Source organism: Diabrotica virgifera, chromosome 7, assembly GCF_917563875.1.
Source record: "Diabrotica virgifera virgifera chromosome 7, PGI_DIABVI_V3a".
In the NCBI taxonomy this organism is placed as follows: Eukaryota; Metazoa; Arthropoda; class Insecta; order Coleoptera; family Chrysomelidae; genus Diabrotica; species Diabrotica virgifera.
The window spans coordinates 100,985,110-101,491,970 of NC_065449.1; the positions used below are offsets into that span (position 1 = coordinate 100,985,110).

Below are 506,861 nucleotides of genomic sequence, written 5' to 3' on the forward strand. Positions count from 1 at the left end.
TGTCAAAGAAAAAAATGATATTGTGCCGAGGTGTGCTTTTCCACTGGGGGTGACTTTCACCCCCTATTGGGGGTGAAAAAATATATATCCAAAATAAGTTCGGAAATGGATAAACTGACTAATTTTAAGTAACTTTTGTTCTATAGAGCTTTTTCGCCAAGTCAACACTTTTCGAGTTATTTGCGAGTGAATATGTTCATTTTTCAACAAAATAACTACATTTTTAGACGGTTTTTCGCAAATAACTCAAAAAGTAAGTATGTTATCGAAAAAAACGTTCTTAGCAAAAATATAGCATGTAAAAAAGTAAAAAACTTGGTGTACGCGTTAGGTCTCTGGACCTCGTAGAACCAGAGTTATAGCCAATGAAAAATAGATTCATATTCACCAAATTTCAAATAGAATATTTCGAAGTGAAATATCCAAAAAATTAAGCAATTTTTGGAGAAAACCCATAACTTTTTTAAAGTGTTTAAAAAAAGCTTTATTTTTGTTTATATGAAAAGTTTCTAGCATTAAATTTAAGCAAGTTACGCTCAAAATAAAGTTGGTCCCTTTTGTTTTGGCAAAAAAAATCGGGAAGACCACCCCCTAATTAGCAACTTAAATGAAATTAATCGTTACCGCTCCACAAATTATTTAACTTGTGTTGTGTTTATATGATCTGTAAGTTTCATCGATTCAAAGTGCTTATTTTTAAAAAAATTTGATTTAAAATTAAAATTTTCAAAAATTTTAATTTTGAAAAATATGCTTTTTTTCAAAATAACTTAAAAGTTGTTAGAGATACCAAAAATCTCGAAAAACAAAAAAAGTCAGCATTGCTTTTCTGAATATCATGTATTTTTTTGTTTTTCTGTTAGACAAAAATTGATTAAGATTTGGTGTTTCTAAATTTGCATACATTCGTGATCAGTGACTCGTTCAACCCCTTTTAACTACAGCCCTTTCAAAAATAAGGACTTTGAACCGATGAAACTTACAGATCCTATAAACAATACATACACGAGTCAAGAAACTTGTGAAGTCATAACGATTAAGTTCATTTGAGCTACTAATTAGGGGGTGATTTTCCCAATTTTTTTACCAAAAAAAAGGGACTAACTTTATTTTGAGCGTAACTTCTTTACTTTTGATGAGAGAATTTTTTTTTATAACACAAAAATTAAGCTTTTTTTAAACACTTTAATTACGTTGTAATGAGTTTTCCCCGAAATGTGTTTCATTTTTGGTTACTTTACGTTAAAGTATTCCATTTGGAATTTGACGAATATGAACCAATTTTTAATTAGCTATAACTCTGCTTCTACTAGGTACAGAGACGTGATATTTACATCATTTTTTTTTAAATTTTTTACAGGCTATATTTTTACTACAAATGTTTTATCGACAAAATACTTATTATTTAAGTTATTTGCGAAAAACCGTCTAAAAGCGTGGTTATTTTGTTGAAAAAATGAACATATTCACTGGCAAATAACTCGAAAATTATTGACTTAGTGAAAAAAATCTATAGAACAAAAGTTGCTTAAAATTAGTCAGTTTATCCATTTCCGGACTTACTTTGGACGAATACTTTTCGCCCCCCAAGAGGGGGTGAAAACCACCCCCGGGGCAAAAGCACATATCGGCACAATATCACTTTTTTTCTTTGACTTGCTAGCTATGTGTATGCCAAATTTTATGTCAATTCAAGCGGTTCTTTAAAATTTAGAGGTTTTGCAATATTTTACCGTTAAAGAACGTACTGTTTATAAGTTTTCTATTTTTAAAATTTCCTTTAAAATTTTGAAGTTCTCTAAACATTTTTAATTTGTAATCAATATTTATACGTTTTTATACTAATTGCATTGAAAAATTAAAACAAAAACAATTTCTTCTTTTTATTTTTAAATTTTCCGATTCCCGGGAATTCTCGGGGAATCCAAATTACCGACTCTCGATTCCCGGGAAATCAAAAGTGGCCGGGAAAATGGAGCTCTGGTCCGGGCTAATTAGCAAAATACAAGGAAAAGCTATTTAACAGGAATTTGATTGCTGGAATCGAATCTTATGATTGTATATATTAATAATATTGGTATGTAAAGTCCGCAAATAGTGTGCTACTTTTTTTATAAACAAAATGGTGCTCAAAAATCGTGTTTTTTTTTCAATGTTTGCTTTATAACTCCAACGATTTTAACTTTACTCCAAAAACACCCAAATAAAAATTCACCGTAATTAAATTATGCATAGAGACGTGTTTTTTCCAAATTACTTCGACGAAAATTTTCCCAGAAAAATGCGGGTTTTTCCAAAAAAATCTTCAATTTTCAACTAAAATTTTAGATAAGTAATTGCTTATCAATAATTAAATAACTTGGTAGTATAAAAGCTCTTTTCGAATAGATTATAATTCCATTAATTCCAGAAGCTGATGGAACTTAAATGAACAGTTTAGCAACAATTGAATTGTTAATTAAAAATTTACCGTCGCTATTATAACCACAATAATTATGATACATAAGAATAACTATGATTTTTAACATTTTGTTATAATAAATTAATTAATTTATTATAACAAAACAAAAGCAACTTTGACATTTAATAATGCGTTAGTTAGATGGCTCTACTCGAGTTACTTTTGGGAACAAAAAAAAATGAAGAAAATTGCTCCATGGGAAGCCGAGAAAATGCATTTTTTTAATGTATACCGATTTTGAACTTTCAGATTACATTTTCTCCAACCTGATTTTTGATTGGAATTTGGATATTTTGGCAATTTTCACTCGTAATATCGGTAGTTTTTATTACGATAATATATGTTATTATTATTTTAAAGATATGAAAATTGGTGTGAAGAAAGAGGATAAAAATAGAAAGGTGAGAAAAAGGTTCGAAAATTATGATCCTATTGTTGATATCTTTGCCGTAAATGCCGCTCAACCTTGATGCCATTAAACGTTTTTTCTTTTAAAAGAAGCGTTCTGCCGCTTTTTTTCTATGGACCATTCCACGAACATACGCCTGTTTTGGATTACTTCGACAACGAATATTTTACTGTGCAACTTAAGAAGTACGAAAGTAAATGGCGCTAATAATTATTCCAATAAACAACAATATAATTTGCAGTTTACTTTCGTTCTTCTTATTTTGCACAGTAAAATATTCGTTGTCTAAGTAGTCCAAAACAGGTGTATGTTCGTGGAATATGGTATAATGCCGTTTTCATGATTTAATTTAATTTAATCTTTCCCGAGATATTCTATTTGTTTATAAGCCAAAAAATTGTTTATAATTTTAAAATATTCCTGAGGCCGCTTAAATAGTCCAATTTCAATTATTCTGTAAGATACATAAAATAGGTGCAGTTCTTATGTATCATAATTATTGTGGTTATCATAGCGACGGTAAATTTTTAATTAACAATTCAGTTGTTGCTAAACAGTTCATTTAATTTCCATCGGCTTTTGGAATTATAATCTATTCGAACAGAGCTTTTATACTACCAAGTTATTTAATTATTGATAAACAATTACTTGTCTAAAATTTTAGTTGAAAATTAAAGATTTTGTTGGAAAAACCGGCATTTTCCGGGGAAAATTTTCGTCGAAGTAAATCGGGAAAAACACGTTTCTATTCAGAATTTAATTACGGTGAATTTTTATTTGGGTGTTTTTGGTGTAAATTTAAAATCTTTGAAGTTATAGAGCAAAAATTCAAAAAACACGATTTTCGGGCGCCATTTTGTTTATAAAAAAAGTAGCACACCATCTGCGGACTTTGCATACCTATATTATTAATATATTATACAATCATAAGATTCGATTCCAGCAATAAAATTGCTGGGAAATAACTTTTCCCAAAAATGGCCTGTTTTCCGATAATCTGCCCAGACTAAAAGTAGGATCTGAAACATCACCAGAAATTACGAACGAGGAAGTTATAAATGCCTTAAAACAGATGAAAAATGGAAAACGTCCTGGAGATGACGGAATAACAATAGAGATGATTACAGCTGGAGGTCAAACTACTTTGGAGGTAAGTAGTTAGAAGATAAAATCTTAATGAACACGTGCCTCTTTGAGGCTTCTATTCCAACCTCTTGACCAAATGTGCAGGTACTTTTTGTACACAAGAAACTAGACAAACACAAACCCGAAAATTACAGACCAATAAGCCTGAAATAGCTGTACAAACTGCTTACAAAAATAATTAGCAACAGTCTATCAAATAAATTCGATAGTTACCAACCTGTTAAAAAAGCGGAATTCCGCAAAGGTTATAGTACCATAGAACACCTTGCTACACTAAACTCGGCTTTAGAAAGGAAAGATACTCGAAGTTAGTATGCAATTTGAAAGGAAGTGAAGAAAGTATAGAATAGAGAAGAAGGAAGGAAGGACAATAGAATAGAGCACCGGCTAAGTAAGCTCGAAAAACAAGAGACTAAAAAGAAGGTGGGATTCTAGAGAAAGAAAAAGGAATAAAATAAAACAGACTTCTTTCTGTAATAATTTGGGCGTGAAAGAAGGAGAGCTGGAAGAACACAGATCCTGAACAAACTAAAATGGAGGGCGCCAGTGTTACTCTTCAGCAAATTAACAAATATATAGATTAACTAAACTTTCCTAATATAAAATTTATGTTGTTTCATCCTAAACCAACTACCCTTTGAAGTGAAACTGGAAAGAGATATTACGTGATAAGCAAAAACGAATTTTACTAAATTATTTATTATAATTTTCACAAATATAGTACAATTTACAAAAGCAAATATACAAGGTTACAATGTGATACTAGTCCAGAGAAATAAGATTTTTCTCGTGACACATCCCCCTCCAGGCCGAAACCAAATTTTTTGAGTAGTATGGACATCTATATTATTAACCTATATGTTTCCTGCAGCGGATTTTGATGATATACATAGTTATAAACAAATGAAGATCAAAAAACGCTAAATTTTCGCTTTTTTCGTCTATTACCAAAAAGTTAAGCACTTTAAACAAATTTGAGTGTAAGAAACTCATAAATCGTATAAAAAAATTCAATATGGCGTTCGCTGAATATGTCCATCCCATGGACGTATGTCCATCCTTATTGGTTGTTTAGAAAATTGCAAAATAAATCATAAATTTTGAGTTTTTAAAAATATTCATAACTTATGTAAAAATTAACTTAGAACCTTCTTATTACACGGAATGCTGATACTTCTTGTACTTAAATTATATTTTTAATTTCAAAGCAATTGGTCAAATAGTTTAAAAGTTATTTAATTTGTTTATCCCAAATTCATTTTTTTTTGCAACACTACAAGTCAAAAAATTATGAGGCTACAATCATACTTCGGACAGTTTATGAAAGAAGAACATTTATACTATTACCATTATTAAAAATAAATGACAAAAAACAATTTTAAACAGTGTAAAATTATTTTGAAAAAACATGTCGATTTTTTGCTTATTTATAAACAGTTAGAATAACTTTTTAACCGTTACCTGTAGAAAATTTTTTTTTTCATATTTTGAAAGGCTGAATTTTTATACACATTTGGAAAGAAAAACCCTCCCAGAAAAAAAGTTAGCCCCCCCCCCATTTATTTAATTCACATGTTTTTGCAAAATAATTTTGCAATATTTATAATTATTTTTTGTAATTTTTTTTAATTAAATTAATACTGTAAATTTCCTTCTTCCATATACTATCCAAAGTATTACTGTAGCTTCATCATTTTCTGACTTACAGTGTTGCAAAAAAAATAAATTTGGGATAAACAAATTAAATAACTCTTAAACTATTTGACCAATTTCTTCGAAATTTAGGGTATGAATTAAGCACCATAAGTCTCAGCACTCCGTGTAATAAGAAGGTTCTAAGTTAATTTTTACATAAGTTATAAATATTTATAAAAACTCAAAATTTATGATTTATTTTGCAATTTTCTAAGCAACCAATAAGGAAAGACATATTAAGCAAACGCCATATTGAAGTTTTTTTATACCGTTTATGAGTTTCTTACTCTCAAATTTGTTTAAAATGACTATTTTCTTAGTAATAGACGAAAAAAGCGAAAATTTACCGTTTTTTGATCTTTATTTGTTTATAACTATGTATATCATCAAAATCGGCTGCAGGAAATATATAGGTTATTATTATAGATGTCCATATTACTCAAAAAATTTGGTTTCGGCCTGGAGGGGGTTGTGTCACCAACAGGCTATTTTTTTTCCTTATCTCTCTGAACTATACATGTAGTTAGTAAATAATTGTAAATAAAATATCCTAGTGAGATTTGATGGTTTAAAAATAGAATAACATATCAGTTTTTATGATTGTACTGTTCATTGAAATTTAAATAAACCCAAAAATAACATACAGGAATATTTGAAATATATATTTTATCGCTTTTTGACCAGCAGCGATAGAAAATCCTGGATAAAATCTCCCTGAAGACTTAAGTTGGCTGATATTCACATCAGCGATCAGCGATCACCACACCGTGGTAGAGACGAAATTCAATGGTACGTGACCCATAAATCATAAATTCACGTACGATAGAAGGAAACCATTCGATTTTCGGAAACGTCTAACCATAGACCATTCCAGACAGCCTCCAACCAGAAAGTAAACCTATTTACTTTGAAGCAACGGAAAGTTTCCAGGTACGGAAAATATGCAGAAAAGCCAACAAGAGTAGAACCAAAACCATAAGACCAAAATCCAAAATATAAACTCCAAAACCAAAATCCAAAACCAAAACTCCAAAACCAAAACTCCAAAACCCTGAAACAATAGAATATTGTTTAAGATTTAGAAAACTAAAGTGACAATTTTTTACCGAGATAGAAAAAGAAATCAAAGAATTATTTCCTTATACAATGGATCTTCTCACTAACGACTGCTTACCACAACAGCAAAATGAAGGCAAATTGAAATTAGTGGTCTTTCAAAATAACTAACTTGCCACCTTTTACAAAAACTAAACGATGTATAGAGGTGGGAACGGATATATTTTTGTAGAGGCTTTGTAACTGTAGAAACCTACAGACAATAAGGACAAGGGCCCTTATCGAAAAGTGTACCGAATACAGTGAACCTTTTCATTTGGCATTTGTAGATTACAATAAGGCATTTAATTCCATAGACCTCTGGGCCGTATGAGAAGAAATGAATAACGCAAGGATTGATCCAGATATAGAATACTCCTAAAATGTATATAAGACAATGCAATTATTATGCAAATAAATGTAACACAAGCAACAAGCAAAATAACAAAGGGAGGAGTTAGGCAGGGAGACACTATCTCTCCAAAATTATTTATTCTTGCATTATGAGATGTGCCCAAGAAGTTAAATTTAAAACAACACGGAATTAAAATTTATGGCAGATTTTTAAGTCATCCAGGATTTGCCGATGATATACACACACCCAAACTTATATGGAATCACCTGCTATTTCTTATTATTTCGGGCGAATTAAAAAAAAAGAACACACGAAGTCAAACAATCAGTGCCGCTTTAACCTAACTTCTGGCCCTGGGCGCTGGAGGTGTAGGGCCCCCCTTCATTGCTATTCGTTGTCAGTTTTTTAACAAGAAAACACATGCATTAACTATAAAGGTTTATTGTAAAATCCATAAAATATTTTTTTAACAAGCCAGAAGAATAGCAAACGTAAAAAATAATCCAAAAATTACATTTAAAAACATAAAAAAAAACAGAAAGTTCCACAAAACAACACATGACAAACAAAAACCATATTCTAAAAAATACATAAAGACAAAAATTAGATCACTTTTTTCTTGACTTGCATTCGCAAACTGCCATATAATATTATCACAATTCAGTTTCTCCAGTTCTTCAATCTCTATATAAGTACAATAGTGATAATGCGGCTAGGTTTTCTTGGCCCAAAGGCTATAGCGGGATAAGATGGTAAAATCTGCACTCGGCTGGATTCTTAGTTGGGATTAGGCAATCGAAAGTACATAATTCAAGAACCCCCTAACCAAATTTTTAGCTCCATATGTGACCCCAGGTGTCCCCTATCGAAAAAAATGTGTTTTTTCGAAAAACATTTTTTTGGAGCGATCTTTTGCTTTAAAAAATGTGAAAAAAATTGTGAGTGTACATTATTGTACCCAAAATCACACTGATTTTTTTCAGATTTTTTTGATCAAAATTGACGCCAGAAAAAATTTTTGAATTTTTCAAAAAATTTTTAGGTTATGTAGGTAATTTTTGGCTAGCTCCGTCAAATTTTTTTTTAGTGTATTTTTTTCCGTTCTTTTTAATGGTAGGGATAATTTTGCCATTTTCTCGCCGGAAATTGCTCAAAATTCGAAAAAACCCATTTTTTTGGTTCCCCCCCTCATATTTTTAGTGTTTACTGAGCCATCTTTTCTTTAAAAATCTGAATTCTTTTGAATGGCTGGGATAGTTTTGCCATTTTCTCGCCGAAAATTGCTCAAAATTCGAAAAAGGTGGGCCAATTTTTTTTAACATTTTTTTTTAATCATATTGCAAGAACCAATATTTTTGGCCCGAGCAATTTTTTTTTTAATTTTTTGGACTATTCTGGACAAAAAAGATCTGTTATAATTTTTCTCTAAAGTTGATCGTTTTCGACTTATAAGCAATTTAAAATTGAAAAAAACGAAAAATGCCGATTTTTAAGGCTTAATAACTCGGTTAAAAGTTATTATTATGAAAGTCAATATATGACTAAATCAAAGTTTAAAGCCCCTCCTACAAGATCCTGAAAAAATGTTTGTTATTATTTTATTACTAACCTGTTATTTTTAAGTAATAATAATAAGCGCCATGCACGTGTGCGACGTCTGTAAATGCTGAGTGCAAGAGAGAAGCCATTCCAGCAGTCCAATAATTATGCATCTTACTCGCACTCACATTTACAACCGCGTCAATACGATCTAACCGCTCATTTTATTAATTAAAAATAGCAGCTTAGTAGTAAATTAATGACACAGATTTCTTCAGGATCATGTAGCGGAGACTTTAAACTTTGATTTCTCACTTTCTGTAATAATAATAATTTTTAACCGAGTTATTAAGTCTTAAAAATGGCCATTTTCGCGTTTTTCAAATTTTAAATTGCTTATAACTCGAAAAAGATCAACTTCAGAGAAAAATTATGAGACCTTTTTTGTCCAGAATGGTCCAAAAAACCTTAAAAGAATTAGTTCTGTCCAAAAATATTGATTTTTGCAATTTGATTAAAAAAAATTGTTAAAAAAAATTGGCCCACTTTTCACGTGGGCGACTTCTTGATCCTTATTCTGGGATGTCTCACGAATGTGATTATGCAAAAATATCTCATGGGAATTTTTTTCCCAACGAACCCGCCGTTTCCGCCTTGTCTATACTTATTTAGTAAGCTACATTTATGGAAATAACTTGATTACGGTGCAAACGTGTTTGCTTATTTAAAATGTAACTTTTAACGAATAATTTTATTTACTTTACACCTTTGAAAAGTAAAATTAATAAAACAAATAAAGTTGAAAATAAACGTTTGCCTATAACTGTATGGCATATTTCATGCTGTGAAAACGTTTTTAATAATTACTTATTACTTATTAATTACTTATTAATTACTTATAATTACTTATAATTACTTATTAATAACATTAATAATGTCTATATATATTTAAATATTTTTAATATTGATATATTTTTTAAAATAGGTACTCTAGCGTATCAAAAAATTAACTTTCAATTACCTAACTTAATTAATAAATACGCAAAAGGTAATATTAATATGGTAGTTTCAATTGAGAAATCGGAAAACACAACTAAGACGAAGAAATATCTATGAATTGATCTATACATAATGTAATTAAGGTACCATACCATGTCATGTACCTATAGTTAAGGGTTAAGGTTGTCTACTAAAAACATAGGAAAAATATCAACAAAGGGAGTTTGTCGTATTTTATGCATATTCTCTTCTCAAAATGGCTACCTTCTCTTCTCAAAAAACCTGATCACGCTATTCAAAATAACGGAAAATCGTTATTTATTGACATCAAAAATCGTTATTTATTGACATGCAATTGAGTTTATGTGCACACATAGGGGGACACAAAGAAATGGCTCTTTTCGAATTGTGAGGAAGTCCCGGAGAGAAAATGGCAAATCTAACCCAGTTATTCAAAAGAACGAAAAAAATACACAAATTATTTCGAAGTCTGTCAAAAATGGCTTACATAACCGATTTTTTTTGAAAAATTCAAAAAATTTCCCTGGGTAAAATTTTAATCCAAAAAACCTAAAAAAAATCAGTATGTTTTTGGGCATACAATGTATGTTCATAATTTTTTTCAGATTATTTTAAGAAAATATCGCTCAGTAAACAATAAAAATATGAGGGGAGAAAACCAAATGGGTTTTTTCGAATTTTGAGCAATTTCCGGCGAGAAAATGGCAAAACTATCCAAGCCATTCAAAAGAACGGAAAAAAATACATTAAAAAAATTATATCGGAGCTAGCCAAAAATTACCCTAAAAATTTTTTGAAAAATTCAATAATTTTTTCTGGCCTCAATTTTGATCCAAAAAACCTGAAAAAAAAAGTATGATTTTGGGCATCAATGTATGTTCATAATTTTTTTCAGATTTTTTAAAGAACAGATCGCTCAGTAAACACTAAAAATATGAGGGGGGGGGGGAACCAGAAAATGGGTTTTTTCAAATTTTGAGCAATTTGCGGCGAGAAAATGGCAAAACTATCCCAGCCATTCAAAAGAACGGAAAAAAATACACTAAAAAAAATTATGTCGGAGCTCGCCAAATATTACCTACATAACCTAAATTTTTTTTGAAAAATTCAAAATTTTTCAATTATGATCCAAAAAATCTGAAAAAAAAACAGTATATTTTTGGGCATCAATGTATGTTCATAATTTTTTTTCAGATTTTTTAAAGAAAAGATCGCTCAGTAAACACTAAAAATATGAGGGGGGGAACCAAAAAAATGGATTTTTTCGAATTTTGAGCAATTTCCGGCGAGAAAATGGCAAAACTATCCCAGCCATTCAAAAGAACGGAAAAAAATACACTAAAAAAAATTATGTCGGAGCTCGCCAAATATTACCTACATAACCTAAAAATTTTTTGAAAAATTCAAAATTTTTCAATTTTGATCCAAAAAATCTGAAAAAAAAACCAGTATATTTTTGGGCATCAATGTATGTTCATAAGTTTTTTCAGATTTTTTAAAGAAAAAATCGCTCAGTAAACACTAAAAATATGAAGGGGGGAACCAAAAAATGGGTTTTTTCGAATTTTGAGCAATTTCCGGCGAGAAAATGGCAAAACTATCCCAGCCATTCAAAAGAACGGAAAAAATACACTAAAAAAAATTATGTCGGAGCCCGCCAAATATTACCTACATAACCTAAAAATTTTTTGAAAAATTCAAAATTTTTCAATTTTGATCCAAAAAATCTGAAAAAAAAACAGTATATTTTTGGGCGTCAATGTATGTTCATAAGTTTTTTCAGATTTTTTAAAGAAAAAATCGCTCAGTAAACACTAAAAATATGAGGGGGGGAACCAAAAAATTGGTTTTTTCGAATTTTGAGCAATTTCCGGCGAGAAAATGGCAAAACTATCCCAGCCATTCAAAAGAACGGAAAAAAATACACTAAAAAAAATTATGTCGGAGCTCGCCAAATATTACCTACATAACCTAAAAATTTTTTGAAAAATTCAAAATTTTTCAATTTTGATCCAAAAAATCTGAAAAAAAAAGCAGTATATTTTTGGGCATCAATGTATGTTCATAATTTTTTTCAGATTTTTTAAAGAAAAGATGGCTCAGTAAACACTAAAAATATGAGGGGGGGGGGAACCAAAAGAATTGGTTTTTTCGAATTTTGAGCAATTTCCGGCGAGAAAATGGCAAAACTATCCCTACCATTAAAAAGAACGGAAAAAAATACACTAAAAAAAATTTTGTCGGAGCTAGCCAAAAATTACCTACATAACCTAAAAATTTTTTGAAAAATTCAAAAATTTTTTCTGGCGTCAATTTTGATCCAAAAAATCAAAACCAGTGTGATTTTGGGTATAATAATGTACACTCACAATTTTTTTCACATGTTTTAAAGCAAAAGATCGCTCCAAAAAAATGTTTTTCCAAAAAACACATTTTTTTCGATAGGGGACACCTGGGGTCACATAGGGAGCTAAGAATTTGGTTAGGGGGTTTTTGAATTATGTACTTTCGATTGCCCAATCCCAACTAAGAATCCAGCCGAGTGCAGATTTTACCATCTTATCCCGCTATAGCCTTTGACCTTAAATATGTTTTTATTCTTTTTAAAGCCGAAAAAGACTGCTCGCCTGACGCATTAGAAATTGGTATCGTCAAATAAATTTGCAGTAAAGTTAAAATATTGGGAAAAGTTGTTTTTACATCCTGGAAGAATCAAATTTTTCATAAATTGTATGATGTTTATACAAATTTTGGCATAACGTTACAAAATGGGTAATTTCATTATGCAAGTACTCTTTGGTTTCATCAAGATCGTCTTTATGTTTCTTGCATAAAGTATTAATTGACGTCTTGACTTCTTCTTTACCTCTAGATTAAAAAAACATCTAAAAGCTGATGTTACATCCTTGTAGCATTCAATTCGCGATTCTGAAAACAGCGACTAATTTTCTAGACTCTAGATTTTCTGCGACAGCGATTTTTTTGTCGCTGTGACTACAAATCGCAAGTGGAGTGCTAGCCTTAGAGGCCACTGTATAATGCCAAATTGCAATTTTTGTAATCGCTTTTGAATGTTTGAAAGAGTGTGTACCTATTGTTTGGGTATTGGCATTTTCGAGAATAATTTATTCTTTATCTAAAAATTAGATTTATGTATATCTATTTTTGTCTTTCGTTTAACTATTTTAAAGGACTTATTTTGTTCCCATTTTAAAAGAACTTATTTTAAAGCCGAAAAGTGAGATAAATTATTATTTAAACCCCACAATTCAAAATGAAATTATTAGAAACTAAAAAACTCCGTTTGTGCGATTATTTTAGATACAATAATTCGAGACATGGCCATTGATTAATAGCCTACACAGTTTTTACCCATTACCTGGGTAGTTTTTAATCAATGACATGGCAAAATCTGACAGCTTTCTGTAGTTTTTGGAAAATGGCCCCGCACAAACACTGACACGGGGCCCCTGTGGGGCTAGGCTACGGCACTGTGTATAGGCGTGGAGAGATGTAACAATAGAACAAAGGCGTTTGCAGTGTATTGGCGTATCTGCGTATGAGATTTTTTTCGGAGAATATGTAAATTATTTAGCGATTTTATTTTTTTATAATTAAAAGGAACGGGCCCCTCCGGGCCCCTGGGCGCCCGCCCCAAGCGCCCAGTGGATAAACCGGCACTGCAAACAAGATTTATTTTAAAGCAAGTTAATAACAAATACATAACAATTAAATAAAACAATAACGCATTTAACAAACAAATTAAAAGTAGTTGTTTTAAAGTCAATAGCATACAAAATTTCAATGTCAAACGAATAACGTTTAACTTGTTTTAATTTATTTTTTTTTGTATTTTGTGGTATCACCTCTAATGCTTATGCAAGCTTCAGTTTTCGTGGGCACGCTCCTAATCAAATATCAACATTTTGTTGTGGTAGGTTGCTCCATCCTTTAAAAGCAGCTTGTACTAGCCATGCGGTGTTTTGTGGATTATCCCGGCGAGCTCTAATTTTTCTTTTAAGCGTATCCCACAAATACTCTATAGGATTAAGCTCGGGTGAGCAAGGAGGCCACTCCAAACAAGGGATACCTTCTGCTTCAATGATGTCTGTAGTCACTCTAATGGTATGTAGAGGTCCATTATCATGCAATAAAATTAAATTTTCTCCTGTTGCACCTCTCCAGAGCCTGATCACAGGTTATCAACATACCTGTGAGCAGTTAAAATTGATTGTATGAAAATTAAAGGAGTTTTTTTACGGATCACAATTCCTCTCCAGAACATTACACTTCCCCTTGTATATTTGTGAACAGATCTGACAGTTTTCGTTCTTGCTTGTCTTCCTCGACCTCTAAGTACACGATTTCGTGGGTCACCTGATTTTCCATCTGATTACATTAAATTCTGACTGTTTTTGAAAATAGCACATTTTGTCAATTCCCAATGTTCCAGTTTTGGTGGTGAAGACACCAATTTAGGCGATCAATCTTGTGCTGCCTGGATAACTCGAGAACCTATAACTGTCACCTGTTGTATACTTCTTGGTACAAACTCTTCTTCTTATCCTTTCAACTGAAACAGATACACATGTAGCTTCCAAAAGCTGCCTTTGGAGCTGCAGGTGAGAAATGGTTGGGTGTCTTCCAGCTTATTGGACAATTAAACGATCATGGAGAGCCGTTATTACTTTTGGCGACATTTCCTTGCTTTATTTTTGAGCTTTCCTAGTTCCTGTTACCTAGCATATGTTTTGGACAGAACGCCCTGTATTACGCCTAGCTCTGCAGCTATGTCCATCTGAGAACATTACTTTCTCCACAAGACCAATAATCTTTCCTCGTTGTAAGTTCTATAACCCCACATGAGGTATATTTTCGTTTTTTGACGCAAAAATTAGTTTATTTATTTTCGTTCAACTTACAACTCAAGCAAATAATCTATCTTGTATATTTGTTTATTTTCAATAAAAACCTTTTTCTTCGCAACAATATCAAGTTTTTTCAAAAGAAATAAATATTACTTTGAAATACATGGTGATTCCATATAAGTTTGGGTGTGTGTAGTATCATAAGCTACAATACAGAAGAACTAACCAACATGCTACCGGAGCTTAAACAAGAATCCGAGAATATCGGTTTAAAAATGAATTTAAATAAAACAAAACTAACGACAAAAATAAAAATTTCACAATCGACTTGTGAGATTTTAATGGAAGATGGAAGATGGAGATGGAAGTGAGATCGAAAATGTCGAAGAGTATCTTCTTCTTCTTCTTCTTCTTAACTCAGGCGAGACTCGTTAGTCTCTGGCACTTGGTCATAAGACCTTTGTACCAAACCCTGTTCTTCTCCTTAAACTTTAATAAGTCCTGTGGCCTCAACGAAGGCCAACAGTTTTCTTATTGGTAGTTTTAGGATCTCTTCTGGTTCTAACCTTATTTGACCAGTGAAGTCCTGCCTTACATGACCTAGCACACTGCAATGGCATAGTATGTGTATGGCAGTTTCTTCTTCCATTTCGCACTTTCTGCACCATGGTTCATTCACCTTACCTAGTTTGTATAGGTGATTTCTTAAACGGCAATGTCCAGTCACCATTTCAGTGACCGTTTTGATCTCTCGTTTATTGAGGTTCATCAAACTGTTCGAGAGTTTTTTATCAATATTCTTGATTATTTTTTTTAGTCTGGATTTGCCCTTGAGTGGTTCTCCATTTATTTTGATGATTCTTTATCAGCCATTTCTGAACCTCGTTTTTCATAGCATCTTTAGTGATGCCACAGAAAGGTTCTGGGTCTTCAAAAGTTTCTCTCGAGCCTTGTTTCGCTAACATATCTGCTCGTTCGTTCCCATGCACCCCTTCGTATCACTGATGTGTACAACCAACATATCACCTTTGGTTTCAATCCCCAGGTTTTACCTACAACTCGTCTGCAGTTCCAGAAGAGTCGCTTAGCCCTATTGGTTATATTGGTAATATGAGTATTCCAATTGAGTTTCGAATCCAGTGTTACCCCTAGATACTTAACCTCATTGGTTCTTTCCAGTACCTCTCCAAATAATTTCAGCTCACTCAGTCCAGTAAGCTTCCTCTTATTTGTAAAGGCTACCAGTTTAGTTTTAAAAGGTTCACGGAGAGGTTCTCTTTTAGACAACAGTTCTCTATGTAGTGAAGGGCATATCGCATCTGATACGCAACAGTGCTGGGAAATTTTCCCCTAGTTACTATTACGATATCATCTGCGAAACCGTGGACCCAGATTCCTTGGGCGCTTAGCCCATGAATCAGATCATCGACAACTATGTTCCATAATGACGGTGACAATACACCGCCTTGAGGGCATCCCTTAGTTGCATTCAGATTTATGGTGTCTTCATGCGTATCTGTGGATATTATTCTGCTCTGGAGCATCTGAATAATCCACTTGCATGTTGTGTTGTTGATTTTCTTCCTCACCAGTGCGCTTTGTATAGACTCGATTGAGATATTATCAAATGCACCTTCTATATCTAAAAATGCAGCAAGGGCGACTTCGTTCTGATGCAGACTCCTTTCGAGTTCCGACACTAGATTGTACAGGGCGGCTTCACCTGATTTCCCTGCCTGATACGCCCATTTCCGTTGGTGCAGTGGATTTTCATTTAAATTGTTTTTCTTGATGTGTTCATTCAAGATTTTTTCCATGGTTCTTAACATGAATGAGGTCAGACTTATAGGCCTGTAGGATTTTGCTAAGGTGTAATCTGTTTTTCCTGGTTTGGGAATAAACGCCACCCTTGCCCTTCTCCAAGCTTTGGGAATGTATCCCAGAGCATCGCTAGCTCTAAATATTGTGATCAGGGGACCCATGATTATTTCCAAACTCTCCTGGAGAAGCTTAGGAAATATACCATCTGGTCCAGCAGTTTTATAAGGTTCAAAAGTTTCAATAGCCCATCTGACCTTGTGAGAACCAAAGATCTCGTCAGAGGTCAGCCAGTCCCTTTTGGTTGGGCTATTGTTTGCTTGATGATTGTTATTGCCAGTCAATTGCGTCGACCCTGGAAAGTGAACACTTAAAAGATGCTCTACAGCCTCCTTCGCTGTGTCCGTATACTTCCCATTGGGCAATTTCATTGACTTGAGTTTGTTAATGTTATCTCTTTTGAGGATTCTGTTGACCCTGGCGCTTTCAGGTACACTTTCAATGTTTTCACAGAATTCTCTCCAGGATCTCTCCTTAGCGGATTATATTTTCTTATTATAGGTTTTCAGTTTAGCCTTATATGCTTCCCAATCACCTAATTTCTTCGCCCTATTGAAGAGCCGTCTTATTTCTCTTTTGAGATCGGACAGCTCCTTATTCCACCAAGTTACTTGCCTGGGAGGGCGACTTTCTTTTAACGGGAAGTTTTCCTCATATGAGACGACTATTGCATGCTGCAACCAGTCTACTGCCATCTCAACCTCAACGTTGTTTTTTGGCCTTTTAGGATAATTCCTTACCCTTGTTCCAAGATCCCTCTTAAAGGATTCCCAATCGGTCACCTTAGAGTCTCTATAGAACCTTGGTTCCGGTTTGACTGAGTTTATCTCAAAGCATATGTATGCATGATCCGATAAGGATAACGCATCCGACACATGCCAATCAGATATTATGTTCCCAATCCCCATAGAGCATTGGCTTAGGTCGATTAGTGATTCTGCCCTTGATGTCCTGAAGGTGGGCTTATTACCCCTGTTCAGAAGATCAAGTTCAGTAGTGCAAAGGTACTCAAAAAGTAACTTACCTCGAAGAGTATATTATATTTCTAGGTCACATGATCAAACTATTGAAACATAATCAAACGGCAGAGATAACTGGAAGAATCCGAATGACTTTGGCAGCAGTAGGAAGACTCGGTGATGTGTTGAAAAACAAAAAATAGATACACCAATGAATCTAAAGAAATGGAGAGCATGACACTTACAGAGTTATCAGTTGAAAGTGTCGAAGAGTAATAAATTTCTAGAATTAACTATCCGAGAAACTTAAAAGAATAGAAAATAAGTTCAACATTTCAACAACATTCAAAACAACAAACACATTGAGATCTATTTTATCTAAAACTAAACCTAACAATGAACAAGAAAGAACAAAGAATTGTATTTATAAAATACCTTGTGAATGCGAACAATTTTATTTAGGTGAAACATCAAGACCATTAAACGTTAGAATAAGTAAACAATAGTCTTATATTAAAAATAGAGAATTTGATAGATCTCAAATATGTCAATATGGGATCATGAACATAGAGTTCAGTGGAGAGATTCAAGTATAGTCCTGAAAGAAACAGATAGTAAAAAGAGAAGAATCAAAGAAGCGACTCTAATTATGCTGAATGAAACCAATAATTGTGTCGCAAATTCCTCGGTAGAATGCAGTAGGATGTGGTTAATCATACTAAAAGAGGAAGTCAATAGAAAGAAAATACCACGATTAGTAAGTCAGTAACATATCGAGTTCATATTTTATATTTTAGTATTATTTATATATCTATGTATTATTAATATTATTTATAATTTAAATAGCGTAATATACATAATATATATTGAAGTCAGAATTTGTTATTAGTTTTGAGAGTAAACTAAATGTAAGACCAAATACTTACGATCTCGGGATAGTAGTTACGATCACGAAGTTACGATCACGAAGTTTTTTCCTGGTTTTCCCTCGTGATTTACTATGGGACCACTAACACGAGAATTTTACTGTCACCGTTGTATTTGGTTGTCTTTTTAAAGACAGATCACATGCTATGATTTTTTGTGGCGGATAGTCTTGGGTTGATTTCATGTAATCGAATAAACTATCTTTCATTAAAGTCGTCTAAAGAACGCAACTCATAAATATTGGCAATATCATTTTAAAGTCTTCTACTTTAAAATGTATAATATATGTCTGAATTGCCGATATAAATGAGTCAGATCAAATAAATTATTATAAGATTTTTTTTACTAAGCAACAACTTTTTTGTTTAATTTAGTAATATTTTGTATTTTGACAACGACACCCGATTTGGGCATCTAAAAGTTAATAAAATTATTTTTTCAATTTAATTGTGGCTTATTTCCCATTCAAAATAGTTAATTTAAGCTTTAGAACTACATATATCCCTAGGTCACACGATCAAACTAGGTAAACAGAATCAAACGGCAGAGAAAACTAGAAGAATCCGAATGACTTTGGCAGCAGTAGGCAGACTCGGTGATGTTGAAAAACAAAAAAATACCAATAAATCTAAAGAAAAGGGTATTTAAAAGTTCTATTCTACCAGTTATTACCTATGAAATGGAGACCATGATACTTACAGAGTTATCAGTCAATAGATTAAGAACAACACAAAGGGCTATCGAACGAACTATGTTAGGAATATCTCCGAGAGAACATATTATTTATACGAAATGAGGATGTGCGAAGCAGGACGAAGGTGGAAGATTAGAAGAAAAATAATACTACTATTAAAAGAAAGAAGTTGTTTTGTAAAAAAAATAGGTAAAGAGCTGAAATAAAATATAGGTAATTATCTGCCTAAGATATAACTTTTATAGAATTCGTACAATATAAAATGTAACTAAGTAAATTAATGGATAACTCCCAATTGTTCAAAAAAACCTTATTGGTTTCAACTACATCCCTACGGCAACTTATGGCCTTGACGGTAACCGTACATCTCTATTTGAAAATGTGAATTTGTAATGAGCTGACAGTTGCAAACAAATAGACTTTAAATATATTGTCGTAGTAGAAGTAGATATAGTCCACAGAAATAAAGTTTTTGTCGGGACACTTGAGCAGCCAGGTATACGCTGTGAGCTTGTACGTAGAGGGGATATTTATAAATTCGCGAGCGCCAGTAGTGGCAAGTTTGTAAACGTTTACCGGAAATTTGACATAAATGTCAAAGTAATTAATTTAAAATAAAATTAAAAACATTAATTTTAAAAAATATTAGTTGGTCAAAGCTGTGGTATATATTTTTACCTTAAATATACTTACGTTTTAAATACTGAATTTACGTTTTTTTAATGTTCCGTAATATGTAATTATAAATTATTCTTAGCGCCATCTACACGATAATTGTGAAAGTATCCGAAGTAAGAAATTAATATTTCATCAATAGAACGTCAAAATGATTAGCAAAATCTTAAAAAAATCTATTATAATTTAATTACTTTTTACCGTTGTAAATATTAAGCGATAACAATTAAATAATAAATTTAAAAATTACCGGTGAAAGTTGAATTAGTAATCCGCCAGGAGCGACACATACAAAAATGCCCGTCACAGTTCGGACGAGCATTTTAGTTATTAACAAATAAATAAGTGTCAAAAATGGCAGTCTTTCGTTTAAATCGCTACAGGTAAAAATAGGGTAACTAAATATGTTATTTAGAGCATTCACCTTTTAGTACATGAGCAAAGGTTCAAAATGGCAGTTTTTGAATTTTGGTCCGATCATTTGTTACTTCGCTAATTGCAAAATAAGACTAAAATTTCGAAAATAAAAAAATTGCTATAACTTTTGTGATAATGAACTTAAGACTTTAATATTGCACGGAAAGTTGAGACAACCAGTACATAACATGCACAAAAGATTTAAAGACGATTCGTCAATTAGTTTAAATTTTATTCAATTTGTTTATCCCAGAGAGCTTTTTTGCAATGCTATTGTTCAAAAAATAATAATGATACAGCAATTTTGTGGAAACTACATCAAAGAAGAACACTTATATTTTCAAAGATTTTAAAAAAAGTCAATCAAAAGTGATTTTTATCATTTCGAAAACATTTTACTAAAGTACAGTCATTTTTGGCTTAAAAACAATTTGAATAGATTTGTTAATATTGATTGTAGAGTAAAGCTACTTTGGGATTTCAAAAGCTGGTATTTTTACACGAATTTAAAAAAACTTTTCGCCTATGTTGAATGCGGTCAAAGTTAGCCACTTTTATTATTTAATTCACAGTTACTTCTATATACATAAAATTCAACTGTAACAGTGTTAGTTACCATACTCCTCCGAAACGGCTAGACCGTTTTTATGAAATTTTACACTTATATCCTGTATGACTGAGAATAGGTTTTAATCTATTTTTCATACCCATAAATTATAAGGGGAGTTGCCCCCTGACATTTTTTTTTATTTTTTTGGACAAAATTGTCTACCTTAATTTTATATGGTGTAGAATTAAAAAATACATACAACCCTTAATTTTCACTCTTCTATCACCAACCCCCATTTTTTAATAGCCATCTATATCTTTACATCTATAAAATTCTCCTGTCACAGTGTTAGTTGCCATACTCCTCTGAGACCGCTTGACCGATTTTTATGAAATTATATATGAATATTCGGTAGATCTTAGAATCGGTTGTAATCTATTTTTCATATCCCTGAGTGATAAGGGGGGTTCCCCCTAACATTTTGTAATGTTAGGAGGGGATATGTGTATATAACGTACTCTACAAGACTACGAGTACATACAAATTGAAAAAATTATTATGAAAATCCATCAACAAGCTCCGGAGATATTAATCGCAGCATATGTTTGAAGAATCAATTTCATTTTTTGAGTGCACGGGTTTTAATAATTCCCCTCCACCGACCACGGATCGATTTCGTTAGGACGTGATTTTTAAAGCTTTATTAACCACTTTGTTGAAGTTAAAAGTTTACTCATACTTTTACACACAAACTATTTACCTTGAGCTTCAAAATGGCGCTAGTTACGTTGCTTAATTGTTATAAACAAAGTAGCTGTGAATTAAATAAAAAAAAGTGGCTAAATTTGACCGTAATTAACATAGGCGAAAAGTTTTTTTTAAATTCGTGTAAAAATACCAGATTTTCAAATTCCAAAGTAGCTTTAATCCAGATCAATATTAAGTTATTCAAATTGTTTATAAGCCAAAAATGACTCTACGTTAGTAAAATATTTTCGGAATGATAATAATGACTTTTTATTGTTTTTTTTTTTAAATTCGTTGAAAATATAACTATTTTTCTTTCACGTGGTTTCCACAGAACTGCTATATCATTCTTATTTTCTGAACAATAATATTGCAAAAAAATCTCTTTGGGATAAGTAAATTGAATAAAATTTAAGCTTAAACTTAAACTTTTAGTCTTAAAAGTCTTAAACTTTGTCGTTCATTAATATGGACTGTTTGACTCAACTTTTCATGCAACATGAAAGTATAAAGGTCATTTTTGCAAAAGTTATAGCAAATTATTTATTTTCGAAATTTTAGTTTTATTTTGAAATTTCCGAAGCAACAAAATGATCGGGCTGAAATTCAAAAATTGCCATTTTTAACCTTTGCTCATCTACTAAAAGAAGGATGCTATAAATATGATATTTAATTACCGTATTTTTACCTGTAGCGATTTAAACGAAAAAACTGCAATTTGTGACACTTATTTGTTAATAATTCTCGTCCGAACTGTGACGGGCATATGTATTTATAATGCAATATGTATTTATAATGCATTAGGTATATAGTACCTACCCAAAAAACCTATTTGCAACCTGGCTGCTCAAGTGTCCCGAACATGGTATATTTTTGCCTTATTTCCCTGGCGTAATAGACTAGAAAAGAATAGAGTAGAAATACCTATGCGTCACTGAAAATTTTATAAATTTTATCGACAAAGCTTACAAAAAGTCATAAAAACAAAACAATAATAAACACAATTTACTAAAATTGCATAAATCGAATAAAAAAAAATAATGAACTAAAACAAAAACAATCAGTTGCCAAATTTAAATAAATTGCTAAATAACTAATATGTTTAAAAGTTAAGCTGCTGCATATGACACCCAAATATAGATAAAAATTACTACTTGTACAAAGAGTACGTAATTTCTTAGTTATTGATTAAGAAATTCTTCTACTGAATTTGTCTTTCAGATAGGTAGGCTTTTGTCATTTTACGGAATTTGGGGAAGGATGTTGCAGGTTTAAGCTGTAGAGGGACATGGATGTACATTTTTTTTGCGGAATATAATATAGAGTTTTTACTAACTCAGAGGACGGGATCGGTAAATAGAGGCCAAAGGTAGAATTTCTGGTGGAATAGTCATGATTAGGTCTTGCTGGTAAGACATGTAGATGTTTACGAATTAAGCAAACAGTTTATAAAATATATAAAGAAGAAAGTGTTAAAATCCCGTGATATTTGAAGTAGCTTCTGCAATGTGCTGTTCTTCTTAAGCCAAATAAATATCTTATTTCTCTCTTTTGTAATTTGAAAATAACATCGGATTGGGCAGCTGTACCAGAACCCCAAAAAGGAAGACCATATCGAAGAATATGAAAGAAAATATGTTATTTTGGAAGATGCTAAATTGAGTTCCTTCGAAACAGATCTTATAGCATAGCAAGCTGAAGATAGTTTCTTCCTTAACAAATTAATATGAAGGGACCATTTAAGGTTGCTGTCTAAAAAATAACAAGAAATTTTACAGAATCAACGGTAGGTACTAATCTGGCTTTTATTAAGAGGTAAGGGTTGAAGAGCTCCTTTATAAGATAATGCTACTATTTTATCAAAGTTAAACGGGAGTAAATTAGAGTCGGACCAGGATTTTATTGTAAGTAGATCAGAAATTATAGTAGCATGAAGAGTTTTAATTTTTGAGTTGCTCCAAGTGCTACTGGTATCATCAGCAAAAAGAAAGATTTTTCCATCGATTTTTAAACTAGTGATGTCATTAATCAATATAAGGAAAACTAGAGTACCCAATAATGAACCTTGAGGTACCCTACATACAATGTTTTTGAGGCTAGAGTCTGTATAATTTGCTCTAACCAATTTTTTCCTATTATCAAAGTAAAATTTGAACAAATTCAAAGAAATACCTCGAATTCCGTAAAAATTTAGTTTTTTTATCAAAATGTGATTTACACAATCAAAAGCTTTGGCGTAGTCACAAAAAACGTTGGCAAGTGTGAAGATTATTGTTCAGTGCTTGATAAAACTCATGTACTACAGAAAATATGGCATCAGTGGTACATTTATTATTTAAAAAGCCGAACTGATTTTGTGATAAAATGTTGTTATCGACGAGAAAAGACATAAGTCGGGCTTTTCTGAGTCTCTCGATAATTTTGGAGACTACCGGTAGTAATGCAATAGGTCTGTAATTGCAGGTATTTGATTTTTCACCCCCTTTTTTTACTTATGAAGAGGAATAATGATGACTGACTGTTTTTAGGCACTCTGGAAATTTACCTTTCTCAAGAGAATCATTAATTAGTGAGATGAGAACTTCCAACATATTTTCTTGAGACTTGAGAAAATTTTTGTCGATAGAGCATCAGTACCTACTACAGTAGATTTGCTTTTGATATTGATTGTTTGGATGAGTTCAGATTTATCAACTGGTCTCATAAAGAATGAATTCGAGACCTATCTTGAATTACGGAGATAGGGATCTTGTTGTGGCAAATTAGTTGATGTATTAACAAAGTATTTATTTAGATTTTCAGAGTCTGGAAGGGAAAATGTTTGAGCTGTGTGGGTTTTATTTCGAAAATCGTTTAATATGGATTAAGTTTCTTTTTGCAACAGTTTTAGAGCTTCCCAGACGATTTTGATAGTACAGTTTTTTTTATATTTTTATAGATATTATGTTTATTTGCCAAATTTGCTTTTGCAATTTGCCAAATTTGCAATTGGATGCTCATCCAAAATGAAGAAGAGAATATGTATTTGTTTTAAATCACCATTATTTGATCTGCCAGTCATTGTATTTGATATGTATAATGTATATAGTCCCAGGAGCGCAACTCGTATAAAGAACGAATAGAATGAAAACTTGCATTGTTTCGGAAAAATTCAAACAAGCTTATATTTTTCTAAAAATGATTTTGTTAATTTATATATTATATATTAAGGTGAAAAGTTCTACTTACAGATTTAGCAGTCAATTGTTTAGTAATTGTTTAAACATGTCTGCGTAACTAGAAACCATTATGGGAAACTTAAACTTAAAAATTGTATTCTGAATAAAATGCTCTGCATTGCCTAAAATCTAAAACTCAACCAGCAGATATCAAATTTTATCAATTTTATCAATTTTATACTAGATATGTCAATAATATGAATGTCGTTCAAGAGTAAAGTACCTTTACACTTAGATTAACGAAACCGGAATCGTCTTCGTTAATCTAAGCCTTTACATTTCAGAATATCAAACATTGTTATTATGAAAAGTTGTTTGGAATTAAAAACTATGTTTTAATATGCAATTATTATGTTCTTCTAATAAAAAAAAATGAAAATTTTTCTCAAATTACGGATATACATCATTTTTATTACAATTATGATAACGATTTTATTATTATCTAATTTTACGAACAAAAGTTCTTCATAAAATGCTCTACCTGGTCCAAGTTCTTAGATGCGACCATCAGGTATTAATTTTTTCAATTTTATATGAGGTATGTCAAAAAATATGAATTTCGCTTAGGAGTTAAATACCTTTATAGTTCACAATATGTATATCAATTAGAAGGATGTAATTGAATATTGAAACATAGTTTTTAACTACAAACAACTTTTCTAATTAACAACTGTCGATATTGTGAAATATAAAGGTAAGTGCTTTACTCTTGAGCGAAATTCATATTTTTTGACATACCTCCTATAAAATGATTAGGTAACATTTGATATCTGATGGTAGCATCTTAGATAACATACGATGCAGAGTATTTTATGAAGAATAACTATTTTTCGTAAAATTGATAATAAAGAAGTTTTCAATAGGTTCCAAGTAACACAGATATTATTATACTGTATAAGAACTCAAAAATTTTTTTTAATATTTATTATTGTTACTTGTTTTTAAATGTATTTTAGGTAAGTAGTGCAGAAAAAAGTTTTGATGACTTTGTATAAACATTTTTTTAACTGATAATTTTCTCAAAAGCAGCTGTTTATTTCATTTTTAAAGTAAAATAATTTAATGCATTTTTAAGGCTTCATCTTGAGCTTTAAAAAACACCTACAATATTGTTATAAGTATATGCGTTTAAACTTAAGAGGAAAGGAATATTTTGACGCCTGTCAAAATTTTCGATGTATTTTAAATGTAATCATTTTTTTCGAATCCTGAGAAAACTAATAAATATTTTTGAAAAATTTAAACGCAGAATGAAAGATTACTTTATTACCGATAAGGTCCTTAGAATAAATAAAAAGTTTCTTTTGAATGAGATATTTGAAATTAAAAATCACATTAAATTTTCTCTTAGGTTTTCACCCCTGTAACTTATTAAAATAAACATTATAGAAGTTTTCAGGGACTTTCGGTCCTCGGTAATAACGTAATCTTTCATTCTGCGTTTAAATTTTTCAGAAATACTTATTAGTTTTCTCAGGATTCGAAAGTATGGATACCATTTAAATAGCATTGAAGCCGAAAGTTCGTACCCATCCCCTTAAGTAATATCCTCTTAAATTGGCAGTAACTCTGTAAAATTACACTTTTTGAGATGTCGCGTCGCGTCGTATCATTCGAATTAAACTTTTGAGATTTTTTAAATAAAACATCGTTTAGTAAGATGTTTGAAAAGTAAGTTGAGCAAATGTTAGAGTTTTATAGGTAAAATTGTGTTAGTTACACATTTTTAAATCATTTTTAAACAAAATTCATTTTCCGCCCAGGCGGTACATATTTTTTTTTCTTTTTATTACAACTATAAGATAGATTTAATGTTCTTATTTAATTTCCAATTTGTAAAATTTAATTTGATCAGTTAGTTAAAAAACTATAATAAATTAATTCAAACGCGCGCTGCGTCGAACGCTACTATACAGTGCGCCAAAATTGATATTTTCGTGCAACATTTCTTAATGAAATTACAAAAAGTTCTGTCTTGTTTGACTTTTTCCGTAAGCAAAAAACTCCATTGACTCCCCTAAAAGAAACAGCTTCAGATTCAGAACAATATTGATATGTTGCATGTTTGCATGCCTATTGTATTGTAAACACAATTTATTTCTGTTTCACCTAAATATATAAAAGATGGTTGACCTTGTTTAAACATTCAATCTTCCGTATCCGTATTTACAGACAAGGTTCGGCGAATGATGTAATACAACGCGAAATACCAACTGCATAACATGCTCTACGTCGGTAAACAGTAAACACATTAAAAATATTCGAAATCGCCAGATTTATGTAATAATAACTATTAATTAATACAATAGAACTGTGGTTTTAATACCCGCCCGCGTTGTGTTTTCTTGGATATCATAACCTTTGCTTTAGCTCTCTCAGACAAAGGTAAGAGTATATACCTATGTTTTTGGTCTAATTATTTGTCTATTTTTTATTATTATTATTAAAATATATACCTATTAGAATATCATAGGACAATGGTGTCATGTTTAGTTCACGTTAAAAAACAAAATAGAGTTGGGTCAAGGCGTTAAAATTTTTAATACACTGCGCGCCAAAATTAACGCATATTTTAAAATTATAAGTTCAGTCGTAATGGAAAAAATTCTGTTTGTTCTTTGGTTCCTTTTAGAACATCTGAAATAAAAAAGTTTATCTTTTTGACGAAAAATATATCCCAAAAAAATAAAACTACCTATTAACATCATAAATAAATGACGAAATTGAAAATTTTTAGAGGTCAAAGCGAGCATTGCCTCCGCTGGCATTTATTACTGCTTGACAACGATCTCTCATGTAGAGACGTACCGTTCTTATTTTTCGTCTTGATCAATTTGATCCCATATTTCAACTAATCGCCAAAACAAATGATTTAATATAATATAATAAAATAAAAATGTATACCATTTTTGTTCAGTTGCAATGCGAGGGCAAAACAATCTTACTTTTCATCTAGAATACGGAGCGCAGTCCAGTCCTCTGAATCGCGATTTTCGGCTCATATTGGAGCCTCATCGGAGAGAACGTAGGCACTGTTTTTCATACAAACACTCAAACACTCCGATGAGGCTCCAATATGAGCCGAAAATCGCGATTCAGAGGACTGGACTGCGCTCCGTATTCTAGATGAAAAGTAAGATTGTTTGGCCCTCGCATTGCAACTGAACAAAAATGGTATACATTTTTATTTTGTAGTCGTATTACTCCGTAGAGTAACCAGGTGCATTTTCCGTTGGAACTTTACCAAGCTGAAGACGCGGGATGTGAATTGCATAGTGTAGAATTCCTTCCCTTTGTCTTGACTGCAGCATCCATGTGCTTGCAAATTGTAGAAGCCTTGGAGGTGTCACCAGGAAAGTGTACCAATAAGTTTTCAATTTAAAAATATTTTAGTAATATTTATAATATTTTCAATATTGTTAATTTTGCTATTAGGATTGAAAACTACTTCATCTATCAACTGTCTGTTGCGATAGGTAGCTGTCGTAAACATGTCTTGTTCTATCGGGTTGAAGGTTGAAGAAAATAATATAGACCTTATAGAAGGGTACTGCCCTGTAACGTTTCAGCATAGGATTTTGTGGTGCATGTGGCCTGACAATGACTACGGTACTTTCAAGGGACAAATAAACGTGACCATAAGTAAAAACACTTAATAAACTTGAAAAACGCCTTCGAACATTCAACACAACGTATTCCAACCCAACTAAATTCGAATTAAAATGAAGCACAACTATACTTCAATCACAATAAAGATGCACTAGAAATAAACAAACCAAGACACGTTGAATGTTCCAAAGAGCACTCCCAAATCATAATTTACAATATATTATATACATTTTAAATTACAAATCATGTTTTATAAAGTTTATACATTGTAAATCATTCGGGAGTGCTCCTGGTAACATTCAACGTGTCTTAGTTTGTTTATTTCTAGTGCATCTTAATTGTGATTTTAGTGTAGCATGTTTTTAATTTGTTTGTATAAAATGATGAAAACATCAGCGTTTTTACCATTCTTTCGAGAAATTTTACAATATACCGGAGATAACAATTATAAAATATTATCAGTAAGTAGTAATTACACGACAGCTCTAAAATTATCGATTTGTCTCCCGAGTGATACCTTGGTAGTTTTAATTTCACGACCCAAAGGAAAGTGAAATTATGTCAAAGTGTCACGAGGGCAAAACAAATCGATAATTTTTAAGAGCTCGAGAGTAATTCGGTAAGATTATTTCATGAATTAAACTGTCTATTTGCTAAACCTGTTTCCTGGTGTTCTCTGTGACAAGTTGTAAAAAATTAATTGCCATTCATGTCACTGAATGTATTTTTGCGTAGCAACGAAGGGCATATGTATTTTTGGGGAAAGTGACCGCTACCCTCCAGCCAGACCGGCATTTTATATTAGGCCATCATGGAAGAGTTACCTAAAAAAATTTCAGATTGCCTAAAATACCTACCAAAAATGTCTAACAGCTCTCGTGCTTATTATGTTATAGATCAATCAAGTTAGATTTTTACTCAACATAACTGTAAGGATGGGTTTGACAGTTGAAATGTGTAGTATTACCCCAGGCTGTGGGTGAAAAAACGTGATATAATTCAGGAATTTTTGAAACCTATCAGGTGTTTTAAAGGACGATGCCAGGAATAACTTCTACTAAAATGTGACCAAAAATATTGTGAGCTTTTTTTTAATTGCGATTTTCATTTGTTAAATTTGCAATTTTTATAGATTTTTAATTTTGCAGCTTAGGATATTGATTTTAGAGAAAAACTTTTTAATAGAAAGTTGTAGTAAATTAAAAAAACTACAGTTTGAGCTATGGTAAGTTTAATTTCGTTTATTTGTTATTGCAAAACTGCATGCGAAATGTCCAAAATGGCCGTTTTTTACAATTGCGTTATTTATTATACAAATAATTTTTGTTTATTTTTTTTGAGCTTTGAAATAAAGATCTTTCAATTCCAAACATAAAAAAAATTGCAAGGCCGGATTAACGAATTTTTTGCTTAGATATTATAAATTGTTTATCCCAAGAGGTCAAATGTCCAAGGCTATAACTTTTTGAAGAAAAATCGTAGAGAGTTGTTGTAACATCCAATCTCCTTCTAAAGAGTTATATTTTCATATTCTAATGTAAATAAATGCGTAAAACATTTTTAAACCTCTAATTTTTGGGTTTGAAAATAAGGGGGCAAATTTCGTTATAAACATTTAGGGCTGAAGCGGCCCAGTACAACCTATGAGTTTTTAACTTACAGATTATTGTTGCTGAAGAGAAAAAGAAGATTTATAAAAAAATAAAAAATTTCTACGACCAGCTGAAGCCGAGCTAAATGTTGGGTTTGAAAATAAGGGGGCAAATTTCGTTATAAACATTTAGAGCTGAAGCGGCCCTGTACATCCTATGAGTTTCTAACTTACAGATTATTATTGCTAAAGACGAAACGAAGATTTATAAAAAAAATAAAAAAATTTACAACCAACTGAAGCCGAGATAATTGTTTGTTTTTTCTTAAATCGTAGTGCCTTTATTTATAACAATTAAGAAATTATTTTACAGTCATTGACTAAAGAAAGACGTATATTATCTTAAAATAAAAATTATTATAAACTATAATTACATTTAATTATTAAAAATTATTTTTAAAATCGGTGCTTTTGCGAGCGGCCGAATTTTGCAAATCGCCCGGCTCGCTTCAAATCCGCGCGCTCGGAAAATTTTTACGTAACTTGTATTAAATTTTGACCGAAAACAATTTAATAATATTACCATAATAATATACAGTGTATTTACCACTGTATTTGTTTTTCTTGATAAACTTTTATATGTGAAATCTCATTTCTGAAGAAATAATATTACAAAAATGATACATATAACTATATTTTTAATTTTTGCATTGTTATATAAATATAATAATAATAATGTTACTTCTTATTATACAATATAAAACTTTTTCTTCTTGTAGTGACTATCCGTTTTGGATGTTGGCGACCATCATTGCAATTTGGCAAACCCCATTTGGAAACTGAGAACCAGGAAGGCGAAGGATTACCTTGCTAAAAAATTTACGTACGTCGTTCAACACAACAACTACAAATCTTTTTAGAGCAGCAGTACCGATTTAGTGTGCAAGTACAGATTGCCATGATGGTCGCCAACATCCAAAACGGATAGTCACTACAAGAAGAAAAAGTTTTATATTGCATAATAAGAAGTAACATTATTATTATTATATTTATATAACAATGAAAAAATTAAAAATATAGTTATATATTTCATATATATGTATCATTTTTGTAATATTATTTCTTCAAAAATGAGATTTCACATATAAAAGTTTATCAAGAAAAACAAATACAGTGGTAGACTGTATATTATAATGGTAATATTATTAAATTGTTTTCGGTCAAAATTTAATACAAGTTACGTAAAAATTTTCCGAGCGCGCGGATTTGAAGCGAGCCGGGCGATTTGCAAAATTCGGACGCTCGCAAAAGCACCGATTTTAAAAATAATTTTTGATAATTAAATGTAACTATATTTTATAATTATTTTTAATTTAAGATAATATAAGTCTTTCTTTAGTCAATTACTGTAAAATAATTTCTTAATTGTTGTAAATAAAGGCACTACGATTTAAGAAAAAAGAAACAATTATCTCGGCTTCAGTTGGTTGTAGAAAATTTTTATTTTTTTATAAATCTTCGTTTCGTCTTCAGCAACAATAATCTGTAAGTTAGAAACTCATAGGATGTACAGGGCCGTTTCCGCTCTAAATGTTTATAACGAAAATTGCCGCCTTATTTTCATGCCCAACATTTAGCTCGGCTTCAGTTGGTCGTAGAAATTTTTTATTTTTTTATAAATCTTCGTTTCGTTTTTAGCAACAATAATCTGTAAGTTAAAAACTCATAGGATGTACAGGGCCGCTTCAGCTCTAAATGTTTAAAACGAAATTTGCCCCCTTATTTTCAAACCCAAAAATTAGAAGTTTAAAAATGTTTTATTTATTTACATCAGAATATGAAAATATAAGTCTTTAGAAGGATATTGGATGTTTCACCAACTCTCTACGATTTTTTTTCAAAAAGTTATATCCTTCGACATTTGACCTCTTGGGATAAACAATTTATAATATCTAAGCAACAAATTCGTTAATCCGGCCTTACAATTTTTTTTATGTTTGGAATTGAAAGATCTTCATTTTAAAGCTTTAAAAAATAAAAAAAAATATTTGTACAATAAATAACGCAATTGTAAAAAACGGCCGTTTTGGACCTTTCGCAGGCTGTGTTGCAATAACGAATAAACGAAATTAAACTTACCATTGCTCAAATTGTAGGTTTTCTTAATTTACTACAACTTTCTATTAAAAAGTTTTTCCCTAGAATTAATATCCTAAGCTGCAAAATTAAAAATCTTTAAAAATTGCAAATTTAACAAATGAAAATCGCAATAACAAAAAAAGCTCACAATATTTTTGGTCACATTTTAGTAGAAGTTATTCCTGGCATCGTCCTTTACAACACCTGATAGGTTTCAAAAATTCCTGAACTATATCCTGAAATCGACCTATTTTTCACCCACAGCCTGGAGTATATGAGATATAACAAAAAGACTACCATCTAGGGATTCATCAATGTTTTAGTGGAACAGTTGTTAAATAAACAATCAAAACGTCATACTTAGTTTTTTGAACATAACTTTTATTCTCGCTTGTTGCAAATTTCAGATTTTTAGCTTAAAGAAATTTAATTCGTGAACGAAAGGGTTAAATTCTTTGCAAATGAACCCTACTAATCGTATTTTATTGTTGTGAATATTCAAAAATTTATCTTGAGCATGGGTAATTACAGTATTATAGTCCGTCCGCTATAACTTTTCCCATGCGGTACGATTCATTTTCAATCAAATTAAGTCAAAACATAAATTGAAACGAACGTCGATGTGTATATACATTTTGTATACTGTATACTATATACTCACACATCGGCGTACGTTTCACTTTCTGTTTTGACTTAATTTGATTGAAAATGAATCGTACCGCATGGGAAAAGTTATAGCGGACGGACTATACAGCCGAATCTTACGTAACCTAAATTTATAGGTATTTTTGGTCTGCACAATATTGTAGTTGCATATATTTGAATAGGTAACCATTAAACTCAATCGTCCCATTAGTATATTTTTTTACAAAATTTATATAATATTGAATAACATTTATTGAATATTGTATATTCCATCTTACTTTGTGTAATAAAAATCCACCATGGATGACGAAAAAATCATTTTGACACGCTATAAAACCTGTCATTTTATGAAAATTTGAATAAAACAATGATTTTTGAGTTTGTCATTAATTGTGATCATATTATTAATTTCCAATAATTATTTTTAAAAATTATTAAATAAAAAACACTAAATATTCCAATAGAGTGCAACAAAAATATTCATAAAATATCTCATTTCACCGTCATAGCGTATTTCATTTTATGTATATTTTTTTTCTTAAAAAGTTGTCTGTTGACGTCAAATCTCTAAATAAACAAGTTTTTAAGTGATGGGCAAAAAAACTAAGTTTGACGTATTGATTGTTTATTTAAGAATTTTTCCACTAACAGATTGATGAATCCCTAGATGGTATTATTTTTGTAATATCTCATACTACATATTATTTAAACTATCAAACCAGTCTTTACAGTAATGTCGAAAAAGGCTTATTTTTACTAACGTGATTAATTTAAAAATGATTAGCAAATTTTTCGTACCACGTCTCTTAGTCTTCTTCTTCTTCAGATGCAAATCCACTAACTAATGGATGTTAGCGATCACATTTTTATTAACTCTCTGTTTTTTACAATGTGCATCAGAGATTTTATGTCGTTAATCAATGTCCATTGCCTTATGTTTCGGAGCCAGGACATTCCTGTCTTACCTTCAATTTTACCCTCGATTATAAGCTGAAGGAACTGATATTTTTCGTTTCGCATGATGTGACCCAGATACGTCGTTTTCCTTTTCTTGATGTATGCGAAAAGTTTTGCGTTCTTGGTTAATTATTTTAAGGACATCTACATCTGTGACTTTCGCCGTCCATGGTATCTTTAGGATACGGCGATAAAGCCACATTTCGAAGGCTTCTAATTTGTTTATATCCCTCGTTTTGAGTGTCCAGCCCTCTACGCTATATAGCAGAACCGACCATACGTAGCACTTAGTAAACCTTAAGGAATAATCATATTATCATGCCCGCACCGTTTCGGCACGTAGCGTAGTCTCCTTTCCCGTAGTATCCCTATCAGACGGTTTACTCTAAAGAGACCGAAATCATTAGACCGAAAGCAGTAAACCGAACTCATTAGACCGAAAAACACTTTACCGAAACCTCACTAGACCGAACAGTAGGAGACCGAAAAGCAGGAGACCGAATAGCAGGAGACCGAATAGCAGGAGACCGAATAGCAGGAGACCGAATAGCAGGAGACCGAAAAGCATTAGATACATAATACAGGGTGCTCAAACAGGATTGTAATCTGAGCAAGGGTAACACCAACCTCCTTTAACCCTTTATCCATAATGATTGTTGTCATCATAATCATTAAATTCAAATTAGAAGCAAATAAAATTTACCCTTAATTATAATACCCCACTTGTCGCAGTAAAAGACAAATATAATTACAACTAAATGTTATTTGAATGGTTATTAGAAATAGTTAAAATGGTGTTAATGTCACTTTACCCTTAATTTATTTTTACCTTCACTAATTTGTTTCACGGATGAAAATTATTTTATATCAGACTGTACAGTCAGTACTATAGTACCGCACACAGTCTATATTGTTAGGCTCTGTATTTTCTCTCTGATATGAGATTGATCAGCATATTCTTATTTTGATTAATTAATTAATTAATTATTTTAATTACTACTTACGGAAAATAAAACCAAAATTAAATAAAACTTTCCAATAAAATTTATTCTCGGGGCTAATTTATTTTAATGTGTTACCTTTGGTTTGTGGCTTCTAGTATCTCTATATAGTTGTTTACTTCATCCAGGAGAAAACAGGGAAATAAATATACTCAATGTCATATACATTCTATAAATATTATTTTCCACCTACCTCTACCGAAAGTATACTTTTCCGGACCTGATTGTAGGGAGCAAAGTTGTACTTTTCCTTCCTAGGGAGGAAAAATATTTTCCTCCCTAGGGAGGAAAAGTAAAAGTGACGTCATGGTATTTCAATCATGAAATATAACTTATTGACGCCCTGTACAAGATCTACTTTCTATTACGTAAGTATCTATACATTTTAACGTTTATTTAAAAACACTCTGCATTTTGCAGAATGGTAAAGAACAGTAAATTGTTATTCTGATTTAACAATGTTTACATTAATAATTTGACTTATATTTGACAGTTGACAGTTGACATATTGTACCTACTTGTTAGTTTTAGTTCTAATAAATTTTGTTGATTAGTTACATAAATAAATTAAGTAAAAATGAAAAAATTACTTGTTATTTGAGGAAGGTGGAAAAACCATATGTATAACATGGGAGTAAAGTGCCTTTTCCTCCCATGAATGATTATAATAATATACCCAATATACCATAAATATAAAATTTAAATGTATGCTGAAACTTAATTTTGTTGCAACTATTTCTTATCTAATAAATTAATCTTTAATTCTGCTATCTCCTTTTTTTAACAAAATTTTCATTTTAATAATTTGTTAAACTGTTCTTACTACATATTATATAAAAAAAAAAACAAAATTTACTTTTCACCTTTTGAATAGATTAGGTACTTATTTCTTCTTTGAATTTATGAATGACTAAATTATGTTATAGAACTGTTCAATAAAAATAAACAAATATGGTATGTGATATAAAACAACTCTCTCCGTTTCACAAATAATCTGACTAACCTTTTTTTCTCTTCTGTACTTCTTCTCATGGGTTGTGCAGTCCTCTATTCTCCCACACGTGCCCCTAGGATAATGCGAACGATCCTTCTCGTCCAAACTGCTTCACAAACAAACAACAGCACTCGCTCAAAATTTTTCCTCAGTTTTCTCTCTGCTCGATATCTTGTGCAAATTAATACCAACCGGCTACTTGTTCCAGACAGAAACAGGAATCTCTTCGGACACAAGGAGATTTAATTCTCAACTCGATCAACGATTTCGTTTCAACACGATTCTGCTTACACGGCCGCCAACTTCACCACTTTACACAGACTTCTTACTTTTCAGAAAGGACTGCTCTCTCCAGATCTTCATTACACAGTGAAACTTTTTTTCCTCAACTCAGACTCAAACATTCTATTCTCCCTATATGCGTCTCTCTCGCCAATCACAAAACATCCTCTCTACACATTACATTCCTAATTTCATTTCTTAAGAACAAATTATTTTTGTATACAACTTTTCCGTTTCGTCAAATTCCAGGAGATACCAAAATTAATTTTGTGTTTCTACATGCTATAAAAAACCGATATTCTAAAATTCAACAATTTTGTTTACCGTCTTTCCTTCCAAAAAGCGTTTATAAATGTCCTATTGTTTACTTCAAAGCGAATACATGTACTTTCCAATCTGACCGTATCAATTGTATAAGTCCGTTCATAGAAACACTAATACTGAACGATTCTTACTTTCCACGAAACACTGCTTATGACTAACTAATACTATTTACAATTTTTGGGTCATGTACAGGGCGATGAAAATCTATGATTTCGTGGTCTTTGTCATAAATTAATTTTCTAAATTTTTCCCATAAAATTATATAACAATATATAAAATAATACAAAAAAACACAATAAACAAAAAGAAAGATATACAAAATCTTAACATAATTTACTGCAATCTTTTTTAATTTATGTACCATTTCGGTCTAATGCTGTTCGGTCTAGTGAGATTTCGGTAAAGTGCTTTTTGGTAAAATGAGTTCGGTCTACTGCTTTCGGTCTAATGATTTGGGTCTAATTGTCGTGTACCCTATCAGACAACTCTTTTACAAAGAGTTGTCTGATACTATACGCTCCGGACAGTATGAATAATTGTTCATATTTAAAACCATTAAAATCAATATTTTTCGGAAACGAAACGCTACGTGCTGGAACGGATAATATGATGCTTGCTTTTAGTCTCAGTAGTTGAAGATCGAACTCTGAACAGGTCAGTACCTTCCTGAATTTTACGAAAGCTTGTCGAGCTTGCTCAACGCGATATTTTACTTCCCTGTCCGATGCCCTATCTTCAAAAAGCCACGTTCCCAGGTATTAGACCGGTCAGGTTAGACTCAAAAATAGGAGTGAGGCTACAATAATTACCATCAAGCTGAAAATTGGCAGGATTGTTCAAAATACCATCATAAATGAAATCTAAAAAGTCCTCATAAATCCGACCCCTGCTAAAAAATTTACGCGGGGTCAAAGGTCACCAAATATGGTTTTTAGCGATTTTCAGCGAAACGGTAAGCTTTATCATAAAATTAGTTCTAACAAAAAATGTAGATTAGATAATTATCTATAAAAAATATCTTAATAGTTTTTTTCCTAAGAGGCACTGTTTTTGAGATACAACGATTCAAAGAGTTGAAAGACTTCTAATCGTCATAAAATATGTATTACAGGGAATATTTCAGGGACTTTCGGCCCTCGGTAGTAACGTAATCTTTCATTCTGCGTTTAAATTTTTCAAAAATACTTATTAGTTTTCTCAGGCTTTGAAAAAACGAATGCATTTAAATAGCATTGAAGCCGAAAGTTTGCACCTATCCCCTTAAACAATGTTTAATTGTTTAAATATAAATTTTCTTCTTCTTCTTCAAGTGCCGTCTCCTAATCGGAAGTTGGATATCATCATCACTATCTTTACTCTATCCACCGCTGCTCTAAGAGTTCTATAGAACTGCATCTAAACCAGTCCCTTAAATTCTTTAACCATGACACTCTCCTTCTTCCTATACTCCTTCCGCCTCTTATCTTTCCCTGTATTATCAGTCTTAGCATTTCATATCGCGGTCCCCTCATTACGTGTCCCAGATATTGTAACTTTCTTATTTTTATTGTGTTTATTATTTCGCATTCTTTACCCATTTCTCGCAGTACTTCCGTGTTCGTTTTCTTCTGTGTCCATGCTATTCTAAGCATTCTTCTGTAACACCACATTTCAAATGACTGTAGCTTATTTATGTGTTCTTGCTTTAATGTCCAGCTTTCAAGTCCATATTGTAGTATCGAGAACACGTAGCATATAAATTTTATTTATTGTTAATAACAATTTTATTTTCTTGTGCAACTATATGGTAGGGGAGCCCAAGCGGGGATTTTTGCAGTTACTCGAGCGCGTCAGATTATCATATGGGGAGAAATCTGGTACCCTGCAGATGTACCTCTACCATATATTGCCTCTTAACACAGGGAAGTTCGTTAAGGGGGGCCCGAAGAAAAAAATCTATCTTTAAAAAAACTAGAAATTGTCAGATTAAGATAAGGTAAGTAAAGTATGTGCAAAAGAGTGTATATTTCAAAAATCTGACGATTTGAGCCGGGCGTAAGGAAATGGGGGAGTGCCAAAGTTTCACAAGAGAAAAGCGAATATTTCGCGAAATGAATGACAGATCGAAAAACTAAAAAATATGTGCTCAATATTTTTTTAAAATCTATCGAATGATACCAAACATGACTTCCCACGGAGAGGGGTGGGGGGTAAATTTAATATTTTAAATACGAATCCCGCGATATTTCGCGAAATAAACATCAGATCGAAAAATTGTAAAATACACTTATTCAATATTTTTTAAAAATCTATCAAATGGCACTAAACACGACCCCTAACGGAGATGGGTTGGGGGGTTACTTTAAAATATTAAATAGGAGACCCCGTTTTTTATTGCAGATTTGGATTCCTTACGTAAAAATAAGCAACTTTTATTCGAAACATTTTTTCGAATTGTGGATAGATGGCGTTATAATAGGAAAAAACGATTGTTGGAAATGGAAAATTAAATTAAAAAATGGCAAGCTCCTACTAAAATGGAAAACTTCACTTAACTTTTTTTGGTTTTAGGACCTACTCTTGACAACCCAATAGGTCCCCATAACGCTCGAGTGACTGCACATTTAGCATACTTTGCTCCCCTACCAATATTTCTATTAAATAATTAATACATTTAAAAAAGTTATTATTATTGTATACACCAGTTATTAGATGTATACACCAGGTATATACATCACTGAAGCTGTAATACAAGTAAACATAATATTCTACGGTCAACTTAACTTATATTACACATAATAATATAAGATTATAAATATGATAATGTTTCTACTATACAGCTTGCGGTCCATAAGCTGTATTATATTACAGTGCCAACAAAAAAATCTTTACAAAGTGAATGTAACGCGAAAATAATAAGAATTATTTGAATTTTACGGCTTAATCTCAACAAAAATACACAACAAAATACAACAAATGACAAAGTATTAACTTATAATAATTCTTTTTATTTATGCGCCTTAGTTCAATTTGCAAAGATAGGTTTTGTCGGAATAAACACGTTCGTCAGCTAATCTAATCACCCTACCTATTCTCTTCTCAGAAGGGTTTGAACATAATAATGAAAGACAACTTTCTAGGCAAAATGTTTATTGCTAAGTACTAATAAATACTTATGCAAATTACACCGTAATTTTCCTGGGTGGCGAAATCCTTCAGGTAGATGACACCCTCGAGGTATTAATTAGTCTTGAGTACTACTCCGGAGTGAAAATACGTGTTAAACCTATATTTTTTTTATAGTGTATTTCGTGTTATATTCATTGTTATAACAAAAATGTCAGAATATTGTTTTATTTGCGCTAAAATTTTAACTGAAAGTGAAATTGTTACCGTTGAACGTGGTATAAAAACATTAATCAATGCAAGTACTGAAAGAGCTGATGGATTTTTAGAATTTCTTAAACAGCAGAAATATGTGACCATACATGTGGAGTGTCGTAAAAGTTATCTTCGAAAGTGTTCTATTGCTGCAGCTATTAAAAGACAATAAGAAAAACAAGAAGCCAGTACATCGACCAAAAGTCCTCCTCTTACTAGAGCACGTGTAAGTGAACCAGCTTTTTGTTTTAAAAAACAATGCTTATTTTGCGGCCAGGAATGTAATGAAGAGCGTGAAAAAAAATGGCCATCTCTTCTCACTCTATGTATGGAGCGCCTATGAAAACTACGTGCTTAGATAAGTTTCGATATGCATGTTTTTTTAAAAGTACTCGAAACAAAAAACAAGTGCAGTTATCTTGTCTTCCTCCAACCTCAGCGGCTGCTCATCAACATCTTTTTCGGGTATATTACCAAGTTCAAGTGTGGCTTGGTTATCAGCTAGATCTAAAAGACTGGGGATGTAAATTAGTCGACAGTTCATTAGAACCAATTCAAACTTTACTCCCCCCTGCGCCGGAAAAACTCCTGAACACAATTTTTTGCAACTGTAAAAAGGGATGTAGCGCTAAATGTGGTTGCAAAAAAGTTGGACTGTTTTGTTCGGTAGCATGCACTAATTGTCAAAACCGGTCGTGCTCCAATGTTGAATCACCAACAATTGAGGATTCATTTGATTCTATCGAGGAGCCATGCGATGTGTCATTATTGGGACAATTTACTTGCACCCAGGATGAACAAGAAGAAGAAGAAGAAGAAGAACAATAAGAAGAAGAAGAACTAGAAGATGAAGAAGAGGAAGAAGAACAAGGGAAGCAGAAGTATTAGAAAATTATGAACCAGTTTGATAAATTTCCCTTTTTTTTAATTTATACCGCTTTATATAAAGTTTAATCATTTTTAACCCTTGCCAATATCAATTATTAAATAGCTTTAAATTAAACAGAATCATAACAGATCCGTGGAATAGGCCTACTGGGGAAACCACGTTAAAAAAACGCGCTAAGTACAATACCTCAAAGGTGGTGTGGAAACGTGTGCGCATATTATGACGATTACCACTTTTTGAATCGTTATATCTCAAAAACGGTGGCTCCTAGGAAAAAAGTAATGGTGCATTTTTTATAGATAATTATCTAGTCTACATTTTTTGCTAGTACTAATTTTACCATAAAACTTACCGTTTCGCTGAAAATCGCTAAAATCCATATTTGGTGACCTTTGACCCCGCGTAAAATTTTTAGCAGGGGTCGGATTTATGAGGACTTTTTAGATTTCATTTATGATGGTATTTTTAACAATCCTGCCAATTTTCAGCTTGATGGTAATTTTTGTAGCCTCGGATGCGTAAGTTGACCGGAGTATATTTAAATTTGCTCACTCTTTCAATGGCCTTGGTATTCAGTGTTATGGTGGAGTTTTTAAGAGCATCCAAGTTTCTGGAGATGATCATGAATTTGGTCTTTTTGGTATTAATCTCTTTTGTTGACTCTTAAAGAACTAATATAAAAACTTCGTATAATGTACCTAATATTTTTAACAGTTCTTAGACTTTAAGTAAACGAGTAGGTAGCTCTTTTTTTTCGTTGATATTATGATACTGTGAAATCTAGGAGGATTTTATTAATACGAAGTTGTTACCTTCAAGAAATGTCCTTGAACTAAATGGTAATTACATGACACATTTTTTATTTAAACGTTTGGTTAAAAAAATTGCCGTGTCATTTTTACTTAATCATTTTTTCAAATAGTCCAATTGGGCTAGCCTAGAAATGATTGACAGCGGTCTAAATTTATGACCTGACCTGTTTATTTAACAATTTAAGTTTTAATTCGGTATTTATCGTTTATAATTTTGTATGTAATTGTAATGATGAAAATAAATGAATGACTATTAAACATTATTTATTTAATTTTAGTCATCTACAGAATATTCAAAAACGTTTTGGGTCTGGATCCCGCGTATGAAAGAAAAGTTGATTAATAGCAAGCTGAAAATTTGTTAATAGCTTAAGGGTGGCTAGTCGGACCAACTTTGATATATAGGAACAGGGGAAGTTTTAATTGTGGAACAGATTAAAAATTTTAAACGGCTAGACCGTGAAAACGTCACATGTATTTTGTCCGACAGAACTTCCAATTGATTTGTTACCCTTTCATTAAACTCTCATGCAAAAATCAGACTGCTATTTATCACCTGTCATAATTCTTGTCATTTGACATATTCTACCTGTTCCACTCATTATATTTCCCTTTTGGTGAAAAATAGCAGCGTGATTTTTCCATGAGAGTTTAATGAAAGGGTAACAAATCAATTGGAAGTTCTGTCGGACAAAATACATGTGACGTTTTCGTTGTCTGACCGTTCCAAATTTTTAACCTGTTCCACAATTAAAACTTCCCCTGTTCCATATATATCAAAGGTGTTCTTATATATCAAAGTTTGTCCGACTAGCCACCCTTAAGCTATTAACAAATTTTCAGCTTGCTATTAATCAACTTTTTTTTCATACGCGGGATCCAGACCTATTTGCAAACCAAAAAAGATGTACATTCCTAAACGAATGTTTAGGAAGCCTTCGTAAAAGAACATTATTAGACCAGAGAAATTAGCAAATAAATGGCCTCTTTCGTGACATCCGTTGATACAGGTACATACATATCTAAGAACTGCTTTGGGTAAATTTGGTGACAACAATATCCAATATAAAAATTATGCAAAAGATCAAACTTACTTTTTAACTTATAAATAATATACATATAAACAATTAAAAATCGCTATTTGATTTTAAATATTAAAGGTGGAGACCGGTATGCAATATGGAAAGGTGATACAATTTAAATGAAGAAGCATAGGAAATTCTTTAAAATGAGTGTTTGAAAAGTTATATTTGTTAATTTGTTGTTTAGTTATTCGGAAAATAGCTTCAAAAGGTCAATTTTTTGAAAATGATTAATAACTTTTCTAAAAATACACAAAAAACTTTAACTTCGCGTGAGTATAGGAACAATAGCACAAGTATTCAGCTGTTGAAATTTCAAGAAGTTTCACTTAATAGTTATTGCAAAATTGAAATTGTTTATCCCAAAAGCTTTTATCTACGGCGTTATTGTGCGTAAACTATTAGGTCTACATAAATTCTGAAGACATCAAATCAAAGAAAAAGGCTCATTTTATCAAATTAGATTTTCTTGATTAAAAAGTTTATAAAAAATGTAAAATAATTTTGAAAAGGTAGTGTTATTTTAAGCTTATAAACAATTAAAATAACTCAGACGCATTAACATGTACAAAGTTAATTTTTTTTCAAAAATGAATAACCACTTTCACTTTCGTTGCAAAACGAAAATACAGCCGCATCATATTCTAGTCCAATCAGAACGTGCACGAAGCACCTCTACTGGTTTCGAAACTTATTAATCTCTCATCAGGAGGCACAGATTTATGCTGCTCTCTCTGATCCAACCAAAACAAACCCCGGCGTGCAGTCACTGATTGCAACGAACGAAATGGCATAGATGCCCTAGCGGCAACTGCTACAACAAGACTAAGATTTCACTCTAATGGCATATAAAACAACGTAATGTTACTCTAAATCCCACCAGACTGAAAGAAATGGGAACCTTCTCTGGTTACACCTCCGAGGCTTCTACAATTTGCAAGCCACACGGATGCTGAGACTAAGGAAGTTGTTTTGGTTAGATCAGAGAGAGCAGCATATGTGCCTCCTGATGAGAGACTAATAATTTTCGAAACCGGTAGAGGTGCTTGCTGTACTCTCTGATTGGACTAGAATATGATGCGGCTGTATTTGCGTTTTGCAACGAAATTGAAAATGGTTATTCATTTTTGATTTACATGTTTACTCTGATTGGAGTACTAAGCCTCTAAATTGTAGAAGCCTCGGAGGTGTAACCAGAGAAGGTTTCCATTTCTTTCAGTCTGGTGGGATGTAGAGTAACATTACGTTCTTTTATATGCCATTAGAGTGAAATCTTAGTCTTTTAATTTTTTTTATTCGTCATGTTGGTATTCTTTACAAACTGAAAAAAATATATAATACCCTACGACCCTTAAAACCCGAGTTGGCCACTTGTTTTCAAAAATTCACCGGGGCTTTGTTTATATACATTAGAAAATTCGAAAAGCAATATTTAAACGACTGAAAGATAATGTTTATATAAAAAAATCAACGATTCTAGTAAAAATGAGCCATCCATGATGCGCCAAAAGTGAAGGGTTTAAAAGTAAAGCGATTCTTATCCTCTTGATGTATTATCAAAAACTTAATTCACAACTAAACATTTACAAAAGGCACAACACCTCCGGTTATAATCAACGAAAATTGATTTCTTTTTGAAGTGAATACTTCTTATCGCTTGGTATGGAAATTTGACGCCAAATACTAAATTCGTATCTGGCCTTATTCAAAAATCGTGACGCGCGTGGTAAGCTTGATGTATACCGCAATATACATATCTAACACTTATTTTAACTTTCATAGTAAACCTGATCCTGAATTTTCTACTGTTTGACTGGTTTCAGGGTGATTTCAACTATAGATCCCGAATTGTAAATAACTAACTGGGTTAGGTCGTTTCAGCCCTAAAGGGGTGATTTATTAAGTTTTTCTTAAATAAAGTGCGACACAAGTTTTTATGGTACAACTAAATATAGATTCCAAATTTTCTATCTTTGGCTGGCTTCTTTCTCGGGGTTGATTTGTTCTGTTTTTTTTAATCTAGTGCGAAACATGTTTTTATACTAAAACTAAATTATGTAGATTCCGAATTTTAAATTCGTGGGGTGGTTTGGCGGTATTTACTGGGTTTGGAGTCATTTCAACCCTAAAGGGGTAGATTTATCCAGTTTTTCCAAAAAATAAAGTGCGATACGTATTTTTATGGTAAAACTAAGTATAGATTCCGAATTTTATATTATTGGTTCGGTTCAGGGTGGTTTCGTCCCTTTGGGAATGATCTGTTCTGTTTTTTTAATCTAGTGCCAAACATGCTTTTATACTATTCCGAATTTTAAATTAGTGGGGTGGTTTGGCGGTATTTGCTGGGTTTTAGTTCAATAAACTATACACCTCCGAGGCTTCTAAGAGAAGATTCCCATTGTTTTCAATCTGGTGGGATGTAGAGTAATATTTTTAATATTGTTTTTTATGTGCTATTAGATTAAAAACTTAGTCTTTTGCTAGCAGTTGCCGCTAGGGCATCCCTGCCATTTCGTTCGTTGCAATCCGTAACTGCACGCCGGGTTTTGTCCTGGTTGGGTCAGAGAGAGCAGCATATGTGCCTCCTGATGAGAGACTAATAAGTTTCGAAACCGGTAGAGGTGCTTGCTGCACTCTCTGATTGAACATATAATGCGGCTGTAGTTTCGTGTTGCAACGAAATTGAAAATGGTTATTTATTTTTTTTTTAATATGAATTTGTATGTGCAGTAAAATAAAAAGTAAAAACGTCTCAAACTTAGTTTTTATAATATTGTGAAGTAAAAAATAACATCTTGTATGTATCACTGGTGTTACCGGATGCTTATGCCCATCGAGCAACATAAATCCCTCGATCCAGAAGTCCTCTGGCAGGATTATGTTGCTCTCCAGGCGTAATCATCTTAATAACACCCTTGGTGCATAAATAACTATTATGTGAAATTGATCAATCGCGTGATTGATTATTACGTCCACTCGAGTGTTAGATTTACATCTAACATTATAAGTTTTGGAATATTTAATATAGAAATAAAATACAGTGTCGTTTTTTTTTGTTTTTCAATATTTTATTGAAGAAACATAAACTACGTCCGCAAAATAAACATAAGTTTCGTATTTTGACCTTTAAAAGTAACCATTACATAATAGACCATGGGCCCATATTTAAAAAAAATTATGATTAAGCATCTCTTTCATGGGACTTCGTTTATTCAGTTATTCATGTTGAGTTGGACAACTTTTCTAATACGGACAATTTTTGGGAGGGGTGCGTTTGGGAGGGAGGCAAAAAAAATTGAAGTAAAAAAGTAACCCAAGATAAAGAAATAAATCAAAATATATCAGGATATTCGTCTTCTTACATAAAGCAGTCCTGACATAAAACTAGTTTTTCTCGTATGTTTCTTAGGCGGTGGTCTTAATACACGCTGTGTCCAGCCTACGGCATCTATTAGATACCACCAGCTAAGTCAGTGGTCACTACAATTCACCCCGTAATTTGAATTTGTTTTAGAATTACTCTTATTTAACTGTATTCGGTTGTAAGATAATTTTTGTCCTTCAAAGTTTACTAAAAGTAACGAAAATTAACAATTTTCCTACGGCGTGGCGCTGCACTCAGCCTACAGCGTCTACTGGAGATCACAGCCTAACAAATAGGCTTGGGGCGTACATCTCACTGGTAATTTGTAAATCTATTTTTTTGCATTGGTCAAAAAGAGCATCTAGGTTTTCGCTGAGTACCAATTCGTTCCTCTTTGGCGCTGTTGGCGCTCGTTCTGTTGGAGATTCTTCACGACCAAGAATATTTCGAAAATGAATAACCATTTTCAATTTCGTTGCAACACGACACTACAGCCGCATCATCATTCCAGTTCAATCAGAGAGTGCAGCAAGCACCTCTACCGGTTTCGAAACTTATTAGTCTCTCATCAGGAGGCACATATTGCTGCTCTCTCTGACCCAACTAGGACAAACCCCGGCATTCAGTCACGGATTGCAACGAACGAAATGGCAAGGATGCCCTAGCGGCAACTGCTATCAAAAAACTAAGTTTCCAATCTAATAGCACATAAAACAACATCCAAAAATGTCATTCTACATCCTACCAGACTGAAAACAATGGGAACCTTCTCTGGTAACACCTCCGAGGCTTCTACAATTTGCAAGCCATAACGGATGCTGAGACTAAGGAAGATGAGGGAATTTTACAATTTATAATTCACGTCCCATCTGCTCAGCGCGGTAAAGTTCCAACGAGAATGGTTCCCTTCGTACTCCAATGGGAGTAAACACAAATCAAAAATGAATAACCATTTTCAATTTCGTTGCAACACGAAACTACAGCCGCATCATTATTCCAGTTCAATCAGAGAGTGCAGCAAGCACCTCTACCGGTTTCGAAACTTATTAGTCTCTCATCAGGAGGCACATATGCTGCTCTCTCTGACCCAACTAGGACAAATCCCGGCGTGCGGTCACGGATTGCAACGAACGAAATGGTATGGATGCCCTAGCGACAACTGCTATCAAAAAACCAAGTTTTCAATCTAATAGCACATAAAACAACATCCAAAAATGTCATTCTACATCCTACCAGACTGAAAACAATGGGAACCTTCTCTGGTAACACCTCCGAGGCTTCTACAATTTGCAAGCCATAACGCTAGGGCATCGATGCCATTTCGTTCGTTGCAATCCGTGACTGCACGCCGGGGTTTGTCCTAGTTGGGTCAGAGAGAGCATCATATGTGCCTCCTGATGAGAGACTAATCAGTTTCGAAACCGGTAGAGGTGCTTGCTGCACTCTCTGAGTGAACTGGAATGATGATGCGGCTGTAGTTTCGTGTTGCAACGAAATTGAAAATGGTTATTCATTTTTGATTTGTGTTTACTCCCATTGGAGTACGAAGGGAACCATTCTCGTTGGAATTTTACCGTGCTGAGCAGATGGGACGTGAATTATAAATTGTAAAATTTCCTCATCTTCCTTAGTCTCAGCATCCGTTATGGCTTGCAAATTGTAGAAGCCTCGGAGGTGTTACCAGAGAAGGTTTCCATTGTTTTCAGTCTGGTAGGATGTAGAATGACATTTTTGGATGTTGTTGTATGTGCTATTAGATTGAAAACTTAGTTTTTTTAAGAATATTTCGATTTTTTGCGTCAAGGAGATTGAAAAAAGTGGAAGAGACACATAAATAGTAAGATCTACAAATGTTATGTTAAATAACAACTTAATTTAATTGGGTACAGAAGTATTTTTCGCCATGCTTGTGACTGTGCCCAGGCCCGCCGAGTACATTTTACCGGGACCCGGCGAGATAAGGGGCCCGACGTCGACCAGACCAAAGACGTAATTTTTCCCGATTTTTTTGCTCTTCACTTTATGTGCATAATGCGTTTAATTATTACTCTGCTATATTTAATCTGACCTTTACCTCTATTTTGAAATATATTTTATTGTTTTATTCTAAAAACGGCGGAAGAAGCCCGCAATATTATTTGATGATTTGCCTGGATCTAATAGTGACACGACTGATAATTTTGAGCCTGATGAAATATTTCGCTGTGAAATATGTAATATTGACATATCCCACATAACAATGATGTTCGCATCATGCTCTAAGCATATCCTACCAACATTCGTCGAAGTATATCCTTTTTAGTATACGCGTAGTACAAGCATAGCATGTACCATAAAAACATTCTAAATTTCATGTTCTTTGCATGTGCTTCAAAGAATATTCTTGCACCGAATATACTGAGCACATTCGTGTACGTAGTGTCTCGGAATGTTCGTGAAAGTTTATTCTTAGAATACACCTTAATCGAATATTCTTAGTATATGCGTAAGTATATGCAAAAGTAACTGCTTAACACATATTTGTATATACGTTTAAAATATCTTAAAAATGATATACTGTATGTACCTATAGGAAGAAGAATGTTAGCTTATAGATTATCAACTTCGTTAAATAATTAATAAAGTTTAGGTATTTTGGTTGGTACTACTGAACTATCTAATTCATTTTTTTAAACCGTTTTAATCGTATGGTAAAAAAGTTTAAAACTTAATTCTATTGAAGAAAAATGAGAAATTCTCGTTTCGTTTTCAATTGAAATGAATATACCATTTTGATTTGAGTTTATACCATGAGTATTTTTACGTATAATTTTATTTTTAAGTACATTGTACATTACATCCAGGTAAGCTTTAGGTCCACAACCAAACAACGTGAAACGGGAATCCGGAAACGGCCATTCATTGTCATTCTGACCCTTGCATTGCATATTATACCTGCACAGGGGAAGGGGGTAGGTAACAAGGGCAAAATATGAAAATAGTTTCCAGTACAGTTAGGCATTTGTGTCTACGCTGTTAGGACGAAGCGAAGACGAAGTATTTCTAGCTACAAGGACTAAAACATTTTTAAGAACATACATAAATAACTTTTTTATTTTGTTTGCGGGCAGCTTGAAAATAATAAATTCATATTGGTACTTCAATATTTCCTAAATACCTAGTAAGTAAAAGTATGTATATAGATACCTATAAATGTTAGTAATTTACATACATATTATTATACTTATATTTGGCTATTATATAATATATGAGCAGCATTTTTATTTTGATGTGCACATAATAACTAAATATATTACTTATATTTTATATACCTACTTACCCATATAATATTTATTATACATAGGTACCTAGCTATATAACTAACTAAAGTTTATATATTTTATACTTACTTTTACGTAATATTGTAGAATGTAATAACTACATTCTTATATGCAATTAGAATATGTAAATATAATATATTAGTAGAACCTAGGATGAGATTGGGTGATGTTGAAAACATACTTCTGAGAAATATAGTATATCCTTGGAATATTCTTCCCATATACTAAAAATATGTGCGATAGTACATTCTAATTATATAAAGAGAAGGTTTGATCACCTCCTTAGAACTTTCTAAAAAATATGTTCTTGGTATATACTGAAAAGAAGTGCGGTAGTACATTCTAAGTATATACATAGAACGTTTAAGTACTGTAATGTAGTATATACTCAGTATCTGCTCTGCACATTCGCAATGGTAATTACGCATATTCTCAGTATATACTTTTTCTGAAAAGTATGTTCCATGAATCTACTAAGAACATGAAATTGTTATGTGGGATATTGTATAATAAGCAATTTAACCAGAAGATTTAATTTAACCTATTTAACATTTTATGGACATTCTGAGACGAAGATGACGATGTTTTCTAAAGAAGACATCAGTGAAGAATTGATACATCAATTTTTTCATTTAAGACAGATAGAGGTACAAGGATAATATTGGTGAATCTCAACTTTCTCCACTAAAACTTAATAACATTAAACATCTCAAATTGGAATCATTATTTCCTAACATCGTTATTGTATTAAGAATAATATTTTGCACATTACCGGTGACAGTCGATGAAAAGGAAATATCCTATAGTTTTCTTTCTCGAATAAAAAATGCTATGATATCTACAATGAAACAGCATCCGTTGACTTGCCTAGCAACTTTGTGTATTAAGGATGATGTGGTAAAATCATTCGATTTTTCAAAAATTATAGACATCTTTGCCAATCAAAAAACTCGGAAAGCACCTATATTATAAAAATTTTCACTATTATAAAAATTAAAATTTAATACAATATAGATTTGAAATGTTTTTTATTATTTATTATTAATAAAAATTAAAAACAATTTTTTTCGCCCTTCACTTTTTCCCGAAGGCCCACTCTTCACTCCTTACCGGGTTCCGCTCATCCCTCTCGGCGGCCCTGACTGAGCCAACGGATTAAAAACTGTAAGGCTGTAGGGTCCTGTTCTCACATTGCCGCAATTATTTTTATTATCTTACCAATGCAACGTATAAGTCAAAAATTATTAGACCAGCAAAAATACTTTCAGACTTATTTATCATATCCTGATACTGATCGCGTAATAAACGAAGATAAATAATGATGAACACTAAGACTATTATTGTAATGTAAGTTTGAACATTTTTTTACTATTTTGTAGTTTTGCAATTTTATGAAATTCTATTATTATTAATAAATATTGAAAAAAAGGGCTAATATATGAAATTAAATATAATATATTTATAAATAATATATTAAATATATAAATATTAATTTATTCAATCAATTATAATATTTAAATTATAATAGCCACACGAATAAAAGGGAGGGGGAACAAAAATCGTAATAAATTGTCATATATAGCCCGGGAACAGTCACGCTCTATTCTGTCACGTAAGCAATCGCGTGTTAGATTAACAATACGAATTTAAATATGAATTAAAAAAATATTTTATAATATTTTTATTTATTTGTTATTTTAAAAATATTTATTTCTAACAATTTTAAAGCTGATTGGTTCTCACCAAAGCCATAAATTCCACAAAAAAAGAATGTGTGTGTACTTTGTACGCACGTAAGAAGTTATACTTCTATTATATGATTTAAACGAAATTAATATACTTTTTATTTATATTTTGTTTAAATATTAAACTAATTTATACTTACTACTTCTCAAACATTTTTATTAGAACAGTGCCAAAAATTAAAATAATAAAAGAATAAAACACACACAAACACATTAAACAAGCCACAAAATTTGTGGCTTAATTTGTGACAATTTAATTTGTGACAAAATCATTTAATGATGTCTGAACATTAATTGTCGAAATTTTTTTTAACTAAATACGTATTTTCTGAAAATACAATTATATAATAAATATACTTAAAATCATAAAATGTATTAAAAAAAACAAAAAAGAAAGTTTCTATTGGGACTCGAACCAGCGCTGATAAGAGCGGTTGGTATTGGAATTCATTCGCCTTCTCCGCTTAGCCACAGACACTATGTGTCATTATTTACGAAGATCGACTAACTAAACGGATTAAACTTGTGATATTTTGATATTTTGAAAATTGATCAAATTATTTTAATTTTGAATTGAAATGATTTAGAATTGAAAAAATACAACAAAACATAGAGTAAAAAACAATATATTAGGTGAATATTGATAGAAATTTTGATGGTAATCAAATTATATAAATAAAAGTATTACATACTATGTATTTTGGCAGATCAAATAGGTAGGTTTATACCCATGATACATTAACAATTATTACGTACCTGTTGCTTTTAAAAACTATTTAAAAGTCACTACAATATTATAAACTTTTTTGTTTCTGTCCTCACAACAATAAAACTAATATATTATACATTTGTTTACCTTTACCTTTACCTCCAAACCACAGCTGCCATATCATTTGAACATTCAATCAGAACAAAGTTATAATGCGCATGCGCCGGGCTGATAGGTTTTAACATATAAAAAAATCACCCTCTATCGCCGGTAAAGAAGTATAACTTCAAAAATACCTACGCATTACTACAATCTTCCTTTCGAGGCACCTACGAGTGGAAAGTTATGTTGCAAAATTTTTCATTAAGTTATCACGGAAAAGGATAAAATGTTAGATTTTTTTTAACAGCGCGACTACCCCGGGGTAGATGAGGGTATGTGCTTAAAATATGGGAAAAATATTTAAAAATAATCTTTGTTGTATTTTAAGCATGTTTTGATCTGAAAATGGCAAACCTGATCTTGTCATTAGTAATAACAAAAGTTTATGTGCTAACAACATGAATGGAACACCAAAAAATGGGTATTTTCGAATTTTGAGAATTTTTTGGGGAGAAAATGGCAAATCTAACCCCGCTATTCAAAACACACAAAAAATAATATTTCGAAGTTTGCCAAAAATTGCCTACTTAACCTAAATAATTTTTTGAAAAATTCAAACATTTTCGTGAGCTCAATTTTAATCCAAAATATCTGAAAAAAATCAGTGTTATTTTGGGAATAACAATGTATGTTTATAAATTGTATCAGATTTTTTAACGTAAAGAATCCTTAAGAAAGGAAATTTCGCATAAAAGACAGCTGGGGCCACCTATGAAGCCAAAAATTTGGCTAAAGATGTTTTTAAATGTGTACTTCAGAGTGTCCAATTCGAAATAAGTTGAGTGCAGATTTTACCATCTTATCCCGCTGCTGGGTGTTCCGAAAAAACCAAAGTTTAAAAATATCGATCTCCGCGGCTGTTTTCTGATGATGGGTAGCCTATAAACCTCCTTAATTTCAAATTTCAGCCCAAAATGTTAACCCTAACCCTTGTCCCCGGCCCTCCAAAAAAAATTTTTAATTAAGTTAAAGATTTTTAATTATTTTTATTCTATAATTTTCAACTTTTAACTTTTATTTTACGTAATATATAGGGTGTCCCAAAAGTAGTGGAACGGTCGAATATTTCGCGAACTAAACATCGGATCGAAAAACTGAAAAATACGTGCAACCCTCTGAATCGAAAACAAGCAAAACCATCATTTATTATTTTATTTCCTTTACTCGGATTTGAGTACTGAAAGTTCCTCTGCTGTCCGTTTTTCCTAGACGAATGAAAGCGAAATGTGATCGTTTCCCTTTCGTTTTCTATATTCGTCGTCTGCTGTCTTATTAATTGAAAAAGTCGCAGATTAAGGGTGTACCAGTAAGAACTTTCAACACGAAAAATCTCAGTTTTAAAATACTATTTACCATTTTTAATTCTTATTAAATTGGTGGATTCTGCATCTGAGATTCTTCAATTTGTTAGTAGATGTCGCTGTATCGCGTCTGATGGGAAATTTGAATTATTTTTCAGATTCCCTTTAAAATGATGTAGAGCTGTTTTTCGGTCCAGAGGTAGGCACACTAACGAAAGCTACTGAGGACGCCTGAAATGGTAGAAACAGCCTGTCTAGCTGGTGTGCAACCCTCTGAATCGAAAACAAGCAAAACCATCATTTATTATTAATTTATTATTATATTATGAAAAATACGTATTCAATCATTTTCAAAAATCTATCCAATGACACCAAACACCAACCCCCACTACACCCCTTGGAGGTGGGGTGGGGGGTAACTTTAAAATCTCAAATGGAAACCCCTAGTTTTTCTTGCAGATTTGGATTCGTTACGTAAAAGTAAGCAACTTTTATTCAAGACATTTTTTCGAACTGTGGATAGATGGCGCTATAATTGGGAAAAACCATTTATCCTGATACCATAGGTAAATTATAGAAACGGTCTAATATCTCGAGAAGTACACTTCCAAATGAGAAAACAAAAAACAGGTTTTTAACATTTTTCGAAAACCTATCGATAAACACCAAAAATGACCCTCCAACCCACCCCCTGGAGACGGGGTGGGGGTAAATTTAAAATCTTAAATAGCAACTCCCACTTTTTATTGCAGATTCGAATTCGTCATGAAAAATTAAGCAACATTTATTCGAAACATTTTTTAAAATTGCTGATAGATGGCGCTAATAAATCGTATTTTTCCAATTAAAGCGCCATCTATCAACAATTCTAAGAAATGTTTTAAATAAATGTTGCTTAATTTTTTATGACGAATCCGAATCTGTAATAAAAAGTGGGGGTTGCTATTTAAGATTTTAAAGTTACCCCCCACCCCACATCCAGGGGGTGGGTTGGAGGATCATGTTTAGTGTTATTCGATAGGTTTTCTAAAAATATTAAAAATCTTTTTTTTTTGGTTTCTCATTTAGAAGTGTATTTCTCGAGATATCAGACCGTTTCTATAATTTACCTATGGTATCAGGATAAATCGTTTTTCTCAATTATAGCGCCATCTATCCACAGTTCGAAAAAATGTCTTGAATAAAAGTTGCTTACTTTTACGTAAAGAATCTAAATCTGCAAGAAAAACTAGGGGTTTCTATTTGAGATTTTAAAGTTACCCTCCACCCCACCTCCAGGGGGTGTAGTGGGGGTTGGTGTTTGGTGCCATTGGATAGATTTTTGAAAATGATTGAACACATATTTTTCAGTTTTTCGATCCGATGTTTAGTTCGCGAAATATTCGACCGTTCCACTATTTTTGGGACACCCTGTATGTTCAGAAAAAAATCATAGGCCATGATACTTATTTTTCAGGTTTATTAGTCTTTCTCAAGTTATCTTAAGTACACATTTAAAAACACATTTTTTAACTGATTAGGTATACATTTGAATATAAGGAATGCACAAAGCTGTTACAAATTTATTTAAATGGAAAATAGTAGGCGGAAAACTCCAGTCTGAGCATGAGAGGAGAACGAAGACTAGCTTTAAACCAACGAACTTTGCTGATGAATGATGTTGCTGAGAGAGGTGTAAAATTGATGCAAGATATTACTCCCTCACAAAAGATTAAAAAAGCAAGAAAAGTGTGTTACAAGTAGTAGAAAACCACAGAAAGTAATTTAGCGACTTCAAAAAGGCAACTTTTTTTTATTTGGCATGGTACCTTTGATTTTGCAATCAGAGAATATAATGTGCGGTGTGTGTGTGTGTGTTGAGTAAATGTCTTGTTACTTAGTAAAATGGACTTCATTGTCTTTACAAAGAGGTGCTAATTGTATACGAACGCCTGCGGTCCCTCCGGTGAGTACCGATCACACAAGGATGGAAAGGCAACTTTCATTAATCTTTGTAACTGCTTTGTGTTCATTTATATTCAAATGTATAATAAGTTACAATAATTTTTTAACGAGAATTATTTTCATAGTTAGGTACTCAAGATATCTTGAAAAAGGCCAATAAACGTGAAAAATGAGTAATATTTTTGATATTTTAATCCCCATTTTAAACTTATCATCATGGTCTATGATTTTTTTTCTAAACATATGTATATGTAAAATCAGTGCCGTTTTATCCATTGGGCGCTTGGAGCGGGCACCTAGGGGCCCGGGCCTCGGAGGGGCCTGTAGGGACCCTTTTTTTATTAGTAACAAATTAAAGTCCGCTAATAATCGAGGATCATATTTTTTAAATAGAGAAAAAGACTACGAAATGCGTGTGATTTCGATATGGTCTGATTTTAATACTGATAAATAAGAACTGTGACAACTTTTAAACCAAAGAGCGATTCCTTGGAAAATTGTAAAAATGTATGAAGCTGGAGACAAAGCTTATTATAGAAGATTAAATGAAAGCAAATCTTATAGAGTAAAACCCAATGGCGGCAAAGAGAAGTGTTAAAGCTGTTTTTTGGGTTTACTGTAAAGTGACCGAAATCATTAAACCGAAAGCAGTAGACCGAACTCATTAGACCAAAAAGCCCTTTACCGAAACCTCACTAGACCGAAACAGTAGGAGACCGAAAAGCATTAGGTACATAATACAGGGTGCTCAAACAGGATTCTAATCTGAGCAAGGGTAAAATCAACCTACCTTCACCCTGCATCCCGGCTTAGGACTGGCAGCACAAAGTACTGGCGAGTTTAGAGGTTGTTTTTTGCTTTTATTTACCTTCACTAATTTGTTTAACTAACGGATGAAAATTATTTCATATCAGACTGTACAGAGTAACAATTTACACAGTATATATATAAAATAATACAAAAAAATACAATAAACAAAAAGAGAGGTATTCAAAATCTTAGCATAATTTACTGCAATATTTTTTAATTTATGTGCCATTTTAGTCTAATGCTGTTCGGCCTAGTGAGGTTTCGGTAAAGTGCTTTTCGGTCCAATGAGTTCGGTCTACTGCTTTCGGTCTAATGATTTCGGTCTAATTGTCGTGTACCATTTATTGTTACCCGTGCAAATTATTTTCAATTGAAAAAAATTGTTTAACTGATTTTGGATATATTTTACCCACTGGAAATATTTGAACAGCTTACTCAAATCTCACAAAGAAAGTAAATTTCATCTGAACTCTATCGTTACATTAATAACAAGATCATCAGTTGGAGTTAAATGGATCATCAGTTAAATTGGAGTTGATAAAAAAATAGACGCTGGCTTGAAAGAGCAAGTAGAACGCGAAGCTGACTATTGAGACCTAAAGGTCCTAAGAATAGTTGTTGTCACCATTAAATTACTTGCTCCTCAAGGACTAGCTTTTCGTTGATCCCATGACAATTTAACGAGTCGTCATAAGGGAAATTAATTAAGTTGTCTTGTATACTTTGCTTTTGACAACTTCTTAGCTCAGCATTTACAGCGGAATGCGAATAAAGAAAAAGGTTCAGTTAGCTATCTGTCTGACGAAACTTGCAATGACTTCCTGGAAGCGATGAAAACAAAACATGTAGAAACTTTTTACGCTGTAAATGCTTTACTTAAAAACTACATATCCATCAAACATATATTTCCAGTTAAGCAATAATAGAGACAAAAACACAGCAGTTAGAAGTGATGCCAAGGCACTGCATAATAAAACGGATCTTTGAGACAGGTTAACTTGGATACTCTATTGACACTGATTTGGGCAAGGATTTTAAAACGAGTGAATGCAACAAGCAAAACGTTAGAAACTGTGGACTTGAACCTGTCAATTGGAGTAGAATTAATGGCATTTGAGCTTTTCTGGTAATGTAAGAAATAAATTAAACGAAATTGACCTAGAAGCCAAAAATAATTTTTTTGTGAAGGCAATAATCTCAAACGTATTCTATGTAATTGGCCTTCAAAAAACAAATAAAAAAAACATTTTTCGATGAAGCAGTTGAAAGTGAAACAATTTTAAAGGGGCAAGATATATTCAGAATTGAAGTACCTATTTAATATTATATGCCAGAATATTTCTCAAGATCTTTTAAAGAGAATATAATGCTACAAGGATGTTACATCAGCTGTTAGATGTTATTTTATATATATATATATATATATATATATATATATATATATATATATATGTATAAATTTATATATATATACATATATATATATATATATATATATTATATATATATATATATATATAATAAATAAGCAAAAAATAAATAAGCAAAATCATTGGCTAATACTCGTAAAGTGAATGTGAATTTAGTTGGAAATATATAAAATGATGAAGGGTCATCATTCCATACATTTCTGTGCAACTATATACACCGGTGTTTCGGCCTATTTGGGCTTCGTCAGTATAGTGTAGCAAGTTAAAAAAGTTGTTTGTTAACTTGTAAAAGGATTACTACAGGAGCAAGGTTACCAATTTTGGTCAGGTTGTTAAAAGACCCGCAGTCGCAAGGCTACAACTAACATTGCCAAGGAGGTAAAGCTACCTGAGGAAATGAAAAGCCATAACATTATTAAATAAAATGATGTTGGATAATCGAGTACAAATATAAAAATAAATAAGCAAAATCATTGGCTAATACTCGTAAAGTGAATGTGAATTTAGTTGGAAATATATAAAATGATGAAGGGTCATCATTCCATACATTTCTGTGCAACTATATACACCGGTGTTTCATCATTTTATATATTTCCAACTAAATTCACATTCACTTTACGAGTATTAGCCAATGATTTTGCTTATTTATTTTTATATTTGTACTCGATTATCCAACATCATTTTATTTAATAATGTTATGGCTTTTCATTTCCTCAGGTAGCTTTACCTCCTTGGCAATGTTAGTTGTAGCCTTGCGACTGCGGGTCTTCTAACAACCTGACCAAAATTGGTAACCTTGCTCCTGTAGTAATCCTTTTACAAGTTAACAAACAACTTTTTTAACTTGCTACACTATACTGACGAAGCCCAAATAGGCCGAAACACCGGTGTATATAGTTGCACAGAAATGTATGGAATGATGACCCTTCATCATTTTATATATTTCCAACTAAATTCACATTCACTTTACGAGTATTAGCCAATGATTTTGCTTATTTATTTTTATATTTGTACTCGATTATCCAACATCATTATATATATATATATATATATATATATATATATATATATATATATACAAATATTATCTTAATTGACTTATTAGGAAATACGAATTTCACTATTTTTGGGTATAGAAGTCAAACTGGGGCCTTAAAGTACACTATTATCCAATATTCAAGCTTTCGGAAATGTTTATTTCCTTTCTCAAGAATTTCTACAATGCAATAAGATAAAATTTAGAAAATATGTATGAAAGAATAAAAAATATTCATGAGTAACTTACCTGTTAAACATTTAAAAAAAACATAGAAACAATAAAAATTCTTCAGAAAACATTTTAGAAAAGATTAAAAAAATTAAAAAAGATTAAAAAATATTAAAAAATTGATTAATTTTGAAATTCAAAATTAATCAATTTTTTAATCTTTTCTAAAATGTTTTCTGAAGAATTTTTATTGTTTCTATGTTTTTTTTTAAATGTTTAACAGCCGTTTTAGTAATAGTATTTTTAATTATGTATTGTAATCAACATTCTTTTATAATCTAAATTCTGGTAAGTTACTCATTAATATTTTTTATTCTTTCATGCATATTTTCTAAATTTTATCTTATTGCATTGTAGAAATTCTTGAGAAAGGAAATAAACATTTCCGAAAGCTTGAATATTGGATAATAGTGTACTTTAAGGCCCCAGTTTGACTTCTATACCCAAAAATAGTGAAATTCGTATATATATATATATATATATATATATATATATATATATATATATATATAAACAAATGAAATAGAGAATGCGGAAAAATCCCCTTACGAACAATTCACACATCCACTACTTCGGGCTGGGAAAAATTTTTTGAATGGAATCGAAGATCCAAACACCAGCTCTTAGAAATGTGTTTCGCATCTTTATTCTTTTTAAAGTCAAAAAACCGCTTGCCTGACGCATTAGAAATTGGTATCGTCAAATAAACGTGCAGTAAAGTTAAAAATTGGCGAAAGTTGCCTTTTCATTCTGGATGACACCAAATGTTCAAATGTTTATCCAAATTTTGGCATAACGTTATAAAATGAATAATTTCAGTATGCAAGTTCTCTTTGGTTTAATTAACATCAGCAATATAAAAAATATTCCTAGCATAAAATATTAATTCACTTTTTGACTTCTTCTTTATTTAGCATAAAATAACATCTGATACCTACACCCGAGAGGGTAGAAGGTCTAAAGATTATATATATATATATATATATATATATATATATATATATATATATATATATATATATATATATATATATATATATATATATAAGAAGACAATGAGTCTTTGCTGACAGTAATTATATAAATTTGGTTATTGGGTTATGTAGCAAATGAAAAAGTGTACTCTTTTAAATTTCTTTAATCCGAGCTTTCGGTTAAGATTTTAACCATCATCAGGGTGCTACAAAGATATTTTTGGTGTAAGATAATATGAAAACATGTATAAAATTTTGTACTTACAAACTTATTGAGGATATTTCAAATATGGTGTAACTAAAATGAGAATCAAACTTAACATGGTCATGTAAATGCTTCAATGGAAAAACGTAAAATAAAGTAGTAATTTAGTAAAATAAAAGTTAATTAATTTAGCACAACTTCAAAATCAATAAAAGATAAAATGACATTTAGACATGACATGACATTATTTGAAATATCTTACAAAAATTTTTAATATAGATGAACAATTTATTGAAGGACCAATAGGGTCAATGATAAGAATTGAAATATTTTTAATTTTTATAAAATATTGAGGGATATCACTATAGAGGGATCGCAGTGTTATATATTAAATCACATATAATCCCATTTTAATTCTTGCAAACTTTTGTTCGTAGTAATTTTGAGTGGCGTTAATAAGAATTGGATTTATTTTCAATTTACCCATTCTATCCATAGTTGGGAGGTCGGTACACTGTCATATGCTTTTTCCAAATCTATTGAAGCTATATGGTTTCTTTATTTCTCTGCACTAGTTTTTCCATTGCAAATTTTAATGAAAAATATCCATATTGGAGCGTCCGGCCCTATATCCCGCTTGTTCTTCGGGTTTTTTGTCTTTAATATCATTTTCTATTAGGTTTCGTGATTTCAATTCTTATCATTGACCCTATTGGTCCTTCAATAAATTGTTCATCTATATTAAAAATTTTTGTAAGATATTTCAAATAATGTCATGTCATGTCTAAATGTCATTTTATCTTTTATTGATTTTGAAGTTGTGATAAATTAATTAACTTTTATTTTACTAAATTACTACTTTATTTTACGTTTTTCCATTGAAGCATTTACATGACCATGTTAAGTTTGATTCTCATTTTAGTTACACCATATTTGAAATATCCTCAATAAGTTTGTAAGTACAAAATTTTATACATGTTTTCATATTATCTTACACCAAAAATATCTTTGTAGCACCCTGATGATGGTTAAAATCTTAACCGAAAGCTCGGATTAAAGAAATTTAAAAGAGTACACTTTTTCATTTGCTACATAACCCAATAACCAAATTTATATAATTACTGTCAGCAAAGACTCATTGTCTTCTTATATATATATATATATATATATATATATATATATATATATATATATATATATATATATATATAAATATATATAATCTATATATAATCTTTAGACCTTCTACCCTCTCGGGTGTAGGTATCAGATGTTATTTTATGCTAAATAAAGAAGAAGTCAAAAAGTGAATTAATATTTTATGCTAGGAATATTGTTTATATTGTTGATGTTAATTAAACCAAAGAGAACTTGCATACTGAAATTATTCATTTTATAACGTTATGCCAAAATTTGGATAAACATTTGAACATTTGGTGTCATCCAGAATGAAAAGGCAACTTTCGCCAATTTTTAACTTTACTGCACGTTTATTTGACGATACCAATTTCTAATGCGTCAGGCAAGCGGTTTTTTGACTTTAAAAAGAATAAAGATAATTATATTGAAGGTCAAAGGGTCAAGAAAACCTAGACGCATTATTACTATCGTATTATAAAAAATGAAGAAGTGGAGCAACTGAATTTTAATAGTATTAATAAGGCAGTTTGCTAATGCATAGTCATGAAAAAAAGTGAGCTAATTTTTGTGTTATATATTTTTTAAAATGTTTTTTTTTGTTTGTCATGTGTTGTTCTGTATAATTTTCTGTTTTTTTTTAAATATTTTTAAATGTATTTTTTGGAATATTTTTTACGTTTGCTATTTTTCTCGTTTGTTTTAAAAATCTTTTTTTAAATTATTAAAAATGTATGGCTTTTACAATAAACGTTTATAGTTAATGCATGTTTTTTTGTTAAAAAAATTGACAACGAATAGCAATGAAGGGGGTCCCTAAATCTCTAGTGCCCAGGGCCCGAAGTTATGTTAAACCGGCACTGTGTAAAATAAAAGGTACAACTAAGTTTACTTGTTTGTTTACTTACAATAATTATAGATTAAAAATCTTTGAAAACCAAAAAAATATTTTTTGGGGGGCTTGGGACAAGGGTTAGGGTTAACATTTTGGGCTGAAATTTGACATTAAGGGGTTTATAGACTACCTATCACAAAAAAACAGCTGGAGAGATCGACATTTTTAAACAGTGGTTTTTTCGGAACACCCTGCCTATAGCCAATTTACTGAAACCTTGTAAACCATGATTATTAATTATATAAAAAGGTTACATTCCTATCGTATCTATTTTAATGGCCATTAATTTAATATTATCACAATATTGATAAACACACAACCCCACCTATATAATATATCACGCAATTTATAAAACATGTATCTAACAACTCCTTTTTATTTCAGCAAACTCCCGAGCAGCAAGTGCAAAATTTCTCATAATGCGCAATTTCTAAAGACGCAAAGCTGCGTTTGAACTAAATTTAGACGAATTGAGAAAAGAAGATAGATAGTTAAATCATCAAGTCACTGCGATCGATAGTGAATTATGTGAAGGAAGAGTGCGTTAAAAAAGTTGTAGATATGACGTGGAAAAGGTTCAATAAATATTTTAATGATTACTGCGAACATTCTAGTATTATTGGATGCAATTATGTGGCAGAGAAACGGTCTAGGACTGAACGGTAAGTAGGTTTAGTCCTTGTTGTGAGGCTTCTTCCGTATGAGAAATTTTCTGATTCATGTCCAAAAAGACCCTCTTTAAATATACCACAGCTATTTCTCAGTCGGAATTATTATTTTTATTATTAGTTGGTTTGATTTAGAGTGAGCATGAGACATGACAGTTCAAATAAAACACTTTATGTAATGTCAACAGAAATTTAAGTCTCTTTTTACATACAAATAATATATTAATTTTGATTTCAATAGTTTATAAGAACAAAAGTAAGTAAATAAACCAGAACCAGCTGTTTCCTTCACATAAATATCAAAAAAACTTGTTATTTTAGTCCCCTTTTTAGACCCATTTAACCCAACCTAAATTGTACCTTGTTTCTTCTTTTTTCTCCCATAAAATAAAATAAAATCTGTCTTTTTTTTTCTTCAATAACAAATCATTTGCTTGGATAAACACACTGCAATCTTCCTTAAATTTTGTCAAAATGTCAAATGGTTAAACGTCAAATATAAAACTTCACAATGTACTAAATCTGTTAAATGTAAATGTAAATGTACTTCTATTACAGCTTCTTCAAAGCCCCAGGATCCATAAACACATACAATTTTTGTACTACCGGAAAATTCTAGCAAAAGAAAAAAATAATAAAAATAACTGAACTAACCTCTTAAAACTCGAAACCAATAAACTGACCAAAAATGACTTAGCTTACCTTTAACATGCAAAAGGGTCCATTACAACTCTCAGCCTGTCCATTAACAAACATGAAATTATTCTTTTGAGGTTTTTCCAAACAAAAATCTTCACGTGCCTCAAATTTCCAGCACAACAACGGAAACTTCAACAAAAGAATTCCCAGTACATCCCACCAAAGGATTAAAAAACTATCATTTCAATTAAAAAAACTGGGAATCCAAATCGCCTACCAGGCTTCAAGTCCTTTCTCAAAATTTCTTTATTGAAAAAGAATGAACGTGGTTGATTTGCTACCAAGGCGTTCAAAAACAAAAACTTTACAACAAAAATATTCTCTCACTGACTCACACAAAAAGCATATACTTACATCCAGAGTACATCCAAAGTACATCCAGAGCTTTTTTAGTACATCCAAACATACAAACTATACATCCTCCAAGGACAAAACAATCGGTTACTAAATATCCAAAACTTAACAAACGTTCTAACAAATCAACCGTAATAAATAAATCATAAGGGTATCGGGCGAAATTTTTGGACAGAAATTGTTAAAACATTTTTTTTAAACAAATTCAAAAGATCACCTTTTTTGCTCTACAAAATATTTTTTAGGTATTTTGGGTTATTCTAAACAAAAAGGCCTATTTCCATTTTTTACAAACGTTGATAGTTTTCGAGTTACAAGCGACTTAAAATCTGAAAAATGCGAACATACTAAAAATAAGAATATTTTACGTACTTATGCGAAAAATTCCCAACAAATATTTCACATTTATTAAAATTTTATAGTTTATTATTAACATAGTTTTTTTATAAAAAGACTAAGTTTTCACTCTAATGGCATATAACATATCCCACCAGAATGAAAACAATGGGAACCTTCTCTGGTTACACCTCCGAGGCTTCTACAATTTGCAAGCCATACGGATGCTGAGACTAAGGAAGATGAGGGAATTCTACAATTTACAATTCACGTCACATCTGCTCAGCGCGGTAAAGTTCCAACGAGACTGGTTCCCTTCATACTCCACACAGAGTAAATGTAAATAAAAAATGAATAACCAATTTATGGTTATTCATTTTTTATTTACATTTACTCTGTGTGGAGTATGAAGGGAACCAGTCTCGTTGGAACTTTACCGCGCTGAGCAGATGTGACGTGAATTGTAAATTGTAGAATTCCCTCATCTTCCTTAGTCTCAGCATCCGTATGGCTTGCAAATTGTAGAAGCCTCGGAGGTGTAACCAGAGAAGGTTCCCATTGTTTTCATTCTGGTGGGATATGTTATATGCCATTAGAGTGAAAACTTAGTCTTTTGCTAGCAGTTGCCGCTAGGGCATCTATGCCATTTCGTTCGTTGCAATTCGGGACTGCACACTGGGGTTTGTTTTGGTTGGATCAGGGAGAGCAGCATATGTGCCTCCTGATGAGAGACTAATAAGTTTCGAAACCGGTAGAGGTGCTTGCAGCACTCTCTGATTGGGCTGGAATATGGTTCGGCTGTATTTTCGTTTTGCAACGAAATTGAAAATGGTTATTCATTTTTTAGTTTTTTTATAATTTATTTATTTAATTATGAATAATGTGCTAATTAAACAAGCAATTGGACTTCGTAAGTTGTATGTTTTCACCCAATGTGACCAAAAATGGAACAGCAAGTTGATATTTGAACTCTTCGTGTAACTTTTCGTCGATTGATATACGATTTCACCAATTTCGAGTAATTTTTGCAATACTTCTGATCATCAACTTTTTAACCGGATACGATATAAAAATCAGAACTAAATATTCGAGCTTGACTATCAATACGCGAAGATTGTATATCCAATGTACCTACATACTATTATTGCACTTTCGGTTACACAGTTTTAACCGGAAGTGATATAAAAACCAGCCTATATATTTTTGTTTTCGTCTTGTTAAGGCGCGTAGACTAATATATTGCTTGTACTATTTCAGCGACTTTAAAATATCCTTGGGTTATAAGCTTTCATTCGATCCCTCATTTGTCATTCTATCCGTTTTAATACAGGAGGAGTTATATTCTTGGACAGACATACAGAAGGATAGACAGGCATGAAACCGGAATTCTATATTTGTTCTCGTCTTGCTAAGGCGCGTCAAATAATATATCGCTCGTACAATTTCAGCGACTTTAAAACAGTACTTCCGGTTGCAACTCTAAAACAGGAAGTCCCAAATCAAATTTCTCATCTTTAATTATCATCCTTGTGTTACCTATATGCTTTCATTCGACTCCTCATTTGTGATTCTATCTGTTTTAATAACCGAGGAGTTATATTCCCAGGCAGAAAAACAGACGGATAGACAGGCATGAAACCGGAATTATATATTTAGTTCTCGTCTTGCTAAAGCGCGTCAAATAATATATCGCTTGTATTGTTTCAGCGACTTTAAAACAGTACTTCCGGGTGCTAATCTAAAACCGGAAGCCCCAGATCAAGTTTCTCACCTTTAGTACCATCCTTGAGCTATAAGCATTCATTCGACACCTCATTTGTCATTTTACCTGGTATAATGACGGAGGAGTTGTGTTTACGGACGGACGGACAGACGGACGTGGATAATTCAATGTTTTTACATTTTTTCAAAGTGGATGAACACAATACGCCAATTATATACTGATATAGACCAGGGCGCATCTGTAAAAATATTAGTACATTTGGACGTTGAGAGGTGACTCAAATTTGTGTGCAGAAATTGCTTGAAAATAACTCAAATAATTATATTTAAGTTATCCTCCCTCTCAAAAAGGTCACGAACATTATTTAAATAATTAAAATGTCAAAAAATGAAGGAAAAATTCGATTTTTTTCTTCGTTTCTTTGATTATAACTTTAAAAGTATTCATTTCCGAGAAAAGTTGTACTGACACAAAAGTTGCGTAATTAAATTTCCTACAATACAGAATTGGTAAAAAATTTAAAAAATAGTCATCCTTGTTGCAAAATAGCAATAATTTCGAAAAAAAAAACATACAAAAACAAGTATTCGCATTTTACGTCTTTCAACAATTTATGCTAGACTTAGGACCTTCATATTTCACCCAGAAAAACTTAATGATACAGTAAAACATTACCGTAAATTTCATTAAGATCGGTTCAATAGATTTTGCAAAATAAATTTTTCAATCCATCTTTCGCAAAAAAAATCATTTTTTCAAAATGTTACAGGACTGACAATAAAGCAGATAGTAAGTTGAATTTATACGTATAGAAGTGTACTGTATCTTTCATTTGCAATTTGCAAAATTAAAATCGATTAACTACCACGGCGTCAGGATTTTTTTTAAATAAACATTAATTACTGGTGCTACGCGCAGGACAGCGGATAGTTTGCTCTGATTGGGCATTACAATAACCTTTGATAATGATTGATACAATTAAATTTGTATTACATTTCGATATAAATAAATAAATTTGTTTATTGCAAAATAAAAACACGTACTCTATCTTTTGAAATAACACTTTTTTTAGCAAAAACTTTCTTTGTTCTTTAACTTAGGGAATAAAAGTTTACTATTTTTAAACATATGCAATTATTTAAACAATATTTCACAAACAATAATAAAATTAGTTTGATTTTTGTGGAATTAAAATATTAAAATACAACAAAATATAGAGTAAGAATATAATATATTAGATAAAGATTGAAAGAAATTTTGGTGGAAATCAACTTGTGAGAATCGAGCACCGCTGTCCTGCGCGTAGCACCAAAAATTAATGTTTATTTAAAAAATTTCCTGACGCCGTGGTAATTAATCGATTTTAATTTTGCAAATTTCAAATGAAAGGTACAGTACACTTCTATAAGCAAAAAAAAACTCAACTTGCTATCTGCTTTATTTTCAGTCCTGTAACATTTAAAAAAAAATAATTTTTTTTTTGCGAAAGCTGGATTGCAAAATTTATTTTGTAAAATCTATTAAACCGATCTTAATGAAATTTACAGTGTTGTTTTACTATATCATAAAGTTTTTCTGTGTAAAATATGAAGGTCCTAAGTATAGCGTAAATGGTTAAAAATCGTAAAATACGAATACTTGTTTTTGTATGGTTTTTTTCGCAATTATTGCTATTTTGCAACAAGGGTGACTGTTTTTTAAATTCTTAACCAATTTTGTATTGTAGTAAATTTAATTACGCAACTTATATGTCAGTACAACTTTTCTCAGAAATGAATAATTTAAAAGTTATAAACAAAAAACCATTAAAAAAATCGAATTTTTCATTCATATTGTGACATTTTGATTATTTAAACAATGTTCCGGACCATTTTGAGTGGGAGGATAACTCAAATATTATTATTTGAGTTATTTTCAAGCAATTTCTGCAAAAAAATTTGAGTCACCTCTCAACGTCCATCTCAAAACAGATGCGTCCTGGACTAATATACGCCAATCATAGAGACGCACCATGCAACGCGGAACGGCTTAAAACCCGAGTAGACGCGCATAATTAATAATTAAAAAACAACGGTCTAAAATTGAAATAAGCCCCGATTACTCGCCGGAATCTTGAAATTGAATGTTTAACCTTTAATTTAGGCACTTGGCAACCTCAAGCATGAGTTTTCAAGCCTCGAAAATGCCTATTTTCGCATTTTTAGATTTTAAATCGCTTATAACTCGAAAACTATCAACTTTTGAGAAAAATTAAAAGAGGCATTTTTGTAATGACCCATAAAACCTAAAACATTTTCCGGGGCAAAAAAGGTGATCTTATGAATATGTTTAAAAAATTGTTTAAACAATTTCTATCCAAAAATTACGCCTGCCACCCTTCTTATTTGCTTAATAGTAGAACATCCGATTAATATATTAATAATTACATTTTTACAATTAATAATTAAAAAATTACATTTTTTTATGAATTAAAAAAATTTACATTTTTTTATGAATTAAAAAAATTCGACCAAACAGATATTATTTCAGATTTTTTGGATCATTCCAAACCAAAAAAGTCTTTTGTAATGTTTCTCTAAAGTTGATCGTTTTCGAGTTATAAACAATTTAAAACTGAAAAAAGAACGAAAGATGACAATTTTCAAGGCTCAAAAACACAAGTAAAAAATATCATTTTTGTAATCATCAAGTACATAAATTCAAGTTCAAACCTTTTTCTATCAGGTCTCGATAAGAATTTTAGCCATGTTTTATTCTAAAATATATTTTTTTAATTGTTAATGAGGAAGGTTTCTTATGGGGAGACGGGCATTAACAAATAAAAAACAATGTTTCAGAATGAAATAAGTCCAAAGGCCTTATCAAGAACTGATAGAATAAGGTTTGAACTTGGAAATTTAGGTACTTCGTAATTTCAAAAATGATATTTTATACTTATTATGTTTTTGAGCCTTGAAAATCGTCATCTTTAGTTCTTTTTTCAGTATTAAATTGAAACTGTTTATAACTAGAAAACGATTAACTTTAGAGAAAAATTACAAAAGACCTTTTTTGTTTAGAATGACCTAAAAAAATCTGAAATAGTATCTGCCCGGGTCGCAATTTTTTTTATAAAAAAAATGTATTTTTTAATTATTAATTAATGGTAGGGGAGCCCAAGCGGGGATTTTTGCAGTAACTCGTGCGCGTCAGATTATCATATGGGGAGAACCCTGGTACCCTGTAGATGAACCTCTACCATATATTGGCTCTAAACAAAGGGGAGTTCGTTAAGGGGGGCCGAAAAAAAATCTATCCTTAGAAAAACTCGAAATCGTCAGATTAAGATAAGGTAAGTTAAGTACATGTGTACATGCAAAACAGTGTATATGTTACGGTTGATGTGATAAATCCGGTCTGTATTAATAATTACCGGTAAATATTAATAATAACCGTAGCAGCTGGTCAATGTGATTAATAATGCCTTTATAATTAGATTTACCGGTTATTATTAATACTTCCCTAACAATTTTGGTTACTGTAATAAAAACGGATTTTGGGCTTCACTATTGTTTATTTATGAAATTTGATCATGAATTTAAACACTTAAACAGAATTTATATTTGGCGAATGGATTTAGTGTCCGCAGTCATATAAACCCAAACAAACAACAAACAGAATTTATCAATAAAAAAATCTCAATTAGACACCTTTTAAGTAAAAACAAACTCATACACACGAATTAGGCTTTAAGTTACTAGACTATAATTACTTGTTTTTATAGGAAAGGCTGTTGTGGCACTTAGAATTACAAAAACACGCTTAATTTTTTGCGTTTGCAGCATTTTTAATTGCATTGCCACTACAAGTGCAGTGATGGAATCCTTGACTGCCTAGATTCGAATCTTTACGAACGCATTCACTGAGACTTATTTCAGTATCAGGCGCTTCATTGACTGAAATAAGTGTTTCCTTGCAGGTGGTAAATTCTCTTCTTGTTAGAAATTGGTTTAAAATGCTATGCTTATTGCCTAGCTTGTATAGCTTTTCATCTATAACAGAAATAATAATGGCAATAATGTTTCGGCTATCGGCTTTGGCTCTACCAACTTCTGGAATTCGCACTCTAACACTTTGACCTACCTTTTTCAACAGGGAATCTATTATTAGAATGCTTTACCATTCTGTCACATTATTTTACAAGTGACTGTTTAGCAAGATGCCAAGTCTTCTGAATTTTCTTTTGAAATTTTGTCAATTGCAGTGCCGTCTTCTTCGTCTCCCTCATTTTCTTTAACGCCAATACTGGCATTGTCTTCCTCATTGACAGCAATTATCGCACACGCATTATGTTCGATTGGACTGTTAGTGTTACATGTATCTTCAATATTCGTTAACTGGAATCCTCGGTTGAACTGTTGAGTTCCATATCACCAGGCAGGGCTGCTTCATCCATTAGGCAATATAGGCAGTTGCCTAGGGCGGCAAATTATGAGAGGGCGGCAAAAATACTGTACAAAAATATTTATATATAAAAATTGAAATCGAATAACATTTAAGTACATCGTACTTTTTTTTCATTGAAACATTTTCATTGAAAAATGTCGCCTTTTCGGACGGTTTTTTGCGAATACCTTAAAAATTATGCATCTAACGAAAAAAACTATATAAAACATTTTTGTAGCTTATGAAAAATCAAAGAGATTCGTTCCTTCATGAGTCTTCTAGTGATAACATAAAAAGAGATATAGTAGGTGAAAAGACATCTTTTTGTGCATGCTCAAATCGGTGTGTTCAACTTAATAACGGAGAAATGTTCGATTTTAAGGGTATAATGCTATCAATATCTTTTGTAACTACTGCCTGAAAAGACCTTTAAAACGACAGCAATGTTAAATCTCGATTACATTCAAACTAAGCGAGATATGGTGTAACAAAAAAGGATGACTAATTTATTTTAAGATGAAATGCGAAGTATGTATGTTTTAACCCCTCATCCACCAGCTTTAAATGCATCGTTTTGCTTCTACAATACCTTTTACTATAGTGTTATTTCTACATTCAACAAGTTGGACGGGTTTAAAATGTATGGTTTTTGAAAAAAATAAGATCCAATTTTTAGAGAGCATTTTTATTTTTTTTTAATCTTTCTTTTTCTCCATGTAACTCGAAAATGATAATGAGATACAGTAATGAAAGAAAAATAAAATTAATATCTAAAAGAAAACCTACATTTTTGTAAGGTATTTTTTTACGTATCTCTTATCACTTTCGAATTACATGGAGAAAAAGAAGATTTTTAAGGAAATTTAAAAATGTGCTCTATAATTTGATCTTATTCTTTTCAAAATCCATTCATTTTAAACCCGCCAACTTTTTGAATATAAGAATAATACTATAGTAGAAGGTATTGTAGAAGGAAAACGATGCATTTAAATTCTGGTGGATGAGGGGGGTTAAATATACTTTTTTTCTATATTTATATATACTATTTCTTATTTTTATTTCTTATTTAAAAGTGGGCTGATCCCCCATGTCTTAACGGATCATTAAAGTGAAAAACAGCTATAACTTCCACGGGAGTGTACAGCTTATATACATATACATTTCTTATTTTATACTAATTTTCCTTAAAATACATTAGTCATAAGTTTTTTTGCACCATATCTCGCTTAGTTTGAATGTAACCGATATTTAACAGTTCTCGTTTTAAAGGTCTTTTTTTCTCGTTTTTTTAAAGGTCTCGTTTTAAAGGTCTAAAATCGACCATTTCTCTGTTATTTTAAGTTGAATACACCGATTTGAGCAGGCACCAAAAAAATCTTTTTCACCTACCATCCCTTTTTTCATTAAAGCTAGAAGATTTATGAAAAAATTAATCTCTCTGATTTTTCATATACTACAAAAATGTTTTATATAGTTTTTTTTTTCGTTGGATGCACAATTTTTATGGTATTCCCAAAAAACAGTCTCCGAAAAGTGTCATTTTTCAATGAAAATGGCAAATTTTTAACCACGAATAACTCAAAGTCTTGAGTTTTCAAAAAAAATTATAAAACAGTTTTTGCTTAGAATTAGGTTCTCTGGTCGCTTCCGGTGTTAGTTTGATAAAAAAAATTCCACCCCCGAGATCGGGTGGGAACGACCCCTAAGTTAAAAGCGCCATAGGATATAGAGTAGACTTTGTTTCTTAAGCTATTCCCTACTTACAGTGAAAATATCAAGTAAATTGATGCAGTAGGATGGAATTCGGAGCCAAATACCCTCACTGACTGCACTAATAGATACCTACATCATTCATACATGAATGCATTCACTTAAAGGGTCATTTGGATACCACAATAAAATCACCAATCACCAATAATTGACATATCTAAATATTTAAAGAAGAGTGGATTGAAAGATATTTTCCCTAATTTTGAAATTGCTTTGCGCATTTACTTGTGCCTCCCAGTTGCCAACCAACGTGTCCGCTGAAAGGTCATTTTCGAAAATGTCAAGAATTGAAAATAGTCATGAAAATAATTTTCGATCAAGTATGACGCAAGAACTTCTTAACAATTTGTGGATTTTGTCCATAGAAAGTGACGTATCAAGGGCGATAAATTATTATGACGACATTATAGATGATTTTTCCAAAGAAAAATCAAGAAAGAAATCTGATGTGATCGAACTGGAATGACAATTTTTATGTATTCTTATTTAAATAAGAAAATCTGCTTGCAATTTTTTTTCACAAAAATGGTACATGCTTGAAGGGCGGCTACAAGAGAACTGCCTAGGGCGTCACTTGACCTAAACGCGGCCCTGTCACCAGGGTGCTTTGCTCCATTATCAGCGTCATCAGAATGATCTGCTATTGTCGCTTCTAAATCTGCTTCTGGTTTCGGATAAAGTACCAAGAGCTAAGGGGGTTTTAATCCCACTTTAACCTTATGTATTGTATTTAATACATTAAATAGTTTATTACACAGTGGCCGCTTCCGACTACAAATTGACTAACACTGTGGTATGCGCTATACGCCGTATTTAACTTGGGTATGTCACAGTGACTAATAAACCTCCCTACACTCCTCAAGCTTCTACGCATTTAACGATATTGCAATTTATCACATTTACCAATCTAATCCGGAATTTATTAATAATTACCGGTCGATGTGATTAATTCTGGCATATTTATGACTTTTACCTAGCGATTCGGTTTGTATTAATAGTAACCGGTAATTATTAATAATTTCCAATTAATCATTTGTACTTACCGTAACATATACATATATGTATTTCAAAAATCTGACGATTTGGGCGGAAATGGTACGGAAATGGGTGAGTCACAAAGTTTCACAAGAAAAAAGCGAATATTTCGCGAAATGTACGATAGATCTAAAAACTAAAAAATACGTGCTCAATATTTGTCAAAAATCTATCAAATGATACCAAACACGACTGCCCACGGAGAGGGGTGGGGGTAAATTTAAAATTTGAAATACGAATCCCGCGATATTTCGCGAAATAAACATCAGATCGAAAAACTGAAAAATACACTTATTCAATATGTTTGAAAGATCCCCCATTTTTTATTGCAGATTCGGATTCCTTACGTAAAAATAAGTAACTTTTATTTGAAACATTTTTTCGAATTATAGATAGATGGCGCTATAATCGGAAAAAACGATTGTTGGAAATGGAAAATTAAATTAAAAATGGAAAGTCCCCACTAAAATGGAAAGCTTTACTTAACTTTTTTTGGTTTTAGAACCTACTCTTCACAACCCAATAGGTCCCCAAAGCGCTCGAGTAACTGCACATTTAGTATACTTTCCTCCCCTACTATAATTATAGTTAGAACAAGATTAGATCGGGCAACCCTTGTTTTTGTCATTGTTAACATGCTAAATTATATATCCAATAATTTTTATCTATTAAACAGATCGGTGCAAATCGACCTTACATCGTATCTTAGACTATAAAGGGAATATTTTTGAACAGGAAAGCGCAAAAAACCCGAACATAATCGTTTCGTACGTGAGCCGCCTCATAACATGAAGTAGTTTTGCTGACTGGTAATTAAAATAGATTTCGATCGCATAAAATAAAGGTTAACAATGCCAAAGAAATTTCGTGTGGGAGTAGATCTGCAATTATTGCTATTTGTTTAATTAACAACGCTGTGCTAAATACCGATTGTCGGTTGCATGTTATATGATCAAAATAATTTAAATAATAACGTTTGCATCAACCAATATTCTTCTTCTTCCTTCTTCTAGTTCCATGACCGTTGGATATCATATTGGCTACCATATTCGCTATCGTGACTTTATTAACAGCAGCTCTGAATAACGATGTACAGGGCTGCTTTATCCATTAGGCAATATAGGCAGTTGCCTAGTGCGGCAAATTGTGAGAGGGCGGCAAAAATACTGTACAAAAAAATATTTGTATATAAAAATTAAAATCGAATAACAAGTATGTATGTTCATCCATCAATGAAATAGAAGTGGGCATTCATTTCTATTAGCCAGGGAGGTAGTGTCAAATTTGACCGGAGCATTTTAGCATGGCTGGTTTCTTATTATTTAGGTAGGTGCTCCAAAGCTTATTAACAAATGATGTGTCAGCTGGCCCAAAACCGGGGATTTTAGTCAAGAAAAGGTAAAACATGAAAGTTGATGGACCAATGCTACAGCTTAAATGTCAAATATTTATGTATGTTACTCAGAATATTTAATGGACTTGCTTACTTGGCGCCTACCTGTCACTCAGGAGATCGGGGTTCAAATCCTGGCGCGGAAAATTATTTTTGTTTTTTAAATTGACATTTTATTTTGAAAAATATTTATTTTTATAATACCACGTTTTTATTATTTATACGAGACAATATAAAAAGATCTGTACGTCTTTTATAGAATTATGCATAGAACTTATGAAATAGCATAATATAGGTATACATTTGATCATAAATATTTGATTCACCTTAATAAGCAAAATTACTGTACATGAACCCCTGAAGCTTCCTGAGTTAGTACGACCAATCTAAGTGAAAAAGGGGGTTGGCCTCCCCACCCCACCCCCTCCTGACATTTTTTTATCTTTTTAGACAAACTGTTTTTTGCATAATTTTATGTGATGTAAAACCAAAAAATACATACAACCCTAATTTTTCACTTTTCTATCAACAACCCCCATTTTTAATAGCAATCTAATTATTTCCCTGTTCTCTATAATATATAAAAATGAATTTTTGTCTGTATGTCCCTTATAGAATCGTAAATTATGCATTTAATCATATAATGACCTCAAGCAAAGTTTTTGTACTGACATGAACCCAGGAAGGAGTTAATACGACCAACCTAAGTAATCATTATTTTGTGATGTCTGCGTAAATAAATTATTTACGCAGACACCACAAAACAATAAGCATGTATTGTTTATTAGAAAAAAGTAGACGCAATATTTTTGAGTATTTTTTGGCTTTCTGGTAATTTTTAGGTATTTAACTTTTAAACATTATTTGGTTCTAAGGCGGTACGACGTTTGCCTGGTCAGCTATTTAATACTAAAAAAATATTCTTGGACTAGTTTGGCAAAGACTAAAAAGTATAAATCATTAATTTATGAATTTTAGATTGTAAGAAAAAAGCGTCCGTATGGAACAAGTGGAAGAAGGTCTGAAAACACTTGAGATTACCAATTGGAGGAACAAAGCAAGGAACAGAACAGAATGGCGGAAAATTTTAGAACAAGCCAGGAGCCAAAAAAGGGTTGTCGAGCTACTGATGATGATGATGAAGAAAAAATGATACGGGATTTCCGTATTTTTCTGTCACGTTCACTTGGCCAGCTAACATTTTTTGCCATGTACCTACATAATGCAGCTGACGATTTTTTCTTCATCATTATCATCAGTAGTTCGACAACCCTTTTTGGCTCCTGGCTTGTTCTAAGATTTTCCGCCATTCTGTTCTGTTCCTTGCTTTGTTCCTCCAATTGGTAATCTCCAACTGGTAATTGTTTTCAGACCTTCTTCCACTTGTTCCATGTGGACGCTTTTTTCTTACAATCTAAAATTCATAAATTAATGATTTATACTTTTTAGTCTTTGCCAAACTAGTCCAAGAATATTTTTTTAGTATTACCTAGCTGACCAGGCAAACTTCGTACCGCCTTAGAACCCAATAATGTTTAAAAGTTAAATACCTAAAAATTACCAGAAAGCCAAAAAGTACTCAAAAATATTGCGTCTACTTTTTTCTAATAAACAATACATACTTATTGTTTTGTGGTGTCTGCGTAAATAATTTATTTACGCAGACATCACAAAATAATGATTACTTAGGTTGGTCGTATTAACTCCTTCCTGGGTTCATGTAAGTACAAATACTTTGCTTGAGGTCATTATATGATTAAATGCATAGTTTACGATTCTATAAGGGACATACAGACAAAAATTCATTTTTATATATTATAGAGAACAGGGAAATAATTAGATTGCTATTAAAAATGGGGGTTGGTGATAGGAAAGTGAAAAATTAGGGTTGTATGTATTTTTTGGTTTTACATCACATAAAATTATGCAAAAAAACAGTTTGTCTAAAAAGATAAAAAAATGTCAGGAGGGTGGTGGGGTGCGGAGGCCAACCACCTTTTTCACTTAGATTGGTCGTACTAACTCAGGAAGCTTCAGGGGTTCATGTACAGCAATTTTGCTTATTAAGGTGAATCATAATATTTATGATCAAATGTATATATTATGCTATTTCATAAGTTCTATGCATAATTCTATAAAAGACATACAGATTTTTTTATATTGTCTCGTATAAATAATAAAAACGTGATATTAGAAAAATAAATATTTTTCAAAATAAAATGTCAATTTAAAAAACAAAAAGAATTTTCCTCGCCAGGATTTGAACCCCGATCTCCTGAGTGAAAGGTAGGCGCCAAGTAACCAAGTCCATTAAATGTTCTGAGTAACGTATATAAATATTTGACATTTAAGCTGTAGCGTTGGTCCATCAACTTTCATGTTTTACCTTTTCTTGACTAATATCCCCGGTTTTGGGCCAGCTGACACATCATTTGTTAATAAGCTTTGGAGCACCTACCTAAATAATAAAAAACCAGCCATGCTAAAATGCTCCGGTCAAATTTGACACTACCTCCCTGGCTATATTATATATATAATCCTAAACCCATTTACCGTAAGGTGTCGGGTGTACTGTCTTTAGTTAGTTGCATGCACAATTTTTCTCCATTGCTTCTTATTCTTTGCTTGGTTTCTTGCTTGTTCTTTGCTGATTCCTCGTGTTTCTAGGATTGAGGTTACATTATCATCCCATGTCTTCATTGGCCTGCCCCTTGGTCTCTTGGTTTGTCTTCTGGCTTCCCATACTTTTTTAACTGGTCTTTCTTGGTTCATTCTAACCATGTGTCCATACCATCTCAATTGGGCCTCTTCAATTTTTTTAATAATTGGTTGGACCTTAAGATGTTCTCTGACTGCCTCATTTCTAATCCTGTCTAACCTGGTTATACCCATTATTCTTCTAAGAAATTTCATTTCTATGCTCTGTATTTTCGATTTTAACTTATCAGTAAGCATTCATTTCTAAATAGAATAAAACGAAATTGCTTCATAACAAAAATAAAACAAACATAGCATTCTGTTATCTTAACACTATTCATTCAAAAAGCACGGAAGTCATAAATTTAGTGATTATTAGGCCGCCGGCAGCTCGGCACAGGCCATTGAACACTTCAATATTGCACATTTTTCAGAAACTAAAGATTTGACTTGTCTACAATAGGACATCAAGTTAGAGTTGAGATTTTCAAACTATATTATTACAAGTAGATAAGTTTCGTGTTGTCGCACAGATATACTCCAGGGAAATAAGCAAGAAATAGACCATGTTCGGGACACTGAAATATCGAGGTAGCTGACTACTTTTTTAGTTATTGTTGACTGTTGACCTATAGGATGAAAATGAAAACCTACATGTTTCCTGCCTAGAGATCGCGTCCGTTTTTTTAATTATTAACAATTTAGTGCAATCAACGCGATTTTTCCATTTTTTGCACTCAATTAAAAAGCTAAATAGTTGACATAAAATTACAAAATTTATTTTTTTAATAATCCTAAATATATCCATATATATTGTTATATTTCTATTTGATATAAAAATTAAAATTTGATAATTATAAACATAATTCAATTTAATATAAAATATTTTCAATTTTCTCAACCAGGGGCATATAAATTTAGAACACCCTGTATACAACAAATTGTTATATTTAATTTTAAGAAGTGATTAGAATAAGCGTACGAAACTCGGAACAATGTGCTTAGATAAACAAAGTGAATGACGCGTACCATTATCGTTCTTCTCGGAAGGTCGATCATTAGCCTATGCTAAATAAAACTCAGTGAAATAGATGATAGTTCATTATCGTTTTTCGCGGAAGGTTTCGATCATTAGCCTATGCTAAATAAGACTCATTTGAAAGAGAGAATAGGTCATTAAAATTTGTAAATAGTTAGAAAGTATTTTGGAATGGGAATTAAATATTTTCTTTTGAAATCCATTAAGCATATTTAGAAAGATTAAAAATTGGTTTTGAGGAATATTACGAATGAGAGTTGGTGGTGGAAAATTGATTTGTGAATCTGGAAGGGATATTTAGAAAGTAGGGGAATGGATGACAAAGTGAGAGCAGAATGTTTTGAGCTGTCGAGAAGTGAAGTCGAGTAGTAGACGGTAGTGTTCGAGGAGTGAGAAAGCCGGTGTAGTTCCGTGAGTGTGGAGTATCTATCGTGGAACGAGAAGTAGGCCAGGTCGAGAGTAAAAGAACCTCCTTGAGCCCAGAGTGTCCCGGTAGCTGATAGCAGTTTCGAAAAAGGTAGAACACAGCATCACGACAAAAGCAGGAACGAGAGCTATTCGAGCTAGTTTTTCAAAGGAGAACATCACTGGAAGCCAGGACGAGGTTTGATCGCAGCCAAGGATAGCAGGAAAGGGTCTTGTGTGAGGACATTTTCAGTTCACCAGGAAAAGGTCAGTCTCATTTGTTTGGACATGAATGTATGGGTTTTCGTATTAAATTCCACATAAAAAATTGAATAACATAATCAATAATATCAGAAAAGCTTCATCAAACTTAAATAGAGTTGTTCCTAATAACTCCTAATAGTTAAATGTTAATAAAAACTTTCAATTGAAAACCAAAAGGAAATAAGATTCCCATTTGTAAATGTTATGTTTAAGAATAATAAGAAATAGCAAATATTAAGCAATGATTGCCTTTTTAAATAAAATAAAAAATATTTTGATTATAATTGTAACCCATATGTGTATTTTTTTTACTCCTTTCTTTTCTATCCCGATTAGGAACCATTAAGAAATATTTAGAAGCCACGGAAGTAAGTAATTAATTTATAATTCGCCCTGAGATTGAAAACATATTGATATGTGATCTGGTTAATTAATTAGATTAGTATTAATACATTGATTAAATTAAGTAACATATAAGAATATTATCTCATATCAATAATCAAGATCACATCAATATATATATATATATATATATATATATATATATATATATATATATATATATATATATATATATATATATATATATATATATATATATATATATATATAGGTACTACCGGAAATTTTAAGGGTAGGTATACGAGATTCAAATTAAATAATACTGGTCGAAAATCTTGATTATGATATTTCTTTAGTGTAGTAGAATATTTCTTTAGTATAATATACTCGTCTTAAAAAAGTAAGAATATAATTTATATTATAAGATTTTATTATAATTTTATTTGTTGGGGGAGTCCTGTTGTGGGGAGTCCTGTTTTCTGATGTAAAATTTATTAATATTTTTTAAACATCAAACTAGACTTCATATAAATATATACATTTTCTAGAACTGTATAACATTAAATTTAACATTTAATTTCCATAAATTATTTCGGTCAAAGTGAGGAAAATTATTATCTCTCATTGCCCTTAATACAATGTAAGAATCTTCTTGTTTAAATCGAATAGAAGGAATGAACTTTTCTCTAAATGACCTTTCTATGAGAGTCGTTCATCAATCTCCATTGGTTCATTTCCTTCATGTCTTTTTGCGCCGTTTTTAAATTTAGTAGCAACAAATTGAAACGATGATGCCATTTTAACGCATAGATTGAACTGCTAACTGATAACAAGGACAATTAGCCCGATCAAAAAACAATCTAACCCCCAAAAAAAAAATAAAGGAAAGATGAAAATTTGGGAATAGGCAGTTGAAATTGTCTATTATTATATAGGAAAAAGTTTACAATTCTACATCCCCTCCATTTTACAAAAATGGAAGGGAATACCCCCCTTAACAGTGAAAAATATACATTCAAAATAAGTCCGGAATTGGATAAAATGACTAATTCTAAGCAACTTTTGTTCTATAGAGTTTTTTCCCTAAGTCAATACTTTTCGAGTTTTTGCAAGTGAATGTGTTCATTTTTAACAGAAAAAAACAGGTTTTTGGACGGGTATTCGGAGATATCTCAAAAAGTAAGTATTTGAGCGAAAAATATTCGTATCAAAAATATAGCTTATAAAAAACTGAAAAAAATGTTGTACGCTTGAGGTCTGTAGATCCAGTGGAAGCAGAGTTGTAGCTAATGAAAATGCAATATGATTAAAATGCGTAACTCAATGTAAGTGAGTTACGCTCAAAATATTGTTGGTCCCTTTTATTTTTTGGTAAAAAAATCGCGAAAATCACCCCCCAATTAGCATCACAAATAAATTTTATCGTTACCACTTCACAAGTTACTTTGCTAATGTATTATTTATATGATCTGTAAGTTTCATCGGTTCAAAGTGCTTAATTTTGAAAAAGTTGTAGTTAAAATGGCTTGAACGAGTAACTAATCACGAGTTTAGGCAAATTTTGAACAGCCATAGCATAACCACCTTTTGTCTAAAAAGAAAACAAAAACGCTGGACGGAAGGGCCGCCCGAGAACTTTATCGTACCGATCTATTATCGTTATGGTACTAGATACTGGAATTCTATAAAAATAACAAAGTTACTCGTTATTTTGATATTTTAGAAACACCTACTGTACTTAAAAGTATTTTATGGTTCTACGCATCATTAATTCCTGCATTTGAGAAAATGTTCGATGCCATATTTCGGGGACACACTATTATAGATGTGTAGGTTATTGCATAAATCAATAGAATATTATAGTCATACTTTCATTTCAAATTAGTTCATTTTTCTGAGAAATTAATAGTTTACAATATTTGCATTTCATTCTATTTCGATTACGCCAGTCAATGCGCGAGATTAAGAACAAGATATTATCTCCAAATTCTATCCTACTGCATGGATTTTAATGAAATTTTGGGAGTAGCCCAATCTCCTAATTCAAAGTCTATCCTATATACTATGGCGCTTTTATCATGGGGGAAGTTCCCACCACTTCTCAGGGGTTGAAATATTTTTATTTTCGAATTACATGGAGAAAAAGGAAGATTTTTAAGAAAATTTAAAAATTCATTCTATAATTTGATCACATTTTTTACAAAAACCATTCATTTTAAACCCGTTCAACTTTTTGAAAGTAGAAATAACACTATATATATTAAAAGGTATTGTAGAAGGAAAACAATGCATTTAAATTATGGTGGATGGGGAGTTAAATGTATATACTTTTCATTTTTCCTTAAAGTACATTAGTCATATATTTTTTTGCACCATATCTCGCTTAGTTTGTAAGTAACCGACATTTAACGGAGCTCGTTTTAAAGGCCTTTTCAAACACTACAAAAGGTGTTGGTAGCATTATACACCCAAAACCTACCGTTCCTCTGTTATTTCAAGTTGAATACGCCAATTTGAGCATGCACCAAAAAACAAACTATTTTCACCTACCATATCTCTTTTTGTATTATAAATAGAACATTTACTCATAACTCAAAAAGTATTGAGTTCTCAAAAAAAGTATAGAACAGTTTTTGCTTAGAAATAGGTTCTTTAGCCACTTCCGTGCTTATTTTAACCAACAAATTTGCCACCCCCTTGAAGAAGTGGGAACCGCCCCAAGATAAAAGCGCCATAGTATATAGGGTAGATTTTGTTTCTTGAGCGATTCCCTACTTACTGTGAAAATATCAAGTACATCAATGTAGTAGAATGGAATTCGGAGCCAAATACCCTCATTGACTGTCCTACAATAATGCTCTGCTATGAACGCGTGAGAGAGGACACACATAAGATTATAGCAAAATTTCTATTTACCGTAACTTTTCGAGTTTTTGAGCTACAGCAATGAATTTTATGTCATTGGAAAGATAATTTTGCATTCTTTCAAAATATGTTAAAATATACAGGGCGTATCTAACAAAATTAAGATTTTTTATTCATTTCCGGTTCAACCGGAAGCCATATTTTTGGTAAAATTTATTGTGATAATAGATAATGAAGTACCATATATGTCTGCAAAATTTCAAATTTTAGTTTCTATTAAGAAGGAAGTTACGGGCACTCGAATATTTTTTATAAAAAATTCATAACTCCCCTCCTATGGGGAGTTAAGATATATGACTAATGACATTCAATTTACTGATAGGATATCAAAAATATATCAAAAAATAAAAAAATTCCTTGGAGCCATTTTTGAGAAAATCTATTTCAAATTTATGTCAAAATTTGACCCCTTAAATATAGGCAACCCGTAACTTTTTCTGAAAAACGATAACATCCTTTTTATAGCCCTATCTTTAGGCTATATAACGACTTTTTCAAATTAAACTTATGTTAAACAAGTTTTTAGATAGATAGGGAAATGTGTCGGGTGGGCGGTCGGCCATGTTGGCCGCCATTTTGAATTTGGAAATGTCAAATTCCGTATTTTTATTTACCTATCGATGAGCTTACTTTGAGTTGAATTTCATTCATTTCGGTCAAAATTTGCAAAAATGGGCCCTAAATAACCCCCCTATTTCGGCCCCCCTTTGAGAGGTTTTTTTTAAAGCTTAGTTTCTCGACAAAATTCTCTTAAACTTACTCATACCAAATTTCATCAAAATCGGTCCAGTAGTTTTTGCTGGGCGGTGGCGACATACGTACGTACGTACGTACATGTTTTTTTTTATTTGCTTTTTAGACTCAGTGGGACTCAAAACGTCGAAAATTGAAAAAATTTTTTTTGCACGATCCTATAACTTTATCTATTATACTCATAATACGTATGTAGTACGATAAAGTAAAAAGCAAAAATATTCAGAAAAGCAAAACGTACATTTTATCACTCTTTAAGATTTTTGGTATTACTAATAATTTTTAAGTTAATTCCATAAACAATTCCATTTTTTTTTTTCAAAATAAAAAAAATGTTTTAATTTAAACCCATTTTTTTCAAAAATGAGCACTTTGAACCAATGAAACTTATATATAATATAAACAATATAAAAGTAAAGTAACTTGTGAAGCGGTAACGATTAATTTTATTTGGGAAGCTAATTAGGAGGTGGATTTCGCGAATATTTGTACCAAAAAATAAAAGGGACTAACAATATTTTGAGCGTAGCTCACTTATTTTTAATGTTAGAAGTTTTTTAAAAAAGAAAAATAAACCTTTTTTTAGTAAAGTAAAAAAAAGTTGTAATGAATTTTCCCCGAAAAGTGCTCTGTTTGTTGGTTATTTTACATTGAAATATTCGATTTGGATTTGACGAAAAAGAACCTACTTTTCATTAGCTACAACTCTGACCTCAAGCGTACACCATTTTTTTTAAATTTTTATAGGCTATATTTTTACTAAGAAAATTTTTTTCGCTAGAATACTTACTTTTTGGGTTATATGCGAAAAACCGCCCAGAAACATGTTTTTTTTTTGTTAAAAATTAACATATTCACTCGCAAATAACTCGAAAAGTATTGACTTAGTGAAAAAACACTATAGAACAAAAGTTGCTTAGAATTAGTCATTTTATTCAGTTCCGGGCCTAGTTTGAACGTATATTTTTTCACTCCCGAGAAAATATTTTTCACTCCGTACTGCCCAATTTTTGTAAAATGGAGGGGATATAGAATTGTAAACTTTTTCTTATATAATAATAGACAATGTTGTTCTGAAGCTATTTCCTTGTGGCATTTTTATGATTAATTATTTATATGGGAAATAAGCCACAATTAAAATGAAAAAAATAATTTTATTAATGTAGTATATATATAGAATGCAGTAGGATGTGGTTACCCATACTGAAAGAGGAAGTCAATAGAAAGAAAATACCAAGATTAGTAAGTCAATAATATCGAGCTAGTACATATTTTATATTTTTCGTACTTCCGGGCCTAAAGTGACAACTTCACTCCCTTGTGACAGGTACTAAAGTGTCACATTTAATCCCTCCGGGATTAAATATTGACGAAACTCCCGGAACGATTAAATCACAAACAAACGAATTTAAGGGATATTTTATTGAAAAATATAATTAATTAGAATGGTAATTAACGTTAATATTCAAATTAATATTGTGACAGTTCGTCATATTGACCAGTCTTTCCTGGGTTAATGCAGCAGGTAACTGACGAGTAACAGATAGGTCCTTTTCATATTGAACTGGTGTTTGTTTCGAAGATCCTGCGGAAACAGGAAGCGAGAATGAGGACTGTGGCATAACTATAGTGGACGAATCGGCGACTTGACCAAATATTTTATCTGAAATTTTTTGTTTATTTTTAATAGACGATTCAATATATCCCTCGGCCACGTTGGAGGATTTCCATCCTCCATGTCTCTTCAGCACGTCTATTGTTGCTCCCGAATCAGCTAACAAAGACGCAGATGTGCGTCTAAAACAATGTCCCGTATAAGACGTCGCATTTTCTAATTTCAAGAAAGCTGCTATTTGCCGTGGAATTGTACCAAACATGTTTTTTCCTACTACTCGCGTAGTACATTCTTTGTTGATGTATTGAACAAAAAATTTTGAATGAGTTGTCCCTGTCTTTCGCAATGCCACATATTTCCGAAATATCGCCACAAAACTGATGGCACTGTTTTCTGAATTTTTGATCACAAAATTTCGGTCAATTTTATTTTTGGTGTTTCTAATCGCAATTAGGAAGGAATCGCCCAAATCTCTCACATCGTCGATTTCTAAATCAACCAACTCTTTTCCACGACAAGCTCCCGCAACGCCCAAAATAAGTGCAACCTACAAAAAAATTGATTTCTTAAAATTTCTGAATATAAACAAATTTCCAAATTTACCTTAAGCATTAAATATTTATCATCCGGAGCCTCCCGTAAGAACTGATCTACCTGCTCAGACGTGAGAATTCTTGACTTCTTTGGCTTAAATCCCTCATTTCTTCTCTTCAAAAAAGCTAATAATTTTGGAAATTTACTTATATCAATATCTTCTCTAATGTTAATAACCGATTTCAGCATTGAGTAATGTGCCCAGAGAGTTGAGGCACAAACCGCTTTTGATTTATCATCGAAGTAGACTAACAGCGCATTTTCAGTAGGTTGTCTCACATTTTTTAAGCGGCACCACTTTTTAAAAGCATCGTACTGCTGCTCGTATAGTTTTCTAGATTTCGGTGGTAACAATTCTTCACCTACTTCGGCTGCTCTTTTATCAATATCAGATACACCTTCTTCACTCATGATACCAATAATTATCAATAACAATGTTTCTTTACAATGACACTAGTAATGACAATGTTTCTAAATTATAACTGTCACAACGCAATGTTACTATGGTAACTTATTTTAAAGACAGTTTATTAAATGAGTTGAAGAGAGAAAAAACTGATTGAAATTATTGAAATAATTAATAAAATCATACCGGAAGTACGAAAAGTATCGTATATACCTTGCGACTGAAGTACATTTAATCCTTCAGGTAAATTATGGCCCTCCCTGCGGTCGGGCCATAAACTTTACCTTCAGGATTAAATGTACTACTTCAGTCCCGCGGTATATAATGTACTATTAGTATTACTTATATATCTAGTATTATTAATAATATTTATAATTTAAACATGTTACAAGTCAGAATTTGGTATTATTTTTTGAGAGTAAATTAATGTAAGACCAAATACTTACGATGTCGGGATAGTATCACAGGGTTTTTCCTGGTTTTCCCTTGTGATTTACTATGAAGTCTCTAACGCGAGAATTTTACTGTCGTTGCATTTGGTTGTCTTTTTAAAGACATATCACATGCTATAATTTTTTATGACGGATATTCTTGAGTTGGGGTTAATTTCAAGTAATCAAATGAACTATCTTTCAGTAAGTCGTCCCAGGAACGCAACTCATAAATATTGGCAATATCATTTTAAAGTCTTCTACTATATGTATAATGTATATTATACTAATGTATAATATATGTCTGAATTGCCAATATAAATGAGTGAGATTAAATAAATTATTAGAAGATTTTTTTTGCTTAGCAACAACACTTTAGTTTATTTTAGTAATATTTTGTATTTTGACAACGGCACCCGATTTGGGCGTCGAAACGTTAATAAAATTATTTTTTTCATTTTAATTGTGGCTTATTTCCCATATAAATAATTAATAATAATAGACAATTTCAACTACCTATTCCCAAATTTTCATCCTTCCTTTATTTTTTTGGAGATTTTTGTAAAATTGTGTGTTCCCTGATCGGGCTAAATATAAAATTCGTCACAACTTAGGCAGATACCCCAAAGATGAATTTTGTCAAATTCGTATATAGTATATAGTCCAAGTAATGAAGCTTAAAATAGAATAAAACCTCGCAATTTTTACAGAATGAATCGATTTGCTTGAAAATTTGAGAATAAGTAGTGGATAGTCCAATGATAAAAATATATATGATGCCGAAAGGCGCTTTTACCATGGGGGTGGTTGCCACCCTATCTCGGAGCTGGAAATTTTTTATCATATTTTGACCGCAAAAATTTAATAAAAACATTAATTCTAAGCAAGAAACGTTCTATATCAGTGGTTTTCAATGTTTTTGAGCCATGTACCACCAAAATGCTTATAATTATTTTTGGTACCACCTAACTGAAGTATCTATGGAGGTAGGTAATTTAATTAACTACAAATATGATGGATTTTGGCTGTGGTTTCGCGTTTTGTGTACCACCGCACCTAATGAAATGTACCACCAGTGGTACATGTACCACAGATTGAGAACCCCTGTTCTATATACTTTTTTGATAAAATTAACAGTTTTCGATTTATTCGCTATCGAAAGTGTTAGTTTTATATCGAAAAAATCAATGTTTTTAATTAGTTTTCTGCTAATAACTCCAAAAGTTTTCGTTTTATCAAAACAACTTAACAAAAATGTACCTTTTGAAAAAATAAACCAAACGGTTTATTTTTTATTTTCTTTAAGACCAACAGTAATTGAGCGATACTTTAAATGTTAACTTTTTCGAGTTAATCCTCGAAAAATGCATAGTTTTCCCGTCTTTTGACTTTGAAACTACAATATTTAGCATTTGACGAAGAAGAGCTAACACATAATAAAGTATAGCTTGATTACTATTGGTCTTAAAGAAAACTAAGAAAAACGGTTTTGTTTATTTTTTCAAAAGGTACATTTTTGTTAAGTAAAGTTGTTTTGATAAAACGAAAACTTTTGGAGTTATTAGCAGAAAACTTATTAAAAACATTGATTTTTTCGATATAAAACAACACTTTCGATAGCGAATAAATAAAAAAATATTAATTTTATCAAAAAAATGTATACAACGTTTTTTGCTTAGAATGAATGTTTTTACCAACATTTGTGGTCAGAATATAATAAAAAAATACACCCCCGAGATGGGGTGGCAACCATCCCCATGGTAAAAGCGGCTTTCGGCATTATATAGATTTTGATCTTTGGACTATCCACTATTTATTCTTAAATTTTCAAGCAAATCGATCCATTCTGTAAAAATTGCGAGGTGAAAAGCTTCGGTTCCTGGACTATATGCTAAATTTGCAGTCACTCGAGCGTTATGGGGAATGACGACCAATTGGGTTGTGATTATTAGGTCCTAAAATCAAAAAAAGTTGAGTAAAATTTTCCATTTTAGCGGGCGCTTGTCATTTTTTAATTTAATTTTCCATTTCCAACAATCGTTTTTCCGATTATAGCGCCATCTATCAATAATTCGAAAAAATGTCTCGAATAAAAGTTGCTTATTTTTACGTAAAGAATCCAAATCTGCAATAAAAATTTGGGGGTCCCATTTAAGATTTTAAAGTAACCCCCACCCCGGCCCCGTGGGGGTCGTGTTTGGTAATACCATTCGATAGATTTTTCAAAAACATTTTGAGAAAGTGTTTTTTTGCAGTTTTTCGATCTGATGTTCATTTTGCGAAATATCGCGCGGTTTTTATTTAAAATTTTAAATTTACCCCCCACCCCTCTCCGTGGGTGGTCATGTTTAGTACCATTCGATAGATTTTTGAAAAATATTGAAGACGCATTTTTTTGTTTTTCGATCTGACGTTCATTTCGCGAAATATTAGCTTTTCTTTTGTGAAACTTTTTGACTCACCCATTTCCTTACGCCCCAGTCATATCGTCAGATTTTTTAAATATACACTCTCTTGCATGTACTTAACTTACCTTATCTCAATCTGACAATTTCGAGTATTTTTAACCATAGATGTTTTTTTTTTCGGGCCCTCCTTAACGAACCTCCCTGTGTTAAGAGCCAATATATGGTAGTAGTCTGGGCTGATTATCGGAGAATAGGCCATTTTTGGGAAAAGTTATTTACCAGCAATTTTATTGCTGGAATCGTGCTTATGATTATATATATATTAATAATATAGGTATGCAAAGTCCGCAGACAGTGTGCTACTTTTTTTATAAACAAAATGGCGACTAACAATATTTTGAGCGTAGCTCACTTATTTTTAATGTTAGAAGTTTTTTAAAAAAGAAAAATAAACCTTTTTTTAGTAAAGTAAAAAAAAGTTGTAATGAATTTTCCCCGAAAAGTGCTCCGTTTGTTGGTTATTTTACATTGAAATATTCGATTTGGATTTGACGAAAAATAACCTACTTTTCATTAGCTACAACTCTGACCTCAAGCGTACACCATTTTTTTAAAATTTTTATAGGCTATATTTTTACTAAGAAAATTTTTTTCGCTAGAATACTTACTTTTTGAGTTATATGCGAAAAACCGCCCAGAAACATGTTTTTTTTTTGTTAAAAATTAACATATTCACTCGCAAATAACTCGAAAAGTATTGACTTGGTGAAAAAACTCTATAGAACAAAAGTTGCTTAGAATTAGTCATTTTATTCAGTTCCGGGGCTAGTTTGAACGTATATTTTTTCACTCCCGAGAAAATATTTTTCACTCCGCACTGCCTAATTTTTGTAAAATGGAGGGGATGTAGAATTGTAAACTTTTTCTTATATAATAATAGACAATTTCAACTACCTATTCCCAAATTTTCATCCTTACTTTATTTTTTTGGAGGTTTTTGTAAAATTGTGTGTTCCCTGATCGGGCTAAATATAAAATTCGTCACAACTTAGGCAGGTACCCCAAAGATGAATTTTGTCAAATTCGTATATAGTCCAAGTAATAGAATAAAACCTCGCAATTTTTACAGAATGAATCGATTTGCTTGAAAATTTGAGAATAAGTAGTGGATAGTCCAATGATAAAAATATATATGATGCCGAAAGGCGCTTTTACCATGGGGGTGGTTGCCACCCCATCTCGGAGCTGGAAATTTTTTATCATATTTTGACCGCAAAAATTTAATAAAAACATTAATTCTAAGCAAGAAACGTTCTATATACTTTTTTGATAAAATTAACAGTTTTCGATTTATTCGCTATCGAAAGTGTTAGTTTTATATCGAAAAAATCAATGTTTTTAATTAGTTTTCTGCTAATAACTCCAAAAGTTTTCGTTTTATCAAAACAACTTAACAAAAATGTACCTTTTGAAAAAATAAACCAAACGGTTTATTTTTTATTTTCTTTAAGACCAACAGTAATTGAGCGATACTTTAAATGTTAACTTTTTCGAGTTAATCCTCGAAAAATGCATAGTTTTCCCGTCTTTTGACTTTGAAACTACAATATTTAGCATTTGACGAAGAAGAGCTAACACATAATAAAGTATAGCTTGATTACTATTGGTCTTAAAGAAAACTAAGAAAAACGGTTTTGTTTATTTTTTCAAAAGGTACATTTTTGTTAAGTAAAGTTGTTTTGATAAAACGAAAACTTTTGGAGTTATTAGCAGAAAACTTATTAAAAACATTGATTTTTTCGATATAAAACAACACTTTCGATAGCGAATAAATCAAAAAATATTAATTTTATCAAAAAAATGTATACAACGTTTTTTGCTTAGAATGAATGTTTTTACCAACATTTGTGGTCAGAATATAATAAAAAAATACACCCCCGAGATGGGGTGGCAACCATCCCCATGGTAAAAGCGGCTTTCGGCATTATATAGATTTTGATCTTTGGACTATCCACTATTTATTCTCAAATTTTCAAGCAAATCGATCCATTCTGTAAAAATTGCGAGGTGAAAAGCTTCGGTTCCTGGACTATATGCTAAATTTGCAGTCACTCGAGCGTTATGGGGAATGACGACCAATTGGGTTGTGATTATTAGGTCCTAAAATCAAAAAAAGTTGAGTAAAATTTTCCATTTTAGCGGGCGCTTGTCATTTTTTAATTTAATTTTCCATTTCCAACAATCGTTTTTCCGATTATAGCGCCATCTATCAATAATTCGAAAAAATGTCTCGAATAAAAGTTGCTTATTTTTACGTAAAGAATCCAAATCTGCAATAAAAATTTGGGGGTCCCATTTAAGATTTTAAAGTAACCCCCACCCCGGCCCCGTGGGGGTCGTGTTTGGTAATACCATTCGATAGATTTTTCAAAAACATTTTGAGAAAGTGTTTTTTTGCAGTTTTTCGATCTGATGTTCAGTTTGCGAAATATCGCGCGGTTTTTATTTAAAATTTTAAATTTACCCCCCACCCCTCTCCGTGGGTGGTCATGTTTAGTACCATTCGATAGATTTTTGAAAAATATTGAAGACGCATTTTTTTGTTTTTCGATCTGACGTTCATTTCGCGAAATATTAGCTTTTCTTTTGTGAAACTTTTTGACTCACCAATTTCCTTACGCCCCAGTCATATCGTCAGATTTTTTAAATATACACTCTCTTGCATGTACTTAACTTACCTTATCTCAATCTGACAATTTCGAGTATTTTTAACCATAGATGTTTTTTTTTCGGGCCCTCCTTAACGAACCTCCCTGTGTTAAGAGCCAATATATGGTAGTAGTCTGGGCTGATTATCGGAGAATAGACCATTTTTGGGAAAAGTTATTTACCAGCAATTTTATTGCTGGAATCGAAGCTTATGATTATATATATATTAATAATATAGGTATGCAAAGTCCGCAGACAGTGTGCTACTTTTTTTATAAACAAAATGGCGACTAACAATATTTTGAGCGTAGCTCACTTATTTTTAATGTTAGAAGTTTTTTAAGAAAGAAAAATAAACCTTTTTTTAGTAAAGTAAAAAAAAGTTGTAATGAATTTTCCCCGAAAAGTGCTCCGTTTGTTGGTTATTTTACATTGAAATATTCGATTTGGATTTGACGAAAAAGAACCTACTTTTCATTAGCTACAACTCTGACCTCAAGCGTACACCATTTTTTTAAAATTTTTATAGGCTATATTTTTACTAAGAAAATTTTTTTCGCTAGAATACTTACTTTTTGAGTTATATGCGAAAAACCGCCCAGAAACATGTTTTTTTTTTGTTAAAAATTAACATATTCACTCGCAAATAACTCGAAAAGTATTGACTTGGTGAAAAAACTCTATAGAACAAAAGTTGCTTAGAATTAGTCATTTTATTCAGTTCCGGGGCTAGTTTGAACGTATATTTTTTCACTCCCGAGAAAATATTTTTCACTCCGTACTGCCTAATTTTTGTAAAATGGAGGGGATGTAGAATTGTAAACTTTTTCTTATATAATAATAGACAATTTCAACTACCTATTCCCAAATTTTCATCCTTACTTTATTTTTTTGGAGGTTTTTGTAAAATTGTGTGTTCCCTGATCGGGCTAAATATAAAATTCGTCACAACTTAGGCAGGTACCCCAAAGATGAATTTTGTCAAATTCGTATATAGTCCAAGTAATAGAATAAAACCTCGCAATTTTTACAGAATGAATCGATTTGCTTGAAAATTTGAGAATAAGTAGTGGATAGTCCAATGATCAAAATATATATGATGCCGAAAGGCGCTTTTACCATGGGGGTGGTTGCCACCCCATCTCGGAGCTGGAAATTTTTTATCATATTTTGACCGCAAAAATTTAATAAAAACATTAATTCTAAGCAAGAAACGTTCTATATACTTTTTTGATAAAATTAACAGTTTTCGATTTATTCGCTATCGAAAGTGTTAATTGTATATCGAAAAAATCAATGTTTTTAATTAGTTTTCTGCTAATAACTCCAAAAGTTTTCGTTTTATCAAAACAACTTAACAAAAATGTACCTTTTGAAAAAATAAACCAAACGGTTTATTTTTTATTTTCTTTAAGACCAACAGTAATTGAGCGATACTTTAAATGTTAACTTTTCTTCTTCAAATGCTAAATATTGTAGTTTCAAAGTCAAAAGACGGGAAAGGAAAAAGTATGCATTTTTCGAGGATAACTTGTTTAAACTAATTTAAAACATTTAAAAATGTATATCTCCAGAAATAAAAAAGAAGTATCTAGCTCAAAAATTAAGTGACTTATAATGAAAAGAATGTCAGTCCCTATTTTTTTTTCAGCAAAAAAGTAATTGGAAGCAACCCCCTAATTACTACTTTAATTAAAATTTGTCATTGACCTTTGTTAGTCTTCTTTATTTATGTATTATTAATAGGCTTTTAATGGAGTTAAAAGTGAATAACGAATTTTTGTTGTTTGGAAAAAATGGCTTTTTCTTCAGAATAGAAAGATTAGCATCAGAGATACGAAAAAATTATTAAATAGGAAATTGTAGCTCATTTAATTCCCAAGAACCTGTTTTGCAAAAAATTTTTCTACAGCTAAAATTGAGTAAGCTCTTGACAATTAAAACTTGTAATAACGTGCAAAAATAACCTTTACCAACCCTTTCAAAGTCACCTCTTTTTGCGACTGAGGATTCTAAAAAGATTTAATATTAATAGGCATATAGATCTTGTAAAATCCTACAAAATTCTGTTTTAAAAAACTTTCTAAGATAAAAAATAAAAAAGGTGAGGTTAAAAAATCAATATATTTTTTTTGAAAAAAAAAAAAGGAGAAATTCAATTAAAAGCATAATAATGTAAGTTAGCGGTGTTTTTAGTAATTGGCCTTATTCATTCTTCCTTATTTATTTATGCATTATTAATAGATTCTAGAAGTTTGACTGGCTTAGAATAATTAGTTTTTAAAAAACCGGAGTTAAAAGCGAATAACAAATTTTTGTAGTTCGTTAAAAAATGCCATTTTCTTCAGAATAGAAAGATTAGCATCGGAGATACGAAAAAATGTTTAAATATGAAATTGTAGGTTATTTAATTCCCAAGAATTAGGTTTGAAAAACATTTTTCTACAGCAAAAATTGAGTGAATCGTACACGAGTATATCGAAAAACATTGATTTTTTCGATATAAAATTAACACTTTCGATAGTGAATAAATCGAAAACTATTAATTTTATCAAAAAAATGTATAGAACATTTCTTGCTTAGAATGAATGTTTTTATCAACTTTTGTGGTCAAAATATAAAAATTTCCACCCCCGAGATGGGGTGGCAACCACCCCCTTGGTAAAAGCGCCTTTCGACATCATATAGATTTTGAGCCTTGGACTATCCACTGCTTTTTCTCAAATTTCCAAGCAAATCGATCCATTTTGTAAAAATTGCGAGGTGAAATGCTTCGGTTCCTGGACTAATAATGTATATTTTGGTGGCATAAGCATGGAAAACCTGTTAACAGCACTGATGATGAACTCTTTAGTTCGAAAACGTTCTGTGATGTAGCCCTTTAAGGGATTTTTTAATTAAATATACCTTTTATAAAGGATTATACAGGTATAGAGCCGGCTACAGGAATGTTTTTTTCCTTGTGGATTATTTTTAACTACCAAATCTCGTTCCTAATTATTTACAAAATATGTTAAATATCTAGAACTATTTTGAAAGCACATAACTAAGAAAATTTACGCCAGTAATATATTGTTAATCGAAGCAAGCACTCATAGTATATTTAGAATGGATAGTTTTAGTGAATGATTTAGGTACGTACGCCGCGGCGCTAAATACTAGTAAAATTGTTTGTGTCCTTATTTTAGAACATAATCAAAAACGCTGCTCACGTTAACTTGTAAATTTAAATTTGCGTTCTTTAAAATTAAATTTAAATGTTCAGTGTGATTCACACATGTCTAGCATAGTCCATAATCTTTGTTTTTAATGAATATATTTTTATTTTTTTGAAAGGTCCACAACCTGATCTTAACAAACTATACCTAATTAAAATTTTGAAATTATTTATAAATTCCGTCAAGATATTAAATACAAAACCTAATATACCAAGTGATACAGTGGAACCTCGATTATCCGTCTCTCCATTAACCGTCACCTCTGTTCGTCAGGGTACATACAGAAGTTGTAAAAAAAAATAAAAAAAGGTAGGTAATTTGATTTGTGATGAGAACACAAACAGCTATCCATTGCTGGCAGATAAAGAAATAGTTGAAATGGCAACAAAGGCGGACCAAACAGATTAGCCCAGTCGGGATAGCATTTGACCTTGCATTAGGAGCTGCCCCAAATTTTATTTTTCTAATTTTTAGAGGGGTCAATAGTAGTGTAAATTTAAAATCTCGACTGAATTCCACCGTTGCGTTAGCCGCCATCTTGATTTTAAACGAGAACCGACTTTTCGATAAAAAGTGTAGACACTGAAATTGTTGAAAATACGATTTTCTATAATTTCGTTTATTATAATTTTTTTCGTGCGGTCGATATTTTCCAAGTTATGGAGGGGCGGGAAATAGTGACAGTTAGAGCATAATTATTCAATTATTGAATTATCTCGTTTATTATTAATTTTACAACAAACATGTATCTATACAAAAATGAAGAGAATTCAATTTTGTATAATTTTTATCTCTTTAATTTTTTTGAGAAAATTAATATTTAAGGTAGTAAGTATGCGGTAAAGTGCGAGGGTAAGACCCGATTGATTTTATAGCAATGGTTTTTGTTCAATATCTCCGCCATTTTCAACTTTTCGACAAAAAGTGTAAGGACTGAAATAGTTGCAATCACGATTTACTACAATTTTTCGAGAAAACCAGTGGCTGGTCTACGAGGGGGGATGGAAAAATTCCCCCAACAGGGTCCAAAATTAAAAAAAAATGTTGGAATATAAAAATATATTAGTTGACATAAAACTTAAAATGTCGACAGACAAATTCAGCCAATAAAACCCGCTAGTTAATAAAATGAAGTTAACTTAATGCATATGCATAATATTATAAGTTATTTATCTGTCTTTTATGTACCTACTTAGTTTGGTTGGTGTTTCATCGGAAGTTTCAAAAATTGTATAAAATATTATTTTCTTTATTTTTGTTTATGTACAATTATGTCGTGAAGTTAATAATAAATGAGACAATTCAATAATTATGCTTTCCCTCCACTTACAATATTTCCCCCTTAATTCGGAAAATATTGATCGGATAAAAAATTGTGCAATACAAATTGTAGGAAATTGCATTTCCAACAATTTTATTTTCTACCGTCTCTCTCGAAAAGTTGAAAATGGCGGAGATATTAAGCAATAACGGTTCCCCTTTAAAATCAATATGGCGGCTACAGTAACAGCGGAATTCAGTCGCGATTTTAAATTTACACTACTATTGATCTTCCCTAAAGGATATTATTATAAAATTTGGGGCAGCTCGGAAACAAGATTCAATTCAATAATTAGGCTCCCCCCACCACTTTTTACAATTTTTTCCACTTATCTCGGAAAATATCAACCGCATGAAAAAACTTGTTAAAAATAAATTGTAGGAAATCATATCTGGAACAATTTTAGTTTAAAATGGCGTAGATATTTAACAAAAACAATTGCTATAATATCAATCAGGTCTTACGCACGCGCAATTACCGCATAAGTACTACCTTAAATATTAATTTTAACAAAAAAATAAAAGAGATCAAAATTGTATAGAATTTAATTCTCTCTATTTTTGTATAGGTACATTTTTGTCGTAAAGCTAATAATAGACGAAATAATTTAATAATTATGCTCCTACTGTCACTATTTTCCGCCATAACTAGGAAAATATCGACAGCACGAAAAAATTGTAATAATAGAAATTATAGAAAATAACATTTTCAACAAATTTGGTTTGTATACTTTTTGTTAAAAAGTTGAAAATGGCGGAGATATTGAGCAAAAGCTGTTCTCGTTTAAAATCAAGATGGCGGCTAACGCAACGGCGGAATTCAGTCGAGATTTTAAATTTACACTACTATTAACCCCCTTTAAAGATCAGAAAAATAAAATTTGGGGCAGCTCCTAATGCAAGGTTAGGCCTGTTATTCGTCTAACCCGACTGGACTAATTCAGAAGCTGACACAGACTTAGAATTTGACTCTAGCTATGTTGATGAACCTATTGTAACTGACAAAGATTTGCGTAAATAATCTAGAGAAGCTGCATCGCATATGCAATAATTCGAAGCTGCATCTGACGGGTAATCGAGGTTCTACTGTACTTACTTTAAAAAATTGAAGTCGTTATTTAGCTAATTACCCTTGGCCAGTTTCACCAATGACAAAATAGTAGTTTATTCTATGAATAAAGTTATTCGAACAATAAACTGACATTTCTCCATTTTATAGTAGGGGAGTAAAGTATGCTAAATTTGCAGTCACTCGAGCGTTATGGGGAATGGGGACCAATTGGGTTGTGATTATTAGGTCCTAAAATCAAAAAAAGTTAAGTAAAATTTTCCATTTTAGCGGGCGCTTGTCATTTTTTAATTTAATTTTCCATTTCCAACAATCGTTTTTCCGATTATAGCGCCATCTATCAATAATTCGAAAAAATGTCTCGAATAAAAGTTGCTTATTTTTACGTAAAGAATCCAAATCTGCAATAAAAATTTGGGGGTCCCATTTAAGATTTTAAAGTAACCTCCACCCCGGCCCCGTGGGGGGTCGTGTTTGGTATAGTCCGTTCGCTAAACTCAGACTCAACTGGCTAGTGATTTAAGCTAGTAATTTTGCCAATTTGATAAAATTGCCAAAAAAATTATTACTAAATAATTAATAATTACTAAATATTTAGTAATTTTACAAATTTTGTCAAAATTGGCCAAAAACAAAAAAGTTACGTACTAAAATCTTTAGCCATTTGCGTCTGAGTTTAGCGAACCGACATACCATTCGATAGATTTTTCAAAAACATTTTGAGAACGTGTTTTTTGGAAGTTTTTCGATCTGATGTTCATTTTGCGAAATATCGCGCGGTTTGTATTTAAAATTTTAAATTTACCCCCCACCCCTCTCCGTGGGTGGTCATGTTTAGTACCATTCGATAGATTTTTGAAAAATATTGAAGACGCATTTTTTTGTTTTTCGATCTGACGTTCATTTCGCGAAATATTCGCTTTTCTTTTGTGAAACTTTTTGACTCACCCATTTCCTTACGCCCCGCTAATATCGTCAGATTTTTTAAATATACACTCTCTTGCATGTACTTAACTTACCTTATCTCAATCTGACAATTTTGAGTATTTTTAACCATAGATGTTTTTTTTTCGGGCCCTCCTTAACGAACCTCCCTGTGTTAAGAGCCAATATATGGTAGTAGTCTGGGCTGATTATCGGAGAATAGGCCATTTTTGGGAAAAGTTATTTACCAGCAATTTTATTGCTGGAATCGAAGCTTATGATTATATATATTAATAATATAGGTATGCAAAGTCCGCAGACAGTGTGCTACTTTTTTATAAACAAAATGGCGCCCGAAAATCGTGTTTTTTTAAATTGTTGCTCTAAACCTCCAAAGATTTTAAATTTACACCAAAAACACCCAAATAAAAATTCAGCGAAATTAAATTCTGCATAAAGACATGTTTTTCCCGATCTGATCCGACGAAAAATTTCCTCGGAAAATGTGAGTTTTCCCAACAAAATCATTAAATTTCAAATACAGTTTTAGATAAGTAATTATATACCAATAATTAATTAAATAACTCGGTGACATAAAAGCTTTCTTGGTTTAGATTATAGTTTCAGAAGCCGGTAAAAATTAAACGAATATTTTAGCAACAATTCAATTGTTAAGTAATAATTTACGGTCGCAATAATAACCAAAATAATTACGATACATTGATCAAACTTTGAAATCTTATAAAGATGAGATACCTATTTAATATTTTGTCGACAAAATATAAATTTTTAATTTTTTTGAATAATCTTTAAATGTTTAAAAAAAAAATAGTTATAAACAAATTAACGTTTCTCAGAAAGTTTTTATTATATTCTAATTTTAAAAAATAGGTAAAATGCGTATTTCAAAGATCTTTAAAATGAATGTTTTAGAACTTTTTTGCAGCCATTTTCAAAAAAGTTATAAAACAACAAAATAAACATACGATTACTACGTTGTTTATAATTTTTTTTAATTCTTTCAAAGCGTAAAAGTGAGTTTAAAGTACAAGCTAATTACTTATGAAAATATTGATTATTAGTTTAATGGTTATATTTTAATTAAAGATTATAAATATATTTTTTGTAATTTACACGCGCGAAAGTAGACTAATACAGTACCGTAGCCACCCGTCCACATACACAACTCGCGCGAGTTTAAATCCTGTCAGTCGCTTCGAGTGAACATTTTATGTCCGGCTCTGTATCAAGCCTCCTTTCGCGCTAAAAATTACAAAAAAAAAACATTTTTAATCTTTGATTATATTATAACCATTGAACTAATATTTGATATTTTTCCAAAGTAATTAGTTTGTACCATAAACTCACTTTTAAGCTTTGAAACAATTAAAACAAATTATAAACAACGGAATAATCGTATGTTTACTTTGCTGTTTCATAACTTTTTTGCAAATGGTTGGAAAAAATTTTTAAAGCATTCATTTTCAAGACCTTTGAAATACGCATTTTAAGTATTTTTTTTTTAATTATAATATAATAAACAATGTCTGAGAAATGTTAATTTGTTTATAACTATTTTTTTTAAACATTTAAAGATTATGCAAAAAAATGAAAAATTTATATTTTGTCAAAAAAATATTAAATAGGCATCACATCTTTATAATCTTTCTAAGTTTGATCAATGCCTCATGATTACTTTGGTTGTTATTGCGACTGTAAATTTTTAATTAACAAGTGAATTGTTGCTAAAATATTCGTTTAATTTTCACCGGCTTCTGCAGTTATAATCTATACCAAGAAATATTTTATTTCACCAAGTGTAGAATTAAATTGGGGCGAATTTTTATTTGAGTATTTTTGGTGTAAAGTTAACATCTTCGGAGTTATAGACCAATAATTAAAAAAAAGACACGATTTGGGGGCGCCATTTTGTTAATAAAAAAAGTAGTACACTATCTGCGGACTTTGCATACCTATGTTATTAATATATAGGAACATAATATTCGATTCCAGCAATAAAATTGCTGGTAAATAACCTTTCTTTGTACTTTACTAATTAGACCAGCGTATTACAACTATTTTTTTTTCAAAATTTAAAGATTATGCAAAAAAAAACGAAAAATTTATATTTTGTCGATAAAATATTAAATAAGCATCTCATCTTTATAATATTTATAAGCTTGATCAATGTATAATGATTATTTTGGTTATTATTGCGATCGTAAATTGTTAATTAACAATTGAATTGTTGCTAAAATATTCGTTTAATTTTCACCGGCTTCTGGAATTACAATCTATACCAAGAAAGCTTTGACGTCACTAAGTTATTTAATTATTGATTAATAATTACTTAAATTACTTAATAATTACTAAAATGTGATAAATTACTAATTTCAAAATTGTATGTATTTAATAGGGCTTTTCATCGACTCTCATTTGTTTCGAGCTTCTGTCATATGTTGTATGTATAATCTGTATAATCTGTATAGGTGAGAGTTGGACAAAACAGGATAGTCGGATAAAACGGGATACCTAGCCTAGAGACCCAACTAGTGGTGCTATCAGTCGGACAACGACGGAAACTTGTTATCAGTCGTCATTTTAACATTCTCAGTTCGTTTTATCTCGATGCCACTATTTGGTGAAAAGTTGTTGTGTTTAGAATTGTGTGACTATATTTTTTTGATACTTTGTACTTTTAAGTGCGTTGTTTTCTACATTATACTGCCTACATATATAAAAATATAATTCCGGTTACTATTACATTTAATTAAGCAGTCATTAACGAATATTCTCATGTGTAGTCTGCCTAATTTTACTTTCACATTTAGGCAGCAGCCATTTTTGTTTTGAAAAATGTCTGAGTTTGACAAAACGGGACACTTATAAGTTGGATAAAATGGGATACAGTTTCTTATGTCCCGTTTTATCTACCTATTTATTTGTTGTCCTATTCATTTTTTAAATAGAGATATGAAGCGTTTTCTCATACCGCAGAGAAGAACAACATATTTTTATGTGACTTTTGTTCTGATATACGTACCCAGTCCTAAATAAAAGGTCTTATTTCCCATTTTGCCATAAAACATATTTTTAAGTTTCTGACTACTGAAGATATTATTCTTTCAAGAGTAAATTTTACTATACAGTTTAATGTCTACTTAATTTAGACATAAATTAAGTTTTAGATAATTTTATACAAAAAATTAAATATTATAAACATATCCCGTTTTATCTAACCGCGGTTGGATAAAACGGGATGTGTAGGACTTTAATAAACTTTTTTTTTTACTATTTTCCAGTTACTAAAACTAGCTAAAGGTATGTGTTTTGTGTGCTGCAATAAATGTTATATAGTCCGTTCGCTAAACTCAGACTCAACTGGCTGGTGATTTAAGCTAGTAATTTTGCCAATTTGATAAAATTGCCAAAAAATTATTACTAAATAGTTAATAATTACTAAATATTTAGTAATTTTGCAAATTTTTTCAAAATTGGCAAAAAACAAAAAAGTTACGTATTAAAATCTTTAGCCATTTGCGTCTGAGTTTAGCGAACCGACTATACCTATAAAAAATAATATTATGATAATTTCTTTAACATATTTTCCGTAGTAAAAGTAAACAAGAATGGTATCCCGTTTTGTCCAATTCTCCCCTATATGAATATTATACACAGATTATACAACAGACAGAAGCTCGAAACAAACGAGAGTCGATGAAAAGCACTATATTTTGACAAAAATTATACTCAATTTAAAAATTTCACCTTTTATTATTCATAATAGACCCTACATGGTATACTTTTTTGAGACGAGATTGTTAATCGATGAGCTCCTATTTAATCAGCGCAGAACTACAGGAAGATAGTAAAATTCTTCTGTATCCCAAGATTTTCTAAGGCTTCGATCTTACATACTTATACGGATTTTTTTGAGTCAATGTTATTGTTCGATCTTTTCATATTTTAATTAATTTAGCTGTTGCGATTCGAGTCAATGCTGGTCTATATTTTTTTATTTCTTAGGAGCAAATTGCCATTTTTGGTTATCAGGGAGCGCAATTATGTATTCATATCTATCCAGTACTTTAAAATGCGCCACTTGATGTATGTTGTATGTGATTATTATTTCTGTTTTCCGGTGCTGATCAGCAGTCCAAATTCTTTGAAGCCTTCTTTAAAACTGTATTTTTAGCTTATCTGTCGAACAAATCAAATGTTATGACCGGAGTATTATTTTTATCACTTAAATTAACTACACACATCGGCAAAATTAACGGAACACCTTAAACATGGGACATGTTAGATGTCTCGAATTTTCTAAACCTGTTGTTCGATTTGAGTGATTTTTTTAGTATATTATAGCCTTATTATTTAAGAAAATCGATGTAGTAATATTGTTGCTAGACAGGTAAATGCTATTTTATACCGGGTGTAACAAGCATACTGTTTTTTCCTTAAAGTTCGGAACACCATGTGGAATATTCAGGCACACATAAAATATTAAAATTAAAATTTAGTTGTAGCCCTAGGCTTTATTAACATTTTCCTTTTTTGATGCAATTGGTTATGTTGGATAATAGAAAAGTTAGGTACGTTAACGACTAGCCATGTTTTTCATCAATAAATCCTCATTTTCTGCTTAGTTTAATAGACAAGCCTAAAGTAGGCTATGAGAAATTACCAATTTAATATATGTCAAATTGTTAAAAGTCAAAAAGTGTCTGGTTTGTTGTGATAATTAGTAGATTTATTATTTAAAGTTTCAATTAAGTTCGTATTTTTTTTTTTTGTTGTTTGGTGGAAATGGAACGCGCTACAAGGAATTTGACCCGTGATAAGTTATGGTAATCCCATATATCGGGACCCATGATATCGGTTCTTTATATTGGTAACAATTTTTTTCTAATGAACGATAATGCAAGACATCACGTTCACAAACTGCAATCGAATATTTACAACAGGTAAATCTTCGGACTTTGAATTGGCCATCGCATAGTGCAGATCTTAACCAGATCGAACGTTTGTGTGACATAATTGGCAGAAGACTATCAGAGCGTTTGCCACCTGATCGAACCCTACAAGAGGTAGAAACAGTAGCTGTCCAGATTTGGAATGATCAATAAAAAATAGCATGCCTCATTTATAATATAAAAGTACATTTCTCTACCATTATCGAACGTAAGTGAGTGGATTAAAAAAACAAAATGTTAAGAAAGCATAAGGCTACAATGGCAGCTATGTACGCATTTGATCCCGCTTGGCGGCGCTAGTGTAGTTGGAGGTCAACGTTTTGACAATTCGTGAAGTTTGCATATGGTGTTTTTGATTACGATTTAACAAATAATAAACTATGGCCGAAAAATACGGATCTTAGGCTGTTTGTGTGTTGAAAAACGATAAGGAATGCGAGAATTATGGAAAAAAGGAAGATGTTATCGAATGATAAACTATATTATTCATCGTCTCAATGTTTTATTTCTATAGCTCAGAGGGTATAGATCTGAGGTTATTTATTTGGTACTGACTCACTCCTCCCACGAGTCTAGTGTGTATAATATATCTGCCTTACTTTTTTATCAATTTAAAATTCCCAAATAAGTACTCTCATTTAAAAATGTGATATTTTCAAAATATGGCCGCCATGACAGTTGCGCATTTGGGGTAAATTTGGTTTAAGCATGGATTGAGCGCAGTTGATTCTGCAATTTTGCCTTATTTAAAAAAATATAATTCCTTATAGAAATATATAATGTGTTAATTTAATTAAGTATAATTATTTGGGTGTTTGTCTAGGTGAAAGGCGACCTTAAATTTAAGGCGAAATTAGAAAAAATTAGGATAGTTGACAGTTTTTACTTTTTGATAAAAAAACCTCATCAAACCTCTCATCAAACCTAATTTAATTTGAAAACAGTTATTTTTGTTAATTTTTTATTTATCGCTGATAAGAAGTCGAGTTCCGCTGGGATGAACAGCCTCTGCTTCTTTTCGCAGTGAATATCTCTTTTGATTTTTGTTGTGTTTGACGTTTGATTTTTTGGAAGAAAACTTGAAATAGACTATCTGTGAATATAGAAATCTGTGACTATCGTTCGAGGTAAACGGACGACTTTTGAAACTCATCCAAAGGGTAAGGGCCAAAACTATCTATATTTTCCTGTTAATTTCTAACTTGCATCGCCTAGTATAGATTTTAAATTCGTCAATCTGCCGCATAAGATGGAGGAAGAAGTTCCTCCCGATCCTCCTCCACCACCTGACCCTCCTAATAAAATCAACCAATATGAATGTCAATCTCAACGTCCAAGTATTCAGAAAAGTCTTACAGTAAAAAAACAAATACTATATTCGAAGACCGACATAGGTCCTTATGAAGTATTTGTCCAAGGTCAGAATAGCAATATTAGAGATTACCACGTGTTAAGCATAGCTAAATCTATTTCCGTTTTAAAAATTAAAGACATCACGAAAATCAGTAGAAAAGGTAAAAACAGGATAGGTGTATTATTTGCTACTAGAAAAGCAGCCAACGATTTCGTTGTGAGGAAAGATTGGGAAGCCCTAGGGTATGAGGTGTTCATTCCATTTCATCAGGTTTCTTGTAGGGGTATAGTAAGGGGAGTTAATAAAAAATTCACAGAGGAAGAAATAAAGGAGGCATCAGAAACAAACTTGGCTTTATGTAACATATTAAGTGTTAAGCGAATGAATCAAAGAGTACAAGTAGATTCAAAGATTGAATTTGTCTCCACGGGAACTATTAGCATAACTTTTTCAGGAAAAACTATTCCTAAAGAAATTTCCATATATGTATCAACTACCAATGAGGGTCACACCATTCATCAGCCCTGTTCTTCAATGTGGGAATTGCTTACTTTATGGCCATTCTACGAACCAATGTAGAGGAAAAAAGAAATGTGCTAGATGCGGAATTTCTCATGAAGATTCTTCATCTAATATGTGTAAAAAATATTGCATTTTCTGTAAATCTTCTGACCATGAATCAAGTAGTCGTAATTGTAGAGAGAGAGTCAGACAAAAAGATATTAAGGATCTAATGTCCTTTTCTAATCTATCTTTCTATGAGGCAAGTCAGCAGGTTCCTAGGATCTCTAATATTTCATCTTTCAACATAAACGATTTCCCCCCTTACATAACGATCAGAATAATTCTAATGGCATCTTACCACAGGAGAGGAGGTCTGCAGCCTCAGCTCAATATTTAAAACCTTTTAGTCAAGTCACTCAATCTCCACAAAAAAAGAAGAAGACCTTCAATACAAGAAAATACAGGTTATGATAAAATCTCCCACCAAAGACTACTTATTAATCCATCAGGTAGAAGGATAAATGAGCCCTCAACTTCAAAATTCAATCCTGCTCACTCTGATTCTCAAATCACTAACTCGCAATCTTTATCCCAACTTCATTTGGATTTCAATCAGGCCATGTCTATGCTGAACCAATCTCACAGGGAGCTCATCATGACCTTCATTGGGGACTTAATAAACTCAAAATCATACTCTATTCCTTACAATATGGTAGATCTAAAGACCAGCATAAATAAAAATGTATCACCTTTCAATACAAATGTAAACCAGAGTCGGAGGGGAATAGAGGATCTCGAGCCTGAGGATTCGAGATCTTCTGACTCCTTGGTCTAGAAAACATACTCTATCTATATAATGAAGCCTAACACTCCGATAACTATTATTCAGTGGAATATACGTTCATATAACACTAATTCTGACAATCTAAAAATCCTTATAAAAAACCTTAACCCAGATATAATCCTTATTAGCGAATCTTGGCTCTTAAACCAACATGTTATAAGATGTACAGGGTATCAAATAATCGGAAAAGATCGAGAGGATGGCTATGGCGGATTAATTACTCTTATCAAAAACAATATTGATTATAGGGAAATTCAAATTGCCAATCCAGGCTTCAATCATGATGTCCAATTCCAACTCACATTTCTCCCTAACTTTAATTTGAATATTCTTAATACATACTGACCACAAGACAACTCTATCTCCAAATCCAACTGGTCTTCCCTTGTGAAATCACTTAATAAGCCATTTTTAATCATGGGTGATCTAAATTGTAATCATAAGGCATGGGTAGTTCTAGAGACAGTCACAATGGTAGGATTATTTTTGATTCTTTGGAGGAACTTGAGCTAGTATTTCTCAATGATGGGTCTCCAACTAGATTGGTGGCCCCAGGAGGCAGTAAGTCGGTAGTAGATCTAACAATGGCATCAGTCGATGTGGCAGCCAGGGTGGGCAAGTGGTCCACTCTTTCAGATACTGGAACTAGTGACCACTTCCCCATAATATGTCAGATAGGTGTATGTCCTCAATCTCCCCCGCATTCATGTAAAAGAAGAAATCTAAAGAAAGCTGATTGGTCTACTTATCACAACAATTTAAACAGCATTTTCTCAGCTTCTCCCAGGGAAGATTACGAATTTTTTACTAACTCCATATCATCGGTAGCTGATGAAACAATACCTTGGATTCACCCTGCTAATAATTCCAAATACCACATTCCATGGTGGGATGACTCATGTGCTGAAGTCGTCTCTGCGAGAGTGTCTGCCTTAAAAAAATTTAAAAATATCCCCTCAATGGAAAACTATATCGAGGCTAAAAAGAATATAGCCAAATCAAGAAAATTTCTAAAATCAAAACGTAAAAATAGTTTCAGGCTATTTTGCAGTAAATTAAATAGAAACACTCCTCTAAAAGTTGTGTGGGAGAAAATTAATAAGGTATCGGCTTCGAAACCTTCAATATATACTCAATTTCCTTCTACTCATATATCCCACGAAATTCTATGTTGCTTAACCCCTCTTTCCGCTGTCAATAAAGTATTGGTTAGATATCCTCAAGCCCTAGAACCGCCATTTGCTCTCGACGAGTATCAGAACTCCCTCTCAATTAAATCTGACTCGGCTCCTGGTTTGGATCAGATTTCCTACTCCATGTTAAAAAATCTTCCCGTTGTTGGATCTTTGTTATTAATTCAACTTTTCAATGAAAGTCTTAGAACGGGTATAGTTCCTGTTCAGTGGAAACAATCAGTAATTTTACCTATAATCAAAAAAGATAAAGATTGTAATAATCCGTTAAACTTTAGACCAATAGCTCTTTTTTCATGTGTAGGCAAAATGCTCAAAACTCTTATAAAGAATAGAATAGAGTGGACTGTAGAATATAATAAGATTTTTAATCCACTACAACTAGGATTTAGAAGGGGTAGAGGTTGTACGGAATGCCTTACATACCTCACCTCAACAATTCAAATAGGCTTCGCTCTAAACCAATACACTATTGGCATCTTTCTAGATATCTCCTCTGCTTATGAAAATGTCAATATATCACTCCTGTATTCCAAATTATTAAAGTATAACATTCCAACCCAACTGGCTAATTTGATTTTCTGCCTTCTAAATGACAGAGAGCTATTTGTCAAAGACAAACTGGGACAAACCCATGGCCCAAGAAAATCAAGTCTGGGACTACCCCAAGGTTCCCCATTAAGCCCTATCCTCTTCAACCTATATTGTCTTTCCCTGTATAATATAATCCCCTCTTCATGCAAACTAATTCAGTATGCAGACGATTTAGTTCTTCTGATTAGAGGGAGTGATATTAATGAATTGGTAATTAATGTAAATAAATTCTTGATTCAGATGGAATTATGGTTGCTAGACCACAACTTAAATCTATCTCAGAACAAATCTTCTGCAATATTATTTACAAAAGGAAACACGAACATCTCTCCCCCCAACGTAGTATTTTGTAACCAGAATATTGGTTGGGTGGATTCAGTCAAATACCTGGGGGTAAATATTCAAAAAAACTTAAAGTGGAATTCATATGTAAACTCAATAGAACTAAAAGTAAATCGTGGTCTGAATGTGATGAGAGCTCTTTGTGGGACTTATTGGGGAAGTGATCCAAAAACCTTATAAATTGTACACAATGGTCTGATTCAGAGCCATCTGGACTATGGCTGCCAGGTAATTTTCGATTGCCCAACTTCCTTAATTAAAAGATTGGAGAAACTAAAATACAAAAGTATCCGAATTATAACTGGATGCATGAAATCTACCCCAATCCATGCTCACTTAAGTGAAAGTGGTCAGATCTCGCTTAAATCTAGATGGGAATGGCTTAGCTCTTAATTTATATTAAAAAATTTAATGCTAATTGGCAACCCAATTATTTGCGCTTTCGACCTGTTAGACTTGGTAATTCAAAGGAACCAAAATCATTGGAAAAACAGAAATATTCCATTTCTAGTGCTTTTAAAAAACAAATTTAAAAGTACTTATCCCAACTTATATTTAAGTGACTTATACCCATGCCATAACTTTGAACTAGACCATCAATTATTTATCAACAATTCCAATCATAAATATCCAACCTAATCGTTCAGATGAACTTGCCTCAGTTCAACTCCAAAAAATAATTCTAAATAAACCTGGTCACATCAAATTCTTCACGGATGGCTCGGTTGATGGTGAAGGATCAGCAGGCTTTGGTGTCTTTAGCCCAGAGATCAACTATTCTTATACCAGTAAACTACCTAAGTATGCCCAAATATGTACGGCTGAGATTGTCGCAATTAATCATGCCTCCAAATTATTTTGAAAAATGGGATTAAACAAGCAATCATCTGATCGGACTCTAAAAGTGCCATACAGAAAATAGGCAGATCAACCTATTCTATGGAAACAGAACACTCATCGTTCATGACCAAGAGAGGCATCATTGAAACGAAAGAAAATAACGTTAATATTAGTCTGGCATGGATTCCAGGACACTCGAATATTAAAGGGAACATGGTGGCTGATAAACTAGCTAATATAGGTAGAACCTTAAATGTAGCTGCTGGTATCACTCTTCACTATTCCAACTTTCTACCAGACATCAAGCATTCCATCTGGAATCGGTGGAAGCAAGAATGGCAGGGGAAAAATCGAAATAATTCATTTTACTCTAAAATTGTAGGTCAGATAGATAAACTCCCCTGGTACCACAATTTTGCATACCAAGACAGAAGACATATAACCACCATTATTAGAATGAGGACAGGTCATTGTGCTACTCCAGTTCACCTATTCAGGATAGGAGTAAAAGACAACCCATATTGTGACTGTGGCCAAGTTGGGTCCTTAAATCATCTGATTTTTGAGTGCTCTATAAATATGTCACCCAATTTTGACCTATATAAAGAATTAGCTAAAACAAATACCCCCACCCCCATTGAAATTTGCCTACTTATGTCCAACCTTAATCCACGTAGGATTAACTTGATCCTTAAATTCCTTAACTTGGCTAAACTTAACTTATAAATTAATCAATTCCCAACTTTGAATTAAAAAAATTAAGAAGATAGATATAAAAAGATATTAGACCTCCAAACGATAAAAGTTTTAACCCTTATGTTTTTTTCTTTGCAATCGAGTGTTCTCGACATGGAACAGCCTTCCGGCTGAGATTATAGATGCTCCATCTGTCAATGTTTTTAAAAAGAAACTGGATGACCACTTGTTCCAAAATTGAACATTTAATTTGTACCAAACACTTGCTCCCTATGTGCTATGTTTTTGTATATTTAGTTATATTTATTTACTTAGTTAGTTTGCATAATATGTATCTATTTTAATGTAACTATTTAATTTAACATTTCATGCATACTATATAATAATATTGTAGTCTAATGGGCATATGGGTTTCGCGACCCCTGCTCAAATTTATTGTATAATAATAATAATAATAATAATATTGCCTTTCCTGTAGGGACTGTCTGGCCCTATAAGAAGATGTTCCTACTAATATATATTTAAAAAAATTGAGGCTTTAGCATATATATTTGGAAATATTCGATTGCCCAGAGCAAGACAAGAGTATTTCCCTGGTGTAAGCTGGGCGAATTATCCCGAGGGATATAACCCAATAAAGGAAGAAGAAGAAGAAGAAGAAGAAGAAGAAGAAGAAAAAATTAGGGTTAGGTTTGATCAGGTTAGGTTTTAGTCATTGACCATTCCAGGTCACGTGACTTTCGACACCGTTGCTGAGGGGCAAAAATTGTGTTTTTGGTGTTATTTTTGCTATTTTCTCGTTTTATTATAAAAAATCTGTGGTTTTAACTACAAAAATTTCAAATATTGGATATAGGACACCCTCGTAGGGGATTCAAAAACCCGGTATAATCAGAAAATCAGTTTTCTTGGCCCATATCGTCGTTCTGTTTACAGTGTATTGTGATTATAGTGATTTAAAACATTTCGGTCTTTAAATGCGGCTGGTATTATAAAAAAACTTACTTTATCTCTTTTACCTTTACTGGAACACTTTCAAGCTGAACAAAACGCTGGTATTTTAATCATATTCTTAAATTAAACAATGGTTTTCTACACTTAACCTAGTTTGTTTACAATATTTTGCCCATCAGTCGCTGTCAAATGACGTCACCCTGGAATGGTCTATTAAAGAATATTTGAATGGTAATATGTCACTTTAATTTTCAGTTATTAACTTGTTTATATTATTTTCGATGACGGTAAGTTAGGTTTGGTCAGGTTATGTTTTAGTCACTAAAAAATATTGAGAACTTGAGAATTATTTCAAATTTTTCTATATTCTTTTCCAAATATATATTTTTTTATATTTTGTCTTCATAAAAAGCGATTGTAGATGTGGTAACAGTGTGAATGTATATACAATTGCATATCTTAATCCGTGCGTTTATAATAAATTTTGATCTGAATTTTATAGTGAAGTATTCTATTTTTTACAGTCGAATTTATATAGGGGCAATACGTAATCTGTTTCAACAAATTTTTTATTGCAGATACGTGCATTTATTGTCAGCACATATTTATCCCTTCTTATTGCTACAATCCTTTTTTTTCTCATCAGAATGTCTTTGGGAAACCTGCGTCCTGTTTAATTCACACAGCCAACCAAATATGCAATATTTACTTAGAAATAGATTGATTTGAAGTGTTGACGTAAGTTGAGGTGACCTTCAACTACACGAGCGCCACCTACGTTGAGCTTTCCATATTAGTTGCCATTGAGTTTTCAATATTTTATATATGCTAGAATATTTCACAGGGTATTCCGAACTTTAAGGAAAAAACACAGTATGATTGTTACACCCGGTATAAAATGACACTTACCTGTCTAGCAATATCATTACATCGATTTTCTTAAATAATAAGGCTATAACATACTAAAAAAATCACTCAAATCGGACAACAGGCTTAGGAAATTCGAGACATCTACATAACATGTCCCATTTTTAAGGTGTTCCGTTAATTTTGTCGCTGTGTGTATTTTGTTACACAGGTAAAAGATTTTTAAATATTTGCTATCTTATGTTTCAGAGTACTATGGATCGTCCTTATTGCCATAGCAATAGCTCTATCAGTTTACTTTATTTTGGAACAATACGAAAAATATGATGAAAATCCATTTATAGTTAGTTTGGCAACGAGGGAGAGGCCCATATATACCATACCATTTCCAGCTATAACCATTTGTCCGTTCACAAAAGCAGACAAGAATAAATTTAACTACACAAGTGTTCTTAATAGACTTTGGGACAATGAAACAGTTTCTCCATTTGAGTAAGTTTATTTATTGTCATTGTGTTTCACATTTAATTTCTCGTTTTGAAAATAGACCTACCATATTACATAATATACTAGACTAGGCAAGACTAAGCTTGTAATATATGTTACGGTAAGAGTAGATAATTTTTTATAGAATAAAGCGACATACCTATTCGACGCGCCTTTTTTAACTTTTTTTCTTTCAAGATATCTACAGATCTATTTTTATTATTTTATATATTTTATCAAACACTCTATTTCCAAATTTTTCAGATTATTCCGTAAGGGTCGTCAGCTTCAAAATTCCGAGAAATTGTTTTTTAGGGGATTTTGCGAATTTTTCCTATTTTATAGACTTCAAAATAGATCAAATCAAGGTTTCCTCATAAATTATATTTAAAATTATTATATATAAATTGAAGAGTCCTTTAGGAAAATGGAAGAAACACGTTTAAACCCCTAAAAACCCCAAAAACAGTTTTGAAGGTGGCGAACCTTACGGAAAAATCTGAAAAAATAGAAATATAGTGTTTGATAAAACCACACAAAATAAAAAAAATTTAGACCTGCAGCCATCTTCAAAAAAAGTTATAAACATTTTTCCAAATTTTTTTTGAAGTTATATATGTTACGGTCAATGGTGTAAATTGGACATTGACGTTAATGGCCGGGCATTGTCGTGAATGTCCATTTTCCTTGGTTATTAACGACAATGTCCGGCCATTAACGACAATAACCTTAAATATTGGCCAATGTTGTAAAAACTTAACGTAAAATTAGATTTTTCATCAATAACCGGTCAATAAGGACAGTGGCCAGAAGCAAATGGCCAATGTTGATAAATCGATGCCTCAGAAGCCAATCACTGGTAAGTTAATAAGTGTTTAAAATGAGATACTAAGATATTTCTGAAAGTAGTTGCAGAAATATAAGTAGTTATTAAAAACAAATAAAACATCTTTATTTATCATATTACGGGTAACATATTCATAAATACAAACAAAGAAATAATAATATTTTTATATACAGTATGGTGCAAATGAAAGGAATAAATTCGTTATTTCGTAAACCGGCGACTTTAGGAAAAATCCCGAAACAGGTCGATTTTTGTTTTTAAATTATGATATTTTGGCATATATAGCATACTAGTGACGTCATCCATCTGGGTGTGATGACGTAATTGATGATTTTTTTAAATGACAATAGGAGTCGTGTGCTAAATTTAATTTATTTCATTTATTTAAATCAGAAAAAAAATGTTTATTTCACAAATAAACAATGGTTTTTCGCTTAAATTAATGTTTAAACTGCCAAGAGGCAGGTGGCTGGTGGGAGCTGGCTTGATCACTGAATTTCATTCTATAGTGATAGTGCTTTGTTGTTTTTTTAGCACCCGGTGTTCTCAAAATATTTTTCGCGTCTTTAATTTCACTTATTCGGTAATTGTATTCGTCACAGTTTAAAAATTATTTATTGTCATCACGTTTTCACTGGACTATTAAGTTTATATAATTATTAAAACGAGTCGCACATCGTTGATATTGATATCCATGATAACACTTATTAAATTTTACGAGTAATTTCAGCACGAAAACAATACACACACACACATGAGGTAAAAAATAGTAAACCTACACATAACCTATCTTTTAGTCAAAATTTCAACATTGACCGATTAACAACGGGCATTGTCGACATTGGCCGGGCAATGATAGAAATGTTATCAAGAATTTAAAATTATCATCAATGTCCAGTTTCTATGGACAATAACGTTAATATCCGGCCATTGTCGACAATGACCAATTCAACCGGCCATTGTCGATATTGGCCGGATTTACGTCATTGTCCGTAACATATACACTGAATCTACGGGTCTATAAAAATAGACAAACATATTTTGTAAAAGTGTCAACTACGCGTGTGAATTTTCGAAATTTTAACATTGGTTACATCCCACATAAAAATAATTAAAACAAAAAATTATGTTTTTGATTGTGGAGAGTGGGAAGGAGGGCGATGAGTTAAAATTGCACTGAGCCCTATTTTTTAATCACATAAAATGTAAACAAATTGAATTCTGGGAGTGAGGGCATTTTGCCTATCTTAACGAGGAGGTAAGCTTTGCTTTATTTATCCCGTCCATAAGTGGAAAGTTTGATGCGCCATTGTCGAGGCATATGCCACTGAAAATTGATGGCAAGCTCTTCTTCTCCACTAAGCACACTGGCCTCGTGCCCAGAGCCCCACGATCCATTGGGGCCCCTAGTCTCTACTCGATTACTAAATGATAACCTAATCCATTATCTAAGCACGGAAAAAAATATACGCGAAATATAAGACCTATCTCAATGAACCAGACGTAATAGCTCATGCCAGATTTTTTTGATGACTCTGTATCGTCAGTCCAACAGAATAGAAAAGATAGATTTAGAGTCGAACCTAAATTCCGAAGAGTTAAAACAAAGTTGCAAAGAATTTGCTGAAATCTATTATGACGACGTAAACGCGAAAGAGTTAGAAATGGAGGGTCTGCATTTAACAGAATACTTGAAAATTAATCAAAATAAAAAAATGCAATAGTATATAGTATTCTGGAATCATCTTTTAAAGGAGAACAAAATTGAAGACATCTTCCCTAATGTAGAAAAGAGCACTGATAATCTTTTTAACCATGATGGAGGATGGTAACAAACTGCAGTGGAGAACGATCCTTCTCAAAATTAAAATGAATAAAAAATTAATTAAGAAGTGCAATGCTTTAAGAGAGATTAAACAGTTTGTCGCTAATATCGATATAATGTGATATGCTCGAAAGCATAGATTTTGAAGATATGTTGCCTCTACAATCAGCATAGATAGATATTTATAAGGACTAATCTTGGATGCTAATTAATTTGTATGTATTGCATTATTTTATATATTTATTCATAATATAGGTACAGTGATGAGCGTGCTAATAACCGGAAAAATACCTCAAAAGATGGAAAACATATTAAGTTATGCGATAAAACAAAATTAAACTAGTAGAGGTAGGATAATTAGCGATAAAACCTATAAACTCACATTATATTTATTGTTTCTCACATTTAGACGTATCAGAGGAGTATGTCAACTAAAATTGTCACGTCACAGTGACAGTTGCCAAACTCGTCCGATACGTCTAAAGGTGGTAAACAATGAACATAATGTAAATTTATAGGTTTTTATCGCTTAACTTCCATAGTTTCATTTCTATTTATCTCACAACTGAATATGTTTTCCATCTTTTGCGTTATTAGCGCGGTCATCACTGTATGATACCTAATGTTACTGTAAAGGAATAAAAATAAAGCTAAAATTTGGCATATCTATCTGTTTTTTTTTTTCTATTCTAACAAAATATTGCTTTATTAGAGTCCATAGTCCCCATTTTCTTAATATGTCTAAAGCAATTAATAGGTGAAAGACGGCCCTGAATTTGACGGCATACTGGTACTACATTTTCTTTTGAGGGGATGGGTACGAACTTTCGGCTTCAATGCTATTTAAATGGGATTCATTTTTTTTCGAATCCTGAGAAAACTAATAAATATTGAAAAATTTAAACGCAGAATGAAAGATTACGTTATTACCGAGGGCCGAAAGTCCCTGAAAACTTCTATAATGTTTATTTTAATAAGCCACAGGGATGAAAAACAATTAGAGAAAATTTAGTGTGATTTTTAATTTCAAATATCTCATTCAAAAGAAACTTTTTATTCATTCTAAGGGACTTTCGGCCCTCGGTAATAAAGTAATCTTTCATTCTGCGTTTAAATTTTTCAAAAATAGTTATACTCTGGGCTAATTAGCAAAATACAAGGAAAAGTTATTTACCAGCAATTTTATTGCTAGAATCTAATCTTATGATTGTATATATTAACAATATAGGTATGCAAAGTCTGTAGATAGTGTGCTACTTGTGTTATAAACAAAATATCGCCCGAAAATCGTATTTTTTCAATTTTTGCTCTATAACTCCAAAGATTTTAACTTTACACCAAAAACACCCAAATAAAAATTCACTGCAATTAAATTCTGCATATAGACACGTGTTTTCCCGATTTACTTTGACGAAAATTTTGCCCGAAAAATGCGGGTTTTCCAACAAAATCTTTAATTTTCCACTAAAATTTTAGATAAGTAATTGTTTATAAATAATTAAATAACTTGGTAGTATAAAAGCTCTTTTTGTATAGATTATAATTCCAGAAGCCGATGGAAATTGAATGAACAGTTTAGCAACAATTGAATTGTTAATTAAAAATTTACGGTCGCTATAACAACCACAATAATTATGATACATAAGAATGACTATGATTTTTGTATAAAAAGACACTGTACTTATCTAATGTACTTTACAGAATTGAAATTTGACTATTTAAGCGGCCTCGGGAATATTTTAAAATTATAAACAATTTTTTGGCTTATAAACAAATATAATATCTCAAAAGGTGATGGTTCGAAAATTATGATCCTATTGTTTATATATTTGCCTTAAATGCCGGTCAACTTTGACCGGTTGTATCTCAGGAACCACTCATCACAATTAAACGTTTTTTCTTTTAGATAAAGTGTCCTGCCGCTTTTTTTTCCAATACCGTTTTCACGATTTAATTTAATTTAATATTTAACGAGATATTCTATTTGTTTATAAGCCAAAAAATTGTTTATAATTTTTAAAATATTTCTGAGGCCGCTTAAATAGTCCAATTTTAATTATGTAAAGTACATTAGATAGGTACAGTGTCTTTTTATACAAAAATCATAGTTATTCTTATGTATCATAATTATTATGGTTATTACAGCCACCGTAAATTTTTAATTAACAATTCAATTGTTGCTAAACTGTTCATTCAATTTCCATTGGCTTCTGGAATTATAATCTATACGAGAAGAGCTTTTATGCTACATAGTTATTTAATCATTGATAAACAATTACTTATCTAAAATTTAAGTTGAAAATTATAGATTTTGTTGGAAAAACGGCATTTTCCGGGGAAAATTTTCGTCGAAGTAAATCGGAAAAACCCCTCTCTATGCAGAATTTAATTACGGTAAATTTTGATTTGAGTGTTTTTGGTGTAAAGTTAAAATATTTGGAGTTATAGAGCAAGAATTTAAAAAATACGATTTTCGGGCGCCATTTTGTTTATAAAAAAAGTAGCACACTATCTGCAGACTTTGCATACCTATATTATTAATATATACAATCATAAGATTCGATAGCAATAAAACAATAAGCAATAAAATTGCTGGTAAATAACTTTTCCCAAAAATGGCCTATTCTCCAATAATCTGCCCAGACTATTATCAGTTTTCTCAGGATTCGAAAAAAATGATTACATTTAAAATACATTGAAAATTTTGACAGGCGTCAAAATATTCCTTTCCTCTTAAATTCTACTACAGTCGAAAACCTTAGACGGCAACTGCAAACGGCAGTTGCAATTTCAACTGCCGTCTCACATCTAACTGCAAATGCAGTTAGATGTGAGAATCAGTCTCATACAAATTAATAGTGCCAAGTAGTGACGTCTGTTACGGCGACAACTGCAACTACCGTCTGTAGCTGCCGTCTGCCGCCTGCAGTCGATGTCGGAATCGTACCTTTCATCATCATCATCAATGGCGCTACAACTCTTCGTGGGACTTTGCCGCGTTTACTATTGCCTTCCATGTTTGTCGGTCCTGTGCCACTAATTCCCATTGTCGCACTCCCTTTTCTCTAGATCTTCTTTGACTGCATCTTTACACCTTTTTCTAGGCCGCCCTACAGACCTTCTTCCATCTGGCCTTTCCCAGAACCCATTGTTTATAAGTCGATTGTTGTTAATGCGTAACACATGCCCTGCTCTTTACGGTACCTAAAATGATTAGCAAATTTTACCTATCCCAGCTCTTAGTCTATTAAACATATACAAAGTCTAAAATATTTTTATTTTTTTAGAATGCAAACCGCCCAATATATGTCATTGGTTTGTGAAGACAATAGCATTGATGATGAGGATACCATTAACACTCATTTGTTAAAAAACGAAACTTTTACAAATCATTTCTATGAAAGACTTGATGAGGTAAGATTAAAGACGTAATTACAGTAGAAGCCCAATATTAGTGCGTAGATTATCCGGGCTGCGGTTTGCGCTTCGTTTTTAGGTTTGCGCACTTTTCCGTGCTATGATTTTTCATTTCTCAAATTGCATCTTTGGTTTTATTGAAATAAGGTCACCGTAAATCACTCGACGGGAATTGTATATTCCATGAGGAAGACGGATAATACAATATCGATGGCAACAGTTCTTGCAATATAATCTTATAAAAGTCGATGCAACACGTCAAGTCTGCCCGGGACATTTGTCAATATATAGGGTGTATCATTAAGAATGTCCAATCTCTGAATTGTAGGTTCTAGACCTCAAGATATTAAGATTTAACCCAAATCACTTAAATAAAATATGGCTCCTCATCATACTTAGCAGAAAGTGTGGCTACTATATACCCTATTAAATTGTGATAAGCTACTAGCGTTTCTAGCTACTACCACTACTACCAAGTAGTAGCGGATAGATACACTTATACAATCCCGGTGTAAGTCAGATCTATTTCAGGGACGCGACCCTGCTCATGCAAGCCATGGCTATCCCCCAAACCCAAATAGGGGAGGTCATGTCCCGATCCAAGTTTCCTACCAGATATCCAAAAATCCTTTCCGATTTTCCAACCCACAGGAGTAAACCTAATGCGCCAAAAAAATCATTGGGGAAGGCAACGGGAAACCACTCCAATTATTTCTCCCGAGTAAAGTTAACATGGCGCAATCCAAACATAATCAGAGTATTACTGATCATTGACCTCGGAAACCAAGATCCGGCAGGGAAGAGTGCGCACCAGACTGTAGGGCCTTCCCGGTCGTCACCACACGAAACCCCTACAATTTAAAAAGTGCGACAACTTTAAAAATGTCTAGCAGTACAATCAGATTAGGCACATGGAATGTTAAAAGCCTCTATGCAGCAGGCAAGCTCAGTAACTTAGTTCAAGAGGTTAAACGCTTAAAAATTGATATAATGGGCATCAGTGAGCTCCGCTGGCCTGGAGCGGGAACATGTGAACAAGATGAAGGCACACTATACTATTCTGGAAGTGTAGAAGATGACGTACATCATAGGAATGGAGTTGGCATATTTATAACATCTAAATTCAAGAAATATGTTAAAAATGTTGTACCTGTGAACGACAGACTAGCGATACTCCAATTAAATAGTAAACCATTTAATGTCAATGATATCGAGGTATATGCCCCTACTTCAGAAAAGAAATATGACAATGATGTTGAATCATTCTATAGTCAATTAAAACAGACACTTAACAATCTAAAAAGGAACGAAATCACATATCGTATTGGAGATTTTAACGCGAAAATTGGTCAAGGACGAAGATCTGACCTGATAGGTGAATATGGACTAGGGGAGAGCAATGAAAGAGGCGATAGATTATACCAGTTCTGTCAAGAACATGACATAATAATCGCAAATACATGGTTCAAATTACACAAAAGATTATATACATGTAAGGGACCAGGAGATAACTCACTTCTAGTGTTGCCCAAAATCGGTCTTGGTCTTGCAGTCTTGGTCTTGTTCTTGCATTTTCGCAAGACCAAGACCAAGACCGCTTTATTTTAGCAAGACCAAGACCAAGACTGACCGTGCAAGACTTGAGCAAGAACAAGACTAAGCCTGCAAGACTCTTGCGTCTTGCAGTTAGGATTGAGTGTCGTTTTAGGGAATATAGTAGTTCGGGTATATGCTTAGAGACTATGAGACGCAAAAAAAGGTAAAAAAAATTTGGAAAATTGGACTTTGGATGCGCATTATGAACAATACAATAAACATACATAACGAATCAAAATATACATTAACCCTCGTAAGGCGATGCGGGGTGCAGCTGCACCCAGACCTCGTTTTTCTCACCTATCTTTTTTAATAAATTTTTTTGATTTTTGTCCATTTTTTTATTCGCATTAAATTCAATTCTAAACACATTACACCCATTGCAGCATCTAAAACGTTTTACGTTTACGTGATTTTTTAGAAAAATTACTGTATTGTGCAAATGATGAAAATTTCATATTCTGAATTGGACATTTCTGGTGTTCCACTTGGAGCTAACAGAGCTACGGGACAAGGTCGGTGTTACTTATGTCAGAGAAAAAAGACCGAAAGTCCCGACATAACTGTATTTTGTGTAAAAACTTTGTGTTGGTCACTCTGTGAAAAATTTCATGTGTTTATCTTGCAATGATAATAATTTTTTTTAAGAAGAAATGGGTACTTTGTTTGTAAAATTATGTCTCATACTATAATAAACAAGTCCTAATTATCTTTCAAATCAATTTTCCCGACGTTCACATATAAAAAAATGGATATACAGATGGGGTGCAAATGCACCCCGCACCGTTGTTTACGTAAGAATCTAAGCACCGCTTTACGAGTGTTAAAAGAACACTTGACACGTACTGTCTTTGATTTATTTGACACGTACTCAGAGGTCATAATAAATTTGTACGATGTAAAAATAAAATATTTTATAATACATTCTTTCTTATATAGCAGACGACGCATTCGCTCTGAAATTCATTGTAATTGTCTAGATTTTGAGAATAGGTCCTTTCATAAAATAATCTTGTGTTTTGACGCCGACAGTAATAAATATCATTTTGAAACTTGTTATGATGTCACCAAAGCTAATATAATACGACACCCACTTAATTGTTTTTCCTTATCAGTTTAAAGACTAAAGACTATCGTAGGTATATAAATTTTTGCAGAGTGTGCAATTATATCAATGGTCAAACAAAATACCATTCTAGACAAATATGTAATGTTCTTTAATACAGTCAAGTTTATGCCATTTATTGGATTTTTTGTGTTTTAACCATGTTTTAGCACATGTAAGGTTATTAAATGCAAATGTTTATTAAGAAACAGACTGACTCCCGTGGGACATCGTAGATAGCTCAGTTAGTGAGAGTATATAGGCAGGGATAGTTTAGATCGTGGGTTCAAACTCCACCCGATGTGAGTTGTTTATACATTTATTAATTTGGTTGGTTTTGTAACTAAAGGAACAGAATCATGAAAATTGGAACGAAGGGGTTTTAAAGAGTGATCTATTTTTAATGAAAATATTTTCATCTATTTCCCACTTCCGGTTATACCGGAAGTTGCTTATAACTTCATTTTTTTGAATGGGACACCCTGTATATTTTTACATACATTTTTAAATTCTCGTCGATGTCTTCGTTGTTAAAATGTTTTGTAATGTTATATAAGGTAGTTTAAAAGAGAATTAAATTTTTTTCTTAATTTCGCAGCAATATTCACACCCTGTATAATTGTAGTAGTTTGACATCCAAAACTATATTTATGTTTAGATGATTTTTAATATAATCTACTATTGTTAAGAATTGTTAGTATACCCCATTCCACGAATATAGGTACGACTCTCTTGGATTATCGCGACAACGAATATTTTACTGTGCAAAATATGAAGGACGAAAGAAAATCGCAAATTATATTGGAGGGGAGCCCAAGCGGGGATTTTTGCAGTTACTCGAGCGCGTCAGATTAGAATATGGGAAGAAACCTGGTACCCTGAAGATGTACCTCTACCATATATTGGCTCTTAACACAGGGGAGTTCGTTAAGGGGGGCCCGAAAAAAAATCTATCCTTAAAAAAACTCGAAATTGTCAGATTAAGATAAGGTAAGTTAAGTACATGCAAAAGAGTGTATACTTCAAAAATCTGACGATTTGAGCCGGGCGTAAGGAAATGGGTGAGTCCCAAACTTTCACAAGGAAAAAGCGAATATTTCGCGAAATTAGTGACAGATCAAAAAGCTAAAAAATATGTGCTCAATATTTTTTAAAAATCTATCGAATGATACCAAACACTACTTCTCACGGAGAGGAGTGGGGGGTAAATTTAATATTTTAAGTACGAATCCCGCGATATTTCGCGAAATGAACATTAGATCGAAAAACTATCAAACACACTTATTCATTATTTTTGAAAAATCTATCGAATGGCACCAAACGCGACCCTCCTCGGAGGTGGGGTGGGGGGTAACTTTAAAATCTTAAATAGGAGTCCCCATTTTTTATTGCAAATTTGGATTCCTTACGTTAAAATAAGTAATTTTTATTCGAAACATTTTTTCAAATTATGGATAGATGGCGTTATAATCGGAAAAAACGATTGTTGGAAATGGAAAATTAAATTAAAAAATGGCAAGCGCCCACTAAAATGGAAAACTTTACTTAACTTTTTTTGGTTTTAGGACCTACTCTTCACAACCCAATAGGTCCATATAACGCTCGAGTGACTGCACATTTAGCATACTTTGCTCCCCTACCATATTGTTGTTTATTGGAGTAATTATTAGAGCAAGGTATTACCGGTCCTGGTAAAGAGACAGTGAGGTCGATTTAAATCCGCTCCGCAAAAAAACTTCAAATACTGAAGCTTTGCGAGCAGAAAAATCACCAAATTATTTGCAAAGTGTAAATAAGTGAGTTAAGAAATTTACAGTGTAAATTTAAAAAGAATATTGAAAGTAAGATCCATACATTATTAATCTAACCTAGTTTTAATAAAATTATATTTTAACTACTAACAGTAAAATAATTACAGTCATAGTCAAGTTTTTTGGCACTGATAAGAAGTCAAAGTCCTATGGGTGGACTAGCCGAAGCTGCTTTCAGCAGTGGTAATTACTAATAAATTGATTTAATTATAATTAAGGTACTTCGGTATCTATCTATCGAAAAATACAGAGTCGGCTTTCTGAACGAAAACAAGAAGATATTGAAGAATAAGAAGATATTGAAGAATAAGAAGATATCGAAGAATAAGAAGATATTGAAGATAAGAAGAAGACATTGTTGATAAATCTAATTTATTCAAGTGAACATTAATTGTTGATATAAATAAATAAATAAGATATTAAATGGTATTTAAATAGTTTTATAATTAAAGTAAAAAAAATTGAATAATATATAAATATTTTGTAATTAAAGTAAAAAATTTAATTAATTTGATTTAATCAAGTAGGTTTTAATTTGATTTAATATTTGTATTTATAAATACATACCTACTTTAATAATTTGAATAGGAAGAAAGATGGCGGATGGTAATGATAGCATTAATGAGGATGGTAAAAGAAAAAGCAAAGAGGAGCAAGATATATTTAGCAGGAGTAGAAAAGTGAACCGAACACCAGACAGGTCGAAACCATCAACGAATGAAACCAGCAGCCAGAACGAAATGATGGAACTAATGAGACAATTAGCAAGCGATAACAAAAAGAAAAACAAGGACCTGGAAGATATAAAAAATACAATGGGTAATATGATTGAGGAACTAAAAGAAATTAGGAAGGAAAATAATGAATACAAATTGCAAATGAAAGAAATAATAAGAGAAAATGAAAATCTAAAGAAAGAAATGGCTACGATGAAACAAAAAATAGATAAAATAGAAATAACCTTGGAAGCATGTCAGAAAGAAAAGAAGAAAAATAACCTAATAATGAGAGGCTTACCACTAGACACAATAGGAACAGAGCAAATAGAGAACTTCATAGAAGCAAAAATGGGAGTAAAATCAGAAATAAATAGGGTACAAAAGATAAATGAAACAATGTGTGTTATAGAATGTAAAAAATTCGAAGATAAAATGAAAATACTGAAAGCCAAGGGTAAACTAATGAGCTATAAACAACATAGAGTATATATAGAATGTGACCTAACATTAAAAGAGATAGAAATACAAAGAAACCTTAGGAAGATAGCAGCAGAGGAAAAGACTAATGGGAAAAGGACAAAAATTGGATATGGATTCATAATTATTGAAGACATTAAGTGGAAATGGAACCAAAAAACAAGCCGGATAGAAAAAGTAACATACAATACAGAACCAACTTGTTCAAAAAACTAGCTGTAGAAAACACAATGATGGACCGAGAAACAAAACAGGCAAAGAACAGGGACATGACCAGATTTAAAGATAATAACACAAACGTAAGGAAAAACAAATTGAAGTACAACTTAAACATAGAAAAGAACAGAACAATTTTGAAAATGGCATCATGGAATGTAAGAGGTATAAATGGGAAAGAAATAGAACTGGGGGAAGAAATTAGAGATAAGAACATTGAAATAGTAGCTATAACAGAGACAAAGAAAAAAGGAAGAGGATCAATAATATTAGAAAACGGAATGTTACTAATATACAGTGGAGTGGAAGAAACGAAGAGAGCTCAGGCAGGAGTAGCGTGCCTGATTAAGAAGGATAGTATCAACAAAGTAAAAAATTGGATATATTACAACGAACGTATACTAAGAGTAGACATATATATGGATACAGAGGAAACCAATACAAACCTAATCATATGCTATGGACCAGATGAAGACGCAACAAAAAACGAAAAGAATGAGTTCTGGGACAAATTACAAGAAGTGATAAATGATTGTACAGAGAAAATGGTGATCACAGGAGACATGAACAATAGAGTGGGGAAAGAAGCAGAAAAATGGAACAATGTCATCGGACCGTATGGGGAGGAAAAAATAAACAAAAATGGAAAATTACTACTTGAATTCTGTCTAGACAATAACCTGGTGATTATGAACACACACTTCCAACATAAAAGGATACACAAGATCACAAGAGAAGTCAAATCAAGAGACGAACAATCAATTATAGACTATACTATAGTGCAAAAAACAGAGAAGAACTGGATAAGAGACGTAAGGGTGAAAAGGAGTTATGAAATTGGTAGTGACCACTATCTACTAGAAACCACATTCAAAAGCAAAAGAAAAGAAATAAAAAGAAATGAGAACATAAACAGAGAACACAAAGAAATAATAAAAATTTATAAACTAAGGGAAGAAACAACGAAAATAAGATACACAGAAGGGCTAGAGAAAGAAATAGACAATGAACATATAATAACAGAAACAATAGAAGAAGAATGGGGAAAATTTAAAAATGCGATGATAAAAACAGCTAAATCAATATGTGGAACCACAAGAAATAACAACACAGGGAAACGAACGTCTTGGTGGAACGATGAAGTGAAAAGAGAAATAAAAGAAAAGAAGAAATTATGGAAAGAATACATACAAGACAAAACACAACAAAAATATGAAAATTATACGAGAAAAAGAACAAAAGTTAAAGAGATAGTTAGGAAAGAGAAAAAGAAAAGTTGGGAAAAATTCGGAGAAAAAATGGAAGAAAACAGCACAGAAAACGTAAAATTATTTTATAGAACACTGAAAAACCTAAGAAGCAACAAAGAAACGAAACTGAAACAAATAATGAACAAGGAAGGAATAATAATAAATGACGATAAAACAATAATGGAAAGATGGAGGGAACATTTCCAGCTGTTACTGAATGGAAATCAAGTGAACACAATGGAGAAGGAAAGCCACATAAAGAGAGTATCCATAAGAAACACGGAAAATCCAGAAACTATAGAAAAAGAAGAACTAGAAGAAGCAATAAGAAAGATAAAGATTGGAAAAGCACCAGGAAGCGATGAAGTAGCACCAGAAATGATGAAATATATAGGAATAAAAGCAAAAGAAAAATTGTTATACATATATAACCTAATATGGAAGAGAAAAGTAATACCCAGAGTATGGACAAATGCAGTAATTATACCTATATACAAAAAAGGAAACACAAGAGACTGTAAGAACTATAGAGGTATATCACTACTATGTGTAGCAGCAAAAGTATACGAAACCATAATAGAAAGGAAAATCAGAAAAGAAATAGAACATAAATTAGAGGACGTACAAAGTGGATTCAGGAAAGGACACAACACACAAGACCATATATTTACCATGCAACAAGTAATAGAAAAAGCATTAAAGAAAAATAGAGAAATATACCTGAGCTTTATAGACATGGAAAAAGCCTTCGACTCAGTCAAAAGAAAAGATATATGGGAAAGCCTAAAGAAGAAGGAAGTACGCGAAGAACTGATAGAAGCAACAAAGAGTATATACATGAAAACAACAAATACAGTAAGAATGTTAAATATACAGTCAGAACCATTTGAAACAACTCAAGGAGTTAGACAAGGGGGAAGTCTCAGCCCAGTGCTATTCATAAATGTAATAGATGAGATAGTGAAAGAATGTAAGAAAACTTTCAAGAAATACTGCATCGGTTGGAACAGAATGCAAATGATAAACGCTGAGATGTGTATATTTGCAGACGACATAGTATTAATTGCGGAAACAGCAGAAAAACTGAAATACAACTTAGAGAAATGGAACCTAGAAGCAAGCAAATACAACTTAAACGTAAACAAAGAGAAGACTCAGATAATGAAAATATCAAGGAAACAAGGGACGGAAGATCAAATAGAAATAATGATAGACCAACATCAATTAATACAGACAAATTCATACAAATACTTAGGAACAGTAATCAACAACAAAGGAGACATAGAGGACGATCTTAACAACAGAATAGAAAACACAGGAAAACTATTCCAAGCACTAAATAGAGGATTCCTTAATAAGAAAGAAATATCAACAAAGACCAAGATGACAATATACAAAACAATATATAGACCTACGGTGACATATGGAGCAGAAAATTGGATATTAAACAAAAGACACCAGAGCAGAATACAGGCAGCAGAGATGAAATACCTCAGAAGAACGATAGGAGTAAAAAGAACAGATAGAATCAGAAATGAAGAAATAAGAGAAAGACTCAAAATCATGCCGATACTCGACTCAATCAAGAAGAAAAAATTGGCATGGTTCGGACATCTAACCCGGATGGACAATGATAGACAAGTGAAAAGAGTGTGGGAAGCCAAACCAATAGGTAAGAATAGAAGAGGAAGGCCCATCAAAGAATGGAACAGTGACATTTCGCAGATACTGCAGAGTAAGGGTAAGACTTGGCAGGAAGCAACACAGATGGCATCCAATAGGAAGGAATGGAGAAAGTTCGTTAAGAGCTAGGACAATTCAGAAGATTGTAAAATATTGTAATTTATTGAATTGTAATTTAATGAATTGTATTATAAATGGCCCTACACCGAAAGGTACTAATGGGTCTACTGATTAAGTAAAGTAAAGTATTAGAGCAAAATACTTTCGTACTTCTTATGTTGCATACTAAAATATTCGTCGTCGCGATAATCCAAAACAGTCGTATATTCGTGGAATGCACCATATAGCTAAATTTTTTACTTTTAGAATACAGGGTTGGTCGAAACTCGGAATGAGTATTTTCTGAGTTTGCTTAAATGGAGCACCCTGTATTTTAGTATTGTAATGATATAATATGGTACTTTTTTATTTCTTAAGCATTTCCTATACCTAACTGATTTAGTTTGTGAGTTATTGGTGATTCAAGCCAAATATTATTTGCAACAAAAAATATGTAAAATTTTATTAGGTTGGCCGTGAACATAAAATGTTCGCAAATAATTCAACAACAAATAATTTTTCGGAAATAGATACATATTAATCTAGAGTCTAGAGTCTAGAAGTCTAGACTGATCCTAAAAATTACCAATAATATTGTTGAGCTATCAAAATACCTACGTAGTTACGATTGTTAGTGCGATTAACAATTAAGCACAAATTAAGGCAGTTAGATATAGAGAATGCTTAATAAATAAAAAAGTACCATAAAATATAATTTCATTACAATACTAAAATACAGGGCGTTCCATTTAAGAAAACTCAGAAAATATTCATTCCGAGTTTCGACCAACCCTGAATACCAAATTCAACATTTAGCTACAGCTACACTAATAATTTTTAACAATAGTAGACTATATTAAAAATCATTTGAACATAAATAAAGTTTTTTATGTCAAATAACCAATTCTACAGGGTGTGAAAACTGCTACGATATTAATAAGAAAACGTAATTATCTTTTAAATTACCCTATATAATATTACAAAACCTCTTATTTCAGAAAGAAGACATGGAAGATAATTCAGAAATGTAAAAATATACAGGGTGCCCCATTAAAAAAAACGAAGTTATAAGCAACTTCCGGTATAACTGGAAGTAGGAAATAGATAAAATATTTTCATTAAATAGATCACTCTTCAAAACACTCCATTTCAATTTTCATGATTCTGTTGTCTTTAGTTCTGGAGATATTTTTAATAGGAAAGTTTATCTGCCTCACCCTGTATGTTAAGTCAAGCTAAAAATGTACCTATACTGTTACGTTGTTCTTAGATCTAAAGTAACGTTTAATAAATAGTAATATGCTAGTGGGCAACTGCGAGACTTGCAAGACTCTTGCTGCAAGACCAAGACCAAGACCAAGACCGGGAGTGCAATACCAAGACCAAGACCAGGTGTATTGGTGCAAGACCAAGACCAAGACTCTCTAAGTCTCGTCTTGGTCTTGCATTTGGGCAACACTACTCACTTCATATAATTAGAAATCAGATAGATTATATTCTAGTAAACAAGAGATTTAAGAATGGTGTCAAGAGATCAACTACATATCCTGGTGCAGATATCGGTTCAGACCATAACCCTCTAATAGCTGACATCCAAGTGAAGCTCAAAAAAGTCGAAGAAAGCCCCAAAACACCAAAATTACATATATCAGCATCCAACAAAATACTAATAGAAAATGACCTGAATAATGAGCTAAAGAATTCAACAAATGAAAACAATACAGAAATATGGAACACGTTTAAAGATCTTACCTGGAAAGTAATGGAAAAATATACAACAACGATGCAGAGGCACAAAAAACAACAATGGATGACTGATGAAATCCTGGAGTTGATGGAGCAGAGAAGAAAACTGAAAGATAACAAAACAGAATACAAAGAAAAACAGAAACTAATTAAACAAAAATAAAGGCAGCTAAAGAAAAATGGATGGAGGATAAATGCAAGGAATTAGAAAAGTTAAATGAAAAACATGATACGTTTAATATATTTAAAAAAGTTAGAGAAGTAGCTGGTCTTTATCATAAGAAAACTCCACATACTATAACCGATTCGTCAGGAAAAATGATAATAGACGAACACGAAATTCGAACTACCTGGTATAATTATATAAATGAACTGTATAATGATGATAGACCCGAAGAACTGGAGACTTTAGATGAAGGTGAAGGACCAGAAATACTAAAATCAGAAATACTACATGCTATAAAATTGGCAAAAAACAAGAAAGCCGTTGGTCCCGACAACATACCTACAGAAATGTTAAAGCTCATAAATGAGGAAAACATTGGAATACTAGTCAAACTTTTCAATGATGTTTATTCGACTGGTGATATCCCTGAAAATTGGTTAAAGTCCGAATTCATAACCCTACCAAAAAAACAACGTCCGAAAAACTATAGCGATTATAGAATGATAAGCCTTATGAGCCACACTTTGAAAATCTTTCTACGTATCATCCACAGTAGAATCAGAGGTAAATGTGAAGAAGACCAGGATGAAACACAATTTGGCTTCAGAAATAGACTGGGAACCCGGGACGAACTCTTTGCACTAAATGTGTTATTGCAGAAATGCCGAGATCAAAGGAAAGACGTCTTTGCTGTATTTATTGACTATGGGAAGGCCTTTGATCTAGTACAACATCACAAATTAATTAAAATATTAAAGGATAAAGGAGTTGATAGTCAAGATGTACGAATCATAGAAAAATTATACTGGCGTCAAACAGCGACAGCTTGCATAAATGGAAAATCAACAAAAATATGCAAAATACAAAGAGGTGTCAGACAGGGTTGTATACTGTCCCCACTGTTATTCAATTTATATTCAGATATAATATTTAAGGAAGCGCTGCATAATTTGGAATGGGGTGTGAAAGTTAATGAAATTATGATAAATACAATCAGATATGCAGACGATACAGTTATTTTAAGTGATGATATGAATAAATTACAACACCTTTTAAATGCCATTGATACAGTGGGAAGAGAGTTTGGCCTAAATATAAACTGTTCAAAAACAAAATACATGGTATTTAGCCGTTTGGCCCATCAAGATTCACGGTTATATGTTGATGGTCATATAATTCAAAGAGTACCCAGTTTTAAATATCTTGGTTGCCATATTACTGAACAACTAGATCCAGATAAAGAGATAAAATGTAGAATCGAGATAACCCGCACGATATTTTTAAAAATGAGGTCATTCTTCTGTAATGATACCTTGCAACTTCAACTTCGAAAGCGTATGATTAAATGCTACATTTGGTTAGTCCTCTTGTATGGTGTCGAAGCATGGACATTAAAAATATCCACCATTAACCGTTTGGAGGCCTTTGAAATTTGGCTGCACAGACGTATACTGAAAATACCATGGACGGCTATGCTGACAAATGTGGCAGTCCTTAAGAGAGCAAATGCTACCCGCGAGCTGCTTGATAACATCAAATATAGAAAGATGGCCTATTTTGGACACGTAATAAGGGGAGACCGGTATAATATTCTTCAACTTATTATGATGGGTAAAATCGAAGGACGCAGAGGAATTGGTAGAAAGCAGGCCTCTTGGTTGAAGAATATCCGGGAGTGGACAGGAATAAAGAAAGCAGAACACCTATTTAGAATAGCTCGAGACAGAGACAGTTTCGCCATGTTAATCGCCAACGTCAAGGGGACTTGATAGGGCACGTTAAGAAGAAGAAGCTACCTCCAGAGGCGTACGACAGGGAATAGTTGACCCTTCCCAAATTCTAAACCACTGGAGGAATTACTATTTTAGCGAAATTATTCGATTCCCCAATACTTTCTATGTAAATATATGTCTCTTGATTGGTAACGATAAAGTAAGTCATTAGTTTTCGAGATATTTGAAGTTAAATGTGAAACGACACAGATATTTTGATTAATGTATTGTGTCGCTTCATTTTTAACTTCAAATATCTCGAAAACTAATGATTGAACCGTTACGAATGAAGAGTATATTATTTACATAAAAAGTATTGGAAAATCTAAAAGTTACACTAAAATAGCTATTCCGTCAGTGGCGTAGAGTTTGGGAAGGGTCAACCAGTCAATTTACCCTGTCGTACGCCTTTCATACACTTTCTACCAAGTATGATAAGGATACGTCAAATAGTTTTAAAGTACTGGGTACAAATAGTTTTTAAATATTAATCATATGAATCATATCATAAATTAATCAAAATAACTGCGCCGTTTCATGTCTAACTTCAAATAACTCGAAAACTAATAACTTTAGTGTTGCGAATGAAGAGGATACTTATACTATTTACATATGTATAAAGTATTGGAGAATCAAAAAATTGCCCTAAAATAATAGTTCACCCAGTGGCGTAGAATTTGGGAAGGGTTAACCATTCACTATCCCCTGTCGTAGGTACGCCTATGGTAGTAGCTAGAATTAGAAATGTCTATTTAATAGGGTGTATAGTAGCCACACTTTTTGCCATGTATGATAAGGATACGTCAAATAGTTTTAAAAGTACTGGGTAAACATAGTTTTTAAATTTTTAAATAAGACCCTGTAACTCAGTAAGGAGCCATATTTTCTTTGGTGTGATTTGGGTTCAATCTTAATATTTTGAGGTCTAGAACCTACAACTCAGAGATTGGACATTCTTAATGATACACCCTGTAGAAACATTAAATGACGTTTAGTAAACAGTTATTTTTAATGGGACTGCATAGCTACACTGATGAAGCATAAGATGCAGAAATAGCTATCTGTAGATGGTGGTCCAACTCTGAATCAAATTAAAACAAAACTGCCTTTCCCCCTTGTTCTTCTTTACTCAGATTTTTGAGTACTCGAAACTGTCTTTCGGCACTTTTTCCTATACGAAAAGGGAGTAGATACGTGACCGTTGTCCTTTCTACTTTCTTCTATATTCGTCGTCTCCGTGCTTAAGGCGCGTTTTCACGGGTTGATCTGGGTTGAACGATTTGGATCGTTCGACCATAATTCGATCTGTGCCGAAAGCAAAAAGATTTACACGACAGTCGATGAGTGTTGAATTAATTGAAGTACAAAATGGCGTCACGTGAAATTCTTAATGTAGGTGTGCAATTAATTTGTTATGCAATTCGAGAAGAAATCGCCAAATCAAACAAAAAGAAAAATAAACGAAGGTGGTGGACCCGACCGTGGATTTTAAGACGAAATACTCATGGTGCATCACAAAGCCTGCTCCAAGAAATGGTTGTGGAAGATCCAGAGGCTTATAGAAATCATGTAAGAATGGATAATGCATATTTTAAAGAACTTTTAGAAAAAACTGCTGGGAAAATTAAAAAAACGATACAAATATGCGATAAGCATTACCGGCAAGGCTGAAATTGCAAATAGCTCTTCGATTTCTAGCCACTGGAGACAGCTATGCGTCACTCGAAGCCTTGTATCGGGTACCAAAATGCATGTTTAAACCAAATTAGAACCGGTACATGTAAGTCGTCAGGTCCATAACCACTCTTTAGTGATTTCAATACTTTGCTCAATTCACGATTTTATGTTCTAATATTTTTGATTTTATTTTTCAAGTCATTTTCAGACATTTTGTGTTTATTCATATGTTGTAGAATTGCTTGCAATGCTGCTCGCCTCGTTTGAAGATTGCGATAAATCTCGGTTTGTTGATTCCATAATACATCATAGTTTTGATATGCATCCAAAAATCTTGCCATGCCTGCATCTGACCATTTTTCAGTAATTTTTTCCCAAAATTACAGCTTGTCGCACTAAAAACAACAACTTCATACACGCTAGAAGTACTCTACTTAGCTTTCGGTACGTTGTGTTTCTGTTCGACGAGGTGTTTACACATTCGATTTCAGTCGTTCGACATAGATTCGGCGACAATCGCTTATCAAAAGTAGACAGTCTTTCTACTTCCGTCGAATCGACTCACCGAACGGCTAAGTCGATTTATGGTTTACATATTCAATTTGCTTTCGATTTAATAATCGATCTAAATCGTTCAATCCAGATCGACCCGTGAAAATGCGCCTTTATAAAGCCGGAGATTCAGGATGTAACCAGAAAGCAGTTTCTTTCGACGAAAAGTCTTGGATTTAAAATACTGTTTATTGTTTTATTTCAATTATTTTAATTGTTTTATTACAGTAAACTTTGCGTCTGGGTCTTTTCGTCGTCTTCCTAGTTTTACTAGAGATGTCGCTGGTTTGCGTCTCAAAGGTGGAATTACTGCATCGCGGTGATTTCCCTTAAGAAGGCAGGATTATTGATTTTTGTTTCAGAGTTGGGACTGCATAGCTACACTGATGAAGCATAAGATGCAGAAATAGCTATCTGTAGATAGTGGTCCAACTCTGAATCAAATTAAAGCAAAACTGCCTTTCCCCCTAATTATTTTTAACGTAGAATGAAGTAAACACTTCTGTTGTATTTAGGTATATAAATAGAATTTCATATACCTAAACATTTCATTCATATACATAAATACAACAGAAGTGTTTACTTCATTCTACTTTGTCTTATCGAAGGTATACAGCCAACTACAGGGTTTACCCTTTTTAAAGTTATTTTTATTATTTTATCAAGTAAAGCCAATAGTTTTAACCATATCAACATTTTTAGATTGAAACCTTAGAAGAACTGGTAGATGACTTTAACTGTGACTTCATGGGCGACAATGTAGCTTCTTTTAATTGCACTAATATTTTTACTCCAATAATCTTGGATGGAGGTATATGCTATACCTTTAATATGTTAAACAGAGAAGAAATCTTCAGACCTAAAGTGTAAGTTTACTTTACTAATTTATATCAATTTTAGCCACAATCTCCGGATTTCTCAGATCAGTTCACTGCCAATTTGTTGATAAGGTGTGCACAACCGCTAATTGTTGTTATAATTGAGGCTATGTCACATTCCAGTCAACAAAAATTGTACTTTGCCTACAGTTGAGTCCGCGAGTCTTTACCCGTGCGTCATCATTTAAAGCATACGAAATAAGTCGGAAATTTACTAAACGCAACGGCAAGTGGATATTATTCCGATCACGGGTTATAGTTTAAATTTGACGTTATCAAATAAATAGAATGTCAAATTTAAGTTTTGCTTTAAAATTTTGGTGCATAATTACAGCTACATTTGAAGTAGCTTAATAAATTATTTTATTATCATTGATTAATAAATAAATAAACAATTTATGAAAAAATTCGATAACATATTTTCTTTTTGTTATTTTATTCACTTTGGCGGAACCTTAAACACAAGCATTCAACTGTGTCAACAATGAGGTTAGCTTTGTAATACGTTGTCAAAATTTATCGTAAAATGACATAAACTTATTACAAAGTTTCTAACTCCAATATAAAATTAGTTGTGAAAACAACTGTTTGTATACTATACGCTCTGAGCTTCGCTGGTGTCGCTCCTGGCGGATTACTAATTCAACTTTCACCGGTAATTTTTAAATTTATTATTTAATTGTTATCGCTTAATATTTACAACTCAAAAAAGTAATTAAATTGTAATCGATTTTTTTAAGATTTTGCTAATCGTTTTGACGTTCTATTGATAAAATATGAATTTCTTACCTCGGATACTTTCACAATTATCGTGTAGATGGCGCTAAGATTAATATAATTACATATTACGGAACATTAAAAAAACTTAAATTCAGTATTTAAAACGTAAGTATATTTAAGGTAAAAATATATACCACAGCTTTGACCTGACGTGGTACTAGGTCTGGTGGCTGAGCTATTGTGCCCTAAGTGCGGGATGTATAATAATATACCATTTTCACTTTATAAATATATTTGAACTTCACAGTGTTCGTTAAACAATTAAACAACAGTATATATGTAAACAATAACTAAGGTATTATTGCTTCATCGTGACTACTCGATTGATATGAATGTCTCGTCACTTCTTTGGTCCGTTTATATACAACAATAAATCATAAGGTCAATACCGGTCAATGCCGAAACATATTTACATTACTATAAACTATACCTATTATATTTTATTCAATGCTAAGGGTTAACGTACCATGTTCAGCCGAAAATATTTAAATTACTATAAACTATACTTATAATATTTTATTCAATTCTAAGGGTTAACGTACCATGTTACAGACCAACTAATATTTTTTATAATTAATGTTTTTAATTTTAATTTTAAATTAATCACTTTGACATTTATGTCAAATTTCCGGTAAACGTTTACAGACTTCCCACTACTGGCGCTCGTGAATTTGTAAATATCCCCTCTACGTACGAGCCCACAGCGTATAAAAAACTTCAAAATGTAAAAATTCGACAAAATAACAGCAAAAAATTCAACAAACTGACAGCCACAAAAGTAAACAAACCAAAACGTCAGAAATTGTACTTAAAATATGTGAACACATCCCCAATCGTCTTTCTTTGTACCTATCTCTTTTCAATGCACTGAGTCTAAATCGTTCATAAAAATAACATGTGTCATTACTTAATAACAGGCGTCGGCTGATTTGTCATTAATTTCATGCGTGGAAGAGAATGATGCTAAATAAAAAGTATGTGTTTTATCTCGCCAGGTATTAATGACGCACGGGTAAAGACTCGCGGACTCAACTGTATGATGGTTGTAGGCAACAGCCAGCTAAGGCTGAAAAGATATGAGGGTGGATGTTTTTATGCTCTGTGATACATCAAATTGATTATTCTGTGTGTTATGTGATCCTATGTTTGGGAGTGTTCGTAATAGTAAGTTTTTGGGTAAAAAGTTGTGAGTTAAGTTTTATGTATTGTGTCTTGCATATGTGTAGTGTATGATAGAGATATGTGCTTCACGTTTGCCTGTCCTCTATTATTGGTATGTAACTCTGGTTGTTCTCTTCTTCTTTAAGTATTGGCAACCAAAGTTTGCTGCATTCTGCTGATAGATTCGCTACATAGTCCAAGCTGTGGGTGAAAAATAGGTCGATTTTAGGATATAATACAGGAATTTTTGAAACCTATCAGGTGTTGTAAAGGACGATGCCAGGAATAACTTATACTAAAATGTAACCAAAAATTTTGTGCGGTTTTTTATTTATGACGATTTTCATTTGTTAAATTTGCAATGTTTAAAATTTTTAATTTTACAGCCTAGGACATTCATTTTAGAGAAAAACTTTTAAATAGAAAATTGTAGAAAATTAAAAAAACCTACAATTTGAGCTATGGCAAGTTTACTTTCGTCAAAACAGCCTGCGAAAGGTCCAAAATGGCCGTTTTTTGCAATTGCCTTATTTATTGTAAAAATAACTTTTATGTAATTTTTAAGGCTTTAAAATGAAAATCTTTCAATACTAAACATAAAAAAAATTGTAGAGCCTAATTGGTGAACGTGTTGCTTAGATATTATAATTTGTTTATCCCAAAAGGTCAAATGTCCAAGGCTATAACTCTTTGAAAAAAAATCGTACAGTTAATCCAAGATCCACTCTCCTTCTAAAGACTTGATGAATACTTTCATATTCTGATGTAAATAAATGCGTATAACATTTTTCAACCTCTTATTTCGGGTTTTAAAGTAAGGGGGCAAATTTCGTTATAAACATTTAGAACGGAAGCCGCCCCTGTACATCCTATGCGTTTCTAACTTGCAGGTTATTGTTGCTGAGGACAAAATAAAGATTCAAAACCAAATAAAAATTTTCTACGACCAACTGAAGCCGAGATAATTGTTTTTGTTTTCTTAAATCGTAGTGACTTTATTTATAACAATTAAGAAATTATTTCACAGTCATTGACTAAAGAAAGACTTATATTATCTTAAAATAAAAATTATTTTACCCGAAAATTACATTTAATTATTAAAAATGATTTTTAGCGCTTGTTCATAATGGACGTAACCATAAGATGAACGTAAACCGTTATAATTTCGTAAACCGTAATTTGTACATAATTTTATGCAGCGTTCACAATAGACTTAAATTTTACGTAAAGACAGGCTGTCTTTACGTAAAATTTAAGTCTATTGTGAACGCTGCATAAAATTATGTACAAATTACGGTTTACGATATTATAACGGTTTACGTTCATCTTATGGTTACGTCCATTGTGAACAAGCGCTTAAAGTGTAGTGGAGATTTATTTTTCGTTACGACTGTGACTTATTGTGTCGGTTGCCCTTGGCAACGGCAAGCAACTTATAATACATTGAATCATGCAATTTGGCAAATACATAGATAACATGTTAAAGAATAAAAATGATATTGGGCCTCTGTGTGCTTTTGTCCTGGGGGTGAGTTTCACCCCTCATAAGGGGTGAAAAAATATATGTTCAAAATAAGGTCGGAAATGGATAAACGTCTAATTCTAAGCACCTTTTGTTCTATAGCATTTTTTCACACAATACCTTTCGAGTTATTTTCGAGTAAATACCTTCATTTTTCAACAAAAAAAAAGTTTTTAGGCGTTTTTGACAAACAACTCAAAAAGTAAGTATTTTATTTGAAAAAAAATAAAGTGTTTAAAAAAATATGTATATCTGTTTTTAAAAAAAGTTTGTAGCATCAAAAGTAAGCAAGTTATTACGCTGAAAATAAAGTTTTTAAAGTTACGCTGAAAATAAAGATCAAATCTTTTTTTTTTTGGTCAAAAAACTCGGGATAGTCGCCCCCTAATTACCATCATAAATCAAATTAATTATTACCGCTTCACAAGTTACTTTGCTCATGTATTATTTATATGATCTGTAAGTATCATCGGTTCAAAGGGCTTATTTAAAAAAATTGGTTTTAAAGTAAACCTTTTTTAATTTTCAATTTAAAAAAAAATGTTTTTTTTAATAACATGTTAAAGAACAATCGGTGCTTTAAAATTTAAAGCAAAAACCGTGATTTATTATAAGTTGCTAGCCGTTGCTAAGGGCAACGGACACAATAAATCACAGTCTTAACGAAAAATAAATCTCCACTACACTTTAAAAATCAGTTTTAATAATTAAATGTAATTTTAAGGTAATATAAGTCTTTCTTTAGTCAATTACTGTGAAATAATTTCTTAATTGTTATAAATAAAGTCACTACGATTTAAGAAAACAAAAACAATTATCTTGGCTTCAGTTGGTCGTAGAAAATTTTTATTTGGTTTTGAATCTTTATTTTGTCTTCAGCAACAATAACCTGCAAGTTAGAAACTCATAGAATGTACAGGGGCGGCTTCAGTTCTAAATGTTTATAATGAAATTTGCCCCCTTATTTTCAAACCCGAAATAAGAGTTGGAAAAATGTTATACGCATTTATTTACATCAGAATATGAAAATACAAGTCTTTAGAAGGAGAGTGGATCTTGGATTAACTCTTGCGATTTTTTTTTTCAAAAAGTTATAGCCTTGGACATTTGACCTCTTGGGATAAACAAATTATAATATCTAAGCAACAAGTTCACCAATCGGGCACTACAATTTTTTTATGTTTAGTATTGAAAGATCTTCATTTTAAAGCCTTAAAAAATACATAAACGTTATTTTTACAATAAATAAGCAATGGCTGTTTGGCAATTTTCTATTTAAAAGTTTTTCTCTAAAATAAATATCCTAAGCTGCAAAATTAAAAATCTTGAAAAATTGCAAATTTAACAAATGAAAATCGTCATAAATAAAAAACCGCACAAAATTTTTGGTTACATTTTAGTATAAGTTATTCCTGGCATCGTCCTTTACAACACCTGATAGGTTTCAAAATTCCTTAATTATATCACGTTTTTTCACCCACAGCCTGGGGTAACACATTTTTCTTCATTTAGTAGGATGGGGGCTGCTACTTTGATTTTTCTCATTTTTCTATTGATGCATCTTTCCAGTGTGGTCTTTGTTCGTTTTCCAGGCATATTTGCATATCTTTAATTTGTCGAAATCACTGTTTTTGATGTATATTTCATGTTTGTTAATCCTGATGCTTAGTGGTCTTGCAGTTTCTACTTCGTAGAAATTGTTGCATTCAAGGAGTTTTTTTTATAGATGCAGTTCCTTGGCCTCTCCTGTATGTTGTTCGGTTTGGTTTTGGCAGGATAGATCTGCGTGTGTTGGTTATTTTAAATGTTGTTGTTATGTTGTACTTATTCTAACTGTAATTTTTCTGATAAGTCCTTTACATACTTATGGAATTGTTGTTAACCTTGAGTCCCTTTTTGAGTGTAACTGGATTGCTTGTGTTGTTTTGTTGTTTCCTTTTTTCTATCTTATGAAATTCCTTGTTTATAAATGACACTGGATAGTCCTTTTTTGTTAAAACCTTTGTTAGCAGGTTTTTCCCTCTTGAAATGCCTCTTTCAGATAACGATTTGCTGATTCCATTTTGATAAGTATTTAGATTGTGGTTTGTGCGAAAATTTAAATACCTGCTAGTGTGTGTTGGTTTTCTGTACACTTTGGTTACATATTATGTAACTTCTTTGGTGATCAGCATATCCAGGAAAATAAGTGAATTGTTTTCCTCTTTTTTCATGGTGAATTTGATTAATTCTTCTTGATTGTTGATTTCAGTCAGGACTTTAACCAATGCTTCTGGTCCGTGAGGCCAAATGGAAAACACACATCGTCTACATATCTCCATACAAGAAATCAATAATTATTAATTTTTGTTACTATGCTTTGTTTGGAGAGGAAGCTATTATATTCACAAAAATGGTTGTCTCAGGTGGAAGCCTCATTATTATTTACACCTACTCCATACGTACATATTTATCAGAGGCGTAACAGAGGACCCCACAGCACAAAGCTTGCCGGGGGGGGGGGGGCAATATATCAGAGGCCCCATCTTCTCGTCTAATATGTAAAAATATGTCATATTTATATTATTTTACGAATACATACGCAACGTTTTTTAAGCAATGTAGTATTGAAAATGAAGCTGTAGATGAAAATGTAGATATAGTCTCTGATAGTAGTGCACGAAGAAATTGTTCCTTTCATCAATAATACTATGCAATAATGTAATCGTTTATTAATTTTTGTTCTAGTTTATTCTATCTATACCCATAAAGATGAAAAATGTATGTTGTCATAAACAGTGCATGAATACACTAATAGCCCAGTAAATGACCGTTTTGGAGTGTAATTATCAGCGTCACGACAAATTTGCTTGATTATTTCATTCATAGGAGATTCTGACCAATAGAAAGCTACAGAAATAAAAATTAAAATGATAATTTTTGATAATTTCCCGTCGTCAAGTATATTACGTCAGATGCCCTTCGTTGCTACGAGAAAATACATTCAGTGACATTAATGACAATTAATGTTTTAAAAATTTTAAAAGTGATGACTTTCTACCGTCAAATATTTATTAAAACTGTGTGTTTAATTGTACTAACTTGTACTTACATAAATAAATTTCAATAAAATTTTGGTTTTGAACAGTTTTATTCATGAAATAATCGCAACAAATTGCACTCGATCTTTAAAATTAATATATAATTTTTCCCTCGTGACACTTTGACATAATTTCACTCCCCTTCGGGTCGTGAAATTAAAACTGTCAAAATGTCACTCGGGAAAAATTCAATAATTTTAGAGCACTTGTGCAATTACTACTAATAATTTGGATTTGGGTTCTAATTACCCTAACAAAAACATACGTTTAAAATAAGTCCGGAAATGGATAAAATGACTAATTATAAGCAACATTTGTTTAAAAATTTTTCGAGTTATTTGCGAGTGAAATTGTTTATTTTTCAACAAAAAAAAACACGTTCTCAGGTGGTTTTTCGCAAATAACTCAAAAATTTAATGTTTTATCGAATTAAATATTATTGAACAAATATTTTTAGCAAAATATAGCTTATAAAAAAAAATTTAAAAATGGTGTATTAATGAGGTATATCGACACCGTAAAAGCAAAGTTGTAGCTCATGAAAAATTGTTCTTATTCGTCTAATTCCAAATCGATTTTTTTCAACGTGAAATAACCAAAGAATGAAGCACTTTTCGAGGAAAACTCATTAAAACTTTTTTAAATGTTTAAAAAGAGTCTATTTTTATTTTTTATAAAAGTTTCTAGCAACAAAACTAAGCGAATTACGCTCAAAATAAAGTTAGCCCCTTTTTTGGTAAAAATATTGTAAAAATTTCCCCCTATTTAGCACCCCAAATAAAATTAATCGTTAGCGCTTTATCATTTATTTTATACCTATATGTATTGTTTATAATGATCTGTAAGTTTGACCGGTTCAAAGTTCTTATTCCTGAAAAAATTTGGTTTTATAGTAGAAAAAGTTTTTTTATTTGGGAAAAATGCTCTTTATCAAAATAACTTAAAAGGTAGAGGTACAAAAAAATCTTAAATGGTAAAGAAATGTAGGTTTTACTTTTATGAACATTATGGTTTTATTTTGTTTTTTGAAGGACAAAAATTGATTAAGATATGATATGATTGTTCAAAATTTGCATACACTAAAGATTAGTGACTGGTTCAAGCGCTTTCAACTAAAACCCTTTCAAAAATAAGCTCTTTGAACCGGTGAAACTTACAGGTCAAATAAAAAAAGTTAAGTAATTTGTAAAGCGGCAGTGATTAATTTCATTTGGGGTGCCCTATTTAGGGTATCCCTAAATAGGGATAGATTTTTACCATTCCAAAAAGGGGTTAACCGCTTAGTTTTGATGCTAGAAACTTTTATATAAAATAAGAATAATGCTTTTCTTAAACACTTATGAGTTTTTCCCGAAAAGTGCTTCATTTTTTGGTTATTTCACGTTGAAATATTGAATTTGGAATTTGACGAATAAGAACAATTTTTAGAGAGTTAAAACTTTGCTTTTACTGGGTCGATAGACATAATTTTTTCCATTTTTTATGAGCTACATTTTTGCTAAGCATATTTTTTTCGGCCAAATACAGTAGGCTCCCTCTATACGAGAACTGAAATGGCAGAGTAATTACCTCGTTATAAGCCGATCTCGTTATATCAGACAACAATAATATTGTGCATACATATGAATATGTAGTTTTTTAAAACATTAACTTTCTATAGTGAAGCCATTCCGAGCAATGTATGACGCTAAATATTGTTTGAATGGCACTTTTGAAAAGTGCCATTCATGGATGAATGGGTGGATAAACAGGAAGAGTTGACAGGTAGTGGAGTTTATTACATCACTGGTCTCGATAAGACCACAGATTTTAGTTTTTTTTTAGTATACAGGCAGCAGGAATATTTATTTATAGCCATCACCGCGCAAAACAGGTAAAGAAACATGTTCTTCGATCTAATTTTCCCTCGATATAACCAAATATGCCTCGTTATAGAGGTGTTATAGTTCAATAGGAATCTCATGGGCCACTTAATGTACCTCGTTATAAGTGAAACCTCGTAATACCGGTGTTCGTTATAGAGAGAGTATACTGTACTTACTTTTTGAGTTATTTGTGAAAAACTGCCTGAAAACGTTTCTTGTTGGTTTTCTTGTTGAACAATAAACATTTTCACTCGCAAATAACTTAAAAAGTATTGACTTAACCACTTCGGTGGTGACACTGAAAATTACACGTTATCTCCGTATTTCACGTTCATTTACTGGGCCATAACACATATAAGTTTTTGTAACACAAGTCGCATTTAGTAATTTTTTAAAGGGGCCCATTTCCAATTCTGCGGGGTGGCCTCGAAGGAGTTTGTTACGCCACTGATACTTATACATACTTCAGCTGAATTGTCTCTGAAATGTGCTTATTTAAATGTGACAATATTAAAACTAAAGCTTGTTGAAGGTACCAGTATATGCATACCCACGAAGTAAGCTTGGAACCTAAAAGTAGTTGGAGTGTCGACGATGGATATTCTGAAGGTAGTGGAAAAAATGCTTATCCAAGACGAGCGCTACAATCAGGTGCAGATAATGCATTGCTAGTGATGTTGTTAGCAAAATCTCAAGATAATGATTATATATGCAATACCGATGTTGGATATAGTGTAAGTAAACTTTCTATTACTCGGTTAATTGATTTATTAAAATAGCAATCGAAAATTTCACTTAATTATTTTTCAATGTATATAATCATTATTCTTTTACGTGGAACATTTCTTCGAAACAGTTCACATCACTGCGCGTCAAAGAAAACGGGCCACCCACAAAATGGGTCATTTTTGATATCTCGAATTTCCTAAACCTGTTGTCTGATTTAAGTGATTTTTTTAATATGTTATAACCTTATAATTTAACAATATCGCTGTAATAATATTGTTGTTGGACAGGTAAATTGTCATTATATACCGGGTGTACCAATCAAACTGTGTTTTTTTCTCAAAATTCACCACACCCTGTGGAATATTCTAGAATTTATAAAATACAGAAACTAAAATCCAACTATAGCCTCAGGTTTTCTCAACATTCTGTTTTTTGATTCATTCGCTTATGTTGGAAATTTAAATAAACTCATGAATAATGCACATGAATGTTAAAAATAGTTATTTTATTTAATTAAACGAGATTACTTACGCCATAATGCTGAAATCTGCATTTTAAACGTAAAAAATGGGTGGATGTCACCCCTAAAATGTAAAAAGTGTAAGTTGGCATTATATGACTTTTGTTTCTTGTGGTATTCTCTAACTCCTCACCAATTTTCATACAAATCGATGAAGGTTCAACGAAATCGGAGGTGAAGACCTTCAGTGACTGCGCTTTCAGAAATATAAAAAATAATTTAAAAAAAGTGGTGAATTTCACCCCTAAAATGCACAAAGCGCAAGTTGGCACTATGTCACCTTTATTCTTTGAGCTATCCTCTAACCCAGCGGTTCTCAATCTGTGGTACATGTACCACTAGTGGTACATTTCATTATTTGAGGTGGTACAAAAAACTCAAAACAGCCCAAAATATCAGCACCACTATTGGCACAATTATAGTTTATTAGATCACATAGCTAGATAGGTATTTTAGTTAGGTGGTACTAAAAATGAGAAAAAGTATTTGGTGGTACCTGACTCAAAAAAATTGAGAACCGCTGATCTAACCACTAACCAATTTTCATAAAAATCGATAGATTCAACGAAATCGGAGGTAATAGCTCATATCCACCTTCAGTGACTTAACTAACTCCAAAATGGTCATTTAAGTACTGCGTTATAACTAAACTTGAATCGGTTGCAAATATGCAACAAGGTTGTAAAAAGTGTTTTGTTTCAGATATCGGTCCATTTACCGAGTACCATTCCACAGACAAAAAAGGATTTCTATATTCTTCCACTAGACACAAATTCACAAATCATTCTTCAGCCAAATTTAGTCACAACATCCAACGCTGTCAAAAAATACAAGATAGAGGATAGACAATGCTTTTTTAGTGACGAGAGGAATTTGGAATATTTCGTAACCTACACTCAGGAAAATTGTTTTCTCGAATGTCTCACAAATTATACTTTGAACAAATGTGGATGTGTAAACTTCTTCATGCCTCGTAAGTTATTTAATTATGTATTTTCTGTATCTACTTAATAATACGGTATCTGAATCTAGGTCGACCTTCACCCATCTGCTTTTCGGATAAAAACATTTCTTGCATGGGTTACCTATCAAAATATTGTCATAGCCACAGTATATAGAGGTTCCATGCCTCTCTACGTTATACGTGGAACCTCTATATACTGTGTCATAGCTATCTTTAAGGGGGGCGTAGTGTTTGAAATAAACATTTTAAGCACATTTTTGTGAATTTTTTTGAACAATTATTTTATTTGAGGCGTTGAGAACCAGAGCGGACCATCCAAAAAATAACTTCATTGAAGATAAATGGGTTTAAAAAATGTTTGATTTTTCACAATTTTTTTAATGCTAGTAAAATCATTTTAAGAACGCTTCATTTTTGGTAAAATAATAAGAAAATGTAAAATTTTGCTACAACACTAAAAATATATCACAATTTGCACTAAAGAAGAAGTTTTTGTGGCTTGATCCACTCTGGCTTTAATAAGAGTTTTTGTTTTTCCGTAGTGGACCAAAACCAAATAAGACAAATATTTTAATTTCAATATTATTTTATTACAAAATAAACATTTTACGGCATAGATTAACTTAAAAAATCATAATTTGTTAAATATTGAAAACTTTAATCAAAATTTTTATCAACTATGGGAATTCCATCGTGCGCTGCTAATGAACATTTTAAAGACTGAAAGAAGTTATGATAGATAGGTGGAATAAATTCAATTAACTGTAAAATATGTTTCTTTTTGGCGTCGGTTATACAATTTCCATTTGGGTACAATGGAAGTATTGGTCTTTGGAAATCTTCCATTAACATATTTCTTTTCTGAATACTAAATTTTTGTACAGGATGAACCTCATTGATGCCATATTTCAAATATACAGCAAATGTGTCTTCTTTTTTTATTATAATACAATACTTTTTTAGCCGTTCTACTTTTGAGGATTCTAAAGTTAGGTATTTTTTTTTTGTTTGTAATAAGTTTTTCTAAACCGACCGTAGAGTAAAAGGTTTATTTTTCTCTTAAGACTATTATAAATGGATTTTTTTTCTTCGCTCCTAAATGACATTAAGCCAGTTATTGGGAACGTAAAATATAATAAGACCGAAGTCCCTATCGCACGAGAGAAAAGAATGAGTGCTAGCCAAAAAATTATGTTGAATTTCTTCTACCGCAAATTCTTGAGAATGGACAATATAGTTGCAAATTAAAGTCATTTTAATACTCCTGTTCTGGCCTCTGCAGCCATCAGAATACATTATAACGTTTTTGGTTTTTACATTATTTTTAATATAGTATATCAGGCATGATCCCATCTCTTGGGCTCTTGGGCTCAAAAGATGCAATCGGTGCATCCCATATAAACATGGTGTCTTCACTGTTCTGCAAATTATGAACTCCTAGACAGAATGTCCATAATTGCCTCTTACAATAAGTTATACCAGTAGAGATGACGGGTGTAGGTATGGTTTTCATAAGATCAAAGGCGATAACTGTAACATCTTCTTTCGATGGAATTTTTGCAACCTGATCCATAGCATCTCGTAGTTGTTGGGCTTTGCGCTGGTGAAGTTCTAGTTTTAAAGTTGATTCCTTCAGTTTGGTTTGATCTACTTCATATTTTATTTTATTTCCTCAAGAATCGCAAGTTTTGCAGGAGTCTACAATGGGCGTCTACAGATACATACGAACAACTAGGTAATGCCATACTTTTCAAATTAAACTATGTAATTCTACCAAATAGTCAAAATATTAATACCTACACAAAAATACGTGTAATTTATATCGAACCAACCCACAGTAAACAATAATTGAACTATCTGCCACAGTGGACTAAGCCACATGATCCAGTATGACATGGACAAATTATTAAAATCGACCGACTGGACCAAACCACCAAACTTTTCAGTAGCGGCATCTATTATAGAATAGTAGTAGCTCACTTATTCCATACTGGCTTTGATAAATATGTTTTCTGCTACTGAAAACATGTAATGATGAATTTTTTAAGATTTTGTGGGTTGGTCCGCTCTGGTTCTCAACGCCTCATTTTAAAATTAAATAAGCATATTCAGTATAGGGCCCGGATAGCTCAGGCGGTAGCATGTCTGACTTCCACGCAAGTAGGCCGGGATTCGAAACCCAGCGCCAGCGAGACATCTAGAAATCTAGACATTTTTAAAATGTCTGTAGGCCACAGGTCGAATCAGGCTGAATAAAAATGAGTACCTTGTGTAAAACCAGAGGTGGTTGAAACGTAGCACTGGCCCTGTTACCTTCCTTGTATACCGTAGGCCCTAGATATAGCAGACTACGCTGCTATAATCCCAAAGCCGCCTTAGCGGTATACAATGGGGGACTATTTTTATATTCAGTACAATTCATAAAATATTGAAAAAAAAATTTAAGGAAAAATTTTGAAAAATAAGCCAACGGTGGCTTATAAAACACCTCAAAAAATAATGGATTTTGTGGTGGACATCAGAACTAATCATTGGATCATGTTAAACAAAAAATTCAAAAAGATTTTATTAGGTTATAAGTTTCTCGAGGTAACGCTCTCGCGTTTTTTAGTTTTAACGATTTTTGATTTTTTGGTATCACTCAAAAGTCAAAACAACAATTTTTTTGCAAAAGATGGGTGAAAACCAACATATTTATTGTTAAATAAAAAATAAACATAAAACAAAAAAATATCTCGACAACCTACCTCACGAAATGTCTAAAGAAAATATCTACAAAATTCCAGGTGGATCGGTTAAGTAGTTTTTGAGTTACAATGTCTACCGCCTTTGAAATAAAAAAAGTTTTGAGAAAAACGCGTTTATAGTTTTGTCAGCTTTTATTTTCAATTTATTTTTAGTCTGTCAAACAGTAAAGTGATGCACACTGGAATATGTCTTTAAATCGCAGAGTAATTTACAAAAAATAATTGGAACAGCTGTTGAACGTTTCTCACTACGCTCAAGCGCGCTGGCGCGAACCTGCTACAAAGCGAGTCGAAGGTAGGGAGGTAGGGAGACAGTGTTGAATATCAGCGCGCTCGAACGTATTGAACAACGGTCAATAGCTGTTAACATTCTCTTTTGTAAATTACTCAGCGATTCAAAAACATTCCGGTGTGCATAACTTTACTACTTCACAGACAAAAAAGAAATTGAAAATAAAAGTTGACAATAATTTAAACGCCTTTTCCAAAGTTTTTTTAAACACCTGTTTTTTTCAAAGGCGGTTGACATTGTAACTAAAAAACGACTTGACGGATCCACCTGGAATTTTGTATATATTTTCTATAGAAATTTCTTGAGGTAACGCCGTCGAGGTATTTTTTCTTTTATGCTTATTTTTTGTTAATCAATAATAAATACGTTGATTTTCATCCTTTTTGCAAAAAAATCGTTGTTTTGACTTCTGAGTGATACCAAAAAGTCAAAAATCGATAAAACTAAAAAACTCGACAACCTTATCTCGAGAAATTAATAATAGTCCAGGGCGCATCTATTTTGAGATGGACGTTGAGAGGTGACTCAAATTTTTTTGCAGAAATTGCTTGAAAATAACTCAAATAATAATATTTGAGTTATCCTCCCACTCAAAATGGTCCGGATCATTGTTTAAATAATCAAAATGTCAAAATATGAAGGAAAAATTCAATTTTTTATTGGTTTTTTGATTATAACTTTAAAATTATTCATTTCTGAGAAAAGTTGTACTGACATAAAAGTTGCGTAATTAAATTTCCTATAATATAAAATTGGTTAAAAATTTGAAAAATAGTCACTCTTGTTGCAAAACAGCAATAATTGCGAAAAAAAAATCATACAAAAACAAGTATTGGTCTTTTAGGTTTTTCAACCATTTATGCTACCCTTAGGACCTTCATATTTTAACCAGAAAAACTATATGATATAGTAAAACAAACACTGTAAATTTCATTAAGATCGGTTTAACAGATTTTGCAAAATAAATGTTGCAATCCAGCTTTCGCAAAAACAATTCATTTTTTTTAAATTTTGCAGGACTGAAAATAATGCAGATAAAAAATTGAATTTTTTTTTGCTTATAGAAGAGTACTGTATCTTTCATTGGCAATTTGCAAAATTAAAATCGATTAATTACCAAGGCGTCAGTAAATTTTTTAAATAAACATTAATATTTGGTGCTACGCGCAGGACAGCAGTGTTCGATTCACACAAGTTGATTTCCACCAAAATTTCTTCCAATCTTTATTTAATATATTATTTTCTTACTCTATATTTTGTTGTATTTTAATATTTTAATTCCACAAAAATCAAACTAATTTTATTATTGTTTGTGAAATATTGTTTAAACAATTGCATATGTTTAAAAATAATAAACTTTTATTCTCTAAGTTAAAATATAATATGAACAAAGAAAGTTTTTGCTAAAAAAAGTGTTATTTCAAACGATAGAGTATGTGTTTTTATTTTGCAATAAACATATTTATTTATTTATATCGAAATGTAATAAAAATTAAAATGTATCAATCATTACCAAAGGTCATTGGAATGCCCAATCAGAGCAAACTATCCACTGTCCTGAGCGTAGCACCAATAATTAATGTTTATTTAAAAAAATTCCTGACGTCGTAGTAGTTAATCGATTTTAGTTTTGCAAATTTCAAATGAAAGGTACAGTAGGTACAGCACACTTCTATAAGCAAAAAAAAACTCAACTTGCTATCTGCTTTATTTTCAGTCCTGGATTGGAAAATTTATTTTGCAAAATTTATTGAACCGATCTTAATGAAATATTCAGTGTTGTTTTAATGTATCATAAAGTTTTTCTGGGTGAAATATGAAGGTTCTAGGTGTAGGATAAATTGTTGAAAAACGTAAAATGCGAATACTTGTTTTTGTATGTTTTTTCCGCGCAATTATTGCTATTTTGCAACAAGGGTGACTATTTTTTAATTTTTTAACCAATTCTATATTGTAGAAAATTTAATTATGCAACTTTTAGGTCAGTACAAATTTTCTCGAAAATGAATTCTTTTAAAGTTATAATCAAAAAACGAACAAAAAAATCGAATTTTTCCTTAACTTTTTGACATTTTGTTATTTAAACAATGTTCCGGACCTTTTTGACAGGGAGGATAACCCAAATATTATTATTTGAGCTATTTTCAAGCAACTTCTGCAAAAAAATTTAAGTCACCTCTCAACGTCCAAATGTACTAATATTTTTACAGATGCGCCCTGGTCTATAAGCTAATAAAATATTTTGAATTTTTTGTTTAACATGATCCAATGATGAGTTCTGATGTTCACCGCAAAATCCATTGTTTTTTGAGGTGTCTTTAAAAATTTGCCACCGTTGGATTTTTTAAGATTTTTTCATGAATTATGAATTGTACTGAATATGCTTGGGTACTTAATTCAAAAATAAAATAATTCTAGCATATTCTCAAAAAAAATCTCAAAATGCGCTAGAAATGTTGATTTCAAACCATACACCCCTTTAAGAATAGCTATGAAAAGATTTTGATAGGCAACCCATGCAAGTAATATTTGTCTATGTATGAAATTTAATAAAAAAATTGTTTCATCCGGAAAGCATATGGGTGAAGGTCGATCTAGATTCGGATCTTATATAGATATAGATCTCGGGGAGTGCATATAGATTTTCACTTCGGAAAAAATCAAACAAGGTAGAACTTTTTGTAATTTCATTTAAACAAGTTTAATAAACAACATATCAAAAAGTTATACTCGAGCAGTGGGTGCTTCATTTTTTATTAAACAAATGAACTACGAAATTAGATGTTTTTTTAAATACCTCGGTATATATAAATTTTAAGAAAAAACTGATTTGACCATTGAAAAATTCAGAAAATTTTACAAAAAAAAACCTTAAATAAAGAATTTTCTAAAATTAAATCCGTGTCTTCTATAATTTTTTATTTATAACGCTAAAGTCACCGTTCTCACAAACATTGGCGCACTGTAAACTAACGTACGGCGAAGTGCACGGTGGAGTTATTTTAACGTAATACTTTAACTAATAGATCAAATGAAATTTTACAAATTGAACATGAAAGAAGAATAATTAAGCTATCTTATGGTTATAATAGAAAGAAATAAAATGTATGGGCATAAGTACGGTGTGGGCGGAAAATGAGCCTTACATGAATTTTGTTTAAAAATGATTTAAAAATGTGTAACTAACACAATTTTTCTTATAAACTCTAAATTTTGCACAACTTACCTTTCAAGCTTCTTACTAAATGATGTTTTGTTCAAAAAAAATCTCAAAAATTTAATTCAAATGATATGACGTCTCAAAAAATGTAATTTTTGAAAACTTCGTAGTTTTATAGAATTACCACCACTTTAAGACGGTATTAATCAAGTTTGAACAAATCTATTACAGTTTTATAAATGCTTTTTTAAAGCTTAGGGTGTAATCTTTAAAATGCACTGAATTATTTTACTTTAGAAATTAAATAACTTATTTCCTTTTAAGAAAATTAAGAAAGATAACAAAAATATAATACAAAAATCGAAAATTACCAGCTAAAAAAATGTCTATACAAAGTGATCAAAACTTTTTTCTGTAAAACTTACCTAAAATACATTTAATAATAAGCTTTAACAATAATAAATGTTCAGTAAAAAAATTGTTTATAGCTCTTATACAGTATGTCTGCATAACTTAGAACCTATTGATAACTTTTTTATTATCAGTTTTACGAAAAAAAGTTATTCTTTATGAAATACTCTGCATCGTATATAATCTAAGATGCAATCATCAAATATCAAATTTAATTAATGTTATACGAGGTATGTCAAAAAATATGAATTTCACTCAAGAGTAAAGTACCTTTACATTTCACAATATCGAAAATTGTTATAAATAAAGGAAAGTTATTTGGAATTAAAAAAATTGTTTTAGTATTCAATTACATCCTTCTAAATAAAATATTGTGAATAATAAAAGCACTTAACTCTTAAGAAAAATTCATATTTTTTACATACCTCGTATAAAATTAAAAAAGTTTGATATCTGATGGTTGTATTTTAGATTTTAGACCAGGGAGAGCATTTTATGAAGAATAACTTTTTTCGTAAAAGTGATAATAAAATAGTTATCATAATTGTAATAAAATGATGATGAGTATCCGTAATTTGAGTAAAAATTGAAAAAAAATTTTCGATTAGAATGATGTAATTGTATATTTAGACATAGTTTCTAATTTCAAACCACTTTTCATAATAGAATTTTTAGGTATTCTGGAATATAAAGGTACTTTACCCTTTAACGAAATTCATATTTTTGACTATACAGAGCATTTTAATAAGAATAACTTTTTTTCGTAAAAGTGATAATAAAAAAGTTTTCCATGTGGTTCCTAGCTACGCAGACATACTGTATAAGAGCTTCTGTATAAGAATTTTCAAATTTCAATGCCATATTCGAATTTAGTATAATCAAAAACAAAATATAAACATATTTGATCAAAGTAAAATAACGAATTTAACGATATTTTTAAAATTATTTATATAAAACAATTGTTATTGTTTAAACAATGAATAAACAATTAGCGGCCAAATCTGCGAGTAGAACGTTTTACTTTAACATGTATATCAACTAACAAAAAAAGTTTTAGAAAAATATAAGCTTGTTTGAATTTTTCCGAAACAATGCATGTTTTCGTTCTAATTGCACTCCCCTAATAAGTATTTATTTATTTAATTTAGGTGAGAATACAACTAGCATTTGTGGAAACTCAAACAAAAAATGCCTTGATGACGCAGAAAGTAAGTATCTATTTTTATGTCTACCTATGCTATTTTAGACTCTAGGCGAATTTAGCATTGTATAAACCCTAGCATAGTATAAACTCTAGCATTGTATAAACCTCTGATTTAGTCGAATTTATTAATAGGCTCATCTACATGTACTCTGGGCTAATTAGCAAAATACAAGGAAATGTTATTTACCAGCAATTTTATTGCTGGAATCGAATATGATTCTATATATTAAAAAAATAGGTATTCAAAGTTCACAGATAGTGTGTAGTGTGTTAGATTTTTCAAAAAATCGTGTTTTTTCAATTATTGCTCTATAACTCCAAAGATTTTAACTTTACACCAAAATCACCCAAATAAAAATTCACCGTAATTAAATTATGTATACAGACATGTTTTTCCCGATTTACTTCAACGAAAATTTTCCTCGGAAAATGCGGATTATTCCAACAAAATCTTTAATTTTCAACTTAAATTTTAGGTAAGTAAGTATTTACTCATAATTAAATAACTTGGTGAAATAAAAGCCCTTTTGGTATAGATTATATTTGCCGAATTATGCCGATTATAATTAAATAACTTGGTGACATAAAAGCCCTTTTGGTATAGATTATATTTGCCGATTATATAGAAGCCGATAAAAATTGAATGAAGAGTTTAACAACAATTAAATTGTTAATTGTTTACGGTCGCTATAATAACTATGATAATTATTACGATACATAAGAATAACTATGATTTGTGTATAAAAAGGAACTATACCAACCTAATGTACTTTACAGAATTGAAATTGGACTTAAGCGGCCTCAGGAATATTTTGAAATTATAAACAATTTTTTGGCTTATAAACAAATAAAATATCTCGGCAAATATTGCATTACATTAAATTATAAAAACAGTATTGGAAAGACTGCGGTAGGACGGTTCTTTTAAAAGAAAAAACGTTTAATTGCGATAAGTGCTTTCTGAGATACAACCGGTCAAAGTTGACCGGCATGTACAGCGAAGATATAGACAATAGGAGGATAATTTTCGAAACATCAAATTTTTATTTCGGTACCCTTTCTCAAATTTTCATATCTTTAAAAGGCTCATACCATATATTATAATAATAAAAACTATCGGTATTACCAGTGAAAAATACCAAAAATACCAAAATTTCAATCAAAAATCAGGATGGAGAAAATGGAATCTCAAAGTTTAAAATCGGTATACGTTAGACAAATGCATTTTCTCAGCTTTTCATGGAGCAATTTTCTTTATTTTTTTTTGTTCCCAAATAACTCGAGTAGAGCCACCTAACTAACGTATTTTTAATTTGTAACGTAACAAAAATTTTTAATTTGTTTAAAAAAATTGTTTAAATAATTATACAGGTTTCAACTGGGAATATTTGTATTTTAAACATTAAAAGGTACACTTGTGGTAAGTTTATCTAAAAAAAGTTTGGAACAAATATGTAGTTTTATTTTCTTATAAATAAATTTATTTATTATAACAAAGCAAAAGCAACTTTGACATTTAATAGTGCGTTAGTTACATGGCTCTACTCGAGTTACTTGAAAACAAAAAAAAAAATGAAGAAAACTGCTCCATGGGAAGCCGAGAAAATCCATTTTTTATAGAACCTATACCGATTTTGAACTTTGAGATTCCATTTTCTCAACCTAATTATTGATTGAAATTTTGGTATTTTTGGCATTTTTCACTCGTAATATCGATAGATGAGAAAGTTTACAAAATGACATATTTGAGAACTGTGATAACGGGCCAACTAGATCCAGACATAGAAATAAAACGTAGAATAGCAATGACTAAAACTACTTTTACGAAAATGAAGTCAATTCTTTGCAATAATCATCTCAGTTTAGAACTAAGGCAAAGAAAGGTTAAGTGCTATGTTTGGTCCGTACTTTTGTATAGTGCAGAAGTATGGACGCTAAAAGTATCGATCATGAACAAAATTGAAGCATTGGAAATGTGGATTCATAGACGAATGCTGCAGATACCTTGGACAGCAAGGAAAACTAATGGAGAAGTACTAAGGAGGGTCAACAAAGATAGAGAACTGCTAAAGACTGTTAAACATCGAAAAATGTCTTATCTGGGACATATAGTGAGAGGAAGTCGATATAAAATATTACAACTGATCCTTAAAGGCAAAATAGAGGTCAGTAGAGGTGTAGGAAAGGAAGAAAACAAGTTTCTTGGTTAAAGAACATTCGTGAATGGACTCAGATATCAAATGCAGGACAATTATTCCATATTGCAGAAGATCGAGAAGCCTTCGCAATGGTGATCGCCAACGTCGAATAATTCTGATATGGCACGTGAAGAAGAAGAAGAATATCGATATTATAGTATATGGCTTAACACCCCATGTGGGGTTTCGCTGCTTTCGCTTTCTAGCTCCATTTTAGGGGGTGGATCAGTCCCCATGATCATTGTACTTGTTCACTAATATGTCTCCATTTCTTCCGGTCTATTGCCTTCTCTTTCCATTTTGTAATTCCTGCCCCTCTTAGGTCCTCCTCTACTTCAGTTAACCATTTCGATGTGGGTCGACCACGTCTCCTTTTTAATCCTGGTTGCCACAATATCATAGCTTTTGATACTGATTCTGGTCCTTGTCTCCATATATGACCCAGCCATTTGGTTCTTTGTACTTTTATTTTCTTTACTATATCTTCACCATTTAATTCTTCTAAAATTTCTTTATTCGTTCTCCTTCTATACTCTTGTTCTTCGATTCTCACTGGACCCAGTATTGTCCTTATTATCTTTCGTTCATTTATCCTTAATTTCTCTTCGTCTTTTTTTGTCATAGTCATCGTTTCTGCTTCATACATTGTTATTGGTCTTATTATTGTTTAATATGTATTTATTTTTGTTTGTTTGGTCAATATTTTACTCTTTAGTAGATAGTTTTCTATTTGCTTCTGCAACTGCTAGTTGCAGTTATTCCTTCTTCGATGTCTGTTTTTCTTTCCCCTTTGTTGTTTATCATAACGCCCAGGTATTTAAATTTCTGTACTTCCTCGAATTTTTTATTTCCTATTCTTATCTCTCTGTTTTGTTCTGCTTTTCCGAGTCTCATTAATTTTGTTTTCTTCTCATTAATTCTTAGTCCCATCTTCTTTCCCTCGTCTTCAATCTCCATTAATAATTTTTTCATGATTTTCCTTATTTTTGTCACTATCGCTATATCATCTGCATAGGCGATTAGTTGGTAACCTGATGCTCTTAGGTTTCCCTTGTGAATCTTTCTTAACCAAAATCTACTGTCAGAATAAATAGTGTTGCCGGCAGTGAGTCACCTTGTCTCACTCCTTTATTTATTTCGAATTCTTCTGTTTCCCCTTTTAGTGTTAGAATACTGATTTGTTCATTGACATTTTTATTAGGTTTCTTAGTTTTTTTACTTACTCCGTGATATTTTAGGGCTTTCATTATTTCCTTTCTCTTTATTGACTCGAAAGGCTTGTTCAAAGTCTATAAATAATATTTCTATTTCATGTTGATGTTCATGTGCTTTTTCCATGATTTGTTTAATGGTATGTATTGCATCTGTTGTTGATCTGCCTTTTACGAAACCGCATTGGTATTATTGTCCTATGATATTTTTTGTTTCATCCGTTAACCTTTTTTGTATTATTGACGATAATATTTTATAGGCAACGTTTAATAGTGTAATACCTCTGTAGTTCTTACACTCATGCTGGTCGCTTTTTTATGGATCGTTATAATCTGTCCAATTTCCCACTCGTTCGGCATTGTCTCCTCTTTCCATATTTTCTTAATCAATTCATGTATTTTTTATGCAAAATGTCCCATTCGTATTTTATTAGTTCTAGATTTATTCCGTCCTTCCCAGGTGCCTTTCCATTATTCCCCTTCATTATAATATTTTTTACTTCTTCTAATGTTGGTTCTTGTAGGATCGTTTTCTTCGTCCTCGTCTTCTATTTCATCATTTATAACTGGTTCAATTAGTAATTCTTTAAAGTGACTTGTCCATATTTCTTTATATTCTTTCTCTTCCTCTACAATTTTACCTTGTTTGTTTTTTATTCCTTTTGGTTTACCTTTAAATGTTCTATTGTCTTCTTTAATTTTATTAGAGAATTTTTTTGAATTTCTGTTATATTTTTCGTTCTCTATTTCCTGGATCTTTAAATCTATCCATTGTCGTGTTTGTTTTTTGTTTATTTTTTTGCCCTCATTTCTCAGTATGTAATTCGTAATTTTCTCTCTCTTCTGTCGTGTTCGTTCTTATCCATTTTAATCTCGCTTCCACTTTTTTTTCATAATTTTTTGAGAATCGATATTGTACCATTCTTTTTTATTCTCCTTCTTCTTTTTGACAATTGTTTTTTCTGCTGCTTCCTGTATGGGGTTTTTTCTGCAGCTCCACTCCCGTTTCACATCAACACATTCTTCATTATAACAAAATAACAAAATGCTATACTTACTGTCAGGGCCCCCGCTACCATATGTGCAAGGTGTGCAATGTACACGGGCGCCATCCTTTAGGGGCGCCAAAATCGGAGTCAAAAATTAAAAAAAAAGGACAAACAAACAAAAAAACAAAAATTAATTTTAAAATAAAAGTTGAGAAATTAAATGGGATTAAGTATAAACACACACGAAATTTTATTAGTAGGTATATCAACCAGTCAACCAGTTACTGCCGATTCCCATTTGCAAGAACATATCAGAACTCAGGCATTTTAATTTATTTTGTTACGATTTTATTCTGATTGTTTCATTTTGATGTTTTAGTCCACAAAATAATAGTCCGCTTACTCACGGTTTTTGCTGTGAATTTTAAAGAACTGCTCATACAGTATGTCCCTGTAAGTTGTATCCATATGGAAAACTTTTTTATTATTAATTTTACGAAAAAAAGTTATTCTTCATAAAAAGCTCTGCATGGTCCAAAACCTAAGATTCAACCATCAGATATCAAATTTTATGAATATTACACGAGGTATGTCAAAAAGTTTGAATTTCACTCAAGAGTAAAGTAGCTTTATTTTTCACAATATTGAAAATTGCTATTATGAAAAGTTGTTTCGAATTAAAAACTATATTCTAATATGCAATTACATCCTTCTACTTGAAAAAAATTTTCTTTGAAAAATTATGGATAACTAACATTATTTTCAGTAATTTTAATTCTAATAACTCTTTTATTATTAATTTTAAGAAAAAAGTGATTCTTAATAAAAAGTTCTGCATGGTCTAAAATACTCTAAAACCTAAAATACAACCATCTTATGTCAATTTACGAGTCAAATACGAGGTATGTCAAAAAAGATAAATTTAGATCAAAAGTAAAGTACCTTTATAGTTCAAAATATTTCAATTAGAAGGATGTAATTACATACTGAAACAGGGTTTTTAATTCTTAATAACTTTTCATAAAAACAATTTTCGATATTGTGAAAAATAAAGGTATTTTACTCTTGAGCCAACATATTTTTTGACATACCTTGTATAAAATTGATAAAATTTGACATAAGATGGTTTTATTTTAGATTTCAGACCATGCAGAACTATTTATTAAGAATCACTTTTTTTCGTAAAATTAATAATAAAAGAGTTATCAGAATTGAAATAACTGGAAATAATGTTAGTTATCCATAATTTTTCAAAAAAAAAATTTTCAATTAGAAGGATGTAATTGCATATTAGAATATAGTTTTTAATTCCAAACAACTTTTCATAATAGCAATTTTCAATATTGTGAAAAATAAAGCTACTTTACTCTTGAGTGAAAATCAAACTTTTTGACATTCCTCGTATAATATTCATAAAATTTTATATCTGATGGTTAAATCTTAGATTTTGGACCATGCAGAGCTTTTTATGAAGAATAACTTTTTTTCGTAAAATTAATAATAAAAAAGTTTTCCATATGGATACAACTTACAGGGACATACTGTATATTGACATGAAATTTGCCATACACATAGCTAACAAGAAAATAAGTGATATTGTGCCGACGTGTGCTTTTGTACCTGGGGTATTCTCAGGGATGAAAAAACATACGTTCAAAATAAGTCCGGAATTGGATAAACTGACTAATTTTCACTAAGTCAATACTTTTCGAGTTATTAGTCTTCATCTTAATCTTAATAAATTAGTTTTTTCCAAATAACATAAAATTATTAGTGATACCAAAAGTCTCAGTAAAAAATTTCAATCAGTAAAAAGTAAGGTGTTGCTTTTCTGAATATTTTGGATTTTTTCCAAAAAATTGGTTGTGGCTGTTCAAAATTTGTATACACTCATGACTAGTGACTCGTTCAAACCCTTTTAACTACAGCCTTTTCAAAAATAAGCACTTTGAATCAATAAAACTGCAGATCATATAAACAATACATAAGTAAAGTATCTTGTGGTGAAGCGGTAACGATTAATTTCATTTGGCATGCTAATTAGTGAAAATTGATTTTCACGATTTGTTTACCAAAAAAAGGGAATAACATTATTTTGAGCGTACCTTACTGTTACTTTTGATATTAAAAAAACACCTAAAAAAATAAAAATATAGCTTTTTTTAAACACTTATTTCACGTTGAAATATTCCATTTGCAATTTGACGAATAAGAACCTTCTTTTCATTAGCTACAACTCTGCTTCTACTGGGTCTGCAGACTTCATAAATTACACCATTTTTTTCACTTCTGTATAAGCTATATTTTTTTCGATAAAATACACTTTTTGAGATATTTGCGAAAATCCGTCTAAACACGTGTTCTTTTTTGTTGGAAAATGAACACATTTACTCGCAAATAACTAGAAAAGTATTGACTTGGTAAAAAAAAACTTTATAAGTAGAAAAAAAATTGTTCAAAATTAGTCATTTTATCCAATTCCGGACTTTTTTGAACGTATGTTTTTTCGCCCCCAAAAAGGGGTGAATAAAATTTTAAAAAATATCACTTTATTCCCTTACACCTTAGCTAATCTATGTGTATGTCAAATGTCATGTCAATCCAAACGGTTCTTAAAAATTCGTAGGTTTTACAATATTTTACCTTGAATGAATGAGTGAATAGATATGATTTTTAAAGTTCAGTATTTTGGTTTATTTCAAGCACCTACCTACCTTCAAAAAGTAAATAAAAACATGATCCAAAATGCCTTAAGGGGCGCCAAAATCCTTTTTTGCACACAGGTGCCAGTAACCCTTACGGGGGCCCTGTTCACTGTACTTGCTGATCTGCTCCTCGGTACACAAACTGCACGTAAGAATGAATCGGCTTGTTTGTACCAAAAAAGTTTGGGGACATAAACGTCATCTGGCCCTTTACCACTTTTTACGGATTGATTTACTTTAGCCAGTTCAGATGAATATCGGGTACGAACTGTTTTTATTTTTAACTTAATATCTTCCACCGTCATTCCCTGAAGATTCAGCTCCTCAACGATTTCTTTTAACGCTTTTCTCTATGGGTTTTATTTTTATATGTCTCTGCTCTAGTGTTCCAAAGACACTGTCGGTCTTTCTTTAAACTCAAAATTAGAGGAGTATGGTCGTCTTTCCACTTAAAAACCATGATAACAAATGTACAAACACTTTAAACGCGACAATAAACAACGACGTGGACCTGTTGCCGCCGTTCACTAGTCACTGCCGATGAATCACAGCAACAAATGCATGTTTACATGGTTCACTTTGGATGATTGATCCGCGATGCATCCCCTAAAGTGAACAAAAGTAGAACTCTACTAATAGTTCCTGCTAATAGGCCAGGGTAATAAGACAAAAATATACCCTCTTCGTGACACTTCAGCAGCCAGGGTACTGAAGCATTTTTTCGACAGGTAATACCTATAGGGATAAATTATAACTATTTACTGCGTAGGATCTGGCGGCCATTTTTATTTATAAACAATTAACTGTCAAAAAATGGCATTTTTGCCATTATGTTTTTGAAAACAGTGAAACATGATTTTTTTAGTACAAATATCTTCGAGATTATGGAAAAAGCTTTAAAATTACGTATTACAAAATTTGATAATATACTCATTTTCTCAATAACTGTTGTAAAAATTAGTGTACAGCTTTAAAATTTTTGTGAAATGAAGGTTCTTTGGTGCTTAATATGTGATAAAAATGTCAAAGCGATTCATTCAATTGTTTAAATTTTATTCAAATTGTTTATCCCAGAGAGCATTTTTTTTTCAATTACATTAGTCAGAAAAAAATGAACTTAGAACCATTCCACAGGTGTCAAATAAAAAAGCATAAGCTACATTTTCAACATGGTTTAAACAAGTGAATAAAAAATGCATTTATTAGTAATAAATAATTATGCAAAAGTATCGTCAATTTTTCTTTATAAACTTTTTAAATACCTTTTTCCAAAAAAATTAACTTTTTTACCCTGTTTTAAGTGCACAACTACCAAGTAATGTTATCTATATCATAATTGATAAAAAATTGTAATAAATATGTATAATTTCTTATATAACAAAATAAAAAGTTTATAAGGAAAGATTTACGATACTTTTGCATAATTATTTTTTACTAATAAATGCACTTTTTATTCACTTTTTTAAACCAAGTTGGAATGGAAACCCTTATTTGACACCCTTATTTGACAAAAATTTGAAAGCTGTACATTAATTTTTACAACAGTTATTGCGAAAATAATTTTTTTTGCAATTCCGACCTTTTTTCGCAATTATATTATATTAATAAATGAGTATATCAAACGTTGTAGTACGTCATTTTAAAGCTTTTTCCATAATCTCGAAGGTATTTCTACTAAAAAAACATAAGTTTCCCTGTTTTATATTGATTTGAAAAAAAAGTGAAAAATGCCATTTTTTGACACTTAATTGTTTATAAATAAAAATGGCTGCCAGATCCTACGCACGAAATAGTTACAATTTGCTTTTATGTCGAAAAAACGCTTCAGTACCCTGGCTGTTTAAGTGTCATGGAAAAAACCTTATTACCCTGGACTATAATGTTCACCTTGATAAGTTACTTATTAAAGAATCAAAGATTCTGATGTAAACTTGAGTTTTGAACCTTGTTCTTCCATCAAGATGAGCTTCATTTTCATTACCAATGGTTTCATCCGATATTTTTTAGTGGGTAATTTATTTCTCCAATTTATTTTTATTATTATCTCTTTTATTTTGCTCCCCCAAAAATTTGGCGCCCTGGGCAAATGCCCAGTCTGCCCATTTATAGCCCGGGGCCTGCACTTTGGATGATTCATCCGGGATGATCATCTAAAGTGTACCGTGGAAACGCGCCTTTACGTCCTTAATTGATGATTGTCTTAGCCTGTTTATCAAAATATGGTCTATCTGAGATTTAGTTTGCTGATCTGGTGATATCCATGTTATTTTGTGTTTGTCAGAATGTGGGAACTTTGTACTGCTTATGACCATATATGTTCTTATTGCTAGGTTGCATAATCGTTGTCCATTGTCATTTGTCCTGTTATATATTGTGTATCTTCCTGCTACAATTTTTGAGTATTTTTCTTTCCCTATTTGGGCATTGAAGTCTCCCAGTACCATGATCGTGTCCTCTTTGGATATATATTATATTTCTTCCTCTATATCATCATACCATTTTTCTTTTTCTTCTCTGTTCGCATATACGTTTAGTAGTGACATATTGCTTGGTTTTGCTTCTATGCGCAAGTAGGCAAGTCTATTACTTATCGGTCGAAACTGTAGTATTTTTTGCCCTACATCTCCGAGTATCATAAATTCTACTCCATATTGCCCTTGTCTTTCGCTCCTTGAATATCTGAGACTGAAATTTTTGTTTTCTAATTCGCCGCTTCCTTTCTCCTGCTATCTCTTCCATTTTTCCTGTAGTTAACATTGTTCTTATATTTCAGGTGCATATTTTCATTATTTTATGTTTTCTTTTTTGTTTCTTTTTCTTTTGATTTTTAATACTATTTTTAACATTATTATTCCCACCACCAATCATATGACTATTACAATAATTAATAGTTATGTTCCTATTTCTAATCTTATCACTACTTAAATCTATACATTTTTTTTAGTGTCCTGTTCACTTACAATATCTTCTCTCTCTATTCCTCGCATGATCCCTACATCGTTTCTTCTGTGTGACTGTGTTTTTGGAGTCGCTATTTCCATTATACCGTTTCTTCTTTCTGACTCCATCTCCACTCCCTTCCGTCTACTGTAATTATATTATATCCCATTTTTACTTTTTTCCCGTTTTCTCTCACCTCTCTGCTTATATCTCTTTTTATATATCCGTCCATTACGATCTATACGACATATATACGATCTATACGTCCATTATCTTATTAATTAACACACCAAAAATGATGGAATAAACTGCGCGTTAAAGTGATAGAACATTCTTTCACGGTTTTTGCTTTAAATTTTAAAGAACCACTTGGATTGACATGAAATTTGGCATACGCATAGCTAACATATCCAACTTTATTTTGAGCGTAACTTGTTTACTTTTGATGCTAGAATTTTTTTATAAAACAAAAATATAGCTTTTTTTAAACAATTTAAAAAAGTTGTAATAAGTTATCCTCAAAAAGTGCTTCATTTTTGATTATTTCACGTTAAAATATTCCATTTGGAATTTGACGAATATGAACCTATTTTTCATTAGCTATAACTCTGCTCCTACTAGGTCTAGAGACCTAATATATACACCATTTTTTTTTCACTTTTTAACAGGCTATATTTTTGTTAAGAATGTTTTTTTCGACAAAATCCTTACTTTTTGAGTTATTTGCGTAAAACCGTCTACAAACGTGGATATTTTGTTGAAAAATGAACATATTCACTCGCAAATAACTCGAAAATCATTGACTTAATAAAAAACTTTATAGAACAAAGGTTGCTTAGAATTAGTCAGTTTATCCATTTCCGGACTTATTTTGGACTTATATTTTTTACCCTCGAGAAGGGGTGAAACTCACCCCAGGTCAAAAGCACACATCGGCACAATATCACGTTTTTTCTTTGACTTGTTAGCTATGTGAATGCCAAATTTCATGTCAATCCAAGCAGTTCTTTCGAATTTAGAGGTTTTGCAATATTTTACCGTTAAAGAACGTACTATGACTGGCCACACTTATTTTAGCGCGTAGTCAGCAGAAAACGCGTTTTTTAATCCAATAATTTCAAGATGGAAATCGAAGCTGCTACTCTGTCAAGATTTTAACGATTTTTTATATTTATTTAAATGAGTCCTATATAGCTTTCGCTTTCTGTTGCTATCTTTTTGTGAGGTCTTCTGTAATCCATATTTTCTCATGCTTTACGTCTTTTAGTTTGCTTTTATTTCGTAGTATGGCTACTTTTTCTTCCTCATTTCCTAATTCAATTAAGCAGGTTTCTGTGCCAATTTTTTGTGCTCTCTTAACATCGGTCTTAACTCCTAGATGGTTTTCTAGCATGTTTGTAAATTCTTGTTTTAGAACTATTGGGTCTTCATTGTCTATAATTGATCCGCTTATGATTAGGTTATTTTTTTTCTTTGTCTAGTCTTTCCATTGATCGTTTAAGATCAGATAGATCCTCTGTTATCTTTTTGTTTTCTGCTTTGAGCATTTTATTCTCTCGTTTCTGCTCTTTCCTCTCCTTTGCTCTCCTTTGCCCATTCATTCTTCATATTTTCTATTTCTTGTTTTATGTTTTTTATTTCTTCGATGTTTTGTTTTAATTCTTCTTTTACCTCCCTTATATCGTTTCTAATCTCCTTTATTTCCGTTATTTCTTTTATTTGTGTTTTGATCTCCTCGTTCATTTCTTTTAACATTTTCTTTATTTCTTCCATTTCTTGTTTTTCTTGCTCTTCTTTGTTGTCCTTTGGTGGTGTTCTTGTCGTTGATTTGCTTTTTTTAAAGACTTCCTCCTCGTCGAATGAGCTTTCGTGTTCCGGTTTATCTATTCTGTTGTTCATTTGTTTAAGCTATGTTTGTCTTTGTTCCTTGAATTTTAACTTTTAGCAGGATAAGTTCTTCCACTGTGTTTGCTAGATACAGATCAGGCGTCCCACACACCGTAAACCCGAGCCTACTCAGTTCAACCCACGACCGATGCACGAGCTAACCTTATCTATACACAGTAGAACCACTCTCCGAAAATTTGGAAGTAAAATCTGTAGTCGCGCATGGCGACCGCGCAATGTTCTTAGTCGCTTTTGCCCCACTCTCGCATTGCTAGTCGCATAGAAATGTACAGGTTTTAACAGGGAAAACCCGCATCTACCACTGATGAATTACCAATTGCGTACTGCCGGTATTACTTCTTGAGATCAAAGCGCCGACAGAGGAGTGGTTTTACTGTGGAACCTCTATACACTGGTGTCTATACCAACAATCTACCTCCTTTATCCTTTATTCAATTAATGATAACGTAATATCAATAGTTTTTAACATTATAATATATCTTATGAGTCCTTTAAAGATATGAAAATTTGTGTGGAGAATGAGTACCAAAATAAAAAAGTGATGTTTCCAAAATTACCATCGTATTGTTCCTATCTTCGCCGTACATGTCGGTCAACTTTGACCGCTTGAGGTTGTACCTCAGGAACGACACATCGCAATTAAACGTTTTTTCTTTTAAAAGAAACATCCTGCCTCGCTCTTTCCCATACCATTTTTATAATTTAAGGTCATTTAGTAGTTGACGAGATATTCTATTTGTTTATAAGCCAAAAAACTGTTTAAAATTTCAAAATATTCCTGAGGCCGCTTAAACAGTCCTATTTTTCAAAAACGGCAAACGGGATCTTTCAAAAAGGGCAGCAAGTAATGTCTCCTTATTCATTGTACAAACATTAAAACCGCGCGGAAAAACTAAATTCTCATTCGAGTAAAAGCGGTCAGGCGGGTTAAAGCGGTTGGCCCACGCGAACCTGCTTTGACTATGATCGTGTACATTTAAAGACGTGCATTCATTTTCAAAACGTTTAAAAGCGGGTCTGCGCGGTTTAACCGTGAGCGGAAACCGCTTCCACTATGTTCGCCGACTTATAATCTATACGAAAAGAGCTTTTATATTACCAAGCTATTTAATTATTGATAAACTCTAACTTACCTAAAATTTTAGTTGAAAATTAAAGGTTTTGTTGGAAAAACCCGCATTTTCCGAGGGCAAAAAATCTCTTAAAATATACAAGAAATGGGATAAAGTACATTGTAACTTCAGAAATATTAATTAATTTAAAAAGATCTTCATCCATATGTTCACACAAATGAGTTCTTTGATACCTTTATCTTTTAAAGAGCATCTTTTATTCGTTAGTACTAGCGCTGCTTCAGAAAAAAGCCGCTCGACTGGTACGGACGTTCCTTGGACACATAAAATATCCCTAGCCAACCGAGATAAAACGGGGAAAACACTAGTATATGATTTCCACCATAATAATATATTTGTGTCTGGTCCAGGTGTTGGAGTTGGAGATTGGAAGTAGTATTCAATTTCAGTTATTAAGTTTGACGTATTGGGTTCATCGCTCTTCTCTCGCGCACTAATGAAGATGATACGCGCTTTTGCGTCTTATAATATTTTAACTGTATAATAGGCCTTATGCAGCATTCACGTGGCGTTTAATTATTTTTTTCTCGATATCGATATTCTTAATAATATCGAGGTAAGCGTATCGACAATACAAGAGTATTGTATTGATTTCAGATAATGAGTATCGTATCGACATTAATATTGCTAAGGTATGTATTGTATCGGTATCTTATTGATTTTCGATACGATATTAATATAATTGATACTATTATCGAATATCGTGAAGCTATATCCATTTCAAATCTCTTGCGCAGAGCACTCTTCTCATTTTGTTAAAATTTGCTCCAGCCTATCACACTACACTGTACGAAATATACGCCGACACAGTTTATATACCGTTTGATTATCATGGTATCAATATATTCTTTCTAAAGTATCGAAATTGCAAATTGCAATTTAAAAGTGCAATGTAAATTCAACATTGTAACATTGGCTATTAGGTATTGATTAAAAAACCCGAACATCGGTGTAAACGGTATGCAAAATAACGGTATAACCGAAAACCGGTGATTTGTCACCAATCGCCATCCTTAGTCCAATTGTGCTTCATAATCTTTTTATACAAATTAAAGGAAACAAGTTAAGGTGTATTTCTTTAAGTTTACATTACATGAATAGAAATCTTTAAATATTGTTTCTAGTTTTCAAGATCAGCTAGTTTTATGTTTTAACTATTTCAGATGAAATAAAAGTCGTCGAAATAGACGCCCTTCTTGGAAAGGGCGAAAAATCCCGTTGCAACTGCCTTCCACTTTGCAATCAACTCAAATATCAAGCCACTACATCCAGATATCCTTGGAAATGGAAAGAGTTTTTCCGTGCTCATAAAAAATTGCAACAAGCGTTAAGGTACGACGAAAACGATCTACATAAATGGTAAGTACCTACAATTTGTGTATGGTATTTATACGCGTGTTAGATTTTACGAGATTTTTTTTGCTTTGATATTTTTACAATTATTAGGGGACATTGGCATTCATCGTGAAAAAAGAATATAAACGTTAATAGAAGGGTACTGCCCTATAATGTATCAGCATAGAATTTTGTGCACCTACTGAGTAGGTGCATGTGGCCTGACAATGGCTACGGTATTTTCAAGGGCCCAATAAACGTGACCATCTGTTCCATTAAAACTCTTCTTCTAGGAGAGTATATAACTTTTATTCTGTATAAAATGATGTGTGTTCGTTGAAAAATTAAGTAACGAAACTCTAAAGGAAATGCATAAGTTTATTGTGATGTTAACAGCTTAGGGTACAAAACGCTACTAAATTAATAAATACAAACTATACAACTACTGGAACATATCAGTGACACCTCGAAATAAAAAAATGCAAATATGTACTAGATATGATATCTTAAAAGTTTGAAAATAGCGAAACAGAGTGAATTTAAAAAATTAAAACAAATACAAAATGAATATAATTCGACTAACCTCAAGTACTTCCGTGAGAAGTGGCTTTACACCGGAACGGGTCGAAAACGTTGCAGCTTCCCAGATCTAGTGGTTTTACACTGGAACGGGTGGAGAACGTTACAACTTCCCAGATCAAGTAGCTCTACACTGGAACGGGTAGAGAAGGGGTGGAGAACGTTGCACTTTCCTAGATCAAGTGGCTTTACACTGGAACGGGCAGAGAACGGGTGTGAGCACGTTTTGCACCTTCCAGATCAAGTGGCTTTACACTGGAACTGGTCGAAATTCTAAACTGTGTGTAGTCGATATGGTAGCCGGGATGTTGTTGCTTCTTCTGTGGAAATTCTTCACCGTTTCCAGAGTTGAGTGGCTTTTCACTAAAGCTGGTTGAGAAGATTTCACGAAGTTGCTAGTTGCGCCTCCCCAGAACTTCCGAATTACTTTGTGGCTTTACACAACAAGTGGCCTTACACTTGGAATTGTTCAAAGTTGCTTACGGGGTTTCCCCTCCTCTCAGTTTTCGTGGCCTTACACTCGGAACTCAAATACTAAGTCACTAATTCTCCAATTTTCCAATTAACGATCAAAATCGATTAAAAAAAGGCTTTACTTTTTCTAATTGGAAATTCTACTGACTGCGCTGCTTTTATTCTGTATAAAATGATGTGTGTTCGTTGGAGAATTAAGTAACGAAACTCTGAAGAAAATGCATAAGTTTATTGAGATGTTAACAGTACAGCTTGGGGTACAAAACGATACTAAATTAATAAATAATAAACTATTTCTTAAAACCTTTCATAGTCCTGGAACATATCACTGGCACCTCGAAATTATCAGCGTGGGTGTTTATCATCTCCGATGTAGTCTAGATATTGAAATAAAAACACACACAGTGGCGTGCTTGCCATAACATATATTCTTTAGTGAAAGGTTTGACTGTGCGAGATAGGATATAGTGAGCACATAGCTCACAATGCTCACTAAAGTATTGGCAGAACATTTTGATAGTGTTGTTGCTGCAATTATTGAGGAATTATGTCATCAACAAAAAAATTTGGACACCAGAGGTGCTGCACATAAACTTATGCACGATGTGTGTAATTTCACATTTCTTAGTTATCTTTTCTTTTATAATGATGTACTAAGAGAAATCAATTTTTGTTAAATTGAATTGCAATGTAAAGGCATAACCGCTGATCAACCAGCGACAAAAATAGGAGCATTTTGTCTTTATATTGAAGAGCAAGAATTGCTAGACATTATAGATGAAGCAATAGATTTTGCCACGAAAAAATATAAAGACGATGACATTCCTACCGCAAAACGAATTCGATCAGTGGCGCACCCGGGGGGGGGGGTTGGGGGTTAAAACCCCTCCCAGGGCATATAAAGGATAGTAGGAAAATGTAACTTGTCTTTAACAAACTGTACAAAAAAATTTCTGTACCCAAGCCAAACCCCCCTCCAGAGGAAACCAAACCCCCCCCAGAGGAAAATTCTAGGTGCGCCACTGAATTCGACGTCAAAAATGAATGGATGGTGAGTAAGCTACCGATACAGGACTCACACTTCGAGCCAAACTTCAAAAGGATATGTTGGAATGCTCTGACCTATTCAAGTTGGAATGCTCTGATCCAAGTCATGATGCGGCTTCATTGTTCGAGATTGTGCAGACACACACTTTGCTTTTCAATAACAGTGAACAGTTGAAATTAGCTGTTTCAACATTTTGTGACTTTTACTATGAAGAGGTATCAGAAGCAGACCTGCTAGAAATACCAAGGTTCATAAGACATTTACAAGCGGCCAATACTACAGCCTCTAAATGGTTAGCCATAGACTTTTTAAAAGTCATTGTGGAATGGGTTTTTATGGATTCCCTCCAAAACTTAATGGTCGCATTAAAATTGTTTATGACCATTTGGGTAATCAGTTGCTTTATGTGAGAGAAGTTTTAGTAAGTTAAAATTAATCAAGAAATACTTGCGAGCAACAGTGACGCAAACAAGGCTAAATAACCTCGGTTTATTAACTATCGAACCTGAAGCACAGCATAATAAACGAAACGTTTATTGTGCGCTTTCTATGCTGTGCCTGAAACAACACAAAACATAAAATATAAAAAATCTGTTTTCAGAGTGTCCCGCTAGTAAATCGAGAGAGAAAAATACTTTTAATTCATTCACATAATGTAAAACAATACTATGTACTGCAAATTCATATTCATTAATTCAAACTATAATTCTTAATATTTTCAATATTCAAAACATACGCATATCGGATTTTTGTTGATTTTAATTAACAATATCTATTGTTAGGATTTGGGGTGACACCATCAATTACCGCCCCGGGTGTCACCCATGCTAGCTACTCCACTGCGTCCACGAACTTCTCGTTTCTGACTTTATTTCTTAAGCTTATTCCAAGCATTGATCACACCATCTTTCGTTGTGCTTCTCAATTTTTCAGCTGATACTTTTGTAAGAGTAAAGCAAGAATCATATTATCATGCCCGCACCGTTCCGGCACGTAGCGTAGTCTCCAAAAAACCTGATTATACAAAGAATTGTCTGATACTTTACGCTCCGGACAGTATGAATTGTTCATATTTAAAACCATTAAAATCAATATTTTCGGAAACGAAACGCTTCGTGCCGGAACGGTGCGGGCATGATAATATGATTCTTGCTTTAAGGTTTCTGCTCCGTATGCGAGGACTGGTAGAACGCACTGGTTAAAAGCTTTCCTTTTTAAATATATTAGTAGGTATATTTGTTTTAAATACGTCTTTCATTTTTCCGAATGGAGCCCAACCTAAACTTATTCTTCTTAGTAGCTTGTATGTTTGGTTGTCTCGCGTTAACCTTATTTCGTGACCCAAATACACATATTTTTCCACAAGTTTTATGGACGACTTATCTTACTTTTTACTTTTTCGTGTCTGGATCCGACTACAGTTTTTCTGCCCAATATCGGGCCACGTCTACACCCTTTGTATTTGCGAGCCATAAATAATCATCGAGGGTGCACTATGATGGGCAAAGTCTGCATACTCTCAGGTGCTCCACGTTCTGTATTTCCCCACATTCTGTATTTCCCCACAATGGGGCATTGATGTCCCATTTAATGAGGTTCTGTTTTACAGAGGCAACACCTGTGCGTATGCGGTTGAGTGTCCGCCAGGTTCTCCAGTCCAGGTTCATTCCATTAGGTCGTTCTGGATGTAGGGGGAACAGTTCGGGTGGTTCGACGCTGACATTTCTCATAAACCTTTTCCTTGATTTAAGTCGGCTGGTTCCTGGCGGTTCGTCAAACCCGTATAATTGGTGCCTTTCATCGAAAGTTTGCCTGAACTTCTCCAAATATTGTGAGGCGCATCTACGGTCGTCTGGTGATGCGAATCCAGCTGCCCGGTACAATAGGGGTAGATAAGTAGGCTTCATGCAACCGGTCATTATTCTACATGTTTCATTTAACGCCGTGGTGACTTGTTGGGCGTGTCTAGATCTACCCCAAACGGGACAAGCATATTCCCCTGTTGAGAAACATAAGGCCTCAGCTGTTGACTTTAAGACCTGGTCATATAACTCCCTACAAGTTTCCGGAGAAGGTTGTTTCTTGTAGAAACCTTTTGTCTTGTGCTCTGACAGTGGAATTTATACGTTAGTGACCGGTCTAGTATCACTCCAAGATATTTGGGCCTATCAGTATGTTCCAAGCGTTGTCCCTCCCAAGAAACATTCAGTTGTACATGCGCCAGACGGTTGTTGAGATGGAATGCACATACTTGGGTTTTTGTAGGGTTTGATTTTAATGAGTTTTGTTTGTAGTAAGTTAACATCATGTTTAAAGCTTCTTCCATTGTCGACTCCACTTGTGTGAGTGTTTTCCCCTTTACGGAGATACCAAGTTCGTCAGCATAAACAAAACTCTCAGTCTGAGGGTGCATTGGTTGGTCGTTGGTGTATATGTTAAATAGGGACAGCGCCAGAACGCTTCCTTGAGGTAGGCCATTTCTTTGGGTTCTCCATCTGCTCTTCTTTCCATTTAGCACAACGTAGAAGCGTCTATTACACAATAGTGATCTAATGATATTTACCAGATCATAGTCAAGCACAGTGTTATAGATCTTAGTTAGCAAGGTTCTGTGGTTTATCGTATCGTTCTGCCGCTGTGAGGTCTATCAAGGCTACTCCTACTATCTCTTTCTGTTCAAATCCCTCATCTATGTACTCTGTTAGGTTCAGCACTTGGCCTGTGCATGATTTACCTGGTCTGAAGCCTGCTTGTTGTGGGATTAGTTTTGCATCTAATTTTTCCTGGATACGGTTCAAAATGAGGCGTTCATACAATTTATACAAATGGCATAGCAGAGATATCGGACGGTAGCTACCCGGTAGTTCAGGGTCTTTCCCAGGTTTCAGAAGGGCTACTACTTTTGATTTACGCCACAGTTTTGGAATCTGGTAGGTAGAGCGACAGATGTCAAATAGATCGAGCACCCATTGTCTCGCTTTTTCCCCGAAGTGTTTTATCTGCTCTGTTAGGATTTCGTCTACCCCAGGTGATTTTCCATTTTTCATACGGTCAATACCATTTTTGATCTCTTCGATGGTAAATGGGTTTCGCAAGAGAGTTGTTTCCTGGTCTTGAGTTCTTATGATCTTTGGCGTTTTGCAACGATGGTTTGCTTTGCCATTCAGAAGCAGTTGGTGGGCTATCTGATTTGGCGTTATTGCACATGCCTCTTTCATCTATGTGGGATCACCATTAAGTTTTTTGATCATATTTCAAGCCTGCTTACTACTGTGCGTCATATCCATTTTACTTAATGTCTCGCTCCACCATTCTTGTCTGGAGGCACTTAGTATTTGCTGCAGTCTCTCCCCTATCTCTGCCCTAACTTCGCTGAATGGGTCTTTACTATATTCTTCGGTGTACTTTGTCATAATGTCTTTTGCTTTGTCATTCAGACCAGATATGTAATGTTGTTGACATCCTCTGGGTATATGTTTACATTAGGTTCGTTTTAGAAGTTTGATGAACGCATCATAGTTTTTGGGGATCGGGACTATGTTTTTCACTTGTGTTTCCAATTCATCAGTATATTTTTCCCAGTTCGCTTTTTTGAAATTAAACCTTCGTTTGAAAGTGATTTTGGGAGCTTTTATAGCGCTATATACGGTTATTCCCACGGGCCTATGTTGTGTCTTTGGTATAGGCTTATACGCTTATATACCTTTCTAACGCAACGGTCCTCTAAAGACAAGCTGATGAAGATGAGATCAGGGTTATAACCTTTCTTCCACACTTCGCTCTGGAACGAATAGGGTAATTTTGGGTCATGCAGCAGTGCCAGGTTGTTTTGTTCAGCCCACGATTCCAGCACAAGATCTCCATTTTTATCAGTTGAAGCGTATCCCCAATGAACATTATGACTATTAAAATCCCCGAGGATGAATCTGATTTTTTGAGAAGCGAAATTTTTTGGAGGGGAGAAAACAAAGTCTCTCCAGGGTGGTTTATACACAGATGTCACTGTGCAGGGCTCCTATTTCGACGGTCAGAATTTCAATGTCGTTGTAGCATGTTTTTTCAGATGATGTTACATAAATATCTCTCCTCACGAAGATGGCGCTTCCGTGTTTTGCACTTGGATGTTCAATGATAAGCTGCATTCCCTCAACGCTAGGTCTATGTGCTGATATGTCACGGTGAGTCTCTTGTATACATAATATATCACACTTGTGGGTTTTACACAGTTCAAACAAAATTTCTTGTTTATTACAAGTAATACCCTCAATGTTTATGGTCATCATTGCCAATGTATGCTGAGAAGAGCCGTTGATTCTCGTTTGTTTCTTCGGATCCAGTGGTGAAAGGATTGGCCGCTCGAGGGGCGTTTTCAGGGAGCGCCAGTGACATTTTGTTCTTATAATAGCTTATATCACTTGCGTGGAGGCTCCTTCCGTGCTCCCCGACGACTTATCGATTTCTATTAGCTCATTTGGGACGAGCGATTGGTCATCATTTTTGTTTTTCCGTAGTTTGTCTTTAAACCGATTCTTTGTGTTACTTGTAGTTTTTGTAGCATAACTCTAGCTTCTCTTAAGTCGTCTGTTATGAGAACAATGTCATCGGCACATCGGAGATGATTTAATATCTTTCCATCGATGCTAATACCCTCTGATTTCCACTCTACTCGTTTAACCCGGCACCTGGTACTACGAGGTGCCGGGTGGTTTCTGGAGCTACCAGAACCCCATAAGATATTTTCATCAAATATTTCGTATTTAAAGTTTGACAACAGTATCTTTTTGCGTTTGAAGTGGTTATTTAGTGGCATTCTGAACTTGTAGCTATAGGGCTTTTCATCGATTGTCATTTGTTTCGAGCTTCTGTCATATGTTGTATAATCTGTGTATAATATTAATATACATGGACTATACGACATATGACAGAAGCTCGAAACAAATGACTGTGAATGAAATACCCTATAAAGTCGACTTGGGGTGTCATCATCTGGCAGATTAAAATGTCCACTTACGCCAACACATAGACGATTGATTTGTTGATTTGGATTGCCCGTTTATTTTAAAATATAATAATTGTCAAAGAACTGTCAATTAAAACAAAAATTTTAACGATTCTCCCGAGAATATTAATTTTTTTACCATCAAATAAAATAACAGAACACTTTTCTTTTCTTTGGAAAAAGGTTAAAATTTAATATTTATTGGGAGAATCGTTAAAATTTCTGTTTCTAATTTGACAGTTTTTTGACAATTTTATATTTTAAAATAAACGGGCGATCCAAATCAGAGGTGGGATTACGGACACTCGATACGAATCGTATCCGCCATGTTTTACCGTAAGGCGCTACAGTAAAACATGGCGAATACGATTCGTATCGAGTGTTCGTAATCCCTATGCAGTAGTTTATTTGTTGGTGCAACTCACGGTTATTAGACTTTATTACGGTTGCCTTTACCGACGGTGGTGGGGAGACTTATATTTTTGACTTTACGTCACAAGAGTACACATTCCCATATTTTTAAATGATTTTCGATCATTGAATGTGTGTTATTGTGTATATATGTGTATTATTTGTGTTATTATGAAATAATAAGACAAACAGTACACATTTTATCTTATACCGGGTGGTGAATCGTAAAAAGGGCCATAGGAAACTCAATGTAAAATTCTAAATTGTTGAATTCCTGCTTCCCTAATTATTTTACATCAAAAGTCATGAGAGAATACTTGTAAAAAATATCTGTATTAAAATCAAAAGTTAAAATTGTTCTACGATTTAAATGCATTCCAAAATTTTGAAAAATATAATACATTTGCCACAATAGGTATGCGTGTAAAAGTTAGACCACACGTTACTATTTAACTGACAGTGCTCACACCATTGACTGAATAAAAAATCTTTATTATTAATACTTTCTCAGCAACTGAGGGCACCTGAGGGTATCTTATCAACTGTATTGTTTTTAAACAATAGATGATAAAATAAAAATATTGACAGTTCAAAAATGTGAACATTATTGCATTGTGTGTGGCCTAAGTTTGGGCTGAAAACTAAAATGTATTAAATTTTTACAAAATTTTGGAATATGTTTAATTACATAGACCAATTTTAACAGTTTTTTTCAATACAGATTTCAATCCTCTACAAATCGTTTCTAATATCTTTTGATGTAAATTAATTAGGGAAGCTGGAAGTTTTGAATTTTACATTGAGTTAATGCAAAATTTTGACGCATGTCAAAATTCTCAATGTATTTTAATTGTATTCATTTTTTCGAATCCTGAGAAAACTAATAAATATTTTTGAAAAATGTGAACTCAGAATGAAAGACTACATTATTACCGAGGGCCGAAAGTCCCTGAAAACTTCTATAATGTTTATTTTAATAAGTTACAGGGCTGAAAATGAAAGAGAAGTGTGATATTTAATTTCAAATATTTCATTCAATAGAAACTGCTTGTTTATTCTCAGGGGCTTTCCGCCCTCGGTAATAATGTAATCTTTCATCCTGCGTTTAAATTTTTCTAAAATACTTGGTTTTCTCAGGATTCGAAAAAAATCATATTACGATTCAAATGACAGTACACTCTCGTGACGTAATCGCACCCTAAGGGCCGGTTGTTCGAACGCTAATCAACAATGATCACTATCAAATATTTAATTACTGTCACCAAAACTGTCAAAGTCAACTTTTATTGGGTTGCTGAAAACAAAATTGCTTATAATTATGAGATTAGTTAATCAATTAACATAACAATTATTAACATAATTGATTTAGTAATTTCATAATTGTAATCAATTATGTTTTCAGCAACCCAAACAACAGTAATTAAATATTTGATAATCATCATTGTTGATTAGCGTTCGAACAACCGGCCCTTAATGTTCATTGGTTAGTCGATTTAGGCAACCGTAGTAATCTCTAAGAACAGTGGGGTGCACCTGGACATTATGTCCAGTTGTACCAACGCTAATTTGACAATTATATTTTAAAATAAACGGGCGATTGAAATCAATCGTTTCTTTGTTGGTGCAACTGGACATTATGTCCAGATTTTAATTTTTTTACTTTTTATCATACTTCTTATCATCTTTATTGCATAAAAATGTAATAATGTCACAGCCACCTAAAGCTATCTGTTAAGGCGGGTTCTCACTTGTCAGTTTCACTGACGCAGTCTAACTGATTCAGTGATACTGAACAAATAATGACCATGAGAACACATTTTCATTTTAAATGATCAGTACATTCATACTTTCAGTTAAAGTGAAAACCAGTTCTACTTTTTATCATTTTGGACTGATCATGATCGCATAATGAATAAAAATTGAAGCGCGAGAACATAAATTTTCGTGATTTGTTCAGTGTGGCAAGTTTTGAGAGCAATTTTTTGCAGAATCTTCCAAAGATAAATCTTTCAATATAGTTTCACTAGTACCTCATATAATCCTTTAGTTTTAGGTAGCTGTGAGTAATACAGAAAGTGATGTTTGCTAACCGTTAACAAAGTTTTCGTTATGATAATGTTCGCATTCTCAGCTTGTTTTTTTTTTTAGAAAATGTATTATTGTTAATTTTTAGGCACTACTCTTCGCTGAAGATCTTCTTCAGCTCCGATCAGTTCCTACCATCCGAGAAAAACGAGTTATACGGAATATTCGACTTTATCTCAAACTTCGGAGGACTCTTAGGACTTTTTACCGGCTTCTCTCTTTTAACTGCGGCTGAAATTGTCTATTATATAACTATTAGACTGTGGTATAACAAGAAATTGTATAATGACATATCGGGACCACCAGACGAAGATTGATTTTAGTTTTAGTTATCTAAGATTAAGTTGTTAAACTCGGTTCGCTCAACTGAAATTCATTTTGACAGATTCAGAGTAGGAAACATACACAACACAAAAATTTCTTCCTCGCACTATTAACAGCTGAAATAAACTTACTCTTTCATTAAAAAAGAAGAATTATTGGAAATAGTGGGAGTGTATACTAAATTCGTACAATTTTGTGGAATTTATTTCCTCAAAATTATTTTTATTTTGTACAATAAATAATTTTCGCATTTGTTATCAATACCTTATATTCAGGTTTAAATAAATAATTGATTGCCTTAGATTTATGTCGGTTATATTATATTAATAGATAATACTGGCTATGGTTTTTATTTAGCACCTGTATTTGGTTTTATAGTAATTAGTCATTTCCAGCCACGTCTAGTCTGTCAAAATGTAACTAAATTCGCAAAAATAATTATGTACTAAAATTACTAGACAGTTGTGTCTCAGATTAGCGAACCGACTATATTGGTGATACATAATTGATATTTTTTTAATTTGTTGTTTGGTCAGACACAAAATTTGAGGATGGATTGTTGATTAATTTTGACAAATTAAAATTACTGAATTATTAGAAAGATGTTTTTAATTAGCTTCTTAATAACCAAGATACAGAAAATATATAATAACGCCCGATATCCAATATATTATACGACCAAGCAAAAAAAAATCGACTCACTCGTTGAATTGTACACGTTAGATGTCTAGAATTTCCTAAACCTGTTGCCCGATTTGGGTGATTTTTTTAATATGTTGTAGCCTTATTTAAAAAAATCGATGTAATATTATTGTTGCTCCACAGGTAAATGTCATTTTATACCGGATGTAACAATCATATTATGTTTTTTTTTCTTAAAGTTCGGAACACACTATGGAATATTCTAGCATATACGGAGTGGACCAAAGAAAACAGTCCACCTCGATATTTGGCAGTATTTATTAGATTTTAAGGAAATGACGAAACAGGTCGATTTTTGATCTAAGGGGGACACATTTCTACGGTACATACATCTGTCATTTGTCAACCCCCTCCCTTCCACTCCCCTACTCCTTATTTTTAAATAGGGAATAGGGGTCGTGTGCTAGCTCGTTTGAAAAGTTATTCAATTCTCTATTCAGTAATATTAACATTGACATAATTATTTATACAGGGTGTCCAAGGAAAATTATTTTGCATTACCTAAATTAATTGACACAAAAAGAAGAATGTATGTAATTTATTTAACTCAAAATACATTCTACTACTGACAGAAAACAGAAAAAAAATGTTTATTTGATAAGTAAACATTGTTTGTTGCTTAAATTCAATATTCAATTTACCAAGAGGCAGATGGGTAGCAGCTTGAACATTGAAATTAAGCGAAAAGCAATGTTTATTTATAAAAAAAAACATTTTTTCTGTTGTGCGACAGCAGTGGAATGTATTTTGAATTAAATAAATTACATGCATTCTTCTTTTTATGTCAATTAATTTAATTAAATTTTTTTAGACACCCTGTATAAATAATTATGTTAATATTTATATTACTGAATAGAGAATTGAATAACCTTTCAAATGAGCTAGCACACGACCCCTGTTCACTATTTAAAAATAAGGGGTGGGAGAAGTGGAAGTGAAGGGTTGACAAATAACAGATATTTACCATAAAAATGTGTACCCCTTAGATCAAAAATCGACCTGTTTCCTCATTTCCTTAAAATCTAATAAATATTGCTCAATACCGAGGTGGACTGTTTTATTTGGCCCACACTGTATAAAATATTTAAATTATTAGGTACTCTTTTGTAGCCTTAGGCTTTCTTAAATTTTGTTTTTTTTTATTCATTCGCTTATGCTTGATAATAAAAGAGATATTGATTATATATATTATACTTTTGTATTACAAAAATGATGTATGCTATTTGGTCTTCATCAATATCATTCCAAATCTCGAGAGCTACTATTTCTACCGCTTGTGAGGTTCTAGGAGGTGGCAAACGCTGTCGTAGTCTTCTGCTAATTATGTCCCGCAAATGTTCAATCCGGTTAAGATCTGGATTATGCGATGGCCAATTCAAAGTCCGAAGATTTAACTGTTGTAAATATTCGGTTACAGTTCGTGAACGTGAGGCATTATCGTATATTAGCAAAAAATTGTTAACAGTATAAGGAGCCGATAGCATGGTAGCTAAGTCCTTCGCTATGTAAGATCACTGCTTGAAACCACTCATCGCGGGTAAAATTTGTATTTTCACAACAAATCAGACACTTTTTGACTGTTAAAAATTTGACATCCATTAAATTGTCAATTTATCATAGCCTACTTTAGGTTTGTTTATTAAACTAAGCAGAAAATGAGAATTTATTGGTGAAAAACATCGCTAGCTGTTAATGTATCTAACTTTTTTATTATTTAACATAAGTAAATGAATCAAAAAAGAAAATATTAATAAAACCTAAGGCTTCAATTGTGTTTTAATTTCAATATTTTATATATGGTAGAATATTCCACAGGGTATTCCGAACTTTACGAAAAAACACAGTATGATTGTTACACCCGGTATAAAGTGACATTTACCTGCCTAGCAACATTATTATTACAGCTATATTGTTAAAGAATAAGGCTATAACATACTAAAAAAAAGCACTTAGAGCAGATAACAGGTTTAGGAAATTCGAGACATCTAACGTGTACAAGTCGCAAGTGAGTCGATTTTTTGCTCTCAAGTGTAGTTGTAGTTGTTCAAATGATGAACACGCTGCTGATATGAGCACATTGTAGAAAAATGCTCACAATCTTATTGAAGATTTTTTATTAAAACAGTTTTCAGGCGACCGGTTTCGGCGTTTACAGTTTATACGCCATCATCAGGCCCTTTAAGAAACTGAAGAAGATATCAGTACAAGAAAATTACAGTGTACAATCTGATGTTGGATTGTAACATTGAATTATCGTTATAAACGTCTAACATAACATTACATTACATAGTTTCTCACCTTTAGACGTATCAGAGGAGTATGACAACTGTCACTGTGACAGTAGAATTTTATAAAATACTCCTGTCACAGACGTCTAAAGGTGGGAAACAGTGGCGTACCGATAGATCAGCGGGCCCTGGTTCCAGTTGGGATGTGAGCCGCCCGCCCAATTAAAGCAAACATTGTATACCAAAAGTTTTTAATAAACATTAAATATAAATTATCATAATATATTATGTCACATGATATATTAATGCAATATTAAGCAAATGGATTAATAGTAAACGTTGATAAAACTCAATTTTTATATTTTCATTCCCAAAATGTTCTTAGCAATGTATACTCATTATCATTTAAATTTGACAATATACTTATTTCGTCAGTTACAACAACAACATTTTTAGGTTTAAATATAGATTGCCGTTTGAGATGGACTGAACAAGTCAATACAATAAATACAAAATTAAATAAATCGTTTTATGCTATTTCTAGAATAAAAGATACTATGCCGATATCAGCACTGATCAATATCTATTACGGCCTTGTTTACAGTCATATGAGTTACAACATACTACTATGGGGAAATTCTATTGACAGCCCTAAAATTTTTGTAACTCAGAAAAAAATTATTCGTAAAATATTCGGGCTAAAATTTCGGGAAACTTGTAAACCAACGTTTATAAAATACAAAATCATGTCATTCTATAGTCTGTACATTTACCACACTCTTCTGTTTGTCAAAGAAAATTTCAATCAATTTGAAACTAATGCTCATCGACATGATTACCATACAAGAAATTGTAATAAGCTCCGAATACCCCAGTTTAAAACATCAAGATTAGAAAATAGTTTTAAATTTATGGGAATGAAATTGTACAATAAACTTTCCGATGAAATGCAGGAGATTGCTAGTTTTAATAGTTACAAAAATAAAATCAAAAATTTATTATTAGCCAAATGCTACTATTCAGTCAAAGAATTCCTTGACGATAGCCTATAAACTATTTTACACTATTTTGTTTTTTATGTATAAATTGTTTTGTGTATACAAAGTCTAAAATGTCTAAAAATGTTAGTCTAAATATGTTATTTTATAATATGTGTTAGGTGTTAGGTACCTATAAAAAATTGTGTAGCTAAACAATGTTAGCTTGTAACAGTTATATTACTGTATATGACCTGTCCTATACATTTGTAAAAATGTCTTAAAAGGATGAATAAATATTTCTATTTCTATTTCTATTTATAAAAACTCCAGCTAATTTTAAACAGTAAATTAATATTAATCCTATCGTTTTTCATACTGACATGACCGATCACTTTACTCCAGCAGTTTTTACAGATAATCAAAATCAAAAATTTTCTACATCTAAATCTCCAGCCATAATGTATTAACAACCTTAATATCGGAAAACTAAAACAGCTTTTAAAAATGAACATTGGAATAATATTTATATTATGAACAAAATAGATTATTCATTGTATATATGATACATTTAAAAATAAGTTAAATAATTACATACCAACCTCTAGTATAGGGAGATACAACGCTTAAATAAAAAAAATATCAAAAATAAAACCTTGGATAACGGTGGGGTTGATATCTTTAATCAAACGACGAGATTTTCTTTAAAAAAATTATTAAAGCAATTTTTGCTAACTGTTATTATAAAAACTATAGAAATAAGCTTAATAGTTTGTTAAAAAAACCAAAAACGACTTATATCAAAATAAAATTCATGAAGCTGGTGCAAACACAAAAAATGTGGAATAAACATCTAAAAATAATGAACACATATTAATGATCAGATTAAATTTTAAATAAATATTTTTGACTGAATCGTTTAAAACTAAGTTAAGACTATATGAAGCGCTGTGAACATGAGGAGCGTTTGGATATCTTTTCGAAATTTTGGCTTGAACGCCGTTATAAATGCCAGTCATATTTGCTACACCACCGCATCCCTGACCCCGCAGTTTGTTCATGCATATATCTAATTTAGTTTATAATTTAGCCAAAATTTTATCGCTAAGTGTACTACACGCAGTTTGGTCAGTTATCGGAACAAATCGTAAAAATGATTCGTTAATAATTACATCCAAAACATTTTCTTCGGCATACACAATTTCTACATATCGAAAAACTAACTATACTGAATTTAAAATCAAGATGCAGTAGAAGTCAACAAAACAGGACACATTAACTGTTACAAGGAGCACTCCTGAATCATTACATATTTACAATGTATCTACAGTGTAACTCCCAAATGATGATTTACAAAGTTTATACATTGTAAATCATGATTGAGGACTGCTCCTTGTAGCAGTTAACGTGTTTTGGTTTGTTTACTTCTACTGCATCTTGATTGTGAATTCAGTGGCGGCTAGTCCTATGAGGCAGGTGAGGCAGTGCCTCACCGGTATATCAATCGACTCTACGTTATTTCGTTATTTCATCATCAATTCTTTAAATACAATTTAACTGTTTGAAATTTGCTAAATAACTTTATTTTCGTTATTTCATCATCAATTCTTTAAATACAATTGAACTTTTTGAAACTTGCTAAATAACTTATTTTTTATTATAAAACTTAATAACTTTATTTTTATGATAAAAAATAAAAATAGGTAGGTACGGCCCTGACCCCGTATCTTTGTAGTTAAGCGTTCTTCATAAATACATCGGTAGGTATTACCTACCCTACGTGGGAGTATATATGCGTCTCATTCTCACTTTCTCAAATTATAGCAGAAGCACTGCCTCAGATGGGTCCTTGTCTAGCATATTACGAAGCCGGCGGTGATCAGCCGGCCGCAATAAAATTTAAACTGAGAATAATTTTTGGAGCCGGGATTAAATATCCTTTCAGAGGCTGGCAAAAATATGCCTCTAGCGTGGTTTTGCAGTTTTTGTTAAAGCAGTTTGTTCTGGTTACGTGTACTTGGCCTTCTTACACTCTGGTTACTTACTATTAGTATAATTAGATGTTTAGAATATGTTATCATGCTGTGACTAGCTGTATGCCATTTTCCAAATGTCAATTAAATAAGTAAATTAATAAAAAAAATTAGAAATTATGATTTCTTTCATAATAATTTTACTTTTAAGCACGCTGTTTAATAAAAAATATAAAAAACCAAAAAAATAAAATTTAACCCTTAGTTTATTTAACATAAAAAATCAATCTTATAATATAACAGTAATTTGCTTACTTGCTTGTTTTTATTTCCTATATATTCAATACATTTACAATATAAGATTGGTTCCAAATGAAATTATCACGTGTTTGAAGGTATATTGATTGCGCACAATAATTTCATTTTGGCAAGTGATTAATAATAAAAGAATCAGTCAACAGCGTAACCAGGATGATCCTAAGGGGGTATGGGTCTTCGGGGGTATGGAATTAAGGAGGATGTTAAGGGTATGGGGCGCTTATAACCCCTAAAAACCCGCTGGTTACGCCACTGAAATCAGTTGTACGTTCTTGTCATGTAGTATATAATGTAAATTTTGCTTAATATGACTGTACAACGCTGATGAGACCAAGAAAGGACGAAACATCTGACTCACACTGTTTTGATATGTGGTATCATATTAATTATTTTTAGCTAAAAAAACAGCTAATAAGAGTATGAACGATGTTAAAGACTTAGAACTTTCGACTTTCTTTTGCGAATAAAATAATTGTTATTTAATATCGTTTGCAAGCCTTAAAATAAATACGGTGCCGTTTTGTGACGTTATGACGCCACAAAATCGACCTTCCGGCTATTAAAGAAAAGCTAACCATAATAATACAGGAAACTCTCTCTATAACGAGAGCTGAAATGGCGTACTAATTACCTCGTTATAAGCAGATCTCGTTATATCAGACAACAATATTATGTAATATATTATGTTTAGGATGTAAAAGAAGAAGACCAACGACAGACAGATGTCAGCGACGTAACGCCATTCTGGCTAGGTCATGTAACTTGTAAGTTGTAGCTTCTTGATTGCTAATAAAGATTTGTATGAACAATACTGTTTAATATTTGATTTACATGACGAAAGGAACTTAAAACAGTACATATCACCACTACTGAAATGTTTTGAAGCCTCCTCCATAGTTTATTAGGTGTCGATCATCGACTTCAACAATGAAACTTGGCCATCGCAAATTGTAAATTTCCTACGATATTCAATATCGGTCGACAGATAAATAGGAAGGAAGTTACAGGCGGTGGAATTTATTACAGCACTGGCCTCGGTAAGCACACAGATGTTGGACATACCTCGTTATAAGCGAAACTTCGTAATACCCGTGTTCGTTATAGAGAGTCTACTGTAATATTCCTCAAGTGTAGTGTGCCTCACTATCTTGTACTATCACGAGCCGCCCCTGTGTGAATTTAGTATAAGTTGGTCTGTTTGTGAAATTTCTTGAGTTGCATCTATAATATTATCGAAAAAAATGGAGATGCACTGATATTATGAAGTTCACTTTTAATTGAGTTTCCAAGCAAATCGTTTATCTTATTTTGAATTTTCAAATTTGCAAAAAGCGCGTTAAAGCGTTCCGCGGTTCTGGTTCCGCGGAACCCGCGGAACGATGCTCAATACGCCACTGGTGGGAAACTATGTAATGTAATGTTAATTAATACGTTTATAACGATAATTTCCACCTCCTCTAGTTTCATCTCTTTTTGTTCCGCAATGTATTATGTTTTCCATCTTTTGAGCTATTTTGCCGGTTATTAGCGCACTCATCACTGTATAAATAAAGAGTATACGTCGAACACCGTGAAGTACATCTGCCGAAATCTTGGTTTGTATATGTATAAGCTAACTGTCCACTTGAGATAAAAAATGTCGAGAGGTCTCAAGGTATTGTCCATTTTATATCAATTGCGGTCTCGAGGTCGGCATGGGAGACACGCTTGTAACTTTAGTCTCGAGTCGAGACCAAGACAACTTCGTGTCGACTAGAGTCGACACACAACCCACTATGTGACTTCATCGCGCTTATACATATACAGTCGAACTCGCTTATTAGAATCCAGTGGCGGCTCGTATAACTTTAGAAAGGTAGTGCCAGAATCCGGGCAGCTGCCTAAATTTTTTGTGGCGGTTTTACGATATGGTCAAAAAGGATATAAAATATAAATAGAGTATCACGATAAGCTGAATTTAATTGGGTTTTTATATTTAACTTACCAAGCATTGAAAAGCTAAAAACGTTATTCATGTGCACTTGAGATTTTTCATGGGATTTCAATTTCTCCCATATATGTACAAGATCATCGGTTTTTTTTTTCTAACGAAAAACCACCAAAAGAGTTTTTTAATATACTAATTTGATTTATTGTCAATAAATAAATTAAACGTAGAAAATAATCAAAATATTATTTTTATACCTACGACACCCACGATCACAACGCACTAACTAATAATTACAAATTAAAAAATATAGTAGAGTATAAACACAAATATACAATACAGTAGTAGACAATAAACACAATAGCGTCAAGCGAACGCGTAAAGAAACTAGAAATATGTAGATCTAAAACATTGTATCTTAAGATCCACTAACTTCCTTTTCGAGATTTCGAGCCTGGCACGGAGACTCCAATTTAAACGTATGTTAAAAGTGCAATACCGCTCTCTCTCTGTCACTTACACAGGATGCTCATACAATCTTTCTCTTTTCTCACGAGCCACTATGCCGTTCGGCACTGGGATTTTTATGATTTTCATCCTTTATCCGGTCAGCTGTGGGTGGCCAGAGTCGGTAGATTTGCATTGCGCTACACAGTTGCCAGATTTGATATAATTTATAAAAATAAAGAGAAATATTCACAAAAAAAAATAAACAGGCATTAAAATGTTTTTAAGATAAAAAATATGTTTCTGCATAGTTAGCAAGGTAGTGCCATGGCTCTATGGCACTACCTCACGGGCCGCCACTGTTAGAATCCCTGTTATAGGAATATCCCGGTTTATGTAATATAAATTCGAGGTCCCGAAACGTTTTCATTTACTCCTTAATAAATTTATCCGTTTATTGGAATATATTCTAATTAAACAATACCTCTTAATAGAATATTTTTTAGGTCATCCAATAATTTTTTTGTACAATTTACTAAAAATTTAAATTATGTTCGGTATTATGGTCTGTCGTCAAAGGCCTGTATAACACCTGTAGTGCTGGTTTATATTATTAGGGTTTCTTAATAAGTAGGTAATAAATATTTATTCGATCTTTAGCCGACAAAGTCATGGGTCATAAAGTAATTTTTATTTGTCTACAAAGTTCTATTATACATACATATTACCAAACACTTTTTACTGTTATAACACTGTTATAAATTATTGCTAGAAGCAGTTTATTTAGAATTCACCCAAAGAGTACCTACTTGTTTGCAAGAAGTTAATCATGGCTTTGTTAAATTCGAAAAGAAAAGATCTTACTAACCCGACGTGAGGTTGAATAATGTAACAATTCATTTCTTGCCGCCAATACAACGTCGATTCAACCAATGGATTAAGGATGACCACAAGGATTAACAACAATAAAGCTATAATTACCGATGATTTCTCAAAAAAATAAGTAATTTTATTATTTGCAATTTAATACAAAAATATTTACATATCTACATATTGCAAATATTTCAATTACTTTTTATATTAATTACTGTATTCATTCACATACATAATATATAATGTAATTTGGTATTTAATACATAGATACGTAGTAGTTCTACTACTGTATAATTGACATCAAAAGACCTAAATCCATATAGGTACATATATAAATTGGCATAATGTGTAAAACTACATATTGGCATAGTATGTAAATTAGTCCAGGAACTGAAGCTTTTCATCTCGCAATTTTTACAGAATGGACCGATTTGCTTGAAAATTTGAGAACAAGTAGTAGATAGTCCAAGGATTAAAATCTATATGATGCCGAAAGGCGCCTTTACCATGGGGGTGGTTGCCACCCCATCCCGGGGGTGGAAACTTTTTATTATATTTTGACCGCAAAAGTTGATAAAAACATTCATTCTAAGCAAAAAAGATTCTATACATTTTTTTGATAAAATGAATAGTTTTCGATTTATTCGCTATCAAAAGTGTTAGTTTTATATCGAAAAAATAAGTGTTTTTCAATAATATATTAATTTACGATTCACCCAATTTTTGCCGTACAAAAAATTTTCTCAAACCAATTTCTTGGGAATTAGATAACCTACAATTTCATATTTAAACATTTTTTCGTATATCTGATGCTAATGTTTCTATTCTGAAGAAATCGACATTTTTACCAAACTACAAAAATTCGTTATTCGCTTTTAACTCCAGTTTTTTAAAAACTAATCTTTCTAATCCAGTCAAACTTCTAGAATCTATTAATAATACATAAATAAAGAAGAATGAATAAGGCCAATGACTAAAAACACCGCTAACTTACATTATTATGCTTCTAATTGGATTTCTCCTTTTTTTTTCTAAAAAATATATTGATTTTTTAACCGTAACGTTTCTATTTTTGATTTTAGAAAGTTTGGCAAAAAATAATTTTGTAGGTTTTTATAAGGTCTATAAGCCTATTAATATTAATTCTTTTTAAAATCCTCAGTCGCAAAAAGAGGTGACTTTGAAAGGGTTGGTAAAGGTGGTTTTTGCATGTTATTACAAGTCTTAATTATCCATAGCTCACTAAATTTTTGCTTTAGTAAAAATTTTTGCAAACCAGTTTCTTGAGAATTAAATAAGCTACAATTTCATATTTATACATTTTTTCGTATCTCTGATGCTAATCTTTCTATTCTGAAGAAAAGGCCATTTTTTTCCAAACTACAAAAATTCGTTATTCGCTTTTAACTCCATTTTTTTAAAAACTAATCATTCTAAGCCTGTCAAACTTCTAGAGCCTATTAATAATATAAAAATAAAGAAGACCAAATAAGGTTAATGAATAATTTTAATTAGGGTGGTGATTAGGAGGTTGCTTCGGATCACTTTTTCGCTGAAAAAAGTAGGGACTAACATTCTTTTCAATATACGTCACTTAATTTTTGAGCTAAAGACTTTCTTTTTATTTCTGGAGATAGCTATTTTCAAATGCTTTAAATTAGTTTGAACAAGTTATCCTCGAAAAATGCATAGTTTTGCCGTCTTTTGATTTTGAAACTACAGTATTTAGCATTTGACCAAGAGCTATCATTTAATAATGTATAGCTCGATTACTATTGGTCTTAAAAAAATTAAAAGAAACGGTTTTGTTTATTGTTTCAAAAGGTACATTTTTGTTAAGTAAAGTTGTTTTGATAAAATGAAAACTTTTGGAGTTATTAGCCGAAAACTTGTTAACAACATTGATTTTTTCGATATAAAACTAACACTTTCGATAGCGAATAAATCGAAAACTATTAATTTTATGAAAAAAATGTATAGAACGTTTTTTGCTTAGAATGAATGTTTTTACTAACTTTTGCGGTCAAAATATAATAAAAAATTTCCACCCCCGAGATGGGGTGACAACCACCCCCATGGTAAAAGCGCCTTTCGGCATCATATAGATTTTGATCCTTGGACTATCCACTACTTATTCTCAAATTTTTAAGCAAACCGATCCATTCTGTAAAAATTGCGAGGTTTTGTCCTATTTTAAGCTTCATTACTTGGACTAAATACCATTATTACGTATATTCGGTACACTTATTTCGACTAGCCACCAATGATCGGTTATTAGAATATCCCGGTTATAAGAATATTTTTGCCTGGCACGAGGGCTATTCCAATAAGCGGGTTCGACTGTAGTCGAAATTCAATAAGATTGTCAGGGTATCGCTTAAAAATGATAGCCTCTGGAAGAGCCTGAGACGAGAGAGAAGTGCAGTGGTAATGTGAACATTTTTCAAATAAGGGAAAATAAGGGCTCGTAAAAAAATAAATATATAGCCGCTTGCCATCAAGTATTTACGAAATACAAAATGTTCGCCCTGACAACCTATTGAATTTGAAGTTATAGGTATTTTCATTATTCAAAACGGATTCGCGTCAGGCACTACCTTTTATAATATTGCGTATATGATTGTGCAAAAACGAAAAAAAGTAAAAAAAGAAATGTTGGATGAGAAAATAAGCGGATTATCGAATTGATTTGGGAGCCGGTTAAGCTCTCTTAAATGAGTAGCGGTTAGATGATGCAAAGCAATTCAAAAACTTTAAATTCGAATTGCTGCGCAATTTGGAACTGCTTTTATACTTTGGAACTGAAGTATTTGTCGCGGTTCCTGTATAACTTGTGGTTAACACTTCATAAGATTTTTTTTATTCGTAAAGAGAAATTATTTTTAAAATTTCATCATCGTCCAATGTCGGGCATTCAATTCATATCAAGTCAACATTTACTTTTTCTCTAAACACTAACTTAAGACTAGTCTCAGCTTTTCTGGCATAGACAAGAGACTAGATACACCAGGGAAATAAGGCAAAAATATATCATGTTTGGGACACTTAAGCAGCCAGGTTGCAAATGGGTTTTTTGGGTACTATATACCTAATACATTATAAATACAAAAATGCCCGTCACAGTTTGGACGAGAAATTTAATTATTAACAAATAAGTGTCAAAAATTGAAGTTTTTTCGTTTAAATCGCTGCAGGTAAAAATATGGTTATTAAGTATCTAATTTATAATATTTTTCTTTTAGTAGATGAGCCAAGGTTTAAAATAGCGCTTTTTGAATTTTGGTCCGATCATTTGTTGCTTCGAATATTGCAAAATAAAACTAAAATTTCGAAAATAAAAAATTTGCTATAACTTTTGCGAAAATGAATTTAAGACTTTCGTATTGCACGAAAAGTTAAGTCAAACAGTTCACACAACGCACAAAAAATTTTAGGACGATTGGTCAATTATTTTAAATTTTATTCAATTTGTTTATCGCAAACAGCTTTTTTTTCGCAATGTTATTGTTCAGAAAATAATAATAATACAGAAATTCTGTGAAAACAGCATGGAAGTAAAATAGTGATATTTTCAAAGTATTTAAAAAAATCATTAAAAATTTATTTTTGTCAATCGGAAAACATTTTACTAAAATAGAGTCATTTTTGGCTTATAAACAATTTGAATAACTTTGTTAATATTGACTGCAGGCTAAAACTACACTGGGATTTGAAAAACTGGTATTTTTATACGAATTTTCAAATAAAAATTTTTCACCTAGGTTAATTACGGTCAAAGTTAGCTAGTTTTTTTTATTTAAATGACGGCTACTTTGTTTATAACAATTAAGCAACCTAACTAGAGCTATTTTGAAGGTGAAGATATATAGTTTATGTGTAAAAGTTTGAGTAAACTTTGAACCACAACAGAGTGGTTAATAAAGTTTTAAAAATGGCGTCCGAACGGAATTAATTCGTGGTCGGTGGAGAGGAATTATTAAAATCCGTGCACTGAAAAAATGAAACTGATTCTGCAAACATATGCTGCGATTTAAATCGCCGGAACTTGTTGATGGATTTTGATCATAATTTTTTTAATTTGTATGTACTCCTAGTATTATAGAGTACGTTATGTACACACATCCCCACCTAACAATACAAAATGTTAGGGGGAACTCCCCTTATCACTCAGGGATATGAAAAGTAGATTACAACCGATTCTAAGACCTACCGAATATACATATATAATTACATAAAAATCGGTCAAGCGGTCTCGAAGGAGTATGGAAAGTAACACTATGACAGGAGAATTTTATAGATGTAAATATATAGATGGCTGTTAACAAATAGGGGTTGGTGATAAAAGAGTGAAAATTAAGGGTTGTATGTATTTTTTATTTCTACATCATATAAAATTAAGGTAGATAATTTTGTCAAAAAAAAATTTTAAAAAATGTCAGGGGTGCAACCCTCCTTATAACTTATGGGTATAAAAATAGATTAAAACCTCCTCTCCTCCTATAGGATATACGTGTAAAATTTCATAAAAATCGGCCAAGCCGTTTCGGAGTAGTATGGCAACTAACACTGTTACAGAAGAATTTGATGTATATAAAAGTAACTGCGAATTAAATAATAAAAGTTGCTAACTTTGACCCGAATTAACCTAGGCAAAAAGTTTTTTCTGAAAATTCGTGTAAAAATACCAGCTTTTTAAATCCTAAAGTATATTTACTATATAGTCAATATTAACAAAGCTATTCATATTATTTATAAGCCAAAAATGACTCTATTTTACTAAACTTTTTTCGGAGTGATAAAAACGACTTTTTAATGATTTTTTTCAACACTTTGAAAACATAACTATTCTTCTTGCATGTGATTTCCACAGAGTTGCTATATCGATATTATTTTCTGAACAATAACATTGCGAAAAAAAAGCTCTTTGCGATAAACAAATTAAATAAAATTTAAACTAATTGACGAATCGTCTTAAAAATTTTTGTGCGTTATATGGAATGTTTGACACAACTTTTATTGCAATATGAAAGTCTTAAGGCAATTTTCGCAAAAGTTATAGCACATTTTTTATTTTTAAAATTTTAGTTTTATATTGTCATTTTCCGACGCAAAAAATGAGTAGACTAAAATTCAAAAAGGGGTATTTTAAACCTTGGCTGATCTACTAAAATAAGATTATTCTAAATAATATATATAATTACCCTATTTTTACCTGTAGCGATTTAAATGAAAAAACTGAAATTTTTTACCCTTATTTGTTAATAACTAAATTTCTCGTCCGAACTGTGATGGGCATTTTTGTATTTATAATGTATTAGGTATATAGTAGCCAAAAAATCCATTTGCAACCTGGCTGCTCAAGTGTCCCGACAAAAACCTTATTTCCCTGGAGTAAGAGATTGGATCTCGAGATCATAAATAAGCATGTCCACTTCTGACAAGAGCAGTCTCGGCGACTAGTCACAGCTTGTCTCGGAGTGTTCTTCCAGACTCATATACATTTGTGAGTGCAGTCTCGGGACTGCTCTCGAGACTATTTTGTCTCAAATGGACACTTGCTTGACTGACAAAGCTTGACAGTTAATGGAATATTTACAATAAGTTACTTGACTGCAGTATGACCGGTGTATAAGGTAAGGCTTCGCGAAAGGAAAAAAATAGTTCAATAAGACACTCGTACAATATTTTATTGCAAAAATTGTATATACCGTCCACACAGTAACGCATAAATTCATTATTTCGTAAACCGGTGACTTTAAGGAAAAATCCCTGAACGGGTCGATTTTTATTTTTAAATTTCGATTTTTTGTCATTTATATCATACTAGTGACGTCATCCATCTGGGTGTGATGACGTAATCGATGATTTTTTTAAATGAAAGTAGGGGTCATGTGATAGCTCATTTGAAAGGGTATTCAATGCTCTATTCACTAATATAAACATTAACATAATTATTTATTCAGGGTGTTCAAACAAATTAATAATTTGTAATACGTTTTAATTTATTTATTTAATTCAAAACACGTTTTACTGTTGTCATAAAACAGGAAAAAAATGTTTATTTGACAAATAGGTATTATTTTTCGCTTAAATTCAATGTTAAAGCTGCCACCCACCTGCCTCTTAGCAGTTTGAACATTTCGTTTAAGCAAAAATCAATGTTTTTTTGTCAAATAATTTTTTTTCTGTTTTCTGACCTCAGTAAAATGTATTTATAATAAAATAAATTACATACATTAATTCTTTTGTGTCAATTAATTTAATTCAAAAAAATGTTTTGGACACCCTGTGTAAATAATTATGTTAATGTTTATATGTATTAGTGAATACAGAATTAAATACCCTTTCAAATGAGCTATTGCATGACCTCTATTCCCATTTAAAAAATTCATCGATTACGTCATCACGCCCAGGTGGATGACGTCACTAGTATGATATATACGCCAAAAAATCGTAATTTAAAAATAAAAATCGACTTGTTTCACGATTTTTCCTTAAAGTCACCGGTTTACGAAATAATGAATTTATGCGTTACTTTATGGACGCACTGTATGTATTGTACAATACTTACACATAGGTATAATTAAAATATTATCAAAAATATTCTAATTACTACAAACATAGAAACAACAAATATCAAAGTCTAAAAATCTAATCTAACAATATCTTGATACTTATCTCATGATAACATCTCAGTTTTGTTGCCTTCCCCAAGAAGTATCATTGGAATTATTAAACATTGTACGCACATTTCCATTTGGTTTTTCTGAAAAAATAATAAGTAAAAAAATATTGTGAGTATTATATTATGTCTTTATTTTATTTAGGGTGCCCAATATAAGAGGTGTTCCAGTCCAACAATGTTTGATGAGTTTGAAACGAACCTATCAGAGGCCCTAGAACAGTTTCAATATACGAGATGTGAAATTGCTTGACAAGGTTACATTTCAGATCTGATCTAGTTGTGGTTGCAAAAGGTTTGAGATAGGGAGATTCTTTATACCCTACATTATTAAACTTAGTGTTGGAAACTGTAATCAGAAGATGCAGCTTGAAGGTGGAAGAAACAATCATGAAAAATGAGCACAAGTGCATGAAATTTGCTGATAATATAACGATCTTAGCAAGAACAGTAAAAGAATTAAGATGCGTGGTAAAGACAATTATTGAAAAAGCACAGTTTGGATTGGAGCTAAATGAAGACAAAACCAAATATATGATCATGGAAGGAACAGAAGAAGATTTTAGTGTAAGGTCTGTAAGTGATAAAAGTTTTAGAGTGCCGGGTCGGGCTGTGCCGTGCCGGCCGTTCATAATGGGTTTCTTGCTTTAAACAAGAAACCCATTATGAACGGCCGGCACGGCACAGCCCGGCCCGTCACAGGACAGTCCAAATTCATTTGTATAGTTTTAAATGCAACGTAACCCATTATGAGCGGCCGGCTCGGCCCGGCACAGGCCAGCACGCAAACGGAACGGCCAAAATTCTCCGAAGAGAATAAAATCCGTTGAAGTCGAACGGCCAGTTGGCGCCAGTGCTTCATAATTGTTGGTAATAAGCAGATATATTGTTGATTTTTTAATTGAAAGCGCGTTGTTTCTTTTGAAATAAAATAATATGGAAGAACTTTTCATTGAGAGTGTCAGAGAAAACCCATTTTTGTATGATGCATCGGACTCAAGTTATCATGATAGTAAGAAAAAGGACAATACATGGGTACAAATATCCGAAAATTTTGATCAATGAACAGGTACGTACATTATCTTTTAACCATGAATTCGTTTTTTTTTAACATGATGCATCTTCATTAAAATTGTGTAGTTTATGTCTTTTAAAAACTTTTATTTTACGATAGTTTTTAAAATATATGATCATTTTTCCGGTGCCGTGCCGTGCCGGCCGTTACAAATGGGTTTTTGGACGTGCCGGCCTGTGCTGTGCCGTGCCGGGCGTTCATAATGGGTTTCTTGCTTATCGTAAAAATACAAAGAGGCAAAAAAGTTTTAAAAACACTGTGTTTAACTAATGGTATCGTAGTAATAGTTTAATTGGGACGTATACAAACATTTGAGGGGTTTAAAGGAACAAAACCCCCATAAAATTTTTATGTAAACATATTAAAAAATAAGCCGCAACTCGATAAAAACTGCCTTATCGAAAAAATACTAGGAGCCAAAAAAGTTTTAAAAATATTGAATGTAACTAATGGTACCACAACAATAATTTAATTGGAACGTACACAAAAGTTTGGGGGGGGGGGGGGTTAAGGGAACAAAACCCCCATAAAACTTTTATGGGGTGCACAAATTTCACTATATTTTTTCTTTAAGATGTTCCTGTCATAAGAATGTCACATGTCCATTTTCAATAAAAAATCTCTAATAGTTTTCGATATACAGTGGAACCTCGATTATCCGTCTCTTTATTAACCGTCACCTCTGTTAACCGTCAGGGTACATACAGAAGTTGTATTGACTACATAAGCAAAAATTTTAATGTAAAAAATAAAAAAAAGTTAATTTGATTTGTGATGAGGACACAAATGGCTATCCATTGCTGACAGATAAAGAAATCGTTGAAATGGCAACAAAGGAGGACCAAACAGATTCAGAAACTGACACAGACTTGGAATTTGACTGTAGCTATATTGATAAACCTATCGTAACTGACAAAGATTTGCGTAAATGATCTAGAGAGAAGCTGCATCGCATATGCAATAATTCATCGAGTGGTATTCTCAACAAGAAGAAGCCAATAAAGTAGATTGCATGATCTTATGTCGATTAAGAAATTCAGCTGTCGCAAAATGTGAAGCAACTGTAAAACAAACACAGATTTCAGAATATTTTAAATTGATTTGATTGTACGAACACAAATCCCTCTTATATTGTCAAACAAAGCATATAAATGAAATTTGAGAGTTGTACTATGAATTTTAATTATTTTTAATGTTCTGTTAACTGTCTTTTCGATTATCCGTCATACCCTTGGTCCGGTGCCCTGACGGATAATCGAGGTTCTACTGTATTCGAAAAAATCTATTTTCATTTTGTAACTTCAGAGAGCTGTAACTTTTTTTATGTGCATATTAGTACTAAGGTAAGTTAGGTTCATTCGAACTATTTTTGGTCCCAGAATATGTGATTTAATTTATGACCTGTATTTTTGTTACACCCTGTATAAAACAGTAAGTTGACCCACAGTAACATATATGCATGCGAGGCATAGACATTAAATAAGAAGGAAGAGGATATTCTGAAAAGATGGGAAAGGAAAATATTGAGACGCTTATTCGAAGGAAAAACCAACTATTAAGTAATGGCTTTATAAAAAAACCTACCACCATCAGGTTCGTCAAGGTCACAAAGGATCAGATGGTTGTGACATGTAAAAAGAATAGCAGCGAACGGAATGCCTAAATTAATTATGACCAAAAAACTAATTGGTCATGATTCGTTTATATCCGATTCCCTCTAAGAAGAAAAAAATGAGATACCTACATTGTGTATAATCATTTTACTATGTACTGCGCCTAGCAGAGCGTACACTACATTTACCTACACCCTAATGAAACACTCACTGCTGGACATTTCTTTTTCTTTTCTTTTTATGGCATTGGCATAACCAATTGACCAGGACATGAGTTATATTATACATCAAGTGAAAAACGCTCAATAGATTGAGGATCAAGTAAAGCTAATCTCGTGATGGCAGTGGCGCACCCAGAATTTTCCTCTAGGGGGGTTGGCTTGGGCTGGGTTCGGACAACTAATCGCTGACAAAAAGTCCTCACAAATTAACCCTGGACAAAAAATCCCCAGACAAAAAATCCCCGGACAAATAATCCTCGGGCAAAACATTACCACAAAAAAATCCCGGACAAATAATCCCCACAAATTTTTTTCGACAAAATATTCCCACAAAAAATCCCCATGAAATATTTGCTACCGAATAGTTCTCTAAAAGTTTTCCCGTGAACGCAATCGACTCAAATGTTTTTCAGCCTCAGTGCATAAGAGTTATAGCAATGGCCATGAAACCGCTTTTCGGCACGACAATAATGATTAAAAGTAATTAAGATTAAGCATGAATTATTGTAATTTCGATTACCAAATTTCGAATTCCAATTACATGCCGAAAACTTCAAATTTTACATGACAAACGAGTGTGAGTTTTTTCAAAAATCGTGGAAGATATGGGGAATGAGCTAAAGCTGTGTGAATCATGTTTTAATTATTCGCTTAATCTTTTGCTCACTTGAATAACTAAGTTCAAAACATTACCTATTATCTGTGTGCATCCATGAAAAAATTTTGCGCTATTAAGAATATTTAGCTTTAGTAAACTTTAGTTTACTAGATATTAGACAAATGCCTGAAAGGAATGGGAGTATACTCAAGACGTGCATCAGATCTTTATAGATTTCAAACAGGCGTATGATTCAATAATTATCCTACACTATGTACACTATGGTCACTATAGAATACAATGGTCGAGCTGGGCGTAGCCAAGAAACTAACTGCGGTAACGCAAATAAGTAACTTCTTTGCACAAGTTAGAAGAGGTGGGGAAATATCAAATGCTTTCTGCGTAAATTCTGGACTGAAACAGGGAGATCCGTTGTCCCCATTGTTGTTTAACCTGGCCTTAGAATATGCCATGCGAAAAATTTATCCAAATATCAAACCAGACATAGCTGCTCGGGGAGAGGCCAGGTGGGAGAAAGTCTGTAGGACGGCCTATAAAAAGGTGGAAAGATGCAGTCGAGAAGATCTGGAAAAAATGCGAGTGAGACAATGGGAAATAGTGGCACAGGACCGACACATGGAAGGCAATATAGTAAACAACTCGCAAGGATACTCGAAGAGTTATAACGCCATTGATGATGATAATAACTAAACATATTTGGCGTTAAATTTGCAAAAAGTAACAGGTTTTTGTGCATTACAATCAAGATTATCGTTTTCAGGACCAGCAGTTTTCATCACGAATAGGCAATGTTTTGAATATAGTTATTAAAAGCAGAGTAAGTAAAATATTTAAGCGAATAATTACAACATGGTTCCCACAGTCTTAGCGCATTCCCCATATCTTCCACGATTTTTGAAAAAAACTCACACTCATTTGTTATGTAAAATTTGAAGTTTTCGGCATGGAATTGAAATTCGAAATTTAGTAATCGAAATTACAATTCATGCTTAATCTTAATTGCTAATCATTATTTTCGTGCCGAAAAGCGGTTTCATGGCGATTGCTAGAGCTCTCACGCACTGAGGCTGAAAATCATTTGCGTCGATTGCATTCACGGGAAAACTTTTAGAGAACTCGGCAGCAAATATTTCTTGGGGATTTTTTGTGGGGATCTTTTGTCCAAAAAAATTTGTGGGGATTATTTGTCCGGGATTTTTTTTCCTGGGATTATTTGTCCGGGGATTTTTGTCATTTTTTGTCCAGGGATAATTTGTGGAGATTTTTTGTCCGGAATTATTTGTCCGGGGATTATTTGTCCGAGCTTCGCTTGGGCTATTATTCTTTATATTTTTTTTATGCCCTGGGAGGGGTTTTAACCCCTAAAACCCCTCCCTGGGTGCGCCACTGCGTGATGGTCATTGTGACTGGAGAGATGTAGTCCCCAGCTGTCTATTAGTCTATACAGGTATCAATTAAATTGATTATGCATATTTCCTAAACAAAATCAGTGTTTTTATTGATCAGAGCATGGTTGGTTGGTGAGTACCGGTCTTATTAAGGTTTTTTATATTTGGCATTTTGTTTTTCTTGCGACGTTATCTGATCTTAGTTGCCGAATTAAGCCATGGTAACTTTTATTGGCAATAAATATGGGGCTCTTCACTTCCCGGCTCAGAAACCTGGACACTCACTAAAAGAGAGGAAACATTGCTAGCCACCTTTGAAAGAAAAATCTTGCGACACATATACAGTGTGTCTGCGTAACTTGGAACCATATGGGAAACTTTTTTACGAAAAAAAAGTTATTCTTCATAAAGTGCTCTGCATAGTCCAAAACCTAAGATGCATTCATCAGATATCAAATTTTATCAATAATATACGGGGTATGTCCAAAAATATGAATTTCGCTCAAGAGTAAAGTGCCTTTATATTTCACAATATCAAAAATTGTTATAAAGAAAAGTTGTTTGTAATTAAAAATTATGTTTTAGTATGCATTTACACTCCTCTAATTGAAAAAAAAATGAAAATTTTCCAATTGCAGATACCTAACATCATTTTTATTTAAGATAACTTCGTTATTATTAATTTTGCGAAAAAAATTTATTCTTTATAAAAATGTCTGAATAGTCAAAAAACTAAGATGCAATCATAAGATATAATTTTTTTTTATTTTATACGAGGTATGTCAAAAAATATGAATTTCGCTCAAGAGTAAAATTCCTTTATAGTTCACAATATTTTAACTACAAGGATGCAATTGCATATTGAAATACAGTTTTTAGTTCTGAACAACTTTTTTTAATAAAAAATTTCAATATTGTGAAAATTAAAGGTACTTTACTTTTCAGCGAAATTCATATTTTTGGGCATACCTCGTATAAAATTGACAAAATTTAATATCTTATAATTCTATCTTAGTTGTTAGACTATGCAGAACGTTTTATAAAGAATAACTTTTTTTCGTAAAAGTAATAATAACGGAGCTATCATAAATAAAAATGATGTTGGGTGTCCGTGATTAGAGGAAAATTTTCACTAGTAATACCACTAGAGGTCAAATTATTTCCGGAAATTTTTTTGAGATCATGAATATTTTGAAAATTTCCCGAGTCGCAGACGAGGGAAATTTTCTAAAAATATTCATGATCAAAAAAAAATTTCCGGATATTAATTTGACTTCGCGTGGTATTCGGTAAGAAAATTCCACACCAGATTTGCATTTGAAAATCCAAAGCTGCATGAACAGATTAATAGCGCGCCATAGCTTTGTCAGCAATTATTTAGGCTTTCAAATTCGTAATTTCTACTCATTGTAGTTGCATGGGAATACCATTTCAAGATAGAAAATAGTATATTCTTCAATTTTACATAAGTTTTGAGTAACTACAAGTGATAGAAAATGAATCAAAACTAAATTATGTAAACAAATAAAAACCAGTCTGTCAAAAATGTTCTGTTATTGTAAACGTCAAAAAATTTTCACTATAATTCGCTGTTGGGTACCCCACGAGCACAAAATTTCCGATAAAATACCTCCGTTGCCATGGTGATCTGTCAAAATAACGTATTTTGATTGGTTCAAAATTACAGGTGTGGAATTTTCAAAAAAAAAAATTTTTATTAGAAAACTGTAAATGCAGATTATAACATAATTTTTAATTACAAACAACTTTTCTTAATGAAAATTTTCGATATTTTGAAATACAAAGGCACTTTACTCTTGAGCAAAATTCATATTTTTTGACAAACCTCTTATACTGTTAATAAAATTTGATATCTGATGATTGCGTCTTAGATTTTAGACCATGCAGAACACTTTATAAAGAATAACTTTTTTTCGTAAAATTGATATTAAAAAAGTTTCCCATATGGTTCCAAGTTACGCAGACACGCTGTATAAGGGCACAAAAGAAAACGGAATTTGGCGATGAAGTTGAAGCACGGAGTTGAAGAACGGAAGCTTTGAACTATACAAAATATACCAGGATCCGGATATCATAACATTCATTAAAATAGGACCGCTGCGTTGTATGGGACATGTAGAAAGAATGGAAGAAGGCGAAATACCAAACAAAATATTCAAACAGATGCCAGTAGGAAAAAGAACAAGAGGAAGACCGAAGCTGAGATATTTAGAACAAATAGAAAATGATATAATAATAATAACCATAAAAATAAAAAACTGGAAAAAAAAAGCACGAAACAGATCAGAATGGAGAAGAATTCCTGGAACAGGCCAAGACTCAGAAAGGGTTGTCGAGCCAGTGATGATGATGATGGTTGGTTGGTAACTGATGTTATAGTATAGACTGTCGGGTTTAAATATAAGTTCAATGACGATTTTATCCCATATGCCTTTGAGAGTACTGAAAAATTAAAGTAAAGAGGGTAAAATATGTGAAAACTGTGGGATTTCCTAGAAAAATCTGCGTGAAAATTGAATTTTCTTTTGTAAAGAAAATCGCATGTGCTGCGAAGATTTTATCCCTTATGCTATTTTAGGAATCGATAGAGGAGTATAAATTCTATTTTTAAAAATTTTGGCGTAAGACTACTGGTGCCCTAAGGGCGTTAATTATGACCTAAAGATGTAATGTCAATAGATCAGTGATTTTCTCCTTTATGAAACTTGAAAGTTTATTAGTTTTCACCATAAGATACCTGCAAAGAAAGCATGCCGGCAAATGGTGAAAACCAAATACCTTGGATAAGTTGCAGAACATAGGAAAAATTCGATTTTGAGAAAAACGAACCCATTCAACTCTAAATTTTCTTTTCCTTTTGCTTATCTTATATGACATTCACAGTAAACAAAAAGTCATAAGGGGTAATAAGGATTTTCTCGGGACACTCAAAGATCCAGGTGCTAACTACTTTTTTAGCTATGGTAGACCTATAGGAAAAAAACCTACCTGTTTCCTGCCTAGAGTTCTCGTCCGTTTTTTAAATATCAACAATTTAGTGCAAATATCGCGATTTTTTCGATTTTTTGCATCCCATTTAAAGGCTAAATAGTTGACATATATATATATATATATATATATATATATATATATATATATATATATATATATATATACAGTGAGCACGTAAAGGTTGGAATAAATTCATTTTCTCGAGAATGGACGACTTTGCAAAAAAATCCCGAAACAGGTCAATTTTTATTTTTAAATTACGACTTTTTGGCATATATCATACTAGTGACGTCACCCATCTGGGCGTGATGACGTCATCGATGACTTTTTTAAATAAAAATAGGGGTCCTGTGATAGCTCATTTGAAAGGTAATTCAATTATCTATTCAGTAATATAAGCATTGACATAATTATTTATACAGGGTGTCCAGAAAAAAAATTTTTGAATTAAATTTATTGACATAAAAAGAAGAAAGTATGTAATTTATTTAATTCAAAATACATTTTACTGCTCTCAGAAAACAGAAAAAATGTTTATTTGAAAAATAATCATTGCTTTTCGCTTAAATTAAATGTTCAAACTGTCAAGAGGCAGGTGGATGGATGCTTTAATATTAAATTTAAGCAAAAAACAATATTTATTTATCAAATAAACATTTTTTCCTGTTTTCTGATAGCAGTAAAATGTATTTTGAATTAAATAAATTACACACATTCTTCTTTTTATATAAATAAATTTAATTAAAAAAAAAATTTTTTGGACACCCTGTATAAATAATTATATTAATGTTTATACTGCTAAATAGAGAATTGAATTATCTTTCAAATGAGCTATCACTCAACCCCTATTCTCATTTAAAAAAATCATCGATGACGTCATTACGCCCAGACGGGTGACGTCACTAGTATGATATATATGCCAAAAAGTCGTAATTTAAAAATAAAAATTGACCTGTTTCGGATTTTTTTTCCAAAGTTGTTCATTCTCGAGAAAATGAATTTATTCCAACCTTTACGTGCTCACTGTATATATATATATTATACAAGCTGTACGCTCCCGAGGAAGCTGAAGCTGTTTTCACTTGAAGATCCTTTTTGTGGGGGATCATCCCATTCTGACTTTGGTTTTACAATTGCTGGTGTGACTTCGCTGTTTCCACTACCTTTCTCCATTCTTCTCTCTCTCTGATTTTGCTTCCTATATTTCTAATTTCCATACTTCTTAAATCTTCTTCCACTTGTGTCCATCTGAGTTTAGGCCTGCCTCTGGTTCTTGTACCTGGTGGTATCCATTCGGTTATAACTCTTAACGGATTATTCTTCTCTCTTCTCATTATGTGTCCATACCATCTAATTCTCTGTGCTTTTGTTGCTCTTACTATGTTCTCTTGACCCATCCATTCTTGTATTTCGTGGTTCATCCATTGCCTTGCATCCTCTTCGTTTTCCCTCTTTGGTCCCAGAATTTTGCTCATAATTTTTCTCTGAAAAACTTTCAGCTGCTCTTCTTCTCTTGCTGTTAATGTGAATGTCACCAAAGCATATAGCACTATTGGTCTTACCCTAACAACACACAACATTCCAGGAATGTACTACCAAAGTTCTATCAATATTTGAATGTCCTGGACATTTAGGGAACATTCGGTGAACATCTGTTTAAATTATTCCTGGAATGTTACCATAAGACATTCTGTGAACATACTACCAATGTTCCTATATTTTAAGTTGCGAAATAATACATACGTGTAAGAGATACAACATTACTTATAACATACCAGACAAACTAAGTGACATTTTAGGCCTACAGTGCAATAATATGTCAAATTTAAAGAGTTTCCCAAGATTATAAACATACAAATGTAATAAAAATTATTGTTCGCGAATATTCAATTTGGAATGCGATTTTGTTAATAAAAAAAATACTTATAACTTATGCAAAACCCAAGAGAGGCATTTATATTTATTTCTTTTGCGTTCATTTTCAAATTCGCCGTGCATATATTTTTGTGCATGGCGCTTGAGAGGGCATCACGTGACTAAAAACGACCAACCATCGACCTCGCTTCGGCCATCTTGGCATCTTCATCTTGGCGACCTTGCCTTGCCGTGGATTGTTTTTAGTTGTTTGTATTATTTGTGCTTTTTAAGAATATTTTTTTAATTCGGATACTTTTATAATAGCTTTAATAGTATTATTAACATAGTGCATAAAATGGTGTCCTGTTTTTAACGCAGTTGGAGTAGCAGAAACAAATGTAGATAAAAAAATCTGCAGGAATAACGTTTCAATTATGACAGAAGCTCCAAACAAATGACTGAATGAAAAGCCCTATTAAAAGGTTAGTATGCAAATATGTAAACGAAAGCATGCCCTGTATTTCAGAAAATAAATTAATACTATTAATACCCTAATAATACTATTCATAAAAAATCTTTTAAGTAACGTAGATATAACAAAGTGAATAAAAGGCATAAATCAGAAGAATTATTATTTTATTTTATAAGTTAATAATTGGTCATATCCATTTATTATTTTAATAATAATTGTGAATAAGCCACAAACTTCGCTTATTCCTAACTAAAATAGTAAATAGAGATAGGTAATAACAAAAGGATTTATAAAACTAAAATAATTCCTTTTGCGTTTTTGCTAGTGTATGCGTTTATAAATAGGATGGTAGACCACACACTATAATATGCAGTACCAACTAATGAATACACAGAATATTATAGTCGATTTGCTAAACTCAGTCTCAGTACTAATTACTGTAATTTTGGCAAAATTGGCCAAAAACAAAAAAAATTACCTACTAAAATCACTAGCCAGTTGTGTCTGAGTTTGGGGAACCGACTATACTAATAAACAATTTCTAAGCTGTTTTATAATAATTTTGTGAGTTCATTAATCATATTTTTTATTTAAAACTAAAATTTGTTAATAATGCTTAGTAATGCATATATTTTGTATTTTTAGCTTTCCAGAAGATCCTGCGAAGAAGACATGAAGTATAGATCAGATTTGTTAATAGAGGAGTATGTTCAAAACACTTTTTAGAAAAAGATATTGACAGAACTTCACTTTCATCTGTTCGTTTGAGAGACTGTGCTGTTCCAATAGCTTATGTCACACAGGTATATGCATAACCTAATTAATAATACAGTCCGTACAATATAGATACTGTTGTAATTCATTATCTACATCGGAGATCTAAGTTGACATTGTTGCCCAACTACAAAAAATTTTTGAATTCATTTTAAGTCAAATATATCACATAATTATTGCGAAGTAGATTATACAACAAAACAGATTAATATTCAATGTAAATAAATAAAAACATCAGAAATCGAAAACAAGAATTAAGGTATAATCTTATGTTACAGTTATTAAGGTACCAAGGGTATTATAGGGATATACGTTGACCGAAAGCGTTATTATTATAATACCTGTGGTGCCTTCAACGTTTAATGCCCGACTAAATTATTCTTTATATGCGAAAAATTTGAATGAATTTTGAATTGATTAGTTTTTAAATAAGTACATTTACCAGTAACAGTAGTAACGTAATTGTGGTAACCATAGTTTTACTTAGGTTGATATTTGTCAACTTGACAGTATCTAAGTCGTTATTTAAATTTAATGCCCAAGGGCGTTATATCGTACTTAACAGACTTCGAAATGTCATTATTTGTCAAATAATGTACCAGTAGGACATTAAAGTAAATAATAAAAACAATAAATATAATGAATACTAAATACTTATTTGTTTGTGAAAAATCTATTTCTTTGTGGCTTTTTTGTAATTAATTATTCTAATGGGGAAATAAGCCACAATTTACTTGAAAAAATAATTTTATTAAGGTTTCTACTTCCACATCGGATGTCGTTGTCAAAATACAAAATGTTCATTATTATTATTTTATTTATTAAATATTATTTATTATTTATTTAAATATTATTTAATATTTATTTTTTTATTATTATTATTTATGCATATTATTACCTGTAAATAATATTTCTTCTGATTGTTAATTGTAAAGGATAGAAAAATTACCTTTTATTTTATTTTCTTTTAGAATCAGCTGAGAGAAGTGGTCTACAAAAAACCAGAAAGGAAACGGAATATGTGGCTACGAAAAGCAAAAGAAAGGTTTACAAAGCAAATGTGACACATTTTTTTATAATATTTAGGAATGTCGGCAAATTACATTAAAAAATGTATGTAAAGATTTTTTGCAATAAAAATGTTTATATTTATCAAGGATGTATTATTTGGTATGGCCATATATCGTCAATGATGTGACAGTACCTCCTATCTGTTTTTTTCAAGAGATTTGTAAGATAGACTAAAAACTTGTTTCGGCCACCTCCTGTTTTCATATATTTTTTGACTTGTTTTGCAGTAAATTCAACTATCTATTTACTACAAAAAAGTCAGAATACGTACGAAACCAGAAAGTGACCTTAAAAAATGTTTTTCGTCTCCTGCAAACCTCATGAAAAAACATATAGGAGGTATTGTCACATTACTGACGATATATTTCAGTGAATGTCTAAAAAATATACTGTGAATGTTCAAAGAACGTTCGTAGACATTCATGGAATGTTCTAACAAGACATTCAGTCTAAAAATATACTGTGAATGTCCAAAGAACATTCATGGAATGTTCCAACAAGACATTCAGTCTAAAAAATAGACTGTGAATGTCCAAAGAACATTCGTAGACATTCATGGAATGTTCCAACAGAACATTCTAAGAATATTTAAAATGCTGACACAGCACTTTCCTGGTACTTTCCAGGGACATTCGTGTGCATTTGGGGACATTCCAGGAATGTTTTCAATGTCCTGTGTGTACATTCTAGGAACATTCATGGAATGTTTTGTGTTATTAGGGTATGGTCGTTTTGTAGATTTTCATTTTTGTATTTCGGCTTATCTTCTTATCTTTGAGATTTTTTTTATTTCTGTAGAATGCTTTGTTTTCTGCTTGAATTCTTCTTTTCATATCTACACAAACAGTTGACATAAAATTACAAAATTCAATTTTTTAGAACATTGAAAAACCTTTAAAATGCCGATTTTTGAAAGTTAAAAAGTTAATTTGTCGCTACGCAAACTGCAAAATAAGTGAAAATCGTTATGTGTTAATAACTTTTACTAAAACTATCTTAGAACTTTAGTGTTTCACCCAAAGGGTTTACTGTAAAGAGACCGAAATCATTAGACCGAAAGCAGTAGACCGAACTCATTAGACCGAAAAGCACTTTACCGAAACCTCACTAGACCGAACAGCAGAAGACCGAAAAGCAGTTCTTTTTACTTGTCGCAGTAAAAGAGATAAGACTAATGTAATTACAACTAAATGTTATTTGGATGGTTATTATAAACATATAAAATGGTGTTAACGTCACTCTACCCTTAATTTATTTTTACCTTCACTAATTTGTTTAACGGATGAAAATTATTTCATATCAGACTGTACAGAGTAACAATTTACACAGTCTATATATAAAATAATACAAAAAAAAAATACAATAAACAAAAAGACAGATATAAAAAATCTGTGCATAATTTACTGCAAACTTTTAAAATTTATTTACCATTTCGGTCTAATGCTGTTCGGTCTAGTGAGGTTTCGGTAAAGTGCTTTTCGGTCTACTGCTTTCGGTCTAATGATTTCGGTCTAATTGTCGTGTACCCACCCAAAGTTGTGTATTGGGGTACTTAACAAACCCTCAAAATTTGAGACCGATCCATTAATTAGTTTAAGAGTTATTCTATTTGATTATCCCAGAGACCTTTATTTTGCAATAACATAAGACAGAAAATAATGAAGATAGGACAATTCTGAGTATGCCAAATGAATGTAGAAGAGTGATAGTATCAAAATGTATTAAAAAAAGATAAAAACATTACTCAATGTAATCAAAAATCCTAATGCCAAATTTTTTAAATTTTGTAGTTTATAAACATTTAGAATAACTTTACAAATATTGTCCATAGGAACAATCTTTTTATATATTCGAAAAGCTAGTAGGTATGTTAACATGAATTTTCAAATAAAAAATTTAGCCTGGGTTCATTAGGGGCAAAGTTAGCAATATGTTTTTTTTTAATTCACAGCTAATTTGTTTATAAAAATTAAGGAATTTCATTGATGTCATTTTAAACAATGGGATTTGTATTTTTTGTTAAAAAATTTGCATGAACAGTGTATCTTCACAGCACCCTCTACGATTTTTCAAAATTGTAGTTCAAACGGTTACTAGGGGGAACCTACGGATCCACCGAGTTAAAATACCGAAAAAGCAATTTCAAACTAATAAAATTTTCTGTATCTCCGGATCAACTCAATGGATTTTCATCTTTCTTTTTTAATTTGTATGTAATTTCTACGTACATTACAAATATGCAATTTGTTTATAAACTTATTAATTAATAATCAGTGCAATTTGTTTAAAAAATACTTGAAAAAATATTTTTTACAAAAATCTATTTTTTTAATCATAGTATCATTAATGATCATACAAAAAGTTAAAGTGCACTTTAATAAATAAAATATTTTTATTAAACAATTATTTATTGAAGATAATTTATTTTTTAAAGTATACCTTAAGTTTTTGTATGATTAATAATGATAGTATGATCAAAAACATGGATTTTTGGGAAAAAATTATTTTTTCAAAAATTGTTTAACCAAATTAAACTTTTTATTAATTAATAAATGTCAAATTGCAAATAGACGAATTACATATTTGTAATGTACAGAAAAATACACATATATATATATATATATATATATATATATATATATATATATTTGTACAATATATACACATTTCTAAGAACTGGTGTTTGGATCTTTGATTCTATTCGAAAAATTTTTCCCAGCCCGAAATGGTGGATGTGTGAATTGTTCGTAAGGGGATTTTTCCACATTCTCTATTTCATCTATTTGATTTATATATATATATATATATATATATATATATATATATATATAATAGCGCTGCAGGCCTCAGGGGCCCATGGCTTGAAATTTTTCAACTGTCTTTCTCCACTTTACTCTGTCCAGGGCAGCTGTCTTCCAGTTTACAATGCCTGCTCTTTGTAGATCCTCTTTGGCTGCTTCCAGCCACTTTTTCCGCGGTCAACCCCTCCTTCTTCTTCCCTCACCCCTTAACAATACACTCTTCGCCCATCGGTCCCCTGACATCCTTTCCACATGTCCTAGCCAGCGAAGTCTTCTAGTTTTTACCATATGGCTGATTACTGGCTTCCCAAACAGTTCTTGAACTTCCGCATTCGTCCGTCTTCTCCATTCGTTCTCTCCCACTTTCACACCACCGAAAATCTTTCTCAGCACACTCCGTTCCCATCTTTCCAATACATTTTCTTCTCTCTTATTCAGAACCCAATATTCACTACTATACAGTACTGTAGGTTGTATCACCGTACTATATAACCGCAATTTTGCTGCTCTTGAGATAAGACTACTTTTTAAAAGTATGCTTAATGCTCCAACTGCTTGTTTTCCCTTCGCAATTCTTTTTTCAATTTCTGGAACTTCATCTCCTTTCTCTGTTACAGTGACCCCTAGGTATTCAAATTCTTTTACTTTCTCGAAACAATATTCTTTTCCATCGTTATCTATTCTAATTTTCAAAACCTGTTCTTCATTTAGTGTATCTCCCATTTCCATAAATTTTGTTTTGTGTTCGTTAATTTTCAGACCGTACTGCTTAGCTTTTCTTTCAAAAAGGTTAAATACTCTTAGCAGTTCTCTTTTTGTTCTTGTTATCAATACTATGTCGTCTGCATATGCAAGTACCTGAGTTCTTCTATCATGGATCGTACCTTGCGTTCTGATCCCACTCTCCCTGAATATTGCCTCTAATACACAATTGAAAAGGACAGTTGATAGAGGGTCTCCCTGCTTCAAACCCCTTCTTACTTTAAACTTTTCTGAGAGGCTACCCGCCAGTGCTACTCGATTTTCTGTTCTCTCGAGTGTCATTTTCACCAGTTTGACCAACTTCTCCGGTATCCCAATTAACCGAAGTGCATGATAAAGGCGTTTCCTTACGACTGTATCATATGCCTGCTTAAAGTCTATAAACAGGAGCTTCATATTTAGCTGTTGTTCGTAGGTACCGCACTGTAACATCTTTAGTACGAAAATCTGATCGATGGTAGATCTTCCCTTCTTAAAACCACCTTGATATTCTCCTACCTGCACACTAATATATCTGTCTAATTTTTCTCTTATAACCTTGGCAAGGACTTTATAAATTACATCAAGCAAAGCGATACCTCTGTAACTTTCACATTGAGATTTATCTCCCTTTTTGAATATCGGGCATATTACAGCCTGACTCCATTGTCTCGGCATTTCTTCCTGATCCCATATCATCTTTAGTAGGCTGCATATTCTCTTTTCTAATATTTTACCTCCATGTTTAATCATTTCTCCTGGAATGTCGTTGATACCCGCACTCTTGTTGTTCTTTATGCTTCTTAAAACTTCCATTATTTCCTCGTCTGTTGGCGGCCCCACTACATCCTCTTGGTTGTAGTTTTCTTGTATCACTTCCATCTGAACCTCGTCATTACCTTCCTGCCTCTCATTTAGCAGTTCCTCGAAATGATCTCTCCATCTATCCAGTTTTCCTTCCTTGTCGCCTATTAGGTGCCCCTCTTTGCTCCTGTAAAAGTTTTGTCCTCTTGAATACTGTTCTTTACTTATTTTTGCTTCTTCGTAGAAATTTCTAATGTTCTTATTGATATAGTGTTGTTCAATATCTTCAAGCTTTTTACTCATGTGTTCCCGCTTTTTATATCTACACAGTCTTTTTGTGTTTCTCCTCTCTTCTTCATATTTCTGTCTATTTTTTTCACTAGGCTCATCTATCATTCTTTGTCGTGCCTGATTCCTTTTCTCTAACCTTTTTCTACAGTCATCATCGAACCATTCTTTTTCCTGTTTTCTACTTACTTGTCCCAGGTGCTTACTTGCTGATTCCGTCAAAGATTCCTCAATTTCTGTCCACTCCGTTTCTATATTGTCATGGTACTGCCTACCTCTAAGCTTGTCCGTAATTTCCGCTTCCACAGAAAAATACATACAAACTAAAAAAAGAAAGATCAAAATATATTCAGCAGATCCCGAGATATAGAAAATAATAGTAGTTTTAAGTTGCCTTTTTTAATTTTTGAACTCGTGCATTTGTAGGCTCCCAGCTCCCCCTTCACTTACCACGACTAGTTACCAACTGAACGACATTTTTAAAAATTCGTGTAAAATACCAACTTTTCGAATATGTAAAATGATTTTTTTACGGACAATATTTTTAAAGTTGTTTGAAATGTTTATAAACTACAAAATTTCAAAAATTTGGCATTAGTATTTTTGACTATATGAGATAATTTTTTATCTTTTTTTAGTACATTTTGATAGCACCACTGTTCTACTTTAATTTGACATACGCAGAATTGCCTTATCTTCATTATTTTCTGTCTTATGTTATTGAAAAATAAAGGTCTCTGGGATAAACAAATAGAATAACTTTTAACCTAATTAATGGATCGGTCTCAAATTTTGAGGGTTTATTAAGTACCCCAACTTTGGGTGAAAAACTAAAATTCTAAGACAGTTTTAGTAAAAATTATTAACAAATAACGATTTTCATTTATTTTGCAGTTTGCGTAGCAACAAATTAACTTTTTAACTTTCAAAAATCGGCATTTTAAAGGTTTTTCAATGTTCTAAAAAATTGAATTTTGTAATTTTATGTCAACTGTTTAGCTTTTAAATGGGATACAAAAAATCGAAAAAATCGCGATTTTTGCTCTAAATTGTTAATAATTAAAAAACGGACGCGAACTCTAGGCAGGAAACAGGTAGGTTTTCTTCCTATAGGTCTATAATAACTAAAAAAGTAGTCAGATATCTGGATCTTTGAGTGTCCCGAACATGGTCTATTTCTAGCTTATTACCCTGGACTAATAAAATAGTGGTTGAATCGTATTGAAATCTGATCGTCGAAATTTTGGGACCGTGCAAGTTCGGAAAAGCGACACCTGGTTTCTACGCTCTGCACTTTTATTCGCACTTTTAATTATATTGGCCAATCATATGCTCCTGGTTACTGGATAATTGTCAAGGCCATAGTCCAAAAAAATAATAAGAAAAAATAAGATTTAGGTTATGTTATTAAAACGTAAACAATTGTATGTAGTAAATAAAATTAGTTATTAAAATGCAGTACTGCAAGCAAAATACAATTAATTAAATTTACCTTTATATAATAATTGCATATCATATCAATATTGTGGAGCAATATATAATTTTTCTTCTTAAATGACAATAGGTATGAAATGTACGTCAATTTGACAATTTCAATTGACAATATGAATTATTTAGAAAGTTGCAATATTTCTCCGCTATTCGCGCACGATCGCTTCGCGTATCCCTTCCGAGTACTTGCACACCGCGAGGTATAAATAGATCCAAACCCAGACATCCAAAGTGAAAGTTATCTTCCAACACAAAATTGTTCTATATGGTCCACATAATGTTCAGAAAAAAGTCACCATTTTGAGCTTCGGGTTTGGGGGGGGGAGAGGGGGGAGAAATCGGTAAATTCGTAGTTTTTTAAGTTTTTCGTCAATATTTCTGAAACTATGAGGTTTAGCATGAACAACCTTCTAAACAAAAATATTCTACATTAAATTTGAAACAAAAAAGGCTATATGCATAATCCTTCTAAAATGAACGGTTTCAAAGTTACGGAGGTAGTATAGTATAATTAGTCCAAAAAAGGCCTAACACAGACATCCAAAGTAAAAGTTTTCCTCCAACACCAAATTGTTCTATATGGTCCACATATTGTTCAGTAAAAAGGTACACCATTTTGAGCGTCCGGTTTGGGAGAGAGATGGGGAAGAAATCGGTAAATTAGTAGTTTTTTTTTTAAATAAAAAAGGTCCTATACATAATTGTTATAAAATCAGCGATTCCAGAGTTACGGAGGGTAAAAAGTGGAGGTTTTCGATACTTTTTATATTTTTGGGGCAATTTATAATATTTTTACCGATTGAAAGAAATTTTCTTTAACAGGATTCGCTATTTCAGTGACCGATGGTATGTTAGTGATAAGCGCTTAAAGAAACGTCAACCTCACCACCCAAAATCCTCATCAATTGCCCAAAAAGTATAAAAAGTATCGACAACCTCCACATTTCACCCTCCGTAACTCTCAAACCGTTGATTTTATAACAATTATGCATACTACCATTTTTGTTTTAAATTTTATGTAGAACGTTTTTGTATACAACATTGTTTACGCTTAAACATAGTTTTAGAAATATTGACGAAAAACGTTAAAAAACTACTAATTTACCGAATTCTCCCCCATCTCCCCCCCTCCAAACCGGACGCTCAAAATGGTGTAACTTTTTACTGAACAATATGTGGACCATATGGAACGATTTGGTGTTGGAGGAAAACTTTTACTTTGGATGTCTAGGTTATGCCTTTTTTTGGGCCAATGATATTATACTACCTCCGTAACTTTGGAACCGTTCATTTTAGAAGGATTATGCATAGAGCCTTTTTTATTTCAAATTTAATGTAGAACATTTTTGTATAGAAGGTTGTTCATACTAAACCTCATATTTTCAGAAATATTGACGAAAAACCTAAAAAGCTACGAATTTACCGACTTCTCCCCCCTCCCCCCCCCAAACCCGACGCTCAAAAAGGTGTGACTTTTTTCTAAACATTATATGGACCATATAGAACAATTTGGTGTTGGAGGATAACTTTCACTTTAAATGTCTGGGTTATGTCATTTTTGAATTAATTGTATCATACTATAACAAACTGCACAAAAAAAATAAACGAAACATCGATGAAAAAACTAAAGAAGCAAATCCTGGTATATAGTTCCAGTTCCAAGAATACTAAAGATTTAACTAAAGAAGCAAAGATGAAATTTTATATGAAATCTACAATATGATCGAATTTATTAATAATCTTACGAATATTAATTCCGTTGCTTTGTACTTTGAAATCTTGGTTACCTCTATCCATATTTCGACCTCCACCGCCCATATTTTCGCCATTGCTCATTGTATCGTTTCTTCTATCACTCAGCCAATAAGCGTAAAAAGCAGGATTATCTACAAAAGAAATATAAACTATAACAAGTCATCGAATAAAATCCTAATTGAGATAGGCCATGAAATGACCATTTCTTCTTTTTTGGATGGTTAGTTACTTTCACGCATGAAATTCAAAACATAATCTAACTTTGATATAATATTATATGCTTATTGAATTTTTAAGTTTAAAGAAAAATAAAGTAAATAAAACAAAAAGGAAACTAAAAACGAAAATAAAGTAATCTAAAACACGTTTAAGCTCTTTTGGCCACTCAAAATAAAACGTATGTGAATATTTTGACCTCATATGAGCTACATCATCATCATCATCAATCAGTCCTGATTTGTCCATTGTTGAACATAGCCTCCTCTGGATACTTCCATCTATTTCTGTTCTGCGCCTCTGTTATCCAATTGGTAACACTTCTTTTGAGTCCGTCGGTCTTCCTCGGCTTCACTTGTCTGCCCGTGGTCTCCATTTAAATAATTTCTTCGTACATCTGTCGTTTCTCATTCTTGCAACATGCCCCGCCCATCTCCATTTTTACCTTGTAATACGTTCGATCATAACTTCCACTCCGGTTCGTCTACGAACTTCCTCGTTTCTTACTCTATTTCTTAAGTTTATTAGTTATTCCAACACTTTGACCAATGGTTTATCCAACCATTGATCTCTCCATCTTTCGTTGTGTCCTAAATTTTTCAGCTGATGTGTTTGTGAGAATTAAGGTTTCTGCTCCGTATGTGAGGACTGGTAGAACGCAATGATAAAAAGATTTCCTTTTCAAATGGATTGGTATATTTGTTTTACACGTCTCTCATTTCTCCGAATGCAGCCCAATCTAAAGTTATTCTTCTGAGCAGCTATTGGTAGCATGTTTGGTTGTCTCGCGTTAACTTTGTTTTGTGACCCAAATACACATATTTTTCCACAAGTTCTATGGGCTATTTCTCGACTCTATCAGCTCATTGGGAACAAGATTGGTCATCATTTTTGTTTTACCATAGTTTATCTTTAAACCGACTCTCTGTATTATTGCTGTAGTTGTTGTAGCATAACTCTAGCTTATCAAAGTCGTCTACTATGAGAACAATGTCATCGGCATATTGGAGATGATTGAATATCTTTCCATCGATGCTAATACCATTTGATTCCCACTCTAGTCGTTTAAATGCGTCGTAGTACATAACTGTAATAAAAAGTTTATCCTCTGCCAATTTTATCTTCTTAGTCACGCAATAGATGTTAAAACAGTTGCATTTTCGTATATATTTCGAATAATATTCGCATACCTGTGGTCTATTCTGCGTTCTGATAGCAACTTTAAGATAGCGACTGTTTTCACTGTGTCAAATGCTTTGTTGAAGTCGATAAGGATAAGAGCAATATTATATTCAATAGACTTTTCGACTTAGTCCAGAAAGCCACTGCGCATCCACTAGGAAAAATATTCCGATTCGGATTTTTTTAACAATCTTACTCAAAAAGGACCTCTTTTAACAAATTTGCACGTTGCCAGGACCAAAAATAGGACAAAAATTTTTTAAACGTTTTTTTTTTGTCTTTTTCTTAAATTTTTTTTTGCATGGAACAAAGTTGATAGTTTTTGACATATAAGCGATTAAAAATTGAAAAATTGCGAAATCGGCCATTTTTAACCCTCAAAAACTATGTGAAAAACTGAAAATTTGAATGTTGCCAAGGTAGGTAGATATTCTTTAAACATCGATTAAAAAAGGATTAATTAAAGGAATAAATTCGTTATTTCGTAAACCGGCAACTTTAAGGAAAAATCCCTAAACACGTCGATTTTTATTTTTAAGTTATAATATTGTGGCATCTGTGATATACTAGTGACATCATCCATCTGGGCATGATGACGTAATCGATGATTTTTTTAAATGAGAATAGGGGCCGTGTGCTAGCTCATTTGAAAGGTTCTTCAATTCTTTATTCAGTAATATAAACATTTACATAATTATTTATACAGGGTGTCCAAAAAAAATTATTAATTAAATTATTTGAAAAAAAAAGTATGTAATTTATTTTAATTCAAAATACGTTTCACTGTTACCCGAAAACTAAGAAATGTTTATTTCACAAATAAACATTGCTTTTCGATTAAATTCAATGTTCATATACAGGTTATGTACACAACGCGTAGCGTCTTCCGTATACCACACCACTCGATGTGACTTCCGTTTTTTGGCAACCCTGTGTAACGGTTTCCAGACATTCATTTGTTCTAGATTCGCGGTCCTAATCGTACTTAGTATTTTGTGTGCCTTTTGTTTTTTAAACATGAATAATAGCAGATCTGCTTTACTTTTAAAGTTAGCCTTAAACGAAGGTACAATAAGTGATTATAATATATCTCTATAATTATATACTATCTGTACTTATTTTAATCTATAATATTTTACCTATACATTTTTTTTACTTCCTTTTTTACAATGAACTTCTAATTCAATCTACACTCACCGGCACGAAAAACGGGCACCTCAAAAAATGGGTAATTTTTGATGTCTCGTATCTCCCAAACCTGTTGGCCGATTTAAAAATTTTTTAATATGTTATAGCCTTATTCTTTAACAATATCGCTATAATAATATTGTTGATAGACAGGTAAATTTTCATTGTATACCGGGTGTACCAATCAAACTGGGTTTTTTTCTCAATTTTCACAACACCCTGTGGAATATTCTAGCCTTAATAAAATATTGAAATTAAAACCCGACTATAGCTCCAGGTTTTCTTAACATTCTGTTTTTTTATTCATTCGCTTACGTTGGATAATGAAAAAGTTAGGGACTCTAACAACTAGCCATGTTCTTTATCGATACAGGGTGTTTCTAAATAAGTGCGACAAACTTTAAGGAGTAATTCTGCATAAAAAAATAATGATCGTTTGGCAAAAGAATTTTATATTTGCAAACATTTGCGGACATAGCTTTATCAAGTAAACGATCATTATACCCCTTAAAGTTTGTCGCACTTATTTAGAAACACCATGTATTGATAAAGAACATGGCTACTTGTTAAGTCGCTAACTGTTTTATTATCCAACATAAGCGAATGAATAAAAAAACAGAATGTTAAGAAAACCTGGGGCTATAGTTAGGTTTTAATTTCAATATTGTATAAAGGCTAGAATATTCCACAGGGTGTTGTGAAAATTGAGAAAAAAACCCAGTTTGATTGGTACGCCCGGTATACAATGATAGTTTACCTGTCTAGAAGCAATATTATTACAGCGATATTGTTAAAGAATAAGGCTATAACATATTAAAAAAATACTTAAATCGGACAATAGGTTTAGGAGATACGAGCCATCAAAAATGACCCATTTTTTGGGGTGCCCGTTTTCGTGCCGGTGAATGTATCTATTAAATATTCTAAATTATTTTAAAAAATCTTATTAAAAGCTTAAATACAATAAATGTAGGTAAATGTTCTCATTTAACGAAATTTTCGAAAATTGCGTATTTTTTTGACCCAAGTAGGCTGAAAAATCGATTTTATAGTTATTGTTATTTCGAAAGTAATAAAACGTGTAAAAAATTGAATGTACAATTACAATTGAATGGAATTAAATACACGAAAAAATGAAACAAGAGCGATAAAAAGTTTAAAGTAATAAATTCTAGTATTAATATGAAATACAGTAAACTCTCTCTTAATGGGGTAGGCGCAAAGTCTCGGTCCAATGCTATGTAAATGCATTAATTTTTTTCGAATCCTGAGAAAACTAAGAAATACTTTTTAAAACTTACACCCACGATGAAAGATTACATTATTACGGAGGACCGAAAGTCCCTTAGAATAAACAAAAAGTTTCTTTTGAATGAAATATTCGAAATTAAAAATTACACTAACTTTTCTCTTGTTTTTTCATCCCGTTATCTTATTAAAATAAACATTATATAAGTTTTCAGGGACCTTCGGCCCTCGGTAATAATGTAATCTTCCATTCTGCGTTTAAATTTTTCAAAAATATTTATTAGTTTTCTAAGAATTCGAAAAAAATTAGTGCATTTAATTAGCATTGGACCAATATTTTGCGCTTATCTCTTAACGAACACCTCTATACGAACGGTATTTAAAACAAAACTCATTTGCCGATATTGAACCTGTACTCTTCATAGGTAAAAATGCATAGGTAGGTATTTTTCCAAATATTTTAAAATACAAAACTACATATATACATATATAAACTACATATAAAACTACAGAGATGTCGACGAGTGATATTTGATATCACTTTATCAGCAGTAGGTAATAAAAATCTGTGTAGGTCATTAAAAGAAATGTGACACCCTAAGGTTGCTCTAATAATATTTAACATTGATATGTTGTGACTAAAACTTTGAACGGAAATGTCTGCTTGAACATATCCAATACCCAATAAAAATTTTATTTTTTTTTTTAAAATGTTTCGGATTCAAGGGCGACTTGACTGTATGCTAAAACAATAATTATACAAACAAAACAAATATTCTGATTCGTTTTTTACGATCTTACCGAAATAGTATAGTTATAGTTCATTAGCGGATTTGCTTCAAATTTTAAAGAACGGATTGACGTGAAATTTATCATACACATAGGTAACATGTCAAATAAAAAAAGTGAAAAGAAAACTTTGTCCTGGGGGTGAGTTTCTCCTCTTCTCGGAGGTGAAAAATATACGTTCAAAATAAGTTCGGAAAAAGATAAACTGACGTTATTCTAAGCAACTTTTGTTATATAGAATTTTTTCACTGTTAATACTTTTTGAGTTATTTGCGCGTTAATATGTCAATTTTTCAACAAAAAAACACTTTTATACGGTTTTTTGCAAATAACTCAAAAAGTAAGTATGTTATCGGGAAAACCATTAAAAATATAGCTTATAAAGTAACAAAATTGATGTACGTATGAACTTTTAGAATCAGTAGAAGTAAAGTTGTAGCTAATGTAAAACAGGAAACAGGTTCATATTCGTCAAATTTAAAAACGAACGATTTCACGTGAAATAACCGAAAAATGATAGCAACCAAAAAATGATGCACTGTTCTGAGAAAACTTATTACAACCTTTTTAAAGTTTTAAAAAAATCTTTTTTATGTTTTCCAAAAAAGTTCTAAACATACGCTCAAAATAAAGTAGGTCCTATTTTTGTTAAAAAAATCCGAAAAATCACCACCTAATTGGAATCTCAAATGAAATTAATACTTACCGCTTCACAAGTTATATACTTAACTTATGTAATATTTATATGATCTGTAATTTCATCGGCTTAAAGGGCTTATTTTAAAAAAAAATTGGTTTTAAAGTAAATTTTTTTTTTATTTTGAAAAAAATGTTTTTTTTAATGACATAAAATTTAGTAGTGATACCAAAAATTACGAATACATAGTAAGAAATGTAGGTTTTGCTTTTCTGAATATTTAGGATTATGTGTTTTTCTTTGAGACAAATATTGGTTAAGATATGGCTGTTCAAAATTGGCATACACAGTTGGTTAGTGACTAGTTTAATCCCTTTCAATTACATCCCCTTCAAAAATAAGAACTTTGAACTGATGAAGCTTACAGATCATATTTATAAACAATACATACACAGTAAATCAACTTGTGAAGTGGTGACAATTAATTTCATTTTGGATGCTAATTAGGGGGTGAATTTTATGATTTTTTACAAAAAAAAGGATCTTCATTTTGAGCGTAACTTCCTTAATTTAATGTTGAAAACTTTCTTAACCTTTTTTTAAACACTAGAAAAAAGTTGTAATGAGTGTTCCCTAAAAAGTGCTTTAGTTTTTGACAGTTCACGTTGAAATATTCAATTTGGAATTTGGCGTGTATGAACCTATTTTTTATTAGTTACAACTCTTCTTTTACTGGGTCTAGGGATCTCATACATAAGTACACTTTTTTTCACTTTTTTATGGGCTATATTTTTCCTAAGAATGGTTTTTTTGATAAAATACTTACTTTTTGAGTTAATTGCAAAAAAAAAACGTTTAAATGAGTTTTTTTTGTTGAAAAATGAACATATTTAGTCGCAAATAACTCGAAAAAAGTGAAAAAATGCTATAGAACAAAAGTTGCGTAGAATTAGTTAATTTCCGGACTTATTTTGAACGTATATTTTTTCATCCCGAGACGAGGTAAAATTCACCTCCATGGCAAAAGCACACATCGGCACAATATCAATTTTCTTCCTTGACATGTTACCTATGTGTATGCCAAATTTCATGTCAGCGGTTTCACAAATTTCAAAATTTATGGGTTTTGCAATATTTTACCATCAGCGAACGGACTACTAGTAGAGGATCCGATATAAGGCTGATCTGCATCGATCTATTTAATGACAATAACAATAATTATTGGATATGCAATTTAGTATGTTAACAATTATAAAAAACAAGGGGTGTATGATCTAATTTTCTTCTGACTATAATTAATTAATAATTAATAAATGACTTTTATCTACTCTATATCATACTATGTATAAGTTTTTAGTTTGTGAAAACTGTCATTATAGATAGCAGTGCGTGAAGGGTTTAGTTTAAAGTGTGCGTAAAGTAACAAAGTAACACTTTTATATAATCAAATATCCTTAACTTTCGCGTTGTCATGGTGATGACATAATGAGCATAAATTACAAAAAGAAAAATTTGACAGTTTTGTGGTTTGAAAAAAATAAGAATTTTTAAATGTCAAAGTTATAAAAATTGTAGAATAGAAATGAATTCCAGTGACGAAGAGTTACAGTTTTTTTATTTGTTTATCGTAGATAAAATATTGTATGCAACTGTGCGTGAAGTACTTTTTGCGAACTTACGCGATGTATAGCACTCGCTCCGTTGTCGCTCATGCTCTAAACATCGCGTGCGTTCGCAAAAAGCATACTTCACGAACTGTTTCATAAATAACTATTTTCATAAATTAAAAAAAAATGTTTCGACCCGCGTAGATATTATTCCAGATTTTCAGATTTCAGCACAGTGTTAGATGGTTGGGGCATATATGGAGAGCAGGTAGAGCAACAACTATAAACTCAATTTTTACAATGGAAACCCGGAGTTAGAAGGAGGCGCGGAGGAACTAGAATAAATAGTTACACGAAGTAAAGGAAGATTTACATAGGGCAGGAATTAGAGACTAGCAGAAAAATACAGGATAGAAAGAAATGGAGAAACACAGTCAATAGTATCGAGTAGCAGACTGGGACTAATCTGCTTGAAAAAGATCTAGATAGCGTTTTAGCGGCTCATCCCCACCTGGGGTATTTAGCCATTTAATTTTCTTATTACATATTATTACTGGTATATCAAAAATTAAAAGGACGGTGTCTGTCATAAAATGTAAAATTCAAAATTTAATCAAGAAAAATAATAAATATTAAAATTTTCTATAAGTTCAAATTTATTTATTAACATTTTTGATATAATTTTCATAAATAAATGACTTAATATTAACACTTTTTTAATTAATTCCAATAAATCCATTTTACAGCAATAATAAAATATTAGTATTTGTAAAATAAATATCAATCATATCATAAATAACACAGGTTTACAAAAAAAACTAAATTTCGGACTATTTTACGAAACCGTATGACAAGGGTGTTTTTGGGGTGGCTGATTACGAATCCGGGGTCCGCTCACCTCTACCACGTCCAGTAAAGGTCATTTCAAAGTAGAATCAAGATAAATCGACAGTCGCTCTGAAAATGTATATTAGGAGGTTTTTGGGGTCGCTGAAGACGAATCCAGAGTCCGCTGACCTCTATCACGTCTAGTTCAAGGTCATTTTATGGTCAAATCAACATAAATCGACACAATCGCTCTGAAAATATATACTAGGGGCTTTTGGGGTCGCTGATCATAAAAACTGCGGTCCGTTGAGCTCTACCACGTCATGTAAAGGTCATTTCAAGGTCAAATCAGGACGTGTCCACAAAATTGATTTGACTTTGAAGTTACCTTTACTTGACGTGGTTGTGCTCAAGGGACCCCAGTTTTGTGATCAGCGACCCCAAAAACACCCTTATATACTTTTTCAGAGCGATTCTGTCGATTTATCTTGATTTGACCTCGAAATGACCTTCAGCATAGACGTGATAGAGGTCAGCGGATCCCGGATTCGTCGTAAGCGACCCCAAAAACCCCCTAATATACTTTTTCAGAGCGACTGTCGATTTATCTTGATTTGACCTTTAAATGACCTTTACCTGACGTGATAAAGTTCACCGGACCCCGAATTCGTGACCAGCAACCCGAAAGCCCCCTAATCACATGGGTTTGTCAAATAGTCCGAAATGTATTCTTTTGTAAACCTGTATAATCAAAGAGTATCAATCTTTTAATTTAAATAGACAACTGTAAAACACAGACAACTGTATTCACAGTAAAAGTTTCAAAAGATCACACATTACGCTCAAAGTAGGAGGTAAATCTAGCAGACAAGTCGTTGTGACTTCCAAAATATGACAACACCGCTGGAAGTGACAACGCGCCTTGAACTACCCTATATATGGAAGCCATAACGTATGCTGTACGCTTCGGTATATACGTATATATATACAAAATTTATTTTGGTAAATCCTTTCCCCTCAATAGGTAGTCCCATTTTATAAGCCCCCTTTTTAAACCGGGAGATATTAACAGAAGTTCAACCACGATTTTCTAAGTCCTGCCCTTTGCAATACTGGAAGGTTAGAGAAGGTACTTACAATTTGTGAAAAAATCCACGGGTTTCCTGTGACATTTTTCTGTGAAAATTAGATTTTCCATGAATAAAAAAATTGGGAGTTGCGATGAATTTTTAAGTCCTGCCATATCCATAGAATAACAGGATACTATCTATTTTATGAAGAAAATTTTTTGGGCAGGACGGTCGCAAAAGTACTTAGGGAGTATACATATATACAAATATGTAATGAAAATAATGAAATTTTCATGATTTTCTAAGTCCTGCCAACTTAATAAATTAATTATATTTATTTCAAAATGACCAAAAAAAATATTGGCATGACGTCACCTAATGTTTAACTGCACTTGTTTCTTGGAAAATTTTGTATAAAATTTTCACTCTGGTTCCGTGATTTTCTAAGTCATAAAATAAATTTTGTTACAAAATAAATAATTTCAGTATACATTATGCAAAATGGCAGGATGTTTAGTTACACCTTTTTTACTATATATAGTTAAAAAATTTGTAAGATAATTCGTGGAAAATTACACGATTTTCTAAGTCATGCCATTTCGCACATATCTCAAGAAGGTTAATATAAATCTATTTTCAAAGAGGCAGGATGGTTGTATAGTTATTTCGTATAAAAAAATTAAATTATCTGTCTGTAAAATTATTTCAGGGTGTTATACAAACATATTCATATCACCACATTTTTCTTGAGTCATACCATGTCGAGTATGCTTAAAAAACACTAATCTAAAACCGTTTACAACTTTACAAATGTCATCAGACCATCTGGTTGGCGGACGACCTCTACTTCGATATGCTTCGTCTAGAAGAAGCATATCGATGTCTTGTAATTAGTTTCTTTAAAATAGCTGCAGAACGCTTTTATTTGGAAAAACGAAAACTGGTACACTTATTTATCTTCCAGAGGTCAATTGTCAAATGTCAATTATCAATTGTCAATTTTTAGTACCGGTCATAGGGGTCCGTTTGGGTACGGAAACGGATATATTATCGAATAACTTTTCTGTCTAACTTTTAAGCATCTCTGACACTGGATTATTGAATTCTGGGATAGTTTTGTACTAAAAGGTACTTTTGCTTTAACTCAGAATAATACGCAATGCAGTGTTCTAGAAAAATCGATGTGAAAAATTTTTCGCTTTTTGGTTTTTTGAGTTTAAAAGAATTTAGAAAAATTCTATTTAGAAAAACGAAAACTGCTACGTTTATTTCTCTTCCAGAGATGAATCGATTTTATCAATTGTGAATTTCTAGTACTGGTCATAGGCCTCCGTCTATTTAAAAGTACGCCCACCAATAAAACGAGTGTGATTCATGTGCCTGAAACTTTTTTATCTTCGAGAGGCCCCACACCAAAGAAACATAAAACATGACACGTTTCATGAAAATAAAACACAGTTAAACAAATTGAAGTCCGCACACACAAGAAGCGAGTGTGATTCATGCACATAAAACATTTTTATCTTGGTGAAATCTGTTTCAGGAAAGAGATCGTGTTGTATTTTTCGGTTTCAGTTTCATTGTTTTGGACAGTTAATTATGTGCATAATATGAATTCCAACCAAAAATTTAATATTGCATTGGTTTCTGTTGTAAAGTAGAATGAAGAGTTGTACAATTATTATAACCTGGAGAGGTACTCGAATAGGTAATGATAAGAAAATATCAGTTTTCTTTAAACCAGGACCCACAATAAAACAATGTAGATGTTTGAATACTCAGTCTATAAAATTATTTAAATTTGGGAAGATGATTACTTAGTTCGTTTGCAACCAAATACGTACTATGATTATGATGTTGGGCAGTAATAAAAAGTTGCCGCAAGAGTAACAACCTCGTCATCATTACTTTCCATTGTTGGCTATACAAATTTTCATTTTGTTTCTTTGATTAGTATATAATATGAAACGGTTTCGTCCTTCACAATTCATTTTGTTTCATGTTTTACGTTTTATGTTTTACTTCACGTTTCTTTGATCTGCGGCCTCCCTTAGAAAGTAATAAAGGTTTGCCATGACAGCAACGACCTCGTCATAACTTTCCATTGTCGACTATACAAATTTTATTTTTGTTTCTTCGATTAGTATATCACATGAAATCAAATGTTTTTTCACAATTTATTTGTTTCTTATTTCAAGTTTCATGTTTCACGTCTCATCTTACACGTTTTATGTTATTTTAATCTGCCTTAGGAAGCATTTTCAGATTAGTTGAATTGTGTTAAATTGCCGTAAAATTATTAAATTTATTAATTGCCTTTATTGCAATTATTAATTGCCTTAAAATCAATTTGTTGTTATTAATTTATTTTGTTGCATAGCAATTTTATCCCGCCTTCTTACTTGTTCGAACACAAAATACACACGCATGTAACAGGCGCTGAGTTGCCGCACTCAACTCGTTTTCCTAATATTGTAGGATTGTAGATATTATCCTGATATTGTTTCCTATATTTGATAGCAAAATTTACTAACACTAACAACACCAGAATAACGATTTTTAAATACAGCATCTATCTACTTTCAACTTTTTGCATTGTGTTCAGGATAACATCAGGAAAAGGTGTATAATATAAAAATGGGTGGAAATTGCATTTTAGTGCATAACATGCATCCAAAAGTGCATAAACCTGTAAAAATCGGTGTATGAAGGGCAAAATTTTGTTATTTTTGAGGTTTATGGAGTTACGAATACGCAAGCAGAACCGACCTCTGAATCACCTAGTGCCCAGAGTTGCTGCTAAGGCACGCCATCTGGAGTTTCGTGGGATATCGGCAATAAATTTAAAAAAAAACAGAATATTCGATGGTTTTTGGGATGGCCGAACACGAATATGACATTACAACCGACCCTCGGAGCACCTGGTGCAAAGGGTGACTGATCTCGAATTTAAGAGAGTTTTTGGAGGTCGATTCTGATGGCGTATTCATGTTCAGCAACCACAAAACTCTTCGAGAAATCTACTTGCATCACTTTAGTGTCTGAAAGCCTCGAAATTTAAGAATACGGCGTGTATATCAGTCACCCCGGGCACTAGGTAAAGATCTGTTCTAATGTGACATTCTTGTTCAGAAACCCCAAAAACCACCTGAGTAATCTGTCTGTATCAATTTACTGCCGAAATTAATATATAAATATGGTATAGAAAATGCTTAGCAAATAAAAAGGTACCATAAAATATCATTTTATTATAATACTAAAATACAGGGTGTCCCATTTAAGAAAACTCAAAAAATACTCATTCCGAGTTTCAAGTTTCAACCAACCCCGTATACTAAAATTAAACATTTTGGTATACTATTAATAACTGACAATAGTAGACTATATTAAAAATCGTTTAAACATAAATTAATAGAAGTTTGGATATCAAATCACTAACAATATGTATAAGGTGTGAATGTTTCTACAAAATAAAAAAAAAACGTAATTATATTTTAAACTACCTCGTATAATATTTCAAAACACTATATTTTATTAAAGAGAACATCGAGTAGAATCCAAAAATGTAAAAATATACAGGGTATTCCATTTAAAAAAACATAAATTTTTGTCACCCTGTGAAAACGGGTAGCTCTGTATATTAGAAAATACTGTTAAATTATAGTCCTATCTGTGACACATGTTTTACCTAAATAACTTTTTTCGTATATCTTACGACAAACGAGTAATTGGACTAGCCCACACTAATGCCCCACCCTGTATACAAAATAACCATAAAACCATCCTGCCTCTTTGTATATAGACTTATATTAAGATTCTTGAAACATGTGCAAAATGGCATGACTTAGAAAATCGTTGACTTTTTCACGAATTTTCTTACAAATCTAGGACTCCTGCCGTCTTACAAGAACTGTTTAACCTTCCTGCCGAGTACCGAAAAGGTATTGATTGTATTTGAGTATTATAACTTTTTAAAGGCAGGACTTAGAAAATCACGGAATCAGGGTGAGAATTTTCCACAGAATTTTCCAAGGGACAAGTATACTTAAACATTAGGAGACGTCATGCCAATATTTTTTTGATAATTTTGAAATAAATATGTTTAGTTTATTAAGTTGGCAGGACTTAGAAAATCATGAAAATTTCATTATTTTCATTACATATTTGTATATATGTATACTCCCTAAGTACTTTTGCGACCGCCCTGCCCAAAAAATTTTCTTCATAAAATCGATAGTATCCTGTCTATCTACGGATATGGCAGGACTTAGAAATTCATCGCAAAACCCTATTTTTATTTTTTGGGAAAATCTAATTTTTACAGGAAAATGTCACAGGAAATTTGTGGATGTTTCCACAGATTGTAATTACATCGTCTACCCTTCCAGTATTGCAAAAGGCAGGACTTAGAAAATCGTGGCTGAACTTCTGTATAATATCTCCCAGTCTATTTACCAAATACACAATTTTTAAAAAATAATTCCTAGTAGAAAAGGTGGAGGTCGGACAGCCTCTTCTGTATACCGGAAGTCACAACTTAACGTGCATCTATATATCTATATATCTATATATATATATATATATATATATATATATATATATATATATATATATATTGATACATGTATCCATGTAACTTCCAAAGTAGATACTCGTAATACGTTGTCACTTCATATATACCGTTATGACTTCCGATTTCGGAAGTCACAACGTTTTGCCTAAATTTTTACGAATTTGGCTACTAGATGGTATTAGAAGGCTTATATCAAAAATTTCACTAGAAGTCACATCGTATCTAATATACTCATAAGATCAGATTTTAGTACGACGGTATATCATCAGCGCTAGTGTCGCTCCCGTACGAGAATACACGTGATATACACAACGCGTAGGGACTTCCGTATACCACACCGCTCGTTGTGACTTCCGTTATTTGGCAACGCTGTATAAACGTTCCCAGACGCCAGACATTTCATTGTTATAGATTTGCGGTCGTAGTATTTTGTGCAGCTGTTATTTAAATATGAGTAATAGCAGATCTGCTTTACTTTCATAGTTAGCGTTAAATTAAATATATTATCTTTATAATTAGTATATTATACATGTACAAAATTCAAAGTGTCCATTAAATAATATAAATTATTTTTTAATAACCTTATTAAAAAATTAATTTAGGTAAATATTTTCATTTCACGAAATTGCCGAAAATCGCGTATAGGTATTTTGGACCTAGGCTGAAAAGTCAATTTTAGTGATTGTTACTTCGGAAGTAAGTAAAAGTATAAAAACACCCAAAAAAATTGAAACAATGAATTAAAAGTGATAAATAGCTCTAATAAAGTAATAAATTCTAGTAATAATATGAAATACAGTAAACTCTCTCTTAACAGACACCTCCCTTTGCCGGGCACCTCCTCTATATGGACGGTTTTTCAAACAAAAATAATTCGGCGATATATGAACCTGTACCCTTCAACTGACAACTGACACTCAACACCGGACGTTGACAGTAAAAATGATGTGTAAATGCGGATCTTCTTCTTCTTCTTATGCCGTCTTCTAACCAAGGTTGGCGATCACCTTTTTAAACGCTTCTCTGTCTTTTGCAAAGTGAAATATCTGTTCAACACTGAGGTTAGTCCAATCTCTGATATTCCTCAGCCAAGATTTCTTCTTTCTTCCCAAACCTTTTTCCCCGCTACTCTTCCTTGCATGATGACGTGTAGCAGAGAGTATTTATAGTTACGAAGTATGTGGCCCAGATACGATGTTTTTCTTATTTTAATTGTGTTCATAAACTTCCTGACATGTCCAATTCTTCTTAACACTTCTTCGTTTGAGACTTTTGCAGTCCAAGGAATTTTCAGAATACGCCTATACAGCCACATCTCGAATGCCTCCAATTTTTTTACGGATTGTGCTTTTAGAGTCCAAGCTTCTACCCCATATAGTAGTTGCGACCAAACATAACATTCGACGAACCTCAATCTAATGTCCATACTCAATTTCTTATTTGTAAACATTAACTTGAATTTTATAAATCCTTTTTGAGCTATTTCTATTCTCACCTTTATTTCCTCATCTTGATCTAATTGTGAGTTTATAATTGCTCCTAGGTATTTATACCTCTCGATTCTTTCTATCGGTTTACCTCCAATGTCAGATGTATGTTGTCAACAGGGTTTTTTGAGATCACCATTAATGTGGTTTTATTTATATTCATTGTTATTCCCATCTTTTTGCTTTCTCTGTTAATGATATATAGGAGAATTTGTAAATTGTCTATATTCTCTGCCATGATTGCGGTATCGTCTGAAAATCTTATGTTATTAATGATGCTACCTCCAATCCTTACACCTTCAATTCTTTCCCATAGTGCCTCCTGAAATATTAGTTGGGAGTACACATTGAATAATTGTGGCGACAGCACCCATCCGTGCACGACAGCACGTATCCGCAAATGTGGATAGTAAATATAAAATGAAGAACTTTTTCCAAATATTTTACGATATAAAACTACATTTTTTATTATTTATTAAGCTCAATATTCCTTGTTGGCCTAAGAATAAAACGTTTACATTTCTGATTACATTTTATTTTAGTCTTATAAATTTTATTTAATTACAATTCAGTCCATTTATACAATCTTTCACCACCTACTTCCCTCTCCTTCAGTTCAATGCTAGTTGTTTCCATCTCGCAATGTTACTTTTCTTCAGGTCTTTGTACACACTGTCCTCCCATCTTTCTCTTGGCCTGCCTTTCCTTCTCTTTTGTTATGGTCTACGTAAGAGTACCATTTTGGCATTCTTTTACTTCTCATTCTTTCGATTTGCCCCAAATGTTATTCTCTGTGCTTTGATCGTCATCGTTATCGTTGGCTCTTTATACAGTTCTTCCAGTTCTTTATTGGTTCTCCTTCTCCACTGATCTATTTTCGCACCTCCATATTATATTGCTCTTAGCAATTTTCTCTGCAATCTTTCTAAAAGGTCTGTTTCTGACTTTTCAGCACCCATGTTTCGCATGCTCTGCGTATGATACTGTAGGTCATTTTTTATCGTTTCAAATTGATACATAGCCCGATCAAAGAACAATCTGACCCAAAAAAAATAAAGGAAGGATGAAAATTTGGGAATAGGTAGTTGAAATTGTCTATTATTATATAAGAAAAAGTTAACTACTCTACACACCCTCCATTTTACAAAATATGAGGGGAATACCCCTTCTCGGAGGTGAAAAATATAGAGTTATTTGCGAGTGAATATATTCATTTTTAACAACAAAAAACATGTTTTAGACGGTTTTTCGCAAATAACTCAAAAAGTAAGTATTTTATCGAAGAAGATATTCTTAGTAAAAATCTAGCTTATAAATAGTGAAAAGAATGGAGTACGCATGAAATCTGTATACCCAGTAGAAGCGGAGTTGTAACTAATGAAAAGTAAGTCCTTATTCGTCCAATTCCAAATCGAATATTTTAAAGTGAAATAACCAAAAAACGGAGAACTTTCCGGGGAAAACTTATTAAAAATTTTTTTAAAGTGTTTAAAAACAGGTTTATTTTTGTTTTTTTTTAACTTCTAACATTAAAAGTAAGTGAGTTACGCTCAAAATATTTTTGCTCCCTTTTATATTTTGGTAAAAACAATCGCGAAAATCACCCCCTAATTAGCATCCCAAATAAAATGAATCGTTACTGCTTCACAAGGTATTTTGTTTATGTATTCTTTATAATGATCTATAAGTTTTATTGGTTCAAACTGTTCAATTTTGAAAAAAATTGGTTTTAAAATAAAAAAAATTTTCTGATTTTGAAAAAAATTCCTTTTTTTTTCAAAATAACTGAAAAATTATTAGTAATACCAAAAACCTCAAACAGTAATAAAATGTACGTTTTGAGTTCTGATTATTTTGGATTTTTTGTTTTCCTGGTAGACAAAAATTGGTTATGCTAAGACTGTTCAAAGTTTGCATACACTCGTGATTAGTGACTTGTTCAAGCCATTTTAACTAAAGCCATTTCAAAAAGAAGCACTTTGAACCGATGAAACTTACAGATCATATAAAGAATACATAAGAAAAGTAAAGTGTGAAGCGGTAACGATTAAATTTATTTGAGATGCTAATTAGGGGGTGATTTTCGCGATTTTTATACCAAAAAATAAAAAGGGTTGAGCCCTTTTATTTGCGTAACAATATTTTGAGCGTAACTCACTTACTTTTAACGTTAAAAGTTCTTTTAAAAAACAAAAATAAACCTTTTTTTAAACACTTTAAAAAAGTTGTAATTAATTTTAACTGAAAAGTGCTCCGTTTTTTGGTTATTTCACGTCGAAACATTGGATTTGACGAAGATGAAATTTAATGAAAAAAGAAGATTTGATGAAATTTGACGAAGAAGGACCTACTCCTCATTAGCTACAACTCTGCTTCTACTGGTTCAACAGACTTCATATGTACACCATTTGTTTCACTTTTTTATAAGCTATATTTTTGCTAAGAATACATTTTTCGATAAAATACTTACTTTTTGAGTTACTTGCGAAAAACCGTTCATAAGCATAAAAATGAACATATTCACTTGCAAATAACTCGAAAAGTATTGACTTAGTGAAAAAACTCTATAGAACAAAAGTTGCTTAAAATTAGTTATTTTATCCAATTCCGGACTTATTTTGAATGTATATTTTCAACCCCAAGAAGGGTGTATTCCCCTCCATTTTTGTAAAATGGAGGAGATGTAGAATTGTAAACATTTTCTTATATAATAATAATAGACAATTTCAACTACCTATTCCCAAATTTTCATCCTTAATTTATTTTTTGGAGGTTTTCGATAAGTTTTGTATTCCTTGATCGGGCTAACAGATCTTTACACAAGTGATATTTGATATTAGGTATGAATACTGTTTACGCTATATTAATTATGTAATACAAATCTGTTCACATCTTTTAACTGTTAGCAACGCAAGCAAAATTTTAATGTGTATGTCGATCCATGAAAGAATTGCTGACCCCATTATTACTCTGATAATAAATACCTCGATAAATTTTTGTGTTTTGACTGAAATATGAATCTTAACTTAATTGAAGGGCTCGGGGCAACAAGGGACCTAAGCCACATTTTTTTAAATTTGAAGATTTCAGTAAAACTGGCTCTGTAACAGTGGTCTCCAGCTTCCAGCGAAGTTTTACAGCTATCGGGCCATAGATGTCGCCGCCAGGCTATAACGACCTTGTTGCCGAATTGCAAAATTACGGAAAATTTTGAAGCAAGAACTTCATAAGCCACAGTAAAATCAACATGGCCACACGTGATCGAAGAGTGCTAGAAGGAAAACAATTATTTTATAAGGAAAAAAACAGTAGTTCAGATTCGGATTTTGACTCTGACGATTCTGTGAAGGATCGAGAATATTCTCCCCTCACGAGTTCCAGTGAAAGTGATGAATCTTCTCCGAAAAGGGCAAGCAAACATTTTAGTGGCTTCAGACCTTCTTGCTGTAGGTTATGTGGCTTGTGTTTTAAAAAGTTATAATAACATTAAATTTACTTTTTTAGTAAAACGTAGCCATAAATAACCTGTTTTTAATTTTTTTATTGATAAAGAGGCCTTAACACTTATATTCTATTTAAATTCGTTTGTCAATGACACATTTTAAGGCCAAAAAAGTATTTTATTTAGTAGGTGGCTTGGTCCCTTTTTGACTAAAGAATATCAACTATATCAACTCAACACACCTAATTTTCACCCCTCTTCAGATTTGGTTATAATTTAGAATACTCATACTGGCGAATAAGGGAAACAAAAATACAAAATATCAAATTTTTATCTTAGGCCGTTTCCGAAATGTGGTTGTGTAAAGTTTTCCAAAAAAATCTAAAACACCGTGACCATACTTTTTTGAAATGGTTGTAGAAGCTGTCCTAATTGAGCTAGAATGCTGGGAGAGGTGTTATTTTGCAGCACTTTAAAGCTCTTTTGATAATATAATATACAACATGATGTTATGATAAAAAGGTTTTTCTCAACCAAAAAAATATATTTTGAATATTTTGATTAAGTATTTTTCCAAAAAGTACATAATTTAAAATTTTCATAATATTCCTACAAATACATAGTACTAATAACATAAAAATTTTATCATGAGATGGTGATGGATAATTTTTTTTATGTTGAACCCATCACCATCCCATGATAAAATCTTTATGTTATTAACAACAGTACTATGTTTTTGTAGAAATATTATAAAAAAAAATTAAATTATGTAAGTACTTTTTGGAAAAAAAAACTTAATCACAATATATATTTTTTTGTTTGAGAAAAACTTGATTATCATAACATCATGTTGTATAATAAATATATCACTGTAAAGAGCTTTAAAAATTCTGCAAAATGACACCTGTCCCAGCATTTTAGCTCAATAAGGACAGCTTCAACAACCATTCGAAAAAATTATGGTCGCGGTGTTTTGGATTTTTTTGGAAAACTTTACACAACCATAGTTTGGAAACGGCTTGAGATAAAAATTTAAAATTTTGCATTTTTCTTCACCTAATCGTCCAATATGAGTACTCTATATTTTAACACAATCTAAATAGGCCAGGAAAAAATTTATTCAAAGTGTGTTGATTTAGCCTGTAGCAGCTCTAAAGTACAAGTATTGTTTTAGAGGAGTCGACAATACCACATTGCAACTGCAGATATTAATCAAAGACAAGTAGAAGGCAACAGAGGTTCAATTATTTTGACCCCAGAAAAACTTTCACTAAGCCGATGGAGAAAAGTTAACATTGAAGAAAGAAAGAAAACAAAATCAAAGAAACGTCGAAACTTGGGGCACGACTATATAACTTTGAGAGGTGTAGCAAAAGAAGCGAAGAAGATTGGAGATCCGCGGAAGTGCAAAAAAAGTGCAGAGAGCTGCTTCGGGGTACCGATTTATCTATATTTAACGGATTTTGGGATTTAGAGACATATGCAAAACAGAACACATATTTATTTTCCACAATAAAGGTTATAAATAAGAAAATTTACCAATTTGTATTTTGTAAAAGTAAACGGAGTAGATGTGCAAATTTGCAAACAAGAGTTCTTATCAGTTTATGGACTACAAAACTCAACTAAACGAATTAAACTAATTTCTAGACAAATTTCTGAAAAGAGGTAAACATCACAATAGACCGAACAAAGTTTTCCCAGAAATGGTACAATCAGTTCATGGCCACATTAGAATAAATATATTAGCCATTATAGTAGAATCGATAATCCTAACAGAGTCTACATCAACCATGATCTTAGTGTTTCAAGTCTGTATAAGGATTACTACATTGCATGGTGTAAAGAACGTAATATTATTCCAGTTAAAGAGGATCGGTACCGAAGAATTTTTAACTTAGAATACAACATAGGATTTAAGATGCCAAAAACGCATACGTGTTCAACCTGTGATTCACTAAATATTATAATAAGTTCAAATAACGCTAATGAATCTGAAGTTGAACATCTCCAAGTAAAATTACGCCTACATCAAACTCGCGCGCAGGCAAAGCAGCAAAACCTTAAAGACGAAATAAAGAAAAATGAAGAAATTCACAACACCGACATAATTTCATTTGACTTGCAACAAACCTTACCCACACCTTCATTGACTGTTGGCGTAGCATTTTACCTTAGAAAAGCATGGACCTACAATCTTGGCATACATGATTGTGTATCTGGGCAAGGTCATATGTTTATGTGGACAGAGTCAGTTGCAAAAAGAGGAAGTTCCGAAATTGCTAGTGTACTTCTAAAGTATATAATCAGTAAGCCAACAAGATCTGAAAATCTTGTTGTCTTTACTGATGACTGCGGGGGCCAAAACAAGAATTGGTTAATAATGGCTTTGTGGCTGCAATTAGTTAGGGAAAAATTTTACAAAACCATAGAACATCGTTTTCTCGTATCTGGTCACACTCATTTGCCTTCAGATAGAGATTTTGCTTTAATAGAAAAACATAAAAAATATGTTACACAAGTATTTTCTCCAGAAGAATGGTTTGAAATTGTGAGAAAATCGAACAGGAAAAATCGAACAAGACGATTTTTATAGTTTTGATGAGATAGTTATAACGAAAAAAACATGTACCACCGAGAAACAACCACTCAATTTTACAGACGTGCGCTGCTTTCGGTTCGATAGCGAACACCCAAATTCAATATTCATTAAACACACCCTAAATGGAGCATTTGATGAAGTAAATGTTGGTAAGAGGGGTGTAAGGTTTGGTGACAACATATTAACAACAAAAAACTTAAAAAAAATATGGAGGACCAATAGTACTTAACATCAAAAAAATTCAAGATATAAAGAAACTTTTACAATATATTCCTCCCATAAACCAGCAGTTTTATATCAGTACTAGCTATAATACCCGGCTTCGCCCGGGAGTTGATATGAGATTACGCGGTAGTTGCAATAAAAAAATAAACTATGACGTAATAGTAAAAAAATTTATTGAAAACATTCGCTCATTTTTTACACTATTTGCTTATAAACAACGTTTTTCATTTTATTGTCTGGAGTATATATATATATATATATATATATATAGATTTTTCGGATTTCCTACCCTTGAGCAAGCTACATATAGCTGACCGTGAGAGAAGCAGGGTTCTTTGAGGTTAATCTTATATTTTGAAGAAAGTGTTTTGATTCTTGTGTTTCACCGGTCATGTAATGTAGAAATTCCTGTGGAGGTGCTTCCAGTGGTGGTAGTCGAATTTTTCCATTGATGCAACAGAGTCCTGCTGTTTCTTTACTGAATTTTTTCGCGTGGCAAAATTGGCAAATGTTATCCATTTTTCCGATCACAACATGTTTATGATTGTAATATTTTTTCGTCGGTTCGTAGTGGAATGCTTCCTTTGTTAAATTATCTTTTAAAATTCTCGATTCTTCTATACTTTCTTCTCTTTTCTTTCTTCATTTTTTGTGCTTCTCAGAGTTCTCATCCTAGTTCGTTGATTTTGTAAACGTGCTTCGCGCTCTTCTTCCGTTTCATTTCTTCTATGTTCTTTTTGTTTCCGCCGTTTCGCTGCAAAACTGGCAAGATCTCCTCCTTTTTTACGTCTAGGCATTGTATTCTGTAAAATATAAATTAAATAAACATTTTATAGACAAAAAATTAAAAGAAAAAGAAAAACAACCATTAGAATTAATTAAAGACACTATTAATTATCTTTTCAAAAATAATTATTTTTTCAAAAATAATTAATATAAATAATTAATAATCAAACTGAGAACTTCCTTTTTCTGAAGTCGGTTAAAAATACTTACATTTGATATTTCACAATAAAGGCTCATAGACGACTTTTTTCTTCTCGGCTTCAAAATCGAGAATTAATTAAACACACTATTAAAAATACTGGCACGTGATACTTCAAAATAAATGCTCACAGATAACTTCTTTCAGTTCCTTTCGCAATCGCTTTTCAAATCGAACTAACTCTGGCGAGTGAAACCGGGCCCTTATATATTCAGAGAGCTAGGCTCTAGCATATTCGGAAAAGTTCGAGAGTATTTTCTTTTACACATTCTAGAATGTACTCGACATTATCGTCCGCCGTAACAATAAGTTCTGCAGCTATAGCATAAGTAGTAAAGGCGCGAAATTTGAAAACTTAAATTTTTAAATATTTTCAGAATTAATAATTAATAATTTGAATAACTAAACTTATCTCGCTTCAACTCCAAAATATATATATTTATTATACATAATGATGATAATGATGTCAATACCGGAATATTTAAAAGTTTGGCGAAGGGGCAAAATTGGGAATATTTAAAAATTTGGTGGAGGAGCCAGGTCTAGTGCTAGCCAAGCTTGCTAGGAAAAGCCCTTATATCTTTAAAAATACGCCCTTTAAGTTAAAACGGGAACTTACTTGTTCGAGCGGGGATAAAGGGCTATTGCACTATATAAGTCCCTTTATCGTATCGGGAATCCTTTTTAAGTTTTATCGGCACACACATTTTATCAACTTAGTTTTATTATATATAATGATTATTGAAAACAGTACAAGTAACATTGAACAAGACTATAATGTTGATGAAGCAGAGGAACTAGACAGGGATGATGAAACCGATTATTTTTAATATAAATTAATATTGTAGGTATATTCTTTCTTTAAGAATGTATATTCATTTTGTTATTTTCAAAAAGGTCATAAGCCACATTTATTTGTTTAATAAATTTTTTCTTAAAACATGCAGTTTTATTTTGTATCCTTTTTTGAAAAAATATATTTAATAATTTATTATGCATGAAAGGAATTAAGGTAAACAATATAAAATATAAAAATGTGATTTCAGGATTTTGTCAAAAACTTTAAACGTGATTTACTCAAAACTTTTCAAAAGAGGCTTAGGTCCCTTGTTGCCCCGAGCCCTTCAATTGTCGAATGAAGATATTTGGGTTCAATAGACGTCATTGTATTAATTTGTAGGCCTTAGCGTTTTGGTTAAAATTTCATAAATTATTTTCGGATTAAATTTCACAATAAATTTTGTGCATGATCTGAGCCATCAACCTATATGTACATATAATTAAAGTAACTGAAATAATTTTAGTTATTAAAGTTATTAAAAATTTTAAATTAACAAAATACAAAATATTACTCTAGTAATACATTGTTACTCTAGTAATATTTATTTTGATGACACCCGACTTGGTCGTCGAAACGTTAATGAAATAATTTTTTTTAGTAAAATTGTGGCTTATTTCTCATTAAAAATAATTAATTATATCATATTTATTTTTCCCTTAAACGGACACCTGCCTTAAACGGACAGTTTATGTGGATCAACTACTGTCCATCCAAGGGAGAGTTCACTCTATAATAGAATAATTGTATCTAATTATTAAAAGTTTTTTTCCACCTACCTCTACCGAAAGTATACTTTTCCGGACCTGATTGTAGGGAGCAAAGTTGTACTTTTCCTCCCTAGGGAGGAAAATATTTTTCCTCCCTAGGGAGGAAAAGTAAAAGTGACGTCATAATATTTCATTCATGAAATATAACTTACTGACGCCCTGTATAATATCTATTTTCTATTACGGAGTATCTATACATTTTAACGTTTATTTATAAAACATCCTATATTTTGCAGAATGGTAAAAAACAGTAAATTGTTATTTTGATTTAACAATGTTTACATTAATAATTTGACTTATATTTGACAGCTGACAGTTATATTGTACCTACTTGTTGTTTTAGTTCTAATAAATTTTGTTGGTTAGTTACATAAATAAATTAAGTAAAAATGACAAAATTACTTGTTATTTGAGGAAGGTGGAAAAACCATATGTATAACATGGGAGTAAAGTGCCTTTTCCTCCCTTGAATGATTACTGCCCTCCGCTACGCGTCGGGCAGTAAACTTCATTCTCGGGAGGAAAAGTTACACTTTCCTCCCTTGTTATACAAATAGCTATTGCTTTAAACGTGTGCAGAAATACATCATATTAACAGAGCTCGGAAAATAAGCACTTAAAAATTCTAAAAATGTTTTAAACAAATTGTTACAGTTGCTATTTTTGTGCCGTAAAAAATTTTTTGGATCACTGTTATTGTTAAAAAAACTGACACTGACACTGACTTTGGATAACTGACAAACTCCCTGAGCGTTTTTTGCAATTATAGGATTTGCAACATTTTGTTTTTTATTTGTTACTAAGCTCGATTTTCTTGGCCGGAGTGTATCTACCTTTATATTGTTCATAATATTTTATTATTCAATATTATATTATTAAATTTAAAATGTCGTTAGTAAACTCCAACTCCAACAATAACCTGGAGCTAAAATAAAATCACTAAAAATATTTGTTAAAATTACTATTACCTAGCATCATTTTATTCATTATATTCATTTATTCTTCTTCTTCATCTTTTTGTGTAGACATAACTCTGTCTGTTTTTCAATGTGACTCCAGTAAGTTGTCATTCCATCGTTTTCGTGGTCTTCCCACTGATCGCCTTCCTATTGGGGAACCGTCTCTCGCCGTCCTTACTACTCTGTTTATTGTCATTCGGCTTTTGTTGTCATTCCACCATTTTACTCTTCTGTTTTTCACCCAGTTATTAATGTTGTCCACCTTGCATCTCTGTCGTATACGTATATCTGCACTTCTGGCTCTATCACATAGTGTCTTACCATCGATTTTTCGAAGTGTTTTCATCTCTGCTGTTTCTAGCATTCTTTTTGTCCTTTCTGTATCAGATTGTGTTTCTGTCGCGTATGTCATTATTAGTCTGAGGACTCTTTTGTAAATTCTGCCTTCCATTTCTTTTCCGGTATTTTTATTTCTCCATATTGTGTCATTCAGGCAGCCTGCGGCTCTGTTTACTTTATTCACCTGAGCTTGTACTTCGGTTTCGAGCTTTCCGTAGATAGAGCTAGATAGTGTGATGCCTAGATATTTAAACTCTATGACTTGTGCTATTATCTGACCGTCCAGCTCTAATTTACAATTAGATTTGTTGTTATAACCATGCATTTAGTCTTTTTTGGGGAAATCAACATGTTAAATTTTCTAGCGGTTATATTAAATTGGTGCAGCATACGTTGTAAATCATCTTCACTTTGAGAGATTAGTATTGCGTCGTCTGCATAGCAGATTATTTTAAGTTGTTTTCTCCCATTTGGTATCTTTCTTTTGTTCTTACTTTTTTTTTATTATTTCATCCATGATCAGGTTGAACAATAGAGAACAAGACAGGGAGTCTCCCTGTCTTATCCCATTGCCAGCTTCAATTGGGTCAGTTAGTTCTTTATCTACTTTTACTCTGATCGTGTTGTTCTGATAGATATTTTCGATCGTTTTAATTATTCCTAGAGGTACCTCTCTTGCGTAAAATAAATGGATAACGTCTTTTAATTTGACTCTGTCAAATTCCTTTTTAAAATCGACGAAACATAAGTATGCTGGTTTGTTGTATTCTACTGATTTCTCTTGAATCTGCCTCATTATAAATATAGCGTCGGTACATGATCTTCCCGACCTTAAACCTTGTTGTTCTTCTGCTAATCTTATAATTGTATTCAGTGTGTTTGTTATCACTTAGTGTTGTGTTTAATAAATTAATTCCTCTGTAATTCTCCGGGGGTCCGAATTACAGACTCATATTCATTTACAGAATTATGTTCATTAATAGCTGTAATTGACTAATGCATAGTTTTAATTATTGTAACAATTATTATTACAGTTAAACTATATAATATTAATGATATTTTATATATAGAATTAAGCCGTTTAACCAATTAAGCCAATTAACCAATTTCGATTTCCAATGCGAAAATGACATGTAATGAGAAATCAAGAACGTTACCGCCTTCTCCAACGGATTTTTCAAGGGAAGGTAAGTGGTAAAAGAGGACGTGGTAAAAGTGGTAAACTTTACGAACGTGGTATAACATGACTACCACTGAACTGTCCCGCGCTGCGGTAAACAAAGTCAAGATAGCCATGATGATCGCCAACATCCGGAACAGGTAGGCACTTTAAAAAGAAGACATTCTTATTGGAACGCTAGATACCAATGAATTCCACTGCCAAGTGTGAGACTCTAAGATAACAGATCACGCTCAAACTACGAGGTAAATTTGGCAGAAGAGACGTTGTGACTTCCAAAAACATGACAACATCGCTGGAAGTGACAACGCGACTTGAACTACCCTATTTACAGAAGCCACAACGTATTATGTCCGCTTCCGTATATACCTATATATATATACAACATTTATTATGGTAAATCCTTTCCCCTCAATATGTAGATCTATCGTAGCACCCCCCCTCTTATCAAATATACAATTTTTAAAAAATAATCCCAAGTAGAAAAGGTGGAAGCCAGACAGCCTCTTCTGTATACCGGAAGTCACAACTTAACGTGCATCAATATATATATATATATATATATATATATATATATATATATACAGTATGTCCCTGTAAGTTGTATCCATATGGAAAACTTTTTTATTATTAATTTTACGAAAAAAAGTTATTCTTCATAAAAAGCTCTGCATGGTCCCAAACCTAAGATTCAACCATCAGTTATCAAATTTTATGAATATTATACGAGGTATGTCAAAAAGTTTGAATTTCACTCAAGACTAAAGTAGCTTTATTTTTCACAATATTGAAAATTGCTATTATGAAAAGTTGTTTGGAATTAAAAACTATATTCTAATATGCAATTACATCCTTCTAATTGAAAAATTTTTTTTTGAAAAATTATGGATAACTTACATTATTTTCAGTAATTTTAATTCTAATATCTCTTTTATTATTAATTTTACGAAAAAAGTGATTCTTAATAAAAAGTTCTGCATGGTCTAAAATACTCTAAAACCTAAAATACAACCATCTTATGTCAATTTTATACGAGGTATGTAAAAAAAGATAAATTTAGATCAAAAGTAAAGTACCTTTATAGTTCAAAATATTTCAATTAGAAGGACGTAATTACATCCTGAAACATGGTTTTTAATTCTTAATAACTTTTCATAATAACAATTTTCGATATTGTGAAAAATAAATACTCTTGAGCCAAATTCATATTTTTTGACATACCTTGTATAAAATTGATAAAATTTGACATAAGATGGTTGTATTTTAGGTCTCAGACCATGCAGAAATTTTTATTAAGAATCACTTTTTATCGTAAAGCTAATACTAAAAGAGTTATCAGAATTGAAATAACTGAAAATAATGTTAGTTATCCATAATTTTTCAAAAAAAAAAAAATTTCAATTAGAAGGATGTAATTGCATATTAGAATATAGTTTTTAATTCCAAACAACTTTTCATAATAACAATTTCAATATTGTGAACAATAAAGCTACTTTACTCTTGAGTGAAATTCAAACTTTTTGACATACCTCGTATAATATTCATAAAATTTTATATCTGATGGTTAAATCTTGGTTTTTGAACCATGCAGAGCTTTTTATGAAGAATAACTTTTTTTCGTAAAATTAATAATAAAAAACTTTTCCATATGGATACAACTTACAGGGACATACTGTATATATATATGAAACTTAAAACTAAAATCAATATCAATAAAAGAATTAATATTAAAAATAAACTCACCAGGCTTCCGGGTTGAACCGCGTCGTTGATTTCTAGGCCGAGCTTTCGACGTCCTCTCTGACGTCATCTTCAGGGCTTCCGGGGTCTCAGTCTCCTGAGGCTCCAGACACTACACTCACTACTCACTGCACTACTGTTGTTGTTGGTTATTTATACGGTGGACTGGCGTGACTGACGTGGCTGTCGATGACGTGGCGGAGTGGGAATTAGCGCGAAGACTATTTTAGCGAAGATTTTTGACGGCGGGAATTGGAGCAGACGGTGTTTTCTTTAGGAGGGGTCTCCAAGTCGAAGGTAAACGGATGCCGTCATCTCTTTTATTGAGACAATTTGGCCGTTTTTCGATTTCTATAGCTTCTCGGATAATCCTTTGTTTATAGAAGCAAATGGAGGCTATGGTTCTGGAGTGTTCAAAGTCAATTTTGTGACCTGTATGAAGATGGTGTTGGCCTAGGGCTGAAACCGCAATTCAGATTCAGTTTCAGCCCTAGGCCAACACCATCTTCATACAGGTCACAAAATTGACTTTGAACACTCCAGAACCATAGCCCCCATTCGCTTCTATAAACAAAGGATTATCCGAGAAGCTATAGAAATCGAAAAACGGCCAAATTGTCTCAATAAAAGAGATGACGGCATCCGTTTACCTTCGACTTGGAGACCCCTCCTAAAGAAAACATCGTCTGCTCCAATTCCCGCCGTCAAAAATCTTCGCGCCAATCCAAATCCCGCTCCGATTAGTCTTCGCGCTAATTCCCACTCCGTTACGTCATCGACAGCCACGTCAGTCACGCCAGTCCACGGTATAAATAACCGCCCCAGCGTCAACAACAACAGTAGTGCAGTGAGTAGTGAGTGTAGTGTCTGGAGCCTCAGGAGACTGAGACCCCGGAAGCCCTGAAGATGACGTCAGAGAGGACGTCGAAAGCTTGGCCTAGAAATCAACGACGCGGTTCAACCCGGAGGCCTGGTGAGTTTATTTTTAATATTAATTCTTTTATTGATATTGATTTTAGTTTTAAGTTTCATTGTATTAACCGCGGAAACCTTTCCGAATATATATTTTTTAATAAATAAAAAAAAATTTTTAATAAATATATATTAATGTGATATTCAAAGATCGGTGTGCTCAAAGCACTTGATTAGATAATTAACTAATTAATTAAATTTAATTTTAATGATGCACTTATGATTTAATCACACTATTTAATGCTCTAATCTCAGGGTTTTATATTCTCGTGCTTCAATATCTCCTTTGCTTTACATATGATAAATAAGGTCAAAGATTAACGGAATAAAACACATATATGGTACAAAAGCATCTATTGAAATAAATTAACCCTCAAAATATCCTCTAAAAATAATATCTCCTATTCTGATTATTGAAATAACCCTACCACTATCTAAAGTACTTATTGAAATTTGCGTTATGAATAATTCTACAAAAAAAATAAAACTGTCTCTCGGATGATGAGTTGTCCAAATTCTTGTGTCTGGTCGCCTACAATTTACTCTTAGCAGCCCCCTATGTAGTCAGCAATCTCGCAACAAATTATTGCAAGCCTATTGTCATTAATGACCCCCTACAGATGCACGTATCTTTCAAAAAACAATGCTAGCCTTTTCTCCTCTCGATAAACTGAATCTATTTCTCGTTCCGGCATGCAACGGTGACTCTTGGAATATAAGTAGAACAATATAACTTACAATGCTTTACGTGATGAGCTTCCGTCAGGACACTTATTTCAACAAACTCACAACTATTCACTTATCTGCCTTACTACTTCAGGAGACTCTTAGAGATCACCACTAGTCGACTTAACGATCATTTAACAACTGACTCTTCTTCCACCCTCTAACATTTCGCTAAACTCCCATTCTTCATACCTAGCCCCTCCTTTTTCCTTCTTCACCAATCCGAGTTCCTCAATTTTATCCCCATCTACCTTTCAGATAACAAACACCAATTTTCCCTACCATTAGAAATTTCCTAAAACTAATTACATACCAATCGGTTTTTTTTTCCTTTCTTAATATCTAAACAAAGATTACATTCATTTAAATTTCTAAATACAATTATTCCCTCGCCGCAAAAGTCCATTTGGGAAACCCGGTCTCATTGTCCAAACACATAACCACTTTCTTATCATACTAACTGTACAAAGAAAATACTTAATCCCTATTTAAATTTTGTTTACCTACGGCCATCCAAAGATAATTGACTTTCATTTCTTCGAAATGAATTTTGGTATATTTTTATTATATGTTTTAACTTTTCTAAAATATTAAGATCGAAACCATATTAATTCAAATTTTACATATCTTAACAACTCCCCGCCATTTGATTTGCCGAAAAAATTCTGTTATTTATTTAAATGACACAAGTTTTTTTTTTAGGATCAAATTATTCCATTATGTTACCAAACTCTACTCATGATACTTATAAATGTCGTGAATGTTAAAAATACCCCGTATCTTGCCTGTCTCTATATGCGCTAATTCATAACTATTTACCCCATTTTCCGTATTGACCCTATATGGACCTTCAAATACCGGCATCAATTTAGCACAAATACCATTTTGTAAATTGGACACCCTCAGTGCCCTCACTAAAACTTTATCCCCTTTCTGGAATGTAACCGGCCTTCTTCTTCGGGTCCTCTCTTGCCTTTGGAGATATTTCTCTCCACTTCGTCTCAATCTTCGTTGAACCACCTCGATCACTTCTTCGTATTGTCTGGGGGCGGTGTCTTCCCACGGTCTCGTAGGCATTGTTCCTTTCATTACATATAAAGGCGTCTCCTTGGTAACCGTATTTGGTGCACAGTTCAAATACGTCTCTATTTCAAACACTTTTCTGTCCCAATGTCGATGATGTTCTTCCGCAGCAATTCTTAGAAATTTTGTGACTTCTTGTATAAAACGCTCTGATGGGTTGCTCTGTGGATGTCGGATGCTTACAAATTTTGTATTTATGCCTCTCTCTCTTAATTCCCCTTTAAAACGGTCATTCCTAAAGTATGTCGCATTGTCCAACAAAATATTGTCTGGTCTTCCCACTGTTTCGATAAAATCGTCTATCTTCCGAAGTATTTCAGCTCCTTTCGTGGTTCTACATGGGTACAGTTTTAAATACTTTGAGAAAACATCCACCATAACTAATATGTGTTTATTCCTCTGTGTTGTTGTTATTAAATCGCTCAACATATCAATGGCGACAATATCCAGTTTCTTCCGAGCTATGACGTTTTTTGTGATGTTTTCGTTTTTGAAATTCTTACTTTTACACTTTTGGCATGTCTCGCAATTTCGAGTCATCTCTTTGGCTATTGTATAGTCCTGTCGACAAATGTAGTTCTCCCTGAACATAAGCCACACCTTCCTGCTTCCAATGTGTCCGTTGTCACAGTGTAATTTTGCTAAAACTTCTTTTGCCATCTGTTCCGTGATTACATATAGTTCTTTACCATCGACCCTCTTAAAATATAAGTTATCTTCTTGTTCGGCCCTTTGCTTTTCTCTTTCATCCAGTTGTTCCTGATTTTCCCTGATCTGAGCCAAAGAAAATAAGCCTGCTTCTTCTCTCATTATGTTCATGCCAACGTGGAGAGTTTTGTGGTCCCCTTTGCGGAATTGTTCATCTCTCGTCAACGCATCAGCCAAGATATTGTCAGTTCCTTTGATATATTTAAATTCAAAATCATACTCTTGAAGTAAAAGAATGCCCCTATGAATTCTATTATTTACCAGCCTATTTTTCATTATATGTACCAAAGCTGCATGGTCTGTTTCAACGGTGAATTTTGCCCCTAGTAGGTAAAACCGTAATTTATTTACACAAAATAACACACTGGCGAACTCTAATTCAGTAACGCTGTACTTTCTCTCATATGTTTTGGTTACACGGGAGACAAAACAGATTGGCACCTCTACATCGTCTTGGATCTGTGATAACACCCCTGCGAATTTTGTTATGGAAGCATCGGTCCGGAGAATGAAAGGTTGCTCATATCTTGGGTGGTGTACTCTTACAGCTGTGGAGAAAGCTCCTTTTAAATTTTTGAAAGCCATTTCTTGTTCCGTTCCCCATTTCCACCTAACATTTTTCTTAAGTAATGCTATCAACGGTATTTCTTTTGTGCTGATGTCTGGTATTAGTTTTTTGAAATAGTTTACCATTCCCAAAAATCCCCGCAATGTTTTTAAATTGGTTGGCCTAGCGTAGTTATTTATAATTTCGATTCTATCTTCTGCAAGACTAATCCCTTTTGTGTCTAATTTGAATCCTAAATACAGTATTTCCTTTTGGAAAAACTGACACTTTTGAATATTTAATTTCAATCCCGCTTGATCCAGTTCTTCTAGCACAGTGTGAATATGTCGTAGATGGCTTGTTATATCCGGTGAGAAAATTAATAAATCATCTATGTAATGTACAACAAATTCTTCATGCCTATTTAAGATTGTGTTCAATGCGCGAACCAAAGCAGCGCATGCACTCTGTAGGCCAAATGGTACCACCCTAAATCGGTATACCACTCCGTCGATCGAAAAAGCGGTATAATTTCGACATTTCTCTGCCAAAGGTATTAACCAAAAACTATGTTTCAAATCGATTTTGGAAAAAATGTGTGACCCTGTGATTCGTCCAAATATGGCTTCGATGTTCAAAGGCGCTTCGTATTGCGCGATTGTGTGTGAATTAATGTTTCTTGCATCTAAACATAATCGCAAATCACCACTCGATTTTTTAACGCATACTATCGGGTTGATATATGGAGAGTCACATCTTTCTATCACCTTGTCTTCGATCATTTTTTCAATTTCCTGTCCGACGCTTTGCCTGTATTTATACGGGATTGGATATGTCTTTGATTTAAAATTTTCTAAGTTTTTAACTTTAAAAGAATGTTCATAATTTTTAGCCACTCGGCTTTCTTCATTAATCAAATCTCCATAATTTTCTAGAATCTTCTCTACTTCCTTTTCCATGTTTTCTCCACATTTTAATTTTCTTTCATCCTCATTTTGTTCGCATGTGTTCACTGTCCATAATATTTCTTCATAAAATTCTGGATTCTCGTCCATTATTGCCATTTCTTCTCTGTCCTCATCCTTTATTTCTTCTTCTGTTTTTTTTTATCTTCAATTTCCATTTGGTATCCCGAGCACCATGTTTCTACTGCTTTCATTTCTCTTATGAGAACTTCCTTTTCTTCCTGCTTCCTTTCTGTTTTATCGTCGATTGCCGACAATTCTTCCGTATCTTCGATTTCCTGTCTTTCTCTTGTATCCACCGTGTTTTCCTTCTTTCTTTTTGAACTCTTCTTCTTTTTCTTCCTTCTTTTTTTTTTTGGTTGATTTTTTTCTTGTACTTTCGGTTTTTCCTCTACAGTCATATTGATTTCTTTATGTTTTTCCTGTTCATTTATCTTTTCAACAATTATTTTCCTCTCTATTTCCGTTTCTTCTTCTATGTTGTCTGGTTCTGCTCTGATTTCCAGTTTATTCTCCGAAAAATTTATGGTGATGTGTTTTTCACTCAATTCATCAATTCCCGCTATCATATCATGGTTTAAATCTTCGATCACCACACATTGCATAATATAGTATTTGTCTCCCACTCTGATCCGCACTCCCAAACCTTCATTTACTGTCGTCAATTTTTTGTTGTTTGCACCCACTAAAACAACCCTAGGAATTTTGTACACAAATCTGTCCAAATTTAATTCTTTTACTAGTTTCTTATTGATTAACGATATCTCCGATCCAGAATCAATCAAAATTTTAATCGCTTTATGTTTTATAAATGCATCTAAGAATATTAAATTGGAATTAGAACTTTGTCTTTCATTTCCCGCCAACTGTATAAACTCTCTCGGATGACAAAATATACCGGAGAGTTGTTTATGTTTGTTCAGTGGATGCTTTATTGAAAATCCTGTCTGGATTCATTGCATATATCTTCTTCCTCGTTTTCTATTGTTACATGATTCATCTCCCTTCTATTTTGTCGTTGGAAATTCTGATTGTTTCTACCGTCCCTTTGTTCGTTCGTATTCCTAGTCGGAGGATTTTGTGCATCTCTGTTTCTGTTGTGATTTTCATATGTTCTATTTTTTGCGTGATTCCTGTTATCATAATTTTGTTGTCTATTGTAATTTTGGTATTCTCTCGGCCTATCTTCGTTTGTTGATTGGGCATGTCGGTTTCTCTGGTCATAATTTGATTGATACCTTCTTGCCGGTCCATTATATTGTTCATGTTGTCTTCTGTTTCGCATTTCTCTTCGTTTTGCTTCCCTTACTTGAAGGAATTGGCACAAACTATCAATATCTTGATAGTTTCTCAAAATCACGTGGTCCTCCAGCGTTTCTTCGAAATGTCTGCTTATCATTTCTACCAGTTGTTCGGTAGAGTATTTGTAGTCTAGATATTTGGAATTGTTATATATCTGCAAAGCATATCTTTCCTCCGATATTCCCATTTTCTCGTGATATCTTCCATTCTGTAGCTCTTGGTTGATTTCCCTCTGTTTAACTTTCCCCCAGAAATAGTTGAGAAATTTATTTTCGAAATCTGTCCAATTTTCAAACTCATCTTCTTTACTTTCATACCATAACGCTGCTCCTTCTTTCAGATGGTTTCTAATTGTTTCTTTGCAGTCGTCAAAATATCTAATATGTTGCAATTTGGTTCTCAAATTTTTAACAAATGGTACTGGGTGTGTTTTTCTAATATCCCCGCCAAATTGTATTTTCGCGTCGCTTGTACCATGGATAATCATTTCCCTTCTTTCTCCACAATTCTGTTGATTCTTGAGTTCCGCAATTTGTTTTTCGTTTTGCTTAAATTTTTCTTCTATTTCTCGCCTGTCTTCTTGTATTGCATTTTCAAATTTGCTTTCTAACTGTTCTAATTCCATCTTCTGCACATTCTTAATATCCTTCATTTTAGTTTCTATTTCTTCTCGTTGCATCTCCAGTTTCCTTTCTGTTTCTTCTCTAACTTTTTCTAAACAGGCTTTCATTTCATTTTCATATTTTTCCAAACGCTTTTTCAATTTGCCATCATTCTCTTCCAATTTCTGTTCTATTCTCTGTGATATTTCTCTTTGTGTTTCTTCCATGGCTCGTTTTGATTCCTGTTGATTTTCTTGCATTGTCCTTTTTGTTTCCTGTTGATTTCTATCCATTTGTTGTGACTGGAGTTGCATCAGTTGCAATAGTTTCTCTATTCCTGTTAATTCCTGTTCTTTTCTCTCCATAATCGTTGTATCTCCTTCATTATCCAATCCTTCTTCAAAAATTTTTTCCTCTTCTCTGTTTTCTTGCATTTTGCTTTGCCTCCTTGTGGTCGACATGTTGTTTCTTTTCGTTACTGTTTTCTTTGTCCCCGCCAAATGTGAAATTTTACAACACTCTATAAGTTGCAGAACACGACAAATATTTCTCCCCAAATTTAATAAATTTTCGCCACAAATATCAAATATGCAATCAGTAAATTTCAAAATAAATATCAAATGTACGATTGGTAAAAAAAAATCAAATAATTCAATGGCAGTAAATATCCAATACCTACGATCAATCCATAAATCAAAATTATTTTTACACCTGGAAAAATTGTCAAATTATCTCTGGATCACCTGTAGTTATTCCTTATCTCTTTCCCTACCATCAAATGCAAAGCTGCGATATTTTTAAGCCACCACGTTCTGGGCTCCAGTTAATGTGATATTCAAAGATCGGTGTGCTCAAAGCACTTGATTAGATAATTAACTAATTAATTAAATTTAATTTTAATGATGCACTTATGATTTAATCACACTATTTAATGCTCTAATCTCAGGGTTTTATATTCTCGTGCTTCAATATCTCCTTTGCTTTACATATGATAAATAAGGTCAAAGATTAACGGAATAAAACACATATATGGTACAAAAGCATCTATTGAAATAAATTCACCCTCAAAATATCCTCTAAAAATAATATCTCCTATTCTGATTATTGAAATAACCCTACCACTATCTAAAGTACTTATTGAAATTTGCGTTATGAATAATTCTACAAAAAAAATAAAACTGTCTCTCGGATGATGAGTTGTCCAAATTCTTGTCTCTGGTCGCCTACAATTTACTCTTAGCAGCCCCCTATGTAGTCAGCAATCTCGCAACAAATTATTGCAAGCCTATTGTCATTAATGACCCCGTACAGATGCACGTATCTTTCAAAAAACAATGCTAGCCTTTTCTCCTCTCGATAAACTGAATCTATTTCTCGTTCCGGCATGCAACGGTGACTCTTGGAATATAAGTAGAACAATATAACTTACAATGCTTTACGTGATGAGCTTCCGTCAGGACACTTATTTCAACAAACTCACAACTATTCACTTATCTGCCTTACTACTTCAGGAGACTCTTAGAGATCACCACTAGTCGACTTAACGATCATTTAACAACTGACTCTTCTTTCACCCTCTAACATTTCGCTAAACTCCCATTCTTCATACCTAGCCCCTCCTTTTTCCTTCTTCACCAATCCGAGTTCCTCAATTTTATCCCCATCTACCTTTCAGATAACAAACACCAATTTTCCCTACCATTAGAAATTTCCTAAAACTAATTACATACCAATCGGTTTTTTTTTTCCTTTCTTAATATCTAAACAAAGATTACATTCATTTAAATTTCTAAATACAATTATTCCCTCGCCGCAAAAGTCCATTTGGGAAACCCGGTCTCATTGTCCAAACACATAACCACTTTCTTATCATACTAACTGTACAAAGAAAATACTTAATCCCTATTTAAATTTTGTTTACCTACGGCCATCCAAAGATAATTGACTTTCATTTCTTCGAAATGAATTTTGGTATATTTTTATTATATGTTTTAACTTTTCTAAAATATTAAGATCGAAACCATATTAATTCAAATTTTACATATCTTAACAATATATATATATATATATATATATATATATATATATATATATATATATATATATATATATATATATATATATATATATTGTCATAAATAAAGAAAAGCAGAGAGGAAAAAGAAGAAAATCTAATTATCTAATTGTATGATAATTTCTATTACGTTAAAATAGTTTTTTTTAATATTTAATTTTTTCATTCACCCTGTAAAATAGATACCGATTTCAATTACCCAGTATTGTGTTGTAAGATATAAGTTTTTTTTTTTTCATAATGTTAAAATAATTCTATGAATTTTGGACAAATGCGTTTATCATGTTAACAGTGCGGTTACATTCACTAGACAGTGTTTCTAAGAACAATTAGCGGCAAAAGCGTTTGGAGGCATTGATATATGACGTAGTAAGGATATTTGTTTGAGACGAATGGAACTGAAGGGAGGATATAGTTTGAAGGATGTGAGAATTTTGAATTTTTGGGTTGACAAGAAAAGAACGAGAGTGAGGGTGTGTTTTAGAGAGCTGAAATAGAAGGTACTGTTGAAGAATGAGTAACAAGTGTCGGTCTTCGTAAATTAAAAAGCCTTATAGGTGCCCGTATATAAAAAGCACAAAGTAAAAATGTTATTTTTGGAAGTAAAAAGAAAATTCAATGTCAAGTGAAAGCAGCTGTACTAAGGTATCCAAAATACATTGTTCTCTCCGTCAATAGTCTCTGTTTGCCACACTTGTGGTTTTTCTTTGGTTGCATCGACCTCTATGTGGAGACTCAAGTGAAATGGGACATAAACTTTTTCGTGATTTTTAAATTGACATAAACTTTCACAGAAACCTTTTCGTGATTTTTAAATTGACTTTTGTTTACTAGTTATAATTTAATTTGTATTCATACTGGGTAATTTTGATTTCAAAATAATTTGCGGTATTTTTCAGAATTGTTTTCATTATTTTGCACAAGCATTTCTAGATTCATAGATTGTCTGTTTTCACAGTTTATTCTATTATTAAACATTTGTGTTTGAATTATTTGGTATAATTAATTTTTCTTTAATATACGCTTATATTTTATTTTTATTTTTCCATGAGTTTTTTCTGAGTATTGGTTTTGCATTTCTGTGATTGGATGACGTAAAACCTTGAGATAAATTTATTAATTTGAGCTAGCCCAATCAAAGTAGATATCAACAAGTAGAATCAAAACAATATATATATATATATATATATATATATATATATATATATATATATATTTCAACCTTGTTATACAGTATGTCCCTGTAAGTTGTATCCATATGGAAAACTTTTTTATTATTAATTTTACGAAAAAAAGTTATTCTTTATAAAAAGCTCTGCATGGTCCAAAACCTAAGATTTAACTATCAAATATCAAATTTTTTGAATAATATACGAGGTATGTCAATAAGTTTGAATTTCACTCAAGAGTAAAGTAGCTTTATTTTTCGTAATATTGGAAATTGCTATTATGAAAAGTTGTTTGGAATTAAAAACTATATTCTAATATGCAATTACATCCTTCTAATTGAAAAAAAATTTTTTTTGAGAAATTATGGATAACTCATTATTTTTTCAGTTATTTCAATTCTGATAACTCTTTTATTATTAATTTTACGAAAAAAAGTGATTCTTAATAACAAGTTCTGGATGGTCTAAAACTTAAAATACAACCATCTTATTTTATCAATTTTATACGAGGTATGTCAAAAAAGATAAATTTAGATCAAAAGTAAAGTACCTTTAGAGTTCAGAATATTTCAATTAGAAGGATGTAATTACATACTGAAACATAGTTTTTAATTCTAAATAACTTTTCATAATAACAATTTTCGATATTGTGAAAAATAAACGTATTTTATTCTTGAGCGAAATTCACATTTTTGACATACCTCGTATAAAATTGATAAAATTTCACAAAAGATGGTTGTATTTCAGATTTTAGGCCATGCAGAACTTTTTATTAAGAATCACTTTTTTTCGTAAAATTAATAATAAAAGAGTTATCTGAATTAAAATAACTGAAAATAAGGTTAGTTATCCATTTTTTCAAAAAAAAAAATTTTTTCAATTAGAAGCATGTAATTGCATACTAAAATACAGATTTTAATTCCAAACAACTTTCTATAATAGCAATTTTCAATATTGTAAAAAATAAAGCTACTTTACTCTTGAGTGAAATTCAAACTTTTTGACATACCTCGTATAATATTCAAAAAAATTGATATTTGATGGTTAAATCTTAGGTTTTGGACCATGCAGAGCTTTTTATAAAGAATAACTTTTTTTCGTAATATTAATAATAAAAAAGTTTTCCATATGGATACAACTTACAGGGACATACTGTATATATATATATATATATATATATATATATATATATATATATATATATATATATATATATATATATATTATATATATATATATATATATATATATATATATATATATATATATATATTTTTGATTAGAATGTGTCTAAAGATATTCAACCTCTTGTCTTTACCGACGAGCCCAGAGAGGTTGAAGAGGGCGAAACACATTTCTAAGAACTGGTGTTTGGATCTTTGATTCTATTCAAAAAAATTTTCCCAGCCCGAAATGGTGGATGTGTGAATTGTTCGTAAGGGGATTTTTCCACATTCTCTATTTCATCTATTTGATATATATATATATATATATATATATATATATATATATATATATATATATATATATATATATATATATATATATATATATATATAAATATATATATATATATATATATATATATATATATATATATATATATATATTATATATATATATATATATATATAACAAGATTATATATATATAAATTTGCCAGACAATTAATATTTAAAATATTTTAAGGACAAAATAAGTAAATTATATAGAATACAATTTCACTATACAATGTCCGAATATACCAATGACATAAAATATTTATATTTACGTCGTTGACAAATTTCATTTCATTCGTTAACATTATGAAAGTACTGTTACGATAGATAACTTTTGTTTCAAATTATCTTTATTCGCATCATGGATTGGCTATCTATTTACAGTAATGTTATATCTATAAAAATATAAGTCACTTTAATATGGGAAATACCCTTCAACGAATACATAATTTTCGAAGTTCTATGTATAATAATCACGGACGTACGATTTTTTTCTGTCACTTCGAGCTTAATGCGTTAGAGCACATTCGACAAACTATAACGCACTGAAAAAACAGTTTGGAATAAACTGTATATATTATGTACGATAAAAATAAATTTGAGGGAGTCAGTAAAAATTAGAGGGTGACAGAAAAAATTGGAGGGTGACAGAAAAAATTGGAGGGTGTCAGAAGAAATTGGAGGGTAATAGAAAAATAGGAAGGTGTCAGAAAAAAATTGGAGGGAGATACGATAAAATAGGAGGAAGTAAAAAAACTAGTGCAGTGACTGTAGCTGGTAATTGATTGTATCTCTCGTCGCATGTCGAAAAGTAAAATCACTAGTATACATATAAACACTTACCAGCAGGTCCAAAAAGTCTATAGCCTGTGGGACCGTCTCTATTTCCACCTTGGATATTGAAGTTGCCTTGATCCCGATCATTTCCATTGATCCCGTCATTTTTATTTGAAAAATTATTTCCTTTAAATGAATGACCAACATTGTTATTGTCTCCGCCTCTACCATTCGTAACTGGTTTCCTAGAATTGTTTTTAGGGGCGGCATCAGAGACATAAACCGATGATCCTAAAATAAATGATTTATTTTAATTAAATATAGTCTGGGAAGATTATCGAAAAAAATTTTTGGGAGAAGTTATTTACCAGCTATTTTAATTTTAATAACTAATTTTAATGTATGTGCCCATTCCTTTGGGTTGTTGCTCCGATTTACGGAATATCCGTTAGCTGATTTTATGTAGTTTTGCAATCCGTACTTTATATATTCAGGTGAGATATTTCTAGGCTCAGACGCTTATGGTAGGGGAGCCCAAGCGTCGATTTTTGCAGTTACTCGAGCGCGTCAGATTATCATATGGGAGAAACCTTGTACCTTCTAAATGTACCCCTACCATATAGGGACTACGTTGAGGGCAGTCCGTCAGATTAATAAAAAAAATTTATCCTCCGAAATATTCGAGCGCGTCAGATTAATACAAGGTAAGTTAAGTACAGGTAGAACAGTGTATATTTCAATAATCTGACGATTTGAGCGGGACCTAACGAAATGGGAGAGTCGCAAAATTGTAAAAAAAAACGTCAACTTGAAATATTCGAGCGCGATGTATTTTTTTTATTTTGAAGGAAACCCTTTAAGGATTAGGAAAAAAATATAATCTGACGATTTTCGTGGGGCGATGTAGCTAAAACAATAAATAACGGGGAGCGTACAGCTGCCGAAAACTGTATTTTCCATTCTGCGTCTCCTAGAAAGTACTGTTGCATTAAATTATCTTTATTTGTATCATTTATTGGTTGTTTATTCAGCGTATTATAAACGTCAACCCATTATACATCCATAAGTTGAAGTAGTTTTAATATAAAACTATCCGTCATCGAATACCTACATAAAATTTCTATGTACTTATTAATAATCGCGGACAGCTTTTTTATCTGTAAACGTAATGCGTCGTCAGGGAGAATTCAATTAATTTGATTGTTGTCTATCAACACAACTTTGTGAATTTAATGCCGTAAGTTTTATATGCATTACAATAATGAGTGATGCAGGTGTAAAATGTTTATTTTGTGGAGAAGAAAAGTGTGAAAAATGAAGTTTACACCGAAAACTTTAAAAAAATGTATAACTATTTTGGAGTATCGTAAAGTGAAACCGGTTCAAAGAAGTTGTAGCAACGCTTATCTTATCCTATTCATAGTTTTCCACGTTAAAGTCTAGAGACTGGCCGGTCCGTTGCATCTGGGGAAGAGCAAATACTCATAGTCTGGGCTGATTATCGGAGAATAGGCCATTTTTGGGAAAAGTTATTTACCAGCAATTTTATTGCTGGAATCGAATCTTATTATTGTATGTATTAATAATATAGGTATGCAAAGTCCTCAGATAGTGTGCTACTTTTTTTATAAACAAAATGGCGCCCGAAAATCGTGTTTTTTTCAATTATTGCTCTATAACTCCGAAGATTTTAATTTTACAACAACAACACCCTAATAAAAATTTACCGTGATTAAATTCTGCATAGAGATCTGTTTTTCCCGATCTGATCCGATGAAAATTTTCCTCGGAAATGCGGGTTTTCCCAACAAAATCCTTAAATTTCAAATAAAGTTTTAGATAAGTAATTATCTACCAATAATTAAATAACTCGGTGACATAAAAGCTGTCTTGGTTTAGATTATAGTTCCACAAGCCGGTGAAAATTAAACGAATATTTTAGCAACAATTCAATTGTTAATTAATAATTTACGGTCGCAATAATAACCAAAATAATTATGATACACTGATCAAACTTTGAAATCTTATAAAGATGAGATGCCTATTTAATATTTTGTCGACAAAATATAAATTTTTTATTTTTTTGCATAATCTTTAAATGTTTAAAGAAATAGTTATAAACAAATTAACGTTTCTCAGAAAGTTTTTATTATATTGTAATTTTAAAAAATAGCTAAAATGCGCATTTCAAATATATTGAAAACGAATGCTTTAAAACTTTTTTGCAACCATTTGCAAAAAAGTTATGAAACAGCAAAGTAAACATACGATTACTACGGTTTTTCTAAATTTTTTTAATTTTTTCAAAGCGTAGAAGTGAGTTTAAAGTACAAGCTAATTATTTACAAAAAAATATCGATTATCAGTTTAATGGTTATATTTTAATTAAAGATTATATATATATATATATATATATATATATATATATATATATATATATATATATATATATATATATAATTTTTTGTAATTTACACGCGCGAAAGTAGAATAATACAGCCCTGTAGCCATGCACTGTTATCCTTAATGGCAATTACGGTTCATTCTCTTTAATTCTTGACTAAACTGGAAAGGTGGCGCCACTAAAGACTTTCCAAATGCGCATGTCATCGCATCTGCAGAAACTGCAACAGCGTTGTCACATTTAGTAGATTTCTACTTTTTTGGTAGATTTTTGATATTGTTTAAAAAATTCTAGTATATAGGCAATATTTTTTAGTAAATTTTTGGTATATTTCAACATTTTGTTATGACTGAAATAAAATTTGCTTTTTATAGTATTTACTCCATTTCTAAATTAGTTTTCAGACATTTTGTTACAATTTCCCAATGTCATTACCGAAAATAAGATTCAGGACGTAGATGATGAATTTTACAGAGAAATGAAACTGTAAACTGGATTCTGGTGTAAAAAACTTGCAGATTTCAAGTAGCAGTGCAAGCAGTATATCAGGTGTTATTGAAGAGTTATGGCATTCGGTGAGCCTATTAGAAGCTAACGATGGAAAACTAAAATACCTAAGCATATGTAACTTTGCAAAACAAAAAATGTTGTGTTTACGTGTTTCCAATGTAAAATGCGAAAGAATTGTGTGAAGAATTTGATCCTGACATGCAGAAATCAGTGGATGACAAAATATTATATACAAATATTAAATATGAAACTGATAAAAATTAATTATAGTAGGTTATTTTTTGCCCAGTTAAAATCTAAAAAAGTTTGGTTTTTTTACAGATATTCATAATTATATTAATTTCTAGTTAGTCAGCTGTTGTTTTTATTATAAAAAGTCCTAAATTATATACAAATACGTTAATAAAGTTTTATAGTATATTTTAGTTTTTGATTTAGTAGATTTTAGCTAAACTTACAGACTTACAGTAGATTTTCTAAATAAAATGTGGCAACGCTGTGCAGAAATGTCATTTTATTTTGTCTTGTCAATGGCATCTGATGACATCGTTGTTTGTTTACATACGTGTTTGGATTTATTTTATTTAATTGTTTTTTTACTTTTTACTTATAGATTAGCTATATATAACAAAGACTTTTACTCTCTTACTTTAAAGTAAAATATTCAGTTTGTGTGTAAATTTTTGAATCAAACTTTAAAATGGTGTTTAAATGCTGTGTACCAAACAGGACTGAGAAGTAAGGAATATTCTTTTGCGTTACTTTGCATCCATGTAATTTAAAAATTTTGTGTTAATTTCGGCGCTGCCACATTTTCCGAGGAAAATTTTCGTCGGAGCAAATCGGAAAAAACATGCTTCTATGTAGAATTAAATTGGGGTGAATTTTAATATGAGTGTTTTTGGTGTAAAGTTAAAATCTTCGGAGTTATAGAGCAATAATTGAAAAAAATACGATTTGTCGGCGCCATTTTGTTTATAAAAAAAGTAGCACACTATCTGCGGACTTTGCATACCTATATTAATAATATAGAGGATCTTATAATTCGATTCCAGCAATAGAATTGCTGGTAAATAACCTTTCTTTGTACTATACTAATTAGACCAGCGTATTATAACTATTTTTTTTTCAAAATTTAAAGATTATGCAAAAAAAAGAAAAATTTATATTTTGTCGATAAAATATTAAATAAGCATCTCATCTTTATAAGTTTGATCAATGTATCATGATTATTTTGGTTATTATTGCGATCGTAAATTGTTAATTAACAATTGAATTGTTGCCAAAATATTCGTTTAATTTTCACCGGCTTCTGGAATTACAATCTATACCAAGAAAGCTTTGATGCCACTAAGTTATTTAATTATTGATTAATAATTACTTACCTAAAACTTTATTTGAAAATTAGAGTTCTTGTTAGGAAAACCCGCATTTTCCGAGGAAAATTTTCGTCGGAGCAAATCGTGAAAAACATATCTCTATGCAGAATTTAATTGCGGTGAATTTTTATTTGGGTGTTTTTGTTGTAAAGTTAAAATCTTCAGAGTTATAGAGAAATAATTGAAAAAAATACGATTTGTCGGCGCCATTTTGTTTATAAAAAAAGTAGCACACTATCTGCGGACTTTACATACCTATATTATTAATATATAGGATCTTATAATTCGATTCCAGCAATAAAATTGCAGGTAAATAACTTTTCCATGAATTTTGCTAATTAGCCCAGAGTATCAGTCGGTTCATCCTGCTCCGTTTCAAAGAAGCTTTTCCTGGATTTTAGTTGCTTTCGTGGTATTCGAGCTTTGTATAGGGCATATTTGTATTCGAGCATTGTATATGTGCACTGCAGCGAGTCTGCGTGTTGAAGGTTCTGCAAAACCCGCTACTTTATGTAGATTTGAGAGTGGCGTTGGTTTCATGCACCCCGTTACTATCCTGCATGTCTCATTTAGCGCAGTATCAACATCAATTTGTTTGGTGTGGTCAGGTCTACCCTAAATTGGGAACGCATATTCAGTAGTTCATGCGAAACATGGTGTCTGTGTCGTTGTTCTTAAGACGCCAGGACATGCATTTTATTTACTTTCCGTTAGCTTTCTGAGTATGCTCTTTCTAGTTGTTACTTTCCCCTCTTGTTTTTATGCAATGTTCTCTCCGGGATCGTCTTGGTCTACCTCTTTGTCTTCTAGTGGGCGAAGTCCAGTTTTGTGTATAATATTTTCAGGTTTTATCCTATTCAGGGGTCCATACCAATTAAGTCTTTTGGCTTCGATCGTGTCTATTATATTATCTAGATCAATTTCCATTGTTTTCGTGATATCTACGTTCCTCACCCTATCAATAGTCCAGAAAGCCACTGCGCATCCGCTAGGAAAAATATTCTAATTCGGATTTTTTGCACAATCTTACTCAAAAAGGACCCCTTTTAACAAATTTGCATGTTGCCAGGACCAAAAGTTGGTCAACAATTTTTTAAACGTTTTTTTTTGTTTTTTTCCTAAAATAATTTTTTTTGCATGGAACAAAATTTTTTTAGGTTTCTTGGATCATTCCAAACAGAAAAGGTCTTTAGTGACTTTTCTCTAAAGTTGATAGTTTTTGACATATAAGCGATTAAAAATTGAAAATTTGTGAAATCGGCCATTTTTAACCCTCAAAAACTATGTGAAAAGCTGAAAATTTGAATGTTGCCAAGGTAGGTGGATATTCTTTAACATCGATTGATGAAATCCCGAAGAGTTTTTTGCAATACAATATCAAAAACCCCTTTGTTTTTTAATTGCCAATCAAGCGTGCGCGACACTATTTTCCACCGTTGCATGTGTATGCAGTATGGTGCAAATGAAAGGAATAAATTCGTTATTTCGTAAACCGGCGACTTTAAGGAAAAATCCCGAAACAGGTCGATTTTTATTTTTAAGTTATGATATTATGACATATATGGTATACTAGTGACGTCATCCATCTGGGCGTGATGACGTAATCGATGATTTTTTTAAATGAGAATAGGGGTCGCGTGCTAGCTCATTAGAAAGATTCTTCAATTATCTATTCAGTAATATAAACATTTGCATAATTATTTTTACAGGGTATCCAATAATTTAATTTTTTTGTCAATTTGCCAAATGATTTAATTTTGTATAAATAATTATGTACATGTTTATATTACTCAATAGAGAATTGAAGAACCTTTCAAATGAGCTAGCACACGACCCCTATTCTCGTTTAAAAAAATCATCGCTTACGTCATCACGCCCAGATGGATGACGTAACTAGTATACCATATATGTCACAATATCATAACTTGAAAATAAAAATCGACCTGTTTCGGGATTTTTTCTTAAAATCGCCGGTTTACGAAATAACGAAATTATTCCTTTCATTTGCACCATACTGCATACACATGCAACGGTGAAAATAGTGTCGCGCACGCTTGATTGGCAATTAAAAAACAAAGGGGTTTTTGATACTGTATTGCAAAAAACTCTTCGGGATTTCATCAATCGATGTTTAAAGAATATTTACCTACCTTGGCAACATTTAAATTTTCAGTTTTTCACATAGTTTTTGAGGGTTAAAAATGGCCGTATTTGCAATTTTTCAATTTTTAATCGCTTATATGTCAAAAACTATCAACTTTAAAGAAAAGTCACTAAAGACCTTTTCTGTTTGGAATGATCCAAAAAACCTAAAAAAATTGTGTTTGATGCAAAAAAAATAATTTTAGGAAAAAAACAAAAAAAAAGTTTAAAAAATTTTTGACCAACTTTTGGTCCTGGCAACATGCAAATTTGTTAAAAGGGGTCCTTTTTGAGTAAGATTGTGCAAAAAATCATTTTTCCTAGCGGATGCGCAGTGGCTTTCTGGACTACAAGTCTAGTGAGCCGGAACATCGTCTACAATAATTTATTTCCATGGCCTTAATTTTTAATTTGTTTCTTTGGTATATTTCCCAGAGTTCGGCGACGTACAACAATAAAATAAATAAAAAACTATTCATAAGATCATAAACATTCTTGATTACAGAAACACGAGATGACGAAGAAAGTGACCGAATGGAAACCAACTTCGAAGACGAATCCAGTGAGGATGAAGAATAAAATACTTAATTTTAACATTTTTTTTTACCTAGTTTTATATCAATAAATTATATAATTGTACAAATATATGTATATTATTTTCAACATCCAGTAATTAAAAAAAAAACAAAAATAAAATTTTTCAAATTGTCAGATTAAGAATTGTCCTCCATATAATAGGAAACTTGCAATTTTTTTTTATTACATAATAATGTTCAGTTTTGTATAAAAATGAGATTTCCAAAATTTCACGCTTCAAAAACTCATAATAACTTAGAAGTACAAATTTAAAGTCTTCGGTATCTTAAAATAGGTCAAACGGCCCGTGACGTCACTCAGTTTAACTATATGGTTCCGTTTATGGTTATAATTAGGTATATTCTTCTTCTTCTTTAGTTTATTGGCCTCCACCTATTTTGGTATACCTCGTCGCGAAATAAAGGAAAAATATTTATATTCTATTAACATTTATCGTATGTCATTGTAATAATATATACCAGTTTGTTGACATTGGAGTTTGATATAGTTATTGAAGGAAAGGAAAGAAGGTTTACTACAAAAAATAAAACCATTTTGTTAAAGTACAGTTTTCTATGAATAGTTCAAACGATCAAAACACTTGTAACGTCAAATAAATGTATTTTCTACTGACGTTTATAACGTCTAATTTAAAATTCTGTTTACTTTGTTGGAAAAATGTAAATGTACAAACGAGTGACGTCACCACGCGTTTTAGGCCACCTGTTTTAATTTGAATTTTTAATCGCCTTTGGGGGCCAAACGAAAGACCTACAAAAATTTTTTATCTTTGATACATGTTTTAAATTATGTTCTGTTGTGATTTATTTTATTTTTTTCGAGTTTAAAAATTTATGCAAGTTCCCTAATTATTAAGGACGATTAGGACATCAAGTTGAACTGTATGAAAATCTGACACGCTCAAGTATTTCAAGGTCTGCATTTTTTTGCATTTTTAAAAATCGGCCATGACTTTTGGCCCCCTCCGAATCGTCAGATATTTGAATAAGATACTTTTTTGAGGTCACTTAACACCCAGTCTGAATATCTGACACGCTCGAATAACATTTTTTTTTTATTTTTTCTTCCTCTTTTTACGTCAACGTTCCCCTCACTACTCGTCAGATTAATATCTTTCGGTTATCCGAAATACATAGTGGGTATACACTATGAATATCTGACGCGCTCGAGTATTTCCATGTGACTGTTTTTTTTTACATTTTTGATAATTGTTTACACACTCAAGTCCCCGCACTTAAATGGAAAACTTAACTTAACTTTTTTTGGTTGTAGGAAATAATCTTCACAACCCAATAGGTCCCCATAACGCTCGAGTAACTGCAAATTTAGCATACTTCCCTCCCCTACTATTATTTATTGTTATTGACCTCTTTTATAGAGTTTCTGTTCCTATTCTGTTATTTGGTTCCTTCTCTTCGACGATGTATAATATCCGTCATGAATGTACCAAGATAAAAAATCATAGCTAGGTGTCAGAGTTCTTTGACTAACTGTGGATCAAGTCCGGAAATTGGTAAACTGACTAATTTTAAGTAACTTTTGTTATATAGAACTTTTTCGCCAAGTCAACACTTTTCGGGTTATTTGCGAGTGAATATGTTCATTTTTCAACAAAATAACCACATTTTTAGACGGTTTTTCGCAAATAACTCAAAAAGTAAGTATTTTGTCGAAAAAAAGGTTCTTAGCAAAAATATAGCCTGTAAAAAAGTAAAAAAAAATGGTGTATGCGTTAGGTCTCTGGACTTCGTAGAACCAGAGTTATAGCCAATGAAAAATAGATTCATATTCACCAAATTTCAAATAGAATATTTCGACGTGAAATATCCAAAAAATTAAGCACTTTTTGGGGAAAATCCGTTATAACTTTTTTAAAGTGTTTAAAAAAAGCTTTATTTCTGTTTTCATAAAAAGCTTCTAGCATTAAATTTAAGCAAGTTATGCTCAAAATAAAGTTGGTCCCTTTTGTTTTGGTAAAAAAAAATCGGGAAGACCACCCCCTAATCAGCAACTTAAATAAAATTAATCGTTGCGGCTCCACAAATTATTTTACTTATGCTGTGTTTATATAATCTGTAAGTTTCATCGATTCAAAGTGCTTATTTTTGAAAAAATTTGGTTTTAAAGTAAAATTTTTAAAAATTTTAATTTTGAAAAATATGCTTTTTTCAAAATAAATTAAAAATTGTTAGATACCAAAAATCTCGAAAAATAACAAAAAGTCAGCATTGCTTGTCTGAATATCATGTATTTTTTGTTTTCCTGTTAGACAAAAATTTATTAAGATTTGGTGTTTCTAAATTTGCATAATTTCGTGATCAGTGACTCGTTCAACCCCTTTTAACTACAGCCCTTTTAAAAATAAGGACTTTGAACCGATGAAACTTACAGATCATATAAAAAGTACATACACTAGTCAAGAAACTTGTTAAGTCGTAACGATTAAGTTCATTTGAGATACTAATTAGGGGTGATTTTACCGATTTTTTTACCAAAAAAAAGGACTAACTTTATTTTGAGCGTAACTTGTTTACTTTTGATGCTAGATTTTTTTTTTATAAAACAAAAATGATGAAGCTTTTTTTAAACACTTTAAATAAGTTGTAATGAGTTTTCCCCGAAATGTGCTTAATTTTTGGTCATTTCACGTTAAAGTATTCCATTTGGAATTTGACGAATATGAACCTATTTTTCATTAGCTATAACTCTGCTTCTGCTAGGTATAGAGGGGTGATATATACACCATTTTTTAAAAATTTTTACGGGCTATATTTTTGTTAAGAATGTTTTTTCGACAAAATACTTACTATTTGAGTTATTTGCGAAAAACCGTCTAAAAGCGTGGTTATTTTGTTGAAAAAATGAACATATTCACTGGCAAATAACTCGAAAAATATTGAATTAGTGAAAAAACTCTATAGAACAAAAATTACTTAAAATTAATCAGTTTATCCATTTCCGGACTTACTTTGGACAAATATTTGTTCACCCCCAAGAGGGGGTAAAAACCACCCCCAGGGCAAAAGCACATATCGGCACAATATCACTTTTTTTCTTTGACTTGTTAGCTATGTGTATACCAAATTTCATGTCAATCCAAGCGGTTCTTTAAAATTTAGAGGTTTGGCAATATTTTACCCTTAAAGAACGACTACACTTTTTTGGACATTACTATTACTTGGTTGTTATATGATTACAGAAAAAAGAATTGTTGCTGAAAATGCTCATGAATGAAAAATTTTAACTACACTTGCGAGCAAGAAAATCGACTCACTTGATAAATATTCATCACTCGATGAATACTTATTGTAGTGTATGTTTAGTAATTTTATGTTATGTTACTTTGAATTAAAACAACCAATGCAAAAAAATATTTTCTCTTATAGAGCTTCCACAAAATAATTGTTTTATGCAAATTGGCAACGTGTTATAAAGTTTGCCTACTTCTGTATGCCCGTATGCCTGTATGTTCAACAAACAGCAAACATTGTAACGGACATGTTCTACGCAATGTAGAACTCTATGAATGTGCCGCTGGTCGTGTCAGTCGCTTTTTAAATGTTGATGTATATGTACACTTCGAAGTGCAGTAAGTGAATATTTTACAAATGGATACTTTACCAGTGAAGACGACCCAGATAATTACGCTATTATGAGAAGGCTACATTCAGAGGACACAGGACGCAGACTGTAGTCTCTAAGGTTTACCGTCAACTGTCGACGACCAAATTCTGGTAGGCGACGTGTAACGACAGAGAGGGAGGATCGATTCATTGTCCTGCGTACCTTGTGGAATCGGCAAGCGACAGGGGTTGAGCTTCAACAATTCTTGAGGAATCTACGAGGTGTCATCGTCACTCAGTGGACAGTTAAGAGAAAACTTAAGGCTGCCACTTTGACTCCCAGAAAATCTAACACAGGACCCAAATTGAACGCACGTCAGAAACAAGTTCGACTTCAGTTTGCCCAAGAACACGTCAATTGGGACCTTGGCCAAAGGAGCAGATTTATTATCTAATGAGAGTGGAATGTGCTTGTATAGCAATGACAGAAGACGACGCGTCTATTGGAGACCTTTAGAATGATTTTCCTAGTGCTTCAGTGTCGAAACAATAAGCTATGGAGGTGGTTCATGTATATATTGGGGTCGTATATCTTTAGAAAGAAAAACAGAGCTTGTGTTCGTGCCCGGTGGTGTTCGCGGAGGGGGTTTGACAGCGGATCGTTACGTTATGAATATTCTCCAAGATCATTTTGTTCCTTACGCCGACTACACAGGCGATGGCTTCATGTTAATGCATGACAACGCTCGATGTCACACAGAGCCCATTACGAAAGATTATCTGGCCAACACCAATATAACAACAATGGACTGGCCTCTATTGAGTCTGGATATGAATCCCATCGAGCACCTATGGGATGTGCTCAAACGCAAAGAGTGGGAAGCGATTCCTAAGACTACGGCCAGACAAGCGACAATTTACAGCATTGTAAAAGCAGTAAAATGAAGCGCGAAAAATGGGTCCCACGGTGAGTGTAGTGGATGGCCAGACTGAGCTGTAAAATATTGCGCAGCAACATGGCAAAATAGGATAGGACCCATTTTTCCCCCTTCATTTTACTGCTCTTACAGCGCTGTAAATTGTCGCTTGTCTGGCCGTAGCTTAAGGAATCAGTAAGGTTGGCCGTACATGGACAACTTGAAGCAGTTAAGATCGACTTCTTGAAGCAGCCACCGCCCGGTAACTTAATCTTATATTCGCTGCCATACACACAACAGCTCGAGCAGACACGATCACTTCGAGCTGTCAACAACACTGCGATAGTCCGTGTATGTCGCTCAGTGCGTAGGTAAACTGCACTAGCAGTCCGTGTGTGGCCGCCCGAAGAAACCTAAGAGATCGCATGGAAAGTATAAGGGCGAAACCAGACGGGCCACTCTGCAGCGCTACTCTCTGGATCCAGAGTGGCTGAAACAGGCGATTTTCTAGCGCCGGCGACTACGCTGCGAAGTGGATTGTTTGGAAGGGTGCGGCGTTTAATGTAATGGGTGAGAAAAAACAGTAAGTTTGTTCAAATGATTAAAAACTTGCCGGCTAATATATTTTTTTAAAGTTTGTTCGTCAAAATCAGTGTTTGTAATGTCCATAGTTTTAAATATTTTATAAAATTTCAACGCTTTTGAAAAAAATACCAATAAACTCCATAAATGGAATTAAGAAGAACCAGGCAAAAACAGCTATATCACACAAAGAAGCACATAAAAAATTAACCAGTACATTTGGTATCCTACAGGCGTAAAATAGTTTGACGGCCCTTAAGGAGATGATGACATTGAATATATCTGAACATGTTAGCTTGCTGCAACCCCCTTTTAACTGATATCTTATCGTTTTGTTTTCAACAACAATCAATAAAACCTTTCTTGGCCTAGGATGGGATCCCACTATTTAACATAAATAAACAAACAAGATTGTGAGTATTTGTTTTGTTCAGTTGAAATTCATCCAATGTATAATAAAATGTATATATATTACAGTTAGAGTTGATTCTCAGTTAGAGTTGACTCCAACTAGTTGGAGTCAACTCCAACTGAAACGAGCAGTAAAAGTCGATTTTAAAAATTTAAATCAACTTTTACTAGTTGGAGTTGACTCTTCCTGGATCGATTCAGTAAATGTTGATTATACGAGAATCTCAAGTGCATTTTTGATGAGTGTGCATTTCTTTGTTTTGGCCGTTTCAACTACTTATTAGTATAGTCTGTAACGTCGCCCCCGTTCGGTAAATTATTCTGATTCGATTTTTTGCACAAACTTACTCAAAGAAATACATCCGTATAACAATCCTTATAACAAATACATAGGGTGTCACGCGGTACCGCGGTCGAAAAATTGTTTAACCAATTTCAGTAAAGTCAGTCAGTAAAGTGACTCTTTATCGAACGAGTCTGATATTACGAGCAGAGGAACAGACGCGTTCGATAAAGAGTATTGAGGTGGTGCGTACAAAATTGTATCGTCAATCATAAAACACATTAACACTTACTTACAACTTTGAGGAACTTTTTTTAATTTTAGACGAAATAAAAAATTCGAATGACAGTAATGACAGATGACTTTTGCATGATGGCCGGTTTTGATGTTTAATCGATAGTTATCAATATTGTATACCTACCTAATTACTAAATCTGTAAAGTTTTGATTTATTTTGTATGAATATAATTGCGAAACATTACAGAATTTTACTTTTTGACATAAATTTTATTAATAATAAGATAGATTTTGTACAATATTTTTAATAATTAAAGTAAATAAATTTAAATTTCACTCAAATAAATAATCGATTGCTGCCATTGACCACTTACATTCAATCTCGGTTAATTTGATTAATTATCGCGGCAGGTAAAGTAACATTCTTCTTTCAATACAACAAAGTGAGGGCAAATGAGTACAATACTGCCGAAAATGAGGGCAAATGAGTACAATAATGAATGATTTTAGTGACGTTTAGCGATAAACAATGATTTTAAACAAATTCGCAAAAATAATTTTTTCACTTCGTACAAATTTTTTTTAGATCCTTTGGGCCTTTTTTTCTCTAAAACTGACTGTTGTCGAGTTATTAGCGACTTAAAATTTGAAAAACGCCAAAATAACCATTTTGAAGGTTTAATAACTCGGTTAAAGATAATTGTGAAAGTCGAGCGAGCGGCCGTGGAGTAACGGCATAATCGCTGGCCTCATACGCCAGTGCACGTGGCTTCGAGCCCTGCTAAAGACAAACCATTTTCATTTCCAATAATGTCACGAGCCGTCTCACCGTGCCTGGGAGAGCACGTTAAGCCGTCGGTCCCCCTGGGCTAGTGTACATCGACACTAGTTACTTGAAACAGGGTTAAAGATGTAATTGGCGCCGGAACTGTCCGAAAGGCAAAAATGCCATACGATATTATATATTATGAAAGTCAGAAACTAAAAAAAATCAAAGATTAAAGCTACCTCTATAAGATCCTGAAGAAATTTTTGTCATTATTTCATTAATAAGATATTATTTTTAATTATCAACAATGAGTGCTAACCGTGTATTGAGGCGGCCGTCAATGTGAGTGCGAGTGAGATTCATCATTGGACGGCTGGAATGGTGCATCTCTTTAGCACCCACCATTGACGGCCGCCTAATACGCACTTAGCGCTCATTGTTAATAATTAAAGATAAAGCTTAGTAATAAAATAGTGACAAAAATTTCTGCTGGATCTTGTAGAGGGGGCTATAAACTTTGATTTGGTCACTTTCCGACTTTCATAATAATGGATTTTAACCGAGTTATTAAGCCTTGAAAATGGCTATTTTTGCATTTTTCAAATTTTAAATCGCGTATAACTCGACAACAATCAATTTTAGAGAAAAATCACAAAATACCTTCTTTCTACTAGCGTGCCAAAATGTCTACTTTCGCGAACGCGTTTTAGTTTAGAAAGTTTTACTTTTCCGCACGCGTGTTAATTTTTTAAAGACTCGTAGAAAAAATATTGTTCCTAACGCTTGCAGAAAGTCTCTTTTCCGCACTCGATTGCTTGCCAAACTCCTGCTTCGTGTCGTTCGGCAAACTGCAGTCGCGTGCGGAAAAGTATGACTTTCTGCACTTGTTAGGAAAATAACTATTTTTGCTCAGAATAACCCAAATGATCTAAAAAAAATTGTTCGAAGTAAAAAAATTATTTTTGTGAATTTGTCTAAAAAAATTGTTTAAACAATTTATCGATCAAGGTACTGCCTGGCACCCAGTAGATTTGTTATAAGGACCTCTTTTTGAGTAAGTTTGTGCAAAAAATTCGAATCAGAGTAATTTACCTAACGGGGGCGACGATACAGTCTATAGTATTTTTACTACAAAAGCGATATTACGTAGGTCAAAATTTTTGACGTAAGAGAACTGTCAAAACATTAGAATGTGACTCTTCATTATATCCATGTTTATAATAAACATGGCAATAATGAAAATTCACATTCTAATGTTTTGACAGTTCTCTTACGTCAAAAATTTTGACCTACGTAATATCGCTTTTGTAGTAAAAATACTATAGACTAATTTGAACATATTCAGTAACATTTAATTTCTAGAATCGGCTGTTTGTGTGAATCAGAATCAACTTTTACTAAATGGCATTGGGAGGAGTATACTTTTCCTAGTTGGAGTCTACTTTTACTAGTAAATGTTGAATATAAATCTTCATTTTATATTTATAATCAACTTTTACTGAAACCAGCCGTTAGAGTTGACTTCAACTAGTTGGAGTCAACTCCAACTGGATAATCAACTTGAACTGTAACATATATAAATAGAGAAAACATTGCTTACGGGATTTATTCTTTTCGATAAAGCTACCTTATTTAAAATCAGAAACAACTAATTCAACGATGACGTCCCTCGCTTTTCCTTTTAAAGCCCTATAAATATGCCGTCGGGTTCTTGTATCCCATATAGCCGGTCTGTTTTGCACTTCAATCAAAACCGTTCCGAGTCGAAATTCATTTTAGGTGCTCACCCTATAAACTCTCGTAAACATCTGCCGCAGCTACAAAAGTGGTCCGTCTGAATGGCGTTTGCCACTAGTGGACGCCACTAGCAGTGAGACTCGGCGACTGTGGCTGGACACAGTCGCTCGTCTGGGGTGCAACGTCCACTTCACATATGAACCCACGGCCAATCATCGGAAGCTGATTTGTGGGTCCACAGAGTAGCACTGCAGAGTGGTCCGTCTGGTTTCGCCCTAATACAACGCAGAGGAAATACTCAGTATTAATTTTTATTTTTTATGTCAATTTACTTTTATATTCATTACATAATGACTTTCATTCACAACATGTTTTCTCACATTAAGATATATTTGGTATTATATTCCTTAGTTACTAAACGGTTACTAACTTTATAAATATTGGTGTCGTTGCAATAAAAATTACACTTGACAAACAGCGTATTCAAAAAATATAACTTAATTTTCTTTTGAGTCGATTTTTTGCTCGCAAGTGTAGTAGAGAAAAAATAATTACATATTCAATTAAGAACACACTAAAATATAAGCTAAAATATTAATTGTGTTTAACCTTTAATGATATGATCCTCTCCACAAAGAGCTTGAGCAATTTCTGGATCTAAAAAGGTGACAAAACAGAATGCTTTGAAATCTTTTGGCATATATACATCAGTAACTTCGCCGAATTTTTTGAAGTATTGTCTTACGTCTTCTGCCGTTATTTCTTCAGTTAATCTGCCAACATACACTCTACGTGGAAGAGGTACCGAACCTGCCTGTAATAAAAATAATAAATACTAAAGCTGTAAGTACAATGTTTAAATTAAGTTAAAAATACCTTATACATATTTCAATAGGCTCTAGCTACCGTAATAAGTTGGATACAAATATTTTTTGAAGTGAATACTTCTTATCGCTCGGTATGGAATTTTGGCGGGACTAAAATCGTATTTGGCGTCATTGAAAAATCGTGTCGCGAGTGGTAACCTTGCGGTATACCGTGATATACATATTTATATACTTATTTTAACATTCTCAGTAAACTACAGGTCCCGAATGATCTATTGTTCGACTGGTTTCAGGGTGATTTCAAGTATAAATCGCGGATTTTAAATTATTGGCTGGCTTTGGGGTGGTTTCAACCCTAGAGAGGTGATTTGTTCAATTAATAAAAAATAGTGTGACTCATATTTATATGATAAAACTAAGTATGGGTCCCGTATTTGGTATTATTGACTGGGTTCGGGGTGATTTCAATCCTATAGGGGTCGACTTGTTCACTATAAAAAAATAGAGAGACGCATGGTTTTATACTAAAACTAAATATAGATTCCGAATTTTCAATTTTTGACTGACTTCTGGGTAGTTTTAACCCTGTATGGGTTGATTTGTTCAGTTTTTCCGAAAAATATAGTGCGACACATTTTTCTATGGTAAAATTAGATATAGATTCAGAATTTTCCATTGCATGATTGGCTGGGTTCTGGGTGGTTTCAACCCTACAGATGTTGATTAAATAAAATTAAATAAAATTACAAAAAATTTTAAAAAAATTGAATAAAATTATATAAAATAAAATAAAATTATATAAAATAAATAAAATTATATAAAATAAATCGAATTAGATCTAATCGAATAGAAACGAATGGGATAGAATATAATCGAATATATAAGAAGTATTCACTTCTGTCGCGCTCCGCAAGTACCACGGTTCCTTTTTTTTATTAGGTTGCCTAGTGGTAAAGAGTGATTTGAAGAAAAATGGCTCTATTACATAATTATTAACAAAGGAATAGTTTTTGGGATAGTGCTCATTGAAAATATAAGTGATATTTTAATCAGATTACACTCTCGGAAATACGAAGCAAATGAGAATATCGTAATAAGGGCTTAGGAGTAAAATTTCGCGTAAATGTGTTTTAAATGCATTCATTTTTGATATGAAAACTTCTTTAGGGGCGTTGTGCAATTTTTGGATAGAGGAAAAGGCATTGAATTGGTGACCGTCATTGGGACCGTCATCGCTTATACTGTATATTATGTGCATGTATATAGGGTGAGGCAGATAACTGGCCTATTAGAAATATCTCGAGAACTAAAGCCAACAGAATCATAAAAATTGAACTGAAGGGGTTTTGAAGGATGATCTATTAAATGAAAATATTTTCATCTTTTTGCTTCCGGTTATACCGGAAGTTGCTTATAACTTCGTTTTTTTAAATGGGGCACCCTGTATATTTTTACACTTTTGGATTCTCCTCAATCTCTTCTTTCTTAAAATATGAGTTTTTGTAATATTATACAGGGTATTTTAAAAGATATTTACGTTTATTTATTAATTTCGTAGCAATATTCACACCCTGTAGAATTGTAATAGTTTGACATTAAAAGCTTTACTTACGTTCAAGTGATTTTTAATATAGTCTACTATTGTTAAGAATCATTAGTATTGCTTATTTTAAAATTTTAGTATACAGGGTTAGTCGAAACACGGAATGAATATTTTCTGAGTTTTCTTAAATGGAACACCCTATATTTTAGTATTGTAATGAAATGATATTTCATGGTACTTTTTTATTTTATAAGTATTCCCTATACCTAATTGCTTTAATTTGTGAGTTATTGGTGATTCACGCTAAACATTAATTGCAACAAAAAATACGTAAAATTTTATTAGCTTGGCCGTGAAAAAATTCAATTACAAATAATTTTTCAGAAATAAATAAATATTAATCCAGACTGATCCTTAAAATTACCAATAATGGTTTAGATATCAAAATACCTACGTAGTTAAGATTGTTGATGCGATTAACAATTAAGCACAAATTAAAGCAGTTAGGTATACGTATAAGGAATGCTTAAGAAATAAAAAAGTACCATAAAATATCATTTTATTACAATACTAAAATACAGGGTGTTCCATTTAAGAAAACTCATAAAATACTCATTCCGAGTTTCGACCAACCCTGTATACTAAGATTAAAAATTTAGCTATACTAATGATTCTTAACAATAGTAGACTATATTAAAAGTCATTTGAACGTAAGTAGAGTTTTAGATGTCCAACTACTACAATTCTACAGGGTGTGAATGTTGCTACGAAATTAATAAAAAAACGTAATTATCTTTTAAAATACCCTGTATAACATTACAAAACCTCATATTTTAAGAAAGAAGACATCGAACAGAATCCAAAAATGTAAAAATATACAGGGTGTCCCATTTAAAAAAAAAACGAAGTTATAAGCAACTTCCGGTATAACCGGAAGTAGCAAATAGATGAAAATATTTTCATTAAATAGATGACTCTTCAAAACCCCTTAATTCAAATTTTCATGATTCTGTTGCCTTTAGTTCTCGAGATATTTCTAATAAGCTCTTTATTTGACTCACCCTGTATATATAAATTGTGCAGAGGTATTTAAATTTAAAATAAATGTAAAACCTATTTTAGGATGGGGCAAAAGGATTGATTTCGCGACCGTCATCGCTTCGGCGAAATACATTTTGTACATATATAGTATATAGGTATATCATGTAGATGTATATGTACTTCTTTAGGGGCGTTGTGCGATTTTTGGATAAGGAAAAAAATCATATCAGTTTGGGATTCGAGAAAGGCTATCGACCAAGTCCATAGAATAACGGATATAATAGAGAGGTCGCTGGAAGGAAAGAAAGTTTGCTCCGCTGTCTTCCTCGACGTGGCGCAATCGTTTGATAAAGTATGTCACGAAGGACTTAATCTACAAATTACGCAGGATTTTGCCAAGACAATACGCAGAATTATTGGAATCTTATATATCAGAGAGAGTTTTTAGGGTTAGGCAAGAAGAAACCTACTCGGAACTAAAAGAAATCAATGCAAGTATACCACAAGGTAGTGTGATAAGACCGGTCCTATACCTATTATATACTAGTAATATCCCTGGAGTAGATAATAACACAATAGCTACCCTTGCTTATAACACTGACGTCTTGGCCGCGGGTGAAGACCATGAAGAAGCAGCAAGAAAACTACAAATCTCTGTTAACGGACTTAACAACTGGACTAAATGCTGGCAAATTAAATTAAATGAAATGAAGTCAGTGTAGATTAATTTTACAAACAAGAAAAACAATACATTCCTGTTAACGTAAATAATACTCAGATACCATTAGACACTAGGCTACGCTGGAGTATCACGAACAACGACTTCTTCAACACGTCAATGTTGAGGCCATCCAGATCCTTGACAACACGGATCTAGCTAGAAGACTCGAGGAAGAAACCCTTCGAGTTAGTTAGGTGAAAAGTAGTGCACGGTGTAAGTGATGGTACAGGTTAATATTTGTGCAATAAATTACCAGAACCTATGTAAGTGGTACTAGTGAGTTTGTCCTTAGCCTTAAATTTTTAGTAGTAATGCAGGTTAGAAATAAGTTGCTTATTGATCATATTATTTGATAAGATTGCAATGTTCTTAACCTTTAACTACCCGCGCATCAAGTTATAACATAACTACATGCGTGGCGTACTTTATACGCCACAAGAAAATACACTTAAAACAGCGGATTTGTTTTTTTTTTTTGAAAATACACTTAGTTATTTGTTATAAACCTTATTCGGCATCAGTGAATACTTGGAGTACCTTCTCAGTAAGCCAATTGGGATTTATAACTGGAATCATGGAATAAGTGGATTCCATGATAAATAAAATTACTAATAAAAAATTTTTTGAAATGTAATTTTTTACAGGAGAAAAAGTATTGTTAATAAAGAAAATATATTTTAAAAAATTGAAGAATCTCAGAGGCAGAATCCACCAATTTAATAAATTAAAATGGTAGATAGTATTTTAAAACTGAGATTTTTCGTGTTTGAAAGTTCTTACTGGTACATCCTTAATCTGCGACTTTTTCAATTAATAAGACAGCAGACGACGAATATAGAAAACGAAAGGGAAACGATCACATTTCGCTTTCATTCGTCTAGGAAAAACGGGCAGCAGAGGAACTTTCAGTACTCAAATCCGAGTAATCCGATTAATGTGATTAATCCGATTAATCACATCCTCTTTGGATGTTTTAAGAATAAAAGGCTTTCAGATATATTTTCTGAAAACCTTGTAAAAAGTAAGGTGCAACTTCCAGCAAACATAACCCATCTGCTGTCACTCAATCAGAAATCAATATTTGAACTCGTATGCAATCATTTATACGCTTCCGGATATATAATTTAGATTTGTAACAGTCAAGTTTCAGTTCGTAATATACCATAATTAATAACTTATAATAAGATTATATTAATATGCAAAAATCTGTGGCAAATGGACTAGTTTCCATGCCAAACATCACCATCATCATCATCATCATCTGAACCGAAAAACAGCTCCACCATCATTTTAAAGGGAATCTGAAAAATAATTCAAATTTCCCATCAGACGCGATACAGCGACATCTACTAAAAAATTGAAGAATCTCAGATGCAGAATCCACCAATTTAATAAATTAAAATGGTAGATAGTATTTTAAAACTGAGATTTTTCGTGTTTGAAAGTTCTTACTGGTACATCCTTAATCTGCGACTTTTTCAATTAATAAGACAGCAGACGACGAATTGGACGAATATAGAAAACGAAAGGGAAACGATCACATTTCGCTTTCATTCGTCTAGGAAAAACGGACAGCAGAGGAACTTTCAGTACTCAAATCCGAGTAAAGGAAATAAAAATAATAAATGATGGTTTTGCTTGTTTTCGATTCAGAGGGTTGCACACCAGCTAGACAGGCACTGTTTCTACGCTTTCAGGCGTCATCAGTAGCTTTCGAAAGTGTGCCCACCTCTGAACCGAAAAACAGCTCCACCATCATTTTAAAGGGAATCTGAAAAATAATTCAAATTTCCCATCAGACGCGATACAGCGACATCTACTAAAAAATTGAAGAATCTCAGATGCAGAATCCACCAATTTAATAAATTAAAATGGTAGATAGTATTTTAAAACTGAGATTTTTCGTGTTTGAAAGTTCTTACTGGTACATCCTTAATCTGCGACTTTTTCAATTAATAAGACAGCAAAATCTCAGTTTTAATATACTATCTACCATTTTAATTTATTAAATTGGTGGATTCTGCATCTGAGATTCTTCAATTTTTTAGTAGATGTCGCTGTATCGCGTCTGATGGGAAATTTGAATTATTTTTCAGATTCCCTTTAAAATGATGGTGGAGCTGTTTTTCGGTTCAGAGGTGGGCACACTTTCGAAAGCTACTGATGACGCCTGAAAGCGTAGAAACAGTGCCTGTCTAGCTGGTGTGCAACCCTCTGAACCGAAAACAAGCAAAACCATCATTTATTATTTTTATTTCCTTTACTCGGATTTGAGTACTGAAAGTTCCTCTGCTGTCCGTTTTTCCTAGATGAATGAAAGCGAAATGTGATCGTTTCCTTTTCGTTTTCTATATTCGTCCAATTCGTCGTCTGCTGTCTTATTAATTGAAAAAGTCGCAGATTAAGGATGTACCAGTAAGAACTTTCAAACACGAAAAATCTCAGTTTTAAAATACTATCTACCATTTTAATTTATTAAATTGGTGGATTCTGCATCTGAGATTCTTCAATTTTTTAGTAGATGTCGCTGTATCGCGTCTGAATGTAAATTTGAATTATTTTTCAGATTCCCTTTAAAATGATGGTGGAGCTGTTTTTCGGTTCAGAGGTGGGCACACTTTCGAAAGCTACTGATGACGCCTGAAAGGGTAGAAACAGTGCCTGTCTAGCTGGTGTGCAACCCTCTGAATCGAAAACAAGCAAAACCATCATTTATTATTTTTAAAAATATATTTTGTGCAATAATGACTAAAGAACAATTGAAATATGAACTTATATTACTACTTACATTAATATAATAGTGGCGTATATTGTCCACCACCGGAAACAACAAATAATAAACTGTAAATTACGATCTTCCCAGAACGCCGATTATAACGAAACTAAAACCAAATTGTAAAGCACATTCCAGTGATAGGTTAGAGTAGAGAGATAAACAAGGTCCAAAATTAAATTTTTAAATATATTTGCAGTAGAATTCTTATATCTGGCGTACAAAATACGCCAGCGCGTGTAGTTAAAGGTTAAGCATCTTTTTGGTGTTTAATAAATAAAAAAACGCTAAATTTTCTCTTTTTCACCCCTGTAACTTATTAAAATAAACATTATATAAATTTTCAGGGACTTTGGGCCCTCGGAATAATGCAATGTTTCATTCTGCGTTTAAACTTTTAAAAAAATACTTATTAGTTTTCTTAGGATTCGAAAAAATGAATGCATTTAAAACACATTGGTGCGAAATTTTGCGCCTACGCCCTTAAGTTGAACATAGGAGACACTATTTTACAAAGGTCACGAGGTGGAAAGCGAAAAAGCTGAACGAGTATTAATACATAAACGACAGCCTGATAACATAAAAGTATATCCTCATATCCTGACGAGGATTTTAAACTTTTCTTCTTCTTCTTCAGGCCACGTCCCTACGTTACTGCTGGTGATAGGCATCTTTCGTTAGTTCCCATTGATATCTACACTGAGCCATTCTCAGCTATTGCTTGCCCACGATATGTTTGATATCATCCGTCCAACTATTCTGTAGTCTGCCCACCCCTCCCCTGTTCTCTCTTGGCTTCCTGTTTGTTATTCTATGCATCCATTTTTTAACAATAATAATAATAATAATAATAATAATAATAATAATAATAACCTGTGGGAGTTTTTTGTCAGTTCTTCTATCAGGCGCGGCCCCCTGCGAATGGGGGATGCTTTCTGGGTATTCGTAGCGCCAATACCCAGAGAGTAGCAGGAATACTTGCCGTGGAACAAAAACTGACACCTGGCAGTAGGTATAAAATACACACCCATGAGAATGGAGAATAATAATTTGTGTTTAGGATCGCTGCCTGGGGATCGCCAGGGCACGTCTGGAGCCGGCGCTGGACGTGACAGCATGCGGGACGTCGGTGGCAGGGTGTTGAGGAGGCGGGCCCCTGTCATACAATCCGCTACAGCCCAACCACAACCACAAGCGAGCCAAATAACAACAAGAGCTCCACCTGCCGAAGGTGCTGCGCTGGATCATCAGTCGGCGCTCACTCAAGCGGGACGACCGAGGCAGCGCATGAAATGGACTGTGTCCATCAACGAAAGCATTTTGCGCTTCTATTATACGGTGACAAACCTCGGTCAAGAAACGATCGGCTACAGACAACAGCTGTATGCCGAATTTTGCAGGGAGTACCCAGATATTCAAGTATCGGAGCAAAGAGTATCAGATCAATACCGGGTAATCATAAGAAATAATCTTATCCCAGAGACTAGACGCGATGCCATCAAAAGCGAAGTCGAACGGGAGATTAATAACCAAGAGCTAGTTTTAGATCAAGTCCCTAATGAGGAGCAGATTCCTGAGATTCCCATACCAGAAACTCAACCTGACAATACACAGCAGGAAAACAACGAGTTGCGCCATAGTCTAGAAAACGAAATGGCTCGTGCCGTACAAGAGTTTAATGGAACAAATCCACTTAGCAGACCACCGCTACCACGAATAAACTCTTGTAAGAAACTAGGTGCGCTGTTACAAATTGTGAACACTGAAGTCCTACCCAATTATGTTGTAGAAGCCCACACATTGGAATATCTGCATATGCTAATCTACTGTGCAGCAACAGCAATTGCCAATGTAATGGGCGTTAAGATCAGAACACGACGGGGGTACTAATAACGGAAAGACTGGTAACAGAATTGCACCATGGGAAAAAAGACTTCTCGGAAAAATTGAATTACTGCGTAGGGATATTGGTCAAGTCACAGAATATATAAGAGGTGTAACAAGTAGAAAAGTCATTAAGAGAGCTGAAGAAATAATGCGGAGAACTTCAAGACACTCGAGATACGATCCAGAAAACAACACAGCCCAACAGTGTCTGGATACATTAAAACAAAAACTCTCCGTCTATTCAGGACGATTAAGAAGGTATAAAGTTAGTAACAACCGAAAATGTGACAATGCACTTTTTGAGAACTCTGAGAAGGCGTTTTACCGAAAACTCAATTCCACCGTATTATTTTACTTATTATTATTATCTTACCCAAGCCAAGAAGAAATTCATGAGTTTTGGGGAAATCAACTTTCCACACCAGCTGCTTTTAACAACAATGCTGGCTGGATAGAAGATACCCAAGGATAAAAATAACACCCAAGATCCATCCAAGTACCGCCCAATTACTTGTCTTCCAACTTTGTATAAATTGGTCACATCCTGTGTAACCCGGCGTATCTACCAACACTGTGCTCTAAACGATATCATAGAGCCTCAACAGAAAGGATGCGCTAAGGGTTCCATGGGTTGCAAAGAACAGCTTATCATCGATTCAGTCATTTCTAACCAGGCATTCACTAAAAAAAGGAACCTTTTTACTGCTTTTATTGACTATAAAAAGGCCTTTGATTCAGTACCGCATGAATGGCTAATAGATATTTTGAAAATATACAAAGTCGATGATAACATAGTGACCTTTTTAAGGCATATAATGAGAGATTGGAAGACTAAAATTCACCTCCAAATACCTGGTGAAAAAAATATTGAAACCGAAAATATTGCAATCAACCGGGGCCTGTTTCAAGGAGACTCGTTGAGTCCACTGTGGTTCTGTTTAGCTTTGAACCCCCTTTCCCAGCTATTAAACTCCACTGACTCAGGTTTTAGCATTAAAAGCAATAATACTGTGGTAGCGAAGCTCAATCATCTGTTGTATATGGATGATTTGAAATTAATGGCTTCCACTCGAGAACACCTAGAAGAGATGCTAAAAACTGTAGAAACATTCTCTAATGATATTAGTATGCAGTTCGGTCTAGACAAGTGCCGTGTTTTGAATATAGTCAGAGAAAAAGTACAGCCCGGTGGATTCGATATGCAAAATGGCCAGAACATCGAGGCCATGGGCGACAACTATATGTATAAATATCTTGGAGTAAAACAGGCGCGGAAAATTGACCATAAGCAAATGAAAACTGAGATAACTACTGAGTTTATAAGAAGGGTAAAACAGCTGCTTCGTTCACAGCTTAACAGTAAAAATTTGTTTAAGGCACTAAACACCTACGCTTGTTCCGCGCTTAGCTATTCATTTGGTATTGTTAAGTGGACAAAAACGGATATAGAAAATCTTCAGCGAAAAGTACGAACACACCTCACAAAGGCACAAAAACACCACCCTAAAAGTGCAGTAGAACGAACAACATTACCCCGGTATTTAGGAGGAAGAGGACTTATGGATATAGGTGAGCAATTAGATAAACAAATTGCTAATTTAAGAACTTATTTTCAGATGCAGGCTGAGACATCTACTCTACACCGCGCAATTTGCGCAGTAGATGACACAACACCGATCAAACTGAGGGAACCAGAAATGCGCATAAACCACCTTACTAAGGACGAAAAACTGCGCACCTGGATGGGTAAACCTCTGCACGGGCGACATCCCAATGAGGTCAGCCAAGACTATGTCGACAATACAGCGTCGAACTATTGGTTGACATCAGGAAAGATGTTCCCTGAAACGGAGGGTTCATTACTGGCCATTCAGGATCAGGTTATACCAACCAGAAACTACCTGAAATATATCATCAAAGACCCTCAGGTTCAAAACGACAGATGCCGATATGGATGTCAAGCCCAAGAAACCATCCAACATCTTACAGGGGGCTGCCAGGCATTTGCTGCAACTGAATACAAGGAACGGCATGACGCAGTGGGAAAAATCCTTCATCAAGAGATAGCTATCAAGCTGGGACTTCTCCAAACGGACCATCTCCCGTATTATCAATACGTACCTGAGAGTATGCTTGAGGATGGCAACTACAAGCTATGCTGGGACCGCACTGTGCTCACAGACCAAACAGTGGCACATAATAGACCAGATCTCGTACTAGTTAATAAATTAACAAGACAAACAACACTAATTGATGTGTCGATACCTAACAACAATAATCTACGTAGTAAATTCACTGAAAAGATCGCCAAGTACAGAGATCTAGAAATTCAAATACGAAGGCAATGGAGAATGAAAAGTACCCAGACGATACCTATTGTTATGTCTACTACTGGAGTCATTCCGAAGAACCTCCTCGAAAGCATAAAAAGGCTGGGTCTAAATGAACATCTTTACAAGACCATGCAGAAAGCTGTACTACTCGCAACGGCCAGATGTGTACGAAAATTTTTGGGAGATACACCTGCATACCAAGTCACCTAGGGCTCGATAACACGGAAAAAGTCCCACCAGAGCTCAATCCTTTTGATACCGTAGGTATCTGGGATGAGTCAATTTCCCCCTTAGAGGGAGTGTGAGCCGTATGGCTAAATCTGGATAATAATAATAATAACCTGTGGGAGTTTTTTGTCAGTTCTTCTATCAGGCGCGGCCCCCTGCGAATGGGGATACTTTCTGGGTATTCGTAGCGCCAGTACCCAGAGAGTAGCAGGGATACTTGCCGTGGAACAAAAACTGACACCTGGCAGTAGGTATAAAATGCACACCCATGAGAATGGAGAATAATAATTTGTGTTTAGGATCGCTGCCTGGGGATCGCCAGGGCACGTCTGGAGCCGGCGCTGGACGTGACAGCATGCGGGACGTCGGTGGCAGGGTGTTGAGGAGGCGGGCCCCTGTCATACAATCCGCTACAGCCCAACAACAAGAACAACAACCACAAGCGAGCCAAACAACAGCAAGAGCTCCACTCGCTGAAGGTGCTGCGCTGGAACATCAGCCGGCGCTCACTCAAGCGGGACGACCGAGGCAGCGCATGAAATGGACTGTGTCCATCAACGAAAGCATTTTGCGCTTCTATTATAAGGTGACCAACCTCGGTCAAGAAACGATCGGCTACAGACAACAGCTGTATGCCGAATTTTGCAGGGAGTACCCAGATATTCAAGTATCGGAGCAAAGAGTATCAGATCAATACCGGGTAATCATAAGAAACAACCTTATCCCAGAGACTAGACGCAATACGATCAAAAGCGAAGTCGAACGGGAGATTAATAACCAAGAGCTAGTTTTAGATCAAGTCCCTAATGAAATCCTTGATCAGCAGATTCCTGAGGTTCCCATACCAGTAACTCAACCTGACAATACACAGCAGGAAAACAACGAGTTGCGCGATAGTGTAGAAAACGAAATGGCTCGTGCCGTACAAGAGTTTAATGGAACAAATCCACTTAGCAGACCACCGCTACCACGAATAAACTCTTGTAAGAAACTAGGTGCGCTGTTACAAATTGTGAGTACTGAAGTCCTACCCAATTATGTCGTAGAAGCCCACACATTGGAATATCTGCATATGCTAATCTACTGTGCAGCAACAGCAATTGCCAATGTAATGGGCGTTAAGATCAGAACACGACGGGGTACTAATAATGGAAGGACTGGTAACAGAATTGCACCCTGGGAAAAAAGACTTCTCGGAAAAATTGAATTACTGCGTAGGGATATTGGTCAAGTCACAGAATATATAAGAGGTGTACCAAGTAGAAAAGTCATTAAGAGAGCTGAAGAAATAATGCGGAGCACTGCAAGATACTCGAGATACGATCCAGAAAATAACACAGCTCAACAGTGTCTGGATACATTAAAACAAAAACTCTCCGTCTATTCAGGACGATTAAGAAGGTATAAAGTTAGTAACAACCGAAAATGTGACAATGCACTTTTTGAGAACTCTGAGAAGGCGTTCTACCGAAAACTCAATTCCACCGTAGAAAGTGTCGACAAGTCTTACCCAAGCCAAGAAGAAATTCATGAGTTTTGGGGAAATCAACTTTCCACACCAGCTGCTCTTAACAACAATGCTGGCTGGATAGAAGATACGACGCACAACTGTCACCACTACGTCACTGCTAACTACGAACCATTCACGACTGAAGAAGTCTCAAATGTCATCAAAGAGCTTCATAACTGGAAATCTCCTGGACCAGACGGAGTTCAGAACTTTTGGCTTAAAAAGTTTTGGAGTATTCATGAGTGCTTATCAACATTAATTAATCATGTTATTTCTAATCCGCAGGAATTACCATCATTTCTAACTCAGGGAACTACTTATTTAATACCCAAGGATCAAAATAACACCCAAGATCCATCCAAGTACCGCCCAATTACTTGTCTTCCAACTTTGTATAAATTGGTCACACCCTGTGTAACCCGGCGTATCTACCAACACTGTGCTCTAAACAATAGCATAGAGCCTCAACAGAAAGGATGCGCTAAGGGTTCCATGGGTTGCAAAGAACAGCTTATCATCGACTCAGTCATTTCTAACCAGGCATTCACTAAAAAAAGGAATCTTTTTACTGCTTTTATTGACTATAAAAAGGCCTTTGATTCAGTACCGCATGAATGGCTAATAGATATATTGAAAATATACAAAGTCGATGATAACATAGTGACCTTTTTAAGGCATATAATGAGAGATTGGAAGACTAAAATTCACCTCCAAATACCTGGTGAAAACAATATCGAAACCGAAAATATCGCAATCAACCGGGGCCTGTTTCAAGGAGACTCGTTAAATCCACTGTGGTTCTGTTTAGCTTTGAACCCCCTTTCCCAACTATTAAACTCCACTGACTCAGGTTTTAGCATTAAAAGCAATAATACTGTAGTAGCGAAGCTCAATCATCTGTTGTATATGGATGATTTGAAATTAATGGCTTCCACTCGAGAACACCTAGAAGAGATGCTAAAAACTGTAGAAACATTCTCTAATGATATTAGTATGCAGTTCGGTCTAGACAAGTGCCGTGTTTTGAATATAGTCAGAGGAAAGGTACAGCCCGATGGATTCGATATGCAAAATGGCCAGAACATCGAGGCCATGGGCGATAACGATATGTACAAATATCTTGGAGTAAAGCAGGCGCGGAAAATTGACCATAAGCAAATGAAAACTGAGATAACAACTGACTTTATAAGAAGGGTAAAACAACTGCTTCGTTCACAGCGTAACAGTAAAAATTTGTTTAAGGCACTGAACACCTACGCTTGTTCCGCGCTTAGCTATTCATTTGGTATTGTTAAGTGGACAAAAACGGATATTGAAAATCTTCAGCGAAAAGTACGAACACACCTCACAAAGGCACAAAAACACCACCCTAAAAGTGCAGTAGAACGAACGACATTACCCCGGTATTTAGGAGGAAGAGGACTTATGGATATAGGTGAGCAATTAGATAAACAGATTGCTAATTTAAGAACTTATTTTCAGATGCAGGCTGAGACATCTACTCTACACCGCGCAATTTGCGCAGTAGATGACACAACACCGATCAAACTGAGGGAACCAGAAATGCGCATAAACCACCTTACTAAGGACGAAAAACTGCGCACCTGGATGGGTAAACCTCTGCACGGGCGACATCCCAATGAGGTTAGCCAAGACTATGTCGACAATACAGCGTCGAACTATTGGTTGACATCAGAAAAGATGTTCCCTGAAACGGAGGGTTCATTACTGGCCATTCAGGATCAGGTTATACCAACCAGAAATTACCTGAAATATATCGTCAAAGACCCTCAGGTTCAAAACGACAGATGCCGATATGGATGTCAAGCCCAAGAAACCATCCAACATATTACAGGGGGCTGCCAGGCATTTGCTGCAACTGAATACAAGGAACGGCATGACGCAGTGGGAAAAATCCTTCATCAAGAGATAGCTAACAAGCTGGGACTTCTCCAAACGGACCATCTCCCATATTATCAATACGTTCCTGAGAGTATGCTTGAGGATGGCAACTACAAGCTATACTGGGACCGCACTGTGCTCACAGACCAAACAGTGGCACATAATAGACCAGATCTCGTACTAGTTAATAAATTAACAAGACAAACAACACTAATTGATGTGGCGATACCTAACAACAATAATCTACGTAGTAAATTTACTAAAAAGATCGCCAAGTATAGAGATCTGGAAATTCAAATACGGAGACAATGGAGAATGCAAAGTACCCAGACGATACCTATTGTTATGTCTACTACTGGAGTCATTCCGAAGACCCTCCTCGAAAGCATAACAAAGCTGGGTCTCAATGAACATATTTATAAGACCATGCAGAAAGCTGTACTACTTGCGACGGCAAGAAGTGTAAGGAAATTTTTGGGAGATACACCTGCATTCCAAGTCACCTAGGGCTCGATAACACGGAAAGAGTCCCACCAGAGCTCAATCCTTTTGATACCGTAGGTATCTGGGATGAGTCAATTTTCCCCTCAGAGGGAGTGTGAGCCGTATGGCTAAATCTGGATAATAATAATAAACTCGTCTTCCTTTCCTTTCTCTTAATGTTCCGCGCTTAGCTATTCATTTGGCATTGTTAAGTGGACAAAAACGGACATAGAAAACCTTCAGCGAAAAGTAAGAACGCACCTCACAAAGGCACAAAAACACCATCCAAAAAGTGCAGTAGAAAGAACGACATTACCACGGAATTTAGGAGGAAGAGGACTTATGGACATAGGTGAGCAATTAGACAAACAAATTGCTAATTTAAGATCTTATTTTCAGATGCAGGCTGAAACATCTACTCTACATCGCGCTATCTGCGCAGTAGATGACACAACACCGATAAAACTGAGGGAAGCAGAACTGCGCATAAACCACCTTACTAAGAACGAAAAAGTGCGCGCCTGGATGGGTAAACCTCTACACGGGCGACATCCCAATGAGGTCAGCCAAGATTATGTCGACAATATAGCGTCGAACTACTGGTTGACATCAGGAAAGATGTTCCCTGAAACGGAGGGTTCATTACTGGCCATTCAGGATCAGGTTATACCAACCAGAAATTACCTAAAATATATCATCAAACACCCTCATGTTCAAAACGACAGATGCCGATATGGATGTCAAGCCCAAGAAACCATCCAACATCTTACAGGGGGCTGCCAGGCATTTGCTGCAACTGAGTACAAGGAACGGCATGACGCAGTAGGAAAAATCCTTCATCAGGAGATAGCTATCAAGCTGGGACTTCTCCAAACCGACCATCTCCCATATTATCAATACGTCCCTGAGAGTATGCTTGAGGATGGCAACTACAAGCTATACTGGGACCGCACTGTGCTCACAGACCAAACAGTGGCGCATAATAGACCAGATCTCGTATTAGTCAATAAATTAACGAGACAAACAACCCTCATTGATGTGGCGATTCCTAACAACAATAATCTACGTACTAAATTTACTGAAAAGATCGCCAAGTACAGAGATCTGGAAATCCAAATACGGAGACAATGGAGAATGCAAAGTACCCAGACGATACCGATTATTATGTTTACTACTGGAGTCATTTCGAAGACCCTCCTCGAAAGCGTAAAAAAGCTGGGTCTTAATGAACATTTTTATAAGACCATGCAGAAAGCAGTACTACTCGCAACGGCTAGATGTGTACGAAAATTTTTGGGAGATACATCTGCATACCAAGTCACCTAGGGCTCGATAACACGGAAAGAGTCCCACCAGAGCTCAATCCTTTTGATACCGTAGGTATCTGGGATGAGTCAATTTTCCCCTTAGAGTGAGTGTGAGCGGTATGGCTAAGTCTGGATAAACTCTTTATTACAGAGACAAAATAAAGAAGTACAAGTACCAAATATAACAATATAGGAAAAAAAAGAAAATCTCTGTAAAAGGGACAAGAGAACAACATAGCACAACACGAATGCTGTGCCTGCCGATCAAAGCTCTGGCCCTTTTTTAACAATTAAAGAACATTTTTTGCTGGCATATATAAATCAAGTATATAACAGTTATATTACAGTTAATTAAATTTAAATAATAGAAGTAAAATAAAAAAGAAACAATACAGGTGATAGGACATGAAAATAATGTTTATAGGGTATTATGTGTTGACTCAAGAAGATGTAATTTCATTTTTCTTTTGAATGAGTTAATAGGTAGTTTTTTCATTGATTCAGGGATACCATTATATAAGTTGTAAATATTATAAGAGTATGACTTACGGAATGTTGTTGTTTTGTACGTGGGTGGAGATATCAAACCTTGTGAACGTCTGTCCTGAACTTAATTCTGTCCTATAGATATGGCGGACATTTTGTTACTATTATACGATGATAGAGACAAAGAGCATGGAGTTTTCGTCGGTTCGCCATATCAAGCCATTTAGCATCCTTAAGCTTATAGGAGACACTCTTATACTTCCTAATACCGTAAATAAATCTAAGGCATGACTTCTGCACTTTTTTGTATTCTATTTATATCAAACTGGTCAAGACAAGGACCATACACGACATCTCCATAATTGAAATGCGATAAGACTAAAGACTCCGTTAGTAATATTTTATGCCTAGAGGTTAAAATATGTCGATGCTGAAATAATATTTTTAATGAACTGTATGCTTTTTGAATACAAGCCGACACATGTTTTTTAAATCAGAATCTAGGAATAAACCCAAGCTTTTGGACACATCAGTGCAATTAATTTTATTATTTTGCAACAAAATTAGAATATTTCTCCTAATACTGTCTTTTTAGAATATAAAGAGATAATAAAGCGTCTCTATTAGCGTTTCAATTATCCGTGCCACGTCCGGTGACGTGGAGTACGTGACGTTGGAGACGTTGGAAGTTCTGTCCAACAAAATACACGGGACGTTTTCGTAGTCTTACGTTCGAAACCTATAACCTATTTCAGAATTAAAACTTCCCCTGTTCCAGTGTTCCCGTATATCAAAGTTTGTCCGACTAGACACCGTTAGGCTATTAAAAATTTTCAGCTTGATATTTAATAAACTTTTTTTGTTATCCAGGCCTTTAACACCCTTGATAAATAATATTTCGATTTAGGTATAATAATAAAATCTTAACATTTTTCATTTAAAACTTACGTACGTTAAACTTCTAGTCCATTGAAAAGTTACATTTGCATTTGTTATTATTAATTTACAAAACTTAAAAAATATAAATTATAAATTGTCATCACGCCATTGAGATAGGAGAAGCATTAATAATGGTAGGGGAGATAATTGGTAGAAATCCCAAGTGGAGATTTTTGCAGTTACTCGAGCGCGTCAGATTATCACATGGGGAGAAACCTTATACCCTGTAAATGTACCCCTACCATATATTAGATCTTAATACAGGGGAGTTCGTTAAGGGTGGTCCGAAAAAATATATATCCTTAGAAAAACTCGAAATCGTCAAATTAAGATAAGGTAAGTTAAGTATGTACATGCAAAACAGTGTATATATCAAAAATCTGACGGTTTGGGCGGGGCCTAAGGAAATGCCTGAATTACAAAGTTTCACAAATAAAAAGCCGATATTTCGAGAAATATCTACACGTCAGATCGAAAAACTAAAAAATACGTGTTCAATATTTTTCAAAAATCTATCGAATGATGCCAAACACGACCCCCCACGGAAAGGGGTGGGGGGTAAATTTAAAATTTTAAGTAGGAACCCAGCGATAGTTCGCGAAATGAACATCATATCGAAAAACTGCAAAATACACGTATTGAATATTTTTTTAAAATCTATCGAATGACACAACACGACCTCCCACGGAGTTTACTTTAAAATCTTAAATAGGAGTCCCCATTTGTTATTCCAGATTTGGATTCCTTACTTAAAAATAAGATCTTTTATTCGAGACATGTTTTCGAATTATCAATAGATGGCGCTATAATCGGAAAAAACGATTGCTAGAAATGGAAAAGTAAATTAAAAAATGGAAAGTCCTCACTTAAATGAAAAATTTTACTCAACTTTTTTTGGTTCTAGGACCTAATCTTCACAACCCAATAGGTCCCCATAACCCTCGACAAACTGCAAATTTAGCATTTTTTCCTCCCCTACTATTATAAGTAACATCATAGGATCTGATTTTCAATGACTATTATTACATCGCAAATCTAAGGTGCTATATCTAGTATATCAGTATACTTAGGTGCTATATCAAATAGTACATATCTGGCATGCAAATTAGCACCTTTTACACTGGCATTATTCGAAATACAATTCCAAGAGAAATTGTACCAAGTCATCTATGTCAAAAGAATGATCCTCTAATAACATTCACATAAGTAATTTTATTATCGATGGTGGTTTTTCTGTTTCTGTGGTGGGATTTCTGTTATATAAACATGGTTTAGGATCGGAATTCATCTTTGAACAACATTCTTGAGAAGTACGTTAGGTAGGTAGGTACCAGAATACTATGGACTATCTGCAAGTATAATACAGTAATCTCTCGTTTTATGCAATGGATACATTCTACAGAAAAGCGTATATAAAAATCGCAATAAAAAGACTTACTTGCCTTAAAAAAAGTAGGGATACGTTCCGTAAATTTCTAAAATCACATAAAACCGAAACGTTTGTCCACCAAAATTGATTATCTTTGATGTTTTTTCTCCATTGGGCCAAATAAAGTTAAAAAAAATGTTTAAAATAGACTTCGATATTGAGATGGCAAAAACTTCTTTTTATGAAAAATATAACTTTCTGACACTCACTGTATAGCACAAAATGACCGTTTTTGAATGTAATTTTCAGGGTCAACTCCGAATTGCATGAAAATTTGAATTTAGGTTCTACTTACCCTCCACTTCAAAGTTGAATTTGTGCCGTTGGTTGCTTTTACTTGGGCGGGTGACACTCACTCCTTCTCGGGGGTGAAAAAATAAGCGTTTAAATAAGTCCGGAAATAGATAAATTGACTGAATGTAAGCAACTTTCGTTCTATAGAGTTTTTTAAGTATGTATGTCAAAACTTTTCGAGTTATTTGCGATTATAAATGTTTATTTTTCGACAAAAAAACAAAGTTTTCAGGAGGTTTTCGCAAATAACTCAAAAAGTAAATATTTTATTGAAAAAATATTCTTAGCAAAAATGTAGCTTATAAAAAAAGGAAAATAAATCATGTATTACCTAATGAAATCTATAAACCCCGTTAAAGCAAAGTTGTAGCTCATGAAAAATACGTTCTTATTCATCAAATTCCAAATCGAATATTTCAACATAAAATAACCAAAAAATTAAGAAATTTTCGAGAAGAACTTATTAAATTTTTTTAAAATTTCTAGCAACAATACTAAACGAGATACGCTCAAAATAAAGTTGGCCGCTTTTTTTTGGTTAAAAAAATTGTGAAAATCTCCCAATATTTAGCACCCTAAATAAAACTAATCGTTACCGCTTTACCTTCTACTTTATATGTATGTGTAATACTGTTTATACGATCTGTAAGTATGACAGGTTCAACGTGCTTATCTGTAAAAAAATTTGGTTTTATAGTTAAATTTTTTTTTCTAAAAATTTTGTAGTAAAAGTGCTCTTTTTTAAAACAACTTAGTATTAGTGATACGAACAATATTAAAGAGTAAAAAAATGTAGGCTTTACTTTTATAAATCTGATAATTTCATTTTGTTCTTCTGTAGGACAAAAATTGGTTAAGTAAGATATGGCTATTCAAAGTTTGCATACACTCGTGATTGGTGACTTTGTTAAATAAACTCTGATTTAAATAAGCATCCAAAAAATAATATTTAAGTCATTAGCAAATAACTCAGTTTAAATTTTAAATCCTTTAATGACAATATTATTACGCAATGTTTTAATTATGCATTTTGTAGTAAGTATGCGACATTGAATATCTGTGCAATAGGGACACGCACCGAAAAATGCAAACTAAACAGAAAAAAAAGCTGTTAATATAATTCACGGTCGTATTAAGTAAATTAAAAATCATAACAAACAAATAGACATTAGATATACTTACGAAAATAATGAGAGAAGATGCTCTACGAAAGACTTTAGTAATTATCAGACGACGCCGCTAACATCAGATACCAACTGTAAGTGTAAAATAAATAAATATATATCGATGAGTACTTAGTGTGTTGAGTTGAAGTCAATCTACCTCCTTGTCGGGGTCGCTACCCCTACAACCACCATTTCAAGCCATTTAAACTATAACCCTTTCAAAAATAGGCACTTAAACCGGTGAAACTTACAGATTATTATAAAAAACACATAGGTAAGTAAAGTAAATTGTTTGTAAAGCAGGGTTGCAAAAAAAGATGTATTTTAATTTAAAAAAAAGGCATGTTTTTTTTTGTTTTAAACGTTTTTTTTTTGTTTTAAACATGTTTTTTGTGTTTTTAAATTGTATGTTTTAAACAAATAAAACTTGTTTAAAACACATGTTTTTTTGTTTTAAACGTTTTTTTGCTTTAAACATGTTTTTTGTGTTTTTAAATTTAATATTTTAAACAAATACAACTTAGAAGAACACATTGTTTAAATCATATTTTCTTAAACATAACATTAATTGAAGGTGTTTGATCTATTATTCTACCAAAGATATTTTTTCGTCGCAGCTGAGCTCATCGTTAAGTTTTTTTATACGTTTTATCTGTTTATTTTCAAATTCCGATATAATACCCCATTACTTCTGCTAAAGTTTAGGAAAACGAATTTCTCATTTCTCGAAGATTACCACGAGTTTTTTCAAAAAGTTGAGGGGCGACCGTTAACTATGCCGTTTCAGATTGCAAAAGTTTTGATGTTAGATTAATAATTAAGTTAAGTATTTTAGATGGAGCAGTAATAACGGCAAATTCAAAATTATTCATAATAATATGCTCTTGAAATGAAATTTTCGTTTAAGATTTCATTACTTGTCGGAAAGCTCGACGCAAAGCCATAACAGCATCATATCTGGAAGGTCCATGTCACCAGCCCCCCCTTTTTCGATTCGAGGGTCAAAAAAAAGCTCATTCGTTTGTATTGCGTTAGTACTGGATTGTATCACCCTTCATTCGTTTGTACTGCCCCCACCCTTTTAAATCTGCCTGGAGGGGCTGGTGACATGTCATCCCCCCCTTTTTCGATTTGAGGGTCAAAAAAAGCTCATTCGTTTGTATTGCGTTAGTACTGGATTGTATCACCCTTCATTCGTTTGTACTGCCCCCACCCTTTTAAATCTGCCTGGAGGGGCTGGTGACATGCCATCCCCCCCTTTTTCGATCTGGGGGTCCGGGATGGGTATGTTCGTTTGTACTACGTTAGTATCGGATTGTATTGACCTTATTTTTTTTGTACTGCCCCCACCCGTCTAGATTGGCCTGGGGGGGCCAGTGACATGCTACCCTCTACTCTGCACTTTTTGCCTTCTGAATGTCGAAAATAGGCTATTTCGTTTGTACTGCGTTAGTACTGGATTGTATCACCCTTCATTCGTTTGTACTGCCTCCACCCTTTTAAATCTGCCTGGAGGGGCTGGTGACATGTCATCCCCCCTTTTTCGATATGGGGGTCCGGGATGGGTATGTTCGTTTGTACTACGTTAGTATCGGATTGTATTGACCTTATTTTGTTTGTACCGCCCCCCACCCGTCTAGATTGGCCTGGGGGGCCAGTGACATGCTACCCCTCTACTATGCATTCTTTGCCATCTGAATGTCAAAAATAGGCTATTTCGTTTGTACTGCGTTAGTACTGGATTGTACCGCCCTTATTTTGTTTGTACTACCCCTACCCTTCTACATTTAAAACAGAGAAGGATTAGTGCTAGGAGTAAGGACAAAAAATCAGCCAAACCTTGCACATAACACCGCGGGTGTAAAACTTGGTAAATTCGTCAAAAATGAAACGAATTAAATTTTGAAACTGAAAAACAGGCTTGCAAGACACTCTCCACTCTCCATGGGGAATGGAAATGTACCCCCTCAGATGGATCTCGGAGTAGTTGCGATTTGAAAAATGGTACATGTATTTGTTGGAGATATTTTGAACAGCGACCTTGTCTTTTCCTACTAGGAAGAAATTTATCCATCCCTGGATAACTCTGGATAACTGATTAACTGAAACATACATACGGCAGAATTCATTGGAATCGAAAATTATTAAAAGTATTTGGAATATTAAATGAAAAATTCCCACAAGCAATATCTTTCTTACCATCTAATGTCAAAGACCAGATAACAATAATTGCCGCTGCTATGTTATGGTAATTTTTTTCTAGAAAGGTTTGTATTGTTCGTTTATGACTGCAATAAGATTCAGAATTTCCGTATTTCATTTGTAAAATAAATATAGTGTCAAAAACTTGCTTATACATTTGACGCACTGTCCGTCAACGTGTTAATTGACTCTACAGATTCAGTGCCAAAACGAGACATTTTTATAGAAAAATATTTGCAAGTATATTAAATGCCAAACTGACCTATTAAATAAACAATGACATTGCAATTTTCGATTTCTACTATGGAATTATCGCTGTATAGACCAGGGCGGATCTGTTTTGAGGTGGATGTGAGAGGTGGCATTCCGATTTTTGCAGATAAAATTAGGTGACAACTTCAGTAATTATAATTGACTTATGCTCCTTCTCAAATATGTTTGGAACATTATTAAAAAAAATTTAAATATTTAAAAATTTACAAAAACATCGATTTTTTTCAATTTTCATTGCTTGTATCTTAAAAACGATTCATTTTGGAACAAAGTCATAGGGAAATAAAATAAAGATAATTGAATTTTGTATGATATACGACACGACTGGTATAAAATATCTTAAATGATTATCCTTTCTGCAAAATAGCAATAAATACAAAATAAGAGGGCAAAATAAGCCTCTTTTTATTCAATGTTTTTCAACCACTTTGGTTGCACTTAGAACCTTCGTATTTTACTTAGAAAATTCTTACAACATACTTAATCTGTCCACCAAATTTCATTAAAATCGACATAATAGATTTTGCATAATAATTTTGCAATCTAAATTTTTTTAGAAAAAGTTCAAATTTTTTAAAAACTTTCTGAACAAAAAGTAGACCTGTTAGAAGTTTGCTAGTTTTTTTACATATCGAGAGGTACTTTACCAATCTAATACACTTTACAAAATTAAAATCGGATTATTTAAGCGGCCTCAGCACTGTTTTAAGGATATAAACAATTTTTTTGCTTATAAACAAATATAGTGAGGACGTTTGAGTTGGAATAAATTCATTTTCTCGAGAATGGGCAACTCTGGAGGTAAATCCCTAAACAGGTCGATTTTTATATTTAAATTATAATTTTTGGGATATCTATCATACTACTAACGTCATCCATCTGGGTGTGATGACGTAATTGATGATTTTTTTAAATGAAAATGTGGGTCGTGTGCTAGCTTATTTGAAAGATTATTCAATTCTCTATTTATTACATAATTATTTATACAGGGTGCCCAATTTTTTTTTTAATTTATTGAGACAAACAGAAGAAAGTATTTATTTTAGTTAATTCGAGATATATTTTACTGTTGTCCTAAAACAGAAAAAAATGTTTATTTGATAAATAACAGAAAAATGAATTTATTCGTATTTATTAACTCAAACGTCCTCACTGTATTTGTTTATAAGCCAAAAAATTGTGTATAAATTTAAAACATTGCTGAGGCCGATTAAATAAACCAACTTAAGTTCTGTAAAGTGTATTAGATAGGTAGGGCGTATCTTTATATGTAAAAAAATTAGAAAACTTCTAAATAATGGTCTACTTTTTGTTCAGAAAGTTTATAAAAAATTTTAACTTTTTTAAAAAATTTAGAATGCAAAATTATTATGCAAAATCTATTAAGTGTATTTTATAGTCGTATATCATAAAAAATTCAATTATCTTTATTTTATTTCCCTACGACTTTGTTCCCAAATGAATCGTTTTAAAAACGATTGAAAAGTTGAAAAAAATCGAAGTTTTTCGAAATTTTTAAATATTTGAATGTTTTTATTAATGTTCCAGACATATTTGAGAAGGAGCATAAGCCAATTATAATTATTGAAGTTGTCACCTAATTTTATCTGCAAAAATCGGAATGCCACCTCTCACATCCACTTCAAAACAGATCCGCCCTGGTATATACAGCGATAATTCCATAGTAAAAAAATCGAAAATTGCACTGTCATTGTTTATTTAATAGTCAGTTTGGCATTTCATATATTTGCAAATATTCTTCTATAAAAATGTCTCGTTTTGGCACTGAATCTGTAGAGTCAATTAACACGTTGACGGACAGTGCGTAAAATGTATAAGCAAGTTTTTGACACTATATTTATTTTGCAAATGGAATACGGAAATTCTGAATCTCATTGCAGTCATAAATGAACAATACAAACCTTTCTAGAAAACAAATTACCATAACATAGCAACGGCAATTATTGTTATCTGGTCTCCCGCATTAGATGGTAGGAAAGACATTGATTGTGGGAATTTTTCATTTAATGTTCCAAATACTTTTAATAATTTTTGATTCCAATGAATTCTGCCGTATGTATGTTTCAGTTAATTAGTTATCCAGAGAGGTTGAAATTGTACAACGAAGAGTGCATTTCGGAATGCGCCGCATGAGATCTTTGATTTTCATATCGATAGCGTGTAAAACTGTAAAATTTATTGAAGGGATGGATAAATTTCTTCCTAGTAGGAAAAGGCAAGGTCGCTCCTCTGATTTCTGATCGAAAATGGTGTTCAAAATATCTCCAACAAATACATGTACCATTTTTCAAATCGGTAGCGTAGAACTACTCCGAGATCCATCTGAGGGTGTAACTTTCCATTCCCCATGGAGAGTGGCTTGCAAACCTGTTTTTCAGTTTCAAAATGTAATTCGTTACATTTTTGACGAATTTACCAAATTTTACACCCGCGGTGTTACTATAATAGTTTTGGCTAATTTTGTGTCCTTACTCTTAGCATTAATCCTCTCCTGTTTTAAATGTAAAAGCGTAGCATGTCACTGGCCCCCCAGGCCAATCTAGACGGGTGGGGCGGTACAAACAAAATAAGGGCGATACAATCCGATACTAACGCAGTACAAACGAACATACCCATCCCGGACCACCATATCGAAAAAGGGGGGATGGCATGTCACCACACTCTCCAGACAGATTTAAAAGGGTGGAGGCAGTACAAACGAATGAAGAGTGATACAATCCAGTACTAACCCAGTACAAACGAAGTAGCCTATTTTCGACGTTCAGAAGGCAAAGAGGGCAGAGTAGAGGGTAGCATGTCGCTGGTCCCCCCAGGCCAATCTAGACGGGTGGGGGCGGTACAAACAAAATAAGGGCGATACAATCCGATACTAACGCAGTACAAACGAACATACCCATCCCGGACCACCATATCGAAAAAGGGGGGATGGCATGTCACCAGCCTCTCCAGACAGATTTAAAAGGGTGGAGGCAGTACAAACGAATGAAGAGTGATACAATCCAGTACTAACCCAGTACAAACGAAGTAGCCTATTTTCGACGTTCAGAAGGCAAAGAGGGCAGAGTAGAGGGTAGCATGTCGCTGGTCCCCCCAGGCCAATCTAGACGGGTGGGGGCGGTACAAACAAAATAAGGGCGATACAATTCGATACTAACGCAGTACAAACGAGCATACCCATCCCGTACCTTCAGATCAAAAAAGGGGGGACGGCATGTCACCAGCCCCTCCAGGCAGATTTAAAAGGGTGGAAGCAGTACAAACGAATTAGGGGTGATACAATCCAGTACTAACGCAATACAAACGAAATAGCCTACTTTCGACGTCAGATGGCAAAAAGTGCAGATTAGAGGGGTAGCATGTCACTGGCCCCCCCAGGCCAATCTAGACGGATGGGGGCGGTACAAACAAATTAAGGGCGATACAATCCGATACTAACGTAGTACAAACGAACATACATATCCCGGACCCCCATATCGTAAAAGGGGGATGGCATGTCACCAGCCCCTCCAGGCAGATTTAAAAGGGTGGAGGCAGTACAAAAGATTGAAGGGTGATACAATCCAGTACTAACGCAGTACAAACGAAATAGCCTATTTTCGACATTCAGAAGGCAAAAAGTGCAGAGTAGAGGGTAGCATGTCACTGGCCCCCCAGGCCAATGTAGACGGGTGGGGGCAGTACAAACAAAATAAGGGCGATACAATCCGATACTAACGCAGTACAAACGAGCATACCCATCCCGTACCTTCAGATCAAAAAAGGGGGGATGGCATGTCACCAGCCCCTCCAGGCAGATTTAAAAGGGTGGAAGCAGTACAAACGAATTAAGGGTGATACAATCCAGTACTAACGCAATACAAACGAAATAGCCTACTTTCGACGTCAGATGGCAAAAAGTGCAGATTAGAGGGGTAGCATGTCACTGGCCCCCCCAGGCCAATCTAGACGGGTGGGGGCGGTACAAACAAATTAAGGGCGATACAATCCGATACTAACGTAGTACAAACGAACATACCCATCCCGGACCCCCATATCGTAAAAGGGGGATGGCATGTCACCAGCCCCTCCAGGCAGATTTAAAAGGGTGGAGGCAGTACAAAAGATTGAAGGGTGATACAATCCAGTACTAACGCAGTACAAACGAAATAGCCTATTTTCGACATTCAGAAGGCAAAAAGTGCAGAGTAGAGGGTAGCATGTCACTGGCCCCCAGGCCAATCTAGACGGGTGGGGGCAGTACAAACAAAATAAGGGCGATACAATCCGATACTAACGCAGTACAAACGAACATACCCATTCCGGACCTTCAGATCGAAAAAGGGGGGGTTGGCATGTCACCAGCCCCTCCAGGCAGATTTAAAAGGGTGGGAGCAGTACAAACGAATTAAGGGTGATACAATCCAGTACTAACGCAATACAAACGAATGAGCTTTTTTTTGACCCTCAAATCGAAAAAGGGGGGATGGCATGTCACCAGCCCCTCCAGGCAGATTTAAAAGGGTGGGGACAGTACAAACGAATGAAGGGTGATACAATCCAGTACCAACGCAATACAAACGAATGAGCTTTTTTTTGACCCCCAAATTGAAAAAGGGGGGGCTGGTGACATGGACCTATATCTGGATGCTGCCTCTTCACCGTCCTATAGGATATACGTGTAAAATTTTATAAAAATCGGCCAAGCCGTTTCGAAGTAGTATGGTAACTAACACTGTTACAGGAGAATTTGATGTATATAGAAGTAACTGCGAATTAAATAATAAAAGTGGCTAACTTTCAGCCTAATTAAAATCTTTTGAAAGTATATTTACTCTATAGTCAATATTAACAAAGTTATTCAAATTTTTATAAGCCAAAAATGACTCTATTTTACTAAATTTCTTTCGAAGTGATAAAAACGAATTTTTAATTATTTGTTTCAATACTTTGAAAATATAACTATTATTTTTGCATGTGGTTTCCACAGAATTGCTATGTCATTATTATTTTCTGAACAATAACATTGTGAAAAAAAGCTCTTTGCGATAAACAAATTGAATAAAATTTAAACCAATTGACGAATCGTCTTAAAATTTTTTGTGCATTATATGGAATGTTTGACTCAACTTCTCGTGCAATATGAAAGTCTTAAGTTATAGCACTTTTTATTTTTGAAATTTTAGTTTTATTTTGCAATTTCCGAAGCAAAAAATGATAGGACAGAAATTCAAAAAGTTCCATTTTAAACCTTGGCTCATCTACAAAAAGAAGAATATTTTAAATAAGATATTTCATTACCCTATTTTTACCTGTACCGATTTAAACGAAAAAACTCCCATTTTTGACCCTTATTTGTTAAAAGTTTCTCGTCCGAACTGTGACGGGCATTTTTGTATTTATAATGTATTAAATATATAGTACCCAAAAAATCCATTTGCAACCTGGCTGCTCAAGTGTCCCGACAAAAACCTTATTTCTCTGGACTATTAAAAGACCTTCTGCACTTTGGTCTAATATGCGAATAAATCCCAACAACTTCTGCTTTGGAAGGTAAATTATTTTCATCGCTAGTTATTTTTACATAACGGAAAATAAAACTAAACTGCTCCTGTTTTGAAATATCTTGAGTGGTATCAAGAATTATTGAATAAAAAGAACTTTTTTTAATTAAATTAATCAAATTTCAGTTTCTTGAGCCAGCAAATTTATAACTTCTTTTTGTATGTAGGGGCTCAAGTAATTTGTTTTTTTTTAAGTTATTATTTTTATCGATCAATTTAGCTAAAACAGGGTCATATTTAGTTAGTAAAAGAACCACCGACAAAAAATTACCTTTTTGGGATTCACTTTCATTTAAACTACTGACATGTCCACGAAATGCTAAATTACACCCGGAAAGAGAAAGAGTTACGCCAATTACTCGCTTTATTACTTCCTTCCAAAATTACAAATTACCTATTTTGATGCTTATTCGGAAAATATGTTTTTGTCCCTAATTTAAAGAAAGTAAAAGTATTAAGCTTGAAGGCTTTAAGGGGCCCCTCCTAACGTCGGGCCCCCCCCCCCCCGCCTTGCGGGCCTATCAGCTACGCCACTGCGTAATCGGCTAGGCCCACTAGGCAATGTCAAAGCTTTTAAGTTGGTTTCAATTTTTAAAGAACTTAATTCCATTAGTGATGACGTGACTTATCAGATTTATGAGTTAGATTACAAGATTACTAGGAGACTGAAACAGTTTTGACAAATTGATTAACTCTTGTATGCAAAATGTTTTAAGTTTTCCAATTTTTTTCTGTGTTCCGATTATCAATAAATAATATGTATGTTAAAAAGTTTATATAATGTAAAAAAAACTCATACAGAAGTAAAAACTTCGAGGTGTATTCTGGTATAAAATCGTTTATTTAAAAACTATCTAAAATGTCATGGATTGCAAAACGTTTTCGTTCTTTACAAAACATCTTCAATGCCTAGAATGAAGTATTTCCACTTTAGTTTAAAGCAAAAGGTTAAAATTGTGACTGTTAGAATGAAAAATTTTGGGAATACTTACATCCTAATAATAATAATAATAATAATAATAGCGTTTCCTGTGGGAGTTTTTTGTCAGTTCTTCTATCAGGCGCGGCCCCCTGCGAATGGGGATGCTTTCTGGGTATTCGTAGCGCCAGTACCCAGAGAGTAGCAGGGATACTTGCCGTGGAACAAAAACTGACACCTGGCAGTAGGTATAAAATGCACACCCATGAGAATGGAGAATAATAATTTATGTTTAGGATCGCTGCCTGGGGATCGCCAGGGCACGTCTGGAGCCGGCGCTGGACGTGACAGCATGCGGGACGTCGGTGGCAGGGTGTTGAGGAGGCGGGCCCCTGTCATACAATCAGCTACAGCCCAACAACAACAACAACCACAAGCGAGCCAAACAACAGCAAGAGCTCCACCCGCTGAAGGTGCTGCGCTGGAACATCAGCCGGCGCTCACTCAAGCGGGACGACCGAGGCAGCGCATGAAATGGACTGTGTCCATTAACGAAAGCATTTTGCGCTCCTATTATAAGGTGACAAACTTCGGTCAAGAAACGATCGGCTACAGACAACAGCTGTATGCCGAATTTTGCAGGGAGTACCCAGATATTCAAGTATCGGAGCAAAGAGTATCAGATCAATACCGGGTAATCATAAGAAACAACCTTATCCCAGAGGCTAGACGCAATACGATCAAAAGCGAAGTCGAACGGGAGATTAACAACCAAGGGCTAGTTTTAGATCAAGTCCCTAATGAAATCCTTGATGAGCAGATCCCTGAGATTCCCATACCAGAAACTCAACCTGACAATACACAGCAGGAAAACAACGAGTTGCGCGATAGTCTAGCAAACGAAATGGCGCGTGCCGTACAAGAGTTTAATGGAACAAATCCACTTAGCAGACCACCGCTACCACGAATAAACTCTTGTAAGAAACTAGGTGCGCTGTTACAAATTGTGAACACTGAAGTCCTACCCAATTATGTCGTAGAAGCCCACACATTGGAATATCTGCATATGCTAATCTACTGTGCAGCAACAGCAATTGCTAATGTAATGGGCGTTAAGATCAGAACACGACGGGGTACTAATAACGGAAGGACTGGTAACAGAACTACACCCTGGGAAAAAAGACTTCTCGGAAAAATTGAATTACTGCGTAGGGATATTGGTCAAGTTACAGAATATGTAAGAGGTGTAACAAGTAGAAAGGTCATTAAGAGAGCTGAAGAAATAATGCGGAGCACTGCAGGACACTCGAGATACGATCCAGAAAATAACACAGCCCAACAGTGTCTGGATACATTAAAACAAAAACTCTCCGTCTATTCAGGACGATTAAGAAGGTATAAAGTTAGTAACAACCGAAAATGTGACAATGCACTTTTTGAGAACTCTGAGAAGGCGTTCTACCGAAAACTCAATTCCACCGTAGAAAGTGTCGACAAGTCTTACCCAAGCCAAGAAGAAATTCATGAGTTTTGGGGAAATCAACTTTCCACACCAGCTGTTTTTAACAACAATGCTGGCTGGATAGAAGATACGACGCACAACTGTCACCACTACGTCACTGCTAACTACGAACCATTCACGACTGAAGAAGTCTCAAATGTCATCAAAGAGCTTCATAACTGGAAATCTCCTGGACCAGACGGAGTCCAGAACTTCTGGCTTAAAAAGTTTTGGAGTGTTCATGAGTGCTTATCAACATTAATTAATCATGTTATTTCTAATCCGCAGGAATTACCATCATTTCTAACTCAGGGAACTACTTATTTAATACCCAAGGATCAAAATAACACCCAAGATCCATCCAAGTACCGCCCAATTGCTTGTCTTCCAACTCTGTATAAATTGGTCACATCCTGTGTAACCCGGCGTATCTACCAACATTGTGCTCTAAACAATATCATAGAGCCTCAACAGAAAGGATGCGCTAAGGGTTCCATGGGTTGCAAAGAACAGCTTATCATCGACTCAGTCATTTCTAACCAGGCATTCACTAAAAAAAGGAACCTTTTTACTGCTTTTATTGACTATAAAAAGGCCTTTGATTCAGTACCGCATGAATGGCTAATAGATATATTGAAAATATACAAAGTCGATGATAACATAGTGACCTTTTTAAGGCATATAATGAGAGATTGGAAGACTAAAATTCACCTCCAAATACCTGGTGAAAACAATATCGAAACCGAAAATATCGCAATCAACCGGGGCCTATTTCAAGGAGACTCGTTGAGTCCATTGTGGTTCTGTTTAGCTTTGAACCCCCTTTCCCAGCTATTAAACTCCACTGACGCAGGCTTTAGCATTAAAAGCAATAATACTGTGGTAGCGAAGCTCAATCATCTGTTGTATATGGATGATTTGAAATTAATGGCTTCCACTCGAGAACACCTAGAAGAGATGCTAAAAACTGTAGAAACATTCTCTAATGATATTAGTATGCAGTTCGGTCTAGACAAGTGCCGTGTTTTGAATATAGTCAGAGGAAAGGTACAGCCCGGTGGATTCGATATGCAAAATGGCCAGAACATCGAGGCCATGGGCGACAACGATATGTACAAATATCTTGGAGTAAAGCAGGCGCGTAAAATTGACCATAAGCAAATGAAAACTGAGATAACTACTGAGTTTATAAGAAGGGTAAAACAGCTGCTTCGTTCACAGCTTAACAGTAAAAATTTGTTTAAGGCACTAAACACCTACGCTTGTTCCGCGCTTAGCTATTCATTTGGTATTGTTAAGTGGACAAAAACGGATATAGAAAATCTTCAGCGAAAAGTACGAACACACCTCACAAAGGCACAAAAACACCACCCTAAAAGTGCAGTAGAACGAACGACATTACCCCGGTATTTAGGAGGAAGAGGGCTTATGGATATAGGTGAGCAATTAGATAAACAAATTGCTAATTTAAGAACTTATTTTCAGATGCAGGCTGAGACATCTACTCTACACCGCGCCATTTGCGCAGTAGATGACACAACACCGATCAAACTGAGGGAACCAGAAATGCGCTTAAACCACCTTACTAAGGACGAAAAACTGCGCGCCTGGATGGGTAAACCTCTGCACGGGCGACATCCCAATGAGGTCAGCCAAGACTATGTCGACAATACAGCGTCGAACTATTGGTTGACATCAGGAAAGATGTTCCCTGAAACGGAGGGTTCATTACTGGCCATTCAGGATCAGGTTATACCAACCAGAAATTACCTGAAATATATCGTCAAAGACCCTCAGGTTCAAAACGACAGATGCCGATATGGATGTCAAGCCCAAGAAACCATCCAACATATTACAGGGGGCTGCCAGGCATTTGCTGCAACTGAATACAAGGAACGGCATGACGCAGTGGGAAAAATTCTTCATCAGGAGATAGCTGTCAAGCTGGGACTTCTCCAAACGGACCATCTCCCATATTATCAATACGTTCCTGAGAGTGTGCTTGAGGATGGCAACTACAAGCTATACTGGGACCGCAGTGTGCTCACAGACCAAACAGTGGCACATAATAGACCAGATCTCGTACTAGTTAATAAATTAACAAGACAAACAACACTAATTGATGTGGCGATACCTAACAACAATAATCTACGTAGTAAATTTACTGAAAAAATCGCCAAGTATAGAGATCTGGAAATTCAAATACGGAGACAATGGAGAATGCAAAGTACCCAGACGATACCTATTGTTATATCTACTACTGGAGTCATTCCGAAGACCCTCCTCGAAAGCATAAAAAAGCTGGGTCTCAATGAACATCTTTATAAGACCATGCAGAAAGCTGTACTACTTGCGACGGCCAGAAGTGTACGAAAATTTTTGGGAGATACACCTGCATTCCAAGTCACCTAGGGCTCGATAACACGGAAAGAGTCCCACCAGAGCTCAATCCTTTTGATACCGTATGTATCTGGGATGAGTCAATTTTCCCCTTAGAGGGAGTGTGAGCCGTATGGCTAAATCTGGATAATAGCGTTTATTGTCCAACAGAATCCATTTACAGGACAAAATATTACATAAATAAAAAATTAAATAAAATATTAGTAATTCATAGGTATCGATAATAACAAACATTTTACAAAACTAAATTTGAATCTAAAGAAATAAATTATTAATCACCTAGGTAGATCTTGGCCATAGAAATCAGTTGCTTTAAACTGCAGTTAAATATATCGCAGTAAATACTTAAGGCATTATAATAGCTGCACATGACGAATAGAGGAGAATTTAACATAAGGTTAGTTCTAGCTTGTGTATTTCTGAACGTAATCGAATTTCTTACTGGATAAGACGGAACGTTAAAATTTATTTGTCGAAGGATATCAGGGCTGTCAATGAGATTATGTAGTAGCTTGTAGAGGCATACCAGGGAGGCATTAATTCGTCTAGATTCTAATGACACTACGTCCAAACCGCTACATAACTCATTATTGCTGATACCCCTCGTAGGATATATACCATTAATTTTATAAAACAAAAATTTTAAAAATTTACGCTGAACCCGTTCTATAATTTGGATGTGTACATCATAAAACGGTGACCAAATGATAGAGGCATATTCCAGTTTACAGCGTACAAAAGTGTAAAACAGTAATTTAATGGCCTTAGTATTAGTGAGATTTCGACTATTTCTAATTATAAATCCATAAGATTTAAGTGCTTCTCTAACCTTTACATTAACATGTTCAACAAAAGTGAGTTTGTGATCAAATATAACTCCAAGGTCTTTAATTTTAGTCAAACGTTCCAGTTCATTGCCATCAATAATATAAGGATGGTATATAGTAGACTGTTTCCTGGAATAACTAACCACCTTGCACTTATTGGCATTAAGATTCAGATGATTTTCCTTACACCATTCATGTACGAGATTCAGTTCACTCTGCAGAAAATGACAATCGTTAAGGTCGCTTATCAATGAATAAATCTTTAAGTCATCAGCATAACATAAACATGGTGCAGAAATAGATTCACACAGATCGTTAATAAATAACAAGAACAATAATGGACCTAGATTAGAACCTTGTGGAACCCCTGAAGAAGCAAGGTACTTTGCCGATTTGTAACCATTGTAAGAAACAAACTGCGTTCTATTTGATAAGTAAGACCTCATAAAAGTAACAGCATCCTCAGAAAGACCAAAGTGGTATAATTTAGAAAGCAATACTCCGTGGTGAATTCTATCGAACGCCTTCGAAAAATCGGTATAGACGACGTCAACTTGACTTCTATTATCTAGGGCCTCTGAAATATATTGTGTGACCACTAATAAGTTTGTTACAGTGGACCGACTGGAGACAAAACCATGTTGGTATTGAGACAGCTGATTACGAGTTCTTGAATAAATACGATTATACAAAATTATTTCAAAAACCTTCGACAGATTGCAAATTATGGAAATTGGTCTATAGTTTTCTACCTGATCCCTTTCACCAGTTTTGAATACTGGGCACACTTTTGACTCCTTCCAGAGACTTGGATATTCTTTATTGAGAAGACATAAATTAAAAATTTTTAATAGTGGCACAGTTAAGGCACCTATGCAATCCTTAACCAGAAAAGATGGTATATTGTCAGGTCCACACGTCATTTTGTCTTTCAATTTCTTACTAGCAGAAATTATCTCAGATTCTACAATAGGATAAAAATTTAAGTAATCTGCGTTAACTGATGAAGAGTTAGCTTTATAATTAATATCAGATGACAGAAAAACACTATTGAAAAATTCTGCAAAAACATTCACAATATTTTGTGGTTCGGAGGTAGTAATGCCAATATATTTCATTACACCAGGAATTCTTGAACTATTATTTTTCGCATTAACATACGACCAAAACTTCTTGGGATTGATGGATAGAGATATTTGAATGTTATCGACATACACATTGTATGCCAAACTGATTTTTGATTTGACAAGGTGTCTTAACCGTTGAAACTCAAGCAAATCACAATGATTTTTGAATCTTTTAAATTTTTTTCGAAACTTTGCTTTTAATTTGATGTTCTGAATGATGTCAGGACATCCTGCCGAGTAGTTTGAAACTAGCACACTGTATGTAGTGTTAACCCCATCATATATGGTTTACATAATATAATATATTAAAATTTTATGACTACAAATCGATGTTAATAGATATAGTGGAACACATGCTAAAAGGGTGCCATGGTTCCCTGCTCGAAGATGTACAAGTACCTAGCATCTTCGAGCAGGGAACCATGGCACCCTTTTAGCATATGTTCCACTATATCTATTAACATCGACTTGTAGTCATAAAATTTTAATATATTATATTATGTAAACCATATATGATGGGGTTAACACTACATACAGTGTGCTGGTTTCAAACTACTCGGCAGGATGTAAGTATTCCCACAATTTTTCATTCTAACAGTCACAATTTTAACCCTTTTCTTTAAACTAAAGTGGAAATACTTCATTCTAGGCACTGAAGATGTTCTGTCAAGAACAAAAACGTTTTGCAATCCATGACATTTTAGATAGTTTTTAAATAAACGATTTTATACCAGAATACACCTCGAAGTTTTTACTTCTGTATGAGTTTTTTAAACTATGGTATACAGCCAACTATTATAGTCGGTTCGCTAAACTCAGACACAATTGGCTAGTGATTTTAGTAAGTAATTTTGCCAATTTGGTAAAATTGACAAAAAAATAATTACTAAATTGTGAATAATTACTAAATAGTTAGTAATTTTGACAATTTTCGCAAAATTGGCCAAAAACAAAAAAATATACGTACTAAAATCATTAGCCAGTTGTGTCTGAGTTTAGCGAACCGACCATATTAGGATTTTTCCATTGATTTTTTATATAATTTATTTAATAATTTTTTTATGTTCATTATACATATTAATAAAGAAAATGGAAAAAAACACTTGTTTAATTTACGTGTTTTAAACATGTTTTAAACTGTTTTAAACATATACTCTGGGCTAATTAGCAAAATACATGGAAAAGTTATTTACCAGCAATTTTATTGCTGGAATCGAATTATAAGATCCTATACATTAATAATATAGGTATGCAAAGTCCACAGATAGTGTACTACTTTTTTTATAAACAAAATGGCGCCGAGAAATCGTGTTTTTTTCAATTATTGCTCTATAACTCCGAAGATTTTAAATTTACAACAAAAACACTCAAATAAAAATTCACCGCAATTAAATTTTGCATAGAGATATGTTTTTCCCGATTTGCTCCGACGAAAATTTTCCTCGGAAAATGCGGGTTTTCCCAACAATATCTCTAATTTTCAAATAAAGTTTTAGGTAAGTAATTATTTATCAATAATTAAATAACTTAGTGACATAAAAGTTTTCTTGGTGTAGATTGTAATTCTAGAAGCCGGTGAAAATCAAACGAATATTTTAGCAACAATTCAATTGTTAATTAACAATTTACTATCGCAATAATAACCAAAATAATCATGGTACATTGATCAAACTTATAACGATTATAAAGATGAGATGAAATTTTTCGTTTTTTTTGCATAATCAATAAATTTTGAAAAAAAATAGTTATAATACTCTAGTCTAATTATCAAAGTACAAAGAAAGGTTATTTACCAGCAATTTTATTGCTGGAATGGAATACTATGATCCTATATATTAATAAAATAGGTATGCCAAGTCCGCAGATAGTGTGCTACTTTTTTTATTAACAAAATGGCGCCCCTAAATCGTGTTTTTTTTTAATTATTGCTCTATAACTCCATTTTGACTTTACAGCAAAAACACTCAAATAAAAATTCACCGCAATTTAATTCTACATAGAGGCATGTTTTTCCCGATTTGCTCCGACCAAAATTTTGCTGGGAAAATGTGGCTTTTCCCAAAAAAATCTCGAATTTTCAAATTAATTTTTTGGGCGAGTTATTATTTATCAATAAATAAATAACTTGGTGAAATAAAAGCTTTCTTGGTATAGATTATAATTGCTGAAGCCGGTGAAAATTAAACGAATATCTTAGCAATAATTAAATTGTTAATTAACAATTTACAGTCGCAATAACAAGCAAAATAATCATGAGACTTTGATCAAACTTAGAAAGATTGTAAAGATGAGATGCCTATTTAATATTTTGTCGACAAAATATAAATTTTTCTTTTTTTTTGCATAATCTTTAAATGTTTAAAAAAAATAGTTATAAACAAATTAACATTTCTCAGAAATTCTTTATTATATTCTAATTTTAAAAAATACTTAAAATGCGTATTTCAAAGGTCTTGTAAATGAACGTAATTACTTACAAAAAATATCAAATATTAGTTAAATGGTTATATTTTAACCCAAGATTAAAAATATTCTTTATTGTAATTTTTAGCGCGAAAGTAGGCTTGATACAGAGCCGGAGCTAAAATGTTCACTCGAAGCGACTGACACGCAGCATACATAATAATATAATTTTTATTTACGGCGCGCGGTGGTCGTCGCTGCGAGTGAAAATTTTAGCTACCGTACTGTATTAGTCTACTTTCACGCGTGTAAATTACAAAAAAATATATTTATAATCTTTAATTAAAATATAACCATTAAGTACACTAATAATCGATATTTTTTGTAAATAATTAGCTTGTACTTTAAACTTACTATTACGCTTTGGAAGAATTTAAAAAAAATTATAAACAACGTAGCAATCGTATGTTTACTTTGCTGTTTTAACTTTTTTGCAAATGGTTGCAAAAAAGTTTTAAAGCATTCATTTTCAAGATATTTGAAATACGCATTTTAACTATTTCTTAAAATTAGAATATAGTAAAAACTTTCTGAGAAACGTTAATTTGTTTATAAATATTTTTTAACATTTAAAGACTATGCAAAAAAATAAAAAATTTATATTTTGTCGACAAAATATTAAATAGGCATCTCATCTTTATAAGATTTCAAAGTTTGATCAGTGTATCATAAATATTTTGGTTATTATTGCGACCGTAAATTATTAATTAACAATTGAATTGTTGCTAAAATATTCGTTCAATTTTCACCAGCTTCTGGAGGTATAATCTAAACCAAGAAGGCTTTCAAGTCACCAAATTATTTAATTATTGGTAGATAATTATTTATCTAAAACTTGAAAATTAAAGATTTTGTTGAGAAACCCCGCATTTTCTGAGGAAAATTTTCGTCGGAGCAGATCGGGAAAAACAGGGGCGTCATTTGGGCGTCCAGGGGGGCATTTGCCCCCCCCCTGGCCCTAAAAAATGACTGAAATTTACAAAAAATACATCAATATTCATCATAACATCATATATAATGTATTGTATATATAGTGCTTGCCCCCCCCCCAAACAAAATTTCAAATGACGCTCCTGGGGAGAAACATATCTCTAAAATCTTCGGAGTTATAGAGCAATTATTGAAAAAACACGATTTTCGGGCGCTATTTTGTTTGTAAAAAAAGTAGCACACTTTTTGCGGACTTTACATACCTATATTATTAATTAAGCTTCGATTCCAGCAATAAAATTGCTGGTAAATAACTTTTCCCAAAAATGGCCTATTCTCCGATAATCAGCCCAGACTAATAAACAAATATTAAAAACATGTTTAAAACAGTTGATTAAAACAAAATGTTTAAAACGAAACAACCCTGTTGTAAAGCGGTAACGATTAATTTCATTTAGGGTGCTAAGCAGAGCGAGATTTTTACGATTTTTTTTTCAAAAAAATGGGGTCAACTTTATTTTGAGCGTAATTCACTTAAGTTTTAATGCTATAAACTTCAAGAAAAACAAAAATAAAGCTTTTTTAAAACTTTAAAAATGTTTTAATAGGTTCCCCCTAAAGGTGCTTTATTTTTTGGTTATTCACGTTCAAATGTTCGATTTTGAATTTGACGAATAAAAACGTATTTTTCATGAGCTACAACGTTGCTTGTGCTGGGTTTATGAACTTCACGAATATAAAACTGTTTTCGTTTGTTTCTATGCTACAATTTTTGCTAAGAATATTTTTTTCGATAAAACACTTAATTTTTGAGGAAGCTATTTGCGAAAAACCGCCTGAAAACGTGTTTTTTTTTGTCGAAAAATAAACATTTTCAATCGCGAATAATTCGATTGAATTATTAAGTTTTGGCTTACTTAAAAAACTTTATAGAACGAAAGTTGTTTATAATTAGTCAATGTAGGTATCCATTTCCGGACGTATTTTAAACGTATGCTTTTCACCCCCGAGAAGGGGTGACTGTCACCCCCCTAAGTAAAAGCAACCAACGGCACAAATTCAACTTTGAAGTAAAGTTTAAGTAGAATCTAAAGCCAAATTGTCATACAATTCGGAGTTGGCCCATAAAATTACAGGATATCGCCGTATTTCCCGTTCATTTACTGAGCTATTAAACGTTTCAGTCCAGAACAGAAATCAAAATGTGCTGCTTGTATTATACTGCAACTTAAAATCAGCAAAATTTAAACTCGCCACTTATATAAATGAACGAAGCAACGCTAAGAGAAAATTTAATTTCAAAGCAATTACAGTTTCTACCATACCTTCCAATGCGAAACTAAGGCCTCGTACATAAAAGGGCGGTTTGCCAAAGTTGACATCGCAGTTTACCTGAAAAACCCAACCGTCGCGGTTCAAGTTGACATAGAAACAAATGCAACCGCTCAACATCGTACATTACATGTCATATAACATGCCACCGCCAGTTTACCAGCGTTTAAATTGGTAAATCGCGGCGTCGACGTTGGCAAACCGTTCTTATATGAACAAGCCCTAAGAATGATGACAATGTGATGTATTGTTGTAACATCATGCCATCATGCATGTAACACGGGGAATCCCCGAATTGCAAACGCTTACTTTACTGATACATATGTGGATGTGAATAGTTAATATTAATTATAATTTATAATAGTTGTTATAATAGAAATTTTTGGATGAAATACAAACCGGACAACCTCAAAATCGCATTAAAATGATCCAAATAAAAAGAAACCTTACTGTATTTGATGGCCACTCCAAAAACCCTGATATCGCAATAATCGCAAAGAAGAAAATCGTGGAAGCGCTTGCGTCGCACGAAAAAGCACCAATCGACACAGATACATAAAGTTTAAATAAAAGCACCTTACCATTATCCCCAGATAAATTTCTTGATAATGAAAAGAACAAAACAAACTTAATAGACCTTCTCAAAAGTTCAATCAAACAAAACTACTCTATCAGACAGCGTTGCCAGGCCCAAAAAATGTATTTCCCCAAATTGTGTTTTAAAAGTTGCCAGATTTTTAACAGAATTCCCCAGATTTAAAGGTTTGTTACGCACATGCGCAATAACGAAAATTTCTGCGCAGTTACACATTTTCCGTTACTGCGCATACTCGTAACCGTTCATGAACGGTTTTGTATCGAGTTGGATAAACCTAGTTACAGTTGAGTCCGCGAGTCTTTAACCGTGCGTCATCATTTAAAGCATACGAAATAAGTCGGAAATCTATTTCACGTAACAACAACTGACAGAAAGTGGCTACTGTTCCGATTACGGGTTTTATTTTAAAATTTGACTTTATCAAATATATAGAATGTCAAATGTAAGTTTTGCTTAAAAATTTTTGTGCAGAATTACAGCTACATTTGAAGTAGCTTAATAAATTCTTTTATTATTATTGATTAATAAATAAATAAACAATTTATAAAAAAACTCAATAACATATTTTATTTTTGTTATTTTATTCACTTTGACGGAAATCTACACACAATCATTTCTTTACTGTGTGAATGACGTTAGCTTTGTATGTTTTAAATATTAATTGCCAAAATATAATTATTTACCTTAAAATTTCAGAGCCCAATATAAAATTAGTTGTGAAAACAACTGTTTGTGTAATATAAAGAAACTTCAAAACGCAAAAATTAGACAAAAACCGCAAAAAAATCAACTGACTGACAGCCACAAAAATAAACAAAGCAGAAACGTCAAACAAATTGTGCTTAAAATATGAAAACATACCGAATCGTCTTTTTTTGTAGCTATCTCTTTTCAATGCACTGAGTCTAGATGGTTCATAAAAATAACATGTGTTTTTACTTAATAACAAACGGCAGCTGGTTTGTCATGACTTTCATGCGTGGAAGAGAATGATGCTAGATAAAAAGTTTGTGTTTTATCTCGCCAGGTATTAATGACGCACGGGTAAAGACTCGCGGACTCAACTGTAGTTAAATTTTTAACAATTCTTCTCCTACATGTATGCAACCCGTGTTGCAGTGTGTGTTGCCTGCCATGTAGGCACTAATTCACAGATGTAAGTCGGGAACCCCGGACCTACACAGGTGTTCATAATATGTAGATGAGAGAGTCAGGGAACCCCAGGCAATATCATTGTTCGCGGTAGTCACAATTCACCAAACTGTATTGAGTGTGGCCTATATGTGGAATCAGTCACCACGATCTTGTCGTTGTAAAACATTTAATATTCAAAAACAATAAATGCTGTATAAAAGGTATATTTAAAAAACCCTCAAAAGGGCCACATCAATTCACATAACTAGTTTTCGACTGGTTTACCAGTCATCATCAGTGCTTACGTGCAATGTACATGTTAGCCACCAAAATGCTATTTTACAAAAATATGTGGGTCAAAGCCCATTTCAAGTAGTCCGTTAAGGAAACATAAGTATAAAAAGCTACCTTAAGCCTTGATGTTTAAAATATAATTTAATTTGCCCTAGGTAACATCTGAAACTTGGGTGTGACTTGTTCACATGTTGGAAGTTTGACGGCAACTGGTAAACCAGTCGAAAACTAGTTATGTGAATTGATGTGGCCCTTTTGAGGGTTTTTTAAATATACCTTTTATACAGCATTTATTGTTTTTGTATCACATGGTATACAGCCAACTACAGGAAAACTTTTTTCCTTGTGGATTTAATATTCACATAATTACTGGACTTTCTAAAATAACTCTTTTTTACTAAATTTAATAACATATTTTAGCCAATTTGATTTCCCCAGATATTAGTCATTTTAAAAAAGTTTTTCCCCAGTCCCCAAAGTTTATCAATTTTCCCCAGTTCTGGAGAAAAATCCCCAGACCTGGCATCCCTGCTATCAGAGGACTAGAGGAGTGAGGTGCATTTTTGGTGGTGTCTTCTTCTTCTTTTTGTTTTTGGTTTCGCTGCAAGGCGATTTATTCGCAAAATTAAATTCCGACAGAGGGCGCTCAAAATTTCAAAGATGGACGATAACTCTAGGAAAACAATTCATTTTGTCATTTGACCTCACAGTTCTAAAACGTTAAATTAAAATAATTTACAGGAGTGTTTTACCAAAGTAACCACTAAGTTTTGCCACTAAGACATCTTATAAGTTAAATACGACTCAAAATTATGTTTCATCTCTATGCATTCATTCATTAAAATTTGATGCTAACTACTGATTTGTTTTTACCTTTTTTTCATAAAAAAATCTGGCCCCCGATAATCACACAGCGTTTTAAAAATTATTAATCTATCTTAGAATTTCTAATTTTGTTTTTAATTTAATTAATAGGTACACTACAATTTATTTTACACCAACAGATAACAATTTTTAATTAAATAAAAACTGGAAACGTGGGAACTAGTAGTAGTCTGGGCTGATTATCGGAGAATAGGCCATTTTTGGGAAAAGTTATTTACCAGCAATTTTATTGCTGGAATCGGATCTTATGATTGTATATATTAATAATATAGGTATGCAAAGTCTGCAGATAGTGTGCTACTTTTTTATAAACAAAATGGCGCCCGAAAATCGTTTTTTTTTCAATTTTTGCTCTATAACTCCAAAGATTTTAACTTTACACCAAAAACACTCAAATAAAAATTCACCGCAACTAAATTCTGCATAGAGACGTGTTTTTTCCGATTTACTTCGATGAAAACTTTCTCCGGAAAAAGCGGGTTTTTCCAACAAAATCTTTAATTTTCAACAAAACTTTTAGATAAGTAATTGTTAATCAATAATTAAATAACTTGGTAATGTAAAAGCCCTTTTCGTATAGATTATAATTCCAGAAGCCGATGGAAATTGAACGAACAGTTTAGCAACAATTGAATTGTTAATTAAAAATTTACGGTCGCTATAATAACGACAGTAATTATGATGCATAATAATAACTATGATTTTTTCATAAAAAGACACTATACCTATCTAATGTACTTTACAGAATTGAAATTGGACTATTTAAGCGGCCTCGGGAATATTTTAAAATTATAAAGAATTTTTTGGCTTATAAACAAATAGAATCTCTCCGGAAATATTAAACTAAGTTAAATTATAAAAACGGTATTCGAAAAACAGCGGCAGGACGCTTCTTTTAAAAGAAAAAACGTTTAATTATGATGAGTAGTTCCTGAGATACAACCGGTCAAAGTTGACCGGAATTTACGGCAAAGATATAAACAACAGGATCATAACTTTCAAACCATCACCTTTTTATTTTTGTCCTCTTTCTCCACACCAATTTTCATATCCTTAAAATACTCATAACATATATTATTATAATAAAAACTATCATAATACATGTGAAAATTGCCAAAAATAGCAAAATTCCAATCAAAAATTAGGTTGGAGAAAATGTAACCCTCAAAGTTCAAAATCGGTATACGTTAAAAAAATGCATTTTCTCGGCTTCTCATGGAGCAATTTCCTTCATTATTTTTTTGTTCCCAAGTAATTCGAGTAGAGCCATCGAACTAACGCATTATTAAATGTCAAACTTGCTTTTGTTTGGTTATAATAAATTAATTTATTTATTATAACACAAAATTTTAATTTGTTTAAATAAAAATTGTTTAAATAATTGTACAGCTTTCAAATGAGAATATTTATGTTTTTAACTTCAAAAGGTACACTTGTAGTAAGTTTATCTAAAAAAAGCCTAAAACTGGAAAAATATGTAGTTTTCTGTTCTTATAAATAAATTAATCTATTATAACAAAACCAAAGCAAGTTTGATATTTAATAATGCGTTAGTTCGATGGCTCTACTCAGGCCCGGACTGGCCCGCCGGCCCACCGGCCATCGGGATGATGCGCCTTTTTCCTTGGTTACTATCTATCCATTAAAAAAATTAAACGCTGAAAAACAATTTTTTTTGAACTGTTACACAAATATGATGCAGCTACCATTCCCCTAAAAAATGTTTCTACTTGCTTGTGATTTCGCCGTTTGGCACCAGAAACCTACATAATGAAGCCAGTGGGTACAACAAACTACCAGATATCAGATAATCAAATAACGTAGGCTATTCGGGCGCCTTTCGTGGATATCAATATCCGCTCCGAGAACGCGCAGCGCCCTCGAAGACCATTTTTACGATTCGGGCGCCTTTTGTAGGTATTAATGTCCGCTGTTTCTGTTATAATAAATTGCTTAGATGCGACAAACGGCGCCCTCGAAGACCTTTTGTTGGTATCAATATCTGCTCCGAGGACGCGCGCGCCCTCGAAGACAATTTTTACGATTCGGGCGCCTTTCGTAGGTATCAACATCCACTGTTTCTATTATAATAAATTGCTTGTATGCAACGCACGGCGCCCTCGAAGACTATTTCTACGATTTGAGCGCCTTTCGTGGGTATCAATTTCCGCTGTTTCTATTATAATAAAAAGCTTAGATGCAACGCGCGGCGCCCTCGAAGACCTTTTGTTGGTATCAATATCTGCTCCGAGGACGCGCGGCGCCCTCGAAGACCATTTTTAAGATTCGGGCGCCTTTCGTATCCACGGTTTCTGTTATAATAAATAGCTTAGATGAGTCGCGCGGCTATTTTACGATTCAGGAGCCTTTCGTAGGTATCAATGTCATCTGTTTATATTATATTACAATAGTGTTACATCCCACAATTGGCCTAATGAGTGCAGTTTTCTGCGCGCCATAACTAAATCATACATACAGGATTTTTGAACCCTAGAATCATACATCATAATGAAGCCAGTGGGTACAACAAAATTCAACTCGTATCAGGTAATCAAAGGCCAACACACATAGCTCGAAAATGGCACCCAGGTTTTCTGACCTCTTTTGGTTCAGTTGTGCGGCGAGCCTTAGCTTCTCCGGTATGATTCCGTCTATGCCAGGTATCTTTCGGATCTTTTTCCATCCAACGGCCTCGCCGAGTTCCAACTCAGTAAAGGGTACCGCCTCTATGAAACAAGTAACACTTAAACGTCTGTTCTCCACTTGAGGAAAGCGCTCCCGTATTAAACAGTCTCTTCTCCTCGGGCAGGGGATAGTGTGTCTTTTTCCCTTCTGTTAGATACACACCATCTTGAAACACTGTCCCCAGATACCTCTTTTGAGATCCTGAAGCAGGTTACTCCACTTTTCTCTCTTCAATCATGTAATCTCCGTCACCCCTTTCTCTACAGGGACCATGAAAATATTCTGACGGTTTTCCCGGTTCTCTTCCTTCTGACCCGTCCTTGTCATCGTGCTCATAGTACTAAGTTGGAAGTACTCCACCTTTCCTGGTCTGTATGTACCTCCTGCACATACTCCCAGTTCCTGTTTTTCCTTGTCAGGTCGTGGAACCTTTCCCCCTCACTGAATCCATGACCACTACTAAGTCGCATGTAGGTTTATCCTATCTTCCCGGTTTAACGACCCTATAGTGAGCTTCTTCCCATCTTCATGATGTCCTTTATTTTTTAAAGCCTCTTTCTCCTGAGTTCAGAACCGTTGCGATCATTTCTATCTCTTCTTCACTAAGTTTTTCGGGAAAAAACTCTTCGAAGCCGACCTGTGTGGACACTCCTGCCGTTTCCTTAGTCATTCCTTCCTCACCGGTTTGCTCTACTATTCTATTTCGTTTCTCAATGCTGCCGAGGGCGACTTGTCTGAGATTGCTCTGCATGTCTTTGGTGACTATCTTTACCAAGTTTTTTACCTCATTCTTGATCTCGACCTTCGTGTTTGTATGGTCGGACATTAGTTTCACTAAATTATTTGAAACTCTGGTAAGTTTATCCATTGTTCTTACCATGACTGTTATGTCGGAGCTCTCCTCCTTCTCTCTAGGTCTTTTCTCCCCAAGTGAGGAGCTCCTTTGCAAGGTTGTCTCCCCTGGGAGATCCGTCTTGGTCAGGTCCCTACCACTGACCGGAGATCTTCGAACAGATCCCATTCTTCCGAAGATCATAGTCTCTTTCTTCCTCTTTCCCTCTTCGCTTAGAATTTTTCCTTTGTTCCCTTTACTAGAATGAACACCTTATCATCTCATTCATACCTTGTTAAAGCTGCACCACCACCGGTGACACACTCCATTCTGACTTCGTTTTGTTTTATTTTTTCCTAAGTGATTAAATACTTATCCATATAGTTCCCGCGATTAGGAGAGAATTATACTGTACGGCGAGGCAGTGAGCCCTTGCCCACGCTAAGGCTTGAATTACAAAGGACTTTTGCCAGTTCTCCGAGGGCTCCGTTTGCGAGCGACTGACATTAGGCCATTCACTGCTCATTTACGGATCACCTGAAACAGTGTGATTGCGGCTTTTTTATCGAGGTTTACTCTGCTATTTTAGAGCGCTCTAAGAATTCGAAATAATTTTAAAAGTACCTTCTGTTGAACACCAATGATCATGATTGTTGATCAATGTTTTTGAACCAGTAGATTCTTCTGCTTCATAGACATTAAAGTATGAACCAGTCTTCATAGACATTAAATCAAATTATATAACAAATATAAGACATTAGTACATATTGTCATTTGTATTATGTAAAATTGTTATTGTTAAGTTGTACAGCCCTAGGCCTCCAAGGCCTGTAGAGCAGGTTAAATAAATAAATAAATAGATTCTTCTGTAGAAGCAGTTGAAAAATGGTAAATTACTTTATTGTTTTAAATTAATATTAAACTTAAAAAAATTCACAAGTAATATTAATTTACTTTACTTTAATTTAAAAAAAGTTGTATAATAGCAAGCTGAAAATTTGTTAATAAGTTAACAGTGTCTAATCGGACAAACTTTGATGCACTTGTGTTTGGAAACGCTGGAACAGGGGAAGTTTTAATTGTAAAACAGGTTAAAAATTTGGAACGTCAGACTACGAAAACGTCCCATGTATTTTGTCGGACAGAACTTCCAATTAATTTGTTTCCCTTTCATTCAACTCTTATGCAAAAATCAGACTGCTATTTATCACCAACATAATTTCTGTCATTCAACATGTTCTACGTGTCTGACTTATTAAAATGCTCAGTTGGTACCAGTCTGATTTTTCCATGAGAGTTTAATGAGTGAGTAAAAAATAAATTGGAAGTTCTGTCCGACAAAATACATGTGACAGTTTTCGTAGTCTGGCGTTTCAAATTTTTAACCTGTTACCACAATTAAAACTTCACATATTCCAGTATTCCCATACATCCAAGTTTATCCGACTAGACATCGTTAACCTATTAACAAATTTTCAGCTTGCTATTATACAACTTTTTTGGTACGCGGGATCCAGGCCTAATGCACTAGGATTTCAAAAAAGTTTGATGCAAAAGCTTAGAAGGGGATCTGGCGCCTTTGTCTAGAGATTGGGTTGGCGCCTTTTTTAGGAGCCAGTCCGGCCCTGGCTCTACTCGAGTTATTAGGGAACAAAAAAAGAATGAAGGAAATTGCTCCATGGGAAGCCGAGAAAATGCATTTTTTTAACGTATACCGATTTTGAACTTTAAGGGTTACATTTTCTCCAACCTAATTTTTGATTGGAATTTTGCTATTTTTGACAATTTTCACACGTATTATCGATAGTTTTTATTATAATAATATATGTTATGAGTATTTTAAAGATATCAAAATTGGTGTGGAGAAAGAGGACAAAAATAAAAAGGTGATGGTTTGAAAATTATGATCCTATTGTTTATATCTTTGCCGTAAATTCCGGTCAACTTTGACTGGTTGTATCTCAGGAACCACTCGTCATAATTAAACGTTTTTTCTTTTAAAAGAAGCGTCCTGCCGATTTTTTCGAATACCGTTTTTATAATTTAATTTAGTTTAATATTTCCCGAGATATTCTATTTGTTTATAAGCCAAAAAATTCTTTATAATTTTAAAATATTCCCGAGGCCGCTTAAATAGTCCAATTTCAATTCTGTAAAGTACATTAGATAGGTATAGTATCTTTTTATGAAAAAATCATAGTTATTCTTATGCATAATAATTATTGTCGTTATTATAGCGACCGTAAATTTTTAATTAACAATTCAATTGTTGCTAAACTGTTTATTCAATTTCCATGGGCTACTGGAATTATAATCTATACGAAAAGGGCTTTTACATTACCAAGTTATTTAAATATTGATTAACAATTACTTATCTAAAATTTTAGTTGAAAATTAAAGATTTTGTTGGAAAAACCCGCTTTTTCCGGGGAAAGTTTTCTTCGAACTGAATCGGGAAAAACACGTCTCTGTGCAGAATTTAATTGCGGTCAATTTTTATTTGAGTATTTTTGGTGTAAAGTTAAAATCTTTGGAGTTATAGAGCAAAAATTGAAAAAAACACGATTTTCGGGCGCCATTTTGTTTATAAAAAACGTAGCACACTATCTGCGGACTTTGCATAACTATATTATTAATACATACAATAATAAGATTCGATTCCAGCAATAAAATTGCTGGTAAATAACTTTTCCTTGTATTTTGATAATTAGCCCAGAGTATAGGTGAATTTATTTTATGATAATTGTGTTCTGGAAATTACCGAGGTGGTCGGAATATTTTGCATAACAATGTACATTCTATGTACAGAATATATACTACATTTTATTTATTTATTTAATTTTGCAGTAGCTTCAACATTAAAAAATACTACGTTTAATACAAACGTAAATTAACAAAATGTGTGATTTGGCATTGGTTAATTTAGGTCATTACGTAGAGTATAATAGGAATGAATACTGAGGAACACTGCAATAGTTTTTTTAAGTCGAAATTATTGTTAATTACAACATAAACTGACCGCAAATATGTACACAAATTAATGACAAAGTCAATGGTCTCCTAGAGTTGATGCTTTTCAAATTCGCCACCAGGTGTCGCCCACTCTGCGGTTTCTCGCCAATAGGGCTTTTCATTCACAGTCATTTGTTTCGAGCTTCTGTCATGTGTCACATAATATTAATATATGTACGTCATACGTTATTGGTAATAACAATGATAGAAACCAAAGACGTATGGCGTAGATATATTAATATTATGTGACACATGACAGAAGCTCGAAACAAATGACAATCGATGAAAAGCCCTATAGGCGACCATTACGTGTCTGGTGGTGTCGACTTTTTCTTAAAAATATGTCATTTGTCAGTTTATTCTTCTTCTTCTTTTAGTTTCTTGGCCTTCACCTCTTAGGTACTTGGCCAGTTCTCGTATTTGGACTGTAGTTGGAAGTGAATACTCTTTTCAAAGGGTCTGGATTTTTCCATATTCCCTTTGTTAAATTCATTGTATTATGCTTGTCAAATAACTACTATTTTACATTTTAATTTGAAAAGTTGTTATAAACTGATTGATATTTTTTAATGTTTGGTCATTAATATTATGTACAAGGAGATTTTGTATTGAAATAGGGGTTGGACCCAGAGACATGTAAAGAGAATAGACTTGGCTAGGGTTATGCCACTCAATGCATCGGGGTGTAACATCGATATCAAGTACGGTGGTCTAGCTATCTTTGTCTGTCGTACGAGTGTAAGTGTATCTACCAAGAGGTGGGAGTAACGGAACGACAGTGACACAGAGGCGGCAGCCATCATATGCTAGAGAGAGAAAGCTTAGCGCCCGTAGAGAGAGATAGATAGACCACCGACCCGAACTGCTCCGCGTTACGCTATTTTTCGGAGTTGGCCAAATTTATGTGTATAAGATCTTTGGTTGGACCACAGTTTGTGGACTTCCTATATAGGGCTTTTCATCGATTGTCATTTGTTTAGAGCTTCTGTTATGTGTTGCATAATCTGTGTATAATATTAACATACACGAATTATACGACATATGACAGAAGCTCGAAACAAATGACTGTGAATGAAAAGCCCTATTAACAAGTTCCTGATACAGGTCAAATCGATTTGTTTTGTTAACCATTCGTTTGGCAGCGTATCCAAGTGGATACAGTAATTTAATTATTTTTTAAACATCGTAAAATCGCACAAGTCCAGTGAAAACCAGGCAGTGAGATCATTTATGACGACTTTAAAAGTAAAAGAATGACACATCTTGGCAGTTTCTTTAAATATAATGTCAAAAATCAAAATGGCAACTAATAGTGAATGCGGATGCCAGCGTAAGGTAAGTTTATCTATTTTTATTAAGTATGTTTTTAAATTATGGTTTTTAAAATTTGTTTATTGAAATCCTTAACTTTTTGTTAGTAATTGAAATTTTAGTAATAAATATTGAGAAACAAGAGAACATGTTCATAAAAAACTAATGTATCCAAGTGGACACATTTGATCGATATTGTGATTTCGTCCAACAACTCGTTACTGTCGTCCAATTTTGCAGGTCCCTAAAGGGCTTTTTCGATCTCTAACTTCAAAAATTATGGAAATGACTTCTTTTTTGTCAAGTAAGAATGAATCGGAGAAAGAGGACACAGATGAGGAAATCAATGAAGACTGTCTGATTATGAATCTATATCTAACTGCTCATCAATTCCACGATCACTCTTCTCACAAACGTAGGTAGATAAAGCTTTAGCTGATATCGATTAGTTTGTAAAAACTTAAATAATGCATTTGATTTATTTGAATTAAATGAAATTTGTTTTCTTGCGCTGCAGATCATTTATTTGTACGTTGTATTGTATTACCTTAACTGGCGCAGTATTTATATGGATACAAAATCATAACCATCTTAAAGTATGGGATTCGTGACAGTGTATCGTGTATCCACTTGTATACATTATCCCCTTCGTTAAGGGTAAATTCTAATTTTTTTAAAGTTGACTGAAAATAAAAAAAAAGAATGTGTGTGTACTTTTGTACGCACGTAAGAAGTTATACTTCTATTATATGATTATATGATTATAAACGAAATTAATATACTTTTTATTTATATTTTATTTTTAAATATTAAACTAATTTATACTTACTACTTCTCAAACATTTTTATTAAAACAGTGCCAAAAATTAAAATAATAAAAGAATAAACACACACAAACACATTAAAAATGCCACAAATGATTTCTGAACATTAATTGTCGGAAATTTTTTTAACTAAATACGTATTTTCTGAAAATAAAATTATATAATAAATATACTTACAATCATAAAAAGTATAAAAAAAAATAAAAAAATAAAAGTTTCTATTGGGATTCGAACCAACTTACCAGCGCTCCTGTTATTGGCGTTGTATTGGGGTTCACTCGCATTAAACGCTTCGCCACGGAGACAGTATGTCATTATGTGCGAAGATCGACTAACTAAACGGATTAAACTTTTTGACATTTTTGAATTATGTAAATCAAATTATTTTGATTTTTAATTGAAATGATTTAGAATTGAAAAAATACAACAAAACATAGAGGAAGAAAACAATATATTAGGTGAATATTGATAGAAATTTTGATGGTAATCAAATTATGTAAATAAAAGTATTACATACTATGTATCAATATAACCACTAATAAATTTCGCAATCACTTGCATCGTGCTATGTTCAAATATCATAACAAAATTTGATCAACTATTTTTAAAACACTTACCAGTGTAAGATTCTTTAGTTTTGAATAAGCGAGATCGTAGATCGTCCCGGTTGATTGTTGTTATCCACAGTTCTCTACGCTTTCGAGCTAATAGGTTATTTATCAGTAATTTTGCGGCACTCATACTAGTCACAGTTTGATGGGCTTTCACATTGGCATGCAACAATCATCTCTTCTATGTTAATAAGTCCAAAAATATAATATGAAAACTATTTAAAAAGACAGTATAACCATTAACTAACTTTTTGTTTGTTGTTTCTCTTCCTACAAATTTTAAAACGCAACAACCAAACCATAGTCCCACAGCTGCCATATTGGATAATTTTTGTCATGTCATTTGAACATCCAATCAGAACAAAGTTGTAATGCGACTGCGCCGGGATCAAAGGTTTTAATCCTATTAAAATTCACCCTCATATCGCGCGTAAAGAAGTATAACTTCAAAAAATTAAAATACCCAGATCCTGAAAATAACTAATGTATCATAGCTGGTTATATTCTTGCCAAACGAAGGGTAATTGGTCATTCAAGGAACTTCAAGAGTTATTCTTACTATTTGTCCACATTCACAAAAAGGAGTATCACTACAATTGATTTTAAACAAATGGCCTGGTGTGAGGCAGTGACCCATTCGCCTTTTAATGATTGATGTAAAGTGTCTTCGATCCACAAATGTGAATTTGTGGAACCAAAACGAAAAGTTTGTAGAAAAATCATTTTGGAATTGTTGATACCATTTCCCTTTCGTTTTGAACTGTTTTGTCTTTAAATTTATAACTTTAAACTCATTTATAATTTTTTGTTTAATAAAAGGTAAAAAATCAAGTTTATCTATTTTGATGTATGCAGGAACATTTAAAGTTTTGCCTATATTTGCCAATTTATCAGCATCTGTATTCCCCTTTACTCCAGTATGGCCTGGAATACACGCTAAAGTTACACTACATCCTCCTCCCATTAATTCAATAATGAGTCTTTTAGTTAGGTTTACAATATAGTTGTTTGGCCCCCTGGTGGTGTTATGTATTTTTTGAATAGCACTTTTAGCATCTGAAAAAATTATTGCTTCTTTAATATTTCTTTCAATACAAATAGATACTGCCTTGTTAATTGCAGTAATGTCTGCAGGGCATTTTTGAGTGCGCTCATATATTCTGGATGCATAGTTGTAATTGATTGAAGGTATGTATACTCAAAAAACGTACTGTCCTCTACTCGGGATCAAAAGAACCATCTGTAAATGCCCATGTATAATTTTCATATGTAGCTAAAAATTCGTTAACAAATTCTTGATGACTATACGTTTCCTTTTTTTTTTGTGGGTTGAGAATACTGTTTGAATAATTGTTCCCGTAAGACAATTCAGTTCTGAAAGCAGCATTTAATGTTCTCTTTGTATAGATTAGTGAGATATTTGTCAAAATTATTTTTGATTTCAATTAGATATGGTGGCTCTTGTGATTTCCAAAATCCTATTTTATAAAAATGAATAACCATTTTCAATTTCGTTGCAACACGAAACCACAGCCACATCATCATTCCAGTTCAATCAGAGAGTGCAGCAAGCACCTCTACCAGTTTCGAAACATGTCTCTCATCAGGAGGCACATATGCTGCTCTCTCTGACCCAACTAGGACAAACCTCGGCGTGCAGTCACGGATTGCAACGAACGAAATCGCAGGGATGCCCTAGCGGCATCTGCTATCAAAAAACTAAGTTTTTAATCTAATAGCACATAAAACAACATCCAAAAATGGTATTCTACATCTTACCAGACTGAAAACAATGGGAACCTTCTCTGGTAACACCTCCGAGGCTTCTACAATTTGCAAGCCATAACGGATACTGAGACTAACGAATATGAGGGAATTTTACAATTTATAATTCACGTCTCATCTTCTCAGCGCGGTAAAGTTCCAACGAGAATGGTTCCCTTCGTACTCCAATCGGAATAAATGTAAATCAAAAATTAATAACCAGTTTCAGTTTCGTTGCAACACGAAACCACAGCCGCATCATCGTTCCCGTTCAATCAGAGAGTGCAGCAAGCACATCTACCGGTTTCGAAACTTATTAGTCTAATGATATATCTGAAATATTAGATGAGAGACTAAGCAGCATATGTGCCTCCTGATGAGAGACTAATAAGATTCAAAACTGGTAGAGGTACTTGCTGCACTCCTTGATTGAACTGGAATGATGATGCGCCTGTGGTTTCGTGTTGCAACGAAATTGAAAATGGTTATTCATTTTTGATTTACATTTACTCCGATTGGAGTACGAAGGGAACCATTCTCGTTGGAACTTTAGCGCGCTGAGCAGATGGGACGTGAATTATAAATTGTAAAACTCTCTCATCTTCCTTAGTCTCAGCATCCGTTATGGCTTGCAAATTGTGGAAGCCTCGGAGGTGTTACCAGAGAAGGTTCCCATTGTTTTCAGTCTGGTAGGATGTAGAATAGCATTTTTGGATGTTGTTTTATGTGCTATTAGATTGAAAACTTAGTTTTTTGATAGCAGTTGCCGCTAGGGCGTCCCTGCCATTTCGTTCGTTGCAATCCGTGACTGCACGCCGAGGTTTGTCCTAGTTGGGTCAGAGAGAGCAGCATATGTGCCTCCTGATGAGAGACTAATAAGATTCGAAACCGGTAGAGGTGCTTGCTGCACTCTCTGATTGAACTGGAATGATGATGCGGCTGTGGTTTCGTGTTGCAACGAAATTGAAAATGGTTATTCATTTTTGATTTACATTTACTCCGATTGGAGTATGAAGGGAACCATTCTCGTTGGAACTTTACCACGCTGAGCAGATGGGACGTGAATTATAAATTGTAAAACTCTTTTCAGTCTGGTAGGATGTTGAATAGCATTTTTGTATTTTTTGTTCCTATTTTATTATTTACTTTGGTTCCCAACTCTGACAGGATGTCGTTCAGTGGATTTTTTAGATCAGCTAGGATTTTAAGATAGAATTTAGCACAAAGAATTTTCTTCTGGTATCTAATGAGATTTCTCCACTTTCTGCTAACAAGGCATTAATGGGGGTAATGTCATACAGCCCGTGAAGATTTGTAAAGCTTTAAACTGAATTTTATCAAACCTCTAAACTTAAAAATTATTGGATTCACCGAAAGTTTTCTGAATGTTAATGGTCTTCAAGGTATGTAATACAGATTTCAGTTGGTTTTAATGCGAATTTTTTTATTTTGCAAATAAAAATATTAAATTTTAAATAAAGCAGTACAAATAAGTAATATATTGACATTGGCCCTTTAAGCACCAAGCCACAGATAGGCATATTTTAAGCGGGAGATCGTATTTTTACTTTCCTATTCTCTCCTTCTTTTCATACGCAGTGGTACCATCGATTTTATAAAGATTCATCAATGCTACCAACAGAATTGAAAGCTCCAAATTAAAAAAAAATTCTGTTACCTATTTCTTAAAGATATCACATGAAACTCTGTAACGTAGAGGTTGCTCAGAAGATCGTTTTCGTTATTAAATACGTTCTCAGTGAGCACAAAAACCCCCAAGTATCAAGTTTTGATACCTCTCCCTCTCTCTCTCTCTCTATCTGTCGAAGCAATTTATGAAAGATACTGGCGAGGTGTCGCTGAAAAGATATACGGTACAGCAGTGTATTACTAGAAATAGAATATGATTAATCGAAGAGGGTATCCCATTCTTACAGTATGACCAAACCTAAAAACATCCATTAAAATATTAAAAGTCTAATATACAATATTCTTTTTTGTGATTTAGTTAACGAGCACAGTCTCACAGTATGGCCAAACCATTTCGCGCTTAATGAAAGTTATTGTTTTTAAAATACTGGATGGTGTAATTTACAATGACAATACATAAAGAGAAACTTCTGTTATATTTCATTAGTCAATCATAATGTGTCTTGACGATTGTACTCCTGAGATGAGCAATTTTTATGTAAGATTATCAACTTTTGGTAGCTGGAAGGGAAATAAACCTGCAATAGAATTATCTGCGTGTGGATTTTACTATCTACAAACAGAAGATATTGTTAGGTGCTTCAACTGTGGTGTAGAAATTTACAAGTGGAAACCAGATGACAATATTCTTGAAGATCATAGAAAGTTTAGTCCTAGTTGCAAATTTATAGACAAAATACAACATATTTTCTTTCAAAACAATAGCAGGGCAGTGATTAAGAAGAATCAAAATATTCAGCTACATGATAGCAATATTAAATTTCTATTCCTGAATATATTAATTATTTTAGTTCACATCATTATCTTTTTTATACTTGAATCTTCACGTTTTTAACATTGGTTCATACACATACGTTATATACTTAATTAATTTTATCCAAATGGACGGAATCAAGCTCGATCCCCAACAAAGATGAAGAAGACAGCAAAGAAGGTTACGTTTAACGAAGATTGAAATAAAATATATGTTATCTATAAACCGTAAAGTGACTACAATTTTGAATTTCTGAACCGAATGCGATTCCAAGATCGTATACATGTAACCGCCATAGTTATTAATCCTGTATTAGATGTCGCCCATAGAAATATTGTATATAATAAAATGAATGTAGAAATAAAGAAATTTTTAAAAATAAACTTGTTTCATTTATCCACCCACTTATGCATTAATAAAAACCTAAATTAGGATAACATAAATTTATTAATATTTCATGTATATGTAAGCAATTTATTAGTTTTAAACAGTCATCACAACGTAATTGATCATTCAAAAACCTTTAATTTGATGGTCCATACATCGATTTTCGCTTATCCGTACAAAAGATGCATCTTACAGTGCCATAACAACTATTGCGTGACGATGGCTCGACATAATGAAGAAGAATAGACAAATCCAAAAGAAGAGGAAGAAAAAGAATTGACAGCAACATGACAAACGAAGAGACGAAGAAGAATTGACAAACGAAAAGAAGAAAAAGTGACAAATCGAAAAGAGGAAGAAGAAGAATTGATAGAAACATGACACACGAAAAGAAGAATTAACAAACGAAAAGAAGAAGAAGTGACAATGGCTCAACACAATGAAGAAGAATTGACAAATCGAAAAGAAGAAGAATTGACGGCAACATGACAAACGTAAAGAAGAATTGACAAACGAAAAGAAGAAGAAAAAGTAACATTAGCTCAACACAATGAAGAAAACTTGATAAATTGAAAAGAAGAAGAGGAATTGACAACATAACAAACGAAAAGAAGAAGAATTGACATCAGCATGACAAACGAAAAGAATAAGACGTGACAATAGCTCAACACAATGAAGAATAATTGACAAATCGAAAAGAAGAAGAAGAGGACGTAACAAACGAAAAGAAGAAGAACAATTTACAGCAGCATGACAAACGAAAAGAAAAAGAAGAATTGACAACATGACAAACGAAAAGAGGAAGAAGAATTGATAAATCGAAAAGAAGAAGTTGACGTGACAAACGAAAAGAAGAAGAAGAATTGACATCAACATGACAAACGAAAAGAGGAAGAAGAATTGATAAATTGAAAAGAAGAAGAACAATTAACAACAACATGACAAACGTAAAAAAGAAGAAGAATTGACACACCGAAAAGAAGAAGAATTGACAGATGGCTTGACACAAAGAAGAAGAAGAAATTAAATACGATTTCATTATTCTAGCTACATTCCACATCTAATACTAGTATTAAATAGAATTTCATTAGTCACACAAAACAAATGTGTCAGCGGAAGCAATATCATATTACACCTGTAACATAATGGGGGCTATGCTGTATCATTTACGTAAACCGATTACGTACGGTAAACTCGAATTACAGGCTGTAATCTTGTGTGTAAAATCGGTATGCTGTATCAATGATATCCAAGGGGTTGCCTACCTTCGTATGTAATTTCTTTTAGGTAAACGCACGCGTAAACGTAATTTTAAACTTTTCTAAACAAAAATTACTTGCCGTTTAGTTTGGTTATGTGAAAATGTTTATGTTATATTAATAAATATTGTTATTTTTATTTGTGAAACCAAGTTGTTTGTGTGATAGACTTGTATTTGATTTTTAGTTTAATTGGTTTAGTGTTTAATTTTTAAGTGATTTTTTAGTTGTTTAGTACTTCAATATAATATATCATAAAATGAATTTTTGGTTTTGTTCTAAATAGCTTTCACTATTTCCTACTAATTACTAACACTACATCATCAGGATACAGTAAGTACCAGGGAATGTAAAGTTGTACTCACAACAAAGCGCCAACCCTCACTCCCTGGTATCCCTCGTACCATATCATGGATCGCCCGATGCATTATGTTAAATGCGATGAGATCGTTCACGAAAATGAAGAGTAGTAGGATACTCTGTTCTAGGCGAGGATACCATCCTTTGGTCTCCTTAGTGAGTGCACCCTTACCCTGCTAGGCCTGGATCCCACGTATCAAAAAAAGTTGATTAACAGCAAGCTGAAAATTTGCTAATAGGGCTTTTCATCAATTGTCATTTGTTTCGAGTTCCTGTCATATGTTATATATAATATTAATATAGGGCTTTTCATTCAGTCATTTGTTTCGAGCTTCTGTCCTGTGTCTCATAATATTAATATATCTACATCAGACGTTATTGGCATATACCAATGATACAAACCAAAGACATATGACGTAGATATATTAATATAATATGACACATGACAGCAGCTCGAAACAAATGACAATCGATGAAAAGCCCTATACACGGATTATACGGCATATGACAGAAGCTCAAAACAAATGACTGAATGAAAAGCCCTATAGCTTAATGGTGTCTAGTCAGACAAACTTTGATGTACGCAAACACTGGAAGTTTTAATTGTGGAACAGTTTAAAAATTTGGAACGTAGATTACTAAAACTCCCTTGTATTTTGTCAGACAGAACATCCAATTGATTTGTTACCCTTTCATTAAACTCTCATGCAAAAATCAGACTGATATTACTAACCACCATGATTCCTGTCATTTGACATGTTCTTCTTGTTCCACTCATTAAAATGCCCAGTTGGTGATAAACACCAGTCTGATTTTTGCATGAGAGTAATGAAATGGAAACAAATCAATTGGAAGTTCTGTCCGACAAAATACATAAAACGTTTTCAAAGTCTGATGTTCCAAATTTTTAACTTATTCCACAATTAATACTTCCCCTGTTCCCATACATCAAAGTTTGTCTGACTAGACACTGTTAATCTATTAACAAATAATTTTCAGCTAGCTATTAATCAACTTTTTTTTGGTACGCATTATCCAGGTCTATGCAGTTCCCTTGTTTACTGATCCAAAACTAATGAGTATAAATAAGAACTGAGTACTTACTGTGCCTCTCCCATATTTTCATGAAGTGTCTAAGTAGTTTTATGACTGTAGTTTGTTCATTATTGTATTTTTTTTTTGTTTTTATAAACGGGTACAAATATACTGCTTCTTCATTCGTTTAGCATTTGTCCAACTTCCATAATTCTATTAAATAAACGTATTAGCCAACTTATTCCTGCCTCTTCTAATGGCTTCCACATTTCCCCAGGAATATCCCGATTCCTTTATTTTTTGAAGTGCTTGAACCACTTCCTCATGGTCAGTGCGAGTTGACAGTAAAATCAAGTAGGAAGTATATATCAGCACGTCTCGCAACAAGGATGGAAAAAATACAGTATGTTTAAGATATACTATGTGAAGACAGACACATGTCTCTGACTCATTAGCTATCATCAGTACAGTATAGCCAAATTAGAATAGGTCTGCGTTAACCTTTCCTTGTTTGAAAAACTCTAAACATTGATTGTTTGAAACATTCCGCATTCCTTTCCTCAGGTAGCTGTAGCTTCCTCCTTGGATGTGTTAGTTGTTGCTCTGGAATCGTTAGGATCTTCTAACATTATTGTCACAAATTGGTTGCATTGCTCCTGTAGTGATCTTTTCCCAAGCTAGCATACACCTCTAGTAGGTATAGCGGTATAGCATACAGAAATTTTAACTATTTAGAATGGGAAATAAGCCACAATATTATTAAAAACTGATTTTTATTAACGTTTCGACGCCCAAATCGGGTGCCGTTGTCAAAATACAAAATACTATTAATATAAACAAAAATGTTGTTGCTTAGTAAAAAAATTCTTCTAATAATTTATTTAATTTGACTCATTTATATCGGCAATTCAGATACATATGATACATTTTAAAGTAGAAGACTTTAAAATGATATTGCCAATATTTATGAGTTGCGTTCCTGGGACGACTTTACTGAAAGATAGTTCATTCGATTACATGAAATCAACCCCAACTCAAGAATATCCGTCACAAAAAATCATAGCATGTGATCTGTCTTTAAAAAGACAACCACATGCAATGGTGACATTAAAATTCTCGCGTTAGAGATCTCATAGTAAATCACGAGGGAAAACCAGGAAAAACCTCGTGATACTATCCCGACATCGTAAGTATTTGGTCTTACATTTAATTTACTCTCAAAATTAATACCAAATTCTGACTTTACTATAATTTTGTTTAAATTATAAATAATATCAATAATACATGGGTATATAAGTAATACTAAAATATAAAATATGTACTAACTCGACTATTGACTTACTAATTGTGGTATTTTCTTTCTATTGACTTCCTCTTTCAGTATGGGTATCCACATCCTACTGCATTCCACCGAGGAATTTGCGACACAATTGGTTTCGTTTAGCATAATTAGAGCCGCTTCTTTGATTTTTCTCTTTTTACTGTCTGTTTCTTTCAGGACTATACTTGAATCTCTCCACTGAACTCTATGTTCATTATCCCATGCGTGTTGACATATTTGAGATCTATCAAATTCTCTATTTTTAATATAAGATTGATGTTCACTTATTCTAACGTTTAATGGTCTTGATGTTTCACCTATATAAAACTGTTCGCATTCACAAGGTATTTTATAAATACAATTCTTTGTCCTTTCTTGTTCATTGTTAGGTTTAGTTTTAGATAGAATAGATCTCAATGTGTTGGTTGTTTTGAATGTTGTTGAAATGTTGAATTTATTTCCTATTGTTTTAAGTTTCTCGGATAGTCCTTTTATGTATGGTATTGATATTTTCCTCGTATTATTTCTTGTGAATGTTGTAGGATCCCGTTCTATGTTGTTCTGTTCCATTCGATCCAATCTTGACAATTCCTTATTTATAAACGATAAAGGATAATCATTTTTTAATAAAACAGATGTTAAGAATTGTTTTTCTTCTAATTTTATTAATTTTTTTCTAATTTTAATATGGATATTCTTGAGTTGGGGTTGATTTCATGTAATCGAATGAACTATCTTTCAGTAAAGTCGTCCCAGGAACGCAACTCATAAATATTGGCAATATCATTTTAAAGTCTTCTACTTTAAAATGTATCATATGTATCTGAATTGCCGATATAAATGAGTCAAATTAAATAAATTATTAGAAGAATTTTTTTACTAAGCAACAACATTTTTGTTTATATTAATAGTATTTTGTATTTTGACAACGGCACCCGATTTGGGCGTCGAAACGTTAATAAAAATCATTTTTTAATAATATTGTGGCTTATTTCCCATTCTAAATAGTTAAAATTGTAAAAATGCCACAAGAAAATAGCTTCAGAACAGCATACAGAAATGTAGATAAACTGATAATGTTGATTTGTAAACAAAACATCTTCACTAAATGGGTGAAAAAGCTGAATTCTTAGTGTCTGTTATCTGTGTATTTTGAGGTTGCAGTCATTAAGTTAAGGGGCAGAATAAAAAAAAAACTCTGTAGACACATTAACGGACACACTTCACATGTAGTCACATCTTCTTAAGGAGTGACTTCATATGTAGTTGTGTCAGTGAATGTATTAATATCAAGCTTTCGCAAAATTTATTTGTTTCATCAAGTCTAAAATAAATTTATAATTCTTTTCTCAGTAAATACAATGAAATTAAGACAAAAAAGCATTGTATTAAAGAAGCATAAAAACTTACAACATGAGCTTAGTCCATTAAATTTTAAACATTATCACTAAACATAAAAAATATAAGATTGTTAATCTAGTAGTAATTACAATGTTTTATTTAATTTTATATCACAGTAATAGTTTTTGGCACTGAAATATCTCATAAAAACGGATTACTGGTTGTCTCGTAACTGAAGTCACTCTAGATTTAAATTATGTCTTTCTGCCACAGCATTTAAGTACATAAATAACCGATTTACAAAATTCATCTTTTCAAAATATAAACATTAAACTTAAAAACAAGCAAAAAGTTGGGTTAACATGAATGAAATGACAGTCAGGACATGACAGAACCCTAAATAACATGATACGTAATTTTTTTGATACAGCATACCACTTTATACACTTATGTTTTGACGACTGTAATCTGATGTACGTAATTCTGAACTTAACACATGTACGTAATCACTTTACGTAAAGGATACAGCATAGCCCCCAATAATGCAGAATTAGTAAGAATGTAGGGCAATGACCGCAAAAAAGCAACGATTATATTTTTGCAACATCGCCAGAAACACCTTGCAAATTTCAATAACGGAAATTAAAACTGCAACTTCTAGAAATAATATTCTCATGTCGTCTAATATTGCATTTTAACCTTACGGTGCAAAATTACTAACAATGTAGGGTAACGACCGCAAAAAAAGCATCGATTTTATTTTTTAGTATACGATTTCATTATTATGACACAGCACATTCCACAATACTTGTTAAAAACGGAAATTAAAACCACAAATTCTAGAAATAATATGCAAATGCCGTTTCAAGGAATCCTGCAAGTACATGTAAATTATAATGCATCATCAAAATAACCTACTGTATAAATAGAAATCGGAGGATAGTCAGTTCATTGAGTTTCTGAGAAGTATAAAGTGTAATAATTGTGTATAACCAATTGTGTCGGAGCTATAGTTAGCATTTCAACCTTTCGCTAGTAAGTTCGCAGTGCAGTGATAAATATTGAATCAAGGTAAGCGATTTTTGTCGTTCATTCGTTAAACATTTTTATGTGTATTTATTATGTACTTGTGTTTCATATTTTAAATATTTTTTTAAATAAGTTCTTGTGTTAGTGTTATATACTTGTGGTTGTTTTATGTATTTTTAACATAATTACGTGCAAAAAAAGTTCACTTCTACTCTGCTTTAATAATTTTGACTTCTCTTTCTCTCTCCTCATTTTTGTGTGAAGGCCTTCTATGTACTTGTGTTTCTTTTATCTATGTAGTTTTAAAATAATTACGTCCAAAGAATTTCCCGTCTGCTCTGCTTTAATAATTGTGGATTACTGTTTTCTATTTCTCTCTGTTTATGTATGAATAGTTTTCTACCAATTGGCAATCTTAGTGCTGCATTGGGTTAGTATATAAAAACACTATGCGTTTTTTTTTATTTTTCATACTGGTACATTGTAATAATTAAAGCTATTAATACAAGTTAATAATTAAAAACTAGACGTCCTAGCCGATTTATTTTAACATTTTCATCCATAGATGTAACGGCATATCGGTTAAACGATAGTGCCTTATATTCTACGTCTGTGCGCTGTTTAAATTGTTGGTTGATTGTTCATTACTATTACGACGTTTTTACCATTTTTTCTGCGCATTTTCAAATCGGCTTCGATGATGTGGTTGTTCATTTTTAAAGAAAGGTTTGATAATTTTATTAAATTTATCCTGGAATGCTTGATGTCTCAAATATCCTCGAGAATCTCTATGAATACCTGGGACTTTTAATATTTTTCATAATTGAGGCTGTTAAAGCCAGTTTGGATAGGTGATGTCATAGCTCCTTTTAAAGGTAGTGACGTGTGCAACCGATAAACTGATATGTATATAATAAAAAGTACGCTAAATAAATTCTATAATATTTTATTTGTTAAAAATTAATACGTATAAAACACAGAACTTTAGTATATTCATTCTTGAAGGTCGGATATGTTATCTGTTATTAAGATGAACTTAAATTCTAAAGTTTTTCTTGGTTGTTCTAAAATTTCTTGTTTTCTTGAAGTATGTGTCTGTTATTAGTCAATAATATCTAGGTACCTCAGTTCTTCTATAATTTCAGCTGCTTTTTTTCCGGTTAAAGCGTCGGCTTTTGAAAGAATTTCAAGGCCTTTCACAAGCATGTTCGGGTCGCCATGTTCGCTATACAGACACCATATCTCTTCCAGTTCGTCAAGTATCTGCTTCTTTGCTATATCACAAACCCTTCTTTCAGCAGTTCTTGTGGGAACATCAACACGGTTTTTCTTTGAACCTTGCATCTGCATGTCTTTTGTATTTTGACCCTTCTGTGATATATGTCTTCTTTTACACTGTTGTTGTATGTCTGACATATCTTCTACTTGTGGTTCGACATTTATTGCGGTACCATGTAAAGCCTGTGTTCTTCTTCTTTTTCCTTGATACATTGGCTTAATAATTTTTTCGTATTTTGCTGTGTGAGATTGGTGACGTAGACGTCCACGGTCATCTTTATGCACTCCGGATTCGTCTAGAAGAGTTTTGTAAATTTTTTGGTCGGCTAGAGTATATTGTGTAGGTTCCTTCGAGAAAATCAGGTCGTACAGGCCGGGTGTAGCTTTAAAAATGTGTGAATCCATTTTAATGCTATCTTTACTGAACTGAATGGTGTGATTTCCAAACTCCCATTCACCCGTCTCCCAGTTATACTTGGGGCCAAAGATCTGGTCAGTATTCCCTAAATCTTGTGTATATGTTTCTAAATAAGGGTTGTATGATATTTGCATATGTAGAGGTTCGTCGTCACAGGTCTGTGGATGTTGATTAATTTGTGAGTCATCTTCGTTGAGATCTGGTTTAGGAACATTTTCATTCACATAATTGCTTATTTCTTTAAGAGGCGAAGTTATTGGCTTAAACATTGTCTGTAGAACCTCTTTCACATCAGCTTGCATTCTTCTAAGAGCTTTGTACTTTTCTCTCACTATTGCCGCAAGTTTGTTTACTTGAACCGCTCTATTTGAAGACATGTTAACAAATGACTTTTCGACTTGTAACTGCTTGTATTTATACCTCTGTGACCTTCTGTTAGCGTGTCTGTGTAGACGTCTGTACGTCTCAGGTAACCCTCTGTTATCGCCTGTATCTTCTGTTAGCGTGTCTCTGATGACGTCTGTACCCCTCTGTGTCTTCTGTTAGTGTGTCTCTGATGGCGTCTGTACCCCTCTGTCGTCGTTTGTGTCTTCTGTTAGCGTGTCTCTGATGACGTCTGTACCACTATGTGGTCGTCTGTGTCTTCTGTTAGCGTGTCTCTGATGACGTATGTACCCCTCTGTGGTCGTCTGCGCCTTCTGTAAGCGTGTCTGTGATGACGTCTGTATGTCTCCGATACCCCTCTGTGGTTGTTTATGCCTTCTGTTAGCATGTCTCTGATGACGTCTGTACGTCAGAGGTACCCCCTCTGTACTTCTGAGGTACTGCAGTTAGTAATGAAAGTGGTGGGGAATAATCAAGATTTTTAGGTGTTTAAATCTAAAATTTGCTACTTATACACTTGTGCAGTGTTTATAGTGTTTGCTATATCGGATTATGTTGGTAGTACTGATACCTTCATGTATCTCTCGTAGCCTGAGTAGGGAAAAATGTAACCAAGTTTAGTAAATGTCTTAAATGCAGCACTTTTACATTGATTCTTATGGAACAACAGGCACAAATCTACACAATTCAGGGGCCTTTTAAGCATAACCTAATACCATTCAGTTTTCCGTCCGACTAGAAGAATATCTTAATACTCGGCATTAAGATATTTTCTTCATTCTGTTTCAGATATTCCTAGCGTTCAGACGTGTGCTCTGGTGAGTTTTAAATCATTTAGACGTGCTCTGGTGAGTGATATATTTGCAATTTTTCAAAGATTTTTAATTTTTTTGAAAATTTTTGTATTTCTGATTCAGATTTTTAAAAATTTATAATTTTTGAACATTTTTTTCTTAACATATATTTGAATATTGGCTTTTTTTGTTTAAACATGTTGAATAAACTTATTCAGTTAATTTCATCCATCTTAGGTTTAATTAAAACTGATTATCAGGAAGATAATGTTAAAAACGGGCTAGTAGAGTGTAGGAAAGCTATAAAAACGATACATAATGGGATGAGGTTTGCAAAGACGATTGGTGAAAAGCAGCACCTCGAAGCCCAGATGCGGCAGGTGAAAACATTAAGAAACCAACTAAAAGCCGAACAGAAGAAGGGCGCGGGACTTAACTCTCGACCGGAGACTGCGTACAAGAGGGTACAATGGGATGACTCGATATCTGCATTCAATTCAAGAATTCGGACTGGTGTCATCTCAAACCTTAAACACAAGGACCCGAGTAGTTTCCTGGTAGATTGCAAAGCTTTGTTTAAGCGACGAATTCAGAACGCTCTTAAGACTGATGAGGCAGTAAAGGTGAATATGGCATTTGGTGGGGAATTTGAAGTAGCCAGCGGAGATATGATCCTAAATGAAACCAAGTATTTCACTACTTCAAACTCTCCCATATACAAAGACACAAACTTGGATGAGTGGTTTGAAAAGAGAGTAGTGGAGCCCATCTCCAGAGACTTGAAAGAATTCCAAGAACGCGATTCTGGATGGGCTCTAAAGGCAGTTGTTAACTTGGGGGTCAACATTAACAAATTTACGCCGCAACTTGGATCCTCCTACATTGAACTTCCCCCTCACATAAAGCGAAAGAAGGCATGTATCAATGTTAAGAACGATGACGAGGCATGCTTTGCATGGGCTGTCATATCAGCATTATACCCTACAACTAAACATATCGATTTAATCTCATCTTATCCGCACTACTCGAGCATATTAAAACTTAAAGGTATTCAGTGGCCTATGACCATCAAACAGATTCCGAATTTTGAAAAGCAGAATAATATTTCAATCAACGTATACATTTTGAAAAAGGAGAAGAACCGTACGATCCTCCCAACCTTCCTAACAAAGAACAAGAAGGATAAACATGTGAATCTTCTTCATGTTCAAGATAAATATGATGAGCAAGGTCCGATTAGATATCATTACGTTTGGATAAAAAATATATCCCGCCTCCTTTCCAAACAATTGAGCAATGAAAATGGAACAAAATATTTCTGTGATGCCTGCCTACATTACTTTCGATCACAGGAAAAGTTAAATTTTCATAAGACATGCTGTAAAGGGCGATCAGATTTTATATGTGATAGGTGTTTACAACCATTTTCATCATCAGCACAACTAGAAGCCCATACCGACGATTGTGATAGAATGAATGAAACAGCCATCAAAATGCCAAAAGAAACTCGTAAAATGCTAAGATTTAAGAATTTCAGGAATAAGATTAAAGCCCCCCGCCGTATATGCAGATCTCGAAAGTGCTTTGAAGCGTACAGGAGATCCTAAGAAACACCAAGAACATATTCCTGTAGCAGTTGGGTATTTCTTCAAATGTTCATATGATGATACCCTATCGTTTTATAGATCATATCGAGGAAAGGATTGCATGAAATGGTTCGCAGATGAACTTAATCAACTTGCCGAGAATGTTTTTCCAGTTTTTATGTGCCCATATGATATAAATATGACATCTCAGCAAGAGAGTGAATTTCTGGCAGCCACTCATTGCCATATCTGCGAGCAGCGCTTCTCCCTCGATGATAAGAAAGTTCGGGACCACGACCACCTCACTCCAGATAATAACTACAGAGGGGCAGCTCATGAAGGGTGCAACATTAATTACAAAGATGCTCATACTATCCCAGTAATATTTCATAACCTTAGCGGATATGACGCCCATTTCATTGTTAATGATATTGCTTCACATATCAAAGGCCCCGTAGATCTTCTTCCTATTACTAAGGAAAAATATATCTCTTTTACGAAACACATTGATGATGCACGAATTAAATTCCGTTTTGTCGATAGTTTTCGATTCATGGCTTCTTCTCTCGATAAGCTCTCTTCTTATTTGATAAAATATCCTAATCTCCGCTCCCAATATACTTCGCTTCCTGAGGAGAATTTCTATCTTCTAACTAAGAAAGGAATCATGCCATATGATTATATTGATTCATTTACAAAATTTAGTGACACGTCTCTACCTCCTATCGAGTCTTTTTACAATAAACTTGAGGATAACCCATGTCCTCGTCGGCATTATCGTAGAGCTCAAGATGTCTGGTCGTCATTCTCCTGTTCCACTCTCGGTGATTATATAGATTTATACATGAAAACAGACATTCTTCTTCTTGCAGACGTCTTTGAGCAATTTCGATCCAGTTGTCTCAAAACATATAATCTTGACCCAGCTCATTACTTTACTCTTCCCGGCTTCACGTGGGATTCAATGCTTAAGCATACAAAACAGGAACTGGAGCTCTTAACAGATCCAGATATGTTTTTGTTTGTGGAGCGTGGTATTCGCGGTGGTTTGAGTCAAGTATGCTCGAAACGCCGCGTTCACGCCAACAACAAGTATATGGCATCTTACGATCCTTCAAAGCCCGACTCCTATCTGATGTATTTCGATGTAAATAATCAATATGGTTGGGCAATGTCTCAATTCCTTCCGTATGGAGGGTTCGAGTGGGTCGATGCCAACATTGATATTCTAAGTATTCCAGACGATGCTTCTGAAGGGTATTTTCTCGAGGTTGATCTGGAGTACCCCCAACATATCCACGATCGTCATAAAGATCTTCCGTTTTGCCCCCAATCATTAAACCCTAAAACTATGCTTCCTCCTAAACGACCGCGAGAGCAAACCAAATTAATGGCTACCGTTCATGATAAAGAAAGATACGTAATTCATTACAGGGCCTTGAAGCAAGCGCTAGCACACGGATTGGTGCTCAAAAAGATTCACCGAGCCCTGAAATTTAAGCAGTCTTCTTGGCTAAAGAGGTATATTGATCTGAATACAAATCTTCGGAAGGCAGCGAAAAATGAATTTGAGAAAAATCTCTTCATATAGGTAAAAAATGGGGGTTACTATACTTTCGACTACCGTGTTTCAACTACCATTCCAAGGTCACAAGCTAATGCTTAGCGCATGCGTAGCTGTGTGTAGTAGAGCGTAGCAGAGCGCTGCAGCGGTTAGCAGAGGCTAGCACGAATGTGACATTCGACGTAGGACGATACATTTACTTGACGTCCGACGTGCTATCCTCTGCTAACCGCTGCAGCGCTCTGCTACGCTCTACTACACACAGCTACGCATGCGCTAAGCATTAGCTTGTGACCTTGGAATGGTAGTTGAAACACGGTAGTCGAAAGTATAGTAACCCCCATTTTTTACCTATATGATGCATTATAATTTACATGTACTTGCAGGATTCCTTGAAACGGCATTTGCTATTATTTCTAGAATTTGTGGTTTTAATTTCCGTTTTTAACAAGTATTGTGGAATGTGCTGTGTCATAATAATGAAATCGTATACTAAAAAATAAAATCGATGCTTTTTTTGCGGTCGTTACCCTACATTGTTAGTAATTTTGCACCGTCAGGTTAAAATGCAATATTAGACGACATGAGAATATTATTTCTAGAAGTTGCAGTTTTAATTTCCGTTATTGAAATTTGCAAGGTGTTTCTGGCGATGTTGCAAAAATATAATCGTTGCTTTTTTGCGGTCATTGCCCTACATTCTTACTAATTCTGCATTATTATGTTACAGGTGTAATATGATATTGCTTCCGCTGACACATTTGTTTTGTGTGACTAATGAAATTCTATTTAATACTAGTATTAGATGTGGAATGTAGCTAGAATAATGAAATCGTATTTAATTTCTTCTTCTTCTTTGTGTCAAGCCATCTGTCAATTCTTCTTCTTTTCGGTGTGTCAATTCTTCTTCTTTTTTACGTTTGTCATGTTGTTGTTAATTGTTCTTCTTCTTTTCAATTTATCAATTCTTCTTCCTCTTTTCGTTTGTCATGTTGATGTCAATTCTTCTTCTTCTTTTCGTTTGTCACGTCAACTTCTTCTTTTCGATTTATCAATTCTTCTTCCTCTTTTCGTTTGTCATGTTGTCAATTCTTCTTTTTCTTTTCGTTTGTCATGCTGCTGTAAATTGTTCTTCTTCTTTTCGTTTGTTACGTCCTCTTCTTCTTCTTTTCGATTTGTCAATTATTCTTCATTGTGTTGAGCTATTGTCACGTCTTATTCTTTTCGTTTGTCATGCTGATGTCAATTCTTCTTCTTTTCGTTTGTTATGTTGTCAATTCCTCTTCTTCTTTTCAATTTATCAAGTTTTCTTCATTGTGTTGAGCTAATGTTACTTTTTCTTCTTCTTTTCGTTTGTCAATTCTTCTTTACGTTTGTCATGTTGCCGTCAATTCTTCTTCTTTTCGATTTGTCAATTCTTCTTCATTGTGTTGAGCCATTGTCACTTCTTCTTCTTTTCGTTTGTTAATTCTTCTTTTCGTGTGTCATGTTTCTATCAATTCTTCTTCTTCCTCTTTTCGATTTGTCACTTTTTCTTCTTTTCGTTTGTCAATTCTTCTTCGTCTCTTCGTTTGTCATGTTGCTGTCAATTCTTTTTCTTCCTCTTCTTTTGGATTTGTCTATTCTTCTTCATTATGTCGAGCCATCGTCACGCAATAGTTGTTATGGCACTGTAAGATGCATCTTTTGTACGGATAAGCGAAAATCGATGTATGGACCATCAAATTAAAGGTTTTTGAATGATCAATTACGTTGTGATGACTGTTTAAAACTAATAAATTGCTTACATATACATGAAATATTAATAAATTTATGTTATCCTAATTTAGGTTTTTATTAATGCATAAGTGGGTGGATCAATGAAACAAGTTTATTTTTAAAAATTTCTTTATTTCTACATTCATTTTATTATATACAATATTTCTATGGGCGACATCTAATACAGGATTAATAACTATGGCGGTTACATGTATACGATCTTGGAATCGCATTCGGTTCAGAAATTCAAAATTGTAGTCACTTTACGGTTTATAGATAACATATATTTTATTTCAATCTTCGTTAAACGTAACCTTCTTTGCTGTCTTCTTCATCTTTGTTGGGGATCGAGCTTGATTCCGTCCATTTGGATAAAATTAATTAAGTATATAACGTATGTGTATGAACCAATGTTAAAAACGTGAAGATTCAAGTATAAAAAAGATAATGATGTGAACTAAAATAATTAATATATTCAGGAATAGAAATTTAATATTGCTATCATGTAGCTGAATATTTTGATTCTTCTTAATCACTGCCCTGCTATTGTTTTGAAAGAAAATATGTTGTATTTTGTCTATAAATTTGCAACTAGGACTAAACTTTCTATGATCTTCAAGAATATTGTCATCTGGTTTCCACTTGTAAATTTCTACACCACAGTTGAAGCACCTAACAATATCTTCTGTTTGTAGATAGTAAAATCCACACGCAGATAATTCTATTGCAGGTTTATTTCCCTTCCAGCTACCAAAAGTTGATAATCTTACATAAAAATTGCTCATCTCAGGAGTACAATCGTCAAGACACATTATGATTGACTAATGAAATATAACAGAAGTTTCTCTTTATGTATTGTCATTGTAAATTACACCATCCAGTATTTTAAAAACAATAACTTTCATTAAGCGCGAAATGGTTTGGCCATACTGTGAGACTGTGCTCGTTAACTAAATCACAAAAAAGAATATTGTATATTAGACTTTTAATATTTTAATGGATGTTTTTAGGTTTGGTCATACTGTAAGAATGGGATACCCTCTTCGATTAATCATATTCTATTTCTAGTAATACACTGCTGTACCGTATATCGTTTTCAGCGACACCTCGCCAGTATCTTTCATAAATTGCTTCGACAGATAGAGAGAGAGAGAGGGAGAGAGAGAGAGAGAGAGAAGAAGCGATATGCTGAAGACTCTTTTACGATGACAGATAGGTGCTGTTTAATGTCTTACACGTAGTACTCGGACCACTAACAACGGAGATATGCTGTAATGCCGTTTTGGTAATATCTTTGCGATTGTTTTTTGTGTTAACATATTCATTACCCCCTCCCCTTTACAACGACGCCTCACACGTCACGATCTGACGAGCCATCGCGCCTCCACCACAAAACGAGACAAAAACGAGCAGAATGAACCTTAGCGATTTCTTATGGGATTTTACATGGAGAAATGGCCAGAACTCTTGTTGCCCCTTTACTTAATTGTTTAATGAAATTGCCACAAACTCCAGAAGGCGAGGTAAACAGTAGGTACCCTGGGCACCAGGTACTCCGAGAATCACTTCCGATGTCATATTCGTCGTCAGCACCCCAAAAACCCGCGAGTAATGATTTTTGACTAATTTTTTAATGACTTTGCCGAAAACTCCAGAAGTTCAGAAGGCGAGGTAAACAGTAGGTACCCTAGGCACCAGGTACTCCGAAGTTCACCTCCAATGTCATATTCGTCGTCAGCGACCCCAAAAATCCCCGAGTAATTATTTTTGACTAATTTTTTATGAATTTACCGAAAACTCCAGAAGACGAGATAAGTAGGTACTCTGGGCACCAGGTAATCCGGAGATCACTGGGAGAGATTTAAATATCCAGCAAACGACGGCAATGTTGCCAGATTCCTTTTAGCGGGAATTTTAAAATTTTATAGTCTAATACCAGTTTGGTTTTTAATTTGACAGTTCTGTTTTCTCAAGTCAAAAATCTTAACCTTACTTTTACAAGTGATTAGGGTTCTTAGACAAGGAAAGGGAGTCTCTTTCCTTGTTTAATAGCCACTTTACACGATGCAACTAATTGCGCAATTAATTGCACAATTTCTTGCAGCAATAGAAATTGCATCGTGTCATATGCGAATTGCACAGAAAAGCTGCAACTTCTTGCAGCAATTTCTTGCTGCAAGAAGTTGCAGCTAAATAGAACATGTCCTATTTTTCATGCAATTTTTTCTGCAATTTGGTTATATTTTTAGTAACTTTTAAGGCTACAGTGTTTGTTTTGACATTCTGTCATCCTAAATTTCAAACTAAACAATTTTTAACAAAACTAGAGGAACTTTTTACCAATTTCACGCTTCACAGTAACATTCTGGTGGATAACTTTAATTATGCAACATAGGGATTAAAGAAGCTATTTTCTATTTCTTTTGTATTTAACAACTTTTTTCCTTTTGTAAATGAATAATGTGGTATTATAGGTATACTTGCATTAGGTATTAATTGATTTTGTTATACATAATACATATTATAATTTTCTCAAATTATAATCTAACATTTTTAATCTATCTGATAACTCTACTCAAAAAATTACATTTTTAATTTATAAAAACAACATAACCTAAAATTTATGGTATGTCAAAGTTTCTGTCCATTTCATGTCAGTTTATGCAATTACTTGCACTGTGTAATCACTTTATTGCAGAAAGCTAGTTGCAACTTATTGCAGAAGTTCTTGCTGCAAGAACTTGTGCAATTAATTTCGCAATTACTTGCATGGTGTAAAGTGGCTGTAAGTTAGGATTATTATTATTATTTATTTTTATTTACATATAAATTGAAACAATAAAATTGTACTGTGTCATAATTTAAAACTCATTATGTTGCAGTCTTTTCCAGTTGATAAAATTGCAATTCAAAAACTTTGAGGTAGGTAGGTGTAACTTCCACATTATTATTTATTTTTTAAGTATTAAGGTTGATGTTGATATCAAAATTTAGATTTCAAAGATAGTTTTATGTAGGTAGATACTAATAGAGTAGATACAAAGTAAGCTGTAAGTAGTATAACTGCCCATGTATTACCTGTTATGTTATGTTGTTTTTTTTAGCTTTGCACTGTATGGATGGCACAGGAAGAGAACAAGATTACAAGAACATGAAACATCTTATTATGAATGTATATGTATGTGATCCTCAAAAAATGATTTTACAAAACAAGATAGAGAAAGAGCTTGAAAATCCCAAGGATCCTGCAAAATGTTTATTTGGTGTACTAGTCGAATAATAGTATCTAAAATTATTGAAACTGATTGTTGTGCAGTAACATATTTTAAAATTTAAAACACATTACGGGCATGAGGATGAAATAGAGCACTTACATAAATACCAAAATCAGATAAATATCTCTTCAAAGTTTATTTTGAGATTTTTTCAAAAATGTAGGTAAGTAAAATATTTGCATATCGACGGCGGAAAGGCAGGACTTCATAACTGAAAAATTTTTATAACATGAGTTATTTACTTCGATTTTCGCTTTAGAATGGCCGTCCGCACATGGGTCGATCGAAGACACGTCTCTAAGTTCGCGCGTCTTGCTCGTCTTGTACGAACCCTGCGGCACAAGCGATTGCTCTCCGCACACTTGTCGATTCAGTTTGCTCACATCTTCCAACTAGGAAGAACGCATTTTTTATATTATTAACCAGAACGACTATTTCGATCTGTAAAAAGTACGGTATTGTTACATTTTTAGTATAATTTGTATACAATAAGCATTATACAATTGAGGGTATTTTTCTACTTCCCCAACGAGTTTTATATTAAACACCTAGAAACAGAAGTTCAATGTTTTTAGAATTTTAGATTACAAACAATATATATATTTCCACAAAGCTAATAATAGTATTACAATAAAATAGTATTAAAGATTTGCTTTTCGGAATGATATCAAATTCTGATTTTGATCGAATTATTTTTAGTTTACACATAATTTATCAAAATTCATATCAGAAACAAAGAAATATACATTTAAATAAATTTAACATTCTTTTAGAACAAAATAGTATACATACTTTTGATAACCTAAATAGAAATAATGACATATTAGCGACAGTTGTCAATCTATCAAATAGACAGTTAAATGCAACGGAGAATTTGGTATTGTCAAAGGGTTTAAACTATGCTGTTACTTATCCATCTATTCCAAAATTAGACATAATTAGTTCAGTGGAAAAAATATCCCAGTGTTTACAAACTCATGAAAAAGAACAGTATAGGGTAGGGTAAGGTGGGGTAATACCCCAAGTAGCAATTTTTCGACGCATTGGTTGTCAGTACAAACAAATGCACTGTATATAACGTTGCCCGAGAGCATTTTCAGTTGTTTCGGCCAACGACCCCTAACCCGACTGACATTACGATGTTACAACATTAAGTAATATCTTTAGTTATATGGGCAACTAAGTTATTACTATTGTGATAACTACATATCACAGTCAAGTTTTTTCAACAATCGCAACTACTTAAAAACGTTATAATGCTAAACTAATTTACGCCCATGGGTTTTCTGGCCGACTAGGTAGTTGTCTCTCACGACCACAGGGCCTTTACGTATAGTTCTATAGATATGTGACACGTTTACGGCAACTTCAGGAGCAAAAAAAGAATTTACTTTATAACCTTACTTTTTTCTTATTATTTTATATTTTATTTTGCTGGAAATTTTCGATTTATTTAACAACCTGTTTATTTGTTTTTTATTAGCTGGTTTCTCCATTGTCCATTGTTTTATCAGTAGATTTGATAAGCTCTAATCTTTGTATCAGCTTTGCTAGACATGGTTGCCAGGCCAGTTCTTACTCTTTCAGTACTATATCCGTTGCAAGATAATTTGGCTGAAACTCCGACAAAATATGTACTTTTTGTACATATTTTGTCTGAATTCCATCCGAATTATCTTGCAGCGGATAGTAGTTTTGCTTTCAAAAAATCAATAGAAATCAGTAGATTCTTTTTAGGCCCTGTAAATACAGTAAAATCTGTGTTAACGGTTACTTGTCAAAATCGCCCGATTTCATAATCAACTTAAAGTAAAGTTCACTTTAAAGTTGACATTTACCCATATATGAATTGTGATAAAGGTAGAGGTACCAACTTACTTAAAATTTAAAAAACTGATTATGAAACCGAGCGTTACAATCATTTTGAAAATTCTCCAAACCAATTATATGAAGATTTCCTTATTTAGATCTGGTATTTACCAGTTTCATTTCTAGACAAGGCGAAAACGGCGGGCTCGAAGGGAAAAATATTCCCATGAAATTTTTTTGCATAATCACATTCATGAGACATCCCAGAATAAGGTTCAAGAAGTCGACCAAGTGAAAAGTGGGCCAATTTTTTTTAACAATTTTTTTTTAATCAAATTGCAAGAATCAATATTTTTGGTCCGAGCAATTTTTTCTTTAATCTTTTGGACCATTCTGGACAAAAAAGGTCTCTAATAATTTTTCTCTAAAGTTGATCGTTTTCGACTTATAAGCAATTTAAAATTGAAAAAAACGAAAAATGGCGATTTTCAAGGCTTAATAACTCGGTTAAAAGTTATTATTATGAAAGTCAATATATGACTAAATCAAAGTTTGAAGCCGCCCCTACAAGATCCTGAAGAAATTTTTGTCATTATTTTATTACTAAGCTGTTATTTTTATGTAATAATAATAAGCGCCATTCACGTGTGCGGGGCTGTAAATGCTGAGTGCGAGAGAGAAGCTATTTCAGCAGTCCCCGCACTCACATTTACAGCAGCGTCAATACGATACAACCACTCATTGTTATTAATTAAAAATAACAGCTTAGTAGTAAATTAATGAAACAGATTTCTTCGGGATCATGTAACGGCGACTTTAAACTTTGATTTAGTCACTTTCTGACTTTCAAAATAATAATTTTTGACCGACTTATTAAGCCTTAAAAATGGCCATTTTCGCGTTTTTCAAATTTTAACTTGCTTCTAACTCGAAAAAGATCAACTTTAGAGAAAAATTATAAGAGACCTTTTTTGTCCAGAATGGTCCAAAATATTTATTTTTGCAATTTGATTAAAAAAAAATTGTTAAAAAAAATTGGCCCACTTTTCTCGTGGGCGACTTCTTGAACCTTATTCTGGGATGTCTCACGAATGTGATTCTGCAAAAATATCTCATGGGAATATTTTCCCAACGAACCCGCCGTTTCCGCCTTGTCTATTCTCTGTCCATCTATTATCATCATCTACGTCCTGAATCTTATTTTCGGTAATGACATTGGGAAATTGTAACAAAATGTCTAAAAATTAATTTAGAAATGGGGTGAATACTATTAAAAAGAAAATTTTATTTTAGTGATAACAAATATTGAAATATACCAAACATCTAATAAAAATCATTGCCTACTAGAATTTTTTAAATAATATCAAAAATATACCAAAACAGTAGATATCTACTAAATGTGGCAACGCTGTTAACGAGAATGATGCACTTCATTGCACTGATCACATGACCTCTGTCACCCAATAAGAGAGTGCGTTCTAAAGTGGTTGGGATAGTCGGTCCAGGCCGTGTTTGGTCGGCGATTGGACTTCTCGGTTGTCTCATCCGTCTATGGTTCGTAATAAGGTATATTTTAAGTAATATTGGTAATGTTGTTTAATGCACCATTTTGGTTTTTTTGGGATGTAAAGAAAATAAAAACACAAAATATAAAAAATGCAGGCATTTTCTAATACCTTTAAAAGCACCATCAATACATTAAATTTATACAAAACATCTTTAACATAAATTCTGGCTTTTATATTAAAATTAGATTTTTTAAATTTACATATTTTTTGTTAAAAAGGTGATAAAAAATGAGCGCGTGTGTTTTTTAAAGGTGGAATATCCATATTTGACGGTAATCTGAGATGCGTTTATAAATTTCACATCAGGTAATTTTGTTTAAGTCCTTATCTATGTAATTATATAAATTTAAATTATATAATTATATATGATTCAAAATAGTTTACTTTTTATATAGGTAAAAAAACATAACCAGTCCGACTCTTTGAGCAACCATTGCACGCAGGCACTTTTTATAGTCGCTTCAGTTGTCTTATGCAACGCTTAAGGTTGCCTAGGCAACGTCAAGACAACTCAAAAATCGTCCACCAAATTAGTGCAGAATTGGGTCGTCTTCTAGGCAATAACAACGTTGTAACAAAACGTTGCCACGCGGTAGACAACGTTGTCGCGTCGACAAATTGCTACTTGGGACCGGACAGCGGGGTAATACCGGACTGCGTTGTTTGTGCACGTATCGGCATATTATTGAATTTCGCGCTCATCACAGGCTGACCGTTAGACATCTGAATCTCAGTTCTCAGTTTAGTCGCTGCCACGTGCTTGCAAAGAGAGTTGTCACAAAAATTACAAAATTTAGTGTGTGATTATATGAATTAACTGATTTTAAAGGTGAGTATTGACCATTTCTATTATAAGAAATTGATGAGATTACGTGCAAAGTCATAGCTTACGCAGTGTATTTTACGTATCTTTAAGTAGTTTTATTCATTACTTCCTCTAATAATTACTACCGAACATATGCATAAATATGTCGTTTAGGGGTAATGCCGGACACTGTGTCCGGCATTACCCCAGCTCCGGTTTGAACTATTTATTGTATTGGGAGATAGGTACATGCAAATACCTGCTGTTGTTTTATTATGATGGAATATTGGAAAGTGGATATAAATATAGTTAATAGGTAATAATTCATAATTACCTACATTTATAATTATTTTTTCAACATTTTTTATAAATTTTTGTAGTTTTTGTTTCCCATTACAATTAAAACAAAATCTAATATAGTTTATGACATGTATGTGACATTTACATATTAATTCTTTGTAGACCTGAAGAAGATCCCATTCGTGATTAAAACATTGGCAATAAAAATAACTCAACAAACATACCTACAGTATTTATATCCAGTTTCTGCGATTCCATCATAATATTTATTATTGGATACAAAACAGTAAACACTGTTATTTTAATTTACAGATGCCGCGGAATTATAAAAGAGTCACCGAAAAAGCTTCGTGGAGAGAGGAGGAGTTGCAAGGAGCACTCCGTGCTATACAGAATGGTATGTCGTTAAGAAAAGCTGCAATAAAATTTTCAATTCCAAAATCTACGTTACACGAACGACTTAAAAATGGCACTGCCCCTTCTGGACCTTCCTTGGGCCGAAAGCCAGTTTTTTCAGTTGAAGCCGAAAATGCACTTGCTGTTCAAATTAAGAAGCTGGCAAAAGTTTTTTATGGAATAACTCCCCAGGAAGTACGAAGATGTGCTTTTGGATTTGCACAATCAAACAACATCCGAGTCCCCTTTAATCAAGAAAGAAAAATGGCTGGTAAAGACTGGGAAAGGGGCTTCATATCTCGTCACAATATTACGTTAAGGAAACCAGAAGCAACCAGCATTAACAGAATTACAGCTTTTAGTCGCAATGAAGTTACCATTTTTTTTAACAATTTATCCAGACTTATGGAAAAATATGCATTTTCACCCAATAAAATTTATAATTGCGATGAAACTGGGGTCACTACTGTACAACGCCCACCAAAAATATATGCAGAAAAAGGTCAGAAGCGTGTTGGATTTGTTACAAGCTGGGAAAGGGGGAAAACAACCACAGCGATGTGTGCCGTCAACGCTACAGGAAGCTATATACCTCCCATGTTTATATTTGCACGCCAAAGAATGGCGTCCCATCTTCAACGAAACGGTCCCCCTGGTGCCCTTTACACATGCTCAAAAAATGGGTGGATTACAGAGGACATATTTCTTACTTGGTTACAACATTTTCAAGCATTTGTAAAAGCATCCAAAGAAGATCCAGTTCTTTTAATCATGGACAATCATAGCACTCACTGCACGTTACAAGCATATAATTTTTGTAGAGATAACGGTATTGCTGTTCTGACAATCCCTCCACATTCATCACATCGCCTTCAGCCACTCGATGTGAGCTTTTACTTTCCTCTAAAGACCGCATTCAACTCTGAATGTTCCAAATATTTGACCAGCCATCCAGGGGAGAAAATCACGCCTAGTGAGATTGCTGAATTATTTAATTTAGCATTTAGTAGAGTGGCAACCCCGGAAAAGGCTATCAAGGGATTTAAAGAGACAGGTATTTTCCCCTACAACCCTGACGTATTCACAGATGAAGATTTTGCTCCTGCAGAAACCCTTCAATCCACTGTTTCTGATGCACTTCAAGAACCTACCCAAGCAGAAAAAGTACTCAAAACAAATGAGACTACCCCTGAAAAAAATAGTAGTGTGAATGAGACAGAATTAAAAAATGTTTCCTTTGCCGAAATAATTCCTCTACCATCTTGTTCTCACGAAAATGTTGTAAAGAGACAAAATAAGGCAAACAAGCAACACTCTATTGTATTTACGTCAACACCGCTAAAAGAAGAGCTAGAAAAAAAAGAAGAGAAGAAAAATAAAAAGACAACAATCAAATCAGATAAGGCTAAAAGAAATGTATTTGTGACACAGGAGGGGTCTACATTAAGACAAAAATCAAAGCGAACAAAAATTGCCTTAAACTATAAAATATGTGAAGAAGGAGAAAGTGAGATAGAGGATGATGACGATGTTAGGGACAAGAACATTACCGAAGACATTTGCATTTTGTGTGGAGAATTTGGCAAGAACAGTGAACTTTGGCTAAGATGTGTGTATTGTGGTCATTGGGCACACAAGGCATGTTCTAACTCTCCAAAAGACAAAAAATTTATTTGCGACTTTTGTTTGTAAAAGGTGTCCGTCATTACCCCAACATAGAGGGTAATACCGGACAGTGACGACTTTTTTTATATGTATATTTTTAATTTTGTATTGTAATTTTAAAAAGTTTTTTTAATCAAAATTTGTAGACTAACATGTGTTCTTCATTTTTGCTTAGGTTTAAAATTTTAATGTCGTCTAATAATAAAATAAATTCTAATTATCTTTAAGTGTACGCCATTACCCCACCTTACCCTACTATGTAAACTTGAATTGGAAAAGATAAATCAAATTGAACAGAACATCAGTAAAGAGGAAATGAAAGCTTTAAAAACTTTAAAAAATGATGACTCCATAACGATTCTACCAGCGGATAAAGGAAATGCAATTGTAATAATGGATAAAATACAATATGAGGACAAAATTACAGATCTAATTACAAATGAACCTTATACCAAATTAACGAAGGATCCAACGAAAACACTGGAAAACAAAATCTATAGAACTTTATTCAAATTTAAAAATGATCTAACATACTATCAAAGAAAATTAATGACACCTCATTACAGTAAGTCACTACATTTTTATGGAGTGCCGAAAATTCATAAAGCGAACATACCACTTAGACCCATTTGTAGTACCATCAGTTCTCCTTGTAGTGAACTATCAAAATTTTTATTAAACATTATAAAACCATTTGCTAATAATGATGACACATTTATAAAAAATACAAAACATTTTTTAAACAAATTATCAACTATTGAGTTTAATCCAAATAATATTTTAGTAAGTTTTGACATAAACAGTTTATTTACAAATGTGCCATTAGATAAGACTTTAAACATAATCAAAACGAAATTAGAGAATGATGATACATTGACAAATACGACAAAACTAAATGTATCAGCTATAATGGAGTTATTGACATTATGTACTAATAATACCTATTTTCAACTAAATAATGAATTTTATAAACAAAATTTTGGTCTAGCAATGGGCTCCTCTTTATCTCCATTATTGGCTAATATATTTATGGAGGATTTCGAAACTAATATCATTTCTAAACAAAATTTAAAACCCACTGTATGGTGGAGATATGTAGATGATGTGTTTTCAATATGGCCTCATAGATCAGAATTGTTGGATACATTCCTGAATATTATAAACGATCAAGAAGAGACAATAAAATTTACAATGGAAAAGGAATATAATAACACCCTGCCTTTCCTCGATGTTTTAGTCTCAAAGAAGGATACTGGATATGAGACTCAAGTGTATAGAAAACCAACACATACCAACAGATATCTCAATTACAAATCAAATCACAACATCAACGTTAAAAAGGGAATCATAAAATCCTTATATGATAGAGCCAAAATTACTTGTTCTAACGAAAATTCATTTTTAGAAGAAAAACAATTCTTAACATCTGTTTTATTAAAAAATGATTATCCTTTATCGTTTATAAATAAGGAATTGTCAAGATTGGATCGAATGGAACAGAACAACATAGAACGGAATCCTACAACATTCACAAGAAATAATACGAGGAAAATATCAATACCATACATAAAAGGACTATCCGAGAAACTTAAAACAATAGGAAATAAATTCAACATTTCAACAACATTCAAAACAAACAACACATTGAGATCTATTCTATCTAAGACTAAACCTAACAATGAACAAGAAAGGACAAAGAATTGTATTTATAAAATACCTTGTGAATGCGAACAGTTTTATATAGGTGAAACATCAAGACCATTAAACGTTAGAATAAGTGAACATCAATCTTATATTAAAAATAGAGAGTTTGATAGATCTCAAATATGTCAACACGCATGGGATAATGAACATAGAGTTCAGTGGAGAGATTCAAGTATAGTCCTGAAAGAAACAGATAGTAAAAAGAGAAAAATCAAAGAAACGGCTCTAATTATGCTAAACGAAACCAATTGTGTCGCAAATTCCTCGGTGGAATGCAGTAGGATGTGGATACACAAAATACCCATACTGAAAGAGGAAGTCAATAGAAAGAAAATACCACAATTAGTAAGTCAATAGTCGAGTTAGTACATATTTTATATTTTAGTATTACTTATATATCTATGTATTATTGATATTATTTATAATTTAAACAAAATTATAGTAAAGTCAGCATTTGGTATTAATTTTGAGAGTAATTTAAATGTAAGACCAAATACTTACGATGTCGGGATAGTATCACGAGGTTTTTCCTGGTTTTCCCTCGTGATTTACTATGAGATCTCTAACACGAGAATTTTAATGTCACCGTTGCATGTGGTTGTCTTTTTAAAGACAGATTACATGCTATGATTTTTTTGTGACGGATATTCTTGAGTTGGGGTTGATTTCATGTAATCGAATGAACTATCTTTCAGTAAAGTCGTCCCAGGAACGCAACTCATAAATATTGGCAATATCATTTTAAAGTCTTCTACTTTAAAATATATCATATGTATCTGAATTGCCGATATAAATGAGTCAAATTAAATAAATTATTAGAAGAATTTTTTTACTAAGCAACAACATTTTTGTTTCCATTAGTAGTATTTTGTATTTTGACAACGGCACCCGATTTGGGCGTCGAAACGTTAATAAAAATCATTTTTTAATAATATTGTGGCTTATTTCCCATTATAAATAGTTAAAATAGTATTACAATCAACGAACATAACATGCACCGATCTTTAAATAAATGTAAAATTTCATTCAGCCCAAAAAACAACAGAAACGAAGGAAACAAATAAAATAAACTACCTATTATGACTAAAACCGTGCGTCTCACTCGAACTTTCTCGTGCACTACGGATCGCAAGCGACGAGAGCCGTACAAGACGAGGAGATTTGCAATTCTAAACACTCCGTGTACGGAGCTCAATGGCACAACGAAGGAACTTTACTGGCGGGGAGAGACCTACGTGACTGGAATCGAGTCGAGTAATTCGAGCGTCGCCTCATGTGCGGACGGTCTAAGACCGTCCGCACATGGGTCGATCGAAGACACGTCTCGAATTTCGCGCGTCTTGCTCGTCTTGTATGAACCCTGCGTCACAAGCGATTGCCCTCCGCACACTAGTCGATTCTGTTTTTATAAATTAACGCATTTTTTATACAGTAACCAAAACGACTATTTCGATCTGTGAAGAGTACGGTATTATTACATTTTTATACAGTTGCATTATACAGTTGAGGGTATTTTTCCAGTTCCTCAACGAATTTTATAATAAACACCTAGAAACAGAAGTTCAATGTTTTCAGAATTTCACATTACAAACAACCCAGATAACAACATAAACTTGTTTCAAACTTGCAACAAGTTTGATACATCAAACATGAAAGCTTGCTGCAGGTTTGCCATGTCAACTTTGCAAACTTGCAGCAAGGTTAAATCAAACTTGCTAGTTGGTGTGTGACAAACTTGCATGAAGTTTGTTTTTTCAAACTTGATACAAACTTGATATAACAAACTTTCTGAAGGTTTGTTTCTGTTTTGTTGCATGAAGTTTGTTTTTTCAAACTTGATACAAACTTGCTTAAGGTTTGTTTTGAGATACTAGCCACAATTTGAATAAAACAATGTGAATAAAAAATACAATACCATTTTATATAACTATTTATTAATCACTCGACTAAAATACAATCTATTATATAAAATTATTCACTGGAACTTACATTAAACACCCTAGCTTCAGATTCCGGTGCTTGGTTTTGTCTATCAGCTCTGAAACAAATAGAAATTGTTAAAAACTCTTGCTGTGTGAACAGAATTAATCTATGTTATTAAAAGAGGTAAAAAGAACAGAAGTAGTAAAAAGAAGAGAAGTAACAATTTTACAATAAAACCTAAAATTTATTTATTATATCTATTTTATAATATATAATTTATTTTAAATAGTATGTGAGTAGCTACAAAAAAACATAAAAGACTTACCTCTACCTCAATGCCACCAGAGTTGACCAGAGCAAAATGAGTAGGTACTAATCTGTAATGCAGTAAGCATGCAGTTTTGTCTATTAACAATGAAGAAAATAGGCTTCAGCTTAGTAATAATAATTAAGGTAATAGTCTCGGAGAATTGTACGGAAAATTTAAGTTGTAAAAAACTTGAAGAAAAATATCAATCAACATAACCACAACAACAAACTATCACGTTCTATCACCGCGTAGCCGCGTACGCTAGCAGATTATTTTTCCCCTGTTGCCAGCCATCAAGTAAATTTTCCCTCAACTTACCTTAAAAATTCTCACTTTTATGAAAAAATTCGCTCCTATTTACAAAATCTGCGAAAATATGTTGAATTATTTTCAAATATTTTGATTTTTTTAAATATTGTGCAATTTGGACTGGAGCAAAAATTCCCTTTTGAGATAACTTTTTCAATTGTATGTTGAAAATTCTCGCAAACACAGAAATTTCCCTCCGGGTGGCAACACTTTCGTTGTCGTGGGCGGGACATCAGTCGGGGCGCCGAACGAAAAACGAATCGAAGCGGGCTGTGCAAAGCTAAGCATGAAGCAAAGTTGCTACAAACTTGAATAATCATCTTTGTCATAACAATATTGCAGAAAACTTGTCACAAACTTGCCTCGTCATATTTGACGCAACAATGAAAAATCAAAGAAGAATCAAACTTGCCACAAATTTACATGCTATCTGGGAATATATTTCCACAAGGCTAATAGTACTACAATCAACGAACATAACATTCACCGATCTTTAAAAAGACTAAAATTTAATTTAGGGCACAAATCAGCAAAAGTGAAGCAAACAAATAAAATAATGACTGTAAACTTGCGTCTCACTCGAACTTTCTCGTTCTCTTCAGATCGCACGGAACGAGAGTCCTACAAGACGAGGAGATTTGCAATCCTAAACGCTCCGTGTACGGAACTCAATGCCACAACGAAGGAACTTAAGTGACGGGGAGAGATCTACGCGATTGGGATCGAGTCGATTACTTCGAGCGTCGCTAAATGTGCGGACGGCCTAAGTGTATCGGCAGCTATTAAACAGCGGTTACAGCTGGGAAAGTTTCCGGAAGGCTTCCAAAAGGCTTTCCCAGCTCTAAAAGCTGTTTAATAGGTGCCAATACACTTATTCTAAAGCGAAAACCGAAGTAACTCATTTTATACAAATTTTTTAGTTACGAGGTCCTGTTGGTATTATATGTATAGTCAAATGTTTTTATATCAGGCATAAGTGAAACCTTTTACAATGCCTGGTCAAATGTAATGGGTACTGCTCCTAATAGATTGTTAAGTGCCTGGCACATAGATAGGGCATGACAAGTAAATCTTAATAAAATATCTGATTCTGAAAAAAATCCTATTATGTATACAAGATGTATTAATGATGGTTTAGAGAGTATTAAGAGCTTTTTGGGTAGACTTCTAAGTGATGCAGATACATACAATTTTAGAAGTATTTCCAGTAGAACTACTGCAATAACATCCAACAATGGGCCTATTGTTATAGGAAGGGGTTGTGGAATTAATACCAATATGACCATTCAAAATTTTCATAAAATTTTGGATAAAAGAGTATCCATTAGTTGTTATCAGTTAAGCTTAAAACTTGGCACTCATGGAAAGCTATACCATAATATATAATAGGTATATCTCATAATATTACATCTCATATTGTTCACTACAGTAGTAATGAGTGAGTCTGCATACACAGAACCATAATACTATATTATAGTTCGTGTATGCAGGCTCACTCATTACAATAGTGAGCAATATCAGATATAACATATTATAGTATAACTCTCTGTGCATGACCAGATTAACATGTTTGGTGCCCATCTCGAACAAGCTCCACTTGGCTGGTACCACATACTTAAATCATTTATTTAGTTACACAGTACTACTCACATAACTTATGCGTCGTCAGTACCCTCGGTAAAACCTTCGTGATGCTACCCATACGTCATGGCCACTGAATGTGTTAAAGCTTGTTAATGTAGGAGAGTTATACTAAAATATATATCTTATATTATATTACCTTAAATAGAAAAAATATTTTATTTAAATTGTATCCATGTAAGTTTTGATTTAATGAAATAAACCTTTTAATCAAAAAATTGTTGTTTACTTGTGTACACCCAGCAATATCCTGATCATAGATAAATAATATAGTATTACCGGATCCTGATATGCAGACGCCAATAGGGCTTTTCATCTATTGTCATTTGTTTCGAGCTTCTGTCATGAGTCACATAATATTAATGTATCTATGTCATACGTCTTTGGTTTGTATCATTGGTATATACCAATAGCGTACGACGTAGATATATTAATATTATGTGACACATGGCAGAAGCTCGAAACATATTACTGTGAATGAAAAGCCCTATTGAATAGCGCTTTTCATCGATTGTCATTTGTTTCGAGCTTTGGTCACGTGTCACATAGTATTAATATATCTACGTCATACGTCTTTGGTTTGTATCGTTGGCAATACCAATAACTATGATGTAGATATATTTTTTATTTTATTTTATTTTATTTTATTTATCAACGGGCAAGCAAGCCCAATTACAATAATGTTAAACTCTAAAATCCTAATACTGACTATATCTACGGTTACAATACAAAAAGTTAATCTGTATTATTATACAAAGCAATACAACAAGTTATCTATATCGAATGCAATACAAAAAGTTATCTATATCCATTACTCAAGTCAAGAGTACACGAAACCTGACGCAAGAATGAGCCAAAGGCTGCAAAGAAATCTATGTTATCATATTGATTGGCTAGTCTGGCAGTTCTTGAAATGAAGTTATTAAATCCATAGTTAGTGCGATGTAATGGGTAATGGAAACTAGCTGCAGATCTGGTAAGTCTAGATGGAACATGTATATTAATTTTATTGAGCAAAGAAGAAGCAGCAGCTGTACCGTGCAGAATATTGTAAAAAGTAACAAGATCTCTCTTCTTATGACGCATAGAGATGGGTGGCATATTTAATGTAGCAAGTAAATCTGCATCATTGTAGTTGTCCAAGATGTTTAATGTGAAAGCAATCTGTTTTTAAGGAATTTATGCTCAACACGACACAGGGTCTCAATATGCACACCATAAAAAGGTGACCACACACAGGATGCATACTCAAGATGGGGACGGACAAGAGAGCAATAAAGCGTCTTTAAGGCAGTAATCCCAGTAAAATCCATATTAATATTAGACAACACATGACAGAAGCTCGAAACAAATGACTGAATGAAAAGCCCTATATCATGTAAATACAAGTCATAAAGATGTCTTTCTACGGTTAAAATTTCACAGCCTAAAGACGTCATTTATGTAACTTCTTAAGACGTCACAAAATGACGGCAATAAGAAAATATAATTTATTAACGCCTCGCCCCCAGGTAAAGTAAAGGTGCTAGGCCACTAAGAATGTTTTTTAAATTTTTTTTATTTTGCGGCTTTAGCGCTTAGCTATTTAGCCAGATACATGATGAGAATTAATACTATTATAATACATATTAAAACTAATTCAAATTACTAGTAATTTTATTAATATTCTGAATAATTATGTAACCACTTAATACTAAAATAAAAAAGTGTCCATCTATACTATCCAACACATTTTCACCTTTGAAATCGTAAATCTCCATTCCCATTAAAAAATACTTTGTATAAAGTATATCTCTTTTGAGCTTCATTTTTTTTTAAATACATACTGCAAAATGAGTTTTAAATTATGACACAAGTACAATACTTGTTTCAATATTTACATGTCAATAAAATAATCCTAATTAATTACTTGTAAAAGTAAGGTTATATTAAAATTTAAGAATACAGAACTCTCTTTTAAAATCAAAGTGGCATTAGACTAATTTTAAAATTCCCGCTAAAAGGAAAAAGGTAAATCTGGCAACAGTGCCGTCGTTTGCTGGATATTTAATCTCTCCCGAGATCACTTACTACGTCAAATTCAAATTCTTTTTCAGCGACCCCAAAACACCCGAGTAACAAAATTAAACTCATTTTCGTCGATATAATTGACGAGTTCTAATTTTTTTATTGTTTGTTTGAGATGCACTTTAAGAATTCATTTTTTGTATGCACAAATGCAGTTCTTCAATATTATCTCATGGCTATGGGTCAAAAGTTTCCTGACGCATTCACAAATCGAATGCAAAAAGAATTATTAAGATCCGTCTTGTCGTTTTTTTTTTGGGCAGTACCTATCTCGGCCCAATCAACAGGTAGGTCTTTTAAAAATGTCCCAAGTCGGCGCAAAGATTAAAACTGCCCGATATAAAATATACCCAGCTCGGCTCATGGGATATTAATTGTTACTATCAAATAATTTTACATCTCATTTTTTTTTGTAACCCTAATAGCACACGACGTCCAATGGACGTCCAAAATAGGTCCATTTTTGGTCCTAACGTCCATGGACTATAAATGGACGTCCTTTGGACGTCCCATGTTGGACGTCCTTCGGAAGGAATAAATATGGACGTCCTTTGGACGTCCGACGTTGGACGTCCTTCGGACGGAATAAAAATGGACGTCCTTTGGACGTCCGACGTTGGACGTCCTTCGGAAGGAATAAATATGGACGTCCTTTGGACGTCCGACGTTGGACGTCCTTCGGACGGAATAAAAATGGACGTCCTTTGGACGTCCGACGTTGGACGTCCTTCGGAAGGAATAAATATGGACGTCCGACGTTGGACGTCCTTCGGAAGGAATAAATATGGACGTCCTTTGGACGTCCGACGTTGGACATTCTTCGGACGGAATAAAAATGGACGTCCGACGTTGGACGTCCTTCGGATGGAACAAATATGGACGTATATATACTGGACGAAATACGGACAATTCCCTAATAGCACACGACGTCATTTGGACGTCCAAAATAGGTCCATTTTTGGTCCTAACGTCCATGGACTATAAACGGACGTCCCATGTTGGACGTCCTTCGGAAGGAATAAATATGGACGTCCTTCGGACGGAATAAATATGGACGTCCTTTGGACGTCCGACTTTGGACGTCCATACTGGACGAAATACGGACGTTTTATGAACGCTTATATTGGACACATTATACCAATTACGAGATCAAATAGCAAAATAATTCAATAAAATATTAACTTGCGTTAACTTTACGTTAATGAAATACAGTCAAACCTGTCACTAACGGCCACTAAAATGAAAGAACTATTGGCCGATATAGAAAAGTGGTCGTTATTGCCAGTTTTTGTAGCCTAGATATACAGTACAACCTGTGTTACTGGCCACCTGTACTAACGGCCAGTTTAAAAATTCCCCAAACCAATTATATCTAGACTACAAAAACTAATTCATTTACCGGTCACCTTTCTATATCGGCCAATAGCTTTTTCATTTTTAGCGGCCGTTACTGACAGGTTTTACTGTAATTAGTGTGGGGAATTTTTAAACTGGCCGTTAGTACAGGTGGCCGGTGTTGGCAGGGGGCCGGTAACACAAGTTTTACTGTAGTTTAAATCGATTAGATCGAAAGATTAAATCTTAATTCAAAATTGTATATTAAATTATTACAATTATAAAACTATATAGTTTAATATCCAAAACATGTTTTGATTTCATGTAATGTAATGAAAATCTTATTTGTAAATTATTGGTTACAATGTTTAACAACAGGAAATATTCAAGAATAAATAAAATAAAAGTTTCCCCTAACAACAAAACATTCCAGGAATTCTACTATCAAAGTTCTATTCCGTGAACATCTGATTAAATTATGGCTGGAAAGTTACCACAAGATATTCTATGAAAAGAGTACAATGTCCTCCTGGAGGGGTAAAATTTTCCATACTCTAAAGAGAGGCCATTTACTATTCAATTTGCGTTCATTTTCAAATTTGCCGCGCGAGTATCTATGTAGCGTCGCGTGGTCATTGGTCATCAAGTCATCAATTATTTCATTTTCATCATAAGATAACCTAAAAATTTAGTAACAATTTTGATTGGAAAAAAATGCATCGATAAGGGGGTGAAAAATGGAAATTAGTGGCTTTTTTTGCTGTACTCAACTGTACTGTTTAGTATGCTAGTTTTGGCTATGGCTGGATCTCTTAAACAATTATGTAAGTATTATAAAATCCGTTTTCAATTTTCTTTATGAAACGAATCATTTATGCATGTATTACCTGTAAATATTTTGATTTTTAATTGTAAAGAATAGAAAAATTACCGTTCATTTTAATTTTTTTTAGAATCAGCTGAAAGTGGTCTACAAAAAACCAGATATAACCAAAATAAAGATATAAAAAGTGTATTGGCTAATTGGAAGAAACAACATTGTCCATGCATAATAAGTTATTACTTTATAAACAAATATTAATACCTAGGAATGGAACCTGGATATAATCATCAAGAAGATAGCAGGAATCCCGACAAACAACTTAAATAAGTACAAGAATATTGAGGAAATCCTCCTCGATACTACTGGGCAAACTAGAAGATTGAAGAGGACAAAGCCTTTTGAACTAGTTTGAGTGATAGGTGATAGTGAAAAGCAGAGCATAGTGCGTGATGTGGCTGTGTATGTTAGAATAGTGCACGATCTTGTTAGATTAGATAAGAGACGCTATCGGGTAAGCTCTTCATTTTAAGAAACATTAGTAATTTAGGTTAAATTAAAATTGCTCATTGGTCAGTTATGACCAGATTGCTTTTTTTATGTTTGGCAAAAAGGGCGTAAGTCAGAATTGCACATTGCTAATGTTTTGATGATTTCTGGACCAGCAAAAAACTGTTGTAGACGTAAACTGTATGTACCAATAAAAAGAGCCGATTTTTCTGGTCCAGAAATCATCAAAACATTATCGATGTGCATTTCTGACTTAAGCCCTTTTTCCCAAACATCAGAGAATTGTAATGTACAAATTCTCCTATCTGATTTTTCATGAATTTTGTAGGAGACGAAAAACCATTTTTAGGATCATCTCCTGCTTTCACATGTAAATTTTGACATGTCTTGTAGTAAATAGATAGTTGAATTTACTACAAAACATGTCAAAAAATATATGAAAACAGGAGGTAACCATAAAAAAGTTTTTAGTCTCTCTTACAAAACTCATGAAAAAACAAATCGGAGGTATGTCACATCAGTGACTATATCCAGGGAATGTCTAAAAAATATACTTTGATGTCCCAAGAACCAAATATAACCTTTATATATATACAGGGTGTAACAAAAATACAGGTCATAAATTTAATCACATATCCTGGGACCAAAAATAGTTTGATTGGACCTAACTTACCTTAGTACAAATGTGCACAAAAGAAAAGTTACAGCCCTTTGAAGTTATATATTAATAGCACCAAGGGCCTTAGAGGCCCATGGCTTGAAAAGTTTGTTTTTTCTTCATTTTCACGTTTCTTTATGTACTGAGATCTTCTCTGGCTTGATATGTGATTTTTCTCCATTCCTTCCTCTTATTCATTTTTCTTTTCTGACCCTGTAACACCATTCTTTCCAAATCTTTTTCGACCTCTTGCTTCCATCTATTTTCCGGTCTTCCTCTTCTCTTTCTTGAAGCTATAGTGTAGTTTAGTACCCTTTTCGGAGTCCTCGTTTTTGGCATCCTTTCAATGTGACCTCGTGATCTAAGTCTCTGTGCCTTTATCACTCATTTGAAGTTACAAAATGAAAAGTGATTTTTTCCAATGTATCGAAAACAATGTGCTTTTGTGCACGTTTCAATTTAATTATTATTGTAGTACCTACCATTTAAACAACGTTTTAAAAACTTTTTTGCCTCTTATTGCTTTTTCGAAAAGTCAATTTTTATCGAAATATTGTGAATATTTGTCAAATCCACCACATATTTGTATATGGTTAAGTACGATTATGGAGACTTGGTAATAATATGCAAACTTATTTATGCTTTACATTTTTAGGTATATTTTGAACCATATTAAAAAAGAAGCCAGACTCGATAAAACGTGCCTTATCGAAAAAATACAGAGGCAAAAAAGTTTTGAAAACACTCTGTTTAACTAATGGTACCTCAGTAATAGTTTAATTGGAACATACAACATTTGGGGGGTTTAAAGGAACAAAACCCCCATAAAATTTTTACGTGGACATATTAAAAAAGAAGTCGCAACTCGATAAAAACTGCCTTATCTGAAAAATACTAAGAAACAAAAATATTGAATTTAACTAATGGTACCACAATAATAAAATTGAATTGGAACATACACAAAAGTTTGGGAGGATTTAAGGGATCAAAACCCCCATAAAATTTTTATGGGGTGCACAAATTTCACCATAATTTTTCTTTAAGATATTCCTGCCATAATAATGCCACATGTCACATGTCCATTTTCAATAAAAAATCGCTAATAGTTTTCGATATAATCGAAAAAATCCATTTTCATTTTGTAATTTCAAAGGGCTGTAACTTTTTATGTGCATATTTGTACAAGGTAAGTTAGGTTCATTTGAACTATTTTTGGTCCCAGAATAATGTGATTTAATTTATGACCTGTATTTTTGTTACACCCTGTATATACAGCCCATTACGCACCACCTTAAAAATTGGGCATTTTTGATGTCTCGAATTTCCTAAACCTGTTGTTGCATCTAAGTGATTTTTTTTATAATATTCTAGCCTAGGCCCTAGAATATGTTACCTCCTTATGCTTGTCATGCACAGGGAGCTATACTGTAATATATATTATATCACATTACTATAGAGAGCGATATGATATAATATACATATATTACAGCATGACAAGCTTAAGGAGGTAACCTATAGCCTAGGCTATAAAAACATCACTTAGATGGGACAACAGGTTTAGGAAATACGAGACATCAAATATACCCCATATTTAAGGTGGTGCGTTAATTTCTTGGAGAAGTGTATTGTAATTTAATGTAAATACTGTAATATCCAATAATTGTAATTTGATATAAGATGAAATATAAGTTCCTTAAAAAATATATTTTTTATTTCCCACAATACATTCTCCACAGGTCTAAATATCGTCGCTAGACGTCCACCGAATGACCTTCCAGGACGTTAGATGGATGTTCAGCAGCAAGACATTGGACCAAACTGGGACATCCTATGAATGCCCAAATGACGTCCACCGAACGTCCCCTCCGACGTTAGGTGGACCTCCATTGGATGTTTAACAACTTGGCCTTTGGACCAAAATTGGACGTCCTGTTAAGGTCCAATTCACGTCCCCTAGGACGTCCGATTAAGGTCCAATTCACGTCCCCTAGGACGTCCGATTAAGGTCCAATTTACGTCCGATTAAGGTACAATTTACGTCCGCTTAAGGTCCCATTTACGTCCGATTAAAGTCCAATTTACGTCCGATTAAGGTCCAATTTACGTCCGATTAAGGTCCAATTTACGTCCGATTAAGGTCCAATTTACGTCCGATTAAGGTCAAATTTACGTCCTATTAAGGTCCAATTTATGTCCGATTAAGGTCCAATTTACGTCCGATTAAGGTCCAATTTACGTCCGATTAAGGTCCAATTTACGTCCCCTAGGACGTCCGATTAAGGTCCAATTTATGTCCGATTAAGGTCCAATTTACGTCCGATTAAGGTCCAATTTACGTCCCCTAGGACGTCCGATTAAGGTCCAATTTGCGTCCGATTAAGTTCCAATATACGTCCCCTCGGACCTTAGATGGACGTCCAATGGACGTTCGGTAGCGCGACATTTGGACCAAAATAGGACGTATAAAGGACGTTCCTCGGACGAAAACGGACGTCCAAAGGACGTCCGTAAAGTCCGTGAAGGACGTCCAATGGACGTCCATTGGACGTCCTTGTGCTATTAGGGAAGCATTTATTAACAATCAGAATTATATATTCTATGAGTTAATTTGATAACAAGTACAATAACTTATATCAATGTAGTACAATATTGTACACTAAAATGGCTTTATGAGGTACATCATCCAGCGGTTTCACCTCAGTTTCAGCGAAGATCTATGGGCCATAATCTTCGCAATCTTCTGTTGTTTAGTGGCTGCAGTAATGGTAATATTAATTGGTTGGGGTGGCCTTCCAATTTCTCGTGGTGTCTGTTGGCTCTTTCTTGAATTATTACTGTGCTGACTAACGGGATGTTTAGGTCTGTATGAAGGGTTTGGTTGGAAATGTACCACGGGGCATTTGCGATGGTGCGTAGAATTTTTGATTGAGTTCTTTGGATAATTTTTGTGTTTGATTTGCTGGCACAACTCCATAGTTCTATACCGTACGTCCATATAGGTTTGATGACTGTTTTATAAATCAGCAGTTTGTTCTCAATTGAGAGTCGAGATTGTCTACCTATAAGCCAATTAATTTCTTTCACTCTCAACTCAATTTGTTTCTTCTTCTTTAAAATGTGTTGTTTCCAGTTTAATTTAGAATCAAGATGAAGCCCCAGGTATTTTGACGATATTCTGTTGTGGTATGTTGACTTGATTAAGGCTAATATTTGGGCATTGGTCTTTCCTTAGTGTGAAAGTTATATGTGTTGACTTAGTTTCATTAGCTTTTATCTTCCATTTCTTTAACCACTGTCCAATTTCTAGGTGTTCTTGAAGTTTTAATACTGCAGCTCTTGGATCCTCTTCAGTTGCAAATATTGCTGTGTCATCAGCGAAAATTCCATTGGTGGTTTGTGGAGAGGTTGGTAAATCGGATGTATACAGTACATAAAGAAGTGGACCCAATATACTACCTTGTGGGACTCCTGATTGAATTTTGTTACGGTTTGATAGTTTCATCCTCCACTTTAGTTTCAAATTCTCTGTGATTTAGATATGATTTTAATAAGTCAAAGTATTTGTTGGGTAGGGATTTTTTGATTTTATAAAGTAATCCTGGGTGCCATACCTTATCAAATGCTTGGCTGATGTCCAGAAAGGCTGCTGTGCAATACTGTCTATTGTCCAAAGCTCTATTAATTACATTTGATATGCGATGGCATTGTTGCACTGTAGAATGACCTTGCCGGAATCCAAATTGGTGTTCTGGGATCCAGTTTTAGAATTCTAGGTCGCTCATAATTCTTTTAAGTAACAGCTGTTCAAAAAGTTTTGACATTATTGGCAGTAGACTTATTGGGCGGTATGATGAAACATCCGTTAAAGCTTTACCAGGTTTCGCTATCATAATTACTTGGGCAATTTTTAGTGATATAGGCCAATAATTAAGTCTTAAGATTGCATTTAATATGTACAATAACTTCATTATACCTTTTTTAGGAAGTTGTTTTAGGATTGTTGCTGTTATGAGATCAGTGCCTGGTGCCTTCTTTTCATTCAAATGATTAATTTCATCTTTGATCTCCTTCGGTGTAATTAAAGTTAGTCGCTCTTGTTGATTAATTGGTAAGGCTAGTTCCTGCTCTACTTCTTGTACTTGGTCATTGTCGTGTGGCTTGAAGACTTCAGTTAGATGTTCAGCAAATAAATCAGCTTTTTCTTTGTTGCTTTTTGCCCATAGTCCTGGTGGTATTGAGTTTTTCCGAATTGGAGGTGAAGTATTTATTGGTTTATTTTTGTTTTTGATTGGTTTCCAGATAGAGTTATCTTGACGCGAAAGGTTTGATACATAGTTTTCAAATGAGTTGTTTCTCATCTGTTCTAGAGCTGTTTTTAAGTTTCTAGTTTTGTTATTATAAATTGCCCTGTCGTCTGGTCTGTGAGTTCTTTGCCAAATTGATCTGGCTTTTCGTTTTTCTGCTACTAGTCTTTTTATTTCAAGAGGAATGTTGGTTGAAAATTTTTTTTGTCCAGGTTGAGGGGTAGACTGTTTGGCAGCATTTTGAAGTAAGTTGATTAGATTACTAGTTTCTGTTTCTATTTGTTCAGGAGTTTGCAATCTCACTAGTAGATTTACTTCCTGTTCTATGATTAGCCGGTATGTGTCCCAGTTTGTTTTGAAGCTATGCAGTCGAGGTATTGGTTTTTTGATTATCACCGTTGTGCTAATTGTGGTAATTATGGGACTATGATCTGATGATAAATCAAAACTTGGTACTACATCTGTTTATGATTGAGATATTCCGTTTGTAATAAAGAAATCCAATAGGTCTGGTGTTTTATTTGGATCGGTTGGCCAATATGTCGGTGATCCCGTCGATAGGAATGAGTAGCTTTTATCCTGGATAGCTTTTGCTAGCTCTCTGCCTTTAGTGGTTGTTAGGCGTGAACCCCATAGCGTATGTTTACAGTTGTAATCTCCACCTGCTATAAATTTTGGCCCTAGAGTTTCGAAAAAGGGTAGAAGATTTTCTTTTGTAAGTCTATGCCTAGGCGGACAATAAATTGCTGTGACAGTTATATCAAATGGAAGAGTTTGTATTTTTATCGATGTTGCTTGAATGTGATTTGTTTCATATTTTAGCATTTCATAATGTTTTATAGTTTGTCTTATCAATATGGCTGAACCTCCGTGGGCTGTACCATCTGGGTGATTTGTGTAATATAATTTATACTTAGGTATCTTGAAGTAGGTTCTGTCTGTAAAATGGGTTTCACTTACTAGTAGTATGTCTATGAAATTTTGTTCCAGAAATAGTTTTATATCTTCTTTAGGATTAGGAAGACCATTGGCATTCCATTGGGCAATTCTTATGAACTTAGACATTGTTAGTTTACTTTATTTACTAGCATGGAAATCATGTTGAGCACCATACTGTTTTGTTGCATTAGCTGGTTAAATAAATTTTTAAACTCTTCTAGAAATTTGGTAAGTATACTCGCTGTATCTTCGTTATTGTTCTGATTATTTGCCGCAGCTTGAGCGTAACTTTCATACTGATTCTGAATCCTGGGTTGTGTATATATTCTGGGTTGTGTATGTATTTGATTTATTGCTGGATTTAATACATTTCCTCTGTTATGATTCCTATTATTAATATTAGAAATTTTTTTGGTAATGTTCACATCCTTTATAATTTGCGGGGTGATCCCCACCACATAATGCACATTTTGCTGGAGTTTCTCTAGTCTTCTTACAAGTTGTGGTATTGTGGGCTCCTCCGCATTTGACGCATACAAATGGTTTATTGCAATATGACTTGGAGTCTCAATTGGAAAAATATATTTATAGAATAACTTTATTAAAGAGATATATAATTAGATATACATAGTCCAATAAAAATAAAAGCTAATATCAAAAATTATAATAATTTGATAATATTTTAAATATTCAAGTTACGATAACATATGGCTGTTGTATTCATTAATTTTTGTATTAATAAAATTATGGCGCTTTTTTGAATATACAGGGTGAGTCACCACTAACGGGACGGAAGATTACAGCGAAATGGTAAAAGATTTGAAAAAAATTTTTAATTAGTAGTTTGTAAGTTGATAAAATCTATATTTTAAAATTATTTTGAAATATACAGGGTGTCTCCATAAATGGCGGCGTATCAAAGTTTTATTTTTTCTTATGGAACACCCTATATTTTATTGCATTTTTAATTGTCCGCAAAAAATAAGGTATAGTTTCATAAGGCTTCCCTATACATATGTACAGAGTGTTCTGAGTTATGTTGACTTTTCTTAAAATGTAGAGTTTTAAAAGAAGGCTTATTCTCAAGTTATTTCGGAAATTATAAAAAAATTACTTTTACATTTAAATATTTGGATATTGGTTGAATGTATTCCATGATTAATTATTACACATTTATTTACAGGGTGTTCAAAATTTACAGTTTCATTATTGGATTATTCAATGTGTCATATGATTCTTATTTTAAATAGAACACCATGTATAATAATAAATAATTATACTAAACAATTTTACCTCTTTTGAATGGTATATGTATGTCCTATACCTAGATCTCATAGTTTTTGCGTAATTTAGAATTATTTAAATTCCTAATCTGTAAATCGATTTTAAAAACAAAAGATGTAGTTAATTAATGGCATTGTATGACATTGTCACCTTATGACAGTACGGTCTGGTAATTATTGTATAATTAATGTATCCCATGATTGATTGTTCAAAATTTACAGTTTCATTATTGGATTATTTAATGTGTCATATGATGCTTATTTTAAATAAAACACCATGTATATTAATAAAATATTGTACTTAGCACAGGTTCCTCTTTCGACTGGTATAGGGATGTTCTATAACTAGGAGTCATAGTTTTTGCGTAATTTACAATTTTCTTAAACGGTAAATTGATTTTAAAAATAATATTTATAGTCACTCTCGATTTTTAAACTGTACGAAATAAATGTTTGTTTACTGTATCATAATGAAATGAAAATTATGTCTATTTACTAGACCATTATTATGAAAAGTAGGTATGGGCCATTCCACGAACATAAACCTGTTTTGAATTACTTCGACAACGAATATTTTACTGTGCAACACAAGAAGTACGAAAGTAAAGTACGCTAATAATTATTCCAATAAACAACAATGTAATTTGCAATTAACTTTCGTTCTTCTTATTTTGCACAATAAAATATTCGTTGTCGAAGTAATCCAAAACAGCCGTATGTTCGTGGAATAGGGTATATATTGGTCTGTATACAATACATTAAAAAAATCAGGATCTTCTATGAAGTCTAAAGTCCATAAACGATAAGTTAAATATTTATCATAATCCTGTTTGGCCTAATACTGGTGTAGTTGAGTTTTATATGGATAATAGTGGTTTCTCTTAAGTATTCTAACAGTCGTTTGACTGATTTACAATTCACCCGAAATTTTTTCTTTACTAGTGTAACGTCCCTGGTTTTACGGCCGTCAGCCTGGTGCCTGTATTGTTGGTCGCGGTAACAGATTCTTTCCGTGTAAAAGGAGGTGTTTTTCGTCGGCGGCTGAGAATGGAAATGTTTATGACACGCGATAGGAGCAGGTACATTTTGGAGGATAGTAAAAGGGATTTATGATTTCGTTTGTTGGGTGTTGAAACTTCTAAGAGACGAGAGAAAAACAGATTCGAGGATTTTATGGCAGTGTTATTTTGTTCTTTGGGGAGTGCGCTGCGAAGAACGGTCAAAATAAAAGACGATTGGAATGTTTTGTTTTGCTCGGCGTGTGTGTAAGCGAACGAAGGGTAATTTTTTTTCTTGTTACGGATTAATTCCTTGAGGAAAGGGGTGCGATCGGAACTACTAGTGATCTGCGGAAAAAATACGAATTCGCGTAATACCGTACTAACTATGTCCGAAGTTGTCGTCTAGAGTGTAGACTTGGAACACTAAATGGCGGATTAGCTGGGACCCGGGAGCAGTAAGACAGTGGCGGATACTAGAGGTGGTGTCTCATCGCCATCGCAGAGGACGTCAACCAGTTCGTGTGTTTGCTGAGACTTCGGAAGTCGTAGATTTAAGGTAATTGACTTTTCTTATTTCTTAGTAGGACCTTAGAACATTATAGACGGTTCGATACAATGGTGGCAGCGGTGGGATAGATTAGTTATTAGTTGTCGTGGACATTGGGCTGTCTACTCGGGGTATAGGTGTGACGAGAACCAAGCGAAAGGCACGGTGCCGACGGGTGTAAGACTGGGGTTTTGTTTTGTCTCTAAAAACCATGGCGGAAGTTGGTGACGAGGTAGATAGGTTGAAACAAGAGTTAGAAAAGGCGAGAGAGGAAGTATGCAAGTTACAAGATGAGAGACAGAGGGTCGCACAAAACGAACTGAACTATTTGAGGAAGGAAATGGAAGAACTGAGAATGGCCGGAAATAGGAGGGTGGAAATGATAGGTGCCAGAGAGGTGAAAGAATGGTGTGGTAGCGAAGGAGAGATGAGTGTAGAGGAGTTTGTTGAGAGAGTAGAGATGTTGCAGCAAATTAATGGGTGGACTGAGCAGAACACAGCTGATTTGGTGAGACGAAGGATGATTGGCGAGGCGGCGGAATTTTTGCGAAATGCGACGAGTGAGAAGCAAGAGGGATGGACATGGAAGGAGATAAAAGGACTGCTATTGCAGCGGTTTGGGGTGAAGAAAGACAGAGTGGATGAAATGGTGAAACTAATGAACATCCGACGGAAGGAGGGGGAAAAATTATCGGAGATTCGCTGATAGGTGTAGGACAGCGGCGCGCTATGTTGTGAAAGAATATGAGAAAGAAGAGAAAAAGAAAGTAGCGAATGAGATTCGAGAGGAAATGATCTTGGGAGTATTCATGGAGGGTTTAAATAGCGAGGTACGACGTGTGGTGAAGGCTAGGAAGGGAGTAAATACCCTGACGGCAGTATTAGATATGTTGAAGGACATAGGAGAGGAAGGTGACCGGAAAAGAGTAAGGAAGGTGAGGAAGGAACTAGAGGAAGAAGAAGCAAACAGCAGCGATTCTGAGAAGAGCTTTGCGACGGTAGCAAGCAATAGCAGCGAGCGAAGAGGAATTCGGCGGATAGAAGGTGAGAAGAAGGAAGGATTTGTAAAGATGGACCGTGCAGAGGTTATAGTAGCGGCCGGAAGTAAATGGCATGATAGGGCGAATCCGGCTGGAGAAGTGCAAGGAGAGCGGCAGAGATCACTGCGCAGGGTACCGTATACCCCATGTAGGAGGTGTGGACAGGTTGGTCACTGGACACGGGAGTGCACGATACATCTGGGCAACCAGAAGAGTGGGGATTCACGTTGGAAACCGGAAGAACGAACACGGTTGGGGAAAAGGGCGAGCAACGAAGAATGCTTTCAGTGTGGGCGACCGGGCCATTTTATAAACACATGTCCACAGACCATATGCGATAATTGTGGATATGGCGGTCACGTGTAGAGGCAGTGCCAAAATACTGGAACATCCGCGAGGAGGGGTTCATTTTCGCGGCTACAACGGTCATGGGAATCAGATAAGTCAGACAGGGAGGTGGAAGATTATGCGAGCCTAGCCGGAAGACGGGCTGAAAGCCGTAGCGTTTCCCCAAACTAGGTGGCCCTCCAGGTTCCCCTAGCTTGGAGATGGCCCAGAAAACTGGAGGGGGATATATTGGGAAAGCGACCGTAACCGCAGGGGGAGTAACATCCTTGATAATTACGGCCGATTTTCAAGGGGCTAATAGAAAAGTTTTAGTGGATACGGGAGCCGATGTAACCTTACTGCGAGAAGCTGTGGAGGGTGTACCAGTCATCACCGGCCGAAGCGAGACCATTACGGGGGTGACGGGGGTATGTCAACGCATCCAGGGTAAGCAGAAGCTAAACGTAACCATCGGTGATACCGCAGCCATACATGAGGTATGGATAGTCGATGTGGACTGTGGAGCTGAAGGTATATTGGGACTCGATCTGATGAAACGACTTGGACTGGTAATCGACGTTAATAGAAATGAATTGCGGACGAAGCAGGCCATGATACCTGTTATACGGAAAGTCACTCACGAGATACTGGGAGATAAAAGGAGAAAAGTAACATTTGATTTACAGCGAAACGAAATCAAGGAGTATCATGTGGAGACAACAATGAAAAAGCTAGGAAATAGCGGTAGTGGGGTTAACCGTAAGGAAACTTCTGCTCGGCGAACATTAGTGATCGCAGCGGATAGTCATGGACGCTTTCTGAAACCACTTCTTCAGCGATGGATTGGAGATGAATGGGAAATCGAGGAAATGGTTTGGCCAGGTCATGGCACTGTAGATATTATTAATGGGGTACAGCAACGGACGAGTACACTTGGAACTAATGATTGTCTCGTTTTGCTAACGGGCACCAACGATATTCGGCGGAAACAACAAGAGCAAGCAAATGATGCAAGAGCGAGGTTATTTGTGAAGACAGAAAAACCTAAGATTATTCTCTGCAATCTACCAAAACGATTCGACGTAGTATCAAGTTCTACTGTTGTTGAAGACGTCCGTCAACATAATTTGGACTTGTTAATGGTGATGCAGATACATATGAATGTAGATCTGGTCGATATATACAGCGGCACAAGGAGAAGCGATTATACCAAGCAGGGATTCCATTTTAACCTTAAGGGAAAGATTAAGTTAGCAGAAAGGATTCGAGAGGTCTTGCAACCCGACAAGAGATGCTGTGAGATGCAAGCATTGACAGAATATGTAATGCGGGATAAATATTGGGAAGTAATCAAAGAAGTGATGGAAGAAAATGCACAGCAGCGTACAGCGAGCAAAAGCAAAACGAATAGGGAGCGAAAGAAAACGATAAAGCGTACATCTGATGAAAGTGGGATACGTGGTGGAATAGAATTGAAGAATCGCTTTAAGTTATTTGAGGCAGAGGAGGAAAATATCCCCATTATTTTGCACCAAAGCGAAGAGCATAGAGAGAACCAGAAGAAACATGTCGAGTTTATACGGGATTATTTCAAAAAAATACGTTCTCACCTAAACAACGAGCATAGAAAGAACCAAAAGAAACATGTCGCGTTTGTACGGGAATATTTCAAAGAAACAAGGAAAAATGGAAGGAGCAAGGGAGACGAATTTGTGTGTTTGCAGAGGATTCAGATTCAGGGAGATCATATGGATGAAGGAGAGTATTTTAAAGTAATAGATGGCGAGATTCAGCGGGCACCAAAGGATCGGCGAATAAGAGCAATTTGCGGCGGAGTCTGTCAGAAAAATTGGGAGCCAGCTGAAGTGGTACTAAAAAGTAGGGCCCACCTGCCAGCCTGGAGCGAAACTATACTAAAAGCCAAAATTAGAGGAACGAACCAACCGGAGGAAATAATTGTCGAGCAGTTTGGACACCTACCATCAGGTGTTAGAGTGAACCGAGTGATGGCAACGCGAATGGGAGATAATGTATGGGTGAAGTTCATAAATTGTAACCAGGAACCCGTGGAGCTAAGTTCGGGAAGAGTCGTAGGAAAGACGGCAATAATCGCTCGAGATAATACGAAGATGGTGAGACAGGTGAGAGCTGAATCTCAAGGGTCCGACTTCACAGAGGAAATTCACAAGAAGTTGGCCCACTTGTCAGTGGGGCAGGAAAAAAATATAGGGGAGATATTGCTTGAATACCGCGATGTGATGGATGCAGAGACGGAGGGGGAATTCTCATGTACTAATCAGGTGCAACATAAGATCGTCACGGGGGATGCTGCCCCGATAGCTAAATCGGCTTATAGAGTACCTTTCCGTTTGCAGGACGAGATGAGACGGCAAATACAGGATCTTCTGGACAAGGGTATAATTGCACCGTCGACTTCACCGTGGGCAGCGCCAGTGGTGTTGGTAAAGAAAAAGGCTATGGAGGGGGAGGAGGCAAAGTACAGGTTTTGTACTGATTTTAGGGGGTTGAACGCGGTGACAAGGGCGGACACCTATCCCCTTCCCAACATAAATGAAACATTGGATCGGTTGGGAAAATGCAAGTGGTACACGACCATTGATTTAGCCAGCGGGTACCATCAGATTGAGATCAGACCAGAGGACCGAGAGAAGACTGGGTTCAATACGATTGATGGACACTATGAATATAACCGGATGGCGTTTGGACTGTCAGGAGCACCAGCAACGTTCCAGAGATTCATTGACGCGGTACTAATGGGAATAAAGGGGACGGAGTGCTATGTTTACTTGGACGACGTAGTGATCTTTGCAGCGGATGAGACGGAACACAATAGGCGGTTGCGAAATGTTTTACAGCGGCTACGTGAAGTAGGTGTTAAAGCGAACCTTAAGAAATGTCAGTTCATGATGAGTGAACTAATATATTTGGGTCATTTAGTCACCAGCGCAGGTGTAAAACCTGACCCACAGAAGGTTGTAGCAATACGCACATATCCGCGGCCGAAGACTGTGCGAGAAGTACGCGCCTTTCTGGGGTTGACGGGATATTATCGGCGATTCATAAAAGGGTATGCGGAAATAGCTAAGCCGCTAACAGAACTAATAAAAGTGGAAACTACGTTTGAGTGGACCCCAACTAGAGTGGAAGCGTTCGACCGACTAAGAGAGAGTTTGTCGAAACACCCCGTATTGCGCTATCCAGATTTTGAACTGCCATTCATTCTAGCGACTGATGCGTCGGGACTAGCTTTGGGTGCGGTTTTGTCACAGCGACTTGAAGGAGAAGAGCATCCGATAGCCTACGCTTCAAGGCAACTCAACACGGCGGAAAGAAACTACTCGGTAACGGAGAAGGAACTTTTAGCGATGGTTTGGGGAATCGGTCAGTTTAGGTGCTACTTATACGGGCGGAGGTTTAGCGTAATCACCGATCATGCGCCGTTACGTTGGACGTTGCAGGTGAAAGATCCGTCGTCTAGACTAGCGAGATGGCAAATGAAACTGGCCGAGTACGAGTATGAGGTAGTGTATAAGCCGGGAAAGAGACACGTAAACGCGGACGCTTTAAGTAGAGCCGTAGCAAATGTTAGGCGCGATGAAGATTACTCAATAGATCGGGAGTGGATCAAAAGAACTCAAGAGTCTGATAACGAGTGCCAGCGTTATGTCAACAGTGGGAGCGAGGAATATCGAAAGGATTTGGACGGCATACTATACAAAGTGACGGACGGTAGGTGGCGAGTCGTAGTACCCGTGAAAATGAGAAATCGGGTGTTGAAGCGGACACATGATGAACCGAGTGCGGGACATTGTGGGGTACAGCGGTCACTTCAGCGGGCGGAGTCACAGTTTTACTGGAAAACCATGCAAAAGGACGTAAGAAAGCATGTTGAGGACTGTAGAGAATGTGGACGGACGAAAAGTGTAAATAAGGTGCCCATTTGTGAACCATACCATACGTCTAGACCTCTCGAAATGGTAGGAATGGATATAGTGGGTCCTTTGCCACAAACGCAGAGAGGTAATAAATATCTCTTGACGTACGTAGACCACTTTACGCGATATGCTGAGGCGATACCCATAAAAGACTTATCGGCCGAAACTGTGGCGCGTGTTTTTGTGAACGAGGTCGTTCTTCGGCATGGAGCGCCGGAGCGGTTACTGACGGATCAAGGGACAAATTTTGTTTCGGAGCTAATGAAAGAAGTTTGTAGACTATTGGGAATCAAGAAGATTCAAACCACGGCGTATCGGCCCCAAGTAAATGGACGGGTGGAGCGATTGCACCGAACACTTATTGGAATGGTGAAGCATTATGTGAACAGTAAGGCACGGGACTGGGACGAACATATAGGACTGGCGCTAATGGCTTACCGGAGTGCGAAACATAATGCTACGGGGTTCACCCCAAATTGGTTAACCTTTGGGAGGGAAGTACATATTCCTTTTGACTGTGACGTGGGACCGAGAATAGATGACCGAGGAGAGTTAAGCTACCCAGCGGAACTGCGAAGGCGACTGGACGAGGCTTATATATTAGCAGCAGAACAAGCGCGGAAACTAGAACAAACTAATGCCGAGAGAATGAATCGGGGAAGGCACGAGAGAAATTTAAAGGAGGGTGATTATGTATATATTCAAAATCCGATCGTGCCCAGCGGAGTCAGTAAGAAGTTTTTCAAACCATGGAGTGGGCCATACAAAATCATAGAAAAACGCGGGGCTGTGAACTACGTGGTAGATAAGGGCGACGGTAAGACCCAAACTTACCACATAGATCGGCTAAAATATTATAAAGCCTGGGAAGATCCAGACGTATCGGAAGAACAAATCGGCAACCAAGCAAAACCTACGTTATCCCTTCCGCGAATAATAGAAGATGGAGTAGAGGAGAGACCCAGGATGACCGACGACGAGGGAAGCGACGAGGAAGGAGAGATTGTATGGGGTTATGCAAGAGAGCCAGAGGTTGACGACGATGACTTAGGGGGTACGGCAGATATTGGAGACGTTCCGGACGAATCGAGGGTGATAGCCCCAAGAACGAGAAGGCCTCCACAGCGATACACTCCAACCTCCGATGGAATTGGCGAGAGTGAGTTCTGGACAGATGACTCCGGTCTCAGTGAAGAACTGCGGGACTTGCAGCAGCTTGCGGACACCAGCAGTGAAGAAGAGCAGATGGTAGCGGCAGAAGTAGGGGAAAGTTCGGGTGACGAGGAAATCCTAGACATAATTAACGAAGCAACCGTGGAGGAACCTGGGTTATCAAGAGGAGGCCGGCCTCAGCGAGAGAGGCGAAAACCCCTTAGATATCGTATAGAGGATTGAAAAGGATTGCCCTTGGGGCAATCTTTTTATGTGGAGGGGAGTGATGTAACGTCCCTGGTTTTACGGCCGTCAGCCTGGTGCCTGTATTGTTGGTCGCGGTAACAGATTCTTTCCGTGTAAAAGGAGGTGTTTTTCGTCGGCGGCTGAGAATGGAAATGTTTATGACACGCGATAGGAGCAGGTACATTTTGGAGGATAGTAAAAGGGATTTATGATTTCGTTTGTTGGGTGTTGAAACTTCTAAGAGACGAGAGAAAAACAGATTCGAGGATTTTATGGCAGTGTTATTTTGTTCTTTGGGGAGTGCGCTGCGAAGAACGGTCAAAATAAAAGACGATTGGAATGTTTTGTTTTGCTCGGCGTGTGTGTAAGCGAACGAAGGGTAATTTTTTTTCTTGTTACGGATTAATTCCTTGAGGAAAGGGGTGCGATCGGAACTACTAGTGATCTGCGGAAAAAATACGAATTCGCGTAATACCGTACTAACTATGTCCGAAGTTGTCGTCTAGAGTGTAGACTTGGAACACTAAATGGCGGATTAGCTGGGACCCGGGAGCAGTAAGACAGTGGCGGATACTAGAGGTGGTGTCTCATCGCCATCGCAGAGGACGTCAACCAGTTCGTGTGTTTGCTGAGACTTCGGAAGTCGTAGATTTAAGGTAATTGACTTTTCTTATTTCTTAGTAGGACCTTAGAACATTATAGACGGTTCGATACAACTAGTATTTGGGTTTTCCGTAACAGAAAGTAGGACATCAAGCTCCTTGTCGTCATCACAAATAACTGGTTTATTTTTATTTAACTTTCCGTATGCAACATTACCAGTACCACGGAATCTATTGAAATCTCTCAAAAAGTTCCTTTTTTGGGTGTCTTCTATCAGGATACTTTTGAGCGTAAACTTAAGAAGGTAAGATTCAATTTTGCAAACACTTCCCAATGCAAAGTACCATGTCTACTCTTTAGTAGATAACGTGATTATTCATTTTTAGGAACAATTAAATTTCAATATTATACACGGATGTTTATATTTTTGATAATTACCAGACCGTACTGTCATAAAATGACGATGCCATACAATGAGATACATCTTTTGTTTTAAACTCGATTTACAGATTACGAATTTTAATAATTTTAAATTACGCAAAAACTATTAGACCTAGGTATGGGACATCCATATACCATTCGAAAGAGGTGACTCCGTGTAGTATAATGTTGTATTAATATACATGGTGTTCCATTTAAAATAAACATCATATGACACATTGAATAATCCAATAATGAAACTGTAAATGTTGAACACCCTTTAAATAATTGTGTAATCAATAATCATGGAATACATTCAACCAATATCCAGCTATTTAGATGTAAAAGTATTTTTTTCATAATTTCTTAAATAACTTGAGAATAAGCCTTCTTTTAAAACTTTACATTTTAATAAAAGTCACCATAACTCAGAACACTCTGTACATAGGTATAGGGAAGCCTTATGAAACTATACCTTATTTTTGCTGACATTTAAAAAATTCAATAAAATACAGGGTGGTCCATAAGAAAAAATTAAACTTTGATACGCCGCCATTTATTGGGACACCCTATATATTTCAAAATCATTTTAAAATGTAGCTTTTATCAACTTACAAACTACTAATTTAAAAAAATTTTCAAATCTTACCATTTCGCTGTAATCTTCCGTCCCGTTAGAGATGACTCACCCTGTATATTTGTAAATTTACGGGGTGTATTTATACTTTTACACTTAATATGAACTTCAGCTTGTATATTTAAAATTGAATTTAAAAATATAAATAATGAAGTATGAGTTTGATACATTGAATTATTGAAATGGGAATGGAAAGATTCACACGCATTTGTAGTTTTATTTAAAGCCGCGGAAGCATCTGTCCATATTTTTGGCGGAAATTTTAAATCAGATGTTAAGTAAATATTTCTTTAAATATAAGTTTTGTCTTTCAGTAAACAAAATACTAACGTAATATAATGACCATTAAAATAGCCGTGAACTGTAAACATTTGTTTAAAAAACTTTGTAGAGTACGAAAATGTACCATCCATATAAATAATTTTCGATTCACGTAAAAATTTTAAATTACTATCAGATGAAAATATCACTAAATTTTCGATCGAGTCATTCACTAATAAAAAGTTCTCCCCTCTATTTGTTTTTGGTTCTAATTTTCTTAAAACTTCATGAACTTCAAAAATTGATTTTGGTAAAGCTGGTTGTGACTTCCGACGAGATTATTATTATACCTACTAATGGGGTACTAATACCTACCTGTTAATCTTCGTGCCGACCTGGGGGGTTTTTAAAATGTACCTGGGGTATCATAAAGGATTAAAGGATTATAGTGAGTCGAGATGGGAATACCCTTTTTTTCGAAGATTCAGTGCTTTATTGCTTCGATTATAATACTGTTGCTGTTTTTTGTTTCTTTTGAAAACTTTTTTCAACATTGTAACCGATTGGGTATTGGTAAATTGATTAAAAAAAACGAATACCGGTTTTTGGAATAACCGGTTTTTTGACCGGTTATAGCCGTCAGGTTAAAGTGTACGTAAAAAACGGCATAACCGACAACCTGTGGTTTGTCAACAACCACTATCCCGTCCAAATGTGCTTCATAAAAACGCTTTATAATACGTTTTACAAACTAAATGAAACAAGTTATGGTGTAGTTGTTTAAGTTTACATTACATTATAGGGCAGTCAATGAGGGTATGTGGCTCCGAATTCTATCCTACTATATCGATTTACGATTTACGTGATATTTTTACAGTAAGTAGGGAATAGCTCAAGAAACAAAGTCTACCCTATGCCGATGTGTGTTTTGTCTTGGGGCGGTTCCCACCCCTTCTCGGGGGTGGAAGATTTTTTGGTCAAACAAATACGGAAGTTGCTAGAGAACCCAATTCTAAGCAAAAACTGTTCTATATTTTTTTTTCGAAAACTCTATACTTTTTGAGTTATTCGTGGTTGAAAATTTGCCATTTTCATTGAAACATAACACCTTTTCAAACGGTTTTTTGCGAATACCTTAAAAGCTATGCATCTAACTAAAAAAACTATATATAACATTTTAGTAGCTTATAAAATAACAAAGAGATTCTTTCGTTTATGAATCTTCTATAGTTATAACACAGAAAGAGATATGGTAAGTGAAAACAACTCGTTTTCTTGGTGCATGCTCAAATCAGTGTATTTAACTTGAAATAACAGAGAAACGGTCGATTTTAGGTGTATAATGTTACCAATAACTTTTGTTGTGCTTGAAAAGTATATTTAACCCCTCATCCATAAGAATTTAATTGCATCGTTTTCCTTCTACAATACATTTTACTATAGTGTTCTTTTTATGTTCAAAAAGTTGGGCGGGTTTAAAATGAATGGTTTTTGAAAAAAATAAGTTCAAATTATTGAGCGCATTTTTAAATTTTCTTAAAAATCTTTTTCTCCATGTAACTCGAAAATGATAAGAGATGCCAAAAAAAAGATGCCATACAAAAATGTCCCAGATAGCACAAGTACGTTTTATGGACATCCAATGGACGTACATGTGTGTACATTGGAACGTCCAATGGACGTCCCGCTAAGGTACAACGGACATCCGATGGACGCCCAACGAACGTCCAGAGTTCACAAAATTGGACGTCCATAGAACGTCCGCTACAAACGTATAGTGTACGTTGTTGAAGCTTTCAGTGTACATCTTATGTACATCTGATGTACATTCAATGTACGTCTTATGGACTTTTTGTAGGGCACTTTTCAGAAAACAATCTAGTGTCCACAATTTTTTGAATACATACATAGCAAAAAGTCTTTAGGTATAGGAAATAGGTCCTATAATACTCAACTTATACTTTAAAATATTACACAAAATACCTTTTTTATTTCTCTTTATTATTATTTATTATGTATACTTTATTATAGGAACTTCATTAATGCACGACTGCACTTGCACGATAAACAGCAAACACAAAGATATCACAGGATGTATTATATTGTATGTAATAACTTAATAAAGACAAAATTCAGATAATGGCGCCCTATGAAGCATGCACATTAAAAGAGGTTTATTTCTGTTCTGTTCTGAGTGTTCTGTTTCCTTCCAAACATTATTTCTTAAAACTTAGAGTCAGTACGGTTGTATATTGCAAGCGGATTTGCCATTCTGTGAATTATCATAAATAAATCCTCCTTCAGTATTCCACAACAATTAACAGCGATAATCCCCTAAAAGTACCTGCCTAATACTACCTTTTACGACCGATAGCGTGAAGAGCGACAACGTTGTCAAGAAGATTCTCATTTAGTTTGGCGGGAAATTTAATAGTTACAAAATGCACATTTAAGATTTAAATTGGTAGTGTCTAATTATTTAAGTTCTATAATTACCGATGCACGATGTAGCTCCGTTATGCTGAAAAAGTTTACCATCGTTTTATCATCATCTAATATTATATAGGTTTAATGTTTAATTAAAATAATTTTAGTGGTTCAGTGTTTTAATTCGATGATGAAAAAATATGTGACTACATTTATTAGAAGCTTCTTGTATTCTACTAATAATATTGCTTTGATTATTACTGATCATATTGCTATAATTACTGATAATATAGTCGCGTTTTGTGTAAAATCTCCATGGACCACAAATGGATTTCCAATGTACGTTGAAATCAAACGTCCAATGGACGTACATAGTACGTCCAGTTTTGGTCCATGGACGTTTGGACTTTAAATGTACGTTATATGGACGTCCATCGGACGTTGTGTGCTATATGGGGTAGGTTTCTTCTAGATAAACATTTTGATTTTATTTTTTATAACAGTATCTCTTATCATTTTCACGTTACATGGAGAAAAAGAAGATTTTTAAGAAAATTTAAATATGCGCTTTATAATTTGATCTTATTTTTTTTCAAAAACTATTCATTTTAAACCCGCTCAACTTTTTGAACATAAAAATGACACTGTAGTAAAATGTATTGTAGAAGGAAAACGATGCATTTAAATCCTTGTGGGTGAGGGGTTAAATATACTTCTCAATTTTTTTCTTAAAATTCGTTAGTCATCAATTTTTGCAGCATATCTCGCTTAGTTTGAATGTAATCGACATTTAATATTGCTTATTTGAAAGGACTTTTCAAGCACAATAAAAGGTATTGGTGGCATTATATACATAAAATCAACCGTTTCTCTGTTATTTCAAGTTGAATGCACTGCTTTGAGCATGCACCAAAAAAAACAAACTCTTTTACCTACCATATCTCTTTTTGTGTTATAACTAGAAGATTGAAGAAGGAACGAATCTCTGTTTTTTATGAGCTACAAAAATGTTTTATATAATTTTTTTAGTTAGATGCATTAGATGTTAGATGCAGGTATTCGCAAAAAACCGTTTGAAAAGGTGTTATATTTCAATGAAAATGGCAAATTTTCAACCATGAATAACTCAAAAAGTATTGAGTTTTCGAAAAAAAAAATTATAGAACAGTTTTTGCTTAGAATTGGGTTCTCTAGCAACTTCCGTATTTGTTTGACCAAAAAATTTTCCACTCCCGAGAAGGGGTGGGAACCGCCCCCAAGACAAAAGCACACATCGGCATAGGGTAGACTTTGAATAAGGAGATATTTTCAGGCTATTCCTAAAATTTCATTAAAATCCATGCAGTAGGATAGAATTCGGAGGTAATAACCTGTTCTTGCTCTCATTGACTATGCACTATTAATAGAAATCTTTAAATATTTTTTCTAGTTTTCAAGTTCAGCTAGTTTTATGTTTTAACTATTTCAGATGAAATAAAAGTCGTCGAAATAGATGCCCTTCTTTGAAAGGGCGAAAAATCCCGTTGCAACTGCCTTCCACTTTGCAATCAACTCAAATATCAAGCTACTATTACATCCAGATATCCTTGAAAATGGAGAGAGTTTTTCCGTGCTCATAAAAATTGCAACAAGCGTTTAAGTACGACGAAAATAATCTACATAAACGGTAAGTCTTCTTCTTAAAGTGCCCTATAAAATAAAGTCCCCTTGACGTTGGCGATTCATGGCGAAACTGTCCCTGTCTCAATCTATTCCAAAGTTACTTTGCTTTTTTTATTCCTAAACCAAGTGGGTATTTTTTTGCTAATTAATTGCTGCAGGTCTACGCCAAAAATGAATTTTTTGCTTCATTCCCTAACGAACAACAATGGCTACTGCGGTTTAATACTTAAGCTACACTACCCAACTCTCATATTTCAGGAACCAAAGTAGATAGAGGGTCGCTTCCGGCGGCATATTTTATTTCTAGTTAATTGCTGAAAGATGGGGGTATACAAACATTTACAAACTCACCTCCTCCAACCCCTAGCGTTATCATCATTCTCTGGATTTCACAAAAAGTGAAAATAACTAGTTTAAAGATCTAAAACCAAGTGGGTATTTGTCGCTAATTAATTGCTGTAGGTGTGGGAGCATGCAAAATAGAATTTTCTGTTTTCTGACGTCACAAAACGAATTTCACAATGCGAGAATCGACGACTGCTAGGCAACGTGACGTCACTAAAATAGAATTCTATTTTGCGTGCTCCCACACCTGATCTACGCCAAAAATGAATTTCTTGCTTCATCACCTAACAAACAACAATGGCTATTGCGGTTCAATCTACTGCGGTATATCTCCATCTTTCGTTGTCCTTCTCAATTTTTCAGTTGATACTTTTGTGTGAGTTAAGGTTTCTGCTCCGTATGCGAGGACTGGTAGAACGCACTGGTTAAAAGCTTTCCTTTTTAGATGGAGTGGTATATTTGTTTTAAATACGTCTCTCTTTTTTCATAATGCAGCCCAACTTAAACTTAGTAGCTTGTATGTTTGGTTGTCTCGCGTTAACCTTATAAATGACCCAAATACACATATTTTTCCACAAGTTCTATGGACGACTTATCGATTTCTATTAGCTCATTTGCAGGCACGTAGCCAAGGTAGGGGTCCATGGGGTCCGGACCCCTCCCAAAACTGCATCGGGTTTTGTACCAAGGCAGCAAGTTTATCTCCAAGTTATTATTAATATTTTTGAAAAAGTGAACCTAAATATTATTATTTTTTACTAGGATTATTTCTGTTTTTATTCACTGTACGGATCAACTTACAGTCCCTGCTCAATTTATTAGACTCACCCGAGAAATATCAGTTTTTTTAATTTCAAGCACCTTGAGGTATCTTCAAAGTGATACGGAACTGCTAAATCGGTTAAATAACAATTACTTAATAATCATGCTATATAATTAAGTTAAAATGGTAAATTTTTTTATTGAATTGTGAAAACTTGATTGATGGCAATAGAATGGGCTTAAAGTGTGCAATAAATCGACTTTTTTCAAATTTTGTTTTTTAGTTAAATTAGTGATTGGTGTTCAATTTTCGTAAAATTTGCAGTGGTGAGTGTTAATATTGTTCTAATGTTGTTCTATGTGAACGTTAATTTTTAATTTTTTTAATTTATTTGAATATATTAATAGAAATATGTTAATTTCTAAAAGATGAATATCTTCGATTGGAATTTTTTCATATGGGTGATTGTAACAATCTTTTTGTTGAGCAAATCTTTTCTGTTACTACTCTTTTAGAAAATATCGCATGTTGTCAAAAAGAAATAGAAAAAATGCGGAGTATCTTAATATTCAGTTCGAAGGTTAAGTCAAAAACCTAAAGGAAAACATCATGTTACATCGATTTGGAGGGGTTGGTATGGCAGAAAGATTTCAGTCACTCCTAGAGGGCAACGATTTGTAATGAATTTGGCCGTAAAACACAGAAGAGTCATCCATAGCGATATAAGGAATAAATTGGAAGAAGCAGAGTGTTCAGTATCGGAGTCCACTGTACGCCGAAATTTGTACCGTATGGGATTCAAATGTCATAGACCAGTTAAGGAACCAAAATCATCACCACAAATGCTCAAGAAACGCTTAGTTTCGGCCAATGTGCATAAATATTATATGACTATAAAATATTAATGCAAATTGGCCCAAACTAAGCCTTTCTGAGCATTTATGGTGAGGGTTGGTTGTTTAGATATTTCCTTTAACTGGCCGATGACATTTGAATCCCATACTGTACAAATTTCGGCGTACGTTGGACTTCGATACTGAACACTCTGATTCTTCCAATTCATTCCGTATATCGCTATGGGTGACTCTTCTGTGTTTTACAGCCAAATTTATTAAAAATCGTTGCCCTCTGAGAGTGTCTGAAATCTTTCTGCTATACCAACCCCTCCAAGTCGATGTAACATGATGTTTCCTTTAAGGTTTTTGACTCCACCTTCGAACTAAGGATTAAAATACACTACATGTTTTTGCTATTTATTTTTGACAACATGCAACATTTTCTAAAAGAGCAGCAGCAGAAGAGATTTGCTCAACAAAAAGATTTTTACAATCACCCATATGAAAAAATTCCAATCGAAGATATTCATCTTTTATAAATTAACATATTTCTATTAATATCTTAAAATAAATTAAAGAAATTGAAAACTAACGTTCACATAGAACAATATTAACACTCACCTCTGCAAATTTTACGAAAATTGAACACCAATCACTCATTTAACAAAAAAACTAAAGTTTAAAAAAGTCGAGTCATTGCGCCCTTTTAGCCCATTCTATTGCCATCTATCAAGTTTTCACAATTCAATCAAAAACTTGTCACCATTTTTAACTGAATTATGTAGAACAATTATTAAGTAATTGTTATTTAACCCATTCAGCAGTTTCATATAACTTTGAGCTTACTTCAATAGTGTTTCAAATGAAAAAAAACTGATATTTCTAGGGTGAGTCTAATAAATTGAGCAGGGACTGTATATCCAATTTAAAAATCAGATTTAGCAAAAACAAAAAAGTATTCTATCAGCATTTCAAATTCTTTTAACTACATTTGCCTCTACAGAAAAAGCAAAATTGCTAGAAAATTTGGATGCCTATTAGTCCCACGACACTTCCCTTACTGCAATGAAAGCTGAATATATGTTATGGTGTAACTGTAATGCAATAGAATTTTTGGAACCAAATACCGAAGTTCTCTACGTAATAGAACATTGTAATAAAGATTTTTCTAAACATTTACAAATTCCTTACAATTTTGGCAACTATACCTGTCACAACGGCCAGTGTAGAACCTTCGTTCTCAACAATGCAGCGTGTAAAAACTTTACCCAGAAACAAGATGGGAAACGAAAGACTCAGTTTCTTGGTTCTTTGTTCCATTCATTGGAACGTCGAAAGCCAGATCTAGACCTAGATATCAAATCATCATCACAGATGTCATAGAGCTAATAGCATAACTGAAGTGAAATTGGGCGAGACATGTAGCCAGAATGGAGAACAGTGGTAGATCCAAAAAATTACAGTGTGGTATTACAGAAGAAGGCAATTACAGAAGTGGTAATTACTGAAGAAGTAGAGGTAGACCACCTACACGATGGACAGACAACGTTAAAAGGGTTGCTGGGAATTGCTTGTTGAAAGCCCAAGACCGAAAGAACTGGAAGAAATTATGGGAGGGCTATGTTCAACTTTGTATGCATGAGGCTGGGTGATGATATATCAAAAATAATAACCAAAAATTATTGGGTCGACAGCTGAATAAAAGACCAGGTATACTCTTTTCTACGGAATCCTATATTTCGTTAGTAGTCACTAACATCGTCAGGGACGCTAAAATGATATTAAACATACAATGGTGAAATCAGCTCTTAAAAACAACTTACTTTACTAGGGTGAGATTGTCGTCACATAGATATTACAGCTTAGTAAAGTAATAAACACTTGTTATGGCAATTTTTAAAATATTAAGATGGTTTTTTCAAATTTTGCATATGGATCTAAAATTTATTTAGAATATTTTTTCAATACCTTACCGTTTAATCTAGCAAAAAATTTGAGTTGTGTTTGGACCCCCCTCAAGAACATCTCCTGGCTACGTGCCTGCTCATTTGGGACGAGATTGATCATTGATCATCCCTTTTGTTTTTCCACAGTTTATCTTTAAACCGACTCTGTTATTGCTGTAGTTATTATAGCATAACTAAAGCATCTCCTAAAAGTCGTCTGCTATGAGAATAATGTCATCGGCATATCGGAGATGATTTAATATCTTTCCATCGATGCTAATACCCTTTGATTCCCACTCTAGTAATATTAGCATATTGTACCTGTGTTCTATTCTGCATTCTGACAGTGCTTATAAAAAAGCAACATTTTCTACTGCGTCAAATGCTTTGTGGAAGTCGATAAAAATAAGAGCTAGTGGTCTATTAAATTTGATAGACTTTTAGACTTTTAGTCTTACATTAGAAGTTTTAAGGCATTGCAAATGGTCGTTTGTTCCGTCTCCCGATCGAAATCCAGCCTGTTCTTCTGACTGATAGAAATCGAGTTTTTTTTTTTCAATCTGTTTGTCAGTATTCGAGTAAAGCTTGTATAGGTGGTTTAGCAAACTTTATTGGCCTATAGTTTTCAAGATCTTATTTATCTCATTTTTTATGAAGGAGGATTGTAACATTCTTCCATTTATTTGGAATGTTTTCATTGTGCAGACATAGATTAAAAAGTGTTTGGATTCGTGGTATCAAAAGTGGACCTCCTAGTTTATTTGTCTCAATGACTACACCATCTTCCTACAGAGCTCTTTTATTTTTCAAATTTTTGAGGGCATGTTGAATTTCCTCCCGTGATATATCTCGTATATCCATCGATCTTACATTATGTGCCTTTTGTATTGGTTGTTCGATGAGCTCTGAAATAAGTTGACTTTTATATAATTTTTCATAGAAACTTTCCACTATATGTAATATACCTGGTGTATCTGAGACTAAATTTCCATTTTTGTCTTTAAGTTGGAAAATTTCTTTTGTGTCATTTTTCTCCTTAATTCTTTCATGCCTTTGTTTTCTTCTATTGTTTTTATAATTTTCTCATTCTTGTATTTTTTAATATCCCGTCTGATGGCTTTAGAGATTTCTTTATTTATGTTTATTTCTTGTGAGTCAAAATTTCCTTGATTTTTCAGCCCTATACGATCTTCCATTTTTTGTTTCATTTCTTTACTAATTTTTTGTTCTTTTCCATGTTTAGCGTCAAACTTTTCCTGTGCTTGTGTTGCTGTGTCTGCTATTTCTTCGGTTAGTTTGTTTACATACTCTCTTGTTGTATCCGAAAATTTCTTTTGTGCCATTTTTCTCCTCAATTCTTTCATGCCTTTGTTTTCTTCTTCGTTTTTATAATTTTCTCATTCTTGTATTTTTTTAATATCCCGTCTGATGGCTTTAGAGATTTCTTTATTTATGTTTATTTCTTGTGAGTCAAAATTTCCTTGATTTTTCAGCCCTATATGATCTTCCATTTTTTGTTTCATTTCTTTACTAATTTTTTGTTCTTTTCCATGTTTAGCGTCAAACTTTTCCTGTGCTTGTGTTGCTGTGTCTGCTATTTCTTCGGTTAGTTTGTTTACATACTCTCTTGTTGTATCCCTGAGTAAGTTAATGGTGATATATTTTTCAAAGTCAAGTTCATTCGTTGGGCGTATCCAAGGTTTGAATTTTTTACTTCTTGCGTATCCAAGGTTTGAATTTTTTACTTCTTATCATACTTTAGTGCAGCTGCTATGTGAAACAATTGTGCATTTAATGATAGAAGCATATAATTTGGACCACATATACTACACATACAAAGGTTTAAATTTAGATACGAGGCCATCTCAGATTTTGCCTTTTACAAAAATGGCGGTCATTCAAAATGGCGACTATACATATGTGACTAATAGCACGATAACTTTTGAACGAGACGTCCGATTTCAACCAAATTTGGTATATAGGTTTTTTTTATATATAAGATCGAAGTATTGAACCGGAAGAATCGGTTTACCAAAAGTTGTGTTTTTCCTGGTTTTTATGTAAAAATATGCTGTTTTTATTTAAATTCCTTCACCCTGTATATATTAATTTTTCAAAAAGTTAATACCGCCATTGAAAAGAGCGCAAAAATAGTTTTTAGGTAATATTTTGAACTTTTTAGTTTTATTAATAATTACCATTTAATAAATGCATAACGTATTTTCACATGTACAGCCGGTTCCTAAAAAAACTGATACGACTCTTAGTAAGATTTGATCATGTTGAGCAGTGTATTTGATTGATCTGACATTATATTTATTATGACAGACAAATAATAAAATAAACAAACAATAAGCAACTGATTACATATTATGTTAATTCATAAATTGTACTAATTATTAAGGTCTAAATGTTTATATTATTTTGAATTCCTGTATTTTATAAAGAGTATATTATAAATGATAGTTTTTACATCAAATAGATCACATAATTATTGTAAACGTGGATTATACAACAAATTATACAACAAATACACAACAAACGTGGATTACGTTACGAGAGTACTGTCATTTGAATCGTAATATGATTTTTTTCGAATCATGAAAAAACTAATAAGTATTTTAGAAAAATTTAAACGCAGGATGAAAGATTACATTATTACCGAGGGCGGAAAGCCCCTTAGAATAAACAATCAGTTTCTATTGAATGAAATATTTGAAATTAAATATCACACTTCTCTTTTATTTTCAGCCCTGTAACTTATTAAAATAAATATTATAGAAGTTTTCAGGGACTTTCAGCCCTCGGTAATAATATAGTCTTTCATTCGGAGCTTAAATTTTTCATAAATATTTATTAGTTTTCTCAGGATTCGAAAAAATGAATACCTACAATTAAAATACATTGAGAATTTTGACATGCGTCACAATTTTGCATTAACTCAATGTAAAATTCTAAACTGTTGAATTCCAGCTTCCCTAATTATTTGACATCAAAAGACATTAGAAACTATTTGTAGAGTATTGAAAACAACTACATAATTAAACATATTCCAAAATTTTGTAAAAATGTAATACATTTCAGTTTTCAGCCCAAACTTAGGCCACACACAATGCAATAATGTTCACATTTTTGAACTGTCAATATTTTTATTTTATCATCTATTGTTTAAAAACAATACAGTTGATAAGATACCCTCAGCTGCGGAGAAAGTATTCCTAATAATAAAGATTTATAATAAAGTCTAATAACCGTGGAACAGAATAAGCTATCTGACAAATTTTAAGATTTGGCAGTGACATTGACAGTATGTAAATATTTAGTATTTATCCTTCAAAATACACTGCTCAATTTTCTACAAAATACGCTTCAAGAGTCGTATCAGTTTTTTTTTGGAACCAGGTGTACCTATGTGCGGCAGACTCGTGCAAATATTATAAGAATTATTGTGCATTTAATGGTAGAAGCATATAATTTGGACCACATATACTACATATATAAAGGTTAAAATTTAGATATAAGGCCATCTCAGATTTTGCCATTGACAAAAATGGCGGGCATTCAAAATGGCGACTATACATATGTGACTAATAGCACGATAACTTTTGAACGAAAAGTCAGATTTAAGCCAAATTTGGCATCAAGCTTCTTTGTTTGATGAATAAGATCGAAGAATCGGTTCACCAGAAGTTGTGTTTTTACTGTTTTTTTTTATGTAAAAATATGTTGTTTTTTCTTCAATCCTTTCACCCTGTATATATTAATTTTTCAAAAAGCTAATACCGCCATTAAAAAGAGAGTACATATTTTTTAGGAAATATTTTGAACTTTTTAGTTATATTAATTATCATTTAATAAATGCATAACGTATCTTCACATGTACCTATGTGCGAATTTTGAATGCCCGCCATTTTTGTAAGACAAAATCTGAGATGGCCTCATATCTAAATTTGAATCTTTGTATGTGTAGTGTGTGTGGTCCAAATTATAATCTTCTACCATTAAATGCACAATCATTCTTATATTATTTGCACGAATCTGCCGCACATAGGTTCATAGGTACTTATGCATTTATTTACTGATAATTAACATAATTAAAGAGTTCAAAATATTTCCTAAAAAATATTTTTACGCTCTTTTCAACGCCGGTATTACCTCATTGAAAAATTTATATATACAGGGTGAAATAATTGAAAAAATAAACAACATTTTTTACATAAAAAATCAGGAAAAACACAATTTCTTGTAAACCGATTCTTCCGGTTCAAGACATCGATCTTTTGCGTCAAAAAGAGAACCTATATACCAAATTTGGTTGAAATCGGACTTTTCGTTCAAAAGTTATCGTGCTATTAGTCACATATGTATAGTCGCCATTTTGAATGCCCGCCATTTTTGCAAAAAGCAAAATCTGAGATGGCCTCATATCTAAATTTGAACCTTTGTATGTGTGGTATATGTGGTCCAAATTATATGCTTCTACCACTAAATGCACAATAATTCTTATAATATTTGCACGAATCTGCCGCACATAGGTACATGTGAAGATAAGTTATGCATTTATTAAATGGTAATTTACATAGCTAAAAAGTTCAAAACATTTCTTAAAAAATATTTTTACGCTCTTTTTAATGCCGGTATTACGTCTTGAAAAATTAATGTATACAGGGTGAAAGAATTGAAAAAAAAAACATATTTTTACATAAAAAATCAGGAAAAACACAACTTCTGACAAACCGATTCTTCCGGTTCAAGAGCTCAATCTTATACACCAAAAAATAACTCATATACCAAATTTGGTTGAAGTCGGACTTTTCGTTCAAAAGTTATCGTGCAATTAGTTATGACATACATTATGTCATACATATGTATCGGCGCCATTTTGAATGCCCGCCATTTTTGTAAAAGGCAAAATCTGAGATGGCCTCCTATCTAATTTTGAACCTTTATATGTGTAGTATGTGTGGTCCAAATTATATGCTTCTATCATGAAATGCGCAATTCTTATAATATTTGCACGAATCTGCCGCACTACTTCTTATCATCTTTATTGCATAATATCTCATACTGCATATTATCTCGGGGCCACAAGACGAAGATTGATTTTAGTTATATAAGATTAAGTTATTATACTCGGTTCGCTCAAGTGGAATTCATTTTCACAGATTCAGAGTAGGAAACATACAACACAAAAATTTCTACCTCACACTATTAACAGCTGAAATAAACTTACTCTTTCATTAAAAAAGAAAATTATTGGAAATAGTGGGAGTGTGTACTAATCTCATACAATTTTGTGGAATTTATTTCCTCAAAATATTTTTATTTTATATAATAACTAATTTTCGCATTTGTTATCAATACCTTATATTCAGGTGTAAACAAATAATTGATTGGCGTAAGATTTATGTCTGTTTTATATTAATAGATAATACTGGCTATGGTTTGTAGCCAGGGACATGTTAACCGTAGACAAGGCATACTGAGCAAAAAAGCGTAACGCGCGGCAGTCGATCGGTGGTCTATATATCTCTTTTTACTAAGCGATACCGCTCATATGACGGACAAAGATGGCTAGACCACTCAAAATGAATATTGACCAATGGCGTCCTTGATATCGGCGTTACACCTCGCAGCACAGAGCGGCCCATAGCTATCCTAATCTACAGGTTATTATATCTATGTTTGTAGCATCTGTGTTTGGTTGTATAGTAATTAGTAATTTCCAGCCACGTCTAGTCTGTCAAAATGTAACTAAATACGCAAAAATAATTATGTACTAAAATACTAGACAGTTGTGTCTCAGATTAGCGAACCGACTATATTGGTGATACATAATTGTGGCGGTAGCTAGAATAGGGCCTATAGGCCTATGGGCCCTTCTGAACACAGAATTGAATTCTTCATGTTGTTCTCTGTCAGTTCACCAAATTTTTCTACGATATTACGTTTTTTATGTTGGTACAACACTTTTTAGATAAGTGTTGGAACAGCTGAGAAAGATTTATATAGGTATTATTATTTATATTTTATACAGTGCTAGTCAAAAGTCCGTACCCCCCCCCTCGTATCTTTTGAACGGTTATACCTATAATAGTGAAATTTGGAGGGAGGAAATAAACGGACGTAAGCTTAATAACTTGTCATGACAGGTGACATAATAGTGACAGATGACGTTACAGAGCCACTGTGACCGATAATTTTAAATGGGACCTTATGGCAAGTAATACCTCGTTTGAAAGGTATTCAAAATACCTATTCAGTCATACAAATTTTTTTGGGTTTAAGGGACCGTTCAAGTATTACGTAACGCAGGTTGGGGGGGGGGGGTGTCAAAAATTGCGTTACCCAATAGTTAAACTCCCGTAAGAGTGCGTTACGTAGGGGGGGGGGGGGTAAAAATCTTCAAAAATCGCGTTACGTAATACTTGAACGCTCCCTAAGTTGATTTTGATTTTGGTGAATAAATTAAATAAATATAATATTGTAGTTTCGCATTTAATTAATAAAAATTCAAATGTCCGCCTATGGTTTTTTAGTCAAAAAAGTTGACGTTTTTCAATTCTCTAGTAGTTTTTACGTCAACGTCAACCTTTTTGACAAGTAATCATATGCGGAATTTGAATTTATTAATTAAATGGGAAACTACAATTTTATATTCATTTAATTTATTCATCAAAATTGGCTTAAACTCAAACAAAATTAGTATGACTGAATAGGTATTTTCAAGAACTTTCAAACGAGGTATCACTTGCCATAAGGTCCCATTTAAAATTATCTGTCACAGTGGCGGTGTGAAGTCGTCTGTCACAATTACGTCACCTGTCATGACTAGTTAAGAAGCGTACGTCCGTTTATTTCCTCCTTCCAAATTTCACTATTACAGGTGTAACCATTCAAAAGATACGAGGGGGGTACGGACTTTTGACTAGCACTGTATATTGTTTATAATATGTATATTATATTTATATAAATAATAGAAATATATATTAATAAAGTGTTTTCTATTATTTTCTCAATGGATTATGGAAATTCTTGAAACTATAACGCTTAAAAAATGCAAGTGTTGATTCGCTTATGGCATAGATGTTAAATCTTTGAATGCTTGTTTCTCAAAATACACTTTTGGCAAATAGGCCCTTCTTCTAGCTACCGCCTCAATTGATATTTTTTTAATTTGTTGTTTGGTCAGACACAAAATTTGAGGATGGATTGTTGATTAATTTTGACAAATTAAAATTAATCATTAGCAAAATATTTTTAATTTGCTTCTTAATAACCAAGATACAGAAAATATAATAACGCTCGATATCCATATACACTTGAGAGCAAAAAAAATCTACTCACTCGCTGAATTGTACACGTTAGATGTCTCCAATTTCCTAAACCTGTTGCTCGATTTGAGTGATTTTTTTAATATGGTATAGCCTTATTACTTAAAAAATCGATGTTGCTCGACAGCTAAATGTCATTTTATACCGGGTGTAACAATCATACTGTGTTTTTTTAAGTTCGGTACACCCTGTGGAATATTCTAGCATATATAAAATATTTAAATTGATACTCAGTTGCAGCCTTAGGCTTTCTTAAATTTTGTTTTTTGATTCATTCGCTTATGCTCGATAATAAAAAAAGATACTGATTATACAGGGTGTTAGTAAATAAGTATGAAAAATTTTAATGACTAATTCTACATGAAAAATTAATGCCAGTTTGCTCTATAAACATATGTCCGCAAATGCTTAGTTTCGGAGATACGGGGTGTTGAAATTTTTATTTCAAACTGCCAATTTATTTATTGCTCTAAGACCAGTTGAGCTATGAAAATGAAATTTGGTGAGTTTTAGGAGGTAGTTATTACGAATTTTGTGACATACAATTAAGAATTTTGTATTCATCATTGGCGCGCCTACGGGCAATGGTCTGAATTATTTTAAAGAAAAAAATAGTACGCCACTGAGATATTTCGAATTAGAAATTATTTTTAAATTCCACGTCTAATTTATGATAAAAGACCTCTCTTGCCTTTTTTTCATATGATGCACCGTTTTTATGCAGAAAAATAAAACATCTTGGCGCATATTTATCATTTCTTAATACATCATCAAGAACTATCCAATATAATAATACTAAACTAGAACAATAACAGAAAATATTACTTAATACCATTTCAACTAGGTGCAAAGCTGCAAGAAATGTTTGAAATGATCTCCTTTACAGGTAACAGAAGAATTTTATATTCATCATTGGCGCGCGTACGGGTAATGGTCTGAATTTTTTGAAGAAAAAAATAGTACGCCACTGAGATATGTCAAACTAAAAATCATTTTTGAATTCCTCGTTTAATTGATGACAAAAAATCTTTCTTGCCTTTTTTTCATATGCGGCGCCGTTTTTATGCAAAAAATTAAACATCTTAACGTTTACAAAGTATTTGAACTTAAAGAAGAGGATATGGGTTTACTGATGAGGGGAAAAAGATCTCCGAAACCGGTATAGACTCTTCCTGCACTCTCCGCTTTAACCAGAGTATTAACCAGAGTATTATGCAGCTGCTGCATTTTCGTTTTGCAAAGAAATTGAGAATGTTTATACATTTTTAATTCATTTACTCTTTTGAGTATTAAGGAATCTTTCTTGTTGGAGCTTTACCATGCTGAGTAGATGAGTTGTGAATTATTTAAAATTCTCTCATCTTAATTTTCTCGGCACCTGTATGACTTATAAATTGTAAAAGTCTCAGGAGGTGTAACCAAAGAAAGTATTCCACCTGTTGTCAATCTGGTGGTACGGAGGCGATATTTATTGTCGTTTTCTGCGCTGCTTCGATTGATAACTTAGTTTGTTTTCCGGTAGATGGCCCTAGTTCATCCGTGACATTTCTTTCTTTGCAATTCGGGAAGGCCCTAAGCTATGGTAGGTGGTTAAAGCGGAGAGAAGAGGATATGGGTTTACTGATGAGGGGAAAAAGATCTCCGAAACCGGTATAGACTCTTCCTGCACTCTCCGCTTTAACCAGAGTATTATGCAGCTGCTGCATTTTCGTTTTGCAAAGAAATTGAGAATGTTTATACATATTTGAACTTAGTTTCTATGCATATGGAAACTACCTCAAATACTTGGTAAGCGTTAAGATGTTTTACTTTTTTGTATAAAAACGGCGCCTCGTATGAAAAAAAGGAAAGAAAGATTTTTTATCGTAAATTGAACGAGGAATTCAAAAATGATTTTTAGTTTGACATATCTCAGTGGCGTACTATTTTTTTCTTCAAAAAATTCAGACCAATACCCGTATGCGCGCCGATGATGAATATAAAATTTTTCTGTTCTCTGTAAAGGAGATCATTTTAACAACGTCAAAAAAAACTGTCAAAGTGTTTAGACAAATTTAAGAGTTCCTCCGGAAAATTTGTAGATTTAGTTAGTTCTAAAGTCTTTTTTCATTTAACTCAAATCGATTGTGAAGTATTAAAGTGTGTTTCAAGAGATTCTACAGAGTGTTTAGCCGATTTTGTTTGTTTTTCCTTATATTTTAAGTTTTGTTATTTGACAACTGTACTGTAAGTAGAAATTTTTTTATATACTTATATTTGAACGTCGCTCGTGCCCCGGGATGTCCGTGGGCAAAAATGGAAAGGATCCACCAGATCCTGGTGTAGAAAATATTGGGTTCACAGATGAGAGCGATATAATTATGCAGACAAATGATTTAAATCAGAATAATTCTCATAGTGAATGTTTAAATGATACTAGTAAAAGTACTAATGATACCATAAACTTGACATCTACTTCAAATAAAACAAATACTATTCAAAAAAGTCAGGAATTTAATTCATCTAATCGATTTAGTTTAAATGATACTGGTCCGTTTTTTATATTTGTTCAACACATAAATTTGAGTATCGGTCGTTTGCATCCAATGAAACTTGGAGAAAAACTACTTTCGCTATCTAGTTATGATAAACATATTATTGAAATTGTTAGTGTAGGTAAAAATCGCATTAAAATTCAAGTCAATTCAGGTGCTGTTGCGAATAAATTAGTAGTTGATTTTAAAAAGATTTTTTCGGAAAAAATAACCTAATTGCATATATTCCAAATTATTTAACGGAAAAAAAGGGTCTCGTTCGCGGAGTGGACACTACTCTAACTGAGAGTGCACTACTTAATACTATTAAATCTAATATTCCAATAAAAAAAGTTCATAGAATGACTAGAATAGTTCAAAGTGACGGTGTATCAGAAAGAGTTCCTAGACAAATGGTTATTATTAGCTTTGAAGGTAAATTAATTCCCCAATATATTTACATCAACAAAGTTAGGTGTCCAGTTGAAATATAATATGTTAGTCCTGTTATGCAATGTTTCAACTGTCTTCGTTATGGCCATTCAACGACTCAATGCAAGTCAAAAAAAAGATGTAAGAAGTGCGGTAATGAAGGTAACACTGATTGTCCCGATAAATGTACTACATTTTGCGTTTATTGTAAAAATAGTAGCCACGAGTCAGTTTTTAAAGAATGTCCCGAATATTTAAAACAAAAAAAGACTAAAGAAGCTATGGCTAACTTAAATATTTCATTTAAAGAAGCCGAAAAAGCTCTTGAAAATCCATGTTATTCCAGTTTAGTCCAAAAAAATAAATTTGCACCTTTAATGACCTGTGACACAGACTTTCCTCCATTAAAAAGCTCCTCCCCTAAACCCTCGAATTCCACCACTACTTATAAAAATAATAATCATCTGAATATAGCCCCCCCTAACGATAACCCCCCCAAAAAAAGGAAGACTACTGATACAACTCCTAATTTTCCTCCTGTGCGTAGGGAATACCCGACCAGTTTCTGTTCGGGATCTGTATTTCAATTTGGAAACCATGAGCCCCGTAATGAATTTGATATATTTATAGGTCAGCTCAGTGCTTCACTCAAAAATTTAATCAAACAGAGTATCCTTGACTATTGTAATTCTTCATCAAATGTAGAAACTAATTTTAAAAATTACGAAATTGAATTAGAAAATAAAATTAAAGATATTATAGGTAATATTTTTACATAATTTTAATGGCTGACAAAAGTATTAAAATTATTCAATGGAATATTCGTTCGCTAAATGCAAACCGATATTCTTTACAGCAATTACTGTTTGAAGAACGTTTTGACATAGGTCTTTTATCAGAAACTTGGTCAAAACCATCTGATACTGTTTGCTTCAATAATTTCAATGTAGTTAATAAAAGTAGAATTAGAGGATATGGAGGAGTTGCCATAATTTTAGCAAATAACATTATTTATAATCCCATTTCATTTGTTAACAATTTCAATCCTAATTTAGAAGTTTGTGGTGTAGATATTAAAATTGACCAAAAAATGTATACTATCCTGAGTGTGTACCGTCCATCAAATGTTAGAGTAACAGTGCAAGATTACGTTAGTCTTTTTTCTCAAATTAGCAATGATTGTATTATTACCGGAGATTTTAATGCACATCATGGATTATGGGGATCAAATTCATGTTGCGTCGATGGTAATATACTAGTAGAAGCATTAGATTTCTTTCCTAATTTAATTGTTGTTAATGACGGGTCGGCTACTAGAGCTACTCCTCCAGGGAATATGAAATCTGTTGTAGATCTTACTATTATATCCTCTAGTTTATGTCCATCCTTTGACTGGACTGTTCTTCCAGATACCTATGGATCAGATCATTTTCCAATTAGACTTTCTGTGCAGAATATGAAAATTGAAAATAGAACTTTTATATCTTCGGCTAAATGGTCGATGTCTAATGCAAACTGGGATAATTTTAGAAACAACGTAGAAAGTGCCTTCAGACACGAACCAAATAAAAACCAAACAAACGAAATGATTTTCTTTTTATTAGATTCTATTACTGATGCAGCCAACAAATCTTTCAAAATTATCAAACCGTCAGTCAAATCTTTCAAATCGCCACCATGGTGGGATGATGAATGCCTCACTGCTTCTAACGCTAGAAAAAATTCCTTTAAAATTTATAAATCTAATCTTACCCTTTCAAACTTCATGGAATATAAGAAGAATGAAGCTATATGTAAACGAACTTTCCGCTCAAAAGCTAAATCTAGTTGGGCTCGGTTTTGTTCCTCACTTACTAGGCAAACTTCACCTTCAGAGCTTTGGAAAAGGGTAAACAAAATTCAAGGTAACAAAAAGTACACCGCTAATGATGAATGTATGGTAGAAAGGCTCTTTACAAAAATCTCTCCGGATTATGTCCATTTACCACTATTTATGCCGAGCATCTCTACTAATGACCACTTTTTACTAACCCCCATTTCAGCTGACGAACTTAAAGCAAATATCAAGAGTTCTAAAAATACAGCCCCTGGTATTGACGGCATTAACTATAGTATGCTATTAAACCTACCTGCAATTGCTATATATTATTTGTGCAAAATATACAATATTCTACTTAAAGGAGATCATTGTGACGCCCTCAAACAATGCCTGGTTATTCCTATACCCAAACTAAACCAGCGTACCGACTTAAGGCCTATCTCTCTCATGTCCTGTTTGCTTAAAACATTTGAACGAGTTATGAAAAGCAGATTAGAATGGTGGTGTGAGAACAAAAATATATTTCCAGTGTCTCAGTATGGCTTTCGTACGAACAAGGGAACTATTGATTGTGTTTCTCAATTAACAACTGATATTCAATTATCATATTCAAATAATAATTATCTATCTGCCATTTTTCTTGATATTTCTGGGGCTTATGACAACGTCAATTTAAATCTATTGTTCGAAAAACTGAAGCACATAGGTATTCCACCTTTGTGTGCTTATGTATTAGTAAACCTATTCCTTAATAGACAGGTATTTATTAGATGTAATGATAGATTGATTGGCCCAAGAGTAGTGCATCAAGGTTTACCACAAGGATCAGTCCTCAGTCCCTTGTTGTTTAATCTATACACTCTAGACCTCCACAGTATAGGAATTAGATGCAGTATATTACAATATGCAGATGATTTCTGCTTTTACAATGTGAATAAGTTGTACCAACAAAGTATTAATTCAACTAAGATGGTACTGGGTGATGCAAGAGAGTATTTTTTTAAACAAGGATTTGACCTTACTGCAAATAAATCAGCGGTGGTGTTTTTTACGCGACATCGCTTACCAGTTATGACTAGCATCATGATTAACAACCTAAGTATACCCGTTCATAAGCACTACACTTATCTTGGTATTACATTGGACACCAAGTTAACATGGGATGAACACATTAATAAGTGCTTAATAAAATGTGAGAAAAGTTTAAATATTCTTAAAGTAGTTAATCGCTATCGATGGGGTGCTGACCCTAAAATTAATTTAATGTTTTATCGTGCATATACCAGATCCATTCTCGACTATGGAAGCATTCTATATGGATCTGCCACAAACAGTCGCCTTAAAAAACTAGATCGCATTCAATATAAGGCTCTGCGGTTAGTTCTAGGTGCGCTCAAGTCTACGCCTATAGAGAATCTTTTAGCTGAATCCATGGAGCCTCCTTTACATTTAAGACGACTATTTTTGGCTGAAAAATTTATTCTTAAATGCCAATCTTACAACCAAACTGAACTACTACAAAAAATATGTGACATCTCTGTTTCTAATCTTGTCGACAAATGGTGGCACAACAGGAATTCTCCTATTTTAGCAGTAGCATACTCGAACGTTTCTCAGCACCTAAACAGTCCAGGTGAATTAACTTTCTTTAAATCGAGTTTTAATATATCTTATGCCAATGTTAATGTTTGGTTCCCAAATTTTGACAGTGAGAATCCAGTTGACTTTCAGCAACATATAGCCAAGCTTGATAATCCATGCAGGATTTTCACGGATGGTTCAAAATCAAGATTGGGAGTTGGATGTGCTGTATATATTCCGGATCACCAAGAATCCTTGATGTTCAAGTTAGATAAACAATGTTCCATATACTCTGCAGAAATGTTCGCGATTTATCAAGCTCTAGAATGGGCTGTCAACAAAAAAATCTCTAACAAGCAAGTTGTAATTATGTCAGATTCAAGATCTTCGTTATTAGCTCTAGAAAACACACGTAAACATTTATATAAAAATAGCCTTGTCGTCAAAATTTTAGAAAACCAACTAAAGCTACTGGAAAAACAGACTTCTGTAACTTTCGTCTGGGTAAAAGGACATATTGGTATTTCCGGTAACATAAAAGCAGAGTTTTTTGCTAAAGAGGCAATCTTAAAAGGATCGGAAATAACTTGGCTAGATAGAAGCGATCTAACAGCTACTCGCAGGAAAAGTTTGAAATAAAATTGGGATATTGAGTGGCACGCTTTCTGCAATCGAAGCAACAATCTCTACACCAAAATTCATCCTAGTTTACCTACTGAGCCTTTTGCTATCAGAAGTTATCCCAATAGAAATATATATGCCATGTTTATTAGATGTCTCTTTAATCATGCCACTGTCAAGTCATACCTCTATAGATTTAACCTATCCGAATCAGATCTTTGCGATTGCAATGGATATGTTGACGATATTAATCATTGGTTGTTTGGATGCAAACATAATGATGTTGCAATTAAGTTTTTGATGAACAATCTGGTTCAAGAAGAAATACCTTTCCCACAAAATATTGCTTCTCTTTTATATTTGTCTCGTAGAAATTCTAAAATTAAACAAATCATCTGGGAGTTTTTAAAAAGGACTAAGAGGAAAATTTAACTTGCACTGAATGAGTCCGGTTGAATGTGTTTAGCAATAATTATTGTTTTTTTATGTTTATCCTTATTATGTAATATTGTCTCCCTGTGAAAGTTCATTAAGTAGATTTTGCAGGGAGGTAATAAGAATAGAATTGTATAAAAGTTTATATTGAAAAAATTAAAAAAAAAAAAATTATACAAAAAAATAGATATGTATACAAAAAAAATGTATAAAAAAAATTAAATCTTATTAAAAAAAAAATAAATAAATAAATAAATAAAAAAAAGTATAATAAATTATAAAAAAAATAAAAAAGAGAAAAAAAAAATTAAAAACACAAAGAGGGTGTAAACCTCCGCGGGGTTGATCCGGGTTGAAGCCTTATCGCTGTGTAAAAAAAAACATATATTTATTAGCATTTAGTATTAGTATTTAGTATTAGCATGTAGTTTTTTTTGTCGATTTAATTATTTGTAAATTAATTTAAGTTGGTTAGGGCCATGAATGAGGAGTATACCTACTGGTCAATTAAATGTTTCCACTTCTACATATGTATGTATGTATGTATGTGCGTGCATAAGTATTATATGTGCGCACATGTACCTAATGTATTATGTAATGCAATGTATTATATTTGGAATATTGTAGCCAACAGTAATTTATTATCTATCGTGGCTGAATGGATCAAGTAATCCAAAGCCAATAAGGAAGAAAAAAAAAAGAGATCATTTTAAACATTTCTTGCAGCTTTGCACCTAGTTGAAATCTTATTAGTAATATTTTCTGTTGTTGTTCTAGTTTAGTATTATTATATTGGATAGTTCTTGATGATGTATTAAGAAATGAAAAATACGCGCCAGATGTTTTATTTTTCTGCATAAAAACGGTGCATCATATGAAAAAAAGGCAAGAGAGGTTTTTTATCATAAATTAGACGTGGAATTTAAAAATAATTTCTAATTCGAAATATCTCAGTGGCGTACTATTTTTTTCTTTAAAATAATTCAGACCATTGCCCGTAGGCGCGCCAATGATGAATACAAAATTCTAAATTGTATGTCAAAAAATTCGTAATAACTACCTCCTAAAACTCACCAAATTTCATTTTCATAGCTCAACTGGTCTTAGAGCAATAAATAAATTGGCAGTTTGAAATAAAAATTTCAACACTCCGTATCTCCGAAACTAAGCATTTGCGGACATATGTTTATGAAGCAAACTGGTATTAATTTTTCATGTAGAATTAGCCCTTAAAATTTTTCATACTTATTTACTAACACCCTGTATATATTATACTTTTATATTACAAAAATGATGTATGCTATTTGGTCTTCATCAATATCATTACAAATCTCGAGAGCTACTGTTTTTACCACTTGTGAGGTTCTAGGAGGTGGCAAACGCTGTTGTAGTCTTCTGCTAATTATGACCCACAAATGTTCGACCCGGTTAAGATCTGGATCATGCGATGGCCAATTTAAAGTCCGAAGATTTAACTGTTGTAAATATTCGGTTACAGTTCGTGAACGTGAGGCATTATCGTGCATTAGCAAAAAATTGTTACCAATATAAGGAGCCGATAGCATGGTAGCTAAGTCTTTCGCTATGTAAGATCACTGCTTGAAACCACTCATCGCGGGTAAAATTTGTTATATTTTCACAACAAATCAGACACTTTTTGATTTTTAAAAATTTGACATCCATTAAATTGTTAATTTATCATAGCCTGCATTAGGTTTGTTTATTAAACTAAGCAGAAAATGAGAATTTATTGGTGAAAAACATCGCTAGTTGTTAACGTACCTAACTTTTTTATTATCCAACATAAGTAAATGAATCAAAAAAGAAAATGTCAATAAAACCTAAGGCTTCAATTGAGTTTTAATTTCATTAATATATATGCTAGAATATTCCACAGGGTATTCCAAACTTAAAAAAAAACACAGTGTGATTATTACACCCGGTATAAAATTACAAATACCTGCCCCTAGCAACATTATTATTACAGCTATATTGTTAAAGAATAAGGCTATAACATACAAAAAAAAAACACTCAAATCAGATAACAGGTTTAGGTAATTCGAGACATGTTTACATTCAGCAAGTGAGTCGATTTTGATGCTCTAAAATGTAGTGTTTCAATTCTATCTTTGCCTAAACGTCATGATTCATTTTCAAACAAGATAAATCAAAACGTTAAGTGAAACGTACGTCGATGAGTAATATCCAGGGGCGCCAATATAAAAATTTGGGGGGGGGCAAACCTGAAGATGTTGCACATTATATTTTGTATACTTTGGATAACCTTATACAGCTTAAAGCACCAGAAAAACTAGGGTGGCAAAAGTAGGTGCTTGACTGACAAAGCCTGACACTTAATGGAATATATACAATAAGTTACTTGACTGCAGTACTACCGGTGTATAGGGGAAGGCTTCACGAAAGGAAAACAATGTTTCAAGACACTCGTACAATATTTTATTGCAAAAATTGTGTACATTGTACAATGCTTACACATAGGTATAATTAAAATATTTTAAAAAATATTCTAATTACTACAAACAGAAACAACAAATAACCACAATCTCATGCATTTCAAGAGTCAATATCTAATCTAAAAATATCTGAAACGGAATATTTGCTAATATCTTGATACTTCCCTCCTGATAACATCTCGGTTTTGTTGCCATCCCCAAGAGGTGTCATTGGAATTATTAAACATTGAACGCCCACTTCCATTTGGGGTTTCTGAAAAAATAATAAGTAAAATATTGTATTACATTCTTTGTTTTTATTTTATTTATGGTGTCCAATATAGGAGGTGTTCCAACAATGTTTGATGAGTTTGAAACGAACCTATCGTAGGCCCTAAAACAATTCCGGCATGTGAAATTGCTTGGCAAGGTTACATTTCAGATCTTTTCAGATAGGGATAGTCCACACTAGAAAAGTCTTAAAAATGGCTTTAACTGCTTCGTTTGAGTGAGTCTACCACTTTCTGAAAAATTTCAGAGTGCAGGTTGGACGCGTTTCCGCGTCCCGCGTGATTAACATATTTACGTTGTCGGACTCACGAAACGAGGCTGTAAATTTGTCGGACAAGATTAAATATAAGTACTTTCAATTGAAAATCAAGAGTTTTGTAATAACAAAACCTAACCGCGCTAGAGCTACAGGTTAGGCGAGGGGCGTGCGGAAACGCGTCCAACTTGTACTCTGAAATTTTTCAGAAAGTGGTAGACTCGCTCAAACGAAGCAGTTAAAACCATTTTTAAGACTTTTGTAATCATCTTCCAAAAAGGACGATGTACTGTGGACTAGGAAATTCTTTATCCCCTATATCAGCGTTTCCCAAATGTTGGGTCGCGACCCGGTACCGGGCCACGGACGCAAAATGCCGGGTCGCCTCGCCGTTTCACATCTTGCTTTTTAATACCGCGCTCTGACTGACGCAGGCTTCTCCGAGGATCAAAGCTGTAGCCCCAGAATGTGTTTGGGTGCATTGTAGCACCCACAGAGGCATTAGGTGTCAAAAAAAATGCCACCGTTTTTAACCAAATCTATGCAAGAGTGTGTAAAACTTATCTTCATAAAATCTTGCCCACTGAACTCAAGAGTATTATCTGCTTTGTGCAAAGAAATGGGAAGTGAACATGAACGTGATCTTCTTTTACACTGTGAAGTGCGTTGACTATAAAAAGGAAATGTTTTAAAAAGATTTGTTGAATTGAATGAAGAAATTTCAATGTTCTTAGAACGACATCCACCAACGGCAGGGATGCAATATTTCAATTTAAAAACAGTTTTCATGATGTCAATTAATTAATCAAGGCAGCCTATCTTTGTGATATTTTTGACCTATTGAACAATTTAAATATGACTTACTAGGTAGCAATGTAACAGTATTTAAAGTAGAAGAGAAGGTGGAAGCTGTAACAGAAAAAAAAACAAGCAGAAGCAGCAAATTACAAACAGAAACAAGCAAGTGGAAGCAGAAAATTACAAAGCTAACAGAACTATAAAAAGAGTATAACGTGAATTCATTGCCGGGTGATATTCCAGCTAGTCCATGTGGTGAGACCGCTCCCGTCTGAAAAAATTTCTGATTCGGTTTCTTTGTGGATTCCTATTGAAAAATGCCCCCTTTAAACAAATCTGAAGGGTGCCGGGCCGGGCGGAATTTTTGGGTAGAAATTATTTAAAGAATTTTTTAGACAAATACATAGACAAATACTTATCACGTTTTTTGCCTTGGAACATATATTTTTAGGTTTTTTGGGTCATTCTAAATAAGAAAGGTTTCTTTTAATTTTTCTTAAAAATTGATAGATGTCGAGTTATAGGCGATTTAAATATTTTTAAAAATGCCAGATACTTAAATTGAAGATTAAATGCCAAAAAAACGCATTTTCGGATTTTAAATCGCTTATAACTTTAAAACTGTTAACTTTTGAGAAAAATGTCAAGAAAGTTATTTTATTTAGAATATCCAAAAGAATCTAGAAAAAATATCTTTCGGGGGAAAATTGGAGAATATTAAAATAGAGCGCGCCGCACCAGCAAAAAAATCGGATGGACATGCATAATTAACAATTAAGAAACGACAGTTAAATTAAAGTTGGACGCAATCACTCTTCAGAATCTTGAAGCTGAATGTTTAAACTTCAATTTAAGTATCTGGCAACCTCAGAAATACTAATTTAAATATGAGTTTTTAGGCCTCGAAAATGCGTATTTTCGCATTTTTCAGATGTTAAATCGCCTATAACTCGAAAACTATCAATTTTTGAGAAAAATTACAAGATACCTTTCTTGTTTAGAATGACCCACAAAACTTAAAAATATATGTTCCGAAGAGAAAAAATATGGTCTTTTGTATTTGTTTAAAAAATTGTCTAACCAATTTCTGCCCAAAAATTCCGCCCGGCACCCTTTAGATTTGTTTATAGGGGACATTTTTAAATAGGAATCCACAAATAAACCGAATCAGAAATTTTTGCAGACGGGAGCGGTTTCACCACTTGGACTAAGCGGCTTTCAAGGAACACCTGCTAGGACTGGAGGCAAATCTGAAGGAATATTTTCCCCCATCCACAGTAACAAAGCATGGATAAGAAATCCATTTATAATGGACGCAGAATCCGAGACAGGACTTCCGGATTTAGCTATTGAGTCAGTAATTGAACTATCGTGTGATTAGGGCACTCAAAGACATATTTGAGAAAATACCACTGATAGGTTTTTGGCTGTCTTTATAAAATATATATTTTTAAAAGCGATAACGTTTCTAATTCCTTTTGTTACGACCTATAAGGGTGAGGCAGGGTTTTCAACACTAGTTTTCCTCAAAAATAAATATAGGAACCGTTTGGAAGTGGAACCGGACCTGAGGATAAAATTAACATATTTTCCTCCAAACGTGAAGTTTTTAGTTAACCAGAAATAACTGCATACTTCTCAAAAGTAAAAGTGGTATGCAAAAAAATAGTGGGTCACGAAGGATAAGCACAAAAATAACCGGGCCGCGGAAAAATAAGTTTGGGAAACGCTGCCCTATATTATTAAACTTAGTATTGGAAACTGTAATCAGAAGATGCAGTTTGAAGGTGGAAGAAACAATCATAAATAAAAAAATATGAAAAAAAAATTTTTAAGAAACGCTTTTCTTTAGTTACGAGTGATTAAAATTAAAAATATAAAAAACTCAATTAAAAAGCAAATTATAAAAAAAAATTCAAACTCGAAGGATTATTCGAAAAAAACTTTAAACAGATTAAATATACAAAAATCTCACACATTCGTTAAAAAATTTAAAAAATCTCAACGCATTCGTTAAAGAAAAGCGTGGGGCGCGAAAAGTAAAAAAGTATCTACCTTCAAACCATTTATTCGATGAAGACGCGCCCCACGTTTTTCTTTAACGAATGTGTTAGATTTTTTCAATTTCTTAACGAATGTGTGAGAATTTTGTATAGTTAATCTGTCTAACAGTTTTTTTCGAATAATCCTTCGAGTTTGATTTTTTTTTATTTTTTGATTTTTAGTCGAGTTTTTTTTTATAATACTTTTAATATTAGTCACTCATAACTAAAAAAAAGCGTTTCTTAAAAAAAATTTTATTTTTTACTTTTTAGTCTTATAATTTTCGAGACTAAAATATATCGTTATGTTTAAAAAAAAAGGATGTATATGATAAGACACATTTTTTGCATTTATTTCAACATTTGATACATACATTGTACATTTTCTGTAATTTCTTCAACATTTCTTAAATCAAAATCATTATTTAGACCTATTACAGTTTTCGCAGTCTTTTTATCTCTTCTAATGCTTTACTATTGCATGGTGTAGACCCTGTTAATTTCTCGCGAATTACGAATTCTAATGTTAATTGTAGCACTAAACGTCTTTACCGGTGGTATTTCTAAGACAACGTTAAAACACGAATTTTTGAATTCGAGTTTTGGTTGAAGTTTTCTTTCGTATCGTATTGAAATTTGACAAGAATAAGCGCCAATGTTTATTATAAGTTACAGTTCAAGTTGATTCTCAGTTAGAGTTGACTTTTCCTAGTTCGAGTCAACTCCAACTAAAACGAGCAGTAAAAGTTGATTTGAAAAATTTAATTCAACTTTTACTAGTTGGAGTTAACTATTCCTGGATCGATTCAGTAAATGTTGATTATATGAGTATAATCACACGTGCTTTTTTGATGACTGCGTCTTTTTGTTTTGACCGTCTCAACTGCTGATTGTAGTACTTATCATGATTTGCACATATAAGCTAGTAAATGAAGCTGAAATATGGCAAAACCTCGCATTTTTTCGTCCAGCATCGATTTGTACAAAAATTTTGGGATTAGGCTCATTTTACCCCCTAGTTCAGTTTCTATATTTATCCGTTGTACGCTTTTGGTTTTTTAAGGGTGATAACTACCTCTAATTGTAAAAAAAATTATAAAATAGCATTTTAAACTTTAATATGGTCAACATTTGGTTTTTATTAGTTAGATAATGATTGTTTTATGCTTTAGAATATAATATCATAATATTTCAACTCTTAAAACCACCCTTGTTGGAGCTATATATATTTTATTTTTAAACTCCAATTTTTCTAAATTTTAAGTAGGTCAAACTTCTTGGGTGTATTGATAATACATAATATATAAAAAGAATTACAGAAGGCCGAAGGTCAATTTTAATTGGGTGGGTAGTTAGGGGGTTGTTTTCACTGATTTTTTCGAAGAAAAACTAGGTACCGACCTTATTTTGATCGCAAGTCGCTCAATTTTTATGCTAGAACTTTTTTTGAAAGGTCTAATTATATACTTAATATTATTTTTTTGCAAATGCAAAACGTAAGAAACATGTTTTTGTTAGAATTACACTTTCCATCGATTTCCATGGTTAAAATGTAATGAAAAATTCCCGCCCCCGAGATGGGGTGGCAACCACCCCTAAGGTTTTAGCGTAGAGCGGCATGATTTAGAAAATGATCCTTGGGTTATTCCCTATCTTTTGTGAAAATTTCAAGTAAATCCATGTTGGACGAAAAAATTGGGAGCCAAAATGTTTCATTTCCTGGCCTAATCTCCAGTAACATTATTTAATTTCTAGAATCGGTGGTTTGTGTGAATCAACTTTTACTAAATGGCATTGGGAAGAGTATACTCTAACTAGTTGGAGTCTACTTTTACTAGTAAATGTTGAATAAAAATCTTCATTTTATATTTATAATCAACTTTCAGTGAAACCAGCCGTTTGAGTTGACTCGAACTAGGAATAGTCAACTCCAACTGGATAATCAACTTGAACTGTAACATATAAACAAAGATATGAGCGTTCAAAATCGTCACCGCTTAGGATGTTTATAAACATGATGTACAAACATAAGAAGCAGTCGGAATCGGCAAAAATTTGAACCTTTATTGTTTATTTATGAAGCATAACGTAAACAACTAACGTAAAAAGTGAAATTGTGTATAGTTCATATAATTAGCTACAATCTGTAAAAGTTTCAAGTTTCTACATTGTAAAAAACAAGAGAATTTAAGCATTTTCCATTAAAATTGTTTTGTTTTATTTAAACAATGTTGCTGTTTAAACAAAACTTGTAACAGCGCACCTAGTTGCTTACAAGAGTTTATTCGTAGTAGCGGTGGTCTGCTTAGTGGATTTGTTCCGTTAAACTCTTGTACGGCACGAGCCATTTCGTTTGCTAGACTATCGCGTAACTCGTTGTTTTCCTGCTGTGTATTGTCAGGTTGAGTTTCTGGTATGGGAATCTCAGGAATCTGCTCATCAAGGAGTTCATTAGGGACTTGATCTAAAACTAGCCCTTAGTTGTTAATCTCCCGTTCGACTTCGCTTTTGATCGTATTGCGCCTAGTCTCTGGGATAATAATTATTATAATAATTATTTATTATAATAAATAATATTCATAAAGTCTGAAGTATGACACGCTTTTCGTTTATTTTTCAAATTATTTACGTTTTACCGGCATTGTTTAATATTTAATTTATGTCTTATAGCAGAGTTGTGACTGCATAGCTTCACTGAGGATGCATGAGGATGCTGAAATAGCTATATGGAGATGGCGGTCCAACTCTGAATCAAATATAAACCAAAACTGCCGTTATATCTTTTTTATATCTTTCTTATAGCTTTATTTATTTTGTTTGTAATGTACACAATCAAATCGTAGATTCATATATTTCTATAATTAATTTTACAAATAAATTATGCATTTTCAAACCACGTATTCACATAAAGTAACTAGTTATTAATTCTTAGTGCAACATATGGCATCAAGGGCCACTCACCGTTAACAGTTCAAGTTTCAAGTTATTCATTTATAGTAATGAAACAGCGTTGCCATATGATTCATCGTCAAAATAAGATACACACAAGTTCCCTGGTTTAGTCTCGCAGTGACGTCATGCGCCAGTCGATTGAATTTAGAATTGCAAGTGTGCATATCTTACTGTCATAGTATCATGCTTACAACATAATAAGACACTCGCAGCCGGACATGAGTTTTTTTCCTTTTTATGGCATTGTCATAGCCAATTGACCAGGACATGAGCTATATTATATCAATAGGCCCCAGTTATCTATTAGTCTATAGTCTATACTATACAGATATGAACCAAATTGATTATGCATGTTTCCTAAACAAAATCAGTGTTTTTATTGATTAGAGCATGGTCGGTTAGTAACTGATGTTATAGACTGTCAAATTTCAAAAGTTCAGCCAAGATTTTATCCCTTAAGCCTTTGAGAGTACCTACTGAAAAATGAAAGCAAGGAGGATCAAATATGTGAAAACTGTATAATTTCCTAGAAAAATATGCGTGAATCAAATATGTGAAAACTGAAATTTCCTAGAAAAATCTGCCTGAAAATTGAATTTTCTTTCGTTTACAAAATCGCGTGTGCTGCGATAATTTTATCCGTTATGCCAATTTATGAATCGATAAAATCGTGGTTGAAAATCATATTGAAATCTGACGGTCTATAATTTATAATAAAATCGAAAGTTTAAAAATGAATCAAAAATACATAAAATAAACGAAAAATCGATAATAAAAACTAAGGAAGCAAATTATGGTATATAGTTCCGAAGAAGATAATATATAACTAAAGTAGCAAAGATGAAATAATGTTACTACAATATAAGATAATTGATTAAAAATCTTACGAATATTAATTCCGTTGGTTTCTTTGACCTCTTGGTTACCATTATCCATATTTCGACCTCCACCGCCCATATTTCGACCTCCACTATCCATATTTCGACCTCCACCTCCCATATTTCCACCACTGCTCATCATATTGCTTCTTCCAGGTTGGTTGAGCATCATATTGAAATCTGACGGTCTATTATAATCTATAATAAAATCGAAAGTTTAAAAATGAATCAAAAATACATAAAAAAAACTAAGGAAGCAAATAATTCTGGTATATAGTTCCGAAGAAGATTAATAACTAAAGCAGCAAAGATGAAATAATGTTACCACAATATAAGATAATTGATTAAAAATCTTACGAATATTAATTCCGTTAGTTTGTACTTTGACCTCTTGGTTACCATTATCCATATTTCGACCTCCACCGCCCATATTTCGACCTCCACTATCCATATTTCGACCTCCACCTCCCATATTTCCGCCTCCACCTCCCATATTTCCGCCACTGCTCATCATATTGCTTCTTCCACTAGCGATATTACTGCCACCTGCAAAATTTCTCATCAGGCCCCAACTGGCTGCTTGACTCAAAGCAGCAGCGAAAAAAGCAGGATTCACTAAAAAAGAAAGAGATAAAATATAACAAACCATCGAAAAAATCTTAATTAAGATAGGCCATGGAATGAGCTTTCTTTCTTTTGGACGGTTAGTCACTTCCACGGTTCTTAGACATTTACTACAGTTGCCTACTCCGACTGTGATGGAGTAGTTCAAGTATCTATTGCAGACATAACTTTTCGGCTCAAATACGCAATTTTATGACATTTATTGATGCCACTTTGCTTAAGAAATGCCGAATACTTTCTGAGAAATTTACATTTTTAATGTTTTTTAGTCTCCTAAAATAAAAATGTAAAATGCATCTAGCAGGTTTTGATTCTAGAGGCCTCTTATCTTCCTAGTTTACTTTATACTTTTGTATTTGAAATTTTGGTGTTGTTTCCCGTAAAAAGTTATTTTGAATTATCCATGAAAAGTTATTTATTATACTTGTACAGTGTACCTATTGTAGGAGCTTAAATAAGAATACATATTTATAAGTTAGGTTAAAACGTTAAAATTTCATTATGTATTAACGTAATAAAATGTTTATGAAATTTTAGAATGCCAGGTACAGGCTGTAGTGTGGCCAAATTTATTACCTATTATTTAAATCCTAACAATAAATTATACAAGTAATTTTAATTCACATAATTCTAGCTGACTCTATGGACGGTATGTATTCAATAGTTAATCCAGTATGATGGAAATTCATTATACGCGACAACTCTTCAGTGTAGAATGGAGATTGAAGTCCTAGATTTTCTCAAATCTTGCATTAACCGTTGGATAAACGTGAACAACCGGTCCTGATTAATTTTAATTACCAAACCATCCAAATCTTGACAGTTTTTCATAATTAGGTATTATAATCCGCTAAACATATTTATTTCATAACTTCTTTACTATTTTCCATACATCAATGACATAAAAATAACGATTAATCATAAAACGATTCAAATTAACGTAATCGCGGGCTTAATGTTCATTGGTTAATCGGAGTAGGCAACCGTTGTAAATGTCTAAGAACCATGAGTCACTTCCACGCATAACATAACCTAACTTTAATTATATACTTATTTAATTTTTAAAGGGCCTAGTCGGGTAAGATGATGAAAAGTGCCCCCAACTTGATTCGAATTCCATATAGGTCGCCGTTTAGCATATATAGTGAAACTCACTTTCTAAAATTTTTAGCCCCCTAAGTGGTCATGTGACCCACCTAGAGCCTAATTAGGGTTTTTATGTTTTTATTTTTTATCTCAGCCGCAGCGAGAACTAGCGAAAAACTTTAAATTAAAAAGTTGTAAGCTTTAAAAAGTTCTGTCCGATTTTTTTTTTTAATTTTTGACGGAAAATTTAAATTTTAGAACGATTTTAAAATTTTAAATGAGTATAAAAAAATAACTAATACATTCGTTTTCACGAAAAAAATATATAACGTGTATTTTTTCATAATGTTTCACACTGAATTTTTTCAAATTTTTAAAATTGGTGAAACGCACCTTTAAAAATAAAAAACCGCATTTTTCGGTTTTTTTTTCGTTTTTTGATACAATTTTATACATATTTTTCAAAAAAGGTAACACCGTCACTAAAATAGGTAAAAAACTGAAAAATAATTGGGGTTTGCTTAATAAAACATTTTTGTAATGCCATCCATTTTCAAGATACAGGGTGTTAAAGAAAACAACATTTTACACATTTTTTACGATTTTTCCGAAACTACTGGCAACATTGTAATAAAGTTTGGCGAGTTTTAAGAAGTAGTTGTGCATTTTTGACATACAATTAGAAATTTTATATGTATCATTGGGGCGCATAGGGGTTATGAGCTGAACTTTTTAAAGAAAAAAGATAGTACGCCACTGACATATTTCAAATTAACAATCGTTTTTGAATTCCTCGTTCAATTTGTGAAAAAAAATCTATCTTCCTATTTTTTCATACGACGAGCAATTTTTATTCAAAAAATTAAACATCTTACCCTTACAAAGTATTTGAACTTCTAGTAGTTTCTACATCTATGTACATATACAGTATTTCTCATGATCATTTTTCAGTGCGTAACAAATGATAGGAAAAAGGGTAAGTCCGTGATAATACACATTTATGACATTTATTCTAACATGACATTTTAGTTAAATCTGACAGTTGTCACATTTTATTTTCAATTTGGAATAAAAACAAATCAAAAGTGTTTCTTGCATTTATAAAATGGTATTTTCTTTGATTTGTATAGTCTTATAAATTATACAGATTATATTTGTAATATTATTATCTAATTAAAAAAAAATTATTTTTTATTATGGCGCCATCTATCGACAACTAGAATAACTAGAATAAATGTTATAAAAATGTCACCGACGAAATGTAATCACCGACGTGCCTTTTTTCTGTCACATACAATTTAATGCATTAGAAAGAAATCGAAAAACTGTGACGCACTGAAAGATGATCATGAGAAATACTGTAGTACGTTCTTTAACGGTAAAATATTGCAAAACCTCTAAATTTTAAAGAACCGCTTGGATTGACATGAAATTTGGCATACACATAGCTAACAAGTCAAAGAAAAAAAGTGATATTGTGCCGATATGTGCTTTTGCCCCGGGGTGGTTTTCACCCCCTCTTGGGGGCGAAAAAATATTCGTCCAAAATAAGTCCGGAAATGGATAAACTGACTAATTTTAAGTAACTTTTGTTGTATACATTTTTTCACTAAGTCAATACTTTTCGAGTTATTTGCCAGTGAATATGTTCATTTTTTCAACAAAATAACCACGCTTTTAGACGGTTTTTCGCAAATAACTCAAATAATAAGTATTTTGTCGAAAAACATGTGTAGCAAAAATATAGCCTGTAAAAATTTAAAAAAAAAATGGTGTAAATATCACGTCCCTGTACCTAGTAGAAGTAGAGTTATAGCTAATTAAAAATTGGTTCATATTCGTCAAATTCCAAATGGAATACTTTAACGTGAAATAACCAAAAATGAAGCACATTTCGGGGAAAACTCATTACAACTTAATTAAAGTGTTTAAAAAAAGCTTCATTTTTGTTTTATATAAAAAATTCTAGCATCAAAAGTAAACAAGTTACGCTCAAAATAAAGTTAGTCCCTTTTTTTTTGGTAAAAAAATCGGGAAAATCACCCCCTAATTAGTATCTCAAATGAACTTAATCGTTACGACTTCACAAGTTTCTTGACTCGTGTATGTATTGTTTATAGGATCTGTAAGTTTCATCGGTTCAAAGTCCTTATTTTTGAAAGGGCTGTAGTTAAAAGGGGTTGAACGAGTCACTGATCACGAATGTATGCAAATTTAGAAACACCAAATCTTAATAAATTTTTGTCTAACAGAAAAACAAAAAAATACATGATATTCATAAAAGCAATGCTGACTTTTTTGTTTTTTGAGATTTTTGGTATCTCTAACAATTTTTAAGTTATTTTGAAAAAAAGTATATTTTTCAAAATTAAAATTTTTGAAACTTTTAATTTAAAACCAATTTTTTTAAATAAGCACTTTGAATCGATGAAACTTACAGATCATATAAACACAACATAAGTAAAATATTTTGTGGAGCGGTAACGATTAATTTCATTTAAGTTGCTAATTAGGGGGTGGTCTTCCCGATTTTTTTTTTGCCAAAACAAAAGGGACCAACTTTATTTTGAGCGTAACTTACTTAAATTTAATGCTAGAAACTTTTTATAAAAACAAAAATAAAGCTTTTTTTAAACACTTTAAAAAAGTTATAATGGGTTTTCCCCAAATATTGCTTAATTTTTTGGATATTTCACTTCGAAATATGCTATTTGAAATTAGGTGAATATTAATCTATTTTTCATTGGCTATAACTCCGGTTCTAAAAGGTCCAGAGACCTAACACGTACACCGTCTTTTTTACTTTTTTACATGCTGTATTTTTGCTAAGAACGTTTTTTTCGATAACATACTTACTTTTGTCTAAAAATGTAGTTATTTTGTTGAAAAATGAACATACTCACTCGCAAATAACTCCAAAAGTGTTGACTTGGGGAAAAAGCTCTATAGAACAAAAGTTACTTAAAATTAGTCAGTTTATCCATTTCCATACTTATTTTAGACATATATTTTTTCACCCCCAAGAGGGGGTGAAAGTCACCCCCAGGGGAAAAGCACATATCGGCACAATATCACTTTTTTTCTTTGACATGTAAGCTATGCGTATGCCAAATTTCATGTCAATCCAAGCGGTCCTTTAAAATTTAGAGCAAAAACCGTGAAAGAATGGACTAATAAACTCGTCGTACATCCATTATAAAAACTAATTCGAATACCTTGGAAGCGTTAAGATATGGGCCATTCCACGAACATACGCCTGTTTTGGATTACTTCGACAACGAATATTTTACTGTGCAACATAATAAGTACGAAAGTAAATGGCGCTAATAATTATTCCAATAAACAACAATGTAATTTGCAATTTACTTTCGTTCTTCTTATTTTACACAGTAAAATATTCGTTGTCGAAGTAATCCAAAACAAGCGTATGTTCGTGGAATAGGGTATATTTTATTTTTTTGCAGCAAAACGGCGCGTCGTATGAAAAAAATGAGAAGATAGTTTTTTTATCGCAAATTGAATGGAGAATCCAAAAATGATTGTTAATTTGAAATGTCAGTGGCGTACTATCTTTTTTCTTTGAAAAGTTCAGACCATTACCCCTATGCGCGCTAATGATGAATATCAAATCCTTAATTGTATGTCAAAACATGCACAATAACTACTTCTTAAAACCCGCCAAGTTTTATCACAATGTTGCCAGTAGTTTCGGCAAAATTGTAAAAAATGTGTAAAATTTTGTTTTCTTCAACGCGCCCTGTATCTTGAAAATGGATGGCGTTACAAAAAATTTTTATTAAGCAAACCCCAATTATTTTTCAGTGTTTTACCTATTCTAGTGAAAGTGTTACCTTTTTTGAAAAACATGTATAAAATTGAAGGGCTGAGTGGATGAAGGAGGTATGTAACATTTTTACAAAAATCTAGTTATTCTCGTAGATGAAGGAGGTATGTGTTAATATGTTTTGTGGAACTAACAGTAGCATTCTAAGAGCCATATTAAGAGAAATACTAATGTCCAGAAGGAGGTATGTATCAACAACTACTTATATTTGTAGTGGATGAAGGAGGTATGAAACATAAATAGCACATACCTCCTTCTTCCACTAGTGTCCTGATCAAGTTCTGTAACATACCGCCTTCATGCACGTAACAGCTAGCTGTGAATGAGCTGTTCACCATTTGACAAAAACGATTGTTGTGATTAACACGTGTTTTGCGAATTTAAGTTGTGTTAAGTAATATTGCTCACATTGATAATTGAAATGACTTCAAGGGGAAAGATAATGTTACAGTTAGCTTTAAATGATAATATTTTAACTGCCAGCGAGAGTATTGACAAAAATATAATACAAACCATGAAAAATGAGAATTCTAACCTATAAATGCCAATTTCATCAACAAGTAGTGACTATTCTACAGGCAAGAATGAAGTTCGCCAAGAAGAATGTAAGTATCTTTTTTATAAACTATGAAATTCACGTAGGAATATTTTGTTATATTCAATGGTACCTATTTTTTATTGTTATAGGGAAAGTGCCATATACTTTCACAATGTGTCCAAGTGTTAACTTGGAGGTAAACAGTTCTGCTCTGACTTCAAATGTATAGTTTAATATCTTTTGTTTTTTTAATCAAACAGATATTCGAAATTACAAGTAATACTACAGTTTTCCTTATGTAAAAACTGACATTAATTAAAATTAAAAAATCTAACAAAATATTTCCAACTGTTATTATTATGAATATGGAAATTAACAAATTTGGCAAAAGTTTTATGTCATGACTTGGTCAACTGTTTTGTTATGATTATTATGTAATTTGTCATAGCAAGACACGACTTATAATGTGCTAAGGGTAGATTAAGGGCCTTATAACTACTTCAGTAAATTGACTATATCTTTTGTTTTTCAGATGATGGAGAAGACAATAACTACGATTCAAGTTGCGATACCTTATTCGGGGACAACTCTAGTGATGAATACGTGCCAGATCCGGAAGATTACATCAACTCATCATCAGACAACGAGATTGATAATGAGATGGTAGATGCACAGAGTAATAATGAACCGATGGAAGAAGAGAATGATATACTAATGGAGGATAATAACATACTAGTAAGTCAGGCAAAATCTAATGAAAATATTGTTGGACAAAATGAAAAAGAGCATATATTGCCTACAGTCCATCGCAAAAAGAAACATTTCCAACCAAAAATAAAAGTAAGTAGAAAAAGGCAACGAAATGTTGATGAATGGAAGAAACGAAATGCTACACTCTGCAGGCAAAGAGGAGAGGCCTACACAAATTATAAAGGTGAGTTGAAACCTGCTAAGAATATTGTCAAAGGTACTAATTTATGCCCCGAAAAGTGTCGCCGACAGTGTTCCCAGGTATTTACAATTGAAGACAGGGAAAAAATTTTGTCATCGTGGTACAAACTGGATATAAATGCTAAAAACTCTTTTCTGTATAATAGTATCAAAATAATCCCCACACACCGACAAAGAACTGGAGCTTTAAAACACAAGACCGCCTCATTCCAATATAACGTAACATATGGGGCAAAACAAACTATTACATGTAAACGAGCTTTTGTTTCGTTATACAACATTAGCATGAAGAAGGTTGACTTAATCCAAAAGCAAATTAAGATGGGTTTAGCTGCTCCTCTACCAGACAAAAGAGGAAAACACTCAAATAGACCCAATAAAATTCAAGATGATGTTGTAGCTTATATAATCCAGCATATTTCAAGTTTCCCTTCAGAATTATCTCATTATTCAAGAAACTGCAATATCCATAAGAAATATCTGTCTCCGCTTTTATCGCTTCCTATTATGCATAAACTTTATATTGATACATGTAATGCAGACAAAGTCCAAAATCGATTTAAAGTTAAAGAATGCACGTACCGCAATATTTTTAACAATGAATTCAACTTATCGTTTGGACACCCGAAAAGTGACACTTGCAGCACTTGCGATTCTGGTGCTGCAAATGAGGAACATATTGAAAATTATAAAGCAGCGTTTGAGGCTCAGAATATCGACAGGGAACTAGCCAAAAATTCAGATGGTGTTGCATATATGACATTCGACCTCCAACAAACGATGCCGTTGCCTAGACTCAGTACTTCTAAAGCATTTTACCTCCGCCAAATGTGGTTCTATAATTTAGGCATACATATTATAACTAAAGAAGTTGATAAAACCATTTTTTGTACATGGACTGAAGACCAAGCATGCAGGGGTAGTAGTGAGATCGCTAGTTGTCTTTTAAGAACCATTGAAGTTGAGCTGGCACTTAAACAAAAAAATCATTTAATTATTTGGACAGATTCGTGTGCAGGGCAGAACAAAAATTTCCTAATTGTGTGTGTTTATGAGTATCTTATACAAAAAGGAATATTCCAAATAATCGACCATAAGTTTCCTGAAGTAGGTCATTCCTACTTGGATTCAGACCGGGATTTTGGCCGAATTGAAAAAAGATTAAGGAAACATCAAACTATTTGTACTCCACAACAATACCGTGAAATTATTGCATCTGCCAATAAAAAGAATAATATGGTTATTGATATGCAACATCATTTCAAAGACACCGAGAACCTTCTAAATAAAATGCAACTGATGAATAGAAAAAAAGATGTTCTAAATGAAAAAGTATATTTCCGTGATGGCATTAAATGGATCCGTGTAGATACCTATGGGTCCTACCTCTTCAAGGAGAGTTTCGATTATGGTACTCCTTTAAAAAAGTCAATATTTTTAAAAATTTGAAAAAGCCCTCCACACTTTCCGAAGATTTTGACATTCCAAGACTTTTCAGGAAAACCGGTGCACTATCAAAAGAGAAAATTGATAACTTAACACAACAACTTCCCTTCGTTCCAGAACAACACAGGTGGTTCTATGAGCTTATTTTGCGTGAAAATAATGAATAAACTTAAGGGGTGACAATTTTCGATATCCTTGGTGTTATTAAAATATGTATACGTATTAAAAATAAATATTATTTTGAATATCTACACAACAGTATTTTCAATTGTATGCATATAACCTGTTTTATCCTTTAGACAAAGATGAAATATACAAAATATTTGTGGAAGAACGAGGTATGTACACAACATCTTTTTTTTTTTGTCTGGTTAGCAGATATTTAAACATTTTCTCAACTTCCATATTAATTTCACCACTCATGAGAACAGTATGATTATTTAAGCATTTGAAAACCAATAACTACAAAAAAGTTCTACAATGAAAACTTTGGGGTCAAATATCTCAAAACTTACTTTTTGTTACATACCTCCTTCATCCACTCAGCCCTTCAATTGTATCAAATAACGAAAAAAAACCCCGAAAAAATGCGGTTTTTAATTTTTAAAGGTGCGTTTCACCAATTTTAAAAATTTTAAAAAATTCAGGGTGAAACATTATGCAAAAATACACGTTATATATTTTTTTCGTAAAAACGAATGTCTTAGTTATTTTTTTATACTCATTTAAAATTTTAAAATCGTTCTAAAATTTAAATTTCCCGCCAAAAATGAAAAAAAAAATTTCGGACAGATCTTTATAAAGCTTACAATTTTTTTATTTTAAGTTTTTTGCTAGTTCTCGATGCGGCTGAGATAAAAAATAAAAACATAAAAACCCTAATTAGGCTCTAGGTGGGTCACATGACCACCTAGGGGGCTAAAAATTTTAGAAAGTGAGTTTCACTATATATGCTAAACGGCGACCTATACGGAATTCGAATCTAGTTGGGGGCACTTTTCATCATCTTACCCGGCTAGGCTCTTTAAAGAAAAAATTGACGGGTATATAGAAGGGTAGCTTAGGTAACTGGTCGTGGGGTGGACTGAGTAGCTTCTCGGCTGTTTCTCTGAGACGCCCAATATTACCCAAAATCTGCAAGGGATTTTCTCAAGAAAACCATGAGTTCAGACGACTATCCAGATGATCAGAACAAGAAAAGACCGGCTGAAAATTTAGAGATCTTTCAAAGTAAGAAAACGCATCGAACACCCACCAATATAAGTGATGAAAAACTCGAGAAAATACTATATCTGATGCAAGAGATGAAAACAGAAATAAAAGATGAGATGAAATTAATAAGAGAAGACCAAAAATCATATGCAATGGAAATGAAAAAAAAAGAAGAGAACGAGGAACTCAGAAAAGAAAATGAAGATATAAAAGCAGAATTAACACAAATAAAACAGAATATGGAATGGATCGACAAAGAAAAAAGAAAAAATAATATTGTTCTAAGCGGCCTGAATATTGATACAAGAAATCAAGCAGACAAAATAGCCACGGAGAACTTTTTACAAACCAATCTACAGCTAGAAATAAACATTTTACACCAGGCATACACCAGGATTATAATACAACAGAACAAGCAAAATATCAGAGGATAACATTGAATATTCGCAGTTTGGGTTTCGTAATGCTCTTGGCATAAGAGTAGCACTTTTTAGTCTGCAGGTACTCATCCAGCGCTGTAAAGATATGAATAAAGACGTGTACATATGCTTTATAAACTACGCAAAAGCATTCGATAATGTAAAGCACAAAAACCTAATTGAAGTACTCCATAAAATCGGAATCGACTACAGAGATATTCGAACAATAGCGAGTCTCTATTGAGGTCAAACAGCCCAAGTGAAACTAGGATCTACATGACAATAAAATTAAAATCAAAAAAGGGGTACGACAGGGCTGTATCTTGTCATATATAATCTTTAACAACTACTAGGAAGAAGTATTTAAGACAGAGGAAGAGGAAAGTACAGAGGGCATAAAGATAAATGGAGAAATAATGAATAACATAAGGTATGCTGATAACACTGTGATTCTCGCAAGTAGCATGGAGGAGCTGAGTTGTCTTATGAATCAGGTTCAAAAACTAGTGCACAAAAGGGGCTATTTTTTTATTTAGCTTAATGCCTCGACAACTAATGGCCATTGGGATGGTACAATGGAATTTTCCAATCAGGTACTTAGTGTAATGTGTAGTGTGTGTGTTGAGTAAATGTCTTGTTACTTAGCAAAGTCAACGTCATTGTCTTTGCAAAGAGACGCTTATTTATCCGAACGTCTGCGGTCCCTCCGGTGAGTACCGATCCCACAAGGATAGAAACTATTCTCATTTATTAATTTTTAATAAATGAAAAATTCTCCACCCAGGTGAGATTCGAACTCACGACCTTTAGCTCCAAAGGTAGGCGCTCTTACCACTGGGCCATACCGGGGGAATCAAAGAATTGAACACGTTGATTCGTACATTTACTTAGGAACAACAGTTAATTCAAGTTGGGATCAAGCTAAGAAGATACATACAGGGTGTTTCATTGGGAAACGGAAATACTTTAATTGTGAATAGAGGTCACCGAGGCGGTTCTAGGTATACTACAGTTTTTGCCCTACCGACTTTTATAACCGAGTTACAGGGTGTTTTATCGATTTTGCCAATTTCTTTCCTAAGCCATAACTTTAGAACCACCCTATATATTTTTTTGATATTTGGTACACATGTGTCTCATCCAAAACCCAAACGACCGACATACTAATCACAAGAAAAATCCAGGTCCGGATTAACAAAAAATTATAAAGTAATTGTGACCTTAAAACAACACCCTGTATATTGAAATTCTGAAAATCTGTTTGCATATTTGAAAAGAGCAAAAAAACTAAGTCTAATCGTTCGCTTCAATTTTTCGGCCAGATAATTTTATGACTTTAATTTTAAAATTATATTGAATTTTTTAAGAACTCTGACTCTAACATTAAACGAAGATATTATTAACTTTTAATTATAAATTACATTAAAGTTATTGAATAAATACTTATTTTAAAATTAATCAATACTTATTTACCACATTGGAACGACCCAATTATTAATCACAAGAAAAATCCAGGTCCGGATTAACAAAAAAAAAAAAGTAATTCTGATCTTGAAACAACACCCTGTATATTGAAATTTCTAAAGTTTGTTTGCACATTTGAAAAGACCACAAAAATCTGAGTTTATCGATTTGCTTTAATTTTTCGTGAAGGAAATTTAATCACTTTAATTTTGAAATTAAATATATTGATAATTTTAAGAACACTGAAATTAAAAAGTAGATTTTTAAAGCACTTTTAACAATAAATTATTAAAGTTATTAAATAAATACGCATTTTAAAAATAATCAATACTTATTTACGACATTCGAATGACCCACTTACAAATCACAACAAAAATCCAGGTCCGGATTAACAAAACAATATAAAGTAATTGTAACCTTGAAACAACACCCTGTATATTGAAATTTTCAAAATCCGTTTGCACATTGGTATGAAAAGTGCACAAAAAACTAAGTTTAATCGTTCGCTTCAATTTTTTGGCCAGACAATTTAATGAATTTAATTTTGAAATTATGTCGAAATTTTTAAGAACTCTGGGAGTTCTTAAAAATTTTAAGAACTCCCAGAGTTAATTAAATTAACTCGATATAATTTAAAATTTCGATATAATTTCAAAAGTAATGTCATTAAATTGTCTGCACAAAAAATGAAAGCGGGACATTAAACTTATTTTAACCTTATTTTAAAAATACAATATACATGGTGTTTTTTCAATGTCAGAATTACTTTGTATTTTGTTGTTAATACGGACCTGGATTTTTCTTGTGATTAGTAAGCAAGTTCTTCTAATGCTGTAGATAATAACTGATTATTTTTAAAATTAGTATTTATTCATTAACTTGAATGATTTATTAATAAAAGTGCTTTAAAAACCGGCATATTAATTTCAGGGATCTTGAAAATTTGAATATATTTAATTTCAAAATTAAAGTTAATAAAGCTTTGCACAAAAAATCAAAGTGAATCTATAAACTCGGATTTTTGTGGTCTTTTCGAATGTGTAAACAATTTTTGAAAATGTCAATATACAGGGTGTTGTTTCAAGGTCACAATTACTTTATGTTTTTTTTTTTTTGTTAATCCGGGCCTGGATTTTTCTTGTGATTAATAATAAGGTCTTTCCAATGTGTTAAATAAATATTGATTCATTTTAAAATGAGTATTTATTCAATAAATTTAACAATTTATAATTAAAAGTTAATAATACCTGCTTTTTAATGTAAAGTTCTTAAAAAAATTCAATATAATTTCAAAATTAAAGTCAAAAAATTGTCTGGCCGAAAAATCGAAGCAAAATATTGGACTTAGTTTTTTGTGCTCTTTTCAAATATGCAAACAGATTTTCAAAATTTCAATATACAGGGTGTTGTTTTAAGGTCACAATTATTTTATAATTTTTTGTTAATACGGACCTGGATTTTTCTTGTGATTAGTATGTCGGTCGTTTGGGTTTTGAATGAGAGATATGTGTACCAAATATTAAAAAAATATACAGGGTGGTTCTAAAGTTATGGCTTAGGAAAGAAGTGGGCAAAATCGATAAAACACTCTGTAACTAGGATATAAAAGTCGGTACGGCAAAAAATTTAGTATACCTAGAACCGCCTTGGTGACCTCTATTCACCATTAAAGTATTTCCGTTTCCCAATGAAACACCCTGTATACAAATAGAAAAAGCAAGAGCGTCGTTCACTAGCAAGAAGCAAATTTTCACCTCTAAGAGCCTCACCCTACCTCTCAAAATCTGACGTCTCAAATGTTACGTATTTCCAGTTTTGTTATATGGAATGGAGGAGTGGACAATGACCGCAACATTAATGAAGAAAGTAGAGGACTTCGAAATGTAGGTTTACCAACGTATATTACGTACCTATATCATGGACCGAGCACGTGACCAACGAGGAGGTACTACGCCGGATAGGTAAGAAAAAAAAGGGCAAACTTCCCCTCTCAAGGCAAATGTCTAGATCTACTTGATCTGTTATACAATATAAACACTTACTTAAAGGTCCAAAATTTTTTATGTCTGTAGGACCACCTCTATTTCCACCTTGGTTATTGAAGTTGTTTTGATCCCGATCATTTCCATTGAATCGGTCATTTTCATTTGAAAAATTATTTCCTTTAAATGAGGGACCAAAATTGTTATTGTCTTCGCCTGTATCATTTGGTTTCCTAGAATTGTTTTTAGGGGCAGCATCAGAGACATAAACGGATGATCCTAAAATAATGATTTATTCCAAATTAAATAGTGAATTACTGTTTTTATTTATATTTTTTCTTAAATAATATAATCGCCAAGTAACCAGATATAGTCGGTTCGCTAAACTCAGACACAACTGGCTAGTGATTTTAATACGTAATTTTTTTTGTTTTTTGCCAATTTTGACAGAATTGGCAAAATTACTAACTCTGACGATAATATAATTTTATCGTCTAGAGTACGCCAATGAATTAAGTAAAACACGTTTTTGTACTGTTTCAAACGATATAAAAATCGGATCGAAAAGCCTAATTGATTATCATTCTTGGAGCGTTGATCGAAGAATAATAGACAACAGCGAGGTACAAGAGGTGAGTTTATGTAGGTAGTATTTCCCGATTATTTTCCGCTGTCGTTTTGGCGTGCTGAGCGAATCCGACAGTTTTCTTCTTACCTATCCTTTTACCTATCCTTGTATAAGCGGTGATCATATTTCCTTTATATGTCTTTCCAATCCGGCGAGGTGAGTGGGATCTCCTTTCTCCCCTTTCCTTATACATTCATGTCGTATTAATAAAAGCAATTCCTATTTCGCGCGATCGTCAGAATCATTCATTCACGTACAAAAATATCGTCACATCGGCCCGATCAATAAGCTCGATGCGTAGAAATTATAAATATATTTTATTAACGAACTTAATGAGTAATTAAGGCTAATTATCGTATCTTCTGTTTATTTTGATTCCGAATAAAAATGTTTTAAAAAGCGAACTCATTTTCTTCGACTGGTAGTTACCTGGAGCAACGAAACGCAACGACCGCGTTACAATTTTAGTAATTATTAACTATTTAGTAATTATTTTTTTAGCCAATTTTACCAAATTGGCAAAATTGCTTACTAAAATCACTAGCCAGTTGTGTCTGAGTTTAGCGAACAGGCTATCAAAAGAGTTTTACTTACAGGATTCACTGTTATATGACGATGATATAGACATAGTTATAAACACAGGAATCCGTCAAGGCGATTCACTGAGCCCTTTCATATTTAATGAACAAAATAATAGAAAACCTTCCCAGAACAGCTGGATTTAAGATGGATAACACATTCTTTAGAGTCGTTTGCTACACTGACGATGCTGTCCTTATCACCGATTCTGAACACAATCCCCAAAGGCTACTGCATGCGTTTAATACTAAAGCAAAATAACTAAACATGCTCATAAACACCGAGAAGACTAAATGCCTAGTAATTTCCAAAGAACCGATAAGATGCAAATTGGAAATTGACTCCAAAACTGTGGAACAGGTGAATTACTTCAAATAACTTGGTGCGGAAATAACAAGCTACGGAAATCTATCAAAAGAGGTCAGAGAACAAACAATGAAAGCAGTTAGAATCACGGGATGTCTGAAAGAAATGGTATGGAAGAACAAATTAGGGAATCCATCGACCTGTCAAAGTTAAATCACGTGATCTTTGGTTGGCACACAAAACTGTTCTTAACCTAAACTCAATGTAATTATTGATTTTTCTTATTTGTTTTTTGTCGTGATTTTGAGGTAGTATAGTATTTAAAAACATTCATTAGATTAATTATTTTATAAACTTTACGTTTTTGGTGATTTTGAGTGCTGACAACATGCCTGTGACTTGTATATTAGTGAACTGTGGAAGTCCAACTGATCGGGATAATGTTAATTTAATTTGTTTTTTGTCCTGATTTTGAGCTAATATAGTATTTAAAGACATTCATTAGATTAATTATTTTATAAACTTTACGTTCTTGGTGGTTTTGAGTGCTGACAACATGCCTGTCACTTGTATAATAGTGAACTGTGCAAGTCCAACTGATCAGAATAATGTTAATTTTAATTTGTTTTTTGTCGTGATTTTGAGCTTAATATAGTATTTAAAGACATTCATTAGATTAATTATTTTATAAACTTTACGTTCTTGGTGGTTTTGAGTGCTGACAACATGCCTGTCACTTGTATAATAGTGAACTGTGCAAGTCCAACCGATCAGAATAATGTTAATTTTAATTTGTTTTTTGTCGTGATTTTGAGCTTAATATAGTATTTAAAGACATTCATTAGATTAATTATTTTATAAACTTTACGTTTTTGGTGATTTTGAGTGCTGACAACATGCCTGTGACTTGTATAGTAGTGAACTGTGGAAGTCCAACTGATCAGAATAATGTTAATTTTAATTTGTTTTTTGTCGTGATTTTGAGCTTAATATAGTATTTAAAGACATTCATTAGATTGATTATTTTTAAACTTTTCGTTTGTAGTGATTTTAAGTGCTGAGAACATGCCTGTAATCTGTATAGTAGTGAACTGTGGAAGTCGAGCTGATCGGATAATGTTAATTTTTTTCCTGTTTCCTCTATAGGGCTTTTCATTCACAGTCATTTGTTTTGAGCTTCTGTCATATAATCCGTGTATAGTAATATTCTACACGGATTATACAACATCTGACAGAAGCTCGAAACAAATGACAATCGATGAAAAGCCGTATTAGAAACTCATTTATGTTTCCTCACCTAACTAAATTGTCAAATAACAGGACGCACTCATGCTAGGAATTATGGTTTTTATTAATATTATTACAATTATTTATATGTGACACTAACGTAACTAGTGACATTCATTTTTAGGCCAATGTGACAAACTTTATTAATAGTACTAAATTTCAACATTTATCCCCTATTTTGTTAAAACAATATTATTTTGTTTTTCATTCTATTCAAAATAAATGCAGTTTTGACAGAGAATTTGTTTTGTTATTTATTTATTCCATATAGACCTGGATCCCGCGTACCAAAAAAAAGTTGATTAATAGCAAGCTGAAAATTTATTAATAGCTTAATGGTGTCTAGTCCGACAAACTTTGATGTACGGGAACCTGGAAGTTTTAACTGTGGAACAGGTTAAAAATTTGGAACGTCAAACTACGAAAATGTTTATGTAATTTGTCAGATAAAACTTCCAATTGATTTGCTACCAATTCATTAAACTCTCATGCAAAAACCAGACTGGTGAAAAAATCACCAACTGGGCATTTTAATGAGTAGAACACGAAGACCATGTCAAACTACAGGAATCATGTTGGTTAGTAATAGCAGTCTGATTTTTGCATGAGAATTTAATGAAAGGATAACAGATCAATTGGATGTTCTGTCCGACAAAATATATGGGATGTTTTTGTAATCTGATGTTCCAAATCTGAGTTTCCAAACTGTTTCACAATTAAAACTACCCCTGTTCCAGTGTCACAATACATCAAAGTTTGTCCAACTGGACACCGTTAAGCTATTAACAAATGTTCAGCTTGCTATTAATCAATTTTTTTGGTACACGGGATCCAGACCTAATAGGTTTGTTCATAGTACGACACAAACGATTAGCAACTGCTGCCAACCATCAGATGCATGAGCAGTTAACAGTTAGCGTTGTGCAGTTAATAGTTAGCATTCATAGACTACGAATGCACATGTGTCTGATGGTTGGCAAGAGTTGCTGATCGTTCTACGAACAAACCGATCAGTAAGCACAATTTGTGATATCCATGGGTAGTTACTAACAGAAAGAGGCAGGATTCGATTTTTAAAACATTTATTTTAGAGTCAAAACATAGTCATACCTTAAACGATAAATGAATATTATTATTACAAGTTGATACTAATTACAAAAATAAATACACATTTAAAAGACCAATACATAATTACTCATGATGAAGAAGTACATTATAATTAAAAATGAATAACCATTTTCATATCGCTGCAACACAATGCCAAAGCCATCTTATATTTCAATTCGTTTAGTGAGCGCAACAAGCACTCTGACCGAACAGTTTCAAAACTCATTAGTTTTTCATCAGAGAATGCATATGTTGCTATCTCCAAACCATGTAGCTGTAACATATGTACATACATTGGGTTCTTCGTCTGTCTTGCCCTGAGCATACTAAGCTAAAAATAGGATTGCTGCAATATGGCTGCAGACTTCACTATTACCGGCCATACGCATACAATGTGAATTTGCTATGTCATCAGAACTGGCTATCACCCCACCCAAGCATTTAGTCGTTTAGCATTGGATTTTTGGAAATGCTTCACCTAAAAAAAAATATTTTATTTTTTTGGAAATTCTTCAACTACAAAAATTTATTTTTATTAGAGTATTTGCGTTCTTTACAATGATTGAGAATATTTTATTTAAAATCAGACATTCATATAATATAATTTTAGAACAATCATGACAGTAATTCAAATATATGGCAGTAATAAATCATTTTCAGAGAATTATGGAGTTCGCAGTTTACAGATTAGGACGATGATATGTCTGGTTTCATACAGATATATAAACGTAAATACTTCTAATATTTAAAACCAATTTATCCAAAAGACACTAATACTGTTATCCATATATTTCTTAATGGTGAATAAATAAAATAAAGGCATACCTTTCCCACAATAATATGGAAATCAGGAAATCATTAACAATTTTTACTCCATTCAAAACAAATCCAGCTGTAAAATATTTATGTGCCTGAAGGCTTTTGTATGCTTTCATCTGCTGCTTAGAGTAGCAACTGTGACATATCAGACTTCACCAGATGTGTATAAATATCTATAATAGTAACTTGATGGACTGCACTTTACTGTAAAATCTAATTCTGACTGAATTGCGTATGGATCTAAATCCCCAATTATTTTCAGCTTCAATAAATATCTAGAACAATAAAAGAAATAATGTTATTGCTTGCAAAATTCATCATTATTGATAAATATCGGGGCAAAATGAACAGTAAAAAAAATTGTTTCGCCTACCTTTCTCGCAACATCTGGAGTTTCCAATAATAATTTCCTTAAATAATCAGTTTGCATTGTGGTAAAGTTTATAAAGTTCACAAAAACAGGAAACGAAATCCAAATGAATCCAAAATACGACGATAAACAATGAAAAATCATTGAAAAATAGATGCAAACATAACCTCTTTGTTAGTTTGTGTGCCAACCAGAGGTCACGTGGTTTGGATTGCCTAATATCTAAATACTGAAATCAAAGTCAAAATATATAAAACAACAATAAAACCTATTATAAATTGTAACAATATAAGGCAGAAATAAGACCAGACACAAATAGAAGGCTACAAATGATGAGAACAGTTGAAATGAGAACACTAAGAAGGATACAAGCCAAAACTCTACGTGACAGAATAAGGAGTGAAGACAAAACTGTGGTATCAGACAAAACTGTGGAATACAGGACATAGGAAGGTGGGTCAAATAGAGGAATACATTGGAACAAACATATTCGTTAAAAGCGCAAAAAGGAATAACCCAGTAGGTAAAATACCACAGGGTAGACCACCAAAACTATGGCGAGAATGCTGGACTTCATCGTCCGGAGAAGACTTGATGGCAATGAACAGGCAGGAGCCTACTAGCATGATCGATCATGCTAGAAAGAAGAAGATTACGATGACGAAAAAAGAATTGTTGCTGAAAATGTTCATGAATGAAAAATTTAAACTAGCAGACAAGAAAAAATATACATATTCAGTAACGAAGATACTAAAATATAAGATAAATATTAATTGTCATTAACCTTTAATTATATGATCCTCTCCACAAAGGGCTTGAGCAATTTCTGGGTCTAAAAAGGTGACAAAACAGAATGCTCTGAAATCTTTTGGCATATATACATCAGTAACTTGGCCGAACTTTTCAAAGTATTGTCTTACGTCTTCTGCCGTTATGTCTTCAGTTAATCTGCCAACATACACTCTACGTGGAAGAGGTACCGAACCTTCCTGTAATAAAAAGAAATGGTAAAATTGTACAATGTGTAAATTGAATTGAAGATACCTTATATAAATTTAAATAAGTTCAGTGTAATGAGTTGGATACAAATATTTTTTAATTAGGTTATCAAGTGGTAAGACTTCACAACCCTTCTTGAAAATAGTCAAGAGAAGAGTTAATTGAGGCCATGAGAACCAGAGTGGCCTAACTGATAAGAACATTACTTTACACCAGTGTTTTTCAATCTGTGGGTCGCCGACTACAAGAAAAAGTTGAGATTCTTAAAACACAATTTTAGTGGGAAGGATGTGCTTGTTTGTTTTTCAAAAGTTTATCAAATTGTGGTGCTACTTTTGAAAGGTTAATAACCAAATCATTTTCTAATTGCAGTATATTTCTCTTTTTAATTTTAATGTCTACCATTGAGGAAAACGTCAGTTCACACAAGTATCAAGTTGCACTAATAATTTAAGAGCTTCCCTTGCCAGCTCTGGATATTGGTGTCTTCTTTTCATCCAAAGTACGTCGACACTTTGCGATTAAAATTTCATTTTAAGCATGCCATCAGCAGCTAATTCTAGAAGACATTTTTTAATTTTTTGGTGACATCAGCCAGATCTATTGATTTGTCCAAAAAAAAAGGGTTTAGAATCCATCTACTCCCATTGTCAGCTTCAGAGTACAAGTCTGGAAAGTATGTCAAAAGTTGCTCTTGTAAATTACGCAAGCTCTGATAGACCGGGCAGTATCGTCGCCCCCGCTAGCGCAATTATTCCGATTCGATTTTTTTGCACAAAATTACTCAAATAGAGGTGCTTATAACATATCCACAGGGTGCCGGGAGGTGCCGTGGTCGAAAAATTTTTTAAACAATTTTTTTTAAACAAATTCACAAAAATAATTTTTTTATTTCCAAAAAATTTTTTTTAGATAATTTGGGTCATCCTGAGCAAAAAAGGTCTCTTGTCATTTTTCTTAACATTGACTGTTGTCGAGTTATACGCGATTAAAAATTTGAAAAATGCGAAAATGGCCATTTTTAAGGCTTCATAACTCGATCAAAAATGATTATTATGAAATTCAAAAAGTGACAAGATCAAGATTCAAATACCTTCTTCAGCATTCTGAAGAGATTTTTGTCATTAATTTATTACAAAGCTGTTATTTTTAGTTATTAACAATTAGCGCTATAGTCCAACTGTATCGTCGCCCCCGTTAACGGAACTATTTCGATTAGATTTTTTTGCACAAATTTACTCAAAAAGAGGTCCTTATAACATATCCACAGGGTTCCGGGCGGTGCCGTGGTCGAAAAATTTTTTAAACAATTTTTTTTAAACAAATTCACAAAAATAATTTTTTTTATTTCCAACAATTTTTTGTAGATAATTTGGGTCATTCTGAGCAAAAAAGGTCTCTTGTCATTTTTCTTTAAAATTGACTGTTGTCGAATTATACGCGATTAAAAATTTGAAAAATGCGAAACTGGCCATTTTTAAGGCTTAATAACTCGAATAATATGACTATTTTATTTGTTAAAAAATGTTTCATTTACCTATTTGTTATTAAAATTATGTTATGTTTAATTGTTGAAGCGGATGAATTAGAATAATTGCCGTGATTGATTCTATTATAAAATATTATGCATTTAACTTGGCGATAGTTGATGAAAAATTGAATAACATTCGCAAAAAAAATAAATAAACAAAACAAAGTTTTAAACTTTGATGTGGTCACTTTCTGACTCTCTTAATAATAATTTTTAATCGAGTTACTAACCCTTGAAAATGGCCATTTTCGCATTTTTTAAATTTTAAATCGCGTATAACTCGACAACAATCAATTTGAGACGAAAACTACAAGAGACCTTTTTTGCTCAGAATGACCCAAATTATCTAAAAAAAAAAATTGTTGGAAATGAAAAAATTATTTGTTTAAAAAAATTGTTTAAACAATTTTTCGAGCACCGGCCGGCACTCTGTGGATATGTTATAAGGACCTATTTTTGAGTAAGTTTGTGCAAAAAAATCTAATCGAAATAGTTCCGGTAACGGGAGCGACAATACAGTTGGACTATACCGCTAATTGTTAATAACTAAAAATAACAGCTTTGTAATAAAATAATGCCAAAAATCTCTTCAAGACGTTGAAGAAGATATTTGAATCTTGATCTTGTCACTTTTTTAATTTCATAATAATAATTTTTAATCGAGTTATGAAGCCTTGAAAATGGCCATTTTCGCATTTTTCAAATTTTAATCGCGTATAACTCGACAACAGTCAAGTTTAGAGAAAAATGACCAAAGACCTTTTTTACTCGCAATGATCCAAATTATCTAAAAAAAAAATTGTGGGAAATGAAAAAATTATTTTTGTGAATTTGTTTAAAAAAAATTGTTTAAAAAATTTTTCGACCACGGCACCGCCCGGCACCCTGTGGATATGTTATAAAGACCTCTTTTTGAGTAAGTTTGTGCAAAAAAATCGAATCGAAATAGTTCCGCTAACGGGGGCGACGATACAGTTGGACTATACCGATAATTGTTAATAACTAAAAATAACAGCTTTGTAATAAAATAGTGACAAAAATCTCTTCAGGACGTTGAAGAAGGTATTTGAATCTTGATTTTGTCACTATTTGAATTTCATAATAATCATTTTTAATCGAGTTATGAAGTCTTAAAAATGGATATTTTCGCATTTTTCAAATTTTTAATCGCATATAACTCGACAACAGTCAATTTTAGAGAAAAATGACAGGAGACCTTTTTTGCTCAGAATAACCAATTTGTTTAAAAAAAATTATTTAAATAATTTTTCGACCACGGCACCGCCCGGCACCCTGTGGATATTTTATAAGGACCTCTTTTTGAGTAAGTTTGTGCAAAAAAATCGAATCGGAATAATTGCGCTAGCGGGGGCGACGATACTGCCCGGTCTATGAATGATGCAATCGGAGGGGTATAACTGCAAAACTCACATTATCACATTTTGGCGAAATTGATATAGACTTATTTTCTTATTCTCCATATTGAATTACATTAAATTCAAGTCTAAAAGTGGCACACAACACTCGTTATCTAATATAAAATTAATGTTAAAAAATCGGGTTAGCTGCAAAACTCACATTATCCACGCTTCAATTTACTTCAAAACTCATATTTTCCATTCAACCAATAGGAGGCCGCAGGGGCGTCATTTGACAGGGGGGCATTTGCCCCCCTGTCAACCCTGACCGTGAAAATGACTTAAATTTACAAAAAATACATCAATTTTCATCATTACATAATATATAATGTATTGTATATATATATATATATATATATATATATATATATATATATATATATATATATATATATATATATATATATATATATATAATGCTTGCCCCTCCCCAATCAAAATTTCAAATGACGCTCCTGGGAGGCCGCTACATGACTGCGTGTGCACCTAGAGAGCCCCAGCTATCGTATTAGTTTTTTTTGTAATGAGGTTAAACCTTTTACAGTTTGATTAATTTACTCATCTTGATTTATAATTTCTTAAAAACATAGTATTCATTTGATTATATTAATTTATTAATTAAGGTGGATTATACCTTAATGGATGTACTATAGTGTCTCCAGTAATTGTAGAAGAAGACAAAACAGAAACAGAACATGAGTTCTTATGCCAACAGCAGCATGAAATTCCTGCTTTTAATATTTAAATTTTTTCGCTTTTATTGAATAGTTGTAACTTTAAACAAAAAATATTATACCTACTTATATTTAGTTTTTCTTTCTAATAGATACTTAATAGATAGATACTATTAGGAAAAATACTTTTTAGACAGTAAGTAATTTGATGTTGAATGGACATAGATAAAAAAATAATAATATAACTTTTATGAATTTTATTACAATTGTCTATTATTGGCATCTTTTCCTTAATATATTTGCAATATTTTAATCCAGAAATCTAACGTTAAAACCTAGAAACTGATGGGGTAAACCCACATTTTTCACCAATTGAACTCAACACTCACATTATCCAAACTTAAACATTAAAAAATATATATTTATAGTGATTTGATTTATTTTACAATTTAGCAGGGCGCTTAAGAAACCAAAAGCAACCAAAATGTGAAAAAATAATTAACAAAATAGACTTGAAACATATAGACCAGGGTAATAAGCCAAAAATATACCCTGTTCGTGACACTCGAACAGCCAGGGTACTGAAGCGTTTTTTCGACAGGTAATACCTATGAGAACAAATTGTAACTATATTTCCTGCGTAGGATCTGGCGGCCATTTTTATTTATAAACAATTTAATGTCAAACAACAGCATTTTTCCCTTTTTTTTTTTCAAATCAATGGAAAACAGTGGACCTTGTGGTTACTTTAGTACAAACATATTCGAGAGCATGGAAAAAGCTTTAAAATGACGTGTTACAAAGGTTGATATACTTATTTATTGTTAATATAATTGAGAAAAAAAATCTAAATTGCAAAAAGAATAATTTCGCAGTGACTATTGTAAAAATTAGTGCACAGCTTTGAAAGTTTTGTCAAATGATGGTTCTATGTGACAATAATTTTGAAGCGAATCATTCAATTGTTTAAATTTTATTCAAATTGTTTATCCAAGAGAGCTTTTTTTGCAATAACATAAGTCAGAAAAACAGAATGTTAGAACTATTCTGCAGGTGTCAAATGAAATATCATAAGCTAAACTTTCAAACTTGTTTAAAAAAAGTTAATAAAAAATGCATTTATGAGTAATAAATAATTATGCACAAGTCTCGTCAATTTTTTCCTTATAAACAATTTGAGTAACTTTCTTGTTATGGCCTGTACAAAAATTGTTTTTACACATTCTAAAAGATGGCTTTTTTACACGAACTTAAAAAAAATAAGTTAGCCTAGGTCAATTAAAGCCAAAGTTAGCAATCTTTTTTTAAAAATTCACAGCTAATTTGTTTAAAATAAATAAGGATCTAAAATAGCGCTATTTCGCTTTCAAAGACAAGAAGTATTCATAAAAAAAATTTGGTTTTATTTTCTCTTCAAGGGAGTCGTCACTAAAGCTTCAAAAATGAAGTACAAACGCGACCCGCTTGCAACCGACGAAGTAGAAGCATAAAATCCGTGCGACCTAAAATTGAAATATCAATTTCAAAATCCTACAGTTTTTTCTTAAAAAAGATAATTAAAATTATCTTGGGAACCAATCAATGGATTTTAATGTTTTTTTTTAATTTGTATGTACTTTTAGAGTACTTTACAAATATGGAGTCAGTTGATTCGTAAATTAACATAAACAATTTAATTTGTTTAAACAAAAAAAAAACATTTTATTTAATTTTTTACCGTGTTTTAGGTGCTCAATTATAAATGTAAAACACTGTACTTATTTGAAAATAAAAAAATAATGTTTGTTTTTAGAATAATTTCATAACGTTTTCACATATATTTTTAATTTAAGCATTTTTTTTTCTTTATTTAGCTAATGCCTCGACAGCTAATGGCCATTGGCATGGTACGGTGAATTTTTGTAGTTAGGTACCTAGTGTCATGTGTAGTGTGTGTGTTGAGTAAGTGTCTTGTTACTTAGCAAAGTCAACGTCATTGTTTTTGCAAAGTATCCGAACGTCTACGGTCCCTCCGGTGAGTACCGATTCCAAAAGAACAGAAACTTTTCATTCATTAATTTATAATAAACAAAAAATTTCTGACCCTGGTGAGATTCGAGCTCACGACCATTCGGACCTTTCGACCCAAAGGTAGGCGCTCTTACCACTGAGCCACAGAGGGGGATTTAAGGCATGTTAATAATTTGTTAAATAGTCAATTAAAAGATTCAAATTACTGCAACTCTAAACAAATTTATAGAGTAAAAGTCGCACTTTTATTAAAATTTTTCTTTTTTATATAGTAATTTATACTGAGTGAGTCTGTAATTTGGAATAAATTCAATAGCCCTAATACTAATTGTTTTTTTTGAAAATTTCTCGGATCTGTCGATTAGTATTTCAAATCGAAATTTTTTACATACAATAATAATGTATAGAGGGTATCCCAATTTATAGATATGACGTCATCGTTGATTTTTTTAAATAGCAACACTGTCATTTTGATAGCTACTTTAATAGGGTGTGTAAAGTTATACATAACTGCAAAATATCAAATTTTTTATTTCCTACCATTTACAAGATAATAAAAAATAACAAAATTATGTCTGTAATTTGGAATAAATTCAATAGTTCAAATACTAAAATCTCTAAATTGGGACAGCCTGTATACATTATTATTGTATGTAAAAAAATTCGATTTGAAATACTAATCGACAGGTCTGAGCAGTTTTAAAAAAAAAACAATTAGTATTTTAACTATTAAATTAATTCCAAATTACAGACATAACTTTATTTTTTATTATCTTGTAAATGGTAGTAAATAAGATTTGATATTTTGCAGTAATGTATAACTTTACACTCCCTATCTAAATAGCTATCAAAATAAGTGTTGCTATTTAAAAAAATCAACGATGACGTCATATCTCTAAATTGGGACACCCTGTATACATTATTATTGTATATGAAAAATTTAGATTTGAAATACTAATTGACAGGTCTGAGTATTTTTCAAAAAAACAATCAGTAGGTATTTCAACTATTGAATTTATTCCAAATTACAGAGTCACTCTGTATATATATTTATTGCAATTTTTTATCAATTATTACATACATAACATTATAGTTGTGCACCTAAAACACAGTAAAAAAATTTTTTTTGAAAAAAATAATTTTTTTTAGACAAATTAAATTGTTTATTACATAATTTATAAATCAACTGACTCCATATTTGTAAAGTACCCTAAAAGTATATACAAATTAAAAAAAACGTTAAAATCCATTGGTTGGTTCCCAAGATACAAAAAACTGTAAGATTTTGAAGTTGATATTTCAATTTTAGGTCGCACGATTTTATGCTTCTACTTCGTCGGTTGCAAGCGGGTCGCGTTTGTACTTCATTTTTGAAGCTTTATTGACGACTCCCTTGAAGAGAAATTAAATCCATTTTTTTTTAATACTTCGTGTCTTTGGAAGCGAAAGAGCGCTATTTTTGATCCTTATTTATTACAAACAAATTAGCTATGAATTTTTAAAAAAACGTTGCTAACTTTGGCCCTAATTGACCTAGGCTAACTTATTTTTTTTAAACTTCGTGTAAAAATGCCATCTTTTAGAATGTGTAAAAAAAATTTTGTACCGGTCATAACAAGAAAGTTATTCAAATTATTTATAAGGAAAAATTGACGAGACTTTTGCATAACCATTTATTACTAAGTGCATTTTTTATTAACTTTTTTTAAACAAGTTTGAAAGTTTAGCTTATGCTCTTTCATTTGACACCTGCAGAATGATTCTAACATTATGTTTTTCTGACTTATATTATTCCAAAAAAGCTCTCTGGGATAAACAATTTGAATAAAATATAAACAATTGAATGAATCGCTTCGAAATTTTTGTCCCATATTACGCACCCGAGAACACCCGTGTTGAGCTGCCCCCCCCCCCACTTGCAAAAATCAAAAAACAAATAGCCCTGATTTATGAGCTATTTATGAGCTCTCAATTTCCGCAAACTAAAAATTTTGAGCTCGTTCCACTGAGCAGGAATTTGATACTTTAGTGGGGGGGCTGAGTCAGCCCCCCCACTACTTAAAAATAGGAATATTGAATCGGTTTTTGCGGCAGAATTACGAGCTATTTATGAGCTCTTGAAATTATATAGTTTAGATTTTTGAGCTCATCCCCTTCACGCCCAAACAACCCTTTAATTGATTTAACTTAAGAGAAAAATGCTGAGAAAACTTAAAATATATCGTATTGCGGATATAATTCCTATAGCTTATATACTCTAAGAATAAACTATTAAACCACGTGCATTTCGATTATTGAGCTACAACCCCTTCGCAAGAAAACCACCCTATCTTCCCGGCTTAAGAGAAAGTTGTACTTAAAATGCATTAAACTAATTATTATTTGGCGACTACATATCATTGAATAATTTATAAGCTTCCAAATTACGCGCATTTATATCAGTAAATTGCAATTTATTTTGTATAGTGCAGTCACTGAAGGTAAAAATCAACGATTACCTTCAATTTCGGTGAACCTTCATCGATTTTCACGAAAATTGGTCAGTGGTTAGAGGATACGTCAAGAAACAAAGGTGACATGGTACCACCTTGCGCCTTTACCCTGAGGGTGGATACCGTCCCTTCTCGGGGGTGAAAATTGATTTACTAAAAATAACTGCACAAATCAATAAAAGAACAAATTAAAAGCAAAATTTATTATATAAAGTTAATAAAATAAGTCAATACTTTTTAAGTTATTAAAGATCAAAGATTTTAACTATTCGTGAAAAAAATGCATGTTATGAAGCGGTTTTTCGTAAATCACTGAAAAACTGTAAGTTTTTACAAAAAAGTTAATAGTAGTTTAATTCGTATAGCTTATATTCTAAGAATAAACTCTTAAATCACGCGCCTTTCGATTATAGAGCTACAACCCCTTCGTAAGAAAACCATCCCATATTCCCGGCTTAAGAGAGAGTTGTACTTAAAATAATTTAAATTAATTATTTGGCGACTACATATCGTTTAATAATTTATGAGCTTGCAAAATATACGCATCTCAATTATTGAATTGCCATTTTCTTTCTATAGTGCAGTCACTGAAGGTAAAAATCAACTATGACCTTCGATTTCGGTATATCTCCATTCATTTTCACGAAAATTGGTGAGCGGATTTTGATGCTATCAACTTTTTCTGGAGCTCATTTTTGATAGGTATTTCTAAGTACTTTGACAAGTATTTAGCACCTAAGTGTTATAAAATGCATCTCTTTCCCGTTATTTCAGCTTGAATCCTTAGATTTGAATAGTCGCAGAAACAATATACATTTAATTACCAATAACTTACTTTAAATTAACACTAAAGGGTTTTTCCAGTAAGCAATTTATTAAATTTCTTATTAGCTTCAATTTTAGTGATGAACACTTTTTTGTAAAAACTTACAGTTTTTGAGTTATTTATGAAAAATCGCTTTAAAGCATGCATTTTCTTTCACAAAAATTAAAATATTTGATCTTTAATAACTCAAAAAGTATTGATTTATTTTAATAACATTATATAACAAATTTTGCTTACAATTTGTCCCTCTCTCGATTTGTGGGGTTATTTTTAATAAAGTAATTTTCACCCCCGAGAAGGGGTGACATATACCCCAGGTTAAAACCCCAAGTTGTTATTGTTAATTCGTGGAAATGAATGGAGATTTACCGAAATCGAAGGTCATAGTTGATTTTTACCTTCAGTGACTGCACTATAGAAAGAAAATGGCAATTCAATAATTGAGATGCGTATATTTTGCAAGCTCATAAATTATTAAATGATATGTAGTCGCCAAATAATTTATTTAAATTATTTTAAGTACAACTCTCTCTTAAGCCGGGAATATGGGATGGTTTTCTTACGAAGGGGTTGTAGCTCTATAATCGAAAGGCGCGTGATTTAAGAGTTTATTCTCAGAATATAAGCTATACGAATTAAACTACTATTAACTTTTTTGTAAAAACTTACAATTTTTCAGTGATTTACCAAAAACCGCTTCATAACATGCATTTTTTTCACGAATAATTAAAATCTTTGATCTTTAATAACTTAAAAAGTATTGACTTATTGTTATTCTGAAGCTATTTAATAAATTCTGAAAAGTTAATAAATTCATTTTTTAGTAAAATTGTGGCTTATTACCCATAGAAAATACTTAATTATTGACTTATTTTATTAACTTTATATATTAAATTTTGCTTTTAATTTGTTCCTTTATTGATTTGTGCAGTTATTTTTAATAAAACAATTTTCACCCCGAGAAGGGGCGGTATCCACCCTCAGGGTAAAGGCGCAAGGTGGTACCATGTCACCTTTGATTCTTGACGTATCCTCTAACCACTGACCAATTTTCGTGAAAATCGATGAAGGTTCACCGAAATTGAAGGTAATCGTTGATTTTTACCTTCAGTGACTGCACTATACAAAATAAATTGCAATTTACTGATCTAAATGCGCGTAATTTGGAAGCTTATAAATTATTCAATGATATGTAGTCGCCAAATAATTAGTTTAATGCATTTTAAGTACAACTTTCTCTTAAGCCGGGAAGATAGGGTGGTTTTCTTACGAAGGGGTTGTAGCTCAATAATCGAAATGCACGTGGTTTAATAGTTTATTCTTAGAGTATATAAGCTATAGGAATTATATCCGCAATACGATATATTTTAAGTTTTCTCAGCATTTTTCTATTAAGTCAAATCAATTAAAGGGTTGTTTGGGGGTGGAGGGGATGAGCTCAAAAATCTAAACTATATAATTTCAAGAGCTCATAAATAGCTCGTAATTCTGCCGCAAAAACCGATTCAATATTCCTATTTTTAAGTAGTGGGGGGGGGGGGGCTGACTCAGCCCCCCCCACCAAAGTATCAAATTCCTGCTCAGTGGAACGAGCTCAAAATTTTTAGTTTGCGGAATAGGAGAGCTCATAAATCAGGGCTATTTGTTTTTTGATTTTTGCAAGTGGGGGGGGGCAGCTCAACACGGGTCCAGAGAACCCTCATTTGACAAAAATTTCAAAGCTGTACACTAATTTTTACCATAGTTACTGCAAAATTAATTTTTTTGCAATTTAGACCTATTTTCTCAATTATATTAACAATAAATATGTATATCAACCTTTGTAATACGTCATTTTAAAGCTTTTTCCATGCTCTCTAAGATGTTTGTTCTAAAGTAACCATAAGGTCCACTGTTTTTCCTTGATTTAAAAAAAAAAGCAAAAAAGGCCGTTGTTGACACTAAATTGTTTATAAATAAAAATGTCCGCCAGATCCTACGCAGGAAATAGTTACAATTTGTTCTCATAGGTATTACCTGTCGAAAAAACGCTTCAGTACCCTGGCTGCTCGAGTGTCATGGAAAAAACCTTATTACCCTGGACTAATAGTTTTTACAGTTTTTTGCAATTTGCCAAAATACACAAAAACGGAGAATGTGAGTATTGCAGTTAGACCCCTCGAATGTGAGCCGATACTGCAAAACTTTGGTCTGCTGCATTATTTTCATCAATCTTTTGAACACATGGAAAATACTCAAACATTTTGTTTTGCAGAGAGGTTAACCACAAACGAAGTTTTGCGTGAGATGCTTTTAGTTTATCTTTAGCTGTTAAAATATTCTCTTCTCTTCCTTGAAGGTTCTTGGTCAAGTTGTTAAGGTGGCTAAAAATATCTGCCAAAATGCTAATTTCAAAAGCCAATAGGGTCAGAAAAACGATAAGCATATTTAGATTTTGCATCTTGTAAGAACCTTAACAATTCAGCTACCAGTTCCAGAACTCTTGCCAATACCTTTCTTTTGGATAGCCACCTGACCTCTATCATTGATTATAAACACACACATGCCTCTATGTGATAACGGAGATTTTGGTGAAGCGATTTCCATATGTTCACAAACGATTCTGAATAGCCGGGTTTGCAAAGCTTCACCTTGGATAGAATTTACAATTTTTATTACCTCCTTGAGCACGTCATTTAAATCAGAAGGTACTACCGTAGCAGCTAAAGCCTGTCGATGAAGAAAACAGTGTGTCCAAGATATGTTTGGCATTGTCGGTTTTATTTTACAATGAGTCCGCTATTTTTGCCAGTCATAGCTTTAGCGCCATACATCGCTACAAATAGCGATACATTTTTTTCAATCAATATTGTAGTCGCAAGTTCTAAAAACATATCGTACAAACACTGGACAGTAGTGTTTGCAGGACGTGCTTTGCAAAATAAGATTTCTTCCATGATACTGCCATCTGCTTCAAAGCGCAGAAATACTACAAACTATGTAGTCAGAAACATTTGTAGATTCGTCAAACTATATATATATATATATATATATATATATAAAAAGGGTTGTCTACAGCTAATGCCGTTTCCCTTCCGTCAGCCAGGACTTCCATTTTTTTCGATCTTCCCAGTCTCCGTCTTCCAATCCTTTCTTAGATATGGCTTCGTCGACTTCATTTTTCCAAGATCTTCTAGGTCGTCCTCTTCTTCTCGTTCCTCTTGGGCTCCATTCTGCAACCTTGTTTATCCAAGTGTTTTCTGCTCTGCGTACGTGGCCGTACCATTTCAGTCTTCTCTCGTCTATATATTGCAGGGCATCTTTTTCCACTTGCATTCTTCTCCTTATCTCCTCATTTGTTATTCTGTCTCTTCTGGTGAGACCACAGCATCTTCTCCAGTATTCCATTTCGGTTGCCAGAATGCTTTTTTGGGTTTTTTTGTTTATGACCCAAATTTCTGCGGCATATGTCATGATGCTTCTTACTATTGTTTGGTATATCATTCTTTTTGTTTTTCCCTTGATGTTTTTATTCCAGATTACATTATGGAGTTGTCTGATGCAAGATCTTGTTTGTCCCAATCTACTTTTTATTTCTGCTTCTGTTGTTCCGCTTTTCGACATTATAAAGCCCAAATATTTCAAATTCTTCGTTCCTTTTATTTCAACTTGTTCTTCTACTTCTAAGTTTTTTACGTCTTCTTCCGATATTACTAAGTATTCCGTTTTCTTCATATTTATTTCCAGGCCCACCTTTTTGTATTCCTCTTTTAGTTTTCTTACCATGTAACTGATATCCTCTTCATCTTGAGCCATCACCACCTGATCGTCTGCGAAACACAGTGTGTAGAGATAATCGTCCCTTATCGGTATTCCCATACCCCTACACTTTGTCTTCCAAGTTGTTAGTGCGTGTTCTAAAAATATTTTAAATAGAGTCGGTGACGTTGGGCATCCCTGTAGTAATCCTTTTGTTGTTTTGAAGTTAGCAGCTACCTTGTTTCCGATTTTTATATTTACTTCATTTCCACTGTACATGTTATTGATTGCTTGTGTTAGGTTAGGTGGTATCCCTATTTTAGTCATTGCTTTGTACAGTTCTTTCCTTGGCACGGTGTCGTATGCTTTCCTAAGGTCTATAAACGCCATGTGTACATCTTTGTTCTTAGCTCTTTTTTTCTCTATTGTCTGTTGTATTGTATGGATATGATCTAGACATGATTTCCCTGCTGTAAAACCTGCTTGTTCTTCTCCGATTTTACCTTCTATATTTTTCTCTATTTTGTTCCTGAGGATACTGCCATACAGTCTTCCCATTGTAGCGATGACGCTTATCCCCCTGTAATTTTCGCAATCTTTTCTGTTACCTTTTTTGTATATCGATGTTATGTAGGCTTCCTGCCATTGTTTAGGGATGCCCTCTCCATTTATTGCTCTTTCCATGATTCGGCATATCATTCTTCTTAATTTCTGTGTTCCGTATTTGATTAGTTCCGCCACAATTCCTCCTGGTCCTCCAGCTTTATTGTTCTTCATGGAATTTATTGCTTCTTTCATCTCTTTGTCTGTTATGACTATTTTTTCTTCCTCTGTGGTCATTATTTTTTGTTCGTCTCCATCGATGCTGAATTCTGGTCTTTGCTCTATCAGTAGATTTTTATAGTGGTTCTCCCACTCGTCGTCTGGTATGTATTGTATAAAAGTTTTCTCTTAAAAGTCATTCGTCAAACTGCAAAGCAAAATGTTGACTATTCTTTAATTGTTGGCCCGCGTGAATAAAAGATAAATGTACCAAAATAGGAAAAAATTATTACACCTAACGTATATAGTTTTTAATAAATTTATTTCTGTGACTTTACATGACACCAGGGGGTCGCCGGAATATTTTAACCTGTAAAGGGATCGCGAAATCAAAAAGATTGAAAAACTCTGCTTTACATAATCAAAGAAAATGATCAGAAGCTATCAATGTCCGATTGTTTTATTAATCGTATGTTGACCAATAATGATTCTTATTTAACATACAATTACTAAAACAATCGGACATTGTTAGCTGCTGATCATTTCTTTTGATTATGTATAGTAATGTTCTTATCAGTTAGGCCACTCTGGAACTCATGGCATTAATTGCTCTCACACGAATGGTTAAAAACGAAAGTCAAATATTTGGTCTGCAGTTAAACATGTCAAAGACAAAGATCATGATCGTGGATGGACTACATAACAATGATTTATTCATAATCACGATTTACTGGCCTGAGGTTGTCAGCTCATACTTGTACGGACAAATACAAGCACTAAGATTTCATAATATCAAACAAAGGAAGAAGATATAAAAAATAGACTAGGACAAACAAGATACTGCATACGAAAATTGAATCCGGTACAGTGGGATAAGAACATCAGCATAAAAACAAAAGAAAAGAATATACAGGGTGCTTCATTGGGAAATGGAAATACTTGCGTGATGAATAGAACAATAGAAGTCACGGAGTACAATTACCGGTAATTGTATACAATTACCAATTATCTACTATTACCGTAACATATATATCTAGAACCGCATCAGTGATCTCTATAGAACTTTTCATTCACAGTCATTTGTTTCGAGCTTCTGTCATATGTCTTATAATCCGTGTATATTAATATTATTAACAGATTATATATACAACATATGACAGAAGCTCGAAACAAATGACAATCGATGAAAAGCCCTAGTGACCTTTCAAGTATTTTCCTTTCTAAATTAAACACCCTTTAGAGTTAATGAAGGATTCAATAGTATCATATGTAACTATGGTTTGTTTTTAAATCAGGAGGAGTAAACTAAAAAGACAGATTCACACCCACGAAAGTCACTAGAAATATCACCAAATACATCTTCTTTTTTTGGTTGATCATATCGGCCTTCGACGCTAATCCATAAATATTATATTATACTAATACGTCGTTAACGAGTTCTAAAAACAACTGTTTTTTTTATATAAAAGTAGACTAAAAATTAAAGGAATGACGCAGAAAACGCAAAAAATCGCCGCACTGTGGTTCCAAATGCCGAAAACGTGGTCATGTACCTTTAAAAGCGTATATTGTTTATACACTTCGAAATTACTTTCGTTCTTAAAGGTTTTTGGCATCGCTGATTACAAATCTGACATTATTTTTTCTGAAACACAAAATGGTGGATCCAACATGGCGGAAAGAAATTGAAAATATCAATCATAAAGGAAATTTTTTTATCAGATTTGGTAGGTTAAGGTCTCTGATTACAAATCTCCCATTACTTTTTTTTAAACAAAATGGCGGATCCAATATGGCTGAAAGAAATTCTAAAATTTTATTTTAAACGCATTTTTGTTTAAAATTTTATATTATAAGGGACTTTTGAAACTGATGATTATCAATACATTTTCTTTATGAAGTACAATATTTACAACCTATTACTTAAGTACAACCGCCCATACAGACTCAACAATCGCCAGAATCATGTAATATGCGTTATTTTCCACTTTTGAATTCAAACAACTGCCAGCAATGCATAGGCAGTTATAGGCAGCTACACCAAAATGATTCTGTATCTTCTTACTATATATTTTAAGAAAAATCAATGGGAAAGTCCCCGTAGCTGGCTGTATACCATAGTTAAAAAACCATACAGAAGTAAAAACTTCTTTTGTATATTGGTATAAAAAGTTTTATTAAAAAACATAAAAGTCCTCCAAAAGGATTTGCAAAACGTTTTCAATCTGAATCAGATCATCCTCAGTGCCTAGAACGAAGTATTTCCACGTTAAAATGAATGCAAAAGGTTAAAATTGTGACTAGGTTAAAGAAAAATGTGGCAATACTTACGTTCTGCTTCGTAAAAGAAACTAGCAACTTTTTGAAAAAGGTTACATCGATATTAATGGTTTACATAATAATTAAGTGATATTTGTAGCGACTCCAAGTCGATGTTACAAGATGAAATGTGCTAGGAGTGCTTAAAGGGCAACATGGTTCCCTGCTCGTTAAGAACTTGTGGTTCTTGCCAGTTCAATGGACACAGACCAACAAAAGTGAAGGAGATGACAATCTAATTATCAGACCGAAGTGACATGACAAGATAGGTAGTCAATTTTTGGTTATGAATTTCAAATTATTATTGTTGTTTAAAAAAAATTTTGGATTATATATTAGTAACTGTATAAAATTGAAATTTAAATTATAATAATTAGATTTTATTGTAAAAGTATATAAGGCAACTCTCTACTCTCTGTTACAGAAAGAACTGTTGTTAGTGTTAGGTAGATAAAATGCTAGTCAGTGACGTCATCGGTGATTAAATTTGAGAAAGAAGGCAAACAGTTTTATTTAGTTTGAAAGAAAAGGAAAATTAGTTCTATGTACACCACCTATATGATAGGTACCAAGATAAGGTGTATATTAATGTTGTAAAAATAGCTAGGTGATGTTGGTTGCCTATGTATGTTTGTAATGTTTATTGACAAATTGAAAATATTATAATTTAATTGGTTGTCTGAATTACAGCCGGTTTCCAAAACGTTATTCAAATCTCCGATCATCTAATCGGCTGTCAGATTTGATCAACTGTTAACCTGTGATGGGTTTCTCAAACGCCAATTATTGTAAAATTGCATGATCATAGATCATGTAATCGATGATCTGACATACGATTTGGTAGCGATACTGTCACAATTGGCTGTTATCCTTCAAAATTTCAATTATGTTAACCTCTAAATCCAAACTTGTATCTTTAGATTCTAAAGGTGCATTCTCTCTTACGTACTGTCACTTTTGTTTGGAGCAAGAATTGAACGAGAGCATTTTAAAAATGAGGCTAGGTATTGTGACGAAAGTTGGAGATATAAAACAGTTTATTTATGATCTATAATATTTTATAATCTTATTTTTATTTTTGGTCTATACATTTACTTTTTATATTTATTTTTAATTTATTTACCGGCTGTTTTATTGTCTCCAAAGTTAGCTGCTATAATTTCTCACACGTTTTCCCTCTTATTTACATCGCTATAATCATTATGTTCTGCTTTTTAGAGCTCTGGCCTCTCAAAAAATAGCTCCATGAGTCTAACATCCTTGTTACCTTACATTTTTAAAAGAAAAAAAATATAAATTATATAATCAAATATAAAACATGTCCGAGATATCCATGTTCTGCAAGTTAAATAAATATTTTAAATTATTTCTTCCATAAAAAAATCTTATTTTTATTGAATAATATGATTTATATCATTTATATATGTGTTATTTGACAATTTTTTCCCTGAATTTGTTAATTACAGTAATTAAAAAACTAAAAAAACTCTTAACAGCCCGTTAATCGACGGATAGTCGCAGATTAGGTAACAGTCCATTTTTACCGCCGTTTGACAAGCGAAACTGGTTAATCGACCTTTCGCAGACTCAAAACACTCATGATCGGCTGTTAACTAACGATTAATCTTTTGTCAGGTGATCGACTGTTGTTATAACTAGTTTGTTTGACGTTTCTGACGCATTTAATCTATTGTTAATCGTCGATTACATAATTTTTGAGATGATCATCCTTTCGGAAACCGGGCGTTAGAGAACTAAAAACTAGAAAAGATAATGGAGCAAACAGACTGATATGAAAGTAATGTATATTATTGTGAAGCTTCCCACATAGGCGAGAAGATTGTTTAGCAAAATCAAGTTGAGAACGAGTGATGGTGGTTGCCTGATATTATAGGTTGAAATAAAAATTGTTTAATTAAAATTACTGAAAAAATATTAGTTATTTAATGGTAATTACCTAAAAGATGTTGTCAGAAATTTTTTTTTAATTTTATAATTATGATTTAAAAGAATCCAGTCAAAGATGGAACAACCTGAATGATAATATCAGAAATGCAAAATGAATTATGTGTCAAACAATTGTTATTATTAAACTGAATGGATGAAGTTAATGAGTTATAACATAAGAGGCAACCATAGGAATTAGTTAGGGTGTGAGTGTATATTGGAATGATATTTATATAATACAGGCTAAAAGTTGGGGTTATTGTTAATATGAGGCAAAGATCTTGATGGAATAATTCATTGGATGGGTTAACTGAAAATTTGAAATTTTATAGTCAGTAATGGAAAGCAGGTTGATATATTGTTGAGAGAAAAGTAGAGAGTAGTGTTGCCAAATGGAAAAAAGAAGAAGAACAACCAGATCAAGAAATGCATGGGGAACCGGAAACATCAGAGACAAGAGGTATGGCCATGTAACTATGTGGATTGGGAAAATGTATGAGAGAGGAATGGTAATGGAAGAAGGTAAACTTTGTTGTGGTTGGTAATCTAACTTAGATTTAAGGAAAATGTGTGAAGGAAGATTGGAAGAGAAAGGAGGTAAACTGTGGTAAGGGTGGGATAGATAAAAAAGGGGGGGACAGAAAGAAAAGAATAAAAGAGCATATTTGAAAGTGTTAATGGGTGATTAGTAAGGAAATAATAAATGTTAAATGTAAGTGGGGTGAAAGGAAAGAGGGAAACAAAGTAAGGAAATGATTGATGAAACAAAAATTTATAAAAATAAATAAATAGATAAAAAATGAAACAAAAATATATAAAATAAAGAAAAGAATGGAGGATTAGATCAAAATAATATTAAGGGAATAATTGTCGGTGAATAGGAGTAAAAGGTCGATTTAAAGTAGTCTGGCGGTTAACGCAATTGGGACTAGTCCTCATGTCTCTAGAGATCTCCAGGTCCTCATACAAATCCAACCGTAAAGAGTTCCTATCCTGAATATTGTGAATTAGTTTGACACCCTCAGGGATGTTCAGGTGGTGTTTGTTAACTTTAAGGTGGTGGGAGAAAGCTGATGTATTATCTCTTTTTGAATGTTCGGCAGATCTAGTTGAAAGTGATCTATAAGTCCTACCTATATACGAAGCATCACAATCAGAACAAGTCAGCCTGTAGACTCCACTACGATTCATGTAGTCTACTGTATCTTTAGTATTAGTTAAAAATTGATTAAGAGTATTACTAACTTTGAAGGAGACATGTATGTTATCAGAAGAGTTGGATATGATGCGTTTGATCTTTTCGGATAAGGTGGGGTTGTGAAATGGTAGTGACCTATAAACTGGAGAAAAAAAAGAGGCCTGGTGATAAGCGGAGTTGTGTAGCAATCTAGATTCTCGTTTACGAATGAGTTTATCTATTATATAGGGGTCATAACCATTATTGACAGCTATTTGTTTTATAATGTTAAGTTCTGTATTGAAAGAGTCATTTGACATCGGTATGGAATAAAGTCTATATATAAAACTTCTAAAAGCCGCTAATTTGTGTGATTGAGGGTGATTGGAAGAAAAATGAATGACATGGTCAGTTTGGGTTGGTTTACGAAAGATACCAAAGCTGAATCGGTCGTTAAGTCTGGTGATAGATAAATCAAGAAAATTGATGGACTGAGATTATTCTAGTTCCATTGTGAATTTGATGTTTGGGTGAATTTGATTAATTTTAAGAAGTAATTGTTGAGCTGAGTTATGATCAGCAGAAATGAAAAGTAAACAGTCATCTACGTAACGGAACCAGTGTAAAATTTCTGGATTTTTCATGATATAATTGGATTCTAGATGATCCATAAACACATCAGCTAGGAACGGGGACAAGCAACTACCCATAGCTAGGCCATCGGGTTGTTTAATAATAACAATTGTTTGACACATAATTCATTTTGCATTTCTGATATTATCATTCAGGTTGTTCCATCTTTGACTGGATTCTTTTAAATCATAATTATAAAATTAAAAAAAAATTTCAGACAACATCTTTTAGGTAATTACCATTAAATAACTAATATTTTTTCAGTAATTTTAATTAAACAATTTTTATTTCAACCTATAACATCAGGCAACCACCATCACTCGTTCTCAACTTGATTTTGCTAAACAATCTTCTCGCCTATGTGGGAAGCTTCACAATAATATACATTACTTTCATATCAGTCTGTTTGCTCCATTATCTTTTCTAGTTTTTAGTTCTCTAATTCAGACAACCAATTAAATTATAATATTTTCAATTTGTCAATAAACATTACAAACATATACATAGGCAACCAACATCACCTAGCTATTTTTACAACATTAATATACACCTTATCTTGGTACCTATCATATAGGTGGTGTACATAGAACTAATTTTCCTTTTCTTTCAAACTAAATAAAACTGTTTGCCTTCTTTCTCAAATTTAATCACCGATGACGTCACTGACTAGCATTTTATCTACCTAACACTAACAACAGTTCTTTCTGTAACAGAGAGTAGAGAGTTGCCTTATATACTTTTACAATAAAATCTAATTATTATAATTTCAATTTCAATTTTATACAGTTACTAATATAAAATCCAAAAATTTTTTTAAACAACAATAATAATTTGAAATTCATAACCAAAAATTGACTACCTATCTTGTCATGTCACTTCGGTCTGATAATTAGATTGTCATCTCCTTCACTTTTGTTGGTCTGTGTCCATTGAACTGGCAAGAACCACAAGTTCTTAACGAGCAGGGAACCATGTTGCCCTTTGAGCACTCCTAGCACATTTCATCTTGTAACGTCGACTTGGAGTCGCTACAAATATCACTTAATTATTATGTACACCATTAATATCGATGTAACCTTTTTCAAAAAGTTGCTAGTTTCTTTTACGAAGCAGAACGTAAGTATTGCCACATTTTTCTTTAACCTAGTCACAATTTTAACCTTTTGCATTCATTTTAACGTGGAAATACTTCGTTCTAGGCACTGAGGATGATCTGATTCAGATTGAAAACGTTTTGCAAATCCTTTTGGAGGACTTTTATGTTTTTTAATAAAACTTTTTATACCAATATACAAAAGAAGTTTTTACTTCTGTATGGTTTTTTATATATTTTAAGATTAATAAATATTAGTCGTAGAATTATGCAGAATTTTGTACTTTTTGAGTGTATCTTTACACAATTTTGATTATTTCAAGTATATTTTCACTATTTATGCATTAACAAATTTAAGGCATTTATTGTTACTAAATCTTATGTTAACTTACATCTTACATGACTACATACTAAAAAAAAAAGAAGAATCTGCTTTACGGCGATAAAATTGATAAACCACAGAATTTATTATAACTAAGTGACTACAGCTGTTTCGGCAGAGTGCCTTTCTCAAGTGATCACTTGAGAAAGGCACTCTGCCGAAACAGCTGTAGTCACTTAGTTATAATAAATTCTGTGGAAGTATAGAAAACAAACGTTTTCAGTGTTTTATTATTAGATAAAATGAACTTCCATCAAGTAACGGTCGAATCCATCAATTAAATTGATAAACTATAAAACGTTTTACAGCGTTTTCAATATGCGCGTTCTTTTTCACTTTCTCTTCCGGTCAAAATAAGACCGGACATGGCTCATTTGTTCCTGAGCTATGAACCAGAATACATCCAGTCTGATCCTTATACCTGCGTATTACGACTCTACGATAGTATGAGAAAACAACTGTAAACATACATTTACAACCGTAAATAGGGACCTTTTTTCGCCTCATGACCACGTTTTCAGCATTTGGAACCACCGTGCGCCGATATAACTTAATTAACCTATGAAATGCCAGTAATGTCAAAATTTCATAAATGTCATTAGCATCTAAATTTCATAACAGTGGAGTAAACTTGCCTGAGGTTGGACCAATTACAAACAAGCAGTACGGCGCGGTAAATTTAAATTACTCCTCCTGGTTTAGAAAAGAAACCATAGGTTACTTAAAACGTTCTGGTTTAAACTTGGAGACAGATTTATTACAAATTTTTATGCAGCACATTCAAAATTACATATCAATTTCATTTTCATACACATTGTAGAAATAGGCTATTGATTATGTACTTTAGAGAGGAACTACAACGTTCAAGGTGTTTTATTGTTTCATATGGTCAATGGACCTCTAAATATTAAAAATCCGCAGAGTGCTACCGTTTAAGAGTCAACAGTAGCGCGTCATCAATATAACGTCGGAAGATTTCGAAACACCTTTTTTCGAAAGTTCTGCGAAACTTTGGCAACAGTGCGTCGTGATTATTTGACATAACTTGAAGATTGTGACATTATACTCTAGTAGTTGCGCTAAATGGAAGTAATAGAAAACTACTACTACTATCGGTTTACAGCGTTCTCGGACGCCTTCCGACTCCTAACCGCCATTCTTCTCTGTTTAACCATAGACCTGGAGGGATTTCTCTTTCCTCTCTCCCTTGTGGTGTCCATGCCAAAATCTGTTTAGGGATCCTGTCATCTGGCATTCTCTGTACATGGCCGTACTGCCGTACCATACCAGTTGTTTTGTTTTTATGTCATCAATTATTGTATGTGTTACTCCCATCATTTCTCGTATTCTCTCGTTCGGTATCCGATCTCTTCTTGATTTGCCTGCTGCTCTTCTCCAGAAGTCCATTTCTGTTACTAGTAACATTTTCTGCGCTCTTTGTTTCAGTGGCCAAACTTCATGTAATAGAAAACAATTTTATTATAAGTAAATAAGTATTTATAAAATAAACCAAAATACATAGGCTATTACACTTAGAAATCTGACGCAGGTTTGTCAAAATGACAGTGACTACTTCTGTATGTTTAATCAGTTAGTAGTAAAATAAGTTCGATTTATTGTTAGATAAAAAGTTTTAGTAGTTCCAATTCCAATGTGACACAAAATCTAGGCATGGGATGAAAAAGTTTATTTGAAGAAAGTGTATTTTTTTGTTCTTCTTAATGGCGGTACAGGCTCTTTTTTAATATTGTATTTAATTATAGAGTAATTTCCACATTCTAACATATTTCTCAAATTGGGCTCTGTACCGCTATTCTTTACTATAATACGAATATGTGTGCCAAATATGTCGACAAAATATTCAAAATTAATGCCGCAATCTTGGACCGCGTTTTCCGTTTTTGATGACGCGATACTGCAGCCTCTTAAGGGCACCCAAAGTCCCATTTAACGACAATGTTAACATTATGTCACATATCTCTGGAACCAAAGCACTTATGCCTGGTTGCACCAACAGATCTTAAGCTCCAGCTTAGCTAAGATCTACTTTTAAATAGGGCCACCTTGAGTATCACTTACGTTGCACCATAATTTTAGATTCTTACCTTATTATCAATTATATCTATTATTATATTATGATATTCTTATTGTAATATATTATAATTATATTACATTAATTCTTATGATATTCTAGACTTAAGCTTAAGATATGTTGGTGCAACCGGGCATTAGTGACGTAATTTTTGCTTTATTTTGAAACTACATGTATTGTTTAGTCCCGCGTAGATTTTTGTAAAGTTAGAGTGACAGAAACATTTATTTTAAAAATTTTTAAAATACTCTTACAAAAAAACCTAAAAAAGTTAAGATTTTATTTTTTATTTTACTTGTTTTTGTACATTTTTCAATAAAACTTTACGCGGGACTAGATATTAGAGAGATATCGCAAATGCATTTTTATCGCACGCTAATAGCGGAATACGCTATTTTGACATGTACGCAAGCGCAGAATGAATGTTACGCTAATACCGGATAGCGTGTCCCACTATTTAGGTTGAAATAAGGGACGGTAATAACGTTAACGCTAATTTCACATTTGGGATGAAACATAAAAATAATGTATAGAATACAAATTTTATAAACTAAATACTGTGAATCATCTTATGTTGAGAAACACGTGCATTTTTATTTTGTCTACAATAGACTACTTTTCGTGGTTAGGATATTATTTATTCAGATATTTTATATTATTTTTATACTAACTATTTATATTTATTGTTGGTTAAATCATTAAAATTAAAATGCATGTCAACCAGCTCAATATCCAAATTCATTTTTCAATAAAAAACAATTACAGTATTCCTCAAAATTAATTTCTAGGTTACATTGTAATACCAAACGTCGGTTGTCATAATAACGTTAAGCCCCGCCCCAGAACATTTGCGATAGCTCTCTTGTTGCCTGTGCTGAAATAGAACGTTATACGTTATTTACGTCTTGACACGATATTATCGTTTGCATTTGCGATATCTCTTTATTATCTACCTACAACTGCTGTAAAAATTTGGACTTTCGATCATCTAAGGAACCAGAGATATCTGACATCAAAAGTTAAAAACCTAGTATTCGGGAAATCGCAAAGACGTAAAACACTCTAATAGGCTATAAAGCTACCGGCACAGGGTAAGTTGAGTGCAGACGTTCAGAAAATAAATAGTTTTATAACCATGGAAATTTTATACTATAATGTGTTATATACCGTTGGAAAGAGAATATTTCAGAGAATAATTTTCAATCAAAACCCAAAAAACTTAAAAAATTAAATTTTTGGACTTTGGGTGCCCTTAAAGAGGTGTGTTTTTGATAAAGTGGTGAATTAACCCCTCTTAACTAGGGTGCGTAGGGTGAGTTCTATGCACTTTTTGTACATACACATCGACAGAAAGATTGTTCCAAATTAAATTTATGTACTAGTCTAAAATATCACCTTTCAAAGTCAAAAATATTTTTTTTACAAAAATTATTACAAAAAAAGCAAAAAAAAACACGAAAAGAAGCGATTTTGTTTTTTGCCAAATAACTTTTTTCCACGTGGATATAAGTAGAGGCATTGCTTCACAGAAAAAAAACTTCCATTCTTCCTCTTTAAAATGACGTTTGGTAGAAGTCTCTAGGGCAGCGTTTCCCAAACTTATTTTTCCGTGGCCCGGTTATTTTTGTCTTTATCTTTCGTGACCCACTAATTTTTTTGCCTACCCTGGTGTGAGTGTACAAGAAAACGTATTTAAATATTTATTAGTTTTATATAATTTAATAAAGAATGTCAATGTAATAAAACAAAATAAAAATCAAATACTTTATTAATGAGAAGTATGCAGTTGTTTCTGGTCAACTAAAAATTTCACGTTTGAAAACTTTATCGCTTTTTCTGTTAAAACTGGGTACTCCTGGCACAAGACAGCCAAAAATCTATCAGTGTTATTTTGTCAAATATGTCTTTGAGTGCCGTATCACATGATAGTTTAATTACTAACTCAATATCTAAATCCGGAAGTCCTGTCTTGGATTCTACGTCCATTGTAAATGGATTCCTTATCCATGCGATGGCGAGGCGACCCGGCATTTTGCTTTCGTGGCCCGGTACCGGGTCGCGACCCACCATTTGGGAAACGCTGCTCTAGGGATTATAGTTTCCAAAATATGATTTTTCAAAGTTCGCCACTCACAGCATTTTTGGGCCATTTTCCTTATTATTTCGCAAACGTCGTTGTGTAACACTTTTCTACGCAGCTACATATTTAGGTATATGCAATGGAAGAGAAGTCAATTACCTTTTAAACGGTCTATTATATTAGCACTATTTTTAAGCAAATTATGGTTTTCAAAGTTTTATACTTTTAACGATTTTTGATATTTTTTACGATTATTTTTTTAATTTCTCATTATAACTATTTTCTTGTACATTTAGGTATTATACAGCAGGGGTGGGCAAAGTGCGGCCCGTTAAGTACGTTTAAACTTATTTAAAATCAGTAAACATAACCATAGAATCACGTTATCGGAATTGATTGGCGGATTGATAAGCGTTCGACGAGCTTTTGAACTTTTGAGGTGGGCTCGGCGCTTTTCGCGATCCGGAATCGTTCCACATGAACAGGGAAATATAGTCAGTTAAATTTGAAAATATATATTATAGAATAAATTTAGAAGATAACTCAAGGTGAAAACAAGAATGGATGAATTAATGGAATTAGTAAAATCAGTAATGCTGGAGGTTAAAGAACTAAGGCAAGTCAATCAATACTACATAGAAAAATTCAAAGATACAGGGTGTCCCGGAAAATAGTGCGTTCCTTTAAGGTATGGAGAGAATACACAATTTGGAACAAAAAAGTCCTATACCATTTTTTTCTAAAGTTAACCGTTTCCAAAAAAAAGTTAACATTGTTTTCCATATACCTGTATTTTAATGTTTGGAAATTTTAATAAACTGGCAACATCGTACGCACTACGGAATAATAGCAGATAATAAGAACTCGTTTGTGATTGTGATTAACAGTATTTAAAATAATCCAACCTAATACATAGTAGGTAATACTTATGTATTTACTATTTGTTTACTAAAATTATTTTCTTTTGAAATGTATTGAAATACCTATTGCATAATTTTAAACGAATTACACATCTTTTAACATAAAAACACATCTTTTAACTGAACTAGTATTATGTATTTAGTAAGGTTTAAATGGGTTGAATGCTGAGTATTGCTGAGGGCTTTAACTGAATTACATAGTTTTAATAGTTTACAGTGGAACTTAAATACACCAGATAATGTCTCAGTAATTTGTTTACTTGTGAACTGAAATAACTAAGTTGTACTTACTTGAAAATAATTATTATACCGAATAGATATTTCAAGTAACCTTTCACAAACACCATTCATAGGTAATAACATAATAGGTAATACACTCACTATTCGAAAACATTTTCGGCATTGACACTAAACAGGATTCTTTAAAACTATCTGTTTACTATCTACCTATCTTCTATCTACATATTTACATGGGACTGTCTATGCTTAAATTTGCGTACCGCACATAGTTGTCAGATTTAAATTTGCCTACCAAAATACATTTTAATTTTTTAGTCAAACGGTTGCATTTAGAAAAAAATGTTATAAGAGTTTTTTGTTCTACATGGTGCCTTTTACCTATACCTTTAAGGAACGCACTATTTTCCGGGACACCCTGTATACAAACAGAAAACATAGAATTGAAAAAACAGTTGGTAGTTGTTCAAAACAGAATGGAAATTATAGAGAAAAAAGAAAGACAAAATAATTTAATAATCACAGGCTTAGATATAAACGAACCGGAGTCTGAAAAAGTTGTAGAAGAAACTGTGAACAACATTAAGAAATACTTAAAAGTTGAAGCTGAAATAAACCGAGTCACTAAGATAGGTAATAAGAGATATAAAGTAGAAATGGTAAATCTGAATAAAAAGAAGGAAATACTTAGCAATAAGAAAAAACTTAAAGATGTTCCAGGGGCCAGAATATTCATTGACGAAGATCTAACTTACCAGGAACGTCGTATCCAGAAAATAATAAGGGAACAAGCAAAACTAGAGCGAAATCAAGGTAAAAACGTCAAGGTGGCATACAAGAAGATGATAGTAAATAACCAGGTATGGGTATGGAATAGGCAAAGCGAAACTTTAGAGGAGCAGCATGATCATAACAAAATCATGTACAATTCAAAAAACTAATAAATGATCAAGTGGAATTACCAGTAACGAACCAGGCAACGAATCAAGGACATAATCTAGGTATTAGCGAAATAAACACTGTAGATATAGTAAACAAGGAAAATCAAATAACAAACAAAAGTAAAAAAATCAGCATTGGAACTTGGAATATTAGAAGTCTAGCTGGTAGAGAAATTGAACTTGTTATGGAGTTCAAGCAGACTAATCTGAAACTACTTGCACTAACTGAAGTAAAGAAAAAAGGGAAGGGAGAGATGATGATTAATGATTGTACGTTAATGTACAGTGGAGTCGACAGTTCAAGATGGGCACAAGCGGGAGTAGGATGCCTAGTTAACAACGATTTTGTTAATAATATAAAAAGTTGGGAAGCAATTAATGAACGATTAATGACAATAAGAACCCACCTTGACGGAGAGAATATTTGGACTATTATAATTGCTTATGGTCCTAATGAAAATGATAGTAAGAAAAATAAAGATGAGTTTTGGGGTAAACTGCAAGAATTATATGAAAACAGTGCTAGTCCAATCCTAATAGTAGGTGATTTAAATGCAAGGGTTGGTAAGGAAGCACAAAAAAGCAATGGCGTCATAGGTAAATTTGGAGAGACTACAAAAAATATTAACGGTGATATACTAATGGATTTTTGCAGATTAAACTGTCTAGTTATAATGAATACTTTCTTTCAGCATAAAGATATACACAAATATACCCGAGTAGTTCCAAGCCGGAATGAAAAATCTATTATCGATTACATCATAATAGAGAAAATTCACAAAAATAAAATCCAAGATGTGAAAGTGACTAGAAATTCAGAATTAGGAAGCGACCATTTTCTAGTTGTTGGAAAAATAAAAGGAAAAGAGCAGAACACAAATAATACTAGAAATGCAAATATACAAGAAAAAAGATCTGTAAGAACACATAAATTAGCCAATATTGAAGTGAGAAACAAGTTCAACAAAACCACTGACGAAAATTTCAAAGAAAAATGGATACAAAGAAAAACCATTGAACAACAGTGGAAATTCTTCAAAGATACTATTTCCAATGCTGCTGGTGAAATTTGCGGATATACAATTACTGGTGGGTCAAAAAAAAGGACTAGTTGGTGGAGCGAAGAGATAAAAATAGCTGTGAAAGAAAAGAAAGTAGCATGGAGAGCCTATCTAGAAAATAACAGTTCACATATGTATCAGAAATACAAAGAAGCAAGAAAGCTTGTGAAAGAAAAAGTTAAAAAAGCTAAATCGGAAGAGTGGGAGAGATTTGGAGAAAAGATGGAGCAAGATAGTAGGACAAACCAAAAATTGTTCTATAAAGGTCTGAAAAAAATGAGAGGTAAATCAGGTAGTACTGTCGTGCAAATAAAAAATAAAAATGGTGAAATACTTACCCAACCACAAGATATAGTGAACAGATGGAGTGAATATTTCAAAGAGTTACTGGAAGCAGATGAAACAGATGATGAAGAAGAACAATAAGAAGAGATCATATATAGGACGGCGAGAAACGAGAGTAATGAAATAACATTGGAAGAATTAACCGAAGCCATCGCAAAAATGAAAAATGGTAAAGCGGCAGGAATAGATAATATCAAGGCAGAATGGTTGAAATATATGGGAGAATCTGCATTACACTACTTACACAAATTACTGATAGCAATTTGGAAACAGAAACGCATTCCAAAAGATTGGGCAACAGCAGTAATGGTTCCTTTATTTAAGAAGGGAGATAAAAAGGAATGTTCAAATTATCGAGGTATTTCCATGCTGTGTCCCGGCTAAGGTTTATGAACGAATACTGGAGATGAGACTGAGAAAGAAAGTGGAACATCAACTACACGATGCACAAAGTGGTTTCCGACCGAGGCACAGTGTCAAAGATCATATCTTTACTATAAGACAAATAACAGAAAAATTCCTTAATTTTGACAAAGATATATACATGTGTTTCATAGACATGGAAAAAGCCTTTGACAAGGTACCCAGACAGCACATTTGGAAAGCACTTGAACAGTTCGATGTTGGAGTAGAACTAATTGATGCAGTAAAATGTATGTACTGGAAGAGTTGGAACATTGTCCGAGCATTAAACTGTGAATAAAACACATTCGCTACTACACAAGGAGTAAGGCAAGGTGGAGTTTTGAGTCCACTGCTATTCATTATATATATATATATATATATATATATATGAATGAAGTGATAGAAAAATGCAGTAGAGTCCCGAAAATTAGATTTGGGTTACCATCGATTAAAAAGTATAACGATAAGTGAATGTGTATTTGCAGATGACATTGCATTAATAGCAAGTTCAGAGAAATCTTTGCAAAACAACCTAAATTTATGGACGAGAGAACTTGCAGACAAAGGAATGAAAATAAATTTAGCAAAGACCAAAACTCTACTTATATCCAAGACACCCAGAGAAATCCATATAAACCTAGACGGAAATTTAGTAGAACAAGTGGAGGATTTTGAATATTTAGGACCTATAATAGATGGAAAAGGAAAAATGCAAAAAGAGCTGAACAACAGAATTGCTAAAACATCACGACTATATCACTCCCTGAATTCAGGTTTCATTAGCAAAAGAGAAATTAGCAAGAAGACAAAAGTGTCAGTATATAAGACAATATACCTCCCTACTTTGTTATATGGAAGTGAAACATGGACACTAACTAAACGGGAGAAGAGCAAGATACAATCTTCTGAAATGAAGTATTCAAGAAGAGTAGAAGGAGTTACGCTAATGGACAAAGTAAAAAATGAAACGATAAGAAACAACCTAGATGTTGAGAGTGCCAACAAAGCAATAGAAAGATCGCAACTAAGATGGTTCGGTCATTTAAATAGGTTAGATCCACATAGACAAGTCAAGGTAGTTTGGGAAGCAAAGGGAATTGGTACAAGGAGAAGAGGAAGACCGTGTCAACAATGGAACGATGCTGTGGGAAAATCATTACAAAGCAGAAACCTCACATGGGAGGAAGCCAAGAGAAGGACATCCAACAGAAAACTTTGGAGAGAGATGATTAGGAAGTAAAAGCAGATTTCTCGACACCTCACGGTAAAAGAGAACCGGATTATATATATATATATATATATATATATATATATATATATATATATATATATATATATATATGTCACACTTTGAAAAACCATATCTTGTTTAATAGTCCTAGAATTTTTTACAATACACCATTTTAAAGCAACGAAAATAAGCTTTCTGTTTTATTCCACAATGTATAGACCTAAATTTACAAGAAAAAAAGTTATAATGAGAAATTAAAAAAATATCAAAATTGTTAAAAGTATAAAATTTTTAAAAACCATAACTTGCTTAAAATTAGTCGTGTAACCTTATAAGATCTGATATGAATATTACGTGGCGCGAAAATGTATTTTCATTTTGATGCAGAACAAAATTCTAGTTTTATTTTAAAATATTTTTTCATAATTTTTGCCCAATTTGAATTAAAACGCGCCACAAAAGAGTAACTCTGACACAGTTTGAATTTTGAAACTCTTTTGTGGCGCGTTTACTTCAAATTTAGCAAATATTATGAAAAAATCTTTTAAAATAAAACTAGAATTTTGTTTTGCATCAAAATGAAAATACATTTTCACGCCACGTAATATTCATATCAGATCTTTTGTAGCTATAATATTGTATGCGCCACTCATTTTTACGGCGTTTAGCGGTTTTTTAGTCTTGTATCAGGAGTTTTTCAAAGTTATTCATAAATTAAATGTATAAAGTTGAATGCAACGTTTCTCGATTACACGTTAAGCTTTATAAATGGTCGCCTTTGTCGCATTATATCCCAAATGATCTAGTGTCCATCGAATGTACACTAGATTTTTTTTCTATTCGAAATAGTTTGACAAAAATATTGGGATGGCCGGTAAATGAACTTGGATTGCCCGTTGTCAGATCAAATTAGCGTCGTAACCACTACAACTACATAAACCATTTAGGGAATAATCGTTAATTGGATTATATGTGTGTAGCTTAATAACTTCTAAACGGCTTAACCGATTTTGTTCACTAAACATGAGTTTGAAACGTATTGACAAGTAGTATCTTATGCATCTAAGGTCAAGTATAATAACTGAAGCTATTACAGGAATTATTGAGCTTGAAAACCTGTTTTTAGATTTGATCATACTTATGAAGCCTATAACTTATAATTCGAATTTTCCCGGATATAAGGTATACACCGTTAGATTCGTTTAGAGTCCTTCTACAAACGCTCAGTTATTGGCGTAATTCGTAGGTTGAAATTTTGAGTAATTGTCGAAAAACCAAAATTTTCAAAGTTTAGGTTTTCAGTTTTTCGGCTATACTGAGCCGTGTGTATGTCTAATCCTGACAGCTTAGACACCATTTGAAACCTTAACTCCTGTCTCTTCTTGAACCGAAGATATATACCGCCAAAAAATATGCCGTTTTGTACCTACCAAGTCCTATAGCTGGCTTATGGGTAGTCAAAACTCACAAACTACACGGGTTCTGAATCGGCACTCACCCCCTCTTCAAACAGAAAAAAAAAGTTCAGATCGGTTTAACTTTTCCATACACATAAATACATACATATGTACATACATACATACATATCCACAAACATTTTCCCTTTTTTAAATAAAAATTGACTCATATTTCTGAGCTCGGTAACTTTTGAACGGTATAACCGATTTTCAAAATTAGACATGCGTTGGAAAGGTAATAATCGCTTCTATTAGAAGCCGCAAAGGTCGGAGTTAAATTTTCGAAGTTTTTGGGAGTTTTGGGGACGAGAACGAAAAACAGACCCTAAATAGGAAGGGCCGTAAAATCCACACCCTTGGACCAAAATGGATGGTTGACATATGAATGGGTGAGTCTTTTCCTGAACTTTAAGATGTGAGTTGGCCCAATTTTCAATTCAGTCAGATTTAGAAAATCGAAAATTTCGTGTATATATAGTGTCGCGTGTAGGGGGTGTAGGTGTGCGCTACTGGCGAGAACTACCGTTCTCTGGTAACAATAGACCATTTTAAAGGTAATTGACTTCCCTTCCTACTAATTGCATATACCTAAAGCTGCGTAGAAAAAAGTTACAGAACAATGTTTGTGAAATAGAGGTTAGGTGGAAGAGCAGACGTATGTTGACTGCTAAAAACTTATTTATAAAAATATATTGTTAAGTAACATACGAACTGAATCTCGCCCTAAATTTATTTTCTCTTATGTATCTTTTTTGGAACACATTAATAAAGACCTTTATCCAGACCTTTATTATTATTAATAATAATAGGGAAAATGACCCAAAAATGCTGTGAGTGGCGAACTTTGTAAAATCATATTTCGGAAACTATAAATCCTAAAGACTTCTACTAAACGATATTTTGAAGAGGATAGTAGTTTTTTCTGTGAAGCAATGATTATATCTATATCCCCGTGGAAAAAAGTTATGGGGCAAAAAAACCGCTTTCTTTCGCGTTTTTTTTGCTTCGTTTTTAGAATATATTTTTGTAACAAAAAATACTTTTGACTTTAAAAGGTGACATTTCGATGTTAAATTTAATTTAGAACAATTTTCTGCAGATTAGTCGAGGAAATGAAACTGAAAAAATGGCAAAACCTCGCAATTTTTTCGTCCAGCATCGATTTGTACAAAAATTTGGGATTAGGCTTCACCCTCTAGTTCATTTTCTATATTGAGCCGTTGTACGCTTTTGGTTTTTTAAGGGTGAAAACTACCCCTAATCGTCAAAAATTATAAAATAACATTTTAAACTTTAATGTTGTCAACATTTGGTTCTTATTAGTTACATAATGATTGTTTTATGCTTTAAGATATAATATCTCTTAAGATATAATATTTCAACCCTTACAACCACCCTTGTTGGAGCTATATATAAAAAATTTGCTTATCCTAAAAGAATAATTTCGGCTTGCATCATTTACATAAAAATTTGAGATTAGGATCATCTCACCCTGTACTTCATATTCTATATCATGCTCAAGGGCGTTGATTATTTTTAGGGATGTAAACTACCCCTTATTGTCAAAAATTATATACAAACATTGTAAACTTTAATATGGGTAAAATTTGGTTTTGATTGGTTAAATAATGATTGTTTTATGCTAAAGGATATAATATCATATTTCAGCCCTTAAAAACCACCGTTAATAACATTGCAATTTTTATAAGTAGATAATTTAATAGATCTATACATAAAAAAAGTAGAATTAAAGAATTACAAAAACATATATCTACAGAAAAATACGAATTTACAAATATGTACAAATACAAATAGTTTTTTGGTCATCTTCCAGTATACGAACTAGTTGTGTGGTATTATATACGTTGAAAATGCTCTATAAGCGGACTATACGAATTTTTCGAACAAAAAATTCGTTTTATAAACATAGCTACTTTATTTTTGGCGACTATTTGACTAGACTGTTTTTAACTGATAAAACGTCATAGCAACGCATCGTTTCCTACTGACAAAACTCCTTAGCGACGTGATTTATCAGCGACAAAATTATGACAGATCCGTCACGAAGGTGTCTGGTAATAACAAATAAATAAAGATTATATTTCGTTGATATGGTGCATTAATTGTCTCGTGAAATAGTCTTGTCGAATATCATTCGAGAGAAAATTATTTACCGGCAAAATTTTCTCCTGGTTTCATTCAAGTTCGTTGCCTTTTGGTAATTTTCGCTTATGAAATTTTGACAAAATCACTCGACTGACGTCTCGTGATTTAAGTCAAAATTTAATTCGCGAAAATTGCCAGGCAACAAACTTTCATACCAGTCGAAAATATTGCCGGCAAAATTTTCTCTCTTGTGATATTATATACGACTATTTCACTAGACTGTTTTTAAGTGATAAAACGGCATAGCAACGCTTCGTTTCCTGACAAAACTCCTTAACGACGTGAAATCTCAGCGACAAAATTATGATAGATCCGTCACGAAAGTGTCTGGTAATAACAAATAAATAAAGATTATATTTCGTTGATATGGTGCATTAATTGTCTCGTGAAATAGTCTTGTCGAATATCATTCGAGAGAAAATTATTTCCGGCAAAATTTTCTCCTGGTTTCATTCAAGTTCTAGTCCTGTCGCCAGGGGGGGTACAACGGCCTCGTTAATTCAGATGGACTTACCCAAGTTTTTTTTATGTATTTTGACCCGTAGAACACGAATTTTTTGGGTAACAGTTGATCCGGATGTCGATAAGATTGTTATAGACCAAGAACTTGAGGAATCAAATAACAGCGATTTTTGGCAAAACAAAACAATATTTTGTATTTTTTGGGTCATTTTAAGCAAAAAATATTTCTACAAGTTTTTTAGTAGGATGCACAGTTTTCGAGATAAACGCGGTTGAACTTTCAAAAAATCGAAAAACTGCAATTTTTAAACCCGAATAACTTTTGATTAAAAAATAAAATAGCAATTCTGCTTAGCGCCTTTGAAAGTTCAAGTCAAATTATGTCGGTTTTGATTATTTGCATTGCTAAAAATTTATTGTGTTATTGTTAAACAAAGCTACAAACAACTAGTGCGTGAGTGATGTTTCTATGATTTCTCATTTAAAATCGAACGAGTAGGTAGAATAGGTACTAGTGCAATCAAGACTATTTCTACGTTACATGCGTTAAAACACATGTAAAAGCACGGGAAACCCTACGTGTTTATAGCTTTGTTAAACAATAAAAAAATAAATTTTTACCAATGGAAATAATCAAAACCGATATAATTTGACTTAAACTTTTAAATGCGGTAAGCAGACTTGCTATTTTATTTTTTAATCAAAAGTTATTCGGGTTCAAAAATTGCAATTTTTCGATTTTTTTAAAGTTCAACCGCGTTTATCTCGAAAACTGTGCATCCTACGAAAAAACTTGTAGAAATATTTTTTACTTAAAATGGCCCAAAAAATACAAAATAGTGTTTTGTTTTGCCAAAAATCGCTGTTATTTGATTCCTCAAGTTCTTGGTCTATAACAATCTTATCGACATCCGGATCAACTGTTACCCAAAAAATTCGTGTTCTACGGGTCAAAATACATAAAAAAAACTTGAGTAAGTCCATCTGAATTAACGAGGCCGTTGTACCCCCCCTGGCGACAGGACTATTCGTTGCCTTTTGGTAATTTTCGCTTATGAAATTTTGACAAAATCACTCGACTGGCGTCTCGTGATTTAAGTCAAAATTTAATTCGCGAAAATTGCCAGGCAACAAACTTTCATACCAGTCGAAAATATTGCCGGCAAAATTTTCTCTCTTGTGATATTATATACGATAAAAAGTTTTTTCAAAAATGATTTTGTAGGATTTTTGAAGAACTATAAGACTATGTAAATTAAATTCCGTAAGATCCCTTAGTTTTTAATTGGGGTAGGTTTAAAGGGCTCGATAAGGGAGTGTTTGCTCGTAAATGGAGGTTTTAAACAGCTATATCTCGCTACCTATTCACTCTAATGAAAATCTATGCACGAGAAAATTTTAGTTATGAAAAAAGCTACAATTTAGTAGTGTATCAATTTTTTCGTATCTCTAGTATTTTCGGAGATATTTTGAAGAAAATGGTGAAAAATACGAAGTTGCAAAAAATCAATTTTTCTTTAAACTAAATTTTTCTAAAATTAGGCCTTTTAAATGGGTCAAACATCTTGGGTGTATTAAATATAAAAGGAATTACAGAAAGGTGAAGACCAATTTTTAATTAGGAGGGTAGTTAGGGTGTTGTTTTCACTGATTTTTTCATAAAGAAAAGCAGGTACCGACCTTTTTTTGATCATAAGTCACTTAATTTTTATGCTAGAAACTTTTTGTTTCTTTCTTTTGAAAGGTCTAATTGTATCCTTGAAAAAAGATTATTTAAGTTTTCCTCGAAAAATGCAAAGTTTTCCCGTTATTTGGCTTTGAATATTTCAAATTATAAATTTGACGAAAAAAGCTAACCTTAAACATGTCGTATCTCGGTTTGTATTGGTCGTAAAAATATTATAGAAAAAGAATTTGGTTTTTGTTACTGAAAGACACAATTTCGATAGCTACAGTTTTTTTTTCATTAAGGTGATACAGTAGCGATCAACAGGTAGCAAAAACGCTTTCCAAGATTGCGGCTGTAATTTTGAATATTTTTTCGAGATATTTGGCACACGTATTCGTAATATAATAAAGAATGGCGGTACAGAGCCCAATTTGAAAAATATATTAATATGTGGAAATTACTCTGTAATTAAATGCAATATTAAAAAAACGAGCCTGTACCGCCATTAAGAAGAACAAAAAAATACACTTTCTTCAAATAAACTTTTTTATCCGACGCCTAGATTTTGTGTCATTTTGGAACTACTAAATTTTTTTATTTCATTAGTAGTTCCAAAATGACACAAAATCTAGGCATCGGATAAAAAAGTTTATTTGAAGAAAGTGTATTTTTTTGTTCTTCTTAATGGCGGTACAGGCTCGTTTTTTTAATATTGTATTTAATTACAGAGTAATTTCCACATGCTAACATATTTCTCAAATTGGGCTCTGTACCGCCATTCTTTATTATATTAGGAATACGTGTGCCACATATCTCGAAAAAATATTCAAAATTACAGCCGCAATCTTGGAACGCGTTTTCGCTACCTGTTGATCGCTAGTGTTTCCTCTTAAATGCATATTTTTCGAGTTATTCTCAAAAAACTCTCTAAAAAAGTGGATTTTTTCGTCGAAAATCTATTACTTTCAACCGCGAATAACTCGAAAATATTAGTTTTACGAAAAAATGTAAAAAACATTTTTTTTCTCATTATTATTATTTATGATATGATATAGAAAATGATCCTTGGACTATTCCCTACCTTCTGTGAAAATTTCAAGTAAATCCATGCTGGACTAAAAAATTGCGAGCCAAAATGCTTCATTTCATCGACTAGATGTGTATGTACGAAAAGTGCATGGAACTCACCCTACGCACACTAGTGCATACGGGTTAATTCACCTCTTTTTCAAAAAAGCACCCCTTTAAATGGAAGTACTCCGCTACATATGGTTTTTCCATATTTAGAGGTCCATTGACCATACATGAAACAATAAAACCCCTTGAACGTTGTAGTTCCTTTTAGCCCTCTTATTTTGAACATAATCAATAACCTAAAATACAGTTACTCAACACTAACAGTACTTACTTTAGAATTCGGTATTTTCACATCACACCACCTGCCTTCAATCATATGCCTTTGAGACAAAACTTTTATCTGACATTCATACTTAGCAAATCTTATAAAACCGTATCCTTTAGACCTTCCCTCTTTGTCAGTTTTCAATTGCACCACCAACAGCTCACCATACTTCTCAAAATATCGTTTTAATTCTTTTTCGGTACTTTTATAGGGCAAACCCAGCACAATCAGATCAGTACAGTTCAATTTAGACTCCAGACGCTTGACTTTAGAAGCAGGAGCTTCTAAAGCATCATCATGCTTACGTTTATTCTCTAAAATGGTAATATAATATCATTCATTACGTATCATACATATACTTTTAAAAATCTTTGCAGAAAACGTTAACTTATTAGTGCAATTTTCTAATAGCGTTGGATTGCTTGGTCCATTTAGCCACGATAGATAATATTAAATATAAGGATATTATGCCTGGTAGCACCAGGGCCGGATTTAAGGGGAGGCAGGCTGGGCAGCTGCCCGGGGCCCCCACAAAGCTCCAAACGTATAAAAATCAGCACATTATTCACATAGAATAATTTTTGTCAATCAATTAACTGTGATATTTCGTTACACGGAAGGTTTCACTCCTGTTGAAAGCTTTCTCATATTTTTGTCAAATCAATAGCTGATTTTGTTTTATAGTCCTGTCTATTATCCCGGAGGTATCACTAAAATTTTGTTTTTTTAATTATCCGAATATTTCTATTCTTGTAAGAGCTGTACTATTTTTTGTAAATAAAAACACTGATTGACTCATAAAATAGAGGTTGGATTGATAAGATTAGAATGGCCCGCATGCAGCCCATGTCTCAATCCTATTGAGCATTTATAAAATGAACTAAAAAAGCTATTCGCCGTCATCATAGCCCTCCAGAAAATTTGGTACAGTTATGGCCCTGGTAGAGGAATATCGGTCTATTCCCCAGGCAAGGATAACACATCTTTATTCGATGCTAAACAGATTGCGAGCAGTCGTTGCTGCAAGAGGTGGCATACCCGCTATTGAATTGTTTTGTTGTTAATTTTGTTTTGTTTTGTTAATTTTAGTGCGTTTGATATTTTTAATTAAATAAACCTTCAAAGCAGTGTTTTTATTTACAGCTCTTACAAGAAAAGAGATATTCGGATAATTCAAAAAACAAAACTTTAGTCATACCTCCAGGATAATACAAAAGGAGTAGAAACAAAATCGGCTCTCCACTTTTTCCACAGAATTTTTTAAAGTTATGAGAAAATACAACGCTTCCATTCACCCCTGTAGAATGCCATCTAAGCAATTTTTTTTATTACCGGAATAATAACAAACGACATCAATACATGTACCTAGAAACTGATGCAAGAATCTTGAAAATCGAAGTATAAATAATAAAGTTATAGATTGTCAAACAATCAAAACTTTTAGGTGGCGGAATTTTGTGCCGGTGAGTGTATAATCGAATGTGTTTACTGGAAACAGGAATATTTGCAATATTTTAAATTCTCAGAGAGGACAAACAGCACAAGTCGTATTCTCCAAGGTCCAAAAAGTCCAAAAAAAGTAGTGGTGGCACTTATTATCAATTTATACTCTTTTAAGGAATATTCGACTGAGTCCACTGTCCACTGAATTATGGAACATCTCCCGAGATTGAAATGACAACATCAGAGAAAGTTAGAACTCAAAATTTTACTATTGTAGATCGGTTCAGTTCCGATTAGAAGCAGAAAGTCAGAGGCTTTCTGTTTATAAATCCATCCATTCTAATTTTGGGTTTTTACATCATTTGGAAAATTTAACTCCCAATGAAGTTGAAACTCACTCACTAAAGCTTACCGACATTTATAGCAATGATGTAGATGAAAACCAAGGTGTCGAACTGGTACAATTTGTAGAACTTTTCAAGTCATTTAAAGAGGAAATCGGCTCATCAAATATAAGTAAAGAACTTCAAATGTACCGATTGCTAAAAGAAAAAAATGTCAAAGATGCGTTTCCAAATGCTGAGGTGACACTTCGTTTATATTTAGTACTGATGCTAACTAATTGCATTGGAGAGATATCATTCTCAAAACTTAAGTTAATTAAAAATTGACTTCGGTATATGATGGACCAGGAGGGACTCTCAATAATGAGCATTAAACGCGATGTTTTAAACCAACTAGAGATGTCCGATACAATCAAGGAATTTTCAATTAAAAAATCTCGAAGAGTATCCAGACTTTAAACTTTAACTATACATCTTACTATGTTTATTTTTAATATTTTACTATCACAATATACAGTTCTGGTATTTTTTATTATTTAAAAATATATTTATAAAAGTAGTTCAACATTTTTTTAATTTCTGAAAGAGAAACCCCTGTAGTTGGCTGTATACCATAGTTATAACTACAGTGGTAGAAGGTAGGGCCCCACACTAATTTTGCCCAGGGGCCCCCACTGCCTTAAATCCGGCTCTGGGTAGCACCAACAGATCTTAAGACGTGCCTTAAGCTCAGTTTACGTAACATACGCGTTGCACCATTGAGTCTAAGATCAATTTGCAGCTTGCCACAATAGATTGCCACGTGTATTGCATCTTAAACTTCTTCACAGTGCAACGTAAGTGAGCTTATCCCTATCTATATGCTGAGCTGGGCTAAGCTGAAGCTTAAGATTTGTTGGTGCAACCAGGCATTACATATATACATATACTCACATATACGCACTTATGCACGCACATACACACAGGTATTAAAAAATAAAAAAGAAAAAATATAAAAAAAAGTGGAAACATTAATTTGACCAATAGGTACAGTTGAGTCCAGGGTTCTTTACCCGTGCGTCATCATTTAAAGCATACGAAATAAGTCGGAAATTTACTAAACGCAACAGCAAGTGACGGAAAGTAGCTACTGCTCCGATCACGGGTTATATTATAAAATTTGACGTTATCAAATAAATAAAATTTCAAATGTAAGTTTTGCTTTAGAATTATGGTACAAAATTACAGTTACATTCGAAGTAGCTTAATAAATTATTTTAATATCCTTATATTTAATATCCTGCAATGCCTTCGCATTGCAACTGAATAAAAATGGTATACATTTTTATTTTATTTTAATATCATTAGTGATAAATAAATAAATAATTTATAAAAAAAAATATTTTCTTTTTCTCATTTCATTCACTTTGGCGGAAACTTAACACAACCATTCCTTAACTGTCACTTAACAAAACTTTCTTAACAAAGTAAATTACACTTACAATAAAATTTCAAACTCCAATATAAAATTAGTTGTGAAAACAACTGTTTGTGTAATATAAAAAACTTCAAAATGCAAAAAATTTAGGGCACTCGTGGGAGTGCCGACAGAAGTGAAAACTTCTTACGAAGCAGGCCCCTTCGGGTACACACTGTATCCCTCCTCCAACCATTATAACTTCGGTCGAACTTATACGCAACTCAACCTCTTCTTCTTTTTGTGTAGACATGACTCTGTCATGCTTTTCAATGTGCCTCCAGTAGGTTGTCATTCCACCTTTTTCGTGGTCTTCCCACTGATCGTCTTCCTATTTGGGAACCGTCTCTCACCGTCCTTACTACTCTATTTGTTATCATTCGGCTTATGTGGTCATTCCCCTCCTCCAACCATTATAACTTCGTTTGAACTTATACATACGCAATTAATTCAACCTATAGTATATAAATTACTCATATCTCGCCGTAGCGATGACGGTCGCGAATTCAATGCTTTTTCCCCATCCAGAAAGTGCATAACATCGCTACAGAAGTTTTCACTTCAAAAATACTTTAGACACTAATCAGTTATAATGATTGAAGTAGCGATAGTGCGGCCCCTCATGCGCTTGCTTCGCAAGCTGCTTCGGGTACACACTCTATCCTTCCTCCAACCATTATATCTTCGTTCGAACTTATACGTAATTCAACCTATAGTATATAAATTACTAATATCTCGCCGTAGCGATGACGGTCGCGAATTCAATGCTTTTTCTCAATCCAAAAAGAAGTGCTATACCTTTATTATACACGTGTTACACGTGTACACGTATGATACGCGTGCGTTCTATACTATTTATATATACATATGTAGACATAATACATATTATCACAAACGCGAAAATTTCAAACCAATAAGTCTGTTGCCACATCCGTGCAGACTGCTTACCAAAATAATTACTAACCGACTATCAAATAAATTCAATAGTTACCAGCCTGTTGACATAGTACCATAGAACACCTGCAGACAATCACGACACTTATCGAAAAGTGCAACGAACACAATGAACCTCTTCATTTGGCATTTGTGGATTACAATAAGGCATTTGCCTCCATAGAAATCTGGGCCGTATTAGAAGGAATGAATAACGCAAGGATTGATTCTGTATATAGAATACTCCTCAAATACATATACGACAATGCAACTATGGAGTATCCAAATTTAATAAATGTCATTAGTGTCAAAATTTCATAACAGTGGAGTAAATTTGCCTGAGGTTGGACCAAATACAAACAAGCATTACGGCGCGATGAATTTGAATTACTCCTCTTGGTTTAAAAACAGGCCACAGTAGTATTATATATTTGATAATACAAAAATATCAACACACTCCAGGCCAAAAATAAAATGTAGGTATAGCAGATCCAGGTTATCATAATTTTTGAAAAATTTCAAAAATTTGTATTGCGTGCTTCATTGATCATTGATCAATTATACAGGATAATTTAATATGGTTCTTTTAATGAGCATTTTTCAATGCGTCACAAATGATAGAAAAAATGGTTAGTCCGTGATAAACATGCCCCGCTCACTCTAATAAAAAACATGTAATCGTATTTATTTTCCTTCCATTTAGTCAGAGGCGCTGATGTCGGCCTTGTGATTGGTGGAACATGACTTTTGACAAATCCTGCGCTATCTGTGAATCTGTGTTCAGTGTTCGTTCGTTCGTTGTCGTTCAGTTATTTTATATGGTCGGTTATGTGATGTGTTTGTGTCACCACAAAAAGCTGATATTCAGTCGTGTTTTTTGATATTTTGTAATCGAGTACCTTTTTAAAGGTAAGTTTTTCTGATTGTAGGTACTGTTTATCCAACAGTTTTAAAATACACACTTTATTTCGCGTTTTGTTGTTAGGTCTAGTCTAACGGCTCTGTTCAGCTGTTGTGTGCAGACGGTAGAAAAGTTCAACAAGTAAACATTTATTTAGTCCAAATTAAATACTCATATTTCTATGTAAAATGTCACATTATTTTATAAATAAATAAGTAAGAAACAAAAGTTGTTTGTGTTTCACCTTTATTTTCCACCTGAATAAAATATTAAATATTGGAAGTACCGTATGGAGGCTATGGTGTACCTAGCATGGAGGCTAGATTACGCCACTCTTCCTATCCAATCAACAACAAGAACGTTTAAAATTTCACACCTATCATGTCGAAGCTACAGACCACTTATGTGGAGGCCAGATTTGTAGTATCCTTCCATTTAACCAGGTGCTGAGATGGCGCTGAAATACGTGACATGTTTTTTAAAGAGTAAGATCGCATTCTACCAAATCACACAACACTTTTTTCTATGGTGATAAATACACATTTATGACATTTATTCTAACATGACATTTTAGTTAAATCTGACAGTTGTCACATTTTATTTGCAATTTGGTATAAAAACAAATCAATTTTGTTTATTGCATTTATAAAATGGTATTTTATTTGATTTGTATAGTCTTATAAATTGTACAGATTAATTTTTTTTTATATAGAATAATATAATATTATTTAATATTATATTATTAGCGTCATCTACTGACAACTAGATTAAATGTTATAAATGTCACCGACGAAATGTAATCAGCGACGTGCGTTTTTTTCTGTCACATACAATTTAATGCGTTAGAGAGAAATCGAAAAACTGTGACGCACTGAAAAATGCTCATGAAAAGAACCATACCTTGAACATTCCATATTCCATGCATTTCACTTATAAACCGGGAGATATTAACACAAGTTCAACCACGATTTTCTAAGTCCTGCCCTTTGCAATACTGGAAGATTAGAGAAGGTACTTACAATTTGTGGAAAAATCCACGGGTTTCCTGTGACATTTTCCTGTGAAAATTAGATTTTCCATGAAAAAAAAAATTGGGAGTTGCGATGAATTTTTAAGTCCTGCCATATCCATAGAATAACAGGATTCTATCTATTTTATGAAGAATTTTTTTTTGGCAGGACGGTTGCAAAAGGACTAAGGGAGTATACAGATATACAAACATGTAATGAAAATAATGACATTTTCATAATTTTCTAAGTCCTGCCAACTTAATAAATTAATCATATTTATTTCAAAATGACCAAAAAAAATGTTGGCATGACGACACCTAATGTTTAACTGCACTTGTTTCTTGGAAAATTCTGTATAAAATTTTCACTCTGGTTCCGTGATTTTCTAAGTCATAAAATAAATTTTGTTATAAAATAAATAATTTCAGTAGACATTATTCAAAATGGCAGGATGTTTAGTTACACATTTTTTACTATATATAGTTAAAAAATTTGTAAGAAAATTCGTGGAAAATTACACGATTTTCTAAGTCATGCCATTTCGCACATATCTCAAGAAGGTTAATATAAATCTATTTTCAAAGAGGCAGGATGGTTTTATGGTTATTTTGTATACAGGGTGGGGCATTAGTGTGACAAAGTCCAATTACTCGTTTGTCGTAAGAGATCCGAAAAAAAATTATTTACATAAAAGTTGGGGCACGGATAGGACCATAATTTAAAAATATTTTCAGATATACAGGGTCACCTGTATTGACAGGGTGACACAAAATTTTGTTTTTTTTTTAATGGAACATGGTATATTTTTACATTTTTGGATTCTCCTCGATGTCTTCTTTCTCAAAATAGAGGGTTTTGTAATATTATACGAGGTAGTTTAAAAGATATATGGAATAAAATATACTATCCATTTAAGAAAGCTCAGAAAATACTCATTCCGAGTTTTGACCAACCCTGTATATTAATATTAAACTTTTTGCTATATTATTAATGTTATTAACAATAGTAATTAACAATAGTAGACTATATTAAAAATCGTTTGACCATAAATACAAACTTTGATGTCAAATCACTACAATTCTACAGGGTGTGAATGTTGCTACGAAATTAACAATAAAACGTAATTATCTGTTAAACTATCTCGTATAATATTACAAAAACCCTATATTTTGAGAAAGAAGATATCAAGGAGAATCCAAAAATGTAAAAATATACAGGGTGTTCCATTTAAAAAACATAAGTTTGTGTCACCCTGTCAATACGGGTGACCCTGTATATCTGAAAATATTTTTATATTATGGTCCTATCCGTACCCCACCTTTTTTCTGAATAATTTTTTTTGTATCTCTTACGACAAACGAGTAATTGAACTTTGTCACACTAATGCCCCACCCTGAATATAAATCAAAATGTAAAATTTAGTAAGTATCAAAGTTTTAGTGAAAACAAAAGATATTTTCAAGAAAGTATCTCATTTATATAAGAGGATCATTGTTTAAATACTTAAAAATGGATAATTTTTGTACACAATTTACATTTTTAACTGCTGCGGTAATTCATGTTTTTACGAAGTTATTTACGATTTTTTTCTGCAAAGCTAAAGAAACAATGTTTCATATAAGACTTAATAAATTAAATTTAACCCCTAATTTATTTAAATAATTGTAAATTAAGATTGAAAACAAATTTGCAAAAAAATATTATTTACATTATAAATAAGCACTATAAAATATTTTATTTTGAAGAAAAAGTTGTGATAAGTTATCAATATAAGGCAAAAAAATTGGTTGAAAAATATTCAATCGTTTATGATATATTTAATTTGTTTATTAAATATTACCACTTTTTCAATTGCAAAAACGCATTTGTTGCCGATGGACACTTTTATAAGGTCTCATTTTTTTGTTTTCATGTAAAAAAAATCGAAAAATTGCAATTTTTGAACCCGAGCAGGTGCAAAACGGGTTTTATATTTCTATCCCAGTGGAAATTTTTATTGGTAAATATCTGAATATATTTGAAAATCTCTGAAAAACTTTCAGAAGTATTCCGAAAATATCTGTATGTTTAAAAAGTTAATTGTTATAGTCATATGTTATAGTTAACATTATTTTCTGTATGTTTTAAAAGTTATAACTTAGTGAATTTTTTCACAGATACACAATTTATTAAAATATTAATTAAAAAAATTACACTTACCAATATTTCAGCCAACAAAATTCAAATCTAATATAAAAATGTGGAGTCGGTTTTTCTGTTGTTATCAATAAATTTTTGTTGCATAGCAATTTTATGCCGCCTATCTATTCTGATATTGTAGGATTGTAGATATTGTCCTGATATTGTTTCCTATATTTGATAGCAAAATGTACTAACACTAACAACACCAGAATAAATCAATTTTTAAACACAGCATCTATCTACTTGCAACTTTTTGCATTGTGTTCAGGATAACATCAGGAAAAGGTGTACAATATAAAAATGGGTGGAAATTGCATTTTAGTGCATAACATGCATCCAAAAGTGCATAAACCTGTCAAAATAAGTGTATTAAGGGCAAAATTTTGTTATTTGGGAGTTTATGGAGTTACGAATACGCAAGCAGAACCGACCTCCTAATCACCTAGTGCCCAGAGTTGCTGCTAAGGCACATTATCTGGAGTTTCGTGGGATATCGGCAATAAATTAAAGAAAACAGATTATTCGAGGGTTTTTGGGATGGCCGAACACGAATATGACATTACAACCGACCCTCGGAGCACCTGGTGTCCAGGGTGACTGATCTGGAATTTAGAGAGTTTTTGGAGGTCGATTCTGATGGCGTATTCATGTTCAGCAACCACAAAACTCCTTGAGTAATCTACTTGCATCACTTTAGTGTCTGAAAGCCTCGAAATTTAAGAATATGGCGTGTATATTAGTCACCCCGAGCACTAGGTAAAGATCTGTTCTGTGACATTCTTGTTCAAAAAACCCCAAAAACCACCTGAGTAATCTGTCTGTATCAATTTACTTCCGAAATTAATATATAAATATGGTATAGAAAATGCTTAACAAATAAAAAGGTACCATAAAATATCATTTTATTATAATACTAAAATACAGGGTGTCCCATTTAAGAAAACTCAGAAAATACTCACTCCGAGTTTCAACCAACCCCGTATACTAAAATTAAACATTTTGGTATACTATTAATAACTGACAATAGTAGACTATATTAAAAATCGTTTAAACATAAATTAATAGAAGTTTGGATATCGAATCACTAACAATATGTATAGGGTGTGAATGTTCCTACAAAATTAACAAAAAAACGTAATTATATTTTAAACTACCTCGTATAATATTTCAAAACACTATATTTTATTAAAGAGAACATCGAGTAGAATCTTTAAAAAAACATAAATTTGTGTCACCCTGTGAAAAGGGGTAGCCCTGTATATTAGAAAATACTGTTAAATCATAGTCCTATCTGTGGCCCATGTTTTACCTAAATAACTTTTTTCGTATAGCTTACGACAAACGAGTAATTGGACTTTGTCACACTAATGCCCCACCCTGTATACAAAATAACCATAAAACCATCCTGCCTCTTTGTAAATAGACTTATATTAAGATTCTTGAAACATGTAAATAATAAATAATAAAATAAAAATAATAAATAATAAATAAAAAATAATAAATAATAAAACATAAAAATAATTTATCAAAACGTATTCAACAAGCAAAAAAAACTTATGCAGAAGGGTTAATAAATACTAACAAAAATATGTCTAAAAATTTATGGAGATGCATAAATAAACTATGTGGAAAAACAGTTTCAAAAACAAACATAAAACTGATAAAAACACAAAATAATGAAATACTAACTAACAAAACAGACATATCAAATGAATTTGTTGACTACTATACCGATTTAGGAAAACGATATGCAGAAATGATCCCTGAACCAACTGAATTTCGAGAAAACATACTGGAAATAAAAAATAGTATGTACCTGTCTCAAACAACTGAAAATGAAATTGAAGAAATTATAAAATCTTTAAAAAATAAAAAGTCACCAGGGCACGACAATATTAGATCTGAAACTTTAAAAGAAATATCAAAACAGATTTCAAATCCCTTAACATACATAATAAATTCATGTCTTAATTTAGGCATTTTTCCAGATATATTAAAAATTGGAACTACTAAACCACTATTCAAATCTGGCGAAGAAATATATTGTCAAAATTATAGGCCTATAACACTGATCTCAAATATAGGCAAAATATTTGAAAAAATAATTAAAATAAGACTTACAAATTTTTTAAAAAAATTTAATATACTATCTGAATGTCAATATGGGTTTCAAGAGGGAAAATCAACGGAAGATGCAATCTGTACTCTAACAGCTAACATCTACAAAGCTCTTGATAATGCAAAACCATCTCTTTGTATATTTGTCGATTTAGCAAAGGCATTTGATACGGTTTCACATAAAATACTGCTGAATAAACTTCAAAAATATGGTATAAGAGGACTTGCATATAACATCCTAGAAAGTTATCTGCTAAATAGACAACAACATGTTTCTATAGATGGAGAAATCGGTAAAGGAAGAATTATATCTTACGGAGTACCACAGGGAACAGTCTTGGGGCCAATTCTCTTCAATATTTATATTAATGATCTATTTAGACTGAATATCACAGGTAAGATAATAAGTTTTGCAGATGACACAGCTATTTTCTATGATGCAAATACATGGAATAACTTAAAACAAAAAGCTGAAACAGATTTTGCTACAATTCAAAAGTGGTTTCAGTTTAATAAACTTACCTTAAATGTAGAAAAAACAAAATATATGCCATTTACATCATATGTTAATAACCTTCCAAATCTTGGCCCGTTAAAAATTGATGCAAAAAATGAAATTCCACATACATACGAAATTAAATATCTAGGTATAATAATTGATAAGCATTTACGATAGAACACCCAAGCAAATAATATAGTAAATAAATTAAGAGGACTCTTATCAAGATTTAAATTTTTAAAACAATTTTTAGGAATAACTCATTTACGAATTATTTATTATGCACTTATACAATCTCAACTCACATATGGTCTTTTAGGATGGGGTGGAATAAGCAATAATTACTTACATTCTATAAATATTATTCAGAAATGGATAATTAGAATTATATACGGGAAAAATTTAAGATATTCTAGTAAGCTGTTAAATAACGAAAGTAAATTTTTAACTGTACGTAAATTATTCTGCTATAAAGCCCTTATACATATACATGAAAAAAAGATAATATTAAATTTTAACAGTCATGCCCATCAAACTAGATATATAAAACATAATGCAATTCTACCAAAATGTAATAAATCCATCCTCCAAAGATATGTTGGTTACATAGGGCCCAAATTGTGCAATTTACTACCGGATAATTTAAAACAATTTAAAAATTATAAAAAACATAGGTATAAATATGAAATTAAACAATGGATTGGGAGCAAATCAACAAAATTTTGCGAAGAACTTATTAATGGACAATTCTAATAAATAAACTTAAGTATGAAATAAATATCGAAAATAAAGTTTACATCTATAGAGATTTTTATTATCAACTGCAACATTCCTTGAATTGATGGACACATTTATATCACAAATTACATATAGTAAAATTAGTATATTTTTATTTTTTTCTTATTTAATGTTAGAGTTTTTAGTATTTTTATAAATTCCCATATAACTGTATACATTTATACAATTGTTAAATATTTTTTGTTTTTGTTTATATTGTAAGTTAATATATTATATTTTTAAGTCTCACGCACAAGGGGTGCTACTTTTGTATGTATATTAATAATATATATACAAGGTAGCTCAACTTCAGTGAGTTATTTATGTTTATTTAGGTAGTACTCATTATGCTTTTTATTTTTTTGTAAATCTTTATTGTTATTCCTAAATAAATATTATTATTATTATGTGCAAAATGGCATGACTCAGAAAATCATTGACTTTTTCACGAATTTTCTTACAAATCTAGGACTCCTGCCGTCTTACAAGAACCGTTTAACCTTCCTGCCGAGTACCGAAAAGGTATTGATTGTATTTGAGTATTATAACTTTTTAAAGGCAGGACTAAGAAAATCACGGAATCAGGGTGAAAATTTTCCGCAGAATTTTCCAAGGGACAAGTATACTTAAACATTAGGAGACGTCATGCCAATATTTTTTTTGATCATTTTGAAATAAATATGTTTAGTTTATTTAGTTGGCAGGACCTAGAAAATCATAAAATTTCATTATTTTCCTTACATGTTTGTATACATATATACTCCTTTACCCCGTTTGCAACCCTCTTGCCCAAAAAAATTTCTTCATAAAATCGATAGTATCCTGTCTATCCACGGATATGGCAGGACTTAGAAATTCATCGCAAAACCCTATTTTTATTTTTTGGGAAAATCTAATTTTTACAGGAAAATGTCACAGTAAATTTGTGGATGTTTCCACAGATCGTAAGTACATCGTCTACCCTTCCAGTATTGCAAAAGGCAGGACTTAGAAAATCGAGGCTGAAATTCTGTATAATATCTCCCAGTCTATTATCATATGTACAACTCAATGTCATCTCATGTACAACCATACAAAGTCAGAACTAAGGCTGCACCTACATTGGATCCGTATTTCTCCGATCCGATCCGATCAATATCGGCCGACATCGAACTGCTTCTCTGCTGTAGCTTCTCCTATCAATCGCCCGATATCGGATCGGAGAAATACGGATCCAATGTAGGTGCAGCCTAACACAAATTCTTGTCAAACCACAATTTATGAATAAATAAAATAACCTACACATGTATCCATATTATTATGGATAAATGTTCAGTAGACTACCTCTATAACGAGAACTGAAATGGCGGACTAATTACCTCGTTATAAGCGGATCTCGTTATATCAGACAACAATAATATTGAAATGTTTTGATGCCTCTTACTTAGTTTATTAGGTCTCGATTGTCAACCTGAACAATGAAACTTCGTACCATCGTAAATTTACCATCGCGATGGTATTGTAACTTTCCTTCAATATGTATTCAATATCGGTCGATAGATAAGCATAAAGAAGTTTATTGCAGGCGGTGTTTATTACACCACTAGGCTCGAAACACAGATGTTGAGAATTTCTATAAGCTTTGATCGCGCTGGACAACCCGAACGTACCCAGAGGGAGAACGCCTGCGCATTACAAAATCGAGCGTTCGCAGAGGTCGAATTTTTCCCTCTGAACACCCTCCGGATTTTTAATTCGGTGTTCACGCAGTATAGAAAAAAGATCCTGAACGTATCCGGGATACCCTCTCGACTTCGAGGATTTTGTTTCGGATTTTAAGTTCGCACAGGCGCACAAAATATTTGAGAAGAATTTCTTGACATTCTGACCATTATTCTGTTCGTTCTGTTCTTACTCCGTCCAATTCTTAACCTAAAATATTGTTTTGTTAAACAACTTGGAGATGTAGATTCTGTTCTGACAGATTCTGTTAAACAACTTGTAGACTTTTGTTAAAGAACACTCTAACTAAAGAAAACAAAAAATAATTTTTCAGGGCATAGTGCTGAACATTACCCTACAAGAGCGGAAGAATGGACAGTGACAACAATAATACGAAATAAAATACGAACAAAAAGGGGTAGTTCCCTAGGTTGGCTGTATACCATCTAGTTAAAAAACTCTAACATGAAGTAAAAACCACTTCTATGTAATAGGTATATTTACTAAAAAATTTTAAAAATCCCAATGGATTGAATAAAATATGTCCAATTCAGAACGTTTTCGGACCTATCAGTCCATCATCAGTGAATTCAAATACTTGCTAAATAGCCCCAGAATCAAACAATTGTTGTAATTGTAATTCAATCTACATTATTTTGAAGTAATATTGAAAAGGCTAAACGCCGATGTTGAAAGATAACCTCCGGGAACATGGTGAAACCCTATCACGAATCTTAATCAACCATCTTAGGCCAACGTTGACTACCAAGTGAACTGTCACTGAAGTGTCACTTGGTAGTCAACGTTGGCCTAAGATGGTTGATTAAGTTTCGTGATAGGGTTTCACCATGTTCTCGGAGGTTATCTTTCAACATCGGCGTTTAGCCTTTTCAATATTACTTCAAAATAATGTAGATTGAATTACAATTACAACCATTGTTTGGTTCTGGGGCTATTTAGCAAGTATTTGAATTCACTGATAATGGCCTGATAGGTCCGAAAACGTTCTGAATTGGACATATTTTATTCAATCCATTGGGATTTTTAAAATTTTTTAGTAAATATACCTATTACATAAAAGTGGTCTTTACTTCATGTTAGAGTTTTTTAAAATACGAACAGTTGAAGTGGAGTTTATGAGACGGTGTCTACAAATTACCAGGTAGGATAGAATAAGAGCAGAGGAAATATGAAACAGAATAGAAGTAGAATGCTCAATTACAAAAAAGTTGTGGTAGTAAAAGTAGAGCCCTGAAATAGTACGGGCATGTACAAAGAATGCCGGAGCATAGGTGGCCGAAAAGATTACTGGACTGGGATCCGCGGGGAGGAAGACGGAGAGGAAGACCTGCTGTGAAATGGAAAACTCACATAGGAAATGCTATGATAGATAGAGACCTCAGAGATGGCGACTGGGAGAACAGAGCGCTATGGAAGACGAAAACGGCAAACTCATAATGGGAAAAAGCCAAAAATAAGAAAGTAATTCAGCGAACCAGTACGGCTTAATATAAATAATAAATTGATTAAAATACTTTGTTCTTGGAAAAATAATCATTTTTATTAAAATCATAATTATTCGTAACAAACAAACAATAATATTAAGTTATATTCGCGGTCGGACGGACAGACAGCCTAGGTCAAATTTCTCACTTTTCGTACCATCCTTGGATTTCATTTGACACACCATTTGTCATTTGTCATTCTACCTGGTATAATGACGGAGGAGTTGAGTTCACGGACGGGCGGACAGACGGACGTGGATAATTCAACGTTTTCACATTTTTTCAAAATTGGTGAAAACAATATTAATTCGTAATCGATTTTATTCATAAGTGTATCTTTTCTTTTAATTTTTGGAGAAAACCTCATCCTTTTATTTGTTATTTTTTATATTATTTAATTATACAAGAATATATATTGATTTATAGCATGTATCAATATCTTCAATATATTGATGTAAATTTTTTTGCCATCCCTGTTGGGACGTGATTTGGGAATTTCCCGCATGTAATAGCGATTTGTATAACAAGGGAGGAAGGTGCTACGTTTCCTCCCGAGAATGAAGTTTACTGTCCGACGCGTAGCGGAGGGCAGTAATCATTCAAGGGAGGAAAAGGCACTTTACTCCCATGTTAGACATATGGCTTTTCCACCTTCCTCAAATAACAAGTCATTTTTTCATTTTTGCTTAATTTATTTATGTAACTAACCAACAAAATTTAATAAAACTAAAACTAACAAGTAGGTACAATATAACTGTCAACTGTCAAATATAAGTCAAATTATTAATGTAAACATTGTTAAATCAAAATAACAATTTACTGTTTTTTACCATTCTGCAAAATACAGGGTGTTTTATAAATAAACGTTAAAATGTATAGATACTTAGGAGGAAAAGTACAACTTTGCTCCCTACAATCAGGTCCGGAAAAGTATACTTTCGGTAGAGGTAGGTGGAAAAAGTTCTTACATGTTCGCTAAATTACTTTCGACTCGGCTACATTGGTTTAGACTAGGACGTACTAGTTTATCCTGAAGTGTGAGTCTTTATTATATCAGGATAAACTAGTTTGGCCTGAAGTGTGTGTATTTATATCAGGATAAACTAGTTTGGCCTAGGCCAAACTAGTTTGTTGTAAAAATCGGGTTTGGCCGGTAACATAAACATTCTTAAATAAGAAATAAAAAAATACAAAGCCAAATCAGAAGTGTATGAATAAAAAAGTTGAGATCTATACAAAAATTTGAAGGATTTTATTATTTTAACGATGATATTTTAGGTCCGTGAAGTTGGCCCGAAAAAGTCGGGAAAAAAATGTGACTGATGCCATTCGATTGTCCATTGATTGTCCACGTTTGTCCACAGTTTTATTTCGTTAGTCCACCCTTCAATTTTTTTTATAAATAAAAATTTTTCCGGCTAACTATATTGTTTGTCCATCGTTTGTCCATGTTTGTCCACCGCATAATTTTGTTTGTCCACCCAAAAAGTACATCAGACTCCATTAGAATGAATGTTTCTGCGGGACGAGAATCCCAACTACCCGTTTGTCCACCCCTTCACAACGTTTGTCCAACCCCTTAAAGTGCAAAACGACCCCCCTGGAGATTGTAATTATTTCTTTTTAATTATAAATTCGGGTTAACTTCACGTCCGCTTAAATGCGTATTTAAACGTTAATTCGGAGACAGAAACCCAACTACCCGTTTGTCCACCCCTCCGCAGCGTTTGTCCAACCCCTTAAAGTGCGAAACGACCCCCGTGGAGATTGTAATTATTTTTTTTTAATTCTCAATTCGGGCTAACGTCACGTCTGCTTAAATGCGTACTTAAACGTTAATTCGGGCCAGAATCCTAACTACCCGTTTGTCCACCCCTTCACAACGTTTGTTCAACCCCTTAAAGTGCAAAACGACCCCCCTGGAGATTGTAATTATTTTTTTTTAATCTCAATTCGGGCTAATTTCACGACTGCTTAAATGCGTATTTAAACGTTAATTCGGGGCCAGAATTCCAACTGCCCGTTTGTCCAACCCTCCGCAGCGTTTGTCCAACCCCTTAAAGTGCGAAACGACCCCCGTGGAGATTGTAATTATTTTTTTAATTCTCAATTCGGGCTAACTTCACGTCCGCTTAAATGCGTATTTAAACGTTAATTCGGAGACAGAATCCCATCTACCCGTTTGTCCACCCCTTCACAACGTTTGTCCAACCCCGTAAATTGCAAAACGATCCCCTGGAGATTTTAATTATTTTTTTTAATTATCGATTCGGGCTAACTTGACGTCCGCTTAATTGCGTATTTAAACGTTAATTCGGGGACATAATTCCAACTACCCGTTTGTCCACACCTCCGCAGCGTTTGTGAAACCCCTTAAAGTGCGAAACGACCACCCTGGAGATTGTAATTATTTTTTTAAATTCTCAATTCGGGCTAACTTCACGTCTGCTTAAATGCGTATTTAAACGTTAATTCGGAGCCAGAATCCCAACTACCCGTTTGTCCACCCCTTCTCAACGTTTGTCCAACCCCTTAAAGTGCGAAACGACCACCGTGGAGATTGTAATTTTTTTTTTTATTCTCAATTCGGGCTAACTTCACGTCCGCTTAAATGCGTATATAAACGTTAATTCGGGAAAGACTCCCAACTACCCGTTTGTCCACACCTTCACAACCTTTGTCCAACCCCGTAAACTGCAAAACGACCCCCCTGGAGATTGTAATTATTTTTTCTAATTCTCAATTCGGGCTAACTTCACGTCCGATTAAAAGCGTATTTAAACGTTAAGAGGAAACAGTAGCGATCAACAGGTAGCGAAAACGCGTTCCAAGATTGCGGCTGTAATTTTGAATATTTTTTCGAGATATTTGGCACACGTATTCGTAATATAATAAAGAATGGCGGTACAGAGCCCAATTTGAAAAATATATTAATATGTGGAAATTACTCTGTAATTAAATACAATATTAAAAAAACGAGCCTGTACCGCCATTAAGAAGAACAAAAAAATACACTTTCTTCAAATAAACTTTTTTATCCGATGCCTAGATTTTGTGTCATTTTGGAACTACTAATGAAATAAAAAATTTTAGTAGTTCCAAAATGAGACAAAATCTAGGCATCGGATAAAAAAGTTTATTTGAAGAAAGTGTATTTTTTTGTTCTTCTTAATGGTGGTACACTCTCGTTTTTTTAATATTGTATTTAATTACAGAGTAATTTCCACATATTAATATATTTTACAAATTGGGCTCTGTACCGCCATTCTTTATTACATTACGAATACGTGTGCCAAATATCTCGAAAAAATATTCAAAATTACAGCCGCAATTTTGGAACGCGTTTTCGCTACCTGTTGATCGCTACTGTATCATCTTAATTCGGGGACAGAATCCCAACTACCCGTTTGTCCACCCCTTTACAACGTTTGTCCAACCCCGTAAATTGCAATACGACCCCCCTGGAGATTGCAGTTATTTTTTTTAATTGTCAATTCGGGCTAACTTCACGTCCGCTTAATTGCGTATTTAAACGTTAAAATCGGGGACAGAATCCCAACTATACGTTTGTCCACCCCTCCGCAGCGTTGGTCCAACCCCTTAAAGTGCGAAGCGACCCCCGTGGAGATTGTAATTATTTTTTTAATTCTCAATTCGGGCTAACTTCACGTCCGCTTAAATGCGTATTTAAACGTTAATTCGGAGACAGAATCCCATCTACCCGTTTGTCCACCCCTTCACAACGTTTGTCCAACCCCGTAAATTGCAAAACGACCCCCCTGGAGATTGTAATTATTCTTTTTTAATTATCAATTCGGGCTAACTTGACGTCCGCTTAATTGCGTATTTAAACGTTAATTCGGGAACAGAATCCCAACTAATCGTTTGTCCCCCCTCCGCAGCGTTTGTCCAACCCCTTAAAATGCGAAACGACCCCCCTGAAGATTGTAATTATTTTTTTTAATTCTCAATTCTCAATTAAAGTTTAAATATGCATTTAAGAGGACGTGAAGTTAGCCCGAATTGAGAATTAAAAAAAAAATTACAATCTCCATGGGGTCGTTTTGCAATTTACGGGGTTGGACAAACGTTGTAAAGGGGTGGACAAACGGGTAGTTGGGATTCTGTCCCCGAATTAACGTTTAAATACGCATTTAAGCGGACGTAAAATTAGCCTGAATTGAGAATTAAAAAAAAAATAATTACAATCTCCCCGCGGGTCGTTTCGCACTTTAAGGGGTTGGACAAACGCTGCGGATTGGTGGACAAACGGGTAGTTGGGATACTGTCCCAGAATTAAGGTTTAAATACGCATTTAAGCAGACGTGAAGTTAGCCCGAATTGAGAATTAAAAAAAATAATTACTATATCCATGGGGGTCGTTTTGCAATTTACGGGGTTGGACAAACGTTGTGAAGGGGTGGACAAACGGGTAGTTGGGAATCTGGCCCCGAATTAACGTTTAAATACGCATTTAAGCAGACGTGAAGTTAGCCCGGATTGAGAATTAAAAAAAATAATTACAATCTCCAGGGGAGCCGTTTGCACTTTAAGGGGTTGGACAAACGTTGTGAAGGGGTGGACAAACGGGTAGTTAGGATTCTGGCCCCGAATTAACGTTTAAATACGCATTTAAGCAGACGTGAAGTTAGCCCGGATTGAGAATTTAAAAAAATAATTACAATCTCCAGGGGAGTCATTTTGCACTTTAAGGGGTTGGGCAAACGTTGTGAAGGGGTGGACAAACGGGTAGTTGGGATTCTGTCCCAGAATTAACGTTTAAATACGCATTTAAGCGGACGTGAAGTTAGCCCGAATTGAAAATAAAAAAAATACAGTCTCCATGGGATTCGTTTTGCAATTTACGGGGTTGGACAAACGTTGTGAAGGGGTGGACAAACGGGTAGTTGGGATTCTGGCCCCGAATTAACGTTTAAATACGCATTTAAGCGGACGTGAAGTTAGCCCGAATTGAAAATAAAAAAAATACAGTCTCCATGGGATTCGTTTTGCAATTTACGGGGTTGGACAAACGTTGTGAAGGGGTGGACAAACGGGTAGTTAGGATTCTGGCCCCGAATTAACGTTTAAATACGCATTTAAGCAGACCTGAAGTTAGCCCGAATTGAAAATAAAAAAAAAATAATTACAATCTCCATGGGGGGTCGTTTTGCAATTTATGGGGTTGGACGAATGTTGTGAAGGTGTGGAAAAACGGGTAGTTGGGAGTCTTTCCCGAATTAACGTTTATATACACATTTAAGCGGACGTGAAATTAGCCCGAATTGAGAATTAAAAAAAAATTACAATCTCCACGGTGGTCGTTTCGCACTTTAAGGGGTTGGAAAAACGTTGAGAAGGGGTGGACAAACGGGTAGTTGGGATTCTGGCTCCGAATTAACGTTTAAATACGCATTTAAGCAGACGTGAAGTTAGCCCGAATTCAGAATTTAAAAAAATAATTACAATCTCCAGGGGGGTCGTTTCGCACTTTAAGGGGTTTCACAAACGCTGCGGAGGTGTGGACAAACGGGTAGTTGGAATTCTGTCCCCGAATTAACGTTTAAATACGCAATTAAGCGGACGTCAAGTTAGCCCGAATTGACAATTAAAAAAAAATAATTACAATCTCCAGGAGGGTCGTTTTGCAATTTACGGGGTTGGACAAACGTTGTGAAGGGGTGGACAAACGGGTAGATGGGATTCTGACTCCGAATTAACGTTTAAATACGCATTTAAGCGGACGTGAAGTTAGCCCGAATTGAGAATTAAAAAAATAATTACAATCTCCACGGGGGTCGTTTCGCACCTTAAGGGGTTAGACAAACGCTGCGGAGGGGTGGACAAACGGGTAGTTGGGATTCTGTCCCCGATTTTAACGTTTACATACGCAATTAAGCGGACGTAAAGTTAGCCCGAATTGACAATTAAAAAAAATAATTACAATCTCCAGGGGGGTCGTTTTGCACTATAAGGGGTTGGACAAACGTTGTGAAGGGGTGGACAAACAGGTAGTTGGGATTCTGGCCCCGAATTAACGTTTAAATACGCATTTAAGCAGACGTGAAGTTAGCCCGAATTGAGAATTAAGAAAAAATAATTACAATCTCCAGGGGGTCCCCTAGTAGTTGGGAGTCTGTCCCCGAATTAACGTTTAAATGCGCATTTAAGGGGACGTGAAGTTAACCCGAATTAATAATAAAAAAAATTTAAAGCGCTCATGGGAATGCCGAGAGAAGTGAAAACTTCTTATAGTATATAAATTACAAGCTCAATGCTTTTCCACATCCAAAAAGAAGTGCTATACCTATGTATATGATATAAGCGTTGCGTACGTTCTATGCTATTTATGTATACATACACATAATATATATTATGTACTTACGAAATTTATTTCGGCAAAGTGATGACGGTCGCAAACTCAATATGTTTTCCTATCTAAGAAGTGCACAACGTCCCTACGAAGTTTTCACTTTAAAAATTTATTTCGTCAAACAATGACGGTCGCTAATTTAGTACTTTTCCCCATCTAAAAAGTGCACAACGTCCCTAAGAAGTTTTCATTTGAAAAATTTATTTCGCCGAAGCAATGACGGTCGCTAATTCAACACTTTTTCTCCATCTAAAAAGTGTATAACGTCCCTAAAAAAGGTTTCGCTTCAAAAATTGATTTCGTCGAAGCAATGACTGTCGCGATGGCGGTCGATAATTCAATATTTTTCTCCATCTAAAAAGGGCACAACGTCCATAAAGAAGTTTTCACTTCAAAAATTTATTTCGCCGAAGCGATGACGGTCGCTAATTCAACACTTTTCCCATCTTAAAAGTGCACAACGTCCCTAAAAAGTTTTCACTTCAAAAATTTATTTCGTCAAACAAATACCGGTCGCTAATTTAATACTTTTTCCGCATCTAAAAACTGCACAACGTCCCTAAAGAACTTTTCACTTCAAAAATTTATTTCGCTGAAGTGATGACGGTCGCTAATTCAATACTTTTTCCCCATCTAAAAAGAGCACAACGTCGTTAAAGAAGTGTTCACTTCAAAAATGTATTTCGTCGAAGCAATGACGGTCGCGATGACGGTCGCTAATTCAATACTTTTTCCCCATCTAAATAGACCAAAACGTCCCTCAAGAGGTTTTCAATTCACAACATTATTTCGTCGAAGCAATGACGGTCGCTAATTCAATATTTTTGCCTATCTAAAAAGTGCACAACGTCGCTAAAGAAGTTTTCACTTCAAAAATTTATTTCGCAGAAGCAATGTCGGTCGCTAATTCAACACTTTTCCCCATCTAAAAAGTGCACAACGGCTCTAAAAAAGTTTTCACTTCAAAAATTTATTTCGCCAAGGCGAGGACGGTCGACGGTCGCTAATTCAATACTTTTTCCCCATCTAAAAAGTGCACAACGTCCCTAAAGAAGTTTTCACTTCAATAATATTAGTATTATTATACGTACATTATAGTAATACACGTACAAAATATATTTCGTCTAAGCGATGACGGTCGCGATGACGGTCGTGAAATCAATATTTTTTCCGCATCCCAAAATAGATTTTACATTTATTTTAAATTTAAATACTTTTATACAATTTATGTATACATACTCATAAACTCATAATATAGATACGTACAAAATTTATTTCGCCGAAGAGATGACGGTCGCGAAATAAATCATTTTTCCCCATCCAAAAATAGGTTTTACATTTATTTTAAATTTAAATACTTCTATACAATTTATATATACACACACCGGCAAAATTAGCCGAACACCTTAAAAATGGGACATGTTTGATGTCTCGAATTTCCTAAACCAGTGGTCTGATTTGAGTAATTCTTTTAGTATGTTATAGCCTTATTATTTAAGAATATCTTTGTGATAATATTATTGCTATACAGGTAAAAATCATTTTATACCGGGTGTACCAATCATACTGTTTTTTTCTTAAAGTTTGGAACACCCTGTGGAATATTCTAGCATATGTAAAATATTAAAATTAAAACTCGATTGTAGAGTTAGGCTTTCTTCACATTTTCCTTTTCGATTTATTTAATTATGTTGGATAATAAAAAAGTTGGGATACGGACGTTTCGCCCCCGCCGTTTTGCCCCCGACCGTTTCGCCCCCGCCGTTTCGTCCCCAGCCGTTTCGCCCCCGAACCGTTTCGCCCCCGAACCGTTTCGCCCCCGGGATTTTACCTAACATTTTTAACTAGTTGCATTGAGTTATAAATACAATGTTAGTAATACATTTACCTATTGATCATTTTTTGTTCTTAGCTTAGGTTAGGTAAGGTTAGGTCCGTAAATTATAAGTAAGGCAAAATGAGTTTTCTGAGAACAAAATCCTTTGTGTAAGAAAATATGTAAAATTATTTCTGAGAACAATTATGTATTAATCCTGTCTATCTACTATAAATATGTGTAACAAAGCACTTCTAAGAAAAACAAACAAAAAATGAGCAATAGGTAAATGTATTATTAACATTGTATTTATAACTCAAACTAGTTAAAAATGTTAGGTAAAATCCCGGGGGCGAAACGGTTCGGGGGCGAAACGGATGTTTTTCATCAATAAATCCTCATAGTAGGGGAGGAAAGTATGCTAAATTTGCAGTTACTCGAGCGTTATGGGGACCTATTGGATTGTGAAGAGTGGGTGCTAAAACCAAAAAAAGTTGAGTTAAGTTTTCCATAAACTGTGGGACTCTCAATATTTTAATTTAATTTTCCATTTCCACCAATCGTTTTTTCCGATTATAGCTCCATCTATCCATAATTGGAAAAAATGTTGCGAATAAAAGTTGCTTATTTTTACGTAAAGAATCCAAATCTGCAATAAAAATTGGGGGCTCCTACTTAAGATTTTAAAGTAACCCCCACCCCACCTCCGTGGGGGGTCGTGTTTGGTGCCGTTCGATAGATTTTTGAAAAATATTGAATATGTGTATTTTGCAGTTTTACGATCTGCTGTTCATTTCGCGAAATATCATATTTAAAATTTTTAATTTACCCCCCCCCCTCTTCGTGGGGTGACGTGTTAAGTATTATTCGATTGATTCTTGAAAAATATTGAAAACGTATTTTTTAGTTTTTCAATCTGACGTTTATTTCGCGAAATATTTGCTTTTTTTGTGACACTTTGTAACTCACCCATTTTCTTACGCCGCGCTCAAATCGTCAGATTTTTGAAATATACACTATTTTGCATGTACTTAACTTACCTTATCTTAACATGACGATTTCGAGTTTTTCTAAGAATAGATTTTTTTTCGGTCCCCCCTTAATGAATTTCCCGGTGTTAAGAACCAATATGGTATAGGTACATACAGTCTTTCTCATGATCATCTTTCAGTGCGTCACATTTTTTCGATTTCTTTCTAACGCATTAAATTGTATGTGACAGAAAAAAAGGCACGTCGGTGATTACATTTCGTCGGTGACATTTTTATAACATTTATTCTAGTTATTCTAGTTGTCGACAGATGGCGCCATAATAAAAAAATAATTTTTTTTAATTAGATAATAATATTACAAATATAATCTGTATAATTTATAAGACTATACAAATCAAAGAAAATACCATTTTATAAATGCAAGAAACACTTTTGATTTGTTTTTATTCCAAATTGAAAATAAAATGTGATAACTGTCAGATTTAACTAAAATGTCATGTTAGAATAAATGTCATAAATGTGTATTATCACGGACTTGCCCTTTTTCCTATCATTTGTTACGCACTGAAAAATGATCATGAGAAATACTGTACAAGGTTTCTCCCCATGTGATAATCTGAAACAATGTCTGAAGCGTTCGAGTAACTGCAAAAATTCCTGCTTGGGCTCCCCTACCATCATTATCTGCTTAGTTTAATAAACAAGCCTAAAGTAATTCAATAGATGTATTAAATAAATAAATTACTAAGCGATGTCACAATGACGACCTCCCGTGGATTTCAGCTGAACTAGCTTCGAGGGGGGTTTTAATGTCAAACGCTGAGCGCACATGCATTTGAATCAAGTATGTAATATTCAGTATTTATTTTTGCATGTTTTTTTACAAAGGACCCCGCACAAACCTTATGGAAAATAGGTCCCAGTGGATTTCGTTCATACTTTGGGAAAATACTCTTTGAAGCATCCTGATAAAAAGTTCTCATGAGCATAACTCAATCGTATGAAGGATTTTCAAGATATAGAGGCCCAAACTCGGAAAATTATAAGATTTACGGGGTATTCCAATTCCGTGAGTTACTGGTTATTTGGCAACATGTTGAAGTCTGGATCAAGGAAAAGTACTAGTAGTCTAGGATTTTTTCCTGGCTATCCAATGGCGACCTTTACTTTTACCTTGACCTTCAACGGACGTCATCTTCTAGAGTTTCGAGGGTTTTAGGCATTCAATTGATATAAACAGATTACTCATGGGTTTTTGGGATCGAAAAACACGAATATGCCTTCAGAATTAACCTCCGGATGACGTGGTGGCCAGGGCCACTGCAAGGGACGTCATCTTCTAGAGTTTCGTTGGTTTTCGGCATTTAATTGATGCAAATGAATTACTGGAGGGTTTTTTGAGGTCGCTAAACACGAATATGCCACCAGAACCGACTCCCGGAGCACCTAGTTTCCAAGGTCAATGAAAGGGGCTCCTGGAGTTTCGAGGGTCTTTGGTACTACATTGATGCAAACGGATTACTCATAGGTTTTTGGAATTGCTGAACACGAATACCCCATCAGAACAGACATCGTAGTACCTGGTGCCAAAGGCACGTCATGCTTTGGAGATTCGAGAGCTTTCGGTACTAAATCAATGTAAACTGATTACTCACAGGTTTTTGGGTCTGCTGTACGTGATTTCGATATCACATCCGATCCACGGAGCACCTGGTGCCTAAGGCAGGTCTTCTTCTGGAGTTTCGACAGGTTTCGGTATTAAATTGATGCATATGGGTATTACTCATTAGTTTTTGGAGCTGCTAAACACAAATACGCCATCAGAACAGACACCGGGGTACCTGGTGCCTAAGGCACGTCATCTTCTGCGGTTTCGAGAGTTTACGGTACTAAATTGATGCAAGCGGATTACTCTTGTGTTTTTGGGGTTGCTGAACACGAATATGACTTAGATAAAATACTGTGGAGTATATAGTGGCCACGATGAATACCACTATCAAAATAGAATGTAGTAAATCGATATTAAAATAAATGAAGGAAAAATATTGTCGGATATAAATTGAGTATATATTTTTTATAAATAATTAAAACAATTGAGTACTTAAGTTACTCACTTAGTGAGTACACACACCAAAGAGTAATCCAAAAGAGCAACGCCAAAAACCTAAGAGTAATCCATTAGATTTCTCCGAAACTCCAGAAGATAACCTGTCTTAGACACCAGGTGCTCCTGTGTCTGTGCTGATCACGTATTCGTGTTCAGCAACCCCAAAAACCTATAATTAATCAATTTGCATTAATGTAGTACCAAAGACCCTCGAAACTCCAGGAGCCCCTTTCATTGACCTTGGAAATCAGGTGCTTCGGGAATCGGTTCTGGTGGCATATTCGTGTATAGCGACCTCAAAAACCCTCCAGTAATTCATTTGCATCAATTAAATGCCGAAAACCATCGAAACTCTGGAAGATGACGTCCCTTGCAGAGGCCCTGGCCACCACGTCATCCGGAGGGTAATCCTGATGGCATATTAGTGTTTAGCTATCCCTTTTTGGCCCATGGGTAATCTGTTTATATCAATTGAATGCCTAAAACCCTCGAAACTCTAGAAGATGACGTCCGTTGAAGGTCAAGGTCAAAGTAAAGGTCGCCATTGGATAGCTAGGAAAAAATCCTAGACTACTAGTACTTTTCCTTGATCCAAACTTCTACATGTTGCCAAATAACCAGTAACTCACGGAATTGGAATACCCCGTAAATCTTATAATTTTCCGAGTTTGGGCCTCTATATCTTGAAAATCCTTCATACGATTGAGTTGTGCCCATGAAAACTTTTTATCAGGATGCTTCAAAGAGTATTTTCCCAAAGTATGAACGAAATCCACTGGGACCTATTTTCCATAAGGTTTGTGCGGGGTCCTTTTATATACAACATCGGCGGCGAAAACTGAACAGATCGAAAAACTGCAAAATACACGTACCTATTCAATATTTTTGAAAATCTATCGAATGGCACCAAACACGAGCCCCCACGGAGGTGGGGTGTTTCAAATGGAAAAACGATTGTTTCAAATGGAAAATTAAATTAAAAAATGAAAAGGCCCCCACTATACGGAAAACTCAACTTAACCTTTTTCTGGTTTTAGCACATACTCTTCACAATCCAATAGGTCCCCATAACGCTCGAGTAACTGCAAATTTAGCATACATTCCTCCCCTACTATGAGGATTTATTGATGAAAAACATGGATAGTTGTTAACACATATAACTTTTTTATTATCCCACATAATTAAATAAGTCGAAAAGGAAAATGTGAAGAAAGCCTAACTCTACAATCGAGTTTTAATTTTAATATTTTACATATGCTAGAATATTCCACAGGGTGTTCCAAACTTTAAGAAAAAAACACAGTATGATTGGTACACCCGGTATAAACTGATATTTACCTGTATAGCAACAATATTATCACAATGATATTCTTAAATAATAAGGCTATAACATACTAAAAGAATTACTCACATCGGACTACTGGTTTAGGAAATTCGAGACACCAAACATGTCCCATTTTTAAGGTGTTCGGCTAATTTTGCCGGTGTGTGTATATACATACACATAATATACCTATAGATTATGTACAAAATTTATTTCGCCGACGCGATGACGGTCGTGATGATGGTCGCGAAATCAATCCTTTTTCCCCATCCTAAAATAGGTTTTACATTTATTTTAAAATTAAATGCCTCTACACAATTTATATATACATACACATAATATATAGCATAAGCGATGACGGTCGCAATGACGATCGCGATGACGGTCGCAATGACGGTCGCGATGACGGTCGCGAATTCAATACTTTTTCTCCTATCCAAAAATCACACAACGTCCCTAAAGAAGTTTTCACTTCAAAAATAATTACAATCTCTACGGGGATCGTTTCGCACTTTAAGGGGTTGGACAGACGCTGCGGAGGGGTGGACAAACGAGTAGTTGGAATTCTGTCCCCGAATTAACGTTTAAATACGCATTTAAGCGGACCAGAAGTTAGCCCGAATTGTGAATTAAAAAAAATAATTACAATCTCCAGGGAGCCGTTTTGCCATTTACGGGGTTGGATAACCGTTGTGAAGGGGTGGACAAACGGGAAGTTTGGATTCTGGCTCCGAATTAACGTTTAAATACGCATTTAAGCAGACGTGAAGTTAGCCCGAATTGAGAAATAATTACAATCTTTAGGGGGGTCGTTTTGCAATTTACGTGGTTGGACGGGGTTGTGAAGGGGTGGACAAACGGGGAGTTGGGATTCTGTCCCCGAATTAACGTTTAAATACGCAATTAAGCGGACGTGAAGTTAGCCCGAATTGACAATTAAAAAACATAATTACAATCTCCAGGGGGGTCGTTTTGCAATTTACGGGGTTGGACAAACGTTGTGAAGGCGTGGACAAACGGGTAGTTGGGATTCTGTCTCCGAATTAACGTTTAAATACGCATTTAAGCGGACGTGAAATTAGACCGAATTGAGAATTAAAAAAATAATTACAATCTCCAGGGGGGTCGTTTTGCACTTTAAGGGGTTGGACAAACGTTGTGAAGAGGTGGACAAACGGGTAGTTGGGATTCTGGCCCGGCAGAAACATTCATTCTAATGGACTCTGAAGTACTTTTTCAGGAGTACTATCCTATTATCCGTAAGCAATATATATAATTTTTTTTTTTTTTAATATCAGTGGGTGGACAAACAAAATTATGCGGTGAAAAAACATGGACAAACGATGGACAAACAATATAGCAAGAGAGTTTTTGAATTTTCGAAAATTTGTGTATTTGTGAAGTTAGCCCGAAAAAAAATTTTTGTTTATAAAAAAAATTGATGGGTGGACTAACGAAATAAAACTGTGGATAAACGTGGACAATCAATGGACAATCGAATGGCATCGGTCACATTTTTTTCCCGACTTTTTCGGGCTAACTTCACGGACCTTGATATTTTTGAAAAATAAAAATACTAACATTGTTAGATTTTTATTTCACAAATATTATTTTTCATGATAACAAAACCATCCATCAAGAACTAAACAATATTACAATATTGCATTAAAATATTTATTTTAATTTTTTTAATTGTTTCAAGCATTTTCATTGAAAATTTATTTCCTCTTAATTATACCCTCGGGGTGGGGTGGAGACGAAAAAACTTTTGTGATACTGAATATAAAACCCAAATATGCAATAAAAATGAGGGTTTCCATATAAGATTTCAAAGTTGCCCCATGCCCCCTTTCCAGCCCCCTATATGGTTTTACTATATATTCTAAAATTTGTCCTGATTCTTATATCAAATTTTCAACTGGAGCATATCGAAAATTTTAGGTTAAGTATAAAGCTTTTAGTAGAACATATTTCTAAAAAAAATTTAAGTTTTAATTAACACCAAAACAGGCAGATCTTGTTTGGGCTATAAAGTGAATGTTAAACATAAATTATACAGTGTAAAATAAATCAATTATTACTAACATTTTAACTAGACCAAGAGCTATTGTAAAATAAATAGATTTATACTGTTTAAAAGGGTTTTAAATCATGCCTTTTTTCATGCTCACCTCTACACTTGCTTTATCATCATCAAATCATTCAATTATTGATTATTGCCATGTGAGGTTATTCAATAAATACATACACTGACTTATTGTTTTATTCTGGGACTAAGTACCTATCTAAATAATTGTTATGATCATTTATCTTTCTTCATTTTCATGCTGCAGTGGGCAGTTCTTGAGTCATTCATCAAAAAAACCAATATAACTGGCCATATAACCACCAAGACAGTAAAAATTACTGCATATGCAGACGATGTAGCTATCATTAATAGGAACATACCACGACTAATGGAAGAGTTCAAAGAAATTGATCCTGAACCACGAAAAAGGGGGCTAAAAATAAAAGAAGCAAAAACGTACATGACTGTCAAAAGAACACCTGACAATGAAAATTATATCACAATAGACAACTACACTATTGAACGTGTGGATGACTTCACATATCTGGGCACAGAAATCAATAAGAATTCAGTAAGTAGCGAAATTAATGCACGCATTTCCGGAAATCAAACATACTATGATAATAAAATATTGATGACATCGAAATTATTAGACAAAAGAACCAAAATGACTATCTACAGAACATTGCTTAGACCTGTAGTAACCTATGGTTGTGAAACCTGGGTAATGACGAAAAGGGATGAAGCCCAACTCAGGGCATTCGAGAGAAAAGTACTGAGAAAAGTATATGGTCCGGTGCAAGAGGAAGACGGCACATGGAGAATCAGGAGAAACAACGAGGTTAATGAATTGAATGAAAGTTAAGATATTGTACTATTTGTGAAAAGTCAAAGACTGTCATGGCTGGGACATGTGCAGAGATAAGACAATGAAAAACAACAAAGAAAATATTACAATGGAAGCCGACAGGAAGGTGAAAAAAAGGAAGGCCCAAAACGAGATGGTTGGATGACGTGGAAGATGACAATGAACATAAGACAATGGAAAAGAAGGGCACAAGAAAGATCCGAAAAGAAGGACATAGGCAGACAGGCAAAGACCCATTCAGGATTATGATGCCAAAAGAAGAAGAAGAATACTGCAGTGGGGAGGACATGTAACCCAGTCCCCAAAATCGAATGTGATAAAAAGATTCTATACTGAATTCGCTCAGCCGAGACATAACTGTCTAATAAGGTTGGTAATTTCTTTTTTGGGAAGTTAGGTTGCTAGACGTGACTGGAAATTACTACACAACCAAACATACCCGCCCACAGCCAATATTATTAATAGTAAACAGATATAAGTAACATAAACCTTACGCCAATCAATAATTATTTATTTACACCATTATAATGTATTGATAACAAATGGAAAAATTATTTATTGTACAAAATAAAAATATTGTGTAGAAATAAATTCCAGAAAATTTTATGGGTTTAGTATGCACTCCCACTATTTCCAATAATCTTTCTTTTTTTAGTGAAAGATTAAGTTGATTTGAGCAGTTAATAGTGTGAGGTAGGAATTTTTGTGCTGTATGTTTCCTATTCCGAATGTGTCAAAGTAAATCACGACTGAGCGAATTCAGTATAACAGCACAACCAGAGGGAATAATAAGATGGGGTAGAGGTAGACTAAAGCTGAGGTAGATAGTCAGATAACACAGGATGCTCAGTAAAAAATATCGGGGCTCTGTTGCAGAGCCGGATTTAAGGCAGTGGGGGCCCCTGGGCAGAATTGGTGTGGGGGCCCCTGGGCAGAATTGGTGTGGGGCCCTACCTCCTACCATTAAACAAATTGTTGTTATGACTATGGTATGGTTAAAGTCCGAGTACTTTTCGAGGTTTTTTAACTGAAAATTCCTTGATTATGTCGGGCATGTCTAGTTGCTTTAAGGTATTGTGTTCAATGCTCATTATAAAGAGATGGTTCAAACGCTCTTGGCCTATCATAGACCGATCTCTCTCCACTGCAGTTAGTTACCATCAGAACTAAATATAAACGAAGTGTCACTACAACGTTTGGAACCGCATCATTCACATTTTTCTGTTTTAAGCGTCGGTCGTCAGTACATTTGAAGTTCTTTACATATATTTGATGAGCCGATTTCCTCTTTAAATGAATTGAAAAATTCTACAAATTGTAATAGTTTGACACCTAGTTTTTTATCTAAATCATTACTATAATTGTCGGTAACCTTCAGTGAGTGAGCTTCATTTTCATTGGGAGTTAAATTTTCCAAATAATGTAAAAATCCAAAATTGGAATGAATGGATTCATATGCCGAAAGTCTATGACTTGAAGAGGAAATGAAGTGATCTATAATAGCTATAAAATTTGGAGTCCTAAATTTCTCTGATGTTGTCATTTCAGTCTCTGAAATATCCCTTAAAAGAATATAAATTTTTTAATTGATTTAAGTGCTGCCACTCCTGAATTAAAGTCAATATTTGGTTCTTGGAGAATACGACTTGTGCTGTTTGTCCTCTCTAAGATTTCATTCCAAAATATTGCACATATCCCTATTTTCAGTAAACACACTCGATTATCCAAACCATTTGTATCGCTACGAGTTTCAAATTGTTGCCCATCGTCTTTTGAAATTTTGGATAATACTCCTTTAATCCGATTATAACCTTTAATTAGTTTTTTTGCGACATCACTTCTAGACGACCATCTAGTAGTATTTACTCTTTTTTATGAACAATAATATTTCTGCCATGGTCGGCGTTGCTCTCGCTTAAAGACGTTTTTAAACATTCGATTAACAAGTTGTATCTATATGTAGAGGAAATGAAAAATACATAGGGTTCATACAGTCCTTCCTCGAAATCAAAGAATTCTATGGCAGCAGGACAACACTAGCAACTAAATTTAGAGAGTTGGAGACACATGGAATCTACAACGCCAAGATATTGTGTTATCTAAATTTTAGCTGAACACCATTGTATTTTCCACTCATAACTGACGCATTGTCGTAGGACTGTCCCCTGCAGCTTTTCAAATCGATATCATCTTCTTGCAAGAATGTCTTAAATATATCTTCTGCTTTATGACCGTAATTTGCCAAAAATACATTTTTAAGGAGAGAAACCTTCCATATAACGAAATATTACAGTTAATTGATTGACAAAAATTATTCTATGTGAATAATGTGCTGATTTTTTTAAGTTTGGGGCTTTGTGGGGGCCCCCAAAATGTGGGGCCCCGGGCAGCTGCCCAGCCTGCCCCCTTTTAAATCCGGCCCTGCTGTGTTGTTACGTTGTAATCATGGAATGCCTGTAGTTAAGGGTTAAATGCAGTTCTAAAGAACTCTCTGGAGCAGCAGTAGATAGGGTAAAGATAGTGATGATGATATCCAACTTCCGATTGGGAGATGGCACATAAAGAATAAGAAAGAAGATCGTGTGCATTCAGCACTTTGCTGGTAGGTACTGCACAATTGCTTAACCCTTTCGCTACGGGCCAAGTATGGTTGCGCGCTGCTCATATAGGGCGCCGGGAAAATTTTGCACTTTGCAATCGAGACGGTCTGGGTCACTCAGCTCAGTAGGGGAGACTGGGGCTGGTTGACGCATCGGGTTGGTTGACGCAGTGCGATTCTCTTAAAACTAAGAAACTTGGTAATCACGTGTTTACACAAGTTCCAAGGCTTCCCACAAAGCACACTTTCGGAAGGTAGTTTCAGTTTGGTGCGATAACTAGTAGGGTGTACAGAGCGTTTTGTAGTTTTTTTACAGTGGTAAGTAAATATTTATGATCATACATTTTTTGTTCTAGAAATCCCATTTTTAAAGATAATAATTCGTTCTTTGTTTTGTATTGAAGCTTGAAACTACGACTATAAGATACAATCATTGTATTTTCCAAAAACTAATTAATATAGAGTCGATTACCATAAATACCCAAACATGTGCTTTGGGGCTGGTTGACGCATTCGATGAGGGGCTGGTTGACACATGCGTCAACCGTCCCCGAGCATAAATACTGATTGATTTGAAATTTTGTTTTAGAAAATGCGTTCTTTTAAAAGCAAGTCCGAAAAAAGTAAAATTGCACCAGATATTATGTTGAGAGCAGTTAGGGAGATAAAAATATATGGAAAATCCATAAGAGGAACTGTCAAAGAGAGAACCTTCAACTTTTGAAAATCCCACAAAAGTGTCAAACCAATCCAACCAATAGCTAAAACCAAAGTGTTTGAAGGCAGTTAATGCTCACAAAAATATTGAAAAATATTTGAACAAACCTGATGAAGGGTCGAAGTTGTGCTCAAAGGAGCTTGGCCCTTCTAAGAGTAATCTTGATCATTTTTTTGTAAAATCTTCAACCTTTTATAATATCGCAGACCGCTTAGACGAAGGAACATAATTGACTCTTACAACAAAAATCAATCCAAAATCAAAAGAAAAAAAAAGTAAAACAAAAGAGAAGATTTTATGCTGTTGGTTTTATCCCTAATTTATTATTTGAGTTAAATTTTAGATTCTAGAACTTTAAATACACCAATGTTTTTCATAGATAATAAGGTATTTGTTTTGTTACTTTATAATATGGGCGTCAACCAACCCCATGTGTTGCGTCAACCAACCCCGTGACGGGGCTGGTTGGCGCACAGTGACATACATTTTTCTTTCTCAAATTGAACATAAAGTTTTACTAAATCTTTTAATTTAGCATCTAGGTACAAAAATGTAAAACTGCGTCAACCATCCCCGGTCTCCCCTAATTTATATTCTTTCTATTGAAGTGGTTGAATCGTTTTTCGTTTGTTTGCATTCGTTTTATCGGAGTGGTGGAATTGTTTTTCGTTTGTCGGCATTTGTTAGTTGCATTATCATGAATAAAAAACGCTTTTTGACACAGGATGAACTAAGAAAATGCCTTGAAGATAGTGAAAGTGAATATTATTCGTCCGATAATGAAAATCATTTCTCAAGCGAAGATGAATCTGAATATCTAGTGAATTATTCAAGTGAATCAGAAGATATATTTTACATCAATTGTTGATGAGATTGCAGCACCCAGCAAAAATCCAAACCCATCTTCAAGAGGAAAACAAAAGTGATTCAACAGACTCATGGGTTTTTGATGATAATTTTGTGCCAAATGTAATGGATTTTGACCACAACAACTCAGGTATAAATCCTAATTTATCTGTGGATCATACCAGCTCTGAGGTAAATTTTTTCACTATATTTTTTTATAAAAATATTATAACTCTGATCACCGAACAGACAAATGCATATGCACATGTTTTGCAAACTAAAAGGCCAAGTTATTCTAAATGGCAAGATCTCAGTCCACAGGAAATGTAGGCACCTACTCTGTTTTGGCACTGTGTATTTTGATGGGTATTGTTGAGAAACCACGCCTGTCAGATTACTGGTCAACAAATCCAAGAATTTCTACCCCATTTTTTAATCAAGTTTGTTCTCGGGATAAATTTTTACTGAAACTAGGTGCCCTTCATTTTGAAGATAACACAAATTTGGATAAAGATGATTACCTCCGTAAAATCAGTCCTGTGCTATGACAGTGTTAAAAAAAATTGAAGGAACCTTCTCTCTATTTCAAGATTTGGCAATCGACAAAAGCTTGATCTTATTCAAGGGTCGGCTGAGTTTTAAACAATATATCCCTGCTAAACGTAACCGATTTGGCATAAAACTATTTGAAATCTGCGATGCTGAAACAGGCTATGTTTTTAATTTCGTCGTCTACACCAGCTCACAAACAGATCTTCAAAGAAACAGCATACTGGGCATCAGTGGTGATGTTGTCAATAGTTTGATGCTTCCATATTATAATAAAAAACATATTTTATATATTGACAATTGATTATCTTCTAGAAAAACTAACTGGAGTTTGTGCTACTGTGAGATCTACAAGACAAGGAATGCCACAATTTGGTCCAGTTGAAAAAGGAGAATGGGTTGTAGCCAATGAACTGTCAATACGGATGGAATGGCCCTGTCCCATTCAAATAGTGAAGCGAGATTACCACCATACAAGAGAGAGGTCCTAGAGAGAGACAGAGAATGTGCTGGAAAATTTGAGAGGCCGTGTAATTTCAGTTGCCTATATCAACTTAAATCGGGGAAATGGACCTCATATTTTTTTAACTTGGTATCAGGGCTGATAGGCAGTATTTAAAAATTAAGTTAAGTTAATAAAATTTAAAAAATACGAGGTCCATTTCCCCGATTTAAGTTGATTGCAACTGAAATTACACGGCCTGTCAAATTTTCCAGCACATTCTCTGTCTCTCTCTAGGACCCCTCTCTTGTATCGTGGCCGCATTAATTTTCTTTGTGCCTATTCCATCCGTATTGACAGTTCATTGGTTGTAGCACATAACGGCAAAATGTTTGCTTTAAAATGGAATGATAGGAGACTTGTTCTCATACTCACTACGATATACACAGCTGAACCAAAAGATACTGGAAAAAAGCGCTTTCGTGCTGGAGAAAAAATTCTAAAGCCTTTATGTGTAGTAGAATATTGTAATAACAAAATGGGGGCTATTGATAAAGCAGATATGCAAATAAGTTTTGTTGAATGCGCCAGAAAATCTCTTAAATGGAACAAAAATCTTTTCTTCCATCTGATGGATGTGGCATTGTATAACGCTTACGTACTTTTCAAAGATGTAACTGGAACAAAACCATCATTTTCAGATTTCCGTTTGAAGGTTGTGACTTAATTCATAGAGAAAGGACCCCACAGAAACCTTAAATCGAAACTTTGGATTCTGGTAGTCCTTGATGTGTAGAACTAAAGACTCAATGGGCCCCTAGCTCCAAAAAAACATGGTTTTAAGATATAAGCCTCTCAGATTATAGGTACAGTGAGGACGTTTGAGTTGGAATAACTTCATTTTCTCAAGAATGGGCGACTTTGGAGATAAATCCCAGAATCAGGTCGATTTTTATTTTTAAATTATATTTTTTTGGCATATATTTCATACTAGTGACGTCATCCATCTCTTTTTTGTCGCGTGGCGTCGTGTGATAACTCATTCAAAAGGTTATTAAATTTGTAACGTTACAATGTTCCATCTCCTATTGTCTTCCTTTTTGTTTTACTTGTCATATATAGATTTTCTCTTCATTTTGTTTCTTTGACATTTGAGTTAATTTTCGTTCCAAGCCTGTTTGTTTTAGTTTACACTTCATTCTGTAGTCTTTCCTTTCAAGTTAAGTTCCAATTCGCTATTCAAAAATTAAGTTCAGCACTTCAATTGTTCTAGCTCCTGTCCTATTCCTTTAACATATTAAAAATTAAAGAGTTCCGATTAGTTATCGGGAAGTTTATCTGTCAGATTAGTCTGTAATCTGCCAATAAACTTTCCGATAACTAGTTATCTGAAGGTGAAAAGACAGGGCCTTAGAAGAAAAACACTAAAAAACCATATTCAGAAATTTCTTATTTGCTGATCGTAACATATATGAACGATACAAGTGAGCAAGATGGACAATGTAGAACATACTATTACGATTATAGCTCTCTAAAGATGCAAATAAAAAAATGTATGGTGACAGAACCTGAACGATAGAGATTAATTTGCGTAATAGTATGGCGCTCGCTCATCAAAGCTGTAAATGAAAATCGTACTTTTACGGCAACAGTATCGAAAGGGTTAATAAGTTCCGTCAAAGTGTCTTTACATGTAATAAATATAAAATTAGAACTTACCTTTAGGATATACACAACAAAAAACTATGTTATCCCATCCCTCATCGGCTGGTGGATGAAGAACACCATCAGAAAGCCTTACACCTCGAAATGTCCTACTCTGAACAGATACTTTGTATTTCAAACCAGATGCTCCTGGAAATTGTGCTGTAACAGTGCTTAGCAGCAAGTTTCCATTCTCCTCAGTAGGTAGTTCTATTGGATATTCGCTCTCCTCGTCCACTACTAGCACATAATCTATAGCCATATCGCCAGATAATAATATAAGATGGTAGAACTATTATTTAATGATATATTTATTGTTGATTTTCAATTAATATGATTGTTTATTATAGATCAGTCACTGTCATAACCGTCAACCGTCATAACATAACAGATCATGTGTCAATGTCAAGGCGATAGGCGACACAGTAAAAAACAGGATTCTATTGTATATGTATACTGCACAAAGTATGTATGGTTTGTGGTATACTGTGATAGGCGATGTCTGGGCGATGTCTATGCCAAATGCCAGAGACATGTAAAAGAATAGACTTGGCTACGGATATGCCACTAACGTCGACATAGGAGGAAACAATCAGAAGGCCCACTCACTTTGGCGGGAGAAGTGAGAAGTATCCGCTGTGAGCTCGTACGTAGAGGGGATATTTATAAATTCGTGAGCGCCAGTAGTGACAAGTCTGTAAACGTTTACCGGAAATTTGACATAAATGTCAAAGTGATTAATTTAAAATTAAAAACATTAATTATAAAAAATATTAGTTGATCAAAGCTGTGGTATATATTTTTCCCTTAAGTATACTTACGTTTTAAATACTGAATTTGCGTTTTTTAATGTTCTGTAATATGTACTTATAAATTAATCTTGGCGCCATCTACATGATAATTGTGAAAGTATCCGAAGTAAGAAATTAATATTTCATTAATAGAACGTCAAAATGATTAGCAAAATCTTAAAAAAATCTATTACAATTTAATTACTTTTTAGCGTTGTAAATATTAAACCGTTGACTGATAAATATACCGTATTTATCAATCAACGGTTTAGCGATCTTAAGTTTTTGCAGGAAATTCTAAAGTCGACTTTACATTACATGATTTATCATGTGATTTGTCATATGATTTGGTCATGGAGTGAAATTTACATGTTTACACTGTGTGATTTGTCATATGATTTTGCATTGTTTATACGGCTCGTTTTGTCATAAGCATTGTCATGCGGCTCGTCATGGGAAAAATCATATGACAAATCACATGATAAATCATGTAGTGTAAAGTCGACTTAATTCCTTTAGTAACCCATGTTTTCTTATTTTTCTTTTTAAGAATTCTTTTTTGAAATGCCAAATTAAAAATCTTCATGAGAGTGTGATGAAATTGATGGAGCAAATCAGTGGAGCAAATCGATGCATTGAGTGGCATATCCCTAGCCAAGTCTATTCTCTTTTTACCTGTCTCTGGGTTGTGTTGTTATCGTGTGTAAAGCCGGGCTCAAACGACTCGTGTACTTGGCGAATAATCGTTTGTGACCTCGCTGTGTCTAGGTACACGCTAACATGTACGCAAATAAAAAAGTTAGGTACACGCGAAACGTCATCAATTCAGTGACGTCACTATTTAGCGTGCACTGGTTTTTTTGCATACACACTTGAGCTGCGTGTATGCTGTGGTAAGTATATACCGCGAGAGAGTCAGAGTGTTGGAATTTGTCTAATCGCGTTGTGTTCACATTTTAATATTGATTAGTAAAGAGTTTCTTATTTTTTATTTGTTAAGTATTTTTTAAATTAACTATGGAATGTGGACAATTATTTAGTTCTTTTAATGAGTTTAACATTATTTTAAAACAGCATGAAAAAATAAGAGACAAAAATTCATGATTAACGGTAGCAGAAGTATTAAGCTAAAAGATATACAGGGCCATTGATTAGTGTGATAAAGCTCAGTAGACCCGCTATAGTAATAGATAGCAATAAGTTAATAACAAAAATTGTAGCAAACTTTGAGCTTCATATTACAAAATTAGTTAAAATGTTACAGGGCATTCGATAACATAGTGGCAGACCAAACTTATGTTTTTTTTAATGGAACACCCTATATTTTATTTTATGTTCGAAATCTTCTTAACTTCTCCATCACAAAAATATAAAGGTTTATTATGTTATATAGGGTATTTACAAAGTTATAACATATTTTCTATGACAATCGTAACAAGTTCAATTCCCTGTATAAACAGAAATAAACACAACAGCATTGGTTTATAGTTTATAAACTGGTATTAATTAACTTACGTAGTAAACAATATTTTGTATATTTCATGTCAACTAAAATTTATTTCGCTAACGTGAATATAATACTTAATACACATTGATTTATTACATTATTAAGTTTGAAACATCTGAATAGTTCTGCTTCCCGTCCCCTCTCCTTAATAACAAATATTTTTCTATCAAACAAACAATAAACATATCAAAATAGCGTGTACCAAAATATAAAGTCACTGCGTACGCTAAATAATGACGTCACTGGCTTGATGAAGTATAATTCGCGTGTACCTAACTTTTTTATTTGCGTACACGTTAGCGTGTACCTAGACACAGCGTTGTGCGCTCTCTTTCCTTGTCTAAAGGCTGTATGACACTATACATTTTCTTGTATCAATGGGTGCATTCAGCAGACGCAATCGCTAACTAATCGATTAGTAATCGATTTGTGATTTACATGCTGAATGCCACAATTTATGTGGCATTCAGCAGAAAATCACTAATCGATTAGTTAGCGATTGCGTCTGCTGAATGCACCCATTTCTAATATTGTTTCTGATATGTCAAAAAAATGCATAGTGTCATACACAGATACAAGAAACGATATCAGAAACGATACAAGAATTTGAGTCAGACACAGATTCTTGTACAAGAACTGCGCCAATTTCTGCGCAAAGAACAAAAACGTAAAACCTGCTGGTAAAACATCTAAAATGTCATAATTACTTACTCATAATGGCGGCTGAAATGAAAATGGGATAATGTATTGATGAATTTATTTGTGTTTTTGTAGGTATTATTAATAAATCTTTTATTGATACTTAATATACCGTTTGGTATGGACTACTGTTCTACTAATAACCATATATTTAGCTCCTAGTAAAGTTCATACTATAAATTTAGGTTTCATGGTGCATAATTTTTTAATAGACGAAAATACAATAGTTCCTAATTTGGATCAAACTGAAGATAATTCTAATGCAAATATTTTAGCACAAATATCAAAACAAAATAAAAACACAAATAATCAACCTCAAACAGTCAACGTAAAATTCTGGTTAACATTAAAATGTTAATTAAAAGTTTATAAATTTTATAAAATCTTCAAAATCAGCTGTAGCTGTAATGCAGTATGCAGTACTACCATAACGTGACACAGGGTGACGAACAAAATTTCGACCAATCACGTGCCGAATTTCATACAATTTTCGATACAAGAACTTGCATAGTGTCATACAGGGCACAAATGTGCGTACAAGAAATGATACAAGAAAACGTATGCAAGAAACGATATCAGAAAC

The 506,861-nt window shown here is 33.1% G+C and overlaps 4 protein-coding genes and 2 long non-coding RNA genes across 11 annotated transcripts; 3 read left to right on the plus strand and 3 right to left on the minus strand.

Moving 5' to 3' along the window:
• The first annotated feature begins 26,797 nt into the window (after positions 1 to 26,797).
• On the plus strand, positions 26,798 to 380,448 carry LOC114336265 (pickpocket protein 28). Of its 2 annotated transcripts, XM_028286595.2 has the most exons (10): positions 26,798 to 27,038; positions 61,986 to 62,263; positions 110,534 to 110,776; positions 116,730 to 116,856; positions 132,431 to 132,594; positions 141,547 to 141,748; positions 142,966 to 143,236; positions 150,986 to 151,045; positions 165,289 to 165,484; positions 175,145 to 175,981. In XM_028286595.2, the coding sequence occupies exons 2-10, from the start codon at positions 62,163 to 62,165 to the stop codon at positions 175,371 to 175,373; spliced, it is 1,593 nt and encodes a 530-aa protein (XP_028142396.2). In that variant the 5' UTR covers positions 26,798 to 27,038; positions 61,986 to 62,162; the 3' UTR covers positions 175,374 to 175,981. The 2 variants fall into 2 exon arrangements, with proteins under 2 accessions (XP_028142396.2, XP_050513261.1); XM_050657304.1 differs by lacking the exons at positions 165,289 to 165,484; positions 175,145 to 175,981 and adding an exon at positions 380,388 to 380,448.
• On the minus strand, positions 190,487 to 308,461 carry LOC126888876 (TAR DNA-binding protein 43-like). Of its 2 annotated transcripts, none has more exons than XM_050657305.1 (5): positions 308,335 to 308,461; positions 267,959 to 268,163; positions 251,885 to 252,109; positions 211,480 to 211,620; positions 190,487 to 191,591 (listed from the first exon to the last, which is right to left on the minus strand). In XM_050657305.1, exons 1-5 carry the CDS (start codon positions 308,335 to 308,337, stop codon positions 191,518 to 191,520), a joined length of 648 nt encoding a protein of 215 aa, XP_050513262.1. In that variant the 5' UTR covers positions 308,338 to 308,461; the 3' UTR covers positions 190,487 to 191,517. The 2 variants fall into 2 exon arrangements, with proteins under 2 accessions (XP_050513262.1, XP_050513263.1); XM_050657306.1 differs by having other exon boundaries at positions 211,522 to 211,620; positions 308,335 to 308,412.
• Positions 201,404 to 203,690, plus strand: LOC126888877 (uncharacterized). Its single transcript, XR_007699691.1, has 3 exons — positions 201,404 to 201,774; positions 202,410 to 202,567; positions 203,510 to 203,690. It is a non-coding gene; the product is annotated as an uncharacterized LOC126888877 (long non-coding RNA).
• LOC126888875 (tigger transposable element-derived protein 4-like) lies at positions 346,089 to 348,726 on the plus strand. The gene is made up of 2 exons (XM_050657302.1): positions 346,089 to 346,162; positions 346,751 to 348,726. Exon 2 carries the CDS (start codon positions 346,751 to 346,753, stop codon positions 348,524 to 348,526), a length of 1,776 nt encoding a protein of 591 aa, XP_050513259.1. The 5' UTR covers positions 346,089 to 346,162; the 3' UTR covers positions 348,527 to 348,726.
• A 21,192-nt stretch (positions 380,449 to 401,640) lies between the features above and the next one.
• On the minus strand, positions 401,641 to 503,682 carry LOC114332392 (TAR DNA-binding protein 43). Of its 3 annotated transcripts, none has more exons than XM_050657162.1 (7): positions 503,297 to 503,680; positions 466,014 to 466,321; positions 428,323 to 428,527; positions 422,503 to 422,721; positions 409,363 to 409,491; positions 408,886 to 408,990; positions 401,641 to 401,933 (listed from the first exon to the last, which is right to left on the minus strand). In XM_050657162.1, the coding sequence occupies exons 1-7, from the start codon at positions 503,541 to 503,543 to the stop codon at positions 401,827 to 401,829; spliced, it is 1,320 nt and encodes a 439-aa protein (XP_050513119.1). In that variant the 5' UTR covers positions 503,544 to 503,680; the 3' UTR covers positions 401,641 to 401,826. The 3 variants fall into 3 exon arrangements, with proteins under 3 accessions (XP_050513119.1, XP_050513117.1, XP_050513118.1); XM_050657160.1 differs by having other exon boundaries at positions 408,886 to 409,074; positions 409,234 to 409,491; XM_050657161.1 differs by lacking the exon at positions 408,886 to 408,990 and having other exon boundaries at positions 409,234 to 409,491; positions 503,297 to 503,682.
• Positions 426,308 to 427,812, minus strand: LOC126888789 (uncharacterized). 2 transcript variants are annotated; one of them, XR_007699645.1, is made up of 3 exons: positions 427,542 to 427,779; positions 427,175 to 427,443; positions 426,308 to 426,827 (listed from the first exon to the last, which is right to left on the minus strand). It is a non-coding gene; the product is annotated as an uncharacterized LOC126888789 (long non-coding RNA). The 2 variants fall into 2 exon arrangements; XR_007699644.1 differs by having other exon boundaries at positions 427,175 to 427,812.
• Positions 503,683 to 506,861: the final 3,179 nt, after the last annotated feature.

What these genes read in the sequence shown, in the direction of transcription:
- LOC114336265 (XM_028286595.2), top strand. Translation starts at nt 62,163, where the DNA reads ATGACGTGGAAAAGGTTCAATAAATATTTTAATGATTACTGCGAACAT. An exon ending in GAAACAGTTTCTCCATTTGA is followed by an intron (nt 110,777 to 116,729) that starts GTAAGTTTATTT and finishes TTATTTTTTTAG; the next exon opens with AATGCAAACCGCCCAATATA. An exon ending in ATACCGATGTTGGATATAGT is followed by an intron (nt 141,749 to 142,965) that starts GTAAGTAAACTT and finishes GTTTTGTTTCAG; the next exon opens with ATATCGGTCCATTTACCGAG.
- LOC126888876 (XM_050657305.1), bottom strand. An exon ending in TAGACTTTTTGGACCTGCTG is followed by an intron (nt 211,621 to 251,884) that starts GTAAGTGTTTAT and finishes TTTCTTTTGTAG; the next exon opens with ATAATCCTGCTTTTTACGCT. An exon ending in AAGCAACGGAATTAATATTC is followed by an intron (nt 191,592 to 211,479) that starts GTAAGATTATTA and finishes TTATTTTTTCAG; the next exon opens with AAAAACCAAATGGAAATGTG.
- LOC126888875 (XM_050657302.1), top strand. Translation starts at nt 346,751, where the DNA reads ATGCCGCGGAATTATAAAAGAGTCACCGAAAAAGCTTCGTGGAGAGAG.
- LOC114332392 (XM_050657160.1), bottom strand. Translation starts at nt 503,543, where the DNA reads ATGGCTATAGATTATGTGCTAGTAGTGGACGAGGAGAGCGAATATCCA. An exon ending in TTGTTGTGTATATCCTAAAG is followed by an intron (nt 466,322 to 503,296) that starts GTAAGTTCTAAT and finishes TTACCATTTTAG; the next exon opens with AGAATAAACGTAAGCATGAT. An exon ending in AACCAACGGAATTAATATTC is followed by an intron (nt 401,934 to 408,885) that starts GTAAGATTTTTA and finishes TTATTTTTTCAG; the next exon opens with AAACCCCAAATGGAAGTGGG.